General features: G+C 45.3%; 3 protein-coding genes and 1 long non-coding RNA gene across 13 annotated transcripts; 2 read left to right on the top strand and 2 right to left on the bottom strand.

Moving 5' to 3' along the window:
• Positions 1-162,778: 162,778 nt before the first annotated feature.
• Positions 162,779-205,341, top strand: TP53I11 (tumor protein p53 inducible protein 11). Of its 3 annotated transcripts, none has more exons than XM_084630099.1 (8): positions 162,779-163,098; positions 190,563-190,656; positions 193,035-193,198; positions 197,419-197,477; positions 199,204-199,252; positions 199,681-199,777; positions 202,072-202,173; positions 204,128-205,341. In XM_084630099.1, the coding sequence occupies exons 3-8, from the start codon at positions 193,070-193,072 to the stop codon at positions 204,259-204,261; spliced, it is 570 nt and encodes a 189-aa protein (XP_084486225.1). In that variant the 5' UTR covers positions 162,779-163,098; positions 190,563-190,656; positions 193,035-193,069; the 3' UTR covers positions 204,262-205,341. The 3 variants fall into 3 exon arrangements, with proteins under 3 accessions (XP_084486225.1, XP_084486226.1, XP_084486224.1); XM_084630100.1 differs by having other exon boundaries at positions 162,780-162,873; XM_084630098.1 differs by lacking the exon at positions 190,563-190,656 and having other exon boundaries at positions 162,780-163,098.
• Positions 205,342-208,086: 2,745 nt separating this feature from the next.
• On the bottom strand, positions 208,087-390,724 carry TSPAN18 (tetraspanin 18). 5 transcript variants are annotated; one of them, XM_084630094.1, is made up of 12 exons: positions 390,602-390,724; positions 389,337-389,391; positions 360,675-360,782; positions 294,112-294,240; positions 247,712-247,801; positions 239,929-240,020; positions 238,989-239,183; positions 233,215-233,289; positions 219,980-220,078; positions 218,414-218,593; positions 214,364-214,447; positions 208,087-212,834 (listed from the first exon to the last, which is right to left on the bottom strand). In XM_084630094.1, the coding sequence occupies exons 6-12, from the start codon at positions 239,989-239,991 to the stop codon at positions 212,787-212,789; spliced, it is 744 nt and encodes a 247-aa protein (XP_084486220.1). In that variant the 5' UTR covers positions 239,992-240,020; positions 247,712-247,801; positions 294,112-294,240; positions 360,675-360,782; positions 389,337-389,391; positions 390,602-390,724; the 3' UTR covers positions 208,087-212,786. The 5 variants fall into 5 exon arrangements, with proteins under 5 accessions (XP_084486220.1, XP_084486219.1, XP_084486221.1 ...); XM_084630093.1 differs by lacking the exon at positions 390,602-390,724 and having other exon boundaries at positions 389,337-389,562; XM_084630095.1 differs by lacking the exons at positions 389,337-389,391; positions 390,602-390,724 and adding an exon at positions 361,687-361,799.
• LOC311521659 lies at positions 388,524-393,244 on the top strand. The gene is made up of 3 exons (XR_014711948.1): positions 388,524-388,642; positions 390,610-390,723; positions 393,106-393,244. It is a non-coding gene; the product is annotated as an uncharacterized lncRNA (long non-coding RNA).
• A 104,676-nt stretch (positions 393,245-497,920) lies between these two features.
• On the bottom strand, positions 497,921-561,425 carry CD82 (CD82 molecule). Of its 4 annotated transcripts, none has more exons than XM_084629873.1 (10): positions 561,273-561,410; positions 559,955-560,033; positions 529,502-529,583; positions 521,498-521,570; positions 517,515-517,639; positions 513,889-513,963; positions 506,932-507,039; positions 502,829-503,017; positions 501,002-501,085; positions 497,921-500,456 (listed from the first exon to the last, which is right to left on the bottom strand). In XM_084629873.1, the coding sequence occupies exons 3-10, from the start codon at positions 529,562-529,564 to the stop codon at positions 500,382-500,384; spliced, it is 792 nt and encodes a 263-aa protein (XP_084485999.1). In that variant the 5' UTR covers positions 529,565-529,583; positions 559,955-560,033; positions 561,273-561,410; the 3' UTR covers positions 497,921-500,381. The 4 variants fall into 4 exon arrangements, with proteins under 4 accessions (XP_084485999.1, XP_084485998.1, XP_084485997.1 ...); XM_084629872.1 differs by lacking the exon at positions 559,955-560,033 and adding an exon at positions 534,302-534,371; XM_084629871.1 differs by lacking the exon at positions 559,955-560,033 and having other exon boundaries at positions 561,273-561,425.
• Positions 561,426-576,716: the final 15,291 nt, after the last annotated feature.

Genomic DNA, 576,716 nt, shown 5'->3' with positions numbered 1-576,716 from the left:
CGTCCATCCGTCTTTCCCCCCCCGCCCGCCCCAGTGTAGATCAGGGCTAAGACAAGTTCAATCCAAGAGTTTTACAATTGCCCCATTCTCTAGGAAGCCTTTTGCTTTACAGTGGTATGTGTGGCAAGTTGATGTAAACACGAAATGGGGACTGCCCTGTGACAAAGGTGACAATACAGAGAGAGAGAGAAGCACTTTCTAATTCCGAACAAAAAATTTCATTAGGACAAAGAAAACACTATTATCGCTAAAACTGTTCTGTCTCTGTGCTCTCTGTTTCACAACAGAACTTCTACCTGTCCTAGAGCCTTTGCCTGCTCCTCTCCTGCCCTGCTTCCTGTTATGGATTTTTTAAAAAAGCAATATGCATTCCCACACAGACCTCATAGGAATGTTCCTTTATTATGCTGCAGCTGTAAAGAAGACTCCATTCTATCTTTCCTAAGAGCAACTGAGCTGTTCAGTGTACTATCCTCTTCCAACTGCTTCTGAGCACTCAGCACTCAAAATCAGTGTAGTAGAGTTAGTACTAGCTGAGCCAGCCCAAAAACATGAGAGATAACAGACATGCTCAGTACAGGTTGGGTAGTGACATTGGACAAGGCCTGGGTTAGGAAGGGTGGAGAACAAAGACAGCCACAGTATCACCTATATATTGATTTCAAATGGAGTGCAGTGAAATGGTTAGCAATGCTGGTGAATGGCCAGAGGATGGCAATGAAGGTACTTACAAGTTTGAATGGAAGATATATTTGATGAGAAGTTGTATAATGAACTGGCTATCTTTCTATCTACTCTTATGGCTCCCCATCTCTGTATTATTTGATCTCCTTGCAAACATTTAATGCATTTATTTATACAACTCCCTGTGGAGGTGGGAAGTGCTATTATCCCCACTGTACAGATGGGGAATGGAGGCACAGCGATTAAGTGATTAAACTGGTAATTGCTCCCAGAGCTACAGAGTCCTAGTCCAGTGCTAAATGACCATCCTTTCTAATATGCTATGTGTGCATGCTCGCATGCATATGCTACCACCTAATGGATGGAATCAGAACTGATCGCCTATATGTCATAGACTCTACTGATGGCAGTAAAAGGAGATTCTCCTTTTACTCAAGTGGCAAGTGCCTTTGCTTTTGGAGCAGGAAGATCAGAGCTGCTGCTGCTATAAAGCATAATGAAACTGGAGAAGTCCGATGTGGACATGGATTTGTTACAGTTGTAAAAAGTGGGATTGTTTCGCATGAAAAGGAGACAGAGCCCTAAACATCTGGCTGAATCATTCAAAATTAGGAAGGGTATAACTAAAAGGGAGCAGTTCCTTCCTGCCCTCTGGTCGTTCATCGAAATTTATAACGGATTAAAATGGGAGCTAATAAAAAGAAATGCTCTTATCATGTACAGTTCTCTTCCTAGGAGGGTCATAAAGAGCGGTGTCATTTGCTAGGGGATAAGGGGGGAAGTTACCTTGTTTCTCCCCCCCCCCCGACTTTTCATAGGTGTATATGCTCCACTCTCTCCTGTCCCCTGACTTTCCAAGATATAATATAATCGCATATAATGTTCTACATTCTGACACAACTTTGCTCCACCCCCCCCCCCCAAATTCTGACATGACGCCTTTAGTTAGAAGCTCAAACACTGTGGCTGGATTTTAAAAAGATCTTGGTATTTTATGACCAATAACAATACTTGTACTTATGCCCTAGGCTAAGAGTAGTCACATAACATGCATCTGGGGAGAGGAACTAACAGAGGCCCAGCCTTAAAAATAGTATGAGGGGCCTGTCCAGGGCCAAGGAGGTTCAAAACAGCACAGCAGGGACGGACCCTGGCTGCGGTGATACAGCCCAGTTTCAGGAATGCATGGGGAGCTCATCGTTGGTTTTACCTGTTCTCCCGAGAATCACTAGGGTTTAGCGCTGGTATAATTCTGGCGTTGGTGCTCATGTGCTGGGTGGGTCCTTGTGTGAGAAGTGGGGGGGGGGAGAAAGAGGAGAGATGTAGTGCTGTCTGTGGTGCTGAAAGTAGCAGGGGTGCTGGGAAGCAGGCAGACAGCAACTGAGGAAAATGATAGCAGTGAGACTATCCATGTGCTTTGCCCTCTCAGCACCTTTCATCCCAATGGCTCTCCGGGTGCTTTACTCACTATGGGCTCAGCTTACTCACACAAATAGTCTCATCAACTCAACAATGGGAGTAGATGTGTGAATAGGTGTTCACCAACACGAACTGAGGGTTGCACAATTGGGCCTTAACTAAATACGTCTCGACCCTCTGAGATGAAGGATTTATAGGAATTTATTTCACCAGCTGCAACTAACATGCAAGCCCTTGGGTGTAGCACGCAGCAGCAATTTAACAGTACACAACAGCATTAAACTACAGCTGAGAACAGAAAGTGAGTAAGAATCCAGTATGCAGTTGAAACTATAAGTGAAAGTAGAATGCCATTCCTTGAGCTGGAATTCAGCCAGGATTCTAATGCTTCAGAAAATAAATCCATGAGCTCTTTGACTCATGGTCAAGACCTTTCTTGAGATATTCAAAGGAGTCCAGGGATTTAGTTATATATCTTCCCACAGGCACCGCCAGACATTTTCCCCATGGTACGCACAACTGAACCACACTCACCCTGCAGCAGCAGCTCAGCTCCTGTCCTGTGGGGCTGAGCTCAGCTCCCTGCTCCAGGCATTGCAACCTGGCACATGGGGTCACAGCACCACTCAGTTTTGGCCTGGTGACCCCTCTATTGTGACAGAGGGGCCGCCAGGCCAAATTTCAGTGAGTGGTATTCTAAGTGGGTGTGTGGGGTTGCAGTGTCACTCTGGTTTGGCTCAGCCAAAGCTCCAAAGGTCACCAGGCCAAACCTGAATGGTGCTGAGAGGTTTTGGGGCCCTCTCAAACATGGGGCTGAGGGCAAACTGCCCCTTTTGCCTCCCTTTCTGGGCAGCCTTACCCGGATGTGGTGTCCCTACCAATGGTACACACTTTGTGTAACATGTGTACGCCATGACATCTTCCATTAAAACTACTGTAAGAAGTGTGGCTAAATTTCCTGGACTCCTGTGAAAATCTCAATCCTAGATTTTACAATTAACCTGAAAGATGAAACCTCCAGCATATCACCCCACTGTTATTGGATCAGTCAGAGGAATGATGCCTACACACTCACTCAGTCAACTACAGCCCTTTCTGTATCATCTAATCACACTTTAGAAGTCTCCCCTCCAAATGTGGTCTGTGTCCCACACTGCTAGCTTGTGAGACCTGACAGGCTCATGGCTCACAGTGATGTGATAGAAGGTGGCAAATGCTTATGGTTAATTATGTGCACAGCCATTGCCAGGGGCAGAGAGGTGCAGAAAGTGGAACCTTCTCTGTCGCTATAAATGCCTCCATCTCTTCCCCCAACCCCTTTACTCTTGTTCCTTTAGGGTTAATGGAGTGAAACATTGCAATGCCGCCCAATGACAGACACTGTCTGGGGGATGAGAATCACATACACATGGAAATGGTCCTGTCATTTTCCTTTGTCAGGCAGGCAGCTGGCAACACAGCCTCTCAACAGCCTGGGCATTGTTTCAGAGTGGAGTGGCAGATGGGAGGAACCGCTCCTGTTGAAATGGAAATTAATCCAGATGGCAACACTGAACATTGTTACCCTTCATGTTAATCAACCAACACATGTGCCATCCTGAGATGTTAATGTTAGGGAGAGGTTGAGTGAGACACAGGGTCCACTGACAACACAGGCCTGTCAGTGCAAGGAGAGGCCTCAGTCCCTCATACTACACAGATGCTACCTTTGTACTTCCCGAGTCAGTGATACCGTGCTTTGGTGAGGTTGGTGAGGGAATATAACTTAGCCTCTCACACACTGCCACCTGGGTCCAATTCGTGGTTCAGTCACACATTGGTCTTGCCCTATGAAAATTGAAAATTCACTCACTTCAGGTTTGGAACTCTCAGCTTCAGAGGCAACAAGCTAGTGCCTGAACACGGTAGGAACTGGAGACCCCTCGCAGCAAATTTCTGAATCCTCTGCATCTCACAGAGCCCCCTTTCACTGCACCTCTCAGCTGTCCCACCTGCTAAGCCTCTAAGCTCCCTTTCCTTGGCACTCTGAGCGCCCACTTCCTGCCATTTCAGCCATACCCCCAACATCCACAACGTTCTTTCTCAAAAAGAAGGATTCTGGGTGGACTTCTCCTGAAGGTCAAAACAACAGACTGGACTTCTACATAGAGTGCTTCCGCCGACGTGCATGGGCTGAAACTGTGGAAAAGCAGCATCACTTGCCCCATAACCTCAGGCCTGCTGAACACAACACCATCCACAGCCTCAGGAACAACTCTGACATCATAATCACAAAGGCTGACAAAGGAGGTGCTGTTGTCATCATGAATAGGTCGGAATATGAACAAGAGGCTGCTCAGCAGCTCTCCATCACCACTTTCTACAAGCCATTACCCTCTGATCCCACTGAGGGTTACCAAAAGAAACTATACCATCCGCTCAAGAAACTCCCTGAAAAAGCACAAGAACAAATCCGCACAGACACACCCCTGGAACCCCGACCAGAGGAATTCTATCTGCTACCCAAGATCCATAAACCTGGAAATCCTGGATGCCCCATCATCTCAGGCATTGGCACCATGACAGCAGGATTGTCTGGCTATGTGGACTCCCTACTCAGGCCCTACGCTACCAGCACTCCCAGCTATCTTCAAGACACCACTGACTTCCTGAGGAAACTACAATCCATCGGTGATCTTCCTGAAAACACCATCCTGGCCACTATGGATGTAGAAGCCCTCTACACCAACATTCCACACAAAGATGGACTACAAGCCGTCAGGAACAATATCTCCGATAATGTCACGGCAAACCTGGTGGCTGAACTTTGTGACTTTGTCCTCACCCATAACTATTTCACATTTGGGGACAATGTATGCCTTCAAATCAGCGGCACTGCTATGGGTACCCGCATTGCCCCACAATATGCCAACATTTTAATGGCTGACTTAGAACAACGCTTCCTCAGCTCTCGTCCCCTAATCCTCTACTCTACTTGTGCTACATTGATGACATCTTCATCATCTGGACCCATGGAAAAGAAGCCCTTGAGGAATTCCACCATGATTTCAACAATTTCCATCCCACCATCAACCTCAGCCTGGACCAGTCCACACAAGAGATTCACCTCCTGGACATTACAGTGCCAATAAGCGATGGTCACATAAACACCACCCTATACCGGAAACCTACTGACCGCTATTCCTACCTACATGCCTCTAGCTTTCACCCTGACCACACCACATGATCCATCGTCTCCAGCCAAGCTCTACGATACAACCGCATTTGCTCCAACCCCTCAGACAGAGACAAACACCTACAAAATCTCTATCAAGCATTCTTACAACTACAGTACCCACCTGCTGAAGTGAAGAAACAGATTGACAGAGCCAGAAGAGTACCCAGAAGTCACCTACTACAGGACAGGCCCAACAAAGAAAATAACAGAACGCCACTAGCCATCACCTTCTGCCCCCAACTAAAACCTCTCCAACGCATCATCAAGGATCTACAACCTATCCTGAAGGACAACCCATCACTCTCACAGATCTTGGGAGACAGGCCAGTCCTTGCTTACAGACAGCCCCCCAACCTGAAGCAAATACTCACCAGCAACCACACACCACATAACAGAACCACTAACCCAGGAACCTATCCTTGCAATAAAGTCCGTTGCGAACTGTGTCCACATATCTATTCAGGGGACACCATCATAGGGCCTAATCACATCAGCCACACTATCAGAGGCTCGTTCACCTGCACATCTACCAATGTGATATATGCCATCATGTGCCAGCAATGCCCCTCTGCCATGTACATTGGCCAAACTGGACAGTCTCTACATAAAAGAATAAATGGACACAAATCAGACGTCAAGAATTATAACATTCAAAAACCAGTCGGAAAACACTTCAATCTCTTTGGTCACTCGATTACGGACCTAAAAGTGGCAATTCTCAACAAAAAAACTTTAAAAACAGACTCCAAGGAAGGACTGCTGAATTGGAATTAATTTGCAAACTGGATACAATAAACTTAGGCTTGAATAGAGACTGGGAGTGGATGGGTCATTACACAAAGTAAAACTATTTCCCCATGTTTATTCCCCCCCCCCATTCCTCAGATGTTCTTGTCAACTGCTGGAAATGGCCCACCTTGATTATCACTACAAAAGGTTTTCTTCCTCCGCCCTCTGCCCCCCGCTCTCCTGCTGGTACTAGCTCATCTTAAGTGATCACTTTCCTTACAGTGTGTACGGTAACACCCATTGTTTCATGTTCTCTGTGTATATGAATCTCCCCACTGTATTTTCCATTGAATGAATCCAATGAAGTGAGCTGTAGCTCACGAAAGCTTATGCTCAAATAAATTTGTTAGTCTCCAAGGTGCCACAAGTACTCCTTTTCTTTTCTCTTTCTTAATACATCAGCCTCTCTCTCTGTTTTTCTAAGATTGCCCATCACTGATGTCTGAGCATCTCTGGCCATCCCCACCTCATTATGGGTTTACCCCCTGGCTGTCTTCTGTCCTTTAGAGACTGAAATATATTCTCTCTTGCAGTAGCTGGATTAACCTCTAAGCACGTACCGACTGAGGCTGTTCATCCCAGGATCCTGATCAGTCTCTTGAATATACACAGCTGTGGGGTTTATTTGAGTAATTAACAAAACGAATTAACAAGCAGCACCCTATGGGAAGCATGTACATGCATGTACACAGACTGCTTCTAGAACCTTTGTCTCTCATGCCCAAAGCTGCAACTGTGTGTATGTGTATCAGGGCACTACAGAGGGATACATGCAACATATGCTACCCCCCATCTAACTTCTTGTACTGATCACACATAAGCAGCAGAACTGCATCTGTGTTAGAAAGGATTTCTTTCCCATCTCAACTCCTCTGCTTTTCTTCTTTTTAATCACAGGGTTTGTTAGTTACATGCTGTATTGACCCAGGCAGCTGCCAGTAGCTCAATAATATCCCCACCAACATCAGAACAATTAACCAGTTCCTCTCTATTCTATATGTCCTTGTTGCCCCCACACATAAAATATTGGGACAGATCCTCCTCTCACTTGCACTGGGGAAAATCAAAAGTAACTCCTTGAAGTCAGAGTTACCCTGGTGTAGGTGGAAGGAGAAGCAGACCCACTTTGTTCAGTGCTGGGCACCTCATTACCGGAAAGATATTGACAAATTGGAGAGAGTTCAGAGAAAAGCTACAAAAACATTTCAGAGATGGACTTAAGAGGCTAGATGAAAAGAGAGAAAGCTGAAAAGGTTGTCTAAGTGATGTCTAAGTAGGGATATAACAACAGTCTGCACACACCAGGGAGAGAGTGGAAACATTTAGCTAAGTAGAGGGGATGTATAGCAGGGGATGATGGTTTGAAATTAAGAAGGGGGAAATTTAGGAAAAACCTCTTGGCAGTGAGAGTCTTTCAGGGGTAAGGATGGAAACCCTGTTGCTATTCCAAATTAGATTGGACAAAGCACTAGAAAAATCTGCAGGAGGAGACAATCCTCTCCCTGGTGTGGCCAGCGAGATGGATCAGAAGGGACCTACGGGAGCTTTTCCATTGCTAGAATCTGTGATTTTCAACCAGGGATGGCTGTAGCTTAAGCATGTCATTCAAGGAAAACAGTGCGGTGCAGCTGCCGGACTTCCTCTGAGGAAGGGCTGGAACGAGCCATTTCCAATCCTAGCCCACTCTCATGTAAATCAATCTTTAATTGAGTTCTACATAGTATAACACTTCCACTGCCTTGAAAAGCCTTCTTTCGGAAACTAAAGGCTGAGATCCCCTCAAGGGTCCCAGGATGCACTGTGGTGTTTGCACGTTCCACAGGATGTACTCTTTCCTTAAGAGCCAACCACACAGTCCCACTGGCTGGGAACATGGCTTTTGGACTGTGTGCCATGGCTGGCTGCACCCCCCTCCAGCTCAGGAAAGAGGAAGAGGAGGGTGTTAATGGAAAAAGCTTTTGACAAATGTTCCTTAACATGCCTGATTTTGGATGTTCAAATCTGATTAGCATTTTTGTGTGACTGACAGTGGCAGCAGTGGCATTTCATTCTGTGCTGGCTGGGCATCGATTAGCAATTTCAGAAAGATATGTGGGGGGAAAAAATCCAGCTGCTCATGAAGGTAAATCGAACCCTGCTGAGCCTGTGATTACACATCTCTCTAGTATCCTTTAACAGCCATCACAAGATGCTTCTCCACATCTAGCAATTCTCTGCTACTTTCTCCCTCTCTTCTCTGTGTGCACTGGCATCCACATTACCACCTTTGGTGTCTGCATCAAAGGTTCACTGAGAAATAGAGCAGTTGCTGTTTTCCAGGGACAGAGTGGAAAGGGAATGAACGTGTATGTGTGTGCATCCATCGGTCCTTAAAAAAAGAGGCTCACTGCACAAGTTCCAGCACAGTTAGGTGGTGTGGAAATAAAACTTGCCTCTGCAGCAAGAAGGAATGGCAGGCAGGTCAAGCTATGGCTAGGACAGTCAGTGCTTAGCTGGGGATCTGGATCAGGGGAACAGAATCACAGGAACTTGTGTTGCTGTTTGGTTGTCAGAGTGTTAGCTCAGGGTTTTGGTTTTAGCAGAAAAATAGACAATACATGAATATAATAATTAGGTGTTGATTAGAAATGGGAAGTATGGGGGCAGCAAGGGATGACACAGGAGGAGTTATATACTTTCCTGGCTTCACTCTCTGTACTCACAATTAATCTGCCACCCCTTTACTACCCATACATAATCTGCCCTCCTGCCCCACAACCAGTACACAATCCCTTAATCTCCCCATGTCTCCCTGTGAATGATTCTTTTCATCCCTGAGCACTGTCTTGCAGCTGGGTGCCCTACCACCCAGGTTACCATCGCACTGCCCTTCTCAGGCCCCTAAGGATGCCACAACAGGCTGTCTTGCCTCACTAATACACAGTATTAAGCCCGACAGTCCTCTCTTTCTGTGGTTTTTCCCCTGTCCAGTATTGTGACACAAACGGACATGGTTTTGTCTAGTATCACACAGGGAAGATGCCATTTTGAAGAGTGTACCACTCCACCAGTGTGACCTCCTGCACACGGTGCACGGGAGGTCGGGCTGGCAGGGTCACGCAGGCGAGGGTGGGCCTATGCTGTTCCTGGGAGCAGCAGAATGTCCAGTATTCTGGGGATGCGTCAGTGGCCACCTCAGTAACACCCTCTTGGTGGCCAGCTTATTACAAAAACAAAGTGCAAATAATCCATAACAAAAGTTCCAAAATATAGTCCATTGATCACCCCCGTGCATATAGCCCTTAAAATCTCATACATTGACATAGCAGATACCACACTCTGGTGTCTTCTACCACATCCATGCTCTTCTTAGGGCCTCTTCTTGTCCTTCTTCTAGGACTGCCACCCCCAGCCCCTCCACCTGGAATTTAACCCCACTCTTCTCAGCATGAACCCACCCAGTCCCTCTGCGGGAAGCATTCTTACTAGGGAAGCATCCTTAACTCCCCTTGTTCTGTCAGCTCTCATCTCAGACAGGTCCCTGTTCTCCTGGCCCTTTCACTGTTCTCCTGGCCCTTAGCCCTCTCGAGCCCTCTGGCTCCAGCTCACCAGCATGGAGACATCAGTGTTACCTCCCCTCTGCTGTTCCCCAGCGTTCAGCCCTTTCCAGCCCTCAGCTCCAACTCTCCAGCTTGGAAGTCAGCAGGAAACTCCCTCTACTGCTTTGCTGCTCTCCTGCCTTCAGACCTCCAGCTTGGGAAGGTCAGCCAGCAAACCCCTCTTCAGCCTTCTACCAAGAACCTCCTTTATTGCCTCAGGCTGCCCCACTTTCTTAATTGGCCAAATTGGGAGCACCTGTTCTGGCACAGGGGTGCTGGACCTCCTTCATTTAAAGGGATCAGCCACCCTGTGACACTCCTGCAGGAGTAGCGTCAGGTAATGACATCATCTAAAAGTTTTACCTGCCAAGGGAATGCTGCTAATCTGACAGCCTTCTCCCTGTCCAGCGAATACCAAACAACAGAGAACTCTGATCAACAGACCCAGCTATGGATTCCCCCTCGGACACCAAACTAGAAATGAGATTGAAAGGAAACCCCATATCCAAACACCCTGTCAGAACTGTGGTGTTGGAAATCCAGCTCTCATTGCTGTGGTTTGAGCCTATCTCTTGTTTCAAATGAATTGGGGGAGTCTGATATAGGAGAAAGTGGACTGAGGAGCAGGGCATGCCAAGAAAGAGTGACCTCCACACTCTGAGGCCCACTGTACCGTATGCACTAAGACAGCCATTCCCCAGCTTTATTCGTTCACGTACCACCATCTTAAGGGTATGTCTACACTACGGAATAAGGTTGAATTTATAGAAGTTGTTTTTTTAGAAATCGGTTTTATATATTCGAGTGTGTGTGTCCCCACAGAAAATGCTCTAAGTGCATTAACTCAGCGGAGCGCTTCCACAGTACCGAGGCAAGCGTCGACTTCCGGAGTGTTGCACTGTAGGGAGCTATCCCACAGTTCCCGCAGTCTCCGCTGCCCATTGGAATTCTGGGTTGAGATCCCAATGCCTGATGGGGCTAAAACATTGTCGCGGGTGGTTCTGGGTACATATCGTCAGGCCCCCGTTCCCTCCCTCCCTCCGTGAAAGCAAAGGCAGACAATCATTTCGCGCCTTTTTTCCTGAGTTACCTGTGCAGATGCCATACCACGGCAAGCATGGAGCCCGCTCAGGTAACCGTCACCGTATGTCTCCTGGGTGCTGGCAGACGCGGTACAGCATTGCTACACAGTAGCAGCAACCCATTGCCTTCTGGCAGCAGATGGTGCAGTATGACTGGTAGTCGTCCTCGTCGTGTCCGAGGTGCTCCTGGCCACGTCAGCTGGGAGCGCCTGGGCAGACATGGGCACAGGGACTAAATTTGGAGTGACTTGACCAGGTCATTCTCTTTAGTCCTGCAGTCAGTCCTATTGAACCGTCTTATGGTGAGCAGGCAGGCGATACGGATTGCTAGCAGTCGTACTGTACCATCTTCTGCCGGGCAGGCAAGAGATGAGGATTGCTAGCAGTTGTATTGTACCATCTTCTGCCAGGCAGGCAAGAGATGAGGATGGCTAGCAGTCGTACTGTACCATCTTCTGCCAAGCAGCCATGAGATGTGGATGGCATGCAGTCCTTCTGCACCATCTGCTGCCAGCCAAAGATGTAAAAGATAGATGGAGTGGATCAAAACAAGAAATAGACCAGATTTGTTTTGTACTCATTTGCCTTCTCCCCTGTCTAGGGGACCCATTCCTCTAGGTCACACTGCAGTCACTCACAGAGAAGGTGCAGCGAGGTAAATCTAGCCATGCATCAATCAGAGGCCAGGCTAACCTCCTTGTTCCAATAAGAACGATAACTTAGGTGCACCATTTCTTATTGGAACCCTCCGTGAAGTCCTGCCTGAAATACTCCTTGATGTAAAAACACCCCCTTTGTTGATTTTAGCTCCCTGAAGCCAACCCTGTAAGCCGTGTCATCAGAAGCCCCTCCCTCCGTCAGAGCAACGGCAGACAATCATTCCACGCCTTTTTTCTGTGCGGACGCCATACCAAGGCAAGCATGGAGGCCGCTCAGCTCACTTTGGCAATTAGGAGCACATTAAACACCACACGCATTATCCAGCAGTATATGCAGCACCAGAACCTGGCAAAGCGATACCAGGCGAAGAGGCGAAGTCAGCGCGGTCACATGAGTGATCAGGCATGGACACAGATTTCTCTGAAAGCATGGGCCCTGCCAATGCATGCATCATGGTGCTAATGGGGCAGGTTCATGCTGTGGAACGCCGATTCTGGGCTCGGGAAACAAGCACAGACTGGTGGGACCACATAGTGTTGCGGGTCTGGGACGATTCCCAGTGGCTGCGAAACTTTCGCATGCGTAAGGGCACTTTCATGGAACTTTGTGACTTGCTTTCCCCTGCCCTGAGGTGCATGAATACCAAGATGAGAGCAGCCCTCACAGCTGAGAAGCGAGTGGTGATAGCCCTGTGGAAGCTTGCAACGCCAGACAGCTGCTGGTCAGTTGGGAATCAATTTGGACTGAGCAAATCTACTGTGGGGGCTACTGTGATGCAAGTAGCCCACGCAATCAAAGATCTGCTGATATCAAGGGTAGTGACCCTGGGAAATGTGCAGGTCATAGTGGATGGCTTTGCTGCAATGGGATTCCCTAACTGTGGTGGGGCCATAGACAGAACCCATATCCCTATCTTGGCACAGGAGCACCAAGCCGCCGAGTACATAAACCGCAAGGGGTACTTTTCAATAGTGCTGCAAGCTCTGGTGGATCACAAGGGACGTTTCACCAACATCAACGTGGGATGGCCGGGAAAGGTACATGATGCTCGCATCTTCAGGAACTCTGGTCTGTTTCAAAAGCTGCAGGAAGGGACTTTATTCCCAGATCAGAAAATAACTGTTGGGGATGTTGAAATGCCTATATGTATCCTTGGGGACCCAGCCTACCCCTTAATGCCATGGCTCATGAAGCCGTACACAGGCAGCCTGGACAGTAGTCAGGAGCTGTTCAACTACAGGCTGAGCAAGTGCAGAATGGTGGTAGAATGTGCATTTGGACGTTTAAAGGCGCGCTGGCGCAGTTTACTGACTCGCTTAGACCTCAGCGAAACCAATATTCCCACTGTTATTACTGCTTGCTGTGTGCTCCACAATATCTGTGAGAGTAAGGGGGAGACGTTTATGGCGGGGTGGGAGGTTGAGGCAAATCGCCTGGCTGCTGGTTACGCGCAGCCAGACACCAAGGCGGTTAGAAGAGCACAGGAGGGCGCGGTACGCATCAGAGAAGCTTTGAAAACCAGTTTCATGACTGGCCAGGCTACGGTGTGAAAGTTCTGTTTGTTTCTCCTTGATGAAACCCCCCGCCCCTTGGTTCACTCTACTTCCCTGTAAGCTAACCACCCGCCCCTCCTCCCTTCAATCACCGCTTGCAGAGGCAATAAAGTCATTATTGCTTCACATTCATGCATTCATCACACAAATAGGGGGATGACTACTAAGGTAGCCCAGGAGAGGTGGTGGAGGAGGGAAGGAAAATGCCACACAGCACTTTAAAAGTTTACAACTTTAAAATTTATTGAATGACAGCCTTCTTTTTTTTGGGCAATCCTCTGTGGTGGAGTGGCTGGTTGCGGTGGGGGGGCCTCCGGCCATTCTTGGGCGTCTGGGTGTGGAGGCTATGGAACTTGGGGAGGAGGGCGGTTGGTTACACAGGAGCTGTAGTGGCAGTCTGTGCTCCAGCTGCCTTTGCTGCAGCTCAACCATGCACTGGAGCATTCTGGTTTGGTCCTCCAGCAGCCTCAGCATTGAATCCTGCCTCCTCTCATCACGCTGCCGCCACATTTGAGCTTCAGCCCTCTCTTCAGCCTGCCACTTACTCTCTTCAGCCCGCCACCTCTCCTCCCGGTCATTTTGTGCTTTTCTGCACTCTGACATTATTTGCCTCCATGCATTCGTCTGTGCTCTGTCAGTGTGGGAGGACAGCATGAGCTTGGAGAACATTTCATCGCGAGTGCGTTTTTTTTTTTCTTTCTAAGCTTCACTAGCCTCTGGGAAGGAGAAGATCCTGTGATCATTGAAACACATGCAGCTGGTGGAGAAAAAAAAAGGGACAGCGGTATTTAAAAAGACATTTTATAAAACAGTGGCTACACTCTTTCAGGGTAAACCTTGCTGTTAACATTACATACATAGCACATGTGCTTTCGTTACAAGGTCGCATTTTGCCTCCTCCCACCGCGTGGCTACCCCCTCAATCTTTCCCCCTCCCTGTGGCTAACAGTGGGGAACATTTCTGTTTAGCCACAGGCAAACAGCCCAACAGGAATGGGCTCCTCTGAGTGTCCCCTGAAGAAAAGCACTCTATTTCAACCAGGTGACCATGAATTATATCTCACTCTCCTGAGGATAACACAGAGAGATAAAGAACGGATGTTGTTTGAATGCCAGCAAACATACACTGCAATGCTTTGTTGTACAATGATTCCCGAGTACGTGTTACTGGCCTGGAGTGGTAAAGTGTCCTACCATGAAGGACGCAATAAGGCTGCCCTCCCCAGAAACCTTTTGCAAAGGCTTTAGGAGTACATCTAGGAGAACCGCGAATGCCAGGGCAAAGTAATCCTTTCACATGCTTGCTTTTAAACCATGTATAGTATTTTAAAAGGTACACTCACCAGAGGTCCCTTCTCCGCCTGCTGGGTCCAGGAGGCAGCCTTGGGTGGGTTCGGGGGGTACTGGCTCCAGGTCCAGGGTGAGAAACAGTTCCTGGCTGTCGGGAAAACCGGTTTCTCCGCTTGCTTGCTTTGAGCTATCTTCTTCTTCGTCTCCAAAACCTGCTTCCGTATTGCCTCCATCTCCACTGAAGGAGTCAAACAACACGGCTGGGGTAGTGGTGGCTGAACCCCCTAAAATGGCATGCAGCTCATCATAGAAGCGGCATGTTTGGGGCTCTGACCCGGAGCGGCCGTTTGCCTCTCTGGTTTTCTGGTAGGCTTGCCTCAGCTCCTTCAGTTTCACGCGGCACTGCTTCGGGTCCCTGTTATGGCCTCTGTCCTTCATGCCCTGGGAGATTTTGACAAAGGTTTTGGCATTTCGAAAACTGGAACGGAGTTCTGATAGCACGGATTCCTCTCCCCAAACAGCGATCAGATCCCGTACCTCCCGTTTGGTCCATGCTGGAGCTCTTTTGCGATTCTGGGACTCCATCATGGTCACCTGTGCTGATGAGCTCTGCATGGTCACTTGCAGCTTGCCACGCTGGCCAAACAGGAAATGAGATTCAAAAGTTCGCGGTTCTTTTCCTGTCTACCTGGCCAGCGCATCTGAGTTGAGAGTGCTGTCCAGAGCGGTCACAATGGAGCACTCTGGGATAGCTCCCGGAGGCCAATACCATCGAATTGTGTCCACAGTACCGCAAATTCGAGCCGGCAAGGCCGATTTAAGTGCTAATCCACTTGTCAGGGGTGGAGTAAGGAAATCGATTTTAAGAGCCCTTTAAGTCGAAATAAAGGGCTTCATCGTGTGGACGGGTGCAGGTTTACATCGATTTAATGCTGCTAAATTCGACCTAAAGTCCTAGTGTAGACCAGGGCTAAGAAATTGATGTTTGAAGGCAAATCTCGCCTTTCTATGCACATTTATTTTATGTCTTAATGGGCATTTCTAAACTCTAAAATAAATGCCTACAATGCTTGAATATAACATTGTTTTTAAAACAGTAGGTGTTTGGACCGTGAACAAAAAGAAACAAAATGAAGCAACCAGAAAAGGAGTACTTGTGGCACCTTAGAGACTAACCAATTTATTTGAGCATAAGCTTTTGTGAGCTACAGCTCACTTCATCGGATGCATCCGATGAAGTGAGCTGTAGCTCACGAAAGCTTATGCTCAAATAAATTGGTTAGTCTCCAAGGTGCCACAAGTCCTCCTTTTCTTTTTGCGAATACAGACTAACATGGCTCTTACTCTGAAACCTGTCGAAATGAAGCAACCATTATTATTAAGTCTTTCCTATTACTCAGATTACAAGAAATAATTATATGTCAAATGATGACTTGATTTATTTCAGTATGCCCTGAACTAAGTCACTGGTATGACTTTTTTAACTCGTCTACTTTAAATTTGAAGCTCCTACTAATTGTTAACTGTATTATTGTTGAATATGAGCCAAAGTTTGCCATGCTTACCTTTTTACAAAATTTAAATCAAGAACAATACAAAACATTTTGAGTAGCTCTCAGAGAAAGCAAGAATGTGCCATTAATAAGTTTGCTTTATGTCAGGTGGGTTTGGGGTGAGCTTTATGTCAGGGGAGTTATGGGTGAGCTTGAGCCGAAGGTCCAGTTCTGCACTGAGGTTCATCCCTGATCAATTCTTCTCCATGTCCACCATGGCAAGGCAAAAAGTAATGGTCTTAATCAGCATCAAGGGAGATTTGTATTGGATATTAGGAAAAACTTTCTATCCGTAAGGATAGTTAAGCACCGGAACAGGTTACCTAGAGAGGTTGTGGGAACCTCATCACTGGGGGTTTTTAAGAACAGGTTAGACAATCACGTGCCAGGGATGGTCTAGGTATATTTAATCCTTTCTCAGAATGGGGTGATAGAGTAGATGACCACTTGAGGTCCCTTCCAGCCCTACATTTCTATGATTCCATTTGTTTCTAATGGTGATCGAGGCAGGAAAATCAGTCTAGCTGAGGTATTAAATGCTGAAGGGCACAAAAAATTTCAAAGCTCTGTCCAGTATCAGGCTAAACTCCTCTTTTCTTAACCAAAAGTCACAGAGTTGCATTTTGTCGAATTCAAGCTTGATTTCACCATCACGACATCACCTCTTCTTTTCCCTTTGCCAAGAAGTCAATTGGCAAGGTGTCTTCTATTGGAAATAGATTTTGTTTGTTGGGAAAGTATTTGTTAAACCTGGGAACCAAATTCAGGCAATGTTCTTTTATGTCAGCAATGAGATCAAGATGAATTTTCAATTCATTTCCAGCGAGGAAACTCTGAAGTTGGGAGTGATTGGCAATTCCCTTTTTCTTCTTTCTGAGCTACAAAACTGCAGTTTCTTTATCGTTTCCCTTGTTTTGGCAAGAACATTAAAAGGTGTCATTGTCAGTCCCTGTAAACCAGCATTCAGTTCATTGAGAAGTGTGAACAAATCAGCGAAACAGGCTAGATCTTGACAACCACAGCTCATCCGCAAAGCAATCAGCACTGTCAAAACTAAAATCACCAAGGAAAACTTGTACCTCAGAACAGCTGTTCAAAGAGACAAGTCAACACCTTCCCACATCAGGGGTGTCATCTCAGAAAAATATGGGGGTGGGGCAAATTTGTGTCAGTATATAGGATGTTATATGTGATTATATTATGCCCTGAAAAGGCAGGGGATGTGGGGCAAGGGAAAATGCAGAATACATAATGGAGCATGCAGACCTATGAAAAGTCAGTGAGGGGGCACCAAAGTCTGAGGGGGGCAACTGCCCTTTGTCCCATAACAAATGATTCCTTGTCCCACATGATCACCATCTCAATTCTACATGGAGAAGTAGTTCTTGATGATCAGTTCCCATTTCATTGCACAAAATAGAAAACAAGCCTGAGTTCAATGCTTGTGCTTACATAGAACTGACCACCTCTATAGTCTGATCCAGAATGATGTTTAGATTGATAGGCTTTTTTTCTTTTTTTTAAATTAATGCCTTGAAATGATTATTGCAGAGAGAGAATGTAGCATTAGGCACCACCACCACTTAAATTTTTGCCAAAACACCTCCAAATTTCCCATTCATTGTGCATGATCTGTCGGAGCACACACCAATGCGGATTTGCCATTCCACACAATTTGCTGCGATAAGCTCGTTCAAAATTTCCTCTGCCACTGTGCACCTTGATAGAACCAACTAAAACAAGAACTTTTCTTTAACCGTCATTTCTGATTCAATCCTTTATATATATATATATATATATATATATATGAAGCTGAGCAAAATTTGTGATATCAGTACTTTCATATATCCAATTAAAGAACTTACTCTGCATTTTCGATGAGCTTTTCCTTTCCTTGAGAAACCATGTCTAGAATTCTTCTCGACACCCTGTTGTTAGATAAAGAAATGACACCAAGCTGGTTTGCATCTTTATCCCGAAGAATCAACACCACAATGTCTTTTGCTGCAGGTAACCCATGAGCCTCACCAATTGTCTGAGGTTTCCCAGTTTGAGCAACCGTCAAGCGTACATGGTGTGACACTTCTAGGGCCTTCACATTAATGCTAGTGAGAGCATTTTGGGGTTTTTTTGTTGTCTTTCAATTCACTTAGCTTTCTTCTTAAAAATATAGTGGTTCGTCTTTTAAAAGAACTGTGCTTTGCATTAAGGTGATGCTGAAGTAGGGAAGGTCTCACTGCATGATTGGATAACGGTTCCTAGCAAATAACCCACGGAGGCACGGCTTCACTTTTTTTCCATTATGCAAAGTAAATCCAAACAATGAGTAGCTGGGATCACACCACCTAACAACTTTGTGCTGTTTATTACTTGTAGCTGGAAGACAACCAGCAGTGCCTGAAATCGCTTCAGTTTTTTTTCCACTTACGTCTGATTCACAGTACTGCATATTTCATCAAGAGGTCTTTGTTGCATTTCTCTCTGTTTTCTTTTGAAGCTACCCCTAGTTAGCCACTTATCTGTAGCTGAATTCACAGTTATATTCACAAATACAGAACTTTCACAATCATGTGCAAACTGAAACAAGTGGTACCAAAGTATTCAGATGAGCAGGCTGAAGGGGGATGAGGATTTCTGAGCACACACAAACTCCTTGTGTTAGCCAAGGCCTGAGCCATGTCCAGGGAATATGCCTGCCTGGCTGAAGGTGGCCTGGCTGGTGGAGATTTGTATGGGGAAAGTTAGAAGGGAGCTTGGCTGGAAGAATATAGATGGGAGGACTAGAGGATGTGGGGCTGGAGGGTAGGGGTTCTAACGAGTGCTGGCGGGCTCTGGGGTAGGACTCTGTGTGAAAGGACTGGGGAGAGGGTCAGAGGGGGGTGGTAGAGAGGTGAGGGAGCCTTGGCTGGAAGTGGGGGGGTTTACCTGGGCATCAGGGCAGCTTCAGGAGGCCTCTTGCTCCTCAGCAGCTCTGGCCCTCTACCAAGCAGGGTCCTTGGATGCTGGGCCAACTGCACAGCCTGCCCCTGGCTGGGAAGAGGCTCAGATTGCAGCCAGTCACTGCTCTGCTGCTGAAGGGCCAGGTGGTTCTCCTTAGGCCAATAGCCAGGCTTTTATCCACTGGATCCAGCTGACCCCCTCCCCCCACAACCAATTTCCATGTAGAGACAGGAGGGAATTCTCTAGGTGCCTCCTGCCTCTCGGCCTTGCAGGGGCCAAGATGTAGCTGCTGTGGGGCAGGGAGAGCTTCTGCTCTGCAGCATCTTCTTGTGGAAGGCCGGTTGGGGGTGGGTGTTGGTCTCAGGACTCCCTGAGGCTACAGGTTTTAAAGTCACTGAGACCCAGCCCATACACGTGCATCTTTTCAGAGAAGAGGAGCTCTGGTGGAGCGATATGGAACCTGGTGAGTTCCCTCAGTGCTCAAGCTATATGGCTCAGTGAAGACTGAAGCCTAGGCCTTGCAGAAAGCCAGCTGGCTGTGCACCAGATGAGAATACATCTGCACCACCACAGTGCACAACACCGTTATGTCCTTCACCATTAAGGACTGACAGTGGCCAAGAGAGCACATCTTGCTTCATAGGCATTTTCTGGCATGCTGCTGTGCATGTGACAATGGCTTGTTGGAAACAGAGATACTTTTTTAGCGTTTCCAACAAGCTCCTGGACCATCAGAGGTACATGTATCACAGTTTGGGAGCCCCTGCTCTAAGACACGGCTCAACAGCTCGGCCAGCTCCTGTCAGCCTGGGCTGCTGATGAGCACTGAGAGGCACTGCTGGCCCTCCCCAGAGGACTGAGCAGGTTGATTCCATTGAACCCCAAGACTTGCTAGCCTGGGGAGGGAAGGGTGGGGGTGAGGAGCTGAACCGAGAGACAGAGTCAGACCAAAGTCTGATGTAAAAGCAAACAGGAGACCGAGGAGAAGCAGAGCAATGATGAGAGGATCTTTCCTCGCAGCCCCACCTTTCATTGGTGTTATCAAGGGCAGCTGGTGCTCTTGCTGCATGTTATTAAATGCTAATACGTTGCCATGGGAAACTCAGTGGCCTTTCCCTCAGGCAAAGCTGCTGAGGCATATTAGGGAATTAGCTCCATGTAACAGGAAACTGCCTTTTGTTCCAGGGACCTGTTTCTATAGGGGTCTCCTCTGAAGGGCCTCATTTGTGCATGATTTCATGCCCCAGTCTCTACAGAGCTCACCTTGCATCCACTGTGGGATGTGTTGTGAGGCATGAGGCTAATGTCAGAACAAGTGACTTCTAAGGAAAGCAGATATGTCTCCAAATTCTGAATGTATCCTGAGCTATGTGGTTATACTGCATCTCTGCACATGATCCAGAACCCTTATTGGCTAATTGGAGTCCTCCTCTCACACTTTCCCATTCCCCACATTATATAGAAAGAAGTGGATTCTGGGAAGCTTCTACTACAGTTAAGTTTGAAAACACTTTCACTTGGTGATTTTAAACAAACCAACCTTTGGAGTAGGGCTGGTTGAAAATTGCTGAAAGTTTTTCATTTTTCATGGAAAAAAAATAATTGAAATTTGGAAGTTTCAAAAAATTGCAAGCAGCTCTACCTTTGAGCTTAATTTGGTGAAAATGTTCAGAAACACCTAAAGCTTCACACTGTTCAGCACGAATCGTTATTTGTCTGAAAATGTATATCCAGTGCGAGATTAAATATTCACCTCTCTGCTAGTCATTACTATGTACTTCTAGAAGGTTCAGACATCCATTCAGGGAGATGAAGCACCACCTTTTGATTTAGCTGGCCAATCGCACATGAACAATCACAGTGAAGAGCTGAAGCAAACAGTTGCAAAGAAACAATGGGCTGAAAATTGTTCAGCGGGATACTTATGAAAAGCAGTAACATTCCCGGAAGTAAGATTTGTTCCTGAATGCTCTGTGGAGGTTTCTTATCCAGTACATCAGGCTTACCATGTGCCCACTACTATAAAATGCCTCATTACCTTTTTGTAATAAAGCTGTAATTCTTTAATAAGTGCGGGTCTCTGATCAGCAATGAGAAATCTCCTTTCAGCAATGTCCATTTTATACATTTTATTCTCAGCAAACAAGGTCCTTTATTGCTTACAATTAGTTTGTGAATCTGCTTTAATTTACCAGTGGGGACTGGGGTCTTCCTGGGTGTGATCAGGCAGAAACCTTGTGCATACAAAGCTATTGGGTGCGCAGTGAGCAATCCCTCTATGTGGTTTCTGATTTGGGCAGATAATCCATCTGCAAAACCAGGATTGTAAGAGGTGCAAGAATTACCTTCAATCCATGCAGCAACAATGAGCATTCTGATCAGTCTCTGTATCATCTGCTATGTTACCTCTTCAAAGACTAGCCATTGGGTGGTGCCTCTAATGACCATTTAAGTGGGATGGCACGTGAGCGAGTGTTTGAGAAAAGAGTTTGGGTAACATTATGAGCTTCACCTTGCATCACAAAGTCAATATGTTGCAATTCACTGTGTTCAAGGATCTTACCCCCTGCAGCATGAGTGTCAGGAATGGAACTACACAATAAAAGCAGACCCCATCTGGGTGGGACCGCCATCTCTGAAGCATGGACAGAGAAATCTTGATACTTCCTTATACAACTGATCAAAAAGACCCTGTACTTTGGCAGCCCAGCTTTGTGGGGTGTGGGCTGCAGGAGGAATCTGGGTTTGTCTACACAAAGTGGGACTGCAGAAGTCACTGGTGGTGAGCTGCTATTTGATAAGATCTCTTTCAATGTTTGTGTAACTTTTTGAACCAGGAAAGATTTTTCGGTAAGTTGTAAGTGATCAGCCAAAATACAACAGCCTTAGATCTCTTCTTGGAAGGGGTAGTCACAGCACCTCAATGCTTCCATGAGATGCACTTATCAAGTATTTCAGAGCCCTGGGGGTATGTGTGTGCAGGTTATGCTGACATGGAATGAGTCTGTAGTGAGCTGCTGAAGATTTGGATGTAGTTCAGATATCAGAGCTGAAGGAGGCACACCAGAGAGAAGTTAACCCTTCTCTGTCTTCCCTTGGACACCAAACATACATTCTTTGCATGATAACTTGCTGGAAAGAATAATTCTCTCCGCTACTCTATAGACCTGTTCTGGGTGCTTTGGAATTTTCCTCTGCCCAGATGGGTGAGAAAGGGGCTTTGGGGACTAAACTTTCTGGAGAAAAATGGCATTACAAGAAGTGCAGGGAGCTGTACAGTTGGGTGTAAGCACCATTCCCCCCCCCATACACACAGGGCAATTATTTACTATGTTACAATAGTATCCTGATTTCCCAGTCAGGATTAGAACCTGTTGTGCTGGCTGCTGTCCAAACAGAGAAGGAAACAAATCCCTGCCCTAAAGAGTTTACAAGCTAAGGTGACAAGTGAGACATGAAGGGGGTTGGAGAGGAAGATGGATACAAGATGAAGATAGGTTGGCTAGACAGGAAGATATTGACAGTATTTGTATACATAGCTACATTTGCAATGTATTATTGTAAACCAATAAAATAAGAGCTAGCTATCCAATCTGCTCCTCAACTGAGCCTTGATTCATTCAGTTATTTCTTATAGGCATCATGGCAGAGAATGGTGTTGTGAAGGGATTGGATAGTGGAGTTGGTTGTGGCATTTTGGATCAGTTGAGGTATGGTGCTCTATGTATAAGGCTCAGTGTGAAAGATGAGGCAGAGAAGTTTATGTGAGAAGCTGACAAAAGGGTAGAGGAGGCAAATGGGGGTAGGTAAATATCAGTAATGTGGGGGAGCTCCTTTCCACCATTCAAGAGATCTGAATCCTCAGGAATGCAAAGCCATACACTGAGAGACAAGGTGGATGAGTTAATATCTTTTATTGGACCAACTTCTAGAAGTTGGGAGGCGAAATCACATCCTCAAGCCTGGGAGCCAGAGTGACTTGTGTGTTACTTTGCCTGCCATCAACACAGACAGTTCAGGGTAGGGCCATATTACTATTTAGCACTCCGGGAAGTGCTCCCCAAAAGTGAGCCTGAGAATGACATCCAAGTACTGAGAATGCAGATTGGCTGATGCCTTGTGGTAATTTCCACAGTGTACTCCCTACCATAGGCAGGACTCTCTTGTCTGGGGCAGTGATAGCCAAATAAGGCAACCTCTCCAGACTAAAGCACCTGGTTTTCAGTCAGGAAGCATGGAGTGTGATGGTATAGGGGGAAGAGAATCAGTCCTATAATTAGTAAGGGCTGAACTTCGAATAGCCCAGACTCTCATTCAGAGAGACATCTCAGAACCTTCAGTGGACTGTCTCAGACTAGTGGGTCTGCAAAACTGGGCTCACAAGAAGTCTCTCCAAGAAGAGACTCTTCTGGTACTTCCTATTAGGCGATAAATACTGCAACAGTAGCCTCTCCCAACACACTGGTGCTTCTGGTCTTGGCCAGGAGCAGGAAATACAGAGACGGGCAAAACATTAACAGAATTGACCACATTTTCCCTCCTCAACGGCTGCAGATTTAGGTTTGATTTAAGTTCAGCAGGAAAGATGAAAAATCTTAGCCTATCCCAAACTAGTTCATTTGTCACTACCTGTAAAAGCCCTACATGCACAGAGCACATACCCTGGCATCTCATGCCATCACTGAGACTCAGGGCCAGAAGGAGGATGGCCCTGTGGGTGTGTGAGTTGAGTAGAAAGACTGTGCAAGGAATCTACTCCTTACACCTATGGGTAGGAGCCAGCAGAGTAGGGACTGTATTATACTAGGCTAGAGCCATTGCTAGATCTCCCAAAGGGGGCAAGGGAGTGCCATGACCACCCCCACCCACCATACCACATGGCTGCACTTGTCAAAGGTTATCAGAGCTCCAAAATGTGCTTTCCCCAAAGGAACTCAGCTAGAATTCCTTCTTGGACTATGGCTGTTGCATGGCCCACTTTAAGCCCCTTCAATATGGCCAGCTACTTAAAGCCATAAGATAGCCCTGTGATAGTATTCCTCTTGCATGCTTCCACAGGGAGAACAGACTCCCTGTCCCTTGCACTATCTGGGCTATTTACAGTATCATCAGCTTCACTTACCTCTTTATCAGCAACTCACACTGGGCGATGCAGATAATCCCTTAATATAGTCTGGGGCCGCTGTTACCAATTTAAAAACTCAAGCAGCCTGCCAGAGGAACTCATGGCTTTTTTTTTCCTCAGCATCACTGCTAACACATTGAAGCACATGCAGCAAACAACTTATTGACTGAGACTTTCAGCAGGGCTTTATATCAATGGAATATTGCAAACCACGGCAAGAAGTATTGAGCAGGAGATCTGGAGACTGCCAGTTACAGGACAAGAAGGTGAAGGCTCCCTTCTCATCCCCTGACTTCCCAGCTGTTGGGAGAAGTTCACAATCCCCAAGTGATAAGGGCAGGAATCTGGATGGAAACACACTTCTGATTCCCTCAACACACAAAGCCAAAGGGCTGGCGCAAAGACACTGGGACTGCTGAGCTCTAAGCATGATACGTTTATTTATAAAGCACTGTAGCTATTCCTGACACTTTACAGCAGGCAAAGCATGCTCAGACCAAGAGGAAGTCTCTGTCCTGAAGTGTTCACAAGCAGGCACAATATAGAGAACTGAGAAACCCATGTGTTCTTGTGGGCAGAATGCCTTGGTCCTCCAGTGCTCATGTGCTCTGTTCTCAGAATATTCTATGGCATCTGTAAGGACAGAGTACTAGTGAGTATGTTACTGGTAGCTGGGGCATCACTCAAAGAGGCCAGCATCAAGTTTGTATTGCAGGAGAGGTGTGTACCTTAGCTTTGTATTTCCTGGTTTTCTGATGCTTAAGTTTAACCACTCTCTGCACTGTGGAAGGGAACAAGGCAGTACCAGGCAAGCTTAACTCTGTGTTAACGAAGCTTTTGTACATTTAATTTTCTTGATTCAAAAAATAATGTCTCCGTATCCCCATGCATCACAGTCAAGCTCCCTCCTGCTGCTGTCTCTTAGTAGTGATTACCCCAGCCACAGAATGCACTGGCTGCATATTAGTCCCTTCGCTACCCCTGCATCATCACCTCATCTCATGTCTCGCTCCTTTTCCAGAACAGCCTGGTTCTCCCTCTACAGCCCACCTCCTCACAGAGAGGCAGGTGTCAGCATGGAATCTGAAGGCTGGGGAGAAGATGCAGGAAGAATGCAGGGACTAGCATAGATTCAGTGGGGACAGATTTTAAATGGGAGACAGACATGGGGTCATGGGTATGGGGGCTATTTTGGGGACAGAGCTGAAGTCCCCCATTATACAGCTCTGTATCCCGCTCTTCCTTGCACTGCTCCAACACCTCCACGTTCCTCCTCACTGCTTAGATTTCTCCACTACTACTCTGACACCGCTCCAACACATCCAATGTTCTCCTCATCATGCCCATTGCTCTGAACACACCCACAGCCCCTGCTGTCTCTCAGCCCCAGCCCCATACCATTGCTGCTTTGAGACCTCCTCCCACCAACTCCACCCATCTCCTGGCCACTCCGTGGCTCTGGTAAGCATGAGAAGGCCATGGGGAGGTCGGAAGGTGGCGATGCTGTGAGGCGTACATGTACAAGCTGGAGGCAGGAAAGGACTGGAGAGTGTCTGGGCTTGGGGTATGTCTATATTACAGCCACTACAACAGCACAACTACTGTGCTGCAGCTTTGCCACTGTAGTGCCTAGTGTAGATGTTTCCTACATTGATGGATGGAGTTTTTCCATGGATGTAGGTATTCCACCTTTCCAAGAGAGGGTAGCTAGGTTGATGGAAGAATCTTCCCATTTGACCTAGCCAGGTCTACACCAGGGGTTAGGTTGACCTAACTATGGTGCCCAGGATGTGAACATGTCACAACCCTGAGCAATGTAGATAGGTTGACCTAAGTTTTAGGTGTAACCATGTTATGCATAGGGAAGGGGCTCTAAACATCCACCTGCAGCAGAGGAGGCTTAGGGAAGCGTGAAGTTGCCTATTCATCTGAATTAGGTGTTCTCTGGTAAATAAGAACACCCCCTGAAGATGGCTACAGCCTGAACCTATCTCTGAGGGGTGAACTACTCCATTCACCTCAGTGGATCTTCTTATCCCCACTCCTGGGGTTCCTATTCCATGCACCACACATGCCCCTTTCCAGCTCCTCACCCTGGCCTTTGCATTGTATTCCTGTGGCAGGGAGCGAGCTCCCTCTCAGCACCATGTGCCTGTGTCATGAACTGAGCATATTCATTCCCAGCTCCCCATCCTGGCCTCAGCACAGTGGAGGCATTTTTAGACAAAGGGACACAAATGTGGGAATGGATGTGGGGAAGTTTGGGGAGAGAGAGCTGAAGCCCTTTCATTGCTCATTCAGTCCTACTGTTCAGGAAATGGTAGAGGAACATAATTATATTAACCTAACCACTGATTAGTGTCTTTAATCTTCCCTCTATTTAATTAATGCTAATTTCCTTGACAACACTTCTAATCTCAAATCAGTGCACGTGGATTTGACAGCACTTGAAAATATCACTTTTAAACCAGAAATTTTGGTTTCAGGACAAAACTTGCAGAGAGGCCCCTGGACAGCCAGGAACATGCAGAACAGGCATTGTCTGAAAGCTGTCAAGGCATAGGTGTAGCTCATGTTCAATACCTTCAACATGAGCCACACAGCTTCTGTGATAAGAGACTGTCTGCAAGCCCTCCGGTTTCAAGAGAGCCCGAGGCTTGCACTGGACGTTTGCATTTCACTCTTGTTGGAGTGTCCATTGAGCTCCGACTGACCCAATGTTCTCTGCTATGTTACCCTAATGTTAGGGTGCAGAGGCCAGTTGGCTGATCTGAATGAGAATGTGGGGGTCTGGCACACTGAGATGGGAAGCTCATTCTATGCACAGGGGGCAGCCTGGAGGAAAGCATGAAGCATGGCAGAGGGTGGGAAAAAATGGAGTGGCGATCTAATGCCAATGTTGGGGCATAAGCTGTGTGTTTGGAGATCTGAGAGCTAAGCTGTTCAGGGCCTGAAAGGGTTACAGATTTTTTTTTCATTTAAATGAATTGAAATGCAAATGCTTGGCTCTTTTAGAGTCAAACAAAAAATGTTGTTGTTGTTTTTTTGCATTTTCCCCAAAGTGTGGGTCCCTCCTATCCACAGAGCTCTCACATTGGTGAGAATGCACAATCATTCCATTTCAAGACCAGGGACAGGGCTGCCATGCAGCCTGAGTTTCACTCTCCTTTTCCCCCATAGTGGGGGCAGAGAGGGGAGAAAAAAAGGAAGGGGAAAAATCATCAACATTTCTCCCCATACTCGCTGTAGAACGGACTCATTGGTCCAACCAATCTTTCCCATATTTCTCTTCCATGATCCTATGATTCAAATCCTTATCCTTCTCAGGAGGAGGTGGGACCAGGAGGAACCAATCCCATCTGGTATACAGAGTGTACCAAACCTTGTGCGCAGGAGGGTAATGGCTGCGGACGTAGTACAGTGATGGGAGTCGAGGAGACGGTACCTGTAGCCTGAAGGATCAGATAGCCAGTGACAGCAGCGAAATGTGTGAAGCAATGAGATCCCTTTCTTCAGACTCAGTTTGCTGCCGCTGCCAGATGAGGCTTATTAATTGCTTTAGGTATTGTGGTGGCAGACTGATCTGTGATCGGCGCAGAAAATACTAAGTGCATAAAGAGGTAATCAGAGAAAGGAAATTCCTTTAATGAAATGACTGTTCGGGGAGGGTGGCAGCTTCAATACCGGGATGAGTAGCTAACACAGGAACCAGTGAGAGGTATGGTATATTGAACCATTAAATATACACTCCAGGTGGAGCTGCATGCACAAATTGAGCGCTTATGAATCAGTCACTCTGGAAAATGCTAGCTCAGAGATGGAGCAAACCTGAGATTTGATCTCTGCATCTTCCTTGCTGCCATATAAAGACAGACACCAAAATGTGTGTATCTTCTGCTGCATCGAGAGCTGCTTGGTTTTCATGCAAGGTCAGTCATTCTGCTGAACTGTTCTGGAGGAATGTTCTTCCCACCAGGGGCCTGGGCTATGTCCGTGAGCCAGATGGCTTCAGCCTGCACACAGTTGTAGGGACATAGCCCTAGCCTGCAGGTGCAGTCTCCTGCCAACTGCCCATATGGTGTCCCATACATGGGATATGAACAGTCAGATACCAGGCATCCAGACCTATAAATATTCTTCAGCCAGGAGCTCACACTGTGCCTTTTGTGGAGGCAACCTTGGCCTTCACAGTTTTCTACCAGGGGCATGTAGGGACATAACCTCAGTCTACACAGAGGGTACACTCAGGGGATGGATAGAGCAAGTATTGCAGAGCTGGGTGTGAGCCCCAGAGCTAAGTGGGGGTTCCTTCCTTACATATGGGTCTAGGAACAGTGACAATACTGTAGTTAATACTCCTAGCAGTGGAGCCCTCAGGCCTACTGTGCAGCCTGAGTGTCTGCCTGCCTCTGAGCCTTATCTATAAATGTGACAGAGATCGGCATCAGAGAGAACCCAAAGCAATTATACACTCAGAAGCCCTGCTGCCCCTTTGCTGTCTCCCATGTCACCAGGTCCCTCGAAGAGAACTGCAGCTCTCTGGCTGGATGAAACAGCTCAGCTCTGAAACCCGACTGTACATGTGTCTTTCTGTCAGTGCCAAGGAGCTCTTTATCTCTGCAGCAATACTGTGTTTGCTCCCCATGTAATAGCAGGATACAGCCTGGGCCTCTCAATAAAGCCAACTGCTCATGGGGATCTGCCAGGGTTTTTACACTAAACTCTTTGCTAATGAGCTGTTGGAAGCCTGGTCCTGGTGTGGTGCCTTCTATTCCCTATGCTGAGCTCTGCGATTTTGGATCTCACATCCAGGCTTTGATGCACAAAGCAGACAAGAGGGCAAGGATGCTTGATAGTGCAAGTGTTGCAATTAGAAGCAACCAAAAGACTGAAGAGATCCTAATGTAGCATCTGTGTGGGCACCATGGCTGCCTTCTGTCTTGAACTGTCCCCCTGGATTGGCCTCTGCTCACTACCCCACCAAGATCTTCCCTTCCTTGCCTGTCCTCACGTCCAACTCTAAAGCTTTGCTTTCCCGCTCTCATCCTCCCCAACCAGAAGGACTGGTCAGAACTTCCTTTCAACCTGCCAACTCTTTAGTAATTGTCAGAAGGACTGCTATTGAGTAATACAAGGAGTTCCCATTTCCTCCTTTGGCCGAGGTTGTGACCTCCAATACATGTGTAACCCTTCTGCCAGGCCAAGTTGATAGCAGCAAGGGCCGGGTTCAGTACACAGGGGTTCCCTCTCATCAAAGCAAATGCAAAACTGGCTCGAGCCCCCACCCAGTGACCTGGGAAAATCTTACACACCCCCTGGGCGCCTCAAAGAGGCAATACTTCCCCTCTCGCAAGCACAGAGTCTTGGTGTAATAGAGAATCTTTAATAACATGAGGTAAACAACATCAGCATTAAATTGGGGAAACACCACAACTAGTGTTCATTAACCAAACCATGAGCAACGACCCACCCCAGAAAAATTGGGCCACATCCTTTCCCTCAGGTTCTTGAGTCCCAGAACCCAAACATCTCTTGAGTCCAGCAATCCACAAATCACCCAAAGTCCAAAAAGTCCAGCCCCAGAGTTCAAAAGTTCATCTGCAGTGTTACTCCCCAGTCTGGCTAAAATGTGCCTGGGTGTGGGGGAAAGAGGTAAGGGGCACCTTACGTGTCCTGAAGCTGACTGCCCCACAGGGCTCTGCTCCGCTGTCTCACGAACGGCTCCGCTCCACTACGACCGGCTCCGCTCTGCACAGCTCACCGTCTCACGAACAGCTCTGCTCAGCTCGCTGTCTCATGAACACACCGCTGTCTCACGACCGGCTCCGCTCTGCACAGCTCGCCGTCTCACGAACACACCGCTGTCTCACGAACAAACTGCTGTCTCACAAACAGCTCTGCTCACCCCGCCGTCTCACGAATAGCACCGCTGCACACTAGATCGTCTGGCTCCCCACTACTTGACACAGTGCTCAGTGATTTCAGCTCTCAGTGATTTCAGCTCATAGTAGTGGGAGCCTTAGTGCTGGTGCACCATAAGGCTGAAGTGAATTCAGCACAGTACCTGTAACAAAACTCTTAATAGACCCAAAATTAGCTCTGACATTCCACAGTGGAGAGAGACACACGTGCAATTGGTGCTTCAGGCCCTCACAAAGGGGCCTACACCACCAGGCAGTAATACCTGTCTCAAGTCTCTCTCAATTCACAGAGTTTTGGAACCCATGTCCCTTGCCTAGTGAGTGCTACTCAGTTGATGGTGAGTCCTCCATCATAACAAAAAGGCTAAGTACAGTTCCCATAATCAGGGTAATAACAATTTATTCTTCCCGCCCCAATAACAGAGACACTGGAGATCCCACAACAGCCAAAGTGACCATTTGGGCAGTTATGGCCTCATTCTAGGCGGGGTGGGTGTGCCTATGCAAATGAGATCAGCCCCTGAAGTTCTTTTCCACAACTTGCCACACCTCACCACCAGATGTCAGGGTGGAGCCCACCCTGTCTCTGCTTACACATGCCCAACTTGGGCAGCAAGTATCTCAGGCTAACAATGGAACAATCAGGGCTGGCGTACACAACCCTCAATTTGCACATGTAACCCTTCTGCCAGGTGGAGCCGGCAGCAATCAGGGACAGGTTCAATATCTAGGGGTTCCTTTTCAACAGTGCAACACAGAACTGGCTTGAGCCCCACCCAGTAGTCTGGGAAAAATTACACACCACTCCTGGGTGCCTCTAAGAGGCAATACTTCCCAACTCGCAAGCACAGAGTCTGAGTGTAGAAAAGAACTTTTAATGAAAGGAGGGAAGTCAACAGACATTAATTAGGGAAAATGCCACAAGCAAGATTCATAATAATAAAATGGAGAACAGGACACCCACTCCAGAGTGCATGGGGCAGTGCCTTCCACCTCATGTTCTTGAGTTCTACAACCAAAAGTTCCTTTTCTGTGCCCCCCTCTGTTCCATCCATACCCCACTCACAGTGGTTGTCCTTGGTCAGTGAGGACCCAGGGTTCAGAGGTGCATCTGTGAGAGTTGACCTCCCACCCAGGGAAGAAGGCATCTTGCTTGCTCTGCCATCTGAACACTTGCTCTGGCTAACCACCCCGCCAGCCGTGGTTCCTTGCCACCTGCCCACCCTGCCAGCTGCTGTTCCTGGCTGCCCTGCCAGCCACTCCCACCAGCCAACTGCTTGCCACTTTCGCCGTCCACCTGTCAGTTACCTTCTGCTGCCATCTCCCTCTCTGCTGTGACCTCTGTAGGCCAGTCTCTTAGGGCTAGTCTACACTAGCAACGCTAATGTGTGTGTTAGTGTGGCTTGTGTGGTCCTAGCAGAGTGCTGGGAGAGAGCTCTCCCAGTGCTCTAAAAAACCCACCTCCACGAGGGGCGTAGCTCCCAGCGCTGGTGCACTGTCTACACTGGCGCTTTACAGCGCTGAAACTTGCTGCGCTCACGGGTGCGTTTTTTCAAAGTGCTGTAAATTGCCAGTGTAGGCAAGTCCTTAATGGTTTTTAAACTCTCAGCAGGCTGGGCAGAAACATGGCCCCACCACAAGTGACTTCAGCTTTTATTGAGTACTTGAAATAACAAAAGGCTCCTAATGAAATCTATTCAGGTATAGCTTTGAACAGTGGGACCCCTGGCTTAACAAGGTCCTTTCAGCTGAGGGTGACCCCCTCATTTGGGACAGGTTAAGCACAGTTCTGCTCCCCTTTATTCATACAATAAAGACAACAACATTTCACTGCTCCTGCATTCAGTACTAAAGTGATTTGTAACCCAACACCAGCCAAAGTTGATCACTTTGAGCAACACAGCTCTATCTGCAGGATACCTTGGTAGCGTAGGTGTGTTCATGTAAATACAGTTTGCTACTGAAGTCTCTCCCCCTCTCCAACTAGCTGTCAGAGGAGAGTTCATTCAGACCCTGCTTACACACATATGCATCAGAGCTCCACTAGCTGGGCATGTACAAAATTTTGTCCTTGAAATCATGGAGTATTTTAAATCATCAGATTATTATTTTTATTACAGCAATGTGTGTAGGTTCAAGCTAAGATTGGGGCTCAGTGTGCTGGGCACTGTACACACACAAGACAGTCCCAAACCCAAAGAACTTATGAATGAAATAGGCAAGACAGACAAAGAGTAACCAGGGGGTAGGGTGTGAGGGAGCAGGGGAGGGGAACACAGAGACACTGAGATGTGAAGTGAATTGTCGAAGGTCATACAGCAGGTTAGGGGCAGAGCCAGGAGCAGCACCCAGTGTCCTAGTCTGTAAACCAAAAAGCACCCAACTGGAATTATATTTTTGGAAAATAGTCTTGGTGTGTACGGAAGTCAGGGGAAGGGGACAGGGATTTCAAAACACTCAGCCAGAACCGATTCAGATTAGTGTGTCCCAGTAGAACAATTGATGCTATTTATAAAAATGCATTCATTACAGAATATAATTAGAGAGCCTCATCTACCACACATAAAATCAGCAAGAATGGGTCTGAAAGAAAATTAACAGAATCCAAATGGAACAAACAATTTCTATCCTGAGACACACTTACTAAAACCCCTTCAACTTCTCTTTAAGGTGTAGTTCTGAGCATGTGCACTTTCTAAATTGCCTGCTGAATGAGTGCTAAACAGGCTCTCTGATTATGGATAAACAAAACCTGTGGGGATTAGCAAATCTAATTTCCATATCATACCCTCTGGGCAGGGGCACTTCACCTTGAATGATCCCTCAAAATATGTGTTAACTACTTATGCTAAACAATCTGTTCCACCTTGTATTTAGCTGTGACACTGAGTACTTTCCCCAGACCTGAAGGAGAGCTCTGTGTAAGCTTGAAAGCTTGTTTCTCTCACCAACAGAAGTTGGTCCATTAAAAGCTATTACCTCACCCACCTTGTCCCTCTAAGGGTATATCTACACTGCACAGTTATCACCAAAACTTTTGTCTTTCGTGGGAGGGCTTTTTTAAGTATCCGTGAAAGACAAAAGTTTTGCCAACGCAAGCAGCTGGGTGAACGCGGCTTTGTCGGCAGGAACACTCTCCTGCCGACAAAGCTTATGCCACTCGTGGGGCTGGAAGTATTTTGTCAGCAAAAGTTCTGACAAAATACCTCAAAAGAGCGTTCACACATGCTGACTTTTAGCGACAAGTCTGTGTTGACACAGCCTTGTCGCTAAAAGCTGTGTAGTGTAGACAAGCCCTACGGGTATGTCTACACAGCAAAGAAATACCTGTGGCTGGCCCATGCCAGCCAACTCAGGCTTGTGGGGCTTGGGCTGTGGGGCTCTTTCATTGCTGTGTAGGCTTCTGGGCTCGGGCGTCGTCTTTGCTGTGTAGACATACCCTAATATCCTGGGACCAACATGGCCTGAGCAACACCGAATACAAAAAAACCGAGGAGTACTTGTGGCACCTTAGAGCCTAACCAATTTATTTGAGCATGAGCTTTTGTTGTCTAAAGCCCACTTCATCAGATGCATGCAGTGGAAAATACAGTAGGACGATATATATACACAGAGAACATGAAACAATGGGTGTTGCCATACCAGCTGTAATGAGACTAATGAATTAAGGTGGGCTGTTATCAGCAGGAGAAGAAAGCTTTTGTAGTGATAATCAGGATGGCCCATTTCAGGATGGCCCAGTTGACAGGAAGGTGTGAAAAGAAAAGGAGGACTTGTGGCACCTTAGAGACTAACCAATTTATTTGAGCATAAGCTTTCGTGAGCTACAGCTCACCTCATCGGATGCATACTGTGGAAAGTGTAGAAGATCTTTTTATACACACAAAGCATGAAAAAATATCTCCCCCCACCCCACTCTCCTGCTGGTAATAGCTTATCTAAAGTGACCACTCTCCTTACAATGTGTATGATAATCAAGGTGGGCCATTTCCAGCACAAATCCAGGGTTTAACAAGATCATCGGGGGGGGGGTAGGAAAAAACAAGGGGAAATAGGTTACCTTGCATAATGACTTAGCCACTCCCAGTCTCTATTCAAGCCTAAGTTAATTGTATCCAATTTGCAAATGAATTCCAATTCAACAGTTTCTCGCTGGAGTCTGGATTTCAAGTTTTTTTGTTGTAATATAGCAACTTTCATGTCTGTAATCGCGTGACCAGAGAGATTGAAGTGTTCTCCAACTGGTTTATGAATGTTATAATTCTTGACATCTGATTTGTGTCCATTTATTCTTTTACGTAGAGACTGTCCAGTTTGACCAATATACATGGCAGAGGGCCATTGCTGGCACATGATGGCATATATCACATTGGTAGATGTGCAGGTGAACGAGCCTCTGATAGTGTGGCTGACGTTATTAGGCCCTATGATGGTGTCCCCTGAATAGATATGTGGGCACAGTTGGCAACGGGTTTTGTTGCAAGGATAGGTTCCTGGGTTAGTGGTTCTGTTGTGTGGTATGTGGTTGCTGGTGAGTATTTGCTTCAGGTTGGGGGGCTGTCTGTAGGCAAGGACTGGCCTGTCTTGCAAGATTTGTGAGAGTGTTGGGTCATCCTTCAGGATAGGTTGTAGATCCTTAATAATGTGTTGGAGGGATTTTAGTTGGGGGCTGAAGGTGATGGCTAGTGGCGTTCTGTTATTTTCTTTGTTGGGCCTGTCCTGTAGTAGGTGACTTCTGGGAACTCTTCTGGCTCTATCAATCTGTTTATTCACTTCAGCAGGTGGTATTGTAGTTGTAAGAATGCTTAATAGAGGTCTTGTAGGTGTTTGTCTCTGTCTGAGGGGTTGGAGCAAATGCGGTTGTATTGTAGAGCTTGGCTGGAGATGATGGATTGTGTGGTGCGGTCAGGGTGAAAGCTGGAGGCATGTAGGTAGGAATAGCGGTCAGTAGGTTTCCGGTATAGGGTGGTGTTTATGTGACCATCGTTTATTAGCTCTGTAGTGTCCAGGAAGTGGATCTCTTGTGTGGACTGGTCCAGGCTGAGGTTGATGGTGGGGTAGAAATTGTTGATATCATGGTGGAATTCCTCAAGGGCTTCTTTTCCATGGGTCCAGATGATGAAGATGTCATCAATATAGCGTAAGTAGAGCAGAGGCATTAGGGGACGAGAGCTGAGGAAGCGTTGTTCTAAGTCAGCCATAAAAATGTTGGCATACTGTGGGGCCATGCGGGTACCCATAGCAGTGCCGCTGATCTGAAGGTATACATTGTCCCCAAATGTAAAATAGTTATGGGTAAGGACAAAGTCACAAAGTTCAGCCACCAGGTTAGCCGTGACATTATCGGGGATAGTGTTCTTGACGGCTTGTAGTCCATCTTTGTGTGGAATGTTGGTGTAGAGGGCTTCTACATCCATAGTGGCCAGGATGGTGTTATCAGGAAGATCACCGATGGATTGTAGTTTCCTCAGGAAGTCAGTGGTGTCTCGAAGATAGCTGGGAGTGCTGGTAGCGTAGGGCCTGAGGAGGGAGTCTACATAGCCAGACAATCCTGCTGTCAGGGTGCCAATGCCTGAGATGATGGGGCGCCCCAGATTTCCAGGTTTATGCATCTTGGGTAGTAGATAGAATATCCCAGGTCGGGGTTCCAGGGGTGTGTCTGTGCGGATTTGTTCTTGTGCTTTTTCAGGGAGTTTCTTGAGCAAATGCTGTAGTTTCTTTTGGTAACTCTCAGTGGGATCAGAGGGTAATAGCTTGTAGAAAGTGGTGTTGGAGAGCTGCCGAGCAGCCTCTTGTTCATATTCCGACCTATTCATGATGACAACAGCACCTCCTTTGTCAGCCTTTTTGATTATGATGTCAGAGTTGTTTCTGAGGCTGTGGATGGCATTGTGTTCCGAACGGCTGAGGTTATGGGGCAAGTGATGCTGCTTTTCCACAATTTCAGCCCGTGCACGTCGGCGGAAGCACTCTATGTAGAAGTCCAGTCTGCTCTTTCGACCTTCAGGATGAGTCCACCTAGAATCCTTCTTTTAGTAGTGTTGGTAGGGAGGCCTCTGTGGATTAGTATGTTGTTCAGAGTTATGTTGGAAATATTCCTTGAGTCGGAGACGTCGAAAATAGGATTCTAGGTCACCACAGAACTGTATCATGTTCGTGGGGGTGGAGGGGCAGAAGGAGAGGACCCGAGATAGGACAGCTGCTTCTGCTGGGCAGAGAGTATAGTTGGATAGGTTAACAATATTGCTGGATGGGTTGAGGGAACCATTGCTGTGGCCCCTTGTAGCATGTAGTAGTTTAGAAAGTTTAGTGTCCTTTTTTACTTTTGTAGAGAAGCAATGTTTGTGTTGTAAATGGCTTGTCTAGTTTTAGTAAAGTCCAGCCACGAGGAAGTTTGTGTGGAAGGTTGTTTTTTTATGAGAGTATCCATTTTTGAGAGCTCATTCTTAATCTTTCCCTGTTTGCGGTAGAGGATGTTGATCAGGTGGTTCCGCAGTTTCTCTGAGAGCGTGTGGTACAAGCTGTCAGCATAGTCTGTGTGGTATGTAGGTTGTAATGGATTTTTTACCTTCAGTCCTTTTGGTACGATGTCCATCTGTTTGCATTTGGAAAGGAAGATGATGTCTGTCTGTATCTGTACAAGTTTTTTCATGCAGTTGATAGATTTCCACTCCATACGGCTAAATGCAGTGCCTTGCATAATGACAGGTTTCAGAGTAACAGCCGTGTTTGTCTGTATTCGCAAAAAGAAAAAGAGTACTTGTGGCACCTTAGAGACTAACCAATTTATTTGAGCATACGCTTTCGTGAGCTACAGCTCACTTCATCGGATGCATACTGTGGAAAGTGTAGAAGATCTTTTTGTACACAAAAAGCATGAAAAAATACCTCCTCCCACCCCACTCTCCTGCTGGTAATAGCTTATCTAAAGTGATCACTCTCCTTACAATGTGTATGATAATCAAGGTGGGCCATTTCCAGCACAAATCCAGGGTTTAACAAGATCGTCGGGGGGGGGGGGGTTGGAAAAAACACCTAGACGGTGTGAGTTACAGTAGGGGGAAAATTAGCATAGGGAAATAGTTTTAACTTTGTGTAATGACCCATCTACTCCCAGTCTTTATTCAAGCCTAATTTAATAGTGCCCAGTTTGCAAATTAATTCCAATTCTGAAGTTTCTCATTGGAATCTGTTTTTGAAGTTTTTTTGTTGGAGAATTGCGACTTTTAGGTCTGAAATTGAGTGACCAGGGAGGTTGAAGTGTTCTCTGACTGGTTTTTGAATGTTATAATTCTTGATGTCTGATTTGTGTCCATTTATTCTTTTGCGTAGAGATTGTCTGATTTGGCCAATGTACATGGCAGAGGGGCATTGCTGGCACATGATGGCATCTATCACATTGGTAGATGTGCAGGTGAATGAGCATCTGATGGTGTGGCTGATGTGATCAGGTCCTATGATGGTGTCCCTTTAATAGATATATGGACAGAGTTGGCAATGGGCTTTGTTGCAAGGATAGGTTCCTGGGTTAGTGTTTTTGTTGTGTGGTTGCTGGTGAGTATTTGCTTGAGGTTGAGAGGCTATCTGTAAGCAAGGACTGGCCTATCTCCCAAGATCTGTGAGAGTGAGGGATTGTCTTTCAGAGTAGGTTGTAGATCCTTGATGATGAGCTGGAGAGGTTTTAGTTGGGGGCTGAAGGTGATGGCTAGTGGCATTCAGTTAATTTCTTTGTTGGGCCTGTCCTGGAATAGGTGATTTCTTGATAAATAGAATGCTTGATAGAAATCTTGTAGGTGTTTGTCTCTGTCTGAGGGATTGGAGCAAATGCGGTTGTATCATAGAGCTTGGCTGTAGACAATGGATCGTGTGGTGTGGTCTGGATGAAAGCTGGAGAATAAAAATGGACACAAATTATTCTTTTTTGCTGATACAGACTAACATGGCTACCACTCTGAAACCTGTCACACTGCATACAAAAAGTTTTTTGACCAGCTGTAGCTGAAAGCAGTGTTTGACTTGAACCCTACAACCCATTTTTCAATTTAGGAATCTTTTCAGTTATTGTTCTTTACTTTGAGAGATATTTTAGCCACAATGAGCTGTAAGAATGTCCAGGGACTGGGGAAGATGGAGGCTGCTTTGTCATGGGTGTGACCCAGACATACTCATAGGGAGGGAGCTGTCCATTCAGCACCACTGGACTCTGGGTATGTCTACATTGCAGTTTGAAAACAGTGGCTGGCCTGTGCCAGCTGACTTGGGCTCATGTGGCTAAGGCTTCAAGGCTGTTTAATTGTGGTTCACACATTTCATCTTGGGCTGCAGCCTGAGCTCTGGAACCTTCCCACTGCACAGGATCCTAAAGCCCAGGCTCCAGCCCAAGCCCAAACCTCTACACCACAATTAAACAGCCCTGTCAGCCCGAGCCCTATCCGCTTGAGTCAGCTGGTATGGCTCAGCCACAGGTGTCTAACTGCAGTGTAGACATACCCACAGATACAAAGATGACATGTAGATGATGAAATCTGAATGCAGGACCTTAGCTAAAATCACATCTGCAGGCAACGCTTTTGGAATCAAACAATCATTTCATAATCCACATAGAGAGTATATCCTCGAAGGGCACAAGAGTTAGAGTATGGGAATCAGGATACCTGGATTCTGTTGCTGACGCCACATTGACTCATCATGTGAACTCCAGCAAGACAAGTAATTCATAAATAACTATTTTCATTTTTACCGCACCTTTCACAAGATGTCTAAAATGCTCTAGAAGCATCAACTAAGGAACACTCACATTCTCCGTAGAGGTAGATATTGTTCATGTTTTACAGAGGGGTAAACTGAGGTAGCATCATTCAGGATCAGTGACTTGCCCACAGGTCCAACAGAAAGTCAGTGGTAGAGCTGGAAATGGAACCCAGAATTCCTGATTTTCAGCCTTTGTCTCTAACGACTTTGACTTGCCTCAATTTCCCCATCTGTGACATAAGGATCATAATAGAAACCCACACCACAGGGATGTAGCAAGGGTTCATTAATAGATTATTCTAAAGTGCTTTGTAATGTTCAGATGAAAGGAGCTGTAGAAGTGCATACTCAAAACAAAACAACTGTTTGCTGTTTCACCCATGGTCAGCTTCACGCCAGCTTCCATCATGCAGCAATACTGCAGAATATTTTATGGGGAACTTATCCTCAGTCCCTTGTTCCACTGAGAATCTAGGATCTTCATTTCTTGATTTAAATCAGCCCTGTGAATTCTTGCCTGACACAAGCCTATATCCAAGCCTTCTGTGAAAGGCAGAGGTGAGAATTCCCTATGGATAGGGACTACATTCACCAAACCACTCCTCATAATTGTTTAATGAGCTCCCCTCCCTGCTTAGCTCCTCCTTAGCTCTGGTTCTCTCAGCAAAAGGGGCTAGAGTTCAAAGCAGTCCAACAGTACCCTCTTCTTCCATCAGGACTCAGGAAACCATGTGTTACCACCACAACACAGAACCTGTTATCCTTGTGAGAGAAATCTGTGGTCTCTCCTGAGCCAACAACAATAGTTATAAAACCACATTAGGTATAGACAGGAAAGCCTTCTTACATTAATTTAGCCCCCTAGCACCCTGGCTGATTTCTGACTGTACTTTTACTAGTACTTTTCCTAATTCTATTTTAAATAGTGGAGCTGTGGGGCTTTCATGACTTCTCTGGGTTTCAGGGATTTCATCAATAACAAGTTTTCCTTGATGTTCTGGCCAAATTTCCCATTTCTGAACTTCATCCATTCCTTCCAGCTCTGCTTACTTGGACCACAGGGGCATGGTTATGATTCATCAATTAATCCCTGTAAGATGCTTTGAGCATAAAGGATGGAATACATGCCCAGAATAAGCATAGGCTAAAATGTGCTGAATAGAATGGAGAACGCAGGGAAATGTGACCCTGCATTCATAAGTCACTGCTATGTGGCCACCAAGTTACTCCTGCCTAGGATCAAGAGTGTGTAACTAAGCACTTAGTTAACATGAGGAGAATGACTCCTTAGCACATCTCCTCAGACATACCCATTCATCACCCCTTGCCCCTTATTCATTCTGTACATTAGTTAGTAAGGAAGCAGGGGTAAAGAATGTTGTAGACTCACTCCTACTCAGTGAAGAATTCTAAACCTATAGCTTGTTCTAAACGTCCTTAGCTTATTGTGTATAGTTATTAAGCTAGTAGGAGATCAATGCATCCTAATGGGACACCTAATGCTTTTCACCTGCCCAAAGAAATCAAGTCAGGGGCAGAGAAGTCAGTAACTACATTCCAAAGGACCCAAATGCAGAGCTTCTTTTTTGCTTCAATTGAAAAGCAAATGTTACATAAATATCTAGCAGCTTGTTGTTTTTGCATTTCTCTTTGAAAAGCTGCATGAAAAACAAGGGAGAATACAGCTGGGAGTCAGAGGAGCTTGTGAAGGAGACAAGGCATTTTGCCATCAGCTATTCATGTGGGGAGCACCCGGATGGCAGCATGATTTTAAAAGACTAAGTGCTCGGAGTAAAGTTCTTCCAGAATTTAAATATTTATTAAACATATGTCTAAAGGCAGCTGGAATGCATTAATTTTAAAGGAAGGCTTCAGAGCTAAAAGGTAAACGTTGTTACCTATGAAGCTTTCTATTCCCACATGAGGAGCAGATTAGAGAGGCAAAGCTAATTGGAAGGAGCACAAGTCCCTGAAATGAACTGGATAATAATTACCTACAACAGAAAGGACAAAACCCAGAGTTCTCTGTTCTATTCTTTTTGCTATTAGTAATTGTCACTTAGCTCATTCCAGTCTTGAAGCGATAGCTTTAATTGCCGGGTGCAAAGGACCCAGTCCCTTCCAGAAGCTTCCAAGGGCCATTTTAAAAAGAAGGTTTCAGAGTAACAGCCGTGTTAGTCTGTCTTTGCCAAAAGAAAAGGAGTACTTGTGGCACCTTAGAGACTAACCAATTTATTTGAGTATGAGCTTCACGAAAGCTCATGCTCAAATAAATTGGTTAGTCTCTAAGGTGCCACAAGTACTCCTTTTCTTTTCTTTTTTTTAAAGAAGGAATCCAAAGTCAGCAAAAATTTGGATCTGTATTTATGTGCACATTTACTATAATTACACATGCAAATGGCTAGTTAGCCACAACTATGTATATTTCACATGGAGTCAGAGAAGGTGCATGTGTAAATACAGACACACAAGCGTGCACAAATCTCAGCCCCATTTGTTTAAACATTTGCTCCTGAGTCAAGGTTAGAGGCATTTCCAAAAAGCCACTAGCACGTGAAAACAGTCTCCAGGACCAGCACCAAAATGGGGTAAAGAATCCAGTGAGAAGACCTATTAATGGAGGTGACTCTGGATGGAGCTGGGATTTCCGATCTGCCTTTTCCAAATAGTTGTTCTAAGGTTGTTCTGGTTGGTATGTTGCTGCCACTGGGGGGCTTTGATCTCAGCTCTTGGAGAACTGGATTGCTGATGATGATGTCAGCTGGGAAGTACTGTTTTGTTCAGTGCAGAGGGTGAAGAATGAGGAGGGGAGAAGGCAAAGGAGGGGGAATTGTTTCTCTTCTAGGAACAAAAATAAGATTTTCAGAAGTGACCAGTGAGTTTGAGTGCCACAGTGACCAACCGACATACCTTAATTAGAGGTAATTTTCAGTAGGTGTTCAGTGCTTTCTGAAAATCAAGCCTCCGGAAGATGTCTCAAGTCAGGCATCCAAAAATGAAGACTGTCAGGGAGCCAGATGCAGCCCAGTCAGCCTCCTCACAACACACTGGGCATAGCTAATCCTGGCAGGACCTGCCTGATTGACTGAACTTCCTGACTGGTGGAGGGGCAGAGCTAAGCTTCTGCTTAACCCAGAGCAGTCAGCATTGTATGCCACAGCTATGCTTCTACCCAGCCAGAGCCTGTGCTTGCCCTGTCTCTTGTGCCTGCTCCAGTTGCTGCCCTTCTCCATTCTTGACTCCTGTGGCTCTGACCCCCAGCTCCTTTTCCTGCCCACGTCTCTGGCTCACCCATTGGCTCTGGCATTTGGCTTCTGATCCCTGGCTCTGACTCTTGGCTTTGGTCTCGACTACTCCCCCCAGATGTCCATAGCCCTGATTCTTGACTTCAGTTCGGCTCTGCTCTAACATCTAGCCCTGGTCATCCTCATGGCTCTGACCATTAGGCACAATTGCCCATGCTCTGGTTATGATCCTGACAGAGACATCCAGAATAGTGGAAATCTTGGCCTACCTGGCTCAGAGGGCTGAGCATACTGGGAGCTGAGTGAACCATTTGCAAAGAACAGTTTATTGGATGGATTTAGTTTCTTTTTCAATTTGTGAATTACCCATGACTGAGATTTTTGTGACAGTAAAAATTATTTGATGAATGGTTTACATGCACATATTTCCGCCTAAGGGATGTGCTTCATCTATTCACTGCAATTTTTGTTTCAAGTATTTTTTTTTCTTTGTCTGTGTGATTGCTTACCTATGCCACTTGCTATTGCTTTTCTTCCCAGAAAGGATGACTCCCACATACACAAAGAGATTTCAGGTTGGCTGTGTAAATACCTCCAGCACAAATACTCCTGCAACATTGTTTTTATCCAAATAAATTTTTGTGAGCCTAAATATACTTGTACAAATATTTGTGGGAAATGAACAAAAGGAGTCAGGAATACTGTTGAAGAGCATTCCTCGGTTTTAGTAGAATAAATATTCATACATACATGTTTGAAGTACTTTTTCTTACCATGTATGCTCTTTAGACTGTCCTGAATATCTGGACAGCTTCCAGCACATTTAGTCAGTACTAGAATACACATAATAAATAAAAATAGCAGCTCCAAGCATGAGCCACAGAGTCTTTTGCCTCTAGGCCACTGGTTCTAATCTTACTCCAGGTAAGAAGTTTCTGAAAGTTGCTCTGATTAGATGCCTGTTTGAGGGTTGTATGTGAAGTGGGTTTGAGGGTCTCAGTCCAGTAAATGAAAAGTGTCTATATCACTATATCCCACACAGAATCTCAGTTTGAATTCTGTCATGATTTCCTTCTCAAAGGCTTTATTTGTTCCTCAGCTAAAACTTGCCTTCAGGATATTCCCTTCTTTTCTGATGCACATGGCTTTGAAAGATCAGCAAGAGCCAGTTAGTGATTTAAATAAACCTTCCCTTGGGAAATGAAGGCATTCCTGCAGTTGGGGAAGGGTATTGAATCTACAAGATGGTCACCAAAGGCAGTTTCATGGTTCCATATCATTCTCCATATTTCATGCAGTTTCATGTAAGCAACAATGTGAGTGGAAACTTCCAACTGTGTTGAAACGGCTGAGGTGGGTGATGGCAACAGATGTTCACTGGGAATGGGCTGAGGTCACCAAACTTCTTACACCCATGAACATAGAAATAATTCCAAAGGTGAAATATTCGGGTGGCAACCTTCTGTGCCACCCAGACTGGTTTACAACAAGCTTGTGCAAATACAAAGATTACGTTATTGTGTTATGCAGACTGTGTCCTGCAAAAGTACGGGATCACCCCATCTTGAAATTGACATTGAAAACTGGGCAGGGCAAAGCATTAGAGCCAAGCTTTTCAAAAGTGGCTAGTGATTTTGGATACCACAGGTTTTGGATGCACAACCTGAGACATCTTGAAGGGATCTGCTTTTCAGAGCATGGCTACTCAGCTCCTCTAATGTTTCTCAAGTTGGCCATCTAAAAATGGAGGTGTCCAAAATCACCAGCCACTTTTGAACATCTTGGTCTGGAAAAGTAGACTGTAAAAAACAACCCTGCATTGGCTGTGACATGGGTTAGGTGGAACTGAACAAAGCTTTTCAACATACCCACTGAGTGATTCACTTAATGTGTAACCATCTCACCTTAAGAAGGGCTCAAAGCGCATTACAGAATATTCCAACACTGAATCTCAGGGTGAAATCCTGGCTCCACGGCAGTAAATGGCTATGTCTATACTTGGAGCTATGGGTGATGTTCCCAGCCTACATAGACATACTTGCACTAGCTTTCATGGAGCTAGCATGCTAAAAATAGAAGTGTAGCTGTGGCAGGTGGGAGCATGGGCTAGCTGCCCTGACTACAGACCTGCTTGGATCCTGTGGGTATGTACTCAGGGCAGCTAGCCCATGCTGCTGCTCACTGCTGCCCATGCCATCACAGCTACACTGCTATTTTTAGCACGCTAGCTCTATGAGACCTAGTGCAAACATATCTATGTGAGCTGGGAGTCACACTCCCTAGCTCCCTGTGTAGACATAGTCATTGACTATAATGGGGCCACGATTTCACCTTATGTCTTTCATTTTGGTTAGGTTTTACTTTTTACGCCTACCAGCCACACAGTTTTTAGTTCCACAATGAAGATGATTTTAATTATTAAGTTGGTGCCCACAGCTTATTTATTTTTCTGTGTATCGTTAGTTTGGATTCCTCCAAAGTGAGTTATTCAATACCAGGGCTCTGAATGTAGTGGCAAGGATGCCTTGGGCTATGGAGTTCTTCAGAGATAACAAAGATGGTTTCTTACAGTGTGGTGCCAGGATGAGCTCTTTCATTACCTAATCAGGGATTTGGTTTTGGTTTGCCTCTATTTTATGTTGCAAGTTCATACCCAGTATGATAGCCACTTTTTGGCATTTCTCCTTTCCAAGTGTCTTCCTATGACCTGAGTATATTAGAGGCAGAAGTCTCTGGAAGTGCAATGTTGTGGGGTGGGAATGGCATTATCCCACTCCCATAACAGCCACTGCGCCCACTCTGTGGCCTGTGGAGAATGCTCTAATAGTAAAACCTGCAGGTTGAGAGGAGGAAAGGCTGAGGATAAATGTATAGACACTCTTGCTTATAATATGTTAAAGGTTTGTGTGCTGCTGAAAGGTATAAAACGGACAGGCCTGAAAACTAAAGTTTGCCTGCAGGGCAGGGACAGCAGAGGAAGTAGCAATGCCAGCTTCCCACATATATGCTGGCCCCTGCCAGTATAGCTCCGCCCTGCCCCGGCCTGGAAAAATCTTCTCTAAGGGGACAGATGGTAGGGGTGGCTGTCTAAATGACCTTTCAAGCACTGATCTCCCTGTTGAGTCTGCCTACAATAGCTAACTTGTTTTGGTAGCGGTGTTTGTTGTGAGATGGTCATTTGTTCCCTAAGAACTGAACTGAAACCATCCAGACCCATTTCATAGACCAGTTCCAAGATTCCAATGGCATCCAGTTACTGCCATTTTGTGCTGAATTCAAACTGGTGACCTAGAGGTGAAAGGCTCCATAGCTCATTTTTGATTCCCCGAGTGCCCTCACCCCCATTTCTGAGCACTAGCTTCTCGGTGCTAGAAACAAGCCAGGGAAACAGTTTGTAAACTACTGCAGCTACAACTCAATCTATCCAATGAAAATCAATCAAGCTGTGTCTTCTCTGCTTCCCATCTCAGCAGCAGCCATGAAGATTTGACAGTCATCGCATACCTGGGGATTTTTGCTGATGCTCTTGGAGGCAGAATAGAAGCCAGGTTTGTGTTTTCCTGGCTGAGTCAATTTTGACAGCAAACAAGGTGGCTGTTTCAGCAGCCTCAGCAGCTAGAACTTGATTAGCCCACAGGCAGCTAAGGGCAGTGCTACAGGTGACATTTCTTCAGTTACTGGCAGTGGAGACTTTATTTATTGTCTTAAATTCATTACCTATTAAGTTAGTTCTGGTGAAAAGTGCTGGATGGATGGTCCTGGGGAGTGAAGTCAGTTTAATCACTGAACAGATAAAGCCATACAGCCCTGCCCTGGCGTGGAAAAATCTTCTGAGGGGACAGACGGTGGGGGTGTCTTCCCCTTTGCTGCCCTCTGCCAACTTTGTTATTATTTGCCATGTATATTGCAGTAGTGTCTAGAGGCCACAGCCAAGTTGGGATTCATTGTTCTAAGTGCTGTACAAACATATGGCAAATGCCTTGTCTGCCTGGAAGATCTACCCTGTAGAACAGGTTGAACAGGGTAGTTCAGTCTTTTGCTTCTCTGTTGAGACTCCCAGGGTAGAAGCACCTTTGTACTGTGGACCCTTGGTCCACTGGGAACTGGACTAAGACCAGCAACTCATTTCACAGAGCACCAAGCAGCCAGCAGGTGGTAATAACACTCGGCCACTCCCAACCTGGGCTGGAGTCCCACTGATGTCTTAGAGATGAAAGATTCTTTCTCCTATTACAAATCTTCTGATCCATCCAGTTCACCATAGCTTGGGCTTTTCATATACCAGCTATGAAAACTGATGAGTAGATCTGACCTGTGGAGATACTCAGCAATAGATATTTTTATTTACTTCTATTGCATGTTGTTTCCATTTCTTATACTACACTGAAGACATACAATGAAATATCTTTTTAAGAAGAAATTGTTATGCACACACACAAAGAGGAGAGGAGAAAGACAGTGCCAGAGGAGGTATGTTACTTGGAAACACTTAGGCAGTAAAGGTAACAAAATGAACAAGCTTGTGAAAAACACCTTGAGTTCTCAGAGTCAAGTCTGAGGTGGAACCCAGGACTGGGGAAACACCAATGAGAGGAGGAGGTGGAGTTCCCATTTGGAGTCCACCCAGTTCAGCACTCAGTGGTACAAGTGCAGCCCCTGAGAGAAAATCACTCTAATTGCAGCCTATCTACTGTGTAATTGCCCTATAAACAGACACACACAGAGAATAAGAGGAGGATTCGTATCCATAATTATATGAAATTAGCCACATTCATTGCTCCCTGCTCTACTTATTCCTAATGATCAGCCTTGTGAAACAGTCAGCTCACCTCTGAGACAGATCTGGGAGTCTTCTGAGATGGAACTGGAAAAGAGAACTTGAAGTAATGGTTGTGCCAGTGTGTTCAATGAGTTTGGAAGTGTAAGGGAGATGGGTTGAAGGTAAGGATTTGTAAGGATGGCGGAGACGACAACATGGGCAAATGTAGTGAACAAGGCTACTACCATTTGCCAGGGAGCCAGGAAGAAACAAGCACCATCTCAGCCCATCACAAGCTTCTTTAGTTTATTTGGGGTAGCATGATTTAGTACAAAGGACAGGGAGTGGGATTCAGGAGAGATTCTATTCTTGACTCTGCCAATGGCCTGCTGTGTGACCTTAAGAAAGTCACTTTAACCTCTCTATGGGAGCAAGACGACAACCTTCACATGGTGCTTCTGTTAAGTGCTGGTGTTTTTTGTGCTCTGCGTTTTGTGCAAATCCACCAACATACCAATGTCCTCAATTGGCCATTGGACGTCATTTTACCGACTCCCAGTGAATGTAGCAATGATTATACTTCCTCAAACCGCCCTTTCCAGAGTCAGAAAAGAACAGTTGGGCTAGTCCTCCGACTATACCAACTTAATATAGAAGGGATGTCCAGGGAAAAAGCGGATTACCTCTCAAGAACCCTCAAAGACCATCACATTGACATTGTGGACCTCCAAGAAACACATGTGAAAGAAGAAGATAAAGTTTCCAGACATAAAATCTATGGCTATACTAAAATCGCTGCTGCCAACCATCCAAAACATGGGCTAGCAGTGTATATATGAAATGGATTAGAGGATGTGGAAGTTTTGGAAGAATCATCGACCAGTGGAAGAGAGATCAACATGGTTAGAATTAGAGACATCATTATAGTAAACATATACAAGCCACCTAACAGCATGTGGCCTGATCCCATTTTACCTTCCCTTCCTCATCCGGCCATCTACATAGTGACTTTAACAGCCATCACGAAGACTGGGGATATTGCTCAAATGACACAGCTGGGGAGCAGATCACAGAATGGGTCTCCCTTGAAGACCTCCACCTGCTCTATGATCTGAAGCAATCTGGATCTTTTCGGTCTGCGAGGTGGACAACGGATCACAACCCTGACCTGTGTTTTGTGACGTGTAATAGTGCAGGTGTCCCACTGGCCACAACAAACCACATCTCACATAGCCACTTCCTGCATAGCCAACAAGCCACTTCCTGCATAGCCAGCATCACCCAATCATCCTCCAGATTGCGCTGGAAGTGCCTTTTCTGCAGTCTGTGCCAAAGCCGTGTTGGAATTTCTGCAAAGCTGACTGGCCCACCTACACTTCAGAAACAGAATCTCGGATCCCACAGCTCAAACTGATACCTTTTACAAACATCCTAAAATCAACCACTAAGAAGTACACCCCGCTTGGTCACCGCAAGGCTTTCACCTGCTGCTGGACAAAAGAATCCGAGTCTCTCCTGAGGGAATATGAAAAGAGTGGCAACCCAGATAAAGCCACTGCACTGCTTGAGTCTTTGAATTTGACACGGCTGGAAAGGGACCACTGAAAGCCTTGATTTCACCCATTTGAGCCATAAGGCATGGGCTCTTTTGCGACAACTTGGAGGATCCCAGCCAGTAACGCAATGCTCAGCAAAGGTGACAGCAAATGCTGTTGCCTCTCATCTCCTTTCTAACAGCAAGATGCCGACAGACAAGATTAGACACCAGGTCCAGTGGAAACTCCGCAGAAACCTTCAACAATGCCCATAGGAATCCCCATTCTCTTCCCCATATTCTGTCGAGGAGATCAATGTTGTGCTGTTGGAAACCAAAAGCTGGAAAGCTGCAGGGGTTGATGGCATTCCTCCAGAGTTGCTCAAGAATCTGGGGAGATGGGCAGTGATGAGCTGCCAGAAGCTGAAGAACCGGTTCCTTCAGTCGCTCCGGGTCTTCGGCGGCACGTCCTTCAGTCGCTCCGGGTCTTCGGCGGCACGTTCTTCAGTCGCTCCGGGTCTTCGGCGGCACGTCCTTCAGTCGCTCCGGGTCTTCGGCGGCACTGAAGGACCTGCCGCCAAAGTGCCACCGAAGGATTAGAGTGCTGCCGGGTGAGTAATTCACAGGGGAGCCTCCCCAGTCGAGAGCTCAGGCAGGACGGACAGAATGGTCCCGCGGGCCACATGTGGCCCACCAGCCGGAGTTTGCCCACCCCTTTAAGAACCGGTTCTAAACCGGCTTCAAAATTTAACAACCGGTTCGCGCGAACTGGCTCCAACTCGCCACTGGAGACGGAGATGGGAATTGCTGGCAGCACTTTTTACTGCCGTGCACAGAACCAGAGAAGTGCCAACAAGCTGGCAACAGGCAACAGTGGTTTCCCTAATGAAGCATGGGAAACCCCTAAAGGACACATCCAGCTACCGCCCCATCTCTCTCCTCTCAACCACTAGCAAGGTCATGGAACGGACGTTGCTCCACCATCTGTCTGATTTTATTGAAGACATCCTCCCAGTAGAGCGGGCAGGATTTTGCCCGACGAGGAACTGCTCTGACTAAGTAGCTTCACTTACCAGTCATACCGAGGCAGGATTCCAACGTTAAGGTGAAGACAGGAGTCACTCTTGTTGATCTGTCCTTGGCATATGACACTGTCTGGAGACAGGGCCTTCTCCTCAAGGTCTCCCGCGTCATTCACTTCCGGCGAATGATCCACCTCTTGGCGGCAATGACTAGGGACCACTGCTTTAAGGTACACCTTAACGGCCAGATCAGTAGACCAAGAACTCTTAACTTGGGCATCCCTCAGGGCTCTGTCCTGGCTCCAATACTTTTTAATCTATACACCATGGATATACCAGTGACAGAGTCAAGGAAATTCATGTATGCAGATGATATTGCTCTAGCTGTTCAGCATACAAGCCTCCATACCATCAGCTGCACCCTAACCCAAGATCTTAGCGCAATGGCTGATTATTTCCAATGCTAGAAATTTAGGCCTAATCCCTCTCCCCCCGCCCCCACAATCCCTCCTCCCCAAAACAAACAAACAAAAAAACGTGGTAACTGCTTTCCACCTGAACAATAAAATGGCTAATACAAAACTTGATGTGCAGTTCTGCCGTGAGAGTGTCAGCCAGGAAGCTAATCCAAAGTATCTCGGCATTACACTGGACCTTTCGACAACACCTTGAGAACACCTGCGATAAGGTCAGGTCTCGTGTCGCGCTTATCAGAAAATTGCCTGGAACATCATGCGGCTCCAGTCCACAGATCTTAGAAACCACAACAATTGCCTTGGTATATTCTGCAGCTGAATATTGTGCACCAGTGTGGTCTCATAGCAGTCACACTAAACTCCTTGACATTCAACTCAATAATGCTATGCACATAGTGTCGGGGACACTCAAATCTACTCCAGTTGACTGGCTCCCGGTCCTATCACACATCCAGCCTCTACAGATTAGAAAAGCTGCTCAGACATCTCACCTTCTTAATCATGTCAATGGAAATACGAGGATCCCACTGTACCATGACCAGCAGAACCCGCCAAAGACGAGATTAAAATCCCACAACCCTCTATGGAACCGTATCAAGATCCTTACACCCAACTTTGATGCTGAGGCTCAATGGAGAGTTACACTGAACACTTTGGCCGCTCAAAATGAACAGTTCATCGTTGATCCTGTTGAGGACCCACTGGGTTTTGATTTATGCCAGTGTAGCGGGGGTGGTCACCCGCTCCTGCCAGGAAGGGCTTAAAACAGCCCTGGGAGAGGGCTGGGGCAGGGGAAAAGCTGGGCTGATTGGGAGGCAGCCTCAGCTGTGGCCACACCCTAAACAGACCCAGGTGGCCCTATAAAAGCCAGTGAAGCCAGGAGCAGGGGGACTCTCCCTCTAGTCTGTTGAGAGGGAGGGACCTGGCTACTGGGAGCATAACAAGGTACCTGAGGTGGAGCAGGGCTGGGGAAAGGCCAGAGGAGCTGTGGAGCTCTGGCCTGGAAACCCCCCAGGCTGCAGGCCTAGTGGAAGGCCAAATAGGTACTGGGGTTGCAGAGGGAAGCCCAAGGGGTAGGCAGAGGCAGCAGGTCCAAACCCCCCTTGCCTATGATGAGTGGTGCTTACACTGCAGTCTGCCCCAGGGAATGGGTGCTAGGTGATGACTGGCAGTGGCCATAGACTGAGGTGAGGTGGGGGCAGAGGGGTGGGGGTTCCCTGGGGAAGGGAGACCCAGATCTGTGGGGGATACTGCAGGTGGCAGCACCCTGGCATGAAAGGGGGCACCAGGGTCCAGGAGAGACTCAGGGCCTAGCGGCAAGCAGGACACCAGCCTGCAGAGGGTGCTCTGGAGGCTGGAACACTAATTCCCTGGATGGCCAGCAGGAGGCGCCACAGGGGTGGGTCCAGCCCTGCCACAGCTGGAAGGACTGGTGCAGATTGAATTGCATCAGGACATCTCATGGGAGATGTGGACAAACTCTCTTTAAATGGAAAATGAGGCAAACACCTGCATGTGACTGTGTTCACCAGGAACAAATGATAGAGCACATCATATCTGAATGTCCCCTTCATTCTTTTGCTGGGAGTCTGAAGGACATTCACCAGCTCACTGCTGCAGCAATGTGCTGGCTATCAAACTTAGATATAAATGTATAGTTGTTGCTACCTACCCAGGCCATACGAAAGAAGAAGACCTCTCTATGCCCCAGTTTCCCAAACCTTTAAATGGGGCTAGCAATACTTTTCCTCCTTTGAAAAGTGCTTTGGGATTTACAGATGAAAAATGCTATGTAAGAGCTAAGAATGCTTGTTGTTTTAGTGAGTGAGCGGCCCTTACATACTAGACTCTGCAAAGCACTTTAAGTTCGTAATGGATGAATCTTATTAATATATAATGTAACTTAACATTATTAACAATATATCTGAAGGGCTTAATGCCTGTGGATCATGCAAGAACAGTCCTGGTTGATAAAGGAAACCTATCCACTCTTCAAAACTGGAAGCTGCAACGCTAGATAGAATCAAATCAGTCTGAAGTATTTGTGTTAGGCTGTAGAATAATCTCCCAGGGGAAGTGGTGATAGCTTCACTACTTGGGACAGTAAAATAATTCTGAACCAAATGCTAGAAAATGTACAACAGGGGAAACACATCCTTGCCTAGCTGGGAGATGGACCCAATGGACTTTTGTGTCCAATATCTATAGTCCTATGAATTAGAGAGAAGCCCAAAGTTAGCCGGACTAGGCTTTAGGACGGTCTAGTAAGACCTGTGAGGACTTATATCACCCATGTCTGTAAAATATGGTAAAAAAGCCCCTCCCCGCCCGCCACCCTCTTCCAAGTGATTTTGTTTGGTGAATTACCCATTCATAGGCAGGATTCCCTCAGACAGACTCTGTCTTTGGCCACAAGAGAGTTAAGAATAAGTGAAGGAATTTCTCCACCCACACACGGTGCGAGTGGGTGGGCAGCACTAGAGACCCTGGCAGCTTTGAAATATGATAATCCATCTCCCTTGATAAAGGAGTCTCTGACCTTCCATCGGGACACGTTCCACCCACAGACTGTTTCAGAAAATACTTAATGGCTGCAGCAGCTGGAAATGAAAAACGGTGGTCAGGGCCTTTGCTGATCAGGGAAGCACATTTGATTTATCCCATTTCTGATATGCTTGTGGGGTTATATCCCTAGGGGAACTGCCTAGACCTCTCATTTGTATGTAGGCTGTGTGCTATGAATCCCTATCATTGACTCAGTTCTCTAGGTAGAGATGAGAAGCTGTTGTGACAGCCAGAGTTCAAGAGATCAGGGAAGTGAAGCATAAATGCTAACAGAACCCCCTGATGCAAATCCTCTAGCAGTTTAACTTGAAACCATTTAGAATGTTTGCCTCACATATCCACAATGCACTCTCTGTTGTGTATCGAGTGTCAAAGAATGGTTCTCTCAAAATCCTGAAATTTCAGTTCTGAGGAAGCCGAGCAGCCCTATGGCGCACACTGCTAGTTCTGTAGTTACAGCGTCTTGGTTCAGTGTGGTATGGGGTCTACATAACCCCAGCAACTTGGCAAAACATGCTGTCTTTTCTGGATAAACTCATCAACCCAGTACAGCCTCCTTTCGCCTCTGAATTTGCCCAGGATCCTGGCTCAGAGTGGTTTTGGCTCTGAGAATCTTGCAGAGCATAGTATTAGCTCTGTTTCAGCCTGGTAGTTCAGCACAACATGACATTGGTTCTCAATAATCTCAGTAGCTTGGTGCATCATAGTAATAGTTCTATATAACCCCAGCAATTTGGCACTGTGGCATCAGATTGGTATGAGTTTAGCAACCCAGCAGAGTGTGATTCTGACTTGATGCGAAGTTAGGAGCCTGGTATGGGCCCAGCTTGAGTGTAGCAGCCTGGCAGTATAGTACTGACACAGCATAAGCATAGCAGCCTTGCAGTGCAGGGACTCAGCTGGGCATATACTTAACAGCAGAGCAGAAATCACTGACAGCCTTGTGTAAACTCTCTGCTCTTGGCTCCAGACACACTGTCCATCCTGAGTTCAGCTTGCTTGGTGCTAGCCAGCTCTACCAATTCCTAATTATGGTACATTTCCAAATCACCTAGAAAAACACATTCCTGAAAAATAAGACACACACAGAGCTAGTGTGATGGTAGCAGGTTTTCCAGGGCACTGTGACCTGTTGCCTGCAGTGAATAAGGAATAATAATGCATCAATGGAAAGACAATGGAGATGACTGGGGAGCCTTTTCACAGCAGTAGTAGGGCTTGCACCTGCTGTGAAAATGTGTCCATTATTGTGTGGCCATCACTTGTGGTAAAATGCTGGTACTACTGGGCACACAATCAACAAAACAAACATTGGCTGACTTACTGGTGATGGCAACACAAGTGGGCTGTACAGCCCCACTTCCCACAGGCGAGCAGCCCATGCTTCCATAACACCTTCCAGTGCACCTCAGACCTGACCTGTAAATCTGTCCCCATCCCTCCTCCATGCTGATGCACCTCTGACCTGAACTGCAGCACTTTCCAGTCCAGTTCTACCTCCGCTCCTAGCACCATCAGTATCCCTCTGTCTTGAACTCAAAGTGTCTGGTTATTTCTTTCAGTCACTTTCAAGTTCTAATGATGAACAAGATGGTGATCTGGGGCCTGGGCTCAAGAAGTATAAAGAAAAGATCTTTCATTCCAATTTGGGAGCATTTGAATATTTCAAATGCTGTCCAAACACAGTGGTAATTTGCCAAAGGGCAGCAACACGCTGGACAAATACATTCATTGTTCTGGCAGACGACAGCAGCTCTCACATCAAAGAGTCTATTAACATTTTGTTCATTTCCTTAATTCTTCCCTCTGAAACGTCTCTCTCTGCCAACAGCACAAAGGGAAAACATCTTGAGAACCCTCCAAGCTCATTTGCTCTTTGTTTGGGGGGCAGAAGGTTGAAGATCTGAGAGATAATGAAGCAATTTGCTCCATTAGTAATTATTCTAATCTAGTTTCTCTTTCTCTCTCAGCTGTGGAGGCGGCTATTTGCTTTCTAATGTAGGCTGTTATCTTCCATGCCCCCTCTCCAGGCATGCTGGTCATCTTCTTGAATCCCTTTGCTGGCTTCCTCATTCCTTTGATGGTAAAGTTAGCCCTGGTCTACACTACAAACTTATGTTGGTATAATTATGTCACTCAGGAGTGTGGAAAATCCACACCCCTGAGTGATGCAGTTTTATGACCTAACCCCCAGTGTAGACAGTGCAATGTCGACAGGAGAGGGACATAGCTACCACCTCTCTTGGAGATGGATTACCTACGCCAATGGGAGAAGCTCTCCCGTCGGCATACATAGCGTCTTCACTAAGTGCTACAGCAGCACAGCTGCACCGGTGCAGGGCTGCAAGTGTAGACAAGCCCTCAAACTCCTTGTGTTCCTGTTAAAGGCATTGCATAACTCCACCCCTAACTAAAACTCTCCTCTCATTTTATCCTGCATTACCTTTAATTCCTAATGGCTTCTTTTGTCTCTCTGTCTCACTCTTAGCTTTGTGTCCTCCTCCCCGCCACTCCCTCTTCCTAGAACAGCTTCCCAACCCCATCTGTGCCAAACACCATCCTTCAAACCTTTCCTTGGATCATTCTTCTTCTATGAAGCATCCTCACCTTCTCCTCAGTGAGGTGTCTACAACATTTATATTTGTAGATTCCTAGGCCAAAAGGGATCACTGTGATCATCTATAGCCTAGGCCATAGCACTTCCCCAAAATAATTCAGGTCTCAGTTTTTATCCTGTGTATTGCATTTGCCTCAGTTACATTGCATGGCTCTTTGGGCATAGTCGCTGCTGTTTTACCTGTGTACATTTACCATACTGTGTCACTTCTATCATTAATAGTAATGTAATAACAATAGGTGTTACCTACACCATAGGGAAAAGGCTCCATGCACTTTTCCTCCACGCCATCTCTGAGTAGCAGAAGGAGTTCTTCAATGCTATTTAAATTGTATACAGTATATTGTGCTGATTACCATGGTAGCTGAATGCCTTTTCCAACCAAGAAAAACACAAGCGGACAGAGAAAGAATCTGTGCTAAGCCTCTCAGCAGAGTGCTCTGGCCACTCCACCTCCCATCCGCAAGACACCCATGCAGCATGACTCTACACTGAGGGCTGTGAGGGGTGGGAGCACTGCAGGACCACATATGATGGTCCTAAACTGCCCCTGAACCGGGAGTTTTTCCCTGGGGGCCAAATAGTTCCCTTGATGTGCCTGTATGCTGCTGGAGCAACATAAAGAGGCCCTAGCGGACCCTCAGAATCCTGAACACAGAGAGAGAAGAGTTATGTTAGGACTAGAGAGGACAAGATGTGTCCTTGTGGGAGTACCGAAGGCAAGCGGCAAGGGTGGAAAGAGTCCTCCGAACAGGGAGGCAATCAAGAGACCTTTTCTAAAAGATCCATCTAAGCCTAGAAGCCCCATTTTGCAAGAATGTTTTAAAAATATTCATTAATGATTAACCTGTTTTAGACATTTTATGGCAGCCTGAGTGGTTTCATGGGGCTTTTATTGCTCCATTTTGAACTTTTATATTTTGAGGTTTGTGAATGGTTAGACCATTTTGCAAAGCTCAAGAGGACTAAAGACCTTGGGGGGGGGGAGGGGAGGCAGGAGAGGGTCTCTTCTGGCCTCAGCAGTTTCCTCTTCCTGATGCCCAGTCCTTCCCACTGCTGCTCCTCCCAGGTTGGTTTCTCTTTGGTTACCAGTGTAACCCTTCTGCCAGGCCAAGTTGATAGCAGCAAGGGCCGGGTTCAGTACACAGGGGTTCCCTCTCATCAAAGCAAATGCAAAACTGGCTCGAGCCCTGTCAAGGTTCCTCCCCCACTCTGAACTCTAGGGTACAGATGTGGGGACCTGCATGAAAAACCTCCTAAGCTTATCTTTACCAGCTTAGGTCAAAACTTCCCCAAGGCACAAAATATTCCACCCATTGTCCTTGGACTGGCCACTACCACCACCAAACTAATACTGGTTACTGGGGAAGAGCTGTTTGGATGCGTCCTTCCCCCCAAAATACTTCCCAAAACCTTGCACCCCACTTCCTGGACAAGGTTTGGTAAAAAGCCTCACCAATTTGCCTAGGTGACTACAGACCCAGACCCTTGGATCTTAAGAACAATGAACAATCCTCCCAACACTTGCACCCCCCCTTTCCTGGGAAATGTTGGATAAAAAGCCTCACCAATTTGCATAGGTGACCACAGACACAAACCCTTGGATCTGAGAACAATGAAAAAGCATTCAGTTTTCTTACAAGAAGACTTTTAATAAAAATAGGGGTAAATAGAAATAAAGAAATCCCCCCTGTAAAATCAGGATGGTAGATATCTTACAGGGTAATTAGATTCAAAAACATAGAGAACCCCTCTAGGCAAAACCTTAAGTTACAAAAAAGATACACAGACAGAAATAGTTATTCTATTCAGCACAATTCTTTTCTCAGCCATTTAAAGAAATCATAATCTAACACATACCTAGCTAGATTGCTTACTAAAAGTTCTAAGACTCCATTCCTGGTCTATCCCCGGCAAAGACAGCATATAGACAGACACACAGGCCCTTTGTTTCTCTCCCTCCTCCCAGCTTTTGAAAGTATCTTGTCTCCTCATTGGTCATTTTGGTCAGGTGCCAGCGAGGTTACCTTTAGCTTCTTAACCCTTTACAGGTGAGAGGAGCTTTCCCCTGGCCAGGAAGGATTTCAAAGGGGTTTACCCTTCCCTTTATATTTATGACAAGCCCCCACCCAGTGACCTGGGAAAATCTTACACACCCCCTGGGCGCCTCAAAGAGGCAATTCTTCCCCTCTCGCAAGCACAGAGTCTCGGTGTAGCAGAGAATCTTAGCAGGGAATCTTTAATAACATGAGGTAAACGACATCAGCATTAAATTGGGGAAACACCACAACTAGTGTTCATTAACCAAACCATGAGCAAAGACCCACCCCAGCAAATTGGGCCACATCCTTTCCCTCGGGTTCTTGAGTCCCAGAACCCAAACGTCTCTTGAGTCCAGCAATCCACAAATCACCCAAAGTTCAAAAAGTCCAGCCCCAGAGTTCAAAAGTTCATCTGCAGAGTGTTGCTCCCCAGTCTGGCTAAAATGTGCCTGTGTGTGGGGGGAAAGAGGTAAGGGGCACCTTACCATGTCCTGAAGCTGACTGCCCCACAGGGCTCTGCTCCCCTCAGCTCAGCTGTCTCACAAACGGCTCCGCTCCACCACGACCAGCTCCGCTCTGCACAGCTCGCCGTCTCACGAACACTCCGCTGTCTCACGAATGGCTCTGCTCTGCACAGCTCTCCTCGCCGTCTCACGAACACTCCGCCAGCCTATCCACGAACAGCACCGCTGCACTCTAGTTCTTCCGGCTCTCCACTACTTGACACAGTGCTCAGTGATCACAGTGCTCAGTGATTTCAGCTCATAGTAGTGGGAGCCTTAGTGCTGGTGCACTATAAGGCCAAAGAGAATTCAGCACAGTACCTGTAACAAGACTCTTAATAGACCCAAAATTAGCTCTGACGTTCCACAGTGGAGAGAGACAGAGGTACAACTGGTGTTTCAGGCCCACACCAACAGTTACAAATACCCATCTCAAGCCTCTCTCAATTCACAGAGTTTTGGAACCCATGTCCCTTGCCTAGCGAGTGCTACTTAGTTGATGGAGAGTCCCTCCATCATAACAAAAGGCCAAGTACAGTTCCAAGCACAGTTCCCATAATCAGGGTAATAACAATTTATTCTTCCCACCCCAATAACAGAGACACTGGGGATCCCACAGCAGCCAAAGTGACCATTTGGGCAGTTATGGCCTCATTCTAGGCGGGGTGGGTGTGCCTATGCAAATGAGATCAGCCCCTGAAGTTCTTTTCCACAACTTGCCACACCTCACCACCAGATGTCAGGGTGGAGCCCATCCTGACTCTGCTTACACCAGCGTCATAGTTTCAGGGTAACTGCACCTGTATCTCCTGTCCCCCATGGTCCACTCCAGGAGTGCCCAGTCAGGTATCAGGTCTCCAGCTATCACTGGTCTTTAGGCAGAGCCTTGTCCCACTCCCTTCTGACTGGGAGGTTTTAAGGCCACACAGCTCCCTGCTGCACACTGTGATATCCCCATCAAGCCAGTCTGTCTAATGGCCAGCGCCTGTGCGTCGCTGTCTCTCCCCGAGGGCTGTGAGCAGTGCATTGCCAGCAGCTACAAGTTACCACACAGCTCCTTCTAAGCAAGCCCATTTATTCTTACACTAAAAGCATTACAGAGAAAACATAATAAAAACAACAAAGCAATTTAAACACACACTAACCATACCAGGAGTCACCCATCAGTCGTATGGGGCCCTAGTAGGCGAAGTTCTTTCCAACCCTTCCGCAAGGGTTGGAACCCCCTTAGACAGAAGGTTCTGTCTGTTTGTTGCATCAGAAAAGCCATAAGTCTGTTCAAATGCAGACTTTTTATATCAAAAGCCCTTTTTATGTCTGTTGGTCTTTGGAAAACCAGGGTTGGACTACAATATGCAAGCCTCGCCTGGGGGTGGCACCTTTCTGGAGGTCTTTGCAACCTATGTAATTCACTTTAATTATGTCCCACTGTTTTTGATTCCTGGCAGAGACGCATACAATCCCTGGCCCACAGTGATACATAAATTTAATACATTATGGTCCCCAAAGATATTGCATGGGGTTGCAATATCTATAACAATCAGCACTGACTGTGCATGAAGCCTGCTGCTTCCTATTCACTGTGTTTTATAGGGATAAGTATGTCCTAATCAGCTGTGGATGCTGGTGCTGTCACAGCCCTTTGTACAGAGGTGCTCTGATAATGAGTAGTAACTACAGAGGCATTTGTAAAACAGCACTCAAATTAATGAGAGATTTAGGCAAGATCCATTTTCTGTGTCCTCCTCAGATCACTCCCCGCAACAAGAGAGAGGAGTTTTACAAATCCTAATAATGGCTGGAGTGAAAATTAATCCAATGCAGGAATGATCAGAAATAAGTGGGAGAGTTAACCAAGGCTTTTGTATAATTTACAAGTCTGGGTAGTTGGGGTTTTTGTGGAAGAGGCTCATTAACTCCAGAATGGATGCAGCAGCCAATCTTAATTAAAGAGACTTGGCAGAGACAGCCAGCTTGGCTTTACTTTAGCATTTTGCCAGGCAAAATGAAATGGGTGGAGGTGAGGGAGACAGAAAGAGGTGTACAAATTAGGCCCCAGTAGAGTCTAGCTGGTGTTGGCAGGAGCTAGCCTATGCTTGTTTCTTTCTCTATGGTTTTTGCACAGCTGGGAGTCAATGTCCTCCTGTAGCTCTCAGAGATTGGTGCTCCCTGTTAACGCTGGTGTGTATAGATGACAATTAACTGACGATATGATGTGATGTCCCTCTGTCTTGATGTTCAGCATCCCTTCCTTTCCCCATCCCGTTTCCCACCCTCACCCGCATAAGTCTTCAGTCCTGACCAGCAGCACCTGTTGGTATCTCGCTAGACTGAGATAATTAATTCCAGAGTCCATTTTATTATGGTGCAATGCCAGCATGTTGGCTCTCTCTGCCTCTCCCTGCAGTTCCCTACTTGGCATTGCATCTGAGGAGGTACAGCAACCCTTGACAAACCATCCCGCAGGTCACTAGCATGCAGGGCTGGAGGGAGGTTTAAAAGGGCACCGTTAGCTCCTTCTCCCCTTCTTCCTGAGCTCTGATCTAGAAAAGAAGAGCAGCATGCAGTGGTCTCTGTAGAAGAAATGCATTTTACCCCACGGACCAATACCTGGGGTCTTGGAGTTGGTGCATCAGCAGAACTGCAGTTCAGCCAAGGATTTCAGTAGTGTTATTGTTCTACTATACATGCTTTTACTATTCCTCAGTTCCACGAGACAGCAGAGGAGGGCCATGTGCCTCCTAATGGACAGAGACCAGGGCATGGTGCCATAAATTTGAGGGAAAGCCAGTTTAGTTGTTATTAAAAGACATAAAGAAAGGGAATTTATTCATTGTTGTAAAACCCCGCTTTGGAGATGCTCAGCAAGTGTTTCAATGTGGTGCAAATGAAACCGATACACCACTGAAACTTGTACAGAAGGGGAGGGGGAATGTAGTGCCTTAGACCCACATTATGGAGGAATCTCAAATGAAGGATTTTTTGATGAAAAAATATTGTTTGCTTTAAAAACTATTATTACATTTCACATCAGATCTTGAAAACCTTATAAACAGATGCTTTCCACTGCCTTGGAGCAGAGTTACAAAAATGATTAAAGGGCTGGTTGGGATGGTGGTTAAGGGATAGATAACATGATAGAAGTATCTGAAGGGCATAAACTCCAAGGAGGAAGAGGATGTTGTTCAGAGTGGTCCAGTGGGGATAGAACTTGGAGCAATAGGATGAAATTAAACCAAGTCAAATTTAGGCTGTATGGCAGGAAACAAACACTTCCTCTTAGTGAGCTTTTAGAGAAGCAGCCGTGTTAGTCTGTACTTGCAAAAAGAAAAGGAGTACTTGTGGCACCTTGGAGACTAACCAATTTATTTGAGCATAAGCTTTTGTGAGCTACAGATCACTTCATCGGATGCATAAAGTGGAAAGTACAGTGAGGAGATTTTATATACACACAGAGCATGAAAAAATATACATTATAAGGAGAGTGATTACTTAAGATGAGCTATTACCAGCAGGAGAGTGGGGTGGGGGGAGAGAAAACCTTTTGAAGTGATAATCAAGGTCGGCCATTTCCAGGAGTTAACAAGAATGTCAGAGGAAGGGGCGGGGGAGGAATAAACAAGGGGAAATAGTTTCACTTAGTATAATGACTCAACCACTCCCAGTCTCTATTCAAGCCTAAGTTAATTGTATCAAATTTGCAAATTAATTCCAATTCAGCAGTCTCTCGTTGGAGTCTGTTTTTGAAGTTTTTTTGTTGAAGGATAGTCACCTTGAGGTCAGAAATCGAGTGACCAGAGAGATTGAAGTGTTCTCTGACTGGTTTATGAATGTTATAATTCTTGACATCTGATTTGTATCCATTTATTCTTTTACGTAGAGACTGTCCAGTTTGACCAATGTACATGGCAGAGGGGCATTGCTGGCACATGATGGCATATATCACATTGGTAGATGTGCAGGTGAACGAGCCTCTGATAGTGTGGCTGATGTGATTAGGCCCTATGATGGTGTCCCCTGAATAGATATGTGGACACAGTTGGCAACGGACTTTGTTGCAAGGATAGGTTCCTGGGTTAATGGTTCTGTTGTGTGGTGTGTGGTTGCTGGTGAGTATTTGCTTCAGGTTGGGGGGCTGTCTGTAGGCAAGGACTGGTCTGTCGCCCAAGATTTGTGAGAGTGATGGGTCGTCCTTCAGGATAGGTTGTAGATCCTTGATAATGTGTTGAAGAGGTTTTAGTTGGGGGCTGAAGGTGATGGCTAGTGGCGTTCTGTTATTTTCTTTGTTGGGCCTGTCCTGTAGTAGGTGACTTCTGGGTACTCTTCTGGCTCTGTCAATCTGTTTCTTCACTTCCGCAGGTGGGTATTGTAGCTGTAAGAATGCTTGATAGAGATCTTGTAGGTGTTTGTCTCTGTCTGAGGGGTTGGCGCAAATGCAGTTGTATCGTAGAGCTTGGCTGTAGACAATGGATCGTGTGGTATGGTCAGGTGAAAGTTGGAGGCATGTAGGTAGGAATAGTGGTCAGTAGGTTTCTGGTATAGGGTGGTGTTTATGTGACCATCGCTTATTAGCACTGTAGTGTCCAGGAAGTGGATCTCTTGTGTGGACTGGTCCAGGCTGAGGTTGATGGTGGGATGGAAATTGTTGAAATCATGGTGGAATTCCTCAAGGGCTTCTTTTCCATGGGTCCAGATGATGAAGATGTCACCAATGTAGCGCAAGTAGAGTAGGGGCATTAGGGGACGAGAGCTGAGGAAGCGTTGTTCTAAGTCAGCCATAAAAATGTTGGCATACTGTGGGGCCATGCGGGTACCCATAGCAGTGCCGCTGATTTGAAGGTATACGTTGTCCCAAAATGTGAAATAGTTATTGGTGAGGACAAAGTCACAAAGTTCAGCCACCAGGTTAGCCGTGACATTATCAGGGATACTGTTCCTGACGGCTTGTAGTCCATCTTTGTGTGGAATGTTGGTGTAGAGGGCTTCTACATCCATAGTGGCCAGGATGGTGTTTTCAAGAAGATCACCGAAGGATTGTAGTTTCCTCAGGAAGTCAGTGGGTGTCTTGAAGATAGCTGGAAGTGCTGGTAGCGTAGGGCCTGAGGAGGGAGTCCACATAGCCAGACAATCCTGCTGTCAGGGTGCCAATACCTGAGATGATGGGGCGCCCAGGATTTCCAGATTTATGGATCTTGGGTATTAGATAGAATACCCCTGGTCAGAGTTCCAGGGGTGTGTCTGTGCGAATTTGTTCTTGTGCTTTTTCAGGGAGTTTCTTGAGCAAATGCTGTAGTTTCTTTTGGTAACCCTCAGTGGGATCAGAGGGTAATGGCTTGTAGAAAGTGGTGTTGGAGAGCTGCCAAGCAGCCTCTTGTTCATATTCCGACCTATTCATGATGACAACAGCACCTCCTTTGTCAGCCTTTTGGATTATGATGTCAGAGTTGTTTCTGAGGCTGTGGATGGCGTTGTGTTCAGCATGGCTGAGGTTATGGGGCACGTGATGCTGCTTTTCCACAATTTCAGCCCGTGCATGTCGGCGGAAGCACTCTATGTAGAAGTCCAGTCTGCTGTTTCGACCTTTAGGAGGAGTCCACCTAGAATCCTTCTTTTTGTAGTGTTGGTAGGGAGGTCTCTGTGGATTAGTATGTTGTTCAGAGGTGTGTTGGAAATATTCCTTGAGTCGGAGACGTCGAAAATAGGATTCTAGGTCACCACAGAACTGTATCATGTTCGTGGGGGTGGAGGGGCAGAAGGAGAGACCCCGAGATAGGACAGATTCTTCTGCTGGGCTAAGAGTATAGTTGGATAGATTAACAATATTGCTGGGTGGGTTGAGGGAACCATTGCTGTGGCCCCTTGTGGCATGTAGGAGTTTAGATTATTTAGTGTCCTTTTTCTTTTGTAGAAAAGCAAAGTGAGCTTTATCACCTGTGGAGCAGCCTCCCAAGGGGAGTGGATGGAACTGGAATAAACAAAGTCTTGGAGCAGCAGCTGTCTGGAATAACTTTGCAATGGTTGCAGGAGATGGACTACCTGGGTCTTAAAGACAATTTCTTCTCTCTCTGATTTCTATGGGAACATGTTCTGAGGTAATTACCCAGTACCTCCTGAGGCATAAGTCTCACTGAACTCAATAGAAGTTTTGCCAGAGTAACAACAGAGTTATAACATTGGGCCTTGGCCCTTCAATTCTTTGATCATTCATCTGTATCTGGTTCCCTTATGGTGTTGGTGCCATTTTATTGTTTTCCCCCAGTCCTATCTCTTCTTGAAATAATCTGACTCTTATAGATGAGACATGCAAAAGACTGATCTAAAATAATTCCTTCTCATATGCTTCTGCATTTTATTAATGCATACGTGGTTCTGTTATCTCTATTTATAGATACAGACATTTTAAGAACAGAAGGGACCATTGTGATCATATAGGGCTAGTCTTCACTGTGATCAATGCAGAGCCATTGATTTAGTGGGTCTGGTGAAGACACGATAAGTTGATGGGAGACCACTCTCCCGTCAACTTCAGTACGCCACCTCCCTGCGTGGTGTAGACAGTGCTGTATGTCAATCTAAGCTATGTCGACTTAAATTAGATAGATTTACCTGGTTGGTGTAGACCAGGCCCTAGTATGACCTCCTGCTTAACATGGGTCACAGTAATCTCTGCATCAGATCCATAACTTCTGTTTGAATTATACAGCATATCAAAATCCTTCTTTTCTTTCCTCCTTCATAGTCCCTTGGGTGAACTGAACCAAGAGCTAGGAGTAGATCAGAGCACAGTCTCCCTAGGAATGGACCAGTCCAGGACAATAACTGGGGTGAAAGTAAGTCTAGGGACTTACTGGTACAGGGCTGGGCTGGGGCCAGCTCTGGCCCCTGTAAGGGGCGGGGCCTCGGGTGGAAGGGTCGGGGTTTGGGGGGTCAGAGCCAGCCCCGGCCCACCCTGTACCGGCAAGTGCCTCCTTCCCCCTCCCTGGGGTAATAGCAGCAGCCGGGGGCTCTGGCAGCAGTTTAAAGGACCCTGGGCGGTAGCGGCGGCCGGAGCCTTGTGCCCTTTAAATCATCCCTGGAGCCCCGCCGCCGCTTCCCCAGGGATCTGGTAGCAGGCCTCCGGGGATGGGGCTCTGGCCGCCACTACTGCCCTGGGCCCTTTAAATCATCCCCGGAGCCTGGTGGAGCCCTGGGAAAGGGGCGGCAGGGCTCCGGGGATGATTTAAAGGGCCCAGGGCTCGGCTGCCACTACTGTCCCAGGCCCTTTAAATCTCCACCCCTGCCCCATCGCCGCTACTCCAGGGCTCCGGCAGCAGGGCTCTGGCAGCAATTTAAAGGGCCGAGGGCTCCAGCTGCTTCCCTTTAAATTGTGCCTGGGGAAGCCGATCCACCCCGGTACAGCGCACCGGCTCCTGCCAATACACCGTACCAGGGCGTACCGGCTTACTTTCACCTCTGACAATAACCCATGGATGTATTTGCCATTAACATACTGCCTGCCAGTTTCTCTTGTGTTAACTAAAATTTTCATTCACTTTAAAACTGGTCAACAAACTGGTGATAACACCACCAGCACCACTGTGTAACTTATATTAGGCATTCCTGCTGAAAACCAAGGAAGGATGGCAGGAGAGGAAGATGTTGTGCACAGACACAGGATTGGCAGGAGTTAGGAGATCTGCATTCTGTTTCCAGCTCTGCCACAAAATTTCCTGTGTGACTTTGGGTAAGTCACTTCCCAGTTCTGGGTCTCAATTTCCAGTAGGATGATGCTTCACAGGAGGGTTGTGAGAGCTAATACATTGATGTTTGTGAAAGGTGTGGCTGCTACAGTGATAAGCTATAGAAAAGCTTATACATACAGAAAAAGCTGAGACCTGGGGTGAAATCCTAGCCCCTACTGACGTCACTCCTGGTCTAAGCAGATGCAGCTCCTTGGATATCAATGGAGTGATCGGTTTGGCCCTCAGTGATCTTGCAGGGATAAATGGGATGGATTAGATGCCCTGTCCAGCTAGTGAGGAACAGACAAGGTGCTCTTGCTAGAAAATGAGGGATTAGGTAATGTTCAGCTTCAATTGTGTCTGCTTCTTGGTTGCTAGCAGACTTCACGGCTTCGTGTGAAATGAGATATTACTAATGTTATTTGTCTTCAGTGTATTTCCCGATGGAGCTGGCTGGCACTCTAATTATTAATGCTGCTGTTTTATACCATGTTCCAGCTGCTCACAATCACTGACTGCTGGGGCTTGCCTTTCTTCAGCTCCCTTCTTTTATGAGGGTATTTAGTCTAATTGGCCTATACCAGTTGTGGGCCTATACCATTGCTGGCCACTGCTTCCCGCAGCTCCTATTGCTTGGGAATGGCGAACCAGGGCCACTGGGAGCTGCGGACGGCCGTGCCTGCGCTTGGTCAGTGTAAACACTGTCTTGCAGCCTGCCAGCGGATTACCCTGACGGGAGGCCCACAAGCCGCAAGTTGCCCACCACTGGCCTATACCGTGATGGACCCATGGTGAATATAATTTTCAGGTAGGGACCTATGTCATGGTACTTAACTATTACAGCAGCTGTATTAAGTTAACTTGTATAAATACACTACTTTGGGACTTTTTTGGTGTATGCAATGTCAGCAGTGCCTGGTGTAGGAAAATGCTCTAGGAGCACAGAGTGAGCAGGAAGAGTCCCACACAGCGGCACACTCAGCGTGGGAATAACAGGAAAAGATTACAGTTGTGACTATGGATTTGGCAGAGGTTTCTTGCATCTGGCACTGCACACTCAGCAGGAGTGATGTAAGTCTACAGTATGTCACATCACCTGAGTGCTGAAAGATTGTTGGAACTTGTGGGCAGAAAGCGGGGAAGGTGGCTTCCTTTCCACCTCCAAACCAGTTCTATCTCTTTGGTCTTTGGGCCACACTGGGTAGCTCTTGTGCTGCAGTGGGAGGAAAATCAGCTGGGATCATCATGCTTTGTGGAGCTGAGAATGTGGTGAAGTTGATTATCTCAGTCTCCTGAGAGAAAGAGGGTGCAGAGCATGAACTGGGCAACTGAAAACCCAAAATATCAAGGTACTGGGCAAAAGAGGCAGCTGAGAAACCTATCCAAGCCCAGCCATGACCAACCCTGAGATGTGTAGCTGACTCCAAGAGACCAGGGTATGGACTGAGCCTGGGTTTGGAACTGAACTTCAGTTGATTTGCATTTTCTGGGCTGACATTTAAAAATTCTTATTTCACCCTGCACTGTGTGCTCTTGGAGGGTGGGGCGGCAAAGATCTCCTGGAAAATGGAGGATTATATATGAGCCCGTGTCATAAATATAAAGGGAAGGGTAAACCCCTTTGAAATCCCTCCTGGCCAGGGGAAAGTTCCTCTCACTTGTAAAGGTTTAAGAAGCTAAAGGTAACCTCGCTGGCACCTGACCAAATGACCAATGAGGAGACAAGATACTTTCAAAAGCTGGGAGGAGGGAGAGAAACAAAGGGTCTGTGTGTCTGTCTATATTCTGTCTTTGCCGGGGATAGACCAGGAATGGAGTCTTAGAACATTTAGTAAGTAATCTAGCTAGGTATGTGTTAGATTATGATTTCTTTAAATGGCTGAGAAAAGAACAGTGCTGAATAGGATAACTATTTCTGTCTGTGTATCTTTTTTGTAACTTAAGGTTTTGTCTAGAGGGGTTCTCTATGTTTTGAATCTAATTACCCTGTAAGGTATCTATCATCCTGATTTTACAGGGAGGATTTCTTTATTTCTATTTACTTCTATTTTTATTAAAAGTCTTGTAAGAAAACTAAATGCTTTTTCATTGTTCTCAGATCCAAGGGTTTGGGTCTGTGGTCACCTATGCAAATTGGTGAGGCTTTTTACCAAACCTTGTCCAGGAAGTGGGGTGCAAGGTTTTGGGAAGTATTTTGGGGGGAAAGACGCATCCAAACAGCTCTTCCCCAGTAACCAGTATTAGTTTGGTGGTGGTAGCAGCCAATCCAAGGAGAAAGGGTGGAATATTTTGTACCTTGGGGAAGTTTTGACCTAAGCTGGTAAAGATAAGCTTAGGAGGTTTTTCATGCAGGTCTCCACATCTGTACCCTAGAGTTCAGAGTGGGGGAGGAACCTTGACAGCCCGTCTCAGACCTGGGTGATATGTAGCAATAACAAAAAAGGGAGTTTGCAGTCCATGAGAGAATTTAACTGGTGGAGAGCAGTGCAATGTGAATAGGGGCAGCTGTGAGGGAGGATGTATAGAACTGATCTGTATTTGTGTTCTACTTAGAACTATCTGTGAGGGACACTCAGAAGTTTCAACTAATTCACAACATGACTGTCCACTTTTTCGGGGGAGGCTAGGCAATGGGATATAAGCACATTACCTCAGTGCTCTTTTAATTGCACTGGCTACCATTTTGCTTCTAGGTACAGTTCAAGGTGCTGGTTATCTATTAAATACCTGCATGATATAAGAACAGCCATACTAGGTCAGACCAAAGGTCCATCTGGCCCAGTATCCTGTCTTCCGACAGTGGACAATATCAGGTGCCCTAGAGGGAATGAACAGAACAGGTAATCATCAAGTGATCCATCCCCTGTCGTCCATTCCCACCTTCTGGCAAACAGAGACTTGGGACATCATCCCTGTCTATCCTAGCTAATAGCCATTGATGGGCCTATCCTCCATGAACTTATCTAGTTCTTTTTTGAACCCTGTTATAGTCTTGGCCTTCACAACATCCTCTGGCAAGGAGTTCCACAGGTTGATTGTGCATTGTGTGAAAAAATACTTTATTTTGTTTGTTTTAAACCTGCTGCCTATTACTTTCATTTGGTGCCCCTTAGTTCTTGTGTTATGAGAAGGAATAAACAACACTTCCTTATTTACTTTTTCCACTCCAGTTATGATTTTATATACCATTATCATATTCCCCCCTTAGTCATCTCTTTTCCAAGCTGAAAAGTTCCAATCTTATTAATCTCTCCTCATATGGCAGCTGTTCCATACCCCTAATCTTTTTGTTGCCCTTTTCTGAACCTTTTTCAATTCCAATGTATGTTTTTTAGAGATGGGGCAACCACATCTGCACACAGTATTCAAGATGTGGGTGTACCATGGATTTATATAGAGGCAATATGATATTTTCTGTCTTATTATCTATTCCTTTCTTAATGATTTCCAACATTCCGTTTGCTTTTTTGTCTGCTGCTGTACATTGAGTGGATGTTTTCAGAGAACAATCCACAATGATTGCATGATCTCTTTCTTGAGTGGAAAAAGTTAATTTAGACCCCATCATTTTATATGCATAGTTAGGATGATGTTTTCCAATGTGCATTACTTTGCATTTATCAACATTGAATTTCACCTGCCATTTTATTGCCCAGTCATCCAGTTTTGAGAGATCCTTTTGTAGCTCTTAGTTAAGTCCCAGGCAGACTGCAATCTTGAGTAATTTTGTATCATCTGCAAATTTTGCCACCTCACTGTTTACTCCCTTTTCCAGATCATTTATGAATATGTTGAATAGGACTGGTCCCAGTACAGGCACCTGGTGGACACCACTGTTTACCTGTCTCCATTCTGAAAACTGACCATTTATTTCCACTCTTTGTTTCCTATCTTTTAACCAGTTACCAATCCATGAGAGGACCTTCCCTCTTATCCCACGACAGCTTACTTTCCTTAAGAGCCTTTAGTGTCAAAGGCTTTCTGAAAATCTAAGTACGCTATATCCACTGGATCCCCCTTGTCCACATGCTTGTACATCCCCTCAAAGAATTCTAGTAGATTGGTGAGGCATGATTTCCCTTAACAAAAACCATGTTGACTCTTCCCCAACAAATTATGTTCATCTATATGTCCGACAATTTTGTTCTTTACTATAGTTTCAATCAGTTTGCCCGGTACTGAAGTCAGGCCTGTAATTGCTGGGATCACCTTTTTAAAATTGGATTCACATTAGCTATCCTCCAGTCATCTGGTACAGAAGCTGATTTAAATGATAGGTTACAGACTACAGTTAGGAGTTCTGCAATTTCACATTTGTGTTCCTTCAGAGCTCTTGGGTGAATACCATCTGGTCCTGGTGACTTATTACTGGTTAGTTTATCAGTTTGTTCCAAAAACTCCTCTAATGACACCTCAATGTGGGATAGTTTCTCAGATTTGTCACCTAAAAAGAATTGTTCAGGTTTAGAAATCTCCCTCACATGCTTAGCCATGAAGACTGATGCAAAGAATTCATTTAGTTTCTCCGCAATGGCCTTATCATCCTTGAGTGCTCCTTTAGCATTTCAATTATCCAGTGGCCTCACTGGTTGTTTAGCAGGCTTCCTACTTCTGATGTACCTAAATTTTTTTTTTTGCTATTACTTTTTGAACTACATAAGAAGAAGGAAGCCTGCTAAACACCAGTGAGGGCCTTTGATCTTGAGATCCCTGCTCTCCCAGAGGTCACCTTTCTTATACCCTCAGGTAAGAGGTGCAAACAGTTGGTGGGCAGGTGCAAACAGCTGGCGACTTCTCCTGTTAGTTTTCTGTGTGGAACTCATGGCAGCTGATACTCAGGCTCTCAGGAGAGGTTCCTCCATCAGACCTAATTTTTAGCCACGTTTAGAGGGTAATTATGAAACAACCAGTTTATTTTTCATTTGCTTTGTTGCTTAGCTGGGCAAGTTCTATCTTTGCAGTAGGTGAGTGTGACCAAGGACAGGGTTCATCTAACACAATTAATAACAGTTTTTTATTAGCTATGCAAGATGCCCAGACCAAGGTGATGGGCACTCAATCTATGTTATTATTAAATAATGATGCATTATTTTTTCAGAAGATGGAAGGAGCTGGTGGTAGGCACAGTCAAGTTGGGCTTCCACTGAGCCCTCAGCAGCACCTCATCTACCCACTGGTTAATCTGTACTAGCGCCAATTACCTGCTGTGCAATCACTGAAGTGAGGGAAGGTTGACCTAGATGCAGGAAATGTCACAGAGACTTTAAAACAATCAGAAATAGGTTAATAGAACCTCTCGCGTCCAAAGGTCACATTGCTCCTGCTGAACATTGGACCATGCTGTCAGCATGGAACTCTAATCCCTCTTCCTGAAGCAGCAGCAATCAGCCTCGGAGGCGGGGGTCACCAAAGCATGAGATACAATGCCATTAGCAATGCAGTAAGCAAGTCCCCTCTTGTCTTCCTTTAACATACCATCATCTTGTTAAAGAAGACAAATTGAATAAGAGATTCAGTGGATAGCTCCAAAACAGCTATGAATGTTGGCTCACAATACCGATAGGACACTCATTTCCCTCTGCACTTGTCCTAGGTTCCTTATACCTCTTCATTGACGGTATCAGAAGGCCAAGTCTCTGGCATATTCTTGGGATTTGGTTATTCCTGAAAATATTGCTCCTTGTGGGCAAGGCATGGTGGAGTGCATTGCACTTTTAGGAATGACACTTGCAGCAGGGGAAGCCACTCCCCCTGGGATGATGTCTCATTAACAAGATGTGACTTTTAAAATAGCAATGAATATTCATAGGCACTATGGACTAAATGTTCAAATTTGGGTTAGGTTCCTAGTTTTTAGGCACCTACATAAAAATGACCCAACTTCAGAGATGCTGGCTCCCTTCCTTAGTGTGAGTGGAAGCTGTAGGTGTTCAGATATAGTTTGGGCTCATCCTTACTTTGGAAAAGCATCCATACTTTTGAGTGCCTCTCTGAACCATGCCTCAGCCTTGTGAGGTCCCCTGATCACTAATAAAGAACAATAACCTGGATACTCATAAGAATGGCCATACTGGGTCAGACCAAAGGTCCATCTAGCTCAGTATCCTGTCTTCTGACAGTGGCCAATGCCAGGTGCCCCAGAGGGAATGAACAGAACAGGAAACATCAAGTGATCCATCCCCTGTCGCCCATTTCCAGCTTCTGGCAAACAGAGGCTAGGGACATCATCACTGCCCCCCCCTGGCTAATAACCATTGATGGACCTATCTCCTCCATGAACTTATCTAGTTCTTTTTTGAACCCTAAACTCACAGATACTCACAGTATCTCACCCTGCCAATGTGTCTCACTGTGCTTTACAGCAAAAGGTAGCAGAGTTTTATGTTCCTTCCACTAGTGGGATAAATTGCTTTTCCTTTCCACCCACCATTTATTGTGGTCAATCACCTTGTGCTGCGACACATTATGGGATCCAACTACTTTGAAGCCTTGTCTATACTAGAGTACTTTTCCACACTGCAAACCATTTGTTCTCTTTAACATGCTTGTAGAACATCTCATGCCCATGTACAAAGGTGTTCAAATTCCACATAGTTTACATGAGTACGAAATGCCCTTTGAATTAGACTCACTTTCATCAAGGCTAAATAGCACTTGAGTCTGCACAAGTCAGTGCCAATGTGGCTGAAAGTTCTTGGCATGGTAGAAAAAATAGTACTAATAGTCTTCCTGCTATTGTCCCATGGTGCACAAGTGCCTCATCAAACGCTCCCCAGAATGCACTGCTTCTGGGAGTCGTGTCAGATTCTAACTTTGCTTGATGCCCAATTCTTCACTGGTCTCCCACTAACCTGTGCGCTCTTCTCATCAGATAGGTAATATGGTAACTTTGGTTTCCATCAAAGAAACAATCAAAGGGCTGGAGAATCTGCATATGAACCTTTGCCTGGACTAAATAAATGACATAAGCGAACCCTGCACCACGAGAGACTGAGGCAATTATCCTGGAGAAGGCCCCCTTCTGTGTGCCCCAGTCTACAAGCTGAGGCAGGCCTCTGTGCTACATGCGCTTGCATTGTCCATGCAGTGCCTTAATGAATTGGCATTTAGTGGTCCCTGGCTGGGGGGAGAGAGTCGACTGAGATGAGAATGACTCAGCCCCTGTCAGTCCCTTTCATGAAAGGAGTACTGGCTGGCTTGATAACTGAATCAATTAACATTTCCAACCCCGTGTCTTCTCCGGAATCAGGGTCCTAGGTGCAGCAAGCAGGCATGGCCTTTATGTGCATCAATGTCAGTTATGTCAGGTTTCAGAGTAACAGCCGTGTTAGTCTGTATTCACAAAAAGAAAAGGAGGACTTGTGGCACCTTAGAGACTAACCAATTTATCTGAGCATAAGCTTTCGTGAGCTACAGCTCACTTCATCGGATGCAATCAGTGGAAGTGATCTGTAGCTCACGAAAGCTTATGTTCAAATAAATGTGTTAGTCTCTAAGGTGCCACAAGTACTCCTTTTCTTTTTGTCAGTTATGTGTTAGTCTTTTGAGGCTTCAGGAGCATGTTAGAGTAACATAAAGAGACCCAGGCATTTCACTGGCCTGGTGCTATTGTCCACAGTTTGCATATCTCACAGTATGTCAGAGCTAAGAGTGCCCTGGAACAACAATCTCCACAATCACCTGGAGCCAGGTTTAAAAACAGAACAAACAAACATCAGAAGCTAGAAAGAAAACCTATTTGACTTGCGCTTTGTATTTGCAAAAGTGACTTATCTGCAAATGGTGGGGAAAAAAAATCACAATAATGTCCAATTCAGCAAGACTTGAAATGGAGACAAATGCACACTTTCCCTGTCAAAGGATTCCATTCCTAATTCACATGCACTTGGATACAGGAAATCCACAGTGCAAGTCAAGACTACAGAGCACAAGGTAATACTGTGTAAAGTAATACTGTGCAATGCAAGTCAGTGTGTTGCAATACAATAGTGATTTCTACAGTGCTGGTCACGTGTCTCTCACTGTGCTTTACAAAAACATTAGAGCTAAAACATTGTCTAAGCAAGAGATAAATCTTCAACCAACGTTTAAAAACAGAGATGTCAGAACTCCTGCAACCGGAAGGCATAGTTTCTGCTAAGTACAGCATAAAATTCTTTGAAAAGGGAATAGTAGAAGTGAAGGAATAAGATTCTTCACCGCTTTGCACCTTGCAGTGTCATTTATACCTGTTCAAAGTGGGTGTAAAATTGTAGCCAGTCAGAACAGTAGCATTTTACATCTCCTTTGCACTGGTGCAAATGAGAACACAGGGAGTAAAGCAGGGTAGAATGAGGCCTGGGGGCTTTATTCAGCAGTTGAAAAATGGGCAGCTTTTCATCTGAAGTAGATGTATCATCCTAGCAGAATACTGCAAAGATTTTAAGGGCCTCTGGGTGTGGAGGAACTATATTAATATGAAGACCATTTAGTTACCCAGCAGTGAGAAATTCCAGCCCTGTCTAACACAGGGCTCGCATACTATTATAGTGAATACACGCTTTAAATCCAACAGCAGTGGATTGGCTTGTTCAGGGGATTGGGAAGGGGAAACCGGACCTCTGGCTTATAGTTCACTGGTTCAAACCCAGCACAGGCTGTCAATGATCTGTGGCAAAGGGGCTGGTGGTCTCAATCCAGATACTTTTGTGTATGGATGTTCACACTGGCACTAATCATTTCCCTGGTTGGCTGTCTCACCTGAGAAGGGGTCATAAATACTGAATTCTGGGTAGTCTAGGCAAGGGGTGAGGGCCATGGAAGGCTGCACTGCTGCTTCCCATGCTATATCTATTCAGCAGGAGATTTCAGTCTCCACGGCTGTCAATTTTCACTCAAAACATGCTTTAAAAGCATTAAAACAAACCCAGCCAGGCCAGACAAAATTAGAAACTCTTAATGAGAAGATCTGACTCTGAAAACAGAGCTTGAGCTCCATCGCCTGAAGGGAACAATCCTGTGTTGTCATGGCCAAGATGACTTTTCCATCTGTAACGTCTGGTTTGAAGCCTGACAGCTGGACACTCCAAGCAGAAGAGAGATGGTTATGAGGTCTCTGAGAAAGAAATAGATCACTGCTTGACACAAAGCTGTTTCTGATTTTAGCACATAATTGAGGTGAAGTAAGTTACATGCAAAAATAAGCTTCTTCTTGTAGGGAAATGTCTCTAATAAGGGTTGGACACTTTCTATTTCTGGCTGAATTATTTTGATGTGTGAAGTGTGACAGATTGGATTTGTGCCCAGTAGCTTATTAGTCGTATTTACTAAAAAGGCAAAAATCATGGGAACATAAGCTTATGATTATCCAGGGTTGAGAGGTAAGGGGTTCTTCTCCTTCTCCCCCTACAGTATAGCATTGCACTATTACACCAATTACAGAATTTTTGGAAACATCTGAAATGGACCATTGACATAGACAGGATACCAAGCCAGATGGACCATTGATCTTTACTGGTCTGGCACTGCCTGTGTTCCCCCTTTGCTGACCCAGAGAGTAAATACACATCCCTTATGGAAAATCCCAAGTGCACCATTCTGAATGGGAGGCAGCAAAAGCAGTGCACGCCCCATAGTAGGACATTGTTGTTCTGCCTTTGCTCAAAGGCTGTATCTGGTCGTCTCTAAAGTATTGCTTGCTGAAGTATGGTTCCAATGCCCTTGAGAGAGTCAGAGAGAGAAGGGGGAGGGGAAGAAGCTGAGTTGCCCCCCTCTCTCACTGCTTTGATTGAGAGTTCATAGCAAATTCATCCTAATGGGAGACTCTTCCACTCACTATCAAATCATCAGGAAACTCCCTAGGCATTTCAAGTGCATCCTTGTGGTCCCATCTTGCATATGAAATTACATTCATGTGCTAAGCCAGAGCTGCCAGAATGAGGAAATATGTTTATTAAAAATAGATTTATGATCTTAAAGGGACCCTCAAGCCCTTGTTTTAATACTTTCTAATTTTGCTGTTTGCTCTCCATTATCTGTAATACCCTCTCAGAAGCCTGAACACACACGGGGTCACGGCTGACGGCCCTGCACCTGGGGCTCTGCTCCTGGCCCCGCGCCTGCCCCCAGCTGTGGCCTTAGCCTCGGCCCCCTTACTCCTGTCCAGGTCTCCCTTCCAAGAGACAGGGCCCTGCTCCCAGCCCCCAGCTCTGGGGGGGGGGGGCATGGACAGGGGTAAGGGAGCTGGCTTTCAGCACCCCCACTATTAAAAGTGTTCCAGCACCACGGCCTGAAAAGAACATTTCTTCCTCTGCCAATATCCTTCTTTGACTTCAGAGCACTTTTATGGTACTTCCCTCCTGTCTGTACCTGCATCATGGAAGATGTCAGTACTGCTGTGGAAATAGGGTTTGTTCAAACTCTCAGGTGAATTTCATTTTGTTGTACGTTTCAAGTTGCAGTCAAATCAGGCTCCTTGGCCTCTGTCACCACCAATGTAGGCAACAAATTGTGGAGAAGCTTTAGCCTGGAGGAAGGTGCTCTCGGAAGCCAGTAAACATCATTCCCCACACATTACAGTTACGGTAACTGAGAAGTTTCATGAGGGCACTGCTGGAGAAACTGAGAAATGGCAAACCCGAATCTCATCCACTCAGCCACATTGCTGTTTGCAATGAATGTGCCAGAACTATGTACTTGGATATCCTACCTATTTAAGAACTTCTGTAAGCACTTCCCCGACCTGGGGTATTCTATCTGCTACCCAAGATCCATAAACCTGGAAATCCTGGGTGCCCCATCATCTCAGGCATTGGCACCCTGACAGCAGGATTGTCTGGCTATGTAGACTCCCTCCTCAGGCCCTACGCTACCAGCACTCCCAGCTATCTTCGAGACACCACTGACTTCCTGAGGAAACTACAATCCATCGGTGATCTTCCTGATAACACCATCCTGGCCACTATGGATGTAGAAGCCCTCTACACCAACATTCCACACAAAGATGGACTACAAGCCATCAGGAACAGTATCCCTGATAATGTCACGGCTAACCTGGTGGCTGAACTTTGTGACTTTGTCCTTACCCATAACTATTTCACATTTTGGGACAATGTATACCTTCAAATCAGCGGCACTGCTATGGGTACCCGCATGGCCCCACAATATGCCAACTTTTTAATGGCTGACTTAGAACAACGCTTCCTCAGCTCTCGTCCCCTAATGCCCCTACTCTACTTGCGCTACATTGATGACATCTTCATCATCTGGACCCATGGAAAAGAAGCCCTTGAGGAATTCCACCATGATTTCAACAATTTCCATCCCACCATCAACCTCAGCCTGGACCAGTCCACACAAGAGATCCACTTCCTGGACACTACAGTGCTAATAAGCGATGGGCACATAAACACCACTCTATACTGGAAACCTACTGACCGCTATTCCTACCTACATGCCTCCAGCTTTCACCAAGACCATACCACACGATCCATCGTCTCCAGCCAAGCTCTATGATACAACCGCATTTGCGCCAACTCCTCAGACAGAGACAAACACCTACAAGATCTCTATCAAGCATTCTTACAACTACAATACCCACCTGCAGAAGTGAAGAAACAGATTGACAGAGCCAGAAGAGTACCCAGAAGTCACCTACTATAGGACAGGCCCAACAAAGAAAATAACAGAACGCCACTAGCCATCACCTTCAGCCCCCAACTAAAACCTCTCCAATGCATCATCAAGGATCTACAACCTATCCTGAAGGACAACCCATCACTCTCACAGATCTTGGGAGACAGACCAGTCCTTGCTTACAGACAGCCCCCCAACCTGAAGCAAATACTCACCAGCAACCACACACCACACAACAGAACCATTAACCCAGGAACCTATCCTTGCAACAAAGCCCGTTGCCAACTGTGTCCACATATCTATTCAGGGGACACCATCATAGGGCCTAATCACATCAGCCACACTATCAGAGGCTCGTTCACCTGCACATCTACCAATGTGATATATGCCATCATGTGCCAGCAATGCCCCTCTGCCATGTACATTGGTCAAACTGGACAGTCTCTACGTAAAAGAATAAATGGACACAAATCAGATGTCAAGAATTGTAACATTCATAAACCAGTCAGAGAACACTTCAATCTCTCTGGTCACTCGATTACAGACCTAAAAGTCGCAATATTACAACAAAAAGACTTCAAAAACAGACTCCAAGGAGAAACTGCTGAATCGGAATTAATTTGCAAACTGGATACAAATAACTTAGGCTTGAATAGAGACTGGGAGTGGATGGGTCATTACACAAAGTAAAACTATTGCCCCATGTTTATTCCCCTGTCCCCCCCCCCCCACTGTTCCTCAGACATTCTTGTCAACTGCTGGAAATGGCCCACCGTGATTATCACTACAAAAGGTTTTCTTCCTCCCCCGCACGCCACGCCCTCCTGCTGGTATTAGCTCATCTTAAGTGATCACTGTCCTTACAGTGTGTATGGTAACACCCATTTTTTCATGTTCTCTGTGTATATAAATCTCCCCACTGTATTTTCCACTGAATGCATCCAATGAAGTGAGCTGTAGCTCACAAAAGCTTATGCTCAAATAAATTTGTTAGTCTCTAAGGTGCAACAAGTACTCCTTTTCTCCTTTCTAAGCATTAGCCCACTCTCCCAACTTAGAGCCAGGAATAGAACCCAGGACTCCTGGTGCCAAGCAGCACAAAACATCCAGAAAAAAGGGAAGAGGAGGAGTGTGGGCAAATATCTAACCCAACATCTTTCAAATGTAATAATTTACTACCTTTCTTTTAAATACCAGCCAAGGCTTTTAAAAATAATTGATCTCCATAGACTTGTGCAACTGTAGAAAGATGCCACATTTTTCACTTCCTATGAAATTCTATCCATAAGAAGAAGCTTGGGTGTCTGAATTTCTGCATATTTATTTCAATGGGACAAATTAATCACTGGTGTAACTTAATTTTCTTCAATCTCTGGCCTACGGTCCAGATCTTTGGGTGCATCTAAACTATGCTTGGCACAGGACCCAAGGGGGTCGGGGGGGGGGGGGAAAGCAGGAGCAAAAATAGCTTTCCACTACCTCCTCCTCCTGGCCCTGATCCTGTGATCAGTCTAGGACTGGTTTGCCCTCTGGTGCAAGTTAAAGCAGCCTCACGACTGCTGCAAATGACACCAGCTAGTAATGGCCCCTCAGAATTGTTTCCCTAGTAGGGATTGCTGACATGAAGCTTGCTCCAGCCATGCTGCATCCCTCTCCTTACAGTAAGCCCTGGTCTACACTAGGACTTTAAGTTGAATTTAGCAGCGTTAAATCAATGTAAACCTGCACCCGTCCACACGATGAAACCCTTTATTTCGACTTAAAGGGCTCTTAAAATTGATTTCCTTACTCCACCCCGACAAGTGGATTAGTGCTTAAATCAGCCTTGCCGGGTCAAATTTGGGGTACTGTGGACACAATTCGATGGTATTGGCCTCCGGGAGCTATCCCAGAGTGCTCCATTGTAACTGCTCTGGACAACACTCTCAACTCAGGTGCACTGGCCAGGTAGACAGGCAAAGAACCGCAAACTTTTTAATCTCATTTCCTGTTTGGCCAGCGTGGCAAGCTGCAGGCGACCATGCAGAGCTCATCAGCACAGGTGACCATGACGGAGTCCCAGAATCACAAAAGAGCTCCAGCATGGACTGAACGGGAGGTACGGGATCTGATCGCTGTATGGGGAGAGGAATCCGTGCTATCAGAACTCCGTTCCAGTTTTCGAAATGCCAAAACCTTTGTCAAAATCTCCCAGGCATGAAGGACAGAGGCCATAACAGGGACCCGAAGCCGTGCCGCGTGAAACTTAAGGAGCTGAGGCAAGCCTACCAGAAAACCAGAGAGGCGAACGGCCGCTCCGGGTCAGAGCCCCAAACATGCCGCTTCTATGATGAGCTGCATGCGATTTTAGGGGGTTCAGCCACCCGTACCCCAGCCATGTTGTTTGACTCCTTCAATGGAGATGGAGGCAACACGGAAGCAGGTTTTGGGGATGAAGATGATGATGATGATGAGCTTGTAGATAGCTCACAGCAAGCAAGCGGAGAAACCGGTTTTCCCGACAGCCAGGAACTGTTTCTCACCCTGGACCTGGAGCCAGTATCCCCCGAACCCATCCAAGGCTGCCTCCTGGACCCGGCAGGAGGAGAAGGGACCTCCGGTGAGTGTACCTTTTTAAAATACTATACATAGTTTAAAAGCAAGCATGTGAAAGGATTACTTTGCCCTGGCATTCGCGCCTCTCCTGGATGTACTCCCAAAGCCTTTGCAAAAGGTTTTTGGGGAGGGCAGCCTTATTGCATCCTCCAGGGTAGGACACTTTACCACTCCAGGCCAGTAACACGTACTCGGGAATCACTGTACAACAAAGCATTGCAGTGTATGTTTGCTGGCGTTGAAACAACATCCGTTCTTTATCTCTCTGTGTTATCCTCAGGAAAGTGAGATATCATTCATGGTCACCTGGTTGAAATAGAATGCTTTTCTTCAGGGGACACTCAGAGGAGCCCGTTCCTGCTGGGCTGTTTATCTGTGGCTGAACAGAAATGTTCCCCGTTGTTAGCCACGGGGAGAGGGGAGGGTTGAGGGGGTAGCCACGCAGTAGGGGGAGGCAAAATGCGACCTTGTAACGAAAGCACATGTGCTATGTATGTAATGTTAACAGCAAGGTTTACCCTGAAAGAGTGTAGCCACTGTTTTATAAAATGTGTCTTTTTAAATACCGCTGTCCCTTTTTTTTCCTCCACCAGCTGCATATGTTTCAATGATCACAGGATCTTCTCCTTCCCAGAGGCTAGTGAAGATTAGAAAGGAAAAAAAAACGCACTCGCGATGAAATGTTCTCCGAGCTCATGCTGTCCTCCCACACTGACATAGCACAGATGAATGCATGGAGGCAAATAATGTCAGAGTGCAGGAAAGCACAAAATGACCAGGAGGAGAGGTGGCGGGCTGAAGAGAGTAAGTGGCGGGCTGAAGACAGGGCTGAAACTCAAATGTGGTGGCAGCGTGATGAGAGGAGGCAGGATTCAATGCTGAGGCTGCTGGAGGACCAAACCAGTATGCTCCAGTGTATGGTTGAGCTGCAGCAAAGGCAGCTGGAGCACAGACTGCCACTACAGCCCCTGTGTAACCAACCGCCCTCCTCCCCAGGTTCCATAGCCTCCGCACCCAGACGCCCAAGAATGCGGTGGGGGGGCCACCAGCCAACCAGCCACTCCGCCACATAGGATTGCCCAAAAACCAGAAGGCTGGCATTCCATAAATTTTAAAGTTGTAAACTTTTAAAGTGCTGTGTGGCATTTTCCTTCCCTCCTCCACCACCTCTCCTGGGCTACCTTGGTAGTCATCCCCCTATTTATGTGATGAATGAAGAAAGAATGCATGAATGTGAAGCAACAATGACTTTATTGCCTCTGCAAGCAATGATTAAAGGGAGGAGGGGAGGGTGGTTAGCTTACAGGGAAGTAGAGTGAACCAAGGGGCGGGGGGTTTCATCAAGGAGAAACAAACAGAACTTTCACACCGTAGCCTGGCCAGTCATGAAACTGGTTTTCAAAGCTTCTCTGATGCGTACCGCACCCTCCTGTGCTCTTCTAACCGCCCTGGTGTCTGGCTGCACATAACCAGCAGCCAGGTGATTTGCTTCAACCTCCCACCCTGCCATAAACGTCTCCCCCTTACTCTCACAGATATTGTGGAGCACACAGCAAGCAGTAATAACAGTGGGAATATTGGTTTCGCTGAGGTCTAAGCGAGTCAATAAACTGCGCCAGCGCGCCTTTAAACGTCCAAATGCACATTCTACCACCATTCTGCACTTGCTCAACGTGTAGTTGAACAGCTCCTGACTACTGTCCAGGTTGCCTGTGTACGGCTTCATGAGCCATGGCATTAAGGGGTAGGCTGGGTCCCCAAGGATACATATAAGCATTTCAACGTCCCCAACAGTTATTTTCTGGTCTGGGAATAAAGTCCCTTCCTGCAGCTTTTGAAACAGACCAGAGTTCCTGAAGATGCGAGCGTCATGTACCTTTCCCGACCATCCCACGGTGATGTTGGTGAAACGTCCCTTGTGATCCACCAGAGCTTGCAGCACTATTGAAAAGTACCCCTTGCGGTTTATGTACTCGGCGGCTTGGTCCTCCTGTGCCAAGATAGGGATATGGGTTCCGTCTATGGCCCCACCACAGTTAGGGAATCCCATTGCAGCAAAGCCATCCACTATGACCTGCACATTTCCCAGGGTCACTACCCTTGATATCAGCAGATCTTTGATTGCGTGCGCTACTTGTATCACAGCAGCCCCAACAGTAGATTTGCCCACTCCAAACTGATTCCCAACTGACCGGTAGCTGTCTGGCGTTGCAAGCTTCTACAGGGCTATCGCCACTTGCTTCTCAACTGTGAGGGCTGCTCTCATCTTGGTATTCATGCGCTTCAGGGCAGGGGAAAGCAAGTCACAAAGTTCCATGAAAGTGCCCCTACGCATGCGAAAGTTTCGCAGCCACTGGGAATCGTCCCAGACTTGCAACACTATGCGGTCCCACCACTCTGTGCTTGTTTCCTGAGACCAGAATCGGCGTTGCACAGCATGAACCTGCCCCATTAGCACCCTGATGAATGCATTGGCAGGGCCCATACTTTCAGAGAAATCTGTGTCCATGTCCTGATCACTCACGGAACCGCGCTGACATCACCTCCTCGCCCGGTATCGCTCTGCCAGGTTCTGGTGCTGCATATACTGCTGGATAATGCGTGTGGTGTTTAATGTGCTCCTAATTGCCAAAGTGAGCTGAGCGGCCTCCATGCTTGCCTTGGTATGGCGTCCGTACAGAAAAAAGGCGCGGAACGATTGTCTGCCATTGCTCTGATGGAGGGAGGGGCGACTGACGACACGGCTTACAGAGTTGGCTTCAGGGAGCTAAAATCAACAAAGGGGGTGGCTTTTCATCAAGGAGTATTTCAGGCAGGACTTCACGGAGGGTTCCAATAAGAAATGGTGCACCTAAGTTATTGTTCTTATTGGAACAATGAGGTTAGGCTGGCCTCTGATTGATACATGGCTAGATTTACCTTGCTGTACCTTCTCTGTGAGTGACTGCAGTGTGACCTAGAGGAATGAGTCCCCTAGACAGAGGAGGGGGGGAAGCAAATGAGTACAAAACAAATCTGGTCTATTTCTTGTTTTCATAGAATCATAGAATATCAGGGTTGGAAGGGACTCCTGAAGGTCATCTAGTCCAACCCCCTGTTCGAAGCAGGACCAATTCCCAGTTAAATCATCTCAGCCAGGGCTTTGTCAAGCCTGACCTTAAAAACCTCTAAGGACAGAGATTCTACCACCTCCCTAGGTAACGCATTCCAGTGTTTCACCACCCTCTTAGTGAAAAAGTTTTTCCTAATATCCAATCTAAACCTCCCCCACTGCAACTTGAGACCATTACTCCTCGTTCTGTCATCTGCTACCATTGAGAACAGTCTAGAGCTATCCTCTTTGGAACCCCCTTTCAGGTAGTTGAAAGCAGCTATCAAATCCCCCCTCATTCTTCTCTTCTGCAGGCTAAACAATCCCAGCTCCCTCAGCCTCTCCTCATAAGTCATGTGTTCCAGACCCCTAATCATTTTTGTTGCCCTTCGCTGGACTCTCTCCAATTTATCCACATCCTTCTTGTAGTGTGGGGCCCAAAACTGGACACAGTACTCCAGATGAGGCCTCACCAATGTCGAATAGAGGGGAACGATCACGTCCTTCAATCTGCTCGCTATGCCCCTACTTATACATCCCAAAATGCCATTGGCCTTCTTGGCAACAAGGGCACACTGCTGACTCATATCCAGCTTCTCGTCCACTGTCACCCCTATGTCCTTTTCCGCAGAACTGCTGCCTAGCCATTCGGTCCCTAGTCTGTAGCTGTGCATTGGATTCTTCCGTCCTAAGTGCAGGACCCTGCACTTATCCTTATTGAACCTCATCAGATTTCTTTTGGCCCAATCCTCCAATTAGTCTAGGTCCTTCTGTATCCTATCCCTCCCCTCCAGCGTATCTACCACTCCTCCCAGTTTAGTATCATCCGCAAATTTGCTGAGAGTGCAATCCACACCATCCTCCAGATCATTTATGAAGATATTGAACAAAACTGGCCCCAGGACCGACCCCTGGGGCACTCCACTTGATACCAGCTGCCAACTAGACATGGAGCCATTGATCACTACCCGTTGAGCCCGACAATCTAGCCAGCTTTCTACCTACCTTATAGTGCATTCATCCAGCCCATACTTCCTTAACTTGCTGACAAGAATACTGTGGGAGACCGTGTCAAAAGCTTTGCTAAAGTCAAGAAACAATACATCCACTGCTTTCCCTTCATCCACAGAACCAGTAATCTCATCATAGAAGGCGATTAGATTAGTCAGGCATGACCTTCCCTTGGTGAATCCATGCTGGCTGTTCCTGATCACTTTCCTCTCATGCAAGTGCTTCAGGATTGATTCTTTGAGGACCTGCTCCATGATTTTTCCAGGGACTGAGGTGAGGCTGACTGGCCTGTAGTTCCCAGGATCCTCCTTCTTCCCTTTTTTAAAGATTGGCACTACATCCACTCCATCTATCTTTTACATCTTTGGCTGGCAGCAGACGGTGCAGAAGGACTGCAAGCCATCCACATCTCATGGCTGCTCGGCAGAAGACGGTGCAATACGACTGCTGGCCATCCTCATCTCTTGCCTGCCTGGCAGAAGATGGTGCAATATAGAATCATAGAATATCAGGGTTGGAAGGGACCTCAGGAGGTCATCTAGTTCAATCCCCTGCTCAAAGCAGGACCAATCCCCAATTAAATCATCCCAGCCAAGGCTTTTTCAAGCCTGACCTTAAAAACTTCTAAGGAAGGAGATTCTACCACCTCCCTAGTTAACGCATTCCAGTGTTTCACCACCCTCCTAGTGAAAAAGTTTTCCTAATATCCAACCTAAACCTCCCCCACTGCAACTTGAGACCATTACTCCTTGCCTGTCCTCTTCTACCACTGAGAATAGTCTAGAACCATCCTCTCTGGAACCACCTCTCAGGTAGTTGAAAGCAGCTATCAAATCCCCAGCTTCTCGTCCACTGTCACCCCTAGGTCCTTTTCCGCAGAAGTGCTGCCTAGCCATTCGGTCCCTAGTCTGTAGCTGTGCATTGGGTTCTTCCGTCCTAAGTGCAGGACCCTGCACTTATCCTTATTGAACCTCATCAGATTTCTTTTGGCCCAATCTTCCAATTTGTCTAGGTCCCTCTGTATCCTATCCCTGCCCTCCAGCGTATCTACCACTCCTCCCAGTTTAGTATTGTCATAAATATAAAGGGAAGGGTAAACCCCTTTGAAATCCCTCCTGGCCAGGGGAAAGCTCCTCTCACCTGTAAAGGGTTAAGAAGCTAAAGGTAACCTCACTGGCACCTGACCAAAATGACCAATGAGGAGACAAGATACTTTCAAAAGCTGGGAAGAGGGAGAGAAACAAAGGGTCTGTGTGTCTGTCTATATTCTGTCTTTGGCAGGGATAGACCAGGAATGGAGTCTTAGAACTTTTAGTAAGTAATCTAGCTAGGTACGTGTTAGATTATGATTTCTTTAAATGGCTGAGAAAAGAACTGTGCTCAATAGAATAACTATTTCTGTCAGTGTATCTTTTTTGTAACTTAAGGTTTTGCCTAGAGGGGTTCTCTATGTTTTGAATCTAATTACCCTGTAAGGTATCTACCATCCTGATTTTACAGGGGGGATTTCTTTATTTCTATTTACTTCTATTTTTATTAAAAGTCTTCTTGTAAGAAAACTGAATGCTTTTTTCATTGTTCTCAGATCGAAGGGTTTGGGTCTGTGGTCACCTATGCAAATTGGTGAGGCTTTTTATCCAACATTTCCCAGGAAAGGGGGGGTGCAAGTGTTGGGAGGATTGTTCATTGTTCTTAAGATCCAAGGGTCTGGGTCTGTAGTCACCTAGGCAAATTGGTGAGGCTTTTTACCAAACCTTGTCCAGGAAGTGGGGTGCAAGGTTTTGGGAAGTATTTTGGGGGGAAAGACGTGTCCAAACAACTCTTCCCCAGTAACCAGTATTAGTTTGGTGGTGGTAGTGGCCAATCCAAGGACAAAGGGTGGAATATTTTGTACCTTGGGGAAGTTTTGACCTAAGCTGGAAAAGATAAGCTTAGGAGGTTTTTCATGCAGGTCCCCACATCTGTACCCTAGAGTTCAGAGTGGGGAAAGAACCTTGACAAGTATCATCCGCAAATTTGCTGAGAGTGCAAACCACACCATCCTCCAGATCATTTATGAAGATATTGAACAAAACCGGCCCCAGGACCGACCCCTGGGCCACTCCACTTGACACTGGCTGCCATCTAGACATGGAGCCATTGATCACTACCCGTTGAGCCTGACAATCTACCCAGCTTTCTACCCACCTTATAGTGCATTCATCCAGCCCATACTTCTTTAACTTGCTGACAAGAATACTGTGGGAGACCGTATCAAAAGCTTTGCTAAAGTCAAGAAACAATACATCCACTGCTTTCCCTTCATCCACAGAATCAGTAATCTCATCATAGAAGGCGATTAGATTAGTCAGGCATGACCTTCCCTTGGTGAATCCATGCTGACTGTTCCTGATCACTTTCCTCTCATGCAACTGATTCAGGATTGATTCTTTGAGGACCTGCTCCATGATTTTTCCGGGGAGTGAGGTGAGGCTGACTGGCCTGTAGTTCCCAGGATCCTCCTTCTTCCCTTTTTTAAAGATTGGCACTACATTAGCCTTTTTCCAGTCATCCGGGACTTCCCCCGTTCACCATGAGTTTTCAAAGATAATGGCCAATGGCTCTGCAATCACAGCCGCCAATTCCTTCAGCACTCTCGGATGCAACTCGTCCGGCCCCATGGACTTGTGCACATCCAGCTTTTCTAAATAGTCCCTAACCGCCTCTTTCTCCACAGAGGGCTGGCTATTTATTCCCCATGTTGTGATGCCCAGCGCAGCAGTCTGGGAGCTGACCTTGTTCGTGAAGACAGAGGCATAAAAAGCATTGAGTACATTAGCTTTTTCCACATCCTCTGTCACTAGGTAGCCTCCCTCATTCATTAAGGGGCCCACACTTTCATTGGCTTTCTTCTTGTTGCCAACATACCTGAAGAAACCCTTCTTGTTACTCTTGACATCTCTCACTAGCTGCAGCTCCAGGTATGATTTGGCCCTCCTGATTTCATTCCTACATGCCCGAGCAATATTTTTATACTCTTCCCTGGTCATATGTCCAACCTTCCACTTCTTGTAAGCTTCTTTTTTATGTTTAAGATCCGCTAGGATTTCACCATTAAGCCAAGCTGGTCGCCTGCCATATTTACTATTCTTTCGACTCATCGGGATGGTTTGTCCCTGTAACCTCAACAGGGATTCCTTGAAATACAGCCAGCTCTCCTGGACTCCTTTCCCCTTCATGTTAGTCCCCCAGGGGATCCTACCCATCCGTTCCCTGAGGGAGTTGAAGTCTGCTTTCCTGAAGTCCAGGGTCCGTATCCTGCTGCTTACCTTTCTTCCCTGTGTCAGGATCCTGAACTCAACCAACTCATGGTCACTGCCTCCCAGATTCCCATCCACTTTTGCTTCCCCTACTAATTCTTCCCGGTTTGTGAGCAGGAGGTCAAGAAAAGCTCTCCCCCTAGTTGGCTCCTCTAGCACTTGCACCAGGAAATTGTCCCCTACGCTTTCCAAAAACTTCCTGGATTGTCTATGCACCGCTGTATTGCTCTCCCAGCAGATATCAGGAAAATTAAAGTCACCCATGAGAACCAGGGCGTGAGATCTAGTAGCTTCTGCGAGCTGCCGGAAGAAAGCCTAGTCCACCTCATCCCCCTGGTCCGGTAGTCTATATGACTGCTATCCATCCCCATCTCTTGCCTGCCCGGCAGAAGATGGTACAGTACGACTGCTAGCAATCCGTATTGCCTGCCTGCTCACCATAAGACGGTTCAATAGGACCGACTGCAGGACTAAAGAGAATGACCTGGCCAAGTCACTCCAAGCTTAGTCCCTGCTCTCATGTCTGCCCAGGCGCTCCCGGCCGACGTGGCCAGGAGCACCTCGGATATGACGATGACGGCTACCAGTCATATTGCACCGTCTGCTGCCAGAAGGCAATGGGTTGCTGCTACTGTGTAGCAATGCAGTACCGTGTCTGCCAGCACCCAGGAGACATACTGTGACGGTTACCTGAGCGGGCTCCATGCTTGCCGTGGTATGGTGTCTGCACAGGTAATTCGGGAAAAAAGGCACGAAACGATTGTCTGCCCTTGCTTTCACAGAGGGAGGGAGGGAACGGGGGCCTGACGATATGTACCCAGAATCACCCGCGACAATGTTTTAGCCCCATCAGGCATTGGGATCTCAACCCAGAATTCCAATGGGCAGCGGAGACTGCGGGAACTGTGGGATAGCTACCCACAGTGCAACACTCCGGAAGTCGACGCTTGCCTCGGTACTGTGGAAGCACTCCGCTGAGTTAATGCACTTAATGCACTTAGAGCATTTTCTGTGGGGGGACACACACTCGAATATATAAAACCGATTTCTAAAAAAATTCAACCTGATTTCGTAGTGTAGACATACCCTAAGGGTATGAGAGGGGAAGGGGGTTGATGGTAGATCCAGTTACAAGATCTTTATGCAACCTGAACATTCCCTTATGCAAGGGGAATCCCTAGGGGACAAGGATTTGGACCTATGTACCTATGTGCAGCATATATATGTATGAGTTGATGTCTGTATTGATGCCTGTGTATCTCTTCATGCTCTACCTGTGTGTGTTTTAGATATATTGTATATGTGTGTGTTTATGTTGCCTGTCTCTGCATTGGCAAAAAGCTAATGAATCTGGTGCAGATTTTCATTAAATTTCAAACGACCTGTGATTATTTTTAGAAAAAGCTGTGAATTTTCTAGTTGTGCAAGTAACAAACTTGATCAGAGCTATTTTCTCTGGTTTATAAGAACTCTCATTACACAGAGGCTGGGAGGCATCAATTTATCTTCTTTTCTTCACAGAGCTCTCCTAAAACAGGAGACAAGCATACAAACTAAGTTGTATTACTCAATTACTTTTTATCAGTATGTTTCATAATGTCTCAATAGCCCTCCTTAGGAAAGAAGTTCCCATCCAATCTCTAAATACATCCACCCATAGTGTTTTCACAACACAAATAGATTCATTTCTCTCTCTCTCTTTCTCTTTGTCCTATGTGGCCGGAAAGATAAAGAATAGTTTGTGGTTGCTCTGTAATGAAAGAATTATTTAACAAGTTTCACTCCAATCAGGCCTTTCTGGAAGGCTCTCATTGTGAGACAGACTGAAAAAAGGTGATATAAGGAAGGCAGCATGGTACATGGAGTGGGACTCAGGCTATCTGGGTTCTACTTCTGGCTTCAATATGGACTCACTGTATGACCCTGGGTAAGTCACTTTCACCACCCTGTGCCTCAATTTCCCCGTCTTGCAAAGTGAGGCTAATGATACTTCACCTCCTTTGTAAAGTGCTTGGAAATCTGAAGATGAAAAGAGTGATGTATGCACTATAGTATTAAAGGATTGTCCAAGGAAAGGCCATGCACAATGAATGAATTCTCCCTTCAGCGATGTTTGAACTATATCTTGTGCTCTCTTATGTGAGGGATTTTGTTAGAAACACACTGGCTAGACTAAAGCTATGGCAGGTTAGTAATCTACATGTGCCCTATATACTTGTTCACTTAGACCAATTCTCTTCCTTCCCACCTCTGTCAGGCAGCCTGACTCTCTGCCGTAACAAATACCATGCATCTCCCTGCTCCCATCCATCCAATCTTGGCTTCACATTCATGTAACAAGTGGAAGGCTCTGTCACAGGGTGGCTAGCCCCTGTGATTAAAGCAGGCCCAGCTCCCCTGTGCCAGAGCAGGTGCTCCCAGTTGGGCCAATGAAGGCGTTGGGGCAGCACCTGGGAACTAAAGAACATCAGAGAGAGACCCAGAAAGTCAGAGTAGATTGGTTCAAGCAGGAGGGGCAGGGGAGAGCTGCCAGGGACCAGAGGACTGTGGAAAGTCCTCAAAGGAAGCAGAAGGTGTTTCCCGGGAGAAGGCTGAGGGGAAGGAGAGCAGTTACAGGGGTTTGTTGGCTGATCTCCCATGCCAAAGCCTGGTCCAGAGGGATGAAGGCAAGAGGAACAGCAGAAGGAGTTTCCTGCTGGCTCTAAGCTGAAGAGCTGGAGCGGGCTGCAGGCTGCACATCTCCTGACATCTCTAAGGCCCAGAGGAACTATGAGGGATGCTTCCCCAGTAAAGATGCTCCCAGCAGACAGGCTGTGGGGGTTCCTGCTGGGAAGAGTGGGGTTTGAGGGGCTGACTTGCCTGTCCTGGTGTAAAGACAGGAGAGGGCTGTCCTGGAGAGCTGGGGCATAGTGAGGTACTCCAAGGCGGTGTGTTGCATGTGCTGTTTGCACTATGCTGGGGAATTCTGGACTATGGGTCCAGTTTAGTTATGATTTATGTGTGGGACTTCTGCAATAAATACCCCCCCCCCGCCCAGGACCATTTGCATTAAGACTGTTTGGACTGTTTCTGAGGACTCAGTAGGGGGAAACTGAGGCAGATATGCCTGTCATGCTGTGGCCTGCTGGTGGAGGGTGCTCACGGCAGGATTGCCCTGTGACAGGTTCCATATCAGGACACTGGCCTAGACTGCACAGTAATGTTCAGAAATGGGAAGTAGGAGATGACAAGATGTTTTGTTTTAAATAAAGCACCTCTTCTGGTATCTAAGAGGGTAAAGGGCACGGAGGAGGGAGATTAAGCCAGATAGATTTCCAGAGTCAAAAACAAGCCAGAACTATTCTGTCACAGCGGACTAGAGTCTCCAGCTACCAGGCATTAAAACACATGCACTTGGCATGCCAAGAAGGCCTCAGCTGGAATGAGGTGTCATGTGTATCTGAGAACACAGCTACTAGTGTGACCAGATGTCCCATTTTTAACAGGACAGTCCCATATTTAAGCCCTCCTGCAGGTGTCCCGACTTTTTCTTAAAAACAGGCAAATTGTCCCATATTCTCTGTCTCCCCCGCCCAGTCAGCACTGGTGGGTCCTCCTGCTAGCTGGATCCCTGCTCTCCAGCTCCTTCTAAGCAAGCACCTTTATTCTAAGGTAAAAGCATTACAGAGAGAACATATTAAAAACAATAACAGAACCTACCTACACACATACTAATAAGCTTCCCAGAGATCAGTCCAACTCTAGCAAGAGCACAGTCCTTCAAAGCTCACCCAGGAGTTTTCCTGTGGTTAAAGTTTGTAACTCCCTTGGCTCAGAAGAAGCACCCCCATAGTTTTACTTTGTGTTTACAGTGGTTGAGTCATTACACAAACTAAAACTATTCCCCCTTGTTTGTTCCTCCCCCCCCCCCACACACACACTGTTCCTCAGATGTTCTTGTTAACTGCTGGAAATGGCCCACCTTGATTATCACTACAAAAGGTTTTCTTCCCCTCCGCCCCCAACTCTCCTGCTGGTAATAGCTCCTCTTAAGTCATCAATCTCCTTACAGTGTGCATGATAAACACCCATGTTTTCATGTTCTGTGTGTATATAAATCTCCTCACTCTATTTTCCACTGAATGCATCCGATGAAGTGAGCTGTAGCTCACGAAAGCTTATGCTCAAATAAATTAGTCTCTAAGGTGCCACTAGTACGCCTTTTCTTTTTGCGAATACAGACTAACACAGCTGCTACTCTGAAACCATGTAACTTTGTTTATCCGGCACATTGTTTCAAAGAGTCTCTTGAATCTCATAACACTTCTCAAAGTTTGACATTAGTCACGTCTCTTAGAGAAGTTACATATACTCCTACAATAACACAAACACATGCACTGTTATTACAATGAGCTTCTAAGATACTTAAACTTAATTCAGTAAGGTTTGTCTTGATATTGCAGGAAACTGCCATATCTGCATCTCCCTCCATACGCATTTACCTCAATATGAAGTCTCAAGTCTCAATTTTCCACTGTTCCTGAGCAGGACTCAGGTGCAGAGGGGAGTGGAGGCTGATAGGGAGCCAATCACAGCTCCTTGATTCTTAGTTGTCTAAGCCTAACATAAGTTAAAACTGCAGGCAGGCCCTTTTAGCTTAAGCCACTCATGTAGGTTCCCTTAGTGACATTATGCCAATGAAGAATCAGGAGTGGTAGAGCCTTACTCCACCACACTACCTTTTATCACCTCTCTTCCCTTGACAGACCCTCTCCTACCTTTACACTGGGTGGCTCAATGATGCCATCAGAGATGGCAAAGCTGCCTCTGCCAGCTTTTATACCATTTGAGATTCCCTATATACAGGGGAGTTCTCCACAGAACTCTCTGGCTGGTTTAAATTCACTTTGCACTGTGTGAATGCACTTATTGGACCCAAGAATCCATCCCTCACAGCTCTGATTCAAGGAACTCCCGTTACCTGGGGCATAGTAATTCCCTCTCCTTAGACCAGACATTTCTAACTACTTATCCCCTAAATATCTAAGGAATTCAGAATCCACATGCTCATTTCCTTTCTTCTTTCTCCTGTGCTCTCTTTGCCTGCCTTCCTATGCTGTGCGGACCTGGTCAATAAAGCTGGAAGTACAGAGGCTCCACTCTGAGTCACAGTGCTTCTACTCAGGATGAATCCAGAACACTGTGGGTCTTGAAAATGGGATGGACTGAAATCCCCTGAGAATAAGCCCTTCTCTCCCAAATCCCTAGTGCTCCCTAAACAGCAATTTAGAGAACAATTTTTGAGGGGGATTTTTGCACCTCTTTCTGGCTGAAGCAAGTGCTCAAAACACTAAATAAAAACCTTCAGGCTGCTTTGAATATGAAGCAGGATTGGTTTGATTCAGGTTGGCTGGCCCATCCCTACCAAAAACTACACCACACAGAGGATCAATAATGTAACAAGAATCTCTAGAGTTACTCAACATCAGCACCCAGGGCCACATGCACAGGGAAATATTTGCTTTTGAAAAGCGGGTAGTTGTAGTGATTGCTGTGTTTGGGATGAAATTATTTATTTGTTTTTGCAGATGGGCAGGGGGCCACACAGAGTGAAGCCTCGTCAGCCCTTCCTGTGCTCAGTAGGGTTTCTGCACACCTGTATCCTGCTGTTATACACAACACTGCCTCTCCACAAAGCCAGGCCACTGGGCAACTAAGTGTCACAACCAAGAGAGTTGTCATTGGCTACTTTGATCCCCTAGACAAGCTAAGCGTCTGCCACTGGAACACGGCCAATTCTGTGGCCATTGGTTTTTTTTTGTTTTTTTTTCCAGAGTTGCTTGTTGTCCCTCTGATACGTATGGACTTCAGTTTAGGTGGCTTTTGAGATAAGGCAAGAATGGTATGCAGATAAGTTGAACTCAGCACTGATTCTGTTGGCTCAGCCAGGAAGAGGCTGCTGTCAGTCTTACCCAGCAGTGCTTCTGCTTCTGGACTCCTAGGATTCTGGTTTGAATCTCAGCTGTGCTAACGTGCAGGATGCTTGTACGTGCATGCATTCTCACACGCATACCTCTCCGCCAGATAGGGAATACTGGTCAAAGTCTCTGCTAGCGGCCAGCCAGAAGCTGGCAATGACAATCTAATTATTCAAGAGGAAATGAGATCCACCAACAAGGCACCTACTTTAAACACCTGAGGACAGATTCCTCAGAGGGGGACCACTGTTAGTTGATAAAGCATTCTGAAGCCTATATATCTGGAAGAAAAAGAGTGCATGAAAATAAAAACTGAGAAGCAGGGGTATGTGGTAAGATGCCAATACAGCATTTCTGGACTGGTCCCTTCAGTTTCTGAAGAATTTAAACTTTCATTGCAGGGGGAAAACCAAAACAAACCCACCTTTCTAGCTTTTACAGTTGCAAAGAAGAGTCTGAATGTGGAAGCTATCCTGTATTGTTTTCCTGAGTCTATGGAAAGACAAACAACGGGTCATGGTATGTTAGTCCACTGATTTCAAGGGAACTCCACCAAGGATGAATTTGGTCTAATAGCTCTGAGAGGGGCCCCATACTATATCAATGGGCTGTTAACTCTAAAACCTAATGACAATCATTTAAATTTGCAGTATTAACAACTATTGCATTACAGGTCTGTAAATCTAATCACACTGGGATTGTGGGCTGGGCTTGTGGAGGGGTTCACCACTTCTTTTTCCCCTCCTCTGATCCCTGCTGGAAACTGAAATTCCTGCAGTGCTGCAAAAGAGGGCTCCAGCCAGTGGTGAGCTGGAGCCGGTTCGCATGAACCGGTTGTTAAATTTTGAAGCAGTTTTAGAACCGGTTGTTAACCCGCTTCCCTGCAGGGGGCGCTGAGGCTTTGATGGGCTCCGGCCGGGAAGTGATGTAATTCCTCCTCCGGCCACCGGGGGCGCTGCACTGTGGGAGCCATGTGGGCTGCCGCCTGGCCCTGAGCACAAGCCCTGGTGCTGCTGCTGCTCCCCCGACCCCTGGCCCTGGGGCTCCCGCTGCTGCCTGGTGGGTCCCCGGCTGCTCTGCTGGGCCTGGGCTGCGTCCTGCTGCTCGGGCTGCTCCGAGCCACTCTCCCCGTGACCACCCACCACCCTGCCTGCAGCCAGCCCCTGTCTCCAGCCACCCCTGCTCCCCCTGCCTGCAGCCAGCCCCCGTCTCCAGCCACCCCCGCACCTCATGCCTGCAGCCAGCCCCCGTCTCCAGCCACCCCTGCTCCCCCTGCCTGCAGCCGGCCCCTGCCGCACTCCCTGCCCTGCCTGCAGCCAGCCCCTACCTCCAGTCAGCCCCTGCCCTGTCTCCAGCCAGCCCCACACCCCCTTGCCTCCAGTGAACCCCGCTCCCTCCTGTCTCCAGCCAGCCCCGCACCCTCCTGTCTCCAGCCAGCCCTGCACCCTCTGCCCTGCCCACAGTCAGCCCCGCACCCCCTTGCCTCCAGCCAACCCCCACCCTCCTGTCTCCAGCCAGCTCCGCACCCTCCTGTCTCCAGCCAGCTCCGCACCCCCTGCCCTGCCCGCAGCCAGCCCCACACCCCTGCCTCCAGCTAGCCCTGCCCCACACCCCTGTCTGCAGCTGGCCCCATGTCCACTGGTGCCCTGCAGTTCCCAGGGCAGTAACCTGCACACCTGCTTCAATGAGTGGGGCATGGAACAGCTGGGACCCACACATGTACACACCCTAAGGTGACCAGACAGCAAGTGTGAAAAATCAGGACAGGGGGTGGGGGGTAATAGGAGCCTATATAAGACCCCAAAATCGGGACTGTCCCTATAAAATCGGGACATCTGGTCACCCTAGCACACCCCCAGGGAGTGGCGGGGACCCACACATGTGAAACGGAGCTCATTTCTAGTTCAGGCCCATCTTTTTAAAAAAGAGCTTTAGGCAGGGTTAACATACATCCGTATTTTCCCGGACAGGTCAGGCTTTTTGATTCTTAAATCGCTGTTCGGGAGGAATTTTTAAATTTTAAATTTTAAAAATTCCTCCCGAGAAAATACGGACGTATGGTAACCCTGTTCGTACAAAAAATACATACTGGAGCACATCCCTTAAATCAGAACTTTTTATAGGGAACCGGTTGTTAAGATTTTGGCAGCTCATCACTGGTTCCAGCTCAATAAAAAGGAAGAAGATTAAATTTCTGGAGATGGGGTAGAAGGTGTGTCCATCTGTTCTGACAGCCCCAGTTTTGTACTATAGATTGTATGACTGAGATCGACCTCCTGGCTGTATCCACAAGCCACACTTGAAATGTCTGAACCTGATCATTATTCTCACACTCTTTCTGGCTTGGCTGAACCTGAATGACACCATTGACACAAATAGCAATTACTGTGGGATTTGTTGCATTTAGTGTGACATTAGAAGGCTGGAGGTTCATCCAAGAGAAATCAGAGCACCTGGTGACTTTGGGGATGCGGGAAGGGAGCCTGGGCTACCAACTGTCAAGCAGCTGGGTTTGTGGTACTGGAGAGGTGGAGAAAAGGGAGGGGAAAGGAAGATGAAATGAAGAGGAGGGGCTCTGGACCCTGCTGCAGGTGCGGGAAAAGGAAGAAGAAATTCACACTGAGGCCAGAGCTACACTAAAAAGTTAGGTCGACCCATTTACATCACTCAGGGGTGTGAAAAATCCACAGAAGAATTAGTCTGTCAACCTAGCTAGTGCCTCTCAGGGACATGGATTACCTACCCTCCCATTAGCACTGCTGTCTACTCTGAAGCCCTGCAATGGCGCAGCTGTACCACTGCAGTGGGACTGCCAAAGCGTTTCAAATGTAGACAAGCCCTGAGGAATGCTAAATGACACCAGATGTAAGATATCTGGGGAATGCAGTTTTCAGTGAAGCCAGAGAGACTGTCGCCAGCACAGAGAATTAAACGAAGAAGCAATGCTCATCCCCAGAGGATTTTTAATCTGTGCGCCACCTGTTTGTCTCTTGAACGTGGGGTGAGGAAAAGCCTCATTCGTGTCCTCTGTGTGATTTTCAGAATAGACGCGTCATCAGTTTACTATCATCTTTAGAGTCCAATTAAGCTGATCTTCACCTCTCCCATTAAGCCTAGATGTTTACAGCACATGCAGTTTGGAATGAAGTATTGTCAGCTGCTGTTCTGAGACCTGCTGCAATACCTGCCCAGAAACACTGGAGTCAGTGAATGAAAGAGAGGCAGCCCTGGCTGTGAATTTCCTGGGGAGACATCCAATCAGGAAGCAGTGACTTGCATGGTTAGTCAAAGTGCAGACACTGACTTGCAAATAATGCGAGCAATATTTGTGCATAGCACTTGTGCAGCCTATGAGCTGAAGATTTGCATACAAGCCATACAGTGAATAAATTCAACTGATGATCAAATGTACAAAAGTCGAAGTCTGTTCATGGCTAACTTGCAAACAGAAAAAGAGGCTGTGTTTGTTGAACAGATTGTTCACTGTGAATAATTCAACCAGTTCTATTCATATGGAACCTTCAGAATTGCTGAAGTGTGTGCCTCCTTAGCATCATCACTTCCATCCAGCCTGTCACACCTCCTTCCATGCTTTTTAACCTCATCGAAAGTCCCAGGGAATTTTCCCACATTTAGATATTGAAATGTCCTTCCTTGATATGAACCCAGGTGTCTTTTGTCCCATGTTCTACCTTTGGACATAGACTCCGGATAGCTTGTGACAATGAGAGAGTGACCATAATCCTTTGTAGGCATTTAACAGTGGTTTGAATTTCACAGCAACAAAGGACATGCCAAACCAAAACAAACCAATGGTTCATCCAATCTGGTATCCTGCCCCCTGCCATACTAGAACAGAACAACGGTCAAGCTAGCTACTCCCTTATCTAGTCATATGCCATATTGGAACAGGCCAATGGCCCATCTAGACAGTTATCCTGCCTCCTGCCATATACCAAGGCGGAGCAATGATCCATCTAGTTCTTTATCCTGTCTTCTGCCTTGCTGGGACAGATCAATAATCCATTTTGTCTGGTATTCCACCAACCACCTCCCATTCCAGATCAAACCAAGGGTCCCTCTTGAACAGTATCCCACCTTCCTAGCCCCTATCTTATCTCCTTTCCATTCAAGCCAATGGCTCTCCTAGTCCAATATCTCATCTCTTGATAGTGGCCAATGTCAGAAGCTTGGGGGAAAGTAACCCCTCTTACACACAGTGAACATGACTGGGGAATACTATCTTAAGAGGGAAGATGGGAATTCCTTCCTGATGCCAAATGGAGATCAGTTTACATCCTGAAGAACAAAGCCTAAGATCTCTAATAATGTTACCCAGCTAGTTTCACTACAGATGCTAATATTGTTCATAAAATGTCTAATCTTGTAAAACTATGAATAAGCCATTTGGCCCTGTAATTTCCTGTGACAGCAAAGTTATACAGTGTTGTCTCTCAGCGTCTTGGTTTCAGCACCCACTGATCAAATTTGCCCGCATAGTGCATTAGCTTTGTCACTGCGCTGCTGTGCCCTGCTGCAGCTATACCACCCCACTCAAAGGCTGCTCAGGCTGCGAGGCAAATGGCTAGCTACACTTTGCAGACAATTTGTGTCATACTGGGAACCTTAAAATGAGCTTTTCTCCCAATCTCTTTTAATTAAAAATAATCTATAGGACCTCTGATGTAGAAAGATTCATTTAATTCCCACTTTTCAAAGTATAATGTTGACTAAGTACAGCACAGCGCTCTCTGTACTGAAGGAGGAGAGGCTATTTATTCACTGAAAGAACATTCTGCAGAGAGAAGTGAGAATTGTGCAATGAAAGAAATTTCTACCACAAAAGAAAATAGAGTTAAAAGCAAAGGCAAATCCAGACTGCCTCACATCTGGTTACAAAACTCCTTTCCCTCTGACTGTCCTAGATGAGCCATGTTAGATCTGATATACACACAGTGCTTGTTCTGCTTTACCTTGATCAGTGTGGAAAGGGTATAGTAAAGCAATAATGCTCATTCATATGGACACAGTAATAGCAGTATTGAAGCGCGTGTGCTGGTGAAGTTTATTCCTATAATTTTTGTCACGATCTGTGCGACACTGAAGCGTAGACTATCTGCTGAGTCAGTGTGAAGTAATGGAAACAGCTACAAGCATGGCTAGAGTATCACCAGGTTCAATTATCACAGGGATTTGTGGTCTGTTACTGTCCAGTTTTTAAGTTCTAGGCTATTTTTGGCTTTTGCACGCTCTGTGTATTATATCCGTACTACAGCCCGGGCTTCCATCTAGCAGCAGAGTGAGGCACCGTTATGCTGGTATAAGGGCCTCCACGCATGGTGCTGATTTTACTATTTCTGTGGGAAAAAAAAAAAACTTCCCTCACTGAAATAGTGAAATCAGTCTAAAAACCAAAGGTCCACCAGGCCTTAGCTACTTGGGGCAGCCCTAGAATCAGGCAGGGAAAGGGCCCCCTTAGTTTCTCCATTTCCAGTGTATGATGGAAGGCAGTAACTAGAGTTGGTCAAAGTTCTTCATTCATAACCTTTCATTGATGAAAAATGGTCCTTTTCTGAAAGAGAATTTTTTTTGTGGAAAATTTTCATTTTTTTTTTCAAAATTCTCTAGTTTTCTGATGAAATCCCACAAAAATGAAAAAAAAATCACTTTTCAAAAATGAAAAAGAAGGTTTGTTTTATCCCCATCTCTCCCCTCACCCCTTTCTCCCTTTTTTCATTGTGTCACTCTTAAATGGGAGGGGCATGGGAGAAAGGGAGAGAAAGGGAGGAAATCCCCAAATATGAAAAACCAAAAAATGAAAACTGAAACATTTGCGGGTTTTGTTGGGAAAGAAAATGGAAATTTTGGAATTTTTTCATGATACATCCTTACCATTTTTTGACCAGCTGTAGCAATAACCCTACCTAGATTTATGTGTCCTGTTAGAATGGTGTCTGGGTATGGCCTCTGGAGGGAGGAGGACCTGGATTTCCCTGTCCTGCAGAAATGGACTTTGGATCTGTTTTTGGAGAAAGAATGACCAGAACTGAATTAATGTGCCCACTGGGCAGGGCTAGTACATAGAGTGAGGGTCAGAAATAATTTCAGGACACCTTCTTATTCAACCAGAGAAGTTCAGGATCACTGGGGAGATGAGGTGTTTGAGCTCTGTAGGTTGGTGGGAGTAGGCATTAAGCTCTAGTTCAAACAAGAATTAATTCAAACTAGTCCTATGGCTTATGTTATGCAAGAGGTCATCCTAGATGATTACAATGGACCCTTCTTGCCTTATAATTTGTGACATAGGTGCTGACTTCATGGGTGCTCCAGAAAAAAAACAAACAGTGGGTGTTCAGCATGCACCAGCCACAGCTGATTGGCAGGGCCCCACCTGAACAGCTGTTTGGAGGCTGGGGGAAGGGTTTGGAGGAAAGTGGAGAGCAGAGAGCAGCAGATGGGCGGGGTCCCAGGGAGGGGGCGGAGAAGGGGTGGGAAGAGGCAGAGCAAGGGCAGGGCCTTAGGGGAAGAGGCAGAGTGGGGGCAGGATCTTGGGACAGAGTGGGGGTGGCACACCCCAGGGAAAAATAAAAGTCACTGCCTATGATTTATGAATGCCTGCCACCTACCCAATATGAACGATCTTGAAAGGCGCCCTTTGGTCTATCCATCAAGAAAGAGGGCAAGTTCAGGCATACTAATGAAGCAATTATGAAAGGGGTGAGGAGTGGATAAAGGACTTCTTAAATGAGATGGGAGCTGACTTTGCCCACAATAAAATGCTTCCCAAATGGGGAAAAATATATAAAAAAACAAGGTCTTTAAATTGATCTGACAGCTAGGCAGCTAAAGCAACCCAACCCCCTTTTAATGCCTGATATTTTCATGCAGTAAGTTCTTACAGCCTCTAAACATCTATTGTTATGTTGCTAAACCAATTACACATCATCTCATGCTCTGCATCAATCACTATATCCCCTGGATAGTAAGGGATGTGTGTGTAAATGCAGGCTGACTATGAGAGAGACAAATGAGAGACCATTTAAGAAGGGAATCCTTAGCTTGAATTCCATGTCTGATAGTGATCCAAGGTGTTTCTATTTTCAAACATAGTTTTATGGTTACAATCCAATTTGCATTGCACTGCTTGGCTTTCTGATGATGAAAGTGCAGGGGGTGTTGTAACAGATATTGAGAGTCAATAAAATCTTTCCTCTGGTCTCCCTGGAAACTCTCTTAAATAGAAGTAACCCATCCTGCAGGGATTTCACTAGCAGCAAACAGAAGATGCACAGGCTGTGCGGAGAAGGAAATGAAGACAACATCTAAAACTTACAGACTGGCAAGGAAGAAAATCCTTAGGTGAGGGATAAGGAATACAAAGGCAAACCAAGGAGAAGATCTGGAAATGGGGGAGTAAACAAGGTTGCTGGTCAGTTTAAGAGATTAGAGACAGCCCAAAGTTGCTCGCTGTCTGGTTATTAACTCTAGCAGCCATTGAATATTATCAGCCTAGTAAACAGGCACTCAGGCTGCCTACTGAAGGAGGAAATTTCCCTAAGCCCTCCTCTGAAATTGCAGGGACATGCCAGACTGGATAGTTGCCCTGCAATAGATTCCCAAAGCCTTGCGATGTTCCTGATTAGATAATTTCTCAGGAGCTATAAAAAGAAGCTAAAAAATATAGCGACTGAAAAAGTCTTCCAGATGGCTTCAGCAGGCAAAATAGACCCAGATTTTCAGGAAACCTGCTGGCCCAGCTGCCAGCCCTGTCTCTTGTTCAGCTTTTACTTTCTGCAGTGCTAAAATGTGTTCAATCCCCACCTAGTTCAATACATTTATCTGGCGCTCAATTGAAATGTTGTATAAGAGGGCTCAGGATAGTGACCAAAACTATTCCATCTGACACCTGTTTGGTGACTCCTGTCAAAATTAGCTGGGGATTGTCAATTCCATTCCTAATGGACTTGTCCCTCTATGGCAAAAACCACACCCACAATTGGCAGTATGTGGCACCCTTCTTAGCAGTTTTGCCAGAGAAGTCAAAGGCTGAATGGGTCATGGGGACTGAATTGTAATACCCTCTCACTCCCCAAGGTGCTTTATTCAGGTCAGCAGTGCGGCACAGAGGCTGGAAGATTTGCAGTGCATGTCTGAAGTTCACTGGCTACATTAGGCTCATGTTGTAGAGAGAGGGTGGATTTAAGGCTCTAGAGGCTTTCATCATCTTTCATAGGTTCTAAGGCCAAAAGGAACCATTGTGATCATCTTGTCTGACCTCCTGCATGACACAGGCTGCAGGACTTCCCAAAGTTAATTCCTGCATGAACCAGAGCATATCTTTGGATCAACATCCAGCCTCGATTATAAAACTGCCAGTGATGGAGAATCCAATACAACCCTTGGTAAGTTGTTCCAGTGGTTAATTACCCTCATTGTTAAAAGTTGCACCTTATTTCTAGACTGAATTTGTCTAGTGTCAACATCCAACCATTGAATTGTGTTATACCTTTGTCTGCTAGATTGAAGAGCTCCCTATTATCAAATTTCTGTTCATGATGTAATGTCATCCCATCAGAACATCATCACCACATAACTGCACCATAGCAGAATCACATCATCAGGCAGTGTCACAATAGGATGACATTTTGAGTCCCTAAGGATGTGCATGACAAGAAAAAGGCATGCCCAGACTGCAGGACATGGCAAAACCCCCGTCAAAATCAAGAATATCCTGAGAAAAAAATAGAATGTGTTGCAATCTTGTCCACTGTCCCAGCATATACCTGGCAGGTGCTTGTTATATATGCTACACTTAATATCATCTGCCAACTTGGCTTGCACTTGTGATTTATGGGCTCTTCTCTGCCTTCGGCATGTTGGATTTGAGTGACACTAACACATTGACCCCAGTTTGTGCTGTAAATGACAATATCCTCTGGCATGAAGGACAAAGAGAAAGCTCAAGAATGGAGATAAATTTTTGTCTTGTGCTGTCTCCAGACCACACTGATATAATTGCTGTATTCCCATATTGAGTGCCTCCCTCCCAAGGAGAGAGAGAAGAGGCCAAATAATGCATCACAGAGGCTGAATGATAAAGAGAAATAGGTTATTAGGGAGAAAGAATTTAATTTTGTATTAGAGTTAAAAATGAAAATTGCCTAAATTTGCCGTTTCCCCCTTCATTGCAATTCTTCAGGAAGAGACACAATTTCATGCGGACAAAGGGGTGCGGGGGGAAAGATATGCTGAGAGCATTTATCTAGAGTCCTTTCTATCTTCCGGCATAGTAACAAAGTTTGCACACAGTCTTCAGAGAGGATCTAAAGAGGCAGCAAGGCCAGAGAGCACCAAATTCTTGAGTTTTATTTAGCAGCTGCTAAGAACAAGCATGAAAGAAAACATAATCATCCCATATGTTAAGAACTGGTTTCTTAATCTGGAAACGCGATGGGGGGATCTTTATGTATAAATGCATAATAGATTTCAGGGTTACCAGATGGCCCTTTGATCCCAGCCTCTGACTCCATCATTGTGCCTCCTTTCTCCAGTCTTCATTCTCCTCAGTCCTAACTCTCCAACTCCCACTTTCTTTGCTCCCCGCTCTGGTTATCCACATTCTGATCCAGGTGCCCTTAGTTGGTTTTGTTTTGTTTTTGGAAACAAGGCTTTTCTCCTATTTACCAATATGCTGCTAATGTAACTCAATGTTTACATGGCTTGCAATCAGTTGTATAGTTTAAATCTGTTTACCTTCCTTCAACAGAAAAATGTTTATTTTGCCCTTGAAAGGCAATCCATCAGAATTCAATTTTTGTTTTCTGCTTCCCTGGCTGTCTATAAAACTCTTAGGAGCTGGGAAATAACATTTCCTTCCTGTCCAATTTCTGTCCGACTGTATTTGCTTGGCTTGTGTTCCGATCACAACAGAAACCAACTTGGCTGTGTTTTGTTTTACTCATCTTTCTGTGCAATGATGTCAGGATGACACACGTGGTACAATGAGGTGAGATTGATCACTGCTCCCCCTGCTGAAAACGTTATCAGTCAGCTATTCCGGGAATTTTTAAGAAAACTTCTACTCCCTCCTTGAGATCCCTCTTTCTGAAAGACCCCATTGATTAATAATTAAGCAATTTTTTAAAAATCTCACTTATTTCATTCTGTGGGCTACCAGTATATCTTAGCCTCTCTGTGTCTCTCTTGCTTAGATTTTAAGCTATTCAGAGCAGGGAATATCTGTATTTTGTTTTCCTTACAGAACCAAGCACGCTGTTAATAAACTATCTGTCTGAGGTACTTAAATGGCCTCCATTATAAAAGTACCTGAGCACCTCCCAAACTTTAATGTATTTTTCCTCACAACACACCTGTGATGTAGCAAAGTGCTATTTTACAGATGGGAAACTGAGGCACAGAGAAGCTAGTGACTTGCCCAAGGTCACAGAGGAAGTCTGGCAGAGAAGGGGCTTGAACCCACTGTGACATGACCCAGAGTGAAGTCTGGATTGTTTACAGCTACATCTCCTCAATTCTCCAGCCTTGTGTGCCTTTTACACTGCTTCGCTGTGAGATCAACCACTCCTGGCCTGGTCACACACAGCCTCCAGGATGTAAAATTACTCCCAGTTGAGTTATAGGAGTGCTCTTAGCCAGCCACTCCTAATATATATTGCAGAATGACACCAGCAAATTCCCAGTCCCGGACTTGTGCCCAGAAATGTGCATCTTGTACTGCCAAGTACGCTCCTGGACAACACAAGCTTATATAAAGTCCATCATTTCATTAATAGAAAATGATATACCTAAAACTTGTTATCTCAAATGGAGTTCCCCAACACTTCAATACAAATACACTGGCTTAGATAAAACAAGTTTATTAACTACAGAAAGCTACATTTTAAGTGGTTACAAATAAGAAGGCATAAAAGTCTGATTTGGTTACAAAGAAATAAAAGATAAAACACAAACTAATACCTAACTTAACAAGCTAAGTGAATTTAAAGCAAAAAGGTTTCTCTCTCCACATGCTCACAGCAGTCTGGTTGGATTCCTCTCCACCAGGACCTCTGCCCCATTTCAATGATGCTTCTTTTGTTTTTCGGGTGTTATTGATGCCTGCTGTGAGTAGAGATGAGGGGAGAGAAGTGATTTGGGACCTTTGTTTCTCATTTTTATCCTTTTCCTCTTCTTTGAGAATCATCTCCCGCTGGGGCTTGGGTGACAAAGTCTGGGGATGAGAACTTCCAGCTGTGTCTCTGCAAGATGTAAATTTCTCACTCACATCCTTTTTCCTGCCAAAGGATGGCTGCTTAAGCAGGTGATAGTCCATTTGATTTTGTTGACACGTGGCTGAGGTGACAGTTTGCCTTTTGTCTCTGAGGAACAGGTTTGTGCCTGTTTTTCTAAACTTGGAATAGGTCTCAGTAATGTTATAGAGTAGAATCTTATAACTTTACATACAATGTTGACATGAATATTTTATCAGGACAGTAATGACCAGCAAATTATGAGGTTTCAGATGATACCTCACAAAGCATACTTTGTACAAAATTTATCATAGTTTGGTAAAAAGGGTGAATATAAGGACACAGACTGTCAAACCCATGTTTCCGGTTAGTGCCATAATCACTGGATCATACTTCCTCTAAACAAAATAAAATAATAATAATAAAGATGAGACTTGTCAGGCCAAAAACTCCCTACGTTGATTTGTAGTTGATGGGGTCATAAAACCAGAGTGATCTCCTGAGTGCAGAATGGAGGAGATTCTGAGGCTGGGTCTTCACTAGACAGCTGAACTGTTTTTTGTTGAGCCAGTTGGATAGAACTGGCTTAAGCACAAACAATTCCACGAATCCACACTGAGCCAGTTTAAGAACCACTGCTGTTTTGACTGTACATCTCCTGGAGCACGAAGGATGGGATTGCCCTCAGGGACATCAATCCAAACAGTGAGCCCAAAGCAGAGTGCTTTTAAAATTCCATACATCCACAGCATTTTACAAGTGTTCTAGATGGTTAAACTGCCTCAGAACCACCAGTTTCTCTATTACAGACAGGGCCTTAGTGGTTGCTCTCTAAAGAGTGCAAAGGCAGTGTTCTGAGAGCAGTCATTTGTGGGAGCACAGGAAGACATGCAGCCTCCATGGAAGTGATTTACCGAGTAGGTGATGTGATGTATGCTCTCGTTCGTAAGCCTTTTGTCATTTAGCACTATTGTTTTTGCTAATGGTGTGATGTGATTTGATTGTTTGCAGTTTATATAATTATGGCACTAGTTATAATGCCATTGTTTGAAATGCCTTTTTTGTGGGAGGGAGTATTCTGGTGAACGACACAATTTGTTCTTCTGTGACAAACCTTAATCAGAAAACTGCTAAATATAGTGTGGCTGATGGATCTTAAACAACTTGTCACTGTCATTCACTATAGTGGAAGGAAGCATATGTGGGACATACAGTTTCAGTTAATTCACTGCAGCAGAAACTTGGGAAACTGCAGCAATGAAAAGGGTGTTTAATTAAAGTTTGCATTTGTGGGCTGTTATCAAAACTGAGGGAAAAGGACAAAAAATACAGGTGTTTGGCTACAGGTACAGCACTCTTTGCACAGCTCCATTGCATTTTCCCTCTTCTATCTTCACTGTAAAAACATTTCCTTAAAGCAGGGACTAATTATATCTCCAAACATATTGAAAGAGAAGCTCTGCCTACAGGATCAGCTTACTGGTCCATGTAGTTACATAACCCAGACATATGCTCATCTACTGGATCAGTCCACTGGTGTATCTAGTCCTCTGTTCTGCCACTTGTTCAAGCCTTTTCTCCTACCACATTAGATTGTCACTTCTGGTATCGCACCTCCAGCATTTCCCAACACCTAATACTTCAGAGCCAGGAGAAACACTCCTATAATGCATCTAGCCAATTATGTATTGTCGAACACGGTATATGAAGATATTTCTTCTCTATTTCCACATCTAGCAATAGGTAAAGCCTCAAAAGGTTTGGAGGTTTAGTTCAGAGAAGCATCTCAAATATAGAATCATGGAAATTAGGGATCTCAGGTTCCACTAAATTTTTCTCCTTGATAGTGCAAGATTTCTTCTCCTTACAATACCTTTTGTCGTGTTTTCTCTGCATCTCTTGGGTTTGAAAGACTGCTTTGGAAATCCCATGTCAAAATGGGATCTCTTGAGATTTCCAGTAATTTGTGCTTCAAGCTGGGCTTGGAGTACCACATGAATAGCCTCCAGGGCTGCGACTTAGCTATTCTGTCCTGCCAGGGAGGTTACTCAAGTCCCCAAATACAAAGGTCTTCATAAGCTGATTAATTCATATGGATGGGTTCACATGGGCAATCTGGCAATAGGAACCCCTTAGCTAGAATCTGCACCCCATTAACCTAGTGCAGCATACTCTCTGGCACTGATCTCATCTTCTGAGCTACTCTCTGAGTCTAGATTTGCCCATCTCACCAGCCGCATGATGAGCAGCTACATCAGTACATTTCTGTAAAAGGTGTCTCTTTCTGACTGAGCAAGGATTGTGGATGACACATAGCTGAGCCCAACCATCCCCTACTCTGCTGTTCCCCGAGTGATATTTGCACTCTGAACAGAGCAAGAGTTACTGATTTCCACACATTGACACCTCACCAGGCTGAGACACAACTAATGCTGCTTTTCTCTGGAGACCTGGAGAAAGAAGAAAAAAGCTGGAGTTCTCAGACAGTCAACCACTCAAGGGACTGGAGGAGAAAACTGAAATCCTGGCCTAAGAAAATAGAGATAAGGGAGGAGCAAGAGGAAGACGCATTATCTGACTCAAGAATTCTCCTGAGAGCAGCAAACCATTGGGATAGCTCACCCCAGCCTCAGAGTGATATCCTGCTGCTGGAATGCTGAGGACAACACACTGCTATAATAATGGGAGGTTTATTAAGGCTGACTTGTTCTTCTGGCTGAAACAGTGCACTAAGGTGCGGGTAGGGCATCATCTTGCATCATTAGCTATACATCAGATCATCACCCTGAATTTTCTTCTGATGTATTACGCATTTGTGGCCACTTTCTGCCTCACTCATGGGCAGCTGCTTAGCAAGCGTTATCATGCATGGCCCATTTGTATTAAAATGTATGTGAATTTGTTTGATCCTCAACAAATTCCCCTCTGTTTCTCTGATTAAACAGTCCTCTTCAGGAACCTCTTGGGGACATTCAGATCAAGCAGTCCATGATCCAACTGAACAGTAAGTGAAATAAGGGAAAGGAAAAAAAAAAACAAAAAACAAACCCACCACCACCCAAAATCAGAGCTGTCTGAATGTGATAACATTTGAAGTTTTTCAGAGCATGATGAATGAGGTCTGCACTGACAGGCAGTGTGCTTTTATTGCATCTTGTCGTATGGGAGATGTGTCTACTCTTTTTCCTATTTTCTCTCTCTGACCTGGGGCAAGTATTCTGATCTACTTTGATGGCAAAATCCATTCATGTGTGTTTTTCCCAGTAGTTGTGGGGCATTGAGCTAGGCTCCAGTCATCCCCTTTTCTGTTCTGATCTCTCTCCAGCTGTCCTCCCCTAAGAAAGAACTGTCCATGAATCTCAGACCCTTGCAGTGCTGCCCCATTTCCCTCTCCTTTGTGTACATTTATCCTCTGCCCCACTTACACTGTGCATCATTAAAAGCTTGTATTATTAATGTCCATTTCAGAACCTGTACCAGACACAGCTTCCTAATGGAAGGAAAACACAGAGATGCCTTTGAGCTTGAACTGAGCTGACAGCATTAGAGCTTGGGCTGGGAAGGCACAGATGTGGATTAGAGCTGGCCAAATGGAGAATCACACAGACTTCCGTGCAGTAATGCCAAGTTGCAGACTGTAGCCCATGCCATCGCTGTGGACACATACTTTTATATTCTGGTTTGGCAGTAGAACCATGGGCACCAAGTGACTATAAAGCTCTAGCATCCCAGGTCTGAACCCATGTCCATGGCTGCTGCTGTTTTCACCACCAAACCATCTGGGCCTGGTTGAATAACACCACCATGATTAAAAGGCCGTTACCCTGGCAACACTAGCATTCCCACCACTGATACTGCCAGTGCAGCTGCACCAATGGTAGGGGAACAGTGGGAAATTTTGAGTAAAAAAGGCTATTGTCAAAACAGTATCAGGCTGTCTGATCACTATTCACTGGCTGGTGTGTGAGGAGTATGTGGCCCTGCATCCAGTTCCCATGGGCAGCTGTCCATACTGTAACTCCCCACCCCACCATCATCTTTGTCATTTCACTGTCCACTTGCTGGCACACTCAGCCTAAAGGCTAATGAATGAATGAGAGCATATACACCCCCTCATTCCTTCAGGGACTTTTCCAGATCAGGGGCCAGACACACTCGGAGAGCTGTGAGAGATGCTCTGTCCTGCCTTGGCCTGTGCTGTGCATGTTCTCTGGAAAAAGAGGATGTCCATCTCCGGGGCTGAAAATCTGATACACTTCATCAGCCATAAAATCCACTTTACATCAAACATTTAAATAAACCAGTAAAAGTGATTGGCATCTTGCAAAGCTGTTCCACACACACCCAACATTGTTCCTCGCCTTGCTAAGGCTGTCAGGCATTGATTGGGTTTATACAATTAAACCCACAGGCCAGGAAAACCACTGTTTAGACGTAGATCCGCTTACTCATCACACATCCGCCAAGGACTAGTGATCAGACAGCCTGATACTGTTTAGAGCAATAATGGAAAGACATGAGGAAGTGAGCCTTTGAGTAAACAGAGAGCAGAGTCCTTCTGAATGAGGCCAGAGAAGAGCACAGCTGGTTAAGCAGGCAGCCTGTCTCTCTACCACCATTCAGTTTTTGCAGGTGGGAAGGGGTGGGCTTGGAGTTGTTTTAGAAACTGTATCATGCCCAGTAATCCTTGGATGATATTTCCAGTCTCTTGTAAATCAAGCTATGTGTCTCCATAGGAACCAGGGCAGAAAGAAAAATTAAACCTCCCAAGAAGCTGCCGTAGTGGCCTTTATTTTGGAGGGGACAGATGGCAATAAGAAGCGATTGCAAAGTGAAATAAACAGAACACTACAGCATCTCATGGGTTCCTCGCTCTGAGGGAGGGTCTACACAAAAACGCTGCAGTGATGCAGTGCTTCAGTGAAGATGCTGCTAATGCCGATGGGGGTACTTCTCCCATCAGTGGAGGTACTCCACCTAAGTGGTAGCTAGGTTGATGGAATAAGCCTGCCCATTGACAGCGCTGTTTACACAGGGCATTAGGACAGTAGAACTACATTGCGTAGGGGTGTGGATTTTTCACACCCCTTGGCCTTAGTGACAGGCGAGGAACACAAAGAACTGACTGTGAACTCAGAGGTTTTACAGATTTGGAGGATAATAATGCTGACGATAGGATACAGTTTTATTGAGCATGGGTGTCCTATAGAGTACTGGTTAAACTCCCAAAGGCCTGATCCAGCAGGCACCAGGCTAAGTTTAAACTAGAGCTAGTTAAAAATGGTTGAACTGAAATTTTCAAATTTTGACCAAAAAAATAAAAATAAAAGGATGAAATTTGCACAAGAAATGTATCCCCATTTTCTTACCAGCTCTAGTTTAAATAGAAATTGGATTCTCTTGGGGAGTGTTTCTTCTCCTATTGTTCCAAAGTCCTAGGTCTGGAATCTTCCCAGGATTACAGTATTTCTAAGCTGGATACAAAACCTAACTTCCTGGAACCTGTACCAGTATGGCAGGTCAGGCTTTTAAAATGTTAGGTAACTGTCTGAAAGCTGACATGATCCAGTGTCTAGGCAACATCACTGAAGGACAATGTCACACGCCACACCAAGGCGCTTAGAAACGCACATGGAGGATAGAGAATGTGAGATAAGTAGAGAAATTCTGTAACTGGGCACAAGAAAGGGTATATGAAAAATGCTCATTATGCCAAGTAAAAGGGAAGATGAGTTATACGGAGTTGGGTAGAGACACAAGGCAGGGATCAGTCATAGAGGAGGAAGCCATAACAAACAGGATATGCTGTTACTTAGTGCTTTGCGTCTTTAAAGCACTTTACAAACTCTAATAACTTCTCACAACATTCCCGTCTTACAGATGGGGAAACAGGCATTTCTACCAAAAAGGGGCTCAGACTGTAAAAGAAATACATATAGAACAATAAAAACAGTGAAACAGAATCCAAGCCAACAGGAAGTCCTCAGAAGCCTCCGGGGAAGTTAGCTATAATAGCAAGAAATTTAGTTCATGACATCAGAGTCCATGTTCATCCAAAGGTAGAACTTAACCCAAAACTTACATTAAACAGGGAATGTTAAATAATGGCCTTGAGGCAAGAATTCCCAGAGCAAGGGTGGAGGACTGGACAGGGAAGTGTGATCACGCTTAGAAAGACTCTACAGTCTGCTTCCCTCCTGCCCAGTTCATGAGAAAGCATATAAAGATTCCCCTTCCCTCAGTAAGGGATGCCAATTCATCCATTTTACACAGCATGATTGTCAGCTCCTTGGGGGTAGTCAGTAGGCTGGATAATCCCTCAAAAGTTTGGGTCTGGGTTCTAACCACAACATACGTGGAGCGCCTAATGGTCACCCCTCTCCATGCTTCTAGTCCAATTGCAATGGGATGGGGTTTGCTCTGTGATGCAATGTCTACCAAACACAATCTTCAGCTTTCTCAGGTTTGAAACTGGTGCAGCTAAATTCAGACTTTCACCTGAAACTGGCAGCCTGAGATAAGGGGAGTGCCTCTTCCAGCGTTAGACTTGATGTATCTATTCCTTCAAGCCACACCAGCTTCTCACTCTCTTTCCTCCCTTGTGCTTGCTTGCATTCTTGCTGGGCATTCCAGTCACTGCACATTCCATTACATTCCTCAGTCCGCAATGTTCACACTGCTGTTTTAAGCTGATGTTCTCCAGACATGTATGGAATAGTGGCCTGAACATGGGGTGCGCCTATCACAGTGGGCTGGAGCAACATTTGCTGGGCATACCCAGTGCATTTAGAGCAGTCCAAAGTTTAGAAGGTCACCATGTGGACTTGGCTGTGCAGATGATGCATTGGTCTCACTTAGTAGGTCATCTCTGGTGCTTTTCCACTAGGTTTGGGTTCATTGGCAGGTTATTCTTTCCTCCTGGTTTATTTTCTTCAGTTGATTTCCATTTCAATGGGCTTTGTCACATTCTGTTTGCTTTTGTGCATGGAACACTGATTTCCTATCAGATCTCATCATCTGACAGGTATTATTGCACTTGTCCCTGATGTTTCATGGATGGAGCATGACCAAAATGCTCCTGGGGAGTAACTGAAGCAGCAGAGCTCCACACTCCCTGATACAAAGGCAATCAAAAGGAAGGAAGTCAGGAGAGGTAACACCACCTTCTCCCAGTCTACAAACTTCACTCATTCAAACTGCTCTCTTGCTTTCCATCATTGCCAAAAATACTGCTACCAAATTACATCACAACAGCAGAATAAACTGCATCCCTAGGAGTACCATCTGTAGTAGATGGTATGTTTTCAGAAGATTCATAATGATCAGATATGTCACTAGTTTTGGTCATCTCTAAAACTTCCCCTTCAAGGTTCATAAAGCACCTTACAAGCATGAATGGATCCTCCGAGCTCCCATACTGCAGATTAGAAAACAAACACAGAAGTCAGTGGAGCTATGACAATTTACACCATCTGAGGATCTGCCCCAGAGAAGTCAAACAATGGCCCAAGGTCATACAGAGGGCCTGTGGTAGAACTGAAAACACAGGTCTAGTATGACTCCCAGCCCTGCATGTTAGCCAGGTACTGTTCTGATAGAGCTGGAGGCTGAAGTCCTCTTTTTATACACAAGCAAATGACAGTGCAGGCAGCACCAATGCAAGCATTCCTTCCCCCACTGCCCTAATAATATGTCTCAACCCTTACTCCTGGGGGAATTCAGTGCCATGGCGCACATGCAGAATTCATGTCCTGCCCAGAATTTTTTGTTTTCTCTGCAGAAAATACATTCTGCTGGAGAAGTGCTGCAGTTATGCCTTTCGTCCACAAAGGGCTGTTGTGGCACCAGAAGCTGCAGATCAGGAAGAGAAGAGGCTGTGTTCCTCACAGCACCCTTCCCCTCGGGCCAGATCAGGAGGCATGGTGGGGGGGGAGGGGACAGACAGTGTGGGGCATATGGGGCTGCTGGGGGAGGGTCAAAGACTGTAGTTCAGAAGAGCTAGTGGGCGGGGACAGACTGGGGTATGGGCTGAGTGGGAGTGCAGCGCCACATGGGAATGGAGGGAAAGGAAGTACAGGGCCATATAGTGGGATGGAGGGTGGTTGAATGAGGTTGCAAGGACACGTGGGGATGGGCAGATGTACCCACAACCCTCCAGGTTCACTCCCAGGCTCCTTCTCTCTCTCAGCTCCTCCGTTACCCCTGACTCCCCGAGCCTTTGCTCTGCTTCTGTATTGCAGTTTACATGAATTATTACTCAAAAGTTCTGTATTTATATGCCTAGTAAGGAATCTATTTGTCAAAAAATATTTCCTGAATCTTTGTTGTCTGTATTGTTACAGACATAGTTGCTGACAGGTATTTTGAAATAAATGACCAAAATAAATGAAACTATCATGATTATGTTGTATTAGTTTGAAAAATAAAATATGCAGAATGTTGCAAAACTTTAAAATATTGTGTGCAGAATTTTTTATTTTTTGGCACAGAATTTCTCCAGGAGTAAAGCCTGCCTTGCTGGCATCAGTGCTAGAGGAGATATATAATATAGTCCCCATGCCCATTCTGTCCTTGGCCTCTCTGCTGAAACTTCCCAGAAAGGGGAATTTAATGCCCTTTATGATGGGAGCTTTGTGGTATAGACACCCGGCTATTAGGAACTGGAGTGAGCTCACCCAAACTATTTCATAGAGGCCAGGAAAGGATGACAGCTTTCAGTCACTCTCTCAGTGATCTAAAGGTGAAAAGCTCCATATCTCTTTACTAGTCCTCTGAGCTGCCAGTCCTACAATAACAACCTCATGACACAGGTGTAATGGCAGGGGAAAAACAAACAAGCAAAACCAGGAGATATTGATACTCCCTCCCCCTGCTTCATGATTCCCGTGGGGTGGGCGGGGGGGAAATGGACACCATTGCAATGTGAGCTCTGCAGTTACCATAACAGGCATGAATTTTCTGTTGACTGTGGAAAACCTGAAAATAATGGCTATTATGGGCTCTGATGTGTGTGAAGGACACAGTGACTTTATTATTGATCTTTTCCAGTGCCTCTGCCCCCTGAGCAGGGAGGGAAGCAGATTTTTGACTTTCCGAGAAATTGTTTCCCAGTCAAATTCACTTACTGTCTCCAGCACAATCAGAGGAAAAGGAAGAGGCAAGTCCTTGCTGGGCCAAAAAAAGCCGTAAATGCAGGAGGAGGAGAATGAGCGGCTTTTACAATTGTCATTTGGAGCAAAGGGGGGTTGAGCAGCCTACCATACATACATACATACATACATCTTGAGAAATTTAATTAAAATCCTAATTATACAATGGGGGCAAGGGAAGACTCCTGCATAACTTTGGAGTTATAATTTTGTGAAGGAGGAGTGAGGGGGTGGTTAAGTAGTGGTTGCTCAAGGGGAAAATAATTCCTAGGCTCTAGAAATTAAAGGGAGCAACATTAAAGTGGAGCTGGCTGATCACGGATATACAAATGGATGGTAAGCAGGAAGGGGCAGGAGGGGCCCCTTGTTAAAATTCCACCACCAAACCAAAGGATGAGTTGGGATAAATTCTCTTTCTCTGGACTATTATTTGCATAGGTCCCATTGTGCTAGGAGCTATGCACACAGAGAGTGTGAGACAACTCCTGCCCTGAAGAACTTGCAGTCTTAATAGGCAAGACAGACAGAGGGTGGGAGATGAAGTGATTTGCCCAAGTTCACACAGCCGGTCAATAGCAATGCTACTTTAGGGTGACCCGATATTCTGATTTTATAGAGCAGTCCTGATTTTTGGGACTTTTTCTTATATAGGCTCCTATTACCGCCCACCTCCTGTCTCGATTTTTCACATTTGCTGTCTGGTCACCCTAAGCTAGGCGCAGAACCCAGGTTTGACTCCCTCTGCCCAGCCCTATCCACTAGAGCACGTTTTTCTACTTCAGGGTGCACTAAGCCACCCTTTGGAAGAGCCGTTCCATGGGCTCATTAAAACACTCACAAAGAGCCATTTTTTGGCCTTTAGAAAGGTATCAAATAGCAGGTAGTTTTTTAAAAAAATAAATATCTCCCTGCAGGATTCCCTTGGTTCCTCTCCCTCCCTGCCCCCCGCTTCACGTTCCTCAAGCTGTGTACAGTGTTAGGCTATTAACATCATCAGAGGATTTTTCAGGAAAAAAAAGCATGAACTTTTCCAGCAAAATGCAGCTTCAAAGAATTCAATTTGCCTAGTGCCACCTCTGTTGCCTTCTTCCTGGGCAACAGGAAAGGATTTCACTTTAAAGGGGAAAAGAAATAGATACTGAGACACACTGTACCTCAAAGTAGCACTCTGGAACCCCCCTATTCACCACTGTCCTATAGTTATGATATATTTTATACAAAGTATGCCTTGTGAGGTATCATTTTGAAAGTCTTAATCTGTTGAAAATTAATATCCTGTTGGATTGTATGTGCTATCATTATATATGAGGCATTGCTATATGTGTTACTGAAATACGTTGTGAAGTTGGGAGATGCTCACAGCCAACCTTTCAGCTGCAAGAAAGGACCAGCCAGATATGCTGATGACCCATTAAAGGGAATCCAATCTTGCAGCAACCATCCTAGAGACTTCTCAGAGAGAGCATGTATGCAGTGGAGACGGCTTGAGCAGTGGGGACTGCCTGATTCCCATGTCACAGCAAAGAACCTTCCACTAATCTGGAAGAAAATATAAAAGACAGGAAGTGACATCATCCTTTGGCCTCCCCCACCCCAATTCAGCACCTAGAGGAACATCTAGAGAACAAAGACTTTGAAATGGGGAAGGGTTGTTCCAGGCTGGAAATGGAGTCCAGTCTGTATATTGAGAATTTGTGACCTGTTTGTACCATCTGTCAGGGTGAGGTGCTGCTTGATTCAAATCCTGCTTAGTTTGTAGAACTAAGAAACAAAAATAAATTTGCAGTCTAAAGTAACCAAGTCTGATCTCTATGCCTGCTACTTATAATCACCTAAAATCTTTCTGTAGTTAATAAACCTTTTTTAATATATTTTACCTAAAACCGTGCGTTTTGGTTGAAGTGCTTGGGAAATGTCAACTCAGTTTACAAAGGCTAGTGCATGTCCATTCCACACTGAGGGAGTGGTAAACTACTTAATGAACGTGCACTGGCCAGTCTTCTGACCAGTTCAAGATGGTACAGTTCTGGGGTGCAAGGCTGGGGAGAATTGTCTGGAGTCTCCCTATTGATGGTTCATGAATGGCTGGGAGATCATTCAGTGTAACTCAGTAGGGCATGCCCCTGCCTGTGGAGGTCTCTGTAAGTGTAGTGCCTACCAGAGGTTTGTAGCTGGGCATCAGCATCATGTTGTGATAGACAGCCCAGGTTTGTGGGTTTGAAGGGCTCAACAGTCCCACAGTCCAGATTGGACCCCAGGGACCCGATCACATATAGGTCAGCCATTCCCCCCATACAAGCACCTGTAGACAGCAGAGCTCCAGGGTAGCATTATATTTTCTGAGCAGTCCCTGTCCACAGCCAGCCTGTCTGCCTTTCCCCCTAACTTAGGGCTTCTACTCCCTCTAACCCACAGCTTCTCTTTCCTTCTCTGTTTTCAAAGCACCTGAAAACACCATTCTCCTGCTTAATATACATTTGCTGCCAACCAGCACACCTGTAGACCTCTCTCCATAATCTCTCTCATTGTTATGGGCAACTATAAACATGATCAGTTCTACCCCTCAGTGCTCTAAGCTAACCAGGCTAGAATAATTAGGCAAATTAGTCAACCCAGGTTGACCAGGCTAATTAACAGACCCCTTTATTAATAAACTGCTTGCATTCCAGCCATTTTTAAGTATAGCTGAAGGGAACTAAAGTCTATCAGATATTTTACTTTGCTGACTAAAGTAGCTAAATCAACTCTGACTCTTTTGCACAAGTTGTGTCATTAACTTGAGTATTCCTCCCCCTCAACACAGGCCTTACTTTAAGCTGTAGTAAGAGGGGAAGCTTCTTTCCATCTGTTTAAGGCAATATGCTATCTCCAAACCTTAGAAATCAGCTGTGAATCTCCCAGATCTGTACCCTCTTGCCAATGTAGGAACTATCCTCCGGTAACTGCTCTGAGTTTCCCAGCCAGAGTGGAACAGCAAACACCCTCACTTTGATTTAGTTACTAGTGTCAATCCCCCAGGCTTTCCCCTTTCTGTGAAAAGAGCTGTCTGCACCATACAGGAAGTCACTTAGAGCTGCAAAAGTTTACAGTGTAGATCACTGCAGGCTGGGACAAGCAGAGCTTTCCTAGTTTATCCAGAGCAGCAAATACTCCGGAGCTTGCTCTGCCTGCTACACAATAGAAATGATCACAGAGATACTAAAAAATATTCTTCTGTGCCTCAAAATAGAGGTCATGATGAAAGCCAGAGGGATTCTGTAATAGACAAGGTATATATTTTTTCTTGCAGTGTGTATGTCTCTCTGTGTGTACGCTCACTAAACAACTCAGAGAAAATGCCTACAGTATGCTACACCTGTCTAGGACTTTAAAAGGTTGCCTATCACCATGGTATCTGAGCCCCATGCTGATGGCCTGATCATGTTATCACCTATGCAAAATGGTCTCTGAAGGGGCTTTCATCTACTAAAACCACACTGCAACACAGGAATCCTATATACCAACTTGGAAACAACAAAAACATTTTATTACAATCATAAATATTAAATGCACTCTTAATTATACATAACTAGGCCTCATATTAAATGTATCAGGAAATTTCAGAATGGCGACAAAAACATTATAAGAAATCACAATATTGATACAACCAGCTCAGAAAATTACTTTCGAAACTATTCAATAGGAAATTGATTAATTTAACCCATGCCATTGTATGGGAGTGAAGTCTGGGACCCGTCTTTAACAAGCAACTGTATCAGCTGGGACAAACAAATGCAAAGTAATGCACCCTGGAAGGAGTAATTTTCTACTCACGTACACTACTGGGTTCTAAATTAATTGCAATAGCTCAGGATAAAGACCTGACCATCATTGTGGGCAAAAGCTCAATAAAAATCTCAGCTCAATATGCATCAGTAGTAAAACAAACAAACAATTAATATGTGTAAGGAATGAGCTGGAGAATAATATTGAAAATGAAATGTCATGATGATATAAATCAATAGTATGTCCCCACCTGGAATACTGTGTTCAGTTCTGGTCACTGTCTGAAAAAGAACGTAGCAGAAATACAGCGAGTTTAGAGATGCACAATGAGAATGATTAGAAGCATGGAATAACTTGACTGGAAGAGAGATTGAAAAGACTGGAACTGTCTACTTTATAGAGAAGATTAATAAAAGAGGACATGGTAGCATTATATGAAATAATGAATGGGATGGAGAAAGTAAATCCTTCTCTTTGCGTGTCTCATAATACAAGAGCCAGAGGACATTCAATGAAACAAAAGCAGAAAACATAAAACGGATACAAGGAAATGCTTTTTTCCACACAATGAACAATAAGCCTGTGGAATTCACTGCCACAAGGTATTGAGGCCAAGAGCTTAGCAGAATACCAAAGAGGAGTGGATATTAATATATGGAATGAGAACATCCAGAGATATAATAATAAGGGTTAAAAAACACAATTTGAAAAACCCAAGAGTTTTGACAGGGATATAAATCCCCATGCTTCAGGGTATAAGCCAAACACTAACAAATGGAGGTGGCAGGGGGAGTGGGAGGGGAAAATCTTTCCCTGTGGACTGGTTATTCCATATCTGTTTATTGCATGGTTCTGTTCACCTTTTTATGAAGCATCATTGGGTATGGTTAGAGGCAGTATTCTGGACTAGAAGGACCACTGTCTGATCCAGTATGGTGCTTGCTATGTTCCTCTAGAAACTCTACATCTTCAATTCTGCAAACAAATCTAGTACTACATGTATACAGGAACTCCAGCAACGATGGCTGAATGGCAGAACTGGGTCAATTCCCCCCCATAAATCAGCAAACAGAGAACACTAAACTTCTGGTGCCAATATAAACCGAAGCAGCAGACACTCCCTGCACTGCAAAGCAGGAGAGGATCAAAAAATGAACAAACAGAAAACAATTTATTCGCATGTAACATCAGGAGCTAACAACCTTATCCAAAAGCGAAGAAACAACAAGGTGGACATCCGCAGATTCCTGCAGGGAGAGGTCACACTTTGCATATTAGTGAAAGGAGGAATGTGCAAAGCAAAGGCAGACTCTTACCAAATCCATTAGGCTTAATACACATGGTGAAAAATACCATGAAGTCAAAAGCAAGGAAGCTTGTCATGTCAAATAATATTATTCAATTTAATTTGACATTAAGACTAGAAGGGACACATTAGATCATCTAGTTTGTCTTCCTGCATAACACAGGCCATATAATTTAATCCATTTACTCTTGTAATGAGCTCAATAACTTGTACTTAACTAAAGCATATCCTCCAGAAAGGCATTCAGTCTAGATCTGAATAATTCAGGAGATGGAGAATCCATCACTTACCTTAATAGTTTGTTCCAAAGGTTAATAATCACCCTAATTGTATATACTTTGTGTGTGTTTCTGGGAGCCAAATTCATCTCTACTGAAAGCGAGTACAACCCTCATTAGTGTCTCCTTATGTCAGGAATGAATTTGGTCCAGTGTCTGTATTGTAATTCAGAGAACAGATGCTCATATTGTTTGATATACAGATTCTGTCACAAGTTAACAGTAATACTTACCACTTCTCTAGCATTTTGCATCTTCAAAGGGCTGCTATTAGCATTAACTAATGTTAAGATAATTAATTCTGACATAGATGCCAATAGAATTTCATTTTTGTGTCTAAGAGCTTTAGAGGTTAATATAGGCTGTAGGCAGGGTGTGCTGTTCAATGCAGTTAGTTCTGTTGTATATTGCAGTCCTGTTGTTTGACATCACAGATGCCAAACAAAACAAATTAATGACCACTGATGTTATATGATGTAACTAATAGCCCTGATAGTTGTATGAAATGACATAGCCAGTCAGCAGTCAGGCGTCTTCTGCTGGTAGCGGGTCTAGTCATCAGACCTACTTTGATGGAATTGCTGCAGTCCAGAACACTCCACTTCTTCTGTTGCCCATATTTATAGATATATGATGATCCAAAAAATGGGTCAGTTTACACTGTCTCTTCATGTCATGGCACATCAAGAAATAATATGAATGACACAATGTAACATAGGGTGGCACAGCACAATGCTGAACAAGTAATTTTGCAGCCCCAGTACTCTGATCTTGTAGGTTCTGTTGACCTGAAAGAAACCAGGGTTCATGCACTAACCAAATTATTTTTGGATAACTGGGGCACATCATATCTAAGACAAAGTTTTCCAGATACATAGATTCTCTTTCTCAGACACACATGCGCTTAATAATTCCCTTATTAAAGAACATGGGATTTAACATACTGATAAATGTATTATTAATAACAAAAATAACTCCAGTATCTGCGGTGTGGTGGTTGACTTCAAGTCCATGACCAAGGTGTGAGGAAAAGAGAATCAATCCCATCCTACACTGTGTCTTTCACATAACTTCACAGTGATAAGTGTGGTATAAGACCTTATATTGAATAGAATAGATTAAAAAAAAATCACCAAAAGCTTTTATAGCCCAATAGCTGTTCAGTAGCCTGAGTGAGAGGGCCTAGATGGTCTCAGTCCAACTCTTAGTGTCCATATGCCCATATATTGGCCTCCTTTTTGGCAGTGTCAGCAGGAAGTCCAAGGATTGAATGGAGAATGGTGTCAGAAATGTCATCTCATTCCAAGAGGTGGCGTGTCCAGGACAGAGCTGAGGGATATTGATAGGGTGGGGTTAGAGAACCTTGCAGTGTTGCTGCCCAAACTGGTCAGTTTCTGCTCCTCTCATCGCTCTAGGTGTTTATATTGTGATCATCACTACCTGGTTCTTTAGCCATATAAACAAGAAGAGAAGAAGCGGGCCACTGTGCAGCGAGGATGGGGTAGAGATTATGGATAATCTAGATATGGTCCAAAAACTATATAAGTACTTTGCCTCAGTCTTCAGTAAGAATAATAATGTAGAATTTGGGGGCAAAGGCAAGATGGCTCTGGGAATGAGTGTATAAATATATCAGGTTTCAGAGTAGCAGCCATGTTAGTCTGTATCCGCAAAAAGAAAAGGAGGACTTGTGGCACCTTAGAGATTAACAAATTTATTTGAGCATAAGCTTTCATGAGCTACAGCTCACTTTGTTAGTCTCTAAGGTGCCACAAGTACTTCTTTTCTTTGTGTAGATATATCAGTTATCACATCCAAGGTGGAAGGAGAATTTAAAGATCTTAATGTGGTCAAATTCCGAGGACTGGATAATCTCCATCCCAGAATATTGAAAGAATCGACACATAATATTGCAAGTCCAATGGCAATAATAAATCCATCAAATTGGGGTGAGGAGGGGGATTCCATATGACTGGAGAGTAGCAAATGTAGTACCTTTTGAGGGAAATATGTGACCTGGACAACTACACAACCATGAGTCTGACCTCAGTTGTATGCAAGAAGTTAGAAAAAAATTGGAGGAAAAATAGTTAAAGACATGGAATTAAATGGAAAATGGGATAAAATGCAACATGAGTTTATCAAAGCTAGATCGTGTCAGACTAACCTGATATCTTTCTTTGATAAAATATATGATTTCTTAGACAAGGGAAATGCAGTAGATCTAATCTCTCTGGTCTTCGGTATAGCATTTGACATGGTACCACATGGGAAATAATTAGTTAAAATGGAGGAGCTGGAGATTAGTACAGGAGTCTTAACATTGGTAAGGAAATGACTACAGCGGAGACAACACCAGGTTGTGATGAAAGGAGAAAATTCAAGCAGGAGGGCGGTTATGAGAGGAGGTTCTTGGGAACTCTGGTCTTGGGAACTACCTTATTTAACATTTTCAGTTATAACCTTGGCACAAAAAGCAGGAGTGTGCTAATGAAATTTGCTAATGACACAAAGCTGGGAGGTATTACCAGTAAAGAGGAGGACTGGAATATTGTACAGGAAAAACTGTATGTGTTAGAGGATTGGAGTAATAGTACAAATCCTATAAAAACACATCAAGGGGGTAAACACCATGGCGGAAGAAGAGCTATTTAAGCTAAGGGACAATGTTGGCACAAGGACAAATGGGCATAAACTGGTCATGAATAAATTTATGCTGGAAATTGGAAGAAGGTTTCTGACCATCAGAGGAGTAAGGTTCTGGAACAGCCTCCCAGTGGAAGTAGTGGGGACAAACAGCCTAACTAGTTCTAAAATGGAGCTTGATTAATTTACAAACAGGATTAAATGACAGGTTTTGCCTGTGATAGCAGGGGACTGGACTTGACACAGGAGATCCCTTCCATTTCCAGTCCTATGCCCCTATACTTCAATTGAAGAAAATTATGTCCACAAATTCCCCTTTATTGTCTCTTAGGTAAACACTTTCAAAGAACTCTAGTAAGTTAGAAAACATGATTTGCTCCTACAAAAGCTGTGATAGTTTCTCGATTGCCTTAGCATGTTATTTAACACAGTCATTACAAATCCCAACTCACCATAGGTCTAACAGTACGTTCAAAGAGCATTCTAGACTTCCACAAATCAGCCAAGCACTTCCCATTCTCCTTAACTGCTGCTCAGAACAGTCTGAACAGTGGGAGGAAAACAAAGCTCTGAATACCCTGTACACATATAATATATGATGGCCATTCCCCTTTGGCATTAATCATATGCTCACCCTTCTCCCATCACTTGCAAAGATGAATATCATACCAGAGATCAGCAGCCCTGGGTCTAGATCACAAACACATCTTCAGAAAATATTGATCAGTTATTGAGAGCCAAATGAAAGGTGGATGACAATAGACACCTGCTGACCTGCTCCTTGGAACCTCTTCAGCTTTACCTGCATCTATCGCTGGCATAGTGAATTACAGCTGGGACTTCCTAACCAAGCCCTGGAGGGAAAGCACAACTGACTCAGTGAAAATCTGGTTTCAGAGCAATGGGAAAAATCTTTCTTTGGAGACAGATCCATAATTCAAAGAGTCCAGTCTTCATAGGGATAACACCCATAAAGGGAAGAGCCAGCAGTGCTAACTGCATCCTTGGGAGAAAAGGAACTTGATCTAAATAAAATAAACCATGAAATCACTATTAATAATTCAGACCAACATTTTGTGTCCTTTGACAGATCAGAGGTGCAACCTCTGGTCACAATGAACGTGCAAAAGCGTTAGCAAGAAGGCAATGGATATTATTATGCTTTCAGAGTGAAATTCAACTTGGAGCAAAGGGTAAGCACAAGGTTTATGCATCACGTTTATCCTGTGTAAGCCCATGCTGGCCGTCTGCACAGGATGAATTTCACCTTCAGGGAGAGCTCTGCATGATGACTATTTCACTAATAACAGGTGCCCTTATTTCTTGCCACAGGATTTTCTTTTTCACATGATAATGTTCTCATCTTGGGTGTGGTGAGCCCTGGTGCCTCAGGGAGCAGCTGAGGAGCAGAGATTGCCAAGTGATTCATTCAGGGAAGAATTCTTCAGTATTAAGAAACGATCCCTCTAGCCTGGCTTGTTATATCACAGATCTTTTAACACTCTCTTTAACTTCAAGAAGAAGATCAGGTTTAGGCCCAGAAAGGGAAATGAACAAAGCTGAAGCTGTTCTGTAGCTTTAAGCACACAGAGAGAAGTAAAGGCAGAGCACATTACTTATGCTGTACATTTGTGGTGAAGGAAGAAGGCTGGTTTTGTGATTAAGGCACTGGACTTGGACACAGCAGATCTAGGTTCCATTCCCAGCTCTGCCATAAACGGATGTGTGTGACCTTGGGCAAGTCCATCCCCTCTGCATGGCACAGGTCCCCATCTATAAAATGAGGATAACACCTCACAAGGGTATTATGAGACTAAATTCATTAATGTTTGTGAGGTGCTCCAATGAAGGAGGTCATGTAAGTGCCTGGAAGGAAGTCTGGTTAGATTGTCAGCAATTTGGGGCACATACCATTTCTTCATACCTGGCTATAAAGCACCTAACACATTATTGATAAATAATAACAACAATACTGTAAAAAAAGTGCTGTCCCTGGTGAGGGTAGAAGACTCCTGGTTCTCTTCTGACTTGCTTCTGTGACCGTGAACAAGTAATGAAACTCTCTGCGTCCTATCTGGGTAATGAGGACAATAGCATCAACCCATTTCATAGGAGCGTTGTGAGGCTTAGCTCACTAATATTTAGAAAGCACTTTGAAATCCTAGAATGGAAGGTGCTATAGAAGACTTATATTATTACTCTATATTGAAATAAGACTGCAAACAACAGTATATCTGCAGCAAGGCACTATCCCTGGAACACATCCCAGCAAGGCACTATCCCTGGCGTGTCAGCCACACGGCCCTCCGTTCCCCTTATTACCATAATCATTTGTTCACAGTCTAAATTACTTAACATAATACTCCCACGTCCTGGGAGTCCAATTTATTAAGTATTTATAAATATATAGTTTCTTTGGCCCCTCATGTCCAAACCTTCCTCCTCATTAAAAAAAGAAAAGGAGTACTTGTGGCACCTCAGAGACTAACCAATTTATTTGAGCATGAGCTTTCGTGAGCTACAGCTCACTTCATCGGATGCATTCAGTGGAAAATGCGTCCGAAGAAATGAGCTGTAGCTCACGAAAGCTTATGCTCAAATAAATTGGTTAGTCTCTGAGGTGCCACAAGTACTCCTTTTCTTTTTGCGAATACAGACTAACACGGCTGCTACTCTGAAACCTCCTCATTAAGGGATTCCACAGCTCTTCTTCCTGGCACTGTGTAATGGTTAAAACTGTAGCCAGGTCCCAGCCCTACCTCACAGTACCGCTCTTCTCTTGGATCTCTAGAGGCTTCTATCTTCTCTTCACCCCAGGCAGCCTGATTTTAGCCACTTGACCTGCCTGACATGTAACTAGCTCATCCGCCAGGTGAAGAAAATAAGCAAAGTGTGTCACAGGTGGGGCTGGACCCATCTTAAAGGGTTAGTCCAGCTGTGACAGTATCATTTTGAGGGCAGGTCTAATAATTGTTGCTCAAGGATTTTGCATAATTTGCTGCCTCTGGCAACTTCCCATTATCCTGTAGCAATGTCTGACAAAAGGGAATTAGTAGCTATCTATTCATGGAATATTTTGTATTGCTTAGTTTGATATGTCTGCAGGCCAGACTCCAATTCCAAGGAGAACAAAATACACACAACCAGGTGTGTGAATGGGGCTGTCTGGTGGAAATCAATATATTGTTTAATGGTAGTTCTGTAAAAGGTTCACTATCTCTTTCACCTCAGAATAGGGAAACTTACTTATGAAGCGAGATGACTCAAAGATCATGCTCATTAAGTGTAGCTTCAGTACACGTTCTCCACTCAGAGATGACGAGCAAAGCGCTATGTGAAAGGTGTCATTTCCTGATGTGTGTACATTGTTGGTAATAGAATGTAATTGTCAGGTGTTTCAATGTCTACAAACCTCAGTTCAAAGCCACAGGGGATTTACACAGCAATGTACATTCTGGCTTTGAAGTTGTGTAAATTCACATTACTGTTAGGAGTAGAACAGAATTGCTATTAACAAGTCTATTCAAAAGATATGATCCCAAACCTGCTCTCACATCCACCACTGCTTCCCCACTGAGATTGATGGCCTTGATCCAACTGCCACTAAAGTTAGTGGAAAGACGCCAATAAACTTCAAAGGGAATGGAATCAGGCTCAGTGGGGGGGGAAATGAGGGCAGAATTTGCCCCAAGGGTTTACGAGAGAAAAACGGCTCAAAATATTGATGGACACAGATTTAGAGACATGGGTCTACATTTTAAGAAGTGACTAGTCACTTTGGGGGCCAGATTTAAACATCATAAAGGGGACTTATTAAAAACAAAGCCCCCAAAGTGAGAGAAAGTGGGATTTTTCCCCACCAAAACAAAATGAAACCTAAAAACTTGGTGATGATGATCCAAGGCAAGAATCAACCCCAATGTGTAAGTCATGCTCTTGCATACACAAGTTCAAATCCATACACTTTATTTTTCATGTAGTGCATGGGCAGGTTGTCCAGATAAGGCTTTGTGGGGTTCTCTCTTTGGCTTCTCTAGACTTGCAGGGTTGGGTATTATTATTTTTGTGCTCTGACTGACCCATGTTCCAGGGTTATTTTTGCAGGGATCTGGAGATGTATAAACGTGAAAGTGGTTAATGCAGCCAGTGTGTTAGAGAGCAAAGTACAAGCAAATGTGTGTGCAGCCAGATTCTGCTAGGAAACATCTCAAACTGTGAAAAAGTAATGCGGCCTGACCCATACACAGATTAAAATGTTTCCCCTGTTTAATATAGAAGATGATGTTAATACTGTCTTGGGATGATGGACAGCTGACTGGTAAAGTTAGATTCCATAAGAGAAGAAACTTTCTGCAATTCACTATGCGCCTGATTAAAGTCCATAGAAGTCAATTGAATCTTTCCACCAACTTCTGTGGGCTTTGGCTCAGGGCCTAAGAGGGGCGGGAGGGATGTATTGCAGGCTGCTTGTTTCATTTGGAGAGTAATGAGCTTATTTTGGTCCTTTAGGAATCAGTGCTGGGCACTCAGAATATGGTAATGACTACTCGTGTATGTGCTTAGTGTAATTGCCAAGAGATCTGCAGGAGCCATTGTTGAGATACAGTAAAAATATAAACCAGGTAACTACTGGCCCATTAAAACAGAGGAGAGAGTGTGTTTTTGGTGGCATGTGATGTTTATGCCAATTGTTGATACTAATAAGGCCAATTCTATCAGAGGCTTTGTGTGAGTAAGGTGAGTAGGGTTATTATATAAATAATCATCATAATTTGGCTTAAACTGTCCAGCTGGGAAGGATCTTATTCCCATTAAAATAAAGTAGACTGCTCTGAATGGCAGTTTTACAGCTGCAAATACTGTGCAATCTTCCACAAAATGGTAATTAGGTAGAGGGGATTGAGTTTAGTCATGTACTAGATCTTGTGGCACATTCATTTGTCAAGGGGAGGGAGCGAGAGAGACAGCATGCTCACAGTACCAATGTATTTTTTGCAACTTATGTGCCCTGTCACTCCATGGTAACGTCCCCAAGTGATGCTACAGACAATTGATGGACAGACTGGCCTTTTCTAGGCAGAATGTCAGGGGGTTATATGAACTGTAACCCCTGGGTTTATTCAAGGAAACCTAGTTTCCCTTTCCATGCAGAATGCAATTAACGAGAGGATTGTTTCTTGTACCTCTGATTAATCCATGCAAGTGACCGGGGAACACAAGTTGCCAGAATCATTAAAAGTGAAGTGAGCTGCCCAGAGCTGCATTGGGTTTATGCTGGGGATTCACACTTATCATTTCTGACAAGCAGGTAAGCAGGGCTCTGTCGTGCTGTCAAGGAAAGAATGAATATCATATCAGTGAGATTGTAGGGCCTGGAAACAGCTCACTGGCGAGAAAGCATGGGGAAGCCTGGCAGAGGTCACACGCTCGTCCATCACCTCCATCTGCAATGAGGTCCTAGAGTAGCACCCTGGAGGCGAGAAGGTGCACCCTGGGAAAGGTGGCACTCTGCCAATGGAAGCCAGGTAATGAGTAGCCTGCTCAGCCACAGCATGTGCTACCTGGCCACTCCCACTGGGTGCAGTGGGACTGTCCAGTGCACAGGCACAGTGATTTCCCCATGACCCCTTTGAGCCTTTCAGTACTGCAGGCATTATTAGTGGCGCTCCCCCACGCATTAGCCTGCTAGTCTGGAGTAGTCATGATTTGGACCTTTAATATTCTGGAAATAGAAGGAAAACAAGCATTCGCTACTCCTCCTTTTATTGTTAAAGACAGCCACAAGCTCTGAGCTGTTGTGAAGCAGCAGACCTTCTCCTCACTTGCTTTCCCCAGAAGGGGACTTTGAAAGGGGCACTGCAGCCTGTTTTGCTCACAGATAGTCCAGTCAGAAATGGTCATTTGTCTCGTCTAGTTGGGTCCTGTGCAATCTGCAGGGTTCCTCTCAACATAATTGCCACTAGTGTCTTGCCTGTACCTGAATCTCAGGTGTTCAGGTACCAGAGGGATGAGCACAGTAGGTAGACACACACCTTACGGACAGGCTCTCTGTGATACAAATGTCCTGACCACCTCCTTCAAAGAGCCTATACCACTGCCCAGTTGTTCTTACTGTTAAGAGTTTGTTCTTCTCATCTACCCTAAACTCCACCCACTCCGCCCCCCGCCCTTAGCTGCAGGCCATTTTTCCTTGTCCTAGTGTCGTGTTCAACTGCCACTAATTCCCTTCCCTTCATTTACAGCAGAGGTGGGCAAACTACGGCCCACAGGCCACATCCGGCCCACGGAACCATCCTGCCCAGCCCTTGAGCTCCTGGCCAGGGAGGCTAGCCCCTGGCCCCTCCCCTGCTGTCCCTCCTGCCCCACAGCCTCAGCGCGCCGTGCCACCAGTGCTCTGGGCAGCAGGAATGCGAGCTCCTGCCGGGCAGCACGGCGGCATGGCTGGCTCCGGCCGGGCGGTACAGCTGCCAGTCCTGCTGCTCTGAGATGGTAAGGGGGCAGGGGAGTTGGATAAGGGGCAGGGGGGTCCCAGCAGGCAGTCAGGGGACGGGGAATAGGGGGGTTGGATAGGCATGGGAGTCAGGGGCCGGGGGTGTGGATAGAGGTCGGGGTAATCAGGGGACAGGGAGCAGGGTGGGTTGGATAGGGAGTGGGGGGTCCCGGGAGGGGGCGGTCAGGGGACAAGAAGCGGGAGGGGTTGGATGTGTCAGGGGTTCTGAGGGAGGCAGTCGGGAGGATAGGGGGCAGGAAGTGGGAGGGGGCGGATAGGGGGCAGGCGCCAGGCTGTTTGGGGAGGCACAGCCTTCCCTATCCAGCCCTCCATTCAGTTTTGGAACCCCGATGTGGCCCTCAGGCCAAAAAGTTTGCCCACCCCTGATTTACAGTGTTGTCGTCGGGGTATATATAGACTGTGATAATATTTCCCTCCCCCCTTTCCAACTCTTCTTTTTGGCAGATTATATAAATCTAGCTTTCTCAGTCTCTCTTCATGTGTCTCATTCCTTCTTGCTGAGCTTTTTATTTTATTTTATTTGCCCCTCTTTGCATTTTCTTTTGTTTTTCTGTATCTTTTCCCAACTGGGGCTGCCAGAACTCCTTGCTGGGGTGATAACACCATTACAAAAGGGACATGAAGCTATGTTAAGCCAGTTACATATACACGCACATGTACATGAGTTCTGTAACATAGACAGTGCAAGATTGTAAGCAAATATGACAGCAGTCTCTGCACGCTTATTGTAATACATTGGCTTTGTGTGTATGCATCCTATGGAGAAGATGCCTCGAACTGGAGCAGACAGCACTTAGCTCAAGTAGGTGAGGTCTATGTTTTCAAAGCTGAAGATTCAGGGACTTTGTTTTGTCATCAACGTGAGGGTCATGTTGGTCCTCTATCCAGTAATTTGACTCTTGTCTGAAGACCCTGGATTTGTTGCTCTAGTATACAACTCTTTGCTTTGTTTTAAGATTTTGGGATGTCTTGAGTATAGAAGGAGTTACATAAACCTCTATTTTGTTGCATTTTATTCTGTGGAATTCATGGAAGACAAATACAGCAGCAGCAAATTCAAAGAAAAATGCAAAAATTTCTTGACATATCATTAAAATCTTTCTTAAAATATCTAACTGTGGCTGAGAAGCACCCAAGATAGGTGGTCTTGACTTCCAATACAGACAAATACTATATGAAGAAGCAAGTACAGAAGAATTAGTAGCAGATCAATATGCAAGAATCAAAAAAGTTAGGGATGGGGAAAAACCCATGAGATCATCCAGTCCAGCTTTTTTCCAAAGCAGGATTGTTGCCTACAGTCAGGAATAGCTATCAGCCACTGTGCAAAAACAGATGGCTATCCTTACCCAGTTGAAAAGGGATAATGCGCTAAAATTTGACTTCTCCGTCCCTTCTGCAACAAAGACAAACAATGACAAAACCCAGAGATAGGGAATGATTGCCAAGATAGCTCAATGTACCCATCAAAATGAGCTTCCTTAGACCACATCATAACACAAAGGCAGACAAAATGACACATAATTTCCAATTTTGCCTCTTTGACTCCTGGTGCTGCAGGGCAAATAGCATGTTCGAGATCACAGGTAAAACCAGGGTGCAGGATGACCTCCACCTTTACATGAAATGAAAGATCTGGTGCAGCATCCCACATTCCATACAGGTCTTAGCAATTAGCAGCTCCAGCTGAGTATAGAAATACAGCTGAATGGATTAAAACAAAACACATAAGGACCAAAGTTCTGCTGGTTCAAGATTTGGGGGAAAACCCTGCTCATCTTACTCAAACAAGTAGCCCTGTTCTGTCAAAGGGACTATTGACATGAATAAGTCCGAAGTCTTTCTAATCATGAGATATCAGAGGAGCCAGCTGGGAACCCTTTGGTGCTTAGCTGAAGTCTTTGGTCCCAGTTCCTCATTGCCTTGCACTTTGTATTAGCATTCACACCAATCCAGAATGAGGGTAAAATGATACCAAACCAGAGCGCATTTTACAGACACTGTATGTTCCCTTTGCACAAGTGTAAAATGACACAACAGGGTGCAAGATAGGGGAGAATCAGGCCCTCTGGCTTATTTTACAGATTTTCTTACATTTGAAATATGTTGTTTCTGTGCATATTCTGTAGGCTCAAACCATTAACTGATGTAATCTGGTGCTTTATATAATCAAGGATGAAAAAAAGTAAGAGAGAATAACAACAGGAATACAACTGATCCCTGAGATAATGCCCCCTTAACAAGTTGATGGTGGAGAATTAGGCTTGACATGAATAGCTGAAGAAGAGGGAAAAACACAACTAAACCTGAAGTCTGTTTGATATAAATTGGATTTGAATCCATGTGCGGTTGTTCAGCTGAAACCCACATGACTCTAGCTGCATTCATTCAGAAGGGGAAACCATGGCAAGCGTTTTATGTGCAGACCTACAGAAATAGCACCAATTAGCCAGCCTGGATCAATTCACTGGTCACAAACTTGTTATGAGTTAACTCTAGTAATAACTGCTGTCAGGAGACACCCCCCTCCCAACCCCCCCCACCCCACCCCACCCCAGACTGTTAAAAAGAAAAAAAAATATTCAAGTGGAGGAAAAATTCAGTTAACCCCGGGGGTGAAAAAAGATTTCTGAGTGTTTCAGTAAGGAGCAGAGAAATAAGACCGTAAATTGCCAGAGATGTTCACACCATTGTGAATAGACAGTACAGAATTTGGCCAGTTTCCAGACAACAGTACCTCTTTCCTGCACACATGAAAGTTGGTGCCAAGTTGGCCACTGGTCACTTCTTTGGTTTAAAATGATGGTGGAATCTTGCTTCAATTCCAGGTGGGCTATTGTCTCCCCTTCATGAAAATGCCCCATCATATTGTTTCCTCTTAAGAAGAAATACCCTGTTAATACCCTAAACAATTGCAAGGCTAAATGGGCTAACCAGCAGAACACTGTAGCTACTGCTCCCAGTGGCACACCCCAGAAATCTATAGGCTTTACAAAATATTTATTGAGCCATTTGTTTAGAAACTGTCACAAATCCCTGTCAAAGGAAATCTTTGTCCTAGAGACAAAGCCAATTAATTCATGGCTGCTTGTTACATGCCAGTCATTTTGTAGGGAGAGGGGGAAAGGATTTTTCTGTTTATTTTTTCATTATTAGCTCATTATGGGACGAAGGCCATTTCACTGCTGTTCTTGTCCTTCTATCCATCCAGCAATCCCCAGCTCCACTGCATGGCAAAGCCTTCTTCTGTTCATCATACTGGAGGATTTGGCTGGGAGTTCCCCCCCCCTTGGCCTGTGTGCAAATTGATGAGGATGCCCAGTGTGACACTATTAGTCAATCTTCTGCTCTATTGGCCTCATAACCAACACTGAAGCTGCCAGGGCCTGTCAACCTCCACTGTCATAATTCGGAATATATCTGGCTTGTTTCCACTGACTTGTAGGGAGTATCTGACTCAAATTTCCCATTTTATTTACAGTCATCAGCTTGTGCTTTCTATTTTGCATCAGTTCCAATGATTTAGACATGTCACAAAATAAGAGAATGAGACAGACTTGTTATTTACAGACCAAGGATAATCTCTAGGCTGAATCAGTGTTGTTTAGTTTGCAGTTAACCATACATAATGGGCCTCATAAGCCTGAACATCATGGAAAGAGAAAGATTATAACTTCACATTTCTTTAAAAAAAACCACCACCACCCACTGAAAATACTCTGCAGTCTCTGATGGCATCATTAACACCACAAATGGTGAGTTAGTCCCTTGGGAAGATCTAGGTTCACAGCTCAAATCTCGCTCTTTAATGAGACAATCCAAACACTGACTTTATCCACTCCAGATTTTGTGGGAAATCTGCATCCAGATTTTCAATCTATATAACTTTATATCTTTATAATCTATATAATCCACTCCAAATTCCTGAAATTTAAGAGCATTCAGATCCAAGATTTTGATGCAGTCTACTGTAGTGATATAAAGTTATTGGTTTAGGCTCATCTGAGGTTTTGATTCAAGCCACTCTCTAATGAACATAAACTTAAACTGGGGCTGTAGATGACAGGATGGAGTGGTTGCGTGTGGTTTATAGGGCAGTACTTGTTGGTGGGTGGCAAGTGCTTTGGCAGTGACTGGGTAGGTTTAGTCGGCTCAATGAGGGGACAGTGTGGGAACCCATAAGTAAGAAAGAGGGTGGCTAATGGTACTTTGTGTGTTGACAGTAAATGTGGAGACATGGGCCTAAGAATCTGTGTGGTCCCCAGTGAAAACAGGTTTGATGTCTAGTAGGTCATATTGACAATGGAACATTGTGCTGAGGGGAAGCTCTGTTATTGGAGAAGTTAATGAGTTGATCGGTGAAAACAAGTAGAGAGGTTCATTGTAGCAGAGAATCCTGCACTCCTGGAGGAATATGGGCCCAGAGATCTTTTCCAGCCCCATGGGCTCCAAGACCACGTGTCTAGCAGTTACAGCAAATGACTGGGAGTCAAAAGGAAATGGAGATCAAATTCATTGAGTGATCCAGGTCACCCCTTTTTCCTCAGTAACCTTCCCTCATCTGATACAGGAACCTCGCCACAGACGTAACACTGCTTTGGAGCTCAGCTTTCCTCACGTCACACATATGGCTCATATTGCACCCATATCTCCTGAGGAGTCATGAAGAAAGAAATTACAAAGCAAACAGTTCCATTCATTGTAAATAATTTCCCCCTCAAGCCTCCAACTGATGCTGTTTGTTTATCTTTAACCACAATAATTATCAGCAGCTTGAACTGAATTTGTAACAATAACAAAAATATGTCATCATCATCATCTATATAGAGCCATAAATGCACCTAGCACTGATGAAACTCTGCAAGTACTCTTCAGTATTCATTCACTGTTTAAGCCTCATAACATCCCTGAGAAGGAGGTATTATACCAACTGTATAGCCGGGTACACTGAGGCCCACAGAGGTGACATGATTTGCCTGAGGTTCCACAGAGACTTAGTGGAATAGTACCCAACAGTCTTGACTCCTTCCTAGTTGGTTGCTCTAAGCACTAGGTTACGTTGTTTCTCTAACCTGTAAATGGTAGAAGCTTAGTGTCCTCTTGGCCTTCCTAAGTCCTGTAGCTGGGCTTGTCCACCCAGGTCATCCAAAAGCCTAAGGAACCTCTTTTTCCCTCTTGCCTTCCAAGAACATGCTCAGCCTTTAGAAAAGAAAGAAAGAGAAGGGGTTGTTTGAGACTCCTGGATACAATTATACAGATTCCATTATATTGCATATTTCACAGCACCACCCGCTGCATTTGAAAGTCCTTTCATTATTTCAGCTGCTGGCTGGGTAATTAAAAGCTTCTGAAAAGCTCCAGCATACTCTAGAGAGTAAAATACAGACTCTGTCCCTCCCCCAAGCCCTCCAGGGCCTCCTGCTACCAGGGGAGGGGAAGCTGGCAGCTGTTTATATGCCAGGACATGGGTACACTGTAGTGATGGGCTGGGTGCTGAGTACTGTGATGGCCCTGGTTGTTTATTTCATTAATTGCTAGGCTAAAGCTTTTTAAGATGACAGGAAATGAACAGCAGAGCAGAAACCAGCAGCTTTGCCTCAACTTTAATGGCCAAAAAAAAAAAATGATATACTAATAATTTTCCATCCGTGAGTCTGTGAAAATGATCAGGACTGAGGCACCAAGTGCTAACTGTGCTGCCATAGATCTCACTTAATTGCTCCTACAGACAGTTGGATTAGATTGATTGGAGCAGGCAGTTGGCTACGGTACAGAAAGCTTTAATCTGTACCAAACACACATGGAGCTAGGCACTGAAAAAGACCACACTGGCTCCCCTCTAAAGCTGCAGTGCTCTGACCGTTGGAAATACTGGACATAACAGCAGGCCTCTGTCATTCTCTAGGGGTTCAATCCTAGAAGGTGCTGAGCATTGTGGCCCTCCCTGAGCACTCAAACACGTTTAACTTCAATCCTGTAAGCTGTCCCATTGAAGTCCATGCTTAAAGTTGAGCACATGCGTAAGTGCTTTGCTGGATCAGGGCCAGAGGGCCCATCACCTTGCACCATTGAGCTCTAGTTACTTCTATGTCCCTCATCACTGTAGTGTCTGAGCACCACACAAACACTAGTGGGTTTATCCTCACACTAGAGAGAGCTCAATGTTCCGGATTTCTCATTTTGGTAGAAATTTTCTGATTGTTCCTGAAAAAACAATTTAAAAAAAAAAAGTCAACAGTTTTCAAAAATCCGTATTGCCTAATTTTCAGTTTTGGTTTGTCAATGGGAAATTTGGGGCGGGGGCAGGGGGATATTTTATTTTTAAATTTTCTGTGAACATTTTTTTTCACCAGCTCTACCTCACAATCCTCCTAGAAAATAGATGTGTACTAGTCTCCTCATTGTACAGATGGAACACTGAGGCTTAGCCAGACTAAGGGACTTGCCCCAGATGACACAGGAAGCCTGTAATAAAGCTGATCATTTAATCCAGTCTCCTGAGTCCCAGCCCTGTGTCTTAGCCACAAATCCATCTGTACAAAATGTTTATGCATTGTGTAGTGACCTAATGGGGAAAGCATTAGCTCCCTACCACCACCACGAATGACACTGATCAACGGATGGTGGCAGCCATGGTTAGGACAGACCTATTTGACCTCATCTAATTATATCTCTCTTCCTTATGCAGAATTGTTCTCTTCAGTACCTTCACCAATGCAGTCAAGTGTTGGATTGCTGAACTGCATGTCTGGCTTGGGATAGCAGAACTCAGTATTGTTTGCGCACTCTTGAAAGTGGACATGAAAGAGTCATAATGTTGATGAAGCCAAGTCAAGAGGAGCTGGAGTAGAATCTTCAAATCACTGGATTGCATTCCTGTGAAAGCAATTAAAATACGTCCTTCCTTCCCAACACATCCATGTCTCATGAGTCACGGCGGACAAGGAAGCTCTGCTGGATGTTTCCTTTAGCTTTACAGGACTTAGCTCCCTCACAGAGGCAGAGCATAGCTGAACTTATGCCAAGCCAGATACCCAGCTTCAGCTTTCATAAGCCCTTGCCAGCTCATGCAAAGTGTGACTTCAACAGTTCATTTTTCTCCAAAACTCACTCTTTCTGTGGTTTTGGGACAAGTCTCTTTTCTCCCCCTGCATGAATCCCGATCTCCTGGAAAGCTCAGGGAGCACGGAATCCTGGGGGGCGGGGAGGGGAAGAGTGAATGTTAATAGATAGATTCATATTTGACATGATGGGCAATGCTCTCCTCTAACCAGTTTTCATTGGCTCCAGAGGGGTTGTCACTGAGATCAGAATTTAAAGCTGTATGGGATTTTTCAAAAAATACCCTATTTAGTCACAGTTCAGTATGTGTTTCCTATATGCTTCTCGCTGTGTTCTTTATTACTGAGGCATGTTCATGAAAAGAGGATCCACATTTCTTAGGAGTTCAGTTAGTTACTCCTGCTAGTTATTCCCCATTCTGAGCCCCTTACGCCTCTGTTTGTGACATAACAATCGCCTCCATGGCACCAATCATGATGTCACAAACAGAGGGTCAGGACATCAGGTAGGTGGAATAAACTGGAGGAGAGGATTAGCACCTCAGAAATGCAAATCCTAATTTGTCAAGTAAATTTCTTTAGGATTAAAGGTGGAGTGAAGAGAAATGCACCAGCTGTGTGCTACACAAACAGAATGGTTTTCAAATACCATCAGACATTTTTCAAAGTCTCCTGGGTGGCACTGGCAACTCTGCCACTCTCACCTCATCATGAAAGGTGCTTTAGAAGTCCCTCTTGAACCTGAGGTCCCACAGCTGCTGCATGAGTTAATGCATTCAGCCTGATTTGGGGGGCGATTGTTATAGGGAGTGGGACTTGCGGTACAGAGCAATGCTCAGTAGCTGAACTCCAGGCAGAGGCAATCAGGAGAGGCATATACCAGAGTGTTTTTCTTTCCACCTGCACTGTGCCAGGATCCTGGGGTACTACATCATGAACACAGTTTGATCAACATAGAAATTCCCTGGGTGCTGCTAAGAAAAATCCAATATCTTTCCCTTTATTAAATTTTCCCAAGATCCCTTTACATTTAGAAACTATTTGGAGTTGCCGAACAGTGATTCTCATAGCGCAGAATCCCAGGGCATGTGGCAAGATGTCCCTCTAAGAAAGAACAAAGAGGAGTCCTTGTGGCACCTTAAAGACTAACAAATTTATTTGGGCATAAGCTTTTGTGGGCTAGAACCCACTTCATCAGATGCATGGAGTGGAAAATACAGGAGCAAGTGTATATATACAAAGTACATGAAAAGATGGGAATTACCTTACCAAGTGGGGGGTCAGTGCTAAGAAGACAATTCAGATCCTATCCTGAAGGATGATCCCTCACTCTCACAGACCTTGGGAGACAGGCCAGTCCTCGCTTACAGCAGCCTGCCAACCTGAAGCAAATACTCACCAGCAACTACACACCACACAACAAAAACACTAACCCAGAAACCAAACCCTGCAACAAACCCCGGTGCCAACTCTGTCCGCATATCTATTCAAGGGACACCATCATAGGACCTAACCACATCAGCCACATCATCAGAGGTTCATTCAGCTGCACATCTACCAATGTGATAGATGCCATCATGTGCCAGCAATGCCCCTCTGCCATGTACATTGGATCTATACCTCTCCGGACAGTCTCTATGTAAAAGAATAAATGGACACAAATCTGACATCAGGAATTATAACATTCAAAAACCAGTAGGAGAACACTTCAATCTCCCTGGTCACTCAATACCAGACTTAAAATTGGTAATTCTTTAACAAAAAAACTTCAAAAACAGACTCCAGCGAGAAACTGCAGAACTGGAATTAATTTGCAAACTGGACACCATCAAATTAGTCCTGAATAAAGACTGGGAGTGGATGGGTCACTCCAAAAACTAATTTCCCCCATACTAATTTCCACCTACTGTTACTTACACGTTCTTGTCAACTGTTTGTAATGGGCCACCCTCATTACCACCACAAAAGTGATTTTTCCTCCCTTGGTATTCTACTGTTAGTTGAATTGTCTCGTTAGCACTGCCCCCCTCCCCCCACACTTGGTAAGGCAACTCCCATCTTTTCATGTACTATGTATATATATACCTGTTACTGTATTTTCCACTCCATGCATCTGATGAAGTGGATTTTAGCCCACGAAAACTTATGCCCTAATAAATTTGTTAGTCTCTAAGGTGCCATAAGGATGCCTCGTTGTTTTTTCTTTTCTATCAGTACCCGCTGCCGCCTGCCGATAGTAGTTTGGGGATAGATCCAGGTCAGTTGTGTTAAGCCTTGCTCCATCCCTAGTGGAAGACAGCATGCTACAGGTGCAGAATTATCAAGCTGGTGGACTAAAAACAAAATCACTCCAGTTTTCTCTGTCTGGAGGGTTCAAAAACAAGGAAACAGGCTGATGCATCACAGTTAGTACATTTTCTTGCCTGGTGATGCAAGACCCAATGGTAATCCAGTTAGTCACAGACTCCCAGGCATCATTGATTCATGCAGATCACAAACAGCCATGATCAGCCTGTCCTGTTTACATCCTTTAACTTATTTTTGTGGGAGAGGGGAGTAGGTTGATTGGATTTTATTTTTCTTTTCTGCAATATTTTTAGGTAGACACACAGTAATCTTTAAGTGTCAGACAATTTTGCTACTCTGCAGAAGATGCCAGAGGATGGTGCAGGGTCTTATTCCCATCTCAGTGGTCCCCTGAAGGAGATTCAAGACTAGGGTTGCCAGGTGTCTGATTTTTGACCGGAACACCTGCTCGAAAAGTGACCCTGGCAGCTCCGGTCAACACCGCTGACCAGGCTGTTAAAAGTCCCATTGGCGGCGCAGTGGGGCTAAGGCAGGCTCCCTGCCCGGCTCCACACGGCTCCCAGGAAGCAGCTGGCATGTCCAGCTCCTAGGTGGAGGGGCGGCCAGGGAGGCACCACATGCTGCCCCAGCCTGGGGTACTGGCTCTGCAGTTCCCATTGACTGGGAACCATGGCCAATGAGAGTTGCAGGGGCAGCGCCTGTGGGCAGGGGCAGCATGCAGAGCCAGAGGGACATGTTGCCACTTCCCAGGAGCCACCTGGAGCCCGCACCCCAACCCCCTGTCCCAGCCCTGAGCCTGCTCCTGCAACCAAATTCCCTCCCAGAGCCTGCACCCCCTCCTGCACCCCACCCCGCATCCCAGCCCTGAGCCCCCTCCCACACTCTGAACTCCTTGGCCCCAGCCTGGAGCCCCCTCTTGCACCCCAAAACCCTCATCCTCAGCCCCACCCCAGAGCCCTTATCCCCTCCCGCATCCCAAACCCCACCCCAGAGCCCCCTCCTGCATCCTGAACCCCTCATTTCTGGCCCCATCCCAGAGTCTGTACCCCCAGCCCAGAGCCTGTACCCCCTCCCACACTCTGAACTCCTTAGCCCTACCCCCCAACCCAGAGCCCCTTCTTGCAGCCCAAACCCCTCATCCCTGGCCCCTCCCCAGAGCCCATACCCCCAGCTGGAGCACCCTGCCCCAGCCCAGTGAAAATGAGTGAGTGAGGAAGGGTGGTGGAGAGCGAGCAATGGAGGGAGGGGGGATGGAGTGAGTGGGGGTGGGGCCTTGGATAAGGGACAGGGAGTGGGGCAAGGGTGTTCGGTTTTCTGCAATTAGAAAGCTGGCAACCCTATCCAAGAGCTTGAGAGCCATGGTGGAGTTGAAAGTTAAGAATCCTGCTCTCATTTACACAGGTCATAATCCGGATTAATTTCCTTGATTTCAGTCTTGTTACTATGGATTTTCACCAGTTTCAGTAAGAGCATAATCTGGCCCTGTTGCATACAGGTATATAAATACATAACGTGAACATATATTAATAGCACATGTTAATATAAATTCCAGAAAAGAGGGCAAATTAAGAGGTCAACATTAATAATGATCATAAATCACCAATTTATATTACAGTAGTGCCTAAAATGTAGTAGATGTTGCACAGACAAGTAAGACGAGAGACTCTGTCCTGAAGAGCTCACAATACAAAAAACAAAAAACGCTCCACACATGTAAGGTGCTAGGAAACAGATACAACATACAAGCAGAGGGACAAATTGAGAAGCCCTTACTCACTCTGGTGAGTAGTTATCCATACACTGAATTCAGTGGGACTCCTTGTTTGAGCAGCTGCTCACCAAAGAGAGTAAAGCAGAGAGTAATGCTTTCACAGTCTAGTCCAGAGTGATACTAGGCATATAGTTTGTTAATTTCAGCTAAAGAATCATAAACTTTTTTTCTCTATCTCCCATTATCCCACCACCTGCCTGTTATTAATTGCTATGATTTTTTAGGGAGGTTATTGTCCTGTTGAAAGCCTCTACTTTTATTGTTACCTAGTTTTTAATCCTTGCCTGTTGTCTTTATAATTTTTTAAATGTTAATTTCCTTCGTTCAGTATTGAGTTATTTTTAAGCCTTACGTCATTCTATTTATTTTGATAAAACTTGCCTATATACAGTTTTTAAAAACTACAGTGCATCCTTATTTTCATTTTTTGACTCTTATATAGTTTCTATTTTAATTGTCTTTTAACCACTCACTATTTGTGTGTCACTTCTGAGTTTGGGTTTTTTTTTTTCTTTTTTGGCACATGCGTATTATCTAATTCCCTTGAGGATAATATTATTCCCATACATTCCCCACTCAGAAATCTGGGAGGTCATATGCCCTTCAGACATTGATCCTTTACACTTTCACCCCATTTCCAGCTTTCCCCTACAGAAATACCAATGTCCAGTGACAGGTTTCAGAGTAGCAGCCGTGTTAGTCTGTATTCGCAAAAAGAAAAGGAGTGCTTGTGGCACCTTAGAGACTAACCAATTTATTTGAGCATAAAAAGCTTTCGTGAGCTACAGCTCACTTCATCAGACGCATTCAGTGGAAGAGTCCAGTGAGTGATCTAATGAATCTTTACACATTGTCTCAGACTCCATTGTGCAGCCATGACATAATTGAAAGTGCTAGATGACAAATTGTCTTCCTTCAGTTCCCAGCAAAAGAAGATCAGAACGCAGAGAGTCTTTAAGACAGATCCTGAAAGAACCCAATTATGACTCACAATGGTAAGGAAAGAGGGGGGTCTCTCTTCTCTCTAATACTGGATCCCTCTGCCTAGGACTGATTCTCCTGCTCTATCCAAGCTGGCCCTTAATGCTTCTCCATGAAAGATTCAAGTAGCTATACATGAATACATAATCTGACTGCCATATCAAACCCAAAGTCTAGAGGGAGAGATGGAGTTTGCCAATTCATGGTAATCCATTTCATACTTGATTTCACACAATCTGATGCCTCTTTAGATTCAGAATTGGGTTTGGTATGGTATCTGGGAAAAACAGTCTTTCCCAGCACTGGAGATTATAGGGTTAACACGGATTTAATAGTGAGCTAGCACCAGAGATTATAGAGTTAATTGTGACCTATGCAAAGTAGAAGCACCAGAGATTAGGTTAATAGTTAACACTGACTCATTCAGTGAACCAGCTCCAGAGATTTTAGGGTTAACACCAGCTGAGTCAGTGAACCAGCCTCAGAGATTGCAGGATTAAATTAATGAACAGTCCATAAAGGAACTGGCACCAAACATGAGAAGCTAGAATCTCTCTTTCTCTATAATGTAATTTGTCTGCTTCTTGGAGCCTCCCTTCATTTAATCGAGCCTTTTATTCCAGACAGAAGGGGGTGGGTGGTGCTCACACAGCTGCAATATTCATTTCTGGTTGTGGGATAAAATACTAGCTGTTGCACATCCATCCACAGAATGGAGACAGAAAAATCATTCTGTGCAGAGTGAGATACCACAAGGCCAATGTATGCAGCAAAAAACCCTAGCCCCCTTCACACACACACCCCTTCACTTTCTGGAGCCAGCACTCAGACTCATGAACTAGGTTTTGCATTCACTGTTGCCCAAATCTCTCTCTGGGGACAGGTTTGCCTCTACCTGTCTCCCTTCCTTCTTTGAGGGGCAATTTATTTAGATTAATTTAATGAATCTGATTCATGTCAGCTCAATAGACTTCTGTTAAGTGCCTTAAATCTGTTTCTCACCAGCAGTAATTGGAAACATTGTTAGAGAATAAAACCCCTTCCAGCACACTCTAAATTAACAATATGCAGTGAGAACTCTCCAGCCTGACCAAGTAAAGAAACAGATTGATAGAGCCAGAAGAGTTCCCAGAAGTTACCTACTACAGGACAGGCCTAACAAAGAAAATAACAGAACGCCACTAGCCGTCACCTTCAGCCCACAACTAAAACCCCTCCAACGCATTATTAAGGATCTACAACCTATCCTAAAGGATGACCCAACACTCTCACAAATCTTGGGAGACAGGCCAGTCCTTGCCTACAGACAGCCCTGCAACCTGAAGCAAATACTCACCAACAACCACATACCACACAACAGAACCACTAACCCAGGAACTTATCCTTGCAACAAAGCCCGTTGCCAACTGTGCCCACATATCTATTCAGGGGACACCATCACAGGGCCTAATAACATCAGCCACACTATCAGAGGCTCATTTACCTGCACATCCACCAATGTGATATATGCCATCATGTGCCAGCAATGCCCCTCTGCCATATACATTGGTCAAACTGGACAGTCTCTACGTAAAAGAATAAATGGACACAAATCAGATGTCAAGAATTATAACATTCATAAACCAGTCGGAGAACACTTCAATCTCTCTGGTCACGCAATCACAGACATGAAGGTCGCTATCTTAAAACAAAAAAACTTCAAATCCAGACTCCAGCGAGAAACTGCTGAATTGGAATTCATTTGCAAATTGGATACTATTAATTTAGGCTTAAATAGAGACTGGGAGTGGCTAAGTCATTATGCAAGGTAGCCTGTTTCCTCTTGTTTTTTCCTACCCCCCCCCCCAGATGTTCTGGTTTAACTTGGATTTAAACTTGAAGAGTGGTCAGTTTGGATGAGCTATTACCAGCAGGAGAGTGAGTCTGTGTGTGTATGGGGGTGGGGGGGATGTGAGAAAACCTGGATTTGTGCAGGAAATAGCCCAACTTGATTGTCATGCACATTGTGTAAAGAGTTGTCACTTTGGATGGGCTATCACCAACAGGAGAGTGAATTTGTGTGGGTGGGTGGAGGGTGAGAAAACCTGGATTTGTGCTGGAAGTGGCCCACCTGATGATCACTTTAGATAAGCTATTACCAGCAGGACAGTGGGGTGGGAGGAGGTATTGTTTCATATTCTCTGTGTATATATAAAGCCTGCTGCAGTTTCCACGATATGCATCTGAGGAAGTGAGCTGTAGCTCACGAAAGCTTATGCTCTAATAAATTGGTTAGTCTCTAAGGGGCCACAAGTACTCCTTTTCTTTTTGCGAATACAGACTAACACGGCTGTTACTCTGAAACCAGTGAATGGAAAGACTCCCATAAACTTCAATGGGAACCAGCTGGAATATAGTAAAATAATTATGTCCTAATGGTAAAGTGCCGGGCACCCACCTGCCTTTATCCCATCCCAGCTAGTGCCATGTGCCTGCTGAGTATCACCTACAGCTAGTACCATGGCTTGACCCCAATTCATTATCAAACTTCCATCCATTGCCCAGTCTTCCTGCTAGTAACACCGTCCCACCTGGCATACAGTCTCCCTGTATCACCCTCTTATCTGTACTGTGTTGTCCAACAGGTTTTCTTTGAGGAAGTGCCATGGGGGCACTCAGTGATAAGCACTCATCTGTAAAGGGAGCCGTTTTGTTGTCATGTTTAGCAAGATTCAAAGGCCCAGGTCAACATTCCTCACAAAAGCAGAACAAGCTACCCTATCCTGCCCTTCCTACCTTTCTGGCTCCTCTCTCGTTGGTGGGTGGATTTGCCTGCTCTGCCTACCTCTCTGGTTCTGCCCTCCCCTCCCCCCAAACCTGCCCCAGTCTCTACCTGGCACCATCTGTTCTCTGAGGGGCAAAGTACTAATGATGACTGCTAAAATATATTCATGGGCGGCTGCCCCTTCCTTTCTTCAGCCCCTCCCCCAAATGAACGGCATCTGCTTGGCTGAAATAGTGCTGGTTTTTACATGTGATACCAACAGCCGTGCAGTAATTCCAGTGTTTATATGACAACTATTGGCTATGTCCTTACAGAATAAGGACCATTTGCCAATTGTCTTCAAAGATCTAGACTTGTGGTTCTCAAACTGTGGTCTGCAGACTGTTACACTGCTAGGTAGTCCACTGATCTGCTCCCTTCCAAATAATGAGCTATCCAGGTGGAATTTGCAAGAGTGTCGACATGACTTAGAACAGGGGTGGGCAAACTTTTTGGCCTGAGGGCCACATCAGGGTTCCAAAACTGTATGGAGGGCCGAGTAGGGAAGGCTGTGCCTCCTCAAACAGCCTGACCTCCGCCCCCTATCTGCCGCTCCCACTTCCCACCCCCTGACTGCCCCCCTCAGAACCCCCGACCCATCCAACCCCCCCTGCTTCTTGTCCCCTGACTGTCCCCTCCTAGGACCCCCCACCCCTAACTGCCCCCCTGGGACCCCACCCCCTATCTAACCCCCTGTTAGCCGATGGCCAAGGATGTTTGGTGAGGTGCCAGCTATGCCCGTTTATACCATCCGTGACTTTAACCGCTAGGACGCACTGTCCCTTCGCGGCGGGCAGCCCGGGCTAGGCTGACGGATGCCCCAAGGTCCTAACCACCCGTGACTTTAACTGCTAGAGCTCAGAGCTCCTTTGCAGCGGGCAGTCAATACTGACTGACAGGTGCCCCAATGGCAGCACTAACAGCCTCTCCACACCCGTGACTTTAACTGCTAGAGCTCAGAGCTCCTTCGCAGCGGGCAGCCAGGATTGACTGACAGGTGCCCCAAGAGTTTGCCCCGTGGAGGCGGCACAACTCAACACTAGTCTCTTAGTACTCTCACCTAATGGCCAGGCTTTAGAGCCAAAACGGCTGAGGTTCTTTAATTGTGTTGGCTGCTTTACAGTAAACCAGAGAAAACAAGTCAGGCTTATGCACAAATGGTTACCAAAATTTATTAAGCTAGATTCTAATCATGTGGTTACAAAATTGCTAGTGCCTACTTATTTAAATGTAGAGATGTTACACACACAAACAAGTTACAAAACTGAAGCCACAATCCCAAAGAAAGAAAACAAAGTATAGAGCTCTATTTCAAAATATGTGTACACTAAAGGTAGGAGATCAGGTGTGGGTGCTTCTTACCCTCCTTGCATCTCTCGATTCCAGCGGTGCCAAGCCAGGATCGGTCACTCAATTCCGCGGAAAGACGAATAAGGGACAAGGCTTAGGGACCCTCTTAGCTGCAGAAGCCTTGGGAGGCTGTCACTTATCTGACCAGCAGATAGATAGCGAAAAGCACTCAAAAATCATGGTGCTGTAGGTCCCCTACTTATACCTCTGTACTCCTTTATTCTCTTTCTCCTTTCTTATGCCAAATTGAGGCTGGTCTGTCTGGGTGACGCCAGCTTTCGCAAGAGTAGTTTACACTTGCAAGGGAGAGAAACAATAAGTGTCGACTACTGGACATTTCTTTTATCAGGGTAAATATTTTCCCACCTAGGATGTTGGTGTGTGTGCATCATGCTATTTAGTAGGGGCTAAGAGCCATGTCTGTCACAGGGCCTCTGCCTGCTGTGAGCTTAATCGTTGTATCTGTTCCCAGAGGCACATTGTAGCAGCACACCTGTGCTTTCACAGCTTCAAAGGCTGTGCTGGAATATATGTTAAGTGCCCTGTTCCGGCTTCCTCCTGTGTTTCCAGCAATGCTGGTCTGAGGGGGGGTGGCTGGCTGTCTGGCTACACCCCCCACCCCACCCCCTGTCTGCCCCGACCCCTATCCACATCCCCGCCCCCTGACAGGCCCCCCGGGACTCCCACACCTAACCAACCACCCTCTGTTCCCTGACTGCCCCCTGGGACCCTCTGCCCCTTATCAACCCCCCACACACACTCCCCGCCCCCTTACCATGCTGCTCAGAGCACCAGGACTGGTAGCCGTGCCACCCAGCCGGAGCCAGCCATGCTGTCGCGCTGACCAGCAGGAGCTCGCAGTCCCGCTGCCCAGAGCGCTGGTGGCACGGTGAGCTGAGGCTGCAGGGGAGGAGCCAGGGGTTAGCCTCCCTGGCCGGGAACTCAAGGGCTGGGCAGGACGGTCCCGCGGGCCGGATGTGGCTAGCAGGCCGTAGTTTGTCCCCCTCTGCCTTAGAAGCACAAATCCCACTGACCTTGGAAAAACTGACTTTTCATAGAACTTGTGCTGCAAAGTCACTTAGGCTTGGTCTTCACTACAATAAAAAGGTGATTTTAACATGTTACCGAATATGTTAACTGGCATATGTTAAAACCCTAGCATAGAAAAGGCAATTTGTAGTTTAACATACCTTAGCTGGTAGAGTGACCAGATGTCCCGATTTTACAGGGACGGTTCCAATATTCGGGGTTTTGTCTTATATAGGTGCCTATTACCACCACCACCCCGTCCTGATATTTCACATTTGCTATCTGGTCACCCTCCTAGGAACCAGCCTGAGAGAGGTACTGGGATGATTGCATCTTTGTCCCCTTTCTAGTCTGAGTGAATCTGACAGGGGACAGGCCTCGTTCCCTTACCTATCTTGGGGTGGAATGTCACAATTCTCCCCCTCTTAGACTGGGGTAGGTACCAATTGCTTATTGCTGTGCAGGCCTGGCTGGACATCTGTGTCTCTTCCTTTTGGGAGCCTCTGAATAGCTATATAGCCTGTTTATTAGCAAATGAAACAAAGCAGTGGAGAAAGAGCTTTAAAAAATAACCATCTACATGCATGGTTAGACTCATCTAATCTTATGTTTCACTACAAAGCTAAAGTAAATGGGCTTCCCTCATGAGTTACAGGAGGAAAAAAACTGGACTCAATGTTCATTCTCTAAGGAAGCCAAGGAGCTCTTGGGACTCAGCCTTGTCTCTGTTTACCTTCCGTGGAGTGTGTCCTCCACTCCTATCTGCTCCCCACTCAAGGAGAACTGCTTTTTCCAAAGCCTCACCCTCCCTGTGTGTGCTCTATTACCCTATTCCTTAATAGCCTTTGTTTCAGGCTCGGTGTAAAGTCTTCGTTTTTCAGTTTGTTTTTTCCCCAGTTACCCAGTCAGGCCATCTAAGAAAGTGTCCCTGTGGTGGTTGCTCCCTTGTTTGGGTGTTAGACCCATTCAGTCTTAATATCTTGCCATCACAGGCTTTGTGACTGTGGGGGAGTGTGCTGAGACTGTATGCTCCCCTGGCATTCCAGCTTCCATCTCAGGTGTTCTCCCTCCCCGCCCCCCTAACACACACGCATTTGGCACAAGGTTTACTTCAACCAGAGAACACATGTTAAAAGAGCAGCTTGCCTTGTCTACACTATGGCTTTACCACCAGATAGTTAACAAATATTAGCTCACCTGTGTTAAAGACACACCTTTTATCCTAGCGTAAACATGACCGTTGTCATTTTTAAGAATGTTACCCTGTGTCTTCAGACAGCGATGGTTGCTGCCAGTTGTAGCCCAGTCAGGGACTCTCGGAGTTTCTACAGGCTTTTTTGTCCAATTAAACTAAGTAAAATAAGCTTCTCGCTACAGTATTCATTGGTTGCTTCATTGGTGTACATTCAACCAGCACCATATTTGTGGGTGATACAAACATTGGATAAAAACAAGAGGAGAGAACCAAACTGCAAAGTGACCCAAAAAGTTTAGAGTTCAATGTGCATCCTGTCATGTATTTTGTATGCAACTGGGCTCTTTATCAAACTTGGCTTTCTGTTCCAGAAGAAATGTTTTGCATGAGTTGCCTTTAACAGTGACCTCTCTGTTAATGTAACACTGTTTGTGGCTAGATTCATGCTGCTGAATCTGTACAGTCTCAGGTTAATTAACTAAGTGGATTAATGGCTTGTACAATTACGCCTAATCCTGTCCTGCTCACAAATGGCTGGAAATTGCTGAGATGGTGTTTTTGAAAATTTCATATATGCACACAGTGAACATTAACCATGTTCTTGTGTACTGTCCACACAGCCCCCAAGACTGCAGCTGATCTGTAGGAAACATCATGAAGAATGAATGCTGCCTGAGGCAGCATTAATTTTCTGCTGCATGCTCTGGGCCACAAAGAAGGAGAAAAATTGTGTCCTGACTGTGGAAGAGAATCCCAGGGAAATCACTGTCCTTGAGGACAGAAGATGCCTTGGACCACAGGGCCAGTGTCAATGAAGAAAGGTCTCCACTAGAGGCCCATAAAAGCCCGATTTGTAGTCTCCTCTCTGAACCCCCTTTTTCCTAAAGTAAACCTAAATTTGCAGCCTAAATTAAAGGATCCTTCTCACTTTAAGCATCTAATCCCCATTTGTTGCCAGAGATACTATTGTTTCTTCTTGCCTCCTAGTAAGGAAACTGGAATATTGGAATAGTCACTTGGAATAAGCAATACATTTCATCTAAGAGCGGCTGTCAGAGCATCCAGAGACATGAAGAGGCCAGATGCAGAAAGCCTTTTATTTACTCTAGTGGATATGAAAACATGTTTAGTAGATTGGCAAAATATACTGAGAACAGAGCTCAACATGCTGGAAAATATGGGAGTTGGCAAAGTCATTTTGTGCCATTTAAATATATATATAAAATGTACCAAACAACATTGTATTTATAAAGCTAAAAGGCAGTGGGAGCATTTGCACCCTGCTGGGATTATTGTCAACCCACTGTCATCCCAAGGTGAGATGCCTTTATGGCCCAGTCCTGCAAGGTGCTGAATGCCCTCAACTTCCATAGTGCTATGTGTAATGATCCCCAAGATACATCATTAGCAGGATTTGAATCCAGGACCTTGTGCACTGACATACAGACCTCTACCGCTTAAGCCAAAGAATGATTTCCATGAGCTAGTAGCAGTGGTAGGCTGTTACAAGGACATAACACTCTAATTAATCATGTTACATATGCATTAATATGTAATCAGAGAGCTGAAGATGAAGGCGGCTATGGAGGTCCCAGGTGGCAGGAGAGCGTTGCGAAGTCCCCAGGTGAATTTTGGGCAGGGTGAATGCTGCAGATGCTATGGGGAGGATACATCACAGGTCCTGAATGGAACAAAGAAAGCTACCATTTTCTCCATCTGTTAGCTTGGGATAATGATATTTATCCACCTTTCAAATATGCTCTGAGATCTATGGATGAGGTGTGATTTGTTGATGCTATGCATTATTATTATTATTACATGCTGTAGGGCCAGATTCTCTCCTATGTTAAGATCTGCTTGGCAGAGAAAGAGGGGGCCAGGAGGAAGTCAGCTACAGCTCTCTGATTCCTATACTGTCCCAACCTCAGTTTGACGTACATTGGAGACATGAAACTTGTGACATCTGGCTGTGGTCCACAGCTGGCTAAGTCCCTATACCACGTCACGTGGTGGCAACTGACGGAGCATGTTACACTCTGCCCCCTTCCATACATACCCTGCCTACACTGTGGAAGTTGGGGTTGGTGTAGAAACCAGTTGTTGGCTTTGTGACTGCTGAGAGATTCTGCCTAGGCTGCCAAGGGAATTCTCGGCTAGTCACTATTCTGGCGGTGCAAAGGAAACACTGCCTCAGAGAATCTGCCCTCTAATCTTTACTGATTTCTTTCTTCCCCTTTCTTTAGTTTCTCCAGCAGAACAGTATCAAAGCCCAAGACTTCCCTTAGCCTTAGTTCCCACAAGTGAAGTGGTGGTAGCTTCTCCTCAGACAATCACCTGTGTGTCCAATATGCCTAGCAGGGCACAGATGGGTTGCAAAGGCAGTGAGGGGAAGTACTGGGGGATGGTACAACACCTCTTGGTAACCTGCCACATCTTTCCTGGAAGCATCTTTTCTTTACCCTGAGCTGATGTTTTTAATAACTGCATAGAAATCTTTAGCAGCCTTTCGCTAACCAACATCATTTTGTTTTCAGACAGGAGCGGTGAGGAGACCCTACTGGATCCCAGCAGGCTGAAGGGCACGAAGTAGCACTTTTATTCATTTAAATGTAAAAATTTCAATCCTAATGACAGGTTTCAGAGTAGCAGCCATGTTAGTCTGTATCCACAAAAAGAAAAGGAGGACTTGTGGCACCTTAGAGACTAACACATTTATTATATGCTTAGCTTATGCTCAAGTAAATTTGTTAGTCTCTAAGGTGCCACAAGTACTCCTTTTCTTTTTGCAATCCTAATGAGTAATTCTGGTCCTTTTCCATTTTGCAGAAGCTGAAGTCACTCCAATTTTGTTCACTGTTTATTATTTATTTCTATGTTTCTATTCAATAAAATGTTTATTATCTTGATGAAATCTGTGGATTGTGCATCCTGATTGCATGTGGGAGTATGAATGTTTGAATGGAATGGGGGTCTTGTACAGAGCAGGGACAGCAGGAGGAAAGCAGCCTGGAACTGTGACTAAGGGCCAGGAGCTTCTTTGCTCCACAAGCTGAATTGTCAGTCTCAGAACCAGCAGGCCCTGAATGGATTGGGTTGAAATGTTTTGTCCGAAACTTTTTTTTTCTTCTTCAGGGAAGAATGCAGATTCAGCAACACTGTTAAATTTTCAAACTTTGAGTCTGTTTTACCAAATTGTTCTGGCCAATACCACTCCCCTTTAAAAATTCCTAAATAGAAACATTTTGCTATTTTGGGTCAAAACTACATTTGTTTCAAAATTTCCTTCATTTTATTTAAAAAAAATCAAAAACATTAAAGCATTTTGTTCAACCCAAGACATTTTTTTTACTTTTTGATTCACGAAAAATTTTGAAAAAAATTTGTTTTCAGTGTGATCCTAAATAATTTATTTTCAGAATTGCCAGTGAACTGAAAGATCCATTATTTCCCCCAGCTCCAACCCAAAGAACATAAGAACAGCCATACTGAGTCAGACCAATGGTCCATTAAGCCCAGTATCCTGTAAGGACATCATTGAGTGAGCCACCCCCGACATCCACTCCCAGCTTGTAGGAATCAGAGGTTTCGGGACAGCCAGAGCATGGTCCCTGACCCTCACCATCTTGGCTAATAGCTAGTGATAGACCTATCCTCCATGAACTTATCTAATCCTTTTTTGAACCCAGTTATACTTTTGGCCTTCACACCATCTCCTGGCAACAAATTCCACAGATCGATGTGTGAAGAAGTACTTCCTTATGTTTGTTCTAAACCTGTTGCCTATTAACGTCACTGGGTGACCGCTGGTTCTTGTCTTATGTGAAGTAGTAAATAACACTTCTGCATTCATTTTCTCCTCACCATTCATTATTTTATAGACCCCTATCATATCCAGGGCCGGCTCCAGGCACCAGTGAAGGAAGCAGTTGCCTGGGGCGGCCAATAGAATGGGGCAGCACTCTGTCCATGATTAGGACGGCACATCCGCGTCTTCGGCGGCAATTTGGCGGCAGGCCCTTCACTCCCTCTTCGGCAGCAATTCGGCAACAGGCCCGGCTTCTTTTTTTTTTTCTTTTTTTTTTGTCTTTGCTGCTTGGGGCAGCAAAAAAGCTGGAGCCGGCCCTGATCATATCACCCTTTACTCATTTCTTTTCTAAAGTTGTACCATCTCAGTTTTTTTTAACTTCTCCTAATATGGAAGCCATTCCCCTAATTATTTTTGTTGCCCTTTGAACTTTCCTCAATTCTAATAGATCCTTTGTGAGATGGGGTGACCAGAATTGCGCACAGTATTCACAGTGTGGATTTCTATAGTGACATTATGATATTTTATGACTTTATCTATCCCTTTCCTAATGGTTCCTAACATTCTGTTAGCATTTTTGACTGCCACTGCACATTGAGCAGCTGTTTTCATAGAACTACCCATGATAATATGAACATTTCTTTCTTGAGTGGTAACAGCTAATTTGGACCCCATAGTTTGTATATGTAAGTGGGATGATGTTTTCAAAGGTGCATCGCTTTGCATTTATCAACATTGAATTTCATGTGCCATTTTCTTGCCCAGTCATCCAGTTTTGTGAGATCCTTTTGTAACTCTTCACAGTTTGATCTAGGCTCAACTAGCTTGAGTAATTTTGTATCTTCTAAAAATTTTGCCAAAATTCACCCTTTTTTCCAGATCATTTATGAATGTGTTGAACAGCACTGGTCCCAGTAGAGATCCTTGGAGGACCCCACTATTTACCTTTCTCCACTGTGAAAGCTGACCATTGATTCCTACCCTTTGTTTCCTATATTTTATCTCTTTAAGAACAAAATGTTTACATGATAAATTCATAGAATCATAGAATATCAGGGTTGGTAGGGACCCCAGAAGGTCATCTAGTCCAACCCCCTGCTCAAAGCAGGACCAACTCCCAGTCAAATCATCCCAGCCAGGGCTTTGTCAAGCCTGACCTTAAAAACCTCTAAGGAAGGAGATTCTACCACCTCCCTAGGTAACGCATTCCAGTGTTTCACCACCCTCTTAGTGAAAAAGTTTTTCCTAATATCCAATCTAAACCTCCCCCACTGCAACTTGAGACCATTACTCCTCGTTCTGTCATCTGCTACAATTGAGAACAGTCTAGAGCCATCCTCTTTGGAACCCCCTTTCAGGTAGTTGAAAGCAGCTATCAAATCCCCCCTCATTCTTCTCTTCTGCAGGCTAAACAATCCCAGCTCCCTCAGCCTCTCCTCATAAGTCATGTGTTCCAGACCCCTAATCATTTTGTTGCCCTTTGTTGCCAATTAGTTCTCTTCTCTCTGTTACCTATATTTTAATTGCCCCTGGAGTTGTTGCATGAGCTCAGGGGGTTGTGATAGCTGCTCTCTCATTGCAGCAGTGGGGCCTTCAGCAGCAACTATGTACTATGCATTTCCTTTTTTGTGCAGCAGCACAGCCGTCCCTAGTTGCAATTCAGGGGATGAAGCAGTTAACAGCAAAGATAATTTAGCTGCAACATTAGCTGGCCTATATATGCCAAGTAATTTTCACTATTACTCTCTGATCTTATGCTTAATCTGTAATATGCTGTGTAAGTATGGTTGACTGTACTTCTCATATAAACTACATACATGGATTCTCTCAGGCATATACAGAATAATACACAGTACTACAAATGCTTCCCAAGTGTATTTAAGGTTGCAAAAAAAAAATTTTTTTTTTTACTCTAATGCATAGCACAGTGGGGCTCCATTTTGGTGGGCTCTTAGTCACTATGGTAATAAGTGATTAATAAATAATAATATAGTGTATTTGAGAAATAGTATGTAATTCAAGCCTGGGCTGTCATGCAGCATATACACAAGGGAACAGAGCTATGGGATACATTTAGCATTTGCATCTCTTGGTGTTGGTGCACTTAATTATGAGCTTGTAGCATTCTCTTAACAAAGATTTTTGAATGGAATTCCCAAGGTTATTTTTTCCAAATTAAAAAAAGGAAAGAAAAAAAGAAAAAAACAGAAAAAGCACCCTCGTTCTACAGAACTTTGGAGATCTGCTGGTAAGTCCCAAACTGGTAATAGTGTGTGCAAAAGCCGAAGTGTGGAATCATTCAGATAGAGACCACTGAAATGCCCCGTCTCATTTGTCCTAGGATGTCTGCAGCAGGAAATCCTACTCTGTGAACCTTAGAAGCTGCTGTTAAGGTGCATCAGATCAGATCTCCCTCCGAAGTACATTACAAAATGCAAAAGAATTCTCCCTTGTTTCGTTTCATGCCTTATGAGGTTCATAGGGACCTTCCCTTAGTCACTGTGCAGCTCACAAGATACACAGTGAGGCAAGGATTCCACTTGCTTCATTCCCCATGCAACTGCACTAAGGTTTTCAGCATGCAACTGTTAGCTACGCACACATGTGGGTAGAGTGTGAGAGAAAGAACAAACCACACATGACAAATGTTAGTCACATCATTTAATGCACTGCTGCAAGGTGCTCAGATATATGACTGTGAAGAGCATGGTATAAGAACCTCTACAGACTAGAATAGATGCATATTCACAAAATGGCCTTCCTTAATTGCACACTTAGCAAGAGAGAATCCCTGGAAAATATGGACCATTTTCCATGCCTTGGCAGCCACTTCTCCTAAACAGCCAGCGTTGACACAGAAATCGAATACAGGATCCGCTCTGTCAATACATCCTTTGGAAGACTACTCAAACGAGTATTCAATGACAGGGATCTGCAAACAGGTACCAAGATCTTGGTTTACAAGGAAGTTGTCCTCTCCACCCTTCTCTATGGAAGTGAGACCTGGGTAACCAACAGATGACGTCTCAAGTGGCTGGAGTGGTTCCAGCAGCGCTGCATCAGGAGGATTCTCAGGATCAGCTGGGAAGACCAACGCACTAACATCAGTGTTCTTCCTGCAGTCAGCATCAGCAATATAGAAGCGCAGGTCATGAAACACCAACTCCACTGGGCTGGCCACTGTGTATGTATGCCTGACACTCGCCTCCCGAAGCAAGTACTCTTCTCTCAGTTAAGTCAGGGAAGAAGGGCTTACAGAAGGCAGCGGAAGTTCTTCAAAGACATACTGAAAGTACACCTTAAAAAGGGACGTATAAACCCAGCAAACTGGGAGGGCTCGGCACGGAACAGAACACTGTGGTGCCACACCATATACCAAGCCACAACTCACTTTGAGGAGAGCAGATATGCTCATGAGACAGAGAAGCAACAAAGGGGGAGAAAAAGGGCACAATAGTCCAGCCAACAACTATGTCTCCTCCAATATTACACCTGCCATTTCTGTGGGAAAATCTGCAGGACACAAATTGGGCTCCTCAGCCACCTAAAAACCCACCAATGAACCCCCTTGGCAGACATCATCCTTGCATCAAGGGATAGCCGAAGACTTAGCAAGAGAAGGTGTGAGTTGTACAGTGTTTATGCACCATACACATAATTCCTTCAAATTAAACTCAATTTACACTGAAACATGCTAAAGCACTTCTCCTTGCTGAGGGCTACTTTCCCGCCAAATTTCAACCTTCTCTCCCCAACCACTTTGAGATTAGACCTGTTCAAAAAGAGGCTGAAAGAATCTTTCCAGAATGTAGAAAATGTTTTTTTTTCCCCCCTTCAGATATGGCTGGACCCTTTTAACTGAACCTTCCCCATAATGAATCAATCCAAGAAAAATCATGTTATCTTCAAACAGAGATTAGGCCTAGGAATGTCAGCCTGTAAAGTGAAAGATGAGGAACATAGAAGCAACTGAAAATAGGGGTTTAGAATGGAAATGCTCAGGTGACCATGTAGCTGCCAGTATAGAAGCCACTCCAGATCCAGCTCTACTACATGGCATTTATACAGCACCTTTCCTCTTCAGAGCGATTTACAGACATTAGGTAATCCATGTCTCATAGATATTGAAGCAGACAGAATGCCATCGGCTAAGGATGGGAGAGGGGGGAAGGGAGGCCAAAGAGTTCAGCAGAGCAAGCAAGTTCATGTAATCAGACCCAGGAAGGTTGACAGGACTAAGAGCTTCTTAAGTGTATGATTTGAAAACAACTGCTCTGAACCCACACCTAAGGCCCACACAATGACGTTAAAAGACGACTCTGGAGCCGAATGCTAGCAGACAGCATCTCTGTGTGACACAGGGGCTCAGAGTCAGGGAGGCAAACACCACATCATTAATAATTCCACTGAGGTGCCAGCAGGCTGGTCTGCAGCTGGGGATGGAAAGCATTGCAGCCTTGGGCTGGAACACCTGGCACAGTCAGCCTTGGGAAGGGGATTTGGGAGCAAGGCTTCTTATTTCTTTTTCCAGGTCAGATCAGAGGGGAGTGGGTTGGAAGGAAGGTCTGTCCCTGTTTGTTTGTGTTATTGCTTTGTTTCGATAACACCTATTGCCACGAATTCTCAGCATTATTCACACTCTTCCAGCTGGGCAAGAGGATTACCCAGAGTTCTCAGCATTATCCCTGAGGTCCCCTTGGTTTGTGGGAAGTATGACCTCTAGCCCTGCTTGTGATCTGTCTCTGATGAAGGTTCTCTCAGGGGATTTCCCTGTTTTTCCTCCCCATGTTACCCCTCCATCTTCCTTCTGTAGAGCCCCCCCATCACAGTGACTGTCCCCCTCAGTGTGAGTGAAGGTGCAGTAGGTAGGGGAAGGGCACTGCATGGCATCCACTGTATGGGGCTAGAAAAGAGATTTCAAAAATGCAGACAGCAGCTCTGGCAGGTTCCACTCCTCCTCCCCATGCAGCAATTCTCTCTCAGCTGGAAGCCACCCTCCTGTGCATCACAGGGCTGTGAGCAGAAACTCAAATAGCAATCAGAGAAGGGAGTCTATGTGTGTCCCCCTGTCTCTGTCAGTAAATGAAAATCAAAACAACCAGGCAGCTTATTTCCTGAATCACTTGCAATGTGGTATCTCCTTACCATTCATTTTCTTAAATGCCTTAGGTACCAGCAGAAACCACCAAAGGGACAGCTGTCTGAGGGGACTCCCTGGAGGTGCTGCCCTGCACCGCCAGTCTCTCCCATCCCTCTCTGCCCTTGAAGAGGAGGTGACTGTTGCCCTCTTTCGTGCTTCGCTGCAAAGGTAATCTCAGATTCAGGCTATTGTGTATCTCAGTCACATGCTGTGAATCAAGGCAAAGAAAACTGGAAATGCAAAAATCTGGCAAAATGTGGATGTAGCTCTGGAGCTGCACTGAAATGGACTTGAACAAGGGCTGATATTCAGTAATTACGCAGACCCCTACAGTCTCCAGAGCTGACTTCATTACAAATTCCATGCAAGGCTGCCTGGAGCAGATCTAATCACAGGGAAGAATAAATATAGTACAGCATATAATCACAGTCCAGGTATAATGACTACAATACAAAACTAATTCTAGATGTGAGTATAGTACCTATGTCACAGGCAGCACCTGAGGACACGGTCATTATCCAGGTTGCAAAAAGCCACGGTAGTATGTCTGCTTCTCCTTAATGTAGCCAAGAATAATCATTTTGCAAAGACAGAGACTGCCTCCCCTAATTCCTCTGAGGGTCTGTGCTCATGTGCCCTCCCCCTGTGCAAGCATCTTTTTTTTTTTTTTAAACCATTTTGGGAATAGGGATGTGCATTGGTTGCTGTGCTCTAAGGGCCCTTTGCAAGCCCTTCTCCTTCTGACTGCACTTATGAGTGAGGCATCAGAGCTCAGAGCGGAAGGAGTGGCCCCACCAGCTTGGAACAGTCATGGGAATTCCTCAGAACAGTTACAGCATGAAGGTGAGGAGTGGCAGGAGTATTAAAATTTGAGTTTATTGGCATATTGAACAACCTCTGACCCCACTGCTGTCACAGATAGGGGAGTTTCTGCCAAGCTGTTAGCAAAGATGACTGAGAATTAACAATCCTGGGTTCTATTCCCGGGATGTGCCATTGACGTGCTGTGACCTTAGTCAAGTCACCTAGCTTTTCTGTGCCTCAGTTTCTCCATTTGTGAAATGCAGATAATATTATTAATCTGTGTCACTGTGGGATTCTGAGCATCATTTAATATTTATTAAGCACTTTGAGATACTCAGATGGAAGGCCCAAGAAAAGGGTGAAGTGTTTATTTCATGCACTGACTCCTGTGTGTAAGTCAGTTTTTGTGACAATGCTCCCATGTGGGTCATCTATGGGGACTGAATTTAGGACTTCAGGCTCCAAAAGCCACTCCTTGAGCTAAAGAATTAGGAATCTCAGTACCAAGAAAGGGAGGTGAAGTCTGGTGTAGACACATTACTGTAATACAGAGTGTCTAGCCTTCAAATTACAGTGAACATGCTGAGAGGTGTGAATACCACTGTAAGATCAGCTCTGTTGTGAAGGGAATGTGTCTTCACTTATTCTCACAGGCAAAAATATCTATTTCCCATCTGGGTCCCCAAATGTGCAACTTGGGTACTATAGAAAAATAAACTGTCAAAGAAAATATCACAGAATACTTCCCTGAGAGAAGAAATGGTGAGCCACAGGGTTAGAATGAAAGAGCAAGTGATTCAGCATGTTATAAAGAGAGTGAGAGTCTCAGACAGCATAAAATAAGTGAATGACTCTTGGCTATGAAGAGCGTGATAAAGAGGAGGCCCCAGTCTGAGGAATGGAGTAAGTGGCCAGAGGAAGAGGTGGATGTCAGATCAGAGAGGGGAATCCATCGTGGAGTTTTGAAAATCAAGTGGGCGCTTTGGATTCAGAGTTGGATAGGAGGCCAGTGAAGGGGAAGGGATGATATGATCAGGAGGCAACAGAGAAAAGTGGGTTCCACAGGAAAAAGTTCCTGCTATTCTAACCCACGCACCTTATGGGTGTGGTGTTCTGTCCCATCTAGTGGCACCAAGACCACTTAGAGAGAGATTAATGAGTCTGCTGTACAGTCTTAGCTAACAGCTGGTTTGCTTTTAGCTCATGGACTAGAGGCTCATGCATTAAGCTCCAGAGGCCCCAGGTTCGATCCTGATGACTGGGGTCTGTCAGTGTTACACTGTACCAGGATCTGACCCTCTGTTGCAGTCCATGGACAGTGCCTCTGGTCTATTGAGATTGAAGCAGTGAGTGTTGAGACAACCGGTGCTGTTTTAACTCCTGTGAGGAGTGGAAGTGAGTTGCCTGCTGTGGATTGCTGAGCATGTTTCTGTGATGCCCAGTTGATATCCAGCTGTACAATGGCAACTTTTTTGAATCTCTGAGGTCATGGCTCTGCCACAGCTATCTTGTTGACTCTCAGTTGACCAGTTAGAATCAGGGAATCCTGAAGGGAGGAACAGTCCGAGTAGGCTCAAACTCCGAGCACTTCTGCACAGAATATTAGTGTTTTTATATATGAAAGACTCAGTTTGCTGTTACCATCATGTTTGGGGGTTCGGATTCTTACCGTGCGTTAAGACTGTTCCCCATCTACTGCCTGCACTTTCCAGACAGACTCCTCTGGAAGAACTGCTCAATGCAGAGTCCTGAGAACTGCTATCTGTGTAAGCATGTTCTAGCAAGATCACTAGGGTCACATTCTGAAGCCTCAGGGACCTGGGGACATGGCTGGTTGGCAATGTGGGAGGTGTTGATGGGAAAACTGACAGATTTATAAACTATTGATTAGTTTTTCTCCTTTTGTCCCCTTTTCCAGTAATCCTGGTACTCTTCAGTAGGAGCTCTTATTGTTTGTGTCTGGAGTGGTTTGTTATTAATTATTGTAGTGCGTAAGGGCCAGTTAAGAACAGAGGGCCATTGTGCTAGGTATTGTACAGGCAGACTCCTTAGAGCACTGTGTTAGCTATCCTGTATATTGAACTTTTTCTCAGAAGCAGGCTGACATCCATTGTGTACATATCATGAAAGCTAAAGGCAACATCCAATGACACCACTAATTGATAACATCATATCCAATTGCCTGTGAATAAATGACATCGCTAACCAGGCCAGTTCAGCCAACCTGAGAACCTCAGATCCTCAGACACATGAGGAAGTGCTGCCTAGTGGAATATGGTTTATACATCTAATCAATCAACATTTGTAATGCATCAAATGAAAGAATTTAAGCTTCTGAAACCTCGGGGGAGACTATACGCTCTGCCTCAGTGTTGTTTTATTCTAGATGTGGTCTAAAAGTGTTTAATATCTGATGCTTAGACTGCTAAACTATGTCCTCCAGGGACATAAATTTTTATATCTTTAAATATTACATATAACAGATCCTGTTAGCGTAGTCTCCTTGACACATTTCAGATATATCATGTTTAATAAGCTGTATTTTCTGGCGATCTGAAATCAGGCCAGTTTTGCACGTGACCCAAGAATTGTATAAACAATGTATGTGTCATAAGTTTGAACAAAGACTCTATAAACAAGTGAAATACGTTTTTTCTCCCATTGGGTTTATGCTGCCTTTCTCCCATGCTAGAATCTCCTTAGCCAGTTCTTTGTGATAGCAGTTCTGAAATCACTGCAGCAGAACACATGGTGTGTAGGGGGTGTAACCTCTTAGACCCAGCTGGTGGTAGTAATTAAAAGATTAATCAGTGGGCAGGTACACACTGTAAGTCCTTGGAGGGCTAAGCATGTGTTTAGACCAGTGGTGGGCGAAGGGCAATGGCTAACCGTGGCCACTGGGAGCTGCAGGGAGCCATGCCTGCGGACGGTCAACAACAGCAAAATGTCTTGCGACCCACAATCAGATTACCCTGATGGGCAACATGTGGCCCGTGGGCCGCAGGTTGTCCTCCAGTGGTTTATACCTTTCTGGTGCATTTCATGCTATTAATCATTCTCTCTCCTGCTAGACATCTTATCTCTGGGCTTTAGTTACATTCTCCTCTCTGCTTTTCTTCCTACCTTTCAGATTGTTCTTTCAGTGTCTCTTATGGTGGGTCCTCCTACTCCCCTTTCCTGCTGTGGCTGTACACCAAGGGCTACCTGTCCTTGGCCTTCTGCTTTTTACACTTTATTTTATACCTCTGGGCAATCTCACCCATTTATATGGCTTTAGCTACCATCTCTATAATGACGAATCACACCATCTCCCACTCCACCTTTGATCAGCAGCCTCTTTCCTTTCAATCCACTATCTTAGCCTGTCTCTCTCAAGTATCTTCATCAGCCAAAACCAAAATCCATATCTTCTCTCCCAAATGCTCTCCCTTTTCCTTCTTCTACATCACTGTTTCCAACACCTCCACCCTCTATTTGACTCAGGCTCATAGTTTGGAGGTTATGTTTTACTCCTTCCTCTCCCTTGCCTGATTTAATGCATCTGATTCTGTTCCCAGAGGAACAGTGAGCTGATAACTCAGAATAGTGTGTGGTCTCCTTTACAGTGGAGAGTAATAATAAATCACACAGTTAGCTCCTAGTCACACAAATTTGATACAAATGTTGTAAAGGGGACTTTATACTGCATATACTAATTAATCTTGCTGTGAACAAATTTAAATACTACAATCCTCATAATATTACACTGCTAAGCAGATGGGAAGTACTGGCAAACTAGTTTACACATTATTATCATTAGTCTTCTCATAATTATTTGGTCACTTCCACAAGCTACTGTATAGAACAGTTGTGTTGGGGCAGAAATCATGGGATAGGCTTCCAGAAGGCAACGTGCTATGCTGCTATATGTGGACACAGAGTTAAAGGCAAATGAAATGAACTTGCTGGTGGCGATATTTGTAATGTATCAGCCATTCCTTGGTCAATACTTACATTTAAATTATACACGGTTTTTCTCCAGTATAGATGATGCTTTTGAGACTAACCACCGGCATGACTCGGACTTGGTTTTGAAACATGGTTGTGGCACAGTTGAAAGACTGAACCATATTGATGCAAACTGAGCTTGCCCTTTTAAGTGCCTGAGCCTGGTTTCATACTGGAGTAGGTAGATGGGAGGATTGGATGGTTCAAGGCGTTAGGAAGAGGAGCTGGAGACTTTTGACTGGCTATGCCTTCACAAGACATGATGCTGCGGTACAGCTAGAGCACTGCAGCTGCGCGGCTCTACCGCTTCAGTGTAGACACTCACTACAGCAACAGGAGGGGTTCTCCCAGTGCTGTAGTTAGTCCCCTCCCCAAGCAGATGGTAGCTAGGTCAATGGAAGAATTCTTCCTTTGTCCTAGCGCTGTCTACAGTGAGGGTTGGCTTAACTACGTCACTCAGGTTGTGGATTTTTCTCACCCTGAGCAATGTAGCTGTGTTGACCTAACTTTCGGTTTAGACCTGGCCTCTAGGTTATGGATTCAAATCAGTACAGGAACAATATTTTCTAAAGTACCTAATTCCCATTTTTAAAAGAGATTTAGGCACTTAGGAGCCTAGGGCCCATTGATTTGCAATCAAAATGCTTTCCTGGAATGTGTGGATTTAAGCTAAATTTGTGATAAAAATATAAATTAATTTTGTCTAGATAATGTCAAAACATTTCATTTCAATAAGGTGAAAATGTTTTATTTTGTTTTGAATATATACATAGTATTATATTCTGATGTTTTGACTTGATCAGAATGAAATATCTTGATGGTTCTGACTTGACTTTTTTCTGGCATTTGTTCCAGGGGAAATTTTAGATTTTTGCTTCAATTTAGAATTAAAAAAAGATTAAAAATGTCAGTTTCCATAGAATGGAAATTCCATGTTCTAACTAGCTTTGGCTTATGTGAAATGAAAAGGTTCCTAGTAAGTGTGGAAATCACAAAAGCTACCAGTTCCTTTGGCATATAGAAATGGAGCTTTTGACTGATCCCTAGAGACGACATACTAACTGCCCCTAATGTTAGAAGCTTTTTATCATTTCCTCATTATGTCCATCCCCCTCCCTCCCCCCCAAATCTCCCCTACTCTAATGTATTGCAATGGAATTAAAAAGCATCTGACTAGTTCCCCAGACATCCCTATTGCTGGATATGATCGTGGGAGTCTTCCACCAGGACAGGACTGAGGATCATTGGTAGTGGTTAGCATGGGGAAGTGTACCCAGCTGCTGCCCATGCTCCATGTGTTCTCTGGGCTGCAGTCTCTAGGGTGGTCAGTCCAGCCCTTTTCCCCTGCATGAATTCCACTGAAACAATTTTGTTTTTTTCTGATATTTTTTTTTAAGAAGGGAATTGTATAATAGGGTTCAAAATGTGAAAAGGATAACCACAGTCCCAAAGAGGAGCTTCCTTCCCTCTTCTCTTTTATTACAAGGGGCTCTTGAAACCATCTGAAAGGCAATTGCTTTTAGTCTATGGTTTGGAGCTGACAATCTTTTTAGAGAAATGCATAAATAAAATTTAATCTCATTGGTGGATTTTGTAAATGGGACCAAAGGATGAGCAAAGATGCAAGTTATGTTATTCTCCACAAATGATTTATTTTCACATTGATACCATATTGTTTGTCCGCCACCCCCAGGAATTGGGCCTTTGATGCACTTCTTTATTCTTGTTCCTTGTGTTTTTGCTAGAATCCTAAATAGTCTATGATGTGTGACATTCCATACAAATAATTTGGACATTAATGAATGGGGGGAGGGGAATGGGAGAACAGTGGGTTAGTTACTAGTCTGGAGCCCTTGGCTTGAGTCTTGTTTGGATTGCAAATATAATCAGTCTGTTGATCTCAACTGAACTAACATCCATCATAATTAACAAAAAATAAATAAATCAATACAAGCAGCCAGACTTTTCAGTCTTTGCTCAGGACTGGAATAGCAAGGATTGCTACAGGTCAGAAATAAGGTGCATCAACAGAGTTATAGGAAGGGGGACCCAAGATTGGAATAACAGGGGGCTTTGCAGATCAGGAATGAGGTTCTAGTAGAGGGTGGCAGGAGGGAGAACAAGACTGGAATAACTAGGGTTTTTGCTTTTCAGGTTTGTGGTACATTAGAAGAGCAGTATTCAGACAGGCAACAGATCTATACTGGGGGTGCTACAAAGTCAAGACAAAGGCACATTGGCTTTAAAGATATTTCAAAATGTATGTTTGATACATAGTGAAAGGGTTTTAAACACACCTTTCAAAGGACATTGCAAGATTTGTCCATTTACACAAGCTTTTGTCTGATGCAGGGCTTGAGTTTCTTTGGTAGTCTGCAGAGTGTTTTGAGCTTGGCTTTGTGCCATAATAGGTTCTGCTGTTATTTGTTTTGAAAGTGCTCAGTGTGGTTACAAAATGGGACAGGGACAGGGACAGGTTCTAAAGCAAGAGGAAGAATGAAGACATACTGACAGGGATGGAGAAGATGGTACAAGATGGAGAAAGAAGAGGCCTGAAATCCAGAAGGGACTGTGAGGAGAAGGAGAGACATACTGGGGCAGTTGGATCTTTGTTCAAGTGCTGTACTCTGTGTTCACATTTGGGAGGGGTGTGTGTGTGTGAGAGAGAGAGATTTAATTCACTTTAATTCACTAAAGGCTACAATTTAGTCTGGGGGGGTTTAGTGACATGAGCATAACTCTTACTTTTTTAATATACTGTATCCCCAAAGTCCCCCAATGGATTTACGGCCACATAAATAATGCATAGCTAAGGGTACATTATTCCTGCTCTTATGGTAAAAGCTAAATCGGCATGGGCTAATCTCAGGGCGTCTCTCTAAAACTAAGCAGTATAATAATGTGGATGCAATATTTATGCATTACGGTTAGTGTGGTGCTACACTCAGTCAATTGAAAAAGTATGCACGGTGTGTTCTATTAATTACGGTAAACGTGCTCCTGCAGACTTGATTTCTAGGCGCTCGGTTCCTGCTGATGTCGCTTAAGCTAATCACCACAGCGTGTGGGTGGCAACTGCACAGCAGTTTTGCTTTTCGGTGCGACGTGGGATTGGTGTAATATGGTAATGTAGAGGAGGTGCTAGGTTTGGCTCTTGTATTATGGTAAGTGTAGATTACACAAAGGGCCCCCGGCGGAGAGCGCTCCGTCTAGTCAGTTTCTGTCTCTGCAACTGACCAGCAAGATGTGAATTGGTCTCTGGCTGTGGAAATTATTTTTCACGTGGGGGTGTCGTTCGATAGACCACGCAACCCCCCCTCCAACTCCAGGGAGAACATGCTCTAAGGCTGTAAGTTTGTGTTCGGTTTCAGTGCGATTACTTCTCTCTCTCTTCCCCCCCAATTTCTAGCCCAGCATTTCTCGGTCTCTCTCTGTGGAAATGTTTCTTTGCTGCTCGCTAGTTTGAGCTGGTCTGGCGGGCCCCTGTTGCAGAAACTATTTTTAGGGGTTTCCCGGAGTCAGAACAAACAAAGGTACCACGATGCTGCACAGAAACCGCTCATGCCTTGGGAAGGCACTGCACGGATGTCTCTCTGCTGCGCCGCTTGTGTTTCTTTGCACCTCCGGCTGGCTTGTGGTGTGCTGGCGGACTGAGGGATTTGCTGATTCCCCCTCTCACGTTCCCAGTATTTGCATTGACTTTGGAGATGGAAAGTTGTAAAGCAATGCAAATCCTTTCTGATGTGGTTTTGTGTTAAGAGCCACTTCCTGCTCACCGGTAACGAATAGTTCGGGGAACCGCTGTAATGGTAAATGCCTTGAGATTTCTCACTTCATCTTTGTTTGTTAGGAATAAGCAGTTTGTGCATTTTTTTCCCACTCAAAGTATTGGCATGAAATTCACGTGAGCGGACAAATATTGGTGCTGTGTGTGGGGGGGATGTGTGTGGTAATGTATTGTTTGGGGGGTTGTATAGTAATCGTTATACAAGAGTATCAGAAAAACACTTCCAGCTGTTTAACCTGTATGCACGTGTGTGTGTTTGCAGGGGTCTTTGCATTTTGATATGGGACAGTGCTACATGCATCAGAAAAGGAGATCCCTTTGTGGGTGAGGAAGCAGGTAATCTGCCTGTAATTGTAGGGGGTTTCCTTTGCTTCTAGTTATTGTACTGCTTGTTACAGGAATGATGGCCTGTGTGTTTGTCTCAAGGAAACATCAGTGAGAGAAAGGGCTGTGAACTATAGCATTACTTTGAGACTCCCCATCTGCAGAATCTGAACATCCAAGTGTACGGTTTATTTTGCCTCTCAATTCTCTGTCTCAGTGCAAATCGGTAACTTCTATTCCTAAAGCCACTTCCAAATTTCCCAACGCAAAACTTTGCGAAGGCACGTAGGACCCTCTCCGGTCTCTGCCAAGCATGAGTAGTGGTAGGGCAAGAGGTGAGTGGCTATGTGGCCTTTCTGGACTCATGCTGCCACTTGCATATTCCATCCTATAACACTTCAATCTAAAGAGCTGCCACAGGGTAGACCTGAAGTGGACAAAGGCAACTGTGGCTGGCAGTGATTTTTATTTTTTTTCTTCTCTGGGTTAGGGAGTGGAGCTCCTTGTGTTTGGAGAGATACAACTCCTCTGCATCCGATGAAGTGAGCTGTAGCTCACGAAAGCTTATGCTCAAATAAATTGGTTAGTCTCTAAGGTGCCACAAGTACTCCTTTTCTTTTTGCAAATACAGACTAACACGGCTGCTACTCTGAAACTACTCTTGTATCAATTGTGTTGTTTTTGTTGTTTTTGCTCCCTGTGCATCTTAGTCACTGCCTGCTTTTACAACAAAAAAGTTATAAGTCCACTCACATTTGCTTCTCAGTTCACCCAGCTGTGGGAGAATAAACTGGATTTGACCATGAGCTGACACAGGTGAAATTGTCCTAATCAACTAAAGAACCCTTAATAGTGGGTACTGATGATTTGACATCTGCATGAGCACAATGAAGGTATGCATGGTGCTTTACATAGGAAGCAAAACCTGGTAACTGCCACACAATCTGAACTGATCATGAGACAGGGTGCTGAAGAACATAAGACAGGATGGCCAGATGGAAGGAGAAGGAACCACCTTAGTCTGTGTGAGCATTGCTTGGCTGACGCAATCTGTATCCTGTCAATGTCTAGGTGGTCAGCTCTTTGGTGCAGAGACTGTCTTCAGCCAGTGTTAACATGAAACACTGGAATTGGTGGAAAGAGGGAGGTGCAGGGTCCAAATAAGGAAGTGGCAGGTGACCACAGATGAGATGTAGGCAGGGGCAGAGCCTTGGCTGTGCAGAGCAGAAATTTGAAATAAATGCAGTAGGGGACATAGAACCAGTGGAGGGACTTGTATGAGGCTGGGGTCTGTGTGATCTAGTCACAGCTAGAAGTTAATTTTGGCATTGGTATTCTGGATACTCTGTAGTAGAAGAGCTATGTGGCTGTTAAGGAGCCTGTGGAAAAGGAACCTATAGCACCGAGCAAGAGAGAGGCAGGGACAGATAAGGATGGATTTCAAAGCTGTTATAAAGGAAGCAGCAGATCACAATAGCACATGTGAGGAAAAGAGGAGTTGAGAGTGCCTGAAAGCAGGAAAAATCATGGGATTATCTGTTACGCTGAAGGAAGGATGAAGTCCAGAGGTGGAAAGAATGCAGCTCGATTTAAAGATCTTTCTAGGTGCTCATGTAGCTCCCATTGCCCTAGTGTAGAAGCTCTTCAACATTAGCCCTATCTCAGAAGGGCAAGCTGGGAGAGTTAGTGTTAAACTGGGTTTAATGGCGGGTTAGGTGGGGGTTCCAATCAAGTTAAGATGGCTTGACACGTGTGTGTGGAGGGGGATGGTTATTCTTTTAGTCCCTAGGACTGTGTGTGCACATGCATTCTCCCCCACCCCTTCCCTGAAAAATTTCTCCCCATCTCAACAATAGGGAGCGCTAAAGGTAGACATGACTCCCACTGGTCCCCACCTATTAAATCACTGGGTCATTTGTAACTGCACAGAGCAGGCCTCAAGGATATGGTAGTAAAAAGGGTAGCAGCTGCCAATGCTTCCTCTACACTAGAGCGATCACCAGTGCTGCTGTATGATGAGACGTTAGGGCATGTCTAAGCTGTAATTATACCTGCTGCTGGCCTGTGTCGGCTCGTGGGGCTGTTGAATTGTTGTGTAGATGTTTGGGCTGGAGCCCAGGCTCTAGGATCCTGTGAGCTGGAAGGGTCCCAGAGCTCAGGCTGTAGCCTGAGCCCAACTGTCTACATGGCAATTAAAAAGCCCCCAAATCAGCTGGCATGGGCCAGTCATGGGTGTCTCATTGCAGTGTTAATGGGCCCTTAGAGCAGGCAAGGGGAGAAGCCTTTCTTGCCTTAGTTCTAAAGAGACACACTCAAGCAGTGGTTCAAGTAGTAACACTGTTTCTAGCTGAACTACTAAGAGACTGCAATATAATGAAGTTCAAGATCCTTGTGTAAAGAAAAGTAACACAAAATTACCACTATGCTTTAGAAAGGGGGATTTCCCCAGAAAGAGGAAGCTTGTCAGAAAAGCCCTGGAGTCTAAAGAAATTAAAATCCTTAGACTTGCTATGGAGGTGACTTAACTGATTAGAACAGGCTCAAAGCACGCATAAAAACGCTGATACCAGACCAGTGAGACTGAGATTTTGATATGGTATTGCACATCTTCTGTGCCTGTGTTTTTCCTTTGCTGTTGTAGTTTTAATTCTTTCCTTTTCACTGGAGGATACACAAACAAATATTATTTATATTGTTTGGGGTTGTGTGTGGGGGGGGGGGTTTGGGAGGGGGGGCCTAAACCAACAGGCAAGGTCTTGGCACTTTGAGGATACTATTTATAGAAAGCAGATATTTTCACATTTCAAATATAGTAGCATAAAAACAAATCCTTGGAAAGAAAAGGAGTACTTGTGGCACCTTAGAGACTAAGCAATTTGAGCATAAGCTTTCGTGAGCTACAGCTCACTTCATCAGATGCACTTGGAGGCTTGTGTCTCTAGAGCAGATTTAAAAATAGCCCTAGGAGCGGACCAGAGATACAAGCTGATGTTAAATGGAATCTTGTAACTTCTTTTGTAAGTTAAGCTTTTTTCTTGGTTCCTAGATGCCAAACTAACTAGGGTTCCCCAGGTCATCAGTTCTCTTTTAGCACGATAGGTGAACTTATCTGTAAAGATTAAAAATCAAGCTGGAACTTTAAGGTTTTGTCTTACAAATATAACTGAATGTGAAGTCATTTGTCTTCAGTGCTTTCTACTTTGAGATCTCAAAAGAACTTTATAAAGACAAACTAATTGTCTCAGCCCCTCTGTCCAGCCAGTTAGGGTTATCCCCATTTTCTAGACTGGGAGAGTGAGACACAGGAAATCACTTCCCATTACTGGAGGACACACAAAGAGGGTCAGTATAAGAACACTATAGTCTTGACTCCCAGATCTCTCTGTTTCAAATCACTAGACCAAACTCTGTAATGTTTCATAAAGAAGATACATATCTCTTTCCCATTCTTCATGTGACCAGCCATGACACCTGGGTGTTCCAGTCACAAGAATCATTAACTTTCCCCTTGGGAAAATATCCATAACGTGGGACTGCCTACTTAGCACATTTTTACAGTGCTTGACATTGACTAATTTATCCATAAAATAGGGATGAGTCAGGGTTATTCCCATTTCAAAGGGGTAAACCAAGGAAGAAAGGCAAAGGGACTTTCTCAAGGCCTTCTGCGTCCCAACCCTCTGCTCATTGTGCCAAAACAGTGTCTGCTCCCCTCTTTTTTTTTTTTCTCTCTCTCTTCAATGTGGCTGTGGGGTAGAAGCTTGGTGACATCTGCCAAGAGAAGGGGAAAGGGCAAGCTTCACAGCAAGGGCTGGAGAGAGATCAGGAAAAGCATGTCTGTGGTGAATTGTATGTCCACTAGCAGCCTTAGATGGTCTGGGAAAGGTGCAAACGGTTTCTTCTACAAAAAAAAAAACCAATTGTATAGGTAGGGGGATGAACTTTGGCTCCTGAATTTACTGGGCCAAGCTCAGAAAGGAGACTGGGACCCACATCATTATTATGGGCTTCATTGGTGTTGGCCCTAGCATTTTAATCTGGACTATAGATTTCTTTCACTCTTGTATGTCCAAGTGAGTTTGATCCTAAATTGAGCAACAGTTCTATGTTCTGCTGTGGGGTCAGCAACAGTGTGAATGCATGCAGCTGTGCACACAGGTGTGCCTTTGGACTTGCTAGCAGCAGCCTGACTGAGGGGTATGCATCTAAGAGGGAGATTATGGTGTTAAGGAACAGAAGGAGGCTGCATTCTAAAGAAATCCTTCTTCCTGTTTTAAATATAAACCACATGCAAGGTATCTCGAACTGTGACATGCACAGCTGCAAGGGGAAAGTCAGACAGGGACAGCAGTCTGGCCTAGTGCCTGCTACGGACACAGGGCTTGCAGCTATGCCATTTCAGGCTGTAATCCTGTCAGCCTTCAGAGACAGCAGTATGAGGCTAGCTCAGCAGCTGAGTAAGAGGCCTACAAAGAAAACCCTCAGATCTTGAGAAATTATGTTGGTGACTCAGCAGCTGGTACGTTTGCCTCTGACTGACAGCTCTGTCAAGGAACCACTGTAGCACTAAGGGACATAGTGTTGCTAGGGGTGCCATCTTGTATATGAAATAATAATCCTAGGCCTTGACTGTCACTAAAAGATCCCCTTGTGCTTTGTTGGAAGAGTATAGGGAGCAGGTATGTTTTTTGACTCTAACTTCATGCTTCTCAAAATCCATCTGCAGATTCAGCTGGATACATTATTCATTTGGGGTCACATTCAGCTCTGCCCCAGACTTCCTGTGTAACCATAGGACAGTCACTTATATACTCTGTGCCTCGGTTCCTCATCTATGTGAATATTTAAAAAGGGTGAATGGGATGACCTAGGTAATCATAGGCCTGTCAGCCTGACCTCAATTGCTGGCAAGATAATGAAGCAACTGATATGGGACTCACTTTAATAAAGAATTGAAGGTAATTAATGCCAGTCAAAGTAGGTTTATGGAAAACAGATCCTGTCACACAACTTTGAGATTACAAATTTGGTTGATAAAGGTGATAGTTATTAGACTTACGTAAGGTGTTTGACCTGATACCACACAACATTTTGATTAAAAAAAACCATGGCACATAGGTGGATTAAAAGCTGGCTAACTGGTAGGTCTCAGTGTAATTGTATACAGGGAATCATCAAGCAGATTTCTTTCTAGTGGGGTTCCGCAGGGATTGGTTCTTGGCTCTGTGCTCTAATGCTTAACCACATGGAAGAAAGTAATCACTAAAATTTGCAGCTGATGCAAAAATTGGGGGAGTGATGAATGAGGAGGACAGGTCACTGATACAGAGCACTCTGGAACATTTACTTGTGCCCAGTTTACCGAGCAAATTACATTTTAATATGGATAAATGTGTACTTGTAGGAACAAAGAATGTAGGCCATACTTTACAATGGGGGGTGGAGGGGAGGAGAGACTATCTTAGGAAGCAGTGACTCTAGAAAAGATTTGGGAGTCCTGGTAGAGAATCAGTTGAACATGAGCACCCAGTGAGACACTGGTCAAAAGGGCTGATGTGATCCTTGGATGCATAAATTGAGGTTATTTTACCTTTGTATTTGGCACTGGTGCAATTACTGCTGGAATAGCGTGTTCAGTTCTGTTGTCAACAATTCAAGAAGGATGTTGATAGATTGGAGAGGGTTCAGAGAAGAACCATAAGAATGATTAGTGGATAGGAAAACATGCCTTTTCATGATGAGCAAAATAGATGGAGCTCCTTGAGCCTAACAGGGAAGGTTAGGAGGTGACTTGATGAGCCTAAGTATCCACAGGGGAACAAATACTTAATAAAGAGCTATTAAATTTAACAGAGGAAGGTATAACATGATCCAATGACTAAGTTTAAACTAGACAATTCAGACTAGATACAAGGTGAAATTATAACTGAGTGATGTAGACACTGGAACAATTGACCATGGGCTGTGGGGGATTCTCCATCACTGACAGCTTTTAAATCTGAATTGGAGGTTATTCTGAAAGCTCTGCTCTACGCATTGTTTTGGGAAAGTTCTATGGCTATGTTTATAGAGGAGGCCAGAGTAGATCAGTGGTTCTCAAATTTTGTATTGGCGATCCCTTTCACACAGTCTGCCTCTGACTGCAATCTCTCCCGCCCCCAAATAAACTAAAAATGGGGGAGGGTAACTTACTGGGGGCTTGGAGCCCCATGCATGGCCAGGGTCAGGGCTGTACGCTCACATCCCGCATGTAACCATCTTGCAACCCCCAGTTTGAGAATCCCTGGACTAGCTGATAATGGTCCCCTCTGGTCTTGGAAATCTATTAGCCTACCTCAGAGGGGTTTTGAGGATAAATGGATTAAAGATTACAGTAATGGGGGAGGGGCATGTAAGTCAGGTAGCATTCTCAAACAGCATTAAAAGTTGCTATATTCCACTGTAGAGCTGGACGTTCCAATACTGTATATAAAGGTTGAAGAGCTCTGGGGGTCCTTAAGGGTGAAAGGCATTAGACAAGTCAATCACTAAAAAGCGAGGCATTCCAGAAAGCATGGCATGTTATGAAACCAGTTTATTTCAGAGTTCCAGGGCTTAGCAAGAGCTTGAATATCCTTCACTCACCCTTTAATTACATGCCATACAGCTGAAGGGTAATACATAGTGTACACCAGTGAACTACAAGACTCTGACTGTCCTCCCCAGTGACCAAAGTAAAAGTGCAGGAACTTGTGTTGCGGATTCCTGAGGAGCCAGATAATGTTTGCTTGGCAAAGCCTGGGGATTTGCCATGTGAGTAAAGACTAAGTCCAGGATGTGCGCGCCCTGGAGCAGAAATTACTATGGGAAATGCTTAATAATAAAGGAACACCCAAACTTTGCCCTGCTGTGGGTTGCATTGGAAGCTTGCCAGGAACTCAAGGGCTGCACCTAATATGGTGGACAAATCTGACTCTGTAGTAATAGATCCATAGTTACTCAGGACTTTAAGATAGAGAGAACAGGACGTTGCCAAAGCATAGGCCCTTAACACTTGAAGTTGAGACTCTGGAAGTGATGACAATATAGGGCTTAGGACACACTTGCTCAGGTATGACATACTGTTGAGCACAGGAGAGTTGTAACACCAACGTACACGCAGCTGTGCTGATTCACTACTGTGCAGATTCTGAACATACCCTTGTTCTAGTGTTCTGGATAGAACCTGGGCACTACCCTGTTGCACATCACACCCTATGTCAGATTTGATGAGCCCCTTTGACTCCTGTCCCAGCCGTTGCCAATGAATCTATTGGGGGTGGATTAAAGGTTGATCTTATCCAGAGATATGAATGAAGTAGCTAACCTAAAATGTCCTGAGTAAATCAAGTTACCACCCCATCTACAGCACAAAGCAAACAAAGATAAGAATTTTATTAAGATCTTAAAATAAAAAGAAAACAGTACAGAGTTTAAGCATAGAAGTTTCTGGTTATCAGGGAATAATGTATAGATTATCAAGGGGTATGAAGTTTGGTTTAGGAGCAGCTGGTGTAAGGAATACATAATCTGCAATATCCCCAATTGGGGGTAAAAGTACAGACATTGAGATGAGGCTATGTTCATATAATGGCTATGTTCATATAATGGCTATGTTCAGGTGTGGAGTATGAGTGGATGCGATGAATGGGATGGATTTAACCTCATTTGGTGAGATTTAATACTCAGTGAGTTTATGGTTCCAGTTCATATGGTCCAATGGAAGAAATCTCTCATTCCCTTTCTCATAGTTTGATGCATGATGTTGTTCCGGCTCACACCTCCTGGTACTGTCGGTGGCCGGTGATGTAATCAATGTAGATGTCCCTGGACCATCGGATGGTGTCCAAGACCATGAGGCGCCGCATGAGCCGTGCGTAGCATCGACCGATCCCACAGGTCTGCAGCACACGCTCGTTGCAGGGGTCCCAGGCGCCCAGGGCTCTGACGATCAGGGCGTCCATCTGCACCTTGTAGCCCTTTGCTCTCAAGGTGTCTGCCGCGGGGGGGTGGGGGTGTATTTTTCTATTTTACGACCTCGGGTTTCGCGGAAGGCTGGGGTCCTGTTCTCAAAGGAGACCGTGATGTCGACAAGGATGATCTTTTCCTGGGCCTCACTGGTGACGACCACGTCAGGTCGCAACTGGCTGTCGATAACGCAGTTCATGGCAACCTCCCCCAGATGTGGTGCGATGACTTTCACCAGGCAGTTCTGGATGGCATTGTGATGCAGCTGCTACATCTCCACCTTTTTGTTGATCCCTGGGAAGTATTTGGAGCAGGCTGAGAAAAACAGTGTCAGCCCTGTGAGTCGTTATCTGAAGCCACAGAAGAGGTAGCAAGGGAAGTACTAACTGAAGTCTGAGGGCAAGTTTACACGACCGAGCTGCATTGGTGCAGCTGCGTCAATATGGCGCATCTGTGAAGACGCGCTATGCTGATAGAGCATGCGCTCCCATCTGCATAATTACTCCACCTCAGTGAGAAGCGGAAGCATGTCGGTGGCGCTGGTGTGGACAGTGCTAAACTGGTGTTGCTTGGGAGGAGAGGGGGTCTTTCACCCCCCTTCCTCCCCCCCCCCGAGCAACGTACATTAGTTCAATGAAAGTGGTAGCATAGACCTGCCTTGAGACTCGCATTTCTCCTGCTTGGAGTTATTCTGCTAATGAGGAATTTGTGTTTTCTGTATGCTGATACTACTTCCTTCATGCCTTTGTGTTCTCAGCATGTGGAGTTTTCAGGCATGGAAATGTGAAAGATGCTTCCATAACCCCTGATGTGTAAGAGGCATCTAGCAACTGCTATCTTCCCCACTACTACCCTTGAGTCTGATGACCTGTCAGTTCCACTGCTAGTAGAGATCCATTGGAGAATCCCCTCCAATATCACAGTGCTCTGAGGATGATTCTGTACCATCCATGTGGAATTGGTGGCACTTGAAATCCCTGTGAGGAAGGGCCATCCTCAGGACAGTGATTTCAGAGATCGGCATTTTAGCGTCCTAAGGACAAGTCAAAAGTGTGCATGTCATTGCCACACTTCACCTGAGGCTTTTCTTGTAATGTATCCCTTTCCTCAGAACTAAAACTTTAAACTTTCAGATGTCCTAACTGGATTAGGAGTGGGGTGGAGAGATCTCTGCACTTTTGGTCAAGTATGAGGGATTATTTCCCAAATCACTTTTAGATGTGAGCATGTCACCAGCCATGGGGTCTGAAAAGGGAGACAGACCTGGGAATGAGTCCACATCCCCCTCCCCTCTTGGCTTTTTTTAAAATATTATTCCCTAGATCTAGACATTTTATTCCTTCCACATGTGGAAAAACAGGGCTTGTTAAGGAAACATGTTCTACACTGACATCCAGTAGAACAGAAAGGACCACTCCACTTCTTATCCTGCTGTGTGAATCCATATTGACAAATGCATCAATGATGCAAGGATCATCCATTAGAACATAGTGAATGGGACAGCAGGGCCCCAACATGTCTGAGGCTTCTAGGCAGTAATGATATACATCTGAAATGCTGCTGCTACAAGAAACCACTCTTGACTATTCCATATATGGACCTTGCATCAGCCTTTTGCAGATCTGGGAAACCCCTCTGGAAGTGTAAGAAGCATTGCCCTTTTCAGTCTGTACAGGTGCCTTCCGTTTATTCCCTTTTTCTGATAACACTGTTCTAAAAAGGTGCTTGTGTGCTGAATACCCATTGCTGCTGGTGCATGTTATGAAATTGAGAAAGGTGAGATTAAGTGTCACATTTCAAGCCAGAGCCTTGTTGATCTGTGTATAATTCTAGAGTTAGCCGTTTGTGGGGTGTGCATGCACACACCATGTATATTCCCTGATTTAGCAGAGCAAGTAAAAGCAAAGTCAGTCCTGCATCAGCTGCTGAGTGGGCATTACCATGAGCACAGGCGACATTGGTACCTCTAAACTGACTGTCAAGAGCTGAATGGGAAAGACCATTTTTTATGGTATCACCAGTGAGTTAAAGGTATTTGTGCACTATGCCATCCCTGTGTCACACATGACCACCTTGACCTATGTATGGCCTGGTTAGTTTTATGGCAACTATAGGTGGTATCCAAACAGCAGGGATTTTTTTTAAAAAAGGAGCTCCTTGAATATCTGAAGTAAATATTGATGTGAAGTATTCCTACTTGCACTTCAAGATAACAGCTAGAACTGGGCAAAATCTTTCACCTGGAACTCTTTTTCCCCACACCAAAAAAAAAAAATGCAGATTCAAGTCAGCCAAAACTTCATGAATTCATGTAAAATTTTTCAAATTTTGTTTTGGTCAAAACCTCAAATTAAAAATTTTTTTTAAGACTTTCAACACACATCACTCCCTCCCCCCCACATTTAAAATAACTCTTGAAACTTCAGTTTAACTTAAATTCAAACAACGTTTCAGGTCTATCTTTCATTTTACTCAACATGAAATTTGTTTGTGTCAACCTAAACAGAAAAAAGGTTTCAGCAAAACTTTTAGAATGGCCAAAGAACCAAAAAGTCAGTTCTGATTTTTCTGCCCGTAGCAAGTAAAGACACCTCCGATCTCATGCTACAGAGCATAAGCTGGTTGTCAGAGGCCAGAAGTGACTTCCCTGATTTTGATCAATATTGTATAGTTAGCCAGATACTCCAATGGAGGTTTTTAGCCTTCCTCTGAAGCTCTGATTTATACCATAAGCAGGCTATCAACTAGATAACATGATTAATCCAATGTAGTACAATCTCTAACTCTGAACAGTTCAAAAACTTTAGATATTTAATCTTAATAGCACCCATGTGAGCCAAATCAATCACATTATCTCCAATTTAAAGGTGGGGAAACAGAGGCCTGGGGAGGATACATGTTTTATCCATGGCCACATGGCAAGTCAGTGGCAGAGCTAGAAATAACATCCAGGTCTCCTGTCTCCAAGTGCCCTGCTCTATCCACTAAACAGTACACATGTCTTTGTGTAAATACTAGTCCATTCAGAAGGCCTCAGTGAGCATGACTGCATGCCACACTTTGCTGGTCTACTGGATATTGCAGGACTCTGTTCTGCTGAGTCCACTTCTCCCCTCCCCATCCCCCATAGAACCCAAATAAAAGGGTAGACTGGAACCTGCTTTCAAATAGTTTCACTTCTTTTTGCTTCCTTGCACTTGTGAATTATTAAAGTGCTCTCTGTGCCATTAGAAGTCATCTTCCCTCCCAGTCCTGGAATCCACCCTGCCTCATTGGGTGCTCTCAAGCTAGAAATGTCAGATTTGAAACTCTTGCATCAGCCCATTGCCATAGAAACCATGATGGTGTCAGAAAAATGTGGTGGTGATTTCACCAGCTGGGGACAGGCTACAGATCCGGTGCAGTGATGAGAGTGGGTATGTTTGGTGGGAAGGAGGGGCTGAGTTACACCTTGTGGTCCCAGTTAGTAGTTGTAGTCTGCTGCCTCCAGACTGCTTTCTACAAATCAGATCACAGAGGGTAGCTGTGTGTGCGTATATAAATGACACATTTGTGCAGAAAAAGCCACAAGGGAGTGATAAGCCTCGGAACTGTAGTGGAGAGTGATGACGGGTGGTTAATACTGTTGAGTGGTCTAGGGAGGAGGTAAGAGCATGTTACCACGCTGCAGGTGACCCCCGCCCCAAAACAAAACTTGGCACGCAGGGGAATTAATAGGGCCAGGAACAAAAAGCTAATGCCAGTCAGTCTTCCACACTGAGGGGGCCATATCCGGGTATAGATATCAATCTTAGTTGTAGAGCAACAATTCAGCCTGTGGAAACTGCAAGATGCTAATGTGCTTTCACCATAGTACACTATCTAAATGTGTAATTAGAAATGGGCCAAAATTAAAGTCCCACATTCAAATACCCCCAGAATTTGAGGGAAGGCTTGGTCTGGATTCAAACCAGGGGGCTCAGGTCCATCTCCTATACATCATATACATGATTATTTTATTGACACTAATCTGGGATGGATGTGCCCTCACTACTCCTGAGTAATGCAAGCAAGTTTCCTATGGATAAGACAGGATTTTTAAGGTCTGATCTCAGGACCTATTAGGGCTACAAAAATTTTTATTTCATTCAGTGGTTCTCAACAAAGGGTACATGTACCCCTGGGGGTACTCAGAGGTCTTCCAGGATCTGCATCAACTCTTCTAGATATTTGCCTAGCTTTACAACAGGCTACATAAAAAGCCCTAGCAGTCAGTACAAACCAAATTTTCAAGCAGACAATGACTTGTTTATACTGCTCTATATACAATACACTGAAATAAGTACATTTTATAGTTTATTTTATGTTTGTGGTAAAAATGAGAAAGCAATTTCAGTGCTGGGACACTTTTTTTTGTATTTGTCTGATTTTTTTTTTTGTAAGCAAGTAGCTTAAGTCAGGTGAACCGTGGGGGTATGCAAGACAAATTGGACTCAAGAAAGGGTACAGTAGACCAGAAAGGTTGAGAGCCTCTGCTTTAAGTGATGGGGTGATGCAAAATCACCAGGGACATTTTGGTGAAATCAACTTGTGTGTTTGGTGGAGTCCTGTGGCTTTGAGGCCCAAAAGAACAACCAAGCTTGACACTCAAGTAACAGTTGGGTAGAGGGAGTAAAAGTTTAAACCAAATTTTTTGGTCAGAACACCCAGAGTTGGGTACACATGGGAGAGAGAGATCACAATTCAATGTTTATGAATTGGCAAGTCTTTCTAAATATCACTAGAGTTCTTTCCATTAGAGGTAGCAAAATGGGAGAATGAACCTGAGAATCCCTTTAAATGACACTACAGTATTCTGAAGCACTGTTCAGTGCTGATCATGACCCCAGAGTAGATCAGAATTTTTTTTTCTAGCCTTCCTTCACAACCAGAAAGCTTTCTGAATGCTGGAAGCCAGATATTATTAGCTTAATTTGACTATAGCTAGATATAGAAGTCAAAACTTCATAAGGATGCATCAATTATACTTAATGTGAAATTATTTATCTATATAAAAGTGTGTGTAGTGAATATGCGGACTTATCACATATGGCTCAATGAACTGAGCTCTCTGCACCAGGTTTTTTTTAAATTGAAACACCAGAAAGTACTCTAGGAAATGGGGCATAAAGGATTCTGGGAAGAAAATTGGATTGTTTTCAGGTCACAGAAGTGAACAAGTTTGAGGCTGCCAATTGTAAAATGAGTTCTCAACCTTTTTCAGTAATTACCCAAACAGTTACAATACTGTTAATACCCATTTCAGATTTTTTTCCTATGGAATTTTTTAAAAGATTGTGATGGGACTCACCATGCTGAAATCATCCTCTCATGGCAAGACCTGCAACTGCACCCTATTCCACCTTCAAGCCTTAGTGGTTGGGAAGGGTGACTTGGTCTTCCAGTCATGTCACTCACTGGGTATGCCAGAAGGTGGTAGAACTAATGTCCAAAAGCAATGATGTCCAACAAGTCAAAGGTAACAAACACAAGGTCTTCCAGCCCTCCTGGGCTCTTCTTAGGTGTCTCTCTCCCAAAGTACAAAACAAAGGAACAAACTCTTCTACCCTTCCTGGGCTAGGTTGTCTGCAGGTTCATCATCTCCTGCACTCAGCAGAATTCTTCCCCACTTTCTACAGAGCACTGCCTCTCAGCCTGCTGACCCTCAGGGCTTCTTCCTTGGCATGCTTCCTCTAGACTGCATCTCCACCCACATCATCTTCTCTCAAATTACCCTCTCCTTTCAAGGCTAGTCAGTTCTCCCAGCCTTTTAGGGACATCACCCAACTCCTTCCCAACTGCACCCTATAATTGACCCACACCATCTAATCCTCAGCTGATCAGGATCAGTTTGGGTGGGGTGGGAGTGCAACTGATCTATCACAGGTGAGTCTGAGCCCAACTCACCCATTACAGGTATCTTTAAGGAATCTTTCCCTGCTATTCCTTTAAATTTGATCCGTTGTATTCCCTCAAGTGAGAAAAGACAAAATGTTGGACAATATTAGATTCTTCTGCAGAATTGAAAGGATTCTCTCAGTGAATTTTGATGGAATTACAGTCCTGACCCTTTTAAAATTCTTCTTATCCTGTAAGGTGTGTGTGAGAGAGGAGATGATAGAAATCTCCTGCAGGACAGGTAATACATTAAGATTCCAGGAATGTACTCTAGGAACACACAGCAGGGCTAGATGGGAAACAAATGAAAGAGTAACACATGCATGCCCTTTTAGTCCTCTTAAAGGAGAAGAGCATGTGCAGTGAATATTCCATTATATTTTCTCCTCTCTTCCTCCCCTCCCTAGTACCCTGGGGAACACAGAGCATTCTGCTTATGACACCTGAGTCATCTAATTACCATTCAGTGTGTCTGGAGAGAAGTATATTTTAAATGCATTTTTGCATGATGGAAGCTTGTATCCCACCTGTCTCTCCATATCATCTGTTAGCAACCCTGGAGAATTACAGTCCACGTAGGAGTTCTTAGTCCAAGCCTGATGGATCAAGAGAGGCAGTTATCCCTGTGCTGTTTGGCATGGCAGTCCAATCAATTATTAAAGTGATGCTCTAGATTCTGGAGCTACTTTGAAACTGGCAATGCAGGTTGACTCATCAGATCTACAGTAGTTCCTTGCTGATGGATTGCTGCAGTGGGCTCAGTGCTAAGAGGTACCACATTATCAGTGGAAGAAATAAAAGGGAATTGAGTCTCTTATGAAAATAATACTTAGAAATGGGAGCCGTTGAATTGGCAGACTGCATCTTGCGTACTTTATATAACAGTCAAAACATTCGGCCCTAGCACAGGGCAGTCGGGCAATCTTTCTGAAAAGCAAGTTAGTGTGACAGAGCATATATGGTGTATGTGATTGCATGTATAAGCATGCACATGTATATTGTCAGGCATGACCGAGCATGAACAATGTGTCATGGTGTGTGTCAGCATGAGTAAGATGTGGCAAAATGTACACAGACTAAACTGTATGACCTGTCTGACAGCATGTTATGTGACAGCATGTGTATGTGGCAGAGCACATGCAACCTATGATACAGCATGTGCAGTGTGCCACACAGCATGTTCAGCAAAGCTGATGTAAGATGCCTTTCCTATCATGAACAAACACTTTGTTGCATCTGTGGCCTATCTTTGGAAGGCTTGTCGCATCTTTGCAGGTGGCAATTATCAGCCATGTAGCAGCGTGGGTGCTGTGTTTAATTATAGATCACATTTAAGGACACTAATAAAATGGACAGCTTTTTAACTTTTATTGGAAAACTAAACACCTTTTTAAAAAAAAATCAGTGTGAAACTTTTCAACTTTGAAGTATAAGAGAGAATCAGAAGGAAACTTCCTGGCTCCCCTCATAAGAAAGCTGAAACCCTTGGAAAATAAAATCCCTGAACCAGAACACACAGATTCATAGATACTAAGGTCAGAAGGGACCATTATGATCATCTAGTCTGACCTCCTGCACAACGCAGGCCACAGAATCTCACCTACCCACTCCTGCTATAAACCTCTCACCTATGTCTGAGCTATTGAAGTCCTCAAATCATGGTTTAAAGACTTCAAGGAGCAGAGAATCCTCCAGCAAGTGACCCATGCCCCATGCTAGAGAGAGATGGAAAAACCTCCAGGGCCTCTTCCAGTCTGCCCTGGAGGAAAATTTCTTCCCGACCCCAAATATGGCAATCCGCTAAACCCTGAGTATATGGGCAAGATTCACCAGCCAGATACTACAGAAAATTGTTTCCTGGGTAACTCAGATCCCACCCCATCTAACATCCCATCACAGGCCATTAGGCCTATTTACCATGAATATTTAAAGATCAGTTAATTACCAAAATTATGTTATCCCATCATACCATGTCCTCCATACACTTATCGAGTTTAATCTTAAAGCCAGATAGATCTTTTGCCCCCACTGCTTCCCTGGGAAGGTAATTCCAGAACTTCACTCCTCTGATGGTTAGAAACCTTCGTCTAATTTCAAGTCTAAACTTCCCAATGACCAGTTTATATCCATTTGTTCTTGTGTCCACATTGGTACTGAGCTTAAATAATTCCTCTCCCTCTCTGGTATTTATCCCTCTGATATATTTATAGAGAGCAATCCTATCTCCCCTCAACCTTCTTTTAGTTAGGCTAAACAAGCCAAGCTCCTTGAGTCTCCTTTCATAAGACAAGTTTTCCATTCCTCAAATCATCCTAGTAGCCATTCTCTGTACCTGTTCCAGTTTGAATTCATCCTTCTTAAACATGGGAGACCAGAACTGCACACAGTATTCCTGGTGAGGTCTCACCAGTGCCTAGTATAACAGTACTAAAACCTCCTTATCTCTACTGGAAATACCTCTCCTGATGCATCCCAAGACCGCATTAACTTTTTTTTTCACAGCCATATCACATTGGCGGCTCATAGTCCTCCTATGATCAATCAATACTCCAAGGTCCTTCTCCTTCTCCTCTGTTACTTCTAATTGATGCGTCCCCTGCTTATAACTAAAATTCTTGTTATTAATCCCTAAATGCATAACCTTACACTTCCCACTATTAAATTTCATCCTATTACTATTACTCCAGTTTACAAGGTCATCCAAATCCTTCTGCATAATATCCCGGCCCTTCTCTAAATTGGCAATACGTCCCAGCTTTGTATCATCCACAAACTTTATTAGCACACTCCCACTTTTTGTGCTGAGGTTCATAATAAAAAGATTGGTCCCAAAACTGATCCTTGAGGAACTCCACTGGTAACCTCCCTCCAGCCTGACAGGTCACCTTTCAGTAGGACCCATTGTAGTCTCCCCTTTAACCAGTTTCTTATCCACCTTTCAATTTTCATATTGATCCCCATCTTTTCCAATTTAACTAATTCCCCATATGGCACAGTATCAAACGCCTTACTGAAATCTAGGTAAATTAGATCCACTGCGTTTCCTTTGTCTAAAAAATCTGTTACTTTCTCAAAGAAGGAGATCAGGTTGGTTTGGCACGATCTACCTTTTGTAAAATCATGTTGTATTTTGTCCCATTTACCATTGACTTCAATGTCCTTAACTACTTTCTCCTTCAAAATTTTTTCTAAGACCTTGCATACTACAGATGTCAAACTAACAGGCCTGTAGTTACCCAGATCACCTTTTTTCCCTTTCTTAAAAATAGGAACTATGTTAGCAATTCTCCAATCATACGGTACAACCCCTGAGTTTACAGATTCATTAAAAATTCTTGCTAATGGGCTTGCAATTTTGAGTGCCAAACAAGAAAAATGGATTTGAAAATTCCAGCTTGGAGCTAAGGGAGCAAGGCTACAAAGAGTCAGGCAAGCAATAACATTGAGATCCAATAGCTTCCCCTCCAGAGAAAAAGGAGGTGACTCCCTGAACCTGGGCCTCTGGCAATCTTTTCCAGTAAGTGCCAGGACAGACTGTTGGGGATTGTTTTATTCTGTGGGGAAATTCCTTCCCATGGCTTTTTAAAAATTGAATTTGTGTCTCTCTCAAAACCCTGTCACAGCCTGAAATTGATGTCCAGCTAGAGATGTGTAGATAGGATGTTCTCCATACATTCCCCTGTGCCCCTTCCACTTCTGCAATGTTTTTGGCCCCATCTTGTTCCCCAGCCCTAATCCCATTCCTCTAGTCACTTAACTTTCCTTCCCTCCTCCCCTCAGCCCCCCACCCCCAGGGCCCCAGCTGGTTGGAGGGAGATGGGAGGCAATACATGCCTGTACTATGACCCCATAGGAGGGGGGCCCCCAGTGTAGGAAAAATGGCAGGAGTGGGAGGGGGGGTAGTTGGGTGGTTCTGTGCCCCAGCAATTTTGCACCTCCTAAAGTCCCTTGCAACAAGTGTGCAAATTAGGGCAACCTCACTACAGCACTGTCTCTGCAAAGTTCCCCATGCTTGCTTTTTTCTAAGGAGATGGGGGTGTGGGCATTGGTTTTGCTAATAATAGCAGTAATGATGCATTCATTTTCTCTGCTGCTTTCCTCCCGTAGGGGATTTTTGCGGCAAATTATAAAGCGATGACATGTGCAAATGGCCATGTAGCTCTACTGGGGAGCATGAGCACAGGAAAGACTCTGGGGGAAGTAAAAGGAGCATAAGGAAAGCGGGTAGAGCAAAGGATCTGTGGGAGGAGCATGGGTGGCCCATGGAGGGTATGGGAGAGAAGGGATGTTACATGAGAGTTCAGGTTGTGCAGGGAACAGTGTCCTGGTGCTGAGTGCCATCTAAAATCATAGCTAGCAGGCTGGATGGAAAGCATGCATGTGTGGGCAGTGCTCAGGGTGTAAGGGGAGAGCAGAGGTGACTTCAGAAGTGATGAGAAGCACCTTGGATTTTATTTTTCTAGAGCTTCCTGGAGAGATGACAATAGTGCCTAGTTTATACAGACCCTCTAGTGCTTACCTGACAATAGCATGGAGCCCTGTTAGCTGTTACTTTGTGCTGCTTGAGCCCCAATGAATGTGCCTTACCCACTAGATAGTTTGACTTGATAAGAGGAGTTTCCTTTTATCATAGAATATCAGGCCAGGAGGTCATCTAGTCCAACCCCCTGCTCAAAGCAGTACCAATCCCTAAACGGCCCCCCTAAAGGTCTGAACTCAACCCAGGGCTTAGCAGGCCAATGCTCAAACCACTGAGCTATCCATCCCCCGCAAGGCACTCCACAGAATGAAGACCACCGCCCTACTTGTTGGGATTTAACTAGCAGCTCCTTCTAGTGTGCTCTTAGAAAAGACACACACCATTCCAGTTCTCTCCCTGTGAGTCACCGATTGTACACAGTACTGCATAGCAATTGTCAAACTGTGGGTCAGAACCCCAAAATGGGTCCTGACCCTGTTTTAATGTGGTCGCTGAAGCCAAAGTCCAAGCCGCACCACCCACCCAAGGCCTTCAGCCCTGGGTGGTGTGCTCAGGCTACAGGCCCCCCACCTGGGGCTTAAGCCTCTTGAGCTTCGGTCCGGTGTGGCAGGGATCAGGCTTCAGCTTTGTTCCCCCCCCCTCCTGGGGTCATATAGTAATTTTTGTCCCCAGAAGAGGGTCATGGTGCAATATTACCTCACCCACCTTGTCTCTCTGGCAAGAGACATTCTTGACAGCATCATGTGGGCTCCTTCTTCCATTCTAAAGCCTGTTATCACAGTGGGAGAAGAATGCTGTCTCTCCAGTTCTCTTACTGTATGTGAATTGCAGACTGATCCTGTACTACCATTGCGGTCACACTACAGGACTCTCTAATGTTTGAGAGTTAATTATTTTTCCCACCCCTAAAGGCTGGTCCTGTTCAAACTGGATCTGATTTCATTTCCCTGGACCTTATGGGACATGCTCACCTGCCGAGACAGCTTGGAAAGAGTCGAGGGAAAGAGTGGCCCCTCTCATCCAGAGTATGCAGTTAAAAAAGCATAAATCCCAGGAACAGCTATGTAATTGTCCACAGTGTACTGTTCCATATGCTGCAACTGGGCCACAGGGCACACCTGTGGGGCTGCATAGTAAGTGATACCCCAGTTTGGTTGGCTGAAAGCAGAGCGATCAATAGATAGGAGGGAAACCTCAGCTCAGATCTCTGTCCCATCCACTGCAACATATTTAAGTTGATACTTAAGGTTTGTCTTTGCTTCCTAAAAAAGGTGCTGCTCCACCCCGGGTTAACGAATGCAGATTGACTGTCCCATTGTAACTCTTAGTGGTGACCAGGCACTGTAATTTCACTGCTACGTAAACTAGGCAGAGTGCAGAGTTCACCTCATTATGTTCTGGTAAAAAACAACCCATGCCTTGTCTCCACTATGATTTTAAGGTGGGATCGCCAGCCTGCATGAGCCATCCTGCTGTAAAACTAACCCCTTCCCCCCCCCCCCCCTTTTTTTTTTTTTTTTTTTTGCAGTGAAGACCCAGCCAAAGAAACCAGGGAGATGGGTTAGCTCAAATCAGAGTGGAGATTTGGGACTGACTGTTTCTCTGGCATCTCCAGTAGATTGGCATGCCAGAGAGAGTTGGTGGTTAGGGCATTAGCTTGCGGTTTAGGAGACCCAGATCCACTTCCTCTGTGAGTGTGGGCAAGTCTCTCTGCCTCAGTTCCCTGTCTGTAAAATGATATAATAGGGAAGTGCTATCTTCTAGGGGTGCTGTGAGGGCAAATACACTAAGGATTGTTAGGTGCTCAAGTACTATGGTAAAGTGTTTGGGGGGTGGGGTGGGGGGAGAATATAAATACATGACATGTTGCTGTGGCCTAAAATCTTTTTAATGATAAGAGTAGCCACAGTGGGTCAGATAAGTGGTCCATCTAGTCAGTATCCATTTTTCTGACAGTGGGCAATGCCAGGTGCTTCAGAGGGAATGAACAGAGCAGGACCAAGTTATCAAGTGATCCATCCCCTTTCCTCTTTACAACACATCTTGTTGTTAGAATATAATAAACCCTAATCCTGCACCCCTCTCCCAAACTTACCTTTGATCACCCCATGCTTTCAAGCCCAATTGGTCCCTTTTGAAGCCAGCATAGCCATGCTGATTAGCCTTCAGTGTGTAGGGCAACCTGCCCTAAACTTGGTAATTCCCATGGTTGCTGTACACTACAGAAGGGACAGCCAGAGCCTAGGAAAGGCAGTGGAGGAGCTGGACAAGTGAATTACTCTCTGTGAAGCCTTACAAGAAGAGGCAGCAAAAGAAAAGCTGTGGACATTAGTCACATTTATGCAAGCCAAGTATAATACAGCTGCTGTGCAGGGTGTCACTTCTCCCAAATGGTGCATCTACCTTGCACTTCTTCATTACAGATTGAGGAAATCTCCATATCCCACCCCATGAAAAAGAATGCCATGTGGTAGCTTTCTTTGTATAGAGATGGTAGGCAGTTGACTTGAGTGTGTTGAAGCTGACCCCTGATGAAGGACCTGGTAGTACCTCTAAGACCGTAAATCACAATAAAAAGAAATGATCATAGCCTGTAGTTCTGAAATACTAATTCCAACATGTTTGACAGGTGTCTCACTATGGAATCCAGGTACCAGAAGCTTGCCCATTGCAGAATCTTTGGAAGAATAGCTGAAGTGTATCAAATGAAAATACCACACTGGAGAGGGGCCATCTCGAGCACTGAGAGAACAGAGTTCAGACTCTTGGCCCCTTCAGCCCAACCCCTTTGCTGAGACTGTCAACAAGGGGACAAATTAGTGCTCCTTGGGATAGTGAAACCTGTCCCCTAGGAATCAGACTGCCAAACTCGTTTCACAGAGGCCACTGAATAGCCATCTGACAACTTTTTGGTGACTGCTGATATGAGTCAGTTCTTAGCTGACCACCTAGAAGCTAAAGGATCCCCTGACTCATCCAGTTCCCCAGGTTAAAATGAAAATGAAGCTGATTCAATCTACCAAAGGCAGCATGATGTTATCCCTCAAAGAAATAAAAGGGTGGGTTGTTCTTCTCTTTGAGCTATTTGCAGACAGAGTGCAATGCTGGCTCTTTGTACAAGGGAGAAATGGCTTTGCATTTGGGTATCTTACATATTCCTTTCCTGTGTCAGGGAAGTCGTCTTCATGCCATTGAGATACTTCAGATGAGCTGAGCGAAGATTTAGTGCACAAAGAGCAAAGGCAAGTGGAAACGCAAGGCATATGGTCCAGGGTCTAGTGGACTGACCATAGGGCTAGGAGTCAGGACATCTTAGTTTTAATTTCAGCTCTAGCTCTGACTCACTGTGTGACCTTGAATCCTAGAGAAGCAAAGTTACTTGCTTTAGTTTTCCCATTTGTAAAAGGGTTAATTAGCTAATATTTGTCAAGTGATTTATAAATGTACACAGTGAGCGTGCAGAAGTTCCCAGGCAGCCTTTTACTTATGGGCTATGAGGGAACTTCTACATGCTCACTGTGTTGGGATTCCCCATGCTGATGTGCCAACACCAGAGCCAGATGAAATAGTCCTTTGCCCAGCATGGGTATGGCCAGGTAGGAGAAATGACCATATTGGGGACAAGCTGGATTAATAAGGCTCCTCTAGAGATCCTGGCTCAAATGCATTTCATGTCCTTGTAGCCTTCAGTGGAAATGTTGTGAGATACCTGGGTAACACTGGGGAGGTGTTACTATGGGGGTCTTGTGGGATAATGGAGTATGAGATGCTCTGCAGCCTTTCTAATAAAGTGCTATGAGTGGGCTTTAGGAGACGTAATGGGCTCATGCAGAGAGAGAAGGGGATTTTGGAACTGACTTGGACATGCTGCAAAGACAAAGGGACATCAAGGCAATGTAGCAGGATCAAGGAGGCCCCAGATGTCCTGGTGTTACCTCAGTACTTGATGGTTTCATTAGGTCAAGGCTGAATGAGCCTTGGAGACTCCATGCCCCGCTCATTCCTAGAATTGTGCTTCTGGGTAATGCCTGGGGATTGAGGGGGAGGGAGAATGACTGACTGTGTTTTGGTTTAAGGGGGAAGTTTGTCCTGCTGCTGCCTGACATGTACCTGTTCTGTGGCTAAACAGACTACTTCATTTGTCAATTTGGCACTTCTCATCAGTCAATATACACCCTCCAAGCCTGTGTGGTCTGAGTACAGATTTGGCTTCCAAGACCCTCACACATCCAAGCTTCATTCTCCTTCCCAATAGATTTGCCTCTTCAGTTCCACAACTCGGCTGTGTTAGTTCTGGAAGGGGCAATGAGGCTAGGAGAAAGAAGCAGATTGGGCAAGAGGGGTGCTGAGGTGGTATTAGACTAGGGTGACCATATTTCCCAATGTGGGGCTGGCCCTTGCTGCTCATCCAAGCATTGCCCCCCACATCCTCCTCTTCTCCCTGCCTGAGCCCTGCCTTCCCCTGATGGTGGAGCTGGCATTGCCTTTCACCCCCTTGAATGTTCCTCCACACATCCCGTTTGCTCTTGCCAGCTGATCAAGTTTGATCTGAGAAGGTGTCAAGCAATCTTCAATTAGAGCAGCTCTTGCAGTATGTCTGTCTCTCACACACTAAAAAATTAATTCTCACATCACCTCTGGGAGGTGGAAATTTTTCTCATGAGGAACAGGACCAAAGCTGTGTTTGGGGGTTGGGGTCTAGGCACACAAGTGGCCTGAAGTAACCTTTACATTCCACGTGCCCACTCCAGTGTTGTCTTGGCATTTGGCCAGTCCCTGGCATGCCTTCAAGCAGCCTCAGGGTAATACTAATGGCGATGTGAGCAAACATCCACTAAGAATTGGACTGAGACCTAGCAACTCATTTCACCAGCCATCAGATGGGAGTGAATTTTGGTTACAACTGGCCTTTGGTCAGAGTGGAACTGGTGCTCTAGAGAGACAAAAGGCTCTGTATCACATGCTCAGCCCCTGAGCCGTTGTCCCACCACACCCCCTTTCTCTGACTTGCCTGTTCTCCCTAGGAGACAACATGGTGATGAATATCCTTCCTCACTTGATTTAAAAAAAAAAAAAAATTTACAAACCAGAAGCCTCTGGCCCGAAAGAGGGCTAGAGCAGGAGGCAGGATCAGCATTATTTCTCTGCGATATATCCCCAGTGTGGTATGGTGAGATGCTGTGTGGAGTGAATCTCCCAAGCTGTGTATCCCTTCCCTGCCACTACAACCACTGAACCCCAAATGTATGACGTTCATAAGGAAGGGCTTCTATATGTTTGGAAGCTAGGGGATGCTGCTGCTTAGGCTCAATTCCTCTCCTTGTGGCAGATTTTGTCTCTTAGCAAGTTCCACTCTTCTTTCTCCCCCACCCCAGCAAACATTGAAGGAGATGAATATTACAGCCCTGCAGCTAAATGTGCAACTAAATCCGCTTCTGCAGAGGCGAGCAATACTCACTCTGAGAGGCTGGGCCATAGGGCTTTGCACAGACCGTATCTCTGCTATTCCCAGTCATATCCTAAGGGCAACAGGGCCGGGAGCAGAAACCACAACTCTGCTTTGAGGAGCTGGAATTAGGCACTTAACATTAATGTTAACAGCCATTAATTAGTCAGTGCCAGTGATTCTGGCATCCAGCCCATCCTCAGTAAGTTATCGCCTCATTCATTCCTCCAGGAGGCAGTTTGGCCTTGTCAGACAAATACTATGAGAGAAGGTTTCAGGGAGAAGTCAAGTGAAGATTCCGGCTTGAGCCCCAGTAACGTGAGTCAATCCTTGTGTGGTTGCTCTTCACCAGCCAGCCACAACCCTGAGTCTTGCTTTCTCTCCTTACCTCATTTCATCCATCACTGAATGAATGTTGAACAGTCCTTAGATTCCCATTGGGCAAGAGAAGCATCTGATAGCCCAGACACTTTTTAATCTGATCCAAGTGCCTTTGAATCCAGGCAGAGTTCCTCTGGGTGGCATCCGCTGGCTCCCTTGATGCCTTCTAGGCACAGTGGGCACTGTCCGGGGTTCTCTGCTCGATGTCCCTGTCAGGTTCCCTTAGTTTGACCCTTTTGATCTCACTCCTGTCCCTGTTTCATTAGTTGTCCCCTGGAACTATTTGGTTTCCAGGACCTGTGGACACTCTCCTTGGGCTGAGGGGAGGCCCTTTAGCAGTGGGTGGGCTTCCGCCCGCCCACTTCTTGGATCCCAATAGGATCAGAAAAGAGGACTAGAATAGCATGACAACAGGCCTTCCAATGGCATCTCAGGTGCTTCCTGATTCCAGCCAACTTGGAAATCCATGGGAGCAAACTATTCCTTGTGCTTCAATGTCCAGCCAGGAAGTAGAGGTAGCAGAAAGTGTGCGTGTAGGGGAATAATAAAAGTGTATGCCAAGCTTTCTGGAGCCTTGGTACTGATTTTGGGGGACTAGTTTGGGGTCAGACTTGGGGGTTCAGGTTCAGCTGAAGTTTTGGGCACAGATTTAGTTCAGATTTTGTGTGGGAAAATTTGCATCCGATATGGGGACAAAATTTGAATTAACTATTCCAAACTGCTTCCCTAGTCTCTAGCTTTAACCTACCTGGCTTGTGCTCCAGTGTGGAAAAGGGGCCACATCCTAATTCCCATAGCCATCTCCTCACTGGCTAAATCTCTCTCTAAGTTCTGACAGCTGCCATTGGCTGTACTGCAGCTATTCCCAAGGATGATGGAAGGGAGCTGGGCTCAAGTCAACAACTCAAAAACCTTGGATTGTACTTTTCTTGCAAAAGAAGTGTTTGGAAAGTAAACAGCAGAACTGTTTAGATGGAAAGAATTCTAAGAGTCTGGTCAGAGCCATTTCAGTAATTCATTTGAGTACAGGAGTCAGCCATGACATTTGTCCAAAGATCCTGTGGGTTTGTGTCATGGAAATAGTTGGCAATCTTAGGGAATTCTGAGACCAGAGCAACAGTGTCAGCTCTTGGTCTGACACCAGCATAGTCCCTGCTAGAGAACACTGTTCAGCTGATGGCTTTTCTTCACTACACCCTTAACTCTGGCTCAACCATGGGTTTTCCCCTTAACATGCTCTGCATTCACACATCTGTATGCCAGCAGTGCTATATGGCAAGGTAACCACCACTTGCTGAGCTCTAGGGCAGACCCTCAGGTAGCTGTTAGTGCATACTGCTCCCCTGAAGTGACACTGACAATTGCAACAATCAAGACATGATGTCCAGTCCCTTCCCGTAAGTCCACTTCCAGTCCAGGAGCGATCAATCTACCTTTGCTCAGCTTCCTACTTGCAGGTCAGTTTCTCTAGGTTCAAACACTGGAGATGTATAATACAGCTTAATGGCCACTAACAAACCTATGCATCCGTGTACAGTCAAATGGCTGTATGAAGGTACCTGAATCTCGGTGCAGCTGTGGGCTGAACCAAGCAAAACCCTTTAACTCAATGATTCTCAAACTTTTTGTACTGGTGACCCCTTTCACATAGCAAGCCTCTGAGTGAGACACCCCACCCCCTCTCCCCGCTTTATAAATTAAAAACACTTTTAACACCATTGTAAATGCTGGAGGCGAAGCTGGTTTTGGGGTGGAGGCTGACAGTGTGCGACCCCTGTCCCCACGTAATTACCTCACAACCCCCTGAGGGGTCCCAACCCCCAGTTTGAGAGCCCCTGCTTTAACTCTCTAAAGCATAGAGCCTCACAGTGAGCTGTGGCGCTGTATACTGCTTGTCATGGCCAGATCCAGCACAGTTGTAGGGTGTGACAACCTGTGATAGCCTGATCATGTTACTGTGTTAACTTACCCTGTGAATGCTTACTCTGTGCTTAGCATGCAGTGTAAACAATTGACGCGCTTTCTCCACACCTGACACCAGAATAGCTTCCCTCAGCTAACACATTTCATCTGGGATATTCTGAACAGCCCTGTCCCCTTTTGACACTAGAGTTATGTCTCCACAACAGGTCCCAACATGGCTAGACAGACACTAACTTTGCTGAAGCTAATGCACTAAAAAGAGCAGTGTGGTTGACAGCTTGGGCTAGCTGCCAGAGTCCAAACCCACCTGACTGCCTGGGTACATACTTGGGTGGCTAGCCTGAGCTGCCACCCATGCCTGCAGAGCCATGCTGCTGTTTTTAGCATGCTAGCTTGAGCACAGCTAGCATGTCCATCTACCCGCTTGGAACCATATCTCCCAGTTGCAGTGTAGACATACGCTAGCTCGGATTCCACATGCATGGAACAGCTATGGAAAAATCTGGACTGAGCAAGGGACTTGCCAGATTAGAGTCCCATGCCTGCTCAGAAACAAATGTTTGTTTCTAGACCAAGCCAAGATGGAATGAAAGAAAGTAAGACCGGGACTGTCTGATCTGAGAAGGTGCCAAGCAATCTTCAGTTGGAGCAGCCATTGCCGTGTGTGAGTCAGTCTCTCTCTCTCTCTCTCTCTCTCTCTCTCTCCCAGTCCTGAGTTTTGGGAGGGCAGGGGGTTTTGTCTCTAGTGCTTTATGGAACTGTGCTCCTGTGGGACTCAGTTCAACCAAGGGAAGAGAAGATTGGTGGACAGTGGCCCTCTACATGAGTTGCTCCCAAGGATGGGCTCCATTAGGAACCGCTTCAGAAGCAGGAAGGGAAGGTGAATGGCTGTCAAGGAGCTACTTGCCATTTGCCCCATAACCCATGCTGCAAGTAAATAAACGGGGCCCCACAGCTTTCTTCACCCCCAACTGTTCCCCTAGAGTAATTTAGTGTCCTCTGTGTTGGGAAATACTGTGAGAAGATGCTAAGCTTCTGACTTCAGTCTGCATCAGACATCCCTTTATACCAGGATGGACGAAGTGAGGCTCACAGGCCAAATGCACCCTGTAGTTTTTTCCATGAAATTCATGGCTGTCCTCTTTAATATAGAGGAACAGCTGGAAGACACCACCCATCCCAGCATGCAAGCTACACCGACCCAGATGGAGCACTGCATCCTGGGTTCTCTAGCCCCCAGAGCCTGAACCTTGCATGTCTGTTAAAGATGAGGGTGGCTGAAATCTGCTCTCTTTGATGCAAGTTAAGTGAAGTCCTAGAGTCTCTGTCATATTGCCAGAGCCGTCTGTCACATCTCCCCATAGACACTTAAAGCTCAGGCACCCCTGCCTTCTGCATTACCATCCTCTTTACACATTCTCTCACTGGGATCCCCTCAGAAATCACAGAAAGATAGTCCTTCATTTATGCCATCAGACCACATGGTGAGATCTCAGAGGAGACTGATATACCCAGGACCTTGCTAATGTGGTCTCTTCATGATCAGTCCAGAGGGGTCAGATGAGTGAAGCTGCAGGCAACTTCTCTTTAAGAGCACTTAGTACCAGCTAGCCCAACAGAAGGTTTTAGATTGGCTGGGCTCCCCCTCCTTCTATCTTCTGGAGAGAAGACAGACTCCCAGCTGATAACAAAGCTCTTCCACCCACTATAATTAAGAAGATAAAAGCACACTGAGCAGAGGTTTAATTGGAGCAGCCATGAAAAGAATAGGAGTACTTGTGGCACCTTAGAGACTAACCAATTTATTTGAGCATAAGCTTTCGTGAGCTACTGCTCACTTCATCGGATGCATACTGTGGAAACAGTAAAAGAACATGAAAAGAATGTTTATGCTGGAGGTTTCTTCTGTGGTTTTTGAGCCTATCGTTTTGTGGCTTCTGAGGAAACTCAAAATGTAGAATTTATTCTCTGTGGACAGAATTTCCTTGGGTCTTTGATGCAGTTAGAGAGGAAGGGAACTCTGTGGATGCAGTTGCTACTGCTCTCTTGTCTGGAACTCCTTAATGGATGGTTCCCTGGAGGTTACCATTGTGAAATGGTGATGGGTCTCTGTTCCTGTGGGGACATGTGTCCACAACTTAAAAACAAAACAAAACTACTCACACAATGGGCTGTGTGGCGCTCCTTGCACACACACACTGTGGAGAGGCCAACAAGTGAATGGACCATGGTGCCAGAACTTCCTGGGGCTCTAGAAGGAGTTGCTCCTGGTCAGGGAATTAGAGGGGAAGCCAGTTTGCACTGTTGCTGCCTGTACTTAACTTGTTCTGGGGCTAAAGGACATCAGTCCCTAAGACTGTCAGGCTGGCACTGTTACCAGCCCTAAAGTAACTACGTTAAAGCCCCAGAACCTCCCTTTTTTTGAGCTCTGGTGATTTCTTTCAAATGGGTACAGAGGTAGTTGGTGTATTGACTGGGGGTGAGATGTGCCCAAAATGCTCACTGAGACTTAATATTTGACAGTCGTCGGCTGGACTATAATGGGACGGGATCACTGACCTCTCACTCTGAGCCCCTTCCACCTCTACTTTAATTTCTAGAACCCCTTTGCCAGAGAATGCTGTGGCTGTTTTCCTCAGACTTCTGTAAATCATGGAGATGAGCTATCGTGGCAAAAATAAAGCAGCAATTTAAGCACTGTGCACTAAGCTCTTCTGATGTGCTAAGGCTGGCTGTAAACTGCTTTCACGTTTATGGATATGGAATGATAGTGAGGTAACAAACAGGTAGAAATGCTCCTCATTAGTTCAAAATGAACTCAGAATCCTCTGTCCAGCTGTGGACAAATCTAGCCTGGCGTGTCATGAGAACAGCAATGCCCCATTCTTGTCCACGGAGGACACAACTAATTTTGGACCCAATCCTGCCAGGTGCTAAGTGTCTCCAGCATCTTTAATGGGAGGATGCTCAGTCCCTCATAAGGGGTTTAACCCCATGAAAGATGCTTCTTGTCAGCACTTCTGACTTCCTCTGTCCTTTCAGTTTCTTCCGAAGTCAGCAACTGCACGTGAATCACCATGGCAACCAAGCAACCCCCACCTCTAATGAAGAAGCATAGCCAGACAGACCTGGTGAGCCGACTCAAGACACGGAAGATCTTGGGAGTTGGAGGGGAAGATGATGATGGGGAAGTTCATAGGTCTAAGGTAAGATTCACCCCCATGCACTGTAATAATATAACACTATTCTGGGTGTATGGGGTGAGGAAATTGGATGGTCCTAAACAGAGGGACAGCAGGGGTGGTGTTCTTGGCTGCCCCACAGCAGGGAAAAGTGGGATTGAAAGAGCCTCTTACAATGGGTCAGACATTGGGTGTCCCTGAGGAGAGTGAGAACTGGAGAACTTGCACCACCCTCCCCCATTGTGCCCGTCATTGACCTGTCTCCACACAAAGAAGGGAAAACTGGTTCCAGGCAGTGCAGGGGGCTCAAACATGCTGGTTTTACTTGAGCCAAACTGTTTTTAATGGGAAGGGAAGGAGGAAACGGCAGTGTGGGAACAACTTGGCAACCCATCTCTGAACCCGATGTTCTTTGTGGCAGGATAGATGTTTGCAATGGTCTGGTAACAAAGACTTGCAGAGAGACCTGTGGAGGTGAGAAGCTGGGAGATGTTCTGCATCAGGAATCTCTAGTGGCATGCAGCTAAATGAAAAGGTTACTAAAGAGACATTTCATTGCCCAGGAGTGGTCCAAAAGAAGAAGAAATAGCAAAGACCAGATAGATAATGGGATGAGGCTCAGCTGACCGTTCTCCCTTCCCCTGCCTGAGGTAAAAACAAGTGGGTGGTGGTAGGGAGGAACCCAAAGCAAAATCCCCACATCCAAACACACCCTAAACTTTGGGGAAATTCAAATGTGAACCATGCAGGATGGACCAAACCAAAATTCTGGATTGGTATTTGGACTCTGAGGCTCAGACCTCTCTAGCTGATGCAAGTTGAACTAAGAGGAAGATTGGTTTGGATGGTGGGGCTTGGTCCCCGTCCTGTGGAAAAAGATGCCTATTTCTAAACTTTTGTGAACGTAGAATAACCACCTGATCAGTGAAGCAACCTGAAATGTGATAGGGCGAGAGGAAGGAGTAAGATACATGAAGAGGGCAGGAAAGAGGAAGACAACAGAAGTGTGTTTAGGGGAGGGGAAATGGGAAAATGTGCTCAGGGCAAGAGAAAAGAGGAAATAGAGATGTCCGGAAAGGCAGAGGACCAGTAAAAAAACTAGGCTGGGATCCCTGAAATCCTAGCATCTGCTTAGCTGCAACATTTAGAATAGCCCATCACCCAAATCACCACAGCATATTATCTTTGTGCCATAATAATCACTGGAACCCACATCCAGTGAGAGCATGTATGTGGAGGCTCGGTGACTCTTTGAATCTTTCACTGTCCTTTGGTGCAGCAAACCCTTCAGGAAGTGCTTTGCAACTGAGATGCAGCTACATCTGGTGTGGCATACAGTAGAATCGCAGCTGTGGGTGGAATTGCCAGGCCTCTGGGGGTGGCAGGGCCTGGAGTTTCAAGCTGCTATTCTCACCTTATTAGAGATAATGCTTTATAAATTTAGGAATATACATAACTTTGTGGGTGGTTTATATTCTCTTTGAGAACACAGTCAGACACAAACATCCATCCATTTCTCCCCCCCAATCCCCCCCCTTTGCTCATGCTGACACACAGCTTCATCACACACACACTGTATTGCTCATACAGAAACAGAGTTCTCCATAGTAAGCAGTGCCTGTGTAAGAGCAATAACATAGAAGCTTTTGACAGGGAATTGCAAAAGCCAGAGACTGCAAGACACTGAAGAGCAGGGATTGACAGTCGCTTGAAGGAATTAGTCACTGGGTTTGATTCTCAGTTGAGCTCATGCTGGGTTCAGCTGAGTTGGGGAGATACAGGTGGCTTTAAGATACCTCCCCGATATCAGGGCCATATGGGGCTGAATCAGCCTGACATAAGTCAGAGCAGCCACAGGAATGGTCCCCCTGGGGCTCATAACATTGGTCCAGGATTGACAGAGCGGTACACTCATCCCCCACCCCTTCTCACCTCTATCGCTCCATATTTCCTTTCTAAGCCTGCCCTGCAATGCCCCATATATGGAGGGGAAGTCAAGGGGCCTTGGGTAACTTTATATCACTTGGAGCTTCCCCTCCATTAGAAGAACCCCCAACTTGCCCCTTTAGGAGTGTGTCACTGGAGCTGCACAAAGAGGACTTAACTGTGGTTGAGTATCAGGCCCATAGTCTTAGGAGTTAGAGATGGAAAAAGACATACGGTATCAGGTCACTTTCATTAGATCATTGTCCACTTCTAATTCCATCTGGATCCCCCTTTATCTAAATAAGTTTCAAAATGTTGGAGCTGGGGAAGGCCTGTCCAGTTGGTTATATCTGTTCAGACTTGCTCAGTTGAAGCTCATTAATGTGAGAGGCAGGTGCAAATCAAAATCCCCAATACAAACCCACCCAAACCTTTGGGGGTGTTCACAGTTCAAACCCAGCTCTGAACTTCACAAATGACCTCTGTTTTGGAAGAGATGCATTGGATTGACTCACGCAGCCGATCAAAGCCAGTTTCTGATTCTAATTTTGCAAGTTGAATTCAACTAAGTGTTTTGGAATCATTGTGAGACGTAGCAAGGAAGGAAATGAGCATTTGTCAATTCTTGAGGCAGAACGGCAACACTTCCTTGGGTGGGAACCTGTACAGGAAATGATCCCTTGGAATTGGGTATTTAGAAAAAAGTCTGATGCGTTGGTATGTCCAGTGCAGAGATGTGTAAATAAGTTTGTCTGGGGCTGAAAACAAATCTATGCATGTAAAAGGAAAAGATAGTCTTGGTGTATTGACCGGGGGTGAGATGTACCCAAAATGCTCACGGAGACTTAATATTTGACAGTCGGCTGGACTATAATGGGACGGGATCACTGACCTCTCACTCTGAGCCCCTTCCACCTCTACTTTAATTTCTAGAACCCCTTTGCCAGAGAATGCTGCGGCTGTTTTCCTCAGACTTCTGTAAATCATGGAGATGAGCTATCGTGGCAAAAATAAAGCAGCAATTTAAGCACTGTGCACTATGCTCTTCTGATGTGCTAAGGCTGGCTGTAAACTGCTTTCACATTAATGGATATGAACACTGTCTTTAAACTATTAAACCACTGCTGGAATTTTATTGTGAGGGCACCCATTAGGTGACTTTAAGCTTGTGCTTTATGCACACAGCCAGTCAATCCACTCAGCATAATCTAATGCAGATACCTCAGAAATTAGTGCAATTATTTATAAGACACTCCTGGTGCCCATGGAGGATTGGGTTACAAATGGATGAATGGAGTAGTTTTTAAAAAAAAACAAAACAAAAAACCCATATCTAGGTAACTGCTTTGTGCTCTTCTGGAAGGCCACCTCAGCCTAGTCTTCCCTGGGAACATTTTTATCCTGCTGAGAGTTGTCCCTGAACACCATCTGGGACTAGTCTGGCCCTGGAGGGTGGGGAAAGAGTACTTGCATAAACTTGTCACAGCTGTAAGTAGCTCTCTCTGGCCCTGAGGGCCTCCCCCATGCCTTTCCCTACATGCAGGAAATGACACAGAATGGAACACAAAGCTGTTTTTTCCTCCCCAACTGAGTGAGATGGAGGCACCTTGGTAACTGTGCAGGCAAACATGGCTGCCATTTTGCAATCAGCTAAGCTCCCATCCTGCCTGGGACGGAGAGAGAGAATGTTATTTTATTGGGGTTAGCCAGAGTCTGATAGTGTGAAATCACAGAGGGAATAGGGATAATGCTGGCGGCAGGGGGAGTGGCCTGTCTTGTCTACCTGCATTAATCCATAATTCCTAAGGGTGTACAGCTCCCCATACCTTATATCTGGTTGGGGGTACCCCTAGAAGAGTGGCTTTTGAACCGTGGTCAGAGGATGCTTCCTGGTGGTCTACAGAATAGAACACTTTAAGGGGAGTGGGAGCTATGAGGGGCTCTGCTTCTAGTGAAGGAATGCATCTACAGAATGGACATGCTGGAGAATCATGGCCCCATGCATATTTCTCCACAGCCAGCAGCCACCATCTGTGCAAACAGACAGCTACTCCCTCCCACCCGTAAGAGGAGACGCTCCATGGGGGGGGGGGGGGGAAGGAGTTTCTTAGGGGGTGGGGCTCCAAATAATCAAATGATCCTTTGGGAACTTACCAAAGGGAGCCAACAGATCTCGATGAGGGGGAAGAGATTCCACCCAGAGGTAAGATTCCCCATAGGGTTGGATATGTGCCCTCTCCTCAGGCTGATGGACACTATCTGCAGGAGCTTGGGGATAGGCTGTTCAGACACCTCACGTGTTCTCATTTGAATTTCAGATCAGTCAAGTCCTGGGCAATGAAATAAAATTTGCTGTGCGGGAACCCTTGGGGCTCAGGTAAGTTTCCATGGAGAGTCTGAGTGATGAGGCTTGTGAGATTAAGGGTCATCTTGGGCTTAAATATTTACCTGGGCTGATACCTTCTCCCCATTCACATTTGCAGCCTTGCATCCTCCTTAGCCTTACTAGCCACAGAAGGGTGCCCTTGGGGCTTCTTGTCAACACAATGGTCAGGGAGGCAGATGCTTCTTATAACAAGGCACCTGGGCTGATGAGCCCAGGTGGCTGTACAGGCACTCCTATGACGACCCTGAACAAGAGGGGCTCAGGTGGACAGGTGACTCACCCATGCAGTATTTGTGTGGATGTCTCCTCTGCAGTAGGGGGTGTACTGGGTGATGTCCCCTTTGCCAATGGGTGGTTTGTGTCCCCTGTGCTGGGTGGGTGGGTAGGTAGAGTATCACACTTCAGTGTGCACAGCAGATTTCTCACTTGTGTGAGGCATGGTGACGTCCCTACCTCTTTGATGGGCCTGTCCCAGTTGTATGCTATGTGGTGGTATGAAGGTATCACTCAACTGTGATTAGGCATCTAACTTCCATTGAAATCAAGGGCAGGTAGGCACCTAAATTCCTTTGAGGATCTGGGCATAGGAGTCCCTCATCTGTGGGGGTGTCAAGTGGGGACTTGTACTCTTGTATGGTATCTAAGAGGGTCTCCCCTGTGTTCTAGAACAGAGCCCCTGGCATTAAACATCATCTGGGATCTTATGTTAGGTCTCTGCCTCAGTGATTATCTCTGGGCTCTGAATGTGGATATAGCCCCTTTTAAATACAAAGGGGCAAACCCTGCCTTTTGAGCTATTGCTGAACCACTGCTGGGGGGTGAGAAATCTCCAGGGCTGGCTGTGGACCTGAGAATTCTGTCACAAGGCAGTGTCCCAGGTGTGGACTGGATGTGGTGAGTCTAATTCATGGGTCCCAAGGTGCATTGGGGCCTCTGTTATGAGAGGGATTGGTGGGTGGGGGGGAGGAGGCCGGTGTGGTGTTTGTTTAAGCTGTAGAAACTTTTAGGCAGCTGTGAGCAGGTTTCTTCCTTCAAGAGCACACAAGCTAAGAGACTACAAGGATTTGGGAGATTGTGCAGCCTGTTGGCTACAAGTAGAAACTTGTAGGAAAGGTTTGCCAAATGTGTCAGGGTGGGAGTCTTGAATGAGTAAAAGTAAGTAGTGGGACTGTATGAGCTGATGAGTTTGGGGATAAGTTGCGGTGTGCCAGGGATTCTAGGTTGGTCCTATAGCTGATGGGAATGTCCAGTTAGGTGCCCAGCCCTTATTGGCTACTAAATCAAACGTTGTGACTATAGACAAGCCTAGAAGAGGAGAAAAACTGAATGTGCAATACTCCAGCCCATTAACCTAGCCACTGATGCCCAAAGGAGACCTGTCCTTCCTCCATTGTGCACCACTGAAATCAATCATGCCCCAAATGCCCAGCTGACTTGAGGCCTTTACCATCTACCTCAGTCAGATGCCCCAAACTGTTTGTGTTCCAGCTAGCCAGGAAATCCCTTGGTGGTTATCTATATTCCATACTGGTTGCTTCTAATCAAAGACAGTTTCTCCATCCACATAAAGAAAGGATCACAAACTGAATTCCCTTTGCCCTATATCCTGGGTGGGGGCGTCCTCTGGGATATACCTGGGGCCACCCTGCTTGGGCAGATGGAAGAGTGAGAGTGTGGGGAATCTCTGTGCCTCTGATCTGTGTTTCTTCCCATGCAGGGTCTGGCAATTCGTCTCTGCCATCGTATTCTCTGGGGTCGCCATCATGGTAAGTGGGAGAACCATTCCCAGAAAGAGCCCAACCCGGTGCTGCCAAAGTCATCACCTAGCAACCTCCATGGCCCTAGGCATCATCACTACCCTCCAAAAGCTGCTGCTGCTTTCTCTTCCTGGCCTGTGATCAGCTGTCTCTCTCTAACTAATTTTACCAACAGCTTCCCTGACAGGTTGTTCCTAACACTTGAGTCCCAGCCTCTAGTAGCAGGTTCATAAAACCACAGTTGGCAGCAGGGGTCTCATTTCTCTAATTCTCCCCCCCCCCCCCAAGTGACCCGAAACACAGGTAGCACCCCTGTTCTACAGTATGTGTCTCCAACCCAGGGGGAGCTGCTGCTCTTCTACTTTTATTGTCTTCAAGTGACCCGATCTCATGTAGAGCAACTGAGATTCCCTCAGTTTCCTTCCTGCTCCTTTTAGGCTCTCACTTTCCCTGATCAGCTCTATGACGCCGTCTTTGAAGAAGAATCCGTCAACAGCAAGACTCCCATCAGGCTGTATGGAGGAGCCCTCCTCAGTAAGTAATGCTGAGACTGAGCTTAGAGATTCAGTCTGTGGGACTAACAGGGAAGATGTTGAGAAGCTCTGAGTGAAGAATCCTAATGGGGAGGATAAAGGAAAGCTCTGTACCAGACCTAATGTCAGACCTGGGTAGGACAGAGCCAGGCAATGTTCAGGTAAATGCACCTTCATCAAGTGGATTTTTTTGTTAGCTCTAGGATCAAGAAAGCCCCCTCCCTCCATACGGTCTCTAACATTGTATTGCACAGTGTGAGGGGAGGAGATTGCAAGCTGCCAGAAATGGAATACTAGACTGGAAGGGCCATGAGTCAGAACTGGTTCAGCAGGAGGGGGTGGAGGACACAAGGCTAGATGGCCCATCTAGCCTTGACGCAGAACATGGGGGTACTGGGCTAGGCAAGGCACTGGCCTGTTGCCTCAGAGGGACAAGGCTGGAGTCTTTGGGGGAAGCAGGGCTGCCTCCTCCAGCGCCATGTTCTGCAACCTCCAGCCTTAGCAAGCATGGAAAGATGCAGAACATGAGTCAGCCCTCTTTCAGTGCCATGTGGGGAGGAGGAGGCGGAAGCAGCAAAACTGGAGGGTGGAGGAGCTGAAGGTGGGAGGCTTAGGGAAAACATAGTGCTGACAGACTCTCTTGGGAATGACAATGCATAGATTAAAAGCAGCAGAGTGTCCTGTGGCACCTTATAGACTAACAGACTGCATCCGACGAAGTGGGTATTCACCCGCAGAAGCTCATGCTCCAATACGTCTTGGTCTATAAGGTGCCACAGGACTCTAGGCAGATTTCTCTTGGGAATGGCAATGAATAGATTAGAAGTGGCAAAGAGTCCTGTGGCACCTTATAGACCAAGACGTATTGGAGCATGAGCTTTCGTGGGTGAATACCCACTTCGTCGGATGCAGTCTGTTAGTCTATAAGGTGCCACAGGACTCTTTGCCGCTTTTACAGATCCAGACTAGCACAGTGACCCCAATGAATAGATTGGTTTTATGGAAGTTCAGACTCTCAGGGTGGCGTGTATAGTAGGGAGGGGAGAAGCCTGCCGTACTGCCTTTCACTAGCACTAAACTAACACAGATCATACCCACAGCGTCTGATCACTCTTTGAATCCATCTCTGGGATGCTGAGGACAATGGACAGAGGGAGTGATGGCTGGAGAGATGATCATAGAATATCAGGGTTGGAAGGGACCTCAGGAGGTCCTCTAGTCCAACCCCCTGCTCAAAGCAGGACCACTCCCCAAATTTTGCCCCGGATCCCTCAATGGCCCCCTCAAGGATTGAACTCTCAACCCTGGGTTTAGCAGGCCAATGCTCAAACCACTGAGCTCTCCCTCCCGTCTGCTTATTACAGTGCGTCCAAGTGCAAGGTCTCGTGTGGTGTGTTTTTGTTTTGTTTTTTAAATGGTGGCAGGAATCACCCACGGGTACTGTGCCTGGTAGGTAGCAGAATCAGGGGTTCTGGTACATAAGGAAACCTGTTCTCAGCTTATCCGCTGCCCATTTCCTCTCCTTAGCCTGTAGCAGCACCCGGTGGTGCAGAATGGAAGCACAGCCTGCTCTTGAAAATCCCAGTGCTGTGATACAGCTCCCCTTTTGTTGGCCTCTGGTTTCCCTTTGTCTCCTCCAACAAGGAGGACAATAAGGTCAGGACAGGACTTCTCTGTCTCAGGGCTGCTGAACAGTGGTGCTTTCTGGAAAAGGCATGAACATGACTCAGAGCCATGCAAGGCAAAAAGCTTATTACTAGAGTTGGCCTATTTGAGATCTGGATTTTGGGAGAGGGAGTTTGGCAGTTTAGTGAGTCACATGGAGTGGTAGGCACGGAGCTGCAGGTGGTTCTTCTATACTGGGATGTCATGAATACCTATGTCCCAGTAAACAACCTCTTTGACACTGGGATTGTTCACAATGAGTCGCTCTAGTCCCCCTCTCCATCCCATCACGTTTGTAGTGTTTGCATTTCTAGTGCATGCATTACCATATTATCTAGGTGTGGTGGAGACAATCTTGGTTACAGGATTCAGGTTGGGGCACTCTAGCAGTGTCAAGCCTGGAAGGTGGATCCATCCAAATACATTGCAGCAACCCCATCTGTAACTTTGGGCCATCACAGTAGATTACTCAGTTCCATCAGCACAGCTCTATCATGCCTATGAGTGTTAGCCCCATGAATTAGTTGTTGTTACTTCCGAGATTCCCCATAGAGGGGTCTCTGAGCTGCCCCTTTCTCCTGCAACATCTCTCAGCCTGTGAAGCAGTTTTTCTATGTGCTCTTGTCTCAGGTCTCTCCCTTATCATGTGGAATGCCCTGTACACATCTGAGAAGGTAGTCATCCGTTGGACCCTGCTGACAGAAGCCTGTTACTTTGGGGTGCAGTTCCTAGGTGAGTAGCTCTACTGGAGGGTGTGGTGGGGCGGAAAGCAGAGGGGATTGGCCAAGTGATAGGATATCCCTTCCCCACACAAGTGCCTGGGAGGAAGGGAATCCTGTAAATGGCAAAGCAGTATAACTTGCACTGATCTGGCATTCAGTGGGGGGAAAGATTCTGCTCTTATTTACGTTGGTGAAAATCTGGAGTCCCCTCATTGAATTTAGCGGTGGTCTCAAGACTTACTGTAGTGCAGCAGAGACCATAATTGGGCCTCTGGTGTTCAGCGTGAGTGAAACTTACCCAGTCAGAGGGCTGAAGAGAGAGGATACAGTAGAGGAGGCAAAGTCGTCGAGGCAGTCTGACACTTGTAGAGTGACCATCGCCATAATACCCAGCCCTCCAGGGCACAGCATCTGCCACCTTGCTTCTTATGTGGTTATCCACAAACTGTGCAGCAAGGGGGCAAAGAGGGCATAAAGCACTACAAAGTCACAAGAGGAGCTATAGGCCAGTGGGGTTGCTGACCAGCCCAGAAAGGGTTTAAATGCCACACCCTGCATCTGTTCAGGCCCTTTCTGCAGGCTACTGTTGATTGTCCCAACAACTTTCAAACAGTTCAATATAAATCCAATAGCTACCTTTTCCCTGACCCAGGGACTTCCTTGCCAAAGCCTCCAGTCAGCTCTTCCCCAGGTTGCCTATAGACCATTTGCCTGGGAAGCAACCTGTTTTCTATAGCAGTCTCTCTCAGCCTTGGCAGACATCAGCTGCTCATCATTCACCTGACTGCTTCCCAGCTGGGTCTGATAATACCCGGTACAGGCCCCAAGCAGCTGTTCTGAAATAGGCTCTGCCTCAGAATAGGCCTGGTTGCTCTTAAGAGTGGACTAGGCTGCTACAGTAGCATGCCTGTGGAAAGCGGGAACAAAATAAATGACCGCACAAGGCAGCGGAGAATCAGGCTCAGGATCTTAAACATCCTTCTTTGTTTCTTTTTCCACCACCCTCCCCCTCTTCCTTCTTCATGGGCAGGAAGTTATATTTGTGTGCATACCTATGGAATGCCATTGGTCTACCCAGCTCTATTTTACCACAAACACCCACTTCCCAGCCCACTTATTCCAGGCACTCCACAGCAAGCTGGAGCGAAGTTCTACAATTAGGTCCCTTGATTCTGCGGCATTCTGGCGTGGCAGACTGGAAATTCTATGGTAGCTTCACTTACTTTAAAATGGAGGATTTTTATTACATGAATAAGACATGGGACAACATGCTCTGATAGTAAATTACATTAAATTTACATGGTTCACACATGGTTTCCAATCTGCCACAGTTTCTTGCATAGACAGCGCATTGGCGGCTTTGTAGAGTGGCCATGGGGGAAAGTGGCAGGTTCTGGCAGGGCATAGCTGCAACTTGTTACCTACTGAGGGGTGTGTTTGTGAGAGAAGCACATTTTATTAATATTTCTGCTTTGAAAAAAACAGCAATGAAATTAACAAACTCGCTATTTAAGCAGTCAGCGGTAGGTTTCAGAACTACCCAGAGTAGGGTATTTCAGGCTGTCTGCCTGAAGATAGTTTTCTTTTTCCTAAGTGAAATTTTAAATGATTATTAGTGTAGGGCAAGGGGTAAATGCCATGGCAAATTCTGAGACTGAAATTGCACAGTACATGGGACACTGTCCATGCCCCATATGTAACTTACTCCAATGCTGAATGTGGCCCCAGTGTTATTTCTTTAAGCTATATAATCAGTTGCTTAATGAGTCAGTGAATGATGAAGTGGGGCAGCAGTGTTAGAAGCAGACAAACAGATTGATGGATAGCAATTGCAAGGCTGTCTTGTAGTTTTCTCAAATCCTCTTTGAGAATCTTCACTAAAGGGCACTAGAGAACTGCACTGTATTTAAATGTACTCTTATTTCACTATCAACCTGTGCCTTGTCTCCCTCCTTCTCCTTCAGTTACCACCATCACCCTTGTTGAGAGTGGCCGGATATCCACAGGTGCCATGCTCCTCCTCACCAGCCGGATCTTCTTCATCCTTATCACCGTTTACTATTATTACCAAGTTGGACGGCGACCCAAGAAAGTCTAATCTCTGAGGCTTTCTGGGGGAGGGGAGTCGGGGTTTCTGTTAGTAACTTTGCATTCTTTTTTTGGTGGTTCCTTCTTGTTCTAAAGCAATTACCTTCTTTTCCACTTACCAGCATGAATCCGTGTGCAAACCCAGTGCTGGCACCATTGCCACATGAAGTGCAGGGGGAGAGCTGACCTCTGCAGCCCCTCCCCTACCATATTCTGCCTAGAAAAGGCAAGTGAACACAGCAGGGAAGGCTGACAAGATGTAAGGACCAGTCAGGCTCGTGGACAATGGAGGAAGCTGGCCAGTGGAATCACAAACTCAGAAACCTTTTCAGCAAAGCACAAAATGATAGCAGCACACACAAACTGAATCCCAAAGGGGAGAGGAAGCAAAGGCAGCCAGCCAAGGACTCAATCCAGCTCCTGTAGGCTTGGAGCTGTTCATTTGCCTTGCTCTCACACCTATAGCCTTTCTCCCTTTAGTGAGCAGATTTCAGAACTAATCCTGGCCAGCCCCCTAAGGCAGGGCTGCTGACACAGCTCCAATCAGGTAGTGTCGTGGTTTTTTTAGAGACAACACCCAATGTATTTACTCTGTGCTGACAGATCCTATAGGAATGCAGGACACACGGAGTTAAATACAGCAAGAAAAGAGGGTGGCATCTTTATTCCCTTTTCCAACACAGTCCCGTGAAACACAGCCAAGCTACATCCAAATCTTGTGTGGATCTCTTCGAGGGAGAGTGGTGTAAAAGGATGGAGAAAGAACACTTGGGTTGCATTAGGGGAGAAATGTAAAGAGCTGTTGAATAGTCTCCAAGAATGAATAAGCCTCATTGTCTTGGAAGTTTGATATATAGTCTGCTGCTGCTTGTATTTTTTTCCTTAATTCCTATTGCAGTAGTTCCCCTGTGGGGTAATGCTAGTGAGTGCTCTAGCATAGATCAGCCAATGCCACTTTAACCAGTCCCCTACTTTGGTCTAGATAAGGCCATGGTTAAAATACTCCTTATGTCCTGTCTATGCTAGAGCACCCATCTTTGCTACTGCTTGTGGAGCTGTATCGCTATTAAAAGGCTTGTGCCAATGAGGACTGCAGGGACTAAATCACTGTCTGTGGCTACTTGTGTGAATCTACTCTAGTAAAGTGAGGGACTAGATGAGCCAGCTGGTCTTCTCCACTCCTAATGTACCAATTTCCTTTTGGATTCAGCAGAAAAAAGGACCAAATGCTGAGGTCTTGTGTCTTCAGGATCCTATTTGGATGGGATAAAAGTACTTGTTGTGCCTTTTCAGGCATTCTAGGACTTTGCTGTTCTCTGACCATTTCCTCCTATTGCTCTTGAGGCTGAGGAGGACTGGTTCTTCTATGCTTCTAGTGACAATCCTGGAGAAGAAAGTACCTTGCCCCCTACGCTTTCCAGTACTATGCTGCTTGTTCTCCACTGGACTGAAACCAGGATTGGCTAGATGGCATGGACTTATTTATGCACCAACAGGGGGAGCTATTGGGCTGAACCAGTATGTGCACAGGAGTAGAGCTGACAGCCCTGGAATGAGCATGGGCAGGCTCCTGGCTGTTGAGAATGAGAACTGAGGTGGCTGCTGAAGAATATTAGCTTTAAGGGCCCCAGTAGCCAGAAAAAAAATCCCTAATTAAAGTTAACATGGACATCCACTGAGCATTCATAGTAAAGCCTAGTGCATTTTCACTACCGCTCTCCCCCAAAGCCTGTTTACCTGCTTCTGGCATTTACAAACAGCTGCATGAACTTGGTCTGCTGTGTGTATTGCAATGTCTGGGTCAAGGGGGAATACTGAAAATATTGGAGCGGTTACTAAATGTGATGACTGGAAAAAAAGAACTTGATACCTCTTGCTGCACTTAGCCTGGGGTGAAACTCTGGACCCTAAGCTACTTGCTAATGGTGCAGGTGTTGTAACTCTCCAGCCTGGCCAGTAGAAGAGCATGTATATAGTTAAAATTCATCATGATCCTCAGGGGTACTGTCTGGAATGGAACCTGTAACTATGTGGATCCTGGGTTAATTTTATTTCAGCAGGAATAGGCAGGCAGGAGGACCGTATCTTTCTTTGGGGGGGGGGGGTAGAAAAGTGCTGCCCCCAGCATACACCACGGGCAACCAGGGCTGAGCTTGTATTAATCAATGCACCATAGCTCAATAGGCTTTAGCTCTGAACCACTGTCAGAAGGCCCCACCTGTGAACGTGTCATGGCAGTGAACCACCTCTGCATCTGAAGCCCCAGCCCCCTTCCCTGGTTCCTGGATGGGAATGTTCAGAAGAGGGTTTTGCTGCTCTAATTTCAAGTGTTTGAGCAAATGGGTAGCTGCCACAATGATTCTGTCCTCTGGTGTGTGTTACCCCCTCAGTGAGCTGGAGAGAGCAGAGGGGGGGGGGTGGGTGGGGGGGTGGCTCTGAGTGGTAATTCAATGCTAAAGGCCTGCTCTCAGGAAGATGGATAGAATGGAGCATTAAAACCAACCTACTCTGCAATGCTCAGAGCATTTTTTTTTTTTTTTTAAATCTTGTAACCAAGTCCTAGTGGTGCCCTAGGGACTGGGGCAAGGAGGGAACAGTGGGGGGGAAGTCATTTGCAAATTAATATGCTCTAGTGATGAGGACAGAGTATATGGAACATCAGGTGGTCCCATGCCTGTGTGGGTATGTTTACACCAGAGCAGGAAGGTTAGATAGGGCTGAAGAAGCTGGCTAGCCCATGCTGCGGTAGCTGCACTTCCAGTCAGAGTATGAGCTTGATCAACTCTCTCTCTAAGCTGCAGTGGGGCTGTCTCAGGGTACTGGAATTTACACCTCTCAGCTCTAATGTAGAGAGAGATGTACCCTGTCTGAGAAAAGGTGTATGCAATCCTCCCTAGCAATCACTAGTTACCCATGGCTGACTCTACAAGGGACAGTGAGAGGGATCAGGGCTGGAGCACTGTGGCTATTTCTAAGGGAAGGATCCAGGCAATACCACGCAGCACTGCCAGAAGCTTATAGCTAGCAAGGGGTTGCTGCCTCACTTTGGGCTTTACTGGGGGAGTTTACAATTGTATTTTAGAATTAAATCCTACAGGAGAGAGGAACCAGGTATTAGTCACTGCTGGGTGGTTCCTTCCACTCTTTTAAGGTAGGTTAGGCAGCAGCAGCACCACCTTGCTGAAGTTTCACAGGGATTGGGCCTAGAAGCATGAGGACAATTGCTAAGTGGCAGCACAGGCTAGCAGTCAAGAACACAGTTGGGAGGCAAAAATTATTAGGCTTTAATCCTGGCTCTGCCACTGACTAGCTAGATCTTGGCCAAGTCACTTCACCTTCCAGCCATCAGTTTCCCCATCTCTGAAATGAGGGTAATGAACCTGACTTACCTTGACGGAGGGGGGGGACAGCATTGCAAGGTGTTTGTACAGCCCTCTGCACAGCAGAGAAGTATTCTCCAGGTGACTGAGTTCTGAACAGAGACGAGCCTGCAGTTACAGAGTGGGTTTCTCCAAATGGTTCCTGTGTCTGCAATGGGCAGAACCAAAACCTTGGATTCTTACAGCCCAAAACTTAAGGTGAGGGAGGCTAAAAATTCAAGCAGGTTCCTTACTGACCTCAAGGCAAGCCAGCATTGGCACTGGGGAGGAGAAAGGCTCGCTAGTCCCACTGCCACTCCCTGGGCCAGCCAGCCTTTCCTGTCTCTTAGGTTTTTTGGATTCAGTTTATACCTCATCTTATCTGAGTTTATTCCTCCTTTGGTGAGAAAAGTGACTGTACTTAACATAAAAAACCCCCAATCATGTGAATAGTGAAAATTAAAGATGTCCCACAGCACTGTCACAATACCTTTATTTATTTTATTTATTTATTTTTTTAAGAAATGCACACAACCTCTGCAGAATGCTTCAGGCTCATGTTCTGGTTTATATTACAAAAAATCCTTTCAATATAAAAAGCATTACAATAGGCAATAAAGGATAAATTAGCTCCACTATCTAATAAAAGGAACATTTACAATTTTTAAAATAGATTTCAACGTTCTTTCACACGCAGGCTGTTTCCCAGGCACTCGCAACAGTAATTTAAGAGTTAAATAATCGACACAGAGGGGTGGACTTACAGAAACAAACTGCTCTAGATAATTCTACAGCATGGGGGCTAACACTGTGGTGACTCTATATAAGTTGCTTTCCTACACAGAGCTCTCAAGTGAGGAGTGATTATACCTCAACACTCTGCCCCCAAAAGAACTCAAAAGGGAAAAAATTGTTTGTTCCTCCTGGCTAGAGCTCTGGGAAGAACAAGACCCAGCATTGTTGATTATACAGCATGAGACCACAGACAAAGGCAGTGACACATCATGGTGATCAAAAAACAAAACTTGTGTCTCACAGTAACAAAGGATCCCCCATTCTGGAGTCTCCTTTTCATTAAAATGCTATACCTCTCCCCAGCATTTCAGATGACCCAAGATGGCTGGAACCTACATGAGGGGTTTGTGCATATCTTAACAGCTGTCTCAATTTCTTTATTGGAGGGTGCTGCTTTCTGGATTCTCGAGTGTGTCTCAGGACAGGATGAGAATTCAAAATGATCTTAAACTGGAGAAATACTCTGAAGTAAATAGGATGAAATTCAATAAGGACAAATGCAAAGTACTCCACTTAAGAAGGATTAATGAATTGCACAAATACAAAATGGGAAATGACTGCCTAGGAAGGAGTACTGCAGAAAAGGATCTGGGGGTTATAGTGGATCACAAACTAAATATGAGCCAACACTGTAATGGTGTTGCAAAAAAGCAAACATCGTTCTGGGATGTATTAGGAAGAGCATTGTAAGCCAGACAGGAGAGGTAATCCTTCCACTCTAGTCAGTACTGATAAGGCTCTTCTAAAGTACTGTGTCCAGTTCAGGGCACCACACTTCGGGAAATGTCAACAAATTGGAGAAAGTCCAGAGGAGAGCAACAAAAATATTTAGAGCTCTAGAAAACATGACCTACAAGGAAAGATGGAAAAAAATGGGATTTGTTTAATCTGATGAAGAGAAAGCGAGGGGAGACAGGCCATGATAATAGTCTTCAAATATGTAAAAAGTTGTTAGAAAGAGGAAAGTGAAAAAATTTCTCCTTATCAACTGAGGACAGGACAAAAAGTAATGGTCTTAAATTGCAGCGAGGGCGATTTAGCTTAGACATTAGGAAGAACTTCCTGTCAGGGTGGTTAAGCACTGGAAAAAATGACCTGGGGAGGTTGTGGAATCTCTGCCATTAGAGATTTGGAAGAACAGGTTAGACAAACACCTGTCAGGGATGGTCTAGATAATACTTAGTCCTGCCATGAGTGCAGGGGACTGGATTAGATGACCTCTTGAGGTCCCTTCCAGTCCTACATTCCTGTGATTCTAGCCCTTTAAAGAGAGGATATGAAGGTTTCAGCAAGATCATCAGCACAGCCATACTGGGTCAGACCAAAGGTCCATCTAGCCCAGTATCCTGTCTTCGGACAGTGGCTAATGCCAGGTGCTTTGGAGGGAATGAACAGAACAGGTAATCATCAAGTGATCCATCCCCTGTAGCCTAAGGTGAGAATGGGGGTAGATGACAACTGCATAACAGAGGCAGGGAGGACAGAAAAAGGGAAAGAAAGGAGAAGAGACAAGAGGGGTGTATGGATGAGATAAGAGAGAAAGACAAGATGGAAAAAAGAAAAGTTCTTTTCTATGAGAGAAAAAGGGACACAGGAAGAGACTAAATAAATGGGGGAAGGCGAGAGAACAGCCATGACAGGAAAAGAATAGAGGGAATAAAAAAAGTGATAAATAGGAAAACGAAAAGGGAATAAGCCTGGAAAGGCAACATTTAGGGTTTGCTATTGTAGTTATCCCTGTTCCTCTATTGGACTGTGCACATGCTGACAGACTCCACTCTGGAAAAGGCACACTCAGAAGGATGTCCTTTCCAGGTTTGAATCAGATTCTTTGTGCTTGTAAGCAGAGCTGTGTTTTTCATTTTCAATTACACAACCCTAGGCCAGGCAGGGCCTTCTCCATCTGCTAAATTTCAAGATGCCATCTGGGCCAAAGGGAACCTTTCACAATAGAGTAATTAAGGGGACTGAAGGGAGGACTCTGAAAGCAAAGAAGATGGGTTGCTCCTCCAGCCAGCAAGAATTCTAGCTGTCACAGGTTAGGCACCCAGCCAGAGATCCAGACACCAACTGACAAGAACAAACACTCTTTCCTGCTGTTTATGGTGTTTTGGATGTTAGCTATTCAGATTCTATTGCCAGCTACAGATTCTGGCTATTATAAGCTGAGTAATGGGGGTTGTTTTGGCTACTACTTCCTCCCCTTCCCCCCACACCTTAACAACTGTGTTCTTTTTAGTTTTTTTCCTCCCTTGGGAATCACTCTCTTCAGTGTGCACAGTGACTAGCTCTTGGGGCAGGGTCACACAGCCTTTTCCCTTCATCTGCCTGTATCTAGAGAGGAACATCAATTATTGAGTCTGTCCCCATCCCAGTGGATTAGCACAATGTTATAGCTCAGTTTCCCCTATGCACACACCTCTCGTGGTGGGTTGACCACTCAAAAACTCCTCCCACGCTAGACCATTAAGTGCAGCCGATTGTTTTTTTTTTAAAGTTTTAGGAACAAATTACAGAGCCTTCCAGCAGGTGCAGATACTGCCAGTTTTGTTAGCAAAGCCACTTTCCTTCATTATACATAGGAGCAGAATTTAAGTCTAAAATGCATCAATAAAACTGCTCCTAGGGGTAATTACCTAGAAGCCCTTTCAATAAAAGTTTTAACACAGCATCTGAGGCCTTTCACTGTTCAATAGCTCTGCCCAATTCCATCATTTCTCCACTGCTGACTTCATTTGTGGGTGGGGACTGATTTTCTTCATGTCCATGCACAGATCTCTCTGATGATTAGACTCATATCTCCAAGCGATTTCCACATGTCCTCAGAAACTCTGTATGTGAGGTTCTAATGTCCTATTCTTATCCTTCAGCAGCCTAATTCTTCACCCTGGTGCATATTAAGTCAAGGTCCTTTGCCAGGTAGTAGGCAGGCCTGCTTCACCATTACCTATATCACATCTGCATGGTCCCTTCTAGGAAATCCCCGAGGACATGGGCCCACTTCTATCACTGTAAATGCTTCACCTGTCTTGGAGCCTCAGTTCTATCCTTTGTAACCCTCTATCAAGGTCCTTATGCATTTTTCTCAGGTTTGGTTTTAAATGATTAAATGGATGACACTATTTAAATGTCAAAGTGGCATCTCAACGGAGGAAACCCTAATAATCCAGGAGGCTACGTTAAAATGACTTTAGTTGATTCCACTCTCTTCTCAGCCCCCTGGGACAAGCTAAAGGGAAACTCAGATCATAAATGAAGTCTCAAGACTCACAAAGCAAATAGCGTGGGAGACAACTACAAATGGGCCCCTTTGCCACCAGTACCATGTTTGGGAATTCCCCACCTGGCTGGAAGGAACATTGGAACCCAGTGCAGATAATTAAGCTAACAGAGCACTACAAAAGTACAAACTACAATTTTGCATGTTGGAATTGAGTGGCCAAGATTTAGAAGACAAAACAATATGCCCTTGCCCTGAGGCTGGCAGCATCAGCTATTTTTGGCCAGACCAATCATTTTTAAAGGAGAGAGGGGTAAGATCAGGATTTGGGAACCCCTTGCTCTCCTCTCACAAAACACTGAACAAAAAACCAAAGTGACAGAGTAAATAAGGAAAGGTATGCACCAAACTTCTGATTGTATCTCAGCCCTCTCCCAGCCCCTATTAGAGGAGGATCTTCCTCATTTCCCACAGGGTCACCTCATCCCCTGTGATGGGACTCCAGGGAAAGGCATACTCCACTCCAAGTGGTCCAAGAGTTCTCCTGGAGGTGTTAAGTGATGGTAGTTGACCCTCCTCTACTGAGCCATTTCCTACAGCCATTTCCTGGCTGGCAGTTAAAACTTTAGACCAGAAATGGAAATTAGTAAACAACGGCTGCCACAGTTTTCTGGGTATCAAAAGCCCTTTTTGTCTGGTTGTTTGAAACTTTCCTGACCTTTATACCCATGTGCTGTGGTTGACCTGCTTCCTTTGGGTACTGAATCTAGCCCCTGTGGCGTTCTTCTCTTTCTTCACTATCTAAAACAATAAAGTTGTGAATATACTAGGCAGTGTCCTGCTCTGATGGGGACCATTTCAGTTGTCTTCCCTCCCACCCACCCTGCAAGCGCCGTCAGTCTCTAATGCAATTCATTGCACTTTGCTCCTGATCAATGTCTGTGCAGGTTGCTCTGGGAGAAGGTCGGTGTGGCTTAATGTAGTGCACAGCACCTCAAAGTTCCCGCCCCTGAAGTACAATCCTTTTGGTCATTCATATATTACAACCCTTTTTTGTCTCCATTTTGTAAAAAAAAAAAAAAAATAAAGTTTTCCCCCCCTCTTTTTTTCGGTCTTTCTTCCAAGTACATAGGAGCATCGCAGTTGCTCAGGGGGCATCTCCTACTGGATCCCTCGAAAGAGACACATTGCAAAGATCATGGCAAACAGCTGGAAAGGGATGAGAAAGAAAAGGACAAACAAAACACAGCCATCAGCCATATCTTACAGAACAGTGAAAAACCCTTACTGAGGCCTAGGGCTGCCCTGACTTAATATAGACTGAATGAGGAGGGGGAGCTCTCCTCACGCCAACCAGGGTGAAAGAGAAGGCAAGGTATTGCTTACCCAAGCCTGGGAGAGAAAAGGGTTTTAGCAGAGGAGGGGCTGCACTCTTCTCCACACTTCCCATTACTTTAAACCCTATTCCCACCCACTATCAACAAAAACACCCTCGTGGACGATGGCTACCACACCAACCTGGGCTCTTTCCAAATTGTCTGCAAGTGTTCTGGGTAGGGTACACTACTAATCTGCAGGGCTCCCACAGCCCACTCTGCACCCTCGCCTGCCATGGAGCTCACTCTCCAGCCAGGGGGTGGAATGCTTTGCTGGTCCCAGTAGCTGCTGCTCCCTTTGGCAGGAAGGCAAGCCACCCTCACTCTCTGAAACTCCCCTCTAGAGATCCAAGTGCATCAGCCCCACACACATTGCCAGCGTATCAGGAAACCACACGCCAGAGCCCCTGTGACAGTGTCCCAAAGCAGCGTCATGTTCAAGTAGGGGAGACTTTCTGATGGAAACCTGGCTCTGCTTATGTCAGCCCCAAAATGCCAAATACGGATGCTTTCTATAATGGAGATATATGCAGTGTTGCCAACTCTCATGATTTTGTCATGAGTCCCATGATCGTTATTGTTTTCCTTAAAGTCCCAGTTCCTGGAGTCAAGTGGATAGGTGATGATTTCTGCCTTCATTCCTAAAGAAAAAGTAAGTTCCTAGCCCTCGTGACTGTGGAGAAAGCTTCAAAATGTGACCCCCGTTCACCATAAAGGCTCAAAAAGCAGAAGGCAAATAAAAAGAACCCCAGATCTATTGTTTTGACATGATTTTAAAACCATTCTCATGATTTTTGAACATTTGGGGTTGGCAATACTGTATATGTTCATAATCTCAGGCCACTATAGTTTCAGACTCTATACAGATGCCCCTTAAAAAGGCACAGTTTGAAACATATTAATCAAGATGTGCTTCTAGTTATCCCCTCGGACCACATGGTTGTGTTACTATTATCCTCTCCTCCAATGGTCAGTGACACTCACTCATTTCATCTTGTTTTAAGGGCAGGGACCATCTCTTTTATGTGTCTGTGCTGCAGAAACACACAACCGGGCCTGAAATGGGGCCTCTGGGTACTACTGGGAAAAATGCTGGATTCCTTAAAGCTTCTTATGGGCCTGTAATTTTATACCAGGCATAACGCCAGATGGCAGTGCAGGCGTGTACGATAAGGGATTTCTCTGCCCTGCATGCAGACGGACAGAAAATCCAGCCCTTACTTACTAGTTACTCTGAACTATAATCTCACTGCATTTTGATGGGGAAGGGTCCTGTTGAAAGGTGAATGTGCAGCTCCTGTTCATGCTACTGGCTGCACTTGTATAGATACTGCATATTTAGCACATTAACAGCTCTGGTACCTCAATAGCCAAGACGCCAATGGTGAGAGCTCCTGCAAGGTACACATAGGTTTCGAAGGAGTTCAGGATCACAGTGTAACAGCCCTAGGAAAGAATAAACCATTGTGGAAAAACAGACAAGCAGCAGCCCCGTTTCTTCTACAGACATTTGCTTATGACCCTTGTTTGTGTACCTGATGCATGTCAGACCCAGAAACCAGATACATGACCTCCAGTCAACAGACAGTGAATAACAGAGACCCACTCCATGGGGCCTTTAGGGAGGACAGCCCTTGGAGGCTGAGGCTGCAGTTGATGGGAAATGGGCTTGGCTAACAGAGCCATAACCCATCGCTAACCAACACTGGTCATAACCTTCAGCAGGGCAGACAAGAGTAGCACTGGAGAAGCCTTCACACTGCAGCAGGGATAGGACAAGTTGAGATGGGAGGATGGACAAAATCAGATAGTACAACACTGGGTGGCTTCCATTATTTAGGCTGGTTTGCTTGAGGCTTCATTTTACAGCAGCAATTAGAGGAGGGGACCAGGAGTCAAGGTTCCTGGGTTCTATTCCGAGCTTGGACAATAATTCACTGAGCAGCCTGGAGCCAGTCACTGTCTCTGTTCCTTAGTTTTCCCATCTGTAACATGGGTCAAATCATACTTACCTAACATTCTCCTGAGAGAGTTAATGCTTGTTAAGAGCTTTGAGATCCTTGCATACATGGGAACACTGAAGTGTAAAGTAAACCTTATCATCCTAAAAGTTATTTGTCATTCATATTAATTATTAGTACGATGGGAAGCACCTGTAAAAGCTCCAGTAGAGAGAAGAACTCTGTTGGGAGGCACCAGTTTATCCAAATCTCAGTTGTGCTAGCCCACAAAATCCTTCAGCAAACTAGCAAATTTCTGCAAATGGGTTGTGTGAAAAGAAACAGGGACATCAGAGTCTGTTCCGTAAAAACGTCCATACCTCCTACTGAACACATACACAAATGTACACTCACATGTGCACTCATCCATGGACACATACTCTCTCAGTGTACACCCACCCACACATCCCCGCAAGCACACCCTCCCTCGCTCTCCATGCATGCACACAGACAGAATCCTGGGCTGTTTTAATCACCTAATTTTTATCTTCTTCAGAAATGGAAAAAAAGAATCAGTGGCCTTACTGAGCATGTCATGGATTCTGGTCTCAACCAGACCTTCCGAAATAAAGAGATGATGTAAAGGTCATCTGGGTGAAGAAAAATGAAAAAATCTCAAACACCCATGGGGAGCACATTGCAAGCAAAACTGCTGCATGTCCTTTTCAAGGGAAACCGTGCAATGAGCCATAGTTCGGCAAAGACACTTGCAAGTCAAAGACTGGGGACAGTGGATGGAGTGCACACATGCATTTATAGAGCGTGTCTTCATGTATTGCTGTATCTGACAGCACTCTACAAGGGCTCAAGTGCTTTCTTTATTAAGTCCTTTGGCTAAAGGGCAGGGAACATCATTTTTAGTGGCAAATAACTTCGTGTGTGTTAACTGAGAGATCTTTCTCCCTTCTGGAGATAGGGACAAAGTCTTCCACCATCCTCTCGTTTCAGTATCCCTGACTCTCAAGGGCCTCATATTGTAGTGACCTTGCCTACCACCTGCTGTGGCTCTCTCCAGAGTCCATCAATGGTGCTTCCCTACATTGGCCAAAAGAGCTATTCTGCAAGCCCCAGAATGAGATCTCTGCAATACGACAATACAAGGCACTGTCAGGAAACCACTGGACCACTCCATCCTACTGGGCTTTGGATGGCGTTCTATACACATTAGTTGTTAAGAGACCTTGGAGCCAAAAGATGCATCTATACAGGGAGAATTAGAACGGGTTTATCAGCAGCAGTGCAAGTGGCAGTGTAAACAGGGCTCAGGTGCTTTTACCACTGTGTTATATTTCCTCAGCCTGGACTGTACTGATTTTTACACTGCAGCTAGTACCTGTGGCAGCTACACTAGTGCAGGAGTTATTATGCTACTGGTGCCAACTTTTCTAGAGCCGACAAGGTGCTACGAACAGTTCTTGTCTGACTTCCAGCTCGCAGAACTGAGCATCCAACCTTTTGGGTGCTTATTCAAACACAACTCCAACTTTGACCTGAGGGTCTCCCGTAGCCAGGGAGGCCGAAACAATTTGTATAGTGGGGGTGCTGAGAGCCATTGAACCAAACGGTAAGCCCTGTATATGATGGAAACCACTTCAAACCAGGGGGTGTGGCAGCACGCCTCGCTCTAGCATCTATCCCCATAGCGCCCTTTGAACGGCCCCTGCTGCTCGGCAGGGTCAGCATGCCAAGAAAAGTTTTCAACACAAACTAGGCCAGCATCCGCCTAGCAGCTCTGCTTGCCAAGAACTTGACTTTGGTCCAGGAATGTTTGAGCTCAAACAACATTCAAAGAACCTCCCTCCTCCTTTACTGGTTAGGACTATTTCTGACAGTTGTCTCACGTGCTCTTTCTCCAGTCAACATGTTACACTAACACACACAGAGTAACAAGAATCTCCCTTTCCAAAGGATTGAGATGGGAACGTATGGACTCAATATGCTCCAGTGACACCACAAACCGAAATGCAACAATAGGAAGAGAGACATTTTTGTTGTCCTCTTTAGCCCTGTTTGTCAAGATTAATGTCTTTTCCCCTCTCGAGTGTTTGTTGCTTCTCTCTCTCCCTTGTGTGCTTGAGGCAATCAGATCTGGCAGAAGCAGCATTGCAGCGTCTGCTACGATCTCTCACCCAGACGGGGGAACAGCTCACAGACTGGTTCTAAACTAATCTGCAATCTGCTGTCAAGTGCTGGAAATGGAACCAGTGCTGCTTAGAAGAGGGAGATGTGGCGGCAGTCTCTCATACAGTTCAATTGTCCCATTGTTGCTGGGTGAAAACCAGCAAGAGCCAGCCAAAGTACAAGTCGTTTTGCTGAAAGTTTTTTGAAACATGACGGTTTTGGGTAAGTGTAGGGTGCATATTTCTGTAGGGGTGGGGACAGGGTAGGGAGTCTGGATTTGGCTAACCAGAAGGCTCAGTAAAGTGTAGGCCAGAAAAAAGTGACATTATACTGAATGTCCTTGTTAAAATTTGGGCTGATGGAAAGTGCTGGACTGAGAGCCTGGGAGAGTGAAATAGTCTGTTTATCTCCAGAACCAGAATGATAAGGGCACAACAATGCAAGCTGCTCTCCCCACACTCTGCCAATGCGCTTATCTCCTGCATTGGAGGGACCATCACCAGTGATGAGAGGGCACTTGAAACTCCATCGCCCATTCAATCTTCACCTCTCTGTTGAAAGGGCCAACAAGTGACAATAAGTTCTGATTGTAGACATGGTTTCTTTGTGGTGTTGACATTCCCCTGGTAGGAACAAAACTCATTCCAAACCTGGGTCACTAAACAGCTGACAGATGGCAATGATGCTCAGTCACTAATGATCTAGGTTAGGATTGTATTTAATTTCTGGGTGTCTTGCCATCTATGCAAGAAGAGCAACGCCTGATTCTGCATCATGTTCAAGAGCATTGATTTGGGGTTTATTTTTAAGCAAATAACTGCATAAATGGCCCTTTCCTGAGTTTTGTGACCCATCAGACTCTGTGCAATGTAAATAGCAATAACAATGAGAGAAGGTGAAAGAATCAAATACAAGAATCAAGTTTTCAGCTGCAGATTTAAGGCTGGAAAATGCAACAAAAAGCTACATAATCCTTTGACTCCAACTCTCTTCATCCATTAGATTTGGGGAAATATGCAAATTGCTATTGATGACACAAAGTCGTGCTGCTGCAGTATATTTAAAGCCCATGGAGTGAAAGGACACTGTCAAAACAAGACCCAGGCTGTACACTGATACCGAGAGCTGGCAGGCAGTGTAAATGCATTGTTTATTTAGGTATTTAGGAATGTTTAAGAACTGAGTTATGGTCACCATGAAAGGGACCCATAAACCCCATTAGCTTCCATACCATAGTCTGTTTAAAGCTCAGGGTGAAGCACCTGTCAGCTCCGGGATTATTTCCCCTTACCTGTCGGTTCTGGTACGTGTCTTTTCCCATGAGGCAGTCCTCCTTGCTGACAAATGCCCCATCCCGGGTCTGGAGCTCTCGCCGGCAACAAGCTTCCGGTACCACATATTCTGAATGGAGGAGTCGAAAATGAGGAGCTGTTTCAAAATCTTCTGGCCCATTCACTCCACAGCAGCCAAACTAGGGAGGGACACAGGAAGGACAGAAATCCATAGGTTCCATATTGTCACTTCTGAAAGGAACCACCACAAATCCTTTCCAAGTCATGATTTTGTGGGGTGTGAAGGGTCGGTGTTCAGTGAAGGGAGAGTGAGGGCAATGTGGCTGCATTTGTGTTTTTATCCTGGTACCTCTTTCATCCGTTGATCTCAAACCACTTTATAAAGTATCATTATCCCGAGATGGGGACACAGACACAGAGATTAAGGGCCTGATCCAAAGCCCGCTGGAAGTCTTGCTGTTGACTTCAATGGGCTCTGCATCATAGCCAAAGCTACATGCTCAAGATCACAGAGTGAATCAGTAGCAGAGCACAGAATACAATCCAGGCTCCTTATTTCCCAGTCCTCCCTGTGGCTGATATCCAAGATGCTGCTGCTTCCTCCCATGCCAGCTCTCATGCACTAGACGATTCACTGAAGGGCCACTGCAAGCACTCAAGTGATTTGCTGCATCTACCACCTTTCAGGCTGCAAAAAGTTTAAACGTTTCATGCATCAAATGTAAACTTCTTCTTTAAATTCCTGAATCAGCATTAAGGGCAGCTCTCTTCTTTCATTTTAAAACTGAATTGAAAGCTGTGGAGACTGATGTCATGTATTTATCTGCCGAATAGGCACAGAATGGGTTGTACTAATGCAAACTTTCCACAAACACAGCCCTTACTTCCTGCAACTGGAGAAGAGAGTGGGGGACAACTTCTAGTAAAGGAGAGGGGAATTCAGACTTTACAGCAATCCTTGACTTCCCCGCTTACCGTCCCAATTAAGATGGCCAGTACTTCCATACTAGTAATTAGACTATAAGCCACCTGAAGAAGAGCTCTGTGCAGCTCAAAAGCTTCTCTCTCAAACCCATAGAAATTGGTCCAATAAAAGATATTACCTCATCCATCTGGTCTCTCTAATATCCTGGGACCAATATGGCTACAACAACACTGCAAACTATCAGCCACCAACTCATTTCACCGGGGCCATTGAAAAACCATGAGATAGTAACAACTTTTGGCCCTAGCTGACCTAACCTGGATTTGAAGCAGAATCCTAGAGGTGAAAGGGTCTGCAGTGATGGCCCATCCCCAGCACCATCCAGCTAGCTGACTGTCTCCAATACTGCACTCTCCCCCTTCTGCGGGCAGCTCAAATACTACATCACTTTTACAAGGGGTTGTTGCTGGTAGAATTTTAATCTAACTCCTAATTGATAAATACAGTCCAGATTGGTTTGTATGCAGCAATGTATGCTTCACAGCAGACAAGCTTAGGCTACAGCACGGGGGCAATGCTTCCCTTTATATTAGTGACAGAGCTAGCTGCCACCAGGAGATTCAGGAGCAAATCAGCTTACTGTGATCATAACCGAGTTCCAGGTGGAAGAGAAGACATCAGTCTCATTGTTCCCCTGATAGTGCTTCTTTAGCTCCTTGGTGAAGTATTCTCTGGTCAGCTGAAATACACAGAACACAAATTACTGCCAGCACCTCAATTCAAAGTACTCTGGTGATGCTATTATTCATTACAAATCTAAGTGTAGATACGAGATCCTGTGCAGTTAGCACCTGACAGAGTAAACTAAAATTATTTTATAAGCCAGGAACTCCCTGCTTTGGTGCATGGACATCAGCTTGGCATCCTTTGACAGTGAACAATGCATCTGCTGCTCAATTAGAAACTAAGGGCCCAATGTGAGGTGGTGGTGCTTAACACCTCCGTAAAGGTGCTGAACACCTGCAACTCCCATTGGCTTCAGTGGGAGTTAACAATGCTCACCAGCTTTCAGCAGGCTCTTGCAGGATCAAGCTGTAACAGATCTGCCCCTCAGTTCAAACCACAACTACAGGCAAGTATGAAGATGAAGCCTGCAAAGGATTAAGAGCCTAATGCAGTGGTGGGCAATCTGTGGCCCGTCAGGGTAATCTGCTGGTGGGCCGCGAGACAGTGTTTACATTGACCGTCCACAGGCATGGCTGCCCGCAGCTCCCAGTGGTCACGGTTTGCCGTTCCCGGCCATTGGGAGCTGCGGGAAGTGGCAGCCAGCATGTCCCTGCAGCCCACGCTGCTTCCCGCAGCTCCTATTGGCCGGGAACGGTGATGTGGATGGTCAATGTAAACACTGTCTCATGGGCCACCAGCAGATTACCCTGACGGGCCGCGTGAGGCCTGCGGGCCGCAAGTTGCCCACCACTGGCCTAATGCAATGCCCCATGAAGTAATCTGGTTTCTTTACATTTACCTGCGTGGTGGCTGGATCAGGCCTGAAAAGAGTTCATGCTTTGTGTGGAAAGCCCATTACGCATGCAGGGTTTAGATGACACTATGTGCATGTTGTGTGCAAGGGCTGGACAGTTGTGCATGTGGAAGGGTCTTTATGCCTGACGATACTGATTGGCATGTGAGTATTTTGCACCCAATGCTCCCTTTGTTGTGCATTCTTCTGCATCTTCAGTTTTACAGTCAGTGGTCATGCTTTTATAAAATGTAGGGGAAACACTGACATCTATAAAATGCTGGCTGCACCTTAGCATTATCCATGGCGAATGGCACTTGTTCGCTAAAACCAGCTGGACTTGTTTAAAATTAAAAGTTAAAAATTGATTTCTACATATATTTTTAAGTTAACATTCTCTTTTAATTTTTTTATATATGGAGCTATTTAAAAGTGCTTCATATAACAAAGAGACACTAAAGACACTAAAGACAGATCTGAAAAGCCACATAAACACAGCAGTTAAATCTACCAGACCTTGGAAAATTCATATCTGAAAGGCATGATTCTCCTCTCATTTACACTAGTATAACTCTCCATTTTTCTTCAGTGGAATTACTCCAGATTTTTCCAGTGTGAGTGAGATCAGAATGACACCCTAATATTGTACCTTCTGTGAACAAAGATGGATATAAATCCAGGTAATAAAACGCAAAGGGTCACTGTCAACTTTAACAGTAGATATTAGAAAATGCATTTCTTTGTCTACTGTACTAACAATGATCCAGAAAGAAAGAATTTTAAAAATCCACTTTGCATTTCCACCATTTATGTTTATTTTTTACATTTCCTTCAGCTTGGGCAATGAAAATTAGTAAAATCAGGTTTATTTTTGTTTATCGTAAAACAGAAAAATTATAATAATAATTTCCCTCAAAGTATCTGTAAAACAAACAACAACAACAGAGACCTTGAAACAATCAAATCCTATGTTTAGTTATCACCTTTTTTCTGAGGAACAGTAAAAATAAAGTTTTAAAAGTCTGGTTAAACTGAAAACTCTGAGGCATTTTATAATCCTGCTGTCATTTCATAATAAAAACTTTAAGGGATCCTTTTTGCACCATTAAGTCTTGTCTTCGCTCTCTCTCTCTCTAAAACCTCAATTCTGCATTGTGATCCACACAGGCAAGACCTGTCTGTCAGCCCAGAGCTCCACTGATGTCAACAGGGCTCACATAAGTACAGCTGTCTGACCCCGGCTCATATACTACAGGATCAGGGCCCAAGACTGTAAGCCCTTTGGGAAAGGGACCACTTTGTTTTGTGCACTATTCAGTGTCAAAATGCACTGTGGACGTGAAACAAGCAATTGTAAATATAATAAATAAAAATAGCACAAGTCAGTTTGCTTTCAGGTTCTATGTGATGCAGTGTGGAAGTTCCAAACATTGTAGGGGTGGGTGCATTTCTTTAAAAAAAAATCAATGGTTTCACTGGAACTTTATGACAAAACTTAATGGAAACTTTAAGTGAAATTCTGACCCCACTGAAGTCAGTGGGAATTTTTCTATTGTCTTCAGTGTGGCCAAAGTTTCACTCTTTTATTTTTGTTCCCTGACAGGTTTTGTACAGGCCAATTTTAAAAATCTAAATGATGAACTAAAATATAACTTGACTCTGAGTACCATTTTCTAAAATTTAAGAGTCCCATTAACTTTCTGTGACCTGTAGGCTCCACAAGATGGGATTCCAAGGGGGACTTTGCTGCCTAACTGCCACTTTAGGCACCAAAGTCCAACACTGAGGTGCCACGGGCATTCACAAAACCCCTGCTCCGCTGCTGCCTAACTCTATAGGCATCTAAAATTCTGCCATTAAAATTCCAAGGTGCCTAAATTTTGGTAGCTGGGCGTGTGCCCAGTCAGTCAGTCCTGACACCGCCCAGCACCTTGGAGCCTAACTTATGCCTAAACTCCAGCGCGATTCACCAACTAGGTGTCCCCCGCCTGTCTCGCCTGTAGGGCCCGATCTGGTAGGCATGCTGTCAGCACAGCTAAACCCTCACCAAATAACCAGGAGGAGGAGGAAGTGGTGGTATCACCCTCCACAATACACTTTAGCCTTGTGGTTAGAGCATGCATCCAGGATGTGGAAAGCTCAGGTTCAAATCCCCATTCCCTCTGCTTGATGTGGAGCAGGGATTTAAACTTGGGTCTCCCCCATTCCTAGGAGTGCCCCCCTAACCATTGGGCTACCGGGTACTCTGGCACAGGTCTGTCTCTCCTGTTGAAGCTGTTCCTCTGTGGATAAACCAATATTCATTGGGCCAGATAAAGAATGATTCTGTAGCCTAGTTGTTAGGGCTTCATCTAAGAGGTGTGAGGACCAGCTTCCAGCTCCCGTCCCAATTACTGTGTAATTATTTGCATTACTTGAACAGCTTCAACAGGAAAAAATGAGAGAGGTCTCAACATTGCAGCATCTAAGTCCCTCTTGTGAATCTGACTTCTGGACTTAGGCTAAGACACTTATGTGCTTTTGAAACTCTGAGTGCCACCAATCACACAAGATATGGATTTTCCCTTGAGAAATCAGCACATTGGGAATGGCTGGGTTAGAAGGTGCAGAAACCATATGCTCAGCACTCTGCTTGCCTTCCCTTCTTTTGCATGATTTACCCACCCAGGCGCTTATCCTAGGGAGACAGCAACACCAGCTTTTTATTGGGGCTTGTCTGTTTCTTAAGTGCAGACTTTGAAACTAATATTACAGTTGGTAATAATCCCAACGGGCTGCCTTTGGCTGGGTCTGAAATGAAAGAGTCATTTGAATATAAAGTGAAACCTTTAGTTTGACAGGAGTGATCCCAGAGGAAATTGTTCAGAGTTTGTGTGTGATTTTTATGAGGCTTGGCCTAAAACAAAGCCCAAGGCTAGACTGGGGGCATGTTTTCCAGAAAAATAAGCAATTCCCCTTTGTGGCTGTTAAACTGTAGTTTGTCTCAAATGTCCGAAGTTCAGAGAAATGTTAAAGATGGGGCTGCATGAGTGACTTTCTTCTTTAAATAAATACATAAAAACATAATAAACAGAATAAAAGTCAACAAGATATTCCCAACCCCATATTCATTTTCCCCTTTGTCTGAGGCTAATAAAGGAGCCAATGAGGTTTCTGTACCTCGGTGTATGATACCATGAGCTATTCAGATGGAACAAAGGCCCTAACAACAAGATTTCTCTCTTACATAGTGCTTTTCTTCCATGGAGCTCAAGGTGCTTTGCACAGGAAGGTAAGCATCATTTTTCAATTTGAGGGAACTGAGGCACCAAGAGCTGAAGTGTCTTGCACAAGATCAAACAGCAGTACAGTGGCAGGGAATAGAACCTAGGGATCCTGACTCCCAGCCGCGTGCCTTATCCACTAGCCCACACTGTCCCTACTGCATTGCCTTTTTGCCCAACGAGGGAATTTGTTGACTCTCCAATATGGGTGCTAATATATTATCGCTAAACACAAACGCACCTTGCAGAGAATGAAAGAAGCTCCATGTGGAGCTGTTACCCAAAACACACTAAACCCAGTCTTTAAAAAAAAAACAAAACCAAGAATTCCATCAGTGTTCCTCCCATCAAGGCCTCAGAGGGGCAAAGAAGAAGCAGGTCCTATGCCCAAGACAAGTCACCTTTGGTTTGGGCTGTGTTTCTCTCTCAATTTATTGTTCATAGAAGGAACTGATCATCGTATGGAGTAATATAACCAGCACCCAGATGAAACAGAGTGCTGCATCTTCACAAACCTCCTTCCCCCACTACCCTCCGAGGAAACCGTGAGGCTACCTGGAACAGGTGAGGGAAACAAATCTCATGACTGATTGCCATGCATTTCAGCATCCACTTCAAAGCTCCCCTTCTTGTCTCTCAGACCATGTCTCTCTCTAGCCTCTCTCCTCCTCTAGCCCCAGTTCACTCTGTCCACTTCACACAGTTCTCATTGCTAGTGAGGTGAGAGCCTTCTCCTCTGCTACTCCTGCTATCTGGAACACCCCCTCCTCTCTCCCCACCTCACTGACTCTTCATCTCATTTCAAATCTCAGCAGAAAACAACTCTTTCCTCCCTCGTCTTTGATTCTTCATTTCTTTTCCTCCCTCCGCTATTAATTATTTAACACTATAACTGTATTATTTAACTCAGTAGAGCGTTCTGGGAGCTAGTTTGCAGGCAAGATGCTATACAAGATAAAGTTGTATTGCACTCTGTCTGGAAAGTGAGCAGTTGGGAGTCTATCCATTACTTCTGTGTCACTGGATGCACCTAGAGACTGTGTTCATACAGAGTAGAACGCTGACTACAACAGCATCACACAACTTAAGGAGTTTCCAAGAAAAGCCACTTGCTTGCATCTGCATTCCACATTGCAGTGTGGAAAGTAACCAGGATAACTTTTTAACCACTTGTCTCTGAAATGAATTATTTTAACAACATTGACCTTCACTCCTAGATCTCTGCTACCATGTCTGGGTTGTCCCATCATTTGTACGTGCTTCAGTACTAGAGAGAAAAGGTGTCTGAGCACCATCTTATAGAAACGGTTCAAATACTTACTTCCAGACATAGTTTCAAACAGAGATCAAGCCTTGTCCCTCTGGCAGGCAGGCTGTCCAGCCACCCAGCCTTGGGCTAACCCATAGACCATTGGTTCTCAACCTTTCCAGACTATTGTATCCCTTTCAGGAGTCTGATTTGTCTTGCATACCCCCTAGTTTCACCTCACTTAAAAACTACTTGCTTACAAAATCAGAAATAAAAATACAAAAGTGTCACAGCCCACTACTACTGAAAAATTGCTTACTTTCTTATTTTTACCATATAATTATAAAATAAAATGATTGGAATATACCGTAAATACTGTACATACATTTCATTGTATAGAGCAGGATAAACAAGTGATTGTCTATATGAAATTTTAGTTTGTACTGACTTTGCTAGTGCTTTCTATGTAGCCTGCTGTAAAACTAGGCAAATATCCAGTTGAGTTGATGTACCCCTGGAAGACCTCTGTGTATCCCAGGGGTATACATACTCCTGGTTAAGAGCCACTGCCACAGACAAAAGCCAAACGAATCACAAATAATTCCCAAACCACAGAATGCACAAGATGGGGATGTTTAAAAAAGTACAACAGAAAAATAGGCTTTGTTGAGAAGAAGCCTGAGGAGGGAACAAACGAAGAGACCTTGCAAGCTAAGTTTAGCACATGTACAGCTGTCTCCAGTGACTCCGTGTCTGTGAATGGGCAATGGGTAGAATTTCTGAAGTTCTTCCCAATTTCTTGTTCATAAACCACTAACTTGCTGCAGTAGGAGATGTCCACCTCTAGAAACTGTAGGTTTTCTAAAAGATTTTTTCATGCCTCAGCTGGCCATTTTGATGGAGGTTTCATCTGGTTCTTGTTACTTCATAGACAGATTTTAACACAATAACCCAATTCAAAGCCAACTCTATCTGAAATAACCAGCTAATGGGCTGATCTTGCAAGGTAGTGAGTATCCTCAACTTCCGATGGCTTCATTGGGGGTTGAAAGCACTGGTACGTGGCCACGTTGAGCCCTAGAGGAATACAAACATGCTGACAAGCCACAGTAGGGGGCTGCTCCCATCCAGTGACTCTCACTGGCGATAATAAATTACATATGCACAGCCAGAGAGAACAGAGCTAAGAATCTGCTCCTGCAGTCATGGAACTCACGCTGAGGTTAGTGGGAGCTTTTCCTGCATGAGGACAGCTGGATCATACCCCCACTGGGCCTGATTCTTCTCTCACTAACCCCCTGTAAATTGAGACTAAACCCCACTGACGTAACAGAATTATACTGGTGTAAGTGAAAGGAGCATCAGGTCCATATGTTTACCTAGCCTCTGTTCCAGAACTAGGTGCAGTCAGTCACCACAAGCTGTCTCCTCGTACCCCAAGAGCCTATTCATTAACGTTTAGTTATCTGTCCCCTATAAAGATAAACCTGGTGTAGAAATACCTGAATCTGCAGAGCAGTGTGTGTGGGGGGAAGGGCAGCACTTCTATGTGTGAGGCCCACTTCTTGTGCTTTGCTGGAGCAATCCTCTCAAGAACTCTTAACGCAAGAGCTCCACTGACCAGACCATCCTAGACCCCCCATGCTGTAACCTCTATTTACAGAGCTGCAACTATTCCCACTAAGGCACAGTCTCACTCTCATTCGGAATGGAGCAACCCCATTGTTTACAAAGCACTGTTCTTTCCCTACTGCTTAATTGTGAAGCAAGGATACAAAGACCACCCGCTTATAACAAAAACAAAAAAAAGTCTTCCCCTCTATCCCTACAGACCATCCTACTGTACAAATATAGTATTATTTTGCTATCAGCTTTCCAACTATTTCCTCTCTCCTGGGTTTATAAAACTGTTATACAAACAACAGTGTAGCCTGGCTGGAGTAAATCAAATCTGCCTTATTACAAGGTCCTTCTATACTTGCTCACCCACATGTTTCTGCAACACTCAGTGTATGAGCTATGACAAATTTACACATTATTTTTATTAACATGTCCATTGCAGTAGTGCCCAGAGGCCCCAGTCAGGATTGGGCCTCACTATGACAGGTGCTGCGTTGACAGAGTAAAAGAAAGTCCCTGCCCACAACGGGCTTATAGTCTCAGACAAGACACAATAAATAGCTGTAACAAACAACTGGAAGGGAAATGGGAAGGAAGATGAGGAACCAACAACAACAACATGAGTCTGCACAGGCCAAATAAATAAGATAAATACAAGAAGTCACCAGTAGCCGCCTGCTATTCACTATTAGTTGGCAGCTTCTTGTGGTCATTACAGTGAGTCTTGATTTGAAGAGGGACTTGAAGGGGTACAGGATTTTGCCTTTATGGACTAGTTCACAAGGGAGACAAGAAAGGAAATGCAAAGGCTCCTAGAGAGACAAATGGGTAAAGGAGACTACAATCACACGTAGGCAGGGGGCAAAGCAACAAGAAGCACCAGAGACAACTAGGGAGAGGCTAAGTTGTGACGAGCCTTAGACTCTGTCTACACAACAAACTGATCGATATAAGGTATGTAGGCATAAAGCTGCTGCAGTTAGTATATCACTTGTGTGCATGCACACTCAGCTTCTTGCGTTGGCGCTGCATATACTCCCTAGGAGCGCTTGTGTTGATGCACAGCATGGTGCACCACAGGTAGGCATCCCATTGTGCCATCCATCTCCTGTGGTACACTGTCTTTTGTAGAAATTTAGGCAATGCATGGGGGGGCAGAAATGAGTTGTGCAGGGGCACTGGACACAAGGGGTCAAGCTCCAAACAACGCAACTTTCTCAATCCCATGTCATTCATATCTCATAATTTTCACACCTTTTTTAAGATCCCACAAACCTGCGTGGCACTTCTCACTGTCCATCATCTCTGACAGAAGCAAGAAGCTCACCCAGCTCAGCACTATTGTCATGAATGTTGCAAACACAGGATGAACAATCCTCCAGTATTTGCAGAGCTGCAGGAAGAACCTCAGCAATAGGGGCATGGCTATTTTTCTGAGGACATAGCAAAAAACCACCACAACAATTCAAGGATGGTGGTGGAGTTCATGGAACAGCTGCAGATGATGGAGCATAGCTGCTGGGTCTGAGAAATGAGCAGTGACTGGTGGGATCGCATCATAATGCGGGTTTGGACAACGAGTAGTGGCTGCAGAACTTTCATAGGCAACAGGCCACATTCCTAGATCCATGTGCCAAGCTCACCCTAGCACTCTAGTGTATGGACACAAGACTGAGAGTTGCACTGACAGTGGAGAAGTGAGTGGTGACCACACTGTGGAAACCTGCAATGCCTGGTTGCTGGGAAATCATTTTGGAGTTGGAAAATCCACAGTGGGGACCGTTGTCATGCAAATGTTTAGGCCATTAATCGTCTCCTGCTATGCAGGACTGTGACTCTTGGCCAATGTGCAGGACATAGTGGATGAATTTGCAGCAATGAGGTTCCTGAAGTGCGGCAGGGTGATAGACGGCGCACCCATCCGTATTTTCGCACCTGCCCAGCTTGCCACAGTACATCACAGAATCACAGAATATCAGGGTTGGAAGGGACCTCAGGAGGTCATCTAGTCCAACCCCCTGCTCAAAGCAGGATCAATCCCCAATTTTTGCCCCAGATCCCTAAATGGCACCCTCAAGGATTGAACTCACAACCCTGGGTTTAGCAGGCCAATGCTCAAACCACTGAGCTATCCCTCCCCCCCCCAGTAGAAAGGGCTACTTTTCTATAGTTATGCAAGCATTGGTTAATCATCAGGAACATTGCACAGATATCAGTGTGGGCTGGTCAGGGAAAGTGCAAGATGTTTGCATCATCAGGAACAGAGGACTGCTTGGGAAAGCTGCAAGCAGGGATATTCTTTCATGATTGGTGGATTGCCATTTTGTGATGCTGAAATGCTACCCCGCCTACCTCTTGCATTCCAGGCTTGTGAAGTCATACACTGGCCACCAGGACAGCACCAAGGAAAGGTTCAACTACCCATTCAGCAGGGTGCAGAATGACAGCTGAATCTGCTTCTGATATATTGAAGAGACACTGGTGTGGTTTACTCACAAGATTCAATCTCAGTGAGAAAAATATCCCAGTGGTTGTTCCCTACACAGTATCTGTAGATAAAGGGGGGAAAGTTGCTGCTGGGGTGAAGGTGGAATGGCTGTCTGCTGAGTTTAAAGAGCCAGACAAAAAGGTGAGTAGAAGAGCTCAGCATGAAACTATGCAGCAGACGGATGCCTTGCAAGAGCACTTTAATGATCATCCACAGTAATGTGGTGTGGTGGACTGTGCCCTACCTGGCCCTGAAGTTTTGGCAGCTGTTATTGTGTAATGCTTCGTGTACATTTATGAATATAACAGTCTTTAAATGCACTTATGAGTTATGCGGTGCTTGCTGTACATTTATAATTACTACACTGTGCTTTTCACTGAACTTATGAGTTCTGTGGTCCTGTACAATTACAAGTACTGGGTGCTTTGAGTAGCACCAGGCATTCTGCAGTATATGTTGTGATGTAATAAAGATGAATGTATTCATAAGATTGAAATAAAATAGAAATGTATTGTGTACCAAAAACAGTGCAACAATCATGTGCAATTAAAAAACAAGTACAATACAAACTCTAAAAAATAAATTAATGGAACAGAACTTTACAATTAGAAAGGTAGAAAACATTCCTGGCCATTTCAGTCCATTTTGGCTACACATACACCAACCGTGGCTCTCACAGGTCAGTGTATGTGAAGCTGCAGTTGCCCTTACTGTCCCCCAGCTTGGCGTGGCAGGGGTAGGGATGCAGCCCCTATTGCCATGTGGAACGTTGGGGGATATAGAGAGAGGTGCTAGTACGGAGTTCTCCAGTCATGACAAAGGGAGGCAAGCACATGATTGCTGGACCTGTAAGTCAATCAGAGCCTGCAGCATCTGTGTTTGCTGCCTAAAAGAAGCCTCATTATGTCCTGGTGCATTTCCCTCTCCTGCTGGGATTCTCTCTTCTGTCTGCTCTTTCCTTCTCCATACTCTCTGCAATATTCACCCTCCAGGCCCTCTTGTTCACAGTCCAATACAGCATTGGCTTGCAGGATCTTGCTGAACATACCCTCTCTAGTCCCATTCTTTCTCCTCCTCATCAGGGTCAGGCATTTTGTGGGTGTGGAGGGGGCACCCCAATGGCAGCAGCTACACAGACAGATGTATCATTGTATTTACAGTCACAATGGAAAATGAAAGATAATTTTCGGAGCTCCCTTCCCTTATTGCCATAAGGGTTTTAAATTAGACATCCTGTAATGGGATGGCACCCACCTCTCACGAGTGCCTGCTGGCCAGATGTGTGTGCCTGCACTTTCTGAGTCTGCGGTGACCTCCGTTGGTGGTTTCTCAGGTGGGTTTTCAATGACTCAGCCCCCCCCGCCCGCCCCAAAGTGTCTCACACACAGCCTGTATGTGAAACAAAACAGACCCCTCCCAGGGCACACAATCCAGCTGGGGCCTATTTCAGTACCCCTATCTCTGTAGCCCTCCTGGGCTCAATCTTTAAATTGTCCCAGCCCTGGTATGGGGCCCTACCTACAGGGCTTCCTCCCTGGAGACACTGTCTTCATTTACTCTGGGCCTTTCACTGACCCCAGCTCTCCAGCTCGGCCACTAAACCATCTGATCTCCTTCTGGGAGTGTTTCACAATTCAATATGCAGCCCCTTCTCTGGACCTTCTCAACTCCCTTCCTCAGGGCTTAAGCCACTTCCCTAGTGGCTTGGGGGGGTGTGAGGGGGTGGGGGACCCAATCCAACCCACTACTCTGGGTCCCAGCCCAAGGACCCTATGAATAGCAGCCACGGGCCGCTGCATCCCCTTTAACTAGTCACTATGCTGCTGTAGTTCCATGGGTCACTTCTTTCTACAGGGATGAGCAACTAGCTCTCTGGATAAACTAGAGTTTTTTTTCACAAGGAATATTCACAATAGGCAGCCAATTAGAAAGGGGCTGAGAGGAGTAGCCAATCATGGCATGGCAGGCTCATATAAGAAGGGCTGCAGGGCAGAACAGAGTTCAGTAGCTGACTGGAGTTTGAGCAGAGAAAACCAGTCTCCTAGCAGGAGTAAGGAGACCCAGCCCCTGGGACAATTCAGTGCTACAAGCAGGGACCAGGGGAGCTAGAGAGATCTCCTGGAAGGCTGCCAAGGCCTGCAGGATGAGGCCCTGAGATAAGGGCAGAAAAGGATGCTGGAGCCACATGGGAAGTGGCCCTGGGACAAAGAACTGTAATTGCCACTGAGATAGTGGCTGGATGGAGAATACAAGTCCCCCGGGGGGGAGAGAACACAGAGTGTGGCACAGCTGGAGGGCAGTGTCACTGAGGAGGATGCTGCAGTCCTGGGAGTAGTGTGGGTCCTGGAACGAAAGTGACAGTGGCGAGGCACTACCAGAGGAGGGCACCCTGGTGGGCAGAGCTAATTCCCATGACAACCAGCAGGGAGGCGCCAGAGTGGTGAGTCCCACCCCGTCACAAGCCTAGAGAGAGGATTCTGGGTTTTCAATTAATCCAAATTCTTCCAAGCACATACTATACCACTGTGATCACCATGGTATCTGATTACCTTCTAGATTTAAGGTCCCCTTACATACACCCTAAGCTCCCTGTCTTCTTTTGTAAATATACTGAAACATTTATATAGGAAATATAATAAGAAATGAAATTACGTTATCTAACTGATTCTCATAACACTCCTTGAAGGCCATCCTCAACTTGGTGCTTTGCCTTTCTGATCAGGAGGGCTAGAGATAATATGCCTCCTTCCAATCCATGGATTACACATTCGAGCATGCAAGAAAGGCAGCCTCCTCCCCACTGATGGAGTATATACTGCAGCAGCAGTTCTTACAACTGAGGGTCAGACTTAGTTCTATTTGGGATTTGTTTACTTAGATTCCATAGGGCCCACCTGCCACACTAAGTGCACCGCACAATTAAAACAACAAAATATGGTACAAATATTAAAATAGCATCGTTATTCTAGGATAGCCAATGACAATGCAGTTTGATGGGCTCCCACACTCAACTACACTCCCACACACTCCAAATTCTCCACCTATGCTTCACCCACACTTTTCAGTTGGTGTGTTTATTTGGGCTCTTGCCCCCCGAGTGTCGAATCCAAGATGGTGACAACAGGGAGAGAAGAGATGACTAACAACTCTGTGGGCTCTACTTGTTCCCTCAGGTAGCATCTGGGAAAATGTCACTTCTCAGCTCAGTAGTAAGTGTACAACTCTGAAGTGAAATCCAAACTTTGATGCCCAGGCTCAAAATGAACTTAGAATCATAGAATATCAGGGTTGGAAGGGATATCAGGAGGTGATCTAGTCCAACGCCCTGCTCAAAGCAGGACCAATCCCCAACTAAATCATCCCAGCCAGGGCTTTGTCAAGCCTGACCTTAAAAATATCTAAGGATATTTTTAACTTTTAAGGATATTTGTAACTTCTGATACAGTGATGTCCCTGCACATGAATCTGGACTCTGAAAAATTCAGCCGTTCTCCTATGTATCTCACAGCATCTCTCTTAGGTATATAAACCAGCTACCTAGCACAAGTTAGGTTAGTTTATATTCACTGGCTGGAAATTCTTCAGGCCAAGGGTAATAACATGGCTGGTTGGATGATATTCTAAACAAACACTTGCTCAGCAGACACACAAACCACCAACTGAAGCTGAGCTCCACCTGAGCAAAACCCCACAGGGGCTCAGAGTGCTTCCATCATGTCCACAACATAGTACTTACATGTTCTCTGAAGATAAAAGCCAGGATTGCAGCTGAGAGCTCTGCCAGGAAGATTAACAAAATAAACATGAAGAACTGGAAGAAAAAGAAAAGAGGCAGACGGCCATTAGGTATATGTCACAAACAGTATGAACAAAGGTTTTCAGAATCACCAAAGCAATGGAAAAAATGGAGAATGAAGCTTTTTTTTTTTTTTTTTTTAGAGAGAGTGAGTGTGTGTGTGTGTGGGTCAGTGAAAGGGCATAAACTAGGGACAGTCTAAGGCTGGTCTACACACAGAATTTGTACAACAGCAACTGTATTGGTTTAGGAACTGATATCATTAAAGCAGTACAACTCCCTAGTGCAGATGAAGTTATACCAGTATAAAAGTGTTTACATGGCACAGCTTATTCCTGTAAATGTAGGGGTACTTATATAGGCTGATATGAGCATCTTTGTAGTGCTAGAACTATTTCCACACTAAGGGGTTGAACCACTTTAACAACATTGATTTCTAAACTGATATAAAGTTGTACAAATGCTGTAGAAAGGCCAGTCCTAAGTAGGCTAAATCCCGCAGCCCTAACTCACAAACACAACCATAACCGTGAAGGAGAACAGGATTCAAAGACTTGAAGGCCTGATTTTCATTACAATATGGCCCCTTTACATGGCTCCATCCTTAAAGGGAGTATAAATGTAATTCCTTCAAGATTTAAGAACCTCAGGATGTTCTCAATACTGGAGTGAGAACTCAGTAATGATTTAGGATTGGCCTGATATGGGGAAATGAGGAGTAAATAGAGGACACAGGCAGGACTGCATGACACAGAGAATAATAAACATATGGAACAAGTTACTGATGCAGGTGGCTTAAGCAAGAACTAGAAATGAACTCAAGATACACCTGGAATTGTTTCTGTGGAAGGAGAGCAGTGAGGGCCTTTCTGACACAGCAGTAAGTTGGATGGGGCCAGAAGGATTTTTCTGATCCCTAGACCATGTGTTATGAATGACGTCTGGAACATATTGCCTGTGATTTATCAACAGTTTTCAGCAATAGAAAGAGAATTCAAACTCCCTCCTTGGAATGGACAGGATACCTTTTTTTTGTGTCAATTATTAAAGCTGTAGATGCTTTTTCCTATTAGAGGGCTGTATCCACTGCCCTTTCCAATCTCCCTTCCTGCTCCTGAGTGGGAAGCAAAAGAAACAGCTCCTGGAGTCAGATGACAGAACAGGAGTGATTGGAGGAGCAGGGCTTTAAATTTAATAGTTCCTGTTCGTTGACCCACTGGCCCATTGAACTATAATCTGTTCTCATTGCCTTAGACTGCTAAATGGCTCACTCCCCCCATTCAGAAATTGCTTCTATTTTTAGTTTCACAAGAGGAGGGCAGAGAGGTAGTGATTTGAATGAAAGATACTATGCAAATCTACAGCACCATCCATCAAAGGATCTCCAATGTTTTTCGTCTAAGGTGATCAGTGATTAGCAGAGTTGTTGGATTAATTACATGTTCGTTTATTGATTACTGGCAGATACACTTTCACCCAAACACTAATGCAGGGCCAGCATAGCAATGGTGCAGCTGCTCATAGATTATCTAAGCGATCATAATGCATCAGTTATCATCCCCAAACTGGCTTGCACTTAAACAGTGCAGACCTCTTGGACTTTCCATATTCACTGTAAAAATGTCAACAGTGATTGTTAGGGGAAGAAAACAAGAATTCTATTTTGCAAAAAAAATTGAGGTTTTGAATTTTGTTTTTGTTCGCATCAGAACAAAAAGGAGAGTTTTTTAAATATTTGTATGTGAAAACTAAGAGAGAACAGCCACTCCACTCACCCCAGAACAACCCATAGCCCAGTGGGAGTCTCCGGTTCAAATCCCTGCTCTGCATGATTTACATCCCAGATGACCACCCAAGCCAGCTTGTTGTTGGCTATTCTGTGGTGAGTCTCTATTTTGTTTTGACCAGAAATCCCACCTGAGAAATCTTCCCAATTAAAGTCATACGTTTCCATAAACACTTTTGATTTTGACATATTGGCATGTTTGAATCTCTTATCACTGCATCTCAACTGCCAGTTGACATTTTAGCTCTGCCAGAATTTCAGCAATACAGTCCCCAGTCACCTGAAAGAGAAAGCAACTCTCTCTCAAAGGACACAAACCTCAGGGTGACAATTTCAGGGGCTGGGAGCAGGAGCAGAGAGAAAGAGGGACTGATGATATATCATTCTTCCCTTTCTTAAAAATTATGCATGTATACATACCCACATTTTGCTAAATCCACCCAGCTGGAGTCAACAGAAGTTGCACCACTTATGCCAGGGCTGAATTTGGACCAATGGGGAAATGTTATTCACAAGCAAAAAAAAAAAAATCATAAAAAATTGAAGTGTGTTCATGTGCTTGTGTAAGACACACATTCTCTCTGAGAAGTTTGGGCAGCAGTAGCTAAGAGCTCTAGAACATTCCACAGATTAGTTTGTTTCTAATGTGCAGAAGGCCTGAGTGTGCTGCTTTGTGTGTCCAATGCTGGGATAGCCTGAGGTGGCCGGAAGCACTTGGCAGCCTGGTGCTTGCGGCAACAGGTTGAATACAACAGTGAGGTTTCTTACCAGAATAGAACAGCACCAAGAAAAACAAAAGGTTCTGCAAAAACAATGGCCAGAATCTAGAACCTGTCTGCAGAAGCATCTCCCTTACTTGTCCTTGTCTCTGTGACCCTCTTGCCTCCTGTGTACATTTGAGCTAAAAGCTTCAGACATGCATTATGTATCAATGTGAAATCTCTCTCAGGCAGCTCTGACTCATCAATTTTTGAACAACTTGTACATGGACTTGATTTTATCAAGCACCTTCCCCCGATCCTATTACCTTGGGAACCACACCACTCCCCAACTCCTGCATGGATATTCCAGCCTCACAAGGAAAAATTTACAGATTATTTGCATTTCCATCAACTAAAGCCTAACTCCCTCCAGATTCTTGGTTCCCACACTTTCAAATTTTCCAAGTGCATCTGGTGTGGTCTGTAACAAAGTACATGCTGGGAATGCATCTGATACCATATGGACCTCACCATACCCACTTAAACAGGTGTTTTATTGCCAGTGGACTTGGGATAATAGGGAATGGGACGTCACCACATCCTCTTAAACAGCAATTTGACTTTGCTACCAAAACATCCTGGATTGCCTTGAACAAGGGATCATGCTAATTCCTCACTAGATGGTTACACTTAACTATCCCTGCTGCATAGCCCTATGTTACTTCCACCCCATCTATTTTTCAGATTCCCAGTGTAAAATAAAATAATAATAAAAGTAAATAAATGAAGCAGCCGGGCTTAGAACTATCTTTGAGAAGCAGAAAAGTAATAACCATGAAATTGCCTGCACTGCAATATAACTAGAACACTAGGGACAATATTCAGGCTTGGTGCAACTCCATTGAGGTCAGCCTGGAAGTCCTAAATTAAAGAGAGATTGCACCATTCATATACCAAAAAATAGCCCAAGATATCTCCTCACATGACTGAAGTTCTAACTCTCATAAGGACTGGATTTCAATTAGTCTCATACTTATGGGGCCTCATTCTCCACTCCATTACATCAAGTTCATACTGGTGTTGCACCATTGACTTCAATGGATTTATTCCTGGTCTTCCCTGGGGGTGAGTGAGGGAAGGCTCAAACCAGTTGACTCCCAGAAGGGAAGCATGTGCTATCATCAAAGGAGGAATTTGGGAAGAGGTGGGGAAGGAAAGGAAAGGAGAATTTAGCTCAGTGGAGTCTGTCAGATCTCCAGGGATACTGCCAGCTTCTCCTTCAGCCAGTTTAATGTTCGTGTTCTGGTAAAATTGTGCTGTGGGGCAGCAGCTGCTGGTGCTTTTGCAAGGCTCTGTGAGTAAGATATGATTACAAAACACACTGAAAAACCAAGGTTTAAAAACAACCAACAAACTCCAAGGGAGAAACAGAAGGTTGTACTTGATAAAAACAAGAAACAAAACAACAGAGCTCTGTGTTCAGTCACGTAACTGGGAATGTTTTCCAGTAAGAGATAATGGCAGGAAACCCTGCAGGATCAGTTCTTGCGGCAGAAGTCAAAAATGGTTATTTTAGTGGTTAAGAGTTTCTAAACAGTGCGTGATGCCCACACAGAGTTTAAGTTTTAACCCTGTAATTCAAGGGAAAATTGGTCAATGAAACTTTTAAATCTGGGACTTGTAAGAAGTGGAGAAGGATGTATATAGGATCAGCCACCCATCTAAAGATGCAATGGAAAGTCCACCAAGCAGATCTGAGCTGGGAGGTTTATACCAACTGATAGGACCCTGTTAAGATACTCTACTCTGCACGTTCTCTATTTGAAATGGCCCAGTAGGAAATCTACCCACAAGTTCATGACTTGCCCAGTATCTACTTATATGGCTTGTAAAATACTGGTAAGGGCTGCTTAATGATTCCTATGCCCAGGGTAAGGAAAATGTTCATGTTCTACATCAGAAGGGAATGGGCGGGGGCAATCTGTGGTTCTACGTGCATGAGTATGTGTTGTAATGATTTGGCTCGTATAAGGCTGTGCTCATACTACGGCCTTCTGCTAGAAGGAATCAAAACTCCTCAGCTGTGTGTGATGGGCCCTATTACTGTAGAAAGCTGAAGGAGATTCTCCTCTAGCTCAAGCGGTAGGTGTGGGAAGATTAGACTTCTTCCTCTGCTGCTGCCATGAAATTCTGAGAGATCATAGTGGGCTTAAAAATGCTTGGTGGCCACAGTTTTGGTACAATATGAATGTGCATTCAGGATAAACAGGCATATGTCCTTAACACACAAGTGTAAAATGACATGCGCCCTCAGTTGGGCCTGATGCTATACGCACAAAACTCCAGTCCACGCTCCCTGTTTGCTGCCAGGTGCAATTTAAGGTGCTGGGGACAATCATTGAAGTGTGGAACCTGTTTATTAGAAAGCCTGCTTTTTACCTCACATCCTATCACAGCAATTAAGATTAGCAGGGATGCTCTTGCTGATGGTCACTGGAGCAGAATGCACTGGAACAGGCAGAACTGCTTTCTCAGCTGGGGGCCCTGCTCTTTGGAACTTACTGCCCCTGCAGGTCCGACGGTGCCCAAGTCTAACAAACCCCAGAGATAGCCATGTTCTAAATGACTAACAACTAATTTTGCTTATTTCCTTTTGTGATAGTGGTGACAGGACTTCCTCCTCCACTCGGAAGATTTGGGATTTTGTCATGTGGCATTTAGTGATTCACATGGGAGAATTCCCCCTGTGGACAGGGAAAATCTCTGCTGGCACAAAGTGGCAGAGGCATCTCCCCATCTCCTGTACTTCCCTTCTGGGGAAAGGAAGGAAGAGGGCGTTGCAAGGAAAGGGAGGGCTGTGGTAGAGTGAGACTCCACTACACCCGATTCGCAACTAGCATAAGGTTCTTGAGGGACTGTGTGTCAGTGACAGAAGTTAAAACTGGCCCCTGCACCTTTAACTTATGCCAGAGTTGGGCAACAGAGAGTCAGGCCCCCATTTCCACTAGGCCCACACAGAGACTGGGTGCAGGGGAGAATCAAGCTGTCTGCATTTCTGACTGTATACTAAAGTGCTTTAAACACTACTAACTATGTAACAGAAGAAAGGCTGCAATGAGACATGGTCACATGGATCCAGTATCACACGATAACTCTCCCCAACAAAACACCATAGCCCATGCTCTCCAAGGACACTAGAATGACAGAGGAAATGCTGGGACACTTACAAAAAGCAGGAGGCATTTGTTCTCACGGACAGCACCACAGCAGCCGAGAAAGCCCAGCAGGAACAGCATTGCTCCCATGGCCAGCATGATGTACGCCCCCGTGAAGAGCAGAGGGTTGGCAGCCACAATCTCTCGAAATCCTGTAGGATCTACAATGACCCAGATCCCAATGCCCAGCAGGCAGGCCCCTCCCAGCTACCATGGGAGAGAGAGGAGAAGAGAAGAGCAGAGAGTTAATAGTCCGATGATAGACTGGACTCTTCAGCAGATTTTGTCCAAAGAAGTTCCCTTTGAGTGCTCTTGCTCCACAGCAAACGTTCTCTGTAAAGCATGCGACTCTGCTTACGAACAGTGCAGTCTCCACAGCTCTTTCCCCTCATTTTCCCATTACTGGGGACACGTACAGCAAGCAGCGTCTTTGTTTCTTAAGATTACCATGTCACCTGTGCCAGCTGTATATTCCCTGCCTAAAGTCACACACCCTAGTCCTCATCTCTGTGCAGAGCCTGACTCCCTAGATGTACAGGAGAGGGTTCCAGCAGGGAAGGGAAAGAAATCCCTCCCTCAACAGCTATTGTGCTTCCCCTACATGGGAAGAAACAGCCAGTGATTACACCAGCCTGGACTAGAACCTTATTCCTTAGGTGCTACAAACATCGGCCTTGTTAGCTGCTAGCAGTAGTATCCTCTCCACGGGCTCACTGCCAGCTGAGTCAAACTCTGCGCTGGCTAGCTGAACCTGGAGCTGTACACTTTTAAGTCAGGGTTAATACAAAGCTGAAGGGATCTTTCTGCATCATGGCAACTTTGCCAAAGCACAGCAGATCCTGTCAGCTCATCTAAGGGGAACACCAAGGAGTTAGAGACTGACAGAAACTTAGAGATGGGGTGTGGTGGGAGACAGAGAGCACGCAGGGGTAGAGATTTCCAGAACACTTACAAATATGAAGAAATTGAAAACAAACATCAGGTACTTCATGCAGCTCAGACAATCCCCCTCCATGGTCTCCAGGCTGCTCGATCCAATTATTCCTGCAAAACAACAATGCTTCCTTAGTGCATACTCCTGTTACCTGAGTGACATAAGCCAGTTTCCCCTTCTATTTCCCCAAGGCCCTATGGAGTTCATTACACAGAAGGGCTCATTTCTTAGCTGAACAAGGTATCATGATACAGGATAATAGGAGGTAATGATCACTGCTAATATCCGGCATATTCTCCCCAGAGTGTGGGGACTGGAATGGGAGACAGAAGGTAAAGATTGCAACAGATTGAAACAATCCCTTGCTCATAAAGCAGAGCAACACAAATAATCCTTGTGCCCTTCAGCCCTTTGTCCAGCCAGACTCCCTACCAATATGTGGGGCACTGTGCACATTTGACTACATGGCCTAAGCATCCTGCACTAACCAGCAAATCCTCAGCCATATCCCGCTCAGGCATAAATCGCATCACTCCGGTGACTTCAACACAACCATATGGAAGTGGAGCACAGAGAGCGCGGTGCCCACTCAAAGGGTTTACAATGCCTGTATCCCATGAAGCCCCATTCTGTACAGGCTCATTCTTCAGAGGAAAGGCAACAGGGATGAAGAAATGTTCTAGGCAGATTTTGGAAGCTAAAGGAGAAGTGGGAGTGGGGATTTTAGCTCCATGACTAGGAGGATCAGCCTGCAGGATTCACAGATCAGCAGTAACTGATCTGGCATCCACTGATTCTTTCCTACAGCCTATTTACTCAGGCTGGGAGCAGAGGGCCTTATTCTCTGTTAGCGTAAATTGCCATAGTTCCACTGAAGTCCTGGTGCCCCACACACTATCCTGCACAGTCTTATTGCAGGAACAGCCCATGGATACAGATGTGGCAGGATTTGTTCGTAAAGGAAAATACAAACGCAGCTGAATTGGTTGTGCAACTCCATGTGTGAAGTAGATTGCAAGCTCCCCTGGCAGTAATTTAGCATTTACACTGCAGCACCTAGAGGCCCAACCAGGGCTCCCTTATGCTGTTAGAACACAGAGGAAGACCACGCCTGCCCCAAAGAGCTTACAGAAGTGATCCCCAAATACGTAATGGAACCTGTCTACCTCCCCACCCACCAGGAACCGCAGTCGGGAGCCATGGTGAGGAGGGGGCCATGGTTGGAACCTGGGCTGGGAGCGCAGCCCATGGTCAGGGCTGGGAGCAGGGCCATGGCTGGGGCCCAAGCTGTGGCTGGGTCGGAGCAGAGCTGGGGGAAGAGCAGGGCTGGGTGGGGCTCCCTTCCTGCTCCCCCAGCGGCTGGCCTCATTGTGTCCCCTGAACATTTCTCACAGGGGGGCATGCCCCACAGTTTGGGGACCAGTGTCTTACAGTGTGACAAGGTGACTGTGTCTCCACATAGGTGGGTACATCACCGAGCACCCCAATAAATCCGGTCCTTTCGCTCCCTCGTTGTTTTTACTAATCCACACAACTTGAAGCTGCTGTATTGTCACACCATGGTCCTTCCCTCCGTGACCATGGTAACTGATTTGCTATAGCAAAGCTGCTCAGAGAAGCCCTTGATGGGCTGCTCTCCCAGCAAGGGGCTGCCTCAGGTAAACAACAGAGTTCACAGTGTTTTTGTTTGCTGCACAGCATCTGACCACTTAAAAAATTAAACTAGTCCCTTCCTGTGTCTTTGTAGTAGAACAGGGGCTTCCGCAGCATACTCTCACACGTACGTATATACATACACACGTGCATGCCTGAAAAAGCAAAGGTGCTATGGATTCCTGCTATGCATGTGGCTCTGTACCACCCTGGGATTTCCCCTACAGGGAGAGAATCTTCAGGAGACTAGTTAAGTTAGCTTTATAGCCTCTTTGTGCTGCTTGAGCAACACACAGAAGCTGTGGGGGCCCTGAAAATCAGGGGCTATGTATTTCTTAAAAGACTGATCTACTGACTGCTATGAAAAGTGACTCTTCCACCCAACAATGACTTGACAGAGCCTCACATCAGTTGTGCCATACAAGGATGCAGCAGCTGCTATAGGTGAACACGTATACGCAGCGCAAGAACTGCGAACACAGTTACGTGTGGGACAGACAAGATTGCCTGCGTCCGCTGCAGGCTGTTGTATTCTTTGCATTGTGCTATCCATAAAGCGCTAATGGGCCTTGCTTCAAAGCCGTTAATGGAGACCTGATGCCATCTTTCTCTGTCATGGGCTGTTGCTTCTCAGTTGCTTGGGTCAACTTGAGACGCTTTCAAGTTTGACTTCAGTGTGTCTTTATATTGTTTGTACCGGCTACCACGAGACCAGGCGCCTTACTTTAGCTGACCAGGAAATATGGCCTTAGGTATTCTTGAGTCAGCCATAGGAATGAGATCCAGACCAACCTAGCTGAGCTTTTATGAACATGCTTTGGATGCCAGACATCCAACAACAATTAAGGATTTAGATATTGCCAGTCTTGTTCTATCATTTGACCCTGCAAACAGACCAAAGACAGTGCACATGGAACTGATCAAGTTTCCTAATGTGGTGGCAACGTGTTGTAAGCATGACTGCCTGATAGACATTTAGCTTAGTACTTATTTTAACCCCCCTACCATTCCATAGGAGGTGTGACAGCATTCCAAATGCAGAGCTGGGTCGTAGCTGTGTAATTGGTAATCTCATCAATTGTAGCATTCTGTGACCACATATTCCCTAGGTAGCAAAACTTCAACGTGGGGTTCATTGACTTAGCTAAAGCTTTTGACTTTGTGAATTGTGAGGGACTCTGGACTCTATTGTTCATCTTTGGATGCTCTGCGAAATGTTATTTCTGCCATTCGGTCTGTCCGTGGTGGGATGATGGCCAGAGTAGTGGAAATGGTGAGATATCGGACCCCTTTCCAGTCACCAGTGGCACCAAACAAGATTGCATGCTGGCTCCCAAACTCTTTTCCATCTCTTTTCTGGCTGTCCTTATGGATGCATTTCATGACATTGACAGAGGAGTATTTATCCAATTCCACACTGACGGGAAAACTGAAAGTACCGTACCAATCTGTGCCAGGGGATGCGAACATCTACCCAGTTATTAATATCAACAATGCTCCCCTCAGGACCATGGAGATGTTTTACCACCTAGCATAATAATGGCTTAATCCCGAGAACAAGTGTGTGTGTGTTTGTGTGTGTGGGAGGGGAGGGGGCAGGGACAAAGATAGCTGTCCATGTGGGTCATCTAAGGTTGCAGGGGTGAGGTTTAAGATTCCCAGGGGAGTTAGAGCCCTTACACCGGATATCATGGGAAGAGGTGTTCTTGGGCAATGTAGGAGGAAAGGTAGTAGGGGAATTCTTAGGTTCATGAGGAAGGAAGGTAAGCTTTCAATTCTCTTGAACTAGGTACTCCGATATTATGGTGGTAAGGGCCACATGAGGGATAGATTAGACAGATTTGCTATCCTGCCACAGGACATTGGTGCTTCAGCAGCCCCCAGACTGAATGGCACCCTGGAGTATACTTCACAACACAAAGTCATGATGCTGTGACACAAGTTATGAAGAATCATCATCACATCATGCAGGCCCTGAAAATTACCAGGGAACCCTTTAATACCCTGCAAGTTCAATGCCTACCTATGTCCTCTAAATTATGACGACTCCAGAGGAAAAAGAGATAAGAGGGATATCAAACCTAGCTGTATTGTAGCCACAGCCACTCTACTTTACAAACATCTCTGTCACAGCACAGACCCCATCAGAAGCACGGCCTAGTGGTCTAAGCACAGGACTGGAACCAGGAACTCCTGAGTCTAATGCCAGTTCTAATATTGACATGTTGAATAGACTTGCATAAGCCACACCACCTCCCTGTCTCACTTTCCCCATCTATATTTACCTACTGCCCAAGAAGTGAATTCTTCAGAGATCTGCTGATTTATTACAGCCAGGATCTAGCTTATTCTTCTTTTAAACCTAAATGGACAATTCCATACCTTGCTCCTAATATATTTATGCCTGTTCTGCATGCGATAGCATTTGTTGCTGAGTAGGGCAGCCAGACTCCATATCTAATGAGTATTCAAGACTTGAAAACATGACTGCTAGGGACGGCTGTCACATGAAGTCAGCCAACGGCAGCAAAAATGTTTAGTGACTGAGCTCTGACAGGTGGTTATTTTCTAGTTTGACTAAGGCAGCCAATACCCTCAGAGCTGATGCCAAGTCTGGGCTCTGAACTCACCTCTGCAAGTACTCAATTCCACCTGGCTTTACAGACAAAGCAAAACAACAAAAAACAAGAGGGCCAACTTGGCACTGCTGCAAGATGGGGAACAGACACAGTGTGACTTTAAAAATTCAAAAAATCCTTCAACTCATGTTCAAACACATACAAATCAGCAGCAACAATGCAAGGTCTCTGTTGGTGAAGCCATGAACAGAATATATCAGAGCCATCATGTCTGTCTGTCATTTGAGATCAATGCAATGCAGACACCATCACCCCACTGAACAGATTTGTGAAAGGATCAGAGGTGGGTTCAGGTTGCAGTTCTACAACCTGCAGTTTGCAGAGAGCCTCAACCTCTCACTTACAGAGCCCTTTCAAATCTCTATTACAGATACCAATCTGAAAAGAGCTCACCATTAAAAACTCCAGGGTGTCTTGTCTGCTTGGAATGCTCCAGCCATGTAAATCAACCATAATCCTGGTTTATCCAGACAGGTAAGATGTGTGTACAACTGGTTTGTGTCACCAGAGAACACACCACTGAATTACCCAGAGTTACAACACAGTGGTATCTGCTGTACTTTAGTAAGTGAGGGATTTCTGATCACTCCATGTGGTAACTGCTGACGTTTTAACGACAACTACTGTATATTTATTGAAGCAGAGGCTTTTAGTAGAAGATAATTGATTATAGGTTCCTAAGATAAAATCACTGATATTAAATTACTGAGGGTAGTTCTGACTCACTGAAAGTCATTAATTTTTTAATCACACACAATGCATTTTGAATTATTCCAAATTTACACCAATGCAGTCAGAATCTGGCCCCATGTTTTACTATACCCCATAGAAATGTCTTTAGTGTCCTAAATATACAACAGGTTTAGTTCTGCGGGGTTGGAGAGGGGTTCATATAACATGACCCTCTAATTAAGCAACAGACAGAAGTCCAAAAGTTAGTGTAAACTTTCCTTAATTTGTCCAAACTCCAACTCTCCCATTTACATGACACTTTTGCCTTCATTCATGGTTTCCAAGTGTTTTACTTTTCTGTGCGTGCTACTTTTTTTTCCTGTCTCTCCCTCTACGAATTGTATCTTACAATGTGGTGGTGAAGCTCACAAAGAAGCAGACTAGCCAGGAGATGTGCTCCAGGTGTTATAATAACCTTAGACAAAAATGCACTGCATTTGAAATACTGAAATTTGTTCCATCTCCCTCCCTCCAGCTCCACATCTCCCTCTCTCTCTCACACATCTCTTCTTGCATGTCTAGCCACCACCGTAAACTTCAGCATGACCAAAAGTCAGCTCCTTATCTCTTCCTCTGAAAATCTCCCTCCACACTCCCATTCACTGTCACAATCCTCCCTATCACTCATGTCTGTAGTCTGGTGTTCAGTTTTGACTTTGCGCTCTCGACGGAAGAATCCAATGCACTGCTACAGACTAGGGACCGAATAGCTAGGCAGCAGTTCTACAGAGAAGGACCTAGGGGTGACAGTGGATGAGAAGCTGGATATGAGTCAACAGTGTGCCCTTGTTGCCAAGAAGGCCAATGGCATTTTGGGCTGTATAAGTAGGGGCACTGACAGCAGATCGAGGGACGTGATCGTTCCCCTCTATTCGACATTGGTGAGGCCTCATCTGGAGTACTGTGTCCAGTTTTGGGCCCCACACTATAAGAAGGATGTGGAGAAATTGGAGAGAGTCCAGCGAAGGGCAACAAAAATGATTAGGGGACTGGAACACATGAGTTATGAGGAGAGGCTGAGGGAACTGGGATTGTTTAGTCTACAGAAGAGAAGAATGAGGGGGGATTTGATAGCTGCTTTTAACTACCTGAAAGGTGGATCCAAAGAGGATGGATCTAGACTATTCTCAGTGACAGCAGATGACAGGATAAGGAGTAATGGTCTCAAGTTGCAGTGAGGGAGGTTTAGGTTGGATATTAGGAAAAACTTTTTCACTAGGAGGGTGGTGAAACACGGGAATGCGTTACCTAGGGAGGTGGTGGAATCCCCTTCCTTAGAAGTTTTTAAGGTCAGGCTTGACAAAGCTCTGGCTGGGATGATTTAGTTGGGATTGGTCCTGCTCTGGGCAGGGGGTTGGACTAGATGGCCTCCAGAGGTCCCTTCCAACTCTGTGATTCTATGATTCTATGATTCTCTCTTGCCCAGAAGATCCAGGCCACGTCCAAATCTTCCGGCTATTTCTTCCTCCACAACATCTCTAAGATCTGCCAACCCGTCAGAATTCTTATTCAGGCCTTCCTCATCTTCAGCCTTGATTACTGTAACTTCCACATCGTCCCCTCAAGTCCATTCAAAACACACGTGCACAGATCATTTAGTAGATCATTCCACTCATTAATCTCTCTACTGGCGCCCTCTGTTTCACTACTTCAAATAAATTCAAGTATGTGCACTCATCTTAAGGTCCTTCGGAACTTGATTTCTCCCTGCTTCTCTTCTCATCTCTTATCACATTGTCCCGTGAGTTGTGCACCCATCTTGTGCAGACATCTCTGTACCTTCCTCAAGCATGAATACCCTCCTTGAACTGTTCCATAAGGCCACTCTTCCCCTCCTTTCAAATTCCTCCTCAAGAATCTCATCTGCTCTGACTCCAATAAAAATTAGCCTATTACTGATGGCTTAAGGTGTACCTGAGAATTCACACCTATTTTACATATTTGAACTCCGTTTAAAAACTACAGTTGTATCTATATAACTACAAATCAGTCCCTCTGTCCTCCACTCTTCATGTGTCACTTGTCTCCTTAGATCATAAGCTCCCTGCAGCATGTATGCCCTCTGCCTTCATATATGCTTGTGCAGCACCCAGCACAATGGTGTCTTGATACTGATTGTGCCCTCTAGGTGTTATGAGACTACAAATATTGAAGTGTAACAGCCTGTTCAGGAATGAATATTCCAAGCCTGTTCCTGTTGCCGTTTAGCCTTTAAAGGAAATTGGACATTATGGGCCAGTGCCTCTCCTGAGCCAGTGCCCCAATTCCCAGAACCAGCCCTGGCTTGGATGCCTCTTGGAGTTGCTTCTAGGCAGCTCTAAGGTAGGATAAGGACTTTATATCAGTGGAGGACTGATGTAGTATAGGGTAGCTCCAACATATCCCTACCCCAACAACGGGCCAGGCATACCCCCTTTACCCAGGTGTGTGGGTGTATCTGAAGGAGGGAGGGAGGCAGGCAGGCCCAAAGGCACAGTGACTGGATTCAGCACACCTGCACCAGCAGGGAGTTCCCCGTTGACATAGGAATTCTCTGTTACCTGGCTTCAGCCCATTTATGCCACCTTAGTAGCATGAAGTGGGCTGGATTTAGTTTGGGAATCCAGCCCTATGACTATTGAATCTCTCACCAAGAAAACACACTATAACCTGTTCGTACCTCCCATGAAGCTCCTTATGAGAACAGAAATATTCCTCTCGGAAGAACAGCAGACACATACATAATAGATGCTGGAGAAAGCCTATTGGATTGCAGAAGAGTAATTTAAAAACTTCACCTATGTAGCTCTTGAGGCTTCAAGCACGATTTCTTTTCTGACCTCTAATGAGCAGTGCACTCCATGTATCTTTTATTGGCCAAGCTTGTCCTATAAGAAATAAATATTCAATTACTGCAACAGTCAATAAAATACAATTATGTTGAATAAACCATTTATAAAAACATACCATCCTGATGAATACACTTTGTCTAATTGCGTCCTTAATTTGGTGCACATTAGCAATAATGAAAAGGTTTTAGCACCCTGAAAAGCATCCAATTTCTTCAGAGTGGTTTAAATATCCACAGACCATATCTACGTATCTATATATATCTATACACACACACACACACACACAAACACACCCCCTACTACAGTATTAGATTTAACAACAGCAGCATTTCAGCATTTTACAGGATATTTATGCAAACTTTAATCTGCAGTAACTTTACAGGTCATTTACTGGGAAAATGAAAGAGGCAGAGGAGCAGCTGTAGAATGTCTCTGTATTAAGTGTGGTCTAGTTATTAGAGAAGCAGATTGGGATTCCTGGGGTCTAGCCTTGATTCTGGAAATGACTTTTCATGCGTACTTGGGCAAATTATTTCACTTCTCTGTACCTCAGTTTCACCATCTATAAAAGGGGCATAAATGATACTACTAATTATTGTTAAATGCTTTGAGATACTTGAATAAAAGGCCTTATAAAAACAAGTGTATGCAGAAAGACATAGACCTAGTCAGACAGACGCAGACACTCAGACTGACATACTAGAGCTGTGCAAATAATTCACAGTTAAATTTCTTCAGTGAATTTAACCTTTTCATTTCTGCTCAAGTAGTATCTGGAAGCAGATCACAACTCCTCTGATATCTTAATTGTTCAAATATAAGTAAACATCTTTTGCACAGGTTGGGGGTGAGCTGAGACTACAGTTATGAAAACAGTCTAGTTACTTTCCTCTTTGTCTGCTCACCCTCTCACCTGTTGCATCCATTTGTTTAATCTGGTCACAATCTGAGACTGTGGCCGCTTTGTGGGAGGGGTTGCCTTTTATAAAACTGTTTGGATAGCACCTACTGCAATAAGACCCTGATCCTCAGTTGGGTCCTCTAGGCATCATTGTAATTCAAATTAATCTTTTCAAAATCGTTTTTAGTCTGTGGCTTGATCACAGATTTTCTAAACCCAAGATGGGCTGTTTAGCTGGGAGTGGCCAGATAAATCATACAGGGCTATTTCCTGTTCCCTGACTGGATGAAGGTGCATACTCAGATGTGCAAATTTAAAATCTGTTTTCCACAAATACTTGTGTACATGACTTCGAGATTTGCCTCCTGTGAAGGTTTCTGCTAGTAAAACTCTATCATTTAATACTTGTGGAAAGTGAACACAAAAGGGGCTCAATGTGATTGAAGCAAATTAATTTTAAAATGTAATTAATATTCACATTCTTTTGCATTATTCCCTCTGCTTTCACACACTCTCTGTTCTTCAGTGGTTCACACACACTCTCTCTCTTTTCTTGCGAAGCTCCATCCTTAATGTTGCCCGTTTGAGTGGCATATTTCTTCACACTCTCACTCCATGTGTTGCCAGAAGTACAGGGGTAGGTGCCGCTTGGCAGAGAAGATGGCTCTAACTTTTAGTTTGGAGATGTTGCTATGCTATATAACCCTATTATTAAGAAAATAATGAGACTGATAGGATTCCTATTCCTGCTGTGGATGCATATAATTACACCGCTGTAAGTCTTCAGAGGCCTGCGTGGGAGGGGAAATTTTATATTTTCTTAAATCACAATATTTTAAAGGAATTACAATACTACACAGAGGAAAAACTGAGATGCTTCAGTAGATAGCAGCAGGCGTTGTGGCACTAGAGATGAAAGAAAGTGACAGATGACACAAAAGAGCAGGCTCCACCTTCACTCTGTGGTCTGGAAGGGCAGGAAGTCCCTGTGAAACAGACTCTTTCAGGTTAATCATTATGATTTAGTCGTGAAGGCAAATTATAGCAAGTGTAAAACCACAGGGCCTAGGGTGACCAGATAGCAAGTGTAAAAAATCGGGACGGTGGTGCGGGGTAATAGGTGCCTATATAAGAAAAAGCCCCCAAAATCGGGACTGTCCCTATAAAATCAGGACATCTGGTCACCCTACCGGGCCTGAGACTCAAACAGGAAGAGATTTAATTAGTGTTTCTGGGAGAAACACAGGGAGTGTCAGAGTTATGGATGATGCCACGTCTCCTTGTTTGGAAGGCTCGATCCCAAGGCCACCCTGCCTTGTCTTGGTAAGCACGTACACATTCGACACACTGTCTTATCATGTCACACAACTCCTCACACCACTGCAGCAAGTTTTCCTGATCCGCTTCCTCCTCATTCCCAAACCTTTGCTTTGAGCTCAGTTCCCTGGAAGGGTCTTTGATTAAGGCAGAGGTGGGCAAACTATGGCCTGTGGGCCGAATCTGGCCTGTCAGGGCTTTGGATTCGGCCCGAGGGATTGCCACCTGCCGTGGCGCTGAGGGGTTAAGGCAGGCTCCCTGCTTGGCCTGGCCCTGCGCCGCTCCTGGACGCGGCTGGCACCATGTCCCTGCGTCCCCTGTGTCCGTGTGTGGGCAGGGGTGGGGACAGTGGGCTGGGGAACCGCAGCCAATGGGCGCTTCAGGAGAGGTACCTGCAGGCAAGGGCAGCGTGTGGAGCCCTCTGCCCCCCCCCTCCCCCAGGGGCCATAGGAACGTGGTGCTGGCCGCTTCTGGGAGCGGCGCGGGGCCAGGGCAGGCAAGGAGCCTGTCTTAGCTCCGCTGTGTGCCGCTGCCACTCCAGAGCCGCTCAAGGTAAGCGGCGCCGGGCCAGAGCCCACACCCCGAACCCCTCCTGCACCCCGCACCCCAACCTCCTTCCCTGAGGCCCCTAAACCCTTGCCACAGCCCGCACCCCTCCTGCACCCCAACCCCCTGCCCCGAGCCTCCTGCCGCACTCCTCCTGAACCCCAACCCCCTACCCTGAGCCCCCTCCCACACTATAGATTCCTAGACACTTCATAGAGCAGGGTTAAAGGCCAGGTGATTGGCTTTTGGGTCATGTAGTGACAAGGCATCCTGATACAGCAGATCATCAGTTCAACCAGCTGTTGTCAGTCCTTCCCCCCCATATGTGCTGTCTGTGCAGGATGTAGGGAAATGGATACACACACAAGGTCCACATGCCCCTTTGAGGGGCAGGCAGCAGCTAGGGGTCATGTCCCTTCTGGATGTTTGCAAGAGGTCAGTATCTTTATGGTGGAAAAGGAAGGGGAGATATTTTGGTGGATCTGGCCCAGTTTAATCTTAAACCCTCACTAACTCTGCCTGACAGGAAGGCTTCGAAAAAAAGGTGACCCATATGGTATTTTGATAGTATTGGCGCTTGCATGGGCCATCAGCCCCGTTCATTATCCTGTAACTGTAGCCACTGTATAAATAACTAATTGCACTGGAATTTTATGGCTCTTACATAGCAGTCATCACTGTGATATGAAAACATTACTGCATGTAAATCCAATTAGATTCCAGAGTGCACTGTGTAAGTACAATTGGACCCCATGGAGCAGTGTTGAGAAGACTGCACAAGGCCATGGAACTAGATACTAAATTACAGTCAATCTAGCTCCTCTTTAGTTGCATTAAAATACTAATGTCACTATAATAAAGGCCCGTTTCCTGTGACAACTGCCTCCCCTTGCAACACTGAAGCCAAGTGAAGTTGCTGCACTGCCTGATGGCATTTAACTGCTCTGCACAGCTAATTTTGTGAGGTCCCTAGGAGCACACAGATGCCTTAAAACATTAACCGGATAGACTCTTCTTAAATATTAAACACCACCCCAATCCCCCTATGATTTTAATTTAAACTGAGCTACAACTAAAGCCGTTCTCACTGTTTCCTTCACAAGCACAGCATTCTGGGCAACAGTTCAGCAGTCCTGGGTCTCTTCTGGTTCCTGTCTTTCTACTGTTAATCAAGTCAGAATTCTGCAACAAAGTGACCATGTATGCCTTGTCCCAGAAACTCTGGTCACAAGTGTTCCATCATTTGGACTGAATCATTAGGGAACATGGGGAAGGGAGAGTAGGGGCTGGGTTGAAACACTTAGGGGTGTGTGTAATAAATAGCAGCAGCTCTGGAATATAAATAATATGTATAATTTTTGCTTTATGTTTCCAAAGCACTATGCTAGGAAGCGTTGAATGGAGTTTAATAAACAACAACAATACTTACGAAAATCTTACATAATACTTTTCACACCAAGATCTCAAAGTGGTTGTCAGAGAGCATGCTCCCACAGCCTGCATCTCACTTTACAAGCATTTCTGCATAGGCTCACCATAGTGGGCTCTATTTACAGTAGGTCTTCTACAGCTTGAAGCTTCTGCCTATATTGTTCTTCAGACAGACCCATCCCATCTAAAATGCAGTGTTGCCAATTCTCATGATTTTGTCATGAGTCTCCTGATAATTGTTTTTCTTAAAGCCCCAGCTCCTGCAATTAAATGGAAATGTGATGATGTCAGTCTTCATTCTTAAAGAAAAAGTATGTTTCTAACCCTCACAGCTGTGGAGAAAGCTTCAGAATGCGACCGCAGTGCACCCTAAAGGTTCAAAGAGCAGAAGGCAAATACAAAGAACACCAGATCTATTATTTTACATAATCTCATGATTTAAAAGCCAATCTCATGATTTTGGGGGAGCCTAACATTAGTTTTGAACATTTGGGGTTGGCAGCACTGAAAATGGCCACCTTTACAGCATCATACTCAGCCATATAATTAGCTTACGCTTCTCTCCAGAGGTAGGAAGTCAATCAGAAGGCCAATACCCTCTTCTCCCAGCCCACTGCTGAAGTCACCTTCTTAAACATTAACAAAAAGGCATCGGGGTCATCTGTTGGGCTCATTTTGCACTGTCCCATGCCCATCATTCTGTTATCATTCCTTACTGGGGGGCACACCATTTTCTCCAAGAACTGTCATTGCACCTGCGATTGGCCTAAAATCAACTTGCCAGGACAACAAGGATGGTCTCCCCTGCTGCTGGGTCTGTTGAAATTCCTGGAGAGTTTTATGTAACTCCTTTTGCTGTTCAACTATCCAGTGCACAAGTTCTTCCATGGTGCTCGCTCCGCTGTGCCTTCTGGGTGACTTTCCTTTCTGGCCTCTCTCCTACACCAGAAGGGGAATATCCCAGACAAGCCCTGACTTTTCACAGAGTATGCTTTACCACACCCTGCATCTCGCTTTGCAAGCAGTGCTCACACCTATGTAGGTTCACCACAGTGTGCTTTATTTACAATTTTTTTTTGTGCAGTTTTCTGTCCCCACAGTCCAAGTCTTTCCCCAAGCTTCACCCTATTCCCTAGGTACAGGGTGAGAGATAGTGGGGAGACCTCACCCCTCTGAGATCCTGGGTTTCTTTTCCCTTCCTTTTCCTCGCACCTCCCCCCCACCCACTTTCAACCATCCCTAACTGATGAGCAGAATCCCCTTATTAACTGGTTAATCATAGAATCATAGAATATCAGGGTTGGAAGGGACCTCAGGAGGTCATCTAGTACAATCCTCAACCTAAATCATCGCAGCCAGGGCTTTGTCCAGCCTGACCTTAAACCCTCAAAGGAAGGAGATTCCACCACCTCCCTAGGTAATGCATTCCAGTGCTTCACCACTCTCCTAGTGAAAAAGTTTTTCCTAATATCCAACCTAAACCTCCCCCAATCACCCAGTCCTTAATTAGTTATCTCCCCAATTCAGCCCTTGCAGGGAAGCTTACAGCCTTAGGCTACTCCCACTCTGTCAAAGTGCCTTGCAAAAGAAGATAAATATCATTATCCCCATTTTACTGATGAGCAAACTGAGACCGAGAGAGAGGAAAGGTCTTGCCAGGTTAATGGTAGAATCAGGAACAGAACTCAGGGATACTGACATACAGTACAGCACCCTACTCCCTCAGACCACACTGACGCCAGCCCCAGGCCCACTGATGTTTCTGTCATTTCCTTGAGAAACAATCTGGCCCATTCATTACATTTTCTGGAGAACACTTTCTTTTCATGGAAGACGGCTATTTAGGTATCTAAATATAGATTTAGATCCTAACTTTGGGAACCCAGGTTAGAAAATGTTGGCCTTCAAGAACAGACCAAATTCACCCTGGGTGCAAGTTACTAGAATTGCATCAGGAGTGAATTTGACCCAACGGCTCTAAAGGCAACAAGACATGACATATCATAATTCCACGTACTTCTGGTGCAGAAATGCTCTGTGTGCTTCCTAGGGACTCCCAAAACTTAGAGCGCTTGACATCACACACAAACACTCTTCCACTTCTTCTGTTAGCCTAAACAGATCTTACTTTTATAGGGACTGACTCCTTGACACTCTCTTCTGCTCCCCTTCCCTCTAATTTCCAATGATTCAGTCTTCTTTGGTTTGGAGTAAATGCCTCAGTATCTTGCCGAGCTGATGACTGTTTGCAAGATGCAGTAATCCATCCAAAAAAAAAAAAAAATACATAGGGCAGTTGCTGTGGCAACCTTGTGCACCACAAACCATGAATTTTAATCTCTTAAATTCCCTGATACTTTTCAGGCCAGAGGGAGGGGAAATCATTGATTTTTAAGGCAAACAGGCAATCAAAAGGGAGTACACTACGAGCCACAGACTCTTCTGCCTAGCACAACTTGTTAATGCCCTCTGTGCTTCTCCCCCGAAAAAGCCGCAATAAACAGACTCATTTTCTGGCAGGGGCTTTGGGACCCCATGCTTTTGTTACCTGCTTTAATACAGAACAGTGCTATGGAACAGGGTGGTCACTTTGTTTTTAATGGTTTCACCAGGAGGAGGTAAAAACAAATACCTATTGTGATGGAAAGCTGTGTAGACCCAAAAACATATTCATGCGAACACAGGGCTGTGGTCGTGTCCCTCCCAAATCACAAAAAAGAACAAGAGGGACATCTCTAAAGTTTCTCTAACTCCAGTCTATTTGCACTACCATAATCAGAACAAACAGAACCAAACCATCTCCCAAGTTTAACTGACCCACCGTCAGCACTCCACAATGAAACCTTCACCTCAAAAACAATTAACTGATGATTCAGCCCAATTGTTGAGCAGTAGTGTCCTGCATGCAATACACAGCACATGCCTTGGAGCCAAGGAGTTGCTAGTTGGAGCCATAAAGCAGATTGCCTACCCTTTGGAGAACTATCAGACAAAAAGCTGAAAAAACAGAACACGTACATTGCCTTATTTAGAAAGATCTTTGGCTCTTTACGTGTTGTTGGAGTGCTCTGAATATCATCACACACATCTCACTGTAGTAAGATGCCAACTTCCTATTCATAGCATGGCATATACTGAGCAATTTCAATTCCCTTCTCCAGATTAAGGAGCAAAGGATGTGCATTTGCCATACTAACCAAGGGATCTATTCGCCCCTTGATATGCATGTATAACTTCCTATTACTGTTGCTGGGAATTATACACATGCTTCAGGAAGAGAACATACCCCCAACAAGTCGTAGGTCTTTCTACAGATTGTGCCAGGATTCCAGTTGCACACAGACATTTTGGCTGGGATCTTCAAACCCAGGCCTGCACGGAAACTAATAAATTCATTGCATATGAAAACCAATTGAGTTCTCTGCAGTCAGCACCATTCCAGTGCACACCAAGTGAATTAGCAATGATGGGACACTTAAAGTGAAGTGGATTGATATGTATTTGTAATTATGATCTGAAGAGCAGCAGAGATTGCCAAGAATGATGGAGACAGAGCTTTGGCAGAGCTTTGGTTAGTTAATTGGAGGACTAATAGTCTTTTTAATAATTTTTAATACCAAATAAACACAACTCTCAGTACATAAACTATTTATAAAAAGTGAAGCACATGCCCTCTCTCTACTCTAGATGGTGCCTACACTGATGTTAAAGCAAAATAGAGAAACAAGTCTGAAATGCAAAGATTAGCGACCATCCCAAAACCTTGTAATAAAACAACTACGGATCAAAAAAACCTTCATGTTTAAATGGATGAGTTTGATCATTCTGAACACAGGCAGAATGAATTCATTACAAAAATAACATTATCAGAATTTTTTGGTATTTATCTTTTCTGAAGTTCTAAATACCCTTTATTATTAATAATAGTAGTGTATTAGTAAGATTTATTCCTCCAGAGCTGTTCTGGGAGCCCCACAAAACACAGACAAGCTTCCTCCCCTGAGGGGATAATAATTTAGAATTAAGATATGACATAAGAAATGAAGAATGATTCAGGTGACTGAGGTGGCACTGACTGAGTTTGATTGGTAGGAGATGAACCAGCAAATAAATATACCATAAAATCCATTGTGTTCAAGCACAGAAGATTCAGTGCCACTGTAAATGGCCCCTGTAACTTACTCCATGACAAGCCAAGGAGACAGTGGTCTTAAAAACAACTGGAATTGATTACAGCCACCTGGCCTGAATTAGGCAAGGGTACAACCCCTCTCCACAACAAGATTTACTACAGGTATTTCTAACTCTATTCAAGAAAGAAAGTCAAAATAGATATATAGATATAGATAACCATGACTGAAGCCCACCGCCCAGGTTCAGAAGTTTTCCAGGAAAATAAACTGGAGTTGATATATTTAGGCCCTTCATCTTGGTATGTTAAGATATATGAGTTATTGAATGTTCCCTTCTCCACCTTCCCCTAAAAGAGATGTCTAACGCAACCACTGGTGTAATGTACAATGAAGGGTCCCAGACAGCCAGCAAAGAATTCTGTTGTACCCAATAGGAGTATAGATTGAGTACAATTGGAATAAAGACTTCAAGATTTGGCCCCTAAGTGCTTTGGCATCCCTTAGGGTGACAAGCGCTATCGAGATACAAAAGATCAGTGCTGGTCAGTTTGCTGCTTTCCAGACATCTAGGGTTTTTGGGTGTCTTTTTTTAACCTGACCATGACCTTATTTTGAACGTGCCTAGTTTACCTTTTCTGGGGAGGGGATTCCTTAATTTATGGCACTTGCAACAGGAAAATGAACATGGCTGCTTGGTATGGAAGGTACTTTTAATGCACAAATATTACAGTAGAGGTTATTCTGGAATGTGTCCTGGTTTACCCTCCTATTTTCACAGGCACCTAATGATTGTCCTAACAGCATCTCTCTCTGAAGTCGTAATAAGCTTACAAATGAACCCATTCAGCACACATTAAAAAGTAAGAGATGCTCCTTTGATTATAGTCTTTGTGGAAATCTCTGATCATTTGTTTTGGTGCTGCACAACAGCAATTAGGATGTGCTGCTGGGAGCCTATTCAGCGGACAGGAGCTGTGGGTTTTGGAGACACCTTAGAGTGCCATGGCAACAAATTCACCTCCACTTCTCGGAGCATAAATCACTGGAATTCTTGCTGCCATCAAGGCGAGCCGAGCACACTCCACCACTTCCAGGAATTAAGAAATAAAAGGGGCCTAATTAAGCTGCTCCTACAAAAGCCTTAACCATGTTTATGAAGCGTCACGACAAGCTGCGCACTTCAGCTCCAATAAATCAGGCTGCTAACGTTGAAGTGAACATAGGGCTTCCTTTGTTGTGCTGCTGTAATGCTGCATCCTCAGGGTTCAAAGCAGCATCTGCTTCATTTAGTCTGCAGAGTGTCTCTTGAATTTCTGCAGTAAAGTGACACCACTTAAGAGAGTGGTGCATCAACTGTAATGCTCAGACATAGCAGGCATCTCTTTCACATTCCTGGGAAAGTTTGCTTAGTAGCAAGAGGACTGCTGCTGCATTCTAGTGCAGTTGTTCTCAAACTAGGGCCACCGCTTGTTCAGGGAAAGCCCCTGGTGGGCCGGGCCAGTTTGTTTACGTGCAGCGTCCACAGGTTCAACCGATCGCGGCTCCCACTGGCTGCGGTTCGCCGCTCCAGGCCAATGGGGGCTGTAGGAAGAGTGGCCAGCACATCCCTCGGCCCACGCCGCTTCCCGCAGCCTCCATTGGACTGGAGCAGTGAACCGCAGCCAGTGGGAGCCACGATCAGCCGAACCTGCAGACGTGGCAGGTAAACAAACCGGCCCGGCCCGCCAGGGCCTTTCCCTGAACAAACGGCGGTCCTAGTTTGAGAACCACTGTTCTAGTGTTTTCAGAAGTAACTGTATTCACTTTTTTGAATGAGGATAGTGGGTTGGGTTCTGCTGGGCAGTGGCAGCTTACTCCCTTTGCTACCTCCAAAAGGAAACTGAGATATCCTTGCATAACCCAATGTGCAGAGAAAGAACTGTGTGTCCTCTTCGAAATGTCCTTACTCCTTAAGCATATAAGGCCTGATCCAAATCCAATGGATTTTTCTGGGCATTGGATCAGTCTCAAAGGACTTGCCTTCACTAGGAAAAAAAGATGTGTTCTCAACTCGAATTAGCCAACAGGAGGGAAAATCCTAGTGAAAACAAGACCCTGCCTTGACGTCACTAGGATTTTACCTCATATTAACTAACTTGTGTGCAGAGCACATTTTCCTAGTGAAGACAAGGCCACAGAGAAGAACTATATCATCTCCCAGAAACATCCTTATACCTTAAGCATAGAGTTCCTAAGCAGGATTCAAGAAGGCAGGCACTGAGTGAAATTCAGTCCTAAGTACTGGGTCAGCACAAGGCCTATGTGAGGCCTAGGTAGTGCAGAGGTCATCCCATGGACTTCTGCAAAGGGGTGAATTTCACCCAAAGAGAAGTATTGTCTCCTCTCAGACAGCTAATGGTCTACACAGAGCACTTACACTTTGGCTTTAAACAAACAAAAAACCTCAGTACTGAACAGAAAGACGAATACCATTTCTTCCCAAGGAGACTTGCTGGGGTTAAAGCACAATATAGCCTTTCAATCAGAGGCTTGTGAAACATTTCTCAGCATGGTGGTTTATACACTGCAGAAGTCAAGGGAGACTTTGTTTTAAATATTGGGAGCTCCTCAGAGAAAGGACAGTGTCTTCTTTTGTGTTTGGAAACTGCTTAAGAATGAGCACATTTGTTTGGCTCTCCTTTAATCTAAATAATACATAACAAAAACAGTGGAAGCCTCCTCTCTAGAAATACCTAAAACCAGACTGGGAATAGCATGGGGCAAAGCCTGAACCAACATCAGTCATAAAAACACACATAAGGACAGGTATGGGCCAACAGAACTATATGGAGTTTCTTTTTTTTTAAAAAAAGTAACCAGTGAGTGAGTGAGAGAAAATGTGTGTGTGAGAGGAGAATGCCCTGGATACAGATGAAATTTAATTTTCACATTCTTGATTATTGTGCCATCTGCTATGAGAAGAAGACTGGAAGCAGGGAATGTAAAATATGTCTAATTGGAATCAACATGACATTACTTGCCCCAAAGTAATAATGGTTAGGGCAAGATTTGAAACATTAGTCAGGAGGCAGCAAACATGTCCATAAAGCAGAAGAAGAAACACATTGTCACTGAATGAAAGGTGAGGGGAAGGGGGGGTGGCGCCTTCCTCATTAGACCCAACACAAGGAAGGACATAAGTCAACTATTAACTGCCAGCAATTAGGAAGAAATGCACCCCATGGGCATGTGAGTCCATAAATATCCATTATAGAGTTTTTTGTACCTTCTTGTGAAACACCTGGCACTGGCTACGGTCAGAAAGAGAATCTGGATCTGTGATCCAGTCTGACATTTCCTATGTTGCTGAATCATCTACCAGGACCTGCATCAGTTTCAGATCTGGAAACATTGTTATGGAGAACAGCAATTTTTATGCAGTTGTATAATTTAAAAACAGGACATTCCACAGGACCCATAGGAGATATGACTGAAAAGTTCCCCTGGGATCATACAGCCCAACCTCTGCATCAGTCAGGAAGGGTCTAAATGATCTGTGAAATAATGAAAGACTTAAATAGTTAATCTTTACCACGAGTGGAGCCTTAATCTCAGTTCAGTTGTGTCTCTTTTCTCGCTCAACACGCAATTTGAAAGCAATTCTGCCGCCTGCTAAAACATTGTTTTTAATTTTTGTAAGTATCAAAACCAGATTTGGAGGGTGATTGGCCTAGGTTTAGGCTGAAGTGTGTGGAGAGCAGCAGGATGTTTTGGTATGTTTTGAGAGCAGAAAGAATGCCCTTTTTGAGAACTCTCCCAGTCAGATCGCACAGTTGTTGTTACGCCTCTTCCTAGGACAAGGGAAGTTGGCTCAGGCAATGTAACATTCAACTGTTCCATCACTACTGCTGGAAGGGGGGGGGGGAGGGTTAAATTTCAAACATTAAAAGGGAAACTAAAATGCTTTACAAACATAAAACTTACTCCTAGATCAAGTCTCTGCATCATCTGCTGTACAAATGCATTTTAAGATAAAATATTTTACAATTTTTGTTTACTTAAAATATGAAGTAACCACTTTGCATTTTCCTTGCTAGAGTGGATTACACCAAATCCACTTAGAATGGCAATGGTCTGAAGCAGCAGCAAGGTCAAGTGGCTTGAGCACAGGCTTGGGAGTCAGGAATTCTGGGTTCTATTCACAGTTCTGACAGTGACTCACTGTGTGACCATGGACAAATCACTTTAAGTTAGTTTTGTCTCAGTTTCCCAATCTATAAAATGGGGGTTAGTAATAACTTCCTCCCAGGGAGTTTGAGAGGCTTAATTCAGTAATATTTGTTAAATGCTTTGAGATTTCTAATGAAAAGCACTAGGGAAGGGCAATAAAGCTCCCAGGAGCACAGGATTCAAAATGTGGATTAAAAAAAAAAGCTTTTCAAATGACCTTCACTATAGTTTAGAATGCCACTATACAAGTTAATTCCTTCATACAAACTGAATGACAAATTGCTTTAGGAAGCAAAAAAAGGGAATGTGACAATTTTCCCCACTCCAGGATGGAGATTATTTTGTTTTATTTATGGTCTTGTTCAGCAGTTTAGCAGGAAAGAAATGGTAGCAGCAGCAAGTGTTATATCAGCAATTACCCTACCAAGGGAAACCATTGTAACTAAGCTCTAAGTGATAGATAAGAAACTAAGTTGTATAACTAAGTGTTATAACTAAGTTGTATAACTAAGTGTTATATCAGCAATTACCCTACCAAGGGAAACCATTGTAACTAAGCTCTAAGTGATAGATAACTAAGTGATAGATAAGAAAAAAATGGAAGCCTTCTACCTAAGCTCTGCTCACAATCCCTAAGCAACTCAGTTGCTGCTACAGTGATCAGTATTGAAATAATATTAACATTTAGAGTTTGATTCTGAAAGCTCTCTGCTTGCAGAACTCATACTGAAGTCAACAGGAGTTCCTTGCACAGAAGGCTTGTGGAATCACACCATTATATCATCATTAGGTTCCAGAATTAACACACTATTGCTATGAATGGTGACACAGTGAACTACCTGTTCTCTGTATATGTAGGGCATGATGGAGCTGAGGTTCTTCATCACGTAGAATCCTCAGATGACTCAGATGACTTTGGGGGCAGATGCTCAGTTGGTAGTGGTGAGCTCCAGTGGCCTGGGAAAGCACTCAAACATTTTGCCAAACTTTCTGAAGATCCTCTTCACAATCCACTTATGCTGCATGGTCAATGGTCACACAATTCAAAGGGAAAACCAGAGCTTGTTATGTTGTTGTAGGTCTGTAGAAATAGACTAAGCCACCGGAGCGGGGCCATGGGGTTGGAGTCAGCCAGAACCTGTGGGGTGTCATTGGGTTCTAGTGGTAAGAGAAATGAGGAAAAGTAGACCACTGACCTGTGCAGTAAAAGAGCTGCTGCCATGCTGAGAGTTGGGAAGTGTGTGAGGAGGAAATGGCATCCTCATCCAAATCTTAAAGAAGGATCTGGGTTTGATTTTCAACCCAAGCTGTTATTTGAGATTTCACCTTCATATTTGGAGCCATTGTCTTCTTCCAAGCTATTAAGCTGAATCCATCCAATTCATTTAGCTTGTGCCCAAGGAAAGGTCCAGCGTAGGGTCTTGAGGGGTGACAGGCAAAAGCAACATAGCAGTGAAATGTTAATGGTCTGAAAGGAAACAATGTTTTCCTTTCACAGCTATGGCATGCATGTTCCTCTTTCCCCCTCAGAGAGCATCTGCAAGTAGCAAGAGACCAGCAGCAGTGTCAGGGCTAAAAGATGTTGGTTGTTGCAATTGACCCTGGAGGGAGGGCCATGTGTATGCCAGATGTCACCGACCTGCTACCTTTTATCATGTGACTACATACCAGCCACAAGAGAGAGTGCTACAGGGGGCTACTAGACTGCCAGTTGTCCCTCACTGGCAGCAGATTGCATTAGGTCCTCAAAGGGGTCAGCAGAAGTGTGAGTGTCCCAAGGGCATCAAGGGTCAAAAAGTTCAGGCTCTTGATTGCTAATAAAATCTTGAGGGGTTGTTTCTGCTTTTAGAAAACACAGGGCTTACAGCTGCTCTCTCACAAGTAGCTCAGAAATGGGAACCAGCCTTTCAAACAAAATTGATTTTCTTGAGGATTTTAACTGTACACTCTCACTCAGCTCACTTTGAATATTATTCATACAGAGAGAAAAACTCCTTTCAGTTGAGAGACAGTTCAATATTCACTCCCATCCCATGGGAGAGAGGGCCTCACTAACTTTCTGGTGACACACATGAACTGCTACTCTGGATACCAGATGCACTAATTATTAATTAGCCCTAAAAATAATTTTGGTCTGCTTCCGCTTATCAGCACCACCCTTACTCTACACTAGGAATCCATTTTAATGTCCACTAGTGAGAACAGCAAAACCAAGTGCTCTAGCGACAGATGTGCCGCGACTAGACAACAGAATAAATACTGGAGATATACAGGTAGACACTGTCTTGTTGAGAGACGTACAATGGGAGCTGTAGTTTAATGAGTCACACAACTACTAATTTCTATCCACTCTGTTTCCAGTGTGCCTATCATTTGTTGATTGGTATCTGCTCACAAAGAGCGGGATGGCCTTGGGCCACGTTGCAGAATTCTGAGGCACACTTGGTTTGCAGGCTATGCTTTGTCCACTATGACATTAGTGTTTCTACTCACTATGGCTGAATATGTGTAAGTGACAGAGTTAGTTTCCCCTCTTTCAGCCTGATGAGCCCCGAAAAGGGATGAAGAATTAAGATGTGGTGTTTCTACGGAGAGCTGCACAGCTGGTGAAAACAGTGCAGGCTCTTCTTGCCCTGACTGAGCCCTCATGATTCCCAGACCTGAGCTTTCCTGCATCTCTCCCCAACATCAACTCTCTGTTGACAAGCTAGGTTTTCTCCCTCACTGATACTTCCTAATTTCCCTCTTCTGCAATGTGATGTCTTTACATCATTAGCTGTATCACATACCATGCACATGTTACACAATAAACTGTCCACTGCCTTAATCTATTTAACTCTATAAAGCCTTTTGGGACTCCTACAAAGACACCTTTATATTGTACTCTAGGAACAACTGCTTTTGCTCAAAGATACCCAAAAGAAAGAGGAGCTGAGTATCTCCTGCTGATTGCTTTAGCTCTGTTCAAATCCAACAGAGGAAGTGGAAGAATAATGGCTGATACCCAAGTCAGGCTTAAATTCTAGCTCTTTCATTTTGACACAACTTTAAATACCCTGCCTGAAAATACCAGCTACCATCACAAAAAACTGGTATTTACAGGTTGTTTTTCTGATCCTGTGACAGAAAGGGACTCATCATGTGATACGTTACCTATCCACAGATTTAAGCCAAAGACATCACTCCAGGCAAACAACCCCGGCTTCTCAACCAAAATTTCTCTAACACTTCTCACACCATTCCAGGACTTCAGTGCTGCAGATGGGCTCACTGACTGCAAAGTGTTTCAGATCAGTATCCTTCTGACACAGCAACCAAGTCATAGACAACTAAATAACTGCAGAATTTACCCGTGTCTGCTGGAGAACTGAGTTCTGTGGAACACGGTAATGCTGCTTAGCCCCACACCAAAGGCCCAGAATAAATTGCTTTCCCACCACTTGTGTCCCTATTGTTGGTTCAGTGATTCTGAAGCTGGTCCCATCTTCAAATTACAAACCAGGTGGTGTTATTGTGCCACCAAAGTGGTTCAAACTCCTGGAAAAAAGGGAATGTGACAATTTTCCCCACTCCAGGATGGAGATTATTTTGTTTTATTTATGGTCTTGTTCAGCAGTTTAGCAGGAAAGAAATGGTAGCAGCAGCAAGTGTTATATCAGCAATTACCCTACCAAGGGAAACCATTGTAACTAAGCTCTCTAATCTGCAAGCCTTTGGTTGAATGCTTAAATGTCTATCTCAAATGTTTTATATATCTATACGTATTTTAATTTGGGGTGGATTTAGTTTATAAATATCCTACCAAGGTTAAAGACAACAAAGGTGGGATTTTAAGTCTACGAAGCCAGCTTCAAGTTACCACCCATGGTATATTATTACATTTGCACTGTTTAGAGACTAATATTGAGTCACCCATTTTAAAATATTTTACAGCCTCTCTGTAGTGGCTTATAAAAACAAGGGGATTTGCCTGAGGCCAGGGGTGCTTAACCTCTGTAGCTCTGACAACATCTACCCTCAGATTGTATTTCACTTTCCCAACCACACAACAAGAGCCAGGCCTTGTTAGAAACCATCAGTCCTGTTCCAAGAGATGTTGCATTTTCCTAGTTTCAATTAAAAATGAAAAAACACAATAGCTGTGTTCCATTCATTGAACTGACTTCCCTCCTATTGTATCTTAGGCCTGGGTCTACAATACCCTTAAAAGTTTTACCAGGATAATATTTCAGTTTGGAGGGGGGGAGGGGGGGAAAGGCGGTAATATTTTCCCCTGAAATAGTTATATTGGTAAAAGCCCTAGTGGATGTAGTTATATCAGTATAAAGTATAACTGTATCCACACTAGGATTTTTTACCACTCTTACTATGCTGTGTAGTTAAAACAGAAGAACTATCTAGTGTACATGAAGCTCTGCCAACAAAGCTGTGCTTTTACCGGTATAGCTTGTTTTGCTCATGGAGGGTGGCTATACTGTACCAATACAGAGCTCAACTTTGCTGGTATAGCTGTGTTCACACTAGGAGCACTTTGCCAGCAGAGAATACTAGAATATTGGTTAAGTGCTTCTAGTGTAGACATGGTCTTGATGTATTACTTCAACCTTCAGCAAGCTAGCAGAAGAGACTCAGGCCTTGTCTACATAAGAAAGGATTTGCCAGCTTAGCTATATTGGTAGAACTTCCCATTGAAGGTGCAGCAAGAGTACTTTTGCCAGAAGAGCTAATACAGTTCCTCCAAACAAAGCTACAGTGGCAAAAACACTTTTTTGACTGTATAATTGTACATACACTAGGTATTTAGCTAATATAAAAATGTTACTATAAAAATCACTCGCCTAAGCAACATTGCGAAACTGGCCAAAATCACCAGCATAGAGCAAACCATAAGTAAACATTGCTTTAATTTAAATTAATAAAGTACAAAAGTCTAAAGAGTCAATGAACAATATCTAAAAAACACAATATGGACTTTTAATGACCCAACAGAATAAATCAAACCTCCCCTCAAGCAAATGCTGAGCAATGGGATAGACCTCACATTGTGCTCTAATGGTCAACAAACTCTAGCTGTGTCAGACCAGGTGGGGAAGAAAATTCCAGAGTTGAGAACTCTCCAACAAGTATGTTCTGCCTCCTACTACATACTTTTACATCTAGGGACTATTAGCACAAGCACCTCAGCTGATCGCAACTGTTAAGGTAGTTTGTGGGTGTCATAAATATAAAGGGAAGGGTAAACACCTTTAAATCCCTCCTGGCCAGAGGAAAAACCCTTTCACCTGTAAAGGGTTAAGAAGCTAAGATAACCTCGCTGGCACCTGACCAAAATAACCAACGAGGAGACAAGATACTTTCAAAGTGGGGGAGCGAGGGGGAGAAACAAAGGTTCTCTCTGTCTGTGTGATGCTTTTGCTGGGACCAGAGCAGGAATGCAGGTCAGAACTCCTGTAAAGAGTTAGTAAGCAATCTAGTTAGATACACGTTAGATTCTGTTTTGTTTAAATGGCTGATAAAATAAGTTGTGCTGAATGGAATGTATATTCCTGTTTTTCTGTCTTTTTGTAACTTAAGGTTTTGCCTAGAGGGACTCTCTATGTTTTGAATCTGATTACCTGGCAAGGTATTTACCATCCTGATTTTACAGAGGTGATTCTTTACTTTTTCTTTAATTAAAATTCTTCTTTTAAGAACCCCATTGCTTTTCATTGTTCTTAAGATCCAAGGGTTTGGGTCTGTGTTCACCTATGCAAATTAGTGAGGATTTTTTATCAAGCCTTCCCCAGGAAAGGGGGTGTAGTGCTTGGGGGGATTTTTTTGTGGGGCAGATGTTTCCAAGTGGGCACTTCCCCTGTTATTATTGTTAGACACTTTGGTGGTGGCAGTGTTTAACCTAAGCTGGTAAGAATAAGCTTAGGGGGTCTTTCATTCAGGTCCCCACATCTGTACTCTAGAGTTCAGAGTGGGGCAGGAACCTTGACATGGTGGCAGAGAAGTGGGATCAATTTAAGATTTTTTTGGGATTAATTGGAAATCATATCTGAAAGCCAGCATCCAAGCCAAGCATAGATCAGTGTTTATACCTCAAATTGCATCTAGGAGTAAAAAGGAAGTCATTGCAGTTGAAAAATGGGTATAAAATACTTCCTGTGGCTACAACTACCAAGCATCCAGGGAGCATCCACACATCACCAGTTGCATACGCTGTAGTTTCTAAGTAGTCTTGGAGGAGGCATGGCATTAATTTAACCAGAAAGGCATGAATGGATCACAATGGAAAGAGAGGTTTCAGAGTAACAGCCGTGTTAGTCTGTATTCGCAAAAAGAAAAGGAGTACTTGTGGCACCTTAGAGACTAACCAATTTATTTGAGCATGAGCTTTCGTGAGCTACAGCTCACTTCATCGGATGCATACCGTGGAAACTGCAGCAGACTTTATATACACACAGAGAATATGAAACAATACCTCCTCCCACCCCACTGTCCTGCTGGTAATAGCTTATCTAAAGTGATCATCAAGTTGGGCCATTTCCAGCACAAATCCAGGTTTTCTCGCCCTCCACCCCCCCCCCCACAAATTCACTCTCCTGCTGGTGATAGCCCATCCAAAGTGACAACTCTCCACACAATGTGCATGACAATCAAGTTGGGCCATTTCCTGCACAAATCCAGGTTCTCTCACCCCCCCACCCCCCTCCCAAAAACCACACACACAAACTCACTATCCCGCTGGCAATAGCTCATCCAAAGTGACCACTCTCCCCACAATGCTCATGATAATCAAGGTGGGCCACCCCCAGCACAAATCCAGGCCTTCTCACCCCCCCCCCCCCCGCCACCTCCATACACACACAAACTCACTTTCCTGCTGGCAATAGCTTATCCAAACTGACCACTCTCAAAGTTTAAATCCAAGTTAAACCAGAACATCTGGGGGGGCGGGGGTAGGAAAAAACAAGGGGAAATAGGCTACCTTGCATAATGACTTAGCCACTCCCAGTCTCTATATAAGCCTAAATTAATAGTATCCAATTTGCAAATGAATTCCAATTCAGCAGTTTCTCGCTGGAGTCTGGATTTGAAGTTTTTTTGTTTTAAGATAGCGACCTTCATGTCTGTGATTGCGTGACCAGAGAGATTGAAGTGTTCTCCGACTGGTTTATGAATGTTATAATTCTTGACATCTGATTTGTGTCCATTTATTCTTTTACGTAGAGACTGTCCAGTTTGACCAATGTAAATGGCAGAGGGGCATTGCTGGCACATGATGGCATATATCACATTGGTGGATGTGCAGGTGAACGAGCCTCTGATAGTGTGGCTGATGTTATTAGGCCCTGTGATGGTGTCCCCTGAATAGATATGTGGGCACAGTTGGCAACGGGCTTTGTTGCAAGGATAAGTTCCTGGGTTAGTGGTTCTGTTGTGTGGTATGTGGTTGTTGGTGAGTATTTGCTTCAGGTTCTCTGTGTGTATATAAAGTCTGCTGCAGTTTCCACGGTATGCATCCGATGAAGTGAGCTGTAGCTCACGAAAGCTCATGCTCAAATAAATTGGTTAGTCTCTAAGGTGCCACAAGTACTCCTTTTCTTAATGGAAAGAGAAAAACCCCTCACATCTAATCAGACACTAAAGAAAGTTACTTTTGGCCAGTCATTTCACCCTAGAATCCAGAAGTTGGCCAATGACAATGTGTAATGCTCAGCTCACTTACAGTCTCCAAACACAGGGAAATATTGGGAACAAGAGCGAGCATGCTGAGCTATATGTGGGGAGCCTGACATCAGCAAGGATGGCTCTTGGCTGTCAAGGATGGTTCTGAGCCAAATCAGCTCAGAAGAGATACTATCCACAGGGACACTGAATGGCTACACAGAAGTGAAATATACACACAGTTTGGCATGCAGTCATTAGCTCTCCTTTGTCAGAAGGATAAAGATACTTATAAATTTAAAGCCTTGATTTTACAATGACAACAGTCCTAGAAATACTAAAGATAGTCAGACAAATAAATACAGATTTAGGGAAGGTGTTTTGATTCAGAGCTTCAAAAATACCACTGTGATGGCAGCCCTATGCATAGACAGACAAACAGACAACTTGGACATTATGCAAACTCCCCTCGCTCACAGACACTGAGCTCCTTGTTTATCATGATGATGTCAACCTTTAGAACAAAATGGAAGCTCTCCCTGCTCCTGTGTGTGACTCTATTAGTATTGATGATAGGTCAGCCAAGGCTGCATTACTACAACTGTTCAAACAACAGCGGATCATTTCTCTGCTGTTATTTACAGATTTAATGGTTTAATAAAGTCTGATTCAGGAGTACGGTAAGGTCTATCAGTCGAGGGGGGTGGAATAATTACATTAATAAGGGTAACTGAAGTCATTGCTGTAATCTTGTTTGCTCTTTGGATTGTTAATTCCAAATAATATGTGACTGAAAAAAACGGAGGGCGAAAAGTGGTATGTGAGTGTGCGTGTGAGTGAGGGAGAGACTGTATAATTAATTACAGGGTGCCAAACAGTGATGAGGGAAGCTGCTGGATTAACCTTGGAAATGGAGACTACTTTGTTTCTTGTGCCATTAATGTCCACATGTATCTTCCATTAACTCTAATTAGGGTTAACAGGAGTTACACACAAATATCTCTATAATTAATGTTAATGGCAGTTGTGTGGGGGCACTTATGAAAGACTAGATGCAAAGTTTATTTCTCCAAGGTTAAACATCCAATAACTTACGAGTTTCTCATTTCCCTTTTTCACCTTAGATGTCCTGTAATTAATCATAAATTTAAAACTCACATGCATATTGTGCATACATTGACATGCTAGCATAGACAGAGACACAGTCACCTGATATATGCTGAAAACACACAGATACACATATTGCCCTATTCACACTACTCTGATATACACACATGCACACTGCCTTAGCCTTACCATACTGATATACATACAAAAGCACACAGACACATGAACCAATACATACCCTGCCCCTCCCCCACAAGATACATGAAGGAACAATTATTCTATCACACATTAAGACAAATCATTTTTCAATTAACAAACCAGAGCAAACAAGTTTACAGCAACAATTTAAATTACCCTTATTAATGCCATTATCCCCCCCCCCCCCCGCGACAGACTCTATACCATATTCCCAAATCAGGCATTATTAACAAACCATTAAATCTTTAAATTAGAACAGCAAAATTGTCTGGCATTATCTGAACAGTCATAATAATGCACCTTTTATTGTGCCTCTGGCTCCATCCCTGTGTTCCACAGCAGAAGTTCATTTAATGGCATTAACAGACAGCTTCCAGCCAGAGGTCATTTATTAGCACAAATAAATGTGCTGAGTCCTCTCTGCTTTCTTATTCCATCACAAACTGAGAATTTCCATCAAACTTATGCAACTCTGGAGCCGAACAGGCTTATAAACTGCCTTGAGATGAGAAAGTATTTATAAGGCCTCAGGGAACTGGACAAATACACTGCTGTTCCCCTCATGAGTCGTAGACATTATTTCAAGAAACCCTATGATGTTGAAGTTTCTGCCAAATACAGTGCAAAGCTGGTCACCAGCATTGAAGAGGCAATATGAAGGATGAAAGTTTTGAATACCGAGGATAAAGTAGTGACAAGTGCCAACCCTGATAGAAAGACATAGGGCCAAATTCCTTGCTGGTATAATTCCACTGATGCCAGAGGAGTTATACCAGCAGAGAATTTGACCCACATATTTAAACCCTCTTTGTGCCAGCAATCAGATCTGTCCCAGTGCTCTTTGGGGCTGCAAATCTGAAGCCACAAAATGCATCTTCCTGGTCAAAACTCTCGTTGAAATGAATACGTGTTTTGTCTGAATAAAGATTTAGCAAAAATGAGAACAAGGGCTCTGGATTTCTACATTTATGGACTCATCACCTTTACTCACCCTAAGTTACACTAGTGCCGGGATATGCCTCCCAAGAGGATTCATCCAAATTCAGAATTGGCTATGTATTGGCTTCACAAAATGAAAACAATCATCTCTTGTGTTCTGGTTTCTGCCCTAGGGAGTTAGTGACTCATGCAGGACACTGAGGGCTCAGCAAGATTTCTTTTTCCATCATCCTGTGTCTTCTATTAGGCACGCTGGGTTGGCTTATCACTAATGTATTTTAAACATCCACTTAGAGGACAATTTTCAATAAATCTTCTTTCTTCTTTATTTTTTTCATAATTTTATAATTGATTTTTACTGCTCATGAAAGCAAAAAAGCATGTGCTGAAAGAAACAGACAGAGCATTCAGGCCCTGTTCAAGCTTAACAGATACAGCTCTGCTGATTCGCTTCACTCCTGGAATGAAAACCCATTGGCCATTCCAATTCTTGGCCTTCATGAATACAACTGAACCCCAACATGTGACATCCAGTTCTACTGCAGTTCCAGGGCTCCAAACACAATTCTTCTGATGCACCTCAAGCCCTGGGCTCCTTCTATACAGCTTTGTAGATGCACTGAGCACAACTTCCCATGTTATTGAGTCCTGGCACCCCACAACTGCACAACCGATACCCTCTCCTTTTCATATTCCTGGCCTCTGCTGAGCAGATACTTCCTATTGTGCCAAGCTACGTGATAGTTTTGTGAAGAGAACAGACTTGGAGACTAGAACAAAAAGCTCTCTAAACCCATTTTCACTTGGTCAGATATGGACTCTTCATGAGCCACAAGTGGGGTCACTCAGCTTTGAATCCTCATGTGAAGAATTTGTGTTTGTACAGTTTCACAGAAGTCAGATAAACTCTTCTTTTCTAGAAAGATATAGAATGCCACTAAATCATTCCATTACAGTCAGTCTACGTAGAGGGCAGTTTTGCACACACAAAAGGTAACATTTTAAACTGTGCTTTAAATACAGGAGGGTGGCCTTTATTTCAATGTGTGTGATTTACATACATTTTGGCTGAGGATAGATTTTGCCTGGATGGTTGGTACAATTTCAGCTTTTTGCCAACACTCTTGTAAGATCATTAAAATGGAGAACAGCAGTGATCAGCTAAGTTCAGTAGAAAGTCAATTCAAAGAAGGCAATTAACTTAATCTCAAACGTTACCCTACACGGCAGGGATGCTATTCAACTATGCTATAAACTATGATGTCCAGTTTTTTTCTCCAGGATTGTAACAGGCAAAACATGAATCCATACTGGCGACACAGATGCCATGTAGGGATGGTTTCCATCCAGGGGACATGTGCTCTCATTCTCTGTTTCTCTTCCCATCACATATGGAAAGAATAGGAAAACTTAAAACTTTTCACTTTGATACGGCACTGGACTGGGAATCCGGAGATCTGAGTTCTATTCCTGGCTCAGCCACAGAACTATTATATGACCATATATCATTTTGCCTCTCTGTGTTTCTGTTTCCCATCCCATTCTTTCTCCCCTGTTTAGATTGTAACTCTTTGCTGTGGGGACTGTGTGTTTTGTATAGCACCTACCACAATGGAACTCCCCTCTTGGCTGGGGTCTCTAGGTGCTATTGCAATATGAATAAAACAACAGTAGTTGATTTCAAAGGAGTTAGAGGAGTGTCACCGAGAGCATAACATGGCCCTATGAGAGTGAGAGTTAGTCATCATCCTCAGATACAATAATATGGGCACCAATTCCAATGGTAGAGAATTTCAGAAGAACCAACCATTTATCTGCTTCCTAGCATTTACAATACAACATTCATGGAACATCATGGAGTTTATTGTATCTTCTCAATTAATCTCTCAAAAGCCAAGGTTTCCCTGTAATGTACCATAACGTTTAATGTAGGCATGGAAGGTCTCCTGGCATCAGCATCACTAACATTTTTTGGTAAGATCAAGATTTTGTGCCAGCGTCTTTGAACCAGGTGTATGTGCCACCCCCTTAGAGGTGGTTACATTTCACTGTTGGAGTGCATGTTTAGTGTGGGAAGTGCATTGGGATCTTCTGAAATGAAAGATACTATTTAAAATGCCCCCAAAAAAGAACTATTTTCCTAGACACTAGCAATTTCCACTAGGCATAGTTTAAGTTATGGTGCCAATTTAGAGACTTAATCAGATGCAAAGGGAAAAAATGGTTACCTAATAGTATCTCTCAGGCACAGAAAGTTCTAAAAGACTATCTGGCTAACAGTAACACCATTTTCCAAGCTTTGGAGAAGTCCGTGCCAAACTATCCCAAATATAGCCACATCTTCCACCCCTGCCATGAGCTACAGAGGAAAAACTCCAGCCTTTCTTACTTTGGTTCTCTTCTTCTTTCCCCACCCTTCAATTTTCTTCATAGATGCCCATACAAAGATCTACTACAGTCCAATTAAACCTCATTGAGAAATCTGTATGCTCAGACGAAAGTAGCAGCAAGAACTGAGCAATGGTTTAATGCCCACATGAGGAACACCACACATGTGCACAGAAAACATGGGTCATGACCAGTCTCTTGGGAATTCACACAGTAGTAACATATAGACTCCTTGTCTTGCCCAGAGCTCAGACCACCACCCCATGACATCGCACTACAGGAAAGAATAGAACCCATGGCTGGTGTAGGCAGGCATTCTTTCCATTATTGTTATTAGTCCAGGCCAGATCTTGGGGAACCTGCACCTTGACAGTAAGCAGCACATGCTATATTAGTTTGAGAACTAGTGAGTAGAGTCCTGCCTGGATACAAGATTTGTATCTACATCTGATCCATGATCCGCAAACATGGTCTGCCGATATCTGCAGATTTGCAGGGATCTACTAGTGAGCACCACAGGATTTGTCTGAATCCAGCAGCCACAATAAAGAATCTCCTTTATATTCATTAAAACCCAATCCTGTCTCTTCTTCACCATGACGGACACTCCTACATGCAGGCATTCACAGTGCTTCAGGAGGCAATCGTTGTGTTAATTCTTTCAAAAGGTCCCTGGGGTTCACTGCTATGCAATTCCTCTGAGGAACCTTGATATCACCTACAGGTGGCATATGAGGTGACAAGAACAAGCTTCAAACACAGCAAATGCCTATCTCATGACAGATCCTATAGTCCAGCTCCCTGTTTTTGACCTTCCATGCTGTGTTTGGGTACAGCTCAATTGCTTCAGATATGGAGTAATCACATGTGCTGCTAAAGGGTTTAAGTGAAGCCTTTGTAACTCTCCCTTTGCCAGTTACAAGGTAGGCCACACAGTTGCAGGCTGCACCCATTGGTAAGAGCTGCCTGATTTGCACAATACTCTTCCCTCAGCTACTGAATTGTAAAGAGACTTAGACTAACACACTTGATTTGACCCTCTATGTAGATGCAATAGCTACACACACACACACACACAGAGCTATGCAACATGCATGCTTCTCTGGCTGTCCTTGAGGTTTGGAGTCCTAATGTCAGCTCCTCCCTGGGTTTGTTTACAGTGAACATTCTTTTAATGCTGTGGGTTACATCTGAATGAAGCTAATCTTTCAACTGCAAAACCGACCCAACTTAGCACTACAGTCTTAGCTGCTTTTCCTAATTTGAGACTTGAAGTTGCTTTCAGTCATACAGCCTGATATTCTATCTCTTCGTAGAGGGGCACCAAGCTCTGTTCATATTTATACTGAGTCTCCACTAAGCTAATCCATCATCACCACATAAATCACTTTGAGGGAAACCAAGAAATTCTGGCTTCCAGGCGGATTGTCTCCAAGAAACAAAAATTGATTGTGGGTGACGGGACTGGAAGATGCTCCAGTGATGTCACAGAACAGAAGCAAAAAGCCCAGACGCCATGCCTCAGTAGAGCTGTAACATCCCTCTCCTGCCATACGACTCAATTGGGGGGTGGGGTGGGGGAGAAAGTATTGTTAATAAAGCCACTGGGAATATATATCTGTAGGGAAAGCCATCATTTTAAACCCAAATTGGCTCCTTTGTACCTATCTTGTACCATGTCCCGTTCATTACTATCAATTATTGACATCAGAAATGCTGAATCTTGAAGTTGAGGTTACAGATGTTTTTTAGGCTAACAAAAATAGACATACACCATTAAAAGGTTCTGGTTGTATTTTTCCTGTGGGGAGGGGTTCTTTTTTTTTTAAAAAAAAGGTGCGTATTATTTCCTGCATTTGGACAGGTGTGTGAGGGAATATTACACCTTTGGAAAGATCAAATAAAAATCTCAGGCAAAACTTTTACAAGCTCTTCACAAAAGTGTTTTGGCTGTAACCATCACCAAGAGTTCTACAGAAAAGTTTTCTTCTTTGAAATGGAATTAAGATTTTTCAAAATTATGTACATTAAAAGACCCCTTTTTATTGCAAATACACAGCACCACAGACATATGACTGCACAGTTCATAATGAATTCTATTGCACACCTTAATCTGGGGTGCCATTCTGGGCACCAGTCAATAAAAAGGCACCTGCAGGAGTAAGCCTGCAAAAAACATTAACATTCACTAGTAACATTCACTAAACATTCACTAGTAATTTCAAGTGTGCATAAAATAAACCCCTTTCATTTAAAATATGAATAGGGACCAACTGGTAATTGAAGAATTTCAGTGGTTATCATGAAATAGATAATGTTGGTTTTAAAGTGTCTTATAGTTTTTTTTAATCAGAGCGTGCTGCTGTGCAGTCCAAATACTATTTATCCTCATTATTGTGAAGTAAGCGCTGCTCTGGTGAAGAGGTAGGTCAGCTGGTGATCACTTCTTATCCCCTCAAAGCAGTCATTCAATCAAGTCCTGCTCCTCACGCAGATGTGTCTATGTAGATAAGAATTTCATCTCCATTTGGTCTATTTCCTTTAAGAATTTCTTTACACTAGCACAGCCCCTGAAAACATGGCTCTGTCCATTGTAAATAACTCTTCATTTTGCTAGCAACTGGAATGAAGATTCACTCCTCTCATCCATTCATTCATTCTTAAGATTATGAAGTTCTTTTTGCCTACCATCTATATCAAAATAAAAATCTAGGAAAAGCAAAAAGTATTCTAGTTTCAAATAGGACAAGTTGTGTGGCATGGGCTGCTGGCCAGCGCCCATCTCAGTCTCATGGGTAGAGAGATATTACAACTAAGGCCTGGTCAGCACTTAGAAGTTTCACCAGTATAACTATTTCAGTTAAGGGTGTAATTTTTTTAACCACAATAAATACATTTGTAAATGCCCTAGTGTGGATGTAATTTTACCAGTATAAAGGTGCCTGATAGTTACTCTCCTCTCACACAGGAATAAACGATACCAGTCTAAGGACATTTAGACTAGTATGAGGAGGCTCACACTAGGGCAGCTGTACTCCTTTAACCATGCAGGTATTGTTAAAGCAGTATAAGTGGTATGTGTAGACAAGCCCTGAGGGTCCCACTGTTTTAAATTTGTTTTCTGATGAGAATTCTCAGTGGCTAATGTATGTATCCTCCCTTTCATTACACTCTCAAATGTCCAGAACAAAGAGATTTTATGCAATCTAGTTTTCAGGTATCTACTCAATGAGTCACTGGAGGCCTCACTCTTCAATACCTTGCATTACATGTGGTCATTCATACGTGTGCAAAAGGAATGCAAAGTGGGTGAAAAACATTACTATATCAGAATTTTCCACTCACATCACTGATGGCATTTAAATCTACAATACTTTGCACAGATGCAAGTGACTACATTAAGTGCTAGGTGTCAAGCATTCAGTCCTAGACCTCTCTCAGCCATTTTTTTAAGCTAGTAGCGCTGAGCCTACATTATATCTCATTATATATGATTTTCATATTTCCCACAGTTTTGTCTGTCCAGGTTTCTAGGATATTAAGCTTAGTCTAAGTTACCTGCCCCCTCCTTGCTCAAAGAAGAAAGGGTATTCTTTATGCAGTTCTGAACTGACCCCTCAGTTCAATGACTCAGCTCCATGCACTGGAAATGAGCAAAAACATGATGATGGCTAATTTTCTCATGCTTTGCTGGAGACCAACAACGTACAGAGGGTTACCAGGTGGTGACCTGAAAGCTTTAGGGAAAATACGCTTCAATGAAAGTTCAATGTGGAAACTTTCTACCTACCTCCATAGGTATTCTAAGACCTGACTCAGCAGCTGCTGAAATCAATACAAAGACTATGAACCCACTGTCCTTAGTCTTACGTTGTCATTGATATCTGTGCAAAATGGCTTTAAACTCTGCATTCACTTTGCAGACAATGATGATACAAGGTGCAGAGCAATGGGAATTGGGCCATACAGGTATCTGAAGAGAAGTTTCCTATTTTTTTACAAAGAGAGAGGACCACAAACTGCAATTAGAGATTGTCAGGAAAGAAGTATTTTGTGTTAATATTTTTGAGGAAAAAAACCAAACCAAAAAAAAAACCACTTTCTTCTTTTGGAATTCTTTTTGTGGAAATCTTCCAGGTTTGTTTTTTTTTAAAATAGAAAACAAAACAAAAAAGTCAATTTTAGAAAACCAAAAACATCTGAAAGGCATATTTTTGTTTGTGCATCAAAAACTTAAATTTCAAAAGGCTATTTTTCATCAAATTTTGTTCTGAAATCAAACATTTTGACCAGCTCTAATCCCAGTTCAGCAAAGCAACTAAGCACACCCAGGCATTGGAACAATTTTTATAGCGGGGGTGCTGAAAGCCATTGAACCAAACTGCAAGCTCTCTATATGATGGAAACCACTTCAAGCTAGGGGCCCCTAGTTCCAACACCCGTTAGTACAGGTGTATTTGCTTTGCTGAATGGGTGATGGTGGTGGGGACTTATTAATGAAGTGGCTTGGTCAGCCTTGTACATATTCAGAAAATGAGAATATTATTTCTTGCAATAGAGTCATCATAGCCCTGTGTGAGCATCAGACTAATGTATCCATCGCCTAGTCACGGACATCTGCTGTTGCATGTCTGTGGACTGCAAAGAGCATTTTCATGTTTAAGAGGAAACATTTTATTTTAAATATTCAACAGCTGCGTTCTTCTTTGCATTGTTCTGACAGTATCTCAGTGAGACGGAAGCTGGTTCACAGGGGCCTGGTGCCACGTTACCCGCAGTCGCAAGCAGGACTTCTTATAGTGGCTTGCAACAGGAGGAGGCTCAGAAGTCTCTAAAATTAAAGGCTTTTTCTGGAGATAGCAAGAGAGTTGGCTTTGCAAGTGGCACAATGTGCTTCACCCAGTGGGAGCCTTTAGAACAAGGCACCGAACAGCTGGGGCACGCTTTTATCATAAAGAGCTCAATAAATAGAAATAATAACAGCTGAATAAAATGAAGCCTTGCACTTGAAAGCTGCACCAGGTGGGTTTAATGCTCTTGCCTGCAGGTGCACTGAGCTTAATTCAGCTACTACTCTCTCTGCAGCCTCTTAGCTCTTGCATACATACATGGAGGACTTGGGAAGCCACGCTGCACTGTATCCAGGCAACAGGCACTGAATGGTTTGCAAGTCCTGTTCAATTCATATTAGGACTAGTCAGGGCAGGTCTCCACACAGACCTGACAGAGGGGATAATTTTCAGTTTTGCATCTTGAAAAAAAAACCAACCAAAACCCACCAGAATAAATTGAGGTTTCCAGCTGTCTTCTAAAGGAGATGACAAACTCCCTGCCCCTTTCCTGAACTATTATTCACCAATGCTACCCACCAATCATTTAAGTGCCATTAAAAACACCATGTGCTTGATTCTTCCTTTTATTTCCCAGTGAAGCACATTTTCTCCTTGTAGATTCTGGTCACTCTACTGGGTATCCTTCAGAGATTACTCACCCTCTAGGGCCTGTTCTCAATTCACTGAGCTAGGATTTTGTCACATAAGACCTATTACACAAGAAGGCTGTTCATGCCAAGAGCTCCACCACCACCCCATGGAGACTATGTAGATCACACAGGCATGCATTCATGCCCTTAGACCATTAAGCATTAAGAGAGTATGGAAAAATTAGGTAAAAAAAACAAATGTCCATTCATCTTCACAGTCAGGGGAGTTTTGCCATTGACTTCAGTGGATCCAGGATTTCACCCATGACAGTTTGGGCGAGTTTCCTCAGGATGCTCTTATCTTCCATCTTACTTCTTTTTAGCTTATCCCCTCCGTTTGAGGAGATCGCATGTGTCTCACTTAGGAGTCACCAAGGGATGTTTAAAGAAAGATTAAAAACCTAGCATAAAGTAATAAGCTATGAAGAAGCAGGGCTCTTTAATACAGGATGTTTGATAAACCACTTACACCAAGCCCACTGGCTTCCCTGCTGTTCTCCATATTCAATGCCCACAGCAAGGAACCCATAAGCCAGTGGCTCTCAAGCTATCTAATCGATCATAAGGGACTGGCTCCTCATTTCCAGCTGCCAAATTGCATTAAAGAAAGCTAAAAACGCATTGATCAACTTTTCTAATATTTACCTTCCTCGCAAACGACTGCTGTAGGCTGATGCCATATGGGTGTTACATCATTGTGAAGGGGAGGGGATACGTGATCATGGATGGGATGGAAGCCAACCATGAAATAATACCCCTATTAAAGTGTGATCCATGTTATGAAAAAGCTTGAGAACCCCAGCTGCAGACATGGTACATGATACCACACAAGTTCCAGTGAACAAGATGTATAACCTAAGAACATTTGTAATCATTTCAATACTGATACACAGTCTCAGTCAAGTGTTGGGTTTTTTTTGTTTTTTTTTACAGATTGGCAACGTTACAAACACAAGACGCAGAGGCACAGAAACGCTAAATTCAGGAGTAATGTTTGGAGCTGGAAATTCTCACAGCCCTGATGTGAGATTAGCTTGCTGGCTGCCTTCCTTTCTTTTGGAAGAATTTATGGAGCCTCCGAGGCTGGTCAAATATCCCCATTTCCTCTCTAATAGTGGTAGCTATTATTGCAGGAGACAGTACTGTATAAAGTTACTAATTATGGGAAGGCAGCAGGAACGAGGATATTTCTTTTAATACAGCGTCACCCCCAGCTGAACTGCCGGGAAATTAGGCACAGCAAAGAAATAAGCATAGGTCCTCTTTCTGAAATAATATATATGCCATCATGTGCCAGCAATGCCCCGCTGCCATGTACATTGGCCAAACTGGACAGTCTCTACGCAAAAGAATAAATGGACACAAATCAGTCGTCAAGAATTATAACATTCAGAAACCAGTTGAAGAACACTTCAATCTCCCTGGTCACTCGATTACAGACCTAAAAGTTGCAATACAACAACAAAAAAAGATTCAAAAACAGACTCTGACAAGAAACTGCTGAATTGGAATTAATTCGCAAACTGGACACCATTAAATTAGGCTTGAATAAAGACTGGGAGTGGAGGGTCATTACACAAAGTAAAACTATTTCCCCATGCTTATTTTTCCCCCCTACTGTTGCTCACACCTTCTTGTCAACTGTTGGAAATGGGCCATCCTGATTATCACTACAAAAGGTTTTTTTTCTCCTGCTGATAGTAGCTCACCTTAACTGATCACTCTCGTTATAGTGGGTATGGCAACACCCATTTTTTCATGTTCTCTGTGTGTGTATATATATCTTCCTACTGTATTTTCCACTGCATGCATCCAGTGAAGTGGGTTGTAGCCCACGAAAGCTTATGCTCAAATAAATTTTTTAGTCTCTAAGGTGCCACTAGTACCCCTCCTTAGAATCATAGAATCACAGAATATCAGGGTTGGAAGGGACCCCAGAAGGTCATCTAGTCCAACCCCCTGCTCGAAGCAGGACCAATTCCCAGTTAAATCATCCCAGCCAGGGCTTTGTCAAGCCTGACCTTAAAAACCTCTAAGGAAGGAGATTCCACCACCTCCCTAGGTAACGCATTCCAGTGTTTCACCACCCTCTTAGTGAAAAAGTTTTTCCTAATATCCAATCTAAACCTCCCCCACTGCAACTTGAGACCATTACTCCTCGTTCTGTCATCTGCTACCATTGAGAACAGTCTAGAGCCATCCTCTTTGGAACCCCCTTTCAGGTAGTTGAAAGCAGCTATCAAATCCCCCCTCATTCTTCTCTTCTGCAGGCTAAACAATCCCAGCTCCCTCAGCCTCTCCTCATAAGTCATGTGTTCCAGACCCCTAGTCATTTTTGTTGCCCTTCGCTGGACTCTCTCCAATTTATCCACATCCTTCTTGTAGTGTGGGGCCCAAAACTGGACACAGTACTCCAGATGAGGCCTCACCAATGTCGAATAGAGGGGAACGATCACGTCCCTCGATCTGCTCGCTATGCCCCTACTTATACATCCCAAAATGCCATTGGCCTTCTTGGCAACAAGGGCACACTGCTGACTCATATCCAGCTTCTCGTCCACTGTCACCCGTAGGTCCTTTTCCGCAGAACTGCTGCCTAGCCATTCGGTCCCTAGTCTGTAGCTGTGCATTGGATTCTTCCGTCCTAAGTGCAGGACCCTGCACTTATCCTTATTGAACCTCATCAGATTTCTTTTGGCCCAATCCTCCAATTTGTGTAGGTCCTTCTGTATCCTATCCCTCCCCTCCAGCATATCTACCACTCCTCCCAGTTTAGTATCATCCGCAAATTTGCTGAGAGTGCAATCCACACCATCCTCCAGATCATTTATGAAGATATTGAACAAAACCGGCCCCAGGACCGACCCTTGGGGCACTCCACTTGATACCGCCTGCCAACTAGACATGGAGCCATTGATCACTACCCGTTGAGCCCGACAATCTAGCCACCTTTCTACCCACCTTATAGTGCATTCATCCAGCCCATACTTCCTTAACTTGCTGACAAGAATACTGTGGGAGACCGTGTCAAAAGCTTTGCTAAAGTCAAGAAACAATACATCCACTGCTTTCCCTTCATCCACAGAACCAGTAATCTCATCATAAAAGGCGATTAGATTAGTCAGGCATGACCTTCCCTTGGTGAATCCATGCTGGCTGTTCCTGATCACTTTCCTCTCATGCAAGTGCTTCAGGATTGATTCTTTGAGGACCTGCTCCATGATTTTTCCAGGGACTGAGGTGAGGCTGACTGGCCTGTAGTTCCCAGGATCCTCCTTCTTCCCTTTTTTAAAGATTGGCACTACATTAGCCTTTTTCCAGTCATCCTTCTTTTTGCTGAAATAATATGGTGCATCAGTAGGGTCTCTGGCCAAAGTACGCCTTACACATTGGTGTCAGCAAGGAGACTGATTCATGGTTTGCAATTCCGATTATTGCCACAGACATGGTTCTCTCACTCCCGGAAGCAAGACCACATTTACCCCATGCCTTCTGTTACTTTCAGTGGCTTCCCAGCACCTCAGAACTCCCTGAGAAACCATCTCATTTAATCAGCCTGACTCTTCAGCTACCTGTATGAGGTTAGTAGAATGTGCATAGGGCAGGCAATCAGGCATGCCTGGACTCTAATCCCAATGTGCCCACTGATTCACGAGGGTGAGGGAGAGGGAGGCCTCTTTCACTTGTGCTGCTCAGTCTACACAGAACATCCCTCACACATACAAATCTAACTAACTCAGCCATTGGATCACTTCCTCTCTAAATCTCTCCTTAAAACACCACTCTCCCCCACCTCAACAAGCCATCTCTGTAAAGGGTTTTGCAACGTCATAGGGAGAAGCAATAGAAATAAAAAAGGCTATTGCTTGTTTCAGGATTGAGTTGCATCGCAGAGCTGGAGGTGGTGCTGGTGGAAAGGAAAGAAGACTGAATAGCAGGAAGTGCTGCAGGGGAGAGTTGAGGTACATGGGCAGAGCGTGGCAGGTGGGGGGGCTCAGGCCTGGGATAGCAAGGAGTGCTGCAGGTGAGAGTTGAGGTGCACTGGTAAAGGTATAGGAGGCAACTTGCTCACTATCCCACACTCTGGGCTTAATCCAACAAGGTGTGAGCACTCCTGGCTACAATTCAGCAAAGCATTTAAGTAATGCCATTTACTTAAATAGTGTTTATATGCTTAAAGTAAAGCACATTCTGCAGTGCTTTGGTAAACCAGGGCCATGTCACTCAGCACCTTGTAGGATTGAGCCCTCTGCCTGGTGCTAGTGAATGCTACCAATCCCTCACTAACAAATTAAAAACAAAGAGACAGTGCAACATTTAAAGGAATGAGGCAGAGAGCAGCTCAGACAGGACAGAAGCACAAAGAAACACTGATTGATTATGCCTGGCACCCCATTCCCAGAAGAAACATTAAAGTAGTACGTGCCTGGAACATCAGCACTGTGCAGCACATGGAAACATCTGAAAAACTCACCCAGCCCTCCCATGCCCAGACAGACTCCCTGGCTGACAGACGTATTTTAAATGGTTCTGTGACACATTGAGACCTGGATCTCCATGAAGAACTATATTCTTTTCCCTCATTTCTTCCCCATAAATTAAGCTCAAACCCCAAATGCGGGGGCATGTGTACTATGGTACCCATCCAACATACATTCCTCAGTAATAGCATCAGTGGGCAGGGGTGGGGGAATTGCTCACTTGATAAAATGCACAGGCAGGAGATAGGCAAATAATGAATGATATCATCAGGAGATCTGGGTGGTGAGGGTGTCATTTTGTCGCTGGCTGGAGAGAGCTCTTTCACTTATCTCCCCAAGCCACTGGGGTCATTCAAAGGAAGGAAAGGAACAATCATCAAAGATAACTTTCATAAACACTAAGAGCATTTAGGACCTTATCCTGTGAATTGGAGTTGAGGGTGCTCAGTAACTTACAAGGTCAGTTGTAACAGAAGGAACTGGAACAGCACCAAGAAAATGGTTTATCTGCAAGCTTGGAACGAGGAGTAATGAAGGTGAGTAAACAACAGTAAGAAGGTGTAAGCATTAGTGCTCTTACCCTCCCACCCCCAACATATCCCATGCTCCCCATTCTGTCAAGACTGTGGGGTCATCAACAATGTTTCCTCTAGACAAAGGATAGTAAGTTAGTTACTCGGTCTGCATCCCACATGGGAGGCTAAGGCCCCTTTGTAAAACTGATCTAGTAGGTAGGAGTGATTACTGGATCTGAAAAGGGATCTATTACACAAGAGCTGATCCCCTATTCCCAGGGAAGTAATCCATTAGACTGTGATGACTCTGGCTACTCTAATCAGTTACAGTAGCTCCAAGAAACAGGACAATCTCATGGTAAAAATCATTTGAAAACCTCACTGAGTGAGGCCAGTGTTTTCAGATGTGGATGCCTAAAGTTCAAGGTACATCTACATGGCAATAAAAGACCCATGGCATGGCTGCAGCTGGCCCTGGTCAGCTGTGGGCTCATCCTGTATGGCTAATAATTGCAGTGTAGGTGTTTGGGGTTGGGCTGGACCCCAAGCCCTGAAACGCCATGCACAGGGAAGGTCTCAGAACCTAGGCTCTGCAATTTGTAGCCCTGCTGAGTGAACCTAAGTCAATTAACCTCCGCTCTGAGACATGGTGCCGCAGTGTGTGTTTGTTTTTTGCAATGTAGGCAGACCCCTGGGTAATTTAGTATGGTTTCAAGTGGCTCACTTTAAGCACCAAGTTTGAAAATGCTGACCTACACTTATGACTGGCCATTTTGCAGTTTCACAAATGAGCCATTTCTGAGTGCCTTTGAAAAAGTTTTAATGGGCATGTTTTTTATATGGCAAGTAATTTCTGGAGCACTTTGTTTGACACCTTTTTTTAAAAACATCAACCACCACCACCATGCCGAGATACAGACACACAGAACGGCCTGAAGCAGGACACCCTGAATATTACCCATGCACAATACGAACAAATGAAGTTGTTGTGAGAATTGTAGCTTCACATTTCCTGACTTCGGTGCATTTAAACTCACCAAAAAGCTTCATTAATGTAAAGTAATTTGACTATTGATTCTTCTTTATATTACTTGTTTTGTACCTTAGATTTTGGCAGCAGGAGACAGATTACTTTCAGCCAAATTCTGGTCCTAATCAAAGTAATGGGAGTTTCATCTTCAGTGCAGCTAACAGATAACGTATGAAATTGGGAGGGGAAATGGAAAAGTAAAGGCAGCTTGGCAAGTGATATTATTTTCCAGCAGCTTAATCCATACACTGACCCAACTCAGCCAGTGAGCCTGTAACACACAATAAACCTTCAGCTCTGTTCTGGAAGTCCAGCCTTTAAATATGAGAATTAGAGGATCTACTCTGTTCCCTTGCTTCTTATTTGTTGAGTATTTACAGGGTAAACATATTTTTAAACATTTTTTCTATTTTTTTTAAGTGGATTTTGTTTTAGCTTAAAATTTAGACCCGTTTAAAAACTTAAATTTACAACCATCTGCCACAAAGGCTAAACTCACTATACATTAATAGAGAGTTATTTAAATATCCCATGCAATATGCTGAGCTCCTAGGACAAATTCTGCCCTGCTATACACCTTGCCTATGCAACACTCCCTATTTGAAATCAGCAAGGGTTGCATGTGGATTTAGTCAGAGTATACGTTACCCAACTATACAGTCATTACACTGACATTTTAACAGCGACATAGCAGAATATGGGAACTGACATACTGAGTCAGGCAAGGGTCCATCTAGTCCAGAATCCTGTCACCAACAGCGGCCAGTACCACATGCTTCAGAGGAAGATGAAAGAAACACTTCAGACGCACTTATGGAAGAATCTGCTCACAAGGAAAGTTTTCTCCTAACTGTCAATATTTGATGCTTGGTTTATGCCCTGAAGCAAGAGGGTGTAGATTGCTACCAAAGCTCTTGTGTACATTAGTATTCACAGAGAGGGCTACAGCTTGTTTGAAAGCTACTAACTAATGACAGTTTTATTCTTTTTGGGAAATTGCAGGAAACCAAAAAGTTGTTAACAGCAGTGATTTCAAATGCCTTGATTTCAATCTGGTTCACTTGCACTCAGTGCTGTGAGGTTTGTTCCTTTAACTAAAAACTTGTTTTGTGTTTTGACTTTGAAATAGAAACCGAATGGTGGTGAAAGGTCCTCCAGGTATCCCAAGAACACATGCATGCCTGGCAGCAACAGTGCAAGCTTCCCTCATTGCCACCCTGCCAATGTCTTCTCAGTTCTGATGAGTTCATCCTTAACGGAGCATCTACAACTAAGAATTTAGCTGTGCAGTTCTCCATCAGTAATAGCAAATGGTGGAAGCTGTAATACAGACAAGGTGCGGGCATTTTTATTACTATGTCATTTAGCTCAAAATGCCTGTATGCGGTCTACATTCCAGCTTCCATCATTCATTCCACCCCAGTGAAGAAAGCCAGGTCTGAATTTTCCAAGTGTACCGAAGGCCTGTTGGTAAGTAGTGTCAGTGCCCCATTCAGTCCCTGGTCTCTGCTGATACTGCCAACATAGGTGGCATTTGTCTCAAGGATGCTGGTACGTGTCCATTAGGAGCTGGTCTGAGACCAACAATTCATTTGTCACAGGACCAACAGCCATGAGATTATTACTTATTATTCGAACTACAATAGCATCCAGAGGCCCAGCTGACTTTAGCCCCGTTGTGGTAGGGACTGTACAGATACAGAGTGAGAGGAACCCTGCCCAAAAATTTACAATCTAAAGAAATAATACAGAGTGTGAGAAAGGAAGTCTTAGTACTGGAGCTAGGCAAAAATGATTACGACGTTTCACAAAAATACCAAATCATTTTCATTTTGCAAGTTTCAAAAAAGAACCATTTAAAAAAAATGAATTTTTTTTATGGGAAGTTTTTTGTGTGGGAAATATTTGTTTATTTCTGTTATCACACCTGTTTTTCTCCCCTTTCCTCTTTTTCCATTTTGTCACTAAGAGGACAAAAATAGAAAAACGGAATGTTGACACCCTTCCTCCCCTCTCTCTTCCCCCCTCCCAAGAAAACCCCTTTTCATTTTCAGGTTTCATCAAAAAAATATTTTTAAAAAATCAACATTAAAATTTGTGCAAAAATAATTCGTTTTCAATAAAAGGCCATTTTTCAGTGAAAAAACAACCTTTGACCAGTTGTAATTGTTATCCCCATTTTACAGATGGGAAAACGAGGCACAGAGATATAAACTTCCTTGCCCATGGTGTCTCAGGAAGTCTGTGGCAGAACTGGGACTTCAACCCAGATCTCCCTAGTCCAAGTTCAGTGCCTTAAACACAAGACCATCTGTCCTCACTTATTATTTCTGCATGTAATAAATATTAGTGACTACTGATCTGAGCTTCATTTGAAGCAGGAGAAGGCTCAGTGTTTCAGACCCAAACTTTGTTCTGGCATTCCTTGACAAACCCCCAACCCTGCTTGCTGCCTAGTCTGCACCATGGGGAATCTCCAAGGCAACAGAGTAACTAATTCTTGACTGCCATTAAGGTAAATCCCCAATTTCATTCAATATTTTTGAAATTTACAAATCAAAAGCAAATCTGCCAGCACAGATCACAAAATAAGGAATCCAAAGCCTTTATTAATTCTCTGAGTGACAGCAGCCCTGCAGCCTCCCCCGGATGAATCATGATGTGAAAGGAAGTTCTGCTTTCCTATGCTGTCACTTTGTGTGAACTCCTTTTGACAAAACACTTTGCACAGGATATAATCAGACTGAAATTATTTTACTAACACATGGTATTGGAAACATTATCTTTGTTAATAAATACGTTTCTAGAGGCAAATTACTTCTTCCTCATTCACTCCCATTTAAAAAAATGTCACGAGAGCTCCCAGTTCCATAGGCAAGAAGACTCGTCCAAAATATCTCCAGAGCATGGGCAGCTGCTAACAGTGTGAGAGTCAAGAGCCTATGAAAGTCTTGTTGGCCATTAAGGGAATTTTCAGAGAAGATTGAGCAGGTAGATAGCCGTACTCCATATAGGCCAGAGGTAAGCAAACTGTGGCCTGCGGGCCACATCCGGCCAGTGGGACCCTCCTGCCTGGCCCTTGAGCTCCCAGCCGGGGAGGCTAGCCCCCGGCCCCTCCCCTGCAGCCTCAGCTCGCCATGCCACCAGCGCTCTGGGCAGTGGGGCTGCGAGCTCCTGCTGGGCAGCATAGCTGAGAGAGTCGCTGGCCTGCCCCAGTGCTCTAGATTGCGTGGCGATGTGGCTGGCTCCAACCGGGCAACGCAGCCGCCAGTCCTAGTGCTCTGACCGAGATGGTAAGGGGGAGGGGGTACCAGGGGGCAGTCAGGGGGCGGTTGGATGGGGTGGAGGTTCTGGGGGGACGATCAGGGGATGGGGAACGGGGGGGTTGGATAGGCGTGGGAGTCCCAGGGGGCCTGTCAGGGTGTGGGGGTGTGGATAGGGGTCGGGGCAGTCAGGGGATAGGGAGCAGTGGGGGTTGGGATGGGGGTGGGGTCCAGGGGGGGGTGTGGTTAGGGGTAGGGGGGATCCCTGGAGGGGGAGGTCAGGGGACAAGGAGCAGGGGGGGTTGGATGGGGCTGGGATTCTGAGGGGGATAGTCAGGGGGCAAGAAGTGGGAGGGGGCAGATAGGGGGCGGAGGCCAGGCTGTTTGGGGAGGCACAGCCTTCCCTACCCGGTCCTCCATACAGTTTTGGAACCCCAATGTGGCCTTCAGGCCAAAATGTTTGCCCATCCCGGATATAGGCACCTCTCTGAAGTGACTCTTGTTCTCTGCTCTCAGGTTTCATTTATATAAAGAGTCTCTGGCTGTCCTGGTTGTGAAGAAAACCTCACAAATGTGAACTTAATAGAAATGCAGAGATGGTCTACATGAGTCTGCAGAGAGCCAGGAACAATAGCTCAGAGAGGTGTGAACTGTCCCATTTATCCAAATGGGTGTTAACTCAAATGCCCAATGACAATAATTCACATGTCAAAATTGTTAACTATTTCATTGCTCATGCGAGAAAGGTGCATGAGGGTCACAGTTCTGCACACTTCACTGTGGGCGACGTTTCATTTTGATTCTGTAAGTGAGATACACCAACACTTATTCCCCCCAACCCCAATCAAGGAGGAGCTAAACCCAAGGTCTCGAGCAGAGTCTATGGGTGCATTCAAGTCCCACGGAAGGGCAGCAAAGCTCATGGAGCCCAGTAGAGCTCAGAGAGCAGGCACAATCATATTTTGAACAGCAGCACAATCTACTGTGAGCAAGCGATTGATTTTGGTGACTCACACAGGAGGAACTCATTTTGTTGAGAGAAGAGTACCACGGTCTTCCCCACCAACTCAGCCCCTTGTCCAGAGAGAAATGGGGAATAAGATCCCCATCCAAATTTGAGACTAGCAACTCCTCCACTCCCACTCCTTTTTTATAAGGCCGACAGACAGACACAGGTGATACATTTCTGTAGGCTCCTCCAAGTCTACAGACCCCTGCTGGATAGGTCTATGAATTACAAAAAACACCCCAAAAACACAACATTGCTAATCTGATCAGAGAAATTCACTCTTCATGGTACCATGACTAGAGGTGGTCAACAATTTTTGCTTGAATTTTTTTTTTTTTTTTAATGTTTGGTGACAAAAAATGGCCTCTCGTCTCAAGGCAAATTTTCACAAATTTTGAAAATTTCTAGTTTTTCAACATAAAACCCAAAATTGAAAAACTGCTTTCTAAAGCAACCACCCCCCCACAGACACACACACTTTTACAATGAAAGAACAAAAGGAAAAAAAAAGTCAAGACAAATATTTGTTTCTTTCAAAAAATTCATGGAAAGGTTTTCTATTTTTAATATGTTCTAATCCCAATACAATTGAATATCACAATATGAAGGTCATGAATGGACCCCAAAAAGTTATTTCAAGAGCTTTTCACATCCTAGTAGCTGGATGGATTCACACCATTGAAATCAGTCGTTTCAGGAAAAGCCAGAATGGCTGGTAACACTAAAAAGCTGCGCTTGAAGTATTGGGGACTATATTCTGACTATTTTTATGGGGGGTGGGGGGAGTACCAAACACACAAAAACAACTCCAATAACTGCCTAAAACCCTCCGAGTTCTTAAAGCTGATTACACATTTCCCCCTCCACGCTCTCCTGCTCTCTTTTCAGGAGTTAGGGGATTCAGATTTATTTATGCTAATATTACTTTGAATGTGTTTTATGTGCATCACTAAATGGGTTTGTTTGGGTTGGGGCTTGTTTCTTCAGAGCAAGTGATTCTTGTTCATCAGCAAGCTAATCCTGCCCAACAAATCACCGGGATTTTCTCTCTATCTGCTACCACTGCTCCCTGGTGAATGTAAATGTTCTCCTGAGCTTGACTCATTCACCCATCCCCACTTCTGATTGAGCAGGTACCACAAGTCCTTCTCAGTATTTCAAAATTGTTCTTGTCAGGCCAGACAGGCCTCAGCAGCTAAATATCACAGCTGTCTGTGATTTCTGCTGACTGTTCAAACACTCTATCTGCTTCCCTTCAAAGGGAAAGGATATGGTATGAAAACATTATGGCTATGGCTATGCAGAATTAAGTTGGACTCTTACCTAGTTCTTACCCCTAATCCCACTTCCTGTCCACACAGAAAAAACTCTGTCCCAGGTTTGGAGGTGCTTTCAGCCCCAGCTAGCTGACCCAGCTGGGGGTAGGCGAGAACCAAGGGATTCTGAGGGGGATAGTCAGGGGGCAAGAAGTGGGAGGGGGCAGATAGGGGCAGAGGCCAGGCTGTTTGGGGAGGCACAGCCTTCCCTACCCGGTCCTCCATACAGTTTTGGAACCCAACTAACTGGAAACTACCCACTGTGCAGTGAGGACACAGGCTAAATCACTCCTGTGCAGACAGTCCTCCAATGGCCTTTGCAAAATTCTCCTCTCAGGTGATATGCCTGCCTTGTAGTGCTCCCATCTGACCTAATGTAACATTATGGGCACTCCCTGCCTCAGTTTCCCTTCTCTCAGAGGCCCGTAAGACCTCCACACAGTCCAAAAAGGTGTAAGAAAAAATTCCCCTGCTGGGATTCTACTTTATTAAATACAAATAAACTTGAAATAAATTCTCTTCGCTTGGGCTTAGGGGCTGCACAGCTGCTGTCCTGGGGGCTTCTGCTTTTCAGTCCTGACCTCTCTGGCCCGTAGTCACTCCTGCTGGCTCAGGGGTGGCACAACCCTCCTCTCCAGGAACTGTGGTCTCTTGGAGCTCCTCTTCCTTAGGAGAGCATCTCTCTCTCTGAGCACCTCCCTGCAACTGAGCCCTGATGTTTGTTTTATCAGGCCCAGATGCTCGTTATTCAATTAACTACCAAGATAGGCCAGTTCCCCTTAAATTAGCTCATCATGGGTAGCCTGGGACCAAACTCTGCTTTAAGAGACCAGCAACCCCATGACATCCCCTCAGCCGATGGATAAGTTCTCCTGCAATTGACACAACTGATGGGAAAAAATCCCAAAGCATCTCAACTCAAAGACCCCCAAAATATGCACACGCACACAGGCAAGTGCTGAAAGAGTGAAAGCACAGTAACTTAGCTAGGGCTTTGCCATGGGAACACTCAAACCTGGGGAAGGCTAATCTGGGCTGCTAAAACCCATGAGCCAATCTCCCAGGTTAACTCTGCAGTGTAGACACAGCCTTAGGATACATCATTACTGCAGAGTTAGCTTGAGTTCTTACTTGAGTATTGCCCTTAACCCTCCACTCCTCTAACACACAAAACCCTCTCACTTTAATTTAGTGGAGCTTTAAAACCAGACTTTGGCCTGGCCGCCAATCAATAGAGTTAATTTTGCAGTGAAGATATACTCCATGTTGTCACTGGGGAAATGGGGTTGATCCAGTGCTAGTGGAACTAGTCCCTGTCACTGAATGGAATGGAGAGAGCACAAGATGTGCAGATAAGTAGGCAGCCAAAACTGGCACAAGCCACCAAATTGCACCACATAAGACTTCAGTCTCAAGCAGTTTTACAAACAAAGCAAGAGTAGGGGAGGCATCCATGGTCTTCAGTGTTAAACCTCAGCTTCCTTTGTTAGCGGAGGACATGGGACTACATCTATCCTCTTTCACACACTTCATTTTCTACCACTGTTTGCAGCTAAGGCGAACTGAGTAATGGGTAATGCTTGGCTCAGTGGCACTTCACTCAGCCTTGCCAGGTCTCCAAACCCAGCCTTTATTCCACCAGAAGGTATGAGCCTAACCGAATGAAAGTTGGGAACATCATACAAACAGATGGCAAGTTCTTTGGAAAGGCAGAACCAAGTTATAACAGAGTCCCACAATTCTGGAAATGGTCGTTAAGGACCTGTAAAGCTGGGAGCAAAGGGAAGAAACTGCAAGTGGGTCACTGTACCAATGTCCAGCTACCTGCTTATCTCTAAAACAAGATAAAATGAAAGGCAAAGAGGATCTTTATTGGATACAAATGGGTTACAGGAAAATTCACAGTAGCAGCCTTTGCTCTTAACACTGCAGCAAAGCCTTAATAGTTTCTGTTACTTAGCGTGATCAACTAAACTGGGACTAGAGACTCAAGGTGAAATCCACTGCATGCACTGGACACAGAAATCTACCTTGATCCCTCTTGTCTACATATTCCATGCACAAAAGCAGAACAAAACTCATGAAGAGATGGAAAGAAGCTGACTATAAAAATCAATCTTTTGAATTAGTTTAGCAAGATGCTGCTTTTCCCATATGCTTAGAAGTGCCCTGTATGGAGTCTCAAACAATAGGCGAGGCTGGGTGTTGGAGTAAAAACAAGGGACTCTCTGCTGGTACCCACTCTCCATTTCCCCTGATGTCGGGTTGTCGTTTTGTGGGTTTTTTGGTGACTGCACTAAGAAGGGTCAATGGCTCCCAGCTAGAGAAATGCAGCTTCTGACAGGACCACCACCATGATTTATATTTTGTGTGCGCCTTGTACTCCACAACACCAACTCTAATGCAGTCCTTTTAAAAGCTAGCAACAAGATAAGTGTGTGAGAATGGGAGAGTACATGTGGCATATCCTATGCAATTTGTCTTCCTAGGATTTCTGAAACTCACAAAGGAGTTAAGTCTGGCAGGAAGGAAAATCCCAGAGGCAAATGCTTTCCCCTCCTCTAAGACATGCAGCAGCCAACCTCCAAGTAGAACTCAGCTGAAAAGGAATTGGTTATGGCATTTAAAATCAATGGATAATTTGACTTTGGACTCAACAGGCAACCCTTCTTCCCCTCCAAATACTAAATCCATGTAACTCTATCCCCAAGGCTTAGAAAATACTATGCTGATAAATACAGTCATTATAGTAAAATTTTATAGGCTATGTTACATTGTCTTGGCCAATAAATCTTGGTATCAGTGGCTTACTTGGTGTTTGTTAAACCACTCCAGATGCTTTAGAAAGAAAGTGATTGATCTAGCTACTGAAATTGGCCCAAAACCTCCCAATGACACAAAGCAACAAGATTAAAATTTTGCTCTTTACTCACAGAGGGTAACTCAGGTCTGACAGTCTATGCTCCCTGAAAACACAGAAAAAGGGACACCAGGGTAAAGGATAGAAAACAGAGGCTGACTACCAGGAAAAGCTTCCTTCCAGGAGGATCACTTAGGATGTTGGACAGTTTCCCAAGCGTAATGCTGGGAGCCTCCTCCACTGGAATATCAAAAACTAGATTGGACAATGTTCTGGTGAGGTCTGTAGGGAAGGACCCTTCATTTGCCTTTGTGTGGAGGGAAGGGGTAGTCTAAACAAGATCTATTAGCAAAAAGAAAAGGAGTACTTGTGGCACCTTAGAGACTAACCAATTTATTTGAGCATGAGCTTTCGTGAGCTACAGCTCACTTCATCAGATGATCTGATGAAGTGAGCTGTAGCTCACGAAAGCTCATGCTCAAATAAATTGGTTAGTCTCTAAGGTGCCACAAGTACTCCTTTTCTTTTTGCGAATACAGACTAACACGGCTGTTACTCTGAAAGATCTATTAGGGATGCCTCAGCTCTAATTTCTCTGATTATATGTTCAACTGCTTCTTCCACCAAGTCCTTTCAGTAAATATTGCCAGAGGCTACAGCATTCATCAAAGAAAGGGCTGGGGCCAGTATACAGAGGGACACAGAGATCCTCCAGCAATGTCAAACCAGATGCAAGGACACCAAATTCATACAGTCCAGCCAACTTGTCTATGAGAGAAACTGAAATTCAGCTCAGAGTCCAGCACCAGAGTGCTCCAGTGCCACTGACAAAACTGCCCCAGATAGTCACCAGCAAGAGAAGACAACACAACAGCTTTGCATTCCTCTTTAGTTTCCAGCAATATTGTTCTTCCTACAGGCATCTAACACAACTCACTGCCCTGCCAGGCCCTGAATAATGATGGATAAAAATGCTCCTGTGTTCTCACAGAGAAAAGTCTGTGGGTACCAGTCACGACAGGCAAATACAAGATGACAAGCAGAGGGCATCAAATTTTATGATCTGAAACACACACCCTAGGCACTCACGCTAAACCAAACATGGCTAGTGCAGCCCTATGGTGCTTCTAACAAGGAGCTGCGTGTGGCCAGCCTTCTCAATACAGTGCAGGAAACAGAGTCCTCCCATCCCCTTCTACTAATTGCATCTGCAGTGGTCAAGGGTTAAGAGGGAGGTAAACAGATTAATTCTATTAGACTCTGGAATAGTGTCTCAAGGGAAATAGGGAAAATCCCATCATTTAGAACAAGACAGGGGAATACACTGCAAGGGAGCTATGTTGGCCTATTTGAGGATTAGGGAGCTGGAATAGAAGGTGCCATCTTTTCTAGCTCCAGTTTCCATGAGTCAGCATAATGCAGAGTTTCACCTCTAGAACTACATGGTGGTGCAGCCACTCTAGAAACAAACCAGGGAAGATTCCTCAGCTGAAAGCAGCACAGTGAACAAGCACTGGCCAGCCTGGTGCCAGCAGAGTTAGAAGTGCTAACAGAGCCGCCTCCCTTACCTGAGTGCTGCCCGGTGAGAGGTTTTCAGCGCAATACTTGTTCTTTTCCAGAAGTCAGGTTGAGGTAAGCATGCGTCAGTCAGGATCTCCTTTCTTCATTGACCTGCTGGTGCTACTGGGCTGACTGACCTGTCAGGGACAACAAACAAACAAAATAAATATACCCTAGTGTCAGGAACTGGGAGAAGATTTCAGCCTTCATTTAGTCACTTCTGCTTATGCAGGCACTTGTCAAAAGTTCCTTGAGTGCCTGAATTAACTCAATGAAAACACACAATTTCTCCAGGCATAAATGCAGCAAATTCCCCAAGGGGCAATCCCTTTTCACTCCTCAATGCCACACCTAAGTAGCCAGCCAGGGCACAGTGGGCCCTTTACAGAGAAGGAGGAATCTGTCCACCAAGGCTATGAAGCATCAACAGAGTTGCTCTGTATCTGTTACTGACTCTTCAGGAGCAGAGCGGCCTCCTCAGAGGTTAGATAGGGTTTCATGGTTGGCGCATTCACAGAGTCATGGATTCCCTGACCTCCAGGCATAGGGGCAGCATGGAAAGAGGCTAGAAGGTGGGAATGAAAGGAAAGAATGCAGCATCAAGGCCAGCATGGCTGGTAGAGTGAAAGAAATAAGGACACAATAAATGAGATCCAAGATGTAAGCTGGGGCAGACATTTGAAAGATGAAGACAAGAAATGTAAACTCAGTGAAGTGGCAGAGGGAGCGAAGGGAGCACTGAAAGAGGGAGAGGAATGATCTGACTGGGCAAGGAAGATGTATTTTGGATGCACTGGCGTGGAGTGACAGGAATGACAAGGAGGTTGGAGAGGAAGAGGCTGTAGTGATCAAGGAGGAACAGTTTTTGCCTTTGGGACAGAAAGGTGGGAGCAGATTGTCAACAGGTTGTGAGGAAGTTACAAGACTTGGTAACAGTCGGGATGTGTAGGAAGGCAGAGAGGATGGAGTCAAAGATGACCCCATGGTAGCGATGCTATGTGACCTGGAGGAGACCTGCTGTCCACAACAGTGGAGAAAGGCAAAAGTGGAGAGGAGGTTGGGAAGAACAATAAGGAGCTCGTTTTTATCCTTGTTAATTAGAGCTGCCAGTGAGCCATCCAGGATGAGGTGATGGAGAGACTAGGGTCACCAGACGTCCCGATTTTTAGTTCTTTGTCCTGTGTCCCGACCAATGCACGTTCAGGATGCCATTTGTCCCGATATTGTGGCTTTGGCCACTCCAGCGGTTTTTTTTTTTTTTTTGGCTTCAGCAACTCTGCTCCAGCCACCTTTTTTTTGTGGCTTCCCCCATGTGTCCCAATATTTTGTCCATTTCATCTGGTCACCCTAGGAGAGACAGACTGGCTAGAGAGAAACAGGACAGGAAATAAAAGCTGAATCCTTGTGAACGGATCAAGTCTCTCAGGGATGAGGTACTGAGTGAGAAGAGAAGGGGCACAAAACACTGTGCAACTTCCCGTCTTCCTCCATTTTCTGTGTAACTCCCAAGGAGATGCTGAATGAGCCACTTAGAAGTAGGAGTTGAACAAAGAGAGGAGTAGACTGAAAAAGCCAAAGGAGGAGGGGTTATCAGGGAGGAAGAAGTGATCAGCAGTATCAAACACTGCAGAAAGTTCAAGGAGGAGGAGGACAGAGAAAGTGGCCACAAGGATTGCCCAGGGAGAGACTATTCGAGACTTTGTCGACTGACGTTTCACTGGTGTGGGGAGGGTGGAAGGCAGATTGGCAAGTTACTGGCTGTATGTTTCAGAGAAGTAGTAGTTGTAAATGGTAAGAAGAGGGCAGCAAGCGGATGGTGAAGGTGTAGGGAGGCAATGAGAATGGACAAAGATACATGACTAGCCAGGAGGGGATGGAGGGGAGGGGAAAAGTTGGAGGGGATGTACATAGTGAGTAAACAAAAGACTTTGTAGTCAGTGGTTGGGGTAAAGGAGGAAGGGCCCTTGGGAGAGAAGCAGGTAGAGGAAGGTCATATCAGATCTTCTCAGTCTTCCCCTTGGAGAAGTCAGTAGGATGCTGGGAAGAGAGGGGGGAGAAGCACATGCCATACAGAGTAGTTGCTCTGCAGCTCTCTCCCTCTCTACTAAGCAACGTTGGGTCTAGATCGCACTCTCACTGACAGATGGGATTCAGACAGGAACTGGCGCAACACAAACCTATGCCAGAGTGGTTACAGGGCTTCTCTCTCTCCTCACATTACCCCTTCACCACCTCTCTCCTCTGACTAGCACAGCTCTCGCATCCCCTGTGCCCTTTCTAGTGCCAGATGTCACACACCGGTCTGGAGTTTTAGCCTCTTACAGCATAGGAGGCCAGAGAGTGTAACAAACGCATTCATGGTTCAGGAGAAAAGATAGAAGACAAGCTCCTTTCAATCACCCACCAGACTATCCTGGTGAAGAACACTGAGATGGGGGCGCAGCACAGCATACCAAGCCTCCGTTCCCTGTTGTGCTCTCTGAATGAGCCAGCCAGCATGAGCTAGCACAGCACTAATTTTGCTAGCCAGCAAAATGTAAATGTCTTTAGCGTTCAGCAAGCTAGTAAGTGCTAACATCATGCCAGGCCGCTTTCAATTAGATCCCTATCATGCACACTGGTATCGGCATCTCTCCCCTCCACCCCCTCAAACACCTTTGCCTTCCCCAGACAGTGTTATTTCATACTTCCCAGATTTAAAAAAGGAGGGAAACCTGAACTCTAAATGTTGGGACCAGGTCTGACACAGCCAGACTTGTGACACATACACCTCCTATGACAGGTTTCAGAGTAACAGCCGTGTTAGTCTGTATTCGCAAAAAGAAAAGGAGGACTTGTGGCACCTTAGAGACTAACCAATTTATTAGAGCATAAGCTTTCGTGAGCTACAGCTCACTTCCTATGTTGTTAATTCAGCATTCGTAGGGTGGCAGCACAGTCCCCTGGTCTAACAGCTACACGAACAGTCAGGGAGTCCGGCTTCTATTCTTGGCTCTGACACTGGCTTGCTACATGACCTTAGGCAAGTCAATTAGGAATACATTTCCAGCTAAATCTTCCCTCCATCTCTCACATATGTACGCATACATACTTGCTCCCTGCACTTCACAGACGCAAGCCCCTCAGGCTGCTATATATTCCAAACAGATGCACCTATGCAAGTGCTAGACTGTTTAAAGGGAGAAAAGTAGTATTGACATGAGTGCAGCTGGTTGCATGTACAAAGTGTAAGCACAGATGCTTGCGTGTGCAATTTTGTCCATGCACATGAGTAGATTGCCCATGGAAGTCTACTCCATTAATCTCTTTAAACCCTGTTTCTTCAAATGTACAATAGGGATATTTTCCTGCCTCTTGGGGGGGTGAAGGGGTAATTCATCCACGTTTATAAAGTGAGACTATCTGATGGAAGGTTTCATAGGCAGGTGCACAAATTACCATGAATCATCAAAGACTGGATTCAGTGACATTTTGAGTAACAATTTTCCCATTCAGTTAGGAAGGTATAGTGCTGCCCTTGTAGGTAACGACTGTTCATTGTCTGAGGCCATTTCAACCTATGCACCACTAGAAACAGAAGCACAGGGCTGTATCATAGTTAGGGTCATTAATGTTATATTTTGAGTTGTATGTGTTCTCGTGAGAGACATATTTATTCATGTACCTTCAGTCATCTCTAATCATAGAGTTAGAAGGGATCACAAGGGTCATGTAGTCTAACCTCCTGCCAAGATGCAGGATTTGTTGTGTCTAAACCATCCAAGACAGATGGCTATCCAGCCTCCTTTTGAAAAGCTCCAGTGAAGAAGCTTCCACAACCTCCCTTGGCAGTCTGTTCCATTGTCCTACTGTTCTTACAGTTAGGAAGTTTTTCCTGAGATTTAATCTAAATATGCTATGCTGTAATTTGAACATATTCCATCTTGTCCTGCCCTCTGTGCTAAAGGAGGACAACTTTTGTCCATCTTTTTATGGCAGCCTTTCAAGAATCTGAAGACCACTATCATATCTACCCTTAATTTCCTTTTTTCCAAACTAAACCTACCCAGTTCCTTCGGCCTTTGCTCATATGGCTTACATTCCATCCCTTTGATCATTTTTGTCACTCACCTCTGGATCTTTCCCAGTTTCGCTACATGCTGTCTATACATTGGTGACCAAAACTGAACACAGTACTTCAGCTGAGGCCTAACCAGCACAGAATACAGTGGTATTCTCACTACCTGTAACTCACATGCTATGCCTCTGTTAATGCAACCTAAAATTGCATTTGCTTTTTTTGCAACAGCATCAAATTGTGACTCATGTTGAGGTTGTGATCCACCACAACTCCCAGATCTTTCTCGGCAGTGCTGCTGCCAAGCCAGTTTCCCCCAATTCTGCATTTGTGCATTTGTGCGTTTGGTTTTTCTTCCCTAAGTGTAGCAACTCACATTTGTCTTTGTTGAATTTCATTTTGTTGTCTATAGGCCAGCTCTGCAATTCATCAAGATCCCTCTGAATTTTAACTCTATCCTCCAAAGTATTGGCCACCCCCCTAGCTTTGCGTCATCTGCAAACTTCATCAGTATGCTCTCTAGGTCATCCAGGTCATTAATAAAGATGTTAAACACCAGACCCAGAACAGATCCCAGTGGAACCCCACTTAAGACTTCCCTCCAACCCGACATCATTCCATTAATAGTTACTCTTTGTTTGTGGTTGTTTAACCAATTATGTATCCACTTAATGGTAGTTCCAGTGAGTCTACATTTCTCCAGGTTACTTATCACAATGTCATGTGGGACTGTGTTGAAGTCCAGATATATTATGTCCACCGCATTCCCCCAATCCACCAGTTACCTGATCATGGAATATTATAGACAGAAAAGACTTATTAGGTCATTTAGTCCATCCCTCCTAGCCAATGAAAGATTGTGCCCTTCCTTGTCCAATATTTGGTCCAATCCAGTTCTGAACAGTGGAAGAAATGGGACTACCCTTCTTTCATTTGCCAGACCATTGCGAATTCTAACAGATCTCATGATTAGGGATTTCTCATATAAACTGTCTACATTAATTTCATCCCTTTACTCCCAGCCCACCTATAATAAATCTGGTAACATGGTGATGTTAGTACTATAAGAAGACAGGAAGCCATCTACGTAGGTTTGCCTCTCCAATCGGTTAGGAGCTCAAACTCCTCTGCAACCTCTACACACTTTCATCTTGCTGATATCTACAATTCCATTTATAGCCATTTGTCACCTTTGATAATTAAATCCAGTCATTGTACTCTCTGGTCTGGTAAGTGCACTAGGAATTTATTTTCACACTGTGGCTCCAGTTTGGACAGTAGATGCCAGTTTGTAGCTTCTTGCTGCTGTACCCTCTCTCTGAAATCCTGTGTCCTACCGTGCAGCCCAGGTGCCCAGAGGTGATGGGGAAAAGTTCTCCACCACTAGGCTGAAACTAACTCCTACATTTTGCAGTCTATAAGGGCACTGGCACTGGATTGGTGTATGTAGAAGCAGAGCCATCAGTCTTTCTCGGTTCAGTTCCCAGCTCACCCTAACATCAAAGAGTTGTGTGACAGAGAGCAGATGCCCCCTCCATGTGCAGGCTCTACAGATTCTGCCTACCAGGGAAGTAAGGAGTCCCTCTTCTGTACACACCTCAGTGAAATTTCTTCATATGTGATCCCCCTTTCTCTGTACCCCTGCTGTTTCTAGAACAGCCTTGAGCATAATAAAAGTTCCTAGAGTTGTGCATAGCCACCCAACTGTGCTCACATGTGTCCCTTATACAATGTAATATTGAGATCTCCTCCTCAAATTTGGTGTTTGTGGCTCACAGCCTTATGTTGGTTTAAAGAGCGCAGCTTGGTTCAGTGCTGGAGATAAAAAGTTTTATTCAGCCCTGCTCACAGATCCTTCTCCTGCCAACATTTGTTAGCACTGAGGGGTGGATGCCTTTCTTGTGGGTTTTTCTGATCCCTCTATACTTCCACAATGATGCACATGGGCATAAAAACACAATTAACCAGGCACAATGAATAGAGAGTGAGAGACCAGAGAAGATAATGATGAAAGAAACATCTAAGCTGAATGTTTCTGTAAATCATGAGCAACACCAAACAGATGTAAATCCAGCCAACATCTCATTACATTTTACAGCTACCATGATGTAAATATCTGTACATTAAATAGAGCTAAGATGCAGCCACGGTCTGAGCACTAATTTGATAGATGCTGAGATGAGCTGCATCGTTAATCAACATCTCAGCCTGAAACATGGTAAAAAGCTGTCCGCTCCTTGTTTGATGTGTGTATTTATTTACATAGACAGCTCACGAACATGCTGAAAGGCTGATGAGTATATGGTAGCTTTCCATTTTAAAGCATGCCACCAGGCACTCTGCATGAAGTGGGTCGTCTGGCCAGTGTCACCGGTTTCCATTTATTTCCTTTGGGGGTGCAGGGATGGGGCATCTCACCTCTGTGTCAGACATGACATATCACAGACTTGGCTCCTCGTCAACAACTTGCTATCAGAACACAAGAAAGCACTTCCAAATTTGGCCTCTGCAGCAGCACCACTCACTTCAAAGGCTCTGCACCAGCCTCAGGGACTTCGGTACCTTTGATATGAACATGAGAAAAGTCCCTTGAACACAAGTTGTACACAGCTCCTTGTGCAAAAAAGGGGAGCTAACTTAACAAGATAGGAAGTTAATTAAGTGGGTAAAATCCCACAGGTTGGAGGAACAGCTGAGGAATTATCTATCAGGTCAGTAATGAGGAATAAAAACCCATTACACAGACATTAACAGCTTGACATTAATCTCACACAGACATTAACAGCATTCCAGACCTGGTACAAGACTTGGAGTTCCCCATAGTGGCATATGCAGCAGGAGCTGCAGATCAAGCACTGGGCAAAACACATTTTGCTCACCTGAGGGTGATGCTGGCAATGTGCCCATAGGCTCACACCTATCCAGCATAAAATGGACCAGGTTATAGCAACCCACCTCTTTCACATGAGAATTGAGCCCATGGAGACCATAAACCCCATGTTGCAATGCTCTGTCATGGTCCCAGCAGTCTGGCTGCACTACACACAACAACACATGCTGAAGGGCCTGATTCTGCTCTTCGCGCAAATCAGGAACAGCTCAGTTGAAATCAGAGGTGATAGTCTGGCGTAAGACCAGTGTGAGAATCAGAATCAGGCTCAGAGTTTCCATGTAGCACACTTTATCGAAAAGGAAAGTAGCCATGGGCCATGCTGCAGCCCCTGAAGTTTTGTTTTTGACCATCCCTGTATCAGAGAAATTAAAATGAGGTTCAGAGAGGGCAGAGGGGGAGATAATAGTGAACAGATGACCCACAACCTACTTGATCAAGTGCTGAACAACTCCACTTCCTTTACCCCACAACATCTCCCTAGGCTGCTTGCCATTAAAAAGACTGCATTGCTCACCCATTACCACTCAGCAGCATCGAAGAATGCAATTATTTCCTATTCTATGTATAGGAAAATACTGTGTGTTTGCTCAGATGCCACCCAACAGCACGCCATGACTTTTTAATGGCAGCCACTGCAATAGTGACCCTCATGACATGAGCATGATCAGCAAAAAGGCACTCTGCCCTACTGAACTAGTTCTTCTCAAATTACTCACTAACAATCTATTTTGGGAACATTTTGGCTGTTCCAAGTTACCAAGGCTGTGGAATTTCTATGAATTTTTCCCCCCATAACTCCTTGACCGCCCTCCAAAAAGAGGTCTTCAAAAGGCCTTCCTGTCTTATTGTTACTATTTGCATTATAGTAGAACCTACAGGCTCCAACTGAGATAGAGCTAGAGCTGCTCAAAACTTGGGACTTCTGGTGTGCGAGAAATTTTGGTATTCTAAATCGGAACGAAACAACATTTTTAAAAAAATCCCCCAAAAATATGTTCAGGAAACACTGACTGACACATGGCGTCTCTGAAATGAAATTTGCTCCTTGGGACTGGCAGCTGTTGAGTGAAATGGACATTCACAATAGTTTTATCCCTGGAACATTGCCTGTAATTTAGCGAAAGTTTTTCAAATCTGATTCGCTTTCACAAGAAATTTTGTGTTTAATGAACTGGTGCTTTCCAAAAAAACTCAAGTTGCATTGGAAAATTTCTGATCAGCTCTAGACAGAGCTCAGCTTTGGTAGGTGCCATACAAACATATAGTAAGGGACAGTTCCTGCCCTGAAGAGCTTACAGTCTAACTTGGCAGGACAGCAAAGAGTGGGAGAAACAAAGTACTATTATCCCCATTTCACAGATGGGAAACAGACAGAGAGATAAAGGAAGTGACTTGCCCAGAAGATCACACAGTCTGTGTCAGAGTTGGGAAATGAACCAAGATCTCCTTAGTCTCAATCCAGTGGTTTAGTCCGAAGATTTCTTCTCACTCTCTGCCTTTCCCTCTGTTTTTTTTTTATTAGTTGTGCATGATGTTCTGTAATTAAGTACTGTATAAAAGGCCATACTCAAAAATTCAATCACCAATCCACTGACAACACTGTGAACAAAGAATTCCCATCTGGCATGCAGAAACCTCCCCAAGGAGACTGGATTGCTTTATGTCATATGCTGTGTGTATGGCAAAACACCTCCAGCATTCGACACGGGTTTTGATCTATTTAATTGCAGGGCATTCTGCTGACCTGACCAATTAGAACAATGTTGCAGTGCATATATTCCTGAAGCAGATGTTTCATACGTTACCTGCACCTTATCAATCAACACAGTTAACACCCCTACCATATGAGATAATTATTTTGCAATTACATTGAAACGAATGATATTTCTTGCAAAGGTTTCATTAATTATCCAGGCTTGCCAAAGGGTAGGGATAATGGAATATTTTCCCATCATCGCTGCCTCTCATTAATCCCAATGCCCTCCTGGCCCAAAATCTATTGGAGAAAGAAACTGAAGGTGCTTCTGGAGTGATAGGATTATATTATCTACTCTGAGGGAGCAGGGTCCCTAATAAAAACATATGCATTAACAACGGCAATTTACATGTTGTTCTTTTAACCAGCACTCCCTTTGTTTTAATATGTTTAAAACGTCTCGATTCTAGGAACCACCACCTTCAGTGTAACCCTTTTAAAAATTATTCCTTCTTTATTGACTCAGGAGCTGCAATTTCTGTTGGCATGAACTATTAATTGAGATTTGCTGTTGCTTTTCCCTTCCTTTCCCTGGTGGCAGACACTGGCTGCTCTTTGGAATTACGAGGCTCTAGCACTAGTGCTTTCACGTTCAAAGCTGCCACTTCATGAGCTCTGATAATCTGGGTATTTTGTACCACTCATTTTCTCAGGTCCTCTTCTCCCTCCTGCATCTCCTTCCTCACATTCATCTGAGCAAGCACACGATAATGTCGCCTCTTGACACCTTTAGGGAGGATTTTCCACGAATGACTGAAGCATCAGAGGAAAAGCTGTGCTCCAGACAATGTACAGCAGGGGTCTGAGTCTGCATTGCTGGCAATTCAAGTACCCTGTGACAGAGAGCTTACTCTGACCAGGTTTTGATTCTCCCTTTCAGAATTTAGTGCCATTTGTTCATTCCATTGGAGGCTCTGGGCATCTCCAGCATACATTTTTACTAGTTCAGTGCTTTAAGAGATTTCCAAGGGAAAGAAACTGGTATGCAAGGGGGTATTTTATAGCCTTGTATATCTCTTCAACTCTCTCTTGGAATGCATGCTTAATACCTCATAGCTAGTATCTCTGGTTTATATCTTCTTCAGATCCCCTTTCTCTAAACAAACTCCAGCCTTCCCACCAAACACAAAACATTCCTCTTAAGATCCAATTATTTTTCTTTAAAAGAAAAACAAAGAAATAACAATTTTAAAGGACTTAGCAATGATATTTCAAGAGAGACAAGCTCAAACAAACCCATAACTGCATGGTAGAGACTCAGGAGAAAGCCATAGGCAGGTATTTATGGAAAAGGATAAACAGTGCTATTCCATTATCCTCTAGAAATGAAGACTCAAAGCTTGTAAAATTCCCTTCCCACCCCTCCACTCAATCTAAACCGTTATGACCACAAACCAAAGCTATTACATATTGTGAGTCTTGGCATTTTCGTCATCTTCCAAATATCTAGCACATGGCTCAAAGGTTTAAACATAAAGGTTTCACTAATTCAGACCAATGAGTTTTGTGGTTAGTGCTTGAAATGAGATTGCCAAGTGCAAAGGAAAATTGTTTCTCTGAGCACAAAAGAAAAACACTAAAACCCCTTAGCCCGCAAACTTTGTGCTTACCAACTCCCTGCCCCACCCACCCATTCCCTCATGAACTCCTTTACAAAACCAAAGGTAGTCCTAGCTCTATTGACACAAAAAATAAACCCATAATTTAAAAAAACAAGGAATTTACCACAGTTCACTTTCAAATTATCAGTCACACTCTGCATAAGGCTGTTCTAGAGGGACAGATCAACATCATTGCAGAGTATAAATAAGATTCCTGAAAGAAATGCTGATGGGAGTTAACCAGATTAGAGCAGTTTTATATTAAAGGCAGCTTTACACCAAGTCCTATGGTGAAGGGAGTCTGCTCTACAGCCTTAGCTAACAGGCAGTTGGTTTTTAGCTCATGCGCTAGAGGCTCATGCACTAAGCTCCAGAGGTCCCAGGTTCGATCCCTCCTGCTGACGACCGGGGTCTGTCGGTGTTACACTATTCCCTGCTAAGATAGATGTACACATGCTAGCTCTGCTCAAGCTAACGAGGTAAAAAGTGACAATGTAGCCAAAGTGGCACGGGCAGCAACTTGGGCTAGCCTCCCAAGTACAACCCCATCTGCAGAGCTGTCCCTAGGAGGGTGCAGGGCCTGGGGCAGAAGTGACAAATCCATCACTTCTGGGACCGACCGTGCCAGCCAATCGCACTGGCCCATGGGGCCCCGCAAAGCAAAAGGCCTGGAGCAGTCACCCTGATTCACCATACCCAAGGGATGGCTCTGCCCATCTGAGTACATGAGGTGGGGGCAAGAGTCTAGCTGCTGTGATCATATTGCTATTTTTAGTTCACTAGTCTGAGCAGAGCCAGCATGTGTATATCTAGCTAAACTGGGAATTACACCTCCCAGCTGTAGTACAGATGTCACCCTTAGTGTTAGCTAACCAGGGTCTGACCATGCAACAGATCTACTCACTGAGGAAAGGCTGTAGGATTGGCCCCTAAAGGAAGAAGAGTCTCAGAATTTTCAATCTTTTTGGCACCATCATCACCAACAATAGAGAGCCAGGAGCTGCGAGGGTCATTTTCAGAGTGACGCCAGAACGAACTACTGATAGCACAAAACTGTATGGATGGAGCCCACTCCTCCGAGGCTTCCAAACACATATGCCCTAATTCATCATGGATGGCTATCTGAGATCATCAGTAGCTGGAAGGGGTGAAGAGTCAGAACTTCTGGAAATAAACAATAAACAGTGCACAATGAACCACACGGTACAAGGAGGGATTCAACATTAACAAGGTGGTGGAAGATAGGATCATTCTGCCTTTTCCTCCAGTAGAATGAAAACCTCATTTCCAGGAGACAGGCCGCTCTTACAACCCCGCAGCATCTAAAAAAGGCGTAATGGCTTCCTAACACTCAAATCCTTCAGGAGACAGCAAACTATAACAGACCACTTTTTATTTTTTTGCAATGCAAGGTAGAAAATGTGTGAGACAGTTCACTGGACCAAAACATATGTATTACTACCAAGAAACTTATTAGCAACCACAGCATGTGGTGAAAAGAAAAGATGAGGTCATGTTTTCCTCCAGCTAAAGCTCAGTTGTACAGCACCTTATGGCAGTTCTGTGCTGTATGGTATTTAGTGAAATTACAGTATGCAAGAGGGAACTACAGGGGGAGAGAGGGAAGGCTGTTTATTTCCTGTTGGTTACTTTCTCATGGCAGCATTCTTGAGGACGCTTGCCAGTTTACATTACTAGCACATGTGTCCCATTCTCAACTGTTTTTCATTAGTTCTTCACTTTTTCTTTCCACCCCATCCCAGAGTTTGCTGTTCTCTCCTTCTTTGTTCAATGGCTTTAACAACTGGAAAGCCCCAGAGTACAATAGAAGCCAGAAAGCATGGAAGTGGAAAGTTAGTTTGGTTAATGTTGCATTATTAACACCACATACATGGTAACATGTATATAACACAGTGAGATGCCCCTGCTAATTCTGCAGCAATATCAAATGAACCCAGTACCTAAAGTTCAGAGGATCTCAAAGCACTTTTAAAAGATGGGCAATTTTGATAAGCCCCATTTTACAGATGGAGAAACAGAAACAGATCACGGTCACAGAATATCAGTGAAAAAGTCACTCTGGTCTCTTGACACCCAGTAACCGGTGCTAATCACCAGTGCACTGCCTCTCTGTTGCACAGTTAAAGCTAGAGAAGTAATTTTCTGGGACAAAGATGCTACAGCAACAGAGGCAGGGAGTGATGCAATGCAAATCTTTAGGAGACAAGTGGAAAACCCAGCAGTTCTGAGCTGGTGAACAAAAGAGGTCCAGAAATCATCAAAAAGAACTATGCTCCCATTGAAATCGGTATTAAAAATCCCACTCACTACAGTGGAAGCAGGACTAAGCTCCCAAAGAATATTCCCCATAGAGTGAAACCTTTTGGCCCACATTTTCAAGTGACTAGTGACTGAGTACCTCCATATCTAGGTGCCCAACTTGAGATGCTTTGAAGGGGGTTGATTTTCAGAAAGTGCTGAGCACCCGGTTCCTGAGGATCATGCCCCTTTAAGCAGCCTCAAATTAGGCACACAGACTAGGAGGTACTCAAAGTCGCTAGTCAGTTTTGAAAATGTGGGCTTTTTGTCTTGCTAATCTATGCCATATTTTATGCCCCCCCATCCCTTAAGGCTCCACATCAGAACAAATATCTTATTTTAATATCTAATTTTCAAAATGTATGTTCTCTGTGCATGTGCTTCTAACAATCCATAGAGGCTTGAAACCAAAACTTATTTTCTCAGCAATTTATTTTCCCTCCATTATGCTACTTTCTTCACTTGCAGGGTCTGCTCCTGAGAACTGGGCTATGCACTAAAGCGAATTGATTTTTTGGTTCACTAGCTGAACGAAAATATGTGAAAATGTTTTTTTGTTTCACATCAGCATGAAACAAAGATTTTTTGGTTTCCTCAGCGAAACAAAATACCAAAAAAAAAAAAAAATTCATTTTGGGTCAGTTGAAATCAAGACATTTTGCTTTGGGGCATGGATAAACACGAAGAGGAGGCACGTCCCCGTTTTATATCCTAGTAGGCCAGTGGTTATGACTCTCACCTACTATGGGGGGACCCAACTTTGAATCTTTGCTCTGAGGCAGGGACGTGAACCCTGGTCTCCTCACTCCCAAGACAGTGGTTTAACCATCAGGCTATTGGCTATTCGGGGGTGCATTTCTCTCAATCTCTCCTGCTGAAGCTGCTCTACTTTGTCTAAATAATTAAATATTCACTGGAAAAGGGACTGGACCTCGGATGCCAGCTTCCCATGGGAGCAGCCTAACCACCAGGCTACAGAGTGATTCTCTCTTTCTCTGGCCCAATTAATAGTTAAATATTTATACAAAATGTAACAACTTCATCAGGAGAGACTGAAAGAGACTTACCTCAGAGTACACTATACCCATTAGTTAGAGTACTTGCCTGGGATATGGAAGAGAATGGAAAACTTGTGTTCAAATTCCTGGTCCAAATCAGGCAGTGTGAGGTCCTGAAGGTGGGTATTCCAGATGAGTGCTCTGACCATTGAGCCAGAAGGCAAAAGGGGGGCACAGGCACCATCACCATCACCTGTTATGAATCTACCCCAAAACATTTATTTTTGGCCAAAACTATTTGGCTAATTTGACATGAATTTGTGAATAATTTTGGGTCAACCAAAACAGCATTATTTGATGAACAAACTCTTAGTCTGAAAAAATTCTCCCAGCTTTACTATGCACACTGGTTTGTTATTGTAGGGTTATGCTTCACAAGTGGGGCTGTGCACCCGGTTTTATTTTTTATAGGGTTGCCTGTGAATTCTTACTGCAAATGAGCATGGCTTCACTGATGCCTAATTCCTTTCCTCACTAATTTGTATTGTTTCCGTTCCCCCCCACTCCCCCCACTATTGCAATAAACGTCACATTCTGCATGTCAGCATTTCACACCATGCTGGAAACCATGAGAGTGGGAAGAGCACGACACTTCCCGCAAGAGCTTGAGCAATCCTGACTGAGGAAGCGTGTGAACAAAAAGGAGTCTATTGGCCTGATAACATTAGCTTTTAAGAGAGCTCAGCTCTCATCTAAACCATTCCACGAGAATTATGATCTATGGCAGACAGAATATGGGCTAATTAAGCAGAGTTTGCTCTCAACAAACCGCAAGAGGAAAAAAACAACAACTTTAAATTGCTTGAACTCTCCACTGAATTATTTGTTTTGGACTCATACAGAAATCAGGCTCCCGCTAATATCACCACAGTTCTGTCTCAGCCACTAAAGCAGGTAGCTTTCTTCAAGGTCTATATTCCATTCTAGATGAAGCCAGATCTATAAAAGATCTTCAGAATGGGACTTCCAGATGCTGTAAGCTGAGCAGAGCTCCTCCAGGGGGGAAAATCTCTCTTTTGGCTCACCTGGGAGAAACTGCGGCCTACAATCCATTATTAGCTAAGACAGCTTACAGCGTCCGGCTACCAGTTGGCAAGACTCAGCAGTCTGGAGACAGCTGAGGCAAGGACCATAAAGGAATAGTTTCAGACAGCTGAGAAATGTTTTCAGGTGCGTGGGAAGTCAGCCCAGGAATCAGGAGAAGGCTGTGGGTTCATGAAACTCACTCTCTTTTGCAAATGTGCAGCCCAACCCTAAGCTTTAGACACCAGGTCATGAAGGAGAGTTTAAATCTTTGAGATTTTGAAGTCAGAAGCTACCCAGGCAGAGGTATTTATTCAACTCAGGTGTATCTAACTGAAGAATCAGATGCCTCCTGTAACTTGAAATAAGCAACTCTGAGTCCCACAAAGGTGAAAAGATGAAAATGGCATGGGCATGACTGGCCATCAAGCGTGCCCTACAACATATGTGCCAGAACCTCAGGAGTAGGATATATGATGCTAAAGCCCCTTCCCCAACACTGCTCCCTCAATATGGGATAAGTGGCATCATTTAAGGAAAAGAAATAGCTTGGGATTGCTAAGAGGGATGAAGAAGATTCAACAACTGGCTTTCCTCACAGCAGAGGAGAGGAGAAATAGCTTCTTATGCTCAACCAGCAGACGGACAGACAGACAGACATCCCCTCTGCCCTCTCTTAAGCGTTAATTTGCTAAGTCAGACAAAGTGGTGTGCTCTTAAGCAGGTTGCCTTCTTTCAGATGAGCACGTGTGTCTGCCCAACAATGAAACAAGAAAATACCTCATTTTAAAAAAAAAAAAAACAACCCAGAAAAAAAAAAAAAAACACCACCACCACCAAAACCATGAGAGGCAACATCCAGATTCTGGGACAATCCCCAGTAGGCCATTTTTCATCATATTGCAATCAGCACACCCAGACTGCATAAGGAGCTCTTGCAGTAAAACACTGAGAGTCCCTAGCTGAAAGGAAACAAAGTGCTATACTTCAGAGACCAACAAAAGGAGCAGAGAGATGCAGCAAAGCAAATTCCGAAAGGCCTGATTCACAACACCTAACTGGCTTGTTGGCATATGGAGAAAAAACTGGAGAAGTATCTGAGACATTCCCATGAGGTTAGACACAAACGAGTATCTTATATTCTGGGCATCTGAGCAATGATATTTTATCTTTACCCAGAACAGTTTTCTCCTATATGAAAGTGATAAAAGTACACATATCTTTATGGTCACCTTGGGAAAAAAGAAAGAGTGTGCTTCCAGGAAGATGTTATGTGTAAGGGGTCCTCAACTCTGGAATGCACTCCCTGGACCTGCTGACCTCCAGAACACACAGCAAAGTCCATCATTGTACTTGGGCATTTGAGAAGTAAGGGGTGCACTAAGGGGCTGGAATATGCTGATCTCATATTTCTGGTTGGTCACTGTCCAATTATGGGGAGGTGTTTTTGTTTTTTGTTTTGTTTTTTGAGGGTCATATGGACAAAGTTTGAAAGTTTGTCTCCCTCTGCCCCCTCGTATAGCATTGCACAATGAAGCAGGTGTTTATGGTAATGCTTTATGTTCTTGAATTTTTGCCTCTCTGAAGCATCAGGTATTGATGAATGATGAAGACAGGAAAACAGACTAGATGCACAGCTGGTCTGATCCATTCTGGCAACTCTCAAAGTATTAACTGCCACTGATGACAAAGAATCAGAATTTTGAGACAATGTTAATAATCAACTTTATTTCTACGGGATAAAGTTCCAGATAATACTTCTATTCTCTTAATGCACAAAAGAGAAATTAAGCCTCTAAATTCAATGCAACAAGAGTTTTCTTTCTGCTATGAATTTCAAAAGTCTCTGATTTGGGGTCTGTGTTCTGCTAACTTTGTCCAGGCTTTCAAAAAAGGCCAGATTCTTATACAATTAGTCCCACTGGAGCCAGTGGAGCTCCTCATAAGGGTTTCAGGATCAGGGTCCAGATCTGGACATGACTTGAGGTGGAAAATGTATGAATATAATTAATGCTATTATTCTTGTATTTCTCTGTATACAGAGAGGTAAAAATAGATTATTCATACTTCTTACAAAAGTGCAAATGAAGAGAGAAAATATTTTGGATCCCAGGATTCAAGGTAAGCAGCAGCCAGGAATGTTTTATCCAAATAGTTCCATGATGGTAAATGCTACCGATAGTCTATGCTTCCTGAGTTTTCTATTTAATCAGGAAAGCAACTGGTTAAGTGACCCAGGAATTGACAGCTATGTGCCAAGATTTGCTCAGGGAGTTACAGGAAAAGTCTGTGTCACATTTGGGGAAGGGTCCTAGTTTGGGGAACAAGCTCCAAAAGCCACAGATACTGTAAAAACATCAGGTTTCCCTAGAGTCACTGCTCTAGTTAGTATGTGACAGGAGCTGAAGTTACTGGAGTGGGTTTGCAACTTGTGATAATTTAATGGCTTTGCTTTATCATCCACTTTAGGCTTGGTTTGCCTTATGAATTACTTTGTTTCCATAATGCTGCAGTATGGCAAGTGACTCCCACGCGTTGTTTTCATTCATAAGGCTTTATATCCCCCAACCTGACTGAAATTACAGCTCCATGCTGCGTGGCTGGGTTAGCACCAGTCAAATCTGCTAAATAAACCACCTCATTTTAAATTATGGAAATAAGACCTTCAGGAAAAGATGGTGCTCCCGTTTTAACTTAAGCTGGCAGCAGTCGTTCTTATAAATTAACGGGTGCCTTCATTAATAGGAGCATCTGCTAGTTGGAAAGCCCATCCTCTCTCCTTGTTTCACCCTATCACTGCAATGTCTTATCTCTATACCTTTCCAGGAGTTACACTTCTAGGGAATTTGAATGTACACAGGACTTAAATATACCCTCCTTATAGTATAACACAAGTATTTTAAAAGCAGAGTGTGATAGCAGCAATGTCTCCATTAGACCCGGCACATGACCCATCTAGGAACTTGCTTTTGAATGTTACTTGATAACTAGAATGCTAGCCAGGAAATCTTACTACTTAGTTACTCTTTGCTCTGTGTGTCTTTTCCCACTTATCCAGCGTACCCTTTTCTAACCTGCACTAGATTCATTTGACAGTGAATACTGCAGAAGAGGTGGATTACACCCCACACTAGCATATCAGTGTGGTATAATGAAGCGTGCAAATAAGACTAATGCCTTTGGAATTGAGACAGAGAGAAGTTAATTGAGAAGGATAGGAAAGTGACTACAAATACATTGCAGGATTAATGCAGAACCCAATGATTTGGCAGTGGCTGTGATGGTCTTGCTAGTTAAGAGTAATCATGTTACATCTTGCACTCATTCACACCCTTGTGACATACTTTCCTGTGACCTTCTCTCCTCTTGTTTGGGTCACCAATCAAAGGTGACCCCCAGTCACCGAGCACCTCCTCTGGGGGTTTATTTAAACAGACAAATAGTTTTGGAGAAATGGGAGCATCACAGAGTGACATCCAGGTGATTTCCTGAGGTTTCAGACAAGATTAAAAGAACCAGTGATACACAGCCTTGCAATTTCTCTGTTTGCCTCTTGCCACCAGCCAGACTTCTCCAATTCCCTTATTTTAACTCCTTTGTTGCTCCTCTCTTCACTCCTCTCTCACTAGACCTGCAACCCAGCTGCTTTGTACAGCCTCCATCAATTGGATGGAATCTACCTTCAGACTACTTCAAAAGGACACTCGGATTAGCTGGGGTGGGGTGGTGCCTCCCAGAATGCTCTCCGCTTTTCTCAAAAGGAGAGCACTCTCAGACATGTCCCCAACTACTGCTTGTCAAAAAATAAAAGAAATCAGAATATTCAGCACTTATGCAGACCTTTTTTTTCTTCAAACTTTAATCTTCCCAACACAACACAACCCCACCCTGTGAGATTGGTCAGCATTATACCCATTTTGCAGTCAGGAAAACTGAGGCACAGAGGCGGGACATGACTTAACCTAGGACATAGCTGGGAAACGTTGTCACAATGGAGGGATTAGAACCTCATAGGTGTTGGTTGCTAATCCTCTACTCTAACCACAAAAATAATCTCTCTCCCATATAACTAAATCCCTTCACTTTCCAATATATTGCAGCTCTCTCCTGCCACCAGGATACTAGGCCAATATATCCAATTTTGCTTATGTTAATATTTTTAAATGTTTCATTTAAAGGGGAGTTGAAAGATCACCAGAAAAAACAAACAAACAAGTCCTCACCATTCTAACAGTAAATCAATGTCCAAATAAACACCATCTTAACTGCCTTTCAGTATAGTTTTTCCCACTGAACTAAGTTTAGTCCTCGTTTAGAAGGTCCCTGAAGGTGCTGACTTATGGGTGCTTCCTCCAAGAGACAACCTAGCAATGGATTAATTATAAAAGCAACAATGCACCTTTTCTCTTGAAGCTTCACAAAGAATTTTACTTTATAAATACTGTAAAGTTTACATTTACCTCTGATTTTAGGCTTGAACCTGCAAGCCCTTACTTGTTCACATAGCCCTTACTAACCCATGCAATCCCACTGAAGTAAATGGAAGTATTTGCATGATTAAGGATTAGGGCTATCAATTGATTAAAAAAATTAAATCGCACTGTTAAAGAATAATAGAATACGATTTATTTAAATATTTTTGGATGTTTTCTACTTTTTCAAATATATTGATTTCAATTACAACACAGAATACAAAGTGTACAGTGCTCACTTTATACTATTTTTATTACAAATATTTTCACTGTAAAAAACAAAAGAAATAGTATTTTTCAATTCACCTAATACAAATAATGTAGTGTAATCTCTATAATGAAAGTTGAATTTACAAATGTAGAATTATGTACAAAAAATAACTGCACTCAAAAATAAAACAGTGTAAAATTTTAGGGGCTGCATGTCCACTCAGTCCTACTTCTTGTTCAGACAAGCGCTCAAACGAGTTTGTTTACATTTGCAGGAGATAATGCTTCCTGCTTCTTGTTACCTGAAAGTGACAACAGGTGTTTGCATGGCACAGTTGTAGCCAGCATCGCAAGATATTTACATGCCAGAAGCTCTAAAGATTCATATGTCCCTTCATGCTTCAACCAGCCTTCCAGAGAACATGCGTCCATGCTGATGATGGGTTCTGCTCAATAACAATCCAAAGCAGTGCAGACCAACGCATATTCATTTTCATCATCTGAGTCAGATGCCACCAGCAGAAGGTTGATTTTCCTTTTTTGGTGGTTCAGGTTCTGTAGTTTCCACATCAGAGTGTTGCTCTTTTAAGACTTCTGAAAGCATGCTCCACACCTCGTCCCTCTCAGATTTTGGAAGGCACTTCAGATTCTTAAATCTTGGGTCGAGTGCTGTAGCTATCTTTAGAAATCTCACATTGGTACCTTCTTTTCGTTTTGTCAAATATGAAGTGAAAGTGTTCTTAAAATGAACAACATGTGCTGGGTCATCATCTGAGACTGCTATAACATGAAATATATGGCAGAGTGCAGGTAAAACAGAGTAGGAGACATACAATTCTCTCCCAAGGAGTGCAGTCACAAATTTAATTAACACATTTTTTTAAATGAGCATCATCAGCATGGAAGCACATTCTCTGGAATGGTGGCCGAAGCATGAAGGGGCATACGAATATTTAGCTTATCTGGCATGTAAATTCCTTGCAACTCCGGCTACAGAAGTGCCATGCGAATGCCTGTTCTCACTTTTAGGCGACATTGTAAATAAGAAGCAGGCAGCAGTATCTCCTGTCAATGTAAACAAACTTGTTTGTCTTATTTCAGAGTAGCAGCTGTGTTAGTCTGCATCTGCCAAAAAAAAAAAAAAGAGTACTTGTGGCACCTTAGAGACTAACAAATTTATTTGAGCATAAGCTTTTTGTCTTAGCAATTGGCTGAACAAAAAGTAGGACTGAGTGGGCTTGTAGGCTCTAAAGTTTTACATTGTTTTGTTTTTTTAAGTGCAATTATGTAACAAAAAAAATCTACATCTGTAAGTTGTACTTTCATTATAAAGATATTGCATTATGGTACTTGTATGAGGTGAATTGAAAAACACTATCATTTTTACAGTGCAAATATTTGTAATAAAAAATAATATAAAGTGAGAAGTGTACACTCTGTGTTGTAATTGAAATCAGTATGTTGAAAATGTAGAAAAGCATCCAAAATATTTAATACATTTCAATTGGTATTCTATTGCTTAACAGTGCGATTAATCATGATTAATGTTTTTAATTGTGATTTATTTTTTGAGTTAACTGCGATTAATTGACAGCCCTAGTAAGGATTGCTCTCCTAATCAAGGATACTCAAATTCAGGCTCTCACTTTGTAAATAGTATACAAACGGTATCTACTGTAGATCTGGGGTGGAAAGTGGTAGCAATTTAACGTTACATAGCAATACCATAGAACAGTTTAGAACAGAAAAGTGAGACCACAGGAGAAACATAGGCAGGCTCAGTGTAATTACCTAGGAACACAGAATAATAGAATCACAGAATATCAGGGTGGAAGGGACCTCAGGAGGTCATCTAGTCCAACCCCCTGCTCAAAGCAGGACCAATCCCCAACTAAATCATCCCAGCCAGGGCTTTGTCCAGCCTGACCTTAAAAACCTCTAAGGAAGGAGATTCCACCACCTCCCTCGGTAACCCATTCCAGTGCTTCACCACCCTCCTAGTGAAAAAGTTTTTCCTAATATCCAACCTAAACTGCCCCCACTGCAACTTGAGACCATTACTCCTTGTTCAGTTATCTGCTACCACTGAGAACAGTCTAGATCCATCCTCTTTGGAACTCCCTTTCAGGTAGCTGAAAGCAGCTATCAAATCCCCCCCTCATTCTTCTCTTCTGCAGACTAAATAATCCCAGTTCCCTAAGCCTCTCCTCATAAGTCATGTGTTCCAGTCCCCTAATCACTTTTCTTGCCCTCTGCTGGACACTTTCCAATTTTTCCACATCCTTCTTGTGGAGTGGGGCCCCAGACTGGACACAGTACTCCAGATGAGGCCTCACCAATGTCAAATAGAGGGGAATGATCACGTCCCTCAATCTGCTGGCAATGCCCCTACTTATACAGCCCAAAATGCTGTTAGCCTTCTTGGTAACAATGGCACACTGTTGACTCATATCCAGCTTTTCATCCACTGTAACCCCTAAGGTCCTTTTCTGCAGAACTGCTGCCTAGCTATTCGGTCCCTAGTCTGTAGCAGTGCATGGGATTCTTCCGTCCTAAGTGCAGGACTCTGCACTTGTCTTTGTTGAACCTCATCAGATTTCTTTTGGCCCAATCCTCTAATTTGTGTAGGATACCACACCTAATATGCTTACGTTGCAACATGTGCCTAAGGATCTCTAGTGTCCACAAGTTGTTTTGTATCTCCTACAAGAGATGTACCTCCAGGAGTACAGGGCTCCTCAGAACCAAACCGGAGCATTGATTCAGTACTGTGCTCTCACAGCCTTGCATGTTTCCCACCCCAAAGCAGATCAGAGCCAACCCTGCTTAAAATCTTTCAGACATACCCCTGATCACCACCTGAGCAATGGGTCAGCCAAGAAATTAATTTTATACTGACTGGTTCTTGCTGTTTTGCTATTACTCTTACTGCAGAACACAGAAGACATAACACCTGAATACTGCAAACTTTAAGAGATCTGGTCCCTATAGAGTGATACTGGAGACTCTGTTCTGCCCAAGAAGAGGCTTTTACTCTAGTGCCAATCGGAAGATGCTATCCACACTATGAGCACATGCTGAACATTCTCAGTGCTAGTGGGAAGCCAGTGAGCGAGAGACAGAAACATTGGGGGCCTGAATGTTAGTGGAGCAAGAAATGAGAAGGTAGTTTGTGTGGAGCATTTGCCAAAACATCAGCTAACGGTATTGCTTGGTCAGTCAGCTCCTCTGGCTCGGATTAGATTTCTGTTCAGCTTAAAGACCTTTTAAAACTCCAAAAATGAAGTTTACTGGTTGGAAATAAGCAAAAAGAACTGACTGGGTTAAAACAAATGTATCTGAGAAATACACAAGAGGTTTAACAACCACCAGCATTTTCCCCAGATTAATCTGCAGTGAATATTTGAAAATGCTAATAATTTATTTCTCACCCCTGTGCCTCCCTCCATTTGCCAACTCCCTGTTGGTCTCTCTAAGACTCAAAAAATGAATAATGAAAATATGTGCGCTCCTTTCTTTAGCAACTCTGTTTTTGATGTCTTAAATATCAAGCAGGAGCTCAAGTTCCTCCACCCCCCTCATATGGGGTGTGGGGGGCAGTGCTTCTGTACAACTCAGTGCAGATCTGAAAAGGCACCTAATGAATTTATTATGTCATGGTCACTCTCAAATTCTTTTTAAAATGTGATAATCCCTTTCACGTGATATTTAATTCCCCAGTTGGCTCTTTTGCAGTCAGGTTATTAACCTTTATTTTATGCAGATAGAGAAAGATTAACAGGGATTCTGCCTAATCCAGGTTTGGAGGATGCTGCTTCTCATTCTGGTTTGGCCCTTCATTCTCTCATGGGTCCCGTCAGCCTCCACCTGGGACTTGACTAGTTAATCCAGTTTGACCTTACTTCTTATATAAAAGACATTAACTGCTTCCCTACATGTTTTGCTTTTCTGGAAGAAAACAGGGGTCTCCCCATTTCCTCCTTTCCAATTCCGGAGACCTGGTACAGTTTAATTTGCCCTTCCGATACAACAGGGGTGGAGATAATTCCCTTCAGAGGCCATCAGTGCATACCCTTTGATTGGCTGAGAGGAGTGAGGAGTGTATCATTATTAATTTGCCTTAGGAAATTTTGCACACAAATTATAAAGCAAAGACCCTGCTTTTTACGCAATTTTTCCTGCTGAAATAACTAACAAATCTGGTATTTCATAGGCTCAAACTACAATAATACACCAAATTCTTCCAGGCACCCAGCCCTTTGCTCTCACCCCTAGAAAGCAAGGTCTAAATAAGACTCCATATTCCAAGGGGAATGTGCATCATAGAGGTGTCTGCCTTCTGTAGCTTTCTGGACCTGAAAATGAAGTGCCCAAGGTGTACACAAGTACACCTGGTTCTCCACAATCAGTGAATCCTCAAAGCAGCTACTCTCGCTAATGAATCAGAAATGCAAACTCCTTTCTTCTGTGTCAATAGGATGGGGAGCAAAAAACCTTGGCAATGCTGAATGACATATGTTGGATGTCCAGTGAAATGTCACCTTCAGCTGGCTACTTACAGCTTGTTCTTGTCATGGTCATTCTACAGAGAAGCTTTTGTTCCTGGAACATGGGTACTGCCAGGTGCTAGCAGAAACACCAGGGAAATTCAGCACAGAGCAGAAACAATTAGATGCAGAAAAGAAAAGGGAAGGCCCTGAAATTCTAGAACACTTTAGCCTAGAGAGAAGAGGATTCCACAAACAGCCACAAACCTGCTCTAAATTACAATTATGTGTATGAAAGAAAAACAACATGCAACCAGAAACCACCTGCTGTGGTGTGAGTAGTTACAAATATCCCTCTTTCCCCAATGCAAACAACAGTCAGAGCCCTTCTTGGATTCCCAAATGTGTTTCCAAAATGAAACGCAGCTGGTAATATAAGGTTTTGTGCATAAAACTGATAGAAGTACACTGAAAGGAATATACCTGTATTTATTTCAGCTACTTCACATTCATACACACAGGGTCCATGATAACATTTCAACAGGTGGTCATTAAGGTCTCATTGTTTTCACAGCACAGTACCAGATAGTTATTTTAACTCTTGCTGTAGCCATGTTGGGAGTGGCAGATTTACCGTGAAACGAATCATGCAGTGGCATGGGGCCCCCAACGACAGGGGGCCCCAAAATGCAGGACAAATTTCACAAATGACTGAAGCATTGCAAGTCGCAAAGTGGTCCAGGCTTTCTGCATTCTGCAAACCGTGCTCTAAACATGTTTTTTTGAAGTAGTTTAGCAAAGCATTTTGCTTTGCCATTTTTTCGCTCTCTCAGCAATAGCATAACAACAAGTAAGGGAAATCATCATTTGCCAATCAAAGTCTGGCTGCTTGACCAATTATCCAATTGAACAAAAGCACCCTCCCCCACACTTTGCAACAATGCCGTGATTTGTCACTAGTATGTAATGGTTCAAAATCCCGTTTTTACAGAGCCTGATAAAAACATGGGATTACCTGCGTTACACCTAATTGGGCAGTCCACGGCTCACCCAGGCATACCCGTGGCTACACCCCTGCTTTTTCAGACATTTTTGGTCTGCCTAAGATCAAGGTCAGTTTTTTAGCAATAATGAAGCGACACTATGAGTCTGGCAGTCAAAAATGCAAAAAAAATGAAGGCGAGGCAAGAAGATGAAGCTAACAAAAAGACAGTTTGTCATCTTATTTTTAAAAGCTTGAAGTATTATAGTGGACATTCATCAAAAGGTACGGGCGAGAAAACATCTGAATGATCTGATCACTTGCCTAGTTGTGGGGATACCACAACAACTGCAAAAGTTGAACAAGTGAACTCTGAAGTGACAACTGAACTACAGAATATTGGTAATTTTGTCAAAGTAAGGGAAGAAACCTACCCTGAACACATTGCATTATGGCCAAAATCTGTTTAATTGGATAGGACAGAATATTTCTTCACAAATAAATCAAAAAACATAGGTAATATGGAAAATTGGAGAAAAGAGTATGAGGTTGCAGGACAAAAGCAATTTAGAGGTCTTCACGAGTCCCATTTTCTGAGGATGAAGAAAAATGGGACAACCGAAATGACAATTTGGATGATTTTTTTCAGAAATCACTAAGGCAGTCTACTGTTGTGTTTGCAAATTATTCCCTGATGATGGGAAAGGAAAACAAGCATTTGTCGATGGGCACTTTAATTGATTTAATTAATTAATCCATCCTTGGACCCATGGATTTCTGCATGTCCAGCTTTTCTAAATAGTCCTTAACCTGTTCTTTCACCACTGAGGGCTGCTCACCTCCTCCCCATATTGGGAGGCTCAATAAGTGTGCTGCTTGCCTGGAGCTAGAATAGATGAATTCATCACTATAATGGCAGAGCAGCTCAGAAACCAATTCACTGATGAAGTAAAGGATGCCAAGTACTATTCCTTAAGAATCAATTCAACACCAGATGTGAGTCATGTAGACCAATTAATATTAATTTTAAGATATGTGACCGGCAATGGTGAAGCTGTAGAGCGATTTCTTGGTTTTGTCCCGCTAAAATCCCACACTTATGAATGTCTAGAGACAACTGTTTTGGAAATCACTGCAAATTTATGTTTGGACATCAAAAATTGTTGTGGGCAGTGCTTTGATAATGCCGCAAATATGTCAGGAAAATGTTCAGGTCTACAGGCAAGACTGAACAATCCAAGTCCCTCTGCTTTGTTCATACCATGTTGCAGCAATTCCTTAAATTTAATCTGCAACACTGTAGCTGAATCTTGTGAGGTAGCTACATATTTTTTTGACTTTGTACAAAACATGTTTGCCTTTTTTCCAGTTTCCATGCATTGGTGGAGTATGCTACAATCATGCCTGGAGCAGGCAAATGGAAAACATTTGACAGTCAAAAGAATTTGTGACACCAGGTGGTCTGCTTGTACAGATGCTATTTTGGCTTTGAAAATGAGCTATGATGATGTACAGAAAACCTTATTAGACATCGCCACATCAAATTCTGAAAAACTGTGCGCAAAAACTCAAGCAAAATCATTAGCTGAAAAGTTTGAAAAGTATGATATTGCTGTTTTTACTCTTTTGTGGAACCGTTTACTTCAAAGAATTAATGCCGTCAGCAAATCGCTGCAAAAGATTGATACAAATTCATTGAATGCTGCACAATTGTTAGCCTCAGTTACAAGTTTTGTCATGGAAGTTCGAAATGTCTATAGCTCAGTGGAAGCAGAGGCACTAACATTAACAGAAAATATAGGGTCCTCTGACATATCTGATGAGAAGCGTAAAAAAAGCATGAAGTCATTTTTCAATGAAACTAGAGACAATGAAATCAATTTAAAAGGAAAAGAGAAGATCATTGTTGAAACCATCAGTGTTATTTGTGGCACAATAACAATGCAATTGCAGAGTAGAGGTGAATCTCTTAAGAAAACTGTTGATTTATTTTGTGTGTGTTTTGACAGAAGTATGGAAGAGTTTCTTCAGAGGAAGTCAACTTTTATTTTTCCATTCATGCATCAACTATACTTTTTATTTTCACACATTTTTCACATTGGCATAATGCAAATACAAGCTTTCATCTAGACCAGAAGTTCTCAAACTGTGGTCCAAGAACTCCATTCAGGTGAACCAAAGAAAGGTTATTACTTTTTTTTTTTTAAATAAAGCACTCTTACCCAAAGCACTTTACAATAGTTAGCTAATGGTACAAACAACTTTTGGAAAGATCATTAAGTGGTCTGCCAAGACGCTCAGCAATTTTCAAGTAGTCTGTGAAAAAAAAGTTGGACTACAAAAACAATCAAGGTACCTCATTTTATTTTCATTTACTTCCTATTACTAATAATATAGGAGGAGGATGAAGAAAAAAAGAATGAAAATGGGGGATGAGGGGGGAAAGCTAAGAGAAAATATTCTTTTTCTTGGCTGGGTCCCAAGGTGGGGCCCCTGAAAAATGAAGCTGCACATAGGGCTCCACTAACTCTAAATCTGCCACTGCATGTTGGTCCAAAGATATTAGAGATAAGGTGGGTGAGGTAATATTTTTATTGGACCAACTTCTTGTGGTGAAAAATACAAGCTTTCGAGATTACACAATGCTCTTCTTGTCCCAGACCCAAAGAAGAGTCTCTCAGGAGGTGGATTAGCTATGCCAACAGGAGAAGCTCTCCCATTGGCATAGGTAGTATCTTCACTAAGGCTTAGTCAACACCAGTGGTTCTCAACCAGGGATCCGAGGCCCGCAAGCAGGTTTCAGGGGTCCGTCAAGCAGGGCCAGCATTACACTCGCTGGGGCCCAGAGTAGAAAGCTGAAGCCCCACTGCATGGGGTTGAAGTCTCAGCCCCGACACCCAGGGCTGAAGCTGAACCCTGAACAATATAGTTTTGCAGGGGCCCCATGGCATTAGACCCCAGGCAATTGCCCTCCTTGCTATCCCCTAATGCCAGCCCTGGATTTTATATGCAGAAAACCAGTTATTGCAACACAGGTGAGCTGTGGAGTTTTTATAGCATGTTGAGGGGGCCTCAAAAAGAAGAAGTTGAGAGCCCTGGTCTACACTACCAACTTATGTCGGTATAACTACATCACTCAGGGGTGTGGAAATAACAACCTAACCCCTGGTGTAGACAGAGTTAGGTCAATGGGAGTGTTTCTCCCGTTGATATTGCTACCACCTTTTGGGGAGGTGGGGTACTTACACCAAAGGGAGAAGCTCTTCTGCTGGCAGAGATAGCGTCTTCACTAAGCATTACAGCAGTGCAGCTGCAGCATTGTATGTGTTGACTCGCCCTTACTCTCACATTGCATGTTGGAATAAATTCACAGGAATGATATTTGTCCATTGAAGGATGCACTGGGGATGACTGGGAAGAGGGCCCTTTGTTGAGTCCCACTGAGGAAAACAGAAATGGTGCAGATAGGTGATATGTGTGGGAATAGGAGAACTGGTCATTGAGTGTATTCTCAGAGTTTTCACCGTTTGCCCATACAATCTGACCTGCACTCTGTCATCCAAACGGGGGAGACAAAAATTTCCTTTAGCCACATGACCATCAGACTGTTGAGACCCAGTGGCCCAGTTCAACTTTAGAGCTGGCCAAATGGCCACACCAACTGTACAGCTGAACACACGACCTCTTCCCCAGGGTTGTTTCCCCCATTCTCTTGGCACCATGCAGGTGTAGCTTGAATGTCCTATGACAAGCCCAGACTGTCCCTATTGGCAGAGGTGTCCAGTGCATCTATACACACCTAAATGTCTTATAAATGTAGGAATTTTAACGGGATATCAGTGCAACTTATAAGGATTTACATCATCAAGACACAAAGCAAGCTGACAAGGAAGGGCAAATCTGGGCGTCAAAGTCCTTAAAATTAATGTGCAAGGAGATGTCATTGTGTGCTCCTGCTATCCTTCCTTGCTCCCCAGGCTCCATGACTCACAAAATACTAGCTTATTCCTATGGCTGGTGACATTGCCAACCAGAGCAGATGGCCCTTGAATCATCTCCCCATCTTCTTCCACTCTTTTCCTTCCTCTCCCCACAGCTCTTCTCTACACAGAAATGTAGTGTCACGCTGGGAGCTGGTACGTTTCTATCCTGCAGATAAAGGAGGGGTTCATATGTCAGATTAAGGAGCTCTGTGTATAATGGCCAATCACAATGTGGAAGGAGAAACAATCTGGTCTCAGTGCATTGGAAAGACTAGAATTTTTGAAGGGCTACTATTCTCCTGTTAAAAACAGTGTTTACTCCACATTTGTTTATTTATTTGTTACATTTTTAATTTCAGCCTGGTCACCCCACCATTCCTGGAATTCACCTGCCTTTACGTAAACCTCTATTGATAAGGTGGAGCAGGAATGGAAACTTATCTGCTTGGAGTAGGTTTGTGGCTGTGACTTCCAATTTCACTCCACCTCACTTCCTCAGGACAACTCAGCACATAAGCACCACTCACATAAGGGTTGCAAGATCACGTCTTATGATATTGGTTGTGCCTGCTGGAGCCTGTTGCCTCCCAAGCTAACGCAAATGCTGTAGGGGCTGTCATGCATGTCAAAGGAGGAGGAGAGGCTATGTTACCATTAGAGTCCCCTAGGAGAAGTTAGGCCAGAACTTGGGGCTCCTCCTACTCTGCACCCAGCCAACTCTGCTTGTCAGCTCAAACGGGTGGAAGAAGTGGTAGCCAGGCCCCAGTTTACCCCACTTCAGACAGCTAGCCCCTACATTGCCAACCAGAGGTAGGAGGCGGCAGGGCCTGCACTCCCAGTTACATTGTTACTGGCCTCTGATGCGGTAGATTGGGAAAAGAATCTTTGGGCCCCTCTCCCATTGACTATCCTCATAGAGACATCGTCAGCCTGGCCTCAGACAGTCTGCTCCATACACATGAATGACCAATGGGCAGCTGTGGTGCATCAGGGCCCGACTTATTTCAGGCTCCGATTCACCAAAGCACTTAAATACAGGCTTCACTTTGAGCCCGAGTTCCATGAACTTCAAGGAGATTACTCAAATGCTTGAAGTTAAGCACATGCTCTAGTGTTTTGCTGGATAGAATGTGAGTCTGAGAGAAGGAGGGAGGAGCCAGCAGAGAGCGCAATCACCAAAACCAGAAGTCCCAGGCCTGGTGCATATACATTTGGTTAGTAACTAGGGATCTGGTGAAATTTCAGATACAAGCAAATGTTCCTCACTGGAAAATTAAAAATGAAATTTCCCACTTGTTGGAGGTACTGAGGCTCATAAAAAGCCATGACCCCTTGATGTCAGGAAGGGTAGATTAAATCACTCACTGATGTACCCTACACAGGGAAGAAACCGTCTCAAGAGGTCCCCACAACAAAAAAAAGTATGCAGCGGAAAAGCTCCTTTTTTCCTATGGCAGGAGAAAAGCCTCCAGCTCAGCTGAGCCACATGGTACATTGAAAGTAGGGGAGGTGAAAAGGAATATTATGCATCGGAATTTAATTATGCAAAAATAATGTAAAATTATGCACATACATGGGGAAAAATCCAACTCCCCTGACTGTGGCTAACATTAGCTCCATAGTGAAAATGTAAATCCACTGAAATCCTGATAGGGAAGGCCAGAAAATAAATACAATTGAACATAGTTTACTGGGAGAAGAAAAAAATGGATGTGTTTTCCTAGAAAAACAAACAAACAAACTTTTAAGCTGGTATAGGACACATAAAACAAGGGTTCCCTGGCTTGTGTCTCCTCCCACTCATACCATTTTTGTCCCCATGTGATTCTGTTTATGTTGGTGGTGTCGCTCCCCGTTTACACTGGCGCAAGTGAGTGGAGAATCAGGCCCTCCCCAGAGTGTGATTCAGGCCCAATGATATAAATGTTTTCCATTAAAGTGCAGTTCAATCATGCTGTCAGAAAAGCAATAGTGATTTTATAGGCTCAGAGGAAAGGGTCATGAGTAAGTCACGCTAGCATGGTGTGTGTAGTACACAAAATTTAATAGATACCATGATCCATGCTCATTTCACCCACCTCAGTTTGCAGGTATTTAACTTGTAAACTTTAGCTGAGCTTACTATTTTGTTTTGTTTTCACAGTGAAATGCAGATGTTGGCAGCAGATCGATGTACTGCTAGCTGATAAAACTGAACTAACTGAGCAGACGATAAGAACATAAGACCATAATTGAGCAAACCATCCTGACAACAAAACCCACTTTCAACCTCCACTAACCCTGGATCCCTTTAAATCCTCACCAGCAGCTGTAAGCATCTTTCTGAAAAGTTTGTAAGATGTTCCCTGGCTTTCTGTAAAACAAGTAGCAAAAGCCTCTGTAGATGCCTGTCTCTTTCTTTGCGGAAGGAAAGGCAGAGATTAGATTTGTCAAAAAGGAGGGTAATAATTTAACAGGGCCAGATAAGGTAAGACGTGCCAAGCAATTTAGCAAACAGTCTGGAAAGATCTATGCGTCTAGACTAACCGAGGTAAGTATGATAAATGCTGACACTAACCCAATTAGTTACAATGATTTTAGAGGTTTGGAAAGAGCTAAACACAAATCAATGAATATTCTTTTCAGAGGAAAAAACTTCTCAGTTTTAAGGAAACTCAAGCCGGGCACATCTCTAAAATAAAACTGTGAATCCTGGATTGTGGCACTGATGTTCTAGCTGGTTTTGTTAAATTCAAAGCCTTTTTCCAAGCCTTACATTTCCAAAGCATGGTGCAGTGGTGTTAGTTGCACAACACTCATTTAAGTCAGTGACGGCCACACAAGTGGCATCACAGAACAACTCTGAATATTCACGTCCTCTGCCATTTCAGGAAATTAACATTCTTTAAAGCCCTTTGCAATCTTATATGAGCTGTGGGTCTACAAAGGCAGCAACCTGGTACCATCTCTTTTTCAATTTAATCCCATCTTCCCCAAATAACGCCAGATGGAATTGTTGAAAGAGTACACTAGTCACACATCCCCACATGGATGCTACTCTTACCCTTTCTCTCCAACCAACATGCTCAAACACCAAAAAATTCCACCAGTCAAGCCAGCATCTTCCCATTTTCCATGGCTTCCTGTCTTTGCCCAGTAACAGTGAAAAATTCACGTCAGTGCATAAGGCTATCAGAAGGTTTGTGTGCCACTTAAATCCCACGTAAACTGTATGAGTTTAATCCAAAGGTCAAAGGGCCTGTGAAATGGAGAAGTCTCAATTTTCATCAGATTCATAAAACTTTAGGTTGGAAAAATATCCTGGTGTCTCAGCTGTACAATGCCACATGACATTTAATAACCGTAAAGACAACAAACGTAGGTTAGGCCAGACCATTTCTCAGTCAACTCAGCTTTGATGTATGTGGCTTCAATAACAAAGTCATTTGCTGCTCTTCTCCCTTATCCTGTGGCCCCATCCTGAAGAAATACCAGCTCCTTCTTTCCATTACTTCCACTTTCCAAAAGCATCCTTCATGTATGTCATAAATCACATCACCTCGGCTACTTTCATCCTATTCAGCTTGTGGTCCTGGACCATGGCAACATCAAAAGGTTTCTATCCCATTTCACCAAGGAACAGACACACATTCCTTTGGAAGGAAGTCACTTGGTTCTAGTTTTATGTCATTAGAACTTGTAGAACAAAAATGTATTTTCAGTCACATTTTTCTTTTTACAAAAATTACATATATGAGAAACTCTCTGAATTACAGGTTTCAGAGTAGCAGCCCTGTTAGTCTGTATCCGCATGCATGCCTCCGATGAAGTGAGCTGTAGCTCACGAAAGCTCATGCTCAAATAAATTGGTTAGTCTCTAAGATACCACAAGTCCTCCTTTTCTTTTTGCTCTGAATTACTGTAGAACTGGCAATTTCTGCAGTAAAAAGGTGTTTTGTGGAAGCAGCGAGTGTATGAAAATGTTTTTACTGTGACCATTACCAGCTCCAATGTTCTTTGGATAATATTGAACTTTTATATATGAATAGATATTTGAATACAAATGTGATGCTTTTCTGTGGCCTGTGCCGAGCCAGCTTATGAATCTTGGAGTGAAATTCTTGTCCGTCTCTCTTAGGTAGTTATCCAACTCCTCTCACAGCAATAGCGGGGCACCTTTCACTTTTTGACTGATTTATCCTCATTATGCCTCTGGGAGGTAGGGAAGTCCTATTTCCCCATTTTACAGATGGGAAAATGAGGCAGAGAGAGACTAAGTGACTTGCCCAGTCACACTGGAAGCTTGTGACACAGTACAGAACTGAATCCAAGTCTCTGATGGTATAGGCTAGTGCTCTAACCACTGGATCATGCTTCCTCTCTTTGTTCTCTATCGAGTCCAGTGTGCAGTTTCTACAGCTTTGTGAAGATGCAAAACACTATGCATCAATTAGACTTGATATGCCTATCCCTGGATTACACAGGTTGTTCTTAGGGGAGGACTAACAAGTCTGAACTCCATCCCCACCACCTTGTTCCCAAACAGCTCAAGTTTGTTATTAATGGTTGTTTTTTCACTTGCCAGGAATGGTCTAGTTATTACGCAGTCCTGCCTTGAGTGCAGGGGACTGGATTAGATGACCTATTGAGGTCCCTGTGATTCTACGATTATGTGCTGACAATATGCTCTACCCTGTAGAGAAAGGAAATATAGAGTCCATTTCCCAGAGAGTTTACACTTGGAAGGTCTGCTTCTTTAAACATTACCAGACACGGTTCCACTGACTTCACGGAGACTAGACCCTGTCAGCACTGCACCCAGCAATAAATGTGCACAGACTGACACGAATAAGGAAAGATTCACTTATACACCCAGAGGAAAGTAAATTTCAGAGCACACCTTAAGGCATACCTGTTTACCCAATTTTTTTTCTAAAGGGCTTGCTTAACGCAGTTTGGATGGGACTAGAGACAGGTGGTTGGATGGATTGCATTAGCTACTTTTTCATCTTGATGTCTTTATTGTTATTTATCGTAAATGCACCTAGTGGCTGTTTGAAGGGTCTGGTATATACACAGAAAGAGAGAAATATATGTGTGTGGAATATTATTGGGAGTTAAAAGCTTGTAATTTGAATTATCCAGGGACAAGCAGTTCAAATGCACAAATAATTCATTACCTCTAGAGGAGGGAGAAGAGAAAAAACAAACAAACCCTGCTACAATGATGATTCAGCAAGTAATCAATAAGAATACAGGGCTCCTAACTCTAGAATGCTGGCCCCCTGCAATAGCACGAGTCATAAGTAGAGCAGAGGCTAATGCTGTCTGGCTGCACATTCCCACCACAAGCCCTGGAGCAGTGATTTAAACTAACCCAGATTGGCAAAGAGAGGCAGGGAAGTTTCTCTTACCTGCTCATTAAAAGTGAAGTTCCCTTCGGTGCAAAAGGCCAGCACTTAAGTCCCATTTCAGCCTATAGGACATAATTCATCCTATGACTTTTTTTTTTTAAATGTTCTGGGGAGGCCAGGTTTTGATTTAGACAGATGTTGGGAATGCATGAAACGGAAAGAAGCCCAAGCAGCTCCAAGCTCATTTACACTCCAAGTATAGGGCTTGCCAGGATTGGGTGGCTACAGACATCTGGAGAAGAAGCAGGTGGGCTAGTTTTGTTTGGCAGGATTTCAAAACTGACACTACCTCAAGGCACAGAGAGAACCCAGCAATATGTCAAGAGTCTAATTAGTTGCAGTTTGGGGCATTTCTACAGTCCTGAGAGAATTAAAAGGCATGGAACGACATGAATTTGGAGATTTACATTAGGCAACAAAATCTTAAATGGTCTGCCTTCTGTACTAACCCCCTGAACATATTCTAAATAGTGGCTGGTTCTTGTCTGTGGAATGAGGAGCATAGCTGACCTTCGCTTCCCATGTTAGGGCAGCAGAGGCAGGAGTCAGACACCAGAGAATCTGATGGTATGATATGAGACGATCATTCGAGGAGAGCATTTGGCTGGCCTGCTCTAGAACTAAGACGCTTGGCTTGCGGAAAGGGAGGACAATACAGTCAAAAGTAGTTTATCTACACTATGGGCAATATTCACCCCTGCGCACAAGGCCAGCCCAAAGCAAATGCACCACTTAAATGAGACTGGCCCTCCAGAAGGGGCTGAATTTCACCTAACACATCAAGAGAATGTGAGCAATCTCAAAGTCAAGCTGTCCCTATAGATATGGACAGATCCAAACCCCACTTCTTGCCACTTACAATCTTTGCTGGCTTGGTCATTAACTCAACCTACAAGTGTCATAAGAAACTTATCCCATTGAGACCAGTCACTTCTTTGAGGGATCAGCAGTGGGTTACATGCCACCAGGCCTTAACCCAGCATCCTCAGACCACAAATATGAGATGCAGTATTTGGTTGGCTTTACGCTTTTAACTTTGCTGCCATCAGTGCATCTCTTGGAGAAAGAGAACTCCTTTTGAAAACAAAGTTATGTTTTATTCTGATCAAGTGGTGCTTAGAGAGAGAACCAAACAACTCCACAGTCCCTGTCCCTGACAGTTGCTGATAACCTTTTCTTGAAACTTTTATTTGCTCAGTCTGTTGAGATCACAGGCTCACTTTAAATAAGACAGTGTTGCTAATCCTGACAATCTCAAATGTTGGGGAGAATACTTTGAATATTTGAGGATGAATTTGCAACACATTCACTTGCTTAAATTTCAGATGGCTCCTCCTCTTAGACCACAAGAACGGCCATATTGGATCAGATCAATGATCCATCCAGCCCAGTGCCAGATGCTTCAGAAGGAATGATCAGAACAGGGCAATTATCAAGTGATCCATCCCCTGTTGTCCAGTCCCTACTTCTGAAAGTTATGTGCTTAGGACACCCGGAGCATGGGGGTTGCATTCCTGACCACTTTGGCCAATTGACATTGATGAATCCATCCTCCATAAATGTATCCAATTCTTTTTTGAACCTACTTACAGTTTTGGCAACAAGTTCCACAAGTTGACTGTGCACTGTGTGAAGAGTTGTGTCTTGAAATATCTTCAAATCTCATGTGTTATTAGTATGTAATATTTATGTCAGAAAGGAGGGATGACCCAGAGGGTAGGATGCTAGTCTGGGCCAGAAGAGACCCTGGTTCAATATCTTGTTCTACCACAGATTTCTTGTGCAACCTTGGGCTAGTAACAATCTCTCTGTGCCTCCTCTCCCCATCTGGAGATAATAGCACTTCCCCACCTCACATGGAAAATGTCAGCACAAATACATTAAAGATTGTGAAATGCCCAGATTCTATGGTAACGGGAGCCATATAAGTACCTAAGATAGACAGACAGCAGCACCCAGAGACCCCAGTCAAGACTGGGGTTCCAACGTGCTGGGTGCTGCACAAACCACAGGTAGACATGGCCCTGGTGAACTCTCTGCATGCAAAGTGGAGATTAGGAAGAAACTTCCCTTGTGGGAAGGTTATTCCATTATTGTGCACTATTGGATTTCTTGAACCTTCTTCTCTTGCCTGATAGTGGCTACCCTCGTAGACAGCATTCCTGACTAGATGAATCATTGCTCTGATCCAATATGGAGTTCTGTGTACCTGTGAATAATATTTTAAAGGTGACTAGAAAGGTTTTGTCAAAGTATATTAGTAATTAGAGACAGAAAACACCTAGCATTCTCTGTGATACACTTTCCAATGCTTTATCCACTTTAAAGGATGAGGGAGATCTTCAAGCACCAGCAAAGGGTCACATGTGTTGCAGTCAAACAACTGAATAACTTAACAGATGCAGTTGCAGGGAGGTGGAAAACATAAGATCTCTCTTTATGGAGCTGACAACACATAGAACAAAATTTGTATTTTCTGCCTCTCTGCTGGGCTTACAGATTTTGAAATTCATGGAAAAATAATAAAGGAGAGAGACATACAGAGACCAAGATATAAACCGAATGAATGAATGTAGCGTAGAGTCAGGGGAAAATATTCTATCCTGCCAGAGGGCAAAAGGCAAGTTCCTATTCATTCTCCCACCATACCACACACAGAGCGATAAGGCCACTCAGGACTGTGGAATATCAAGGTTAATAAATGAGTGAGAAAACTGAAGAGAAAAACCTGCCTTTGACTTGGACACACATATGCGTATGCACACACGTCGCCTTGATTTGTTTTGGACTCTGCAGTCTAATTTAATAAATACATTTTGACTGAAGGACTTTGGTTCATGCAGCATCTCTCTCTTGCCTGATATGTCTTCTTCAAAGCTCCCTGTTAACACTTGCCCCTGAACTATGATAGTATAGGTCTTATAGGATATTATAGTCCTGCCTGTGGACATGAGGCAGGACCATGTTCTCTTTATTCCTATTTCTCCAGGAATTATCACTTTCTTTTATTTCTGTTGAAGATTACAGTGGACTTTAAACCCCTCAAAGAGTAGCAATTGTATCAAGAAAGGGATAAACAGGGAAACCACGCAGACAATATCACCACTGCAGCAACATCTATTTTAACTCTGATTTTCTGGTGAAACGCGGAAGTGTTTGAAAATAATAAAAGTTGTCAAAACATTTTTTATAATAAACTCCTACCAGTCAGATATGGAATTATGTTGGTGTCTTGTAAATACTCCTACAAATAATTCCATATCTGACATACCAACATAATTCCATATCTGACTGGTACATTAGCTGCTACCAAAAGAGTCTCCGAGTGCAAATATGCTGTAGGAACGAGCTGTCGTAGGCCAAAATATTCCCTCTCCTGATATGCTGTGCACCAGCTGTGAGCCTATTTGCTATCTTCCACCCCAGAAGAGGCCACATTTCAGTGGTAGAGTGGTTCTCACACACATATATAGGGACAAATAATGATGCTGTCAGGCTCTTTGCTCCAACAACAGCTGAGGAAGGCATTATAACTGTATAATGCATAAAGCCTCTATGGATGTTGGGGAAAGCAAGCACCCCATGGCTAACCCACGAGCCTGATCAGCTGTGCCAAGAGGGAGGCGGGGGTGCCATGGCCTGACCTCTCCTGTAGGCAGTGAGACCACTTTGGATGTAATAGATGTTATAGATATCAGAGATATAATACATTTATGTAGTCTATGGATAATAAGTTCAGCTCCTCAGCCCCTGAAATGGGAGAGGCTGCAGTTTCCCAGCCCTGACTTGGGATACAAGCTCTGGAAAAGGCTCTTCACGGCCCTTTATTACTGACCTGTATTCACAGCCTGAATGACGCTTTTTTTGGGGGGGGGGGGGCGGGGGTGTGTGTGTGTGTGTCTGGGGATATAAAAAAAGAGACCAAAAAAACCAACAGGGTAAGGCGCCCGCTCTCCCTGCCTCAATAACACTCGCTAATTAAAACACAAAGCAGCCGGGGATGCAGGATTAATGGACACGGCTTCCTCTTTTCAAGTCTCGCCTGCTGACGGATCGCCTCATTCTTCCCCTGCTCTTGAACCTTTCAAAAAAATATGGCTTGCTTATCTTAGTGTGGGGTTGCCATGGAAACTGCATCCCCATGCGAGATGCTCTGTCATAACATTTCAGCACTGCACAGAAGGCTTAAAGACACAGCATCCTCCACTCTGGGGGCCTCAGAGCCAGCCAGAGTCTTTGCAGATGGGCAGCTGTCAAAGCCACTGAGAGAGAGAGTTGCAGGGTGAATGAGAGGGAGAGGAGGAAGAAAGGTACAGATGCCGCAGAAATCCACTGCTGCTGTAATTGATGGGTATTGACCAACCTATACTTCCATTTGGTCTCTCAAGAGGCATTTTCCTTTCAACACTTAGTGGCCTTGCAGATTATTCATAAAGGTAAGAGGGCTGGCAGCAAAACACATCCCAGTTTATCTAGCACAGGCTAGTATAAAGCATCTTCTTCGCTGGAGTTTAATTTCAGACTTGTCTTTCAGGCAAGCCCTGGTTTCCCAGTCCTGTAATATGGAGGGGGAAGAAAAAAGTAGCAAGTGCAATAATTACTCATAATGGGAACAAGCCTCCTACAGCCTGCTCCTTAATTACAGGGATGGCATCCAGACTGTAATCACTAGGGGTCTAGATGGAAGTTCTCCAGTCTCTTTGAGGGACAGAATGTGTCAGTTATTAATTAAACATATGAGGCAATTAGCCTCAAAACTTCATAGTAAATCATTACAGCTGCATAATGCTTGCAAAAGAAAAAGTGAGCAAAATATACCCTACATTTTCCAGGGGTTCATTGTGACAGCAGCCAAAAAGCACTCCCAAAAGCAAACCTCTTCCGAGGCAAAGAACTGTTTTTGAAGATTTTTTTGGGTGAGAAGGATCTGCACAGTTCTAAAAAGTGAGGCAGTGTCATAGTCACGTCCCACAGGAAGCAATGGCTAACTGGCTGAACATGAGCACCCTGTGTGACTCTATGGCCAAAAGGGCTAATGCAATCCTGGGATGTACAAACAGAGGAATCTCAAGGAGTAGAAGAGAGGTTATTTTCATCTCTGCATTTGGCACTGGGGCGACTGCTGCTGGAATATTGTGTTCAGTTCTGGTGCCCACAATTAAAGAAGGATGCTGATAAATTGGACAGGGTTCAGAGAAGAGCCATGAGAACGATTAAATGATTAGAAGACATACCTTACAGTGAGAATCTCCAGGAGCTCAATCTATTTAGCTTAACAAAGAGACGGTTAAAAGGTGACTTGATTACAATTTGCAAGTACCAATATGGGGAACAAAATGTGATAACTAGCTCTTCAATCTAGTAGAGAAAGGTATAACACAACCCAGAGGCTGGAAGTTGAAGCTAGACACATTCAGATTGGAAATAAATCCAGACTGGAAAATTTTAATGATGAGAGTACTTAACCCATGAGAACATTTACCCAGGGTCGTGGTGGATTCTCTATCACTGACAACTTTTAAATCAAGATTGGATGTTTTTCCAAAAAGCTTTGCTCTACGAATTATTTTGGGGAAGTTCTATGGCCTTTGCTACACAGGAGGTCAGATTAGATGGTCACAATGGTCCCATCTGGCCTTGGAATCTATGAATATTTGAATTCTATTGATGGCATCTTACACTGTTCAGTGCTACAGGAATCTGGGACCTGTGGGAGCCTAGTCTCTCCTGGTTGCGCACACACAGCAGGGTGGAGTTACTCTGACACATCAAGCAGAGAAAAGAATCTTAGTCTGTAAATGATTGTGGCATTTTGCTGCCAGTGTTCCACAGCAGACCCTCTTCTCTCAACTCAACTATTGTAATTCCTTTCTCTGTGACCTCCCCAAGCCCCAGCTCTGCAGACTCCAGCACATGCTGCTATTGGTTTCTTACATATGTAAAGAGTGCAGTCACATCATCTCATTCTCAAACTCCCCATTTCAGAATCCAGCTCAAAATTGTCCTAGTTTTTAAAGTCTTCTTGGGATTTACTTCAGAATACCCACCCCAGGGACCAAACTTCTGCTCGGTTACACTGGTGGAAATCCAGAGTAACTTCACTGAGAGTGCTCTCTACTCCAATATCTCATCATGCATCAACCTCCATTCTGACCCTCCTAACAAACTGGCCATGGCTGGGTGAAAGCATCTTCTGCTTTGCAATTCCTGCCATCTGGGACAGTGTTCCTTTATCTCTGTACCTTATGAACTCTCTCTCACCTCTATAAAACTTTTCCTGGAAGATTATACACAGTACAAGTCATACTGCATCATTCATCACCTAAGTACTTCTATTTTTTGTGTGCATTGGAGAGCGGGAAAACCAATAAATAGCTATCCCCTCACAGTTTCTAGTTACTAAGAGTCAGCCAGGGAACTCAGGCTGGTTTTACATCTAGAGTTGCCAAGTGAAGTACTTTGACCTCTTCCTCAGTGTGGTCTGGCATTCTTGGAGAATGGCATTTGAGAAAGTTCTTGGGAAGAACACTCTGTGCTCCCGCCTTTGGTAACCAAATGCTACAGCACACTGGTGGAATCTCACAGCATCCAGTGAGAAGTCTTAAGGCCCCTTTGAGTGGGTGGTTAAAACCAACACGAGGGAAACCTACAGCCATGTCTACACGAGCACTTATGTTGGCAAAACATTTGTCACTCAGGGGTGTGAAAAAACACACCCTTGTGCAACATAAGTTTTGCTCACATAAGTGCCCACGTGCACAGATGCTCTCCTGCTGACATAGCTATCGGCTAGGTCAGCTGGTGTTATTATCTCAACAGGAGAGCTCTCTCCCATTGGCATAACAAGGCTACATGAGCGCTCTTACAGCTGTAAGCTTGTAAGTGCAGAGATGGTCCTAGTGCTAAGGAACTGGGAAACAAAGATCAGAGATACTAGTTACATGAGGAGAGCTCAGTGGTCAGGGAGCTTTGTTATTAAATATAGCAAGCATGTAATGAGTTTACTGAAGGAAGTAGGGAGAAGGGTACATGTCCTGATAACAATCACCTGTGGAATTTAAAATCTACTATTTTTTAAATGAAGTGGGCAAGAAGGTTTATGATCCACTCATCTCTCAAATCACTACTCTGTGAAATGGGACTATACTATCTTCACTAGCTTCCTATCCATCTCCAAATGGATTGATGAATTAGTTTTCAAAACTTTGCCATTGAGCTCCATGTGCCTTCTGGAGCCTGACCTTCTATTGCCTACTTTCATAGCTCTTCCTACAGCTACCCAATACTGCTACCTCATATTCAAAATCTCAGTCACCCACTCAGCTATTCCATTCTTGGTCCTGTTTCAGTCAACAGACACATGTACCACTTGAGCTGCTTCCCTCCCGCCCTCCACTATTCTTCTCCATTTCCTTGGATGTATTTCTCTTCTCACTTGCAACAGAGCAAGCCCCACTGATTTCAGTATAGTTCCCCTGATGCAACTGAAGAGAAGACATAGGTCTGTGTTTCCAAATCTTATTGTACACCTTTTCTCTCCACTCATAATTAGACTTTCTATGAAGGGACTTTATGATGCTTTGCAAGCTCTTTGGACCCTAGAGATCTACGTGGATCTAAATGGATCTTCACAAGCATCAATATAGCTGGCAGTCTGGAGAATCACTTGTCACCCTTGTAGCATTCCAAGGGCTACAGACATTGCAGAATAGAATGTACAGCATTTCACTTTGAAGTTGATGATTCACAGGTAACAAATTGCGGTCCTCTCCAATACAAACTTTTGAGGAAGGATGGGAAGACGTGGGAGGAGGGAAGGAGAGCCTGTACTGAACACTGGACTTCTGAACAGCAGACTCTCAGACTGTTTCTTTTGTCATGTCTGACTTCACCACCTAACTAGCTCTCTTCAATGTGAGTAACCCCCAGGCTTCAAATCTTCCAAAACTCAATATATCAAATAATCCTTAGGTACATGGGACTCGGTGGGTCTGTCAAGGATAAGTGATAAGTATTCTCTGTGCTGTAGAAACAAAGTCATGGAGGAGCCTCAAGCAGACTGTACTGAAGTTACAGTAGAATCTGCTCAGTGACAAGCAAAATGGTGTGAACAGAGCTTATAGCATTCCAGATAGCTTTCTTATCCCTGGGACAGCAGGTTTTAACAAAGCAGCAAATGATTTATGTGCAGAACCAGTACTTACTGCCAACATCCTATAGTTTATAAACATGATTGCCTCATTGCTCAGCTGGCCAAATCTAAAAAAAATCACCTTTTACAAAAGAGTTACCACTTTGGATATGCTGGGGTTTTAAATGATAGAAACAGGACATAGTTTGTTATTCATTTTCACATAGTTTGGACTTCAGATCTGACCTTTTCTTTCAACAGTCCAAAAAAAAAAGGAAAAACACATTTTGGATTAAATTTTAGCAGAGCTATGTGAACTCTTCCAAGTTTGGTTAGAGAAGGGCTTGTGAATTTTATGTCACACGGGTTTCCAGGCCCTGATGATCACAAAGTTTCCAGCTTCAAAGAACCAGGATTCCCCATGGTAAAATCTCATGAATCCCAGTCTTACATCTGGGTCCAAGCACATTCCTCCACTCCACTCGCTATGTGAGGGATGGACATGTTGGAAAAAAGAACATGACTTTTCCCAGTGAACACAAACACTAAATACTGTGGCAAACAGAAGCTTCGAAGTGTGTGCAGATAGCGAGAGAGTGAAAAAAAGTTGTATCCAACTTTCCCAGAAAGTGCTTGGATCTGGATTTGGACCCAAGGCTGACTGAGTGTCTAATAATGTTTTGCGCTGAGTAACAGAGGGTAAATCTAGGTGCTTGCACATGCCCAGCCAGGTTTAGACTTAATGCTAATTTATGAGCAGATCTCCAATAGTCTGGTACAACCTCTAACACTTTTCCACTAAACTAAGCTACCAGCAGGGCTGAGGTTTCCAGGTTAGGACAGCATAGTAACCTTAATGGGCCACACCATTCATTACAGGTTCAAAGTCATACCTCATCCACCTCTAGATTTCAGCCTTTTGGCATAGTCCTTAACATTTTCAAAGAAAACCCTGCAACTTTTTTTGTCGACATGGTGTAATTTGGCTTTGGGCTGGGGAGTGGAAGGAAAGAATGAGCAAAAGCTTCAGCAAAAACAAGGATAAATGTCTATAATGTCACATATTGTCCAGGTTCATTCCAGGAACAAGATAGTAATTAATTAGCCTACCATGTTCATGCACCCTTGAAAAGACAAGAGTGCACTTTCAGTGGGCAGCCAAAGCTAACCCAATACAGTAAACCAGATGAGCAGGGTCTGTTATCCCATGGCCCTGCCTACAATCATCACTAGGTTACAATATAGGCATCATCTCTGACTGATTTCCATAATCAGCTAGGAAGACAAGTATTTTATAGCCTCTGGTATTCAATAAATGCTAAATCATTATAACTTTATAATGCAATCTAACCTTTGGGCAGGAGGGAGAAGGTGTCTAACTTTCATATTCACATTGGGGGGAAAAAGATGAAAAGGTTCCTAGAAAATAACTTGACAGATACAAGCATCAAAATCATCCCAAACATCTGAAGAATGATTTCCAATTAAATATGCTAGGGCTTCTGTCAGCCTATTACCAGTGTCTCAGTGATCTGAACTGATCTCCCATGGTTCAGGCACCGGCAGCTCAGTTAAATATTCTATATGCATTTTGGAAGAGAGGCCTATAAAGTGTCTGGGAAGAATGGGGGAAAATCTTGATGTGTAACTTCAACTGACTTAAGAGCCTACCTTGTACTTGTGGGAAGGTGAATCCTAATGTGTGTGGATATAGAACACATGGTTGTTGCCAGGCAAGCTCAATGCATACCAAAGCTGGAGAGTTTTTAATTTCCTGAGGGCAACTAGCAGGAAATAATGCCATTTCATGACACACTGCCAGACAGTTTTTGTCTTTCACCAGAGCTTTTTATTAACCCAATTCCAGGCCTCACTGTCTAACTGTGCCTCATGCATCGCTGATCAAAGACTTCATAATGGGGCACCTCTTTGGAGGATTGTGGGTATTCTGGATGGGCCATGCATCAGCCCGTGTGGGGGGAAAATTTGTATTGTCTGCTATACTCCTGCCGAGGAATAATGAAGTAGCAAATTGCAAATGCAGTCAACGGTCTCAAATCATGCCAATTTTCTCCTTATGCAACACCACTCAATCAGTACAGAATTTGGACTGAGGAGTCTCCAAGAGTTTAGTTTTCAGTTACTAGTGAATGGGGCAGATATTTAAATCCTTGCTCAGGCAAATATCCCATTGAACACAATGAGAGTTTTACTTGAGTCAGGACGACCTGAAGACCTCAGGGATTGAACCATTCTTTATATGGCACCATTGGGCTAAAACTTACCTTTAATCTGGAGCACACGGTTGGGAGGAGTTCTCAGACATTCTCTGTACAAATAGGCTTGGCAGAATTCAATTTTTTTCTAATTGACATTTTTAATCCACTTTTATTTTTAAGACTTTTTTTCTATTTATAACTAGTTTTATGTTTACGGTTGTGGAGGGGGTAGGATTGGGGTTAGGACAGCGCTCATATTAAGGCTGCAGGAGGCTCAAGACAGCAGGGCGAAAGGTGCAGGCGAGGCTCTAGTCATCCTGGCCTGGCGGAGCAGAGACTGTAAGGAGGATGAGACAACCCTGGCTGTGGGGGAGGCTGCCCTGCTGCTGAACAGTTCCTGCCTAGTGAGTGACCGAGTGAGGCTGTGATAGCCATAGAGGGCTCCCTGCATGGCCATGGGGTTGGTGACACAGGACCCCTGCCAGCACAAGGTGCGGAGAAGGCTGAGGTCCTGGTGGGACACAGAAAAAACCCACTGCCAGGGCCACGAGGAAAAGGACGCATTCCCTGTCGTGTGGGAGGCCAACCCCACTGCTGAATAGCTCTTACACAGGGACAGAGCCTTTCAACAGAGGGATAGCTGCCTCTGCAGCTGGGGACTCCTCCTCACAATCCTGGCCAGGGATCTCTGCTCTGCTGGGCCAGGCCCACAGCTTCCCTGCCACCTTGTGCCAGCAGGGATTGGAGGTCACTGACCCCACTCGCTCACATCCACCAGTCAAGAGCGTGGGAGTTGTTCCTGGGCAGGAATGGTTCAGCAGCAGAGTGACCTCCCCTGCCACCAGGGCCTCTTCCTGCTCCTCCTAGTCCTAGGCAGGGGTCTCTGCTCTGCCCCGCCAGGACCATACCCTCCTCCCACACCTTGTGCCTGCAGGAATTGGGTATCAATGGCCCTGAGATAGCGCAGGGAGGCCTCTGCAGCTCTGCTGTCCTGGACCCACTCACTCCCGAGACCATCAGGCTGCAGAGGGCTCCCTGCATGGCTGGTGACACTCAATCCCTGCAGGCACACTGATGGTTACCGATTGATATATTTTCCTTTATTTCAGTGCGCCAGCTGAAACTGACATTTAGTGACAGTTATCAATTAAAATCGAATCCTGCCAAGCCTGTGTATAAAGCAAGCATGATGATCCTGGGAGTGCTGCTGGAGCTTAGCTGCTGCTATACCTTTTGCAAAGGTATATTATGCAATCCCCCAACCACCTGACAGGCTAACCCCACTGGCCAGTGAGAACGGGAATAGCCCTCTCTCACCTTCAAAGTTTTTGGTGATGTCAGAGATGCGTGGCCATTGTGTAGCCCACTGATCACTGTGTTACGTGTCCCTCTCATTGCCTGATCCATAGAGGGAGGATGTCTGATACAGCCCCACCTAAAACCTGGCTCTTCAGCTCAAGCTATACTTATATTTTCAGGACTGGAAGCACCCAGTTCAATCCCTAGTGCTAACCAAATGGTGCCCATCATAATTGCAGGTGAAAGCGGAGAGAATCTGCGTGTCTAGACTTTCTTTGCCAGAAGTTCCTTACCACTAGTTCAGTTCTGGTGGTGGCAGCCCTGCTGTAGACAGGGCTCCAGGTAACTACCAGCACTTTAAACATCATATCATCTAAATCTGCTCACAGCAGTTCTACCATGAGCGCACCTTGGCTACGCTAATGCTACTTGTGACAGACTGACAATATCCTGAAACAATCTTCTGGAATAAAGATAAACCTTACTGACTTAGGGTTAACACTTTTAGGGTACCGTCTATTAAAAATGCACTTGTGTATGTTACTGTGGCATTGTATGTACCTTCTGTAGTAGGGAGGGGGGATACTAGCGAACTTCCTCTATTATCAACCCTTTGAACATGGAGAAATATGCATAAACTAGTTCAAACTGGGTTCTCCATGGATCAATAGACAAAGAAAGAGTTTTTGGATAAATAGCCTGGTTTTAAACTGGCTCATGGCCTTCTTCCTGATCCAGCAAACAGACAAGACCCCTGGTCCACAGAGGACCTCAGTCCTCCCGGAAACATGGAAAGACTTGGCCTATTAAGGTTTGTTCTGAGCTGAAGCTCTGATGAACTGGTAACCACAAGGAATCTCCTGGAATCGAGGGGTGAAGGACTGCTCCTGCCAGAATCCACATTTGGGTGATGTCTGAGCATATTAGCATGTGTGCAGTTTTTTTTTTAATTGTACAGTACCATATAGCTGTAGCAATCACACCTGCGTGATCCACCTCTGAAGAGAAAGCATGCAGGTGTCCTTGGGAACGGCACAGTGAAGGCAGGAAATTGTGCAGCTTCTGAATAACCTAGTCAGAAGGGGGAGAGATGCTGGTCTCCATCCAAGAAAGGCAACAGCTGGAAAACTGGAAGCTTGAGCATGGGTGCCTTTGCTGGGCCACTGAGGAGAAATAAAGGTGCAGTTGCCCTGAACTATGACCGTACTAAAGTTGATGCTCCCAGCGGAGCTGAAGTATTGGTAGCAACAGTGGAAATTTTGAGAGAAAACAACTGAGGAGTATAAGAACCCGGTCTGCTCCTGGCCTCTGTGACAGGAGTGCGGGAAGTTTCCTGGTGTCCTTTCTTCCCTCTCCCTCACCCACCAGTGTCATCTATCCCTATGCACACCAGGCAGCAGACAGTTAGTTTGAATATACTAGAGAAAGAACAAGGTCTCTGCCTCCCAGGAAGCTTATCTTTTGTGGCATATTGTGCCCAGAAAGTTCACACCGAAACATCTCGGCTTTATTTCAAAGAGCTCCTGCTCCCTACATTTCTTAAACAGTTTGTCATTTCCACTCCTTTCCTCAGTATTGATGACACTCTCCCATTAAAATAGATGGGAATTCTGTTACTAAACTCCAGTGGGAACTGGATTAGTCTGATATATATATATATATATATATATATATATATATATATATATATATATATATATATATATTAAATGAAACCTTTCACAATGGTTGAAGAGGGAGCCTTCACAGAGTAATCCAGGAGATAAATGTTATTGTCATAGATGTCTGAGACTGAATAAATGAGGCAAGGCTCTTTACTACACCTTTAAAAGGTTACAAGATAAGTAGATCCCTCTTTCTTTCCATTCTTTTATTTACAGCTTTACAACTGTTGCGTCTCCCTTCTGGATGAGGCACTGGTTTCATCTATAAATTTCAGCAACAGCCTTTCTTCAAGTTCTTATTTAGTGAGACCAATGGCTGCTGCTACCATTGCACAGGGCCACTCACTGGAACAGTTCATAGGGAGACACCCGTGTTTGATGATCTCTGCATCTCTCACCACAGCCCAAAGAGGCAGAGAGAGAATTACCCTTAGATCAGCCCTGACACAGGAGTGTCATGTCGTGTCGTGCTCTTCTGAGTAGAGAGAGAGAGCCCCTAATGGACAGTCTGTGGACATGACAGCTCTCTGACATTTCTTCTGTTCAGTCACTAATCAAGTCTAGAAAAGATTTTTATGGTACCTAGAATACACGACTGTGACTCTAGCCAGCTACACACTACACAGGTGAGTTATGCTGCTAGAGCCTGGACTAATTTTAGAGCCACTGCTAAAGCCATACACTTTCAAGGCAGGCCTGTTCACTGTGGAGTGTACAAAATATGGGCCCAATCCTGCCTTGTGCTGAGCAGCTTCCACTCGCACTAACTTTGAGTTGAGGTTGCTCAGCACTTCCCAAGAGTTGCTCACTCTCTTTCCTCAGAGCCGCATTGGTAAAATACTTCACCTCGTCAGCAGGTGGAGGAGCATGAGAGGAGGTCAGATGTGGGTAACTATCATTAAAGCTCTTAAATGCCTATTTAACAACAATTCAGTTGGTCACCACTGATATAAAACAGCCTGGGGAATAGTGTTTGTTAATGGATAACTGTGATATTGTCAGCAAAGGGCAGAACAAAAGCAAAACAAATTGGAGAGGGAACAGTACACCCTACATAAAACACAGATTATTGGCGATTTTAGGGTAGTATTTATGTGGATTATTATTGCATGCTAATTGATCTTTAAAATCAGATGCATTGTGGGCTATACACCATAGGTAGCATTAAACCCTAATATGCAGGTTTAATAGATGAACTAGCAGTTACTTATTGTACAACCTTAGCATCTAGTCAGCAACCAGAGGAAACTGATGCAGCCACCCAGGAGGGCTCAGAATTGCTACAACAGCAAAAGTATGAAAGCAAATTACAAGACTATTCACACAATGCCATTAAAAATAAAATAAGCTTGAGATATGCCTTTGATGTACAAATTGCTTCACAGAAAGCCATACTTTAAACCTAGATAAAAAGTATATTTAGTGTGCAGAGAGCATGAGAACCCATTAACGAGCAAGGGAAAAAAAGTCACCAAATCATACAGACACTAATAGAATAACAGTATGAACCTGCATTATAGAATAGAGCAGGAGGTTGGGATCCATAACTGCAGTGGGAATTAAACAAGCACATAGGACCCTGGTATCTGTTGCTGGCCGCTTCACGGATACTCTTTCTGGCCCTCAGCAAGTCACTTCCCTCCCCTCACCCTGTGCCTCAGTTTCTCGGTCTGTAAAATGGGGATAATACTAATCAAACTGACAAGTGTTATGAGACTTTACTCAATGTGTATAAAGTAGTTTGGGGTCCTCAGATGAAAAAAGTTTTATCAGCCCAAAGTGTATCATCAGCATTAATTAATTAGCAATATTGCTTTTCCAGGCTAAACTCATTCACCAGATTCAGTTCAGTTGAATAGCAAGTTACAAACTCTTGCAAAAAAGCGTGTTTATAACACCAACCCTGATAGATCCTGAATGGGTGATGGGCTAGAAGAAGCCACTGCTATCATAATCTAAAGGTCTCTAAAAATGACTCCTACCCGTCTCTGGAAGAATCTGCTGTAACAGTCCATTTATTCCACACATTTAGAGTCTGATCAAATCTGACAGTCACAGCGGTTATCACGTACTGGGTAGGCAGGTTCAGTGACTATGAATGTACCTTTCAGTGCTATACTCTTGCCCTTTAAGCTGGCTTTGGAAGTTACTGTACACAATGGTAGTTATCCTGGGATGCAGGGTGGCTATAGTGAGACATTGTCCGCCTACAAAACTGCAACAAGAAGAAGAGTGAGGTCATGCATCAGGTTTTTTTTTTTGTCATCCTGAGCACAGAGCATGATCGGGGAGGACTGAGCCCAGATCCGGGACTCAGGAACTGGCACCTACTCTTTCTGACTCTGTCGCTGACTTGGAACACATCTTTGGTCAATCTTCTCCCTAGATTCTTACATAGTGCCCAATTCCACAGTATCCAAGTGCCTCTATGCCTCAATCTCCCTATTGATAAAATAGGGGAAAAACATCCCTACCTCTCAGAAGTGCTATAAGGATTAGTCAAGGTACAAGGTGTTATGATGTAGGCAGTGTGCTCCTTGGGGGTAGGATGGATAGTCAGGAGAACTGACTTCTAGTCCCAATTCTACCCAACTTGCAGGACCGAAGGCAAAGTGCAGCCTCTCTACACCTTTTCCCCATGAGAAAAATGAAGATAATTATACCTACCCACCTTTGTAAATTGCTTTGAGATGTATGAATGTAAAAGCACTAATTGCTAGGTATTATTTTCTGAGGGATAACATCAGCACCTTAGGATAGTCACTCTCTATAGACATGACCTTTCCTTACCAAAGGGCTCCATCCAGCCCCACCAACACATGGCACTGACTTCAGAAAATCCCATTGCACCATTTTTACTACATGGACTTGATGTCTGAACTTAGACTCGAGCTCTGAGTGACCAGAACTCATCATTTTACAATAGTATACAATATGTCTGAACAGGCTATTTCCAGACACAATTTTCCTGTGAATATTTGATAAAAGCTGAAGTTTAGGTTAAATATACATTGGAGCTTTTCTCTTTCCTCCTCCTGAGGACAATCAGTGTCTGGATTTCTCTGCCCCAGGAGGTACTGGCACAATCCACTCTGCTAGGATTCAAGAGGGGAACAAATGGACAATTACCCAAATAGTGATCATATCTGAGGGAAGAAGTGAGACCAGCTGACAAGTCATTGCGCTTCTTGCTCACGTGGACAGGATTAAATTGATAGATTAATATTGCATGGGGGAGAGAAGGAATTCCCCCACAGGGCATATTGGCAGGAAACTTTGAGAGTGGAATTTCACCTTCCTTTGGTGCATTGACCTGGTATTATCTGTTAGGACCAGGTGGCCATATCTAATAGTCTCTTGTACTTGCAGAGGGTTTAGGCATTGGGGAACATTGCTCTTTCCAGTTTCTGCTATGTTTCTATACAGCATCTTAGAAGTCAGAAATGGTGAATGAGATCTCTGGTCTATTTCCCTGCCAATGGAGGACCATCCCCTGTTGTATAGTTTCTAGTGCTTTTTGCAATCTAGTCTCAAAAGTCTCAACTGATAGAGCTCCCTTCAGTTTCCTTAGTAGACTAATCCACAATCTCATGGACACATTAAGAAGTTCCCTTGAAGCATAGCCTAATTTCCCTTTCCTTAACTACGAGTAATGGGTTAAGTTATTTCCCAGTACGGACATCCTAAGTAATTCCTCTCCCTCCTTGAAGTTTATACTATTTGCACCTCTGCACAAGGGTGGAGCCGGGAGAGGCACCCCCCAGCACATTGAAATGTCAGCACCTCTGCTCTGTCTGGCAAAGCTACATACCAGCAGTTTCGTTCAAAAGATACCACTGATCACTTTCAGGGGGGAGGGATAGCTCAGTGGTGTGAGCATTGGCCTGCTAAACCCAGGGTTGTGAGTTCAATCCTTGAGGGGGGCCATTGAGGGATCTGGGGCAAAAATTGGGGATTGGTCCTGCTTTGAGCAGGGGGTTGGACTAGATGACCTCCTGAGATCCCTTCCAACCCTGATATTCTATGATTCTATGAAAGGACCATGAAAAAGTCAAAGGATATTAAAGTAACATTCTTACAAAGACCCTCTGAGCTGATCACCTGTACTTTCAAATTTATTTAAAAATGAGCAATGTATATGAAAATGATGGGATACAGTACCAGAACTGAGCTGCTCTTAAAGTAGTCTGTATAGCACCTAGCCCAAAAGGATGCTGATACCCAAGTGATTGTATTCCTGTAAGCCCCAATCAACCAACAAACAAAGGACCTGATTTTCAGAAGTGCCATGACTCCAGCTGACTTTTCTAGAAGCTGTGTGTGCCCAGTGTGATGATATCCCTGGTTGGATTATTTGTGAGGACTGAATCCAGGACCTTTGGCTCTAAAAGCCAGGTCCATTGGTTTGAAGGCAATGGCAGACTCATAAAGTTCAGTTGGTCTAGCCACTAAAGGGAGACAAAGACCCACACTGCTGCTAACACGGACTTGGTAAGCACCCCTAAAAATCAGGCCCAATGAGAATAAAATTTGAAACTATTAAAATGGGAGTAGTCTGGATAAGTAACAGGATAAATAACACTGAACACTATAAAATAGTCACTAGCAGTTACTCTAGAAGTGAGAGTCAAATTTTACCCCTACAGTAATGTAACAGCACTGTGTATCAACATTTAAAATGTTTCTTACACATCTGTTTAAGCGGAGAAGAATATTCTTATTAAAACTAAGTAAATAACCAGGCACAACAAGAGGGCCAACTACCATACTTCAGCTTCGCTCATCTGAACTCACAAAAGGTTATTTACTTTGTCACAACCCTTCATACAGGAGGTTTATTTATTTATTTAGACAGGGGATTTCTGCAATCCTTCAGGCTTAGTCAATCAGCACCATTCTAAGCATTCCAAATGAATGTTTGTTAGCATCAGAATTATATTGCCTGCTTATTCAATGCCAGGAGGAAATATTCATGCTGATGAAGGTTAAACAGATTAGCAGAGCTGAAGCCAGAGTGCTTCTCTTATTTACTTGAAAGCTTAAGTCTGTCATTTAAGGAGCAGGTGGCTTGGCTTGGAAAAGGATAGAACTGTAGAAATGTAGGGCTGGAAGGGACCTTAAGAGGTCATTTAGTCCATCCCCCACAGCTGAGACAGGATTAAGTATACTATGTTCGACCCTGGAGTGGGGTGGTTACAATATCTGGTGTGTCCGTGGTATGTATACACACACACGAGACACCAAATGTCACAAAAATGCAGTCCTGGAAGGGTAAATAATGAGCCTGGTTACAGAACAGGAGCAGAGAAAATAACTTCTAAGGGGTCACATTCTTCTCAACCATTCCACTGCACTGAGGCAGGAGGTAAACAGAACTGTCATCCTAATTTCATGTTCCACTGAAACCCAGAGGGAAATAATTCAGTCTGAAATGCAAAGAGGCCAAAATTTGCAGATGAAGAAAGAGGAAATAACTTACCTGTAACTGGAGGTTCTTTGAGATGTGTGGTCCCTATTTGGGTTCCAAATGTGGGTGTGCATGCGTGCCATGCACCAGAGCTGGAACAATTCTGTAAAAGTGTCTGTTGACCCACACGTGCATTGTACTCGTGTCCGTAGCTGAGGCTATAAGAGGCCGTGTGGATTGAAGCCGCTTCAGTATCCCTCTTACCACTAGGCAGCATAGCCAATAGTAGTGGGGATGGAGGCAGGTATTGGAATCCAAAATAGGAACCACACATCTCGAAGAACCTCCAGTTACATGTAATAACCTCCTCTTCTTCTCTGAATGATGGTCCCTACATGGATTCCAAACGTGGGTGAGTAGCAAGCAGTGATCAGTGTGAAGGTGGGTGCGAGGACTCATGAGAAGTTATAATCTATAAGACGGGGCAGCTGACGGCCTCATCTGCTGCCAGGGCAATGGAAAAGTGAGAGGTAAAGGTGTGGACAGAGCTCCACGTGGCTGCTCGGCAAATGTCCTGTCATGGCACATCCATGAGGCAGGCTGATGTGGTAGTGTGTGCCCACGTGGAATGAACCGTGACTCCAGGAGGCGGAGGTATCTTGGAGAGTATGTAGCATTAATAGATGCAATGGGAAATCCATTTGGAGATGTGCTATAAGGAGAGGGCGTTCCCCTTGAAGCTTTCAGCAATGACAACAAAGAACTTGGGTGAAGAGCAGAAGGCACAGGTGCACAGGTGCATTGGAGGTAGAGGGCCAGTGCATGGTGGACATTGAGAGTGTGCAATGTTCTGACTCTGTGAGAGGTGTGGGGCTTGGGATAGAAGACTGGGAAGCAGATGCACTGGTTGAGGTGGAACGTGGACACCACCTTAGGGATGAATTTGGGGTGCAGGTGTAAGGAGACCTGGCCCTTATGGAAGATGGTGTGTGTGGCAGGGTGTCAGCCATGATGGCTGCAAATTTGTTAATGCATCATGCCAATGTGATGGCGACCAAGAAGATAACCTTCACTGAGAGGTGGGAGAGAGAGCACACCATGAGGGATTCGAAGGGTGGCTTGGTGAGGGCAGAGCATGACATTAAGGTCCCAGGGAAGGGGTCAGTTTGAGCATCAGTGAACAGACATTGAGCAAACCTATGAGAAAACAAATGGTGGTTGGGCGAGTGAAGACAGAGGAACCGTCCACCGGAAGGGTGAAGGCACTGAGCGCCACCAGGTAGACCTGTATGGAATTGTGGGCAAGGCCTGACCATTTCAGTTGGAGAAGGTAGTTGAGGTGAATAAGAATGGTTATGGAGTCTAGCGGGTAATCGTGGTAGTGAGCCCCGATGGTGAACCGTTTCCATTTTGCTTGATAGCAGGCCCTAGTCGATGGCCTTCTGCTGTGCATGAGGACATCACGCACTGGGGTAGAGCATGCAAACTCCATCCAAATACCAAACCATGAGGTGGAGTGGGCTTGGGTTGGGGTGCTGGTGTCATCCCTGTGCCAGCATGAGGAGATCCGGGTATGCGTGGAAGTAAAGCAGGGGGCGAGCGGAGATGTGTAGGTGGTCTGTGAACCAATATTGGTCAGTATGGCCATCACTCGGTCCCGGCGAATCGTGCACAGGACTTACAGGAGCAGAGGAATGGGCGGAAAGGCATAGTGGAAGTCACCAGTCCAGAGGAGAAGAGCATCACCCTGTGAGTCAGCCCCTACAACCTGCCTGGAACAATAAAGGGGCAGTTTGTGGTTCTCGCTGGTCACAAACAGGTTCCAGTGTGGGGTGCCCCACCTGAGGAAAACAGAGTGTAGGGTGGGATTGTGCAGTTCCCACTCGTAATTCACGTAGAAGGACCCGTTGAGCATGTCTGCAAGGAAGTTGTGGGCAACCGGGAGATATGCAGCCTAGAGCATGACACTGTGCTTGATACACCTGTTCCGGAGGTGCACAGCCTCCACACACAGGGAGGGAGCCTTGGTGCCACCTTGCTTGGGATCCAGACTGCAAGACAGGGCAAGAAGGAGTGGTCTGATTCAGAGATGGCCTTGGACTTAGAGGATGGGTTCGGCCATTGGGGAACTAACAGCTTGAGGAGGAAGGCGCATCTCTCTCTGAGAAGAGCAGTAGAGGTTCATCCATTGGAGAAAATAGGACCGAGGTGTCTGGGGTACTTGAAGGTAATGGGGAACTTGGGTAAGGCAGCAGCAGCTCCACAGTGGGCAGCAGCAGTTCCAGCTGGCCGAGCATGCGGAGGACCACCCATGGCAGACCAGAGGTGCCCAGCAGCATTGATGGTGTTGGCGGCAAAAGCGGTCAGCATGGCAGGGCAGATTGTGATGGTGCTTCTCCTTGTGCTCCGTCCAGGACTTCTTGGGAGCTGGAGCAGCTGGGTCGATGCCTGACTTCTTACTCTCCCTGACCTGGCTCAGGGAAGCAATTCTGTGTTTAGTGGCAGTCCCAGCCTGGGACCTACCCTTATGCCCATGGTGGGATTTGTCAGACTGTGGAGGTACCGACGGATCCAGTGCTCAGGAAGAAGAATCATAGAATATCAGGGTTGGAAGGGAGGTCATCTAGTCCAACCCCCTGCTCAAAGCAGGACCAATCCCCAACTAAATCATCCCAGCCAGAGCTCTGTCAAGCCTGACCTTAAAAACCTCTAAGGAAGGAGATTCTACCACCTCCCTAGGTAACGCATTCCAGTGTTTCACCACCCTCATAGTGAAATAGTTTTTCCTAATATCCAATCTAAACCTCCACCACTGCAACTTGAGACCATTACTCCTTGTCCTGTCCTCTTCTACCACTGAGAATAGTCTAGAACCATCGTCTTTGGAACCACCTCTCAGGTAGTTGAAAGCAGCTATCAAATCCCCCCTCATTCTTCTCTTCCGCAGACTAAACAATCCCAGTTCCCTCCGCCTCTCCTCATAAGTCATGTGTTCCAGTCCCCTAATCATTTTTGTTGCCCTTCGCTGGACTCTCTCCAATTTATCCACATCCTTCTTGTAGTGCGGGACCCAAAACTGGACACAGTACTCCAGATGAGGCCTCACCAATGTCGAATAGAGGGGAACGATCACGTCCCTCGATCTGCTGGCTATGCCCCTACTTATACAGCCCAAAATGCCATTGGCCTTCTTGGCAACAAGGGCACACTGTTGACTCATATCCAGCTTCTCGTCCACTGTCACCCCTAGGTCCTTTTCCACAGAACTGCTGCCTAGCCATTCGGTCCCTAGTCTGTAGCAGTGCATTGGGTTCTTCCGTCCTAAGTGCAGGACCCTGCACTTATCCTTGTTGAACCTCATCAGATTTCTTTTGGCCCAATCCTCCAATTTGTCTAGGTCCCTCTGTATCCTATCTCTGCCCTCCAGCGTATCTACCACTCCTCCTAGTTTAGGATCATCCGCAAATTTGCTGAGAGTGCAATCCACACCATCCTCCAGATCATTTATGAAGATATTGAACAAAACCGGCCCCAGGACCGACCCTTGGGGCACTCCACTTGACACCGGCTGCCAACTAGACATGGAGCCATTGATCACTACCCGTTGAGCCAGACTATCTAGCCAACTTTCTACCCACCTTATAGTGCATTCATCCAGCCCATACTTCTTTAACTTGCTGACAAGAATACTGTGGGAGACCGTGTCAAAAGCTTTGCTAAAGTCAAGAAACAATACATCCACTGCTTTCCCTTCATCCACAGAACCAGTAATCTCATCATAGAAGGCGATTAGATTAGTCAGCCATGACCTTCCCTTGGTGAATCCATGCTGACTGTTCCTGATCACTTTCCTCTCGTGTAAGTGCTTCAGGATTGATTCCTTGAGGACCTGCTCCATGACTTTTCCGGGGACTGAGGTGAGACTGACTGGCCTGTAGTTCCCACGATCCTCCTCCTTCCCTTTTTAAAAGATGGGCACTACATTAGCCTTTTTCCAGTCATCCGGGACTTCCCCCGATCGCCATGAGTTTTCAAAGATAGTGGCCAATGGCTCTGCAATCACAGCCGCCAATTCCTTTAGCACTCTCGAATGCAACTCGTCCGGCCCCATGGACTTGTGCACGTCCAGCTTTTCTAAATAGTCCCTAACCACCTCTTTCTCCACAGAGGGCTGGCCACCTACTCCCCATGCTGTGATCCAGCGCAGCAGTCTGGGAGCTGACCTTGTTCGTGACAGATGGACACTCACTGGTAGGGACGAGCACCATTCCAGCTCTTCCAACAGTCCTGGATCCAACTGCGCACAGCCTCTCCCATTAGGAATTTACAGAGATGAAGTTCCCTGGCTTCCCACGTTTGGGGCGTGAACAAACGGCAAATGATTCAGCAGGCAACAAAGTGGCTTTGCCAAGGCAGTACAGGCACGGTTGGCACCCATCGCTCATAGAGGAGGAGCGTGGGCATGAAGCACAGGTTTTGAAGTCAACTTGCCAGGGCATAATCCCCGAGTGGGGGAAGAATTCTGAAAGGAACCCTAACTACAATATTAATACACTATGAAAACAAGAAAAATACTATCTACAACTACCTACGCAAAGGAAGAATGAACAACCAACTTTCCTAGCGAGGCTAAGGTGGCAGCGGAAGAGGGGTTCTCTGGCCATGCAACAGAAAGAGGAAACTGGAGTGGCGTCGACCCGCACAGCCTCAGCTGCAGACACGAGGACAATGCACGACGCACGTGCGGATCAACAGACACGGCTACAGCATGGTTCCAGCTCTGGCGCATGGTGCGCATGTGCATCCATGTTTGGGATCCATATAGGGACCATCACTCAAAGAAGAATTGTACTTTCAAGCTTTTAAGAGGCAGTTATATAAAACAGAAGCATGTGTGAGAGATTGTGTTCACATGCACTACACAAAAACTATGGACAGGACTTGCAAAAGCACTCAGAATTCACCCCGCTCTGTTCTCATTGAAGTCATGGGTATTTTCCACTATATGAGCAGAGTTAGACCAATGCTAATTACTTTTGAAATTCCCCCTCTATGTGCACTGGGTGCGTGGCAATTACTTTTTTTCTGCACCATTTTAATGGCCTAATCCAAAGCTCACGGACTTCAAATATGCTTTGGATCAGGCCCTAAAAGAGTAGCAGGAAGCTAAACTGAAGCACAGCTTTCACATTTGCACATAGAAAATGAAAAGCAAAGTGACAAGTAGAGTTAATTATAAAAAAGCCTTCTGTGTATCAGTAGGGAACAAAATTGACAAACTGAGAGCTTACAAAGAGCGGACAAGCTCTTTAAATTTAAATTTTAGTTGGCTCATTCGACTCTGACTCCCAAATCAATTTTGTTCAAAACTCCAGAGATTACAGGGCTTGCTGTTAATTCTCCAGCAAAATAAGGAACATGACTGAACCAATTAGGGATGTGGCAAAACCATCCCCGCACCCTTGCATTCCGCTCTTCTATCTTATCTTTCTGCCTCCTGCTGTCTCCCTCTACTGAGGTGCATTTGAAGGTTGTTTCTTGTCTACCACGCGCTGAAGCAAACTCAAGCACTGTCTAACAGAGATGTTTTCTGAAGCACTTTTGAGGGGGGAAATGCCTCCTCCCCCAAGTGTAGTTTAAACAGATGTGGCATTTCTAAGAAGCCCTCAACTGATGGCCTTTGAAGTCTAAAAGAAATCTCAGCTTTGAGAGCTACATTTCCTACCTAAAAAATCTCCAGGGAGTTTTGATAGAAATAAAAAGCAAACCCTCTAGATCCCTATCTCATGCTATTTATGAGATTTTTTTTAATTAGAGAGGCGGCTGCAACAAACTTTCACAGACGAGTTCTCACACAGAGAGTTCACTTAGTGAGATCATTAACCTCAGCGCTAGGGGCTAGGATTCTTCCCTAGGCACAGACCTGCACAGAATGAGCCAGGCTTTTGCAAGCAGGAGACAGAATGTGAGAGTCACTGCAGAAGCAAATAGGGGATGAGGAAGATTTGAGAGAAGAGCTGGTACAGAGGGAGAAGGGGAAACCTAACTTGTCCATTATGTGCAAGCTTCACCCCTAGGCAGAGGAAAAGCATGAGGAGGCTTATGTGCCACTTACTACCCACTTATGGCCACAGTGGGGCTTAACTGGCACACAGGCTTTGTGCTGGGCCTCCATGGAGAGCTGATTTTCACCCTATATACAGCAGGTTGGAACGTGGTTTGCAGTTTTACACTGGACTCTCATTCCCAGGGTTATAAAAGGCATCACGGTTCAGCAAGGGGCATGACTCATGTCACAGAAATGCTAGTCAGAATTCAAACCATTTTTATTTAAAAATATGTGCGCCTTCTTCTCTGTTTCCCCTTCTGCCTGGAGCTGACTCCTTATCTCAGTGCCCAAGGTGCCAGCTTCCCTTCAACTTCAGCTCTTCTTTGGTTTGGGTTTTCTTTCTATTTACTCTCAGCCCCTTGGGACAGGTCTTCTTTTGCACCACATCAAGCACCTGCTTGGTCCATAAATAGTAACAAAGTTGCCATTACCGCTGCCCTGGCAAGAAGTGCTTCATTTCCTAACTTTGCTACCTTTTAGGCAGCTGCTAGGAAGTTCTAGTTTCCCTTGAAAAGGCTTATTTCTCCCAAATATGGTAATAGGGCATGTCTGATGGAGGCAAGTTCAAAGACATGCCCGCTAATGAATTCCATAGAGCAATATAAATCTGTGAGGTTAGTACTTGGTGGGGGACAGTATTTCTGATTTATTTTCAGCAAACAGACTTCCCAATTTCCCCACCCAGTGAAGATCACTCATACACAGAGGCACTGAACAGGTTAAAGTTTCCTCTGTCTTGTCTTGGCTCCCTTTCCAGATTAGGGGAACAATGAAGTCTCCGTACTTCGTGATATTGCTAATGCTTCCCGTGGGGATAGAGGCGCCTGCTGCAAAGAGGATTATGATTATGGCTTAGGCAGGGTGTGCAGTGTACTGCCTTAAGAGGCAGAGAGTTATCAGGAAAGAAACTGAGCTTCCCCCAAACTATACACCCAGGACTCCTGCCTGCTTTGGGTTTTGGCCAATGCCTCCACTTCAGATCTCACACCCGCTTATCGGGAGTGATAAAGGAGCAGCCGACCGGGAAAAAATACAGGCAACTTGTATACATCCAACACCCACAACCAGATCTACTGGTTATAGATCATCCCACCACACTAATGTACATAAAGCACAAAACTGGTCAGAGCACAGTATAGCACAGCCTCCTGTTTGTACAGTGACTTCGTAGTCATGTCTACACTAGGGAAATTTTGAAAAATTTTCCCACTGCTGTGGGCCTGTAATTAGGTGGATCACCCCTGAAGGCCTGGAGTGCTGGGGCTAGCCACCCCCGATTACAAAATGAGCCACACCTGGGAGAGATCAGGGTGACTGTCCTGTAAAGAGCAGCAGGAGGCTACAATGAAAGAGGGACTGCTCAGGGATCCTAGACTGCTAGGAATGAGTAGGCTCTAGCAGAGAGTCCCGGGAGTCAGGACTGAGACTCAAGACAGCTAGGGTCTGGGAGTGGCTGCCAAAGAAGAAAAGGCCCCAGGCAGGAAGGCCTGGGAGGAAGGAGGAAGAGAAATCTTTGTTTTGTGTGGATTTTTGGATAGACTTGAAAACTTTATTTTGAATATTTGTTAATTTAGTAAAGCACAACCTGAGAAAGGGTGGGAATAGACAATGTGGGGTTTGAGTTTATTGAACAGTGCAAAGGAGAAACTGAGGCAGGCTGCCTGCAGTATGGCCACCAAGGAGCACACAGGAGGTGGTTGGCCCAGTTACAGAGCCTCAGTGTAGACAAGGCTGCTGGCACTTTAAATACTGTGTCCGTTAGACCAGTTCTGAGCAGAAATTGACGTCATGCTTCTTGAGATGCTGATGGCCTATCTACATGGGAGCTACCATGGTACATGGAGCTGAATCAGGGTAGCAATGGTGGGAAATTTTCAGTGTCCCCCATCTAATGCAGGGGTGGGGACACACACAAGAAGGTGTAGCATTAGATAGCAGGTTTCAAAAACATGCCAATGTCTGCCACAAAGTGTTTTCCATGCAAGAAACACCTTGAGCATGAAAGACTTCATAGAAAAATACATTTTAATGCCAATGGTTGGGCCAAGCCCTACCATCCTTGCCCACTGACTAAACTGTGGGTTTGGTCTGAGTGAAGATGGTGGGGTTCAGCCCTTCATTAGTGTATGGAGTATGCCACTTTCCCCCTTGATGGATACCCACTACAGAGCCACATGGCTCATGGCCCTTTGCTGGGCTGAGTCACATCTGGGGTGGAAACATTCCACTGCTACATGCATAAATTCTCTTGGTTGTAACATATACAATGTCTGCAAAGAATCATGGGCCCTTCCATAGTTATTTATAAAACCAATTAAGTCTAACATCTCAGATTCTGTTCAAAGGAGTTTAGATGCTCCCTGTCTTAGTCGTAGAGATACTGGTGATGTCTGAACCCCTTGGAGTTTCAGATGTGTAGAAATCATGGAACTCCACCAACCTCTCTATGACTCCAACTACACTAGGCCCCATTTCCAAGTGGTATTGTGTCATCACTCAGCCCTGGTCTACACTAGGACTTTAGGTTGAATTTAGCAGCGTTAAATCGATGTAAACCTGTACCCGTCCACATGATGAAGGCCTTTTTTTCGACTTAAAGGACTCTTAAAATCGATTTCTTGACTCAACCCCTGACAAGTGGATTAGCACGTAAATCGGCCTTGCCGGGTCGAATTTAGGGTACTGTGGACACAATTCGACAGTATTGGCCTCTGGGAGCTATCCCAGAGTGCTCCATTGTTACCGCTCTGGACAGCACTCTCAACTCAGATTTACTGGCCAGGTAGACAGGAAAAGAACCGCAAACTTTTGAATCTCATTTCCTGTTTGGCCAGCGTGGCAAGCTGCAGGTGACCATGCAGAGCTCATCAGCAGAGGTGACCATGACGGAGTCCCAGAATCACAAAAGAGCTCCAGCATGGACTGAACGGGAGGTACAGGATCTGATCACTGTATGGGGAGAGGAATCCGTGCTATCAGAACTCCGTTCCAGTTTTCGAAATGCCAAAACCTTTGTCAAAATCTCCCAGGGCATGAAGGACAGAGCCCATAACAGGGACCCGAAGCAGTGCCATGTGAAACTTAAGGAGCTGAGGCAAGCCTACCAGAAAACCAGAGAGGCGAACGGCCGCTCCGGGTCAGAGCCCAAAACATGCCGCTTCTATGATGAGCTGCATGCCATTTTAGGGGGTTCAGCCACCACTACCTCAACCATGTTGTTTGACTCCTTCAATGAAGATGGAGGCAACACGGAAGCAGGTTTTGGGGACGAAGAAGATGATGAGGAGGAGGAGGTTGTAGATAGCTCACAGCAAGCAAGCGGAGAAACTGGTTTTCCCGACAGCCAGGAGCTGTTTCTCACCCTGGACCTGGAGCCCCCGAACCCATCCAAGGCTGCCTCCTAGACCCGGCAGGCGGAGAAGGGACCTCCAGTGAGTGTACCTTTTAAAATACTATACATGGTTTAAAAGCAAGCATGTGAAAGGATTACTTTGCCCTGGCATTCGCTGCTCTCCTGGATGTACTCCCAAAGCCTTTGCAAAAGGTTTCTGGGGAGGGCAGCCTTATTGCGTCCTCCATGGTAGGACACTTTACCACTCCAGGCCAGTAACACGTATTCGGGAATCATTGTACAACAAAGCATTGCAGTGTATGTTTGCTGGCATTCAAACAACATCCGTTCTTTCTCTCTCTGTGTTATCCTCAGGAGAATGAGATATCATTCATGGTCACCTGGTTGAAATAGGGTGCTTTTCTTCAGGGGACAGTCAGAGGAGCCCATTCCTGCTGGGCTGTTTGCCTGTGGCTGAACAGAAATGTTCCCCACTGTTAACCACGGGGAGGGGGGACGGTTGAGGGGGTAGCCACGTGGTGGGGGGAGGCAAAATGCAACCTTGTAACGAAAGCACATGTGCTATGTATGTAATGTTAACAGCAAGGTTTACCCTGAAAGAGTGTAGCCACTGTTTTATAAAATCTGTCTTTTTAAATACCACTGTCCCTTTTTTTTTCTCCACCAGCTGCATGTGTTTCAATGATCACATCTTGAGAAGGATCTTCTCCTTTCCAGAGGCTAGTGAAGATTAGAAAGAAAAAAAAACGCACTCGTGATTAAATGTTCTCTGAGCTCATGCTGTCCTCCCACACTGACAGAGCACAGACGAATGCGTGGAGGCAAATAATGTCAGAGTGCAGGAAAGCACAAAATGACCGGGAGGAGAGGTGGCGGACTGAAGAGAGTAAGTGGTGGGCTGAAGCTCAAATGTGGCGGCAGCGTGATGAGAGGAGGCAGGATTCAATGCTGAAGCTGAAGCTTCAGCATTGAATATGCTCCAGCGTATGGTTGAGCTGCAGCAAAGGCAGCTGGAGCACAGACTGCCTCTACAGCCCCTGTGTAACGAACCGCCCTCCTCCCCAAGTTCCATAGCCTCCTCACCCAGACGCCCAAGAATGCGGTTGGGGGGCCTCCGGCCAACCAGCCACTCCACCACAGAGGATTGCCCCAAAAAACAGAAGGCTGGCACTCAATAAATTTTAAAGTTGTAAACTTTTAAAGTGCTGTGTGGCATTTTCCTTCCCTCCTCCACCACCCCTCCTGGGCTACCTTGGTAGTCATCCCCCTATTTGTGTGATGAATGAATAAAGAATGCATGAATGTGAAGCAACAATGACTTTATTGCCTCTGCAAGCGGTGATCGAAGGGAGGATGGGAGGGTGGTTAGCTTACAGGGAAGTAGAGTGAACCAAGGGGCGGTGGGTTTCATCAAGGAGAAACAAACAGAACTTTCACACTGTAGCCTGTCCAGTCATGAAACTGGTTTTCAAAGCTTCTCTGATGCGTACCGCGCCCTCCTGTACTCTTCTAACCGCCCTGGTGTCTGGCTGCATGTAACCAGCAGCCAGGCAATTTGCCTCAACCTCCCACCCCGCCATAAACGTCTCCCCCTTACTCTCACAGATATTGTGGAGCGCACAGCAAGCAGTAATAACAGTGGGAATATTGGTTTCGCTGAGGTCTAAGCGAGTCAGTAAACTGCGCCAGCGCACATTTAAACGTCCAAATGCACATTCTACCACCATTCTGCACTTGCTCAGCCTGTAGTTGAACAGCTCCTGACTACTGTCCTGGCTGCCTGTGTACGGCTTCATGAGCCATGGCATTAAGGGGTAGGCTGGGTCCCCAAGGATACATATAGGCATTTCAACATCCCCAACAGTTATTTTCTGGTCTGGGAATAAAGTCCCTTCCTGCAGCTTTTGAAACAGACCAGAGTTCCTGAAGATGCGAGCATCATGCACCTTTCCCAGACATCCCACGTTGATGTTGGTGAAACGTCCCTTGTGATCCACCAGAGCTTGCAGCACTATTGAAAAAGTATCCCTTGCGGTTTATGTACTCGCCGGCTTGGTGCTCCAGTGCCAAGATAGGGATATGGGTTCCGTCTATGGCCCCACCACAGTTAGGGAATCCCATTGCAGCAAAGCCATCCACTATGACCTGCACATTTCCCAGGGTCACTACCCTTGATATCAGCAGATCTTTGATTGCGTTGGCTACTTGCATCACAGCAGCCCCCACAGTAGATTTGCCCACTCCAAATTGATTCCCAACTGACCAGTAGCTGTCTGGCGTTGCAAGCTTCCACAGGGCTATCACCACTCGCTTCTCAGCTGTGAGGGCTGCTCTCATCTTGGTATTCATGCGCTTCAGGGCAGGGGAAAGCAAGTCACAAAGTTCCATGAAAGTGCCCTTACGCATGCGAAAGTTTCGCAGCCACTGGGAATCATCCCAGACCTGCAACACTATGTGGTCCCACCAGTCTGTGCTTGTTTCCTGAGCCCAGAATTGGCGTTCCACAGCATGAACCTGCCCCATTAGCACCATGATGCATGCATTGGCAGGGCCCATGCTTTCAGAGAAATCGGTGTCCATGTCCTGATCACTCAAGTGACCGCGCTGACGTCGCCTCCTTGCCCGGTATTGCTCTGCCAGGTTCTAGTGCTGCATATACTACTGGATAATGCGTGTGGTGTTTAATGTGCTCCTAATTGCCAAAGCGAGCTGAGCGGCCTCCATGCTTGCCTTGGTATGGCGTCCGCACAGAAAAAAGGTGCGGAATGATTGTCTGCTGTTGCTCTGACGGAGGGAGTGGCAACTGACAACAAGGCTTACAGGGTTGGCTTACAGGGAATTAAAATCAACAAAGGGGGTGGCTTTACATCAAGGAGTATTTCAGGCAGGACTTCACGGAGGGTTCCAATAAGAAATGGTGCACCTACGTAATTGTTCTTATTGGAAAAAGCAGGTTGGTCTGGCCTCTGATTGATACATGGCTAGATTTACCTCGCTGCACCTTCTCTGTGAGTGACTGCAGTGTGACCTAGAGGAGTGAGTCCCCTAGACGGGGGAGGGGAGGAAGCAAATGAGTACAAAACAAATCTGGTCTATTTCTTGTTTTGATCCACTCCATCTATCTTTTACATCTTTGGCTGGCAGCAGACAGTGCAGAAGGACTGCAAGCCATCCACATCTCATGGCTGCTCGGCAGAAGATGGTGCAGTAGGACTGCTAGCCATCCTCATCTCTTGCCTGCCTGGCAGAAGATGGTACAGTAGGACTGCTAGCAATCCATATCGCCTGCCTGCTCACCATAAGATGGTTCAATAGGACTGACTGCAGGACTAAAGAGAATGACCTGGTCAAGTCACTTCTAATGTAGTCCTTGAGCCCATGTCTGCCCAGGCGCTCCTGGCCGAAGTGGCCAGGAGCACCTCGGACATGACGATGACGGCTACCAGTCCTACTACACCGTCTGCTGCCACAAGGCAAGGAGTTGCTGCTGCTGTGTAGCAATGCAGTACCACATCTCCCAGCGCCCAGGAGACATATGGTGACAGTGAGATGAACAGGCTCCATGCTTGCCGTGGTATGGCGTCTGCACAGGTAACTCAAGAAAAAAGGCACGAAACGATTGTCTGCTGCTGTTTTCACAGAGGGAGGGAGGGAACGGGGGCATGACGATATGTACCCAGAACCACCCGCGACAATGTTTTAGCCCCATCAGGCATTGGCATCTCAACCCAGAATTCCAATGGGCAGCGGAGACTGCGGGAACTGTGGGATAGCTCCCTACAGTGCAACACTCCGGAAGTCGACACTTGCCTCGATACTGTGGAAGCGCTCCGCCAAGTTAATGCACTTAGAGCATTTTCTGTGGGGGGGACACACACTCGAATATATAAAAACGATTTCTAAAAAACCGACTTCTATAAATTCGACCTGATTTTGTAGTGTAGACATATCCTCAGTCTGGTTCACAGAAACCTTTGCCAGCTCTAGCCCAGTCCTCTACCCATGACAAAAAATATCCTATCAGCTGAGAGAACAAACAAAGCAACAGGTAACACAGAGAGGTGTGCACCTGTAAACTGGGCTGCATGGCCCCTGCTGGGGCCTAAAGACTCTTAACCAAACAAGACCAGATCCTCTTACTTATCCCCAAACACACCTCCTTCTGCTGGTACAGTTTGCATAGATCTCTCTCTCCCTCCAGTCACTGCCAGGTGCCAAGTTCTTCCAGGTTTCTTCTCTATTCAGTTCTCCTAACCATTATACTCTGTGAAGGAGAAGAAAGTGAATAAAAGGAGTGAAAAAATAAAGAATTAAATTAGCCTCCGATCTTTTTACAAGGCACTAAAATAGGATCTTTCCCATTATCCTGTTTTCAAACTAACAAACTTCCCAGGCGTGGGACTCATGGAGCTGCAGCTCTGTTGAATAGACCTGAATCCCATTTGTTTGGGCATTTCTGACACTTTCCCATTCCCCGTGAACAAAGAGTGGGAGAGAGAGACAGAAATAATGGATGAAATAAAGAGGCTGCTTTTCAAATCTTAATCAAGTCATCATATGAACTCTGAGCCTTGGGAAGTCAGAATTTCAATCTGTCTCTGTGCTTCAAATCCACAGAGAGCGCTGGCAGAGTAAACTTAAGTTATGCAGGGGATGTCAAACCTCAGAGAAGGCCTCATGCTTTATGGTAATAGGAGCCTAGGAGACGATGACAGTAAATGCTTTGAAGCGTATCTGTTTTAAGAAGATTATTATGATGATTTGATAACAGGTTTTTGCATTAGCAGGCAAAGGGAGAGGGAAAGCAACCTTAGCAAGGAGAACAAACAAGGGAACAGATGCTGAAAGACAACAGAGGGAGAGATTCAGAATATTAGGGCATGAATTTAAATAAAATAAAAAATATGGAATGGATTTAGTTCTGCCCAAAGGTATACAGACAGCTCTGCAAACAAGTCCTCCGTTTATTCTCAGAGCTGTTATTGCAAGAACACAGGCAGGGCAAGCTTTCCCCACACCATTCCCTGGCAATGTGCCTCAGTTCTATTCAGGCTCTGTGGCTCATTTGTAATCCTTGGCTGAGCAGGGAAGGGAAGCAGCTGGAGGGTGGCAGCTAGGGTACCTTTGCTAGCTAGTGCGAGTTAGAGCAGCTCTCAGACGGTTCTAACCTGCACCAGGGCTGGGGAAGAGAATCAGGAAGCTGCAAGGAGCTATTGGTTCTCATCTTCTCCTCTTTTACCCCCTTCGTGCTGGTGTGGAGGGCAGGGAGCTATTCTTTGCCAGGTACTCTCCTAGGCTCAGGCCAGGTCAGTCAAGTTCCTCTGAAACAAGAGAAATTTAGACTGGACTTTCAGGCAAACCTCAGCCCAGCCGCCCTTTTTGCCGATGCAATTTTAAGCCTGCAAAATTACACTCACTTTTTCGCCCCACCCAATTAATTGCAGGTGCAAATCTTACTATTTAGATGGCTAAATATCTGAATGAAAATGCAAACCAGATACACAGATGTTAAGGGGAAGGACTGCAGTCTCAGTTAATTGCAAATGCAAAAACTGCAGGCACGCGCACACACCTTCAAAATTTGGGCCTTCGTGTTAATTGTGCTGTTTGGTTCTGGAAAGTGCATAGACCAACCCATCTCTCCCTATCACACAGTACCAACCAAGCCAGATGGGACTTGAACTGACAACACAGTCATGAAATGCTCCACAGATCCCATTACCAATCTCCTGAGCCACCTAAAGAGCTTTCAGGAACCTAAACTCTCTTTAAATTGAAGAGCACTCACTGCCCTGTGCAAACATTTTTCTCCATCTGTCTAAAAAGATTTCACTTTATCAACTTCCAGAATGTAATTTATACATTTATAAAACTGATCTAAGGTGCTAAGCTCTTAGGGAACAAAATGAGAAATATTACTGTCAAACGTCCATCAGACCTGAGAACCTAGGTGAATGTCACACAATATAGAAATTAAAAGGCTGCATTTGAGATAGCAATGGAAAGTGCATATACTGTATTTTAAAAGGGTCTGGTTAAAGCCCTCTCAGTATCAAAATTCAATTTCTTTCAGGTTTTGCAAACACAAACTGCCTTGAGTGAAATGCTGCCTGCCTGCCTGCAGCCCTAGAGGAGATTAGGTTATTACCAGCCAACTATGAGAAACTTAAATCCAGTATTAATCTCAATTCCCATTTAACCAAATCATTGTGCAGGACAAGCCGACTGTATATGAATTCATCTGCACCCGCATCCTGCTGTATGCACTGATCCATGTCACAAATGCCAAATGCTAAACCCCTCATATGTGCAAGAAATAAATCCTGGCCATGTTTGCTCAAACATCCCAGCAAAGGAGAGAGGGGGACGGCAAGGAGGCTGGGACCAAGTTGTAGCAGCGCAGTACGGGCATGGATGATTTGAAGGATGGAACACAAATGAGCAAGGTTCCAGGGGGGCTGGAACAATTTGTATAGTGGGGGTGCTGAGAGACATTTTGAACCAAACTGTAATCCCTGTATAGAATGGAAATCACTTCAAACCAGGGGGTGCTGTAGCACCGTAGTTCCAGTACCTATGCAAGGTTCCAGGCGAAAAAGCCTCTCGTAGTTCTTTCCTGTTAATTTCAGCCCTGTTTTGAAGGTAAGGAGCAGGATTAGGCTGACCAACAAGTACAATGACACATTACTCTCTCATCTGTCCCAATAACGCAGTAAGCAGGACTGCCAGTGTCAGATCCATCATTTCATTCCTGCTCAGGCAACGATTCCCTGGGACCAACGTCAAAGTGACTCCTGTCACCACCGTAGTTTTCACTTATACAGATCAGTATTTGAGGTGAGTGGGTGCTCAGGGGAGATATTGCTTTCATCTTCCCTCCTCTCCGACTGTCTGCCATAGGTAGTCTCTTCAGAACACTGCAAGCTCCCACAGTTGCCCCCAGGAACTGAGCACCACCTGTGATTCCTAGCACAGGAGTCCTGTGAGGGCAACAGTTACTAGGTAGAACACACTACTGAGTGCTCTGTGGGGGTTTTTAAAATAGAACCAAGGCCAGCCTCAGTCACTGCCCCTTCCAATAAATAGTTTGCCCATCATTTCACTTCAATAACCCACTGTGGCTGCCAAGACATGTTTAACTGCCTATAGGTGATATCTAAGATGCATAGAGGCACAAAGGGCTAAATTCATCCCCAGTGTAACCCCAGTAAAGTCACTAGCACTACACAGAAATGAACTGGAACCATTAGGTGAATTCTAGAGGGCCTGGCTAAGGTCTCTGTCAAGGAGAAGTACTCAAGGAACTGAAACTGGGGACAGATCACTCTTTGGTCTGAATTCAAATGGGGCAATTTGCAGTCCACATAAAACTCACCCTGGGAACCTTGCAATAGAATCACAGACCTTCTTTTTCTTATGTACAGAATTCACTGCAGGTAAGAGGTGCTCCCATGAAGTCCTCTGGTCACCCCCAGGATATGTCAAGGGAAGCGTGTCAAATTCAGGCTTCCACCACAGAATATGCTGTCAATTTACTTACAGCTCTGAACTGGAGGGACACCCTCCCAACTGAGAAGAGATCAGTTTGCTAGGTCCATTCAGTCCCTGGTTTCTCCACGGAGACTGCCAATGAGGGAAGTTAATGCCAGCCACGGGGGTGGATCTGTGAGATACAGACATCTGCCCAACAGTAGACAGGCTGAGACCCGCCAACTTCATTCCAAATCATGCAAGTCACAACACAAAATAAAAGAAGAGTTTTTGTCATGTATTTTAGGGGGGGGGGGAAGGGGAATTATCTTTTATTTTGCTTCCCTGTCATGCCCCATTAACTTTGAAAAGGTGGAGACCAGCCACCCAGCCATAAAGCACCTTGCTACACTCAAACAGAGAGAGGGCAAGGGGGGGAGGGTATTTCAAACCTCCATTTCTCTCTGTCCTCCCCCTTAGAGATCATTCCTCCCTCCCCCCTGCCCAAGCTGTGCATAGTATCAGGTGCAACAATGTTCACCCAAGGGAGTACTGTGATAGGCTGGACACAGCTTGCAGTTTAGTATATCCTATAAAGGTAGCATAAGGTACAGGTTCCTCTATTTTGCCTTGTAGGTGCAGATTCATACACATGCACCAGGCTGACAGCTGCAGGATGCATGATCTGTAGTCCCTGACCAACAGCAATGGTGTGTTTCAAACATTCCATCCAAACAAAGAGAGGCTGGGATTTTCAAATTACCTATGCAATTAAAAATAACAGTAATGAAGCAGCCAGTAGCAGTCCCGTTCCACTCTGAATTGAGTCATCTCCCAAGGACAGCTCTTAATGAAGCTATCAGAGCAAGTCTATGCTCCATCTCAACACCTGCACTGCTCTCTCACAGGGAAATGCTGTGCCAGTCAGCCCATCTACTAATCACAGTTACTAGAACACTTATGCACATCTCCAAGTCTCTCATCAGTTTAGTAATGATGCTTCCCAGGCCCACCTCAGAGCCCAGCTCCAAGACAAGGTTTCCTCAGAAATGTTTACATTTTTTCTTTTGTGTTTAATATTTGATCTCTGCAGAGATCAACTGGCCAGTTAACCACAGAAGTAGAGGGTGCAGTGTCATGTCCATATACTCATCCCTAAACCCTTCTTTCCCTTGCCCCACACACACTCTATAAACCTCCTCCTTCCTTAACCTACTCCCCCCCGCATATATTATATTATACACACACACACACACACACAGCCAGAGTAGATTGCTATGTAGTTATTGAGGTTCAGGTATCTGAAAGGGAAATGGCATCACAATCTAGGATATTGGGGTCACAACTGTTGCTTGTCCATGATAGGTTTGGTATTTATGTGTAGATGTGTATCATTTTCAAATCAAAGAAGACACCATATATGAAACAGAACATACCCCAAGCTTTTACAAAGCATCTCAACTGCAGATGTTCCCATGAAATGTGAAAATTTCAGAGGGAAATGGTTTATTATGAAAACGACAACCTTCCTCTGCAGTATCTAAATCCATCCATTGTTACCATCCTGCTAAGTGCAAGAATTAGAAAGTGTAACCCAAGGAAAACCGACTATAAATAAAAAAGTGAAATTTACTAGCCCAGTTTCACTGACACATTAAGTCTATTGGTTCCCCTCCATCTGGGCTAATAGTTTTTCATTGAAAATGTAATTAAATTCAATGATTTGCCCAAGGCCACACAGGAAATGAGTGTCAATAGTGTGAGTGGCTTTCATGAGTTTCTGATTCTCAGTCCTGTGCTCAAAGCATCCTGATCTTGTATCATTTAGAGCTTGCCCATCCCCCAATCCCAGACAAAGCAGGATTTATTCCTAAAGCCTGTTCTTCAGCGTCCTGTCCACTTCTGTTTTAAAATGTCCCAAATGAAACAGTATCTCCAACTTTTTTTTTTGGGGGGGGGGGGGAGGAAATGAAGGCATAGAGGGGAAATAACTATTGTTCAATTTTTACAGAATCTCACTGATATTCAGTCGGTTTGTCTTTGCTTGGTTTCTTCCCATTGCTGACTGCTATACTACCCTGTGCTACCTAAAAATAAAAATAATAAATAATAATCTTTGCTGCATTCCTCCTCCCACCAACCATCACCCCCATGCCTACACCAAAGTGGAGTGAACTAGCCGTCCTATTAGCCTGGCATAGAGTAGGGAGAAGAGTAGCACTATAGCTAAAACCATGTTGCTGCTCTGAAGTGAGGAGTCACAAAGGAAGTTGGTATAAAGCTAACATTTAATGGCAAACTAGCTTTACAAAAAAAAAAATTTCGAGTACAAAGTCTACTGAAACCTAAAAGTGAAAGACTTAATGGTGAATGTAACCCTGAGGGGCTTGGTGATTCTGAATTCACCATTCAATCCCCGCGGAGGGCTGAAATTGCCTGGTGAAGCATGATTAAAGGTATACACAGACAGATCCATTGTTCCAGCCGATTTCATGGAGGGTTAATGGAATGACACAATCTCAACGGCTTACTGTCACTCACAATTTCTGTTATTTATACTTCCAAAGTGATCCAAATATTTATCTGGCTCCAAACCACAATTTCACGGGATCTGTAAAGAGTTACACAGATGTGTCAAAAACAGAACCAAAACCCCAAAAGAAACTGTCCAAAAGTTCCCTCCTGGGAGGCTAATTTTCTATATTTTAGTTGATGTCCATCCACTGGCATTTACATACATTACAGAGAGGATATGTTGCAGGGAGGTATGTTAGGGAATGTCATTGGTTTCAGTAGATATTTATTCTGTTACTTGGTTTACCTTCTTGACAGAGATACTTTCACACCTCCAGAGCCACTGGGAACCAAACTCATTTGAGCAGGTTTTACGACAAAATGGGGGCTGCAAATGCTGGTCAGGAAATTACATACTTATGTGTAGCCATTTCAGACAATGGAGGTTTGGGGATGTGCAGAGGTCTGCTGTACGTTCAAGAAACTGGAGTGCTCACTCTATTATGGTTTAAGAGAGTGATGCCCAATCTTATTGCACAGGATGGTCATATAAACCTGAGCACAACCTTGTATGAGCCAAACAGATTCTTCATATTTTAATAAGATTTAAAGTCACCTGTATTGATTTATATTTTAAGTTCAGCTTGTTTCGTATATACTTAGATAGGTTGTTTCTATGTATGGTCTATTTACACACTTGTGTAAACTAAAATGAGACAAACGTGATGACAAAACATTAATGAATCGGCCGTTAGTATAGTGTGTTGAAGCAGGCTTATGAAATGCTCTGGTGGGGCCTAGATTGGGCACCCCGGTTTAAGAGAAGCTCTCCAACACATACAAGATGCTATTTTATATTAAAATGTGAATCAAAAGGCTTCCTATCTAGAGCTGAGCAAAATATCTACCTAAAAACTCAAACGCTCATAAACATGTTCAAGGTGTGATGCATTCACAACCCCCGGTCCACACTTGTTAGCTCAGCAGATACGAGTTAAATGGGTAAGCTTCCTCCCCTTGAAATGAACCAGCTGAAGGCATCAAAAATAAGAAGAGAGGATCCTGGAGCAGTGGCTGAGAGATTTCCCTCAGATGTCCAAATTCAAACTCACACCTCTCCACAGGTTTGATTGGAGATTAATCCAAATCTAACCCCTGTGAACCAAACAGCAGGGCTCAGTTCATAAACCGCATTGCAAACCAAACGTCTCAGAGTTCATACAGGTCAGGACAGCTCTGTTGTCCAGAAGGTCATGTCTATGTCATCATTAAGCCATAAAATTCTCTAAGCTGCTAACTTTGGGCCTGCTTCTGCTCTCCCTTAAACCGATATAATCAGGAGAAACTCCACTGAAGACAATAGAGTTGCACTGGTTTAAAACTGGTGCAAGTGGAGAATCTGTCTCAAGTGCTGTAAAACTTACTTTTTGGTAACTCACTGGACTATCTTTGTGCAATTAAACTAAGTCCCCCCTCCCCCCACACACACACCCCTCTTACAAATATTCCTAATATTGAAAGGGTTAAATAAAAGTCTGTTGGACGTAAGACAGCAGAACCATAAGCATTTTGATAGCTTTCTACAACACGTATAACAAAAAGTCTTTAAAATTCATTGCACTGAGATTAATCCTCCAAGTACAGCATTTCCTCCTCAGCTTGAGGCAACCACCAAGTTTTCTGCTCTTTAATACCTTTATAAAAGGCTCCAAGGAACTGCCAGGCTGGAGGGCTCAAACTCACTCAGTAAAAACAGAGTCCCATGGTTCCAGAAATGCATGGCACCTCCTGTCAGAAAGAACATGTGCAGCAGCTTGGATTTAATTAATAAACAACTACATGAATATCTGATTAAACTCGTGTTGTTCTTCTCAGACACCAAGAAGCCCTCAGAGAGATTCTGGCATCTGTGCATCACTGCTCAAACTGCACATTCCCAGGAACTGATCTGCAGAGGTACAGAGCACATACAGCTCCCACTGACTTCAAAGGAAGTTGTGAGTGCTCAGCACTTCTGCAGCTTAATCCCTTCAGGCCTGATCCTGAGTCACAGGGAATTGTGGTTGCTCTGCACCTCACTGGATCAAAGCCTAATTTTTTAAAATATTTTTTTAAAGAGCTTCAGTTCCTGTGGTTTATTTGCATTAGCAACCCAGCAACCCCTACTGTGGTGATGGGCATGTTAAAATTGCCTTTAATAAATCGTCATGCAACCTTACAGCAACAAACCAGCATGTGCCTCTGCATCCCCCACAAGCAAGCAGCTATGCCAGCATCACTGAGGGGGAAAGCATGAGTTTAGGAAGGGTTATGTCTGTTGTGAAACTTTGGTTAGGGTTCTATCCCTGCAATGGACATTGGTGAATGTTCTGAGAGCCATGCACTGATACTAGTGAAAGTTTGGATCAAAGACATCACCAATAGTGAAGACTGTCAAAATTTTCACCTTGAAAATGATGGTACAGCTTAAAAACCTCACTGAGGTCAATGGGACTTCTGCTTTCATGAAGATGGGAAGAGGACTGCAGGATTTGGCTTTTTATGTGTCTATAAGTTGGGAACCATTTCTGGAAACAGATTTTGATTCAATTGCTGTTAAAAATGAGGAGGGATGGTTCAGTGTTTCAGGCGATAGTGTGGGTCTTGGGAGACTCAGGTTAAATTCCCTTCTCTGCCAGAGGCTTCCAATGTGACCACAGGCAGTCACTCTCTGGACCTCAATTTCTCATCTGTAAAATAAGGATGCAGAGGTTGTAAAAATAAATGCACTGAAAGGTGGTAAGGCACTCCGATACTATGGAAATGGGACCATATAAGTACTTAAGAGATAAACACAAAATTACTGAAAACCTAAATCTATGCTGCTCTTTTGAATGAGAAGCCAGACATTAGCAAGTTCTGCTATCCGAAATAGTACTGTGCAGGAAAGGTTTCAAAATGCAGGTATCTGGATGTAGTTGCCAAGAGATTCTCTCTCTCTTTCTGATCAAGTTTCATCAGTGATCAATAAGTAGAAAGATCAGTCTGTTACCCAAACATGGGAAACCTGTACTGATATAAGCTAAAGTCTAAATTTAAACCAGTACAGTTATATCAGTATAACTCCCTGGATGGACACACTTATTTCAGAATTAGAGTGCCTTTTTTAGTGTGCATCTTATGATGCTTTGGAAGGGGGGTAAGATAAATCAAAAAAAGCCATTCATTCTAAAATAAGAGTGCTCACATGGGGAATTACTGCAGCATAACTACTGCAGTTTAACTATCCCGTTAAAACTGGTAAAATTTTCCTGTATAGAAAAGTCCCAAAAGACAGTCCCTGTTCAGAAGAGTTTATAATCTCAATAGACAAAGCAGACAAAGGGTGGGAGAAAGAAGCATTATCCTTATTTTACAGCTGAGGAACTGAGGCCAGAGACTAAGGGTCAGATTTTCAAAGTTATTTAGGCACCTAAATCAAAGTTAAAATGTGCCCAAATCCCTGAGAAAGTCTGATCCTAAAGTGAGTTGCCTAAGGTCACTCAGAATGTCTGCGGCAGAGCCAGGAATAGAATCCAGGGCCAAGACTTTCAAAAGTAAGTAGTGATTTTGAACACTCAACTTGAGACACATTAAAGGGACCTGGGTGTGGTGAGTTAGATGCTAGCCTTTACACAAGGCATTGAACATAAGCTCAATGTAGTCTGATGTTTAACAAATCCAAACTCTCCTTGTCTCACCAGTTTAGACTCCTGAGTAAGTGACTGACTGAGCCGATGTCACAAGATGTGCTGTAGTGACTATTTAACATCAAGATGCTACATCTGCCATGTATGGACTCCAAACAACAGGTTCAGTTTTATGGGCAAGAACATGGCTACTTCAGATCTCTGCCTAATCTGTGCATACTGCACCATTTCATTATCTATCAGCCAGTCAATCTCTGATTTATCTCCAGGAATTTATACATAGTAACAAATGATGCTAATAAATTGAATCCTTTCTAGAATGCATTTAGAGTTATTAGAAGGGCCAGAAAATTACTGTATCATCATCTTACAGTGGTTGTATTTGTTTCACCTCCTTGCTAAGTAATGCAGAGTCTAGACAGACTATAGTTTTACTACAAGTCAGAATTCCCTACAGTAAAAATTAAAAAAAGACTCTGAGGCAGTGAAATAGATGAAAGCACCAGAGAAACAGCACAGTCATCCATAAAATCAGGGAGTGACCAATCTTTGTCCACCTAAGGAAACTTGGCAGGAGCTGGAGGGCTAAACCTCACTGGCATAAAATGAAGCAGATTGTAGTTATTCTTTTATTTAATAAGGAGGTATGGCACCCAGAAGGCAGGTCATGTGTGCACTGGTCCACCTTGATTAGAGTACCACCATTGCATCCTGAGACCTGAAGGCTTCAGTTTTATATTAAAGAAGAGCATGTCTGCAGGCCAGACTGAAGGACTTCATAGGAGGCAGTTTTGCCCTGCTCAGGTTCCTCTTTGGCCACTTCTGTTGTATCCATTGTGACTCTACAAAGAGCTCTTCAGGAGTGCAGTTCTGATTGGCAGACAGCTCTGAAACTGATCCTGTAATTTATAAGTTAGGAAAATCAGCATGGCCTGGGTTCCAGCAGTTCTCTGCAGAATCCCCCACAGACATATTACTACTGCATGTTTCTGTTCCAGTTTGATGTATAATTAATGCACTGAGTTTCTCTGCAAACAAAAGTGAATCCAAATCACCCAATTTTCCAGAAATATTTTCCTCACTAGACACTCACTTCCTGTTTTCAGGGTTGAGGATGGGGATTACAAACCTTTATTAATGGATGTATTTAAAAATACATAACAGCAACCAGGGTGAGTGTGCAGAATATCTGACCCACAATGGTTACAGTGGGGATGGGGAAGAAGGGAAAAATAACCTAGGCCAAACTCTACATTCTATTACACTAATCTGGAGTCATCCCACTGAAAGTAACGGGGTGGCTCCTGATTAACACTGGCATAACTGACAGCAGAATCCTGTGCCTTACCACCAACCAGAAAGTACTAGGTTCCAATCAAATGACTGCTGAATAAGCATATTTTCTGTTTGATGTGGAAAGAAAGGAGGAGATGGTTGTCATATCAGATGAAAGCAAAATACTTCACAAAGCAGCAAAAAATTCACACAGTGAAATGACTTTGTCCAATCATCTTGCAATCGTTGGATTCCTCTATGCTATAAGATCCTTGGGCAGCCTATTTGTTTGCAGGTTGCTCTTGAGTTTCACTGACAAAACCTTCCATTTCTCCAGAGGTGCTCTTGCCGCATCTCATCCCAAAGAAAAGCAGAGTTCCATGTTCTATAGGCCCATGGTTTTGCCACATATGGATCTTAGCTTCACAACCCTGACTAGAAAATGATGGTTTCCCCTTCACCATTCTGTATGTGGGACATGGTGAGACCAATAGTAAGAGCTCTCCATACAGGAGTGGCATACTCTAGGGGGACTCAAAGTGGATGGGAGTATCAGAAACCCTGACAATCACTTTCTGGGTGGCCTTAGGCATGTCTCTGGACCACTCTGCCCCCATTTCCCAATCTGTAAAATGGGCATAATACTTAATAGTGCAGAGTGGAATCTTGAGATAGCAGAAAAACTCAGGTGTCTGAGATGTAACAGTAGAGGAACTGATACTAACCATTGCCCTTTTAAGGGCAACCACTCTGTCCACGTTGCTCGGTGGTGTGAGGATTATGTTATAAATGTCCATAACAACACACTGAGTATCTTAAAAAGTTATGTTTTACTACAATGGCTTACATCTCACTTCTTTCTTGAAGCCCTGTGCACTCTATTGCCTTCCCACTGTTGGCTATTATCACTAGAATCCTCCCAGCTCCTTTCCCCCAAGACCCTAACAGGATATTGTAGGGATGCCATAGTATCTCTCTGTATACCAAGGCTCACTTCCCTCACAGCAGGCATAGGCTTAGTTTACAGGTTTCTCTGGGACATCAGATTTCTTAGCTTGACCTGGGTCTCCAGCATGTCCAGAAGTTCTTGACTATGCTACATACTTTACTGTACACCAAACTGTCTGGGGTTTGTTCATTTTCTCTTCTGGATGCCCTAGTCTATCCAGTCTTCAACAGAGGCCACCCAACACCCCCTCCCCCTCCCAGTAGATGACAGAGTCTAGACCTCAGCTCTACAGAAGAAAGAGAAGCTTTCCCTCATCCATCTGGGAGTATTCAGGGAAGCCTGTATCAGTCCATTCATCACAGTTTTCCTCATTGGTGATGAAGCAAGAGGGGAGAAATGTGCTGAGGTCTGGTTGCTCAGGAATCAAGGTCCTTAGATTGAGAGGCTCAGGCTTGGTCCATTTGGAGGGATGCCCTTTTTTGGGTGAGGGGGTGATGGGAAGGCACAGATAACTCTACAGTAGGTTTAATTCCTAATGGTTGTCTGCCCATGCAGATTTATCACCAGAGAATATAGGAGTGAGTAAAGATACCCTAGCATCTGATTCGGGGTCCCCAGCCTTTAAGTTCCCCCTTTGACTTGATATACATTCCTGGCTGGAAGGACAAGGGGCAGGAAAGAGGCAGGCTCAGAATCCTCCCCTCTGTCACAGACCATTGTGGATGCACTTGGCCACTTAGAAACAGGAATGGCCTTTCATTTAAATTCAATTACATTGCAACAGCCTGGAATATTTTGTCTTTAAAAGGAGTGTTCAGTTCCAGCCCATGTAATGTGCAGTTTAAAACCAAACAGGCATATTTTTTTCATCCTCCCAAAAAAGGCAGAGTGGAATTTTGATACAATCACAGCTCAAGCATGTGTCCAGCGCATATGATTTAGATGCACATTTACTGCAGAGGAACTGCTGATGGGCTTCAGCTGGGGCCAGCCAAGATGTCTGGTGGCAGCATTCAGGAGATCAGTATTTGGGTGGCTGACTTGTCCCAAAATCTCCAAGTCAAAAAGTTCCTCAAAACTGGGGTATAGGGCAGAAAACTAAGCCCCTTGTGTAGGTATGAGCCTAGCTTTGCTCAATACCTCCAGAAGCTTCTTTCTCAGAGAGCCAATGTACCGCCAGGCTTTTGAGGACAGGAAGTAAGGGCAACACTTCCCTCCCACTTTTGTTTGTTTTGAGGTAAGAGTAGAGAAGTAAGACTAATTGTTCAAACTCTGCCTTACCCTACCCTTTCCCCCAATGCTTGGGGGGGGCACACAAGAGGGAGAGAGTTTTATGCATTCCAAGAAGTTCATCTCCTGCTATAAGCATTATTTTGCAGACCCTGACCAACATAATGACCCAGGCACATGCAGCTGTATTTAACTTGGCTGCTAAAGCTGCTTTTCTAAGAACAGTCCTAGAAGGGAGTGTGGGGTTGAGAAGCCCTTTCATCCTTCAACCAATCCCACATGCACAGTCCTGACCCGACCCAAAACACCATAAGTGCTTCAGAGACAGTCACTCTCCTTCACCATGCAGTGACCAGCACATAGCTACCACAAAGATTCCTCCTCCCTCCACTTTGCAATAAGCACAGAATCCAATGGTGTCAAAAATCTAGAGCTAGAGGAAGGATCAGGCCAGCCCAGGAGGAGACCTCATATTGTAACTAGCATGGCTTGTGTTGATGGCTTGTCTCGGAGACCTGAAAGCAACACCTCCAGCAGAATTTTTGTTTAGGAACCACCCAGGTCCTCTGGACAAGTGCTAACTGATACCATGTAGAACAAACTCCTTCGGATTCCTGAAGTTTGCCCAAACACCTCTTATCCTGTCTGCTTATTTCTCCTCAGCCAGCAGCTTAAATTACTAGATAAGAGGAGGGGAATAGGGAGGTGGGTGGGACTGGAAAACACACACACACTTCATTCCTGTTTACTTTACTCCCACCCCACCCGATTTCTAAGGCAGGGGAAGCACTGCTGCAGTTCAAGAGTGGAGGAAAGTTAGCTTTGGAGCCTGGCCCATCCATTATATGGATGATAGTATTTAAGCTACTGTCCCAGTGAATACCCTTCCATTCCACTTAGAAGAACTAAACAATGTAACTCTCTGCAGGGGGAATTAAAAAGAAACATACCGGAACATCACAGAGGGCTCTCAAGTGAACAATCCATCATCTTGGTTTGAGACACTTTCTTCTCACAAGCAGGCCTCAAAGCTTCACTAAAAATTCAATCCTTTAAAAGTATTGTATTCCTATGTAGAAATTTTCTTTTTTTAAAAAAGGTATCTAACATGTAGCACAGGATTATCATAAAAGGATCGCTGACAGTTTATGGAAAGCTGTTTGAAAAGCACTATTCAGGTGAACAGTTCAGCTCCCAGAGCATATTTTCTGCTCCTCGTTCTTTATTGCAAGGGAATGTTTGAATGGAAAGCAGCATCTTTGCGTCTTTAAAGGTGTCTTTTCCTGCTGCTGCTTCCCCACCTTTAGCTATAATCCTCTATTCCACATCCCCTTCCACTGCTGCGGAAGTTATTATGGTGTCACAGTCAGGGGATTATAACAACTTTTAATAAAGGATAAGCAGCAGGACCAGGTGAGTTTAAGCAGCAAACACTCTACTGATTCAAAGAACCCTATTATTAATATTTATAAGTGCTCACAGAGTGCTGTAAAAGGCATAACGAATGGCAAGGTGCTGGGACCCAAGGAGCTCACAGACTAAGTAGACAGAACACAAAAGACAATGGGACACCCTAAGAAGATCCTATCATTTGGGGGTAAGTGGGAGGTGCAGACAGATTGCACAAAGCACTAAGCAGACCCATTTAGGCCCTGTGCTAAGAGTCAGAATGGAGCAGAAGATCACACAGAGGTTCTCCATGGCAGGGTGTGTTTCCACATTCTATGTTTGTGTAAGGGCTTTCTTCCAATCAGCCCAGCTTTGTCTTTTCCTGCTGTGAAGTCACAAGCCTGGGGTTTATGACATCATAGCCTCTTGCACTTGCAAACAGCCCATGGCACTTTTCATCATTGATCCACTTTACAAAGATTAGCTAACTAGAATTCTCCCAGCAGCCATAGGAGTTGGGTATTATGGTCATTTTTACAGCTGGAGAAACAGATGCACAGAGAGGTGATCTGACTTGTCAGCAACCACAGAGGGAATTCTACATCAAACCGAGGATTTGAGTTTAGGTGCACCTGGCTCCCAGTCCAGAGGCCAGAACATGCTTCTCACTGCATGCTGAGAATACTGATCAGTGCTGAGAAAGGACTGGACTCTCAACCCCATTCATTACCTTGTGCTCCCCATGGGCAGAGCTACACTTTGGTGCTGCTCCTGATCAGTGTTACTGCTTAGGAATCCCATGAACAACCCAAGATGCAGAGAAGGAGTAAGCCCAGAAAATATTAACAGCAGCATTTTCCAAAACTGGAGGGTTTTCTTTTAAATTAAGTTTTGGATGGGAAAAATCAGCTCTCCCCACCACTATCCCAAAACAGCCAAAGTAGCAAATGTACAGAATGTGAAGCACTAAAGCTTCTGCCCCTTTCTGTGTTGTTAGAAAAACTCTTAATGCCGCAGAAGCCGGAAAACCCTATTACTCCTTAATCTCTCCAGTCTCTGTCACCCGTGACTGAAACATCCGTTCACACCACTTTAAAAATGAAAGACTCATCTTTAATTGGCCAGGCACCACTGTGCATTTACACCCGTATTAGTCAAAGTCTTTTCTTAGGACTGTGTGTCCACAGTGACAAACTATAGTAAGGTGTTAAATTATCAAAAGCTGAAGGTGCTGGAACAAGATCCCATTCAATGAGATATACCAGTGCCTGCAAAAGCCATCATCAAATCTTGAGCATCCACAGCACAAGGGTCAGGAAGTGTTTTAGCTTCAGATTTTATTTTTATCTTCTTTTAAACAGTAATTTAGATAACAGGGCCTTTCCAAAGATGCACTATCTAGGCCCCCCACACCTATTTCCATAGGATCTGAAGTTCCATGAGGTTCTGAGAGCCCTCTATTTCCACCTAACTCATCAGGAATGAGTCAGGCACTCAGCACCTAGCAGGATCAGGTCCTCAGATTCAACACTCAAGCATGTTCTATAAATTGTTCCCAAGCCTCCTCTCCCAAGTGTCCTTCAGTAGAGACTCAAATTCATCTCACTCCCTACTCTAACCTCACCATTCATGACCACCAAATACTGAAACCAGAAAATGATCCGTTTTCACATGCAGATTATGGATGAAACACCGGCATGGCTCAAGAGTGACCTTGACACCATTTCAAGAATCTACTGCACAGCTTTTACATTGCTGTCTCCCCGATATGGGCTCAAGTTTTCAAAAGTAAGTTCTGATTTTTAGAATGCTGAACTCAAGACACCTTGGTTCTGATTTTCAGAGGTGAGGAGCCCCTGCAGCTCCCACTGACTTCAATGGACTGTATAGTTTCTCAGTGTTTCTCAAATCAGACCATAAGTGGGTTGAGAGCTAGAAATAGTTTTCGCAAAAAGAAAAGGAGTACTTGTGGCACCTTAGAGACTAACCAATTTATTTGAGCATGAGCTTTCGTGAGCTACAGCTCACTTCATTGGATGCATACTGTGGAAACTGCAGAAGACATTATATACACAGAGACCATGAAACAATACCTCCTCTCACCCCACTCTCCTGCTGGTAATAGCTTATCCAAAGTGACCACTCTCCCTACAATGTGCATGATAATCAAGGTGGGCCATTTCCAGCACAAATCCAGGTTTTCTCACCCCCCCCCCACCCCCATACACACACAAACTCACTCTCCTGCTGGTCGCTTTGGATGGGCTGTTACCAGCAGGAGAGTGAGTTTGTGTGTGTGTATGGGGGTGGGGGGGGGGGTGAGAAAACCTAGATCTGTGCTGGAAATGGCCCACCTTGATTATCATGCACATTGTAGGGAGAGTGGTCACTTTGGATAAGCTATTATCAGCAGGAGAGTGAGTTTGTGTGTGTGGTTTTTGGAAAAGGGGTGGGGGGTGAGAAAACCTGGATTTGTGCTGGAAATGGCCCACCTTGATTATCATATACATTGTAGGGAGAGTGGTCACTTTGGATGGGCTATTACCAGCAGGAGAGTGGGGTGGGAGGAGGTATTGTTTCATGGTCTCTGTGTATATAATGTCTTCTGCAGTTTCCACAGTATGCATCCGATGAAGTGAGCTGTAGCTCACGAAAGCTTATGCTCAAATAAATTGGTTAGTCTCTCAGGTGCCACAAGTACTCCTTTTCTTTTTGCGAATACAGACTAACACGGCTGTTACTCAGAAACAGTTTGGGCACTCTTTGTCCCCAAGACAAGACTGAGAGATGTGCCATCTAGCAGGCAAGCAAAAAAATAAAAAATTATTATTTTTTAAAATCCCATGTTTTTTGCCCAGAACACTTGTTACAGTTTAACATGGATGTCCTGTGAGTGCCACGTTTCAAGAATAGGAAAGCTTGCTATTCTCTTCATTTAGTATGTTTTCTTTAAGAAATGCAGGCACCCTCATTTAGTACAATCCCTAACTATCCCTTTAAAACTCCTTCTGCACTTAACTGTCACACACTGAGCCCTTCATAAAAAAGTAAATATAGTAACTGTTTCCATAATAACTAAAAAAAGACCAACAGATTAAATCCAACAGATGAATCAGGGCCATAAAAACATATCTAGCAACATGACCAAAATCACCGTTCTTAAGAACTTGGCATCATGACACTTAAAAGCTGCTAGGTCTACAGTTTATATACAGTTTAGTGGAAAGTGAAAGCACTGCAGAAATGGTCAGTGCCCCAGTTTAGACAGCTCTGTATTGTGTCAGAGGGACCGGGCAACAGGATTCCTGGGATCCATGCCAGTCTGTGCCACTAAAACACAGCAAGCAAGTCAATTCACCTCTCTGTGCTTCAGCTTATCCATCTTTAAAAGGCATATAAAAAAGGCTTTCCTATGTGGCAGGCATATTGTGAGACCTATTTCAAGCCGGGTATGAGCCTTGAGTGAAAACAGTTTTACAGTATAAAAGTGTTATTATTTCTGCCAAAATAGCTTTCCACATTAAAGGGTCTGAGCCAACTCCTGCTGGAATCAACAGAAAGACATAAAGAGTTGGACTGACATTAACATCAAAGAAGGTGGAGGAATACCAAGAAATTAATAATGAATTATTAGTATTTGAGTTACAGAGGTGCCTAGGGATCTCAAATGAGATCAGAGGCCCATTGTGCTAGGCACTGTACGTATAGATAGTGAGAGTCAGCAGCAGTTCTAAAGAGTGTACACCCTAAATAGACAAGACAGACAAAAGGCACAGGGGGAAAACAGAAACAGAGAAGTGAAGTGACTTGCCCAAGGTCATGCAGAAGGTCAGTGGCAGAGCCAGCAAGAGAACCCAGATTCTGAGTTCCAATTCAATGCCTTATCCACTGGATCATGCTGCCTTTAAAATAAGCTAACAATACTTGGTTAGCTGATAACAACATTCACTTTCCAAACATTGTACACGTCACTCACAGTATCAGCCATCTTTCGCTGAATGGATATATCGCTGTAAACATTTACTAAATAGCAGCTGGGTTGAGGAACTTGTACCAGTTCCAGCAAAACCAGATGACCCCATTAATTTATCAGGTTGCTGGCAATGCCCATATTAGAGCATGTGAAATTATAATAAATAGCAAATAAAGGAATTTCACCTATTTCTGGAGCAGGTTGATAGCTAACAAAGGAGGGTGAGAGTCCACGAAATGATCTATTCATTCCAGTCCCTCTGAAGAAGTTTCTCAAGCAGAACTGAGGGAATCTATGCAAAACTCCTTTCACCTCCCTGCTTACTTCGTACTAAAACTCTACATTACCATGACCTGTAAGGGCCCAATTCTATAACCACTGAAGTCAATGGCAAAATTTTCATTGACTTCACCTTAAGAACACTTTCTTCACCATCATTATCCACATTCTAACTGAACCTAAATATGGCAGTCATTCTGCATGTATTCTAGAGGCATCTCCTTCAAATCCTGAATCAGGAGGTCCTCTCCCACACACTTTAAATGAAGCATCTTTGCAGTATCCTCAGGTTACCTCACGCCTCCAGCTTCCAAGTGTGACACAGCACCACATGGTGTGCTTGCAGCACCCAATTGCCTGAAATTAGCACCATACCTCTTTAAACTCTGCAAAAAGAGTACTGTAAATTTCAAAGACATCCATAGTTAATCAGCAGGTGGCAAGGAAGCAGCAGTAAATCCGAGATTTTTAGCTTTATAAACTAGTATCCACTTTTTTGCGTAGGTCTCATCTGTGCAAGAAAGTTATACAGACTTCTCTAAATTGGTTTAGAAACTGATTTAGTTAAATCAGTGCAACTTCCTTGTATGCAAGTCAGCTCCTTAAAAACTTAATCATATACGTGCAACAAGGAATAGCCACTACAGTGCAGTGGTAGGACAAAACAAATACTGCAAGGTGCTAAAGGCTCAACTCTTCAGGTCACAAGTACTCTGGGTCCCAAAAAGAAGAGGAGTCACCATTGTGTTAGCTGTTGGGATGGAAAAGGAACAGGGGCCAGGCTCATTGGCTTGGTGGGTTCCACCCCCCCTCCACTTCCACCTGATTCTGGGGACTGCCCACCCTTCTGCCCCACCAGGCCCCTGGCCCCTTAGCAGGTAAGTCGGGGGGCGGAGGAGAGTGAGCAATGGGGGGGAAGAGAAGCGAGGTGGGGGAAGCGAGGGGGGGGGGCCTTGTGGGGGAAGAAGCAGAGCAGGAGTGTCCAGTTTTCAACAATTAGAAAATTGGCAACCCTAGTCTAAACAAGAGTTCAGATCACTCAACATTTTGCAAGTGATCCTCAGGACCTCAGAAGCTCAATGAGAACTAAAAGGAAAGCAGAAAAGGATATTTCACAGGTTTATGATGTGACTGGAATGCTGAGCTCTGCAGACAATAAAAAAAAAAAAAAAAAGACAAAGCTGAATGCTTTGGTTTCTTTGCTGCAATATTGGCTACCAACGGGATGTAACTGACCATGGGAAAGCAAAGGGCTGGACATCAGGAAAATTTCCAAGAACTAACATCACTATGCGAAATTGTGCTAATGAAAGGAGAGAAGTGGAGTCAATCGGACACAACAACACTTGGGGAAGTTTGATAGGGAACAAACCTGGTTGGAGAGAATGAGATAAACTGGATATTCTTCAATGTCTTTTTCATCTCTACATTTGCTATTTAGAATTAAGAAAAAATTCAGGGAATGATTTTTAAGACAATCTTAATGTCTGTTTTTAACTGTTTCAGTGATCTGAAACTCAAATAAAGAGTCCCACAAAAAGTGGAAACAAGGTCAAATTACAAAGGATGAATATAAACAAATAACACAAGTATGTAGGGACAAAATTAGAAAGGTCAAGGCACAAAATGAGATTCAACTAGCTAGAGACAAAGAAAATAATAAGAAAACATTCTGCAAATACATCAGAAGCAAGAGGAAGACCAAGGACACGGTAGGCCCATTACTCAATGAGGGGGGAAAAACAACAAAATGTGGAAAGTGCAGCAGTGCTAAATGACTTTTTTGTTTCAGTTTTCCCCACTAACCTTAGTAGCTGTTGGAATCTAACACAGTAAATGCCAGTGAAAATGAAGTAGGATCAGAGGCTAAAATACGGAAGAACAAGTTAAAAATTACTTTGACAAGTTAGATGTCTTCAAGTCACCAGGGCCTGATTAAGTACATCCTAGAATAGTCAAGATGCTGATTGAGGAGGTATCTGAGCTATTAGTGATTATCTTTGAAAAGTTATGAAAGATGGGAGAGATTCCAGAGGACTGGAAAAGGGCAAATATAGTGCCCATCTATAAAAAGGGAAATAAGAACCACCCAGGGAATTACAGACCGGTCGTCTTAACTTCAGTAACCAGAAAGATAATGGAGCAAATAATTAAGCAATCAATTTTCAGATACCTAGAAGATAATAAGGGGATAAATAACAGCATGGATTTGTCAAGAAAAAATTGTGTCAGACCAACTTAATAGCTTTCTTTGGCAGGGTAATAAGCCCTGTGGATATGGGGGAAGCAGTAGATGTGGTATATCTTGACTTTAGTAAGGCTTTTGATACTGTCTCCCATGACCGTCTCATAAATAAACTAGGGAAATACTTTATAGTAGCTCCATCTAGGTTCTGAGTACATAACTGGTTGGAAAACCCTCACGAAAGCTTTTATGCTCAAATAAATTTGTTAGTCTCTAAGGTGCCACAAGTACTTCTTTTCTTTTTGCGGATACAGACTAACACGGCTGCTACTCTGAAATCTATTACCAGAGAGTCGTTATCAGTGGTTCATAGTCAAGCTCAAAGGACATATCGAATGGAGTCCTGAAGGGATCAGTTCTGGGTCAGGTTCTGTTCAACATCTTTGTCAATGATTTAGATAAAGGCATATAAGAGTACACTTATAAAGTTTGCAGATGATACTGAGCTGGGTGGGGTTGCAAGTGCTTTGAAGCAGTGGCTCTCAACCTTTCCAGACTACTGTACCCCTTTCAGGGGACTGATTTGTCGTGTGTACCCCCATGTTTTACCTCACAAAACAATTACTTGCTTACAAAATCAGACATAAAAATATAAAAGTGTCACAGCACACCACTATTGAAAAAATGCTTATTTTCTCATTTTTACCATATAATTATAAAATAAATCAATTGGAATATAAATATTGTATTTACATTTCAGTGTATAGTGTATAGAGCAGTATAAACAAGCCATTGTTTGTATGACATTTTAGTTTGTACTGACTTCACTAGTGCTTGTTACCAGTTGTAAAACTAGGCAAATATCTAGAGGAGTTGATGTACCCCTTGGGAGACCTCTGTGTACCCCTGGTTGAGAACCACTGAGGATTAAAATTCAAAATGATCTGGACAAACTGGAGAAATGACCTGCAGTAAATAGGATGAAATTCAATAAGGACAAATGCAAAGTACTCCACTTAGGAAGGAACCATCAGTTGCACAGAGACAAGATGGGAAATGACTGCCTAGGAGCAGTATTGCAGAAAAGGATCTGGAGGTCATAGTGGATCACAAGTTAAGTATGAGTCAACAGTGTAACACCATTGCAAAAAAAGGCAAACATCATTCTGAGGTGTATTAGCAGGAGTATTGTAAGCAAGACACTAGAAGTAATTCTTCCGCTCTGCTCAGCACTGATTAGGCCTCAACTTGAGTATTGTATCCAGTTCTGAGCACCACATTTCAGGAAAGATGTAGAAAATATGGAGAAAGTCCAGAGAAGAGCAACAAAAATAATTAAAGGTCTAGAAAACATGACCTGTGATGGAAGATTAAAAAAATTGGGTTTGTGTAGTGTGGAGAAGAGAATATTGAGAGTGGACACGATAATAGTTTTCAAGTACATAAAAGGTTGTTACAAGGAGGAGGGAGAAAAATTGTTGTCTGTGGATAGGACAAGAAGCAATTGGCTTAAACTGCAGCAAGGGTGGTTAAGGCTGGACATTAGGAAAAACTTCCTTACTGTCAGGGTGGTTAAGCACTGGAATAAATTGCCTAGGGAGTTTGTGGAATCTCCATCATTGGAGATTTTAAGAGCAGGTTAGACAAACATCTGTCAGGGATGGTCTAGATCAGTGCTTCTCAAGCTATCTGTTGTGGGGGCCTGCAATTTTTTTTTCAGTGTGCGCGCAGACCAGCAGCCGATGGCTCGCGGACCAGCACCGGTCCACGGACCACCACTTGGAGTAGCACTGGTCTAGATAATACTTAGTCCTGCCATGAGTGCAGGAGACTGATCTAGATAACCCAGAGGTCCCTTCCAGCCCTATGATTCTATGATTGTCATAAAAGTTAGGTTTTGCATTTGGACACAATTACTACAATTATGGATTCAAAGCAGGTAACTATGCATGCAGATAGCTAACTAGAAACACTCATGGTGCAAATATTCAGCCTGAAGTCAGTCATACTGTGAATGCAAGGCAGTGATGTACTTTGCACATCCAGCTGCTTGTATTTGTTTTTTGTGTTGTTTTTTGGTGGTGGTTGTTTTTTTAAATCCTCAGTCCCTAAAATGAAAAGCTCAGCTTCCCCCATGGTTTTCTGGTCCGAATTCCTGCCAGTCACCTGTGATGTATGTGTCTCAGGCCATCAGCCCTGTGATGTGCCCCCATTTGGAAAATGTCTAGGAGAGTGACATATGAGGAAAAGACAGGAGTCTGGAAGCTCTTCTCTCTGCCTCATTCCTCATGCTTCGTACAAAGGAACTTTTACCAATGAGCCTACCTTTATTTCAGACATTTCTTCTCAATCTGAAACCACATCTGGATGCCCTGTTCACAGTGGACAAGCACTGGCAGAGAGAGAGATAGACCCCAATGAGAGAACAAGGGGATATTATTTGTTAGGAGAAATCCGTAAGAATTGAGGGGTCAGCTTTCAGATGGCATATGCTGGAACCCCCAAACTAAGAGTTTCATTAGGAACCACCCAGGATTAGCATAGAGTGCAGCCCCTCATCTTTAATATGGAGGCGCAGCCTGTGTCTACAAGGTCCAAGTGGACCTTAGGCTTGTATGCTCTCCAGGCAGGCTATGAGCTATATGCAAGGTATGGGAAACTGCACTGCATCATAGAACTCCATGGACAATACTTGGGCCACCCATCCATCCACATACTTACAAGTCTCTCATCTCTGTAATATCTGTACACCCTCTTTCAAGCCTTCCCTGAGGTAAGAGCTACGACCCAACATCTACAGTAGCTGATGATCACAAAGCAGTTGTGTCTGTTTTCCTACGGCAGGTTGAGAAAAGACAGGACTAGAGGTAATTAAATAAAACAGAGGAACCAGATTATTTATTTTGCAATAAAATGTGTCTTCTAGGAAGAAAGTCCTTTATTTGGGCAAATCTGTAAACTGTTTATCATCTTAAACTCATTATCTTTCCATATGGTCTTAGCACTGTGGTTTAATAAAAGAAAATGGGCATGGACTAGCTGATGCAATGTCATCTGCTAGTATTTTTTTCAATGACATAAAATTAGGAGCCTCGCCACAAGTGAAGGGCTACCATAAGGAAAGTCATAATATTTTAATTACGGAAGGATCCTACATAAGACAGTGAGGGGGAGAGGGAACAAAGGTGAAAGAAAAGCAAATTCATTTACAGAAACAGAAAGCCATTTAACTCACTTTTCCATCTCTAGTATTTATTTATTTTTTGGCAAGAGACTTCAAAATGTGTAAGAGAAGGCAAGGCTACCACTAATAAATGCACATCTAAGTATGGCATGGCTCTGCTTCAAACACCTGCAGTACTGAACTTCAGATATATTAACTTAAGATAAAAGGGTGCTAGGATGAAAAATACTAACTCTGACAGCAGTAAGGACCCTGTAGCTTGTTCAGCCATAGCTCTGATAGAAATCAAAGATGCCAGCCCGTTCTGATGCGTAAAGTGCAGCAAGTTGGCAAGCCTGAATGATGGAACTAGGTTACAGAAACACAAAATCAGCCATCGTCATCTGTTAACAGGGACTAGCTCCATGAAATCAGGTAATTTTAAACCCTTCTCACTCCTCTATTGACATGCTATAGTTGAACATAAGCTAAAGTTATTGATTCTTCACAGTCACTATTAAGCCAGACCAAAGGTTCAACACAGGACATTAAACTTAACTATCTGAACTGTCAACTTGGCTACTTCAAAGAGTAACAAATTGAAGTCTCAGTAACAGATGTTGCTCTTGTTTTATGAACTGCACTGTTACGCTCAGCGGAGTATTATCACCTAGGCCAACAAGGCGTAGGCCTAGAGCAGCAAATTTATAATAGCAGCCAGAGGTGCCAACTTCCCCCGACGCCAGTGGGTGCTCGCACATCCCCCCACTCCCGGCCCCACCCCGACTCCACCCCTTCCCCAAAGTCCCCGCCCCAACTCCGCCCCCTCCCTGCCCCTATTGGTCCCCTTCCCCAAATCCCTGCCCCGGCCCTGCCTCCTCCCCTGAGCGCACCACATTCCCCCTCCCTCCCAGCCGCACAAAGCTGTTTCACGCACAAGCGCTGGCAGGGAGCAAGGAAAAGCAGGACCCGGCTGCGCACTCAGGGGAGGTGAGCTGAGGAGGGGCGGGGAGTGCCGGTGGGTGCTCTGCACCCACCAGTTTTTCTCCGTGGGTGCTCCAGCTCCAGAGCACCCACGGAGTCAGCGTCTATGGACGCCATGATTCTACCAATCACAGGGCGTATTGAAACCACCAATGACGGCGCAAATTTGTAAAAAAACTAAAAACAAGTTCATATGGGGGCAGCAATTATTTCAGGGCTTAGGGGCGGCAAAATCATTAATCCGCCACTGGTTACACTTGGTTACAAATATTGTTTCTGTTCTTTAAAACCAACCTAAAATGCTGCATGTATGAAATAAATATTTGAATCAAACACCACACATACACCTTGGCAATGGAATTAAGGATAGCTCAGCATTTTCATAAGCACACAATTCCTGTTTCCCTTTCCCCCAGCTCCACCCCAAAAAGGATAATACAATTCAACTAGCCAAAAGTGAGATCATCTAGGGATAGAGTTATTAGATGCTTTCAACATAGAAAAAAATGCAAACTCTCAGATACTACTTCTCCTTCCTGAAAAAAAATCATCAGCCCCCTATTAACTCCCACTTTGGGAAATTAAGTTGCAGTGGATCTGATTGAGGTTTTTTGGAAGGAGGAGGGTTTGTGGTCTTCCCATGATATTTTACTCTCACAAAGCTAGAAAATAAAGACCTTTTCTGTAAATCACAAGGAAAAACTGGACTCTGTCATCGGAATCCATTCTATCCCAGTATCATTTCATGAATCTCCTGCAAGTACCTGCTATGCGAACTGAGAAATCCAAATTCAAATAAACCTTTAAAGGCCCAGTGCTGCTCCCACTGACTTTTACAGGAATGGGCCCAAAAAAATGCATATTTTGTTTGGATCTGTACTTTCAGGGGTTATGTTTACTCAGGTAATTGACAACAGTGGCTAACTCAGTAACATCTCCATATTCTTAGCACACAGCTCATGCTGCTAGATGATTCACTGCCTAGGCTCCCCTTTGCAAAAAGCGTGAGAAGTTCAACAGAAATTATAACTGGACTTTGCTGGCAGTCTGGAATTTCTTGGAGAAATTAAAACAAATCTTTCTTTCCTTTTCCCACCCTCTTCTTATCTATTAAAAATAAAAAGAATTTAATTTTCTAGCAAATTGTCTTCTACGGTATTCCAGTGGGCATCCAACAAAAATAGTACACTGGCGGCAATAAATAATAGAAATATTAACTGCCTTCAAGGGATTGTCACACATTTCAATAATTTTATCAACTGTGCAAAAGAACTCCAGAGAAAGTGGCAGAGAAAGAAGCAGCTGTGAGAACAACATATGTTCTAAAATAAAGAATAAAAGAAAATACCTACTTGTTCTAATGCTAGATTTTTTCAGTCTCATGATTTGTATACTTTTAGAACAAAGAAAGAAAACAAACTTTGTTTTCTTCTGAAAATGTTAAACGACCCCTTAACCAGAAAAGGCTGTAAAATGCATTGTGCCACATTCTGTTACACTGGTATAAAGCTATAGTAATTTCACTCACTTCAGTAAATTCACCCTGGATTTATATTGGTGAAACTGAGCTCAGAATCCGGCATTATCTAGCACTCAGAATTATCTGACAAGCCATTTGACATTCTACAATTGACTTCCATTGACCCTTCTTGGTAGTCACTGGCTATTAAGTGAAATACGTTGCTAGAAAGTTCATTCCATTAATAACACCATGTGTTTGAATGTTCTGTTATGCTATAAATACATGCAATATACAGTCACATCTCACTAATGGCTATCACTAATCACTAATGGGAAAGCACAGCAAAGCACTAATTGTTATTAGTTACCAATCAAGCAACATTTAAAAAGCAAGGATGATGCATCACAAAATATCAGTTCATTTATTGTGGCAATTGTAGTTAACTTTTTTTGTGATAAAACTTCATACTATAATAGCAAATACCCTGGGTGTGCATTTTGGTAACACCAGACCTCACTAAAAGCATTGTTTCTGCAATTAGATATTAGATTTTCTTTTTTTGAAAAGTGAGGACAGACTGGGGCTGCCTTTAAAATAGTGTTTGAGGATTAGCAAAATTTGAATTAAACAGTTCCTACTGTACTGAAGTCAGAAATCTGGGCAACACTGACATTTGGCTAGTCAGAAACTTCATGTGTTAGCATGACCAGAAACATACGAATAAGTAACAGAACATTCCAGTCTCTTTGTAACTCTTGAGAGAAAAACGCGTTCAGCAATTCCTCTGGAGGTAACAGGATTCACGAAGCAAAAGGACACGCAGAGATGTTAAAGGTAGCAACCCATGTCCATACCCAGCTTGAAGAAGAGACAATACGGCCAAATTCAGCTAGTATGAATGTGGCCCAGCCTGTCTTGGTACACAAGAGTTCCCCCCATTGGGAACCTGAGCTTGGAAAGAGGTGTTACCATCACCTTTCTGTTTTTACAGTCAGACATGGGAAGGAATCAGATGGGCAACTGCAAGGGAGGCACCTCTGGCCCTTCAACCTCGGGAAATTTACAAACCCCTGCAGCCCAGCATCCAACACACAGGCACCTTCTTCTCTCTCCTCTGCCGGGGCAAAGGGGGCGATGAGCCGAAGAAACACCCCCTCTGCCTCTGGCGTAAAGGAGAAAGCACAGCGCTCTTCTGTCTGCCTTTCCCGGTTCCTCTCGCCCATCCCAGGCCGTAGCCACCCGAGTGACCCGGGGGCAACCTCCTGCCCAGATTTGTTCCCTTGTCCCGAGGCAAAAAGAGGGCGCAAGGAGGTACAAAGGAAACCCTGGAAACGTCCGAGACAGCAGCATCCCTCGGATGCGGGAGACAGCAGCACTGGGGAGGGTTAATGGAGCAGCAAGCCGCGAGGGGAGGGGGGCGCATTGAATGAAAAAGGACCTCAGCGAGGGCCGAAGAGCGCCCCAGTGGGGGATGCTGAAGGGAGGGAGCAAGGAGCAGCAGCAGCAGCCCTGGTGTCTATTGACTGGAGCGGGAACCCGGGAACGGTGGGCGTGAACTGGGGAAGGAGAGCCGCGCTCCGGGGGTATGGGGTGATTACGACAGCACCTGGGGGGGGGGGACGCTCCGGGAGTGACTAGGTCAGGCCGCGGGGAAGCCGCGCTATGACTGGGGCAGGACCGGGGGGATGGAGGAGGTGATGGGGCAGGACGGGAGGGGTAGCCGCGCTACCGGGGTGTGGGGTGACTAAGGCAGGCCGGGGGGAGGTGACAAGGACAGGCCGAGGGGGGGCTCAGGGGGGTGGGGTGACTAGGGCAGGCCGGGGGGAACCTACGCTGTAACTGGGGCAGGACGGGGGGGTGGGGGGTTAGGGGCAGGAGGGGAGGGGCAGCCGCGCTACGGGGGTGTGGGGGTGACTAGGGCAGGCCGGGAGGGGGAGCTCCAGGGTGTGTGGGGCATAAGGACAGGCCGGGGGGACGGGGGACTCCGGGGGTGTGGGGTGACTAGGGCAGGCCGGGGGGAACCTGCGCTGTAACTGGGGTAGGACGGGGGGGGAAAGGGGGTGATAGAGGCAGGAGCAGCCGCGCTACGGGGGTTTGGGGGTGACTAGGGCAGGCCGGGAGGGGGAGCTCCGGGGGTGTGGGGTGACTAGGGCAGGCCGGGGGGCAGTGATAAGGGCAGGCCGGGGGGGGGGGCTCCGGGGTGTGGGGCTGCTAAGGACAGGCCGGGGTCACACGCCGGGGACCGGGAAGGACCGTGCGAACCGGGGACGCCCTTACCGTCCGGCAGCCGGGGCAACTTTCCGAAGAGCTGCAGCCGGCGGAGGCGGCGCCTCTCCACAGGCAAGAGCCGCGGCGGCCGCCGGCTCACAAGTTGCAGCCGGGGCTCTCGGGAGGCGCTGAGCTCCGGCCGCCCGGGCTGCTGCAGGCAGGGCTCCGTTCAGTTGCAGCCGCTCGGCTCTGACTCGCTGCGCGGATCCCGTGCCCAGCAACCTGGGAGAGCTAGAAGTCGCCAGCTGCAGCCAGCTCCACCTCCCGCCAGAGCCCCCTCCCCTCCCGCTTCTCTGCTCTTTCTTCTTCCCCTCATCGCATTGTTCCCTACGCCCCGCACTGTGCAGACTCGTCCTGCTTTCCCCGTCTCACCTTCCCCTTGGATTCGTTATTCCTTCACTTTCCTGCTCGGTGTTTCTCCTCCCACCGTGGCAAACCAGTTGCTTCCCTCCGGTGACCTCCTAAGTTTCTTTTCTTCTCCGATCTCAAGTTTTTCTCCCCCACACCGGCCCCTCCCAGAGAACTTTATCGATTCCTCCCAAGCCACCTGTCTGCAGGGTTCCAGCCTCAGGGTAAATTAAGGCTACCCACCCTCCCCCTGGAATTCCAATAGGGAAAATGTAGTGAACACATCTTGGGGTGGGGCACCAGGTTCACCCAAAGGGCTTTACTTAAGCTACAGTCTCCTTTCTTCATGATACACACCTTAGGGTAGGAAGGACTGCCACAAAGGTGGGAGGAGAAAGTGTCCTAGGCTGCTAATTTCATCCCTGGTGTAACTGCCGCTGAAGTCAGTTAAATTACACCAGGTAACTCACTGGTGCTGGAACCCAGTGCTAATTATGCATATATTAGCACCCTGCTTATAGGTGTTTGTAGCCCCAGATTCCCCATTGGTCCATAAAATCCTGTTACATCATAAAACAACATGTCATGCAGTTTGGGAGCCAAACCCAAAGGTAAGAGTAATGGGGTTATAAACTATGGGTCAGCAAGTGGGTACAGTTGCTGTAATTCCAGAGACAGTACAGATAGCAGGGGGGTTGTAGCAGGATTTCTGATCTCAGCACATTGTGACCTTCTCCCCAACATCCATCATTAATTTTTTGGTTTACAGTGGATGGCAGAGGTCCCTATCAGGGTCCCCTTGTGGTAGGTACTGTCCCCACATAAAATAAGACAGATACTGGCCCAAAGAATTTGCAATATGAAGTCCTGATCTGCACATTGTCTGATACAGGCAAGCCCCCACGTTCACATGGAACCCTATTTACTTCCATAGGGCTCCATACAGGCAAGGGGGTCCAGGCTTTCAGAGTTTGGAGGAACAACTTCAAGAGGGACAAGATGCAATGGGAAAGTGTAAGAACACAATGGAGAGAGAATAGGAAGACAGGTACGTCTGGAACACAGCACCATATGTGTGTAGAATTTGGACGCTTCACAGGTTGCTGGGGGGGGGGGGATTATGTTGTCTTTTTTCTAATGTATAGACACACACAGTATTTAACAACTATGGCCCTGAAATCCACTGCTGGCTAATTGCAGAGCAAGACTACAAAACTGCATCATCAGTACATTTTTGTTTTTCTCTTTATTATACTTATCTTGGTTATGCTGTCAAATTATTTCAAGGATCCCACATTTTCTTATATTTTGCCCTGTGGTTTTCCATTTGTATTTTACTGTGTGTGTCACAGCATGGCACTACTTCTGTCCACTCTTTGTGGTCTGGAGGAATGGGGCACATGTTAGACACAGGATAACAGCTACATTCCTCATTTGCTTCGTTACCCAAGGTGCCATTGTGTAATTTTCCAGAAGGAGAGCTTGTACTACAGATCATGGATCTTTCGGTCCAAGATCACATTCATGTTCTCCCCAATACCTCCTCATTTTAAACAGTCCACTTTATGTAGATAATCTTCCCTTCTTCTTTAGGGGGGTCCTCAGCACACATTGCAGGAGATTGCTCCTGCCACTCTCCCCCACCCCCCATCCCTATCGTATTGACATCATAGTTCAGAAATTACTTTGGAAAAGTGTATAAAAAAATAAGCAGAAGCTGGATTTGCATCCTGATTCTGCGGGGCCCCATTGTTCAAATGCACTAAATTAAATGTAACCCCAGTTTTCAGAATCTTGTATGTACTCACATAGACATAATGACCCTTTTACCATACAATTTGGGGGGCCATTATTGAAACATAAGCTCCCAGAGTTTAGAGACTTGAGAAGTGTTTCCTCAGTCCTGAAGTTACTGGTTGTGACTCCAGTTAGGGCTGAGTTGAGTTTTGCATTTAAAGCAGGGTTTCAACCTCTGTTATGTATAAAGAATACAATGCATCCTCTGCAAACTTAAACCAAATCTTCAATAAAACCCATTTTACCAGGTATAATTAAATATGTATCAGGGACATTTTGCCTGTTTTTGTTATTACAAATTTAGGTGATTTATCAGTCATCTAAAATCTCGCACAAAGAAATAAAGTTGGATGGTTTTGAATCCATCCCAGCACAAACCACTCAAACAGCCTTCTCAAGGCTATCACAATCTGATCAAATGCCCCTGAAGTGTGTAGAGCCATAGCACTCCCAGCAATGTGAATGATCTCCTTCTCCCGCAACACTCCACTATAGAGCAGATTATCTATTCTGAATAACCACTCCCTATTATCCAGCTGATTAATTTCAATTTTTCAAACAAATTGCAGTGATAGGACTCCAAAAATAAAATGGACAGATTCATCTGGGTAACTCCATTGACTTCAGTGGTGTTATACGAGGGATGAATTTGATCCCATGTGTAATTCAGCGCTCACAAACCATTTCCTGTGTGTGCTTCATGTCAGTTTCCCACTTCTCACACCTTACCTGCCCTTCTGCCTCTTTTTCCTATTCCTATTTCCCCACCTGTCTCCCCCCTCTGCTTCTTTCTGCCCCTTGTCTCTCCCACTTCCTATGCCTCCAGGCTTCTCTCTCTCCTCCTGTTTCCTCTCATTATTTCCATTGTCTTCTCTAACTTGCATTACAAGCATGAGAAGAAAAGACCCAACTCCAGTCCAGTTTGTTTGTGGTGCCTAGTACTGAACGTGTACTCAGCACAGCTCAATGCCTCTAGGCCGATAAGCAGAAGGAAGCAGCTTGCTGGAACTTGACTATTAGTCTTTTGTCCAGACTGCTCCTGGAACTGGCTTCAGCTACCTTGCTCAGTGATATCGCACATTATTCTTAACTGTATCATGAGTTTATATGACACTTTAGAGAACATATAACAAACAAAATCTCTGCCTCAAAGAGCTTCCCACAAACTTTTCAGATTTGATCCTCTAAAGTTGGGCTCCTAAATAAGTGACCTGATTATCCAAGGCGGTAAGTTCCTGTAGCTCTGATAAAAGCTACATCAATCAGTATTGTACATCATTTACCATCACTCTGCTTTCCCAGGGCCTCTCCCATCAGGCCCTGGGAAAGTGACACGAGGGACAGATGATATACCGGTAGCAGGGGGTTTGTTCAGACGTCATCATTAAATTCATAATTAAAACTCTGCCAGCGTGTGTTCCATCCCTTGCTCTGTTTCCCCAGGGTCAGATGGAGAGACTGTGAAGCTGGAAAACTCATAGCCCTTTTTCTTTATTTTTTGTATATGGCATAATTCCTATTTTTACTTCTGAAGACAATTGATTCTATGAAGAATACTCAGATAGATACAAACAGACATTACGATTTTGCTAAACAAGTTTCTTCCTCCCCTTCCTTCCCACTCTTTTTGAAGCTGTGATATGAAACAGAAGAACTCTCAGGAATCCCTAGAACCAAAACTCCAGAAACAAAGACTGAATGAATCCTTGGACTCAACTCAGAGGAAGAAAACTCTTTTAAGAGAGCTGTGTAATAATTTAAACACTCTGTACTGAAAGGATACTCTCAGAATAAAATGTATTTCTTAAAAACTATGGCCACATCAATATCATTAACAATACCCCAGGCTGTATGTCATCAAAGTGAAAAAAATTAAAAACAGCATTGTCCTTTGAAAAAGTTCCTCTCGAGATCCACAGCTGAAGTTTGCATCTCAGGCTCATCAATACTTGTTGCACCTGCTAGGCTTGGAAACTGTAATTCAACTGCTCAGTTTCCCTTCCCATTTCCCCATATTATTTACAATCAAGACTGGGAACCCATTGTGAAAAAACATAGTACAAGAGTTAACAATCTTATCTAAGATGAAACAGATATAGAGTGGGAGAAAGGAAGTATTATGATCCCCATTTAACAGATGGGAAACAGACAGAGATCTGCATGAACCAGATCAGAAAACATATTTAGGTGTCTAACTCTCACTAATTTCAGTGATCTGCCTAATGACACAAAAAGTCTGTAGCAGATCCAGGAAGTGAACTAAGATCTGAGTCCCAGTCAAATGCCTTATTCATAAGGCCCTACTTCATTTGTGATAATGCGGAAATTGTGGATGCCGTAATGTTAGGCTTCCACCACAATTTTGATTTTTATTAGCTTACTTTGCACAGTCCACAATTTTGCATACATTTTGTGGTTTGCAACACACACTTTTCCCCCGTTAGTACATTAAATGATCTTGGAGAGTTTTGGGATTCACCTGCAATTCTACAGTGTCTTCCAGAGTTAGAATAGACAGCAAAGAGGTCAGTATCGATCTAGTCTAATTCTGTGGATGCCAATCCTGCAGTATCTCAGTATGGATGAGTATTCGCAAAGCAAAAACAGGGCATGAACAAGACAATTGTAGCGAAGTGTACTGCACATTGAATGCATGTAAAATGCAAATGGCTAAAGTGACTGAACTTAATTTCAACAGCAATTGTGTTAAGATATTTAGTATTCTGAATTTTTTACTGTACCAGTCACTTTTTAAAAAATGAATGTAATATAGTTAAACCAAATTATCTGGTTATCAAAAACATTATCAGGCATAACATAATAGTTGAGTGTTTATATCGTTCCAGCAATTTTTTTTCTTAAACAAATAGGTCTACTTTGGCTTTTCCAAATTACTGCTGTTAATAAAGGTTCATTATTACTTTTCCGCGATTTTCCATGTCTTGTCCACAACTCATCCACAATTATTTGAAAATCATCCCACGATAGAGGTAGGGCCTTACTTATTTACCAGAATATCCTTCCTCTCACTTTATGATGCTTCACTGCAGTTGCATTGAGCGCCCCAATACGGAAGAAGGCTTAAATACTTTTTAAAAACTCTTTTTAAGATGACATTTAAAATCCTGAAATGTCTATTCTCATAAGATTTAGTAAAATACTTTTCTCCCTTTGAAAAAATAAATAAACACACAAACAGCTTTGGGGATTACTGTTCCTTGAGAAACTCCCATTAAATAAAAATAAAAGGAGTACTTGTGGCACCTTAGAGACTAACAAATTTATTTGAGCAAAAGCTTTAGTGAGCTACAGCTCACTTCATCGGATGCATTCAGTGGAAAATACCCATTAAATAGCACTTTATTTGACTATTGGAGTTTTTCATGGTTTCTCTTATTAAGAACTACAAGGAGGGAAACCACTGTTACCTATAGAGAAAGGAATAAATGCTGGGGTGAGGGAGAGATGGTTGAAAACTTCACCTCTGACAGCAGCGGTTAGACAGTCACATAGTAACTTCTATCAAAACAGCCAATTGTGCTGAGATAACTTGTTAAACATCTGCTGAGAACATATGGAACCCTCCGGGGGAGGCAACTTGACACCATCCAGCCATGTATTTCACCTCCTACTCACTCTCTCCAAAGAACCAGTCAAAGCAAATGACCTCAGGAGTCCTATGTTCCGAGGGAAGCCCTGACCATACAGGAGGTAATAGCTTCCCAAAAACCAGGCTGGAAAAGCATCCCATCTAGGCACTTTCTTCTGTAGCAACTAAAGCATGCACTGAGTATGAGTAGAGGAGATGGGGAAAGTGGCAGGTTGTTCAAACTCACTCAAACATCACAAAGCCTATTTATCTATCTATGTTCTTATGCCAAATGGAGCTGCTGATTGTCATCTGGCCATTTTATGGTCAATGGCCAGGGCCAACAAAGTTATAATATGTTCACAGGATTCCTTAGGCCGCAAGGGGCTTCAGCATCCCATAATATTATGCCGCATAAAGTGTCCCATTAAACATACTCTGCTGCCTGCACTTTGTGTAATCACTCACAGCTGTGCAAAATGAAAACAAGTCAGCTGTAAACTACATCAACCAGCGTAAGTGAATGGAGGATTGTGATTTATACCCCTCTTGCACAGGTGTAAATGATAGCACAAGGAGCAACATGGGAAAATCTGGCCCAGAATACTGTTAAGTTGTGTTGCAGCCTAACCAACACACTATATGCAAATGCCTCCCAGAGTTTTTCACGTTCAAAATCAAGATGATCCAGATCTGGACCCAGCGTTTGAGGTCTGAGTCCACCTCCAGTGATAGTGCTGCTAGTGGGGTTGTAACACTGCCAAAGCCCAACACAATTGCCATGATTCAACACTACTTTGCAGCATACAAACCTCCTGGATCTTAGTAAAACGCAGAAGCTCAATTTCTTTCTCTTTGATCTCAAAGGCCCTTAACATAGCCTATGTACATAGTAAGGCCTGCTTTTAGGGTTATAAAAGGGTGTCTTGCATATCCTCAGGGCACATACTTTGGGAAATGAAGCTGTTTGGTTCTGGCACTGTGGCATGAATGAGGATACACACTTGCCCTGTGCTTTGAAGTCAATTTACAATGGACTATATGAAGCTTTGTTATTTTTAAAGCTGTGTTATGAATAAAGTTAGCATTCTCAGTGACTCCTATATACCTGTTATCACGTAACCAACACCCCTGCAAAGTAGGTGGTATTGCCCCATTTTTACAGTTGCAGGAACTGAAACCCAGAAGTGTGAAGTGACTGGCCCAAGGTACAGAAAGAGTCAGTGTCAGGTTTCGAACTCAGGAGCTTCTGCCTTCCTTGTCTGTGGTCAGGCTACAAGGCTCCCCCTTAATAATTTTAAGAATGCGGTTCCCTCCCCTAAACATGAGGCCTGCTTTGCTAGCTGGACATCAGTGAGTTGTAGTGACTGATATATCAATAGGTTTTGTGTAGTTAGGAGAAGTGGATTCATATAGGCTACCGCACAATACAGGTTTGAGCCCTACAGATCCTCTTATCTGATCAACACTTGTTGTGAATTCTTAACTACACTGTAAGTTATGAGGCATTTTTTCATATCAGGAAGAGATAGATGCATTGAGGGTTAGAGCCAACTTCATCTCCTGTGTAACTCCGCTGATTTCAATGAAGTAATGCCAGAGATACATTTAGCTTTTCATTCCTATCTGGGATAAAAGTACAGTACACACTCATCACTAAAGCAAGAGGGAAAAAAAAACGGTCTTCCCGCCTCTCACTTTCTCTGAGACACTTTCTCTGAGAATAGTGATCAGATTATAGTGGGTGAACCTCAAAGGTTCTAATGTTCTATTCTCATACACACCCCTAAGTCTGTTTGCTTCTCCGGTCCTTCTCCAAACTATGAAATGGTTTAGTGTACCAATCACTTCCAGGGATAGTCTATTTTTTGTCAAGGTCCAAATTTCTTGTTCAAGCTATAATCAAGGTCCAGACTCCAGAGAAAATAATAAAAACAACAACAACAATAACGATAATAATATGTTAGCAAAAAGATTTCGGGGTCTGTTCAAAAGTATCTGGCAGTCCGGATTTGGCCTGTGGCCTGCCTATTGACTACCCCAGCTGGAAGCTTTCTGGCAGGGAAATCCCAGGGCTTCCTGCTTCCAGTCTTGCTGGAAACAACCCCCACCTTTCCCCCAGCCAGCAGCCTTTCATGGCATATTTTGGCACTTGGGCTTCTGGCCCTGGCCTGAATGAGGACACACAGAGATTGTTGTGAAAATATACAGATACCCAGAAGAAATATTAGTTGAACATTTTTGAACATCAAGAAAGGTTCAGTCAAGTAACAAGCAAAAGGTTTGGAAGAGGGTGGAAATTCTATCCACACCACTTTTCCAACCCTAATGCAGCCTCAATCACCCTTGCATAATTTAGGACAGAGGGAAATAATGTGAGTCTCCCTGATTAGCTCATCCCATCCCATCTTCTTTTCTGTCTCTAAGGGTATGTCTTCACTAGCAACGTTAAAATGCTGCTGCGACAGCACTTTAACATGGCTGTGTAGTCCCGGCAGAGAGAGAGCTCTCCCAGCGCTGTAAAAAACCCACCTCCATGAGGGAAGTAGCTACCGGTGCTGGGCACACAGCTCCCAGTGCTGGTGCACTGCCCACACTTTACAGCGTGGAAACTTGCAGTGCTCAGGAGGGTGTTTTTTCACATCCCTGAGTGAGAAAGTTGCAGAGCTGTAAAGTGGCAGTGTAGACAAGGCCTAAGGGCATGGCTACATTTACAGATGTAGAGTGCTGTGAGTTAAACCAGCCCTCAAAGACCGCAGTAGAGAGAGCGCTGCCATGTGTTCACACTGTCAGCTGCAAGCACACTGGCATGGCCACATTTGCGGCACTTGTAGCAGCATTGGGAGAGGTGCATTATGGGCAGTTATCCCACAGAGCATCTCTTCCCATTCTGGTGCCGTGGCTTGTGGGAAGGGAGCCGGGGGGAGAGGGGGGGCATTCTGGGTCCTGTCCCAATGCCCTGTGATGCATCCCAGGAATCCCTGTGCTTCCGTCTACATTTGGCACCATCTTTCAACGTCTTTTTGTACTGCGCGCTCTGTCTTCCCTTTCGGTCTGTGGGAATGGATCCTGAACTTGTGAGGAATATGCTGATGGGTCTCACCAGCATGTCACGAATTGCAGTCGAGTTACTCCTAAAGCTACAAAGTGACAGTGAGGAGTCCGACAATGATGTCGACTCACATAACACACACAACACAAGATTGCTTGTGGAATTCACAGACATGCTCACCGCAGTGGAATACTGCTTTTGGGCTCGGGAAACAGGCACTGAGTGGTGGGATCACATCATCGTGAAAGTCTGGGATGACGAGCAAGTTTGCAGGGCCATTAATTGCATCCTGCTCAGAACCACCATGACTCTGGGCAACACGCGTGACATTGTGGCTGGCTTTGCACAAATGGATTTCTCTTACTGTGGAGGGAGGATAGATGGGATGCATATTCCAATTCTGGCACCAGATCATCTAGACTCCGTACATAAATCGGAAGGGGTAGTTCTCTATGGTTTTCCAGGCGCTTGTGGATCACTGTGGGTGTTTCATGGACATTAACGCAGGCTGGTCCGGAAAGGTGCATGACACATGCATCTTTTGGAACACAGGCCTGTTCAGGAAGCTGCAAGCTGGGACTTTCTTCCCAGACCAGAAGAGGACCGTAGGGGAAGTCAAAATGCCCATTGTGATCCTTGGAGACCCCGCTTACCTTTTAATGCCATGGCTCGTGAAACCCTACAGAGGGAGCCTTGACAGTAGCAAGGAGAGGTTCAACAGGCTGAGTCGGTGCAGAATGACTGCTGAGTGTGCTTTTGGCCATTTAAAAGGCCGCTGGCGCTGTCTGTATGGGAAGCTGAACCTGGCCAATGACAACATCCCCACGTTATGGCCATGTGCTGTATCCTCCATAATATTTGTGGAAGGGAAAGGTGAAAGCTTCACTCAGGCATGGACCATGGAGGTTCTACACCTGGAGGCTGAATTTGAACAGCCAGAGACCAGAGCTATTAGAGGAACCCAGAGTGGGGCTGTAAGGATTAGGGATGCCTTGAGGGAGTGATTTGATGCTGAAAGCCACCAGTAACGTTTGGTGCCCTGCACGGGAGTAAAATGCAGTGGTTCCAGTGCTAGTAGGCATCCTTGTTTGCTACGTACGATGCATTGACTTGCAGTGCCTGTTGCTTTCCTGGGCTACGGTATCTTTTACTTAATGCAATAAAGAATGTTTTCAAAGCCAAAAAATTCATTTATTGAAAAGAAACAACTGCTGGGGAAACAGAAAGGGCATGACACATCTGTGCTGTGTGGGAGGAGGGAAGGGGGCGGGATGGGGAACAGGACAATCACAGATTTGCGTATGTCCTGGTATCAGCCTTCCTGTCTGGAGTACTGCAAAATGAGTGCTGCACTTCAGACTGGCTAAAATGCATGGTGATGGGGGTTGAGTGCAGTGGGTAAGGGTCGTAGTTTGCAGGGCTGGGCGGTGAAGCTACAGGTGTTGGAGACAGCTGGTGGGGATAAGAAACCGAATGTTGGGGGAAGTGGGTTGGCGGTGACATAGGGTGTCAAGGTTCCTTCCCCACTCTGAACTCTAGGGTACAGATGTGGGGACCTGCATGAAAGACCCCCCAAGCTTATTCTTACCAGCTTAGGTTAAACGCTACCACCACCAAAGTGTCTAACAATAATAACAGGGGAAGTGTCCACTTGGAAACATCTCCCCCTCAAAATCCCCCCAAACCCTACACCCCCTTTCCTGGGGAAGGCTTGATAAAAATCCTCACCAATTTGCATAGGTGAACACAGACCCAAACCCTTGAATCTTAAGTACAATGAAAAGCAATCAGGTTCTTAAAAGAAGAATTTTAATTAAAGAAAAAGTAAAAGAATCACCTCTGTAAAATCAAGATGGTAAATACCTTACAGGGTAATCAGATTCAAAACATAGAGAATCCCTCTAGGCAAAACCTTAAGTTACAAAAAGACAGAAAAACAGGAATATACATCCCATTCAGCACAACTTATTTTATCAGCCATTTAAACAAAACAGAATCTAACGCATATCTAACTAGATTGCTTACTAACTCTTTACAGGAGTTCTGACCTGCATTCCTGCTCTGGTCCTGGCAAAAGAATCACACAGACAGAGAGAACCTTTGTTTCCGCCCCCCTCCAGCTTTGAAAGTATCTCCTCATTGGTCATTTTGGTCAGGTGCCAGCGAGGTTATCTTAGCTTCTTAACCCTTCACAGGTGAAAGGGTTTTTCCTCTGGCCAGGAGGGATTTAAAGATGTTTACCCTTCCCTTTATATTTATGGCATAGGGGCACAAGAAAAGGTTTTGGGACAAGGACTGAAGGGGGTGTGTGGATCTGCTCCGTTTTCAGTGCTACGAGTGCCTGTATCAAGTCTGCTTCGCACTCCATAATGCTTATGAGCTGCTCTGTGCTTTGGTGCCGGCAATCTGCATTCTGATGGCGGAGCCTCCTTTCAGTCTCCCGTCACTCCTGTACTTTTTGATTTTCAGTAAGGGACTGCTGCATGACTTCATGCAGCAGGTCCTCTTTGGTTCTTCGCGGCTGCTTTCTGATTCTTTGTAGTCTTTGGCCATTGATAACAAGGACAGCTGGGATCTCAAGGTTGCATTTGTAAAGCCAAAATGCAACAGAGGCAGCATTGTTCACACTGGACAGAGCAATGATTGGTCCGTACTTAAAGACAAGTACATTGTACATAATAGCAGAAAGTGCCCATCCCAAAGTGAGCGCACATTACCCACAGGAGCCCCAAAATGGTGAGTAAGCACGGGGTAAGGGGGACTGATTGTTTCAGAGCCTTACTGTCCTCTGGGGTTGGTTCTGTGCCTTGGGGAGAGCCAACAGCTGCAGGAAGCCCCTGTCCTGAACACTGTCCCCACATTTTCTACAGGATGAATTCGTCCTGGATGATATCTCGCTGCTGAGGGTGACCTAGGAAGCAAGGAAGGGTCGTCTACTACAATGCAGCTTCCACCCTAGCCCTTATACCGCTTGCCTGTGTGCAGTAATGGTCCCCCCACCCCTCATGGCACAGTGGCATGGACATGTTAGCCTTACTGGGACAAGGAGCACAGTAGCTCTGCCAAAGAACCTGCGCAAGCGGATTTCCCAGCTTCTGCATGAGACCTTTGAAGAGATCACTGAGGCCAATTATCGCAACGTGAGAGAGCACATCAATCCCCTATTCCGCATCTAGGCATGCACGCAGCCCTAACTCTTCTTTCCGCAACCCTCCTCGCCCCAAAAGCCCACACCAAACAACTCCCTCCTCTGCTGTTTGTTCTTCCACAAGCACCAATCCACTGTGACTGGCTACCTTCCTCTTGGCTTAAAAACAGTTCCTGGCTGCATGTATCTAGGGATGCCAGGCTGTCCTTTGGCTCTGGGACCCCCTCCTCCTCAGCACCCTCGCTCCCGCTTTCCTCCTCCTGTTTTGTTGAACTCTGTGCTGCTAAGGCCTCTGAAGTGTCCATGATGGCCTTCAGAATGGAGGTGGGGTCACCCCCAAGGATCGTGTCCAGCTCTCGGTAGAAACGGAAGGGGGCAGTACCGGAGCGGCTGTTTGCCTCCCACACTTTGTGGTAGGCATTCCTCAGCTCCTTCACTTTAACCCTACACTGCACCGCATCCCAGTCATGATGCCTTTTCATCATGGCCCTTGATAACTTCCCATAATATCGTAATTCCTACAGCTGGAGTGCAGCTGGGACTGGACAGCTTCCTCCCCCAAAACACTCCTTACTGGGGATTGCCTGATGTGTGGAGGCATGTCACCTGGAAAGATGCGCTGAGAGCACTCCACGCCTTGCTGAGCAAACAGGAAGGGGAATTTCAAAATTCCTAGAGAATTTAAAGGGCGGGTCTGATGGTTGGTTGCCTGAGGGCAAGGCAGTAGAGTTCAAAGTGATGACCAGAGTGGCTAGAACAGGCATTGTGGGACACTTCTGGAGGCTGATCAGAGAGCAATAATAGACCAGGGTGTCCACACTGGCACCGCGGCGCTACAGCCGGGCCGCAGCAAGCTTTATGCTTCTCGTGGAAGTGGATTACCAGGGGCGCTCCAGCCGCGGAGTTGGGGCACTCTACATGCCTTGCCAGTGTGGACACCTCAGAAGTTAGGGTGCCCGGGGGGGCTGATTTAACGCACTCTAACTTGCAAGTGTAGCCAAGGCCTAAGTCACTCTATAGGCTCTCCCTTTCTCCTGCTTTGTGTGCACGTGTCTCTCACACCTGCTTTCTCCTAGCTCTTCCTCATGCTGTGACCGTCACTTTCTCACTCCCTTTTTGTGGCTCTCACTCCCCCTTTTGTCTCTGACTCTTTCTCCCCATGACTCACTCTCCTCTCCCATTTCCCTCTGTGACTGTCTCTTCCACTCTCTTTCAGTCATTCTCTACCCCACTCACTGACCACACTATTTTCACAGCTCAGAACATGAAGTGCTGAACATAGTGGCCTGGGGAGGATGACCAGTAGCATGGAAGCAGAGCTGGGGATGCTCCTTTCCAGGAAGCAGACAAGGGAGGGAAGAATATCAGGAGCCCTTCCATACAAATGGATAATAATGTTTTTTCCTCTTGATTTGCATGTGGGCCCTGAAGCACTGAGCTCAGACCTGCACAGGGCTCCAGGCTGCACTCCTCTCGGGGACATGAAGCATACACCTGGCCTTAGGATGGGCAGCTCCAGCGGATGCTGTCACTGCCCTCCATGTGTCCCTTTCATTCATACCATTGTCTAGCTGCCATGGTTACCTTTTGCTTTCATCTGGAAACCATATCATCATCCAATGCTCCTGTGGATTCAAAACTAACCAGGGCTCCACAAGCGGGAACCAAGTAGATGCAGTGATCAGAGGCCAAGTTGGGGGAAGTCTAGCAAACTCCTCCTCTCCTATGTGGAGAGCATAGGCCATGACACTGCACTGATGTCAGAGCTTATGGGTCTTTCTTTCTTCCCTCTTCCATTCTCTTACATTCATTCACATCTGCCCAGGGGCTTATTCCACAGGTGTCCATGAGGTACCTAAGATCTGACCATGGGGCTGAGAGGGAGCAAAGCTCCATCCAGGGCACCAGGGATGAGGGAAGCAGAGTCCCATTTCCATTTGGGATACCACTGTGATGTGTCATTCCATATTTTTATGAAAATATGCTTATGATATGAATATGACATAACAGATATACTTTATGCAAGATGGCTCACATGAGATATCATTAGAAAGGTTATGATTTACTGAATGAGATTGTCCTATTTGTATTCATGTGTCAAGGTTCCTTCCCCACTCTGAACTCTAGGGTACAGATGTGGGGACCTGCATGAAAACCTCCTAAGCTTACTTTTACCAGCTTAGGTTAAAACTTCCCCAAGGTACAAACTATTTTACCCTTTGCCCTTGGACTTCCACTGCCACCACCAAACGTTTATCTGGGTTTATTATTATTAGGAAAGCATTGTTTGGAAACGTCTTTCCCCCCATAATCCTTGCACCCCACTTCCTGGGGAAGGTTTGGTAAAAATCCTCACCAATTTGCATAGGTGACCACAGACCCAAACCCTTGGATCTTAAGAACAATGAAAAAGCATTCAGTTTCTGAAAAGAAGGATTTTAATAGAGGTAAAAAGAATCACCTCTGTAAAATCAGGATGGTAAATACCTTACAGGGTAATTAGATTCAAAACATAGAGAATCCCTCTAGGCAAAACCTTAAGTTACAAAAAGGCACACAGACAGGAATATCCATTCTATTCAGCACAACTTAATTTCTCAGCCATTTAAAGAAATCATAATCTAATGCATATCTAGCTAGATTACTTACTACGTTCGAAGACTCCATTCCTGTTCTGTCCCCGGCAAAAGCATAACACAGACAGACTCTTTTTTTTCCCTCCCCCCAGCTTTTGAAAGTATCTTGTCTCCTCATTGGTCATTTTGGTCAGGTGCCAGCAAGGTTCTCCTAGCTTCTTAACTCTTTACAGGTGAGAGGATTTTTCCTCTGGCCAGGAGGGATTTTAAAGGGGTTTACCCTTCCCTTTATATTTATGACAGCATGTATCATTTCTGTATCTGAAATTAGGAATACTGACTATGTATCTGTGTTTCAACTATGCTACTTTGGGTGACGCCCACTGCTAACTCTTCAGGTACAACAATCGATAAGCCAGACATGGCGGATGGCCCATAGCAAGGACAATGGATTGTGAAAAGTTTGGTTTTCCTGTGGACGCTCTATACTGCCACTGACTCATGGATGCTGTGATACTACAGAGTCAGGAGGTCTTGTCACCTGATACTAAAACATAAGCTGGGACTTCTTGTAACTTTCCACTGTAAGGGAAAGGGGGTCAAAGTAGGGAAACAAAGGACTCCCGCCTCATGCGAATCCTATTTACTGGTGGGGAGTGAGGTAATTCAGGTCATCAATTCTCCCTTGCTACCTTGCCCAAGATGACTGCTGGAAACAACTAAGACTGAACTGGGGGAAAGAACTGGACCCAGGCTGGAAGGGTGCCTGGCTTGTGAAGATTATTAGAACCACATTTAGGGTGAGAACTCACATGTAACCAGTTTCTTTAGTGTATTAAGCTTAGTTTGCATGCTCTGTTTTATTTTCTTAATAATCTGCCTTGTTCTGTCTGCTACCTCCTTAACTACTTAAAATACACCTGTTATAGTTAATAAATTTATTTCTGGTTTATAATATAATCCATTTTATGTGATTTCTAATTGGAGGGGTGAGAAGTTGTGTACACCCTCCTCCACATTGAGGGAAGAGGCGAATTTCATATAATTTTGGGTTTGCACTCCAAGGGGGGTGGACATCTGGGTGCTGTGGCATGCCCCGTAACCTGAGCCTTCCCAGAGCAGATCTGTCTCTGTGCAGCTGGCTGTGGCCCTGCCTGTGTGCTTGGCTGGAAAAGGCTAGGGAGCCTAGCCCAGCAATACCAGGTAAAAGGGGGCCCACGCTGGCAGAATAGTCTGACTCAGTGGTGTTCCAGCACACCTCGTGACATCAGGGGGTCCAGCCCGTCACAACCACCACAAGGGTGTTTTCATTTTTAAACAAGAAGGTAGATGGGATGGAATGCAGATGGGAACCTGGCAGGGGCTAAGGAGCAGTGGGGGCCTTCTGGCATGGCAGTATAGGAGGAGATGAAGAAGCTGGGGCCTACTAGAAGAGTCTCACATTTCCAATCAGCAGCTATTTCCACTCTGCTTGTTTCTCCCCTGCCTGCCAGGGAGAGCGGGTGTGGCAAGGAGGGATGGGGACAGACAGGCAAGGCCTCACTCTTTAACCTGACAGAATGAGAGCAAATGCCTCTGGCACAAGCAGAAGCACATTAGAGAGGGTGGAAATGGGAATTCTGACATCCCTGGAAGCCAGACATTGAAATGAAAATAAAGCAATAGGAGCTGAGAAGCTCCCAGTGTTGGCAGAGAAGGTGGTCCCCTTCTATCTGGGCTTCACCATGTTCCAGGGCAATAACCAGCCAAAGAAAGATGAGATTTCCCAAACCAAGGCCTTGTGCCACAGACCAAGAGCAGTCTCCCTTCACCTGAGCCAATGGCTTCACTAATGTGGAGTGTGCACGAGTCACTAAAGACCCTTCAACCTTCATCAGAAAGAGGAGCAGAGCTCTGTGCAGTTGGGCCCACAGAGGCAGGGGGAGGAGAGCTATTAAGACCAAAGCCTAATGGATGAGGTAAGGTGGGGAATAAAATATAATTTTAAAAAGTCATCACCTTAATTTTAATCACACTCACGGGACTACATGAGATTTAAAACAAAACATTACACAGCTGCTTTGCTACATGAGATTAATTTCATGTAACAGGATGAATAAAAAATATTCCCACTCCAGGTTTCTGAAACATTCCAGCCCCAGGCAGCGGGAGTAATGGGCATAGAATGTGGGATGAGGCAGGGAGATGAGCTCAAGATGCTTTCATGCTTCATGTGAGTCACCCACCCAGAGCTGGATTCTGACACAAATCTCTGTCGGCATTTTCCCATTAAGAATTAATCTTTAGCTAAGGTGATCAGTGCTAGATCTCTCTCTGTAGATGGACAGACACAGAATAAATGTTAAAGCTAACGTGGGCTCACAACAGTCTGGACCTTTGTGGTGAGACCAGCTCCAGCAGATACCAGGAGAAGTTGTGAGCTCCACGGACATTGGTGGACTCCATGCCATGGCCTGTTAAAGTTACCAAGTACTTAGATCCAAATTGATTTGCAAGAATACCATACTGAGAAATAAACTCATTACCTTTCACGCAGCAGCATTAATGTGCAGCCCTGACAATTATTCTCCCTGGTCATCCCCTCCGCCCTGCCCTGAGCAAGAGTGGTGGTTTCTTAGTATCCAGTGCAGTGCCAAGATACAACTCAAAAGCACATCCCAAAGGGGCTAGAAAGTAATCAAGATCCCCCTATTTCTAACAGAGTGATCAGAAATGCCTGATTACTTCCTATCAGTTCAGGCTGTGATCTTATTAGCTCCTGTAAGCTAAAGCAGAGTCTAGGCCTGCCTAATTCTTAGATGGGAGGGAGACCTCCAAGGAAAAGCTAGAGCACAACAGGAAGTGGTACTGGTGACTCCGTAGGTCTCCCTCTTCCCTTTAAGGCAAAAAAAGAACCCACTGCTTCATTGCAGTGCTAGCGGTGCTCTGCAGCCGGAGGTACCATCTTCGGAATGAGCTGTAAAACCACTCACGGTCATTCAAGATCCCAGACAGGCTTTGAAAGAAAAGGGGTGCTAACTTCACTAACCAGCTACATTCCATCTCTAGCTAAGATTACAGACATTCTACTGACTTCCTGTAATCTTCTTCATTTCCTGCTAAGCTGTCATTTAATGTTGCTTTTCCATACTTACCATGATCCACCACAGAAGTGACTGCATTTCAGTAATTAGTCATCTAATTCTAATATATCAGAGAGAGACAGGCCCAAACAGGATCCAGATCCAGACTTTTTCAATGTTCAAGGGGCTGTTTGAAACCAGAGTCTTAGTTTGGGCCATTTTCTGTTTTCGGTAGTTAGTGACATTTGCAAAGCTCTTTGGGTTCACTCTGGAAGAAAGACACCTAAATACACATACAAGTTATCATCATTCCTCTTTGGATCTAATAAGCAGTTCTTTGTAAGATTATTTTTTCAAGAGAAATTTTAAGATCTCCACTTCTGCCTCCCTTCTCTCCTCTTCCAGCCATTTGTAAGCCCACCACTTGAAAACAAATGCCAGCCACAAAGCTAATACTACATAAGAACGGCCACACTGGGTCAGACCATTGGTCCATCTAGCCCAGTATCCCATCTTCAGACAGTGGCCGGTGTCATATGCTTCAAGAGAGAATGAACATAACAGGGCAATTTACTGAGTGATCCATCTCCTTTTGTCCAGTTCCAGCTCCTGGTAGCCAGAGGTTTAGGAACACCCAGAGCATTGGGTTGCAGCCCTTACCATTATGGCTAATAGCCATTGATGGACCTATGCTCCATGAACTTATCTAATTCTGTTTTGAACCCAGTTATACTTTTGGCCTTCACAACATCCCATGGCAATGAGTTCCACAAGTTGACTGTGTGTTGTGTGTAGAAGTACTTCCTTATGTTCATTTTAAACCTACTGTATATTAATTTCCTTGGGTAACCCCTGGCTCTTGTGTCATGTGAAGGGATAAATTCACTTTCTCCACTTCATGCATAAATTTATAGATCTCTATCATATCCCCTCCCTTACTTATCTCTTTTCTCAGATGAACAGTCCCAGTTTTTTTAATCTCTCCTTATATGGAAGCTGTTCCATACCCCTTAATAATTTGTATTGCCCTTCTTTCTATTTTTTCCAATTCTAATATATCTTTTTGAGAAGGGGTGACCAGAACTGCACACAGTATTCAAGGTGTGGGCGCACCATGTATTTATAAGTGACATTATGATAATTTTCTGTCTTATTTTCTATCCCTTTTCCAGTGGTTCCTAACATTGTTAGCTTTTTGACTGCCGTGGATATTTTCAGCGGATGTTTTCAGAGAACTATCCACAATGACTCCAAGGACTCTTTCTCGCGTGGTAACAGCTAATTTAAACCCCATCATTTTGTATGTATAGTTGGGATTGTTTTCCAGTGTGCATTATTTTGCATTTATCAGCATTGAATTTCACCCACCCTTGTCTTGCCCTGTCACTCAGTTTTGTGAGATCCCTTTGTAACTCTTTTCAGGCAGCTTTGGACTGACACACAAAGTCACATAATGTGCTTGGAAAGTGTTCTTGAAACAACTGGCACCAGCTCGCTTTCACTTCCCCTTCTCCTTATCAGTAACAGACATTGGGCTATGTCTCCACCAGCCTTTTTTTAAAAAAAATCTCCTATGGCTGCACTAATGCCAGCGTAGCCCAGTAGTAGTAATAGTGGAAACACTAGGGAAGACAGGGCTCAGACACCTGAACCATTGCATCATTTACTGTAATCTCACTTGAAACCAGGATAAATGACACCAATGCAAAGTATATCTACGCTAGAGATTTGCATAGGGGCAGATCCACCTGAGGCTGAACTCTCAGAGTAGACAAGAAGTGTAGGACAGCTCCAGAAAAAGGTAGGCGGATTTGTGTGTCTATACATATGGGTCCTCCTCCTCCATCATACATATTCATCTATAACAATTTCCACCCATGCCAACAAGAGGGGTAACTATAAAAAGCAATTATAGGAGGAGGAAGATGAGCCCACAGGCAGGGGTTGCCACCTTCCATCATTTGGCCTTCAGGACAAATTCACCACACAATGAAGTTATGCTGCCACCCTGGCACCTACTTTTGGCCTTCACAACATCCAAGGCATGTTGTTCATATATTCCTGTTTGTCTCCTTCTCTCCAGAGCACTGATGAGTTGCTGGTGGAGGTGGGGCTGCAGCCAGCTGTTATTTGAAGTGAGAGCTGCATCAGGCAAGGGGATATTCCTGCTGCTCTCAGCCCCAGAAGCTGTCAAAGCAATCATGGATTTGCGTTCTGGGGAAGCAATTAGGGACTCCCTGTGGCTCCTCAGCTTGCCTCCCTTTTGTAGGACGGTCGCATCAGGCTAGAGCCAAGCTAGCACTGCACTGTACATGCAGGCAATGCTGGCTTCCCCTGAAGCCAACATGGATTATTAAGAGAGGTAACTGGGGCAGATGAAATATCTCCCACTAGAACACATGCACAGCCATAGATTTTGCCCTTGTCTGTAGCCTGGGGCAGTTTCCAGCAGATAAATGAAAGGCTCTCTCTTTAGTGATTTTTGTAATAATAATTTGTTCTGTCCTTTACCTCCAGATCCAGCTATTACATCTTTACTTTGCAGTGCAAGCGTAGTCTCCTCTTGCGTTCCCCATCTGTGCTAGGTGATCCATACATCCCATTCAAAGGCTCACATTACCCATCCCCAGGGTAAGGCAGCAGGACAGAACCCTTGTGCTGGGGACATACAGGGGATGGAGTAGTTGAAAGGTCATTTAACAGTCAGTGCTGTTAGTCTGCTACCTCGAGTGCCCCTCTCTGGCTTTGAAATAACTAGGAGCTTCCCCAGCCAACCTTAGTCCTTGCTCATCAGTAGTAAATTGGAATAAGAGCTCAGAATGACAGGTTGAGCTAATTGTATTCCTTTCTTTGTAAAACAGGCCCCAACCCTGCAATGAGCTCTGTGGAGGTGGATCCTTGCACTCAAGTTGAGTTCATCACAGGATCAAGGGTGTGTATGGGTAGATGTATGTTTTGTTTGTTTTGGGGGTTTTGGGGGTGGAACCCAAAGCCTCGACAGTTCCTTGTCATACCATCAGCCACAGCCCCTACCTTTCACTCTGGCAGCCTCCCTGCCCTTCCCCCTGGTTGAACTGGAGCTGACCCAGGGAATTCAATTAGAGTTGTTCTTCCTCTATCAAACAAACCCCACATGGCCCAAACCAAACACTATGACTTGAAAATAAATGGATTGAAAGCGGCTCCAGTCTGCTCAGACATTGTCCTCTACACATTCTCCCTCAGCATCAGCCTAGCCATGATTACAGTTAGGAGAACACCAGCATCCCCATCCGGCCTGCAAGGGATAGGGAGAGTATGGCATGTGCTGCTGGTGATCAATCACTGGTCACCATGGAGAGGACAGCATGGGGAGCTTCTGTGTGCTGCTGGGGTGAACATCTCTGGAATTTATCATGTGCCGCTGAGAAGGGCCTCTGTAGGAGCTGCTGTGTGCTCCTGGCACAACATATCTGTGGTCGTCTCAATGTCCCTGAGGACGACATTACTTCATTATTAAACATTTCCCTTATAACAAACCAAACAAATTATTGGTGCTAGCATATGGACAAATACAAAAATACTATACACCAGAAATCAAGGTATTTACACAGTGCTTAGATTCCCCTGTTTTAACCCTAATATTTCCAGTTCATGGACTTTTATGGGACATATCAAAACAACATTTTTAATGACAGAAATCAAAATTAAGAGGAGAGATAACAGAGAGCAGAGACAGAAAAGAAAGGGGATGAGGGGAAGAGTGTGTGGCTTTATCTCCTGCCTTGTCATCCAGGCCTCCTACAGGGATCTTTAATTGACCAGTTCTAGGGAACAGTCCCAAATGGATTCAATTTTTTCCAGGACCTGCTGTCTGTTGCATCTGATCCCTTCGTTCACAGTCAGGTCCACCAGTCCATTATACATGCCTTCATGCCTGAGGGGGGGGATTTACTTTTCTAATGTAGCAAAATACGAAGTTTCACAACCAATTAGGCTATAGATGGACATCCTCTCTGATATGGCAATAGCCTCCATTTGCTGGGTATATGACCCAAGTATGTAGGAGTCTGCCTAAAGGCCAAGTGAAGTCTCTGGGATCATGGTAATTCTGGTTTTAATACCATCTCAGGAGCCTGAAAAGAGAGGGCATGACCACCAAACGTTTGCAAATGGGGTCCTTTATCCTCCCTCTTCCAAAACCTATCACTGGGTGTAGTTATAATTTTATAAAAGCCTTTGAAGTGATCAATCCACCCTAAAGATGACTTTTTGTTCAATGAAACATAATCAGAGATTCCAGGTTGCTTCCTTAACTGTTCCTATTGCTCTCTTTCACTGTGGGAGAGAGAGAGAGTGTGAGTGTGTGTGTGTTTGTTGAGGGGGTGGGGTAATTATTACCAGTCTTTGTTCCATTTTTGACTCATTATGCCTGTGTTACTCTTGGGCAGGGGGCATTAGGAACTCATAGTTTACCTGCTGATCTGCATAAATAGTATAACTCTACAAAATTTGAGGAGTTCCAGCACTTCAGACCACATATGCTGCCGGGCCAGATTCTGAGGTGAGCAGATGATGGTTTTGAATATGTCACCTTATTGCATTACTGGGATCTGCCCAATGTCTATGGGGAGGGTATCTCTGAGGCAGGTTGTGGGGGAACTCCCAACTATTCTCGTGCCAGTCTCCCCCAGCTGGAAGGAATGTCGCAAGAGCAATGACTGTTGAGTGGGCTTTCAGCTACTCTACTCCCAGTACCTTGAGCAAAAGCATGCAACCTAGAATGATGGATCACCCTTGGCCCTGAGTGGAGTGGGACTCGCAGGACTACATTTCCCCCTCTCATCTTGCTCTAGTACCCTCTTCCAAGTTAGCTCACTGTTTCCCAGTACATATACAGCAGGACTTTTTCTTCAGTTGCTGTCCCACAGGAAGAAAACAAAGAGAAAGTGAGATGCAGCCCCTTCTGGACAAAGATGCAACTGGCTGGCTGGGTCAGTCAGACAGAGTGACAAATGAAATCACAACATGATCCTTCCTAATGCAGCCCATCCTGAGATGCTGCCTTCCCCCCCCCCCCCCCCGTGGTCCTTCACAGAGCGGTGTTCCCCAGCACAGTCCCTTCCCAGGCAGTGCCCCACAAGTTGATTTCATGAGCATGCTCCCCTTTGGGGTGGGTAGAGCGCTTTCTGAGTTGCAGGAATCTCTCATTCAGCTAGCAGGTAACAGAATCAGCAGCGAGCAACTGAGCCAGTGACCAGCCTTCTTTCTGTGAGGGTACTGGTCAGTGATTTTGTTGTCGTTACATGCCCTTGGTTGCAATCACTGGATTATTCATACTTCTCATGTGGGTTTTGCCATGCTAGAAAAAACTTCAGAAGCTACAAAGGAAACCCTTATAGGGGTTACCTGAGGAAGGGGCTGCTGAAAAAGCTAGCCCTGCTCCATGATTGCCAAATATAAGTCGTGACATGTACCCCCGAACATTCAACGCAACCCCTGAGCAGCTGAGGTGAGCCATTCCATGTGCCTCCACACAAAACAACCACAACTCCACACCACTGAGGCTAGCCATTCTGTATGCCACAATGACCCCTACACTCCTGTTGTGAGCCACTTTACACGCCCCAACTGCCCAGGGAAAGATGCCCCATGTGCCCCAAAATACCGGACAAATTTTGTTGTCAGTTGAAATACTAAAATACGCCGGATTTCACTCAACATAAGAGGAGGGGTGAATTATGATAAAGTTGTGCAGCCGGGAGGTAGGCTCAATTCCAGTGGTAGAACCCCCTTTACAATGTGGGGGAGCTAATTTCTTGTCCCTGCTGCAGACACTTTCTCTCTACAAGCACATTGCAGCATGTGTATTCATGCATGTGCTGCACGGGCAACAGACTTATATGAACAGAATGAGACTTCTGTAAACCTCACTGTGCTTTTCTGAAGAACCTAGAGAAAGTAAAACCCATGTCTAGAGTTACCTCCCCGCCCTGGAAAAGCCTTGTTCCAGATGTAACCCCAGGGAATTCAGTGGTGTTACATCAGGGACAGATATGACCTTCACTGAGCTGTAGCTCACGAAAGCTTATGCTCTAATAAATTGGTTAGTCTCTAAGGTGCCACAAGTCCTCCTTTTCTTTTTGCGAATACAGACTAACACGGCTGCTACTCTGAAACCTGTACCCAATTTGAGACTCTAGCAAAGAGAGGGATATTTAGTGCTGCTCATTTGCATACTGTTACCCAGAATGCTCTTCCAGCTCATGTCTATTTCTTAGCAGCACCAGCCTCAAAGCTGTGGGAACAAACTGCATGAAGGTTTTTGTTTTCATTAATTACTAACCTGGGCAGAAATTCTCTTCCTCTCACAACAGGAGAAAAGGGAAAGGAAGAATTGAAGGAAGGAGGGAATCGTCACTCACTTTAGAGAAAGAAGAAGCTCTTGGTCCTGAAAGTTTACATTCTCCCTGTGGCTGCCTAGCTCATTCCTGTAACATGTGGCAAAGCATGTAAACCTCACCTATAGCCCAAAGGTCACCATGCCACCTGCAGACCCTGGACAACATGCAGCCTTGCACAAACACACATGGAAGTAATTAGGGAGGTAAGGGAGCAGGGATTTGAAGCGGAACCCCCTCAGGCCCACTGCATTAATCCTTCCAGCTGAGCAAGAGGAGAAGCCTGAACTCCCAGGGGTCTGATTGCTGCAGCCTGTAGCTCACTGTGGGATGGAAACAGCGGATCAGTGATTTATTGCTTCCTTGAAGCAAACATGTCACTGCATTCATGAGGATTTGGGGGGGGGGGTGGAGGATAGCACTGAGGAGCCCAAAGAGACAGATTTTAAATTTCTTTCCCATCAACTGCCAACATACACGATGAGGGCTCCCTCATGTTAGCATTCAGAACCATGCTGCCCCATACCTTTGGAAAGAGCTCTCCATAAACATCTGCAAAACTAACTCCTCCTCCTCCTCCCCCAGATCTTTCCTTAAAACTCTCCTTTGCCATGAGGCCTACAAAAAACGTAATCATTAGGCTGCTGGTGTGCTGAGACCACTGCCTATCCTGCTGACCAATATTGTCTCACTGTTTCCTTGTATGCCACCCATCTGTCTGTATCCATCTGTTGTTCCTTGTCTTAAACATGGATTGTAAGTTCTTTGGGGCAGGGGTTGTCTTTTTGCTCTGGGTTTCTACAGCACAACTAGATCCTGGGCCATGACTGGGACTCCTAGAACACTATGATAACACAAATAATGATTAAGAAAAACTGGTTGGCACATGAGTTTTATGAATTACATTCCTGATTTCTGGGGAGTCTCAGGCAAGGGCAGATGACGATGGACCTTTGGGATAAATATATTATGGCAAGGTAGGGGAGACGGTGTTGGCCCAGGCTTAGCAGTCAGGCAGAGTGGCAGACAATGCTGCCATGCCTTTTATTCTTTGTATTTCTATAATGCCCATCAGCCCCAGTCACAGACCAGAACCCCATTGTGCTAGGTGCTGTACAACCACCACAACAAAGATGGTCTATGGCCGCTGAGAGTTTACCATCTAAGAATCAGCTGTTGTCACATGAGCCTAGAGCTCCCAGTATCCCCTGTGGTTATGTCAAGGACACCAAAAGGTATATTTGACTTTGACCATATTAAGCTTACATAGAAGGCACTCTAAAAGCCCAGAAATGTGTCTAGGGCATGATCTATTTTTACTGCTGCAGAGGGGTTGGTTTTAACAGCATACATACATATTGGGTAAGTGTTATTTGCTATGCTATTGGGACAACAAGTCATGAAAATGTCCTTATCACAAAGGGTAAAATTAAATGATTGGTTTAGATGCGTTATATGGATAAACCACAAACCGCAAAAATAGTAATTAGGTATTGTAATAACAGGTGATGCTAAGTTACTACAGAGATTTACTGATCGCTAAAATTTACGACCTTTTGTGAGTGGATGCTTGGAGTGTATTAGGGCATAATGGAACGTATGCTGTCTAGACAACTGACCACAAGTTTGACATTTGCTGTTGATTGGACAGTGCAGTTATACAACTAACCACAGAGTGTAGAAAGAAATAAACAAATAGTCTCTAAAAACCTATAGAATTGTAAATCAATTTGGAATGGTGACCTCTGCAGTCTGATCCCTGGAAGGGTAAATTAGAACAATCTTGACCTCTGCCTTTCTGTATTTGTGCTGATTAATCCTGGATGTCTAATCTTGGATTAGTAAAACCAACTGAGTTTGACTACTGGATGTATCACTGATTAATAAACAGAACCAAATCCATTTCTACCATGGGCGAGAGATGGATACAATATAGACAGATTAGATAGTACAAGGAAACAACACCATGACTAGCTACTTGATGGGACATGCTGTGTGTCTGAGCATGATATTGGCTGGACAGGGCTCTGAGGTGAGCAGGATTAGAAGAAGAGCGCGCCCACTGGGGAAGCCAGTTTAAAAATTTTGGGTTAGGGGGATACCTACAATTCTGGTAGATTCAGACTCCATGAAGCCTTCAGTGTCCCTTGTTCTCAGGCTCTTGATGAAGTTTCCCAGTCCCATCTTTCTCCTTGCACTACCACATCCCTATGGACACTACAGGTCTCAGCATACAATATGCCACCTAGATCAAAGCAGCCTGGGTACATGGCATGATGGTATGTGTAGTCTCTGCAGGCCACTGCACAGTGGCACAAGTCTTGTAACCCACCATTGTGTTATGCGCCTAATACAAGGCATCTTGCTCATCTTGTAACACAGCACCACACCTCTACAACACACACACACACACACTGAACTAGCCCAACTGCCTGAGGTCTTTCCACTGAACAGCTTCTCTGGGGGGTTTTCCGCTTTAATATTAAACAAACTATTTACATTTTCAGAGCATTTGTAAAATAAACAGCAGCTGCTATGAGGAGACTCAGTGCACATGGAGGAGCGGGGGGATTGGGAGTATTGTTGAACTTCCCACCATCCTGTGTCTTCCTCAGACTTAAATCTCAGACAGGCAGGTATTAGCCCACTTCCCCCCTGCACTTACAGAAGTATCTCTGTGAATGCTCTGGGGTTCTATAGAGCTCTCTAAGCTACCTGCCTGCATGAAAGAGCTATTGGCTATTCTGGGGCAGGGCTCTCAATCTCTCCTGTTGAAGCTGTTCCACTTGGTATAACTACTTAAATATTCATTGCAGCAAGGACTGGAATCCAGGCTACAGAGTTGCTCTCACCCTCTTTGGCCCAATGACGATTCAAGTATTCTATACCAAGTGAAACAGCTTCCACAAGAGAGATTCAGAGAAATGCCAACCCGAAACAAATGATAGGCTAGTGGTTAGGGCACTCTGCTAGGAGCAGGGATTTGAACCATGGTCTCTCATCCCAGATGAGCAAGGAGATGGTGGTGGCACCTCCTTGGGTTTTGTGAATCTAGCCCTTCATTTACTTTGCTTCTAGTAAAAATACCTGAAACAAAACATTTCAGTTTGGGTCAAATGAAAACACCTTTTTCTGACTTTTTCAACTCACTGAAAATTCCATGGTTTCAGTTTGAGCAAAGGTAATTTTTTTGTTCAAACCTGCCAGTGAGCTGAAAACACAGTTATTCATACAGCTCTACTCAGAAGCCAAAGTGCTCCTTCAGGGAATGTGTGCTGAAAATTAGTATCATGTAGGGCCAAAAGGGAAGGAGCAAGGTTTGGGGAGCTTTAAGCACAGAAATGTATGGATTCAGAGGCCTGGCTGGTTCAAGGGGATACAGAGCCTTTCATATTGCCAGTATGAACCCAACCAGTGCCAGTAGAGCTTGATGAGAACAACCATCTGAATGCTGTTCAGTCAATGCCCCCGGGAAGCGAATTAGCAAGGTGTAGTCCTGCTCCCATTTGCCAAGGATCCTCATCACATTTAATACTAAGTGCTGTCACTGGGAGTTTCAGCAAAAAGGCCAAGGACTGAAAGGACCACAGAAACTGACCTCACCTCTTACAATAAGGGACAAAGCAGACTTGTTGGGGTGCAAGGAAGGGAAATGTGGAGCATACTCTGTCTGTAGATAAATGGTGGACTTCACTGCTCTGTCCAGCACTTCTCACTAGCACAATACACACCTCATTCAAACAAATGACTGGCTCTCAGAACAGAAAAGGCACTGAACATCTAGGTCTTTGATTGCCTGTTGGCACCTTAAGATACACCTTATCGATTTAGCTTAGGGACTTAAGTAGCTTCTGATGCAGTGGAGTTTGAAAGCTATGGAATTTCGCATTCTCGACAGAGCATTTTTTCACAGAGGAATTCGTTTCAGTAGAGCCATCAAGATAGCAAACAGTTAAGATTTGAGGGGGTCTGTGCAACCCCCTTTCTCCAATGCCTGTTTTCTTCACTGATGCTCCCATCTCAGCCACCACTCTGATTTCTCCACTTCACTCAAAGAAGAGCTGCTTAGTTCCCATCAGAACTTCCCATCAGAGCAACGAAAGAGCTTTAAGTGGTTAATAATACCCAGTCAGGCTGGTGCCTCAGTGACAACAGACGTCAGAGTGGGGAAGATCAGGTCTGAATGGGCCACTTCTCATGCTCTCCAATCACTGCTTGCTGCAATGGTTATTAAAGTAACTGGGCTCATTACCAGGGTTCTGATTCTTACTCTGGGATCCTGACACTCACCCACCGCTTGTCCATTCCAGGGTCCTGAAGAGCAAATAAACAAACTGGCTGTTGTGGAGGGAGGTCAGTCTCTATTGCTTAGGAAACCCTGTGTAGATTTTCACTCTGTATGAAGCTCATCTAGTTTACAGATTCTCCAGATGCACTGTGGTTCATCCCTAAACACTGGGAACACACTTGTGATTGCCCTTTGAGGAAACAGATTTTAGAATAGGGTGTGGATGGGGATGAAGGAGGGCAGGTGTGGTTAATAAGTCTAAGGAAAACATGAAATACAGTATATTCTGACCTCCCATGACTAAGGCCAGCTGGTGAATTGTTCTTTCTTGACCATTTTCACTTTGGGTGAGGCAAAAACTGAACTGGATAATTAGGATTTAGTAAGGAATATTCCAAACCAGGTTTCTGGCTGTACAGGTTTTAACCAATAAAATAAATGCCTGCCCCTGAAAATTCAGCAACCCTTCCCTTAATCTGTCAGGGAGGTCACTCTTTCAGTTTGAGAACCCCTGGTTTGGTTCAGTGTATGGCCACAGCTGCCAACATCTGAAACCAGTTTGTGGATAGAAATAGAGCCCCATCTCTAGTCCCTGCACCTCATATGTCCCACATTCCACCTATTTCTTGCTCCCCCAAGGAAACGTCTTTCAGATTCATGAAGAGGGCACAAGCCATGCAGCAAGATGAGGCTCTGGCAGCATCGAGGCCCAGAACACACCACACCAGCCTCTGTCAGCAGCTGCTATACTAGGGAGTAGAGGTGTACAGCCATCTATCCTGCTGGCTCAAAACCATTCCGAATTTGGAAACAAACACCCGCCAGACAGAATAAATTAGAAGGCTCTGCATTATTCTATACCTCCCCAACCCTTCATTGCAGTTGACTAGTTTCTGTGTCCATTTGCCTCCATGCAGCATAATACCTTGCACAGTTGGGTGTGTTAAGGAATTTTCTACCTCCTCTGGACTATCAGGTACTGGAAAACTGCCAGAGGCCGGGTACCAGAATAAAACTGTCAGATGGCCTGATGCAGTATGGTAGGAGGTGAGATACCAGACTAGCTGGGCCAGTTGTCTGCTCTGGTTTGGCAGCTTCTTGTATAGCCACAGACTTGATCATGAAATCCACAATCTCAACAGACTTTGTTCTTGTAGGAATAAAATGTGCGCAGGTGCAGCTCTTGGAAGACAAGTTGAGGGAGGAGGACAGAATGAGATTCAGAGCCAACACCTCCCCCTCCCCCACTTCTGCCCTGATTTTATACTTTTGAAGAGCTGGAATTGTAAGTAGAATCGTTATCTGCAAATATTTACAGCAGAGGATGAGTCACTCAATTTTATTAAGACTTAATGACTGTTTTGATTGCTCTGACTAAGATTATAGGGCTGATTCCACTGTATTTACCAGATTGCTTTAAAACAATATCAGTAAATTCACCATTAGACCTGCTGATTTTCTCCTTGTTCAACACTTGGCCCATAATCCAGACTCTTTGTGTCGATGTGCTGGCTTCTGGAAAACAGGATGGCACCATGCCACAGCCCAGGAAACAGCATCGTCTGGAAGAGGAAAACTACGGGAGACCAAATTTGGTATTACTAGTTGTGACTGTTCCCTCTGGCTGGGGGCGGAGGGTTTCCTTCCCCTGCACATTTAAAACCATTTCACAATGCTCTGCATCTTATTGGGTGAGTTTTCCCTTTGGGGGATGGGGAGCAATGAATGCTGACCTCAGATAGCACATGACAGTCTGTGTCTGAGCAGTTGCAGAGATTACGAGTCCGGGGCAAGAGGCACATCTACGTTTGAGCTGTACTACAACTATGAGTATGCCTCAGCTCTCCTCAGGAGGACTGCCTTTATTCCCCCTCCTCTTCCTGCTCTTTTCCCTCAGGAACAGGAGGCTCTAGTCCAAGAGTATTATGCTATTGTAGATTTACACCACTTCCAGTGGCTACTGACTTCTTTTTATTTGATTTCAAACCCTGATCTGTTGAGGTCAAAGACAGTGACCCCTAGCCTTCATGCGGCATCAAAGAGTGTGATCCAGCCTGCAGCCACTGTGGGCACTGCAGCTTCAAAAGACAGCTCTGATACACACAGGAAAGAGTTCAAGGGCCTCCAGCACTTATTCATTTCTCGTTGGAGGAAAGCAGGATTCTCTTACAGACTCCCAGTGGGTACGGGCCCAAAGAACACATCAGCAGCTCAGTTACTGTGGGGGTGGGGCAGGGAGAGGGAAGAGCAGAAGCATTGCAAATCAGGCACCTGTGTCAGTGAACTAATAGTGCGGGGGAGTCTCAAAAGGCACAGGTGAGTGTCACATCGGAGGCTTTCAGGACCCCAGGACTTTAAAAATGCATTTTGAAATAAGGGCAACCAATCTCAGCCATCACTGCATAAGAATATTGTCGCAAGGCATGAAAGGAACTCCTGACCTGTCTACTACCTATCTGCAGCACTGCATGGTTGGTGGGGGGCATTACGCAGGTACAGGTGGTTTGAGTTCCATTGGAGTATCTTGGTCTTGGCTACTGCTGGAGGCGGGATAGCAGGCTTGATGGACCAAAGATCTGACCTATGCTCTTCAGTCCAGAGGTTTCACATCAGAACATGGACTTAAGCTTCCACAGATCTCCCCAACCATGGATCATCGAATCTGGTCAAACAGCTGAGTGTATGATCATATAGACTTTTAAGGATGGCATATAGGGATTTTTGTCCTTGTGAGGATGCTCCTACCTCATATACCCAACTGCACTGTAGCCCCAACATTTACAAATTTGAAAGCTAAGGGAGGTTGCTACTATCAGGACTTGAGATAACACTGAACCACATCCTGGCTAGCTGTTTCAGCTAAAAGCAGATTATAGGGTTTGTGGGCTTTTTGGGGGGGGGGGTAGTTTAATAGCTTTTCTTGCTATGCCTTCCTCTCCTTTTCATCTTACATATTGAAGTTTTATGTTCTGTAGCAATGCTGTTCTCTGTTAAATTATACAGTGCATTGCACTATAAGTTGATGAGATGGCCTAGCTTTAAATATAGCTCTGCTAATGTAGAGAGACCAATGTGACTATGGGAGTTGTATTCAGCAGTCAGCCTAAAACAGAACATGTCATTGTCCATTTAACTTAATCCAGGAAGCATCACAGTGTAAAGTGAAGATCAAGAAACTAAGAGCAAACTTCAAGCAACTCCACCCTAGCAGCAGCAACACAATGGCAGGTGCCTTTTGTCTGTTCTATCTGTCTCTGCATCTCCTCCAACAAAGTCCTTTCAACAGCTGTTTGAATATTGAATCCCTATTTGCAAGCAAAGAGCCTAAATGTGGGCTGATCACCTGCAACTACCATCAGGCCCTTTCATTGGGAAGGACTGAAACTCCCCGATCTGGGGGTGGTGCACCATTATGCCAGTGAACCCAGGGTTGGAAGGACCCTGAGTTTCTTGGAGCCTTGGGAGGGAGGGACGGGGGAGAGAGAGAGAGAGAGAGACTCTCTCTCCCAGGAAGTCCTGGTCTGTTGTCACTGTGTTACTTTCCTAGATGGTGCCTATTCAGATCACTGAAACAGCATTTATACCTAAACATCTCAAGGTACCATGGAAATCAGATATGGAAAAGACCTAAAACTGTAGACCCCTTCTTCACCACCCCACAAACACCACTGCAGGATTATGCTGAAAAGACTATTCTCCATGGCTTTGTCCAGTGTACATTTAGAAACAATAGTAGTTCATGAGGATGTGAGAAAACAACCAAAGTCCATTCAGAAAACCTTCTAGGGTGCTAATGAATTGAGGGGATGGAGTTTAAAGGAAACAATAGCCTAGAATAATGCAGATAATAATGCAGAGCTGGGATAGAAAGCTTTAGACATTAGCACAGTGGGGTTCTGACCTATAACTGAGGACCCTAAGGGCTACGGTAACAAAAATACCAAGCAAACATTCCTGCCTTGGAGCTGCAGGAGGGACAACACTTCTTTGATCAGGACTCTGGGCAATAGAGGCTCCTAGCCTATAAGGGAGGTGGAGTTTTCCACTCCTGGCTAGACAAGGAGACCAAGGAAACGGGGGAGAAAAGGAAAGAGGAATTTTCCCAAAGAATCACTGTCCAGAGATTCTTTTCTTGGAATTAAATGAGAAGTTGATGCAGGCAAATCCCAAAGTGAAAAGACAAGATTCCAGATGGCTGCAGCAATTTCTCCTAACAATGCCTTGGGATCATGTAAACAGGGTTATTAATAGAAGCCTATACTTCAAGTGGCCCTGGAAGGCTGCTTCCTCCCATTCTTCTGGGGTTTAAATTAAAGGCAGTGAAGCTCTGGCTGGAGAAAGCCTCCTTTGCTCCTATTTTACTTTTCTCTCCCCCTTCACTGCATTTCCTGTCAAGATTTAAGGTCAGAAAAGGCGGAAATCTCTTTGTGATTGCTGAAACACTGACTGAGAAACACAACTCTGAGAGGCTGGTAGCCATTGCATTCCAGTGTGTGTCGGTCTGGGGGAAAGAGACAAAACACATGACAGTATGGGTGGTTGTGTGTGAGAGTATTTGTAATTAGAGCTACAATGACTCTTTGGGCTTCCCACTGAAGCCAAACCCAGCAGAGATGGCCCAAAGACACTGCATTTTTAGACTAGTTTTGCAAGTCACTGGGATCAATTTGGGATGTTGCAAGGAAAAGGCAGGACTTTTCCCAGCCCTGTTTATGAGCTGACAGCCCCGGTAAATCCTATGGGAATATAGGGTATCTTATACTTTCTAACTTTCCTTAGCTCTTTTGTGTCTCAGATTGAAGCAACCCCATTTTTCCCTCAAATAGTTCTTTTGCTCTGCTTCTAGACTGACATGGGGACAAGGACATAAAATGAAAACTAAATTTATACAAACCCCAGGATTAACACACAATCCCAGCAAATGTACATACAAACCAGAATGTGTAGTAAAGTGCATCAGCAGAGTAAACATAGCAAAGGATGTAAATTCACAGCATCAACACAGCAAAAGCCTTAAGAGCATGCAAAATACAACTGCTTCCACCCATGGTTGTCTTCTTACTGGGAGTCACAATGGCCCACGGCACATACCTCCAAATGTTTCTAGTAGATGGAAGTCTCTCTCCCTTCTCCAACATCTGTGGTACAACTCCTCCTACCCTGCTGCCACCATGCACCAGGACACATCATCCCTTCTTTCAACTTCAAAGAGGTATCCAGGATATAACCCACCACCATGAGTCTCAGGCCTTCCTCTCAGCCCCCTCCCTGACTATGGAACTGAGGATAACAAGCAAAAAAGAGAAAGCTCTTTGCTCTGGCCTTCTCATGCTGAAGTCTTGGCTCACCTGCCCCTTTAGAGAAGCCAATAGACTCTCTCAGCAACATCTTCACACGTAAGGCCTTGGCTAGTGTACACGTGTCCCGACTGGAACATTCTGGACAATAAATGTTGTTGAAATATGCGGTTTTCAAAGCCAAAATGTTTCATGGTGATGTATCAGTTTCAAAGTTTTTTGTCAGGAAGCTGGGAGAGAGAGACTCACTCTGTAGCGTGGTGGTTAGGGCACTGATCTGTTGTAGAGAGATCAGGGGATGAAAAACTATGCTTGGAATCAGGAACAGCAGAGGTTTGCCCTAGTGTCTCCCATATCTCAGGCTGGTGCCCCACCCGCCAGACCCATCCTCAGGCATCTACCCCAATGAAATTGAAAGGCAACAAATTTAAAACTGAATAAAAACTACCTTTTAAAAAATAAGCTGCTAGTTAACCCGTGGAACTCATTGCTACAGATATCACCAAGGCCAAGAGCTTAGCAGCATTCAAAAGACGATTGGACATTGACATGGATAATGAGAACATTTATGGTTACTTTGGGTAGAATAAAACATAAGGGCTATAATCTCATAAACCAATCACTGACTGCCTATGGCTAGGATGAAACTTCCTACTCTATGGGGTTTCTTGGACTTTTCTCTGAAGCCTCTGTTACTGGCCACTGTCAAAGATGAGATACTGGGGTAAATGGTAATGGACACCACTGACCTGCTCCAGTATGGCAATGGGACACTGCCTGGATGGGGTAGCAAAGGGAAGGAAGGTTAAATCACCAGACAGGGGGAGGGCTGAAGGAGATTGAATTTTTTAAGAAGTGATTGGGAAAATGCTGTCCCAGAGTCTTTTGCTTGCCACATTCTGTGTGGGGGATGGAAACTCGGAAAGGTGAGGGAGCGAGCAGGTCAGGAGAGATTGCAGCCTGGATTTTTACCAAGGTGATCTGCAGTCAGTGACAGTCCCAGAAAACAGCATAAGACAACCAGCTTACCCTCCATGTGAAACACGGAAGAAGTCAGAGGAATATTCTCCATGCTCAACAAATGCTAAATCAGAAAGGGTCTGGGGAAGTGTGGCGTTTCACATGCATTTCCAAGGACTGTGCTATAAAAACTGTATTCGTTGCTGCAAATAATAAGGGTATGTCTATACTATGAAATTAGGTCGATTTTATAGAAGTCGATTTTTCGGAAGCGGTTTTATACAGTCGATTGTGTGCGTCCCCACTAAGTGCATTAAGTCGGCGGAGTGCGTCCACAGTACCGTGGCTAGCATCGACTTTCAGAGCGGTGCACTGTGGGTAGCTATCCCACAGTTCCCGCAGTCTCCATTGCCCATTGGAATTCTGGGTTGAGCTCCCAATGCCTGATGGGGCAAAAACATTGTCGCGGGTGGTTTTGGGTACATCTTGACAGTCGCCCCTCCCTCTCTCCCTCCCTCCACGAAAGCAACGGCAGACAATCGTTTCGTGGCTTTTTTCCTGGGTTAACTGCAGAGTTAACTGCAGAGAGTTAACCATAGCACTGCAAGTGGGAGCCCACTCAGCTCACTGTCACCACTGCTGTTGTGGACAAGTCTGCTGTGAGGGCTGCTGTGATCCAAGTAGCCATTGCAATCATTGACATTCTGTTATCAAGGGTAGTGACTCTGGGAAATGTGCAGGCCTTTAGGTTTTAGGTGCATCATATTCCTGTCCTTTGTCACTGGTGAAGAAGTCTTGCACGCCCACATTCCACATGAAACTGCTCTTTTGCCTTGGCCACACAGCAGCAGCTCCTGGGTGCCTTCGCATCAATGGTGAACGGCTCCACTGCTTCCGCTGCAACTCTGCAGCAGACGGTGCAGTAGGACTGCTAGCCGTCCTCATCAATGGTGTTTTGCTCGCTCCACCACTTCCGCTGCAACTCTGCTATCCTGATCTCCTGCGAGCTGGAGGCTTCTGCCTCAGGCTGCTCTCCCAGCCGGCAGCACCGTGCAGTTTCACCTACCCCAGCCTACCCCTTGCTCCCATGGCTCATGAAGCCTGGACAGTAGTAAGGAGCAGTTCAACTATAGGCTGAGCAAGTGCAGAATGGTGGTAGAATGGGCCTTTGGACATTTAAAAGCACGCTGGTACTGTTGGTCAGACCCCAGCGCAACCAACCAAACCATTGTTTGTGCTGCTTGCTCCATAATATCCGTGAGAGTAAGAAGGGGACATTTATGGCGGGGTGGGAGGTTGAGGCAAATTGCCTGGCGTCCTATTTTGAGCAGCCAGACACTGATTAGAAGAGCACAGCAAGGCACACTGCGTAGCACAAGAGACTTTGAAAACTAATTTCGTGACTGGCCAGGCTACGTGTGACAATTGTGCGTGTTTCTCCTTGTTACAAACCCGCTCCCTTTGTTGATTTTAATTCCCTGTAAGCCAACCACCTTCCCCCATTCAAAATCAAGTAACTATTGTTTTGAAACCATGCATTCTTTATTAATTAAAAAAAATTGAGATAACGGACAAGGAAACCGCCAGTGGTTTTGGGTACGTGTCATCAGTGACCATTCCCTCCCTCCCTCCCTCCATGAAAGCAATGGCAGACAATTATTTCTTACCCTTTTTCCTGGATTGCCTGCGCATACACCATAGCACTGCAAGCGGGAGCCCGCTCCACTCACCGCTGCAGTTGTGAGCATTGTAAACACCTCATATTTGCCCTTGGAGATTTTGGCATATATATTGGCATTACGTCTTTTGGAACGGAGTTCTGATAGCACGGATTCGTCTCCCCATACAGCAATCAGATCCAGTTCTCCCCGCTTTCGGGGGACTGCATGGTCACCCATGCGGATGAGTTCACCATGCTGGCCAAACTGGAAATGAAATTCAAAAGCTCCTGGGGCTTTTCCTGTGTACCTGACTAGTGCATCTGAGTTGGAAGTGCTGTCCAGAGTGGTCACAATGGAGCACTCTGGGATAGCTCCCGGAGGCCAATACCATTGAATTGCATCCACACTACCCCAAATTTGACCCAGTGATGTCAATTTTAGTGCTAATCCCTTTGTTGGGGAGGAGTACCAAAATCGATTTTAAGAGCCCTTTAAGTCAACAAAAAGAGCTTTGTCATGTGGACAGGTGCAGGGTTAAATCGACCCAACGCTGCTAAATTCGACCTAAACTCGTAGTGTAGACCAGGGGTAAGAGCAGAGTCTCACTGATGGCACCCTTCCAGCAAACTGTTATGAACACACTACTTCTATACACAGCTAATTATACCATGCCCAGATGCCGGGGGAGATGGCCAATGCACCAGGAAACTAATAGAAGCATATGCTACCATATGGAGGAGACAGTCTACACTGGTCCCACTTCTCTGGGAGAACAAGGCCTCTCCACCAATCATATTCCATTACTGTCAGTAAAGCAAGTTCTTAGGAGATTGTGAGGTCTGAGGGGAAAGAAGAAGAGGAAGAGGAAATGTTAAGTGTTTTAGTCTGATTTCTGGGATCAGAACATTAGGGAAGTGGAGATGAAGTCAGGAGTATATTACAGAAGAGGTGACAAGGATTAAGTGTATGGTGTAGAGGTCTATTCCCCAAGAAATGCGCTTTGTACCTTTTTTGGTAAGCAGCACTGCGGCGATGTGCTCTGTGGGTGAAATTCCTCACAGTGCTGAGGCCTAGCACAATGCATATGCGCCACTTAGACCCACTTTGAAATAAAATTACCAGTGTCAAAAAAAAATGGTGCCAAACTATTTACTTGATTTCCTGAAGCAGTGAATTCCACAGGTTAACCATACACTGCTGAAAGGAGTATTTTGATTTAGTTTGTTTGCTTCTACCTTCCAGCATGCTTCCATTTTTTATTATGTACCTGTGGGTCATATCATGGACTAAAGTACAAAAAGCACCTGGTGTTGGTTACCTCAGAGCGCGCTGCTAACTATTCTCACTTCCAGGCTAAACTGTTCTACATTTCCACTCTTTGACCAAATGGACATTCCACCAGACCACAAGTCACAAGTTCTTTTTCAAAAGCTTTTGCAACTTTAGTTGCTGTTCAACAAAATTCCACATAGCACCCAGTGATCAGACTGTCAGTTACACGGGTGTAATTCTAGGGCCATTCTAACATTACCTGGTATTTGAACCAGAATCCGGCCTAAAGAATTGTTCTCTATGTTAGTCACATCCTTCTGGAAAGGGTCCAATGTCATGAGTCCAAGTCACAGGATTTCCACCACCAGCATAACGCTTGCGATCACAGCATCACCATTAGAGATGGAGAAAAAAAGACAGTTATTTTTTGGCAAAAGTTAGATGTGACACCATAAAACAGAATATATGTTTAGAAAGGCTAAAAGCCAGAGGACTGATGGAGAAAAACACACAGACACCCCAGGCTCACCTTAGACATGCTAAACAATGGAAACTGCTTATAATATACCCTGGGCTTGCACCAACATAGATTGTGAACAAAAGGAAGAAAACTATTTCATGTTCAGCAGGAATTGCAACTACACAAGAGAACCAGGCACCTTCCTGCTGGGTCAGAAAATTGGTCATTGAATGCCGAGTTTTTCACCTTTAGGTCATGGACTCCAATCCAGCCTAGCTCAGTAGTGACCTGAAACAGTTTTACCAGTCTAAGGGCTTGTGTACAAACAATACATAACATTCCATGGGCCTCCTCCATCTTTCTGAACTCCAGGCCCTATGTCCCTACCCTGCCCTCCTCAGGGTAACAGTCCTCTAGGAGAATCCTTAGAATGTATATTAGGCCATGTGGTATCACCAGCCTTCCACAGGGTTGCTGGCATTTGCCGGTCAGGGGTCAGATTCAGTTACCCTCACCTTGAGTAGTCATTTGCACCAGGGCAAAGTAGGTGTAAGGTGCTACCAGATCAGAATGGTACCATTTTGCAACCACTTTGCACTGACAAATAAATTACAAGATCCAAAGCAACCAAGAGTCAGGCTCCATCTGAGGGTTTGGTCTACTACAAACACAGGTGTGACTGCAGCTTGTGTAGACATACCAAAGTTAACTTTAATCTAGCTACTGGGTTAATGAAGCTGCAGCATCATGGGCTTCAGTGCAGGCTCTACAGTCAACCTGGAATTCTGGGTAATTACTCACACACTGCTGCAGCTTCACTGCTACTTGTGTCCCAACTAGCTAGATTAAATCTGGCTCGCGTATGTCTGCACAAATTGTAGTCACATCCCAGGACTGCACGCAGACATACCCTGTGGCCCACACCAAGGCTCAGAATCTGCTGCTTGCTTATCACAGTAGAATTACTCCTTTAGTTCATGTGGTAAGGGCTTTTGCTTTCAGTGTGTGAAGATCCCTGGGTTCTCCCCCACGGATGGCCTCATATGTATGCAAGCATTCAGATACCATAGTAACAGGAAATCAACAGCATCATAGAAATCTAAGTAGGTGGGTAAATATAGTGTCATCACACACACAAGATTTTATTTGGTGTCCTTCTAATTAATCCTTTCCCCCATTTTTCACCCTCCCATAACAAGCATCCTTTTCAGCTACAGAGTTAAAGTGTGATAACCGATTATGAAAAATCACTGAGGGATTATAATCTGGAAAGCAGAAGTTGCTGGCAAGAGCCATTTCAATCAGTCGGCAATAGAAGAAGTGCTGAGTGGGGTCACGGCAGGGGCTACATGCTCCATCTCTTATGCTTCTAATTCAAACAACAGAACGTGGCCAGAGAAAACGAGTGCCAGGCGCGAGCCGGGTCCGTTTGCTGACATACAGGCAGAGAGAGCTGGCTGTGAACAGAGCTGGGGTCAGGTGAGAGGAAGAGCCAGGGGAGCTGGCACTTTAAGGTAAGTGGCTTGGCAGGCATATGACAAATGAGTTATTATGCCATTAAACCACAGGGCCCAGAGAGGAATTTGTTTATGAAAAGCAACTTCACACAGCATCCTAATTAGCTCTGGGAGAGGTGTCCTTGAAGCACCTCAGGGACAAAAGGGGGCTAGTGCCCCAGCACTGGTAGCCATTGCTGATCAGACTAAAGCAGAGCAACCTCCAGGGCCACTGATACTGCGTGGACTGGTGGGTGCTGAGTGTGACACTCACCTGGCTTAAAACCAAGTGGAAAGCAGTGGCCCAGTCACTGCAGGACCAAGTTACTCCACCTCTCTGTGCATCACTGTATGTCCTTGTAAATGGAGAGGATAATCCTTAGTTTACAGGGATCTTATCTGAGTTACTAGCTGTATTATATCTTGGGGTCCTCAGATGGAACATGCAGCATGCTACATAGCACAGAATAATAGGAGTACTTTGTGCCTGTGTTCTCCCCCTGGGAGAGACTTGTGCACTTATATTACAGTCATAAGGACCAATCCCCCATACTTCCCCACCTTTTGGTCATGGATGGACACACTATGAAGCCTCTTGCTCTGATTCTTCATGTTGGTTTCACAGTCACACCTCACACTGAGGAGGGGGAGGGAACAGGGACCAGAAGGCCAGCATGATGCCAACTTTAGGACAGAAAACGCCTTTGAAGATGGCTGTGCTGATAACAGCCCATCTGGGCTCACTTTGAGGACAGGTGGAAAGGAAGGGCCATATTGACCTTACCTTACTGGTCTTTTTGATCTCAGTCCCCAGTGTTGATAGATTAGGTGAAGACCAAAGCCCGGGGGTGAAAGGCCACCAATTAGTTTAAAAAAATACTGAAGCAATAAGCAGCAAATTGTCAAGCTGTGCAGCAACACAATCAACAGAAGTGCATGTGACGACCAGTCTAACGGAGCTGAGCCCCAGCAACCTTTCTGAGGAATCAGAAAGGTGGCAGATGGGTTTCTGTGGGAGCCCTCCTGCACTTTCCATAGAGTCAATGGATCAGTCAAACAGAGGATCACACTAAGCTATTTGTTTCCACTTTGGTTCTTGCTTCCTATCCATGACTCCCAAGCAGATACACTGGGCCAGATGCTCAACTGGGGTAAATCCTCTGAACTCAGGGGAGCTATGCCAACTTTCACCAGCTGATAGCCAGTAAGTTAAAGCCACATTTATGTAGATGATCCTGAGCATGCAAATAAATAGCCCACTAGTTAAATTTTCCTCACGAAAATCTCAGGTTGTTCCCTAGTTGGACAAATGTCTACATGACAAAACACACTGACACCATCAATACCTGGAGCACAGAAGACAAGGACAAAATGGGCCATGAAAACTGAACTATCCTTCTCTCCCCTAAAGATCAACCCTGCTAGAAGGAATCAGGTAGGGGTACGCACCAAAACTGTACCAGTTCTACGGATAAAAAGCCTGTGAGTGTGCACGGCTGTCAGTCCAGTTCCTGTCATGAGCACTAGAGTCATGAAAAGCAAATAAGAGGCAATGGGAAGAGAGGAACCTGAGTTAGGGGAGTCATGCTGATGGGGCTGCTCAGGAAGAAGCCCACACAAGTCAATTTCTAATAATGAAAACTCAGGCCAATAAGTAACTCCAATAATGGAGGTCAGTTGGTGTCTGATCTCCATTTCCTAGCTCTGCAGCCTGCACTTTTCTTCCATTTTTAAAGAACTGGGAACACAAAAAAAGCCTCTTTTTAAAAAAAGTTTCTTCTTTCAGGGAACAAACTTTCAGTTCTAATTCTTGTCTCCTCCACCATTTCAGTGCACAGCCTCTGGAAAGTGCACATCTCCCTGTCAGAGAAACTACAAGCCCATTGTTAACCTGCAGGATTTGTGCAGCAGATTCTTGACAGAGAAAGAAAGAGCATATTATATATATATATATATATATATATACACACTAAGAATAACGCCTGATCAACAATGGACCTCACATTGTGTTCACATATGCACATATTAGGTACATGCCTTCCTGGGTGTGAGGAGGACTTGGTGCAGTTCACCGTGGGTTAGTACACATGCTTTTCACCTTTAGAAACGTGTTCAAATCCTATCGGGATCATAATTGAAACTTAGCTGTTAGTAGAACTAGTTAAAAATAAAGTGAAAAATTCTCCCCTTTTTAGAAATTCAAAAAATGTCAACCTGCTCTAAAGCTGACTGAAATACAGAAAGAAAATAATTCCCAGAAATCATCCATATGTTTCCTGATTATTCTTCAAAATTTCAACAAAATTTGAAAAGTTTCAAACAATAGCTGCTAGCATACATTAGCACACCAATAAAACACAACTGCACTAGGTCTTGCAGATTGGGATTTAGTTGCACTGGCTGAACTCCGATGAGGAGCCCAGGCCCGTAATAACAGGAAATGCTAGGGGTTAGCACTGAGGTTCATCGACATAGCTGGGGGAAGGGGGTGGGCCAGGACCAGAAGAGCAAGGAAGTCCTGCAAATTGGGACTGCAGTGCCTTTGCAGAACTTGGAGGTGGAGTGGGGAGAGGGGAAGGAGCCCAGGACTGGAATAGCAGAGGCAGGAGTCAGCACTGGGGGAAGCTAGAAACTGTCCCTTTACATACAACATGCCACTCTCTAACCCTCTAACCAATTTCACCATCAGTTCCTTTTATGAGACTTAAAATGCAAGCCAAGCAAAGCAGAAGTGAAGAACTTACAAGAGTCTTGGCGAACCAGGTCAGAACTAAGAGGTGTACTGTGTCTGGGAAGGAGAATTCAAAAGCTGACAGATACTTGGAAGGACACATCTGTGGAACCACACAGTAAAGTTAGCTGTCTGAAACCTTCACCTCTGATAGATCTCAGCTCATCCCAGACTTGCACTTTTGCTGAGCAAAACGCATAATGCCTTGTTAATAATGAATAGCTCTGTGTCTGCCTTACTTAACACTGAAGCTCTGAACAGATCCACAGCACTTTATAAATTATCTAGCACAGCTGATTCGTAACCCACCAGGAGTGCTCCTGCAGCCAGCATCTTGATCAGCTGTAATGGAATCATACCATTAATGTGTTTTAAATTAGGCATACATTACAGCTCACAGGTGCATGAACAGACAGTAACAGTGGGAGCCTCCCCTTGGGACTCATTGCCCTGGGAAAAGGTGTACAAGTTGGAGGCCTTCCAATAGGTCCTATGACCTCAGCAAAAAGCAAGAGGAAAGAAACAAGCAAGCCACCTCATTAAAGAGGAAGGGAAAAAGTGTCAAGATAGAATATGAATAATAAGCTGTAGTGGGGGGTTCCATTGCTGTTTGGAAAAAACTAACTCCCACCTGTTGCCTTGGTGGGGAGAACCCTCCTGCAGCCTTTGGGGAGGCAAGTATTCACTCCAGCCTTTTCATCAGTAACAGCAGCTTCCTCAGAAAACAAACAGCCCCAGGGCTCACAGTATCAGTCTCTCATCTTGATGTCCTCTTCCCTTTGGACTCTGGCCAAATTTTGCATGCTGTGCCAACTCACAGTAGCCACACAGAAAGATGCAGGGGGCACCCTGCTGGCCACCCCAGATTTAGACTCTCAGTCTGATGTGTTCCTGCAGCAGCACATGCCCACTGGTGCAGTTGTCCATACAACAACGGAGATGTGGGATTTCTTCCCAACTCTTTAGCCAAGCAGGGTTTTACTTTGGAGGTGGAGAGTCAGCTCCTCTCCTCTACCCATTCCCTGACCAATCAGGGCTCCATCTGCTGATCTGCAGAGTGAGGGTTCCACATAGCACATGTTCTCTTTCCAATTTGCAATAGGACAGATTTCCCTAACAAACTGTGCCCTGCCAATATACACCAATGGTGACCTGGAGGGACTCTCTCTAGGGGCAGCACTACCCTTAGGGGCCCATGCGAGTGTGATTTCCACATAGTCAATTTTTGGTCTCTCTCCTGAGACTGAGAAAGCAACAAATGTGTGCCAGTCATGGTTGGGGTTTTATGATGCGCAATTGAACTGAAGAGCTGTCAGTTTATTTCACACAGGGCCTACAAAAAAAAAGAACAGTAAGAATACCAGTCTCTGCTGACCTGACCTGGATTTGAAGTGGCAGCCCACTGATAAAAGGCTTCCAAATCCCCACAGCCTTCCAGCCTCCCACTGATCACCCCTCAGTAAACGCTTGTAAATATTGGGAGCAAAAACATGAATCGGGCTGAACTTGTGTGATGCTAAGGTTGGCCTGAAATAAACTTGCACTGATTCTTGCAAGAATTCCTTCAGTCATTCAGCAAGACAAATCTCTTCCCCTTCACCCATGGGATGAGGTCCAGCAGCCAAGACTCTTCCTTCTCCCACGCTCTGTACTACTAGGGCAGCCATCATCTTGGCTGATGTAGCACAGACTGAACTAGGGATCTCCAGAGCTAAAAGCAAGAGGTGCTCCAGCTTGAGCTGAAAGAAAACAAGGAGTACTTGTGGCACCTTAGAGACTAACACATTTATTTGGACATAAGCTTTTGTGAACTGAGGAGCCTAGGCATTTTAGCTGGGGCTCTAACAGATTCCTGTCTGCAGATTGAGGTGTGAGGGAGACCGCTAACATGCTCATCACTGGCATACACTTGCACAATGAATGTGGTTTTGAACCGTTTTCAGCCTGGAAGCTCCAGCACTGCTCTGCTGTGTTACACCAATCTCATGAAGATGGTGCTTGACAGCCACTGCTGAACATGTTCAGTGCTGTAGCATTGACAGGCCGGTGAGGTTTATCTCAATTATGGGATGGTCCCGCATGAAACAGCCTTTGCAAGCCAGGTATTTCCCAGAATCTTCTTGTTCCCATCTCCATCCCTCATGGATCAGTGCTCTGAGCATGTGCAGAATTCCAAAGACAGCTCCAAAATGGTTGCAATGCAAGTCATCTGCAGGAGTGCTAGGAAGACTTGGTTGGTTACCCTTCCCATTTGCTCACCCATGGCTAGAGTCAGCCTTCACATACATGTGTGAAACCCCACAGAAGTCAATGGCATAACTGCAGACAGAATTTGACCAATAAGCCTGCTGCTGTTTGACGTATGCCTGTTTCTGCAACAAGCGTTATGTAGCTGGGCCATTACCAGCTATGGACACAGCAATAAAAACCAAGTTTTAATACAGAGTCTTATGAACACCTAGCCACTCAGTCCGTCTATCTAACTGCTGTCTATCAGGTGTACACACTAGCCCTTCTCACCAGCGGCACCCTGGTATTTCCTGTTCGGATCCAGGCAGGAAATGCTGCCTCTTTCACCCTGCACATCTCAAATTCCACGGGGCCTTGCAAATCGTAAAGCCAGCTCTGATGTTCTGAATACCTTCCAGAGGGGGTACTCCAGATGCTAGGTGCTGAGCATGCTGTGCATCTCCAGTGCTCCCTGCTGGCCCTGGGGATAATTAATGCGAAAGATTCAGGGTTTCATAGATACACTTCCAGTTTCAGTGCTACCAAAAAAGTCCAATACTGTAACTGGAAAAACCAGGCAAACTGTGTGCCCTTGAGGTACGACAAGCAGCACAGGGAAAGGGAGGGAGCACAAGCAAGATGGAAAATTCCCTGGCTCTGAACCTCTCCATGCCTAACCTCTAGCATTTTGCAGGCTGTTAATTGACTCTGCCACCCCCCTGAATCTCGAGGCTCAAGCAAGGCTGAGGTTGTAACCTCCCTTCCAAAGCTGCTTGTGGAGGGAAACAGCTGGAATTGTCCAGCTGTTCCCAAAAATAAAGGGAAAGGACAATTAAAAAGAAATCGGGGAGGGGGAGGTGTTTACAAGGATTGGGTTGGGGCAGGGGGCAACTGAGAAGAGGGACCCTCAGGGAAGTCTTCAAAGGAATGCTTGTTTTAATGGGAGCTCGAGTGAAACAAGCTTGAGAGGGTGAGACAGTCTGTTGTGCTCCATGGGGGTGGGGGGCAGCAGGAGGGCTGGGGAACTGAACCAAGGGAAGATATAGTGGTGGCTGCACAGACTGTGCTCACAGATGGAATATTGTGAGGCTTGCAAGAGGCTGCCCATTAACTACTTAAATAGCAACGATAGCAGATTAAGAGCCAAAAAAAAAAAGAAAGAAAGTGGCTTCTTTGCTGGGCTAGAATCCTGCAAATTGCCCACAGAGTGGAGCCAGCATCTGCCACAAGGGAGTTTGGGAGCTGGGGACCTGTCTGAATTTGGTTTAAAACTTTGGCGGGGGGAGGGGGGACTGTGAATGTGGTTCTCAGGAAAATGAGAGCCTGATAATGCTGGTGTGCATGGCTACCTCCCCCTGACCTGCAGGCACCCCTGCTCTTCCAGTCCCACCCCAAACCCCACCAGCTGTGCTGATACACCTCAGATTAGTCCTACAGCTCCCTCTGCTATTCCAGTCCTACCCCTGTACCCATCCCCCCTGGAATGCTCAGCTGATGCACTTCAATTCAGTCTTGCAGTCTCCTGCTTCTGTTCCAATCTTAGACCTCAACAGAGGAGAAACTGCCAATTGTGCCATATTGTGTTAATAGGCTCTGTGGAGGGATAACAACCAACAGGGACAATTTGAAGGGATCAAACAACTACTCTGCAGATGCAACCTTGTCACAGCCTAAACCCAAGGCTCTAGAGGTGAAAAGCGAGTTCATTAACTCACTGTGCCCTCTCTGCCAACTAAAAGTTTGGAGATGCCTCTGATTTAGCAGCACTAGGCTTGCACCTTCTGTCGCTGATGGCTGGTGAACACAGACTATGTTCCAGGCACCATCATCCCATATGCAGCTGAAAGGGTGGGGGTTGTGTGGGGGGAAACAAGACTCCCTGAAATGAACACAGATTCACTTCCCCGCACTTCTGCCACGCATGTAGAGTATCGCATCAGACTGTCATACCAGTAACAACAGACCCAACTCGAATTTGGAAGGAATTAAGACCCAAAACATTCTTAGGAATTCTCTGCAGATGCATAGGGGAATGATAATCTCTTCCAACAGTGAGCCAACAAAGCCTTCCCCAAACCCCACCCCTTTTTCTTTTAACCCCAGAGTGCCCTAAGAAGCACTCCGCACACACATTGTATTTCTTTTGGGAGCACCTTCAGAGGCCTGCTACAAGAAAGGTTCAAGTTACAATTTAGGGTGGTTCTGATCGGGCCCATTCTCATGGTGACTAGATTGCTCTGGGAGTTGGGAATGGGATAAGGAACCTTTCCTATAGCGGAGTCTGGTCTGAGCCCAGATGAGAGGGGTAGCTGAACAAAGAGGGTCATAGTGCCATCTGTCAGAAGGATCTGATTTGTTCTTAGTCCAGATCCCCGCGGATAGCAAGGACATTGGCACAAGAGCCACTATCCAATCTTGGCCCCCCTCCCTTCTTGTTGGTAGTCTCAGCAGGGAGACAAAAGACTGGATGAGCTGAGTCTGAATTCCCCTCTCATCCCTAGAGCAGGTATCTCCAGTTTATAGATAATGCTGACTGGTAGAGGACAGCATGCAGAAATCTTGCCCAGCTGCTGCCGAGGCTGTATCTGCTCCAGGGATAAATAGTTGAGTCCATCTCTCATCAGCAGTAAACTCATTTAGAAGCCCACAATCACAAGAAGCCACCAAAAGATGAAGGAGCCTGTTGGGGAGCAAGTGGCATGTTTTCCTGAGAGAGTGACAGCCTCTCACAGAACCTGGCACTGCTCACCCCACTACCACCTGAGGCAGAAGCAAGCATCCATGATTTTTTGCTCCTGGTTAAGGATATCCTGTAGGATCACCTCAAGCACCACCCCTGGCAGGAAACATTGGATCTGGCCCCAGCTCCAGCCACCAACTCACCAGCAGGAACCTGCAACCTTGGAAGACACTAGGATTTTTCCAGCTATGTGTCCATTGCCTATTGGAGGTGGACTAGCTAATGTATCCCCAGGTTGAGCTCATTCAGATAACAACAAGCAACCTATGTCAAAGGTTTATTCCAAATGCTGCAGGTCATCCCCCAGCAATGATGGAAAATCTACCACCATGTGAGTGACTGAGAAGGAACAAAGGCAAAGAACCAAGAAGCAAAATCTCACAAGTAACACTTGGAGCTGACATCACCCTTCTGCCCGTGACTGGCGTGTGGCACAAGGTTCTCTCATGTGAAGACTGAGCCTTGCATGTGAACATCCTGTGTCTGAAATTCCTATTAACAAAAAAACTCAATCAACCTGGATTAAGAGATGCAAGAGGAAAATGCCTCGTTCATGAAGGAGCTGGAAAGTTTTAGTTACTACAATTTTGTGTTATAACAGAATCGGTCATGGTCAGAACCATTTCAAACAGTGCTGGCTAAACCAATAGTAACCCCTCACTAGTAGCCTCCATAAACTCTGACCCAGCCAATGGTCCCTTTATAAATTCCCTAACAAGCTCATTGAGGCTACCTGCCCCACCTGGCTGATTTGCTAACAAACCTCAGGTGATCCTTTCTGTGTAGCCATAGACACCAGATCCATAAAAACTGCCTCAAGTGATACAGATTCAGAGGTATTCCTTGTAATCACTCATTGGTTTTGTGCTTTTCTGCTAGTAGCCTGTGCATACACTGGTACTGATGACTCTGAAACAGGATAAACAGGTAACATAATAGTGCATGCCCAGATCCTCAAAGGTATTGTGCTGCCTAACTCACATTGAAATCAATGGGAGTTTAGATGCCTAAATACCTTTCAGTACCTGGACTATAGAGACTACATGCAACTTCCAACAAGGCTTCACACAGCAATTAATCCCTAGTGCTCTGTGATCAAACAGCTCTGTGTAATAGGATTTCTCAGATCTACTGGATCTGACTGGAATTTTTCAGAGGCAGTGAGCAAGGTAATATTTTTTGGTGCAACTTCTGTTGGAGAGGGAGACAAGCTTTTGAGTTACACAGATCTCTCCTTCAAACCTTTCCCAGAGTTGAAGAAGAGCTCTATGTAACTGGAAAATTTGTCTCTTTCACCAGCAGCAGTTGATCCAATAAAATATATTACTTCACCCACCTTGTCTCTCTAACATCCTGGGACCAACAGGGCTACAACATTGCAAGCATCAATGGAATATTTCATTCAGAAGCTGGTTTTGATTAAATGTGGCCATTTTTCAAAACTGGAGATTTTAATTAAAACCTTGGTTTTCACAAATTAAACTGATTTTTATGTTTTTGGTTTTCTAATAATTGATCAGCTTATTCATTTTCATTTCCAACAATTATTAATATTTTAATGAAGCAACTTTCCCAAAGTCACAGTCAGTGGCACAGGTGGGATTAGAACCCAGACATGACCACACTCCCTTTAGTAAAAAGAAAAGGAGGACTTGTGACACCTTAGAGACGAACAAATTTATTTGAGCGTAAGCTTTCATGAGCTACAGCTCACTTCATGCTGTAGCTCACGAAAGCTTATGCTCTAATAAATTGGTTAGTCTCTAAGGTGCCACAAGTACTCCTTTTCTTTTTACTATCTGCATAGGCAGCCTCATAGACACAACCCGGCCCCATTGGCACACCTGCAGAGGTGCATGTCACCCTATCTTCGCTTGAATCCTGATAAACTCAATCCCATGCATACTCAATAAAAGACCATCCTGCTCAGGACTAGTTATCAATTCTGAATAGCTTGAATCTGACCCCAAGGTTCCAAGACATGTATAACTGTAGCAAGGTCAAGCCCCAGAAGGAAAAGTCATGATCTTCTTGCCATCAGCATGTGCCACATAATGAAATAGATAAATAGGGACAACGGTTGGTTGTTGAATTCCCTCCTCTTCCCCCCCCCCCCCCCGCACCCTGCCTGCACTGTGTGGGCATTTGGTCTTACTCTTCCACATCCTCTTGGTCTTCTATGAGATCAGCTGGAGGAAGAAGCAGGGTCCCTTTAGATGCTGTCCACGTGTTTCATCCCAGGCACGCAAGGCTATGTCTCTATTTGTATATGCTGGAGGGGAGGCTTTGAGTGACAGCTCTTTGATGCAACACCCACCCAGGCAGTTACTTCTTCCATCCCCATCCACATAATAGAAAGAAAATCACTCGTGACACCAACATTGTCCTTCCATCCAGCAGAGGAGAGGCCAGACAGCGGGGAAGGGGGGAACTTGCCCAAAGCTACCCAGCTGAGAGCCAGGCTGTAACCAGCTCTTTTCCAGGCAATCCACTTGACTGTGATGTTGTCCATCAATATCAAGCTGTTCCTGTTCTCCGCTACATGCCAGTTGCTCTCCCTCATCTGGAACCTGCTGTGAGGGAAAGAGGCAGCCAAGCACCAGGATAGCTACAAACTTAGTACAGACATTGTCTCCAATGAGCTATGTCTGCCATCCCCCTGCTCACATACACATACAGCGTAGCCATGGCAGCACGGGTGGTGGCAGCAAAGACATGACTTTGTTGTGCGAAGTACGTACCCCTCTGAAACCAGTGGGTATGAACTTGGCACAGCTGCTGCTGCCCCTGCTATGCCAACTACCCCACTGTTTATACTCGAGCTAGCTCACAGTATAGGCATTATCTGCAAAGATTAAAAACAATGGTGGCCTTAGGCCACCCCAAACTAACATCTCTCAAAGTATTGGGACCCTCCTCCCAGTCCCACCAACTGCAGCGATTAATCTGCCCTGACAGCATTACTGAAGGAGGGGGAGGTAGGGCTAGCCTCCAGGTGTAGGGCTTGGTAGGACCTTGGTGTACCAGACATGCCACAGGCCTTTGCTTGCTTTGCTACTTACCATGGCCAGTGGCATTTCCAATGCAGGGAATATTCCCCTGTAGAAAGAGGCAGAGGAGGAGGGGTAGTAAGCCCTGACTGGAGCAGCTGGGAGACGTTTTACAGGTCGGGATTATTGGGTTGAAGGACCCCGCGTTGATCCCATGTGACAAAAGTGGTTGAACTCCCTGATCTGAGAGGTTCATCAGTCCAAGAGAAAGGGATGGTGAGAGAAGGTGTCCTGGTTAGTTTGGTCCCCATGCCAGTCACACAGAATGGGAGGGCACAGGGAAATCATTTACCTGTCAGCTTCTCCAGGGTCTATGAGCCTGTGCCAGCCACTGTGAGGGATGAGAGATTGTGCTGCTCCTGCAGACACTCCTGATATCTGGGGAGGCGTGGTAGATACGCTGGAGGGTAGGGATAGGATACAGAGGGACCTAGACAAATTAGAGGATTGGGCCAAAAGAAATCTGATGAAGTTCAACAAGGACAAGTGCAGAGTCCTGCACTTAGGACAGAAGAATCTCATGCCCTGCTACAGACTAGGGACCAAGTGGCTAGGCAGCAGTTCTGCAGAAAAGGACCTGGGGGTTACAGTGGATGAGAAGCTGGATATGAGTCAACAGTGTGCCCTTGTTGCCAAGAAGGCTAATGGCATTTTGAGCTGTATTTGAGCTGGAGCATTGCCAGCAGATCAAAGGACGTGATCATTCCCTTCTCTTTGGCATCGGTGAGGCCTCATCTGGAGTACTGTGTCCAGTTTTGGGCCCCACACTACAAGAAGGATGTGAAAAAATTGGAAAGAGTCCAGCAGAGGGCAACAAAAATGATTAGAGGGCTGGAGCACATGATTTATGAGGAGAAGCTGAGGGAACTGGGATTATTTAGTCTGTAGAAGAGAAGAATGAGGGGAGGATTTGACAGCTGCTTTCAACTACCTGAAAGGGGGTTCCAAAGAGGATGGATCTTGACTATTCTCAGTGGTAGCAGATGACAGAACAAGGAGTAACGGTCTCAAATTGCAGTGGGGGAGGTTTAGGTTGGATATTAGGAAAAACTTTTTCACTAGGAGGGTGGTGAACCACTGGAATGGGTTACTGAGGGAGGTGGTGGAATCTCCTTCCTTAGAGGTTTTTAAGGTCAGGCTTGACAAAGCCCTGGCTGGGATGATTTAGTTGGGGATTGGTCCTGATTTGAGCAGGGGGTTGGACTAGATGACCTCCTGAGGTCCCTACTATCCCTGATATTCTATGATTCTACACCTCTCTTCCCAGGCAGCACAGTGGACACATTGCCCGTTACCTTGATTAGTCAGGCTGCGTGGACCCTCCATCAGTTCTTGGGCTGGTTGGGTCCTTCAGTTCTCAGCCATTCTTAGCTCATGTTGCCCATTCTTCAGACTGCATCAGGAAAAGAGAGGGGGGTTGTTGTTTGGTTTTGGTTTGGTTTTTGTAGCGGGGAGGAGGGAATTGTTCCTTTCCATGAAACCAGGAGAAAATGCCCAAACTTTGCCATTAGTGCACTGCATGAGGAACTCTGCCTGCATAGGGTGACCATACATCCCATTTTGGCCAGGACAGCCCCTTTTTTAAGCCCTGTCCCTCTTGATCAGTTGGCAAGAGCAAACAGGACAAATGCCCACTACGGAGGGTGAGCAGTGATGCCATCCCCTTGCAAGGGAGAAGAGGAGGCAAGGCTTGTGCAGGGGTGCAGGCAGGGTTCTAGCAACCAGCGACAGCCTCTTGTGGGACAGGGGGGCAGGCAGGTAAGGTTGTGGGGGGTAGGCAAGGTTCCAGCAATCTCAGCCTTGCGTGCGGGGGGGCAGGCAGGGGCTTGGGCGAGCTGCTTGGGCCAGCCCTGTGTGGGGGCAGAGGGAGGGGGAGGGCCAGTCCTGCGCAGGGAAATATGGTCACCCTACTATGCCTGCGGCCCTGCTACTATCCAATACTTTCTTTGGCATGACAAGGCAGAGTGCTGCAATTACACATATGCCTCCCTCCTCCCACTCTGACTTTAATGAAAACCACATGAGCAACACAAGACAAAGGGGGAAGCTTGCTGGGAAACCTGAGGCTATACAAACAATTGGCTGTTAAGCTAGCAGCGTGAGAGCCTGGCAGATGCCTCACCCCACAGACCCATCCTGCCAGGGATCCAATTCTGCCTCCAGCTCACTGTAAACCACACACTCTGGCCTCGTGTCACTGCTCAGAGGAGGCAAGCTATAGGGTGGCGACACTAAGAGGGTCAGAGTACTGGCAATCACAGCACAGCAGCCGAGGACTAAATTTCCCTCTTGAATGCTAGAAGTCTGAGGCAGTATATGGGAAGCTTACCCTGCTGTTGCCCAGTTTAAACCTGCTCTGGTATTCAGATGGCTTGGTCACCAAGAGCTATCAGTCTGGCACCTTTCATCAGAAGAAAAAGTTACAAAGAATTATGGGGGAAAAAAATCAATTTAATTTTGTGAAATGCAAAAACCTGGAGTACAGGCCCAAATCCTGCCTTTACTTTCAGTGAGATCTACCCACCTCTGAAGGAACCAACCCAAACTCAGTGTCACTCAGTCTGTTAGAACTGTTCTAGAAAGATGGGTTTAACTCTGAAGATGCTTGTATTTGCTTATATAGTATTGTGATAGATCAGCTGCCCAAAAATATCATCATTGTTTTAAACCTCTCAATGGCCTTCAGGTTGCTCTTATGTGGCAAACTCAGTCCTGGCCTCTCATTCCAGCTGATGTGCCTGAATTAGCCTCCCCACAGATACACCAGACTTGCTCTGTCTCCAACTTTTCTGCAAAGAGTTCAAACTTTGATAGGGCTGGTCCACAATTCATCTTTGGCAAAGTGTCCAGCTGTAAACACCTCAGGGCAGGGAACTGGTATCTGTTGGTCACTGAGCTTCCACTGTACAGCATCAAGTACATCTATCTAGATGGATAGGTACTCATATGGCCCCCACCACCGTAGTATCTGAACACCTCACAGCCTTCAGTATGTTTATCCTCACAGCACCCCATGAAGATGGTGTTAAACCTTGCCCACCAGCAACCATTTGCAGGGTACACAACAACAACGTTATTGGTCTCACAAAACAAAACAGTGCATATTCATGGAACCGTGGAAATGCATGGCTGGAAGGGAGCTCAGAAGTCAGCTAGTCCAGCCCCCTTACCCTGTGATAGTAAACCCAGACTATCCCTGACAGGTGTTTGCCCAACCTGTTCTTAAAAACCTCCAATGATGGGGATTCCACAACCTCCTTTGGAAGCCTAGTCCCGAGCCTAACTATCCTTATCGTTAGAAAGATTTTCCGAATATTTAAAAATCTCCCTTGCTGCAGATGAAGCAGATTAACCCTTCTCCTACTTACAGTGGACATGGAGAGCAATTTATCACTTCATAACAGCCCTTAACATATTTCAAGGCTATAAAGAGGTTCCCCACCACCTCCGTTTTCTTTTCTCAAGACTAACCATGGCCAGTTTTTTTTAACCTTTTCTCATAGGTCAGGTTATCTAACCCTTTTATCATTTTTGTTGCTCTTTTCTGGACTCTCTCCAGTTTGTCCACATCTTTCCTGACGTGTGGCACGCAGAACTGGACACAGTACCCCAGCTGAGGCCTCACCAGTACTGGATAGGCAGGATAAATACTTCTAGTATCTTACATACAAGAATCCTCTTAATACATCCCAGGTTATATTAGCCTTTTTTCACAACTCCATCACACTTATCTTCAATTTGTTATCTACTATAACCCCCAGATCCTTTTCAGCAGTACTGCTGCCTAGCCAATTATTTCCAACTTTGTAGTTGTACAATCGATTTCCTTTTCTTAAATGAAATACTTTACACTTGTTTTTATTGAATTTCATCTTGCTGATTGCAAACCAGTCCTCTAATTTTTCAAGGTTGTTTTGAATTCTAGTCCTGTCCTCCAAATTGCTTGAAACTCCTCCCAGGTTGTTATTTGCAAATTTTATAAGTGTACTCTCCACTCCATTGTCCAAGTCATTAATGAAATATTTAGTGGTACTCTACCCAAGATAGACTCCTACTAGATATGTCCCCTGTCATAAATATAAAGGGAAGGATAACCATCTTTCTGTATACAGAGCTATAAAATCCCTCCTGGCCAGAGGCAAAACCCTTTCACCTGTAAAGGATTAAGAAGCTAAGGTAACCTCATTGGCACCTGACCCAAAATGACCAATAAGGGGACAAGATACTTTCAAATCTGGAGGGGGAGTGGGGGGGAACAAAGGGTTCTGTCTGTGTGATGCTTTTGCTGGGAACAGATCAGAAATGCAAGCCTTCCAGCTCCTGTTAAGTTAGTAAGTAATCTAGCTAGAAAATGTGTTAGATTTTCTTTTGTTTAATGGCTGGTAACATAAGCTGTGTTGGAGGGAATGTATATTCCTGTTTTTGTCTTTTTGTAACTTAAGGTTTTGCCTAGAGAGATTCTCTATGTTTTGAATCTGATTACCCTGTAAGGTATTTATCATCCTGATTTTACAGAGGTGATTCTTTTACCTTTTCTTTAATTAAAATCCTTCTTTTCAGAAACTGAATGCTTTTTCATTGTTCTTAAGATCCAAGGGTTTGGGTCTGTGTTCACCTGTACCAATTGGTGAGGATTATTATCAGGCCTTCCCCAGGAAAGGGGGTGTAGGGCTTGGGGGTGGGGATATTTTGGGGGAAGACGCCTCCAAGTGGTCTCTTTCCCTGTTCTTTGTTTAAGACGCTTGGTGGTGGCAGCATACTGTTCAAGGACAAGGCAAAGTTTGTACCTTGGGGAAGTTTTTAACCTAAGCTGGTAAGAATAAGCTTAGGGGGTCTTTCATGCAGGTCCCCACATCTGTACCCTAGAGTTCAGAGTGGGAAAGGAACCTTGACACCCCCCATTTGACAAGGAGTACCATTTATTAGCACATTTTCTATTAATTATCTACATATATACAGACCTCTGTTTTTGTAGAGCACTAGCATAATAGAGAGGTAACTACTATTTACAGATGGGTAACAGCCACAGGAGGCTGGTTGATTTGACCAAAGTCACACAGGAAGTCTGTGGCAGAGCTGGAAACTGAATTCAGGTTTCCAAGTTCCAGGCCAGCCCCATAATCACTGGACAATCCTTCCCTCCATATTAGCACTGCTATAGAACTTATTATTGCACTAGATTCTCTGGCAGAAATCCCTGTTTCCCTAGTCAAAAATACTAATGGTAGAAAGGATTCTATGCAAACTTTCTAAAACAATTAAGCTTCAAACCAAGACCAAGCCTCGGGCATTGCAGCCAGAAAGGAGAAATTTTTGAGAGTTGCAAGCCTTTGAAAATAGGGCTTAGAATGAATGTCTTGAAAGAATCATGACTACTTCTATAAAGTTATCATGCTCAAAAGGGAATCATCATTGGTAAGAAGGAACACTCCACAAAGGAAAGAGGAGGTACAACACTGAAAATCTCTAAAGACCCCAAATTTAGGAACTGCCACACATGCCAGATGAATAAAATAGTCTTTTGACACTCCCAGGGTTAACTGTGTCAATACAGTTCTTCACAGCTAAACTGTCACCATCTCATGTGGCCTTGGTAATATACTGTCTCTTCATCCACTTGTCGATTCATGGGGTTGACATTGAACAAGAGAAAGAATTCGTTATCTCTCAATCACAGTAGGACTGGTGACGTGTGTGTTTGTGCATAACACATAATTCAGCCTCTGCTCTTCCCACTACCTTATTACACACAGTGTACTATGGATGCCAGCTAACATGCTTAAAGCTGGGTATTCTCACAATGGCCTTTGTTTATGAACAACACACACCCCTTCCCTGTCCCTCCACGAAGGGAGGAAGTGTGTACAGTAGTTCGAGGATGAAACGGAGATCTGGGATTCTGGTTCATGGTTCTGTCACTAAGCTGCTGTGTGACATAGGGTGTGAGAAATACCTATGCCCTCTCTGCCTCAATTTTCTCCCCTGTAAAATGGAGATATTACCACCTGCCTCATGGGAGTGTGGTGAGGCTTAATTGTTGTCAAATGCTTTGAGAGCCTCTCAGGGAAGATGCAGTAAAAAGTGCATCTTATTACTAGGTTATTATGGGGATTAATTAATAGAGAAGACAACAAATAAAGAGAAAATTCACCACTGTGTGGGTTTCTACTAATCTTTCAGGTGAACAAAAATGATTATCTCAGCTGATGGTTAGCCATTCAAATAACCTCAGCAGCTGAAGCACACCCTCAGCACTGGAAGGATGCAAAACAATTCCATATTGATTGCTGGATTCATTATAATTTCTCAACATATGCATTGGGAACATGCTGTGTCTACAGAAATGCTCCCCAACGTACAAAATTCATTCGCCGCTGCTTGCAATTAAACACAGTTAATGAGATCTCCATTCACCCTATAGGGATGAGTACTGCCTCTCTGTAGTTCGCTGAAAATAGAGTTAAGACATGGATTTTAATTGGTTATTGTAGATACCACTAGGACATGTCTCTTAAGGCCGGTCTGGTCTGTATGATACTCATAAAATGTAATAAAGTGTTTAAACAAAAACCAATAGAGGCCTAAGGCTCTGGTCTGATATCCTAACATGTTGATCCAGATCTTTGTATAGAAATGACAATCTCCAGGGCCAATCTAGGCACTGAATAGGAGGGAGAGGGTAGGTTCTGCATTTTGTGTCACCATCTCCCCAGAGTAACAGGGCCCTGTGCATTATATTTCACATCAAACAGGTGCTGAAGAGAGGATAAGTCAGAGCTGCTGGGAGGCTCCTGATCTTTCCTGAGTTGCAGGCAGACATACTAAGCACAAGCCATAATAGCTCTCAGACTGTCTTTTGGGATGGGGTGCAAATAAAGAGTAAGAGGGGCCGAGAGCAGGAACAGATCCTAGAAATAAGCGTACTTACTTAGTGCATATGCTCTACCCACCAGACATGACCTAACTGCTGGGGCTCCCACCCTTTCTCCTGAGAGGCTATTTTGTTATCTCTCAGAGCCTAGTGTGATATTCAGCCAAGATTTCCCTTTGCTCAGTTTTACCCCATTGCTCTTGGTTGTACTGCAGAAACATCCTAACTAGTGCTTGCTCTCTGTGGTCTGTCAGCAGCTTGCGGAGAGTTCTCCTGTCTCCCAGGAGGGGCCCAAGGAGGGTGCTGCATACATGGCTGGGGGCCTGCTCTGACTTTGCTCAGAAGTTTTCTTTGCCTCTGACTGCCAGATAGGAGGTGGGGGAAAAACTCAGCAAACTCAAATTTCCCCCCCTAAGGGGCTAAAAATATTCTGAAATTATTGAGCTAGCAATCACAGTTATAATAGTGTGGAAATGATCCCATCGGGCGAGACAGGCCAGCTGTGTCATTACAGTGCCTGGGATGAATCCTCAGAGAGACCATTACGCCATCAGTGGGCAATTACAAGGGCTCTAACTGCGCTCCCTGTAATAACAATGCTTAACTGAGCGCATCCTGACAGACCGAGCTGCAGCCCTGCTGAAGGACTGGGGGATGGGCAGAAAGGAGGCCTGACTAGTAGCTGCACACTGTTTTCTAGCTACTGTACCTAAAATGAGCAGTGCTTGCCTGCCTCTTGTAATGAATTCCCAGTTCTTCTTTGCATTTTCCCCCTCTTCCAAATACCTCTCACTCCTTCCACAAAGCATTATTTTCAGCCCCACAGGCTCCATATTAATCTCAGGAGCCAGCTCCAAACTTCCCTACTGGTTTTGAAAGCTTTCCACAATCTACCAACCTCCCTGCACCAGCTGTAGCCAAGGTTTGCCCCACCAGATTGTTAACTCCAAAGCACAGACCACTGCCACTTGAGCCAAAGGAATAACTCCATTAGCTGGTGGCAGCAGTTGTAGGCTGTTAGCCTCTGTGGACCAAACCCTAGAGAGGAATGTGTAACATACTGAACCTTGGTTACAAAGAAACTTGCTCTAACCAACCTCATGGTCAATGGGACATTTAACCCCTAATGTAAGTAGAACAATTTCCATTGCCGTCAGCTTATGTCAGAGCTGAATTTGGTCCCTTTTCTTTCTTTGTTCCCCACCTATTCACTCCATTTATCACCTCTGTGTCCCTTCACTGTTGGAATGAGAGCCTTCTCCTCCAAGCTCCTGTCTTCTGAAGGAGTCTATCCATCTCCTCAGCTCTCCACCTCACCTGAACACATCTCTTTCCTTTCTCCCCAGCTAGCAAGCTGGTTCCATCCTGCAGTGTGATATGACACCATTGTGGTGAATTACATTTTTCAGGATTGCTTTGTTTTGCTTGGCATGGAGGGGGCTGCTGTGCAACAGGGGGAGGGGAAGGGAGTTGCTGATTCATTGCAGCTGTTTAAACAATTTGATCACCTCATCCTCTCCTTGCCTTTCCTTCCGAAAGTCCCACTCAGCACTTCAAGGCCAGCCTGGGCTCCTGCTTGCTTTTCCTCTCCAACTTCCGAGGGTTATGGCAACAGCAGCAGCAAATTCTTTGGCATCATTTTCTAAAGCAAGGATCCTCCACCCTGAAGCCTGCTAAATTCAAACCCAGCCCTCAGAGTTCAAGCATGGGCACCATTCCAGGGGCATTAAGCGCAGCAGGCTTCCTTCCAGTAGCAGGTACTTCTAACATCACCGAAGCCTTCTGTCTTGTTTGCAATTACCTTGAGTGGGGGAAGCAAACCACTGCCCTCTGGATACCTTAATCTGGGTTACAGACTTGTAGGGCTTGTTCCTGAGAGGACTGCCTGGAGGGGACACATTAGCAGTAGCTCCTGGGATCAATCACTCAGTGCCAGGGACATTGCTAGTTCTCATTGTCCTTCTTTAAGTGATGCTTTGGCAGCTATTTCACCTTGGGAGAGAAGGAAAAATATCCCCTCAGGACCAGCAAAGGCGATGACTTGTTCCATTGCAAATAATGGAAAGGAGATCTGACTGCCAAAGGACTGCTACAGAGTGGAGCCCTGAGCCAACATCCTCCCTGAGGAATATCAGAGAATCCTGGTACATGCTGAGTGAGGGGGTGGGGACGGTTCCAAACCCATCAGTCCTATAGAAGACAGAACTGTAACCCTTCTGCCCGTCAGAGTTGGCAGCAACAAGGGCCGGGTTCAATATCTAGGGGTTCCATTCCAATAACACAATGCAAACCGGCTCGAGCCCCCACCCAGTGACCTGGGACAAATATATACCACCCCCGCTGGGCGCCTCCAAGAGGCAATACTTCCCCTCTCGCAAGCACATAGTCTGAGTGTAGCAAAAGTCTTTTAATAACAGAGAGAAACAATGTGGCATTATGTTGGGGAAACACCACCAACCGGATTCATAACACAACCCATGAGCAAAAACAACCCCACCCCAGGCAAATTGGGGCATGCCCTTTTCCCTTTGGTTCTTGAGTCCAGCAACCCCAAAAGTCCAATGCCCCAAAAGTCCAATGCCCCAAAAGTCTCTGTCCCTGGTCAGGGCAGCCCCAGAGTTCGAAAGTTTATCGGCGGAGCTTTACCTCCCAACCTGGGTGGAAATGGGATGGGGGTAAGAGGCACCTTACGTGATCTGAAGCTGACCGCCCCATAGCTCCATAGCGGCGCTCCGCTCCGCTCCGCCAGCCGCCCCACAAAACTCCTTCGCGCAGCTGCACTCCGCTCCACCAGCCGCCCCACGAACTCCTTCACTCAGCTGCGCTCCGCTCCGCCAGCCGCCCCACGAACTCCTTCGCTCAGCTCCACGGCCCACAAGCAGCTCCTGCCATCCACACACTGCTCCGTGTCGAACTGCTTCGCCAGCCGGCCCGCAAACTGCTCCACAATATATCTTCAGGCTCCCCCACTACTTAACACAACACTCAGTGATTTCAGCGCTTAGGTGAATTCAGCTTATAATAGGGGAGCCCCAGTGCTGGTGCACTGTCAGCCCAAAGTGAGCTCAGCAGCCTGTAACTAGACTTCTAATGAAATCAAAATTAGCTCTGATATTCCACAGTGGAGAGAGGAGGAAGTGCAATTAGCATGTAAGGCCCTCACCAAGGGGCCCATGCCACCAAGTATTAATACTTGTCCCCAGCCTCTCTCCATTCACACAGTTTTGGAACCCATGACCCTTGCCTAGCGAGTGCTACTTAGATGATGGTGAATCCCTCCATCGTAACAAAAGGCCACGTACAGTTCCAAGCACAGTTCCCATAATCAGGGTAATAACAATTTATTCTTCCTGCCCCAATAACAGAGACACTGGGGATCCCACAGCAGCCAAAGTGACCATTTGGGCAGCTATGGTCTCATTCTAGGCGTGGTGGGTGTGCCTATGCAAATGAGATCGGCCCCTGAAATTCTTTTCCACAACTTGCCACACCTCACCACCAGATGTCAGGGTGGAGCTCATCCTGACACTGCTTACATCCTCCCCCCAGCCGAGACTTTGTCGTCCCGACAAATCACACTCCCTTTATACCAACTCATTGGTTTCCTCCAAAGGGCCTCAGGAAGCCCACTTTAGCTTCCACAAGCCTGTGTGCTAAATGTATTGGCTCCTCACTAGTCACCCCAGGTGCATCATAAGTTAACCGTTTCACTGGTCTTATCACCCTGTCTCGTCTATTGAGAATCTCTGTTGCCGAAGTAAGGGGAACATCCTCTTGAGTGACGGATGGAGAGGCTTCCCTGGAGGGTCCCTCGGCTACTGGCGTAGGCCCCTGCACTCCTAGTTCTAACGCTGGAGGGTCCAAGGTGCCCAGGACATCCTCTACCTGTCTGTCCCCATTGTCCAATAAGCTGTGTGTGTCATCACAGGGGGGTCTCATCAGCAGCACCGGGGTATCAGAAAGGGGCCTAAATAGTTCCGCCATTGGGTTTAGGGCGGAAGAGGGAAAACTCTCGTTTGGTTCAGCTGATCGAGACTGAAATCTTGTCTCCATCCCAGGATACACCAGGGTTGTGTCTTCCTCCTCAGACTCACTCTCAGATGTGCAGAATAGGGGTAAGTTAGCTGCAGGGGGCCCACTGTCTGTGTTGGATGGCGGCTTTGGTCTAGCACCTCTGTTCTGCCCGGCGGCCCTGCCGTGGCCCATCTCACAAGGGGTGCTTACCAATTCCCCCACAGGGAGCAAAAGGTTTCTATGCACCGTCTTTATTTGCCCTGGACCGTCTTCAGGTTTGATCTTGTAGACCGGCAGATCTCCCAGCTTTTCCATCACCAGGTAAGGTATTGCCTTCCATCTGTCAGCTATCTTGTGTTTGCCAGCAATACCCAAATTTCGCAGCAGGACTCTGTCCCCCGGCTGGAGCTCCTGCGAACGCACTCTAGCATCATATCGATGTTTGTTGCGGTCTGCGTTCTTCCGAGCCGCAGCGGTAGCTAAGCGATAAGCATCCCGCAGCTTTTCTCTTAGTCGGGATACATATTGCTGATGAGTTTCATAGCTATCTCCATCCTCTGATACACCAAAGCACAAGTCTATGGGTAATCTTGGTTCTCGCCCAAACATCAAGAGATATGGGGTGACTCCCGTAGCATCGTTCTTTGTGGCATTGTAGGCATGCACCAGAAATGCGACATGCTGGCTCCAGGTTGCCTTCTGCTCTGGTCGCAAAGTTCCCAACATATCTAATAGGGTTCGATTGAACCTCTCTGGCTGAGGATCACCTTGGGGGTGATAAGGCGTTGTCCTAGACTTTTTAATTCCTGCTATCTTCAGCACCTCCTTCAGAAGGTGACTCTCAAAATCCCGCCCCTGATCAGAGTGTATCCGAGCCGGGAATCCATAGACTGAGAAATATTTGTCCCACAATACTCGAGCAACGGTGGTGGCCCTCTGATCACGTGTGGGATATGCTTGTGCATACCGTGTAAAATGGTCAGTCACTACTAGAATGTTTCCAACATTCCTCTTGTCTACCTCTACAGACAAGAAATCAATGCATACCAACTCCAAAGGTTTGTTGCTGGTGATGTTCTTGAGATATGCAGCCCTCGTGGGCAGAGTTTTCCTTTGAACACATCGAGCGCAAGTCTCACATTTCCTGCGAACATCTTCAGCCATTCGGGGCCAATAGAACCTACTACGAATAAGTTCCAGGGTCCTCTCCATCCCTAAATGCCCAAAGTCATCATGCAGGGCCCTCATGGCCAGGGCTCTGTACTTTTTTGGCAGTACTAGTTGTGCTCGTTGTTTTTGTAAAGGGTCAGTGGTCATTCGGTGTAGCACTCCCTGAATCAGTTTTAGTTTGGTCCATTCTCTCAATAGTAGTTTACCCTCCGGGTTAGGTGGGACAACCGCAGTTGGGCTTCGCCCCTCCCTTTTGGCAAGTAGTGTATCACGAATGTCAATATCTTGCCGCTGGGCTTCTTGCCAGTCAGCCGCATTGAGCATGGGCAAAGGAGATTGGTCTAATGCAATATAGTTCACCGAAGCAGAAGGCATGCATTCAGGGGGCAGGCCCAAAGCTTCTGCAACACATCCCTGAAAGTCTTCACGGGCCTCTGGCTCTCGGCGACTCACACTGCAAATAGCTCTCACTCCATCTGTGGGTATCACAGCAACTTCTGGAGCCTGCGGACGCCTGGACAATGCATCTGCATCTACATTGCTTCTCCCTGATCGGTACTGAATGCTGAACTCATAGCTAGCCAAGGCGGCCACCCATCTCTGCCCTGTAGCATCCAGCTTAGCACTTGTTAACACATAAGTCAGTGGATTGTTGTCTGTCCACACCTGGAACTGAGCACCATACAAGTAGTCTCGAAATTTCTCAGTGATGGCCCATTTCAAGGCCAAAAACTCCAGCTTGTGGGTGGGATAGCGAGTTTCACTATCAGACAATCCTCGGCTGGCAAAGGCTACAGGTTTACATTTGCCTTCCACTTCCTGGTACAGGACTGCTCCCAGACCCTCCAAACTGGCATCAGTATGCAGGATAAATGGTTTGCTTGGGTCAGCAAAAACTAGGACTGGAGCATGAGTTAGGCAAGTAATGATTTCTTGAAAAGCCCTTTCACATCTCTCATCCCACCGTGGCCCAAATGGTGCAAAGGGGCCATTGTGTCTCTGCACAGGAGGCTTTGGGGACCTCCCCTTATTCTTGGACTTAGATTTGTTCTTGCTGGACTGATGTCCCCTGGTAAGATCATTCAGAGGCTTTACAATCGTAGCATAGTTTTTCACAAATCTGCGGTAGTAGCCACTAAATCCAAGGAAGGTCTTGAGTTCTCTGTAGTTACTTGGACGTGGCCATGTAGTGAGTGCTTCTATTTTATCAGGATCAGTACTCACACCTTCTTGGGACACAATGTGACCCACGTACTTCACTGAGGTTCTGCAGAACTGGCATTTGTCAATTGAAAGCTTCAGACCATAATCCTCCAACCTATCAAGCACTTTAAGAAGTCTTTCTTCATGCTCCTCTAAGGTTCTTCCAAACACAATCAGGTCATCCAAATAAACTAACACTTGCAGTAAATTCATGTCTCCCACAACTTTCTCCATGAGACGTTGAAAGGTGGCAGGTGCTCCAGAAATCCCTTGGGGCATGCGTTCGAACTGATAAAACCCTAATGGGCAGATGAAGGCTGTCTTCTCCTTATCTTCTTCTCCCAGAGGGATCTGGTAGTATCCACTTCGAAGATCCAACACAGAGAACCACTGGCTTCCCAGCAAACAGTCTAAGGCGTCTTGCACTCGAGGCATAGTGTACTGGTCGACCACCGTACGGCTGTTTAGGGTGCGGTAGTCAATACACATCCGGATTTTCCCATTCTTTTTGCGGACTACCACGATGGGTGAGGCGTATGGGCTGCGGGACTCTGTAATGATGCCATTCGCAGCCAGCTCCTGAAGATGATGTCGCACATCTTCCATCTCAGAGAGAGCAATCTTCCTAGATCTCTCCCTGAAAGGTCGAGAGTCATGTAGTCTGATATTGTGCTCTACTCCTTTTGCACATCCCACATCCCACTCATGCAGTGAGAACACCTTGGATCTTTCACAAAGTTTCTTCCTCAGGCGATCTTTCCAGTCCTCGGACACTGGTGAATCTCCAAAGTCAAACTTTGCTGGGTCTATTGCCGGAACTGGAGTTTCATACTGGGGTTTTACAATCGACTCAGGCTCAAAGAGGTCTGCTATCTTTTGTCCTTGCTTCACAAAAATATCACGACTCGTTTCATTAGCAATCAGTATAGTCACCCTTTCCTGGGCTTCAGCAGGTAGGGTTATGACTCCACTGGGGACCAGCACTCCTTCAGGGAGCTCTCCTCCCATCGGCTGCTCTATCATTGCTAACGTCCCTTTACTGCCTTTCAGACAGGTACTCATGACAAGCACTTCTTGCTCCGTCCTTGCAGGCACTACTAAGGGGGTTGTGCCCGCGTACTTCAGTGCCCCAAGCGGTAGCTCAGATGTGTCCCTTTTAGCGCTCTCAATTTTCCTATAGGCTTCAGCACAAAGCGTATGGATCATCAGGGTATTCAGGTACTGGTCCCCAGCCCGCCTTCTGCAGTAATCCGCGAGTACCTTGAAGAGACTGGAGTTGGTCCCTATCAGCACAGACACATCAGAAGTCCCTTTAGGGTCAGGGCATATTAAGGCAGCTGTGTCTACCTCTTCTCTCACCCCAGCAACCTCCTCTGGGAATTCCAGGTGCACTATGACATACCCTTGATAGGGGTATTCATCCATGCTGAGGCCACATAGGCCAAGGCCAGTCAGTGGCTGTATAGGCAGGTGCCTAAGCATCTGTTGGTAGAATGACTGAAATATAATAGTCACTTGAGATCCAGTGTCAAGCACTGCTTTACACTCCACCCCTTCGATCCTCACCATGACCTCTGCTCGAGGCCCTATCAGTCCTGCAGGGATCCCAGCTGGACAGTCTTTTCTGGGGGAATCTTCAAATCCTGCAGACCTGGGGGGTCCCCGTCCCCAGACCCTCTGGCAGCTACCGGATCTCTCCCAACTGATCCTCAGCTTTCCATACACTAAGGAGGGGTTTTCTTCATTACGGCACTTGGCAGCACTGTGTCCATCCTGACCACATCGGTAGCAGAAGAATTGACCTTTCCCCCTTCGCCTGGGGGGGATGGTGGCTCTAAGTGCGGGCTTCTCAATCGCCACAGTTTGAGGCTTCTTATTCCTAGAAGTCTTAACTCGGTCAACGGTACTTTGCAGCTCAGCTATCCATTCCGTCAGGACCTGCATTTGTTGGGCAAGTTCCTCTCTGGTGCTCACCATCAGTACACTGGCCATTTGCAGTGGTGTTGTGCTGGCTGGCTCCGATGTTTGGGCTTCCCAAAACTCACTGGCAGCCTGCCTTTCTTCCTCCTCTCGGACCTCTTTTATCAGCTGGGAGTAACTTGGGGGATGTTCCCGTCGTTCTCTTAGCCGGAGATGAAGTAGAATCGGGTTCTGATACTGAGTTCCTCTTACAATTTGAGCCAGTCTGGTCTGATCCATCTGCTCAGCAGTCACTGCTCCCCTCATGACAGCTCTCTGAAGCAGTCTCTCCAGTCTCTGTATGTAGGCTGAAGCCTTCTCGCCCTTTTGTTGTCGGGAATTAAGGAACTTACAGTAGCTGTCTTCAGGGCCCTCTATGCTCCCAAAGTTGTGTTCAAGGGCCTCTAGGCAGTCCTTCACACTGACCCCAGGGTCAATGAGCTTCAGGGTGCGAATCACATCTAATGCTGGGCCGCCAAGGCTCTCTATAAGGCATCTTCGCTTTTCTGCATCTGGTACGGCCCACTCTTGCAGCATTTCAGTGGTATGCTCTAACCAGGGTTCAAACTCCTCCTCCCCAGCAAATAATCTTAACTTACGACAAGAGTCTGACTCAGCATGGGGCAGCACAACCTTTTCCAATATTTGCCCCATAGCTTTTGTCCAATCATCAGCCGAGGCTGCAGCCTCCGAGCTAGAAGCTGCTGAGCCAGGGCCCAACAAACCTGACATATTAGCCATTATACAAAGAGTAATTTCCTCAAAATATAAGCACAAACAAAAAAAATATATAAATTGTTTCCCAATGTAGTGGATCACTCAACAGGTGCTTGCGAGGGGTACTGACCCAGGCGATCCCGGACGAGCCTCCAAAAATGTAACCCTTCTGCCCGTCAGAGTTGGCAGCAACAAGGGCCGGGTTCAATATCTAGGGGTTCCATTCCAATAACACAATGCAAACCGGCTCGAGCCCCCACCCAGTGACCTGGGACAAATATATACCACCCCCGCTGGGCGCCTCCAAGAGGCAATACTTCCCCTCTCGCAAGCACATAGTCTGAGTGTAGCAAAAGTCTTTTAATAACAGAGAGAAACAATGTGGCATTATGTTGGGGAAACACCACCAACCGGATTCATAACACAACCCATGAGCAAAAACAACCCCACCCCAGGCAAATTGGGGCATGCCCTTTTCCCTTTGGTTCTTGAGTCCAGCAACCCCAAAAGTCCAATGCCCCAAAAGTCTCTGTCCCTGGTCAGGGCAGCCCCAGAGTTCGAAAGTTTATCGGCGGAGCTTTACCTCCCAACCTGGGTGGAAATGGGACGGGGGTAAGAGGCACCTTACGTGATCTGAAGCTGACCGCCCCATAGCTCCATAGCGGCGCTCCGCTCCGCTCCGCCAGCCGCCCCACAAAACTCCTTCGCGCAGCTGCACTCCGCTCCACCAGCCGCCCCACGAACTCCTTCACTCAGCTGCGCTCCGCTCCGCCAGCCGCCCCACGAACTCCTTCGCTCAGCTCCACGGCCCACAAGCAGCTCCTGCCATCCACACACTGCTCCGTGTCGAACTGCTTCGCCAGCCGGCCCGCAAACTGCTCCACAATATATCTTCAGGCTCCCCCACTACTTAACACAACACTCAGTGATTTCAGCGCTTAGGTGAATTCAGCTTATAATAGGGGAGCCCCAGTGCTGGTGCACTGTCAGCCCAAAGTGAGCTCAGCAGCCTGTAACTAGACTTCTAATGAAATCAAAATTAGCTCTGATATTCCACAGTGGAGAGAGGAGGAAGTGCAATTAGCATGTAAGGCCCTCACCAAGGGGCCCATGCCACCAAGTATTAATACTTGTCCCCAGCCTCTCTCCATTCACACAGTTTTGGAACCCATGACCCTTGCCTAGCGAGTGCTACTTAGATGATGGTGAATCCCTCCATCGTAACAAAAGGCCACGTACAGTTCCAAGCACAGTTCCCATAATCAGGGTAATAACAATTTATTCTTCCTGCCCCAATAACAGAGACACTGGGGATCCCACAGCAGCCAAAGTGACCATTTGGGCAGCTATGGTCTCATTCTAGGCGTGGTGGGTGTGCCTATGCAAATGAGATCGGCCCCTGAAATTCTTTTCCACAACTTGCCACACCTCACCACCAGATGTCAGGGTGGAGCTCATCCTGACACTGCTTACAGAACAATAGATCCAGAGGTTAGATAGATGTGAGGAATGTCTGTATGACTCTGATACACACTGCCCCCAGTTGGAAGGACACAGAAGGGGTTAATTTCATTATACTATAAGAGACGTAATTAACATCTCATGGCAGGAGCAGGGACTCAGAATTCACACAAGCATATGAAAAAGCAGAACCTTTTGAAAGGTAGTGTGGTCCAGTGGCTAGGGCATTGGATGGGGCTTCAAGAGACCTAGGTTCTATTCCTGGTTTGGCCACTCACTTGTGTAACCTCAGGCAAGTCTCTGTTTCCCCTCCTTCCCTTTGCCTGTCTTATTGAGATTTGAAACTGCTTGGGGCAGGAACACTGCATGTGTCTGTACAGCTATTAGCTCAATGGGTCACTGCCTCACTTGGGGTCACCACAAATAATAGTTAAAAAGACCATTTTATTTTGTGTCTAAATACTACAGTGATGAGTATGTTAGAAATGAGGGAAAGACACGCTAGCACTTAAGGATATAGATAGACAAATGGCTCTTCAGCTGTTTGCAAGATTATCTATTGACTGGCAGCCTGGTTCAGAGCCGTTGGGCTCCCCTCTCAGTGGGGAATCTCAGGATTGGGCCCACCTGGCCTAATTCAGCTCTTGCAAGGCTAATATGGGGATCTCACCCCATCACAGATGCACCTCAAAAGCAATCAAGTAATGTGGCCTAGTCCATGTTCCTGTACCAATACTTTTTCAGTGTATCTGATATTCTGAGTACCTGGCATTTTTCACACACACTAGATGCTGAAAGTCTGTGCTGTAGCACAGGTGTAAACTGTAAAGTTGTGTGGGTTTTTTGTTTGTTTGTTTTTTTTAAAGGCTGAAACTGGCAGAGAGTTTAAGAATTGGACGGTAACAGACCACAAATCCCCATGATGACTGATAATATTCTAAACAAAGAGTTCTTTGTAGCTGTTTCCATCCTTTTAACCGACTCAACAGACATTCTAGGCGTCAGAGTGCTATTTGGAACTATTGTGTGCGCCGGATGCATTGATTTGTGTGGGGGTTGTTTTAGGCTAGGAGACTTGCATGGATTTGTGCAGGTGGTGATTGAGGCAGGGTGTGTGTGTCATAAGGAGGCTGTGTGTGCTTGGGGTTATTCTGTGTGCTGATTTGTGTTAAAGGGAGGTTGTGCTGAGAGACCAGTGTTGATTTGTGTGGGTGGCAATTGGGCGCAGAGGTGTGGTATTTGGGCCAAGTAATCCACCATCTGTGCAGTCTCCTTCATACAACCAATCAAATTGTTGTATGCAAATGAGCTGTAAGTGAGCATGATGATTGGTTGAGTTACCTCTAATATCATGATGGTCTAAGACAGGGGTTCTCTCGACAATTTTTTTTTGTGGCCTCAGAGTGCGGCCACCATCTCTTGCTGGTGGCTGTTCTGACAATTTTTTCTAAAATACTTGATCAACTTCAGGAAAAACCAGTAAATATGCACATAACCATGTCCAGCTCATTGTAATTTATTTATGTAGTTTTTTTTTCAGGCTCAGTAATAAAAATAATGTACAGTTGTGTCTATTCTTTACTGGGCCTAAACAGAACAAAAACACAAATAAGGTGCTTTGTACGTTCTTGTCTTTTTTTCTTGTCTTTTGCTTTTTTGGTTCTTTTTTTTAAAATGTGCTAGTTACTAAGTCTGCTGTGAAAAGTGATATTAACAAACACACAAATATCACTTTTCACAGCAGAATTACTCATCCCCGACAAGCCTGGGGACAAATTAAACCCTGGATGAGGAGGTGGATATGGAGGAGGTGGGGAGGTAGGTGCAATCGAGAGGGGGGTTGACCTTGGGGCCAGAGCCTGCCACCATACAGCCACGAAATGGAGCATGAAGTCCTGTGACTGGAGCCTGCCACCCACCACCCAAGGGCTGAAGCCTGACTCACCAGCCCTGGGAAGGTGGAGAACTCACTGGCTGCCTGCTCCTCCAGCTTTTGTGTCTCCAGAGGTGGGCAGGGCCCAAGCCCTGCTGGTGGCCCTGGGGGAGGGGGCCACTGTTCTTCCCCCCCGCCATCACCACCCAGGAGGCTGGAAAAAAAGTCCCTGATGGCCGCCTGCGGCCACGGTGCCCACATTTGAGAAACACTGGTCTAGGACTCTTGGCATGACATAGACACATGCCTTACTGTAGCTGTACAGTAATTTGGGTGTAATTTGTAAAGTCAGAACAGCTGAGAACTTAAAAACTGGATGGCACCAGACCATGAAACCCAGTGATGCTTCAGCCTGCTGCTATTCTGAACAAAAGGACTCTCAGCCATACTTTTAGCTGCTTTCATTGCTTCACACTGACAGGACAGACACATTAGGTTTCAGAGAGACATTCCTGGAATCTTATTTATATAGACTCTGTGGGCAGTAGGGAAGGTGCCAGGAGCAGAGTGGTGAATGGAAATGCCACATGGGCTATGACAGGGGTGTCAAACTCATTCAGTGGGGAGGGCCAAATTCCACTTTTAGTTATGGTCTGTAGATCAGGACATAAATCAAGGACTCCATAGCCCCTTCCATCCACAGCAGACTGCCTGCAGAGATCAGTGGGAGGTTGGCACGAAGAGCAAGGCTAGAATCTGACCTTCACATAGTATCTAAACATCCAGTTGCTGTTCTTTGTTAGGTGCTTTAGTATCACATTCACTATCACTCAGTGGGACAATATGCCCCACCCCCTTTGGGCTACCACTGTTTCTGCTCTTTGTTTCTCTTCTTTCCCCATTCTCCTGTCTCTTCTTCTTCCTTGTTTTAGTGTCCTTCCCTCTGCATGTCCTTCCCTGTACTAATTCCCAATTCTCTCCCACCTTTGGGCTTCTTTCTCACCCCTCCCCAACTCTATTTGCTACATTTTCAGCAATGCATAGGCGCCAACTTCTCCTGGCGCCGGTGGGTGCTCAACCCACTCCGCCCCTGTCCCCGCCCCCACCCTGTGCCACCCACCCCTGCCCCACCCCCATTCCAACCCCTTCCCCAAAGTCTCTGCCCCCTCCCTGCCCCATTGGACTCCTTCCCCAAATCCCCACCCCGGCCCCGCCTCTTCCCCACCTCCTCCCCTGAGTGTGCCGTGTTCTCGCTCCTCCCCCACTCGCTCCCGCAGCTTGTTACGCCAAGAAACAGCTGTTTTGCGGAGGCAAGCGCTGGGAAGAGAAGCGGGCACGTGGCGCGCTTAGGGGAGGAGGTGGAGGTGAGGTGAGCTGAGGCTGGGAGCTTGGCTGCCTGTGGGTGCAGAGCACTCACCAATTTTTCCTCATGGGTGCTCCAGCCCCAGAGCACCCATGAAGTTGGCACCTATGCAGCAATGTAGTAGTTAATGTTGACATTAAGGTGTCATTTTGGTTGACGCTCCAATTACTTGAACATGGGACTGAGCAGTTCATGCCTCTCTGAGCCTTTAACTGAGGCTGTTGGCAGACTCAGGAAGGCAACACTACATCAGTTTACCTTCGGTTCACCTACGGAATGTTTTCTTCACAACCAAAAGGCTAGAAACATACTTTTTTTTTTTTTTTTTTTTTTTTTTAATGAAAGCTGAGATTCTGCTCACTCTGAATATGTCAGGTGGGAAACATCAGTACATCAGACAGGTCAGATCTGGCCTATGGGCTCTGTGTACGACCTCTTTGGTCTAGGACATGCAGGAAGTGTTTTGCTCACCAAGTAGCAGTGCAGGAAATTTCTGATATTGGCTTGGTCCCTTTTATCATGCAGGCTCTGGGTTTGCATCTCCATTATTACCATCATGGGGAGCAGTGGCCAGGATCCCACAGTGCACTCATTTGGGCTTCAGCACAGGCCTCGCTTGTGGCTTTTACATTGGCTTTGCGGAGCAGTTTTCAACAAGGCCATTTCTCCTGACCACACGCTTGTGGGTTACTCTTGATAGCACTCCTGTGCAAACAGCAAGTCCCCCAGGGCAGTAATGCAGCCCAATGGATGCTGAACTAGAGCTGTTGTCCCAGAAGCGGCTGAATTACATTACACTTCAGCATAACAAACAGCTGATGTCAGCAGTGGTCAGGTTGTTTATTTGAGTTAAAACCGTACAATGCTCTTTTTGGTGGTAGAAGAGGGAAAAGAAGCTCAGCATCTGAGCACAGGCTCTCTCCTTCCTCTCCCACCACCCCAGGGGATATGCCAAGGTGGCATACCCCATCCATGCTCTACCTTTCAGGCAGATACATCTTCTGCTAATTGCTTGGGAAAGGGGATGGAAATATAATGGAAATCAACGGAAAATGGGGTGAAACTGAAATCAAGTTCTCTCGGCTTGGACTGGTGGAATCCCACTCTGCATGGAAATATTTATCTTTAATGTAATAAATGTTTTAGGGCTAAATTGTACACTTCATTCCAGCCCACTGATTTCACTAGGATTACATCAGTAGAGATGACAGCAGAATTTACATCCTCGGGTTTAAATGATGTAGCTAAGTCATTTGGTATGCCCCCTCATGGCCAGTGGGAGAACAAAAAAAGTGCATTATGAATTGATAAGGACTATCAACATTAGAAATGTCTCTTCATTGGATTATATAATGTATAATATATATTTCACTAAATTCAGTGCATGGTTTGGTTGCAGCTTTAGCAGACTAAGCCCCCAAATATTTCTGTTGGAGGAGTGGCATAGGTATGTGTGACGCTTCCCTTGGTTACCTGGGGTTGTGAATGATCTTGCTAACACTTGCCCTTAAGGTGAGGAAGCTTTGTATCTAGCTGCCAAGGATCAGCTCCCTAACCCAGGCAAAACAAGCACTCCCTTCTAGGCCTATGCAGGCCCCGCTGGCTCTCTACAGGTTAGTGATAGGCACACCTCAACCCCCAAGCCCTTTGAGCTTCTCCCTCAATCATCCAGACTGTGTTCTGCTGGGCTCTTGCTCCCTAAGAAACAGAACACACCAGCTTACAAGTTCCATAGCAGATCACTGCGCCGTCTAACACACAGCACTTAGCTATGTTTATAGCAAAAGCAAGTATAAGTTTGTTTAATAAAGTTTAGAGAGTCATGTAATAGCAAGTTAGAAGTATTGAAGCCAAATGCTTACCTGTAAAATAAAATCATAACCTGCATTCTAGAGCTTAGACTTAATTAACAAGATATTCTCATGTCTAATAAAGTATTGCTCTCCAGTGCTTTACAGCCAGGCTGCTTGTGCTTCCTTTTCATGAGACAACCACGCTGGTGGGTTGCAGGATAAAATCTTGTTCCCTGTTTCCCCTTTTTTTCATAGAATCATAGAATAACAGAGTTGGAAGGGACCTCTGGAGGCCATCTAGTCCAACCCCCTGCCCAGAGCAGGACCAATCCCAACTAAATCATCCCAGCCAGGGCTTTGTCAAGCCTGACCTTAAAAACTTCTAAGGAAGGGGATTCCACCACCTCCCTAGGTAACGCATTCCAGTGTTTCACCACCCTCCTAGTGAAATTTTTTTTCCTAATATCCAACCTAAACCTCCCCCACTGCAACTTGATGCAGTACAGACTATTTTCTCTCCCCCCCGCCCATCTTTGGAGGCTGATCTTGGGGTTCCTTGCATCTTGGTAAATCCTCAGGTCCGTGCCTGGCACAGACAGTAAACATAGCCTGTCTTTATGGGTGGCCATTGTTCTATTTGCTGATTGAGTTAGCCCTCAGGCTTGCCCCAATTCAGTTGACAAACTTAACTTTAACAATTTTGGAATCCAATCTTTTCCATTTTACATATCTCAGTCATCTATTTGCTGTACAAACATCTTGCAATGATAATGTGACCAGAAGGCTACTGGCTCTTGGTAGAGACCTCACATGCCACCCTTTGAGGAACTATTATATAGATATCCAACCCAGGGGATCCCTGTAAAACCCTATGCATGCATGCCCTCTGCCTTCTGCCAGTTGGCACCTAGAAGTCCCTTGGTCCCAGCAGGTAACTCTAAATTGTTGATGTATTGTAACTACCTATGGCTAAGGACAGGTTCTTCTTAATGGCAGGGCCTCATCCATGGTGCTTTCATCAGAGATGCTCTGCAGGTCTATCCCTGTTTTGTTAAGTTTCTCTATGACCCACTTCCATGTCTTGTGACCAGGATTCTGGGTCTGACTTATGATTTTTAAATGAACTAATTATTTTATGTGCAATGCCCAGGTGCCTCTTGGGATGCTCAGTACATTATTTCACTGAAACTAATAAAGCTATGTGCACAGCTGGGGTAACTTGGCACTCTTGTGAAGTACAAGGCCATTGCTCCCAATGGCATCAGGTAGGCAGATGGCTAGCCAATGAGTATGTGTTCTGATGCTATAATGAGCATAAGGCCTTGTCTACATGGGAAAGTTTTTTCAGTATATGTTTTTCTGCTATAGCTATACCGAAAGAATGTGTCCACACCACTCTGTTTATGTTGACTTAAGCTACTTCCCATGTGAATCATTGGGCCCACACAGCTCTGTGCTTTTTCTAAACAACTGCAAAGCATTCTGGATTGATATCCCAAGGTACAAAGTTACCAAGGGGAAGGCTAGTAACTGCATGTGCACTTTTGCAGGCTCTCCTTACAGGGGGAGGATGTGAGTTGAGGCAGATCCTGTTCAAAAAGGCAATGGGTAAACCAGGAAGACATGCAGGGTTGCTGTCTAGCAAGAGGGTAGAGTTTCCCCCTCACCCCCCCAGTCCCCTCCACCAACTGATGCGGGGGGAAGAGATACGCCTCCTGTATGCATGACCCTGAGGTGGCCTCATTGCTTTGCAATGTGCATGACAAAATAGAGCACTATCTTTGCCTTAAATTCTGCTTTCTAATACTTGCTGATCAGCACAAAGTATACTGCAAAATAAATAGACTTGGACAGTAATTGGTCTGAACCCATTTTGCTGTGGAGGGGGTTACCAATGCTGAGGGTCTGACTGAAAATAGTCAAGTCTCTAAGGTGCCACAAGTACTCCTTTTCTTTTCATGGCCACTTGTAACTTGAGCAGCCAGAAATACCTTTATAATCTCTGTGCATTAAGGAAGCTCTCTGTAGCCTCATTTAGACAATTTACCTAGTATTCCAGTGCATGTTTAAAATGTAAAGGTAACTATAAGCTCAGGTCACTGATCAAAGTGCTTTTGCTATTGCTTTTTCTCCTTCTGTATCTGCAGCTACAATAAACATCTGCCAGGCAATGTGCTTGGCTTGTTCACCCCTGTCCTGGCATGCAACAAGCAGCAAATGGTAGAAGAGCACATCATTCCGCAGCTCAGAAAAGGGCTCTTTTGCTCTTTAGATGATTTGCATAGGAGTCAGCTTGAAGCCCAGTGTCTCACCTCAGACACTAACACAGCAAGTTCCACTTTCCTGAATATAATGTAATAAGTAAAGCATGATAATTATAACACATGTATCTATAGTGTCTAAGGATCTCATAGTGCTTCAAACATAATTACCACCTACCTCTGCTGAGTTAGGTAAGTACTGTAATAACTCTATGATCAGCTATAATCCTCCACAGTTGCCATTTTAATGCACACTGCAACCATTTGGAACTGTGCTGGCATCTAGGGCTAGGATTCAAATCGTTCTACTTCAAAAGCACATGAACCTTTAACACTTGAGCTAAAGTAGAATCTCTGTTAGCCATCTAAGGCCTCTGATATACATCTGAGCAATTCTGGTTCCGCCACTAGACTCTAAAAGGGGAAAATTCCAAAGGTCGCATTATTTAAAAAAATTAATTAACTATGGCCCAGCTCCACAAAGGTATTTAGACTCCTAACTTCCCTTGAAATTGATAGAAGTCAGGAACCTAAATAATTTTGTGGACTTCGGCCTATGGACTTAGTACTCTACTCCATCTTCTTCCCTATTCCCAAAGGGAGCATCTGCAAGGGATAGAGGTTGCTTTATGTCCCTGTGCTTCTCAGATTCCAGCCCTGTTTCCCAGTCTCTGTCTCCCATGAGGGCTATTATTACCATTTTTCTCAGCCCCTCCCCCTGCCTGCCCTTTCCTTTCACAATTTAATTTCCCTGACTTTGATCTTCTAATTGTCTATTTCCGATTCTAAACCACTGCTTCCCTGTGTGCTGTCCCACACAGGGGACAGCTTACTTTAAAGTGTAGACATGAAGTGGCACCCAGAAGCATGTATTTAAATTGTGATGAGAATATATGAACCAGGAAAGTGGTGAGTTGCAGGTAGGGGAGGCAGGCAGGCAGAGGGTGCTGAGATGAACAGTATTTGCAGAAACGGTTACCTGGCCTAACTGAGGCTTTGTCTGCACTGTCAAGTGAAACACAAAACTTTTGCTGTTCAAAGGTGTTAACACCCCGCCCCCACCCCTGCGAAAGACAACAGTTTTGCCTACGACAAGCGCCGGTGTGAACAATGCTTTGTTGGCAGGAGCACTCTCCTGCTTGATGACTCTAACACCACTCGTTGGGGGTGGAAGTTTTTGTCGGCTCTCTCCTGCTTACAAACTGTGGCTACACTGCACGCCTTTTAGTGGCACAGCTGGCGTGGCAAAGCCATGGCGCTAAAAGCTGCATAGTGTAGACATAGCCGGAGGCTTCCTATTTAGCTGACTTCACGTTTGACTTAATCATCTCACTAGAAAGGAAAAATCAGGTGGAGGGTAATGATTGGCCTGTTTATTGCTGATGTCACAATTCGGTATTACCCAGCAATATTCATTGTTCACAAAGCCTCAGTAATGACCAGAGGAAAAAAAGTGGCCAGAAGAATCTGGGGGAAGAGGAGGAGAGATGGGAAAGTGAAGGTAGAGGAAGAAAAGGATGCAGAGCAGCACTGATAGCTTGTTCTCATGATAGGACAGGCCAGCGGCAAGATTCTTTCCAAGAGAGATCTGCCTGCATCACAACTGCACAGAAGAGGGGTGAGCAGGAAAAACAGCAAGTGGCTGCCAAGCAAAAATTGCACTGGAGAAAGGTGTCTGGGAATGTCTCCTTTGCTGCCATGAAGGTTCCCACAGCCATGCAAAATGGAGATGGAATTCATGTAATGCAGAGTGGGACAAACCCATGTTGGAGAGTTCAGCTCTCTAGAGAGATCCTTTTTCCTCCAAGTTCATTCCCACAATTTAGAGGAGAAAAAAACAAAATTGCAGTAAAATTATTCACTGTTATTTTTATAGCAGCATCTGGTCACTTTTGGCTCCTCACCTCACAGCTGTGAGTTTCCCCTGAGTTGTAGTCCCACACTGTTCCTTGACTGCTCCTGGATAGTGGCCTTGTCCCTCCAAGGGCCACCCTCACCTTTCTAGAAGCTGCCAAAAAGCAGTTTCCCATCGTGTTTCTTCCCCAGCGGGAAAAGCAGATGAGAATCCTTCTGACCAGCAGGCCCTAGAGATCTGTTAACCCTGTGGATTTCTACACAGGGCACAAACTGAGGACATATAAATATAGAACCCTCCACTGGAGCCAGCCCATTAAGAGCCTGAAGCAGGAGTATTTTTGGGTCCCCTCCCAATACTAAAACAGGCAAGTTCTTATAATAACAAGCGCATCGGGGGGCCCCGTTGAGCTGCTTGGGGCCCTAAGCAATTGCTGAGTCTGTTTATGCCTAGCCCTGGTTCTGCCCTCCATGACATGATTTGGTTGCTATGGAAACAGTCATGATGTCATAAGCGGAAGACTGATGCTCTAGTAAAGAAAGCAACAGCAAGGTCAGATGAAATCACCAATAATAATCCTTAGCCTTTCTCAAGCCTCTTACATAGGATCTGAGCCCAACAATACAACTGGTCAAACCCCTTTTAGTAAAACATTTTTCACTGAAAAAAATGGGGTTTCAACAGCAGTAATTTTTCGGTGGAAAAATGTCATTGTCATTGAAATTTTGGGGCTTTTTGGGAAGAAATTTCAAACGAATTGTTAAAAGAAATATTTTTGGTTCAAAATGGTGGGTAAAAATCTCACTCTCTCTCACTTTTTTTTACTATTGCCTTTCTTTTTCCAGTACGAAACATTTTTTTTTAAAAGTGAGAGAACAGGAGAAATAAAAGAAACATTCAAAACAAATTTTGAAGTGTCTTGAAAAAATTTAACCGGAATTGTCAAATATAAACAAAAATACCATGAAAGTTTTGAAAAAAATAAAAAGTGTTCTTTACAAAAAGTATGTTTGTGCATAAAAACCTCGCCTAATCTTCAACCAGCCCCACTCAACAACCCTGCAGAGTAGGTGGAACAAGGAGAGCTCGCTCAATAGTGATATGTTGCAACTTCCAGTGCACAAGATGGCAGCTGTTTAAAATCATAGAGATGCACAACAGTTGTGTAACTTTATTAGACAACAACACTATTACAATGTGTTTTAAGCTCTGTGTATCTGAAGATACAGGATTAGAATAGCATTTCACCAAGCTCTATCAGCTGCAATGCTGTTCTATCTGAATCTCTGCCTGAGAAATATTTTCTTAGGTAGAGCTCCTGCCTGCAGGTTATACCTGTACAAGCAAACAAAAGCATTACACAGATGCTAACACATTACAGGCCTGATTCTTTGTTGTCCTGTGCCACACGTAGTCATTTACACACCAGAGAAAAGTGAGTGTAAAATGCTGTGAACTCAGAATGCCAGTCTTTGACACTCATTTTGCACTTGTGTAAACCACTACAAAGGTGCAGGGCAACAAAGAATCAGCAAGGCTATGTCTACACTACAGTGGCTACAGCAGAACATCTGCGGCGCTGCTGTAGTGTAGGCACATCTTACATCAACGGAAGGGGTTTTTGCGTTTACATAGGTAATCCACCTCTCTGAGAGGCAGTAGCTAGGTCAACAGAAGACTTTCTCTGATGATCTAGCTCATCTACAGTTGGAGGCTAGGTAACACAGGGCATGAATTTTTTCACAACCCTGACAATGTTGCTAGGTTGACCTAAGTTTTAGGTGTAGACTAGACCTAAGTTTTAGGTGTAGACTGTTTAAGACAGTAAGAATGTAATGAATTGGGTTAGAACTTGGCCAGGGCAAGGGCACTAGGGTTAACTCTTCTCCTCTTACAAAAAGTACTGTGGAATCTTCAAATCACAAATGGTTCAGATCTCATCTTTTACATATGATCCAAATCCAATATATTCAACAGCATAATGTCCTCTAGCATCATGCCGGGGCAATACGGACCAGAGAATCATCTGTATTTAGATGTCCCTTAGAGGGCTCTCATCTAAGTACTGGCCAAGCAAGAACAAGTTATCTGAAAATATCATAGCATAATGTTCCAAGCATCAATACATCCAATATGTTTGAAAATGTGCCTAGTGATAAAGAACAAGAGAAGAAAAATACTAACTCCCCACCACAAATATGCCTTATTTCTAAATGAAAGATTTTATGGAAGTTCCCTTTTGGCATTGGTGGCTCTTTAACCCATTACAGCAGGGGTTCTGAAACTTCATTGCACCTCAACCTCCTTCTGACAACAAAAATTACGACACCACCCCAGGAAGGGGACTGAAGCCTGAGCCTGCTTGAGCCCTGCCACCACAGGCGATTGGGGTGGGGGGAAACAAACGGGGAGCAAAGCCAAAGCCTGAGGACCACTGCCCTGGGTAGTGTGGGGGAGCAAAGCCAAAGACCAAGGGCTTCAATCCCAGGTGGGGGGCCTGTAACCTGAGCCCTGCCACCCAGGGCTGAAGTCTTCGGGTGTCAGCCCCTGGAGATGGGGCTCGGGTTTCGGCTTCCACTCCAGGTCCCAGCAAATCTATTGCCAACCATGGTGACCCCATTAAAATGGGGGTCACAACCCACAGTTTGAGAACCACTGCCCTATAGGATCTGCCCCTGGGTAGTACGATTTAAAATGTAACCCATCTCAGTACAAGTGGCAACAAGTCATAAAAGATCTTAGATTGATGACAGTTGGACTGGGAAAGCCTGAGAGATTTGTCTGTGCATAAGGTAAGAGAAGAGCATTGGTGAGAAGACAAGCTAGCTTAACTGAGAGTTACCAGCCTCTTACCAATATGGACTTGCCAAGCATGGCCAAACATTTCAGTAAGGTGTGCAGGAAGAGTCTTCATGGTGGCATGAGACTGGAACAGCTGGGATGGACAACCAGCAGCAGAGCTGAGGTGGTGTTCTCTCTGAAACAGGGACAGGAAGGGCTGGGGTGGACAAAAGAAGTGGCGGAGAGACCGATACACCCTGCAATGGGAGTAAGCATGTTCCTGGGAATGGACAGAAATGTGCCCTGTATAAAATGCTGAACACTACACAAATACAAAAAGAAAAGGAGTACTTAGAGACTAACCAATTTATTTGAGCATACGCTTTTGTGAGCTACAGCTCACTTCATCGGATGCATCAAGTACTAGAGTTCCAAATTTAAACAATTCTATCATTGGCTTGTCCCACTGCATTTCTGGCTGCAACCCACCTGCAAGTGCTTCCAGAAAAAAATTCAAATGCACCTATGTGAATAGGTGGGGGTAAGTTTTTTGAATCAGAATCCATTATGCTTCACCAACTTTCTCCTGTGCAGCTCAGTTGAAACAGTCAGCCCCCGATGAGCTCACCATTGATTGCAGGGCAGACACTTTCACTGGCTGAGTTGTATGGTGCATCTGTATCTAACTGACAGGAGATGGATACATTCAAGCTGCTGTGAACATTGGTCAACAGACTAGAACAGGACAAAGCCCAGTTTGAATGCAAAGTGCGGACTCAAGCTGCTTAGCAGATGCTGATTCTCATAGGGACAAGTGGAGGGGTGGCACAGAGCTTGACATCACCACACAGGGATGTTCCTATGAGGTTTAGAGTACCGATTACAGGCTTGCTGGTAGGGGAGGTGGGGAGGTAGTGGCTATCTTGTCATAAGAGAAACAAGTTTGAATCAAGCTATGTAGCCATTAAACATTGGATTATTTGCATCTGTGGGCAAGGTGGGCCCCATGATTCTTAACCCCTCCTTAAGAGTAGCAGTGGGAAATTAGGGGAATCCTAAGAGTCTTTAATCCCCTTTTACAGAAGTATAACACCTGGGCTTCCAGGACAGAAAACAGGCTCTCTCCAGTGATGTGGATTCCAACTCCCTCACATGGCAGCTTGGCCTATTGTCTCATTATCCTGGAAGTTAAGTTGTTTTCTACAATGTAATCTTTAGGAATCTATAGCATCCATGGAGGCACCTTCTCCCCTTGAATATCTAAAATCCCATGTCCCCAGTCCCATTATCTATCGCATAGGGAGCAGGTGAGCTGCAGCTACTGAAAGATTTGGGGGTATGCGACTTGTGCATTAGAGGCAGGAGAGAAACATCTCAGCAGGCTTCTGCAGGAAAGGCTACATGAGGGAGGTGGTATAATCCAGCAAAACTCTGATTCTCAGTTTTATAGAATGGAGAGGAATTGTTTGGGGTGGCCCAAGAGAGTACAAATGAGGAGTGATGGGATAAAATGGCTATTCCTAGCAGAAAGACCTGTTTGGCTGTGGACGTGCTGAAAAATCTATCTTTTGGGCTGCTTTAATCTCCAGGATTTTTCCCAGTCTAATTTTGATTATAGAAGACAATCTCTCACTGGCCAGCTAGGGATGGATGAGATAGCCTACTGTAATAGAATCTTTCCATCTCTACTATCTGTGACATGCATATTATACACAGCCTATAAGCAATATGCCTGGAAATTGACTAATTAAACATACAGGCTGATTACTGTCTCATTTAGTTCCTGTCTGGGAAGAGGACACAAAGAAGGGATTGTAGGGTCTCAGGGAAGTGCAGAAAGGTCATTCCCCTGGTTTAGGATTCTTGCATGCATGCTGGATGTCTGGGGACAGCTGGACTGATGTACCACTCCTGAGTTGCTGGCATTGGCTTCACTCTTAGACCCAGAGATGGGATTTCATACATGATCACTGTTTGCAATAAAATGCTATATCCTCTGGGCAAGTCCCAAGTCAAACTCGGTCATCCACAACAACCAACAAATTCCCTGTGCTGGTAGGAAGAGGCCCTTTTGGCTCTGTAAATTGCACGATGGGTGCCTGTATCAGAATTGTTGGAGAGGAGAAAGGTCTGCATGCACTAAGAGCTTTAGAAGCATGAAAGGGAATTGCAACCAAAAATCTCCTCCCAACCTAGCCTCTCCCAGTACCCTCCACTGGCCTGTAGGAGTTTTTTAGTGGCTGGGCAGAGTGCCTGGAATAAAGGAACAGCTGTACAACACTTGTCTAAGGACTCAGCCCAAAACACAGACAAGATGACCAGTGTAAACTGTACCACTTGTTGGTGTGGTGAAGAATTCATCCAGCTGAACTGCAGGGTCTTTTGAGGTTCAACTATCATCAGCTATTACAATGGAAAGAGGAGTTGTGATACACTATTTAACTGTATTATAAAGTGAGAAGTTGCAAAGCCATGTCATAAACTGGATCCATCGTACACTTTTGACCCCCATGCATTCATTCCGCCTAGTAATCCATTTCTGCTGGGATTGCTACTGACTAACCTTGCAGACTCCTAAGCAGCTTCAAACAATAACTATTTATTTTAAATAATCCCCCAATAAGTATGCAATCTCTCTCACTATATTACATTGGGACGAGGCCTAGAATGGACAATATTCAATCTTGGACAAGGAGCAGGTTTAAGGTTTGCTATTTCAGGAAATATCAGGGCTAGAAAAGGAGGCTTGCAGCTCAGAAAGCCAGGATCTCCCTACTTTCCACTGGGCTAAGGCGCTTGCTACTAGCTCTTGCAAGATAGTGGACCTGGCCTATGTGACAACGTATAGAAAAGCATTTCAGCTTTTTAAGAGGTGGGCTTTTTGTTTTGTTTGATATTTACAATTTTTTTTCCAAATACAACAACTATACCAAAATACTTGATCCATCATAATACACAAAGTAAGTAAAGAGGGGTAGGATAAAGGGAGGGGAGGGAAGGGGAAACATGTCTGTCTTGGGGAATCCACATTAATCATAGCCTTCTAAAAAGTCAGCCCAAATTGCTTTGAATTTTTTGGGTATCTCCCTTGTGTGGAATGTCGATCATTTGTTAATTGCAGGGTCAGCCATATCACTGAGCCTGGCATCAATGTTTGGTGGAGATCGACTTTTCTATTTTTGCAGGATTAATTTTTTAGCGACCAAAGCTGCACGTTGGAATAATGCCGCCTCATTATCAAGTATCCTCCAAGTCTCAGGACTATAGCCAAGAATGAAACTTAAAGTGGAGGGCTCCAACTTAGCACCCAATATCTAACCAGTCCTTTGACCCACCTCATACAAGAAATTCTTGATAAAGTGGCACTCCTAAAACATATGAGCTAATGTAGCACCAAGGGTGTTAAATGCTGGCCCCTGTTGGAAATGTATTGGACACATTAACATTAGCCTGTGTAGGGACCAATATATTTTTAAAAAATCACCAAAAGACACTTTTTTCAATCTATGTTTTATTGAAATTTTCTCCCCACCAAAAGAATAAGAGAACAGAAGGGGAAAAAAAGACAAAAATAACAAAAGGAAAGAAATGGGAGGGAGGGAAGGAAGGGAAAGAAGAGGACATCTCTGTTTCCATAAAAATTAATCAAAGATTTCTGAAAAGTTAAACCAAATCTTCCAATTTGTCTGAGGTCCCTCTTCTCCAAAGTGTTATCTGCTCTTCAACTGCCAGGTCAGCCAAGATGCTGATTCAAGCTTCTATCCCTGGAGTCAATATGCTCTTCTATCGAAGCAATAACAAGTTGTTTGGCTACAAGCGCTGCTAAAGAGAACCAAGCTTTCTGTGAGTTGGAGAATTTCTGATATGATGCGATATATCCCAACATAGTTCTGGGAAGTAATTTTTAAAGGAGGTATCAATTATCATATTAATCCTACCTACTTCTAGCCAAAGGATTGTATCCTGGGACAGTCCCAAAACATCTGAACCAGCAGCACCTCTGTTCTGGCAAGGCCCATGCACTGTAGCCTATGTGGGAACCAGTGTGAATGAAATATCATTTTTCTTCTGGATCAGCCTTAATTATAGACCAGTAGTTTGTTTTGAAAGGCATTTATCCATTGGGTAGGCCTGGAACAATTTAAATTAGGGAGGGTATTCTGGACCAGTAAGTCATAATAGGATCCAGCTGGTTGGTGAACCTATGCAGCCCTCTCCACATCAACTGTTCTGAAGTCTTTGATGCCGCCAGTACCTCAGGACCATATATGTCCTCCAAAAGATGCTCAAACTGTAGGTAACACTATGCAGCTAAACCAGTAGATTTTTATTGTTGTTGGAGTGTTTGGAATGGCAGAAATTGATCCTCGACAACCAAATTGTTTAAGAGTTTTCTAAAATTTATGAATAAGAATTTCCCTCTCCCTCTGAAGTCTGAACAGTTGAGCTGATGGAATGGAGAGATCCTGGCTTTATAGACAAAGGGATCTGGAAATGTTTAAACTCCCTCTCTCTAAACCACTCAGATTGATGACATATAGAGAATACATGATGGCATGGCGTGGTATAAAGCTTTTATTAGTATGAGTTTGGAATGACCTGCATAATCCACTAACAGTTTTGCTGTATGTGAAGCATGTGCTTGTCCCAATCCCAGGTCAATGAAACATTTGCACCGCCACCCCCCCCAAACCACTGTGTATATTTCAAGAGCAGCATCATATTCCCGCTTTCTTTCCTCAATACTCATGATTGAGGAACCCCAAGAGGCCCTAAGGCTCAAGTCAAGGGATTCTTCATCTCCAACAGCAGTATCCTACCGTGGTCACTGTGTGATTGCTTTGGGGATGAGATCCTTTACCATGGCTTCAGAAAAGTGATGCACAGACATTTCTGTGCTGACTAGGTAGAAAAACTGAATAAAGTTGTTTCGGAAAGACTTTGTGATTCCCCCTTCCAGGGAGATAACAGTGACCTGGCCAAAAGGCCGAGTCACAAGGAGGAGGCTGCAGTTCCTGGAGAGAGGGGGCCCGCAGGCTGAGAAAGGATGACAGGTTTGGACACCACCAGTGGAGAGCAGCACCTAGCAGGCCTAATCCCCGGGATGGTCAGGAGGAGGCGCCACTAGCAGCGAGTGGACCCTGTGGCAGGGACGCTCCTAAACACATCCAATGAAGTATATTGGCGGCTAAGCAGAGGATTTTGCTTATGTAACAGACCAGGAAAAGAGAGTTAAAAAAACCCAAAAAAACAAAAACAAAACCACCACACATTCTTCAGGATGAGGTTTTCCAGATTCAATCTGCTTTGGCCTCTATATCCACCTTCCACACCACCTGTGCTCCTTGTTTATGTGCACCTATTTCCCTATCAGTCCCTTGATAGCTGCATATTAGCAGTGGTTTCATTTCAGCCCACTGCCATTAAGTCATTAACCTTATAGTAGCCACCGTGAAGGATCCCATAATGCACTTGGAATGGGAGAATGCCACCTTGGGACTTCAAGACAGGGGCTCATAATAAAAATGTCTCAACAGAAGAAAGAAGAACCATGTTGCCCAGGGGGAGGAGGAATAGAACCCAGAACTATTAGAATTAGTATTAGAACTCCCCCACCCCAGCTGCCTACTAAGGAGTTACTGCACTAAGGGAGCTCTCTGCTTGAGGAGGAAATTACAATGCAGCCCTTGCAGCAAAGCCAAATCAGTTACCAAGCACACTTTCCAAGCACACCATCCTCTGGCAGCCCCATCCTCAGGATCATGCATCAGCATCAGCACCCAATTCAGGGCATTTGCCTACCATGCTCATCATACTGTGCAAATACCATAAATCATGTGACAGGATGGCTGGCTTGAATCCAGTAGGAGATATTCAGTCCCAGTGAATTAGCAGGTATTTGGCTGGCTTCGATGGATGTTGTGCCCCCTTACTCTGAGGCTGATTTTGGCCCCAACTGGGCTGAGCTTCGAAGACCTGGATTCAAATCCTACATAGGTCAAAAATTAAATTAATTTTGGGTCCTAGAGCATGTGTATCTGTCACCCTTGTGGATGTTTGGTTCACTTTTTAAAAAAATCACTACACAGCTGAGCTCAACAAGATGGACAGTCTCTGCTCAGGACATGCCCAGAGGGGATATGGGGAGGAGAGCTGCTTGTCAGGACTGAGGTGTATCAGCAGAGCTGCATGTGGGAGAAGCTTGTCCAGACAACAACAGTCTCTGGGCTGCAATAATCAGCCTCTTGCTTTTACAAGTTAATTGTAAAACCATTTACAAACCATGGGGAATTGAGGGGGATGGGGGGAAGGTTAGGACTTTAACCCTTCACTGACTACGCTTTAGAGCTGCTGAGATATCACACAATGGAGAGAGGAAAAGGGAATTGAATAACAGGAGAGAAAAACAAAAACAAATAGCCTGTTCTCACTCACTATCACCGGACATTGTAAAAGAGGGGTCTCTTGGGCTGGGTACATCTCTCTGCTGGGGGAAGGTCACTGGACAGTTTTGGAAAGTTACTGATCTGTGAACCTTCCTGTTCTTTGGAGGCCACTCTCACCTCCTTTCATCAATGACACAGCCAGTGCTTGCTGGTTTGATTTTAACAAGCAAGTCACATGGTAGGAGAGGGGTTAATTCTTACCCATCGGGACAGTCACTGTCTCCAATAGTGTCATGGGCCTGGTAAGACACCAAAGGAAGAACACAGGTTAGAATCCCTGATGGATTATGGTTCAGAAGGCCCTTAGGTAAATAAAATTGTAAGGATTCTGCCCAGCCCCTTTACCTCCAATTCTTCTCTTTGGTCTCTTACTGCTAGCACAATTAACCTGTGGAACTCACTGCCACATATTATTACGGAGGACAAAAACTTAGCAGTATTCAGAAAAGGAGTAAATATTTTAATGAGAAATGAAAAACATTCATACTTACATTATTCAAGGCAAATCATTTACAAAGGGGTGTAAATCCTCCCGAGTTAGGGCATAAGCCAGTCACTGTTGATGGGCACGAAGATCAAACTATCCATTATGGCCTGTTATAGAGTAATAGGACCATTACAGGGATTCTTGCACCTTCCTCTGAAGCATCTGGTAGTGGCCATGGTAGTAGTTTAGATGGCTCACTAGGTTGATGTGGTATGGCAATTCCTATGTCTCTGGCATTGACTCATCAGTACACAGGGTTTCCTTGAACATCTCCCATCCACGTACTGACCAGGGCTGACCCTGCTGAGATCACAGCTTGAGGTGTTATGGTTCCAGGCTCTGTTTAACCGGCCTTTGTTAAAATTAACTCCAGCTGCCTAGAAAGAGTTAAGAAACTGCAAAAGCAACTCAAACTCCTTCAGCTAATGGCTTGTTCATTGCACAGGCATGGAAGAGTAGTCTCACAACAAAGAGAAGAAATGCCCAAAGGAGACCAGAGAAAGGCAAATCCATCCTGACTGGATGAGCTCAAGAAAATGATACTGTTGGTCAAGGAATAAGTTGCCTTGATAAACCAGATATGTAAGGTTGTGCAGTATTGACATGACTATTGAGGACATCTGGTGGCCACAGCTGGGAAGTACACAGACCAAACAGGAAGTCAGGGCACCAACATGGAGGAGCACAGGGTCATACGAGCACTTGATAATGAAGCTGATGACTGAGGGCGGGATTTGTTTCAATAAACTAGCTTCATTTACAAGTGTCTTGAGCATTTGTCCCTTTCCTGTTTTGTCTGTTCCCTGGGCTTTGTTCTGTTGCTGTTTCCTTCCCCAGGATGCATGTGGGCTGCTAATGGAGAATATTAGGGAGCACCAGGATGCTCACTATGCATGTGGCTGCCAACAGCCTGCATGTTGATTGTTATCCCTGTTTGGTGTATGCGCTTTTTATCCTTGCTACATGAGGCCTCCCCCCACATGAGCTCTAGGGAGTTCTGAAAGGATGAACATTTCCACGCCCAAAGCTCCTCTGGCCAGTCACAAAAATCCAGAGCTGAACTTCTGCTAAGGACCTTAGGATGAAAGCCTGTCTTCTCTGCTCCTTAGCAGGTTGGCAGCTAGGATAGGGGACACCTAAGTTCTGCTAGAGCAGGGCAGGGGTCCTGCAGCCCCTACGTTTCACAGGAGATGTGTTCCTTTTGTGGACTTCAGATCTTTAACTTGTTCAACAGAATGACACTGATTTATGGCAGCTAGGGATCTGGACACAGTTGATCCATAGGTCATTTAGGTGATCCTAAACCAAATATTTCCAAATTTTTCATAACAAATAAAAAAACAGTTAGGAAATTCCATATAAAAAATTACATTAAGCACTCAAGTTAGGGAATGCTGATGTAAAGAGTGCATATATAACCTTGACTCTACCCCCATTTGATTCTGCATCATAGCAACAGTCTAAATACATGGTCACATGCTAGTTCATAGTTTTCTACAAAATAAACATGGAAAGCAGTATTTTTTCAGTAAGGTGTTCTGGGCTGTACCCACAATCAAGTTCTTTCCCACGTTCTGGTGTATGGCCGGAAGGTGCCCTCATGCCATGGTGGGCATCATGATAGCCAAGGTTAGTGCAATCTCAATTGAGCTAGCAATGAGACTATCTGGATCCAAACCTACTATATAACAAGAAAAATAACAGCTAGTCTGGGATCTGCTGGGATCAAAGAAGTGGAACTATCACAATGCTAGTAACAAAGAGCAGAGGAAAAGAAACAACCAGAAAATCTCTGTTTGAGGGCAGAACTGCAGCTCTTTAAATACTTGCATAGAGCACATTTGCTGCATGGGAAGGATGGAGGGAACGTTAGGGAGACCAGCAAGCCAGAGGCTGCTGGGCTAAGAGAGATGGAAAATTCCCCTTTAGCAGCCATGTCACTTTAGCAGACCTGTAATGGGGATTTAATTGGAACACTGTGGCTGAATGCAGTGGGATTTATCCCATCTTAGACTAATAATAGTTACTTTTGGCAGTGGCTGCAAACTGCAAACAGAGTCTGAGCCAAAAACAGGGTCTGGAAAACAGATTCTTCAAATCATAAGCGTTAAACCATGGAGACAGACCAGCAACAGAGAGGGTGGGGTGAAGAAGTGAGTCCTCTTACCCCATCCTCCACCCCTTACACACATGCTCCAACCCCAATATATATTTACAAGGGTTCTGGCACAAGGGAAGCTCCAGAGCCCATGCAAGAGTTGACACTTGCAAAAGAGTCAGCTAGGTCCACTTGGGGATCAGCCAAGGTCCGGGTTGGCAGTGAGCAGTGTGAGTTTAACCCTTGAAAAAAAGAATTCCTAAGTGGGTTCTTTGAGCTTTAGAAATAATGGCCTAGGGAGGGACTAAATTGGGGAATGTCAATGCACAGGGAGCTGCCATTTTAGTTCATGGAGTTCCATAGAGAAGCCATAAGCAGAAAAGAAAATTCCTCAGTAAGTAAGTTTGCTAGGATAAGCTGTTTCTGGTAAGTAGATATTATGTTAGATCTTAGCCCAGAGAGCTAAATATTAATTAGTGCAAGAGAAACTAACCTCAGCTAGACACCTATGATGACAGTGCTGTTTATTTTTCAGTCTATAGTTTATGTGGCAATTCCTATGCATGCCAAAGTTTATGTATATGCTTAAGGGTGAGAATTTAGAGAATTGATTTTATAGGAGTTGGATTGTTTTGTGTTTTAGACAGAACATACCAACATTTTTGAAACAAAATTGAAATATTAAGGAAAAATGGGATTGGGAAAGAAAATCTGGGTTAAGAATGTGTGTGCTGTGCATTAGTCTGCTGGTGCACATTGACTGGGAGGTCAGTATTAAAGAGCATGGAATAATTTGTATAAATACGTTGTTGTATGAAACTACAAATGTTTAGAAATAGATTTACTGGATAGCTGGTCTGGATGGGACAGGCTAGGGATAATTTTGGTATCTGAACAGGGGTTGGAGCGGAAGGATAAAGAAAATATCACTGAAGGGTAGATCAACTACCACTAACAACCCCAAAGTTAAACTAGCTGGAAATCAGCAGTTTAGATGCCTAGCAGACAGACTGATCGGCCCCAACTTATTAATTATCTACCAACTGCTGCTGTGGTAGTATTATTTTTATTATCAGAGGGCCTAGGAACCCTAGTCATGGACCAGGACCACATTGTGCTAGATCAGGGGTCTCAAAGTCGCAGCCCGCGGGCCATCTGCAGTCCACCGGCCATCTGCAGTCCGCCAACCTCCCCAATGTGGCCCACGGGGCTCCAGCAGTTTTGGGGCCAGGTCTATCCGTTGGCCCCACCTGCTACCCCCAGGCACTCCCCTCCCCCAGGCAATTTAAAAGGGCCTAGGGCCCTGGCAACGCAGAGGAGCTGAGCGGCATCTGCCTACTCATTCCACTTGTCTGCCGGCCCCTTTCTGCGGCCCCGGGGCAGGGCTGTGCCTCCGTGCGCTGCCCCTGCTCTGAGCGCCCCTTCGGCCAATGGGAAGCTGCGGGGTGGTGCCTGTGGGCAGCAGTGCATGGAGGCCCTCCCCACCTTGGACCCCAGGTAAGTGCCGCACGCCCCTGACCCCTTTCCAGAGCCTGCACCCCAACCCCCTTCACAATGTTTTTACTTGACAAAATGTCTTCCAAATAGAATGTACACTGTAACCCACCAGGGAAGCCCCTGGAATGGGCTGAATTCTGCTTGGCTATATTTGTATTTATGTTTGTGTTCCTATTCAATTGAAAACATCAGTCTGGGCAACTGTGTTAGCTGCCTATTGGTCAGAGCAAAACATTTACTGTTGTTAACTTGCCCCAGAAGAGATGAGATAGAAGATAGGGTTCCCTTCCTGGTGGCCTGAGAACCTTAATGTTAGCAAGGGGAGAATAAGGTGCATTGTATCTGCACAAAGACTCAAGACCTAAAGGTGAAGGGAAGTAGCAAGATGTATTATTGCCTGCAGAAACAGGCCATTTATATTGGGTTACAGGACTCCTCTTAGTGGTCTAAGGTTGTGGCTTGCAGGGGCTACTACAGCTGCTCAGAAAAACATAGAACAGCTCTCCATTAAAAAAGGCAGTTTCTTCAGAATTGAAGTGTTTGACAAACAGCTTGATTTTACACAGTTTTATTTAGGAGGAAAAAAGGGAGAAAACGTTTAACAATCTCAAACAGTCTGATTCTTTTATATTATATACATAGTAACTTTCTTCTCAAAAAAGTCTCATAAGATGGGAAAAAAATAGTTTCCTTTGAAAATTTTCAGTTTTACAATGAAAGGAAAAAACAAAACAAAAAAAATCAGATTTGCAGTACCCCCACCCTGTCAAAAGTGGGGAGGGGAGGAGAGCTGGGGACACCATATTTTGATTTCCAATTTTTTGTTGAAGTTTTCTCTTAAAATTTGTTTCAGTCTAAAAGCTGCACACTAGCACCATGATGGGGGAGGTGATCAAGGAAAATGTGTGAGTGTGGTTAGCTGAGGGTAAGAAAGGTCATGGCTCAGGCTATCCAGGGATAGAAGACAGAGCGTTGGTGGTGCAACTGAAACAAAGCTGTGGCTCACTGCACAGGAAGAGCCACAAGGACTGGTTTGCAGTAGCAACACCACAGAATGCCAAAATGAAGCTACTGGAGGATGCGATGTGAACAGCACCCACAAGGAGAAGCTGTCTCAGGAGGAGACTACGTGGCCACACAGTAGTAGAAAATGTAGAGATCCAACTCACCTGACATCCATGCCAGCAGATGGAGGTGGGCAGAGGAAAATTATGTTTTCATCCACCCCTGGTGTTGTACTATAGGGTACAATCCTGCCCTGGCCTCAGGGAAACAGACTGTATGGTCTGCTTGGGCCCTCATCTTTATCTTCCAGGTTCTAGGAAGGGAATGGCAGGTGTCCCCCTCCAGACAAATCGATGTTGCCTATCTCCTCCCAGCGAGGGGCACTCTACCTAAACTGCCAGTGGGTGGTATTTGATTTAGGGCACTGTGTGTTTATAACTAGGGCAGGGCTGGCAGCTGTGGCAATTTCTCCCTTGCCCTTGTATTTGGGTAGGAGCCAGTGAGCTGGAGGCTCTAGAGGGGGGGGGGGGGGGAGGATGGTTTCAGTTTGAGCTGAGCTATTAAAGGAATTCATAAACCCACCAGTAGTAGCAGGTGATGACAACAAGCACTCAAGGGTAATGGGGGCTAGCAGGAGCTTTAGAGGAGGATTGCCTCCTTGGCACTACCTCACCCTTCCTCTCCCCAAAATAACCCATCTGGCTGGAGCACTTTGGAAAGGAACATCGGTGCAGTGATGTGACAAAGTGGTCCTCCCCTGGGGCTGAGGAACTAGGTACAAGAAAGATCCCTAAGGATACGTATCCCAGGAGCCAGGCCCCTTTCATATTAAAAAGTAACTTTCTAAAAGAAAGGGGGCCTTTTCCTTTCCAAGGACTTATGATGTTAGAAGCATTAAAGGGTGCAGGCTGCAAAAGTATCCCCCGCCACAACTTTTACTAGAGATCAGTGACAAGGGCTCTTGCCTCATGTTCAATAGCATTTCAAGGTGATAACTCTATAATTAAATATGGGATTATCTGGGGGAGGATAAGAGAAGAACAGATGCAGAACTCCCCCAAATTCAAGTCAGAAATTTACAGGAGGTTGGAAAAATGATCACTTTGTAAAAGAACAAAACAAAACCAAGCCTCTTTTCAGCTGCATTTCTGTGCTTCCTGCTTTCAGTCACCTTTATTTAAAAAAAATACTAGAGCAAAGGTACCAAGTACTGCAACACCACTATTCTCTGCTGCAATTCATTAGAAACATACTGCCGTAATTAACCAAAATGCTACAGTATCACTAATGTAAGATGTGGGGCCAAACTCATCCCTAAGTTAACTCCCTGGAAATCAGTAGACGTATACCCAGGATGAATTCAGCCCATAGTGGTTTGGATCATTACCAGATAATACTGCAGGTTTTTTTTAAAATATAAGTAGTATTTAGGAAAATGACACTAGAATATAGTAGTACTTTCTTCAAGTAACACCAGGATCAGAAGCTGCTGCACTGAAACACCATAATAAAAACAAATCTTGCCAAATTTCCACGCCAAAGGTCTGATCAGCTTGTGGTTAGGATGGACCCTCTGAACTGGAAAGCTTCACTTCAGGAATCTCCATAATACAGCTCCCCCCTGTGTATTTCATGGGACTTACACAGGTGCCAGCAGCGGGCCTTTTTAAATGGCTTAAACATCAGATGTGAAATGCAGGGGTTCCCTGGAGCAACTGCAGATCTCAGGGTGCTCAGCTTAGCTCTTTATTGTTCTGGAATTGAATTCCATATGATTTAGTGCAAGGGGGATTTTCAGACAAAACCTTTACAAAAAATGTCCCTGCAGAGAGGAAATTTAAGATTTCATAGGGGTTTTGTTTGGTTTTTTTTTTTTTTTTTTTTTTGGCGGAGGAGGAAGTTTTCCTAGGTCTGTGTGGCCAAAGTTCTCCTGACTCACTGCTGCGTGCGCTCACTCACTCACTCTCACAGGCAGCTGAATTTCAGTGTTGCTGTAAGCACACAAGTCCTGATTCTTAGCCATTTCCCGTACTCAGGTAATGCTACTGCAGCTAATAGGATATCTTGCTTTATGGACACAGGACTCATTCCATAGCCAGTAAAACATTTGGGTTCCTGTGGGATGAAAGTTGCTAGAGGATTGGACAAGATTATTAAAAGTATCAAGTAACATCAAAAGCCTGATAGATTAAAGCAAAACAAAGTAAACTTTGGGGTGTCTGCTCCAGAGCATCCTCAAAGGGCCAAAGACAATGGTCACCATGCTTCTCCATCCATAAACTTTTATTATATATATATAAAATAAATCCCCCAGGCTTTAAAACCAGGGCTCTGGAAGTCTGGACATCCCAAGAGCTGGGCTGGGAGAGGATCAATGATGGTGTGACAGAGCTGTTCCTCAAATCATGTTGAGGGAAAACTAAACTCCAGTCCAGAATACCATTGCCACCCTTATGCCTCTTGGGTAAGAAAAGGGCTTACTGAGGATTACACTAATGAACAGAGTCAACAAGCAGTTCCTGCACTGTCTGACAAACCAGAGAGTAGCTGTTCAGGCCCAGGAAAACCAGAGACTGACTAATAGTGAAAGGTCAGCTGGAATCAATCTAAAGCCTTTCTAAATGCACCCATCACTGCTGTATCTAGGTGTCCCCACTGATGCAATTCCTAAGGAAACATCCTTCTGGCCAAGGTGGTGATGGTGAAAGTGAGAAACTCAGTCACGTTGGGCCTCCTGTTAAAAAGGGAGGAGAATTGAAGCAATGGAAAAAAAATAGTTGTATGCAGTTACCACTCATCAAAATCAACAGACACACACATCTCTATTCATGCCAGATGAGGCTGTTGCCTAACAGAGGACAACATGACCCGGCTACTGCATTGCCTAGCCCAGAAGGGCCTGGCGTTAATTAGCTTCCAGTGGAGTGGTGCATCAAATTGCCAAATGTGCAGCAGTACTGATCAGATGGCTGTGCTTGCTGGAGTTTCCCCATCATATAAAACTGGCTGGGCTGTAACTAGCTTCTTTGCTATACTAACTAGGTCCAAGCATTTCATTTAATCCCAGACTGGTAGCCAAGGGAAAGTAGTTAAGAGAAAATAAGAACTAGCCTCAATGCAAATCCAGATCTCATCCATATTCCACTCGGTCACTATAAGGGCATTGGGCTACACTTACTTATAGCCCACCAGCACCACAACAAAGGTCTCCCCAGAACTGACAAGTCTCTGAAGAGCCAGCTGTTGTCTGAAAATGAGAAATAGGGGCTCAAATTGCAAACTTCAATTCTGGATCCAAACTTCCTGAACATTTGACTACATTCAGAACCAAAGAAGAAAACAGATGGATTCAGATGAAATTTGAAGATAGATGGAGTCAATGAGGTGGAGAGATACAGGAAGTGGGTGTTGCAGAAGGCAGGAGCTGTAGAGGAAGAGACTCTCACACTATCAGTGGTGAGGCTATGTGAAGAGGTAGAAAGGAGGCTGACACTTGGGGAGGGATAAGAAGAGAGACAAGATGTCAGAAGGCCACTAGAGGAAGTCAGTGGACAATTTTATAAACTGAGGAGTGCAGGTTTGAACTAGAGCCTGAAACAGATGGGGAGTCAGAGTAGTTTGAGGAGAAAGATGATGTGGATGTGTTTCTTTGTATGTGCAAGAAGTCAACAGAAATATCCTGCATGTGAAGCATAAGTTACACTAGTGAAGATGAGAAGAGCGGATGGTTTGGAAGGCAGTTTTGACCCTTGGCTGCAGCTAGATTATATCAAAAATTCTGCCAGGTTGGGTGCACGGGTGACCAGCCATGTCCTATTAGATCCCTTCAAAATTTTCCTGTCTCTCAGTCCAGGTTCACTCTTTACCAGACATGATACAGTTTCCCCCCTGCTGTGGCTTACCCAAGAGGCCTGCCCTCCTGGAAAAATAGAAACCATGGCCTGTCCCAACTCAGCAGAGTACATTCCTCTCACCCATGACCACGAGCTCATTGTCTGAGGGAGCCTGACCTGACAACATGGTGTTCCCAATGGGACAAAGGTCAGACTTTCCCCACAGACAGCTCAGTGAAGAGCGTAGAAGGTACAGCAGAATAGCATCAGTGAAACCAGATTTAATTACATTTGCTGCTCCCAACCTTCATCAAGGTGATGGCATGATAGGAGGTTACCAGTAATGTGCCCAGGTCAGCACGGGGAAAAGAGAGCTGTTAGTCTCCAGTTTGGACATTAGGCCAGTGAGGCTGGGACACCCTCTGGAAATGCACACGTGAGGTGAATCCTGCCCGGTGTCCCTGGAAGAGAAACAAAGCCAAGGCATGTCGACAAGCCCAGACTCTTTCAGAGAGGTAGCTAACACAGATAGAGTGATTGAGAGATTTTGCCTAGGGTACACTTCCACTCAGGAAGAATGTCCATCCACCAATACATGCCATCTTCAGAGGAGCGCTGTGAGGTTTATAGGGGCAGGTTACAGATACAGATGTTATTTCTACTGTGTCCAAAGGAGTGTTAAGCACCTCCTAGAGCAACCAGCCAAGGTCCCTACCCTGAAGAGCTTGCACTCTCGAATTCTAGCAGCCCTCTATTTCATGCTCCATTTGCTTATGGGCAGTGGTAGTATAAACTACTTTATATCTGCTCCCTGGGTGGTGACACAGAAGTGCACTTCATTACAACCATGAAGGGGCTACTGAGATTCTCCTTAAAACCGACCCTACTCCCCATCTGTGGTGGTGAGCTAAGCAATGTGGGTACTTTTCTGCTCAGAGTTAAGCTCAGACCCACCAGCACATTTCCCTTCACTACTGGATATTCTGCCATTGAAAAAAGTTATGGAATAGCGTTTGTATGGAGCCTGCTTGACCTTTACGCTACAGTAACTGCAGATACTAAGCAAAGAACCTTCATACAGTCGACATAGGCATTCAGTAATGAGTGCATCTGAAACACCTAAGATTTTCCATGTTATCACTTGTGCAGAAATTCAGTTGGGCCACAGAGACTCAGCTTAGTAGAATCTGTATTAAAGATCAAAGTCATGCTCAATTTGGTCATAGACTCCAGCAGGAGGAGGGATGTGAACTGTTTGTGTAGAGCTCTTTACTCTGAAGATTGTGAAACTAGGCCCATTTTTAAGTGGTTCTAGACTAACCCAGCCCCCCTGCCTCAGCAAAGGCTCTGGAGACATCATTGAATGTTGAGAGCGGGGCTGAACACAACAATCTGGATTCATTTATTTTAGGTGATTATGAGCACAGGTCAGCTCTGAAATAAATCAGGGAATTTGAAATCACTGTTTCCTTAGGACTTAGACCATTAAAGAACTACTTGTCATATAGAGGTAGAAATCTGTTTTTGCATTCATGTACTGAAAACTAGAGTCATGATCCTGTTGCTTAAAGGTTGAAATCAGACTTTCATATGAAATGCATATTCTATTTACATCTATGTATAAAGAACACACATACCCCTGCATGTATAAGAATGTGTGTGCAGGTTTAAACCAAAGACACCCCTCTGCTAATACACAGTTCTGGATGGAAATATAGACAAGTTAGAGCTGTGGTGATGGTTTTCACCATAGCTGTAGTGCAGCCCCATATAACATTTGCAGTATTTCATAATTCTATATATAGCAGTAGCTTTTACATGCAAGGAGGGCAAAAATTAACCTAACTGTGGGAACAATAACTTCGACTCTCCTGCCTTTTATGCTTTTAAAATATTGCAACACCATAGATTTTGCACTTAATTTCTTGGTGAAAAGAAAGAACACTGATTGAACATTCAAACAAACACATGCAGTAGGCATGTCTGAATGTAAAACGTGACATTTGGATAAACAGTGTCACCCATGCAAACAAACACAGCTGGGTTTCTTTCAGCAGGAGATTTTCCAGCTATATTCTTGATCACAAGTGTCCCTCTAGAGCACTGCATGTTGGTGCATTATTAAAACGAACAGAACATCATATCTCATGCATATGCAGTGTGAGATTTTCAAATGATTGTAACTTTATTTCTAGACTGAACATGTCCTCTCTGAGGACCTAACCCATGGTAAAAACCTGAATTTTAAACCCAGGGAGAAATACTATTGTCCCAGTCATAATTCAGAAGTAAGCCAATCTTTCCTATAGGTTTCCATCTCTGGGATGAATCCTAACAAGACAAGTTTCAACCTCAAAGGCGTTTTCAAGAAGTTAGAAGTACTTGAATAAACAAGTTTACCATGGAGCATGTCCCCAGGCAGGATCCAGAAGGGTAAACACCCCCACACTGGGATCTACTGTGACTTAATTAGGTATAAGGATTGGAGAAAGGCACAGCAGCCTTTCGCAGGGGTGCAATGTGGACTCAGTCCTGTGAAAACTAGTGTGCCAACATGTATTAAAAGCTGTACTATAATGTTCACATATACAGTTAAGCATTACACATCCACCCTTAGTGCTGAAATCCTGACTAAGTTCATTTTCACCCTATCTTCATTCTGTTGCTAGAGTAGATCATACTTTTTAGTGGAGAAAGTCATTTTAGCAGATTTATTCAGTTATATCACACACAGAGAGCATCAACTTTTATATTTGAACGAGAAAGTGAAAGAGCTTCACAATATAGAGAGGCTAGATTTAACTGGGAATTGGTCCTGCTTTGAGCAGGGGGTTGGACTAGATGACCTTCAGGGGTCCCTTCCAACCCTGATATTCTATGATTCTATGATTAGATTCTCAGTAAATGTCAATTTCACCACACACACTTCTACCAATAATCATCAGAATTTACAGATGGGCACAGTTCGAAAAATGCTGCTTGAGAACTTTGAGATTGATTTAAGGTTATTTATGCTCTATGTTTTGATGTATGATTGACCGTGTGTTTTAATGGTTATAAATAAGGCCTTACTTCACTTGAGATATTGCGGATTCCGCAATTTTAGGGTTCCACTGCAGTTTTGACGGCAGGAGCCCTGCCATGTGTGGGGGTGAGAGCGGGAGCCCAGGGTGACCTCAGTCAGCTCAGTGTTCCCATTGACAACAGGAGCCCCGACTTAGCCTCAGGCAGCCGGCAGCAGAAGATTGTGGAAAAGTAATAAGGGACTATATTACCGCAAATAAGGTCCATTATTACTTTTCCACAATTTTCTATAGCTTGTTCACAACTCAGCTGCAAATTTTTTTTGACAATCATCCCGCAATTCAAGTAGGGCCATTAACTTTTTGAATCACATCAACTGTCATTAAGTTGTCTGAAACACGCCCCCCCAGTTTTCAAAACCATGAAATTTTAAATCAGTTAAAATAAAAAAATGCTTGAACACACACATTGATATTAGCAATCAAAATTATATAAAAAAATATATAGAATTCTGTTAAGACTGAATATGGAAGCCTTATTCATTCATGGATGCTACTTCAGACATTATCCTTACAAAGAATTGGCCTGAAGAGCTCAGCGTACAAGCATGTTAAATCACTACCTCATTTGCCCTGTGACAAAGCTAGAAGCCCTAGAACGCAAATGTTTTTAGCACAGATAAGGCTTTTCTTTTAACAGTTCCTTCCCCAGTGCTCTCAGGTGACTGCAGGAGCAGCTTGCCCTCCTCCCCACAGCACGAGAGGGCATCTGCCTTCGTAAGATTTATTGACAGAGCGGCTGCCTTGGAGGAGGTCAAGGGTCAGGGGCAAGAGGATAATCCATGCTTCTCATGGGCCCTGAAAATACATTACATGAAAGAGATTGTGCCCTGGACCGTGGCAATCGAACAGAGTTCACAAGCGCCGGGAGGAAGCACAAGTCTGCTCTCCACACCCCCACTGTACCTGCCTCAGGAGAAACTCCTGGAGGCTGATCACTAAAGACCCTTGGACAGAGGCTGGCTAAATCAAGGATGACAGAAGTCACTCATAGGAGCACCCAGTTCACAGTCACTCCCACCAAAGGTAGCAGCAATTACTGAAACTGCTGCTCCTATGGGAGTCCTATGGGTCTATGAAGGCCTCAGGGAATTGGGTGGGGTGGGGGGGAGGGTGCTGCTCCTGTTTTTCCAACAGAACTTAGGGCTGAACTAAAGCAATCCAGGGACAAAGATCCCCCCTGCGCTATGGCACCAAACTTGCTTGGAATGAACTAGCACAGGCCACCCACAAGAGAGCCATCTACTGGGGCCTGTAACCACTACTAGGGTGTCTGCCACCCTAGGTCACCATTCCTTTGCCTTTCACTGGGTGAGGGTACGTCCCAGAGGATGGAGGACTTAGGAGGGGCTGGGGGCCTAAGAGGGCCTTGCAACTCCACTCTAGCAGAGCCATGATGTAGTGGCAGCAGCAAGGGCACACCCAGGTTGGCAGGGGACATGCAGAGCAATGTCTTTCAGCGTTCACAGGAGTGGGGTGGTAATGGGCAGTTCCCAACTCAGAGCTATCGTTTCAGGCTCCCTGCAGCCATCTCCGCATCAGTTACACCTGTAGCGCCCCCTCTCCACCTGGTTACCTCCTTTAATGCCAATCCGCTTACAGGTCTGGGTTCTTTTGGATACCGCCACCCACTCAGCAGGGTGTATCTTCTTTCTTTTTACCTATGAAATTATTTGGCAGTGCCTCCACCCCACCCACTCCTTCCTGGCAGGGTCACCAGGGCAGCTTGGGAGGAAAATTCTAACCACAGGGTAATCCCCACTTACTTGCCAGATAGTTGGAGACTTCCAAGAAACAACACAAACACAATAATTATATTAAACAGGAGACAAATACAACATAAGAGGGTAAAACACTATTTTTAGGGTCACCAGTGCCCACACTGCAAATACCCGTGACTTGATGAGGCAAATGTAAAATTAGTGTCTCATTGGTACGTATACTTTGCTGGGGCTCTTGATGACCTATAACCAGAAAATTCTTCTCTGCAGTGGTTTAGCAGTGTGGCTGACTGGGTTCAGTACAGCCCAAAGGACTCACAAGTGGGAGAAGTTGGTAAATCCCTCCACAGGTGTAATATGCAGCAGGTTATAAAATCCTCAAGCCCTTACTCCCTGGCTTGAGGACACAGTTCAGGGAGTAGGGGGTCCCCAAAACAAATTCCCTGACTAACTAACTAAAAGATGGTGTACTCACAAACTCCATAAATGATCCTCAGGTTCAGAGATGACTCTGGACTCCTCAGTCACTGCAGAGGGGCTACTCTCTGCTGGCAGGGATCCTTCTCAGGCACGAATCAGGCTGTGTTGATCCCAGGATTTCCCCTCACCACAAAGGGGAGCAGGGCTCAAGGTGTAGGTTACACAACTACACTAACTTCCAAACTGTAGCCTCCTAGCCCACCTTCCAGTCACACACTCAGCAGGCAGCTTCCCTGGACTAGCAGACACAGCAGAGCTGACCATGTGGTGACTGGTCTCACCTAGGGAGCTGGAGGGCGAACTCAGCTGGCTGGGAAGTTTCCCAGCAAATGCTACAAATTGGGAATCATCAGTGGGGAAGGAAAAACCCAGCTGAGGGATCTGCTGTCAGACTCCCTGTTACCTGGGAAGGGGTGGACTAATGTGTAAGGGGTTAGAGGGCCAAGATGCAGGGGAACCCTGAATGCAGGCCTGGGACTCACCAGCTCCCCACACAGCCAGTCCTGCCCTTTCCCTTACTGGCTCCAGACTGATTCCAAAATGGCTTCTCCCTGGGCTGCCAGCAGACAGATTCCCAGAAATCTATATAATCTCCTTGCGGGTTACACACCTTTCAACTCACCAGGAGATGGGTTGAAATAGAGAGATTGATGTCATCCTATTAGTTTAGCAGTCAGGGCTGCCAGGCCTTAATCTAACCCTGACAGAACCTCACAAATTCCATGAGGGCATTTTAGGGAGCATGATGCTGGCTTCTTCCTAGATATTTCCTAAAGGCACATGATCGCCTGTATTGCCCATCTCTTGGGACTCGGGAGGCAACAAAATGCCTGGACATCTTTTGGGAAATACACCCTCTCTGTTGTTATAGTTGTGTTTGCTCTCAGCTTCCAAACTCGATGAAGCCCTCCTGCTTCAAAATTCCATGTTGATAACATTTGCAGTTATATGTTCAAAAGTTAAAAAGAAAACTCAAAGCGCACACTTCAATGAACAAATTGATTGGGGTGGGGGGAGGCAGGTGGAAGTTTTTACAGACAGACCCCTGGGTGCAGCACTATACCGGTGGCCCTATGCCTCATGGATGAAGTTTTTCATCTTCCTTAGGTACTGGCCATGAGCACATGCAGGTTACTGTCATACAAGCAGTGGTCTGATGCACTTCAGTAGTTCTTTTGTCTCATGGTCCTCTTAACCCAACTCCTATAGGGAACACATTTAGGGACTAGCACTGAGCTATCCCAAGGGACCTATGTCCAGGCCACTTTTCGAAGCGGGGAGGAGGGAGAGAACAAGCCACCACCAGGGAAAGAGAAACATTTGATTTTTGTGGGCTGGAGTTGCTCTTTGGTGTCATCTTCTAGATGCCTCACTGACTAGCACTCAACCAGTCACCCAGTTAATCAAGAACAATAGCAAGCCTGTTAACCTGACTGATTAGCTCCTATGTGTCCCATCTCAGCCTCCTGTAGCTCTAGTGAGGAGAGGGAAGGTGGGGAAAAACAATTAGTATGAAGAGCAGTGGAGGTTAAATGAATCAGTGCTATGCCTGTCACTCAAGCAGCTTAAGTGATTCCATGCGGTCAGGGCATCCTGACTCGGGTTAAAATAAAACCAAGAACTTCCAGTGAAGGTTGCTTGGGCTAGAACTGGAAGGGCTAGGGGAGGCAGGGCAAGGCAGGCAGCATTGAGCGGGGTTAGGGGAAGGTAGCAGCTGATGCAGTCTGGGTGCTGAAAGAGCTGGGCAATAATGAATAGGGTCTGTGATCAGAGTTAATTAGCTGCTTTGGGTCCAAGGCTAGAAGGAGAGTGATTTAAAGCAAGGCCCATAAGACAGCAAAAATATCTTTAGGGGCCTTATGGGGGTCTAGAAGGATAGCCCATCACAGAGCAACACTTTCCTGCCTTGTAGAGAAGGGTGATGGCCAGGTTACACCTATAGAGCACTTAAAGGGTGAATGACATGGTCTCAAACTACTGAGTTACTGTCACCACCACATTGGAATTTGCCAGAGGGAAGCGGAGTGTACCCAGTTTTCATCTAGAGAGGTAGCACCCCCTATGCTTTAGGAGGGGGACTTCTTCATATCCTACTGATGGTCCATTTATAGATGGCCTAGTTACCTTAGGATCTAGGTGCCACATTAAACCAGCATTATATGAAAGCTAAAGCCTGTACAGAACTTACCTCACAGTAGCTAAAGTTAAATTTCCTCTGCAGCGTTACCGTAGTATAGGAGTCAGCACTCCTGCCACTTTGGACTATTCATCTTTTAGTTAAAGGAGGAAGGGCACTTTAACCACCCCCCACCCCCCATTCCCACACAGGACTAGAGTTCCTGGCTTGAAAATGAAGACTGTTTTCCACAAATATATATTTGCCATTACCTGTCTCTCCCCCACTCCTCTTTCCATCTCCATCCCCTCCAAGACTTCTGCATCAATTCTGAGCAGTCTGAGAGAAGGAACCAGCAGCACATATGCCTGGAATGTGGAAGCCAATGACTGAAGCTTGCCCACAAGAGAGATGCTGAGTATGAAAGTACCAGCTTCCATTTGTGAAACAGAACAGGTAGCTCAGCTGTCTAGAATGGCTCTCCACAGGCCTGGCCAGGGGTAGTCAAGGCCCAAAAGTTTGTTCATTAAAAAGGATTTTGGGGTATAGCTGCACCAGCAAATACCCCTAGTAGATACACAGCTTGTACCAACTTAAAGAGAACCATTGAGTATAGCTTGAACCAGTTCCCTGAACCAAATAAGCTATACTAGCAAACCCCTTTCCCCCTCCAAACATGATGACAGCAAATGTTTTTAGCATCCATCAGGCCAAAAATTCCAATCAGAAATCCTGGCTAGCAGCTGTGGTTCTTCCCCTGCAACAAAACCTCAGTGGCAGAGCCAAGAGTCTTCGGGGCTAACACGTAGCCAGCCCACATGCAATTGAGATGTTTTCTGTTTGAGGGTTAAAGTGACAGCTGCTGACAGTGAAAAAAAATGAATCACCTTGTACACGGCCCTATTCCAGTCCAGCAGTGGGGACAGAGGTCAAACATTACCAGAATTCCCACCAACACTTCACCCAACATGGTAGCCCGTCTGGGTTAAGGATTTGGTGACATTGGCTGGTGTCCTAGTCAGTTTAGAAAGGGTTACTCACCCATTAAATTCTCTACTCAAATCCACTGTAGGTTTATGAGTAGATGGAGACTTCCCATTCCAGTTCTGCCTAACCTGCAAGATAAAGATCTCCCCATAGGTCAATTAGATCCGCTTTCAGAGCCCTGTGCCTGTGCAGATGAAGGTTTACTTACCAGCGCCTGCAGCAACAGTGCTTCCAGTTCATAAAGCTATGGACACTGTTGGGACCTTCCTCTCTACTTAGGGCCATGCTGGGTCATGGTAGTACTAATGCTACCTTCAGCTTGGTCACTGGCAGTTTCATTAAGCTATAGCATCCTTCAGGCACCTGATGATGCTCAGAGAGATCCCAGCTACTATGCCCGTGAAGAGAGGGAGCCAATCCATAGGAATCTGTCTAAATCCCAGGGACCTCTTGAGGATATTTTGCTACAGGCCAGCCAGAGCAGCCTATGTGAGTTAGCACACATTGGCCAGGCCTCACAGCACATAGGTGTAAAGCCAGGGTCCATCCCACCTCGGCTCCGCTGTTATTTACCAGTTGATATGGATGGACAGGAACAGCACTAAGGAAGCCTTTGCCCTACAGGTGGAAATGACTGAGGCCAACTGGAGGAGCAGCTCTCAAGAAGCCAAAGTGTTCCTGGTTCCAACAGCAACCATGATGAAAATGGCCAATTTTTGCTTCTGGAGGAGAGCTGGGAGTTTGGACCAGGCACACGTGCATCCCTGGAACAGCAGCAGGCTCTCTGCAGGAAGAAGGGTATTGTGCACACAGGAACTGAGGAATTTCCACTTGCTCCCAGCTGCAGCGGAAACCGAGCTGGTGCAAATTTTATTGGCAGCCACCCATCCACAACACTCCTCCTGCAATGGGATCAGTACCATACAGGACTAGAGGGGAAAAAGGGAGCATTAAGGCAATAGGGGAACATCCATTCTTTTCCCTACATGGTGTAACCTCCATAAGTTCAAGATGAGAGGAGACAGCAGCTGATGCGACACTACCCCCCGCAGCTTTATCTGCAGGGGGAGGATGTGAGGGGAGTTCAAAGCACAGTAGGTGGTGGAGAGCATGCAGACAAGAAATACATGCTTGTGGGCTGCCTTCACCAGAGAGAGACTGGGGAAGTCCAGGAATCACCTCCAGTCTAACAAGTTGACAGTGCAAGAGAAGCAGTTTATTTTGAGGCTAATTTGCATAATAAGTCTGCTTTCAAGATTGCTGTGTATTTTTCATTGCTAAAGAAACCATTATCAGCTCCATCCCCAAGACACAAGCCAGTTCTGATGATATGGCAACAGTAGGGACCATACAGTCCTAAACTTGCTATAGTGATGCACCACCCTCTAGTGGTCAAACACTTGAAGTGGCGTAAACAGCTTTCAGTTCATTCAGTATACCGGCCAACAGGGATAGGGCTTGGGGAGGGAAGAGGCAGTTAGCTACCATCCTAGCTACTACAGATGTAGAAGCCCTCTACACCAACATTCCACACAAAGGTGGACTACAAGCAGTCAGGAACAGTATCCCTGATAATGTCACGGCAAACCTGGTGTCTGAACTTTGTGACGTTGTCCTCACCCATAACTATTTCACATTTGGGGACAATTTATATCTTCAAATCAGCAGCACTGCTATGGGTACCTGCAGAGCCTCACAGTTTGCCAACATTTTTATGGCTGACTTAGAACAATGCTTCCTCAGCTCTCGTGCCCTAATGCCCCTGCTCTATTTGTGCTACATTGAGGACATCATCATCTGGACCCATGGAAAAGAAGCCCTTGAGGAATTACACCATGATTTCAACAATTTCCATCCCACCATCAACCTCAGCCTGGACCAGTCCACACAAGAGATCCACTTCCTGGACACTACAGTGCTAATAAGCGATGGACACATAAACACCACCCTATACAGGAAACCTACTGACTGCTATACTTACCTACATGCCTCCAGCTTTCATTCGGACCACACTACACGATCCATTGTCTACAGCCAAGCTCTATGATACAACCGCATTTGCTCCAACCCCTCAGACAGAGACAAACACCTACAAGATCTCTATCAAGCATTATTACAACTACAATACCCACCTGCTGAAGTGAAGAAACAGATTGACAGAGCCAGAACAGTACCCAGAAGTCACCTACTACAGGACAGGCCCAACAAAGAAAATAACAGAACACCACTAGCCATCACCTTCAGCCCCCAACTAAAACCTCTCCAGCACATTATCAAGGATCTACAACCTATCCTGAAGGACGACCCATCACTCTCACAGATCTTGGGAGACAGGCCAGTCCTTGCTTACAGACAGCCCCCCAACCTGAAGCAAATACTCACCAGCAACCACACACCAAAAACACTAACCCAGGAACCTATCCTTGCAACAAAGCCCGTTGCCAACTGTGTCCGCATATCTATTCAGGGGACACCATCATAGTGTGGCTGATGTGATTAGGTCCTGTCAGAGGCTCGTTCACCTGCACATCTACCAATGTGATATATGCCATCATGTGCCAGCAATGCCCCTCTGCCATGTACATTGGCCAAACTGGACAGTATCTACGTAAAAGAATAAATGGACACAAATCAGACGTCAAGAATTATAACATTCAAAAACCAGTCTCAGAACACGTCAATCTCCCTGGTCACTCCATTACAGACCTAAAAGTTGCAATATTCCAACAAAAAACCTTCAGAAACAGATTCCAATGAGAGATTGCTGAATTGGACTTAATTTGCAAACTGGACACCATTAAAATTAGGCTTGAATAAAGACTGGGAGTGGATGTGTCATTACACAAAGTAAATGTATTTCCCTATGTTTATTTCCCACCCCCATTGTTCCTCACACCATCTTGTCAACTGCTGGAAATGGCCCATCTTGATTATCACTACAAAAGTTCAATCCCCCTTCCTGCTGGTAATAGCTCACCTTAACTGATCACTCTTGCTACAGTGTGCATGATAACACGCATTGTTTCATGTTCTCTGTGTGTGTGTGTGTGTATACAACTTCCTACCGTATTTTCCACTGCATGCATCCTATGAAGTGGGCTTTAGCCTACGAAAGCTTATGCTCAAATACATTTGTAAGTCTCTAAGGTGCCACAAGTACTCCTGTTCTTTTTCCTCTCCCAAGAACACAGACTAGTGGAAAGGGACACAGCTAGTCTTGGCCCTAGTGCGACTAAAGCCGACCTCTTAGAGTTCAATAATTTTGTTTCCAAACAGTACATTGTGTCTTGTAATATGCAGAGAAGAGAAAGAGGGTGGTCGACTGGGAAGGCACTACCAAATTCACACCTGTGAAAAATGTGTTGGACAGTGAAATCTGGTCTTGTGTGTACTTTTATCCTATACTATACAGATTTCAAAGGGGAGCCCAGTGTTCCTCAAACTGGGGGTCCTGAACCAAAATGGAGTTGCGGGGTTGGGGTCACAAGGTAATTGTACAGGGGTTGCAGTATTGCCACCCTTACTTCTGTGCTGCCTTCAGAACCAGGTGGTCAGAGAGTGGTGGCGGCTACTGGCCAATGGCCCAGCTCTAAAGGCAGCAGCACAGAAGTAAGAGTGGCAATACTATGTCATCACATCCTTACTTCTGCGCAGCTGCTGGCAATGGTGCTGCCTTCAGAACTGGGCTCCCCGCCAACAGCCACCGCTCTCCATGACCCGGTTCTGAAGGCAGCGCTGCCCCCAGCAGCAAGAGTGGCAATAGCACAACCCCCCTACAATAACCTTGTGACCCCCCCCACACCCCAGTTTTGGGTTAGGACCCCTACAGTTACTTAAATCTGAACTTTTCAGTATGTTGTATCTGAAATCATGAAATTAACTACTTTTAAAATCCTATTACTGTGAAATTGACCAAAATGGACTGTGAATTTGGTAGGGCCCTATCAGTTGGAAATATCAGGACTCCTGGTTTCCAGCTGGTGGCAGAGCCAGGGATCACAGTGTGATTGCAGGTAAGTCACTTGACCTTTTCACATCATTTCCTCCACTGCGACTGTCCTCTGTAAAATGGGGTTAGTTCCACCCATCCACCTCACTGGGATGTCAACAACTAGAGAAGTTTGGGGCTGTATAGGCCTTTGAACATGTAAAGTGCTATAATACTTACCATTTATTAATTTTCCATGCGACAGGTGGCTGTGGGACTCTGAGGGCTCACAGGACCCTGGAAAACAAACAGTCTTACACCTGCATGTGTGCATTTAGTGACATGCCATGTCTGAACATTCAAACAGGGAACTCTACCTGTTGCTCATAACTGCATACTTCTCAATTATACAATTATCTGAACTCTGATTATCCAAGGTGGAGTGGTTTGCATAGTCACTATAGAATTACCTCTCTGTAACTACAGCGCTCAGATCAATTGCTGTGCTGATTTACTGAAGTAATGAGAATGCTCCAACCAGACCACAACAACTCTGGCTGCCTCAACTTCTCACCCTCCTCCTCATCTTGATGTCTCCATTTAGTGAAAGGCCTCACTTAGAGCGTGGACTTCCTCAGTTCCTAGGGGGTGTTTGACCCCGCTCACGCCAGGCCCTTCCCCCAAGTCCCCACCCCCACTTTGCCCCTGCTCCTCCCCCATGCCGCTGAACAGCTGATCTGTAGCAGATGGGGGGTGGGGAAGAAGGGGAAGGTGCTGATCCGCAGGGCCACTGTTGGGTGCTAACCATGCACTATTTTTTCCCTGGAAGCCCTGGAGCACCCATAGAGTAAGTACCTATGAGCAAGGGGGAGTGGGATCAAGGACCCTGAGGAAATCTGGGGTTAGACAGGGTGGCTGGGTGAGAAGGAAGCAGTCAGGCCTCCATGGTTGCTGTGGGCATAGTGTGATGAGGCCTTCTAAGGTCAGTAACTGAAAAGCACATATTCACTGGAGGAATTATAGCTCTTGGATTCTGTTAACGCAATACAGATGGCACCCTGGCTAAACTAAGTGGCGCTTATTCAAGTACCTCCAGCCCCAGTTTATTTAGCCCTGAATACAGTAATTGCCTTGAAAACAAGATGTGCTATTACAGCTGTAGGCAGGGGGCAGGAGTAAGAAACAAAAAAACAAAACACCCAATTTCTAGTGAACAAAAAGCACCCCTCACCCAAAGCTCCAAACTGTGGGAGGAGAGGTTTCCACAATACCACACCAGGAATCTCTCACAGGCAGGCCTTGCTGGCAGCCCCTGTTGCCCTATTAAGATGTCAATTCCAGGTGCTTCTTACCATATGACCAAGCCCCCTTGTGGTGTGACCATCACAAGGAGATTCTTATACAAAAGGAGAAAGGACAGAGCAAATATTGCAGTGCACAAGGGTTGGGTTGTGATGTTTTTTAAGTAAATCTCTTTATTGCAGAAATACGCTCTATGTTTTAGATCTGTACATGCGTTTCTTCCAGTAGGAAGAGGTCCCTAAAAGACAAAGAAAAGCTCAGCAGGGGCTCCACTTCCTTTCTGCTCAGCATATGGCTCTTGTTCTCCAGTTCAGATGCCAACAAATAAACCACCTTAGGGTACAAGCCTCTAGTTACTACAAGAGATGGGGGGATGTTAGCTTCACTTCAGAGCAATAAAAAAGTGCCACCCCTGTAAGCATCAGGCTGGAGGGATCTGTACAAAGAGGAGGGGATTCAGGAAAGACAGACTCAAATCACCTTAGAAATGCAATAGCAACGTTCCCCAGTGCTGCCAGTCTACATAGATTTAGCTTTCCCTGGAGGGATGGCATCTGGGGCGAAAGGGAAGTGCAGTCTCCACGGACCATTCAGTCCTTGGCCCACTGCTGAGACTACCAATTCCCTGGAGGCTTCTGCACTTCTTTACCCTCTGCCAAGGGAGGAGTAGCTAGCCAGCCAGCCTACCCCTTTAGTTGGAACTGGAGACTATGCCTGGAGAGCCAGTGCATAGGGCTTCATGCTTGCTATTGAAGGCAGACTCACCCACCAGGCCCCTGTACCCAAGACCAGGATCACATTCCATAGCTAGAAATGCCTCCACAGGCCAAGTAAAGTAGCCCACACCTTCCCTTGCAAGGGCAAGGACTTCCATCCACCACTGCAAGAGCATCCCTCCCCCAAGCCTCCTATGCCAGTGAGAGAGATTAGGGACCCCAGGACAGCTCCTTTCGGGGTGGGGGGGGGGTGGATTTCTTCACCCAAGGTACATTAGAGCTGCCCCTTGCTGCTGGCCACAGTCAGCACAATCACCAGATCCATTTCCCTTTGTTATAGAGATGCCAACATGTCCAAGGTTGGTAGGTGTCACTTGTCCCTTTATGATCCCCAAAATTGGGCAGCACATGCACCATGAGCGTGAACACCCCAACCTCATTTGGGTTTCCAAGAAGGCAAAAGGCAAAGGTCAGTAGGCAAGACTAGAGCTGCAGTCACAAGCTGTCTGTTTCAGGAGTTTTGATGCGGGGCCTAAAGAGGAGGGTGAATGGAAGCTAGTACTCTGAATATTGTAAGCAGTAACTCCCCTTCTTCCCCAGGTCTCAGTCAGCAGCGACCTTGTCACTGCACACACAACCAGACGTCCAGGCACCAAGCCACCCCATTTCCTCACCTAGAATAGAGCCAGCAATCCAACCATCAGCGGTTGTGTGGAGCCAGCTATTAGGATACCCACTGTAGCAACTCCCCTTAAAGCCCATGATCCAGATACCAGTGAGAGTGATTCCAGGCCCCAAGGCACTTAGTTAGCAATCCAAACACGGACAAACTCCTCCCTGTACCCCATGACAGCCATCCCTCCCTGGCCTGCAATTGAGATACAGATGCTTCTGTCTTATCGTAATTAAAAAACCACAGTATTAAAAATCGTAGATTTCATATTGGAAAAATAGTCAGTCATCACCTCTATAAAAGTTGGCAACCTAAGAACATGCCCAGCAGAGCCAGTCAGGGCTGAGCCCACAGACACCTGTGCTAGTCAGTCTCTGAAGTGCCACTGAGCCAACAGGGAGCCAGTGAAAGGGAGGACTAGGGATGGAAGAAGGGGCTATGTAATTAGCAAAGCCCAAGACCCATCTCCCTGTGTTCCAAGAGCAGCTCAGCAATAACATCACAAGCTGCTGGATGGTCCACACTTGGAACAGGTGGGGTTGGCTCCTTCCAGGAGGCTTCTAATCTAATGAGAAGGAGAAGGGAGCTACATGGAAGGCAGCATTTGGTTTACTCCAAAAAAAAAAAGGGAGGAATGATTTTGGGGAGCCAGGGGTGTCTGTCTAGAACCTTGTATGCTCAGATTCAGTCTGAGTTGGATGGGGGTAAGGGCAGGGAGAAGACAAAGTGAAGCTAATTGGAAGGGAAGCATTCTTTCACCCACAATGTACTACAACGGGTTACCCATCACCACCACCAGTAGGCCAAGCCCTCAGTCTTCTTGCTGGTTCATTGGATTCCCAGCTCACATGGTGAACAGAGGTGGCATGGGGAGGAGGATTATTCTATTGTTGGCCTGATCGACTGGAAGGGAATGAAGATGGGAAGGAGACTGTTAAACATGGAGTTAGCAGTAAAAACTTCGTGCCCTCCCAGGTTGATCAGATCATATGATGCAAGATAGAGAAATGGCCTGCTTCACAGAGTAGGAACTATCCAGAGACAGGAGAGGGGCTGCCCAGGGCTCTGATCACCAGAAGAGTCATATTGTATTGTGCCACTACAGTTCCTCAGTGTTTTGAGAGAAATGGGATCTCACTGGAGTAATGGTCAGTGTGAGGGGGATGAGGCAGGAATGTTCTGTTTGCATCTCTGCGGTGGGGTAGCTCTAGGATCAGAAGACTCATTACTTGGGTACTTTGCTGTATTCTTCTCTGTGTATGTTCTTGCAGAGTGAAATGGCCAGCACTATCCCCAACAGCTGGAAAACAGGCATTGGGAAAAAAAGTGTCAGAAAACAGGCAGGGTCAACAGGAAAAGCAAGCATTTTGGGATAACTGGGATCAGAGTGCAAGACAGGCAGACAGCTGGTCCTGCTGCCACAATGGGCTGTTAACAGCCAGCATGAGGACACAGCACTGTGCTGCATAAAGAGGTGTCTTAAAATCTTTGTTACTCTGGTTTAGCCTTTCATACAGATATCACTCGGATTTCACTAATTGAGACTAGTTACCCACATTCTTCTTAGTTATGGACACAATGGATTCCCAGCTACCAGATACGCTGGCAAGACCATGGACAAGAGACACTCCCAGAACAGCCGCTAGTACTTGGACAGATTCACCTTCCAATCCGTAACCTACGGATACTGAACATTCTGTTTGAAGGGTCCTCTCATTGGCTGTTGGAGCTTTGAACCCATCACAGGGAGCATCAGAGCTGTGGTCCCACCCTGGCCAGGTCCCCAGAACCTGAAGAAGTGGCCCAATGTTTAGGTTAGAGAGTGCAGGGGTAGTGGAGACTCACCTCAATGACAGCAACACCTGTACAGACTCCAAGGATGATGCCAAGGTTGTCCTGTAACCAGCTCTGCACATTCTTCATGCAGCCCTAGGAAGGAAAGAAGTAGAGTAAGAGTCTATAAACATCTGAAGGGTGCAACAGAATTATCAGACACAGATAAATATGATTTGTTGGGGAAGAGTCAAAGCAGCTTTTGTAAAGGGAAGTCATGCCTCACCAAGCTACCAGAATTCTACCAGAGGGTCAACAAATATGGGCAAAAGGGTGTTGCAGCTGATACAGTATATTTGGATTTTCAGAAAGCTTTTGATAATAAGGTCCCTCATAGGTTCTTAAGGAAAATTAAGTAGTTATGGGACAGGAGAGAAGGTCATCTCATAGATCAGTAACTGGTTAAAAGATAGGAAACAGTAGGAATAAATGGTCAGTTTCACAATGGAGAGGGATAAACAGCAGGGTCCCCCAAGAATCTGTACTTGGACCTGTGCAGTTCAACATATTAATTCAATTCAATGGGACGGAAAAGGGGGTGAACAGTGAAGTGGTAAAGTTTGCAGAGGATACAAAATTATTCAAGATAATTAAGTCCATAGCTGACTGGGAAGAGTTACAGGGGCAATCTCATGAAACTGGGTGACTGGGAAACAAATGGACATATGAAATTCAACACTGATAAGTGCAAAATAATGCACATTGGAAAAAAAATCCCAGCTATACACATAGTGATGGGTTCTAAGTCAGCTATTACCACTCAAAGATCTTAAGAGAACCATGGATAATTCTCTGAAAACTTCAGCTCAATACATAGCAGTGGTCAAAAAGGCTAACAGAACGTTAAAAACTATTAGGAAAGTGATAGACAAGATAGAAAATATTAATGCCATTATATAAATTCATGGTATACCCATGCCTTGAATACTGTGTCCAGTTCTGGTTGCCTCATTTCAGCACAGATATTAGAATTGGCAAAAGTACAGAGAATGGCAAAAAAAATGACTGGGGTGTGGAACAGCTTCTATATGAGGAAACAGAGTGGGTCTGTTCATCTTAGAAAAGAATGATCGAGGTCTATGAAATCATCAAGGTGCAGAGAAAGTGAAGAAGGAAGTGTTATTTACCCCTTCACATAATGCAAGAGCCAGGGGGTCACCCAATGAAATTAATAGGCAGCAGGTTAAATACCAACAAGAGGAAGTAGTTTTCCCTACACTACACACAATTAACCTCTGGAAGTCATTGCCATGGGATGCTGCAATGGCCAAAAGTATGACAGGGTTCAAAAAAGAACTAGATAAGTGCATGGAAGATAGTCATGGATGGACCTACTAGCCAAAGATGGTTAGGGATATAATCCCCATGCTCAGGGCAACCCTAAACCTCTGGCTGCCAGAAGGTGGAAGACAAAGACAGTGGATAGATCACTCCAATTGTCCTGTTCTCTATACTCCCCCGGAAGCTCTGCTACTGGCCACTTTCGGAGACCAGATGGACCACTGGTCTTACCCTGTGTGGCCATTCTTATGTCCTTCGGGAAAGGGAACAGCTCCTGTTTCTCCTTCTGAAACATGGAATGACACGGACTTTCCTGACAGTGAGATTTATCAGGCTGTAGAGCAGCATCAGCAGAGAAGGGGTGGAAGCCCCATTGCTTAGGACATTTCAGAGCCAAGCCCTTGAAAATGTATCCTAGAAGGGCTCTGCAGTGTCTCCAGGGTTCTAAGGACAAGATGACCTCAATAATAGTTTTCTGTCTCTAGCTTCTCTTAGAATACTACCAGGGAATCACACAATGGATACTTCCCATACAGGTCCCATGAGGCTCAGACTCACCTTTGTATAAACAGGCCAGTCAGCAACTGACACAGTCCTATTATTAGGAACATAGTCACAGAAGCCACTTTTATGCTGACCGTCAGCTGAGACATTGGAGCAGGAGCAGGGGTAGGAAGTCAGGCTTGTGTTCAGGAGGATCTCATTTTCCGTCCAGTTCTGTGGCCCAATCCAGCCACAGCAAGTGAGCTAAGAGCAAAGACAAAGTATTCTCATTTAGATATTTTGGCTGGTAAAAGAGAGGGAGGGGCTGACAGTGGGTAGGGACAGGCTTTCTCCATGCAATATCTACTGCAGGTAGGAAACAAAATGGGAAGTGCAAGGGCTGGATTTTGATTTCTTCTCCATAACAATAACATGCCTCTAGCATCCCAGGTCATATCAGAAGTATGTGTGCATGGGGTAACCATTTAGAACAGAGGCACCAATCCAAACTTTACCTGCGTGAGGGCCATTTTGGCAGCTAGCCATGAGTTAGAGGGCCACACCTAATGTGCTTAAAAGAGAGGAAATTGCAGCATCCCATCTTCAATCCAGAAGTGTAAGACACAGACTACAAGAACCAGCAAGCAGAGCAGCTAGTGTGTTGGAGCATATGAGCCTCACCTCTAGGAAGAAGGCACAGGCAGACATTTAGAGGTCCATAGACCATATGACTTGTACTCAAGTCATGTTTCTATACACACACTGATAAGGCATCCTGGTACTGTCACTTTATGAGTGATAGTATCAGAAGTGTGTTCTACCTCACCCATCTCCCCCCCCACCGGTCCTTAAAAAAACCAAAACCAAAACCCTCTCACACTGATATAGAGTCACACAAGATTGTGTCTAACTCAGGTCTTCACTAGTTTCCCCTGTAGTTTTTAAAAGAGGCTCTCCCCTCTTACCCCCAGCTCATTACAAAACCATGGTGCTGAATGCAAGGGTGCTACTACAAAACGAGGCAGGGCAAGATGGCGATGTTTCTGGCGAATAATGGGTGAGAGCGGGAGGATGGCAGAAGGCATGCATGGTGAGCTGGAGAGACTGTGTGGCCTTTATGTTGGCAAGGTAATCCCTTCCCAGAATCAAATCTGTAGACCACGTAGGGGACATAGTTAAGCAGTATTTTTACATGTTTTTACTTGAGATTGTACTCTGAATATTTACTTGATCTTCTCCTTAAGTGTACCATTTCCATAATATTAGATGTCGTGGTTGTAAGAAACCAGAACATTTTGGAGAACATGCAAAGTAGCAACCTTAAAGTTAACTTGCAAAAAAGTTCTATCAATGCAAGGTTCATCCTCTTCTGCCCAGATCTTCAGCCCCTGAAATTTAAGTGCTACAGTAACAGCTGGCCACCACAAGATGGAGCCCACCTGCTACCATGTCTACCCAAAACTTCGGACCCACCCTAGTCATCAGTTTGGGGGAGAAAAAAAAACAACAAACAATGAGGAGTCCAGTGGCACCTTAAAGACTAACATTTATTTGGACATAAGCTTTTGTGGGTAAAAAACCCACTTCCTCAGATGCATGGAAACAGCTTGAGTCAGCTGTTTCAAAACAGAATGCGTAGGCTAATGGGGTGGTGAAGAAGAGACAAGACTGGGAGAAATTTTGTCTCATCTGCAAAAAGATCCCAGGGGCCAGACAATTATCTTCCTCCATCTACACATGGAAAGCTGATGGCTTCAGTGGGAAGCATATTCCCTCATGAGGTCTACCCAAGGCCACGTAAATCAGAATTTATGGTCTAGCCGGCTGTCTTATACACAACACCCATCATTCAGTCACCAAGTGCTTCCACCATAATATCGGAGCAAAAAGGTTACCAGAAGCTCACCAGGTGGAAGCCAGGGAGGGATTCAGATGCTTGGCCTACTAGCAAGTCCTCCGGCTTAAACTGGATTTATTAAACAAGGCGACAATTTAATGAAGTGGAGAGTCCTGAAAATGCCAGAGCTGGTGCTTCAACAATTAAAAGACTCCAGTTTAGAGACAGCATCTGATATTTAAGACTTGAATTGGAACATTTAATTCCACTAACAGTCTCCAGGAAGAGCTAACTCTAATGCAAGGAGATTGGGAGTCTGGACAGCTTGAGCAAGCTGTGCAATGATGCGATATTCCAGAGATGCTCCAGACACAGTACCCACTGTGCCACACACCCTCCCATGGTCACACAGGGACTCTAGTGCTGATGAACAGCATTGGATCCCAGACACTAGACTCCTGTTTATCCCCAGCACAGACTTTGGGGATGCAAGCTTCCCTGCTGCTGAAATGGATTCTGAGGAGGACAGGGGACTCCAACTCCATGGCCCAGTCAGTTGTCTGTAAGGCGGTCAAAGAGGCAAGACTATGATGGCAGATTGTGGCTTGGATTTTTCCTTTAGCATCCCAATAGAAACCTACACAATGCGGCTCTCCATCCCCATCTGCCCCATAGACCATGTGAAGTGCTTTTTGGTGCGTGGGAGTTTTAATCCCCAATAGGTAGGATGAAAACTGAAATGTTAAGAGGCTGATTTAGACACCTGGAGTCAGGAGTACTTGGTCTTCACATTTATGCTTTGAGAATACAACACTGCCCCATTTGAGCTGCTGGGGGAGCCCGTGCATTCCAATTCACTGCCCCTCTTGCCACAACATGCTCAAGCTCATCCTTTTCTCTTTTTGTCCTGCTCTCTGTCCTATCGCCTTCCCCTCTATGCCTGAAACCCCCCCTCTGACTTGGTCTGGACATGCCTCCACTCTCCCAGCCAAACCTCTTAGAGTATGCTCTTTCCAGAAAGCATAGACATTGAAACAAACAAGAGCCATGGTACTAGAGTGTCCCTTGTTTTTATTGCATCCATTTATCCTGGCTAGATTGTAAGCTCTCAAAGGCAGGGCCCTTATTCTCCGGTTTGCCTGCAAAGCTCCCATCACAGTACTGGAGCTAGGTAAACATGACTCTGGCATGCCCAAATGCTGAACCAGGACATTCACTTTCCCCACCAGCTGTTCAGGCAGTGACCTTGATGCCAAGAGCAGAATACCATGGGCAGCTGGCAGGCTCCCAGCAATGCTGGCACCTGCAGATAAGATACTACACCCTAGGGAGTAGGGCAACAGATTCAGTTTGGCTGCCTGGCATTAAACCTTCAGATTAGTGCACTACCAAAGAAATTAATCCCAGCAAAAGGAGTCAGTGGAGTATGAATGCATGGCTTGGTGCTGGGGTAAAGGAGTGCAAAGTAGTGGGGGTGGGGTGCCTCTGGAGAGTAAGACTCAAATCCCCATTGTCCTACCTACGATGCAGTACCCACTCTCCACCCCTACCCCTTTGGCTCCAGCAGCTGCAGGGCCTTGCCTGAGAACAGCAGCCAAGATGGCCTCTCAGCAGGTAGGCACTCAAACCCTATACAGCTGGTTGTGCTGCTTGGCCAGATGGCAGGGCCCAGTGCAGTTCCCCTCCTCAACAGGCACAGTTCTACAAACACGAATGAGAACAAGGAACAGTCCTTTCCAGTAACAGCTTCCTAGTGCACGAGCCAAGTGCTGCAGCTGGAGACTAGCATGGTGAGAGCAATGCCAGGCGAGAGCCACAGGGCCAGACTGTAAGAAATATTTAACAGGGAGAGTAATTAACCACTGGAACAATTTACCCAGGATCAAAGTTGATTCGCCATCACCAGCCATTTTTAAAATTAAGATAGAATGTTTTTCTAAAAGCTCTGCTCTAGCCATTACTTTGGGGAAGTTCTGTGGTCTGTATTACACAAGAGGTCAGACTAGAGGATCACAATGGTCCCTTCTGACCTCTGAATCTGTGAACAGAGAGATTCAAGACACAGGGCAACTGGCTAGGGAAGGGATTCCTGAAATCCACTGGCAAGGAGGCTGGAGGGCATCACTGAAGGGGGGTGCATAGGACTGGAAGAGTGGGGGCCATGAGACAGGCTGAGAGGCAGTCAAGAGAAGGGGTTGCTAGAGTTTACCCAGCACCTGCCCCTACTCTCAGTCTGACTCTAGCAGTATCTCACTTTTGTCCAATGCCAATGTTTGCCACCCCACCACCACCACATACAGCATTGTCTTTTCTCCTCACCATCCCTCACGCAATGACTCACCTGTTCCTGTACATAGTCCCATGCATCCTGGATGCTCTTTTTGTCTGGATCATGAGGGTCATAATCCCGAATGAGGTTACGGACCACGATGGACACTTCTGCTTTCAGCTGGCAAATGGAAGACAAGAGGGTTAAACACAGGTCACTCAAGATTGCTGCCCATGCTCTGGAGTTTGCACTTGCTTCTCCAGGGTTAAAGATGGGATACTATCAGCCTGGTTGTGCAACTCTCACTGCAGACTTAGCCAAGTGGTTTCCCCTCTCAGTACAGAGAGGCTAAACACACTGACTTACTAATGAAGCCTCAAAGCCCAGGGTATTTGCAAAGTACATTGAGATCCGCAGTGACTGACCAAGTTCAAATGAAGATGCTGGGCATTAGGGCAAGATTACACACAGGGAGGTGTGCAGACTCCCTCTGCCTCTTTTCAAGGAGGAAGAGTTGACTGGAAAGGTGGTGCAGCTGGAAGTTTGGCCAGCTTCCTCCCTGAGACCCACCCGGACAGACCACTGTATCTGCACCCAGCACTGTGGGAATCAGAACCCAAGTCATGAAACTAGGGTTCCCCTACTCAGCCTTGGGTGAGGGCAGTAGACAGCAGTCAAGACCCCTTGCTGGTAATTTACTGACAGATCCTACTAACTGGAGAGCCCAGCTGCATCTCAGAATGCAAATGGTAAACTCCCAACATACCTTGCTCTAGATCTCCCTCCCCATCAGTAAATACCCCACCACCATATTGCCATTCATACCCACCCAGAGCCTGATTAGCTTGCTCTGCTTGTCACTCTCAGTGACACCTTCCTCATGGTCAGTCTCTCTCTCTTCCTCTCCCCCTCAATTCCCACTGCCTAAAAGAGTCTCAGGTCCTCCTCAGTCACTACTCTGGATACAGCAGCAGCTGCCAGGGGAGAGGGGAAGGATCAGGTCAGAAGGAGCATGGGGGAAAACTAGAGATTGCATTAGAGCCAGGAGCAGAGTTGATGTCCACTGTAAGCATTTAAAATGCCCCCCCCTCTCCCCACCATCAAGTTCAGTGGTGCCCATTTTTTTCACCCCCACTGATGTGGTGCTGGAGTCAGCATTTCCAAGCCAACCCAAGGTTACTGTAACCTGCCTGGATCAGCCATCTACTTTTTGGTATAAAGTGACCTGGCCCAGCCAGCTTCAGCAATAATATTTACTGCTGCAGCTGCACAAGTTGCCTCAGGGCAAAGCTCATCTCAAAGCCAGGGTTGTTCATGACTCCCAGCACCAGGCAGCACTCTGTGTTCTTAGGGAATCTGCAGATTGGCTTTCTGTGGGGACAGTCAGGTTCAGCCACACAGCTAGAAGTCACGTGACCTCTCCTCTTCCCTCAGCTGACTTCTAACCCTCTTCCCCTTCATTCTTGGCAAACTTCTCCCCCCACCCTGTTCTCCAACTCCAGGGGAAATGACAGCAATGTGACCTGGTTCCTGCTAATGGGATTGGCCTCTGCTGCTTCAGTAAGCTCAAAAGGTTACTGAATCTTTGGGCCTCCTTCCTTCTTCCCTTCCACACACCTCTACAGAGGCAGGCAAGAAGAGCTACTCTTCTACCCTGAACCCCACCCAGGAAGTCATCTGCCAGCCTGCACATTCAGTCAAAGCAAGGTCAGCTTAGCAAAAAGACTGAGCCCTGTTCAAGTGCTTCAGTCCCAGATTTTGATCAGCTCCATTACTGCCCACACCAAAACTGCTGACAGCACGACGTGGGCCTGAACCAGAGCCCCAGATCTGAGCCCCTCAGAGCTCAGGGAAAAGCTCTGCTCACGCACAGCTCTAGCTTGTTTTATTGCTGTGCAAATCACATGAGGAAGTGGTGCCTGGGGGGAAAGGGAGAAGAATCTCAAGTGGCTCTAGTTCTAAGCTAGGGGGTTTTGTACAAGTGTAACCCCCACACCTCCTGGGTGTGGTGTTCTGTCCAATCTAGTGGCACCAAGATCACTTAGAGACACAAAATAAGTCTGCTCTACAGCCAACAACTAGTTGGTTTTTAGCTCATGCAGTAGAGGCTCATGCTTTAAGCTCCAGAGGCCCCAGGTTCAATCCCACCTGACAACGACCAGGGTCTGTTGGCATTATACCAGCATTGCAAGGAACTGCAGATAATTATAAACCAAGGGTTATTGGGTGTTTCAGAAAGAATCCGGGGGCAGGGGGGTGTGGTTAATTACACAGAAAGTACAGTTCTGGAGAGTGAACCTAGGGCAACCTGTTTTCAAGTTTAACTGGCAGAGCAAGCCAAGAATGAACACAGGCATCCACAGTTAACACCTAGCCCCCTGTGTGTCGCCAAGGCAACTAACTGAAAGAGCAGCAAGCTGGAAAAGCATGTTGAGCAACTGTCTGCAGGTCACTTTCAAAACCCAGCCCCCTTCAACACCCCAAAAAAACCCCACTGCTGTGCATCACTGGTGCTATATAGAGCTAGAGTAGGAAATGGCTTAAAGTTAGCTGCATGAGGAGGTTGCTGCCCCCCAATGTAACAGTGGCCATGTAATTTCTCAACTTCCCTTTCATTGGTTTGTGCAGCTTTCCACAGTAATCACTGCACTAATGGAAGAAATCTGAGTCTGGCCTGCATGGTTACACTCACTATATTATTCATGCATCTAGCTATGGAAGAGACCCCATAGGTCATCCAGTCCATCTCTCTAGGACCAGCACTAGATCGTTCTCTCTGGAACATTATGTTTTTGTCAGGTCCAGTTTTCAATGCATATCAAGTGATGGGGCTCCCATCCCCGCTTTGGGAGATTATTCCCAAATCAGTTCCAATCCTGCAACTGAGGCACACGTTACAGCCACTTAGCCAGAGACGAGCCTCTGCATACACCACACAATTGACAAATACGAATAGGAAAGTTGTTATGCCCCAAGTCATTTAGAGCTAGGTTGCAAAAGTCCTACAGAATATAGCACAGGACAGTGGTTTTCAAACTTTTTTTCCTGGCAACTTACTTGAAGCAAATTGTTGATGCCCATGATGCAATGGAGCTGGGGATGAACTAGGCTAGAGGAGATCTAAAAGGGACTTTCTAGCACTAGTGTTTAGGATTCTGTGATCTATGGAGGGGCAGGGGGTGATAGAAACTGGGATTGATCATTAAACAGCAACCTACAGTTTAAAGAGTAGAATGTAGCTTGTCAAACGCATATCACTATTTTGGGAGCTACCAGTTTCCCACCCCTTCCAGCTGCAAAGAGCCCGCACCGGTTTCATTAAAAAGAGGCAAACATAAGGAAGGGGGGGGGGGGTTGTGCTGACAGCCTTACACCTAGCGTAGAGTCTACACTGCAAAACAAAGGTGTGTTCTTAACTTAGATTAAAAAACAGCAGTGAACAGATGTCAACTCTGCTTTTCACTGATGTTAAGCTGGGGGTTGAATCTGGATTTGTCAGAGTCACTGCTATTTTAACCCTTGCTAAACCAATACCTGTCCGCTCACCCAAGTTAAGAACACTTTTTGGAGACAGACAGATCTACGGTGGAGAGGATACTTCACCTGCCTTCCACGGACACTGTGGTGTGGAAGCCTCGTTGCCACTACACACTGCTGGAGGATCGGGGGGGGGGGGGGGAGAGAGAGAGAGAGACCATCTGTTGCTAGGGCAACCCTGGGGCAATGGACCTTGACATGTGATGGGCCAGAACTTTAGACTAAGGTGGATGGAAGGGACAGGAAGATACAACATTTCCTAGCCAAAACCAGGCCTGGAGGAGAGGGGAAGGCAGGGAAAGAAAAAAACTTCAGAAGTCACTCAGGTTTTGCTCTTAACTAACGGTTTCATACAGCAGCAATGTGACCTAGCTTTGGATTGGGCCTCAGGAGACCTGGCTTCTACTCCCAGCTCAGCCACTGACCAGCGGGGTGACCTTGGACAAGTCTTTTTACCCCCTCTATCTCCATTTTAGAGACTGGGGATACTGAGGCAGTGAGATTACCTCCTTTGTAAAGCGCTGTGAGATCTACTGATGAAAAGCACTTGGTATTATTTACTTTTGGACAAATTGTACTTTCCTGGGAGCAGCTTTGCCAGACGGGGTACGGACATCTCTACTGAGAAGTGGAGGTATAGATTTGTCACGTACACCGCATTTCAGGCCTGAAGTGCCCTCTTCCTAAACATCACCAACCCCAACCCCTCACGGTCCATCGCTGAAAGTTATTTCCTAGCCAAGTTTCTTGAACCAAAGAGAACGTCATTGTGGAAAGTATCCTACATGCTAAGAGACTGAGTCTTGTGTAGTTCTCAGCATACTTTACAGTACTTTCTTTGGACTCCTTCAGGAGAAGGGGCACTAAATACAAAGTAACATTCACAGCACCACAAGTGCATGGCCTGCTGCAAGTCAGAGGGGCAGGAGAAATCCTAGCCAATAACACTTGCATAGATCTTCAGAGCAGCACCCCCAAGTACCCCACAGAGCACATAGCACTGCAGGTTTAAGGGATCCTCCCAAAGGCTCCAATGTAGCAGCCCACATGGAGTTCGATTGCCTTGGATGGATGGCATGGGAGTGTTTGGAATCTCAGCTAGGGAGCCGAACTGCCCCCTTTCCTCCACATAAAGGATGAAGGAATCCAAGCAGCTCTGCTACTGGGTGTATACTGGCACCACCTTGCTGCAGGAGCCCTTACTGTATAGTCCCTGGCTTCTTCCCCTACACTGCTGCCAATATCAGCTGCTTGCAAGAAATTCCAGGTTAGACAAAACCCTGCAGTTTTTGGGGTGAAGTGTTGAACAGTGCAGAGAGGAAGGAGTGTTAAGGAGAGCATTGGGGTGGGTGGCAAGAAAACACTTGCCTTGCTGAGCCACAGCTGATCACAGCCAGGAGAAAGCAGTAATTTCCCCTTACTCCCACCCCCTAATTTGCATCAGAGCTGGGGCTGTTCTATGATGCAGCACATGCAAATGCCTGTTCTGCTCCCCACACCAGCTGGTCACTGTTGCCACTTCTCTCCCCTCCCCCACCCCAATTTGCAATCAATACAGCAGAGAGCAAGCCATGTGTGCACCACAGGTGGTTAGGAAGCCAGCTCATACAGCTGCTCTTGATCACCACAGCCCACTGCAGGAAATTCAAGCTAGCTGAGTGGGAGCACAGCAGCAAGTCTCAGAGCCCAGGTCTACAAACTCTGGCTCTCAGGGCTCATGCTGCAGTGCAAAAAAACAGCTATGCAGAAATTTGCTCTTGGACTCTGAAATCCACCCCACTCCCTGGGCTTCAGAGCCCAAACATCGACACAGCTTCTTTTAGTAATGTAGTGTGAGCCCAAGTCTGTAGACCTGAGCTCTGAGACTTAATAATGTGGGTTTTAAAACAGTGTAAAACAAATCCTGTCAGACCAGGAGCAGCACAATTGTAAGTCACCACTAGCCACATGATCTATCTTTTAGCCAAGTGTTGACTGACCAGCTAGAGGTCAGAGGAGGAGCTGCCTTGGGGAAAGAACCTAAGACTGGGATTGGATGTTGCAATGCATTGAAGGGGATCAGCACTTTTGTCCTACTCCCTTAGAGCTCTAGAAATATAGATGCTGCTGCACAGATCACAAGACAAGATGTGATCCCTAGTCTAGAAAGCTGCAATAAAAGCAGTTTCAATAGATGAAGGTCATGAGGCTTCAATAGGTAGTAAAGACTGAGACCCATCAGACTACGGGTTCTGGCCTGCTTCAAGGACAGAATGGATTCCCATACAGAGATTAGCTATTAACCCACTTACTCCCAAACTGAAAGTGTAGAAGAGTTTGAAATGCAAAAGCAGTCCTGTATGGTCTTGGAGAAGGGGACGGGAAATGAAGCAAGTGGACTGGGACGGGACAGCAACAGGATAGAGTTGTAGGGACCCGCAGTGTGGGAGGCAGGGTAATTGGAAGGGAGCAGGCATGTGCACACAGCCAAGGAGGACTACAGACAGATACTCCATAGAAGAAACCCAGCCAGCTCAGAAGGGAGGAAGAGCTACCATATCTGGGAGCCGCTACCACCAACAGCCTTGCCAGGTGCGGGTTGGGATGGTTGCATTAGGTCTGCTAGTGAGTAACACGGTTGCCCCAAACCTCATGGTTTATATAAGCACCACCCATCATATCTGCCCAACTACTGCTCAAGTCCAAGCACCCACATAGTCCGTTACACACACACACAGATGGACACTACAGAGTTAGTCTTTCCACTTGCAAGGAACTAAAACACACACTAAAAAGCCTAATTCTCTACATTTCAACAGGGGGAGAAGAAAGGAAGTTTAAGTCCTGATTCAGGCCCTAATGCTGCACCATTAGAATCCATGGGAGCTTTGCTGTGGACTTCAGTGAGCATAAGATGAAGCACCTGAAGAACTGTCCTCCAGAAGAACCACCTTCCTTCACTGCTCTTGTTCTCTGACCTAAAAACAAGCCTGGGGCAGACTGTCTCACTTGCTATTCTCACTCAGCTCTTCGAAGGAGCCAAACCCTGACACATGCAGCTCATTCCCTAAATGTAAATGGCAGCACACAGAGAGCTCATGAGCAGTGGGTAACCAGGACTGACTACATCAACAGGGGCCCAAAATGGAGTGTTTCAGCAGTGGGTGGAATAAAGAGGATCTGCTGGCTGCATGGACTTGCCCGTGTCCAGATGAGGACCACAAGTTAGGGTGGTACTTCTGACAGTACCCGTGGGTGAAAAAATAAGGAACTTCCTAGTCCTTGGATACATGGTGCTGCTGGGCCTGGCAGGCACGTCAGGACAGACTGGACAACAGGGCAGATTGCGTATGGTGTTGATGCCCTGACTGCATTGCCTGCACATACTTTCCCAGCCTGGTTATGTCAAGGGCTCCCAGCCCCAAACCAGATAAGATGAGGAATGCATTGCAGGTCTTTGTCCCAATACCAACCCTTGCGTCTCTTGAAGGCTTATAGGGAAATGAAACTTACTGCATCTTGCTGGAAATAGATGAGTAGCCCGGCAGCAACCTGAGCTAGGAGGATCAGCAGGAGACAGGTGATGTACTAGAAAACAAACAGAAGAGAAGATGTTAGCTCTGCTGGCTCCCCAAGCCAGTCTACATCAATGGGCAGCAGCCTCAGTAGGGCTTGTGGCAAACCCTGACAATATAGGCCTTTCATACAGGAGTAAGGAGCATTCAGTCTAGAGATTCCTGGCTGATCATGAAAATGAAGAGCTAACAGAACTAGCTAGAGTTAGCGGCCCAATACACTTCAGCCACGGCCTGAAGCACTTACCTCCACCACTAGGCTAGCTGCTGGGCCTGGGGAGGAGCAGACTCCACAGCAGGGAGGTGAGCCAGTCTGGTAGGTAGGGGAGCCCCAATTACAGTGTCCGCATGTGACGGAACATGATGGTGCTCAGACCACTCCCATCCCCCACATGGCTTTTGACAGAAGTTGCTCTTGGCACCACATTGAGGGGTGGCTATGTGGCACAGCCTTGGACATTCTCCTCAGCAGGTGTGCTCAGAAGGAGCAAGAGCTCCAGGGATTTTTTTAAAGCCAGTTTTACCAATCCATGGAATAGAGGAGACTTCACAGTGAGCCATTTGAAAGAGCTAGAGTAAGGCAGCAAGGAGAGATTCCTAGTGGGACATCTTAAGCTTTCTGCATTTACCACCAGAACTCAGCTCTGCTAGGAGACTGAGGCCCATTTGGGGTTCACTACTCTGTGACAGGCCCAACACACAAAACACCTCACACACTGGTGTCATGATATTTGTTTAAAAGGTTACGTAATATAGTTTGAAATCTAATACCACTGGTCATTAGGGTCACTGAAATGTTTTCACTAACTCTTGGTGAAAGTATAGATATCCTCCAATATGTCTTGGAGATGGTGCATAAACAAAGGTGACAAAACAGGTTTCTTTTATATAGAGGGGGAAGGGTGAGGGGCAGATTTCCTGTCCAGAAAGAGAACTCTGACCTGCTGCCTCCAGGTCAACCAGTGGCTAACACTCCGGCAGCTTTGTAAGAGAGGGTGACCCTAACCAGCCCTGTATTTGCGCCTTACACACTACTGTAATAATCTTTGTACAAAATGCGCCTTGGGAGGTATCATTTGAAAACTGATAACTCACTGATCATTAATATTCCTGTGTATGGACACTGATTTAATTCTAGCATATATCCATAACTCTTATGACTAAAGTGTTTTTAAACCAGGCACGTCAGGGGGGAGTTGGTAAGCAGGTCTGCCTTAGACAAAGGAATGTGTATTTGATTCTCTGACCAACCGGCTCTTCAGGCAAAGACATTACATAAACAAAGCTGTTTGCTAACAAACAGTGGAAGGAAGAGCATCCACCTCTTCCCCACCTGCTCCATGTCACCCTCCTCACAGCTTGAATAAAACTGTATTTTAAGGGGTAACCCTCAGAAGAATCCATTTCAAAGTTTACTGGGCTATAAAGATGGGGGGCTGAACCTCAGGTGATAAGCAATTAAATCAACTGATTGTATACAAACTTACGGTGTTATAAAAAAGGTACAGAGTGAGGTCTTTTCTGAAACCTAGTGACACACTGGTGATCAATATCATTTGAAATATATGCATTAACACTGAGGAAATATGGATACTTAGTGACATCATGCTTTAAAATCTGTTCCCAAATAGGAAGAAACAGGTTCCCCCCATGACTGGAGAGAAGGCAGCTATTTACCTGTCTCCTAGGTAAATTAAGCATGGTGGAATCAAAACAGTGGAAGCCCCATTTATACACAGGAGGATGGGAAGTCCACAAGGGAAAAAACAGCATGAGGGCATCCTGCCTCTTGAAACAAAAGCATCGAACTTTGGACGATATTAAAAAAAACAGAAGCCATCTTTGGCATCCCTCACAGACACAAGAAAACAGTTCTTGCAAGATAAAGATGGATCCTTCAATCAAGTGGGGATTGAAGTCCCTGGGAACTGAGAAAAACCATCTCAAACAAAGCCTGTACCTTGCTCGATGTAAGTTATAGATTTTTAGATGTGTTTTCTCCCTTTTATTTTCTTGTAACACTTTCTAACTGTATTCCTTTTACTTGGCATCACTTAACCCATGTCCTATTGTTAATATACACCAAACCCTCGCTAGAACACGGGATTTGGGTCCATGCGCGGTAACGCATTAACATGGGGACCACATTATAGCGGGGCCCATGTTAAAATGAATTGTAAGTAAAGTAATTAAATTTGGGATCCATGGCTGCAACCGCGTTATATGTGAATTCGCGCTATATAGACACATATTCTAGCGAGGGTCCAGTGTATTTGTTTTATTTGTACTATAAAGCAACTTAGTGCTGTGTTTGAAGGGAAGAGTGTATTCACCCCTGTAAGTTAATAAGCTGTGATGTGATTTTGGGTCTTTAAAAGGAAAAAACATACATTTATCTGAGCCGTCCAGTAGAAGGCTGGGCATTGCACAGCACAATATTGTGGGGTAGGTTTTTTTTGGGCGGGGGAGGAACTGGGGTCACATTCCTGGTTGTAACCAAGGCCAGTGGAAGCCAGAGTGGGTCTGTAGACAGGCTGCATGGGACAGAGCTGCTGAACCAGGGCTGGCTACACAGCATCCAGACATTCAATGGTGTGGCCTGCATGCTTGTAGGCTGGCTGTGAGCTAAAGCAGCAATGCACTGTAAGGAACCTAGGTTTACATGAAAGCAGAGACAACCCCTTACTAGCCTGCGGGGCTGTTCTTTGGCACATGCAGCATACGTGGCTGCGTAGGGCACCTGAAAATTTGGGGCACCACCGGGACAGCAGGTAAGAACAGGTCAGCTCCCGCACACCCAACGCATGCTGCGGTCTCCTTAGGCAGGGGCCGTATTCACGGAGCCAAATGTGCCAGCGCGGCACATTCTGAGTGAGGGAGGGGGTACGGGGTCTCTGCGGGGAACTGTGATTCTCCACCACCGTGAGGTAGGCTGGGCAGCTTGGTATCCTTTGATGCCTTGTCCCTCCCCACAACCCCATCCCAGCCTGCTGCAGCATCTGCTGTGTAGAAAGCTCAGTGTGTGTCAGCAATGGGGGGAGGTTCTTCTGGGGGTCCATGGGTGGGGGTGGTGGCTGTACCCCAAGTCTGGCATAGGGGCACCAGTTTAATACTGCTGCATAGGGCTCCATAAATCCTAAGGGCAGCCCTGCTAGCCTGGATTGCACCCCACATCCCATTACACCTGCACTGCAACAGGAAGCAAGTCTCTTCTCCTCACACCCACCCCCTTTACCCATCTCTGCTGGCACATAGCCTTGTTCTCTCAGGGCTGCAAGGAGGATGGAGAGGTCACAGAGGACATTTCTTTTCTGCATAATTGGTTACTGAGATGTGGAGAGAAAAAAAAAAAAAGTATACACTGCAGAGAAGGTAGCCAAGATGGCAAACTAAAGCCCCAACCAGTCTGAGGCTGCCCTGCTGATGGTTCCAGTCCCCAGACACTGACTCACTCCTGCATCACTCTCAGCAAGGAGATCACCGAGCCAGGGAGAAGCAGAGGACAGGGGCATAACCAGAAGAGAAGTTGGGAACGTGGAGTAAAGGCAGCAGTGATTCACTCACCAGACCCAAGAGGCATCGGACCTCATTGACTGCTCCAACACAGCCCAGGAACCCCATCAGCATGGTGACGGCCCCAACTCCAATGAGGATGTATGCACCGACCTTTAGCGATTCAGATGAGGTCTCTGTGGGAGACAGGGAGGAGAAGAGTCAGCCATCAAACAAGCACTCACTGTCAAGCGTTTTGATTAGTGCCTGCACAAGCATTAAAGGCCCAAACCTATGGCTGCAGGAGGGTTGACAGGGGCACAAGGCAGAAACCTGAATAGAAAAGTTTGTCTGTGGGTATAAAGGTTGCCTCCCTTCCCCCAAACGCTCTTGAACCTGCAGTCACTCATTCAGTCGGTTTGTAAATCTCAGTAAAAGACTAGTCACATCTTAGCTTCTGGTCTCACTTATAATTCCCTGACTCTGTCACTGGAGGACTGACCAGAGAGCAGACACTGGTACTCCTAGAGATGGGACAGGAGCACACACCCCCCCTTTCTACCTCATCACTATTTCCCAAATTCTTAATATTCAATAACTGAATGTTGGGGGAAGTTCTACCCCTTTCCCTACTTAAATACTATCTCTTTCATTGGCCTTTTCACATTAACAATCCAACTTTATAAACACTCTTGTCCAGTTTCCTCTCTCCAGTTTCTTCTCATCTATTTGCAGGAAAAGAATACTATGAAGGACCAGATGACTAAATGCTCCTTTCCATGTGAGTGTAAGAGAGAGACTATAAGTTGGACTCCCAATTGGCTTGCAGGTGTTGGCTGGCCAAGATAGGAGGTATTTGAGTTACTTGACAATTTGAATGTAATGCTCTGATGCCAGCTGCCAGCCAGCGCTGTATAAAGGAGTGCAAGGATCAATTATTCCAGATTTAATACAGATCATGCCTAATTGTAGCTCCTCTTGCACAATCCATTGGCAGTCCTTGCACTTTCCTGGAATGGATGCTGCCCCCTTGCCTCCATTTGTATTAAACCCAATTTGGAAGGTGTAACCTTATAGGGGAAGGGCTCAGCTGCTATTTCAGTCTTCACTTCCTTCCCAACCATCCTTAAATAGCAATTGCGGAAGCTACAGAACAGAGGCTTGCATTTATGCTGGTCATAGAAGGACTATTCCTTGGAGACTGCCCACCCCTATGGAGAGGTGGGAGGGAGGTAAAAAGCAGGTTTAACCAGCTTATAAGGAGCATCACAGTGCCCAAGACAGACATTTAGCAACACAGGAGTTTCAGGATGTTGGGGAATTCTGTATGTCGCGTGACCAGTAAGGGAGGTTACTGGACTTAAAAAGCTTGGTGGTGCCTCTTCCTAGGTTGGGAGTCCCAGAAAACAAAATCTGCTTTAAAAATCAAGACTAGGTCCAGGACAGCTTCAGAGATTTCCCTTCCCAAACCTCCCCCCCACCCCTTAACACAGCTGTAACACATACCCAACTGGCACTGGAAACACATTCCACTAGCATGTTCTGGAAGGAAGGCAGGTAACCATGAAGGCCAGAGTCATTCATTGGAATAGCCTGAGCCAGCTCTTAACCCAGACTGGCAGACAATCCCACACCATATATTATCAAGAACATTGGCACACTCCCTGCCCTCTCTCCCTCCACACACACACCCCCCAAACAAAAAAAAAAAAAAATCCCAACAGCTTTGGGACTGGATGCATCAAGACATCACATCTCGGCCCTGTGACTGGACAGGTTTGCCTTGCAGGGTGAAGTGTTTATGGGAGTAACCCTAAATCAAAGTCCAAGTTCACACTCATGCATGTTAGCAGAGAGCTCCACAAATCCCCTATTGCAATGCAGGCACGATTGGGGCTTTTGGACACTTGTTGAACAGCTTTGCTGCTAGGAAGCAATTGATGGGCCATTTCCACCTTAAAAAATTAAAAAAAAAAAAGTTATTTCCAACCCCCGAGCCAATGTCTTCAAAAGATCCTAGGCTCCTTGCTTGCAGCATCTTGGCTCTCCAAGGAAGGCTCTGCAGACTCTACTGGCAGGAGATTCCTGCTTTCCATTCCCCCTTGCTCCATGTCTTCCCCTGTTCTGGGCAGGCAGCCAAAAGGAGAACAGGGACACGTAGGCCCCTTTGGCAGGATGCTGGAATGCCCTGCTGTGCAGAATTCTTCCCCAGTCTCTGGTAGGATTACTAAAAGCAAAGGGGAGGAAGAAAGTAGTACAGCAAAGAGGGGAGTAGGGCAGAGAAAGAACTTAGCTTGGAAATCTCAAGGAAGGAAGCCTAAAGCCCTGTGGTGCACATTCAGCAGAGATTAAGGGTAAAATGGGAAAACAACAGAGCAAAGACACGGAAAGACTCTGAGGCCAAGCAGAGCAAAGTGCAGCGAGTCAAGTCAATGTGTCCCGCACATTTTGTTAGTTTTAGGAGTGTGGTGAAGCACTGGAATGGGTTACCAAGGCCGGTGGTGGAATCTCCATCCTTAGAGGATTTTAAGGCCTGGCTTGACAAAGCCCTGGCTGGGATGATTTAGTTGGGGTTGGTCCTGCTTTGAGCAGGGGGTTGGACTCCTCCAACCCTAATCTGTGATTCAATGGTGCTGTGCCAACAGAGGTTTGAATCAGACTTATGGTGTCATCCAGTTTAATAGGAACAGGTGTCTCCTTCTGGAATGTTGCAAGTAGACAGGCCCTGAGCAAACCCCTACGGCTGCAAGTGTAAAGGGATGCATCTCCATTCACAACCTCATTGCTGTAGCCCCCTTGGGATTCTTCCCCTTGTAGAGGCTGAAGTAGCAACCCAGATGCTGCAGTAAAATCATACAAGCATCAATGATTTGGGGCTGTTCTAGCATTTAGTGAAGGGGAGGGGGATGGAACCCTATAACCAGGTCACATTTTCCAGAAAGCCTCCTCATGGTGTCCAAATTGTACATCTCTACAGATGCACGGCACATGGCTGGGTAGCCAATGCCACCTGCAGTCGTCACTGGATAGCGAGTTGGATGTAGCATGGCAGCTACTGCTACTCCTCACTCCCAGGAATAAAGTTGAACCATGGTAGGTTGTGTGCAAGGCTAGGCTCACACCACAGCCTTGATCAACAATTCTGGAGATGTGGGAAGTGCTTATTTTTTATTGTATTTTTATTTCATAATACTTTAAATACAAGAGAGCCACAAACAAATGACCTCTGTTGTGGGTGGCAATTACCAACTAACCAAAAGCCCTTTAAATCCCACCCAGGTTTGGTTAAGCTAGTTCAATTTTTGGGCTGGCACAGAATGCATTGACCCCACTGAACAGGCCCAGGTCACCTTTCCTGACTGGTTATTGTGAGTGAGGAGATTACTACTATACATGCAGGGGGCTGTGGACTTCGGGCTAGAAGGTGGGTTTAAGAACTGTGAGAGGAAAAAAGCTCCAATTAAGAATTAAATAAGAGTCCCAGTTATTAACCAAAATTAATGTATGTATGTGTAATCCATTGCATTTCAGCAAACAGCTTGAGAATCAGCTGCTCCTTTTGCTGTCTCCCAAGACCCATATTCTCTGTGGATTAACTATTTCAGGCAGAAGCTGTCTCGCTGCACAGCTCTGAGCACACTGAAAGTGACTAGATAAAGTAAGAACACATTTGAACTGGGGGCCTGGCAAGTAGCAATGGTCCAGCCACATGGCTTGTAATGTATTTTTCTGGAGCTTATGTCTGGGAACAGATCTGGGATTTCTCAAGAGCTTTTATTTAGAAGTAGTTTCTCTTAATGGGGCACACTTTAAGGTCACTTTCCCTGGACTGATCCAACAGCCCCTCTAAACAAGTTCATTAACTACTGATGTTCTTCTAAAAGCCAGCCAGAAGCCAGTCTTTGCTTAGAAAGATGTTCCTTGGCTGCGCTGCTATGCCGTAGAAGTCCCACCCATGCCTTTGTATTTAAAGAGCTAAAATACACAGAGGGACAGATCTCCCACAGGATATAAATCAGAAGATAAAAAGGAAGGAGAATGAATCATGGCCTTACGCAGAACTGAAATAAAACTGCTTTTGTCGACTAATATCCACACTCCAAAGCCCAGGATCACAGCACCCAGGATCTGAAAAAAGCAAGAAGAGTGAAAGTCACTAATTAAAAAACAAATAGAACAAAAAAACCAAAACAGGGAGTGGGGGACTGGTGGCTAAGAGCTAAACAGCCAGTATCCCACTGTTCCCACCCATCACACACCGTTCCCCACGATCAAGCAAGATTAAACAGTCACTCCTGGAAGTAGTAGTCCCAGCTAGCAGCACACGGGCTCTAGGTTCTGCTGTTTGGAGATTATTCATGTAGTGCTCGAGTTCTATATGGTGCTGCAGAGGAGGAGAGCTGGACAGTAAAAAGGTTCTCTGCTCTGAAAGGCTTGGAGTCTCAAGGCACAAGCTGTACAAGTACAGAGCAATGCTGTCCAGAAAGAGCAGCAAGAGGCAGGTATGTGTCACACACAGGTAGACCTTACAGGAGCTTTTGGACAGAGCCTTGCTGCTTGATCCAGGGTTGTGCTTTCACAGGGATGGGGTACCTTGCAATAGGGACCCTCCAAGGGAGGATGAGCTAGCTCAGCGGACATGCCAGACCTCTTATTTGAGACTTGGGCCCACAGGTGCAAAGCATCAAACGCAGAAATCAGTGCTGCCGAGCTCAGGCTCCTATGAGTAACATGCACAACCAGAAAGTTCATCTCCAAGGAACAAAGCTACAAGCTATGGTGCATGCGGGTGGCAGCTGAGCCCCTGAAATGGGGCCAAGACGTGACAGGAAAACTGAACAGACAACACTCCCCTGGCATCAGCCAGCTGACAACCTCTGGGGATAGCACAGACTAGAAAGAGCTGGTTGTTCCAGAGAGAAGCAGCAGCAGCCCATCCCCAGCTACCACACAGCCGGCCTGGGGTGAGGATTAGTAGTAGCACTTTTCTGTAGCTGTGTGTTCCTGATGAGAGGCTAGAGAGGCACCAGATTGACGGAGAATTACATTTTGTTACATGCACACAGCTTCCCTGGCCCTTATACTGAGACAGAACCCTCACTTCACATACCTACCTTATACCACAGCATCTTTTATATTGGATTAATTCTAACAGCGAATTCTTCAGTGCCCAGATACCCCATTCAGCATCACAACCCCACTGCACAAGTGGAGGGCAGGGTCCCTATACCTTCAAAGCAGCACACAGATCAGTCTTTCCTTCATTTGTTTAACTGCAAAAGGGACACTCAGAACACAGGTTTGCAGCTGTGATCTGAAGCACGAGGGAAGGAGACCCAGGGAAAAATAGAGAGGTGGTTCCAGATGGCAGGAGCTGCCGAGAAGGCTCTTGAACCAAACAGTGACAAGACTTCAGGATGGGACGGAGAAGGCCAGACGAGCCAAGAGGGGAAGATGCAGATTGTAGACCAGCTGGAGCACGTTCACAGAGGTTTGTAAAAACAAGGGAAATGAGAAGCTAGCTCCTGAAGTTCCCCTTGCCATATGTTTTGAAGACTGTTGTAACTTTACAGTCCTTGCCAATGCCACAAAATGTCTCTGCTCTTCATACCAGCTGGTATAGAATTGGAGTGTAATTACGCTCCACAAGAATCTGCCTTCTATTTCCTTGCTTAGGGGACAGCAATGCATGGCCGGGAGGGGTGCTTGGTAGCTGTGCTGGTGGCAGATGACCAAAAAGGATAAGAAACACACCAACCGAGTTAGAAGAGAATTAAGTGGCAAATAAGTTACATGCAGACAAAGGGAGAGAGTGAAAGAAATTGCATCTCAGTAATGGAAAACTTGCAAAGGCTATACACTGTAAGGGGCAGGAGGACTGGATCTTGTAGTGTGCATTAGTGCCCACCCTTATCTTAAGCTGGACTGTGTTTAGCCCAATACTGGAAAAATGCCATACTGGCCCTCTTCCTGTGGGCCTGAGCATACTGCAGTATCCCAGGGCAGGGTTGGACAGCAGATCAAGCCAGGGAGTCAGCTAAAACACAAGATAGAGAGGGATGTAGGAAAATCTCAGCTAACATGGCATGCCTAGGGACTGATGAATTTAACCCATAGTTTCTCAAAAATATTCAAGACAAATATGTGATCACTGCTCCGTTAAGAAGTCATATGCAGCCAGGATCTTGGGGTGTCACCTATGTTCTAGTGTTACTGACAAAAACAGAACTTCTGCTAAGTTATGTTCCTGGGAAGTTATTTGTTATGAGGCACTGGGACCATCCATAATCTCTGTTCACTCTGCTCTTCGCTTTAGTCTGCAAATCTTGTGCTTGCCAGCTGCCGCCATAGAAAAACAGAGGGGCAGGGGAAAGAGGAAAAAGGAAAAAGGAAAAAGACAGGCTGTCCTGTGACTGCACTGCTGTCCCCTAACAGAGGATTTCAGATCCCCTCCATGTCCATGCCAGTCCCCTGAGCACAGCTAATAGGGTTACTCCTTCCACTAGCTCCAGTTCAACATCTTTCTTATTCGGTCTGCGGGTGGGAAGTGCCGAGCTCCCATGGTGCGAACTGCAGTGATCAGTGAATTGCAATGGATTAAGCAACGGTGTCCCCTACAAGCCTGTACAGGAGGGGACAGAATTCTAGCCAGGGCTCCTGATAGAGTGAAAAGTGTCAGCCTTGCTACCCAGCACTGCAAATAAACTCACTTCAGCGACACACCAAGCCACACCTACTGGAAAGTGACCATTATGGCCTCACACCATACTTCCCTGAGAGGGATAATTACAGGGCCCAGCTCAGTGCTATCTTGGGATAACAGTGTGGTGTGTCAAGACGGACTGAGGTCATGTTCTGCCGAACAGACCAGCTAGTCTGAGGGTTGATTTTCAACTTTTGAGTTTTGTTCAAGGGGACTTTGTGCCTCACCTCACATAAATGTTAAGAGGAGGGCAGGGCAGAGAACTGTGCAGTGCTGTGGAAACACCCCGTCTATTCCCCACGTCTCAGTACCCCATCCTCATAGGGTCTACGTTGCGTAGGCCTGCAAATGGCACAGGGTTTCAATAAGGCTGAAGTTATGGTCCTGCAACATGGACAGCATGTCTGTTTGACTGAGGCTGGAGCCCCACACGCACACTGGAATCATGAACTCCAAATTGAAAGCAGCAACCGCTGCCGCCACTTGCTCAGCTTACTTGGTTCAGAGATGAAGCTAGATGACTAAAGTAGGTGGTCTCTCCTTGACTGCAAGTCTACTCTTCACCATCCACTGCATTAAAAAAGCCACAGCCAGAGAGCAACATACCACTATATACAGACTCAGCCTTTCCCCACAATGCCAATGCCATCGCCACTTAGCCTTAGCTCTGAAGCACTCAGACTTTTGTCTTTCCCATTTGCTGTAAGGAGAAGTAGAGAAAGCAGGAAGCATAGGTGAATTCTCTATTCAGTGGAGCTTTGTGACCTGCCTTGGCTGCTCAGGTCTCCAGCCCCTCTCCCCTCCTCCCCCCACAACACATCCTTCCTGGTCTCCCTAGGGTTTCTTCAATTCGCTATGGCTTTATCACCTAGTACTGGACAGGTGTCATTTCAGTATCTAAACAGCAGCCAAAATTGCATAGTGTTCCCCTAATGTTTTAGGGATCATCTTCGATACGACCAGAGAGCTCATTTCAACCAGGCAAGGACTCTAGGTTAGAGGCCTTGACCATGAAACCAGAACAAGGAAATATTCCTTCCTTTGGTCCTTTCTAGATAGACAGCAAATGGGAGCGCAGAGCCCCAGGACCTGGAGACCTTTGCCATCCAGTTAAAGCCCTACAGTGGTTGAGACCTGTAACTCCATAACTGCATGCACACGCTCAGACTTCACAGGGGAAATCCAAACACACTGACAATCCCTGGATTTGAGAATAGTTTTGACATGGACATGTTCATAGCATTGGTTCCTCCAGCCCAGGTCAGTAGGATGGAGGTGCCAATCACATGGCTGCAACTGACAGGTTAAATGGACCACAAAAGTCAGTCATCATAGGTATTAACATGCAAGTTCTCCACAGGCATGGGCATTTCCTGTTGTCACTGCTGATCTGCAGAATGACCAACCACTTGAGCTTTACACCCCAAATCCATCCTGGCTGGAACCAAACCCACCCCAGCATGGGCCTGTCATTTCAGGTAGAGGGCAGTCACCTGTTATTCACTAGCCTCAGCTAGACAGAGAAAAGTCTCAGGGACTATGAGCCCCTGCTACTCCCAGAAGCAGCACTCAGCACCCTTGATAGGGCTGCCCAGACATAAAAGAAAGCTGGGTCCATTCACTTGAGTATTCACAGTGGATCCAGCTCACTGTGATTCATGCTTTGTGTAAGGCAAAAAATCTCCATCCAGTCCTTGAGTTACTCTAAGGGAAAAGCCTCCAGCTGCCACATGTTGCCTCTTGGGCACATTGAGCATTAATGCAAGTCCCCTCTTCCCACCAACATGCATCCACATGGCAACAGCTTAGATAGAAGTCTGCTCTGAATCCTTGTGTTAAGGAGAGCATCACTCTCAAATGGAGGCCACTTCTAGAGGGACACAGCAGCTTTGGGATACTGTCTCATCTCCTCCCCCCTCGCCACCTCCACTGCAGAGTGGGACAAATTGCTGGGGGTACTGCTTGGCTCTCCTGCTTCAGAGCTGACCCCAGAGTGAATACGCCTCTAGATGGTGGGGGCAATATCTTTACTACTTATGTGGGGCCCTCAATGGAGCCTGCCTGGCCCAGGGAGGGATGTACAGGCCTCATTTGGTCAATACCCCGCCCAACTCATTGTCCCTAGTTCAGCACTGCGGCCCAGCTTTCCATTGCGCAGAGGCCTGGTGCTAAGTCAAACAACAGCCTTTGTTTGAAAGGTCACAGGAGAAGCAGCAGATGACAGTTGCCCAGAGAACAGCTGCTTCCCATCACCTGCAGCCAGCCAGCGGAGGCCCAAGGTCCCCGAGAACCCTGCTGCAGAATTCCAGCACCAGCTACTCCTCCCCTCACCATCTTTTGACCTCTTTCCATACAAAATGTGGGAAAATACTTTGCAGTTTGTGGATCAATTTGAAGGAGCAGCTTGGCTCTGCCCCCTTCCTCCCTCCCCCTGCCAACTTAGAGCTGTCCCATAGGGGCTCCCCAGGAACACTGGTTTGCTGGCTGGGAAGGGGAAGTGCAGGGGGGGAGGGGAAGGGGGCAATGAGGAGAGGGCGTGGAATAAAGAGACTTTGCAATCCGCACTCAAAACACTGCAGCAGTAGCAGCAAGGGAAAGAGAAGCAGGGTTATTATAGGGCAAGACAGCACTGCAGGCTATTGTAAGACACATGCAGCCTCTTCTGCCTCTCCTGTTGGAGAGAACCATCTCCATAGGAATGGTAAGCAGGGCTCCTGGAGTGCAGGTTATTTGTGGCCAAGAATCCTACCACTTGGTTACCCCACAGCTCCCCCAACCCCCATGAAGAGACCCTGAAACAAATAAGTGAGGGGAGAGGGGGAAACCCACATTAATCCCCTATTTTCCTACTCGCACCTTTTTGTGTATTCAGTGTAACAGTCTCAAAGTGCCCCAATCCCTGTAACCAGGATAATAGTCCCAGAGTATCTCTCACTACCTCTCCCCATGATGCAGGGGGGGCTCTGTCCCCTCCCCAAGTTGCTATTCTTGCTGAACGCAAACCAGAACCTGCCTAAAAAGTGGCTGAAAGTCACAAATCTCTTAACTTTAAGGTCCCTCTGGACCCCAGCTCACCCCATCCATGCCCAGAGGAGTAGGGGGTTGTAAAGGATAGTTTACGGTGTGATACAACAAACAGGGTAATACCTTCTGTTATGGGCAGGTAAGGGGCAACAAAATCCTAACTCACCCCCTCAGAGCTGATAGGCAATTACAGATAAGCCTGGGAACTAGTGTGCATTGGCAGAAGGGCCAGATATAATCCTGTAGGACTTCCTCTACCACCCCGCCCCCCCAAACTAACCTAGACTAAAGCCAGTCCCCTCAAAGCTCTGATGGCCCTTTAAGACTCTCCCTGTGTATACTAAGAACATCCATGACCTTTGGTCCCTGGCAGTCTTTATTTGGAATCCTGGCTACTCCGAGAGGGAAGCAACAGAAACACATGGCAGAGAAAGAGCTAGCATAGCAAACTGAGGGAAACCAGATCCAGATGTGTCCCAGTTGCAACATCAAGGCCAGCACTCCAGGAGGCTGCAGCATAGCACAGCTTGAGGCACGACAGTGTGTGGGGTAGAGGAGTAAAGCCACACTCAGAGGATAAGCTCGGAAAGCAAAGCTCTCCTTTTACCAGGCTTCTCAGTCATACACATTCAGCAATATGGAGAGAAATGGGCAGAGTTTAACCATCACAGGAAAACTGGGGAAAGCGGGAGTCTGAAGCTAGGTCTACACTAAAGTAAGATCAGCCCAGCTATGTTGCTCAGGAGCACCTGGGGGGGGGGGGGACGGATGACTGGTGCTCCGCATCCACAAGCAGTGCCCCACCCCTCCCCAAATCAGTTCCCCCCCCACACACACTCCCAGGATCTTCTGCCTGCCAGCAGGCCTTGCAGCTCAGTGCCTCCCCCTCTCCCTGAACTCCCACCCATGGCAATTAAATTAACTGTTTCCTGCAGGAGCCTGGGAGGGAGGAGCAAGGACATGGCTCGCTCAGGGGAGGGGGTGGAATGAGGCGGGACGAGATGGGGTAGAGTGGGGGCTGAGCACCCTCTAGTACATTGGAAAGTTGGTGCCTATGCTCAGGAGTGTGAAGAATCTACACCCCAAGCAACATAGTTAAGCCAACCTAACCCCCAGCATAGACAGTACTAGATCAACAGAACAATTCTTCTGTCAATCTAGCTACCACCTCTCAGGGAGGTGGATTAACTAGAGCGATGGGAGAATCCCTCCCATCACTGTAGTGAGTGTCTACACTGAAGCAAGAAAGTGGTGCAGCTGTGCTGCTACAGCATTTCTAGAGAAGACAGCCTGAGGCTTCCCTGCCCTAGTGGTTTAGTAGAAAGAGCCTGAGGCCTTGTACCATAGGCCTGAACTAAAGTAGTGGTCAAAGCTTTGGCCTCAGGCCTCTGATACAAGACCTATGTCTCAGGCTCTTTCTACTACAAGCGGCACCACCTTGAGACAGAGACAACAGAACAATCCCAGTGTGAATTCTACGATTTAGATCAGCCTGTGGAGAGCATTGAAGGGCACAGATATCCCAGCCATTAAACCAAACAGAGGAGATTTGTGGGGAAGAGCTGTGATTGAACGAGAAGTTGGGGCCAAACTCTCAGGTGACTATATGCCAGACAGAGCCTCCCATCCTCACCCAAACCAAGTGAGCCAGCACCAATAAAGGATTCTGAAGCAGCTCACACTGGGTCCTCTTCCCCAAATCCAATCTTCCTCACCCCACCAGGCAAGCCTGCACCAAGACCCTCAAAAATTCCACTTCAAATGGAAAACTTGGGACTCATTCAGCTTTCTCAAAATCAAAACCAGCCACTAGGACTTGAAATGAAATTATGATGGTTCTGTGACACCTGCCTGACTAGCCTATTTAGAAGGGGAGGGAGGATTGCAATGGACTACGCAGGTTTTGTGGCTTCACTGCTCTGTAGCAACCCTGTTGCTGCTGCTCCAGATGTGGCAGAAAAAGAAATGCAATAATGGCAAATTTCCAGGGAAGCAAAGGAGGCCCACGTTCCCCTTGCCATTGACAGAGGAGACTGTAGGCACTAGACACAGCAATCTGTCTACTTCAGGCAGGGGAGGGGATGGGAGTGTCTATAGCTGGAAGCCACATAAAACTGCAAGGGGCATCAGGGTCAATGATGTTGATTTTTCCCTACCAAAAAGTGGCCGGACTTTTGGAGTGGGCACCTATACTAAATTTTAGTTTAAGTCTGAAGTCTAAAGGTCACTTAATGGTCCACATCAGAGGCTAGATATAGTCCTTTCTGCCCACCCCCTAATTCAAAGCTACTAATTTACTCAAGCCCTCCCACAGAGGCACAAAATTACTTACAAAGAAGAGGAGGTTGAACAGGAAGAGAAAATACTTGGTGACTTTCAAACAGTTGGACCCCATCTTCCTTCACTTCCAGGATCTAAAAAGGGGAAAAAAAAAACAAACAAACAAACCACACAAAGTCAACAATCCACATGTCAGTATATAGCCTCTAGACAGCATTAAAGGGGCACTGGTCATCACTAGAGATAGCTCTGAGCCACCATTTTGCCAGAGATACAGCTACATAATAGCTGGTTCTGTAGAGATCATGCTTGGGCCAGCTGGATGAAGGGTTCTCCTTACGGTCCGAGAAGAGGATGGACCAGACTGACCACCACTGACAAAGTGCCACCTTTGTGGAAGTTTCCTGGATGGTGACAGAGGGCCTACAATGCAATTCTGTCAGTCACAGAAGGGATGTAACCAGCTAGGAGCCTGATAATTCCATTGCTATTTATATGTAATCAGCTGAGGCTCCAACTCCATATCCACAGAGGACACCGCTAAGCTTTGAAATGAATCTTGTCTGGCTCTTTCTGTATGCCCATTCTACCTTACTCCCCCAGAACTCTCTTCCTTTCTCCCTGTGGGCCTGTAGACAGTCAAAAAAGGGGTCAAGAGCCTAGTTTGAAAGATTATGTCAAAAGGGTCTTTTCCAAAAGAATTTCTAGGAATTATTTTGGGGCAGCTCCATGGCTGGCATGTTCTACAGAGGTCAGACTAGATGACCAGAGTGGTTCCTTCTGGCCTTGGAATTTGTGTCATGCCAGCCTTGTACAACCCAACCCAGTAGCCAGTCACCTGTGTGACTATGAGAACCCTTAGTCATACAGGACAATACAAACCACAAGCTGTGCAATTCAGCAGCATCTGAATGAATGTCTTTGCTCAGGGACCCTTAAAAGATGGGCAGTCAAACTTGTCACCAAGATGTGCCTGCAAAAGCACCTTTCCATTTTCACTATAATGGGATGTCGGTACCAGTAGCGCAGGCTCCAGCGCCTCAGGCAGCAGTTTGATGATGCGGGCCAGAGTAGTACAGACAACACAAGAATGAGGGCAAGAGGCATTTGATGATCATACCACAACGTGTGTAGTCTGGTTTTCAGAGGATCACGGGAAGAATGTGTTGGAGATTATGTTTGGGAGACACCAGACTGGTAAGAGAATCCTGTGAAACATTTCCACTATTTGTCCTGTGTATTGAGACAGACATTGCAGAGTCATAATTCTTTGCCACAGACCAATGCAGCTTCACTATACCTGAAACAAGTTTTGGAATATCTGTCTGTCCAATTAACATGAACACATAACGGGGGGGGGGGGGGGAGAGAAGAGAGAGAGGCCAGTGCAATTTGGGGCTGCATGAGTATCACATATTGGTGCAAGGAGAGGCTAGCCCATCCCAGTAATGCTTTTGGAGACTAAACTGCAATATTGTATTTAGTTCTGGATACTACTCCAGACAGATGTAGACAAAGTGAAGGGAGTTCAGAAGAGTGCTGGAGGGATTGAGTTAGTTTCTCTTATTTCATCCTAGAAAGGCATACCTTGGTTGAGTGACTGATATTTAAAAAGAGGAAGATTTCCACATCTCAGAGCTCTGTTTTCCTTTCCAAAATAAGGATAGCTTCTGGGGAGAATGTGAAAAGCTAGCCGCTTAGCACAGTTTAGAATGTTTGAGCTGCTCACTCAACAAGGACTGATGTCTCTTTAAAAGGACATAGTAACCCACAGGAAGGATGAGACTGGGGTAAAGCATCACTCCAATTAAACAGTCAACCCACAAAAACTAGGACATCAGCAGAGAGCTTTCTGGCTTTGGGTTTGTTCAGCAACAGTCACTGGAAGCCAGTGTGTTATTTTGTTTCAGTCCAAAGCTTTTGGCTAATCCTATTAAATATTTAGGTTAATTCTGAGCTAAACTGGAACGTAGGTTTCATTCTAATTGGCTAGTTTCCCCCACCAACCAGCAGTCACTTCTAGACTACAGGGAGGGAACACTGAACTCTAGCCATTGTGCAAGCAGGTATTACGGTCTTCAAGGCAGACACCAAGACTGAACTGGGTCCAAGGTTTGTAGCTGGACAGTAAGCAATGGGTAGGTATTTTCATATGACTGATGGGGAAGGGACAGTGTTACAGTGAGTTTGTGACCAAGTCCCAGCTCCCAGTCACACTCCCAAAATACCCAGCTAAGAGAAGTGACAAGCACAATAACATGTAGCACAGGCATTTTTGGGTGGGAAGAGTCACTGTGCATATGTCTACATTACAATTAGATACCCACAGCTGGCCCAGGCTTTGGGGCGGTTTCATTGCAGCGTAGACGTCTGGTCTTGGGCTTTAAGATTGTGTGAGATGGGAGGATCCCAGACCTCAGGCTGCAACCCAAGCCCAGAAGTCCACACAGCAATGAAACAGCTCTGCAGCCTGAGCTCCAGGAGCCCAAGTCATCTGGCATGGATCAGCTGCAGGTTTTGAATTGCAATGTAGACATATCCTGGATAGGGAGTTGAATGGCCCCTCACTCACCAGAATATCCAAGCACCTCACAAACACTGCTAGGTTTATTCTCATAACCCCTATGAGGTGGCATATCCTGATTTTACAGACTTGGCACAGAGGCACAAACAGATTAAGTGACTTGCCCAAGGTCATGCAGGGTACATGGTAGAGCCTCGTCCTAATATGGTGCCTTTCACCACAAAGGTCATCCATCCTTTCACTTTGGGAGAGATTAAGGCAGAAAGGACAAACAGGGCTGTCTGGGAAGCAGTTAGTCACCCTGATACACAAAGCCAGAAAGTTTCTAGTTTTGGAATTACCAAACTATACACAGAGGCCAAGGTGATGAACTAACTCAGCATTACAGCCTTGCATGGGCATGTTGCTAAACAGCTAATCTCACACACACACACACACACCTCTTATTTTGTTCATCTGTGAGCAGACTAATGAAGTTCACCTAGTCTAGTACTGGATCTCCAGCAGTGGTCAGTACCTTGCTCTAAAGCATGTGGTACAAGGACTGGCCTACTCCAGATACCAACATTTTGAACACCATCCCCCAAATACAGTAACATACACAGCTCTACTTTCTGGTGTTCTCTGGAACATACCAGCCACTCAATTCGGCTGCACAGTGCCAAGAACAGAAGGTCAGGCTATACAGCAACTACTACATTACCATTTTATGCAAAGGTAAGTTTTGCCCCATGGATGCACTGGCTACAGCAGGAAGCCAGTTTTACACCAAAGTCTCCATGGTCTTTGAGTGACTGCCACACTGCCTCCAGAGGTATGGCTTGTTTGCCTCTGCAGGAGCAGCAAAGAAAGCTGTTTGTTCCAAGTCAGTTTACCTACAGCTCCAGAGGTTAGAGTTTTCCAGTTACCCACCAAACACTACATTGTGCAACAGCACAAGAGCCGCTTGCTTAGAATCTGGAAAGACCTCTACGTCATGGAGTCTCAGGGTGTGGTTGATGCCCCAGCCTGCACCCGGTCTCCTGGGAGTGACCCCTTTAGTGTGCCAGGCCACAAGGACCCACAGTTCTACAGGGGCTGGCCTGTGGCCTCCAGGATGCGGAGATTGGTCCTTCAGCACCAGTAATCCCAGTCTCTCTTCATGATTCCCCGCAGCAAATCCAGACTCCTGTGGGAGGCTTGTACCCTTCAGGGCATAATGCTGCAAGTACTCACTGAGAGCAACACACTCAGCCTTTTCAAAACAAGTTAGCCATTTATTAGTCACCTGGCACACAATCTGAAAGTCCTTAGGTTAGCAAAATCAGTTAAGGTAAGCCATACACCATCCTGGTCAAACCAGTGTCCTGTTGAGCCAGCCAAGCTATGATGGAGTCGGTCTCTGGTGATCTTCCCCCCCCCCCCCCATTTCCCCACTTTGACCAAGGCTCCCGAGTCCTTCCAAAAAGGGCCCCTTCTTTCAGTCACCTGACATCTTGTTCTCCAGCTCAATCCAAATCCTGCCTGCTGGAGTTTCCTGCTGTTATGTGATGATTGTTCAGTCATGGGGGCACATTTTGGTCTTGCTGGACCCTCTGCTGATTTGGGTTACTTTGAGCCAGTTCTTTAGTGACAGTATTCATTCCCCCCAGACAGCAAGGTCACATCCACACCCCTTCTCCTGCACCATTCCAAGAGCAGCGTTAACACTTTTTTACTCAGTAGGTAGCAATGCAATGTACAGAGGAAAACTGAGGCATGCCTATGCTTCATAAAAATATTGCCAAAACCTCCCATTTCATCACAACCTCTAGGAAGTAGTTCAGTTTTTACTGTTTTTTTTTTTTTTTAAATGTCTTGATTTCTGCCAAGACTAAGGACACCCTTGTTTGCATGAGGGATTGTACTTGGTGATGGGAAGCTATACAACAGCTCCTCACACTCTTCTGTGTGGGTCTGTGTGTTGTCATTCTAGCTCTTTCCACTAGCTGAAATATAAAAGCCAAATACTGTAACCTGCTGCCCAAGCCAATAGGGATTTAGCAACAGCGTCCCCAGAAACGATTCACCTCTTATTCTTTAGGGTTCATGGCAGTTTTGCAGTGGACACTAGGCAGTCACATGACCACTTAGTTGTCTCCAGTGGGGCTCATGAGAGTCTCTTAATACTTAGGGAGGTGCAGAGGGGCATGTTAAAGCACTTAACAGGGAGTTATAAGAACAGAGTAAAGTAAGGGAGTATTCTCCCCATCTCAATGGGGAAACACACACAGATTTGGGGAGGGACTTGATCACATAGCAAGGAGCATCTCCCACCCCCAGTGCAGTAATTTTTAAATACACACTCACACACTCTGATGCTAGAGCATTGGTACAGTCCTCTTGCTGTAGCTCTGGGCACCCAGTTCACAGCTCATAGCTGTAAGCAAAGAATTCAGAAAACAGTTCCCATCAAGGTGTTTATATCCAAAACATAAGAACTCCCTCCCCAAAATCCCAACATATAACAGAACACTTCAGAGAGCAGTTCCCTTACCCAGTGAGGGTACTGGCTGAGAAAAAGACAGGCTTGGGTAAAGAGGCCTCTGTGCTTAAGGAACAAGTTTGTCCTTGCAAGGGCTTTTTCTGATCTTACTTCACAACCAAATCCCTGTATTGTCAACACTAAAGCCTTACCAAAAAAATTGTTTTTAAAAAGATCATGAGTCAGCACCAAGAGTCATGAGATTTGCTTAAGTATAAGTTTGACAATACTGAATTTTGGGATTTCTTGTTTGACCTGTTCGGGTTTGCTCAGATCATGTGCTGAAGATTTTCTCTGCAATTATGCAAGCTAAAAGCTTGCTTTTAAAAAAAAAATAAATAAAAAACCCCCGAACAATCCACCTCAAGAAAATCTGTTTTCTTAGTCTCTTGACTCCAAGAGTTGAGGCTTAAAAGGAAAGGAACAGTCACAAGATTTGGGAGAGTTCACAACAGTGGAATCCTGAACAGCAACAACTCAACAAGAAGTGACAAAAGGCTTGTTGACTTGGAGGTAGATGACAACTGTCATAATGGATCAGGTCTGTAGGACATTGGGGTCCATCCAGTCCTAAAATTAGGACTCATCCTGATCTCTTCATCTGAAACATGATGTTTAATCTCTTCCACAAGAATTTGTTAATATTCATTTACAAGAGCTAATGCTCTTTTGGAATCTTGATGCTCGAGGACAAAAACTTAGCATGTGGCAGGGAGTTCCACAGTTTAATTACACTATGTAAAAGTATTTCAGTTTCACCTTTTAGTTTCCTTCAGTGACCTCTTGTCCTTGAGTTATGAAGTTCATTTACCTTTCTAGGATTAGTTATTTTATATGCTTCATCATAGCCCCTCTCTAAGGTTAACAATTTCAGTCAACTGTCTATGAGTTTTACTGTGCTCCTAATAAGTCTCACTGCCATTCACTGAATCACCCCCTCTACTTCTGCATTACTCTTGACTGTGCAGACTAGACAAAATTCTATGGGAGGCCGCACTATTCACGGACAACATTCCCTCTCCCACCATATTGGCCTCATTCTTTAAATATCCCAACAGTTTGCTGTTCTGCTTCATTCGTCATGCCCAGGTCCCTTTGAGTAGTTTGGCCCAGGCTCACAGCCTAAAACCAGACCAGAGGGTAGAAGGGGGGGGGGGGGGGGAGAGAAGAGAAAAAGTTTGTGAAACCTGGAGACTTCCACAGCTCTGAACAGACAGGTCTAGGAGCCAAGGGGTTCTGCTCACCAAATGGGTTCCTGCCCCTGCAAAGAACAGTGCAGCAGTCTGCATGGGGCAAGGATTAGTGCAGAGGCCACTTCTCTTATTCCCCTGAGGCCAGGAGTGGGGAATGATTCTTCCATTAGGGTATTATGCACAAGGCTTGGAGTTGACAGCAGTGAAGCTGGAGCACATAATCAGCGGAGGCCAGCAGCTGAGGAAAGGAGAACAGAGTCCCTCTTTGTTAGGGGCAGGAGAGGAGGACTGGCATGACTCAATGCTGCACTTCAGGTCTGTAATACAAGCCCAGTCACCTCCCCCTATCCACAAAGGTGGCTGGAAAAAGTAAGGCACAGGTGGCAATGGGAAACTCGGGGGATTCCTAGCCCCTCCCAAAAACAGTGAGCTGTAAGGTGATGCTGTGGGAACCAGGAGTCCTGAGGAAGTGGGAAGATGAAAGCATAGAGGGCTCAATTCTCTTCACACTATACAGAAAAGACAAGGGCCAGAGGGATAAGGCTACTTAAGGTTGGGGGTGGGGTTTTTTTGTTTTTGTTAAATTGCAAGCCAGGGCTCTTTAAATAGTTCTTTCTTCTTGACCCCACAAGCAGCTCATGGAAAACTCGGAGTTTGGTGCTCACTAAAGTGAGCCAAATATAATCAGCCAGCCTCAAGTCACTGTAAATCTCTCGCTATGCAGCTTTGATACCAGACCTCAGTCTGGACCTGCAGAGTGCTCTGCTATTGCAGTCTTGGATTCCCAGATAGGCCGCTCTGCGGATTCCTGTTTGTCTGGAAGGGTCACCTGTAGAGCAGTCTAAGGAACAGTAACGCAACGTAACGCAAAAGCAAAGCACAGCTCATGACTGGAAAGAGTTAGCCCTCTTAAAACGCAGCAGGTGCTGATGGGGAAAGCTCCAAGACAGTAACAGATACCAAGGCACACGGAACCAACCAAACCGAGGGGGATGCATCCCCGCAGGACCAAGAAACATTGTATTTAATCAAAACTCAGGATGGGCTGCCAGGTGCTGTCACCTCCCCCGGAGGGAAGGGTCACCCACCCAGGAGAGCTGCATGGCGTTTACAAGTTCATAGTCCAAACAGCCAATCCCCTGAAACTAAGGATTTCAGAAGTAAGGCATGAGCTCAAGATCAGGATGTAGACACCAAAGCAGAGGGCATGGTATAGGTAGCTGCTGTCAGGCTAGTGCTAAGCTCCGACAAATGACAGTGATGAAGTAGTAAAGGACAAATTCTGCCTTTCTCTAACGCTGCCTGTAGTGAGAATGCCACGCCACGACCTAGCTATCATGGGAGACCTGAATGCCAAGGTCGGTAAGGATAACACAAAAGAGCAATGGGAAGACATGGGTGTGGCACCATGAACGAAAACAGAGAAAAGGCTTGTTGATTTCTGTAATATGAATGGCCTAGTCATCGGCAGAACCCTATCTGAACATTGTGAAATTCACAAGCTGGCATGGTGTTCTCCAAATGGCAGAAATAAGAACCAGATTGACCATATCCTGATCAATGGCAAATGGAGACGCTCACTGTCAGATGTGAAAGTGAGAAGGTGTACAGATGTTGGCAGTGACCACCACTCTGACAGCCTCCATCAAACTAAAACTGATAAACAAGGGACATAGATGTTATATTGACAAGCTAAAGTCCCTTGAAATACAGAAATTCTTCGTTCTGCAGTTAAAGAACAGGTTTCAAGAATTTGCAGACCTTGATGAAGAGGAGGGAAATGCAGATGAGGAGATCAATAAGTGGGACAAAGTAATAGCAATTTATGAACAGAGCACTGAAGCCTGTCTAGGCTACTGGCAGAAGAGAAGGAAGGAGTGGATTACACCCAGCACATGGAACGCCATAGAACCAGACTAGCCCTGAAGGAGAAAAAAAAAGTTAACACAAAATCCCAGAAGCTAAAGGACAAATACCACGAGCAGTATAGCAAGGCACACCGGGAGGTCAAATGCCTTGTGAGAGCACACAAACAGCATTATATTGATAATCTGGCAACACAAGCAGAGGATGCAGCTGCTTGTGATGAGCAAGGAACCATCCACAAAATGACGTGGCTTATCAGTGGTAAATGGCAGACACCAAACACTCAACAAACAAGAACACCTATTAAAAACCAAAAGCCAACAAGAAATGTGCTGGACAGAGCATTTCAAAGAATATCTGAATAGGGAGCCATCTAAAGAGGAAGCAAACATCCAGGAGGCAGAAGAAGATCTTGATGTCAACACAGACACCCCAACTAAGGAACATTCAAGCCATCAAATCCTTAAAAAATGGGAAAGTTCCTAGCAAGGATAACTTGAATGCAGAATTGTTCAAGGTAAATTTTAAATTAGCAGCATCTATCCTGGCCCCTCTATTTACATCAGTCTGGGAAAGGGAAAAAGTGCCAGATGAGTGGACCAATGGTGTTAAAGTGAAGATATCACTGAGAGTTCCTTCCTTTGGAAATAACTGGCGTAGTATCACACTTATCTGTGCCAAGCAAAGTATTGTGAGATCATAGTCCCGCATTTACTAGAGGCGGTTGATAGCATTCTCAGAAAAGAGCAAGCTGGTTTTTGGAAAGGGAATGGATGCACAGACCAGATCTTCACTCTGTGAAACACAACAGAGCAGTGCTTAGAATGGCAACAGCAACTCTACATAAATTTCATAGACTGAGGTGGCTTTTGGTAGCATTCACAGGACCAGCCTATGGCGCATTCTGCGGGCATATGGAATTCCTTTCTGTATAATCAGTCATCAAAAGCTTCTATTTTAAACTTTACATGCACTGTTGATCACAGTGAGCTCAGTTTTGAAATCAAAACAGAAGTACATCAGGGGTGTCTCATGTCTGCAATCCTCTTCAACGTTGCCATCGACTGGGTTATGTGGCATACAACAGAAGACATGCCAAGAGGTATTAAATGGACGCTCTTCTCATCCCTTGAAGACCTGGACTTCGCAGATGATCTCTCTATCACATACCCAACACCATATACGAGAAAAAACTTGACTCAATGCATTCAGCCAGAAAATTGGACTTAAAAACAACCACAGTAAGACAGATACCATGACCTTTAATATTGCCTCACCATCACCAGTACGGACAGAGGATTATGTTCTCACCAATGTAGAAACATTCACATACAGCACTATCAGTCAGGATGATGGAACAAGCCAGGACATCCGGAACAAAAATCAATGCCAGGAACACCTCCAGGAGCTTAAATACAGTCTGGAAATCAAAAACACAACACCAAAACCAAACTCAAGATTTATCAGAGCTGCATACCTTCAACACTACTTTATAGTGCAGAACGCTGGGGAATGAGAAAGCATGACATGTCCAAATGGTCTTCATTCCATACAGCCTGCCTCAGAAAAATCCTCCATATCTTTTGGCCCAGAACAATCTCAAACCAAGATCTATTGACATGGTGCTCAGATCATCTTGGCTGTACTATCACCGCCAAGAGGTGCTGGAGATGGATCAGTCGGTCATGTGCTTTGGATGGAAACTGATTCCAATCACCAGAGTAGCAATAAGATGGACACCTGAAAGCAAGCTAAAATGAAGCCGCCCAAAAACAGAGCTGTGGAAGCTGAGCTGAAAAACCTAGGGAACCATTGAAAGACTTGCCAGAAACAGACAGGAGTGAAGGAGCTTCAGCCCTAAACGCCAGAGGTGTAATAGGAACATGATGATGATGGGTTAGGGTGAAATCAAAGCAGCAGTACCAGAGTCAGAAGTTCCCCCCTCATTCCATTTCATGCTCCCTTGGTGTGGCTGTATCCATCTACCAATTCTCTTCCCCCACCCTTCTTTGCTGTGTATTCGGGCTTCTCTAGAGCTCAGCCCTGTTTTTGCAGCCACTCTGTCCCTGGCTTTCCCTCAGTTAGGGACACAGAGTGTGTTCGTTCCAATAGAGCTTCCCCAGTTATCTGAGCCATTCATTGCCTCCAGGGTGGTAGTTGGCCCCATGCAGCGAGTGTTCCAAAAACCACACTCAGGAACTTCTGCAGCAGCAGCACCATTCCTCAGTAGAGGAAGAGTACCTGAGCCCTGTAGGTTGTACTGGATTATCTGCTTCCAGCTGCTATTCCTGGTCTTGGATTTAAGTCTCTAAAGTCTTCTGTAACTTGCCCTCCTATCCTTCCCCTATGTACCATCCTAGTTATGGAGGTCACCTAGGGTCCACTTGCTGAGAATTCTCTTGGGAGAGGCAGCATTCTTGCTGGAGAGCCCTTGACTCTCAAATTGGTTCCCCCTCTGAAACTCCTGGCAGCCATTCAGGTCACAGGACATGGTCTGTTGGTTGACGGTCCAAGGAAATATGGTTAGTTTAGGTAGAGAACATGTAAATTGCTAGCTCAGTTCTTATCCAAATAACTAGCACATAGTTCGAGAGATTAGATTTGAGACTGATGTGCCCAGAGGTTGTATTGATGGGCCAATCTTTAAGAGCCAGCAGACACTCTCCCCAACCCTGGGAATCCTGCTTTGTGATCCCAAGCTGTAAGAAGCAGCTGCCCATTTTGTTTCCATACTGCAAGCCCTAAAGCTGGAAAACAGGAATCTCTGCCAAGGCACAGCTCCACAAAGCAAAGTCTGAGGAGATAGAGACCATCTGGAGTTCACTCACCTAGGAGACATGCCCAGTTCCCACTGCAAGGCTGACAACTCTGTGCATTAATAGCCACTCATAGCTAAAGAAACTCAAAACTGAGTTGCCTTTAACTCCAGGGGGTGAGAAAGCTTTCCAAGGGATATGATTGAATGGGGTGGGGGGGGGGGCATGGAGGAAGGAGAAACAGACACTAAGAGGACCTCAAAAGCATAAACAACACAGGCACTAACTGCTGGAACAGTTTCACTTTAAAGCTTAGCCATGACACTAGTGTATTTTGAGAGCATAGGCAGGGAAGTGTTCCCAGAGGCTGGGTTCTGAAGCGGAATCAGGAGGACTACTGATCAGTGAGACCCGAAGAAGCGCTCTATATAGCTTGAAAGTTTGTCTCTCACTAACAGAAGTTGACCCAATAAAAACATTACCTCACTCACCTTGTCTCTCTAATGAGAGAGAGAGGCAGTCTCAATGTCACCACCAGTTAATGAATAGTGACAGAGTTAATGAGCCTTTTCTTTACTAACACACCAGTCAGAGCAGTGTTCCCTATAGGGCTAGCGTTACGGAACCATCATCAGGTTAACAAGTGAGCAGAAAACACGTGATAAGCGTGTACTGTTGACATGAACAAAGGCCTTGGACTTTAAGTGCAGGTAGGAAGTTGCCCGAGTAACATACCCTACCAGAGGCATTTCATTACCTCCAACACACACAGTTTACTATACACAGAACCTGGCTGCAAACTCAGCTGTGATACCAAACACCATGACTTGATAATAGCTTCTTCAACAGAGACATTGGAGATTGCAAGTAATATGCCCTGTCATAAATTTAACCCCTTCCTTTAAAAAAGCAGCAATGCCTCAATCAAATAAATAAATAAAATAAATAAATAGTGTCCAGCCTAACAGGAAGGAAAAACAAAACAAAACCTATTTGCAGCCCTTCTTTTAAGGCTGCAACACTTAACTCTCAGCTTCTAGGCTGGGTTACCTAACAAAGTGAATGCAGATGGTGTCTGTTATCCATATCAAATGATGGGGGTAAGATTCCTGCTCCCTGAGAGCAGGCCTGAAGTCATTAAGAAAGTAACTGACAGACATTTAACATGAAGTCATTTATCATACATGATGCAGAAATTTCACCATTATTGAAGTGGAGGGGTGAGGGTGGAACATGCCAAGGAAACTGGTGGCTTTATTACCAATATCACTGCTTGTCATCTTTAATAGGAGGCATTGAACTCCCCTCTAGACAAGATCAGAGGTAAAGAATGCTTACCATGAAAGGCAAAGTCCTGAACGAGGCTGAATTTCTGATAGGAGATACCAAATAAGACAAGCAGGCTAATTGAGATAAGAGTTGTTCCCACTCCATCTTGATGCTAAACAGTGAAAGCTTTTCTGGTTTGGTTCCTGTAGCTGAGGCATCATTAAGAAGTTAGCTTTATTAATATGTTGAGCAGAGAGGCAGAGTAGGGGGTCCAGTGAGATGCCAGGCATTAGGGACAGCAGTCATCCAATTAGGACTGCAGAGTTTCTTCACTTTTGTTTTTAATAAGCAAGCAATAAATGTGGCAGGAAGTAACAAATGCTTTAGAGACACACAAAGTGCCATCCGGGATCATTAAACAGAAGTGATGACAAACCAGAATTCGGGTGTTATTGGCAAGATTGGAAGGGTTCATAGCACAAACAAGGAAATACGCTCAATGTAGAGGAAAGCTGATTGCAACCTTTCAAATGCCTGGAACAGCCAGTGAACTAAAATAAAAACTAACACCAGGCTTCTGTCTGAAAGTCGTTTAGATTAATATTACTATAACCAATAACTTAGATTCAGAGATAAAAAGTTGTCTGTTATTTTAGGTTTGTGCTCTTTATGAAACTGGCTGGACAGTAGTCAGTTTCCCTTGTTGAAATGTGGGGAAACTGACTCACTGCACAGCATTTGTCAGGGGACTGGGACACTTGCAACACCAAGACTATATTTCGTTCATTTTTTGAAATTGACTAAAAATACCAAATTAAGACTAGCCACAAATCTAGTTCACTGGAGTACAATATAGCTTCAACTACCCAGTTTTGCCTTCTGGTTCCCATGCACCACGGTGATGCTCCCAACACTGCTGACAGAGGTGTAAATATGGAGAGTGTCTATTAAACATTTCTATTTATATTGCTGTTTAAAGAGACAGACACTTAAATTGGCAATTCAAGGGGGGGGGGGAAGAGAACGGGACCATGACACTTGACTACATTGCCTCTAACAGCTTTGAAGGGAGAAGTGGGGATGAAATAAGACTTGTTTTAAAAATGGGGATGCAATTATTGTTACTGGCTTTAAATTTGTAAGCCAAGTCCCCTCCCCCATTTCATCAGCAATACCAGAGAGAGACTGGTACAACAACTCACTGTCTTGAAGGCAGAGTCCTATTTAATATTTCATTTTGCTGTATAAGTTAATATAGAACTTGTTCTGAGGCGCCTCATTTCCCTCTGTGGAGAAGCAAGCTCCAGGAGCCGACATGCAGTTAAGCCAGCCTCATGGCAGGCTTGTATAAGGAGAGTTCTTGAGTTCAGGATTCAAGGCCAGCAGGGACAGACTATACCTCACTCATTGGGCTCATGTAAATCCCACCCACCGTCCACCTAGCACTGGACAGAACAAAGTTATCAGAATAGAGTCTGCACTGGGCTGGTACTGCACAAGTACAATCCCCAAACCTGCTTTAATAAGGAGAGGAGCAAACAAAACAAAAAACCCACACACAAAACCCACCCTGAATTGTAGAGTTCATCCCTAAAATCCGCAAGTGTCTCCCCCACCACCACCCAAAAAAACCCCTCATCATTCAGAAGCTGCAGCAGCTCAGCTTGACACTTACTTTGCATAGATAGGCCTGCACAGACTTGCTTCCTTCTTATGGAATTTTTGCTGAGAAGAGGAGAAAGACTTAAAACTATCTTTTGGTTGTTTTGGGGAGGGAGCGGGGGAGAAGGGGTGGAGATATTTTAATCTCTGTGGAGATAGATAGGCCATGACATCATGGAGGGAGAGAAGAGAAGAGGAGAGAAGAGACAAGGAGGACTTTCCACTGTTGGGTTCCTGTTCACAAAATAAAAATAAGTTTGCTTAGCACCCCAGAAGAGGGAAGTAGTCTGAAAACAGAGAACGGAAACCAAAGTCACACACTAGCACATTTCTCAGAATTTAAACCTTTGATGAACTACAGCCTTCCCTTAGGCTTCTCATCAGCCTTTCCAGGGACCTGTAAGGGCTGGGAGCTCAAACTTACTGTCTTACTCCCTAGAGGTGTGTAGGAACCTTTCCTTGGCAATTTGAGCAAGGACTAAGCCATCAATTGCTGCAGAATTTGAACTATTAACACACCGTCCCCCGCTCCCCACCCGAGTTCTATACATATGGTTAGAAAGAAAAGCTTGAAAATTTAAAGACTCTCCCTGCCCCCACCAACCCAGTATCACCTCTCAGAGCCTACAAACAGGTCAGTTTCATGGTTGTGACCAAAAAAGCCTGAGGGCAGAAAGGAGGGGGACCCAAATAATACTGGTTCCATTCTACTGCTGCTGAGAAGCTTAAGGGCAGTAATCACTGGAATTATTCATAGAGGTCAAACCACCCAACATTGGAGGCTATGGGAGAAGCAGGATGGTGGAGACCCTCTATCCAAGAGACCCTTGGAAATAAGGAAGGCAGGGAGAAGAAAAGGGCATTCTTTGTGCTCTGTGTTGGAGTTGTGGGGAAGAAGATAGGAGAGTTACGTAGGTATAAGTTTAGCAGAACACTTACTAGACAGAGGCAGACACATGCCCCTGGATTTTGCTCAGACGGTCCATCATAGGGATAGGAAATCCCAGCACCCTTCCACTTCTGGCACTGGGATCTTCATGTTGTTCATCTGGACTTTGCTGGTGGACTCACCCTGGATTTTACTATAAAGCCTCCGGCTATTAGTTGCCTGATGCTTCTCAGACCCTGGTCTACCTCATCAGAAGAAAAAGTAATGCATTTTTGTGACCTTCTCTAACTGCACCATAATCCAAGATCTCCAATACAGTGACCATCTAGATCAGACTACTGCCTATCCTTTCCATTGGTTTGATTTAATATGATTGATTTAATATGGAGATGCCATATTTGCCAGGACAGCGGCCCTTGCTATTTTAGTGACCTTACTGTATTTTTTCTTACAGTAAGTGTCACATTGTTAAGTGCATCATCATATCCTTACTTCACTTTCCAGTGCTGGAATTCATTCTATTTGCCTACAATTCCCTATGAAGTTTGCCAGACACAGTATTGCTCCCTTTCCATGCCGATCAGTTGGACTTTCTACAGTCCTTAGTTATAGCATTGAAATGCAGGCACCCTGCTCAAATGGACCTACTCCTATGAGGCTTTAAGCTCCATATGGATACCTTAGAGATTAGTAGCGACACCCCTTTATAATGGCAACAGCCACCACATTCCTGGCTCTGCACTGCAGTGTCAGCCCTGGGACATGAATCCAACTCCATCAAAACCAGGACCACAACTTCCTGGAGCAGAGTAGAAAGTCTAAGCCCAGTAGGCAGAACTCATACTACCTACCAGATACTATATGCAAGAGCCTCCTAGAAAGCCACGTGGCTGCAGTGCAAAATGGCCTTTCTTGTGTAAAGAGAATAGCAAGGATGAGGGAAAGGAATGCATTGGCTGCACAGCTCTTTCAGCGGGGAGGCGCTGCCCTCATGTCAAGATAGTTTAGTGGAAGCTTTTAGATAAACTTCAGAGATCCCAAATCTCCAGTATGATGGGACCCTGATATTAAAGGAACAATGTTGAAACCCATGAGCCACCAGATGGCTACCACCAAATCCAGTCTACATCTGTCATCACCACTTCCTTCCATCCATGAAGTTAGTTTCCTGCTGTGGTCTCAACAGTCCCATGAGATCAAGTGCAACAGGATTCATTGCACCCAAGCAAACTTCACAACCCTGTCACTAGCAGATAAGCCTGGCAGCAGCGGATACGAGCATAAGGACAGCAAGTCATAGAAACTGAGACAAATGCTGTAGCATGACCCAATATCCTGAACTTTTGGAGTGCATTGTGCCCGATGCAGCCAGCAGCGTGCATTGTAAGGATATCAAATAAGTCACAGGTAAAGTTTGAGAGAAATATATAGACCCTTCCTACTTAAAGGACCTGCCATTTCTAAAGAAGGGAAGTTGTCTTTATATTAATCACTTTAAAAATGGATGTCTGAGACACTCCCCTTCTTCCTGCTCAAGAACTGGGAGCCTCTCCCCCTTCCCTCCCCAAAGGGTCTGTCCCATTACTATGAGTGGCACAGTCTGTTGACAGTTCCCCTACACATGATACATTAGAGTCTAGCCAGCCCCCCACCCCAATGTGCTGAGTGTTCCTGGGTGCCTCAATTTCATGTACAAAGCCACAGCATGTTTTAAATTGGGCATTTTAAGAGCCAGTCCCGTTGGCATTTGCTATGGAAGCTACCTGAAATACCAGGACCCTGTGCAAGACAGCTTCTGCCACTGGAGGGGAAAAAGCAGTCTCTTCCCCATCAGGCCTTATCAACCTCACAGCTAGTGCTGCAGGTGTTTGTCTAGTGACAGCAAGGAGCAGTGCTATAGGAAGCAAGCCATTCAGCAAAGACTACAAAGGGAGTTACAGAAGCTGCAGTGAAACTACTTGATTTGTAGCCAAAGCATTTGTTTAAATGAAGTGTTGCAATAGAAGTCTCATTAGAGAAGGCAAACACCAAACAATCCAGTCCCTTTGCTATACAAAGCCAGCTGGAAGAGAAGTTCCTACCATCCCTGCAAGGTCAGAAAGCCTTTCAGTTGCACCCAGCCTGGGACAGCCCCAGTGACAAGATTTAAGTGACATACGCAGGCGCTTTGCTCTCCCAGAGACTGCATGTGGTACAAGCAGATGATTCTACCAGATTTAACTGGAGTGACATGAGAATATTAGTCAATTACAGGCTTGCCAAGCCTTATACTGAACCCTGCCACCTACAGTTAGCGTCACTCCTCTCTCTGATCAAACACTGTCCTAAGAAAGCCAGACCATCACTCCAACCGACCTCTGCATCGGTATAAAGAGAACCATTCCTCTTGGCGTGAAGCAGTCCTGTCAGACATATGGGATAAGTTCTCCAGGAATTTGGCAGTTGCAGCAGAGAGTAAGTTTTAAAAAGCTGGATCTGTTTCAGGGAGACTTTAGAGTCTCCTGATTTACATGCATACAGTGTCCTACTTATGCATTTGACAGTTTGGAAAATGGGTTAAGCTGAACCAAAAACAAGGCAGGCTGGGCGGCTTTTTCCAGTTACTGAAGTGTCTTATGTTCTTCAGTGATCACTGTGATGCAAATTTAGAACACTCGCCTGAGAGGAGATAGCAGGAGCACAGGCTGGAAGGCTGCCCTTTGGGCTCTTTAAGGCTGCTATGTTCAGCACCTTTCATCCAAGGATCTCCAAATGCTTTACATATATTAACTACACCTCAGCACCTAGGCAAGTACCCTCATTTTAGAAAGGAGTCAGCAAAGGCAGGATAGTCCTGTAGTTAAGTTAGTAGACTTGGACTCAGGAGATGGGATGGGGGTGGTGTGTCTATTTTTAGCTCCATCACAAACTGATCTTGAGCACTCTTTGCATCAGTTCCCACCCCCTCAAAAAGGAAAAAATAGAATCTGTAAAATAGGATAAATACTTTCATGGGTCCCCTGTGAAGTACAAAAGTAAGTTGAATGTTTGATTCAGACATTAAGCTACGAAGGGGCTAAAGTACATAGGCACACAAATGGAGGATCTGACTTCTCACAGTACATTGGAGCAGCACTGTGAAATAAAACCCAGAAGTTCAACTCCTAGTCCCTACCCTGACCTCTACAGCAGGGGAGGGCAAATGTTTTGGCCTGAGGGCCACATCTAGGTATGGAAATTGTATGGTGGGCCATGAATGCTCATGAAATTGGGGGTTGGGGGCGAGGGCTCTGAGGTGGGATCAGAAATGAGGTGTTCAGGGTGCAGAAGGGGGCTCTGGCTGTGGGTGCGGGCTTTGGGGTGCAGGAGAGGGGGACTGAGGGGTTTGGAGGGCAATCAGGGCTGGGGCATGGAGGGGGTGAGGGGTGCAGGCTCCAGGTGATTCTTACCTCAAGCAGCTCCCAGAAGCAGTGGCATGTTCCCGCTCTGGCTCCTATGTGGAGGTGTGGTCAGGCAGCTCTGCGCACTGCCCCATCTGCAGGTGCCACGCCTACAGCTCCCATTGGCCCCATTTTCTGGCCAATGTGAGCTGAGGGAGTGGCGCTTGGGGTGGGGGCAGCGTGCGGAGCCCCCTGGCTGCCGGTAAGCATAAGAGCCAGAGGTGGGATATGCCGCTGCTTCCAGGAGCCGCACAGAGCAAGCCCCTAACCCTGCTCCCCAGCAGGAGCTTGAGGGCCGGATTAAAACATCTGAAGAGCTGGATGCAGCCCCCAGGCCGTAGTTTGCCCACCCCTGCTCTATAGGATACATCACCACCACCTTCAGCTGAAGGATGAACCACTGCAAGAAACTGCATCTTTGGCACATCTGTCTATTTGCTTAGTAGTATGCATGTACACGGCCCACCAGACAGCTCTGCATTGAGCTCCCAGGCACAGAAGGAGCAACTAAAATGCAGGAATGTGTGAGCTCTCCTTAGGTTGTCATTTGTTTCAGCCAGCGTCCTGGCATTGTGAGGGAACTGTTCCAGCTCCAAGTTTCACACCATGTAGGTGATTTTATAAGCAAAAGTCTTATAGTGAAATTATTCCATCTTTAATGGAAGCAGAGAGCAATTATTGCACAAAACACCATTCCAGTTATTCAGTCAGAACAGTTAAGGCCGCCACTAAATTTAACAATCGGATGATAATTGTGCATCTGATATTCTAGTTATACATGCTATAAAAAGCTGAGGGAATCAAAGGTCCCTTCAGGGCCCAAGAGTTACCAGATGTGCCAGGAAGGAATTACTTCTCCTCTTTACCCACACATAGCATTGCTCAGTGCATTAGGGAATTCTGTTTTGCCTTTCACTGCTGGATTCAACATAAGCCACTGCCACAAGGAGGCTACCAGATTAGAATCAATATTCCCATCTACTTCACTCTGAAAGTAGAGTTTCAGAAGAGCCAAGACCATATGCTAGTTCCATTGTAGAACACCTGGTGTTTGGGATGCATGAATGATGAGACTTCAGAACCAATGCCATCTTCAAGACCACTGGGGAGGGTGTCAAGGTACCCTCCCAAGGTACCCTCACTTGACATGTCAAGTGACATGTCACTTCCCCTCGATATGAGATCCTGAACTTGATGCCATAAGAACCTGGTCATTCCAGGTATCCCCATTTTTCAAAATGGGGATCTGTCAGGAGTGTAATAAGGAGCTGATTAAGTGTTCCAAGGAGTTCTTGGAAACAGGGCTTGGCAGAGTTGACTCACCCACTTCAACAGAATTTGAGACTTCCAGAATTTGATGTCCTAGAGAGTTGAAGCCCCTCCTGCCTGCTCATAGACACTCAATGGTAGGAAGTCTCCCTAAGGAACTACATGATCCCATTAAATTCTCTCATTTAAAGAGAGTGCCATGTAATCTCCCAACTGAAAGTAAGGGCCCAGCATCTGCAGGCAATATAGAAACAACACACCTGGATTCTGCAGCACTTTACATCTTCAGATAGCAGCACAAAGTTAGCTAACCAAATCAAGAAATAGTCAAGGACCAGGTCCCACTCTCAGTCAATTAGAAATGGGGAAGAGCTGTCAACAATGGCTAGATTAGGGTACAAGGTGTTTAAGAGATAATGTTTTAAAATCCTCACGTAGAGGCAGCAAATCTTAAAATGCATTGTGGCTCCCTCAGTATGGGGCTATCAGCTAAATTGAAATTAATATATTTTATTTGAATCAGGGAAAAGGTGGGGGAGCGAGTTAAAGTCACACCAAGTCACTCTTCCATTAGATAACACCTCAAATTGTAGTCTAGACAAGGGGTTTATGTTCAACTATTGTCTACCTTGCCTTCTAGTACATGCTCATCAAGACACACTACTTTTAACATGTCCTAAAGATGGGTTAAGTTAGAGCCTAGCTCCCCCACAGGCAGTACCTCAACCAATTAACAGCCTTGTCTACACTAGGATTTAGCATGTTAGATTACACCTTTTTTCCTACTAAGACAAGGCTCTAGACGGAGTTAGTGGCAGGTTAGCCAACATGTACTACCATGAAATTCCAGCCTAGACAGAAAGCAAAATATGCCACTGTACATCTAGGTTAGAGTTAATATAGGAGCAGAAACTCTAGTTAATTGACTGCCAGCTAATTCAAATTAACACAACTTGTCATATGCTAACCTAGACACTCCACAAGTGTTTCCTCTAGGTGTGTTTTAGTATGAGCACTCTGTAATTAGCTAGTTAAAACGGGAGCAAGAACACTAGTCTAGACAGACCCTTCTGTGTGGGCCTGTAAAGAAAAAAGTCCTCATCCCTAACATAGGTGCTGGAACTACAGGTCCAGGGGGTGCTGCTGCACCCCCTGACTTAAAGTGGTTTCCATTGTATACAGGGTTTACAGTTTGGTTCAATGGCTCACAGCACCCTATAAAACCATTCCAGCACCCCTTGCCTACCAAGATGTGCTAGGACACAGGCCAACCCCTTTCACCTTCCACCCAGAATGGCTGTGGTCACATCCAGGCCCACTCTTCAGGAACCAGGAAGATGATCTTCCAAATAGTCAAACCAAGATGCTCAGTTACTCCATTTTACTCTAATACATTCAGAGCTCATTCAATCAGGTTAGGGTTGCTAACCTTCCAGGAAATGCTAAAAAAAAAAAAAAAAAAAAGACGACATTACATCATGTTGGGGAAAAAAAAATCTCCCAAAATAGCTTCAGAGTTGACAACCCTAATTCCAGTCTGTTCCTATAGTATCGCCCTTCCCCAGCACATACCTCTGAGGTGGGGGTGTGGGGTAAAGGAGGAGACTAGCTGGAGCCATTTGACTTTTGCCACTTCTACATATGAGCAGGCAGCCACCACATCTGATTCTGCACCACATCAAGTTCTATGTCAGGATTGTTAATGAGAGGAGGGGATGGGGTGGCAGTTGCTTTGTGATGCCAAAAAGCGACTGAGGCTTGCTATTGAGGGCTGTGTCTGACCCACAGGGGCCCAGCATCTTGCTACTAGCCACCTCCCCAGCCCCCTTACCCATTCTGTAAGGGTCATGGCCCCAGACAGCCATTGTTCCACTCCCATTATTCACCTCATGCCCCTCCCGCAGATTCCCATTCAGCTCTCCCATCCAGGGCCCATTCTCACTAGCAGCAGTAAGAGACAGAAGGAATGGCCAGAAAGGCTGTACACTTTACCTTGTTTCATATGCAGTTAACCCCCTTCTAGATATGGGCCATTATAAGATTAGTACTTGCTCTGTGCTGCACAGGACCTTCAATGAAGCCAGTTCCTGCCTCAAATAGCTTACAGTATAAGAGGCAGATCAGAACACCAACCGCACATCCCAGAAGGAGGAAAAACTTGGGAGTTCATAAGGGTTTTTCATGGGCCTTTCAGAGAAAGTGTATTCAGGGAGGATCTTGAATGCAGGAAGAGGGTGGCAGCTTGAAAGACTGATGGGGAGGGCCTTTTACACCAGGTGAGCAGCATGGGAAAGTGTTTGGAGAGTGAAGGGGGGGAGAGAACAGACGAATCAGAGCTGCAGAGCAGAGTTTTGAAGGCTAGAGCCATGAAGTTTAAGAACTTCATTTGTATTGTTGTAGCACTGCTCCCATTGTGCTAGTAAGAGACAGTCTCTGCCCTGAAGAGCTTAAAAGACCTGTTTCTTCTATTTAAGAGGGTGGGAGGAGAGCAGAGACTCAAAAAGGTGAAGTAACTTGCAGATCAGTAGCGTCCTTAGTCCCAGTACAGCACCCAGTCCACTAAACCATGCTGCCTTGTTGCAGAGGACAAAGGGAAGCCTGACTCAGGGATTGGGCACATGGAAGAAGAGGGTGATATGTCTCATCACAAGAACACATCCTATCCTACAAGGAAGGATGAGCTGGTCCCACTTAGCCCTCCCAAAACAAAACAAAAAAAAACACACAAACAAAACACCCCCCACACCCCCCCCACACAAACCAGCTTGCAACCCAATACAACTTGCATACCAACATTCATATCTGGATGGCCAGCTCTGCGAGGGTTAAGGATAGAAGGTCTTGGCTGCCGGGCAAGGCAGAGCACGTAAACCTTACAGAATTATTGCACAAATTACAAAGGTGAGGCTAGGGACTGGGCCCATCACCAGGTTCACACCCAGAGAATTCCATACCCATCTGATTTATAAACAAGCAGGGAAGTAGTTTCATAACTGCAGCAATTGACATGCAACTCCAGCTAAAGACCTGGCCCAGCTAGCCTGAGATATCAACAGTGAAACTGAGAACAGAGACTAGAGGCCACATTTCTCCCTGAAAACTGGCAAGTTTATAACAGTAATGCCACTGATGAAAAAGCTTCTTGGTTCCTGGTTAACACACCTTGTGTGTAGCGTGCTGGGTGACTTCACCGACGGGAGTTACCCAAGAATCCAATAGCAGCTAAACCAGGAGATTCTCCACTTGCAGCACAGCACAAAGCCCAGCCAGCCAGCAGCATCCTAAACCCAGCCTATAGTCACTTTCTGTGTAAGCTTAGTACGAGGGTAGAGCCAAAACATACACCGTGCAGTTCAGCTTTTAAGTCACCTTTGACATCTCAGACACGCAAGTTTCTAGTCATCCATCAAAGAATGAGGCAGGCATTATGGCTGAGGAATGTCTGTGTAAATCTAAACCCTAATGCAAGTTAGCAGCCAACGTGGATCTTATCAAAGTTTGGGCATCCATGTTTAATGGGTTATTTCTATACCCTGCCCCCTATATAGCATAGGGCTGTACATTTGGTTATTTCTACCTGAACAGAAAAAAACATGGCCACTTACAAGATGCTCATATTTCTGAGCCCAGATTAGCAGAACTCCCCTGCAGCTGAGAGGCTGTGTCTCTGATTTGCCCTAGCATATGGAAGTTTTTCCTCAGATCTCTATGCCACTTCACAGCGTTTGACCAAATGGAAACTAGCTCCTGGCAGAAGCTCACTAATAGACTGAATCCCCATGAAACACTACAAGATAGCTTGCATTGCAAAGGTCTAAAATGCCCCTCGGTACTCTCACTCTAGCCTGTATGAGAGCTACTGCGTCGCTGAATGCAAGATGGACATTCCAAAGGATTTAGCACAAAGGAACATGGTGCAGTTCAAGTCAGTCACACTCCACGACGGGTAACAGAGAGGGTGTCTGTATAGGCAGTTACGGTATGGAAGCGAGGGGATTCAGTCAACAGCTGAGACAGCTTAAGTGAAGTTCCTGCTCAAGTATGTGGCTCCCCACAGGAGATTTACCTACTCCCCATCCCAAAACACCTTTAGCTTGCTCACAAGCCAGCCATCTAGGCTGCCAATTCACACAGTACATTCCAACTGCAGAAGAGATGGCAAGCTGCTCACCTGCTGCTCTGAAGTCAGATATGCAAAGGATAGGTGACTTCCTTCAGCCCTGAATAGGGAAGCCTGTATCTCAATAGCTAATGATCCTCCTTTTACAGGACAGCCAGCAGCCCTGATATCCTTGCATGCAAAAGCCAGACATGGTATTCTCCAGTTCTCAATCACAGAAACTGTCATATTGGAACAAGTCAGTAATCTGTTCCATCCCCAACAGTGGCCACAGCCTTCACAAACAGGGATAAACCTATAGCACACACAGTTGTGCAATGCTATATTGCAGAGTAGTTAGGAAATGTTTCTTCCTGACCCCAGCTGGTCACCTCTTTATGCTCTGACACATGAGCATGGATGGCCCTTGGAAGCTTTATTACAAATTCTGTAATCCCTAATGAACTGGCACTTTCCAGCTGTTAGGCTTTATAGATACCAGATTTGCTATTTGCCTCAACATGGGGCAGCAAGTTTCACATGTTCAATACAAATATCATGTAATGTATTTTCTTTTGCTTAGTTCTAGTGTGGTTGTCTGAATTCTACAGGTCCTTCTGTAAATTGGAATATCCAGTTATTGTCTGTGCCGCCTCTTTCCCTAGGAAGGTACAAGGCACTGAAGATTGTTTGCCTCTTCCCTTCCCTTCTTTTGCCTTGAATTAGTTTCAACTACCCTCCTTAAGGGTTTTTCTATTTCTGCCATATCTGAGATGTGACTGAACTTGGACACAAGGTGAGGCTGCCCTTGGTTTACAGCATTTCCTATGTTGTTCTAAATCCCTGTCTTTACAACCTAATGTTTTATTGACTCCGACTGCCACTGCCCAGTAAGCAATCATCTTTGTAAACTGCCCACAGTAACCCCTCAATCTTTCTTCTGGGAGATTATAGTGAATTCTGAAACTGTCAGTGTGCACAGGGTGTTCACTCTTCCCAGTACCTTGCATTACACTTATGCTGCCCAGTTTTAAGTCAGCCATTGTCTTTACAATCCTCCCTACTCTTGAGTATCCTATGCAGAGTATTAATCAGTTCTGCCAGTGCTACTCTACCTAGCCCCTGTTCCATGGTATATTGACCATCAGCCCTAACACAAGTGCCTGGGTGCCTCCACCATTAACTTCTTACCATGCTGAGACCTGCCTTTAAAAACATCTACTCTAGGCTTCTTCTTAATCTCATCATTCAGGAGATATTTACAAGTTACCTGAAGAGTTGGAGGTTTAGATTTGTTGGATGCATATAATTAAACAAAGGTCTCCAAAGGGAAGACATTTCCTATAACTATCCCTCTAAACATCCATTTTTAATTATCATCTGATGGAGGAGTTCCCATTCCTGATAGCCCTAAATGAAAGGGGTAGGAGTCCACAGAATCCCCTCTTTCTTCTAGTTTTGTCAACTGGACTTTTATCCTTTAACACAGTGAATTAGGTAGAGGAGAAGCCAGTGGGCCAGGTTTATCCCCCACCTTTACATCTTTAATGAAGGCAATATGTCTTACAAAGACTACATATCCCAACATACTGTGCTCTGGGGCAGGCCAGTGTAGGGGTAACATGCCATTTAGATGTGAACCTGTGGTCCTGATGAGATGCAAATGAAGAATTCTTTAAAGACAGAGATAGGTCAAGGGTCTATGGTAAGACACCTCATAAGCTTCTTACCAAAAACTAGATCTTTACATATTTAAAAGGAAGAGAAGAATGTGTTAGCCGAGTGAAAGCTGAGGGTCCATGCAAAGACCTAGAAGCAAGCCTATCACCACCTGTCCCACAGACTTATTTACAGACCATTCCAACAACAATGCCTTCTGTGGGACTAATCTGCTCCAGGAGTAGTTTGAATACCCCTTCCCCCCACTTTAATCTCAGATTTATTTACAGATCCTCCTCCTTTAAAGCTTCACACTTTGATGGACCCCACAGAAGCACAGGAAGGGAGCAGGATATAAAATGCCTGCCAAGCCTGAGACTGTTGTGAAGCAGGCCAGAATTTAGGCCATGTCTCTAAGTTACACAGCTTGCAGCAGTGCAGTTGTACTGATACAGCTGCGCCGCTGCAGCGTGTCTGGTGAAGATGCTCTATGCCGACAGGAGAGGGCTCTCCTATCAGCATAAAAATCCCACCTCCATGAGTGGCAGAAGATATGTTGGTGGGAGAAGCTCTCCCGCCAACATAGCGCTGTGCACACGCAAGCACTTATGTCAGCGTAAGCTGTGTCGCTCGGGAGATGGAATATTCACCCTCCTGAGCGACATAAGTTTTACTGACATAGGCTGTAGCGTTGATATAACTTTAGAGCTCCTCTGTGACACATGCCTCAAGCTCTGTCCCCAATTCAGACATCTTCACAGCAAGGAGGAGGAGGAGGAGAAGCTAGTGTCAAACTAAGAACTCCACATGGAGTTCAGTCACACTGGATGAAGTCTTAGAACGAAAGGAGGAGGCACCCAGAGAAGAGGAGCAGATGCAAGCACCTGGATACTGAGCTTTGAAGAGGCCCTGGTCCTGGTAGGGCATCTCAGCACAGGCAGGTGCACCTGCCTGTGCAGAGAGACCAAACAAAGTGGCATGCTAACCGGAACAAGAACAGTCCAGATGAGCTGCATCATTAAAGCTGTGAAGTCTTCACAAGGGAGGAGACTCCAGGCAATTGTGTAGGGCTAGCCCTATGAAGGAAGCTCTCTCAGTCTGTCACATGCATGGGTATGAAACTGAGTGAATGCCTCAGGTATCCGCCCAGCTGCCTTCACCCCATACTGAGAGGAGCAGGTTCCCTAGCCCCAACCACAGTTTCACACTAATAACTCAGACTCACAGCACTGTGCACTCACACACAGAAGCAGGAAGTGTTTAGCGACCTTGTCATACACACAGCCCTGGGTGTTCTTCCCAGGAACTGCTGCTGGTCAGCACAATAGATAAGATCAACTAAAAAGTCAAGTTGGGGTCTGGACTAAACCAGCTGGGTTAAGTGAAACTGTTCTTCTAGTCCAAAAGACTTTTCTCCCATAGAGGAAATTACACATGTGCTATTGATAACAGAAGAGGAAGCAAGAGAAAAAGCCATCCACTTCCATTAAATGGGGACTGTCCCTGAATCTTGATCTTGGCTTTCAGGGTGACTAACCGGTGCTTTGGGGGACTTACACATCCCAATGTGAACAAGCATCAAGGTACCTCAGGAACACAAATCTCATGTTTTTACAGAAGGGCTGGAACTCTTGCTCCAAGTGAGACACTTGGTACCAGACCCCTATATCAGTTTGTGCCTGTGCAGGAATGGCAATGATATTCCAGTGAGTTGTTCCAACCAAATCTAGTATCCTGTGCTTGGGACACCCACAAGAGTGCCACCTGGAAGTGTCCCAGAGCACAACCAAGCCAATTTGCTTCCTTTTCCACAGGTCCATGTCTCATCAGCGCCTGCATGTACAGTGCTTGTTCAGCCATCCTATAAAGCACCAAGGATCTGTCACCTTTGCAGCCAGTTTGTCATCAGATACTTATATACAGCAATATGTGCAACATTACTGGGATTGCGAAGTTGTCATTGAAACACTAGCCTCCTCTCCACAGTTCTTTGCAATACTATTTCTGCCATGGAAGTTGTGGCATTATAAAATAGATCAATCTCGCTAGTCTGTAGGAATCTAGCCACAAGTTTCTGACTTTCAGAGTTCTGAGAAGGCATGTGAGCATGAGTATTGCATACTAATTCAACTTCACTGTATCATCAGACTCCAGTATCAGAGATTGAAGAAAAGCAGCATTCACCCCCCACAGACAGAGGCAGCCTGGGGAGATGGTAGTATCCCAAAGTGCAAGTCCTATGTAGAGAGGAATTGTCACATATCCCAGGATTGTGAAGCCTTCCTTCAGTCCCAAACTTGCACTTGTGCAGAATCCACATGTGCAGCCAATCAGGCTGTGTTCTCAGAAGCTACACAGGGTCAGACCTGTTCAGTACTTGAATGAGAGACGTCCAAAAGAACCCGTGGTATTGCAAGTGGCAGCACTGGTGATTCTGTAATGGGCACTCTTGGACTGAAGTCACTACTGTGTTAGTGCCCCAGTGTTGTGGACAAGGGACAGAGCCCCAGCTGCCAAAATCCCAAGCTCTGTCCCTGAGTTAAAAGAAAGATTCAAAGATATATCTTGTAAAGTCTCCAATATTCCAAAAGCCTGTAGAAGAATTTTGTGTATCCAAGAACTCCTCTAGTTCACCAACAGAAGTTGGTCCAATAAAAGACATTACCCCACCCATCTTGTCTCTGAAAACCATAGGAACAAAGGACAAAATATATAGGGGCTGCTCTTTTTTCAAACTACCATTTGTTTAAAGTGAAGTTGCCACAGAGTTCCCAAAGTCCTGCAGAATCCAGTGGCCTTGCAGTGGGATTTAGATGCAACTCCCATGAGTCCTCTCTCAGACTGTAACAGACTCATCACAACTCCTAGGTCAAAGTGGATCATTCACAGCCAACATCTATATATTGAACTACAATGGATGCTCTCAGCCATTACCATTAGCAACATCCTTTTTAGATGCAACAGGCTTGACCATTTCTGGAATTTGTCATATTCAGTACAAGTCTCTGCAGATCCTGTTAGGACATTGAACAGCATTAGAGCCCCATTATCAAGGCAACAAAGCCACCCAAGTACCATTAGTATATAATTGTGGCACACTTATGCCCCGGAAGACTTCAAGGCAAGGCAAATATATTTTAGAAGGGTTAGGAATAACTATACTGAGCCAAGGGAAAAAAAAAAGTGGCCTGTGAAGCTCTCAGCTGCAGGACACTAAGGCAATTTTAAAAAAAGCTCATCACAGTTCCAGACAAAAAGAAGGATCAGACATTCACTTGAACAAAGGCAGCATGTGCAGCAATACTAGGCAGGATAACGTACAGCTTCTTAAGCCATATGCTGATCACCAAATAGGGTCAGAAAAAAACCTACCAACTATTTAAGTTCCTGCATGATTTCTACTGCAAGGTATCTGAGTAGCTAAACAGATAAGTTATGCCAAAAAAAGTAGCATACGCATCCCCTGCCTTAGTGATAACTAAAGGCCTGAAAGAACAGGTGATCCTTGCAGTCTAAAAGGTATAGTTTAACACTAGGGCAAGCGGTGGGTCATCATAAGGAGAAAGTTCAAAAAGCAGACTCTCTCAAAGAATGTCCTGCCACTGGTCCTGGACAGTTGCGGAGCATCCCAGCAGATTTTAACCACTGTGATAGGACACAGATGTCATCTCTAAAATCGAAGGGTCCCAGACTACTTGGTATCCTACAGTTACCTTCCTCTGAAGCATTCAGCACCAAATAAATTGGTTAGCCTCTAAGGTGCCACAAGTACTCCTTTTCTTTTAGCACCAACACTGAAAATTACAGTTGAAAAAGCTTAGATGGACCACTAGGTCAAGGTTTCCATTGCACTTTAGACTGAAGCCACTGTGGTATATACAGTAGAACCTCAGAGTTCCAAACACTAGAGTTCCAAACTTACCAGTCAACCACACCCCTCATTTGGAACTGGACGTACACAATCAGGCAGCAGCAGAGACAAAAAATGCAAATATAGTACAGTACTGTATTAAATGTGAACTACTAAAAAAAATAAAATAAAGGGAAGCAGCATTTTTCTTCTGCCTAGTAGTTTCAAAGCTGTATTAAGTCAATGTTCAGTTGTAAACTTTTGAAAGAACCACCATAATGTTTTGTTCAGAGTTACAAACTTTTCAGCATTACGAACCACCTCCATTCCTGAGGTGTCTGCAACTCAGAGGTTACACAGTGTTGTAGGGTACTCTGCGAGGCAGCAGAATACAGTAGCATCACTGAACAGCAAGGCAACAATGCCACTTTATACAGCTCTAGCAAGACTACACCTGGCATACAGTATTCAGTTCTGGGCACCACATTACAAGATATTGACACAAGTTGGAGTTTAGAAAAGATCAGGCCTAAGAGCAATGAGGAAGCTGTGGAGGGAATGACATATGGGGAACAAGTGAGCTAGCTTGGTAAGAAACAATTAACAAAACTGGCTGGTGGAAGAAACACCATGATAATCACCTGTGTTAGTAGAGAGGCAAACATCAAGAAGGGAGAGAGATTAGTCAGCTCTGTACCACAGGAAGCAAGATTTATTAGGTTGGATAACAATCACAGGTGACAGGCTGATGGGAGGAGCCTCAGGTGATATCCTTATACCAGATTGCACAAGGCACTGTGAATTATTGGGAACAATCCTGCACTGGTAGTAAAATGGGACTTTTCCAACCTTAGCTTCTGGAGTAAGCTGGCATGGCTGAATGAGATCAGAGCACCTGCCTCCACCACAGCTAAGGCCTAGTAACTTGGCAGCAGCTGCTGCATTCCAGCAGGAGAAACCCCCCTGGAGCAGCTACAGCTTCATTCAGGTTTCAGGGCAGTCCTTTCCCATTACAGTGCCATCGCTACCTTGAGTTTAAACCCACACCAGGAACAACAGCTTTTAATGAAGCCAGCATGGCAAAGTAAAGGCAGCTCCCAGCAGACGCAGCTGTTTGGCCAAGGGTCAGACAGAAGTGTTCTGAAGTAAATAACCTTCTTAAGGAAGAGTCCTCTGTGGCGAGGAGCGATGGGCGCTGTCTGGGGTTCTCTGCTCGGTGACCCCATCCGGTTCCCTCCGTCTGACCCTTTGATTCAGGGGAAGAGCGAGAGACGCCAGCCCCAGCCGTTGCCGCTGTGGATACCATCATTCCTGTCATCTAGGAGGGGTCCTGTAATACATGGGTGTCTACCCCCCACCCCTAAACCGCCCACCCTGCAGCCGTGCCCACCTTACCGGGCACTCTCAGGAGAGGGAGGATCGGTGACACTGGGCACGGCACTAGGTAACTCGAGGGGGTGGAAGACCACGAGTGTCGAGGAAGCCCCCCCGCTCTGGGCCCAGGCTAGCCTGAACACTTCTCCCTCCTGAAAGCTGCTGTGTTATACCTTCTGTTTGCGTTGTTTTGTTGCATAGTTGTTTTGTTTTCTTTGGTAATTCTGTAAGCGTTACCAATAAATTTTCTTTCTGTTTCAAAAAAATAATAATAAAAAAAAGAGTCCTCTGTGGCAGGTCAAATTAGCTCCATTTAGAAAACGTTAGCGAGAGGTTATTTATATATAGATCTAGCATTGCAATGGTACCCGCTTGCACCGAAAGACAAACTCCATTAAACGCAGATCTTTTAACGTTTTCCTCCAAACCAGGCAGCTGAAGAAAGAGCCATAATCGCTGCTGGCTAGTTGCCGCCTCGGACAGTTCAAGCCCCTCCAGGCTGGGATCGCTCGTTCCCACTGGCAGCCCCTAGTGCGCTCTCGGGCCCTGCGAAGTAAACGGCCCACGGGCTGGATTTTAGCCGGAGGGGCTGCCCTCTGTGCAAGGGGTGCCAGAGAAGTACGCCACAGTCCCCAGGCACAGGGCCCCCGCCTTCTCAGGCGGGCGCGCTGTCCCCGGGGTTTTCTGATCCTCCGCTTTCTCCGGAAAGTTCATACGGAGTTTCCCACCACTCAGCTCGTGAAAGCCTCGATACGCTTCGGTCCAATCTCGCCCACTGGGAAAGTCCCCCTCGCTCCGGGAGGCAGGCGCAACTGCAGCTCCAGTGACACACACACACACACACGGACACGCGGGGATTGTGCTAGGGAATCTCCCAAGCTGGGGGGGGGGGGGGGAGGGAAGGGATCCTACCGAGCTGATTTACAACACCAGCAGCTCCTTCCACGACATGCCCGTCGCGTTTGGCCCCAGATCAAGAGAACACAAACCAGCCCTGCTACGCGCTACGGGTCTCAACGCCTCCACTTGGCGGGGGGGGGGGGGGGCACAGCCCACCGCTCTCCAACCCCTCCACGGGAGGGGGGCAAACTCTGCTTAGGGGCAGAGACCCCACCCCCGGGAAATCTGGGGTCTCCTGGAGCATCAGCAACCCTCCCCCCCCACACGGAGAGGTCGCTGAACGCAGCGGGGAGACCCGGCGCTCCTGCCCCATTTACATGCGGCTACGGGGCCCGGACACCCCACTTCACGGCCGTTAAGGAGCCGGAGCTGCTGGGGAGCGTTGAGAAACCCCGGGAAGAGCTCCGTGCCCCGGGGGCAGGTACCCTCACCCCTACACAGCTGCAGACCCCTCTCCCCATCTCGCCCGCCCTGGACTCTCTCGGTCACTTTCCCGGGAAGTTTCCGAAGCGCGGCCCCTTTCCCGGCTCTGCCCAGGCCCAAGAGCGAGCGGCGCCTGCTGGGGGGCGGGGAAGGGCGCCGCGCTCTCACCTGCAGCTGGGACGAGCGGCGCGTAAGAGGCTCCTTCCCCTCGCCGAGACGCAGTCGATGTGGCTACTGGCCTGCCCCCGCTGCTTTCAGTTCCTCGGACCAGGAGGAGTCAGCTGCAACCGCCAACCCCTGGGGCAGGTCGGAGACGCCTCCTCACCCCTTTAACCCTTCCCCGTCCCAGCCCAGGCTGGAGCCGAGCCAGCCAACCCAATGGCTTCGGGCAGCTGCGCGTCGACTGCGAGCCCGCTTTAACCCTTCCCTCCCCCAGCGGCTTTCGGCGCTGATCAGGGCTCAGCCAGCTCGGCCCGGGTCAGTGCGCGGGTCTTTTCCTGCCGTGCCACGCTGTGCCTTGAAGGGCAGGAATCCCTGCCCCCGGACCGCGCAGTCACCCGGCTGCCTGTGGAGTGTGATCCCTAGTAAAAGGGGCTGCTGGGCCGTGGGTCTGGGCGCCGTTAGCATGAAGATTTCTGGAGGGGGGCGGCGGGGGAATTGCTATACAGGGGCAGCCTGCTGCTCTCTCTTTCCAGTACTGCCAATCCCAAGCATTCAAACCTCCTGGGTCAGGCCCCCAAGATTATGAAACTGGTTTAAAAATCAGGAGGTTGTACTTACATACCTAGCTACATAATTGGGATTGTTTTGATTTGTCTTAGAGTGCACTGGCTTCAGGTTTTCAGGCTTTTCACTGCAATCCTGAGGGCTAGAAACTTACTTTAAAAAAAAAAAAAAGGTTGGGGAGGAAAGCTGGGATTTTCACTTCATCACATGCCTCCAGGAGCTGGGGCTTTAAGATAAACTCCAATCCTTTGAAGACTTGTGATAAAGTCACAAGAGTTGGCACCATAGCTTTTCTTTCTCTCTCTTTAGTGAAAGGTATTTTATCCTTTTTAATAATTACCAAAAATATCTTTTCCCCTTTGCCTTATATATTTCAGAGCAGAAAACACCTCATCATCTTTTCTGTCACATTGATACCAGAGACATTCCTCTCTGGGTTTGCTTTGTGTCTCCTACTTCCCACCTCTACAGCTGATTCTACAGCTACATCTACACTACAGACTTCTGCAGGTATAGCTATGTCGATTAAGGGCATGGATGATCCCTGACTGACCACAGCTAAGCCTGCACAAGTCCCTAGTATAGATTACCAGTTCAGCTTCTTTCACACCTGGGGGGTGGTTTTAATGTACCATACAGAGTGCAGCTTTGCCAGTTTAGCTCTGTCCCATACACTAGGGGTACGTCTGCAGTCATAGGGTGTGATTGCAGTATCAGGCATACCCAAGTTAGCTTTAACCTAGCTAGTTTAGGTACTGGAGCAGTGAAGTGGCAGCACAAAGCATGGGCTGTACAAGCCCACCCAGAACCCCGGGTAATTACTTGGCTGGCTAGCCCACGCTGAAGCCATGCTTCCATGGCTTCACTGCTACTGGTACCCAAGCTAGCTAAAGTTAGCTCGAGACTGTCTATGGGAGCTACAGTCATACCTCATAATTGCTGTCTACACATAGGTTAGGAGTGTTTTGCAAGTCTAGTATACCGGTACTCCTACACTGGTAAAGTGCTCCTAGTGTAAACATGATCTACATTTGGTAAACGTTAGCACACACAAAAATTGTATCTCTTGAAGTATACCAGTATAGTTTAAATGGTACAATCCCCAGAGTGGCTGCAGTTAAACATCAAAACAAAGGTGCTTATATGTGTATGGCTTATTTCTGTATGGGCAGGGGTATAAGCTTACCAGTATAAGGGCTTGTCTACACTTAAAACACACCACTGCTGTAACACTTCAGTGAATACACTACCTACAGCAAGAGAAAGGGTTCTGCCATCTGCGTAGGTAATCCACCCCCCAGAGAGTTGGTAGCTAGGTCAACAGAAGAATTCTCCCATCAATCTAGCTCTGTCTACACTGGGGGTTAGGTTGGTTTAACCACATCACTCGGGGGTGGATTTTTCACACCCCTGAGCTATGTAGTTATACTGATCTAATTTCCTAGTGTAGACCAGGTTACTGGCATTACTGCATCCATATTAGGGATTGTATTGGTATAACTGTGTCAGTAAAAATTCACATCCCTAATAGAAATAGTGAAACTGGTACAAAATCTGTGTGTAAATGAGGGCTAAGAGTCTGCCTAAGTTTTGGACATTTCACAGGGTCACTAGCATGCAGTTTTTGTATAGGGATCTATAGTAAACTTGTTTTCCCCAGTGACTCATGTTTAACTACTAACACTTGGCCCTTCCCTCCCATCACTGGTTGTACACACTTGACTTGAACCTCTATGTAAATACAACCATAATTTAAAAAGAAAGAAAGAAAACAAACAAACAAACAAAACTGCTGGCTGTACAAGTGCACAGGAGCTAGAGAAGGAAAGAGAGAGACATAGACAACAAGTCTCTGGCTTCTCTCCTTCTGTCACAACTAAAATTTTGATCTGTCTCTCTGAAATCTCCTCATGAATGTCCAGCTGTCAACTTAGGCCATGTCTACGCTAGGGGTATGTCTACACTACAAACTTATGTCAACCTAAAGCTATGTCTACACTAGCACTTTTGTTGGTATAACTTATGTCGTTCGGGGTGTGAAAAAAACCACCCCTCTGAACGACGTAAGTTACACTGACAGAATCGCCAGTGTGGATAGTGCTATGTCAGCAGGAGATGCTCTCCCACCGACATAGCTACCCCCTCATTGCAGCTCATTGCAGGTGGTCTAATTATGTTGACGGGAGAGCTCTCTCCCGTCAGCATAGAGCATAGAGTGGCTGCACAAGAAATCTTACAGCAGTGCAGCTGCATCAGTACTGCTGTGCCACTGTAAGGTCTCTAGTGTAGACATGGCCTAAGTTACATCGACCTACAGCCACTGCAGTAAATAAATCGCTTTTGCATGTCCACACTGTTGTGCCTGTGTCAGTGCTGGGCGTCCTCACCAGGAACACCGGCACCAATTGAACTGTCAGTTTAGGGCATTGTGGGATGGCTTCTGAACACCAGCAACAATCGATGTAAGTGACACAGTCGGTGTAAGTGACACTGCGTCAACCTAACTTCATCAACCTAAGTTCTATACCTCTTGGGGTGGTGGAGTTATTAAATCGGCGTAGCAGGTGAGTTACATGGGCGGGAGCAACATTTTAGTGTAGATGCTTACAGAGTTGGGTTGATGTAAGCTGTCTTGCGTCGACCTAACTCTGTGTAGATCAGGGCTAGGAGTGCTTTACCAGTATAAGAATACTGGTCTACTTTACCAGCAAGGGCCTTCTAGTGTGGATGCAGCTATACCGGCAAAGCTCCACCCTGTACTGGTATAGTAAAAACACCCCCACAAGTGAAACAAGCTATACTTGTGAAATAGCAGTTTTGCAGTTATAACTGCATTAACACTAGGGGCTTCTGCTAGCACAGCTGTGTCAGTCAGGGATCAATCCTCTTCACACCTCTGGCTGACGTAGGTATACAAACACAGCCTTCACCTCAACAAGGCCAAAGCAGAGCTCCTATTCTTTCCCCCCAAGCTTTTGTTTCTTTCTCTTGGACAACGCCATCATCCTGCCTGTCACTCAGGCCTGTCACCTGGACACTGTGCCCAAATCTTGCCTGCTTCTTGGTGTATAACATCTCTAGCATGTGGCCTTTCCTCTCCATTCACACAGCTACGTGGCTCATCCAGGCCCTCATCATCCCACTTCTCTCTGCTGCAACCTCCTCCTCTCTGGCCTTGGCAGTTTCCACCTGGTTCCACTTATAGCCATTCAAACTGCTGCTGCACAGTTCATTTTTCCTGGCTTGTCGCTTTCACCACATCACCCATCTCTTTGTCCCCCTCCACTGACCGCTTTTTATTCACCACACAACAAACACAAGCTCCTTGTCTTCACATTTATGGCCCTTCACAGGCTATCCCCACTCTAGCGATCACCTCTTATATCAGTGACTAGAAAGGGGCAGCAATTCCTGCGGCCGCGGCAGCAGTTCGGCCACAGCTTCTCCCCTTTGTCGGCCATGGCGGCAAATTGGCGGCAGCTTCTTCCTTTTGCCATCCGCGGCGGCAGTTTGTTTCACTGCTTGAACCTGTAGAGCCGGCCCTGGCTGTGGGGCTTTAAAATTACAGTGTAGACATTTGGGCTCGGGCGGGAGCTTAGGCTTTAAGACCCCAAAATGGCGGAGGCACTCAGTGCAGCCAAGCTCCCAGCAGGGAGCCAGGAGCCTCCAGGCAGCAGCCGGGCTCCTCATGGACAGTGGGGAGCCTCCATGCATCCAGGTTCCCCACGGGGAGCTGGGAGCCCAGGCAGCAGTCCGGCTGGGAGCAGGGAATCTGGGCAACAGGACGGCTGGGCGCAGGCAGCAGGGTGGATGCAGCCAAGCTGGAAGGGGGGAGCCCACGAGCAGCTGGGCTCCCGCTGGAGCCCTACACCCACCCTTCAGTGGCTGCCCAGCTTTCTTGTCAATTTGCCAGCTCCAGCACGCACAAGAAAATTAGGTTGGTTTATCAGAGGTTTGAAAAATCCACATCCGTGAGCAGTGTTGTTAAAATGACCTAAATCCCCATATAGACAACACTAGATTAATGTCAGAGTTCTTCCATAGACCTAGCTACTGCCTGTTCGGGAGGTGGTTTACCTGCACCAATGGGAGAACCCCTCCCATCAGCAGAGGTCATGTCTACACTGAAATGCTACAGCAGCACGACTGTGCCACTGTAGCATTTTAAGTCTAAGCAAGCTCTTACTCTTTGCTGCTAAACAGCTGCCACGTTACACCTCAGAGGGTTCAAACTCAGTGAAACAGCCCCGCAAGCTCTAGTCGGCTGGCTCGGGCCAGCCACTGGTGTCTAGTTGCTGTGCAGACATACCCAGAGTGGCCTCTTTTCTGTGATGGGCAACATGATCCCTTATGTATAACTTGCACATCAGTTTAAGTTTGTAACAGCTTTTGTGATTCTTCTTGGTGAAGGTCACAATGTACATGAGCTAACCCATGGCTATGAAATATATTAAATATTTTGTTGGTTAAGCAGCATCTGCACCGTGGGTTGTCAGTGTGTCATCTCAGAAACTGTTTCATAAAGTGGACCAAGGAGCCAACACCTACACACAATACAATTTGTTGGCTATGTTGGCAGAGTCTGTGCAGCCATCTCTAGTATAGCGTGGGTGTTTTATACATTACACACAGGCATGGATCCCACCCAGCTGTGAGCTGCTCTGTTGCTCCTGCCCCAGTCGTGTCCAAACCTGTGTTCCTGGATGGTGACTGTGCTAGGGAGAAAATGTGTATTTAATTATGAATGGAAAACATGCTGCCTGAGCGACACCCTACAGTTTTAAAAATGAGGTGCTTGAATCAGACCCACCGCTACAAAGAGGAGATGGGGGCACCATCTCCCCAGTTGCCTTCAGCCACTTCTCTTGCAGCTCCAAGTGCAGGGAGGAGTGCTCGGAGCAGCTGCTGTCCCTTCCTAGCTGCTCAGCTGCTCCCCTGCTGGCCTCCCACTGCATCCCGGGTGGTGGAAAGAAACAGCTCTGGCTGGTTCACTTCTTCCCTGCTTTGCTTTAGTTGCTTCTTTGGAGCTGCAGAGAGCAGAATAAGGACTCAACTAGCTTTGCCTAAGCCTAGGGGAGCACACAGCAAAGGCTGATACTCAGCCACTCCAAGCAGCACAGAAGAAGAGAAAAAGAAGAGCAGCAACAAACAGATCTGGGCCCTCATTCTCTTCCGTAGACTAGTTAGAGCAACTTAGGGACTGTTGCGCTCACATGCACCAGCTGGCAACAGTCTTCTATGGACTATATGCTAATTGTGGACTGCCCCAGTACCCACAGAACAGTCCCCTGCCCCTGAAATGGCCCCTGTGCCAAGGGTTGAGGGGAGAGAAATATAGAGCCAATGACACTACCTCTGATCCAGCTGGGCTCTCCATTCAGACAGTACAAAGGAAGTAGAACGGGGCAGAGAATCTGTCTAGAGTATTGATTGTGGCAGCTGACCTGTAGGCCATCAGGCCAAAGAGTGACATGTTATGAGGATTTTATAGCATTTTATCAGTTACAAGGCTGGTAGTTTACTAGCCAATTGTAGAACTCAAACAGATGAGGAGACTGGCTCAGAAGTCTGACACTATGAAAATAACACCTTTCACTTTGAGATCACTGGCTTAGATATGACTCACTTAGATGCAACACACATCTAAAGTCACAGATGGCTGTTTGGTGTCCTGTATAAAAGGAGTTGAGGAGTCTCAGCTCAGATTTTAGGTGACAAATATCTACATCACACAAACAAAAATAACACTTGCCAGTTGGCTCCCTGGTTGGTAGCCTCAATGCGGAACTCAGGGACTGTGCACCATTCTCATCCCTAGAGGCCAGAATGGTGAGAAAAAAGCTTTCCCTGCCACTTGCCTTGCTGTAGTTATCCTGCAGGTAACAGAGGACTTCACACTCCAGGACTTGCTCCAGGAACTGCTTCTTAGTTTCTGTACCTCTAGAAACAGGTCCCTGGAGAAACTAGAACTTTCCTGGGTACAGCTATGAGTAGTCTGAAAGTTTCTTTTCGCACAACGCACACTCAACCTATGGAACTCCTTGCCAGAGGATGTTGTGAAGGCCAAGACTATAAGAGGGTTAAAAAAAAAAACTAGATAATCTCATGGAGGATAGGTCCATTAATAGCTATTAGCCAGGATGGGCAAGGATGGTGTCCCTAGCCTCTGTTTACAAGAAGCTGGAAATGGCTGACAGGAGATGGATCACTTGATGATTACCTGTTCTGTTCATTCCCTCAGGGGCAGCAGGCATTGGCCACTGTTGGAAGACAGGATACTGGGCTAGATGGACCTTTGGTCTGACCCAGTATGGCCATTATTATGTTCTTAAGTTCCTCTGACTCACTGAATGGAGATATCTGAGCCATTAGCAATTATCTGTGAAAGCGCATGGAAAATGGGAGAGATTTCAGAGAACTGGAAGAGGGCAAATATAGTTCCAATCTATCAAAGGGGGATTAAGGACACCCCCAGGGTATTACAGACCAGTCATCTTAACTTCAGAACCCAGAAAGATAATGGAGAAAATAATCAAGCAATCAATTTGCAAACACCTAGAAGGTGATAAGTAACAGTCAGCATGGATTTGTCAAGAACAAATCATATTGAACCAACCTAATAGTTTTCTCTGATAGGGTAACAAACCTTATGGCTGGAGGGGCGGCAGTAGATGTGGTATATCTTGACTTTAGTAAGGCTTTTTGATACGGTCTCACACAGTCGCAGATTAATGATTTTGCCACCCCCCACCCCAGCCCCAGCTCACTTCCACTCCGCCTCCGCCCCTGAGCGTGCCACTGCGTCCTGCTTCTCCCCGCTCCCTGCCAGTGCTTGTGTGCAAAACAGCTTCGCGAAGGTAGGGGGAAGAGGGGGAAAACGGCGCGCTCAGGAGAGGAGGCGGGGCCGGGGCAGAGATTTGGGGAAGGGGACCAATAGGGGCAGGGAGGCGGCGGGGAATGGGGGTGAGGAAGGGGTGGAGTTGGGATGGGGCTGGGGCGGAGGGCGCCGGGGGAAGCAGCCTCTGGCTGCTATTATAAATTTGCCGTCCCTGCAAATTTGCTGCCCTAGGCCTAGGCCTTGTCGGCCTAGGAGTTAATACGCCACTGGTCTTACATGACCTTCTCATAAACAAACTAGAGAAATACAACCTAGATGGAGCTACTGTAAGGTGGTGTATAACTGGTTGGAAAATTGTTCCCAGAGAGTAGTTATCAGTGATTCACAGTGAAGCTGGAAGGGCATATTGAGTGGGGTCCCACAGGGATCGATTCAGGGTCCAGTTCTGTTGAATATCTTCATCAATGATTTAATTAATGGCATAGAGAATACACTTATAAAGTTTGTGGATGACACCAAGCTGGGAGGGATTGCAAGTGCTTTGGAGGATAGAATTAAATTCAAAATGATCTGGACAAACTGGAGAAAAGGTCTGAAGTAAATAGGATATAATTCTTTAAGGACAAATACCAAGTACTCCACTTAGAAAGGAACAACCAGTTGCACACATACAAAATGGGAAATGACTGCCAAGGAAGGAGTAGTGTGGAAAAGGATCTTGGGGTCATAGTGGATATGAGTCAACAAACTAAATATGAGTCAACAGTGTAACACTGTTGCAAAAAAAGCAATCATTCTGGGATATATTAGCAGGAGTGTTGTAAGTAAGACATGAAAAGTAATTCTTCTGCTCTACTCCTCACTGATAAGGCCTGAGCTGGAATATAGTGTCCAGTTCTGGGTGCCACATTTCAGGAAAGATGTGGACAAATTGAAGAAAGTCCAGAGAAGAGCAACAAAAATGATTAAAGGTCTAAGAAACATGTCATCTGAGGTAAGATTGAAAAAATTGGGTTTGTTTAGTCTGGAGAAGAGAAGACTGAGGTGGGACCTGATAACAGTTTTCCAGTATAGAAAAGATTGTTACAAGGAGGAGGGAGAAAAATTATTCTTGTTAACCTCTGAGGATAGGACAAGAAGCTATGGACTTAAATTGCAGCAAGAGAAGTTTAGATTGCACATTAGGAAAAGCTTCCTAACTGTCAGCACTGAAATAAATTGCATAGGGAGGTCGTGGAATCTCTATCATTGCAGGTTTTTAAAAACAGGTTATACAAACACCTCCTCAGGGATGATCTAGTTATTACATAGTCCTGCCATGAGTGCGGGGGACTAGACTAGATGACCTTTCAAGGTCCTTTCCAGTCCTACTATCCTATAATGCCATGATTCCTGTGGTGGAAAGAGGACAGTCTTCTGATGAAGCTAAGACAATGCAGAGGATGTCCAAATCAAACTCTGCCTTCTTGATGGATTTCCTGAAACCAGCTTTGAACCTGATTCACAAAACCTGAAAAAAAATTGTCAAATTGAGTGATCTAAACCAGCGGTAGTCAATAGGCAGACCATGGGCCAAATCTGGACTGCCAGATGCTTTTGAACGGCCCACAAGATCTTTTTATTTACTTATTATTATTATCATCATTATTATTTTTATTTTTTTTAATTATTTTATCTGGAGTCTGGACCTTGACTATACCTTGACCAAGAAATTTGAACCTTGACAAAAAAATAATGGATTACCCCTGACATAAACCAAAATAGATACAATTTCTGAGCTGTACCAGAAGAGGGAGACAGATGATAATGGCTAGCCGTGGAAACGCCTTTGAAATCCTTGTTATGAAGCCATGATCTTTTCCCTTCTAAATTGTATTTATGGCCCTTGTAACCTTATCCAAACTCCCTCCTCCTTTTGGACCAATGATTCCCATGCTTAGGTTCAGTTCAGAATTGATTGGAGAAGTTTGAGGAAAACTGACCCAGGTGCTTTTGAGTTATTCGGCTACACCTTTAGCTGGTGTAAGTGGGCACAGAGCTGTTGACCTGGATAGACCTATGCCAATTGTTACAGGGTCATTTTACCCTGTCCCTTGTCAGGTACTCGGCCATGTCTCAAATCCCTCCCATGTGTTGCGGTGTCAGACACCACACAAACAGCATTCTGAAACAACAGGGTGTGGTTCTAGGGTGTGGTTTATTAATATACAAATTAAATTCCCATCCTTGCACTAGAAACTCTCTCCAATGCACACCTTGTCCTCCAGCTCCCATAGCCTTCATCCAGGTCTGTGAGTATTTCTTGTTCACTAGTATCAGGATTAACCATAGTCCCTCTGCTGCAAGAATTCTCTGCAGCCCTCCCACTAGAATCTCTGAATAGTCCCTTCATCTGTCTTTACTGCAGGGGTATTCAATAAATCCAGCGCCTTCTCACTAGCTTCTAGCCATAGGCCCACTCATGCTTATTTTTCAGGCCCTTGCCAGAAGAGACCTAACAGACACAGCAGTTCCTAGCGTTGCCAATTTCGGTTGGACGTATTCTTGGAGATTTCATTACGACATAAACTTTAATTAAAGATTAATTCCTGGTGTGACGGTGCCCCCCCATAAGGCTTTATGGAAATATACTTATGAATGTATATTTGACATAACTAGAATGTGTTTTATGCTACATATGCCATGTAACATATCTCTGTAAAACTTATGATCTACTGAATCTATTAATCCTATTTGTATACATGTATCATTTTTGTATTCGAACTTATGAATATTGGCTGCATAATTGTTTGATTCTGAGTAGGTTTTAGTGAAGCAGTTGGTCAGCTTTCTGAGAAAAGACTATTCTCAGTAAATGCCCAATCAAGAAGCCCTTAAGCCAACAATGAACTTGGAGACGCCAATCCACATCTGAGCTTTCCCAGGAATGTGGCTTGACTGGTAAGGAACTCAGTCATGCATGGACATGTGACTTGCCTAGGTGACTCCAAAATTCCATTTTGTAGCTGGACTCTTCATAGGAGAGAGGAGGGGATCTCCACTCACAAGAGAGAGTCTATTTAAAACCCTGGGAAACCCCTCCATTTTGTCTTCAGCTGGTTAAAGAGAGAGCCTCTTCACCCCCAAGGATACCTGAAAGAAAATGGAACAGAGTACAGTAAGTACAGGGGGTGTGAGTGTTTGCTGGACTCAGACTAGAAGGAGACTTGTCTGTAAAAGGAAGCCTACTGGATGAGGATTTTATCTGTTTTCAGTTTTATTACTATACTAGACTTAGACTTGTGTGTTTTATTTTATTTTACTTGGTAATTTGCTTTGTTCTGTCTGTTACTACTTGGAAACACTTAAATCCTACTTTCTTTATTTAATAAAATCACTTTTTACTTATTAATTAACCCATAGTATGAATTAATACCTGGGGGTGGGGGAGAGGGCAAACAGCTGTGCATACTTCTCTATCAGTGTTATAGAGGGCGAACAATTTATGAGTTTACCCTGTATAAGCTTTATACAGGGTAAAATGGATTTATTTAGGGTTTGGACCCCATTGGGAGTTGGCCATCTGAGTGTTAAAGACAGGAACACTTCTGTAAGCTGCTTTCAGTTAAGCCTACAGCTGTTAGGGGACGTGGTTCAGACCAGGGTCTAGGTTTGCAGCAGGCTAGCTGGTCTGGCTCAAACCAGGCAGGGCACAAAGTCCTAAGCTCACAGGGCAGGAAAGCAGGAGCAGAAGTAGTCTTGGCACATCAGGTGGCAGTCCCAAGGGGGTTTCTGTAATCCAACCTGTCACACCTGGAGACTCCAGGACAATCCTGGAGGGTTGGGAACCCTAGCAGTTCCTCTACAGGTCTCCTACTAGCAGGGCCGGCTCTAGGATTTTTGCCGCCCCAAGCAAAAAAATTTTTGGCCACCCCCTCTTTCTTTTCGTGCCCCCCTGGCTCTGCCCTTTCCCAACCCCTTCCCCAAATCTCCAGCCCCATCTCCTCCCCCAGGAGTGCCACATTCCCCCCCCCCATTGTTTCCTGTGGCTCCCCCCCCGCAACTCCCCACCCTAGGTCACCTCCACTCTGCCTGCTCCCCTGAACACACCGCTGCCCCACTTCTCCCCCCTCCCACTCAGGCGAGAGAGAGGCAGCGCGTTCAGGGGAGCAGGTGGAGAGGAGGTGAGTGAGGGTGGGGGGGGAGCGCAGGAAGTAAGGGGGGGGTAGAGGAACCGCTCCGTGCCCCAGCTCACCTCCACTTCACCACCGCCACCTCCTCCGAGCACACTGCCACTCGGCGTCTCCTCCCTCCCTCCCAGGCTTGCTGTACCAAACAGCTGTTTCTCGCACGGCAAGCCTGGGAGGGAGGCGGGGGAGAAGCAGAGCGATGGCAGCACACTCAGGGGAGCAAGCGGAGGCGAGCTGGGGTGGCGCCGGAATGACGCTGCCCCTAGAAATGTGCCGCCCCAAGCACCTGCTTGTTTTGCTGGTGCCTAGAGCCGGCCCTGCCTACTAGACCAATCACTCATCTTCTCTTAAACTGAGCAACAAAACCTACCTTTTATTTCCTACCTCTTTTCCCAGTGGGCCATGTTCTTAACGTTGTCATATGATCAGTCTCCTGCTCCATAGGGGCTATAAATCCCATAAATCAGAGCTGTTCAGTCTGTGTCTGTGAGAGAGGAGAGATTGAGACCAACCTTGCCTTTAAATATAATATGGGGGGGGAGGGGGGAGAGACAGACAGACAGATCGACCGACCAACCTTGCCCTTAAACACAATATGCTCTGTTTTTACACCAACTGTGGACCTGAGCCCAAAGGTACTGAAAATGTGACCATATTTCTGACTTTTACAGAAATTGTCCTATTTCAAAGGCAGAAGCTTGAACTCCAGAACACTCTCCCTAAGTGCTAGGGCAGAAGCTGCTTCTGAAAGCAAATGATCTTAAAATAAAAAGCCATTACAACTTTCAGTGCAGATGGGTTGGGTATGTGCCAGCCGCTCCAATGACAGAGTGAATTTGTGTCAATGGCTTTGAGAACAGGATATATGCTAGCAAGGGTGCTGGGGAAGTATGCATACATCAGTGATTACATGGATAACTGATTATGCATCAGTGTGACTTGGCTATGAGTCAATGAGTCTGTAGAAAAGGATTAAGTATGTATCACTTCGTTTGCTGAGAAGTCAGTATATTTTTGAGAGCTGGATACTGTATCAGAGTCTGCTGAGGAGAATTGGCTGGTGTGTACAACAGCAAGTCTGAGAACTGGAATCGGAGTCTGCAGAAGAGGAGCAGACCTGCAGAGTACAAACATGCACAGATGGTAAATTGAAAGCTTAAGTACAGACAACATCTCACACAATAGGCCAGATTCTCAGCTGGTGATTAGACAATAAGCCCTAAAGAAATACACAAAACTGAAAAACCCATCGTTTCATGGCACACAACTCCGAAGACTGAAAACTATTTTAAAGACAAGTGAGAGAATGAGATGCGAGCTATAGGTCATTTAGCCAAGCAATCTATTACTGCCTAGAGCCATCTTACTTTCAAGCAAAACAACTGTTCCATGTCTAATTAATTTTTGCTTTGGCCAATCAAGTCCAGACCGATCCAGGCCTCTGGGATGAATATTTCTGGAAGTCCCAATTCATCATTACCACTATGGCCTTTTTATGCCCACAGGACATTGCAGGCCCAAGGGACCTCTATGCCTTGAGAACAGCCAATTTTGATAGCTCTGCCTCGCCTTTCCAGGAGCCATTCTGGGGTGGGGAGTAGGCAGGCAGGTTCTTACATCCAGACTACTCTGGACTTCCGCAAAGCTCCACAGGGGTCTCTGAAGTGGTGGTACAAGCTCTCAGGGTTGGCAGCATCCCTCAGCTGCCTTTGAATAGGGAGGCCAAACAGCCTCTCTTCAGTTCCTCTATCTAGCTAGAGTAACTATTGTAGTAGTGTCTGAGTGCCTCACAATCATTAGTACCCTTCTATTCATACCACCCCTGTGAGGTAGGGAAGCCATACTATCCTCATATTATAGATGAGACACAGAGAGACTAAGTGACTTTCCTAAGGTGACACATAGAAGAACAAGGAATTGAACCTGGGTCACCTCATTCCCTGGCAAGCATCCTAATCACTGGACCAACCATGTAACAATTAGACCATCTAATGGACCATCTATTCCTATACTGGGGCCAGAGTCACTGCACGGGTGAATCTGCCAGTGGGTGAACTAATTGGCTTTAGAGTGAGGAAGGAATGAAAGCAACAGAATAGGGACAATGGCATTCAAAAAAGCAGACTCTAACAAACTCAGAGAACTGGTAGGTAAGGTCCCATGGAAAGAACATCTAAGGGATAAAGGAGTTCAGGAAAGCTGGCAGTTTCTCAGAGACAAAATTAAAGGCACCACAGCAAACTATCCGGATGTGAAGAAAGGATAGGAATAAGAATAAGAGACCAATGTAGCTCCATCGGGAGCTCTTTAATACCTGAAAATCAAAAAGGAATCCCACAAAAATTGGGAAAATAAATATGAATTGCTAAGAAGAGTACAGAACAATAGCACAAGCATGTAGGGACAAAATTGGAAAAGGTAAGGCACAAAATGAGTTACACCCTAGCAAGGGACATAAAAGGTGATAAGAAGAGGTTCTATAAGTACATTAGGAGCAAGAGAAAGGCAAAGGAAAGTGCAGGTCCACTAGTTAGTAAAGACGGAGAGCTAATAATGGATAACATCAAGAAAGCTGAGGTGATAAATGCCTATTTTCCTTCAGTCTTCACTAAAAATGTTAATGGTGAGCAGATACTTAACACAATTAATATTAACAACGGGGAAGGAACACAAGCCAACATAGGGAAGAACAGGTTAAAGAATATTTAGATAATTTAGATGTATTCAAGTTGGCATGGCCTGATGAAATTCTCCTAGGGTACTTAAGAAACTAACTATCTCAGAACCATTAGCAATTATCTTCAAGAACTCATGGAGGACAGGTGAAATCCCAGAGGACTGGAGAAGGGCAAACATAGTACCTATCATTAAAAAGGGGAACACAGAGGACTTGGGGAATTATAGGCCAGTCAGTCTAACTTTGATATCTGGAAAGATACTGGAACAAATTATTAAATAATCAATTTGTAAGCACCTACAGGATAACAGGGTTACAAGAAATAGGCAGCACAAATCCAGAACAAATCATGCCAGACCAATCGAATTTCCTTCTTTGGCAGAGCTACTGGACTAGAAGATGGGGGGAAACAGTAGACATGATATATCTTGATTTTAGTAAGGCTTTAGACACAGTCCCACATGACATAAAATAAAAAATATAAAATCCCAGAACAGTGGCATGGGGTTTGCACCCGGGACAGACTGGGATTTGGCTGCTTGGGCCACGCTAAATTCCCAGACAGAGAGAGGGCAGAAAGAGGGTTTGGTTCCTGGGTTAGTGCTTTCTTCTGCTGTCTCTCATCCCTGAGCTGTTTGCTCATGTGGTATAATGTGTTTATAAGGTACCCTGGAGAGCCAGAGCAGCTCCTATGGAGACTGGCAACCAGCAAGACAAGGGGGTACCCAACTGGGATGCCTGCAGGGTCTGCAGCAGCCCACTGCATCAGCAATCACACACCCAAGAGGGGGGCGCACTCTGGAACCCATTCCACTAGGGCATGGAACTCCACTCCACTCCTGCAATCGGAGTCCCACATGGTCTAGCTCAGTGGTTCTCAACCTTTCTCATTTGTAGACCCTTACAAAATTTCGAATGGCGGTAAGGGCCCCTTTGGAAATCTTAGACATAGTCTGCAGATCCCCAGAGGTCTGGGGACCGCAGGTTGGGAACCACAGGTCTAGGTTTACTTGGTCCTGCCTCAGTGCAGGGGGCTAGATTCGATGATGCTTGAGGTCCCTTTCAGCTCTTCATTTCTGTGATTCTATGATTAGGAATAATAAAGTTTAGATGAAAAAAGAGAAAATTGTGTGTGGATTTATGATGTTTACATTCTGATGTTTGATTGTGCATTTCATGAATATGAAACAAATAATCTTTGA

Source organism: Lepidochelys olivacea, assembly GCF_965140295.1.
Source record: "Lepidochelys olivacea isolate rLepOli2 genome assembly, chromosome: 6".
In the NCBI taxonomy this organism is placed as follows: domain Eukaryota; kingdom Metazoa; phylum Chordata; order Testudines; family Cheloniidae; genus Lepidochelys; species Lepidochelys olivacea.
The sequence above is the reverse complement of the archived record's forward strand: the minus strand, read 5'-3'. Positions and strand labels throughout refer to the sequence as shown.

Excerpts from the sequence above, each read along its gene's own strand:
- CD82 (XM_084629871.1), bottom strand. The coding sequence starts at position 529,564 with ATGGGGTCCAACTGTTTGAAAGTCACCAAGTATTTTCTCTTCCTGTTC. Across the intron at positions 513,964-517,514 it reads TCCGATGCCTCTTGGGTCTG|TACATCACCTGTCTCCTGCT; the intron begins GTGAGTGAATCA and ends TTTGTTTTCTAG. Across the intron at positions 507,040-513,888 it reads TCTATTTCCAGCAAGATGCA|CTGAAAGCAGAAGTGTCCAT; the intron begins GTAAGTTTCATT and ends TCCATTTGCCAG.
- TP53I11 (XM_084630099.1), top strand. The coding sequence starts at position 193,070 with ATGGCAACCAAGCAACCCCCACCTCTAATGAAGAAGCATAGCCAGACA. Across the intron at positions 193,199-197,418 it reads GGGAAGTTCATAGGTCTAAG|ATCAGTCAAGTCCTGGGCAA; the intron begins GTAAGATTCACC and ends TTTGAATTTCAG. Across the intron at positions 199,778-202,071 it reads GTATGGAGGAGCCCTCCTCA|GTCTCTCCCTTATCATGTGG; the intron begins GTAAGTAATGCT and ends CTCTTGTCTCAG.
- TSPAN18 (XM_084630094.1), bottom strand. The coding sequence starts at position 239,991 with ATGGAGGGGGATTGTCTGAGCTGCATGAAGTACCTGATGTTTGTTTTC. Across the intron at positions 218,594-219,979 it reads GGAACTCGGTTATGATCACA|TTTGGCTGCTGTGGAGTGAA; the intron begins GTAAGCTGATTT and ends GTCCCTCCCTAG. Across the intron at positions 212,835-214,363 it reads TTGGCGTCTTGGCTATTGAG|CTGTTTGCCATGATCTTTGC; the intron begins GTACCAGAGCTG and ends ATCCCTTTCCAG.